The following is a 576716-nucleotide window of genomic DNA, read 5'->3' as shown; positions in this document are numbered from 1 at the left end:
AACGGTGAGCTTAAAGATAAGACTATCCAGAGAGAACACAAGAACATCACTAACTTGGCAAGACCAACGTTGGCCGTCCACCCACCCCTGAAAACAAATGATAAATGAAAGAATGAATGAATGCACCTCCTTCCCCCTCCTTTCAGAAGACAGTTTGAAGACTGGGGCTGTGGACTGTTGCAAATTATCCTGTTTTGGTTGGCTTTGGTTAATTATTTCGCTTTGACATAAGGTGGGTGCTCCTTGGAAGGGGAGGGAGGGAGAGAGGGAGAGGGGGAGAGAGAGAGAGAGAGAGAGAGAGAGAGAGAGAGAGAGAGAGAGAGAGAGAGAGAGAGAGAGAGAGAGAGAGAGAGAGAGAGAGAGAGAGAGAGAGAGAGAGAGTGTAGCCACAAATGACTGTAAAGTTAAAAAAAAGTCTTTGTATCCCTCCAGTGCTTTGAACAGTGCCTGGTATACTGTTAAGTGCTTAATAAATGCTTGTTGGCTTGACTTTTACAAAAAGGCAGTGGGGAAAGACCATTCAAAAATCTTTCATGGTCTAAAAGAGAGGTTCTTGGCCTTTTTTGGTGTCACAGACCTATTTGGCAGTCTGGGAAAATCCAAGAATTCTTTTTCAGAATAATGATTTTAAATACTTGAAGGAAATGAAAAATTTCAATTAAAGGTTAGTGAAAATAAAGATGTAAATCTTTTTCCCATTCAAGTTCACAGACCCTCTGAGATCTATCCACAGAACCCTTAGGGGTCCATAGACTCCAGATTAAGAATCCCTGATCTAAAAGGTGAAATCCACTCAAACAAAAGTTCCTTCAAACACTTGGGAGAACTTCCAGAAAGAAGACAGAAGGAATAAGTGAAATGATAAATATTTGCTTTAAAAAAAAAAAAGATGAATTGAAAAAGTCCGAAAACCATACACTTTGAACAGAAGGGGACCCTCCAAAAAGGTTTCTGGGAGGTAAATAAAAAATAGAACTAACCTGATTTTGGCTGTTGACCTGAAGACTCCCAAGATGCTAACACTCTTCTAGGAACATTTCTAGACATCAGGGTATGAATTGTGAGCTTAAAAAAAATGTTTAATGGATTCTCTAGCTATGGAAGCCTAAAATAACAAATAAATAGGTTTAAAAGCTATAGTAAAAATGCCTTCCTTATGGCAGGAGGCAGAAAGGATTTAAATAGTGCCCATAAAATATAACACATGATTAATACTCCATTACTTCATCTGGTAAGGCAGCAGTCTTGCCAAGGGTGATTATTTACCACAGCTATTTACAGCATTTATGTATACCAGTCAGTGCAGCCATTGGTAAACTAAAAGCTGTTTGACATGATCCTAACAAGGGTATGCTTTGTGGTTTGGCAAAAATGAAAGCGGATGGCAAATAGCAGGGAGTTGAAGGGGAGGAAAACAGCCCAGATATCTGTAGCCTGAGCTGGCCTCTTCCATGTTAGTCGACTGAACTCTACTGGTTTAAGTAGGTAAACTCACTAACTATAGAATCAGAGCTCATCTGCTGACATACTCAGTTCCCATTTCCATTGGGTTTCCTGATATATAGGAAACCTTTTGTGTCATCCTAATGGGTCTACTACTGCCATTCTACCCCAACATGGAACTGAAGGCAGTCACGCATTCAACCAAATGCCAGATGAGAGGCATGTGGACAGAAGAATGGCCTTGGAATCATAGCCATTATGGATTCTAGAGGCAGATGGCCATCTTGCCCAACCCTTTAATTGTGGGAATATGAGACAATCACTTTATTTCCCAGTCAGCTTTCCAAACTGTAAGCTACAGGTGAGTTACTAATTTGTATCAGTGGAGGAAGTTTCCCCATGGATCTTCCCTACATCAATAAAATCACAGAGCTGGACTCCTCCCTTCCCTTCCTACCTTATCCACTCCTCCTCCCCCCAAATCGAGACATCGAGTTAGGTGCTAGGAATTAAAATGACAGATGAAAACAAAGACCTGTCTTTAAGGAGTTTACTATCTAATAGAGGGGGGAGACCCTGTGTACAATTATATATGATCAAAGTAGACTGTTTAGGGGCACGGAAGAGAGGGAGGACATTTGAGGAAGGAGGGATAAATTTTATGGAAGGCTTAATGGAGGTGATAACTAATCAGGCTTTTGAGTAAAGGAGGTAGTGTATACAGGCATGGGGGGTCACCTACGTGGTTGTACAAAAGCTAGAAAGTGCTTGATGAAATCGGGAAACAGTTAAGGGACATAGTAAATGTAAAGGGGAATAAAAAAAAAATAAAGAAAAAAGTAAAAGGTAGGTTGGAATCAGATTGTAAATGCTTTAAAGGACAGGCTGAAATTTTAAATGCTTTAAATGCCAGGCTGAAAGGCAATAGGGAGCCACTAAAAGTTTTTGAGCAAGAAAGTGACATGATGAGAAGTGCATTAAAAAGATTATTTTGATTTGTGGGTTTTGTTGCATGGAGAAATGGCTGTATTTTTATATGACTTGTATTATCTTCCTATGAGAATTCTTTTCACTTCCCCTTCTAGTTAACAATGAGTTTGGAAGATATTCTGCATTTGTTACTGCAAATTTATTATTGTTATTTTTAAATAAACAAACTTGGTTTTTCATTAAAAAAATAGTTTGACAGCTCTGAAGGGTGAATTGGAGAGGGGTGAGACTGGAGACAAGGAGATCAAGTGGCAGGCTGCTAAAATAGTAAAGCCTTAAACTGGGGCAGTTCAAGTATGGAGAGAAGGGGACAGTATGAAGATGGAATCTGCAACACCCAGAAGCTGATTGGATGTGGAGAGTGGGTAGGAAAAGGGAATGGTCCAAAGTGACCCTATAGTTTTAACTAAAAGGATGGTTGTGCCATCAACAGGAATCAGAAAGTTGGGAGGGGCCGCTATGAGGAGAAGATAAGTAAAGTTTAATTTGGACATAGTTAATTTAAGGCACCAATACGAAATTCAAGTGGAAATGCTTAACAGGTTGCTGGCAATGTCAGCCTGGAGCTCACGGGAAAGCTTGGGAATTAATTTGGGAGTTATCTGAATAGAGAGAAGATGACATCCTCAGGGGAGAAAGCAAAGATGAAAACATTGGACTCAGTGGGGGAGTGTTTATACTGGAGGGGGAGGGGGGGACAGGAGGCAGATGTCAAATAACAAAGGAGATAGAAGAGAGGTCAGACTGTCAGGAAGAGAACCAGGAAAAATCAGAATAATGGAAGCTGAGGAAGGAGAGACATTAAGGAGGAGGATGCAAAGCCTTGACACCTGAATTATTGAGAAATTATATATGCATTTATACTGAGCTAGCAAGCCCATAGTCCTGTTGTCAAAAGCCAAAACCAGATGAGGAACTTGCAGAGCTCAGACCAGGGGCACCATTGATCAGATCCTGCCATGGATCAGACCACTGTGGGTATAATGAAAGTCTGCAACTCCCCAGTCTGACCTGTCCCTGAGATTCTGGAATAAAACAACACTCAATGCCTCAAGAAAGCAGCAGCAGGACCAGACCAGACATTCCCCTCCATAAGTGCACAGAGCCTGGCCCTAACTTCAGTCTAAAATGAAGTCAAAAAGTAGGCTGGAAAAATGAGGGAAAATCAAGCCCACCATAAAAAGTTATTATGGTGACAGGTATGACCGAGATACATTGGGCCACAAAGACTTTGGTGGCCTGTGTAGCAGGGATACATTTAGATCGATAAGATCCAAAATAGCCAATTTCACATTTTCAAAGGAGACAGCAATTTGCCACCCTTGGGCAGAGTATGAAGAGGGCCATGTCTGTGTGCTTACACCACTCTCCAGTCTTCAAGAGGGCTATTTGGCAAGAATTATATCTAGCTGCTATAAACCATGTGTTTGCAGTCCAGAGGTACAGTAGTCTTTTAAGAGTTCAAGATAAAAGCTACTTTACCTGGTCATTCTGGGTGCAAATAATTCTGCCTGGAATGGGAGAGTAACAGGTTACTCTAAACCAGCTTAGCTATTTCCCGTCCGGGAATATGGAGGTAAATAAAACAAACTCTCTTCCACACCTTCCAAATGTACAAATAACATGCTTTTAAACTTAATCGGCATTATTAACATTTTCTTCATCACTTTCTAAAGTCTAACCAATGAACAAAACTAAATACACCAAGCTTTGATCAGCATTTGCTGATTTCTGAGGTGTTAAGTGCTCACACTAAAAATTTAACAACAGACTCTTGAGGGCTGGTGTGAACTGGTTCCAGCACCCTCTGCTCCCATCAAACATTTATTATGCAAAAGATAATCACACATAGCAAACAAATATATTTATCAAAGCAAGTGGTAAAACAAATTGGGAGGGAGTTATATAGATTTGTATGGCTAATAATACAGAACAACCAAATGGGCTCTTGTACTTGGAAGAAAGGTGAAATCTGAACAACTAATAAGAGAATGATCTCACCCAAAAAGTCCATGCTTAGAAGTCTCTGGAGCTATAGGCACTGGGAATCAAGGGATACAATGGGGGAGCAGATTTCTAGGGTCTTAGGGAGGTCTCCTATCTATTTAAAATTCATACCTTGCCTCTCACCTCAGACTGTTTGCCTAATTCTCTCTATGAAGTTTGTCCACCTATCAGGGGTCAAGGCTCCCTCATGCATCCTATTCGCCTGTACACAGGCTCAGAGATCTCTCAGCTAATCAGGAGTCATAATCCCTGAATGTAGGCCAGATCACAGGGCTGTTCTTCAAGGATCTGCCCAAGCCCACCTAGGCTGGGATGTTGAATGCATCAGTCTGTCTATCTTTCTATCTGCCATCTATTTCTCTATCTCTATCATCTTTCTCTATAGCCATATATGTATATTCAAACATGCAATATATACATGTACAAGTCAGAAAACAGCCCAAGAGCACAGCATGGAGCCACTGAAGGGTGAAAAGAAAAGTACCATCATCTGAGCTGAGCACAGAGAAGGTTAATCTGCAAGTAAACTCTCTTTTCACAACACTAGTCAGGGCAAGAGTGTTGTGTCTTGTGCTAGGATAATAAAGGGACCAATTTATGAAGATAATTCCCCCAAGAGCCCTTTTTTCTTCACCAAGGAAAGTCAGCTCAATGGAAGGTTAAGGTAGAAAGAGACAGGGAATACAGGGTTTCAAGGGCATAGACACAGTGACTTTTAAAATCAACCCAGCTGGAGAAAGTTTTATTAAACAAAGGCTGGGGGAAAAAATACCTGTATGGAAATGACAACAGATGATTTGAAAAACAAAATCGAGACATTGCTGTTTAATGTTATTGAATCCCTCTAACATTTCAGGCACTGACATTCACTTTAAAAATAGAAAGATGTCAGGTTTTATGGATGTTTGAAGAAAACAACTCTCAGAAAAAGCATGCATTTATGAACAAATATGTTTTCAAATACTGTCAATAACATCTGTGCAAGTTTAATGACTGGTTTTTATAGCATTTCATTATGGAATAAACTAGGAAACATCTTCCCTACATTACCCAACAAATTCTAACACACATGCTTTAGTCTCTCTTATATCCAATTCACAGAGAGCCTGTTTATTTGAAAGTACAAACATCAAGAGTCTGGAGGGTTTAGTTTGAAGGATTCTGTGTTTGGGGCCCTAACAGCCATTTCCTATTCCTTGAGTACCTATAGATCCTATTCAGTGTAGGTGCAAAGAAACTAGTCTCATTATCAGGTAGGAACAAGGAACAGGAAAACAGATTTAACAAATGGATGCCTGAAAACTATTGACAGCTCTGATTAGAAGCCCTTGATTCCTTGGGGCTAGATTTGCCTTGACTTTGGCTCAGGGCTGCCAGATTCCCCTATGTGGAGTTGGTGCAGCTATAGTGACAGTATCTCCTACTTTGCAAGGATCATGGCCTACAAAACCATAAAGCCTCAGTTCAGTTTTCTGCTCCCAGGTGCCCTCTATCCTCTCCCTTAATGCCACTTTTCTAAGTGATGCCTTGCTTAAGAGGAAACAACTGGATTTTTGTACCAGCTCTTGCATAATCTGCTTCTCTTCCTTTTCTGAGTTTTCTTCTTTGGATACATCCAGGCACAATCCAAGACTGTCCCTCAGTAGGTTCTGACATCTTGGAGCATTCCCCAGGCAAGAGTAGTCCCTCTGTCTACCATTATTGGCCCTGAAGCTAGGCAGGATGCTTCCATTATGAGCCAAGGAAATCCTTCAAATTTGTAAAAGCTGTAGTTTTGCCAAAGAACAATGTTTATGACAAGATTATGTTCTGTATGTGCACAAAATCCTTTGATTCCTTAATGCCCTCATTTCCTTCCTCTAACATATAAATTTGTTGTAAATAACTAAGTGCACATTTGCAGTAATATACATTTTTTTTCCATTTGCTTAAAATGCCAGTTCTCCTGGGAACAAGGAGTCCTCTCCCAACATTTGCTGATTATTCCTCAGGACATGCCTGGAAGTTGGCAAGTAGGTGGCAAATATCATTAATTCCATTTGACAGATGGAGAAACTATGATAGAATGATGAGGTCTATCTGCATCAGGCCAACAGCTTATTTCTGGAACTCCAAATTTTTTTTCTTGACCCTGTTGCCTATCCAATTGCAGCAAGTCTTTTATTAGCAAGTTTGAAAAATTCCCATAAAGAGAAAATGGATTTTGCTAAGATGGGCACCACCATTTGAAAAACAGCTCAAATCTTACTTCAATCCAGAAGTTTTTTCCTCATCAGCCCATTTATCGCAGCAATTCACATGCATGTATTAGTGTTTCGAAGGGATTCCAAAGTTCTGTGTACATTTTGGTAAGAACACTTCGGGAGTTTTGTGTTCAGTTCTGGGCACCACATTTTGGTTTAAATGCCAATAAGCTAGAACATGTCCAAAATGGGGCAATCAAGATGGCAAGTAGATTCAAGACCACATCAAGGAAATGGCAATGGTAAGCTCGAAGAGCAGAAAATTTAAAAGGGGCCATGCTAGTCTTAATGTAACTAACTGTGAGGCTCTTGGTGTAAGGAAGATTCTACTTGTTCTACTTTGACCCAAAAGAAAGAATTAGGAGCAATGGGTGGTTACAGAGAGGTAGATTGAGGACTGATGCAAAGAAAGACTTCCTAACAATTAGGACTGTCCCAAAGTGGAATGAGCTACTTCAGAAAGTAGGGTACACTCCCATCCAAGGGTGTGCTACAGCCAGTTCAAACTGGTTTTCAAGATCCCACTATTACATTTTCAGAGTGAGCATTTGCACCTCCGAAATGAGTAAACAAGTAAAAACCACACATTAGGGCTTGGTTTATTGTTGTATTGATTGTCCGCTCTTAAGAAAGTGATGGAGGAAATGTTAACAATGAAGATTCCGCTTAAAAACTTTGTCTTGAGTTTTCTCCAAAGAATCGGTGGTTAAACAATTTACCAGCACACCCCTGCCCCACCGCTAGAGGTTGAATGCTCTCTTCTTGGCTATGTTTTCTTGTTTGGGAATGGGTTAGACTAGATAGTCTCAAGTTCCTTGACACTCTTCACTTGTCTTCCCAACTTGATTTTAAGTACTTGTGCAGTCTTCATGGCTGGTCAGTTGGCTGGTTGCTGCCCTTCATTCTCGAAGAGGACCTAAGTGACATCACTCTGCTAGAGTCTAGTTTCAGGGTGTCTGACTGGCTGATCAGACCACTACAAGCTCGGAATGCTCTACCACAGGTCAAGCACAAATAGTTCATGTGCATATTTGGGGTGGATTCTCTAAATTTGCTCACCTTGCATTTCTTTTGAGCTATTTCAATTCATAGCACCTCAGATGATACACTGCAAATGTTTATTTGTCAACTAAATGACATTCTTGACTCTAGCAACTGATAGCAGAATGATATTTAGAGCTAAGAGGGATCTTTTAGAGCTCTACATACACATATATGCTTATGTACGTATATTTACACATACATGTTGTTCAGTTATTTCAGTTGTGTTCAACTCTTTGTGACCCCATTTTGGGTTTTCTTGGCAAAGATATTAGAATGATTTGCCATTTCTTTCTCCAGCTCATTTGAAATGGGGAAACAGAGGCAAACAGGGTTAAGTGACTTAGCCAGAGTCACATAGCTAGTAAGTGTGTGAGGCCAGATTTGAACTGGGGTCTTCCTGACTCCAGGCCTGGTGCTGTATCAATTGTGCCACCTAGCTTCCCCACATATATACGTATTGATATTCATCCATATTGGTTTATTATAGTTAAAACTGAAAGGGACTTTTAAGGGTCACCTAATCCAACCCCTTTACTTTACTGATAAGGAAACAGTCTGAGGGAAATACGATGATTTGCTTAACATCAAATAGAGAAAAAGCCAGGATTAGAATCCAGGACTCCCAAATGCAGTTCCCACCACAACACAGTGCTGATTCTACAACATGGGGAGGTGGGCCAATTGAAACTGACAAGGACCCAGTCAATGACAAAGAGGCTCCCAGGAATTTAATGAAAATCTGGATTTGGCAGATGAACCTGGAAGGGTACAGCTTCACACACTGTTGAAAGTGTCAAACACACTCTGTCGAGTCAACTACTCTGTCCTTGCCCTGAGTTTCCTCGTGCACCCATTCCCAGGCTCCAAATCTTTCTCTTTCTTCACCTTTGTTCCATTCTGCTCTCTACCTCCCAGGTCACTCAATTCTTATGTCTCCTTTTCCTCAATTCTCAGTTTCTGTTGCTTTTTTGTATTTTCCTGACTTCTAATTTCCAAGGATTATTGCAATCTGGCTTTACTAGTTCTCAGAACCTAGGTATCACGGTAGATAGAGTGCAAGGCCTGGAGTCAAGAGCACTTGAGTTCAAATCCAGTCTCAGACACTTATTTACTCTGTGACCACGAGCAAGTCACTTTACCTCTATTAGCCTCAGTTTCTTCATCTGTAAAATGTAGCACCTGCCTCTCAGGGCAGTTATGAGGATCAAATGAGATAGTAATTGTAAAGCACTTATCACAGTGTCTGGCACACAGTAAGCACTGTATAAACGTTACTCTTCTATTTTCCAACTACATCTTTGTGAGGCTGTGTTTTCTTTCTTCTTATGCTTCAACCAAAACAACATTTCACAACAGATGATGCAAAAGCAGATACAAAAATCCAGTTGTCTCTTCTTAAGCCAGGCATTAAAGAAATTTGCAAAAAAACATGCTTCTCATTTTTTTATCTTGGAGAAATTTTTTTCATAAATACATGTTATTTATATTAAAATGTAATGGGTTTATTATTATTTTAAGTGAATTAATAGTTTAAAACATTATCAGTTTTAATGTTTAATATAGTAAAGACCAATAAATATAATCCAGATAAACAAAAGCCCTATTGGGATCTTCAATACATTTTTGGGGCAGGTAGGTAGTACAGTGGATAGAGCACCAGCCGTGGAGTCAGGAGGACCTGAGTTCAAATCCAGCTGCAGACACGTAACACTCACTAGCTGTGTGATTCTGGGCAAGTCACTTAACCCCAATTGCCTCATATAAAAAATCAAATTAAAATACATTTTAAGAGTGTAAAGGATCAAAGGACCAACAAGTTTGAGAACTGCTGTCCTAGAGGCGATGGGGAGCCACTGGAGTTTATGTGGAGAGTGACGTAGTCAGCTCTACCACCTTGGCAACAGTGTGGAAGATAAGATGGATTAGAGTGGGGAGAGACGTGGGGTCGGGAAATCAGTTGAGAGACCATTACAATAACTTAAGACAAAGGTGTTAAGGACCTCAATGGGGGTGACTGGGTCAGTAGCCAGGTCCAAGAGATGTTGTAAGAGTGGACATGCCAAGATTTGGCTACTGATGTGAGGTGAGGGAGAATGAGAAGTTTAGGGTGTAAATAAGCTTGGGAGCCTTGGAGGTGAAAGAATGGAGGTACCTTCAACAGAAATAGGAACCTCTGCAGAGAGGAGGGTTTGGGGGGGAGATAATGAGTTCTTTTCTGATCATGTTGAGACTGAGTTATGTGAGGCATCCAGTGTGAAATGTCCAATAGGAAAGTGGTGACGCAGCACTGTAGGTCAGGGGAGAGACTGGGACTAGATATATCCATCTTAGAAGGGGAAATTTCAACAGATAATCAAATAGTTCCATGCCACCAGAAAAGCTCAGATAGAAACTGTTTACCATGACCACAGTCACTGAAGGGATAAATGCCATTAATATGGAACTGAGATAAGCCGAGAGCAGAACCTCTCTTTCATAACTCTCATTTCCCAGGAAAATGGGGGTAGGTGGGAAGGGGACAAGAGAGCAGGGGGGTTGATAAAGGGGAGGGCAGATTGGAGGAGCCGGTAATCAGAAGTAAACACTTCTGAGGTGGGACAGAGTCAAAAAAGAGAGTAGAATAAATGGGGGGTGGGATAGGATGAAGGGAAATATCCTTAGTTTTTCACAACATGACTACTATGAAAGCATTTTGCATGGCTGCACGTGTATGTATCAAGTTGCTTGCCTTTTCAATGAGGGTGAGTGGGGTGGGAGGAAAGTAGAAAATTTGGAACCCAGAGTTTTAAAAACACATGTTAAAAAATTATTTTCACATGCGACTGGGAAATAAGAAATACAGGAAATGGGGTATAGAAATCTATCCTGCCCTACAGGAAAATAGAAGGGGAAGGGGATAAGAAAAGGAGGGGGAGAGATAGAAGGGAGGGCAGATTAGGGGAAGGGGAATGCATGCCATCTTGGGGTGGGGGGACGGATGAGATGGGGAGAAAATTTGGAACTCAAAATCTTGTGGAAGTGAATGTTTAAAACTAAAAATTTAAAAAAATTTAAAAATTAAATTAAATATATATGTAAAAAAACATAACTCTCATTTCCTCCTGCCTCTTCCATGTTCTACAGGAGGGGAGTAGTCAAAGTTTCTTTCACTCATGGATGACCAATCAATTGACCTTCTTACTGTGAAGGTGGTAAAGAAGAAGAAACACATTTCAGGCACGGGGGAGGCCCATTCCAAAGGACTGCTTTCTTAATGTGATTAAAGAAATTAAAGATGGACAGCAGGATCACAGATGTGAGTTTAAAAAGAACGCAGAGACCATCTAATCCTACCCTCCAGTTTTATAGATCAGAAAGCTGTGGCCCAGATAGATTAACTAACTTGTCTCAGGAGCCTGGGTTCCTTGTGAGGATGGGAGTGGGAAGGGAATCCCTTGAACAAGGCAGGACAGTGAAAGATACAGGCAGGAAGAGATAGGAGACAAAGCAGAACTAAAACAAAAACTGAGAGCAAACAAAAGCAATTGAGAAGTATTTATCCCTGAGTAGGAAAGAATTGAATATTGAAAAATTACTTGGTTCAGAGAAGAAAAGATGCTTTCCTCATCTAGCAATGACTTGACCTTGTGTAATTCTTGCTTCAAGCATCTTCTAGAGTCCCCTCAGCTTCTTCTAGCAAGGGGCCATTGGGAGAATGGCTAGGAAACCAAGAGAGAGCAGGTGGGTGATATCCTTGGTCTTCCACCCCTTCCTTAGATTGCAAATACAAAATTTATGGAGGATGCTGAGTTATCATTAACAAAGGATGAACCACCCCAGACCAGGAGTGTGGGGTGAGGGAAAGTAGTGGGTCTCCCAGGCTAAATAACCCTTCAGTCTCCAAAGTGAATTCTCAAAGTCACTGTAATCCAAAATGCCATACTTGTTTCTGTCTCCTCTTTTCTTCAATGGAAAAATAGAAAAGCACTTTTGGTTCAGTTGGTCGGATATGTTTATGTGTGATTTAAAATAGTAAATGGGCAAGTCAAATAGAAGGCATAAGAACCCTAGTCCAAGAAAGATGTGGGATCATTGACTTCTTTGGTCAAGCTGTCCTTTCTTTTTCACCCCTCTCCTCTACTCCCCTCCAAATCCTCAGCAACAAATCTCCCAGAAGTCTCCCCGAAAGTAATACAAACATGAACAGACTTTAATTGATATTAGACCCACTGGCTAATCTACTTTAAATGCTCTGCTTTACTTTTTTCAGACTTTGGGTAGGGACTAGCTTTCCAAGATGCTCTAACAGCTTCAAAGATGAGGTAATAGATTCAAACCCCTTCTCCCTGAAGGACATCAGCCCTCACCAAGACTCTGTTCAGGGCTTCCTTTTTTTAAATCAGCATGGAATGTGCATGTTCCTGTGTGCATGTGCATGTACATATATGTGTATGTAGTCCTATGTGTTAATTAACATTTGCCCATGATCTACATTAATCAAGGTTGCATTTCAGCCCTAGGTGACGCGCAAAATTAAACAGATTAATTAACTAGGCACACAGCCAGGGACATAAGGAACAGAAGTGGAGAGTGAGTGGGGGCAAATGAGCTGCCAATCATCTGACTAATGAAAAAACACCCCCAACAATAACGCATCCCTAGATCGAGAGAAGCAACAAAGCCCTGGAAACCATCTGTGTTGTGGTGGAACTAAGGTGAATTTGCAACCTGCTCCTTGAAATCCTGACAGAGAAGAAGTTGAGTGATACCCAAAGGAATCCCCAAGTTGGGTCGGCCAAATTACAAATGGATGTGGGAAACTGAGGCAGCAGAAACTTGTCCACAGTCTCACAAATTAGTGAATAATAGACCTTCAGGAGGCAGTATGTTCTACCTAATGTAATGGGAGTCTGCCCAGTGAGTCCTGGGATTAAGCAAGTTAGGTAAGCCCATTTCTGAGAAGTATGTCTGATGAATGTGGAATGGAAGGGACTGGCTCTCCACTTCCAATCATGTGCAATATGCTCTGACTGCTGCCAGCCCATTTGGAAGAGGTCAGGGAGCCTACCTCTTCCAAATAAATAGGGATTCTGATTGATTCCACTGTGATTACTTTGTGGTAAGAAGGGTTCTATTTTTGATTGGCTACTGAGCCAAAATTGAGATTCAGACAAAAGGGAAGCAAGTTGGAGCCTTTTCCTGGAGGGCTGGCTCAGGTGAGGAAGACATGCTGTAAGCCTCTGGTTGGGGAGAGGCCTCAGACTCTCCTCACCCAGGGGGACTTTATTATAATATGGGCCTTAAGCTTGTTCTTTCCTACTCATAGATGAAAGAATATTGGAGAGGGCTATGACCTTGGGAACTTTGAAATGTCTGGGGATTACCCAAGGTCTAGAGCATGGAACTCAGGCCATAGTTTACTAGTAGGTCATCCAATTGAGGCACCAGTGCAACTTTGGAGTGGAGAGCTGGGCCCTCTTCATTACTTTCATCAGGCACTCCCAGAAGTAGACTCAAACATACATTCTTCCTGACCCTAGCTATACTTACCAGACTCCTCCAAGTAGGCTGGAGCAACTCACTGGGGTTCGTACTAGCCTCGGTCATTTCAGGTACAATGTTAAGCTCCACCAGAGATCCCCAACATGATGAAAGATTTAGAGCTGGAGGGAGTGAAAGCAGTGACTTGCTTGAGCTCTCCTCCAAACCCCTCCAAATACTCATAAAAAATAGCTCTAAACAAATTCTGAAGCAGCAGAACCCACAAAAAGACAGAGTGAAACAAATTTCCAGCCCAAGACAATCTGGATGATTGATTAGAAAGGTGTATCGCGCCAGGCTGGGAGCACAGCAGGCCTCAGAGGACTGAATTCCAGGCAGCTGTGGAGGTTTCCAGACTCCTCAATCCACAAATGCCAAAGACAACTTAGAAGGTCAGTGGGAAAAGTCTGTTTCTGTCGGTGGTCAGAGAGGAAGGCGGGGTTTCAGCTCCATTCCCCAAGAGCGTGGGGGGGGGGGAAGGGCAGCCGCTTCCTGAGCTTCCGGCCCAGAGACTGAGGGGGAATCCAGTGGCTGATCAGAGAGGGACTGCAGGGATCTCTTTGCCAGTGCTGAGGCAGGAATCTCTTGCTTTGCCCATGTGTGGATCTGGGTCACAGTTCTGGGCGGCAGTGCTGGGGTGAGGAGGAGTGCTGGCGTGATGGAGCTTGTAGTGGCTGTGGAGAAGAACCCCTCCTCACAGTTACGGGCCAGGAAAGGAGTAAACACCTCTCCCCTTATCATACCACCTTGGAAGAACTGAAAATTTACAGGGCCCTACAAGTATCTCTGAAAACAGCTACAAAACCCCTGAAGCTTGGGACAGTACATTCTCCACATTGGAAGCAGACTCTTACCTTAACAAAGAGTTTAAAACTCAAGTAATTGGCTGGGATCATGAGCAAGCAGCAAAAAAGAGTCAGACTATATTATCTTACTTTGGTGAAAAGAAGATCAAAATATACAACCAGAAGAAGACAACAAAATCAAAGCTCCTACATCCAAAGCCTCCAAGAAAAATATGAATCAGTCCCAGGCCTTAGAAGAGCTCAAAAGGGATTTTGAGAAGCAAGTAAGGGAAGTAGAGGAAAAACTGAGAAGAGAAATGAGAGTGATGAAAGAAAATCATGAAAAACAAGTCAACAGCTTGCTAAATGGGACCCAAAAAATACTGAAGAAAATAACACCTTAAAAACAGCCTAACCCAAATGGCAAAAGAGGTCCAAAAAGCCAATGAGGAGAAAAATGCCCTAAAAAGAAAAACTGGCCAAATGGAAAAGGAAGTCCAAAAGATTACTGAAGAAAATACTTCCTTAAAAATTAGAATAGAGCAATTGGAAGACAGTGACTTTATGAGAAATCAAGACACTGTAAAACAAATCCAAAAGAATGAAAAATTAGAAAACAATGTGAAATATCTCATTGGAAAAACAACTGACCTGGAAAATAGATCCAGGAGAGAGAATTTAAAAATTATTGGACTATCTGAAAGCCATGATCAAAAAAAGAGCCTAGACATCATCTTTCAAGAAATTATCAAGGAAAACTGCCCTGATATATTAGAACCAGAGGGCAAAATAGAAATTGAAAGAATCCACAGATCTCCTCCTGAAAGAGATCCCCAAAGGAAAACTCCTAGGAATATTGTAGCCAAATTCCAGAGTTCCCAGGTCAAGGAGAAAATATTACAAGCTGCCAGAAGGAAACAATTCAAGTACTGTGGAAACACAATCAGGATAACACAAGATTTAGCAGCTTCTACATTAAAGGACTGCAGGGCATGGAATATAATATTCCGGAGGGCAAAGGAGATAGGATTACAACCAAGAATCACCTACCCAGCAAAACTGAGTATAATCCTTCAGGGGAAAAAATGGTCATTCAGTGAAATAGAGGACTTTCAAGCATTCCTGATGAAAAGACCAGAGCTAAACAGAAAATTTGACTTTCAAATACAGGACTCCAGTGGAACATGAAGAGGTAAACAGGAAAGAGAAATCATAAGAGACTTATTAAGATTGAACTGTTTACATTCCTGCATGGAAAGATGATATTTGTAACTCATGAGAACTTTGTCAGTATTAGGGTAGTTGAAGGAAAAAAATTGTATGTATGTATATATAGATAGATAGAGGGCACAGGGTGAGTTGAAGATTAAGGGTCATATCTGGAGAATAAAATTAAGGGATGAGAGAGGATGATACTCGGAGAAGAAAGGGAGAGGTAGAATGGGGTAAATTATCTCACAAAAAAAACCAGAAAAGAAAAGTCTCTCACAGTGGAGGGGAAACAGGGGAAGGTGAGAGGGAATGAGGAATCTTATTCTCATAGGATTTGGCTTAAGGAGAGAATAACATACACATTCAATTGGGTATGGAAATCTGTCTTACCCTACAGGAAAATAGGGGGAGAAGGGGACAAGAGAAAGGGGGTGATAGAGAGGAGGGCAGATTGGGAAAGAGGGTAATCAGAAGCAAATACTTCTGAGGAGGGACAGGGTCAAAAGAAAGAATAGAATAAATGGGAGGGCAGGATAGGATTAAGGGAAATAGAGTTAGTTTTTCACAACATGTCTACTAAGGAAGTGTTTTGCATAACTGCACATGTACAACCTATATTGAGTTGCTTGCCTTTTCAATGAGGGTGGGTGGGGAGGGAGGAAGGGAAAATTTGGAACTCAAAGTTTTAAAAACATGTTTTAAAAAAATGTTTTCACATGCAACTGGGAAATAAGAAATACAGGAAATGGGGTACATAAGTCTATCCTGCTCTGCAGGAAAATAGAAGGGGAAGGGGATAAGAGAAGGGAGGGGGGACAGACAGAAGAGAAGGCAGACTAGGGGAAGGGTATTCAGAATGCATGCCATCTTGGGGTGGGGGGAGGAGTGAGAAATTTGGAACTCAAAAACTTGTGGAAGTGAATATTGAAACCTAAAAATAAATAAATTTATATTAAAAAAAGAAAAAAAGAAAACGTGGATTCAAACACTACCTCAGACACTGAAGAATCACTGAGAGAAATTATAACAGGATCATGTAATCTGAAAAATAGGCATGCTTCTTTAAAAAAATAGTTTCTGCCCAATTTATTACATCAAGATGCTTTACTGAAAAGGATATCTAAAATAAAAATTATTAATCTAAAAAAAAATATTTAGAGCTGGAGAGACCTTTGAGGTCATCTTGTCCAACCTTTTCATTTTACAGATTAAGAAACTGAGGTCCCAGATGAAAACCACTTGCCTAACATTATACAAACCTAAAATGGCAGTGCTAGGATTCAAATTCAGGCCCTCGGACTCTAAAGCCAGCCCTCTTTCTCTTGTACCACATTCCTCACATATAGACCAATGAACTAGAGCTAGAAGGGATGTCATCTAGTCTAACTCTATTTTACAGATCAGGAAACTGAGGCCTGGAAGGCATAGTGACTTGCCCCATGGTAACAAAGCTAGTAAGCCTAAGAGGCAGGTTTTAAACCAAGATCCTGTTAGAAAATGTTTCATTGACAGATTCAAAATGAGTTATTTTCTCTTGCCTAATTATATTTGTCTATTACAATGCAGTTTTAGACAAACCTGCTGTCATCAGATGATACCAGTGTTCAACTGCTTACTAATCAATGAGGCCTTTACAGTAGCCAGAATTGAGGTGTTCTGTGCTCTCCAATAGCGAGTTAAGTGGTTGCGAGATGCCCAGCTCTGACCAATTTTTCAAAAGTGCAGTGACATGACAGTTACAAAAGCAAGCTTTACTTTAATTAGGGAACAAGAGAAACAAAAGGGTTACTGGTCTAAGCAATGATATCACTGTACAGGGCACAGAGGAGATGCCCATGTTTGTCAATACCATGAATTCCAGAGAATTCATTTACACGCTACAAAAAACTACCAGTCCATTATCTATCAGGACATTCTCTTGTAATTCTTCTTATCTGATTGGAAATCGTGTCATTTATTTCTTATCTAGGCTGGTCATTTTTCAGCTTTTTTCACCACTGATCTCTGCTTCAAGTTAAAACTGGTATGTATTCAGAAACTAGTTCAATTACAGACAGATATGACTATTTGCAAATGGACCAATCCATCCAGCCCAAATTAAGAAAAACATTTAAGCTCACACAACACTGCTGGGTCATTTACCTTTTCTCAGATAAGCAAGGTAAAACCAATTTCAGCAAAAATGGAAAGTAGTTCTATTGCAATTTTCCCCCTACACTTGTAACACTCAAGACTTCTTTCCTCACTATCCTGACTGAGATCAAGGCAATGAAATAGGAGACATGGCCTAGCAAAATGTCGCTATAAAAAAAAAAAAGAAGTTGCATGGGATCAAATCATAATCTTGCTTACATGCCTCAGTAGAATATTACTCCAAACTCTGTTGAATCCTCAGTCTTGGACCATCGCCACAACCTTCTCTTGTCTCCTTTTGGCTACATCTTTGGATTCAGTCACTCTATGAATTCTGTCATTTGGGAACTTAGAAAGATTTTCTGTCTCCTAAAATATAGCAAGATCCAAAGTTTTGTTCCTGTCTCCTTACTGTTATATTATGCACATAATAAAGACGAGAATGTGCCTAGAAGGAAGAGAACAATGATCTCATTGACCTACTTAACCTTTTGTGGGGTCTCTAATTGATTTGTGTACTAAGTCAGAGAGGATCTTGGGAATTTCTAGTTCTAGGTTGGTAATTCTCTGGAACAGAGGATGGTGATCTACTCAGCAGACATAAGATAGGTGTTGACAAGGAAAGATAATCTTAATCTGGGGACAGCATGCCTAGCTTTTGTAAACTGAATGACTAAAAAGCCATTATCCTTCGTCAGCTAGCAGTTAGAAGCCCCAGCTGGCCAACAAGTGGCTCTAATGAGATGAAGCCCAGAAACTGAGAGGAGGGACCAATCCCCAACAGAGGCGACCACACCAAATAGCCTCTATGAGATCCACGAGATGAGCAGAGCAGCTCACCCAGGGGAAATGCCAAGATGGGCAGGAAGTGGGCTCATTGAGAGTAACATGACAATGATGCCGGAAGACATAGATGATCCTGCAGCTTTAGAAATAGGAGTACCTCTTCTACTTACGGATCCCAGTGATCCATATTCCCTCCATGTGGAACTTTCCAAACGTGTGCTCTGGCCTAATGTGTTCCACCTTTTCCCACCAATGATATTTGTGGGAGAGGTGAACCTTAGGTACAAGGGGGAAATGTTCAATTATTACTTTTTCTTACTGTGCTATTTCAAAAAAAGACTTCGTTTTGACTGCTTTCTGTCTGACTAGAGAAAAAGGTTAACAAATGAAGTGGGTGGTGGGTGGGGATTGTGACCTATACTTTTGAGGGGATATAAATCCACAGAGTACCCTGGATCTGAGGGTAGCTGTTCTGGAAATGCCAAGAATGAAAAGGAATACCCCAACTTCTACACTTTTTTGACTTGGTTCTTTCCTTTAGACCCTCCAATTTGCCAGGATGATTATTATTTATATCCCTTCCTTAGGGGAAGAGCCATAATTAGAGTGGGACAATTGCAGCTCTGTTGACGTATGGGACGCTTTATCCCTGAGTCAGTCCTTTTCTCAACTTTCTCCCAGGCCTGCACAACATATGGCTCACAGGCTGCTTGCAGCCCACCAATGGATTTCAGGTGGCCCATGAAAAATGTAGAGGATGTAAAAGAAAGTAAAGATGTAACGAGTGCTTTGTCCATGCCCCACTTAACCCACCTTCAACTAGACACTATTGTGCCCATCATGTAATTTGTGGGTGGGCTGCACTATGCACTCTCTTCTATTTGTTTTGTGACCCACAGCAACCAGCTATGGACAGTCTGTCTCTAGTCTGAGAGGAGCAAGAGTAATATCTTGTTGCTGTGTTTTTGGTTGTTACCAACGTTGAACGGGGACAAAGTGAGTGCAGCCACGAGCCAATGCAACTGACACCCGCTATGCCATGAGCGGCAAGAACACGAGGGCTTCTTCCCCTCCCTCGCTGTGCTGCCTCCCTCCAAGTTACACGAGCGTCTGGCGCTCTCTCCAAAGCCAGACACTCACTTCAGTATATGAGCAGTTGCTGTGGAAATTTTTTGGTTCTGACATTAAAGTTTTTGGGGTGACTTTGTAAAATGGGTGATAAAAGTAGTAAAGGCTTTCTAAATGAAACCGAGGCTATTCAAAAGCCAACTGTCGAAAGGGGAAATGTGCCACTTTACTTTGTGTACGAAACATATTCCATTGTGTAAACATGCAGATTTAGGAGAAAATATTCAAATGACATTGAACTTTTGACAGGAGTTTGACAGAAGACTGACACTATCCAAAGAAGGTGACATTAAATTTAAGTTCATCGAAGATCCTTTCTCTGTGGATCCAACTCCCCATGCATTTACAGCTAGAGATTATGGGACTTCAGTGCTCAACTGTTTTATCAAAACAAACCCAGAGAAACCAGCCTTCAAGAGTTCTACAAGTATTTGGACAAAAGAAATTAAAAAATCTTCCAGATGGTGCATTATAGGTTTTCAGCATATTTGGGAGTGCTTATATATGTGAACAAATCTTCTCAAATATGAACTTGTATAAAAAGAAGCAATGATCAGCTCTAACCCATGAACACTTGGAAGATATTTTGAAAACATCTATTTCAAACATGATTCTGGAATAAGATTAACTGATTGCTGACAAGAAATATGATGCGGCCCATTAACTAAGTGTAAACAGTAAGAAAACCTGAAAAAATGTATTAAAATTTGTACCACTTAGTAAGACAATATTTTTTAACATTAATGTGATTTCATGATAAATAAAAATCTTAAGTAATAAGTGTAATTAATTGATATTAACTTTTTTTAATGTTTTTTAAAAAAATATGATTTATTTGCAAAATAGTTTAATCATTAACTATACCTTTACTTGGAAAGTAAGCCGATAAAAACCTGACTACAGCCTGGAGAAGTTTAGCCTATTTTAATTTTGGCCCCTACCTACTGCCAAATTGTGCAGGTCTATTGTACTATGGAGAAGTGGGAGGGTGGGGGGGCACTTCTCATCCCCCACCTCATGTTTAAATCAACTCTGCCATTGCTTCTGGGTGGGGTGTCTTAATTTTCTCTTCAAGAGTCCTATACACCATACCATTACCTTTCTACACCCAAGTGCCCCTCCTTTGGCTGCAACCCTCCATTGTGTGTTGTTTCCTCCTTTAGAATGTGAGCTATTTTCAGTTTTCATCACCAGTGCTTAGCATAGAGCTCTGTGTGATTATTATGCTTTGCCATTTCCTTTTCTACCTGGTTAAGGCAAATAGAGGTTAAGTGCCTTGCCCAGGGTAACACAGCTAATGTGGTTGTGGCAGGATTTGAACTTAGGTCTTCCTGACTCCAGGCCTGGGACTCTCTCCACTGAGCCACATAGCTGCCTTGAAAACACTTAATAAATATTTTATCATTCACTTATGCTGACCACTCCCAGCATAGAAACCTCACCTTGCTTGGCTTCAGTGATACTATATTGTACTGATTCTCTTATCTTTCAGACATTTTTGCTTTTGATTCCTAAGGAAGGATATACAGAGACTCAGCCCTCTTTTCTTCTTTCTGTTTTCCCTCTCTTTCAGAAGTCTTATCCATTCTCATCACTTCAAATAGCGCTTCCAACATTGTCACAAGTTTCGTAGATACTTCTACATAGTTCCTGTTCTCTTAAGAACCAAAATAGTGTGGTGTCACTATACTTGACAAGAAGGAGGTTTGGCCTCGAGGTAAATGTTTTCAATTATGTGTACTACCTCACTTGTCCAAAACCCTAATTCCAGACCCAAGCCACCTCTAGGCTCACTGAATTCAGTTGCCACCCAGGCTTCCTTTTCTTTCCATGTAGTCACCCTATTAAACTCTGGCTTTCCTCCTGCTTGGTGATGCTCCCAACTTCACTTCTAGTATTTGACACTTGGCCCTTACTCCATCTTCATAGATGAATGGGATGTCCCAGTGAAGACTTCTCAGTGTAATTAAGGTAATGAGTTCAGAAGGTAGTATGAGAAATGAACTCTCAGAAGTGAAGGCTCCTCAAAGGGTCAAATAATTCTTGATTGTTACTTCCAAATCCTCCCCTACTCAGACCCTGTTTTTAAGCACTTAACAGAAAGAATAAGCCCTGCCCCACCCCCAACCTGAGCCGTTTGTCCTTGGCTTCCGGCCTCTTTCCTTGTCTTTGAATTTCGTGCCTGGAATGTAAGCCTCACCTCCCAGCTAAGAGGATAGGAAGAAACTTTCAAGCTTAGAATGTAAGCCCCACCTCCCAGTTAGAATGTAAGCCCGCCCTCAGTTAAGGGGGTAAGGGATAGTGGTGGGTGGAGGCTTGTTTGCGTGGTGGGCGGAGATTTGCTTTCATAAGGCGGCCCCTGTTACTCTGTCTCTCTCTCCATGTATCAAAGGAGCAGACAGCCATCTTGCCAGATTGTAATAAAGGTAACTTTGCTTTCCACCTTGAGAAGTCTCTGAGTTTAATTTGAGTTGGGGTTGCCGTTCCAAACAACAGATAATCTTCCTTTGGGGATTTAGGGTAACAAGACTGTTTCTCTATGTGGTCCTCAATTGCAGTGTTTATTTCTTTACCTCTAAAACCTCAATATTTCAGTGGGCATAGGGAGCTAGGAAGGAGGAGGAAGTCATGAGGAAAAGATAGAAGACATAAAAAGAACCTAATTGAGAAAAAAAAGGACCAAAGTGTCAGTTTAAAAAATTTATCAGTTTTAGGATACAAGAACCATTGGCAGTTCTAATTTTGTGAACTGGTAAAAACACTATTCTCTGGGATTAATCCTCAACACATCTTGAGTTTAGTTAGAAACGATTAGTGCAGGGCATAGAGGCGACTTTAAATCCACTTAAATGTAAGCCATTGTGTGACTTCAGCCAGGCTACCTTTATTAACCATTAATGATGGTTTCTAGGCCAGCAGCATGAAAAATGAGTCTATGTTTTACAGAAATAATTTAATACTGCTTTTTCTTTTCTACCAAGAGAATTTGAACATCTAGCCAATCCTCTGTCCCAGCCAGTTGATATTCTAAAAAGAGCTTAAGTTCCCTTTTCTACTTTATGTTCTATCCTAATCTAATAGCTCAGCTCCTTTCCTATCATTCCATAAATCAAAGACTTAGAAATCTGTCTTTGAGTCTAATCTCCTCATTTTTCAGTAGAGGAACTGAGGCCCAGAGAAGTTGTCACTTGCCCAAGATCACATGCAGAGCTAATATTTGAACCTAGCTACTTGTCCCTCACCCTGCCCCCCCAGATCCAGAGATCCTGACACTGTATTTTGCCATTTGCCTATTATCCTATGCTCTTTATTAAAACCTAGCAAAAATGTTGGGTAATTATTAAATACTAACCTCTAGAAAACAAATAACAAACCGAAATCCTCCTCCAGCTGATATAAAAGAAAGAAGATAATGGACTTCTATGGTGAAACTGATCAAAATTTGTTCCTGTATCTCTAATTTAGGAAAGCACTGCACCAATGAACACAGGAGGGCTTAAAATATATCAGTAAGTACTAACCATGGATTTTGGTACCGATGAGTGATGGTATCCTCCAGAATCTACGAAATTCTCCTCGCTGTAAAGGGGACAAAATAATATACCACAGTTACTGACTGGATCCAAGCCTTTTCTAGTAGAAAGGTAGGGAGGAATCCTTGAGGGGGTCTGCAAAACAAAAGAGGCAAATCCGAATTGTATTTCAAGGAAAAACCAGAGGGTAGAGGATGATGCAAGCAAGCCAGTGTTTCATTTCCTGGACAGAAAGAATGAGAGGAAAAAATAAATTTGTTCATTCATTTGTGCTTGCATGAATTCAACAAGCATTTATTAAAACACTCGCTATGTGCAAAGCACCATGCTAGATGATTAGGGAGAAAAAAAGGTAAATAAAATATATCAAGGTGGAGGGGCAGAGTGAGGGAGATAGTAAGAAATGTAATAAATGTACACATATTCAACATTATATGCTTAATGCTTATTTAATAAATAGATGAATATTAAACAACAGTCATTTCACAGACAAGTTGCTTAACCTCTCAGTGTCCCGGGCAACTCTGTAAGATCAAGTTAAGGAAGAGCTGCTGACCCACACTAGAGGAGGAAATTTCCACATTCAGTTCCCTACTTTGACAATAAGGTAAGGGCAAGAAATTTAGTATATTGACAATCATATGGTGTTTATTTCCCAAAGCACTGTGCTCTGGTGATAGACCATAGTTATACAGAAGTAATGTTCAAACCTACTAATATGCATAATTATTCACCATTTTAATCATCTACAAAATTATCTCCTATTAATAATAATCCAAGGTTTTTTGTTACCACTTTTTTTCAACTTGCTCCCATTTTTTTTTTTGCTCTATGTTCATCTCATAAATATCCTCATCTCATCCCTTTTCCATTAAAAACATAAAGATAAAATTTAGAATGAAAAGAGATTATGGCCTACAGTTATTTCTCAATATCTCTGATCTAATAAATATTTATTAAGTGCCTATTATGTGCCAAGCACTGTGGATATTATTAATAAAGAGACAATCCCTGCCCTTAAGAAGCTTATACAATATAATGGAAGAAGACAACATGCAAAAAAAGGAAGAGGAAAAGAAGGGAGGAGACTAAGAGATACTAGGCATTATGGTCATCTGATTTCATAGTGTTGAAATAGGATGAGCAGTAGATGCTGAGTGGAATGAGCTGAAAAAATCCCATTTCTGCATTCTAAAAATGAAAGCATTTAGGGGTTGGGGAAGGCAAGGGAGAGTTTGGAATTCCACTCTCTAGCCCTCCAATCAAAGGGAAGAGAAGGCTGAGGTGGTGTCAATCAAGATTTGAGTTAGCAGTTTGGTGTTAGAGATAATGAGTTTAATCTGGGAGGGGCTGCATTTTCTGTGGAACTGAAACCAGAAATGGTGCTCACCAAATGGGCATCAATGCTTCACGGACTTGGGGGTCCTATTGTAGGAGAATTCTCTGGCAAATCTTGACTTGCTATATCTTTACCCATTCACAATCTGGGAACTTCTAAAGTCAACACAGATCTTAGACACTCAATTTTTACTGTACAAAAGAGAAACCCAAGCAGACAATTGCCTAGAAGCAGTAAAAACACTTAATTAGAATAAAAAAGTAAATACTAACAAAAACAGAAACATTCTCTGCACCCTTTGCTTGAATAAGTATCCTCTCTTCACCCTCTCCCCCAGTATAGTCCAAGAAGGAAGTTTCTCTTCTTTAGTTCCTAGAGAACAGAGCAAGTTTCAGTAGTCCAGGCCACTTTGGGAGAGTTCCAGGCTGCAGATCTCCAGAATTTGGGGGTCCAGGTGATTGCTCCCATTTGCTCTTGGCCGCTCACTGCTCATACCCTTGGTCATCATTTTGTAGCACTGGCACATTAGCCAGTTCCCACAGTTCTGCTGCCTCACTTTTCCTTGTAGCTCAGCTGGTAGCTTTGTCATCTAGCCCTTTGGGTGCTCCATCTCTCACCTTCTCTTTGCCTCAGGACTGCTATCATATCTGTCACATAGAGCAGCTCTGACACCTTCCTTCAATTATCTCCTTGCCACAATGACATGCCTGGCACTTCTAGACTAGCATCTCATGGGAATTCAAATTCTTAGCCCAGTTGTTAAGCTGGTCCAGCTCTTGGAGCTTGGAACTTCATGGAAAATAGAGTTCCTAAAATACAAGGACTTCAGAACTCTGATCTCTACAGTGACCAGTAATGACCAACAGTCATCAGAAGACTAATGATGAAGCATGCTTCTCACTATAGAAAGAAATGCACATTTTCAGACATGGACAAAGTGGGGATTAAAAAAAAAAGACACCCAGCTATACTTATTTGTCACAAGGGAAGGCTTTTATTGGAGAGAGGTGTTGAGTAGTTAATCATTAAACATTTATTAAGTGCCTACTATTTGGCAGGTGCTATGCTAAGCACTGAGGATATATACAAGAAAGGCAAAAAACAGTCCCTGCCTTCAAGGAGCTCACAGTCTAATAGAGCAGACAGCATGTTAACGATATGTACAAATAAGGATTAATCTGAAATAATCAGAGGGAAGGCAGAGAATAGGTCTGCTCAACATACAGCCCACCAAAGCATTTCGGGTGGCCTGTGAAAAATGTAGAGGCTATAAAAGAAAGTAAAAATGTAATAAGTGCTTTGTCCAGGCCCCACTTAACCCACCTTCCACTAGTTACTACTGCGTCCATCATTGAACTTGGTGGGGGTGGGGGTGGGGTGCCACTGCTCACTGTCTCCTGTTTGTCACATGACCCTTGGCAACCAACTATCAGTCTGTCTCTAGTCTAAGAGGAGCAAGACTTTTATCTTTTTGAAGTGTTTTTGGTCATCACTAAATGTAAATGGTAAGAAAACCTGAAAAATTTATTAAAATTTGTACTGCTTAGCAAAGTAATTTTTAAACATTGATGTGATTTTATGATCAATAAAAATCTTAATAAGTATAATTAATTGATATTAATTGAAATTTCCCTTTTTTAAAATGTGATTTATTTGCAAAAGAGTTAATCATTAATTATACCTTTACTTGGAAAGTATGCTGCTAAAAACCTATCTGCGGCCCAAAGAAGTTTAGCCTAATTTTGGCCCTTACCTATTGACAAGTTGTGAGGGTATGCACTAGAATTTAAAGGGATTGGGAAAGGCTTCCTGTGGAAGGTGGGATTTTAGCTTGGGCTTAAAGGAAGCCAGAAGGTGACAATGAGCATTCCAAGCATGGGGAATAGCCAGTGAAAATTCCCAGAACTGGGAGATGGAAGATCTTGCTCTAGGAACAGAAAGGAGGTTGATGTCACTGGAAGGAAGAGTGAGTGATGTCAAAAAGGAAGAAAGAAGAAGAAAGAGGAGAAGAGATCAGATGGGGATGCATAGAAGCAGAGTAGTTTTCATTCCATTGTGTTAAATGTGCTATACAACACTTTTTAAAAACTGTCATAAAAGTTTCACATGGGATCTTTTCCTGTTCTTTGCATTACAAAATGTTCGTATTTGTTATGTTTATGATACAAAATGTAGTTGTGAATCAAATTGTTTGTCTTTCTCAGAAAACTGCCAAGTATATTCATGCCCTTGTTCAAACCCTGGTATGTCTACAAATTCAGGCAAAAATTAATCTTTTAGGCTTGGGAGTGCATTTTTGCACTTATATTTGAATGTTGGTATATTTAAGAGTTTCACAACCTTAAAAAAAATCTAGTTATCTTGGGTCAATATCTGAAGCAAAGGTGCAGATAGGTTACCTAGATCTCTTGGGTAGCCCTCATGCTTTATCCATTCTCTGTGCTCCTCACCATAGTGACAGGCAAAACAACTTCTTAGGCAATGCTAGGGTTCAAGCTTGGAGGCACTCCCTTCCCACAGTCTGCTAGAATGGGGCAAGGCATTTAGTGCTTTGTGATTGGCAGCTTTTTCTGGTAGTGGGAACTGATGGAGGAGGATCCTGAACCCCCAAAAGGAAAAGCCGTAGAGCTTTGCCAGGGACTGGGTTCCTAAATTTGTGGCAAAGTTCAAGGGCTTTTCTTTTTAGGGGTCCAGATCCCCCCCCCCCAATCAGGAATTGCATTAATTAAATAAGTGAAGAAAATTCCATTCACTTATAGTTTCAGGTTAAGACCTGAAAACTTGTCCTCTTCAAGCAGATGAGGGGAACTACAGGTGGATGGAATAAGTCCATTGCGGTCAATCAATAAGCATTTATTAAGAACCTATAATATGCCAGGCACTGTGCTAAGTGCTGGGATGCAAAAAAGGCAACATTACCTAACCCCAAGGGATTCACAAAGTAATAGGGGAACACCACATTGAAAAAGAAACCCAGAAAGGGGGAGGAGGAAGAAAATCTGGTTGGGGGGAGGAAGGGAGGGTTGAGGGGGTGGGGTGGGGTGGATAATAAATACTGGCAGCTGGGGGAGAAATGATGAAATGCTGCCCAGGGCCACCCCCTTAAATGGAGGATATAGGGGAAAGGGGAAAGGCGTAGAAGTAAGAAGATAAATAGGCTGGAGGAGTGACCCCCCCTCTGCTCTCTATAGATAATCTGAAAGGAGCTAATTATCCTTGGATATTGGAAAGCTGACTGTACAGATTTTTTTTTTTCTCACACCATTCCTGACACTTTGTTTCATTGAAAGATGAATTTGTTCTTTAATTTGTGATTTCGGTATCAGTGCTGAATTGAAATCTTTCAATAATTTCAATAATTCTTATTTTTAAGACAATCTTCCTTGAGCGTGCTTTTTCTGGTAACCAACATTTGCATCATCTTTATCTAAGGCTACTCAAAACAAAATGATGTCTATATCTGGTCATTTGGTAAGCAGGGGTGATGTTTGGTTTTTGGCCTTAATTTTACAGATGTCTAGGGTAATAGACAATAATAAATAATAAGTTTTTTGAAATATTTTTTACTCTAAAGTAAATGTTCTTTGAGCTATCTTAATTTATTAATGAAACTTGTAGTTTATTTAGACTCTTATGTGCAGTGTGATGTTAAATCAGTGAAGTTTAGGAATTAAAAGGCAGCTTTCTCTGCTGCTTCCTGAAATGGCTTCAGGTAGGTAAAGACCAATTCTGGAAATAGCACACCACCAGCTCCATAGAAACAAGTCACTCAGCTGGTTAGAATTTTTCAGTTCAAGAATTCATGGCTGACCCTCTACATTTGTGTCTACCTTGAAATTTACAATCATTGTGGTAACTCCAAAATAGGTATTTCCTTCCAAAGTCACAAACTGGTGCTTTCCACCACAATTCAGACATAACAAGCTAAGGTAAATTTTGAGAAGTAATGAACATTTTTGGGGGGCAACTTAGTTAAATTAGTTTGCAGAAATGAGAACCTCTTTCCATTTAGAAATTATTGGCATTTGAGTTCAAAGCGGGGAAATCTAGCTTCTGAACTCATTCAATTTCCACTTTATTCATGAATTCCTAGAGAATATCCTTTCCTAGCATAATTTTGGCTTAACTAGATTTGTTGTTTGCACCATTGACTTAAAACTGCTTTTCAAAATAATGTGAGTCTTAAATTGACCCAAATATTTCAAATAAGTTTAGAGAGACAGGTATGATTAGAACAATGGATTTGAAACAGGTGGGTTTGAATCCCACCGCCAAACCAGAATAGCTTTGTGACCCTGGGCAATCACCTAATTTCTCAGAATCCCCATTTTTTTTTCTTTCAGTAAAATGGGAATGACAAAGCTTGCTGTACCTACCTTCCTGGGTAGTGATTAGACTCAAAGGAGGTAGGCACTTGTAAAACACCATATAAATGTCAGCTCTACTGATTGCAAATCTGTTTTTTTTTTCTACCACTAGAATAAATAGTAGAATAATATTAATTTCAAGAGCTCTTAAGATTACTTGTTTAGAATTTCTATTCTCTCTAATAGAGCTCACAAGAACTTTTGCCTTAGAACAAATTTGAGTGGAAAATCCCTTGAGGATATCTTTTGTTATGCTAATCCCTGCGGGCCCCCCCCCCCCAATTTGCTTGATCCAGTTTGCTAAATATTGTAGTTAACCCCACAGGTTCTGGACTTGCTATGGCCCAAGAAAGACTTTCCCATTGTTCCTTCAATGTTGAGCTGAGCTGTATGAAGTTGCCTGTTGTAGGCTGGCTTTCTCAAAAGAGCCAAAAGAAACACAAAGCAGGGTTTGTGAATGGAACATCTGAAGCAGATTCTTTTTCTATTTAGTGTGAGTAAAAGTACAACATTAGTTTCAAAATTTTTCAATGTGTGATGCATGAATTCTGTATTGCATTTTTCCCTGGCCCAAAACGGAAAGAAAAAAAATAAGGTAGAGAAACTTAGTTCCTTTTCTGCCCTCAAATACACCCAGGCTTGAGGTCCTGCCAAAATTTAGGATGCTGTGGTCACATTTTCTCTTTCTACTGCAGCGCCTTAAGCATACTGAGTTAATACAATATCGACTATTTGCAAAGAGACTTAAACATGGGATTTGTGCAACTCATCCAGACACCTCGTGGGTTTCTCTGCTTTTGCCAAGGGACGCTGTAATTCCCAGCATTTCTCAAGTGCTGTAGTGATAGGGAAAGAACTGATGCAGATAGGAATGGCTAAAAAGAGTTATCAATTAATAGCCCAGTGTTACCTGGATCATTGGGGTCCTTGCTAGCCACTTAAGAAGTACAGGTTACAGACAGTTTGCTTATCTGCTCAAGAGTGTGACCCACACTGTCAATGGGTGATAGACAAACGTGTCTCACAATTCCACAGATGATATATATTTAACGTTTTTGTATGTGTGTGTACATGTATATGTGTGTATGTATAAATATATGTATATATGTGTGTCTAGACATATGTCTAGAGACAGAGACAGAAACTCTCTCTCCTCTTGAGCTACTTGCCCTGGAGTTTGGGCTAAGAAAGATCAGGTAGGTCACGTAGGCAGGCTTACAAAGCAGTTTTGGGTAGGATGAAGTAGGACATGTAGACAGGAAAAGGTACATTTTTAGCAAAAGAAAAAGGATGCTTAAATTATTACAAAAGAAAAAAGTGTGTTCTTTAGCATAGCCATTTACACTGGACCAACAGATGACTTATCTTCTTTGTCAGTTAATCAACATTTGTTAAGCTCTTAGGATGTACCCCAGTAGACAGGATAAAGAGACTTAGGTGACTTCCTAGGAACTATTCAAAGTCTTTTTGAGTTGTCTCTTGTAACTGTAAAGTGATGGGGGAAGGGAGATGTTGAAGGAGACGTTCAGTACGTTTATATAATTAACAGCCAATACAGCACAAAATGGAGTCAGTTATCTTCTCCCCAAAATCTACTTTTGACACCAGGGATCAGCTGTGGGCTACTTGGAAAGCAAGACCCCATCGAGGGAAAGTTGTTACATTGAGGGACTGCTTGCTATATGGGCTGTTTGTTGCTGACCACACTGAATCCTGAGAAAGAATCTGTGTATCCTCTTAAAAGCTGATGGTAAATCAAGACGGGCGCATTTTACTCGGTGCTGGATCAGATTCTTTCAGTTTCCTCCCTGTGATATTTTTGGAAGAAAAGTATTAACTTTTTAAATTCCTTATAGTAAAATGTGCTGCAGTACTTTTAAAAAAAAAACCAAAACTAAAGTTTTTTTCACCCCTTAGGCTTTGTAATAACTAGTCAGGCTCTTTCATAAAAAGGCCCTTTCCCCAAACTGGTTGATGAGGTCTACCAGTGACTCAAATCTGTTGCCAGAGATGGTTTCTGATATGATGACTGTGAGAAAATATATACGTACAAAATATTCACTAACAGCTCTTTGTGAGACTGATACCCAATTTCAGAAAGAAATATAGCCAGGGTATCTGCTTTTGGCCTTGCAGTATTTAAATATGTGTCACTAATGGAGTTAAATTGAAGGTGCTTTTCTTGATTTCATTGTCCAATTAATACCACAGCAAGGAAGTCCTCCAGAGAAGCACTGTACATAAACTTCTACACGAGATGGAAGGCAAACATAAAGAGTAGCCAGCTTAAATGTGTTGCTACTGAACCTATAACCTCGGGCATATTTAAGAATTCATTTACAAAATCTCAGAAACATAGTAGGCACTCAGTTTCTACTGAACATCAGCTGAGTTTCCTCTTTCTGGACTGCTGTTGGAAGACCTGGGAGAAATCCCAGTTCTGCCAGTTATACCCAGTGTGACCCTGGACAGGTTGCTTTGCTTCTCTGGGTCTTAGTTCCTTATCTGTGAATTAAGAAAGTTGGACTAGGGGCAGCTAGGTGGTCCAGTGGATAGAGCACTGGCCCTGGAGTCAGGAGAACCTGAGTTCAAATCCAGCCTCAGACACATGATACTCACTAGCTGGGTAACCCTGGGCAAATCTCTTAACCCCGATTGCTTCACCAAAAAAAAAAAAGGTTGAACTAGATAACTACTGGCTCTTAATTCATCAGTCCTTGTCTGTCAGTCAAGCATCTATTATGTGCCAGGCACTGTGCTAAACACTGAGGATACAAAGGAAGGTAAAAGACAGCCCCTGCCCTCAAGGAGCTCACAGTCTAATGGGGAAGACAACATACAAACTACGTACAATCAAGTTATGTGCAGGATAACAATCAACAGAGGGAAGGCACTAGAATTTATAGGGATTGGAAAAGGCTTCTTGTAGAAGGTGGGACTTTAGCTGAGGCTTAAAGGAAGCCAGGAGGTTTTAATAAGGAGGGAGCGCATTTCAGGCATGAGGAACAGCCAAAGAAAATGTCCTGAGTAGAGAAATGGAATGTCTTGTTCATGAAACCCCAAGGGGTGTAAGAAGTCTGGAAAGGTAGTGGGGGCTAGATTATGGTCTTTGAACATCAAAAGGATTTTACATTTCATCATAGAGGTGATGGAGAGACACTGGAGTTTACTAAGTGAGGGTGTGATCTGTTCTTCAAAAAGATCACTTTGACAACTGAGTAAAGAATGGATTAGAGTGGGAAGAGACTTGTGGCCAGGATGCTAATCAGCCTCCTATTGCAATAGTCTAGGCATGAAATTATGAGGGATGGCGCCAGAGTGGTGGTAATGTCTGAGGGGAGCAGGGGCCATAAGCAAGAAATGTTACAAAGGTAAAATTGACAAGCTTTGGTAACAAGTTTGGACATGGGGTAGGATGGGGTAAGGGAGTGGAGTGTGATGTGTGACACCTACGTTGTAAGCCTGGTTGACAGTAGCACCCTCAACAGTAATAGAGATGTTCAGAAGAGAGAAGGGGGTTGGGGGAAATATAATTATTTCAGTCATGGACATGTTGAATTTAAAATGTCGGTGGGATATCAGTTTAAATGTCCAAAAGGTGGTTAGAGATAGGAGTCTGGAGGTCAGTGAGACTGTAGGTCTGGATAAGTTAATTTGAGAATCATCAGCCTAAAGATGATAATTGAACCCAAGGAAGCTGATGAGATCACCAAGTGAAATAGGAGAGAGGGATATGAGAAGATGGCTCGGGACAGAGGACACTCATGGTTAGTAGGTATGACATGAAGATCCAGCAAAGGAGATTGAGAAGAGTCAGATACAGAGGGAGAGAACCAGAAGAGAGTAGAGTCATTAAAACTGAGGGAAGAAAAAAAAAACTGAAGGAAGAGAGAGTATCAAGGAGAAGAGGGTGATCAACAGTGTCAAAGGCTGTGTAGAGGTTAAGAAAGATGAAAATTGAGAAAAGACCATTTGATTTATTTTTATTTTTCCTTGTTTCTTATTTAATTTAATTTTGGTTTCAGTTCTGAATACTCTCCCTCCTCTCCTTCCCTTAACCATTGAGAGGTGAAAAAAACAAAACCCAAAACAAATATATATCATCATGTAAAACAAATTCTCTCATTAGCCATGTCCAAATAAGAAAGAAAAGAGAAGAAACTGTACTTCATTCTGTGCTCCGAGTCCCTCACCTGTCTACCTGGAGATGGGCAGCTTGATTCCTTTAGAATTGTGCTTGGTCATTGATCAAACTGGTTGAACGGAATTACTAAGTCTTTCAAAGTTGATTATCTTTGCAATTTTGTTGTCGTTGTAGAAATTGTTCTCCTGGTTCCACTCATTTTACTTTGCAACAGTTCATACACGTCTTCCCAGGTTTTTCTGAAACCATTCCCTTCATTATTTCTCACATTACAAAGGCATTCCATCACATTCATATACCATAACTTTTTCAGTCATTCCCTAATTGATGAGTATCCCCTTAGCTTCCAATTCTTTGCCACTATAAAAAGAGCTGCTATAAAAATTTTTGCAAATATGGGTCCTTTTGCTCTTTCTTTAATCTTTCTGGAGTATAGACTTATAATGGCAGTATCAATGGGTCAAAAGGTAGCGGTTTCATAATTTTGGGGGCATAGTTAGTTCCAAATTGCTTTCCAGAATAGTTGATTAGTTCACAGCTCCATCAGCTAGTACTCAAGTACCTGTTTTCCCATAGCCCCTCCAGCATTTGTTTATTCTCCCTCCCTCCCCCTTTTTTGGCAACTTAGCCAATCTGATAGGTAGGAGGTGGTACCTCAAATTTGTTTTAACTTACATTATTACTGATTTACAGCATTTTTTCATATTGCTAATGATTGTTTATATCCTTTGAATACTTATCACTTGGAAATGAAGGCCTTTAGACTGAGCAATTAAGATATCACTAGGAATTTTGGAGAGAGCACATCTAGTCGAATGAGGAGGTCAGAAGCTAGAATTTATAGAGTTAGGAAGAGACTAAGAAGGAAGGAAGTGGAAGTACCTATGGTCTTCTCAAGTAGTTTAACCTCAAATGACAGGAGAGATACGGAATAACAGTTATTGGATAGAGCCTATGATGGTTTTTTTACACATAAGGCATGTTTGTAACAGAAGTAGTTGACACAGAGAGATTGAAGACTAAGTGAGAGTGAAAAAAGTTTTTGTAACATGATTAATTATACCAGGATTTCTCTGATAAATAATACTGGATTTTCAGATATTGGTTTTCTATTTTTTTCAAGTGAGGTTAACTACAATCTATAGGCTTCAACACCAATTAATCAAGACCCAACTTTTATGAGTTTGGATAGAATAAAAAAATATGAAAAGACTTTAGTTGCAAAGCAGTTTTTAAATATCAATTTATCCTTTCATAATTAATGCCATAATTAGCAGAGGGCTACAGGAATGATAAAGCAGACAATCTTCTGGAAAAGATGGGATATAATGGGATCACTTGTGCATGTAGAAAGTTTTTCCTTGGCAAGAAGAAGGGCCACTTCATTAAGTGAGATGGGATAAAAGAGGAAATAGTGGCAGAGCCATTTGGATGATTTGAGATGAGGAGGAGGAGGGGAGAAAAGGAAGCTGTTGGTGAATTGCCTCAATTTTTTTCAGTGCAATACGAGACAAGATTTTTCAGCAGAGTGGCTGGGGGGCAAGGAACCATGGGAGATTTGAGGAGGGATGAAAAGATTTGGAAAAGCTCTTGTGGACTGCAGGATAGTTAATTCATTGGGGAGGTATAAAAAGATTGCCTTGAAACGAGGAGGCTTAGTTGAGGTTATATAACATAAATTTGTTATATAGACCCATTCCGCACAGTTTTGTGATTTTTCTCTGGCTTCATTTAGCAGCATGTGTGTAGGAGGGAAGCAAGTGGATAATAGGAATGATCCAAGACCGATGACTGGCAGGTTTTTAGTAGAATGCAAGCTTAATTTGAGTCAATGCAAACAAGTAACCCTCAAAGCCAATGCAATCTAAGACAATGTTAAAGATAGGTATCACATCCAGAACATAGGAGGTTATATTTCTGCTATAATCTGCCCTGGTCTAACCTTCTCAAGGGTATCACATTCAGTTCTAGATCCCACAATCTACAAAGGACATTAACAAACTAGAAACATATGGAAATGGGTAACCAGGGTGGTGAGAGTATGGGAGAACTATGGGAGAGTAAGAGAACTATTTGAAGGAACTGGATATTTTTAGCCAACCTAGAAAAGGGGAAAGGCTTAGATAACATAAAGGCTGCCTTCAGGCATTCGAAGAGGTTTTGGAATTGTTCTATTTTGCTCCAAAAGGCAGTAATGGACAGATTGTGCCCAAATGAGGGAAGAACTAAGAATCAGAGCTGTTCACACAGGACATGCTGTAGCCTGAAAGGCAGGGGTTCACATCAACTTGTGAGAGGTGTTGCAGATGGTGTTTCTATTTGGATACAGGTTGGATTAGATGGCCCTGGACGTCACCTTTCTATGATTCTTGCATAAAGGCTTACATACAGAGTTAAAAGACAACTCAGGACATTTTAATAAAACAACATTATGTCCTTGCATGAGAAAATAAATAGCAATGGAGTATTTAGCAATTTATTTTAGCAAAATTTTAGCAAAATTTCCCAAGCCCAGTAAGTTATATTCCATCTATCAAAAACTCTCGGCAACTCACTTACAATGCTTATAATCTGTGTTGTCGTTGTCATTTAGTAGTTTGTCAGTTGTGTCTGGCTTTTCTTGACCCCTTTTTTAGGGTTTTCTTGGCAAAAATACTGGAGTGGTTTGCCATGTTCTTCTCAGCTCATTTTACAGATGAGGAAACTGAGGCAAACAAGGTTAACTGATTTACCCATAGTCACATATCTGGTAAATGTCTGAGGCAGGATTTGAACTCAGGTCTTCCTAACTGTAGGCCCAGCACTCTATCCACTATACCACCTAGCTGACCCTATAATTTGTACTTCTCTAAAATTTCATTTTTCTTGAGAAGCCATGGTTTTTTTTTAGATGAATTCCTTTCACATATATTATATTGCCTATTGTATGCAAGTCTATTTCGAAGAAAGCTTTACGTACAGGTAAGGCATCATGACCTAATAGGTAGTGGCCCTTAATGTCTGGAAGACCTGGGTTCAGGCCCTGACTGCTACTGTGGGACAGTTTCTTAACTGCTTAATGCTCTTCCGCATGTCTCTAAGAGTTTAAGTTGCAGAATATTTGCTGATGAGCTTGGGGGGAAGGGGTTTCTAATATTCTTGGGAGTGGAAGAGCTCCCTACTATGATGAAATTATAGGTCCGGATCAGAAAGAAAAAAATATCCTTCCTTAAGGTCCTTCCCTAATGCTGCACAAAGATGACCCTGGCTTCCAAGCTCGGGAAGGTTCTATCAATTAGGAAAGGCATTGAGTAGGGGCCTCGTGCCCAGTCTAGCTAAACATGGAGAGGCTTATCACTGGATGGGACAACTTTTTTTCAACCACACCTCAGCACGTCTGTCTCTGTAATCTGTTTGAGGGCAGGGACTGGTGATTTTTTCACCTTTGTATTCCTATCTCAGTGTCGCGTATGTGGCAAGTGCTTTTGGGGGTCAGTTGGTTTGTTTTATGGCCCTCCTCAGTAGAAACTCCCTCCATTGATGAAGATTGGCAGCTCCTTGGGAGTAGGTGACTTGCTCATAATCATCCAGTTAGTAGGGGTCAGAGGTAGCACTTTATCCTAGGCCTTCCTGACTCTGAAGCCAGGTCTGTGCCTAATATGCAAGGCAGCATCTTAATTAATATTAATTGAAGTGAATTTATGGCAAAGAAACTTTAAAATCTCATGAAGCAAAGAGATACTCACTGGGAAGAAATCACATTGGTGACTCCTTGAACAGTTCCAATGTTATCATCATTATTATTATCAGCTAGAGGGATCAGGAAAGGCTTCCTTCCCTGGAACAAGTAAATATCCCAAGATCTAGGAACCTCCCCTCATTAGTTCCTTTACTTTCTGATCATCTTGTCCTTCTTCAGAAACAAAACCCACACAGGTAACCCATTGTCTGCAGAGCAGGTTTTTGGAGCTGTTTTTCCAGGCCTGATGATGGATTTGTGCTCTTCTGTCTCCCTGCCTCCTTTCTTCCCTCCTTTTGATCAGAGACAAGCCTTTGCCAGATACCTGGCTATGTTAAACAGTATGGTCTTAGGGCTTGGAACAGACTGTTGGCTCACAAGGAGAATTTGGCATCAAGCATGGTACTGTGCATTGCCTACTTGAAGCAGTAAACATGTTCCTGAAAAGTTGCAATATAATAGGTGTGAAAGGAATACATTTTTAAAAAATGCGGCTTCTTAAGAGAAATGAAATTTTAGGGAAGTACAGATTATAGGGCCAGCTAGATGGTGCAATGGATAAAGTGCTGGGCCTGGAGTCAGGAAGACTCCTCTTCCTGAGTTCAAATCTGGCCTTAGACAGTTACTAGCTGTTGTAACCCTGGACAAACCACGTAATTCTGTTTGCCTCAGTTTTGTGCAGTGATTCCTTTCCTTGTAGTCCCTCCTTAAGGATTTTGGACATACATTATCTTCATTTCCTTTGAGTTTCGTTGTCTATTAACATTTGAGCCCTAAGGGGCTCTCAGGTAGTTAATAGTCCAAAAACCAGTACTGAAAAGCAACAGGGGAGTTCCTGTGGCAGAACCTTTTTCGAAGTGAAAAATGCTTTTACAACGTGATTAATTGCCCCAGGATTTCTCTGATCCATAATATTGTATTTTCAGATATTGGATGGTGGTTGTTTTTTAAAGTGGGGTTGAACTGCGGGCCATACCAATCAATCAAGACCCAATTTTTTGTGATTTTAGATGTAATAAAATAATAAGATGGAAAGACTTCCATTGCAAAGCAATTTTGAAATATCAAGTTTTCCCTTCATAATGAATTCTATAATTCTCTACGTAATTCACTATAGGATACCTTGAAGCTATCTCATTAATTACTACCACAGGCTATAATGTAGGGGACAAAACAGATTCACTGAGAAGTTAGTCTTTCCCAGTTTCTCCAGCCCACAATGATCTTTCTCTTTTCTGAGTTCCAACAACCCTCAGTTTCCATACTATCCATTACAGCATTTGGTAAACTCTTAACAAGGATGTTTATTCTACTTGTCACCAGGATGAGCTCATAAGCCCCTTGAGTGCAAATTTGGCTTATTTAAATATAAAATCCCTGTTTGTTTATATATGATAATATATATAATATATAGATATATAAAATGTTTCTATGTACACTATCTTTCCTCACAGCACAATCCAGTATTGAGGTTGGTGGTCACCTACTGGTTGAAAGACTCTGGAAGGAATCTTTTTGTAGCAATGGCAGGGCTTCTACTGTTAGTGATTTTGTCTTTTGTGTTAAGTTTCACCATTGGGCTAGAAACAGGAATAGATCATATTAAGTTACTAGCCTCCTTTGGGGTCTATGCTAGATAAATTTTCTTCTGAAATAACAGATTGTTAAATGACTAATTGTTAATGTTGGAGAGACACAGGATTTATCCCTTTCTGAAACCTTATTCTCTATTGTGCCAAGCCAGAATCTGAAAGACATTGCTATTGCTGATAATGAGATTGGATTAACTTTCTCCTCAATCTTGTTCAGACCCCATCCAAGTGGGGAAGCCTATTGTGTTTTATTCAGGTTTGGGTGAGAATAAATTCTTTGATTATATTGCCAAGACTGGGGGTGTTTTGGAAGTAAATGAATGCTCAAAGTCACTCTCCCGGTCCCTCATTGGAATAGACCCATTTCTCATTATAATATTCATTCTCTCATTACTTGTTAACCAATCAGAGTGATTGCCATCCTCAGGGACAACCACTTTCCAAGGACAGATAAGCTTGAATGGTTTCCATGAGGGGTCTTTGACATTGGAGAGTGTCACTGACCGTTTTTATTAATTATGTACTAGAATGCTTAAGAAAATGATTGATTACTCAGAAATTATGTCTCCTGAACTTTTTATGTATCACACTTCCTATAAGAAAGATGGGGTGTCTTGGAGCTTTGGATACCTTTGATACCATTTAGTTCAAATCCTCACTATCTTAGTTAAGGAAACTGAGAGCCAAATAAGTTAAATTCCTTGCTTCAAAGTCATACAAGGCCGAAGTAGCATAGCTGGGAGTTGGACTCAGGTCCAAATCTAAAATTCTTTCCACTAGATGCTTTTTGCCTGGATTAGGAAGAAAATGATGAAACTTGGTAAAAGGCTCTGCAGAGGGGAGAGCAGAGATGCCAAAGGAAAACTTTGCCTACTCTACAATTTTGCCTAAAGCTGGCTGTAGCTGACCACATAATAGGTGTTCCATAAATACTTACTGAAGTGAATTGAACTTGCCCAAGGTTATATACAGTGACTCATACTCAGGGGCTTAGGAAGAGAAATCATCAGGTTCCCAGTCACATTTAGTATTTACTGGATCCTGATAAGCCTAATGACCTCTGAGGTCTTCTTATGAAGTGTTAAAAATAGGTGAGAAATATTATTCTAATTTTATAATGCATTGATAGGGTCCCCAAAGAGCCTAAGGAACTAGGATGGATGCCAAAATCAGGAAACAGATGCTGCTGGCACCTAGTTCTCCCTATGCCAGAAAAAATAGCTAACACATTGTTTTCTGACAGTTTTGTGACTTGACTTTGGAAGAACTTGCCCTTGGTACCAAACTGCAGCTACTTTATTCCAGGCCCAGCTCTATGTCACATGGGTTTTGTTTTTTTGTTTTTTAACCTTTTTGGCTTTGTAATTGCCCATGTCATATTACAAATGGTGCCACCCAGGCCTTGATGCTCTTGGTTTTAGGGATTGGATTGCCATGCCCCATAGAATGTTTCCACCTTTCAGCACCAGGACTGTGCTGGCCAGAACCCTTGACCCTTGGTAATTACCACAGCCACTTTCACCCATTGTTCTCTCCTAGCACCACCTACAGAGCGTACAAGAGTTTCCAACTTCTCCATTAACGTGCTGCAGCTGAATTTTCTGACCATGAATAGTAAAGGACAATGTCACTATGAAAATGTCGCCATAAAAACCATGTTAGTGGATCTCATTTTTCATATGTATGGGTTTAAAGGAAATTTGATCATCAGGAAGAATTCTTGGGACTACATTTTCCAGGAGGCTGTGCATGAGCCCATAGCAATTGCATACTCTGCTCAGGTAAGGAGCATGAAAACACTTTAAGAAACTTAAATACAGTGAGATCGCCATGGATGGCAGAGTTGTGGATAATAGCTGAGAGATAAGCAGTGGTAAGAGCAACCATATGGAGAGAAAGTAAGTGGCCTAGACCTGATCATAGTATCCTGCCTCAAGGTACCAAGGATCAAGATGGTGGCAGAAGCTTCACGTCAGTAATAATGGGCCTCTGTCTCTGAAGATCCTGGGCTCTCTAGTTTGCTACATGGAGATTAAAATGAAAGTTGTTCAGCAGAGTAGCTCTATACTCTAACCTTCAACACTGGTGAGATTATTTTAATCCAAATGTCTTCTCTGGATCAGTTGGAGATATAGAGACTAACCTTTTCCTGAAGCATGCAGGAAGTGTTACACCTGGTTCGTTTCTTTGTTATTTACTTTGTTATTCTGTTTTAACAGGATATCTTGGCATTATAATTTATAGGTTGTTTAATCTGGTCCAGAAACCAGATGTATGGGGTCTTCTAAGCAAACATATCAAAAAGGGCTCAAGTTGTGATTTTAAATAGATGACCCAGGTATTATTCTGAACCTGGACATAGCTAAGACAGGTATTACATTTAGTCTTCAGATGTAGGAGCCCCATCTGAGCCACTGACAAGCATTAATTAAGTACCTATTAGATGTCCTGGGCTACCTTCTCTTTTCCCCTGTATTCTACTTCACTATGCGGTCTCATCAGCTCATATAGATTTAATTACCATCGCTATGCAGAAAATTCTCAAATCCCCCTTCCCTGCCCCAGCTTCTGTGAGGACTTCTAATCTAGCATCTCCAACAGCCTTTTGGACATCTCAAACTGGATGTCCAGTAGACGTCTTAAATGCAATATGTCCAGAACAGAATTCATGTTATATTATGTATATATATGTATATATATATGTGTATATATATATACACACACACACACACACACACACACACACACACACACACACACATGTTCCCATCCTCTTTATTACTGCAACACCATCCTCCCAAGTCCCTCAGGCTTGCAACTTAGGAGTCATCCTGGACTCACTATCTCTCACCCTGCATATCCAAACTGTTGCCAAGGTCTACCAATTTCATTTTGCAACACCTCTCTTATATGCTCCTTTCTCTCTTCTGACACTGGAAGCATTCTAGTGCAGGTTCTCATCACCTCATGCCTGGACTGTTGCAATAACCTGCTAGTGGGTCTTCCTGACTCAAGTCTCTCTCCATTCCAATTTATTCTCCGTTCAGCCACTAAAGTGATTTTCCTAAAGTTCAGGTCTGACTATGTTACCTTCCTACTCAATAAACTTCAGTGGCTCCCTATTGCTTCCAGAAACAAATACAAAATGCTCTGTTTGGCATTCAAAGGCCTTCATAACTAGCCCCCCTTATCTTTCCAGTCTTATTACACCTTACTCCCCACTTGGTATTCTTTGACCTAGTGACACTGGCCTCTTGGCTGTCCCACAAACAAAACACTCTTATCTCCCTGCTCTGAGTGTTTCTCTGGCTGTCTTTTACTCCTAAAATTCTCTCCCTTCCTTTGCTCTGATTATTGACCTGTCTGGCTTCCTTTAAGTCCTAAATAAATCCCACTTTCTTTTTTTTTAATATACATTTATTTATTTTTAGTTTTCAACATTTACTCCCACAAGTTTTTGAATTCCAAATTTATACACCATCTCCCCCCTCCTCCAACCCCAAGATGGCATGAATTCTGAATATCCTTTCCCCTAGTCTGTCCTCTCTTCTATCTCTCTCCTCTTCTCTTATCCCCTTCCCCTTCTATTTTCCTATAGGGCAGGATAGACTTCTGTACCCCATTTCCTGTATTTCTTATTTCCCAATTGCATGTGAAAACATTTTTTTAAACATATGTTTTTAAAACTTTAGGTTTCAAATTTTCTCTCTTCCTCCCTCCCCACCCACCCTCATTGAAAAGGCAAGCAACTCAATATAGGTTGTACATGTGCAGTTATGCAAAACACGTCCATAGTAGACATGTTGTGAAAAACTAACTCTATTTCCCTTAATCCTATCCTGCCCTCCCATTTATTCTATTCTTTCTTTTGACCCTGTCCCTCCTCAGAAGTATTTACTTCTGATTACCCCTTTCCCAATCTGCCCTCCTCTCTATCATCCCCTGCTCTCTTGTCCCCTTCTCCCCCTATTTTCCTGTAGGGTAAGACAGATTTCCATACCCAATTGAATGTGTTTCTTATTCCCTCCTTAAGCCAAATCCTATGAGAATAAGATTCACTCATTCCCTCTCACCTTCCCCTGTTTCCCCTCCACTGTAAGAGACTTTTCTGTTTTTTTTTGTGAGATAATTTACCCCATTCTACCTCTCCCTTTCTTCTTCTCTGAGTATAATCCTCTCTCATCCCTTAATTTTATTCTCCAGATATGACCCCTTAATCTTCAACTCACCCTGTGCCCTCTATCTATCTATATATACATATATACAGTTTTTTTCCTTCAACTACCCTAATACTGACCAAGGTCTCATGAGTTATAAATATCATCTTTCCATGCAGGAATGTAAACAATTCAATCTTAATAAGCCTCTTATGATAAATCCCACTTTCTACAAGGAAGCCTGCCCAACCCCTCCTTAATTCCAGTGCCTTCCTTCTGTAATTATCTCCTATTTATTCTGTATATAGCTCACATATATGTTTGTTTGCACGTAGTCTCCCTCATTAGATTGTAAGATCCTTGAGTACAGGGTCATTTTGCTTCTTTTTGTTGTTGTTGTTTATCCTTTGTTCTAGAAGAGGACCAAAGACTCCAGGAGGGTGATGTCTTGACTTGCAAGTGAATTGGCTTTAAGTGAGTCAGGGCTGTGCAAAGTCACCAGCCTCTCTCTTCTCCCTCCTCTTTTTGTAACCCCAGGGCTTAGAATAGTGCCTGACACATAATAGGTGTTCAATAAATGTTTATTGATTATTGTCAAGCATTGACGTCCTGAACCAGATTAAAATGTAATTGGGAAATATTTAACAAAATAAAAAATAATACAATATAAATAATGTTAATTTGAAGTTTTCAATATACAGCCTGCAGGGATCCTTTTCTATTTAAATTTGATACTACTCTGTCTAGGGTGATTTGACTGATATGCTTAACTGACTTCCTACAAGAACTCAGGTTCTGTGGTACCACAAAAGGTTTCCTGTTGAGGGTAAGCATCAGCAGATGTTTCTTAGTCTCAGGTGAGTTCCCTGGGTCGTGTTTTCTCTTCTTCCTGGGGCTCCTGGCAACTGGCTACCTTATATTGCTTGCCCCTACCATTTATACCAAGGGGCAAGTAGGTAGGTAATAAATAGAATACCAGGTCTGGAGTCAGGAAGACTCATCTTTGTGAGCTCAAATCTAGTCCCAGATACTAGCTGTGTGACCCTGGGCAAGTCACTTAACCCTGTTTGCCTGATTTTCCTCAACTATAAAAATGAGCTGAAGAAGGAAATGGCAAACCATTCCAGTATATCTTTGGCAAGAAAACCCCAAAATGGGGTCACAAAGAATCAGACACGACAAAATGACTGAACAATAACTACCACCATTTATAGCTGGGCTCCTTCCCCAACCAGAAACAATAGATTCCGATTTCTCCTGTACTGTGAAATAAGCAACAACCTTCCTTTAGGACAGCTCTTTTAGAGGAAGCCACAATGAAGAAAAAGATGGTAGTATCAGACATATATACATATGTGTATATATATATATATATATACATAGATATGTATATATATATACACATATATACACACACACACATATACACACACACATATGCATACACACACACATATACACACACACACACATATACACACACACACACACACACACACACACACACACACACACACACACACACACACACACACACACACACACACATATATATCTCACAGGAAGACCTGAAAGCATGTTCTAGACTTGAAGGTGGAAGAAGAGAGTTAGACGTGGCACACCCCTCACCTCCCACATCCCTGCTATTGTAGAATAAACTCACAACCTTTTAAAAGGGTTTTCCCAAGGTTTTTATAGGTTTAACATAATAAGGTTTTTACAGGCTTCACAAAATAAATAAAAGATCGAAGTTATAAACCAAGAAGAGATCTTAAAATTTTGGGGCCCCACAGTTTATTCAACAAGCATTTTTCAAGAGCCCACTATGTATCAGGAACTGTGCTAAGTTCTGTGCTGGGATCCAAAGAAAAGCGTATGAGTCTCAGACTTTGAGGAGCTTAGATGTTATAGGAGGGGAAGGTGGAAAGACATACGTGCACAAAAAAAAATAACTACAAAAATCTATGAGAACAAAGACGAAGCAATTTGTAGAGGAAAGGCACTTGTAACTAGGGGAAAACATTCAGGCTTGCTAAAGGAAGCGGTATTTGAGGTAAGCTTTGAAGAAAGTGAGTCATTCCAAGTGTGGAGGGGAGCTTCTGCAAAAGCAAAGAAATGAAAAGTAGAATGTGGTTCATGGGGAACAGCAGGGTGGCCAGTTTGGTGGGAACGTAAAGGACAAAAAGAAACCAAAATTCAGTAAACCTGGGAAAGATACACTTAAGCCACACTGGGAAGGGCTTTAAAAGCCAAACAACGAAGTTTTTGCTTTGTGTTTTTTTTTATTTTAATCTTAAAGGTAACAGGGAGTCCCTAGAGCTTCTTGAACCCTAAAGAATCTCAGAGGGTCAGATGGAATATCATTTTGGCAGCTGCATACAGGATGGATTGGGGCACGAGAGACTGAACTCTTAGAGACCAGTTCAGAGTCTGTTGCATTTGTCCAGGTAGAAGTAATTTGTTGTTATTGTTTGTCCTTCATTCTCAAAGAGGACCATGACATGAGGAAGGTGATGTCTTGACTATCATGTGAATTGGATTTAAGTGAGGGAGGGCTGTGCAGAGTCATGAGACTCACTTTCTCCTCCAGAACCATCTAGACCCAGTGGCAAGACACAGATCAAGATGACTGGAGATGCCCCTAGATGCAGCGAGAGACCTTGGCCTTTTTAAGCTAAGGTCTTTCCCAGGCCTCAGTTTGACTGAGGCAATGCTCATTCAGTGATTAAGGCTAGGTAGGAAATGAGGCAAAGAATGGCCTCTTTTACCTAGTCAAAGGAAAAAAAAAATCTATTCGGGAGGGGAAGACCTTCAGAGTTTCTGGACACAACAGAAACAGTTGCTATTTACATTCACTCTGAGCCTTCTACCCAAACAATGACCACTAATGATTTGAGTTAAAGCCAGGTCCTTAAGAAAGAAAAGAAAAAGAGTGGAGGGTAGAGTTGAACACTTATTGCAATTTTATGGGTGGGGTTGTGCAGCCCTGACAAAGAGTAATGGCTGGATGGAAGGTTGCTGAGTGGGGGTGTTAAAGACTCAAACAAGAGTACTAAGGTGAAAGTGGGGAGAAGGGGAGGGTATACAACAGCATAGACAGGATTCATGAAAATATCTATACCCTAATTATTAGAGATATCAATTCTTTTTTATTTAAAGTTTTATTGATGTATTTTTTTAGTTTATTCTGTTTTATTTAAATTTTTTTATTTTCGTTTCCAAATTCTCTCCCTTCACACAATTCCCAATCCATTGAGAAGTCAAGAAACACAATACCCATTATACATATGAAGTCATGCAAAGCATATTCCCACACTAGCCATCTTGCAAAAAAAAACAGCAAGAAAAAACAAAGAAAATGAAAAACAACATGCTTCAATTTGCATTCAGATTTTATCAGTTCTTTCTCTCTAGAAGTAGATAGCATTTTTTTTTCATCATGACTCCTCTGGAATTGTTGTGGATCACTGTATTGATCAGAGTAGCTAAGTCTTTCACAAATGAACATCATTACTATATTGTTACTATCTACAACATTCTTCTGGTTCTGCTCACTTTACTTTGCATCAATTCATGTTAAGTTTTCACAGCTTTTTCTGAAACCCTCTCTCATTATTTCTTATAGCCTAACAGTATTCTATCACAATCACATGCCACAATTTGTTCAGCTATTTCCCAGTTGATGAACATCCCCTCAGATTCTAATTCTTTGCACCTACAAAAAGAGCTGCTATAAATATTTTTGTACATATGGGTCTTTTTCTTTTTCCTTTGATTTCTTTGGGGTATTGACCTAATCGAATTATTGCTGAGTCAAAGGGTATGCACAGATTGATAGTCCTTTGGACATAATTCAAATTATTCTCCAGAATGGTTAGATCAATTCACGACTCCATCAACAATACATTAGTATACCTATTTTCCCACACGCTCTCCAGCACCAGTCATTTTCCTTTTCTATCATGTTAGTCAGTCTGATGGGTGAGGTAGTACCTCAGAATTGTTCTAATTTGTATTTCTCTAATTATTAGTGATTTAGAATATTTTTTCATATGACTATTGATAGCTTTGATTTTGCTTTCTGAACACTTGCTAGTCATTACCTTTGACCATTTATTGATTGGAGAATGGCCTTTATTTTTATAAATTTGGCTCAGTTTCTAGGAAACTAGACCTTTATCAGAGATACTTCCTGTAAATTTCCCCCCAGTTTCCTCTTTCCTTCTAATTTTGGCTGTGTTGGGTTTGTTTGTGCAAAACCTTTTAAATTTAATGCAGTCAAAACACTCCATTTTACCTCTTGTGATCCTCATTGTCAGCCTTCAGGAGAGGGAAGACTTTTAATCCTTCTCCTGGCCTACTTAACCTCCACAGAGTGGTGTTGTATAGTGAGTTCTAGACTTGGAGTCAGGAAAGAAGCCACTGAGTAACACTGAGCTCTGGGACCATGGGCAAGTTACTTAAGTTTTCTAATCCTTAGTATATCTATAAAATGGAAATAATAATTCCTGTAAAGGGTAGAGGAAGTAATATATAAAGTACTTTGTAAAGCTTAAAAAGCTATAGAAATATCAATTATTATTATTTTTAATTTTCTCTTCAAATCTTTGAAATTCAGACTTTTTGCTATCCTTAACTCTCAACTAGCTAATAGCACTGTTTTCTAGTCTTTAAGTTATTATTTATTCCATAAAGTCTTCTCCACAGAGAGAAAAACAACTATTCCCAGGAGCTGGTCAGAGTGTGTTTGTCTTATCACATGCCATAGTGACAACAAAAATGGGGAGCTTGTGTCTATGACATCCATATATTATTTTCTGTTCAGTATGCATCATTCTTCACAGAATGCCTTGGCGGGGAGTGGGGGGTGGGGAACATTGAGAAGTACATACCTACAGCTCATTCTTTCCTGTGTGGCTATGGTTTCTTAGAGAATGGATTGTTCAGAGGTTGAAGTATCAAATTAAAAAATCTCCTTTGAGCAGGCTCAGATCCCAAAAGGGTTATTATTTAGGGAAAAAAAAGGATCTCCCTACAATTTACTTGAGAAACCCTATCCGTCCAATTTTTGTGGTGAAGGTTTGAGAGGCTTATGTTATATGGAGGTTAGAGATACTTATGTGCTTATACATGGATGTATATAGATATACACACACACACACACACACACACACACACATGCATATACATATGTGCATATATATGTATATGCATATATATATATAATATAATACATGTGTGTATATATAATTTATATGCATGTGTATATATATACACACACATACATATTTAATTGAGGGCAGTTGCTTAGTCCCCTTAGTGTTTTTTTTCCTTCCTTCGCAGATGTTCAACATGTGTCTCTCCCATTCCAAACACTTCCCATGGCACCACAAAATGTATTGCTTTATAAAATACTTAGGGATGAAAGGTGCTAATGTAATTATTTTTATATTAAACTGCAAGCTGTTAGGATATAAATAACTATAAAATGTTAAAAGTGAGAACCAAAAACAATCCCATCTGGGAAGAAACAACAGTAACGCAACATCTTTCCTAATTATAGAAAAGCCATTTTCGATTTTGTTTTTATAGCTTGGTGGAAAAGAGAAGTTTTTATTTTTTTAAACCTTCTGTATTGGCGGCAACATCTGGAGATTTAGCATGTGGAACCAGAATGTATTTGAAGATTTTCAAGCAATTTAAGGGAATCCACTAGTGTGATTCTCTCTTTTAATTTAAATGAGTATGACGGGTGCTAGAAAAATAGGGCTAGAGATAGGGACTATAATGTCATTGATACAGGTAATTCACAGATGAGGAAACATCCTCCAACACAGAAGTTAAGTGATTTGTCTGAGATCACCGAAACAGTATGACTTAGGGATCTGACTTGAACTCAGGTCTTATTGTTGATGGGTAATACTCTATTTATTACGTCATTCTTCTTGAGAAATAGTAGGTGCATGTGAGAAATTGGTAGGAAATTTATGACTGATAATCCCATAGACTTATCCAACTTCAAAATGAAAATCTTTTTTTTTTCTGTTTTTAACTGATATTTGAAAGAAGATGAAGGAATGGGCTGCTAGATGGGTAGGCTAAGTGAATTCGTCTAAATGACCAATGGAGGCAGAGAGGTGGACTTGGTGAAAAAGAACAAAGAAGCAAACTGAAGATACCTGTATCTGTCTTTTCTTTTGGCTATAATTTCTTTAATAGTCAAGACTGGATTCATTCTTTCTATAGTGGGTACTTAGTGGGCTATTTCTCCCAGATTTTAGCTGGAGGAAGAGTTATTTCATTTAAGGATAGGATGCTATACTATAACTGACATCAGAAGTTTAGATGAGTTAAACTAGAATGTGGAATGATAGATGAAAGTCCTGTTTTTGAACGTATCCATGACTCATGCAAAGAGAGCATCTAAAATCCTACCCTTTGGATTCAAAACCCTCTTGTGATGTCATCAGGTATAAAGGGATTCTCTGTTTCAGAGGATCTATATGTGCAGTGAATATGTTCATAAGGAGAAGTTTCTGAGAACATTCTCAGCATGGAGGCTGAATTAAATGCACAATAGACATGATAGATATGAACCAGTAATGCACCATGAGGGGCAACTAGGTGGCGCAGTGGATAGAGTGCCAGGCCTGGAGTCAGAAAGAGCCGAGTTCAAATCCAGTCTCAGACACTTACTAGCTTATGTGACCCTAATCAAATCACTTAACCCTGTTTGCCTCAGTTTCCACATGTATAAAATGAGCTGGAGAAGGAAATGGCAAACTAGTCCAGTATCTTTTCTAAGAAAACCCCAAATGGGGTTACGAAGAGTCAGGCATGACTGAAACAACTGAACAACAACAAAATGCACCATGAAGGAGAGACGTACCAGGTGTGTCAAAAACCAGCAATGCTTACACCACCATCACCCTTTAGAACCCAGTGGGGATAGTCTAAGACTGTGTCTGAGAGCCTTAGGAAAAACAGTCCTTCCTCCCCACCTGGATAACTAGATCTTGCTTCTAGGCTGCCTAGAAACTCTTTATCCAAGGGAGCAAATTCTGTGGAGATGGAACTATCATCCTCCTACCACTACCACCAACTGCTATAAAAAGACAGATAAGCCCTAGAGCACTGGGAATATCCTTATGCCTGTTGGCCCTGCTTCCAGCCCAAAACCACCATCCGTCTCAGTCAACACTGACAGGAGCCACCCAGCAATTGTCCCTATATCTAATATCGCCTGCATGTCCTTAGTAGCCATAGCTACTGAAAGTCCAGAAAAGAAAGTTCTTCTCACTTAAGTCCTTGGCTCTGACAATGGTTCAATCTCAGAAACAGATATGGTTTTACAAATAGAAGTAACACTAAAGAAAATGTATTACTATCTGCCTTGCCACTAAACTTTAAGGACCTCTGGACCTATCTGACTTGAAGCTAAAATTCCCTCTCTGTGCAGTCTCCTCCATTTGAATGTAAACTTTTGGAGAACCAGCTTTTCTATTTGTCTCTCTAGCCTTTAGCGTAGTACTTAGCACACAGTAAACACTTAATAAATGCTTTTTCACTCATCTGACTCAATTCACAGGTACATGATTGGTTAGTCTTCTTTGTAGAGTATTGGCAGCAGCAGAGTCTCTTCCTTGGCACCACCCAGCTCAAGTTTTACAGCTATCACACACTGTAGGGCAGAGTAAAGGGAATAGGGCTGGACATTAAGAGATCCAGCAGTCTTTTGACTATGAGTTTAAAAATGACACAAATACTGATTCTTCATTAAAATGTCAAGGAGTTCCTCGGTCTCAGAGTTGGAAGGAACTTGGGAGGCTATCTAATCCAACTGTACCTTACCAAGAATTCGTTCTACAAAGTATTGATAACATCTTACTGATCAACTATGATATTCTTAGATCTCCTTAGTAATATAATGATCCAAGACAATTCCAAAAGACTTATGATGGAAAATGCTATCCATATCCAGACAAAGAACTATGGAGTTTGAATGCTGATCAAAGCATACTATCTTCACTTTTTTTGTTGTTTTCTATTTTTTCCTTTTCTTCTGATTCTTCTTTCACAACATGACTAATGTGGAAATAGGTTTAGTATGACTGGACACAATAACCTATATCAAATCCTTGCTGTCTTGGGGAGAGGAATAGAGAGAAGACTGTGGAGGGAGGGAGGGAAGGAGAAAAATTTGAAACTCAAAATCTTATAAAAATGAATGTTGAAAACTATCTTTACTTGTAATTGGAAAAAAATAAAATACTCAAGTGGAAAAACAAGCAAACAAAAATAATAACATCTCACATAAGTATGATGACATTTCCTAGGGAAGGATGCATACTTTTCCCTTTAAAAATCAGAAGATAGTATGTGAATGACATACCTTGATGTTCACATCTGTCTCAAGTCTTGATTGATTGATGAAACTCAATTCTGGTATTCCCCAACCGATTTCACCAACATAGAAATGTTTCTGTCTTGCTGTAAAACTCCTGTTTGGGGCAGGTCTCCATAAGTAATCAAGCTCACTGGTTGCCTCTAATATTGGACGCTTTTCCCCAATGTATTTAGTATTAGCAGGAAATTTAGGTTTATGATCTTTTATACCATCTGGACCTGAAGGGGGGGGGAAGAGAGGAAGAGAGAGAGGAAGAGAGAGAGGAAGAGAGAGAGAGAGAGAGAGAGAGGAAGAGAGAGAGAGAGAGAGAGAGAGAGAGAGAGAGAGAGAGAGAGAGAGAGAGAGAGAGAGAGAGAGAGAGATCTTCAAATGTTAGTTGAAAATTTGGCTCATTTTATATTGGTTAAGTTGTTTCTGTTCTCTTGGATAGTGATATTAAAGCCTAGAGACTGACTAACTACTTGAACTTCAAACACAGCTTTTCATACGCTTACACTTACTTACTCAGAAAGCCTAAAGGTCCTCCCTCACCTATCCCAGTTGTTGGTGATGCAATGCTTCATGCATCAAATTATGAGGAATTAATTCTAGAAATGAAAACAAGAAATGAGATGAAACTCACTAAAAAAAAAGACAAAAACAAAATTTTTCTTAAATATATTAGGACCATGTAAAGGAATATGTTGCCCATTTGTTATTTTTTAAATAACTTATTTTTTAACATTCTTTTCTTTTCAAATGTTGAGTTTCAGATTCTCTCCCTCCCACTCCTTCCCCACCCACTGAGGAGGCAAAGAATATGATATCAATTACACATGTGAAATCAAGCAAAACATTTCTATATTATGTTATTAGAAAAAAAAAAGACAGAAAAAAGTGATAAAATTATACTTCATTTTGTTCATCAGTTCTCTCTCTGGAGATGAATAGCATGTTTTTTCATCATAAGTCCTACGGAATTGTCTTAGATCACTGTATTGCTTGAAGTGGCCAAGTCTTTCACAGTTGATCATCATTACAATATCGCTGTTACTCTGCACAATGATCTCCTGGTTCTGCTCACATCATTCTGCATCAGTTCACATAGGTCTTCCCATATTTTTCTGACACCATCTGCCTCCATGATTTCTTACAGCATAATAGTATTCCATTCCAATTGTAAGCCACAACTTGCTCATCCATGCCCCAATTGATGGGTATTTCAATGCTTTGCCGCCACAAAAGGAGCTGCTATAAACATTTTTGTATGTATAGGTCCTTTCCCTTTTTCTTTGATCTTTGATCTCTTTGTGGTACAGATGTTATAGTGGTATTAATGAGATAAAGATTATGTGCAGTTTCGTAGCCCTTTGGGCATAGTTCCAAATGGTTCTCCAGAATGATTGGACCAGTTTACAATTACACCAACAACAGTACATTAGTGTGTCTATTTTTCGATGTCCCCTCCAACAACTGTCATTTTCCTCTTCTGTCATGTTAAGCAATTTTCTGGATGTGAGGTGGTACCTCAGTTGTTTTAATTTGTATTTTTCTAATTATTAGTGATTTAGAACATTTTTTTCATATGACTATTGGTAGGTATCTTTGATTTTTTCTTCTGGCCTGTTCATATGCTTTTATTATTTGGGGAATGGCTCTTATTTTTATAAATTTGTTTCAGTTCCCTTTACAGTTGGAAATGAGGCCTTTATCAGAGAAACTTGCTGTAAAAATTTCCCCTACCTTCTTGCTTTGTTTCTAATTTAGCAGCATTCGTTTTGTTTGTGCAAAATCAGTGCAACTTTTTTCAATAATATTTTTCCAATTATATATAAAGGCAATTTTTAGCATTCATTTTTACAAGATTTTGAGTTCCAAATTTTTTCTCCCTCCTTTCTCCTCTCTCCCCTCCCAAAGACAGCAAGCAATCTGATATATGCTATACATGTATAATCATATTAAACATATTTCCATATTAGTCATGTTGTAAAGAAGAATCAAAACAAAAGGGAAAAACCATGAGAAAGAAAAAACAACAAAAAAGGGAAAATAGTATGCCTCAATCTGCGTTCAGACTCCATAGCTCTTTCTCTGAATGTGGATAGCATTTTCCATCATGAGTCAATGGAAATTGTCTTAGATCATTGTATTGCTGAGAAGAGCTAAGTCTATCAAAGTTGATGATCACACAATCTTGCTGGTTCTCCTGATTCTGCTCACTTCATTCAGCATCAATTCATGTAAGTCTTTCCCAGTTTTTCTGAAATCTGCCTGCTCATCATCTCTTATAGCACTATAACATTCCATTACATTCATATACCACTTGTTCAGCCATTTCGCAATTGATGGGCATCCCCTCAAATTCCAATTCTTTGCTATCACAGAAAGAACAGCTATAAATATTTTTGTAGAAATGTGTCCTTTTCCCTTTTTTATGATCTCTTTGGGATACAGATCTAGTAGTGATATTTCTGCATCAAAGAGTATCCACAGTTTTATAGCCCTTTGGGCATAATTCCAAATTGCTTTTCACAATGATTAGATCAGTTCACAACTCCACCAACAATGCATTAATGTGCCAATTTTCCCACATCTTCTCCAATGTTTGTCATTTTCCTTTTTTTGTCATATTAGCCAATCTGATAGGTGTGAGTTGTAACCTCAGAGTTGTTTTAATTTGCATTTCTCTAATCAATAGTGATTTAGAGCATTTTTTCATGTGACTATAGATAGCTTTACTTTCTTCATCTGAAAACTGCCTGTTCATATCTTTTGACCATTTATCAATTGGGCAATGGTTTGTATTGTTATAAATTTGACTCAGTTCTCTATATATTTAAGAAATTAGTTTTTTTTAAATCAGAGACACTTTCTGTAAAGATTGTTTCCCAGTTTCCTGCTTTCCTTCTAATCTTGCTTGCATTGGTTTTGTTTGTGCAAAACCTTTTAAATTTAATATAATCAAAATCATTGATTTTATATTTCATATGCTCTCTATTTCTTGTTTGATCATAAATTCTTCCCTTCTCCATAGATCTGACAGGTAAACTATTCCTTGCTCTTCTAATTTGTCTATGGTATCATCTTTTATGTTTAAATCATGTACCCATTTTGACTTTATATTAGTATACACAATGCAACTTTTAAAAGAGAACACAGCTTCCACTTGGGGTCCCTCTTGGCTGTGACTATTTGGGTGACATCATGTGATTCCATGTAGAAAACACATGTGAGAAGGAGAACTCACATCTCCAACATTTCACAATCCCAATGTCCTTTCCCTTTTCATGGTGTCCTCATGCTACTCCTGTGTTGTTCTTCCACAGTTGGCTATCTTCTCTGCTACCAGAGGCCACACTCTTTAAGCTGTCTCTTGCTGCAACTGATTCCTTAGAGAATGTCTTGCTTACTTTTTTTTTCTTGCTTACTTATTAAAGGATGAGAAGTGAGCATGGCCTACCACCCTTTAACTTATTGCATGTTGCCCTCTAATTCCATCAATTTTGATCTGAGAAATTCATGGTTTTTAAAGAGAATAACAAAGTATAAGCCCTTCTTTACATAATACAGGCATATCTCTGTTATCTGCCACTTATCTTTGGTGCTTTATCAACTAAGCTAAAGGATGGGATAGGGTAGATAGAATCAATTGATCAAGGATATTATGATCGCTTCTCTTCTCATTACCTCACTATATGTCATAGTCCTTTCCTGATATGCCCATCTTTTGAATCTTCCTCTATAGCAAAGAAAGACAGTTAACTGATACTGACCTACAGATCAACAGCATTGGGCAGTATGTGTGTAGCATTGTGCTCCTGTTCCCCCATGTCTCTACTTACCTGCACAAAAAAAGTGCTTTATCACCTGTTCTCTGCCACTAAGATGCTCCTAGCTTCTGCTCTGCATTTGGCTATATTTTGGTGTTATTTTTGTTAATATTATTATAGTCATTGTGGATTTTATTCTCCTGACTCTGCCTTTATATTTAGTGTTCCCATGCTTTTCTGAATTCTTCATCTTTCTCATTTATTATATGATAATAATATTCTACTACATTCACATATAAACATTCTTTGGTGTTTTTCCACTTAATAGTTTGCATGAAGTATGCTTGGAGCTTTGTGTGTCTGTGCTTGTTAGCTGTGTTAAAATAATATTCCTCAATTTTTTATTTTGAAAAAGAAAAATTAATGGTAGACAGGACCAAAAATGGGAAAATACTTGGTCATTTAGGAAACCAACTTAGAATAAGGGAAGAACTTTTAAATAAGTTTTTTTTTAATCTAAATCTACATAATCTAGAAAAAATGATTTTTAAAATAGAATAGGTGAACATGTCAGAGATGTGAGTATAATGTAAGGTTTAAAAATAGGCAGTGTCATAACTAACTCAGGACCAGACCTAAGAACTATGAACACAGAAAGAAATTGAATGCAGAATCAGGTTAAGAGTTTGAAACAAAAAGGGAAGACCTGATGACCCCTCTACAAAAATTTGGTAAATTTCCCTAAAAGAATATGGCTACAAATTTTAGAGACATGATCCAAGCTTCTGGTTCTGGTACCTCTGGCCTGTGCCCAGTTCTGTGTAGTATACTTCCTATGCATTCCTCTTATCAATGAATCTAGATAAGAATTTGTAGTTATGTTATACAAAAAAAGAAAGAAATTGCATCCCTCAAATGCCCCACTTCCTACTAAAAGAATGAAAGTAGATGTATCCTATGAACAAACATGGGATTTAGAAAGGCAGTATAAATATTGAAAGTGACATGAATCTGTGATTCATCATTCTTTTCAAACAACATTTAGGTGGGTATAGCTGTAGCTTCCTAATCACTCTGTTTCCAGATAATGAATTTAATGCTTATTGAACGGCAAATCCCAGATGAGAAATAAATGATGATGTTAATGATATATGTCTCAGATTTTTCCTGGGTCCAAGAATTTTAATAAAGCACAGAAGACAAAGAGAATGAGGCTGTTTCCAAAAAGGAGAGAACTTCTGCTAAGAAACAGCTGCTTTCCTCCAAGATATGATGAAATGGATACATAGATAATGTCAGGGAAGATTTCACCAAGCAATGGTCATGATGAGTGGTAGTTGAGGACTTTCTGATGTAGGTTAAGGTTCAGTGTTCTTGTGGTGAGTTAGAATTCTACTCTCTTCCCAGGACTAGACAGATAGCCTGCATGGGTCTGTCAAAGCAGATAACTGTTCTAGTGATTCATATGTAGACCAATGACACTACTAGAAGGAATCTAAGAAAGCATCACTAAGGTTATGAAGTCTCGGGCAAAAAAAAGCAGAGACCCTAGAAGCACAGGTGGTGTTTTCAACACCTCTGTCAATCGAAGGGAAAGTTTGGAGAAGGGAAGGGAATGAGTATCTATTAATCACTTACTACGTGCCAGGTATTTTGCTGAATGTTTGACAAATATTATCTTATTTGATGAAAGAGAGGCTGATCTGGAAGTGAGTAGGTGGTTAAGAAGAGAAGTGTCTGATGTTAGGATTTGTGTTTGTAGAACACAGCCTAAAATGTAGAAATGGTGGGCTCCTGATCATGGATGGAGTGCACTTAACAAGGGTTGGTAAAAATGAGTCTGCACGTAGCATCTTCCAAATCTAATCAAAAGCCCTTTAAACTAAAAAAAAAAAAATGTGGTGGGAGAACACTATCTTCATATATCCATTAGAGAATAACTACAGCATAGGAAGAATTGTAGAGTTGCCCACAAATTTGTGGGAGACAAAGTCCAATACAAGAGCAGGCAATAAAACATATGGACTCAAATGTATACACACAAATGCATGAAATATGGGTAACAAGCAAGTTAAGCAAGAGTTTCTAATTCAATTTTACATCTTATATCACTGAATTTGTGGGATGGGACCCATTAGTAGAATTTGGCTCAGGAAGGGCTGAATAGTATATATTAAGATAATGGTCTTATATAGACTCATATAAGGATATCTTCAAACAGAGCAGGGAAACATGTTGGTAAGCATTGGATTATGATTGTTATTCGTTTTATTTCATTCTTTTTATCTTGGTATGATGGATTTCTGATACAATCTTGAGATATTGTGCTATTGTTCTGAAAATGTAATTGAAAATACATATTCTAGCAAAAAATTAGATCAGGTAATTCTGTTTAAAATATAATTAAAGAGAGAATTAGAATGCCAGCTGCTGATGACAATTCTGTTTGGAATTCACTTGGGGATATATGCCATACATCTGACATGTGAAGTTCTATCACAGGACAGCCATTCTTAAACCATTTGGTCTCGGGATCTCTTTATGCTTTTAAAGTTTATTGAGTATCCCCTGCCCTTTATTCCTTTCCCTGCCAACAGCTTTTGTTTATTTGGGTTGTATCTACTGATATTTACTGTATTAGAAATTAAAGCATCTTAGTATTATCATAAAAATGGTTTATGAGGACTAGAAAAAGATCTTGTACAAATACTAAACAATGCTCACTTGGACAAATGGACAAAAGAGGATTTGTTCCTGATTTTAAAAAAATGAACCCTACGTTTTTGGCAAATAAAAGGGTAATAATGTAAGCAAAGCTCCCTAAGGCTGGACAATACTTCAAAAGAGATTGTTTGAAGTCAATTCCTGAACATCCTGCAACTCAGCTCTTTCCTGAAGCCTTCCCTCTGCTCCTCTGTCCCTAAATCAGACCCTTTTAACCTTTTGCTCTATGCTGCATCATCATTTCTTTCTGTTCTTTGTGTTATGATTAAGGTAAAAAATTAATCCTAAAATTCTTCAATATCCTGGCTGTGAAACTACCATGACCCAAGTTATAATAATAGCTCACAAATCGTGATTTGCAAAGCACCTTTTTCAAAACATCCCTGTGAGGCAAGCAGGGTGAGAATCACCCCACTGTGGTAGGACCAAGGTTCTAAAATTTCCCCTAATAGGGACTAGTTTTTCCTAAAAGGAGAAATTGGGATAACATATTCCTGGTCACCTAAGGGCATAAAATATCCCACCCAAGTGTAGCCTCTAATTTGGTGGATTTTTAAAGACCAAGCAAGTCACCATGTCCTTCACCCTATGTCTGATGACTGGACACATTTACATATGGAGACAGGGAAGAGTGGAGGGCAGGGTAGAAGCCCAGAGAAGCTAAGTATCTTTGTTGCTGTGTTAGAGCAAAATAAACCTCTTTTTGTTGACTAATAATTTATGAGTGCCTCATTTCATCCTAGCCTGAACTTAGAGAATGTTGGCATTAGAACTGCCTCCAATATTTGGTATAATTATGACAAGTTAGGACCAGATGAGGTGGCCACGTGGCACCACGTGTTTGAGCTGAGGAAAGAGCTCCACAATTAAAGAGGGTTTTGATCAGGTATGAGAAGTCCTCTCTATGGGCGATGGATGATATATGCACTCACTCAGCCAAGACTTGAAGGGAGAGGGGAAGTAGAGGGGACATTGAAAATCTAATCAGTAGTCTCTAGCTGGCGGGCCAGTGAAAACCTCTGTGCATTGTAATGGTTATTCAAGAGGTATTTGCTAGTCCAGGAAATTTATCCTCTCATTACTTCACTTTCTCCATTTGCAAAATGGGAAAAGACAACAATTGTCACCAATTTATGGAGAAAAACATTATGTAGCTACATTGAAAGCTTGGAATTATTTCTAGGGCCAATGCTTCAGGGTGTATTAAGGATTAAACACTGTTTACACAGAGATGCAACCTAAAAGCCCAATGAGCACTCATTAGATGTTACACCCTTCTTGGTAGCTTTGTAGCTGGGCCACTGGACCTAGGACAAGTATAAGGCAGCTAGGTATCATACTGAATAGAATGTAGGACTTGGAGTCAGGAAAACTTGAGTATGAATCCTATCTTAGATACTTTCTAGTGTGTGACTTTGGACAAGTCACTTAACGCCAGCCTGGGATTACTCCCACCATCCCCTGCCTTCATTCCTACTCATGTGCTGTTGAAAGATGCTAGAGAAAAATAATGAAATGGTGCTGACCAGGTCAACTTCAAGTGTATCTTACATAATCTCAACAGGTGCAACAAAGCAACCCTCTTACACCACCCTGTTCAATTCACTCCCCACTCACCACAGTGGCTTTTCCAAACCTTTTCATCCCTCCTCAAATCTCCCATGGCTCCCCTCACCCCACCATCTCATCTGAGAACCTTGCTTCACATTTCACTGAAAAAGTTGAGGCCATTCACAGAAAGCTCCCTTTTCTTTCCTCCTGATCTCTCATCACTGAGACACCTTCCATTACTGTCTCCTCCTTCACCCATTTGCCCATGAAGACATGGCCCTTCTTTTGGCCAAGTCTAAACTCTACTTGTGTATGCTTGGTCCCATTCCCTCCCATTGCTCTTCCCATCTCCACTAACTATCATCCTCTATCTCTCCCCCCTTTTATGGATAAACTGCTGGAGAATGCCATCTGTATAAAAGGGGCCTCCACTTCTTTTCCTCTCATTCTAGTTTCCAACTTCATCATTTAATTGAAACCATTATCTCCAATGTTACTAATGATCTCTCTCTCTCTCTCTCTCTCTCAGCACCTGGGGTAAAGTGACTTGCTCAGGGTCACACAGCTGGTAAGTGTCTGAGACTGGATTTGAACTCAGATCTTCCTGACTTCAGGCCTGGCACTCTATCCACTGCTGCCCCACTAATGTTCTCTTAATTGACAAATTTAATGACTTTTCCTCAGTTCTTCTCCTTGACCTCTCTACAAATGTTGATACTGTTGATCACCCTCTTTTCCTTGGTATGCTCTTCTCTCTGGATTTTCATGACTCTACTTTCTAGGTTCACTTCCTACCTATCTGACCCCTCCTGTATGTTCTTCTTTACTGGATCTTCCTCCATGTCATGCCCATTAACAGGGAGTGTACTAGCATCTTCCCAGTCATTCATGCTCACAACCTGGATATCATCCTCGACTCTTCATTCTCTTTCACCCAATGTGAAATCCATGTACTTCTATCTCTCCCCAACACTATAATCATTCAGGGATAAGACCCTTGTCAGCTCATGCTTGGACTATTGCAATAGCTAACTGGTTGGTCTTGGAGCCTCAAATGTCTCCCTACTCTAATCTATCCTCTACTTAGCAATCAAATTGATCTTCCTTAAGCATAGATCTGACTACGTCACCCCCACCTGATTATTCAATGAACTCCAATGGCTCCCTATTACCTCCACGATCAAATATAAGCTCCCTGTTTGGCTTTCAGAGCCCTCCCAAATGTGGCCTCTTCCTACCTTTTTAGTCTTCCTACACCTTATTCCCTCCACATACTCTTTGATTCAGTAACGCTGGTCTCCTTACTTTTCTCTCACATAACACTATAAGCATTTTCACTGGTAGTCCCTCATGTTTGGAATGCTCCCCCTGCTCACATTTGCTTTCTATAGCTTTCCTTCATGTCCTACCTTCTGCAAGAAGCCTTTCCCAGGCCTCTTTAATTGTGGTACTTCCCTGTCAGATGATTTCCAATTTATTCTGCATATAGCTTCATAATATAGAGTTTAGCTTCATAATATAGAGTTTGCATATTATCTCCCCCATTAAATTATGAGCTTCTTAAGGATAGGGCCTGTTTTTTTATTTTATTTTTTATTTGGGGGGTACTTATTTCAGTACCTGGCACATAGTAGACAGATTAGTAAATTCTGATTGACTGATTGATAACCTTACCCAGATTCACCAATCCTCCATCCAGCCTCAAATGTCTCCCTACTCCAATCTATCCTCTACTTAGCAATCAAATTGATCTTCCTTAAGCATAGATCTGACCACATCACCCCTACCCCCTTTATTCAATAAACTCCAATAAACTATGAACCCTTGAGGTCAGGGACCACCTGCATTCCTCCCCACTCCCCGCCACTTCATCTTTGTATTACAAGAACACAGCCAAGGTATGGGCACTTAATAATTTCTATTTTTATTATTACTGACTTCATAGTCAGTTCTTTCTATTTTCTATTCCCAATGATTCCAACCTAACCATATATGGCAGACTGGTACCCTAACCACTTCCTGTTAGTAAATTACTTTCTGAAAGGTATATATTTTTTTTCAGTTCATGCAATTCCTTGCTAACACAGTTCTCTCATCCAAAGGTGACAATTAAATTCCATGTACATTGGTATATTCTTAAACTAATTCCAACCAAAGTCAGAATCTCAGTTCTACCAGTTATAGCCTATGTGAACTGAGACACTTAGCATCCCTGGGTCTCAATTTCCTCCTATAAAAAGAGAAAAGGTTGCATGAGAAAATACCTCTAAGGTATTTTCTAGCTCTGACACTATGATTCACTTGTTACTTGTGCCCTAGAAATACATTTTATTTCATTAGTCCCCTAATGGTCTTCATTCCTATGCACTAGAAGTGTGAGGCTCCAGATTCCCATATTGGCCCACATTTTAGTTGTTACACCTTTAGTGTGCTTGCTCCAAAAGTGAGGGTGCAACTATGAGGACTCCTAACAGACTGCAAAGCATTTCCATTCTTTAGCCCCGTTTCTCTACTTCTCCTTAGTTTTATCCCTTGTGGACCAGTCCATATGAATGAGAAGGAAGACTAACTGTTCTTGAACTTTTGAGATATCCCAACAAAGAGTAATGGAATTTTGCAATTTCAATATGCAACCTCCAGAGCTGAGTAACTGGACATCCATGAATATATTTGGGCTAACTTAAGATTGTTTTTCCCCAGACTATTTTAGGGTGCTTATCACTTTGGCATTCACTAAAACCCAAAAGAAGGAAGGAAGGAGGAGGGAGGGAAGGAGGGAGGGAAGGAGGGAGGGAAGGAGGGAGGGAAGGAGGGAGGGAAGGAGGGAGGGAAGGAGGGAGGGAAGGAGGGAGGGAAGGAGGGAGGGAAGGAGGGAGGGAAGGAGGGAGGGAAGGAGGGAAGAAAACCATGTATATGACTGCAAAAAGTTTTTCTCTTACTCTTTCCCATTAGATACCTCTGTGTCTGAAGATAATAAAATAATGGTAAAGTTAGTACTAATCAATTAATTCACCCAAAGGGTGAATAAGAAAAATGTCAAAGAGGACGAATAATGAGGTTTCACCTCTGCAGGATTTTTGCCTACCCTTTTTGAGTTTGTAGTATCCATGGACCTTCCTATATCTAGAAAAGTCTACAGCATAAAAATGTGGGGTTCTTCATACACTAAGAGTACTTCTTAAACTGTGGGTCATGTCCCCATGTGGGTTTGTGGAAAAATTTGGCAACAGTAAAAGGTTTCTGAATGTGCAATGACCAAAAATTAATTCAAAATCAAACACATAATAAATCCGAGGTGTTTCCAGCAGCGCTTGCCCATGTTGCATTGGGCAACTTCACTGCAGCCATGGTTCTGAATATAAAGCATGTGCACCTTATGCTAGGCGTGCCCTCAGGCCACACAATGCCAACAAATGCTGCTGAATTGAGAAAAGGGATTGCAAGCAGAAAAGGTTTAAGAAGCCCTGCATTAGAGTACTTTCTGGTGCTGGTAATGATCTGCAGGATCACTGTGCAACACCACCCTCAACAATCTCCTGACAGACCACTGGAGTCATCTAGTCCAATTCTCTCCTTTTCAATATAAGTATGCTGGAGCCCTGCAAGGGGAAGTGACCAGCTCTCCTCTGGGTCAGAGGAGCAGCACTATTCTTTGGCACAAAATGTTGCTGCTAATACCACTGTTCTATTGCCTGCTCCCACAGATTCCCAAGCAGTTTCCAAAACCAAAAAATTCAGCTGCATTTGCTGATAGCTTTAGAGACATTTTCAGAGCAGGAGAGCAAGCAATTCTCTCTCTGAACTGTCTACATTGTAGAGTTACTCTACAAGGAAGAACTGAGCAGAACGATATTTGTTGTGTGTCTTCTCTCTGGGTTTATTTTCTTAGGAAGAAATGCAAAATTTGTATGAGTTAAATGGACTGTTTGACATAGTTCTGGCTGACCCTAATTTTCCTTTATTCCTTCTCCAGTGCAGAGTTGCCTTGGCTTCGAGGTCTCTGTCCCCCTCAGAGAGTTCTATACGCCCTGGAGAAGTAGTTATGGTCCCCCTCAATTGGCAGACTTCTTTTCCTCTGGGATGGGTCAGATAGCCCCTTTCCAGAAAGGTCCTGGGGGACCAAGGAAGGAGTATGGTTGTTGGGAGGCACTTTGCTTTCTAGTAGCATGGAAGACGTAAAACTGTTGCTATATAACTATGGTGGATGTGTATTTACTTGGCAGAAAGGCTGACTTTATAGTAATTCTGAATACCTAGATAGGGGTATAGAAGAGTCCTTATTTAGCACCTATGGAAGGAGTCAACCAATCTACAAAGGCCTTCGAGGGGGCAAAGAGATTTTACATACTTAAGTTTGAAAGCCATCTCAGCCTGTGAGACTCTGGGCAAGTCACTTAACCTCTATGTTCCTTGATTTCTTCATCTATGAAGTAAGGATAATACTAGCATCCACTTCACAAGATTGTTGAGGGTCAAATGAGTTAACATATGTAAAGAAATTTGCAAACATTAAAGCTATGTAAAATGCTAGCTATTGTTACCACCATCATTATTATCATCATCACCATCACCACCACCACCACCACCACCACCACCACCACCACCACCCACCCACCACCACCACCACCACCACCATATAGTCATCCCTCCCCTGATGCAGCTCTCAGAGGGACAGGTATTGGAGGGTAGACCAGGAAATACTGAGTGGGTAACTGAACAAGGAAGCCTCAGCATCAATTTAGACCTCAGGAGATATTGCATGCAAGAAGCTTACAGCTTTGTAACCATTTTACTACAAATGACCTCAATGCAGAAAGAATTGTTGACTCTGCCCAGTGTCTGTGCTGTGGCCCTGATGTCCTTGGCTAGCACCTTCCATCTGGAGAAGAAATCTGTCACTCTGCAGGAGGTATCACCCTCTGTGCTGTGGCTTTGACATTCCTGGTGTTGCTTCAGGTCATTGCCATCACTTTGCGTTAGAAAACCCACCTGAAAAACTACCAAGATTTAGTAATACCCACTACCTGGCTCAAATTGTTGAGACTTCAGATTTGGTCCTTCCAAAGGGGTAGGAAAAGCCTAGCCATCTCTGACTTTTGTTCACATATTTTTTCTTTCATTACATTGACTCCTTGGGGGGGGGGTTGGAGGGGCACAAAGTTTGTGTGGGTGATGGTGGTGGTAGTAATAGATTTTTCTTTCTCTTTTCCCCTTAGTACTGTCTATACAAGGGTGATTATTCAGTAAAAGCCCTATAGGCAGTCAAATGGCAGAAGGTCCTCTCTTCAGAAGACCTTGATGCTGGTGAGGTATTCATATTTTAGGACTAGAGTTCCAAAATTTCCCCCAGTAAGAATCAATTTTCCCTAAAGTCATCCTAGGACCTGATTGGCTTCTGTTTCCCTGACAAAGTTTCCCTGGTCACCTAAGGACATAATCAATCCTACCCACATTCACTTGAGTTCCTCAACTTCGTTGATTCTGAAGACCAAGTGAGTCATTACGATCACCACATATTTACTTGATCAGATAAGTTTCTATATAGGCAGAGAAGAGGGAGCAGAGGCCAGAGAAGCTAAGTACCACTGGATACTTGTTGCATATACTTGCTGTGTTAGGACAAAGTAAACCTCCTTTTATTAACTGTTCCATGACTTTTGAGTGCCTTTCACCTCAAGACATCAAGTCTGAACTAAGACAGTGCTGGCATTAGTGCCATCTCCAACACCCATTTTACAGATGAGAAAACTAATGCCCGGAGTGGCTAAATAACATGCCACATAGGGAATAGGCAGTGTCTAAGATTTGAAAGCAGACTATGGGGTAGCAGAGCTAAAACAGACCTTGGAGATCCTCTAGTCTAATTCTTTCATTTTATAGATGAGCAAACAGACACCAAGAAAGAGGAAGTAAGTTGCCCACGGTTACATAACTAGGAAATAATACAGCTGAAATCTGAATCCAGTTTTTCTGATTCCCAAGCCCATCCCTCTTTCTGCTGTTCCATGCTGCATCAACAAAGCCATATTGTGCTTCAAGGACTAGTGCAGGTGGAGAATTGAACTGTGGATATTAAAAAAAAAACCATGAATGATGGCCATTTGCTATATATGCTTATTATTGTTGGGCATATTTTAGAGATTTTCTATTTGTTGGTATTAAATTTCTGGTCATGTGGTTATATAAACATGTTATTTCAGTTGAATGACTATATTCCCCACTTCAGTAAAGAATATATTTTATTGGTTCTTTATTGGGAAGAAAGGAGAGAGTTGCTTTACTATCCACCCAGATGGGTGCTAATACTCTCTGATTCAGTGATAATTGATCCTATTATTTGCTAGAATTGTATAAGTGACCAGTGGAGGAGGTATAATTTCAGTAAAAATTGTCAGTGCAATGGAGAAGCAAAGAGGGGGGAGGAGATCAAATTAGGAATGGAAAAATAATATAAAGTAAGAATTAAACTGGTTATGCTTATAATGGATACATAACTGTGACGCATTTTTTAGCACTGATTCCATTAAGGCTGTAAGTAATGATGGTAATTATCACCTAATCCAAAGGGAAGAACATAATTAACACCTAAGTGAATTGAGTTGATCTTTCTCCATAACCTCTGTAAGCTGCAGCACCAATACTTCTTTTTACTAGTATGTACCTTCCTCTTTATACCCTGGTCCATGCTAGTAAAGGGGAAAGAAGAAGGAAAAGTAATTTGTCACATTTGTCTAACAGGGCTATAGAAGAGCTAGAAGGGGTCTCAGAGGTCATGTAGTCCAAACCCTTCATTTTACAAGAAGATGAAACTTAGGCATGAAAAAATACATGACACACAGGAAAGAAATCAGATGAGGTAGATGGCTAAGTAGCAGGTCTAGAATTTGAACTGGGGCTTATGACTCTAGAGCTCTTTTTATAATACCAGACCAGAGTATTATTTTTTTCCCCTCAAATGTCATTTCTCTATCCTGGGAAATTCCATTACAAGTTAACATAAAGTTACTAAGAATAAACCTTATTAAAAACAAGTATTGACACGTTGTGTGTCAGAAGAAGAAATAAGCCATAAGAATGTCCCCCAGTGGTTTCTGTTGAGTTTCATGTTGGTATGATTCACATATGGGATCACTGGTCACATTGACCTCTGATGCCTCAGCATGGTGACCCTAGTTTCTTGAAGATGTATCATCAAAGCACAAGCTCTGGCAGGCCCTACTTAGATGGAAAGACTTTGAGGATGGGCCTAACCATGTACTGAGTATTTTCTGTCCATCTCCCACCAGCTATACTTTTAGCGACTGCTCATTATTTCATGAAAACTTTTAACCACAGCAACTCACAGAGACTAAGGCATGAGGAAGTTTTGTTTTGCTTTAGGTACAGGGAGTTCCTGTGCTGATAAAATAAAATAGATCTCTTGATGTCGGAAGTTTTTTTAGGATACCTTATGATGGCAATAGCATGTTGTAGAAAGAGCAGAAAACTCAGAATGAAAAAGATCCTGGTTCGAGACCTCGTTCTGGTACTTCATTGATGTGTGACCTTGAACAATCCATCCATCAATCAACCAACAAGTATTTATTTATTGACCTCTTACTATGTGCCGCACTCTAAGCTAAATACTGGAGACATAAAGGCAAAAACAATCCATGTCCTCAAGGAGCTTACATTCTAATGGGGGAGGCAACACATAAATAAATAGGTACCTACATACGTGGAACAAACAGAAGGTAACCAACCATGGAGATAAAGGTTCTAGCAACTGGGAAGATAGGAAAAGGCCTCCTGAAGAAGGTGGCATTTGAGCTGAGTCTTGAAGGAAGTCAGGAATTTAAGAATCAGAGAGAGGGAAAGCATGCCAGACACAGGGAACACCCAGTCGGAAGGCATAGCTATGGGAAATGGAGTGTCCTTTCCCAGGAACAGCAAGTAAAGTAGAATCACTGGATTGCAGAGTAAGGTCTAACGGATCTAGAAGGGAGTAAGGTCTAAGAATCAAAAGTTAGAGAGGGGTCAGGATGGGAAGAGTTTTAAATGTCAAATAAAAAAGCTTTGTATTTGATCCTGGGGGCTAATAAAGAGCCACTGGAGTTTATTGAGTGGGAGGAGGGAGGTACAAGTGGTTTCTTTGGATAATCACTTTGGCATCTATGTGGAGAAAGGACTGGACTTGGTGGGGGGGGGGAGACCAATTAGAAGGCTATTGTAGTAGTTACTATGAGAGGGACATCTCTTTGAACCTGAGTTTCCTCACTGACAAAAACAAATAAACAAACGTATAGACAAATAAATAAAAAAGATATTAATACTTTCCCTGTTTACCTCACACGGTTGTTGTGAAGATCAAATGTGGCAATATAAACAAGCTGAATAGTTATGAGCTATTGCTATCATTACTAATATCATTATATCCAACGCTGTACTTGAGAGGCAATAGAAGAGGCAATCCTGACTGCTTAAAACCCAGATACTTCTTGTCTCAAGAGGCACAAATCCATGAAACACATACTTACCCATACTATTTCACATTCCTACATCTGGAAAATGGGTCTTGCCATTAAATTAAGTGGCTCAGAAAGAAATAGATTAGCGTCTATGCTCTTATCAATGCTTCTGTACCTTTGGGATATCTGTTCAGGTTAACTTGATTAATGTGACCATCTTTGGGAGGCAGCACAGGATAAGAGAGAGACACAATTGGTTTTAGTGGATAGAAGCCTGGCTTTAACATCCAAAAGACCTGAATTCAGGTCCTGCCTTTGACACATACTAGTTGAGTGACTACAAGTAAGTCACTTCTCAGTGCCCCAGACAACTAACTCTAAGTTGCCATAGAGTATCGGTGGAGGTTGTTCCCTTTCACAATTCGCTACCCCCCCCCCGCCAACCCATGCCACCACCCAAATACCATACATTACACACCAATGAAACGACAGGTCTAGATTGGAGGTGGGGACTGAGGGGAGGAGAAAGCAGGGTGAGTTTGTAGTTGGGAATGAAGAGATTCAGTTCTGGTCCAGGACCTGTCATTAATTAACTGGATGACCTCCAGTTCAGTCCAATACAGGTTTATTAAGCGCTTATCAAGTGCCAAGCACTGGCAATAAAGGACATATTCTCCACAATCCTACAATACATTAAAGGAAACAAACCACATGCATAATCTTGTTACAGTGATAAAAAAAAAATACCATTCTTTTTTAAAAGATGGAAGAAATAAGAAGGGGACACAGACAAGAAGGGCAGCATTAGAACCTATAAATTTTATATTTTAAAAACCAAACCAGATGGACTGGAAATTCAATGTTATATAGAATCCTTTTATTCAGGGCAGGGGCATTTTCAGGTTCATGGTAACTTTTTTAAAATAAGGAACATGGGAAGGTAGGCTATATTTTAGAAAGATGGAAAGTTTGGTTTGGGATATGTTGAGTTTGAGGTGTCTATACAACATCCAGCTTGGGGTATAAAGCAGGTAGCTTCAAATATGGAGCTGGAACTCAGTGGAGGCCTAGGACAAAATCATTTCATTCTCTCAGCCTCACTCTCCTCCTCTGGAGAATAAGAGAATTGGAAGAAATGATTTCTAAAGTCCTTTTCAGTTCTAACTGCCACCTGAATTATTCTATTTTTTTTTCTTCTCAACTAGTCACCTCCTACAGCACAAGTGACACCTCCTATACACTCTTCTTCAACCCAGTGAGCAACTATTAAATGCCTAACGTGTGCTAGACAGTAGTGATGGTGATGCAAAGGCAAAACAAAACTTTCTTGCCCTCAAAAAAAGCTTACATTCTTTTGCTTACCACGAAAAGGTTTCGTTCTCTTGTTTTTTGTAAGTACTTCAAATAGTAACAAGTTTCATAAGCTTTTCATTTTTCTCACCTTTAAAAAAGGGGATTTGACACTGCTAAAAAATTTTTCATGGAAATATTTACATATTATTGTTTGATGATGAAGCAATTTCATTTTAAAATTTAATTTTTAATTCATAGAATAAAACAACCATTTCCATAACATAGTATAATGAGAAGATGATTACACATGAAACTGCAAATTATGTACAATTTGCTATTACTTTTAAATATATAATAAAGTTAACATGTAAATTTCTTTATTTTTCTCTTCTCCCCCCCCTCACAGCTGCCATTAGACACAAACAGGTATAGTTAATTTGGGTATTTATAATAGTAAAAATGACTTATTTGCTCAGTCATTCTTAAAACAATATTGCTGTTACTGTATACAATGTTCTCTTGGTTCTGCTCATTTCTCTCTTCATTATTTCGTGCCAGTCTTTCTATGTTTTTCTAAGGTCATCAAGTTCATCATTTCTTATAGCACAGTAGTATTCCATCACAATCATGTACCACAACTTGTTCAGCCATTCCCCGATCAATGAGCATCCCAGTAATTCCCGATTCTTTGCTGCCACAAAGAGAGATGCTATAAACATCTTAGAACATATAGGTTCCTTTCCTTTTTCCATAATCATCTTTGGAAATAGACCTAGATAATTCATTGTTGGTGAAATTGTGAACTGATCCAATTATTTTGGAGAGCAAACTGGAATTATGCACAAAAAGGTATTAAAGGGTATACCCTTTGACCCAGCAATATCACTACTAGGTCTAGATCAAGATCTGAAAGGGAACTTGGAGGTGACCTGGACCAACCCTCTAGCTTTACATGTTAAAAAAACGAGACTGGCCTAAAACCAAGCATATCCCAAGAGTTCAAGGTCATTTAATTCAACCCCTTCATTTGACAAATGAGGGTCACATCAGAATAAAATGGCAGAACCAGGATTCAAACTCAGGGCCTTTTACTCCAGATCCAGCATTCTTTCCATTATACCACAATCACAACAATCCTGAAGATATGGCAGGTATTAACCTCATTTTACAGATGAGAGAATGAAGACATAGAAAGTCTAACAGCTAAGAGGAGGGGAAGTTCCAAGATTTAATCCTGGGTTTTCCAGTACTCTGTCTACTCTTCTACAGACTCTTATTCAATTCAACAAACATTTCTTAAGCAATTATGAGTCACTGTTGTCATTCCTAAGGCCATGATTCTCCCTATCTTCCTTCCAACCTTCTTCCCTTCCTTAGAAGTCTTCTCATATACTTGTATCCCTCAATTCACACTTTTCTCAATTCTTTTGTTCTATTCCTCCATCTATCCAATCAACCTAAATTATTGCCTGTCACCCATTTCCATTCATCTACCTTTTCCCAAAGCTGAATCCCAGAACACAAACTACTTAGTAAGTTTGCTCATTATGATTTATGGGAGACTAAGCTTATGGCTGTCCATTATTTTCATTAAGGAGCTGTTGTCATGCTTCATTATGAAAGATGTGCCATATCTCCACCAGAGGCTCTTGATTAGGTGTGACTAATTAATATCTCCTTTCAGGACAGCATGGCAGAAAAATCTATCATATAAAGTGTAGGGATGCTTGGCTTTTCTGGAATATTAATCACTCATGAAAAGTTTGAACTTTACTCAGAGAGGATCTCACTTTGTAGGTCATTTCCTTCTAAACTGCCTTTTCCCCCCACCTTCCTTTAAGGGGAGAATTTTTTTTTAAAAAAGCCTGGAGCTATAATTTTTGTGCAACCCTTTCTGCTTTAAATTAACTGTAGTTACTCATTTTGGAGCTTGGAAAAACTCGTTGTGTATGTTTGCTAGGGAGGAAGTAGTTTCTAGAGATTGTACGTGAATGAAGAGTGAGTCAGAAAGCTAATTTAAAGGGTTTCATTCAAGATACCACACAGGAGAGGAAAATGAAGATTCCTGTTCACACAGGTGAATAACCAATAGCCTTTACCTGAATAGAAATGTGTCATAAACTGTCAGACCAAAGTCATATTCCACTTGTTAATCATTCCTGAAATCCACCTCCTCCACTCCCCTAGTTTGTTTTTAATAGTGTATTGCTTATCACACCCCAACAGGATATATCCCATGTACTTCCAGACTTTCTCGGCTGACTTGATCAACAATATTTCAAACCAGCACATAACTGTGTAAACAAAACAAAAAGCCCCCATCCTAGACAAAGCTTTTTCTAATGGTTATTGTCACTGAAGAGGCAAAAAGCCTCTTACTTAGTGTCCCTGCCTCCATTTTCTTCCTTTCCTAATCCATCTGCTACCTACCTGCCAAACTGATCTTCCTAAAGAGAGGGTATGAACATGTCACTACCCTACACAAGAAGCTTCAGTAAGTGAATGCTGAATTCAATGACCAATTTCAGACCCAGATGAGAAATGCCCCTTCCCTCCTTTAATTGGAGGGGTAGGGGACTATGGGTATGGAATACTGCAAATGCTGCCAGAACCAGTTACTTTTGCTTAACTGTTTTATTCTTTGTTACAAGGGAAGGATCAGTGAGTAGGGGAGAGGGTGGAGGAAAGGAAAGAATTTGAAACTGAAAATAAATTTTTTTACAGTTTGTAAATGCTTTTAAAAAAGCAAGGGAGAGATCATTGAGTGGTGGGGCATCAGAAGGAGACACCCAGAAATGATTGTTGGGGAAAAAAAAGACATCAAACTTTGAAAATTAAGCTTCAGTGTATTTCCATGTCTCTAGGATAAAACCAGTCAGTAAACAGCAAAGGAACTTTAAAAAAATTATTAATGACTTTTTCAACATTATGATTTCCACATAAGCACTACTATTTGAACCCTCTTTTCTAATAAAGAAAAACAAAACAAACCAAGACTTTGACTGTGTCTGACAGTGTGCTTCATTTTGCATCCATAGTCTATCTCTTCTTTACAAAGAGGTAGCAGCTCTGTGTGTGTGTGTACACACACACACGCACATTAACTATATTTCGATATAATTAGTTTCCTTTGTTATCTTATATATTTTATTTTCTGTATTTAAAAACATTATTCTGAGAAGGGACCAGACTGATGAAGGGGTCAACGACTTTAAAAAGGTTAAGAACCCCTGAATCAGAGGGATTAGGCTTGTTTTATTTGGCCCCAGAGGGCAGATTTGGAATATTATTAGAAGTTGCAGAGATGAGATTTCAACAGGATGTCCTCCCTTTAAAAGTATGGGATTTCCCTTCACTGGAGGTTTGCAAGTGGAGAATGGGTAACTTCATTCATAAGCAATATTGAAGAAAGGATTTCATTCAGGTCTGGTTGGAAAAGGTTGTCTCTGGGTTTCTTCCGATTTTGAGATTCTATGATTCTTTTCTTTAATGCATTTTCCATTTCTCAGAATCAATAAGCTTTTTGAAATAGGCTAGACTGGAGATTTTACATTACCTTCTTATCTTGGCCCTTCTGATTTTCTAATGATTTTAACCTTTGCTGTAATCAATGGTCTAATTGCACACAGAAAGCTGACTTGAAAATGACTCTTAAGTCAGCAACTGGTCATTTCTGTCTGTTACGATAAAAAGTCAATTTTATTTACAAAAGTCTTACTCCTAAGTCCTCACCTAACCACGGGCTTTCAAGGACTCTGACTTCAGAGCACAGGCTCTGGATCTTCAAACAAACTGCAAAGGCTTTACGTATCATAAGTATAGGATGCACCTGCTATGTGAGGACCAATCTAGCTAAACAGATTGATTACTAAGTCATGAGTTCTTACAGCAACTCGTAAAACAAAGAGCTATACAAAATGGTCCTCAGCTCTATGCTAAGGTGGCAGAACGATAGAAAAGGGCGCGAACAAAGATTAAATCAAAGAGAAGAAAGTCTTATATCTAGAAACATTTATGACTGCTCTTTTGGTGGAAGTAAAGAACTGGAAACCAAGAGAGTACCATCAGGTGGGAAATGGCTGAACAAACCATGAAATGTGGATGTAATTGTATACTATTGTGGCTGAAAGAAATGAAAAGAATGGTTTCAGAGAACTCTGGGAAGACTTGTGTGAACTGATGCAGAATGAATGGAACAGAACTAAAGCAATAATTTATGCTATAACAACTACATTGAAAGACTTAAGAACTCTTATTAACTCAGTAACCAGCCAAGAACCATGATTCCAGAGGAATATAGTAAAAATGGTTACTCGCTTTTTGACAGAGAGGTAATGTACTAAATATGCAGGATGAGACACTCATTTTTAGACCTGGCCAAAATGAGAATTTGATTTGCTCAACTGTGAATATTTGTACAGAAATTTTGTGTGTTTTCTTTTTAATTTCTTTTTGTTTTCTCTGGAGAAGAACAAATAAGAGGGAAATAAAAGTAGGGAAAGCAAAGTAGTAGAGAAAATAAATGCTTGTTAATTGAAAAAAATAGTTTAAAAAAGTTAAAGTGCAGTGACTGGAATGGACTTCCCTTCTTACCTCAGCCTCAGAATCCCCCTTTAAGGTTCAGCTACTCAAGTGGCACCTTCTGCATGAAGTCTTTCTCAGTCTTGTCAAATGCTAGAACTTTGCTTCCCAAACTACCTTGTATTTAACTTGTATTTATTCTATACATACTTCTATGGCATTTATTGTCTCTCTCATTAGAATTTAAATTCCATGGGAGTAGGGACTCTTTCATTCTTTGTCTCTGTATCCCACAGCCTGGAATAGTCCCTAGCTATTTGGGTCAGACATAAAGTCCAGCAGGATCAAGGCTTAAATACAATAAGCGTTCATGGAGCATGAGAACCAAATAAAAATCATTTTACTATTTAGGAGTCAAAAGAACACACTTTAAAAGGAGATAAAAGATATAAAGTGCTACTGCCTTCTGAAGTTATCAAATCAGAAAGGCTACCTACAAACAGCAGGAGCTCAGGAATAACCTCCGATAACTGTCTTCTTCATGTTAGGCCTTTCATATCTCAACTGGCAGCCTTGTACCTTAAAAAAAAAAAATAGCCCAGATACACTTCCTGGCAATCATCTGATTTATAAAACTTGGGTGGAGTTTTGTAAGGAGAATGGTAACATGGTAAACAAATTAGGAACAAGGAAGCAATTACTATCCCCATCTAGGGATGAAGGGAACATTCATAGCCAAATAATAGAAAGATCACAGAAAACAACATGAACAATTTTTGTTACATGAAATGTAAAAGCTTTTGTGCAAATAAACTCAATGCAGATAAAATTAGAAAGGAAGCAGGTCACTGGGGGGAAAAAAGTCTGTACAGTAAGTTTCTCTGACAAAAGTCTCATGTCCAAGGTATATATAGAATAGATTCAAATTTATTAGAAGAGCCACTCCCCAACAAAAAAATGGTCAAAGGACATAAACGGGTAGTTTTCAAAGGAAGAAAGCCAACCTATTTATCACATGAAATAAGCACTCCAAATCACTAACAGAAATTCAGGCAATTCTGACGTTCAACCTCAAACCCACCAAATAGGCAAAAATGAGAAAGGAGAAGGGCATCAAGAGGGTAAGGAAGAAAGGAAAAGGGAGAAAGAAGCAGTTCAGGCTTCAAGAGGGCAAACATAACCCTGTCCTCAAAATTCAAAGCACAGCAACCCTGTAATTCCTTCCCAAAATTAGCTCTCCATCACCCCACTCACTACCCACGTATGACCAGAGGCACATTGTAGGTATATAATACATGCTTGCTGAATTGAATTTAATTATTTGACATTTTTGGTCTATGTAGATAACAGCCAATTTGATAATTCTGGCTTCCTAATAATTATTTGAAATAACATAACTGTAAAGAACTCATAGTTTGTCTTCCCAATTTAAAAGCATGATATTAGTTGTCTAAGTGAAAATGGAATAATTGAAACTATAAGCTATCAGTTATCACCTTTATCCCACTTAACAAGGAACCATTCAAACAACAAAAAAGTTAAGATACTTTACCTTTTCATTATTTGTTTCCATTTTGGCAGTTATTAAAGAAGGAAAATATTAAAAAAGAATCCATATTTAATTCTTCCTTTTTCAAAGTTAATAGTGAAAGGTATCAATGGCATATTATTATTTTCTGCTAAATATTTCTTATATTATCTTCTCTATAAGATTTCCTCTTTTTCCCTCAGCAGCCGCTTATAATGCTGAGCTGCTTCAGTACTGTTTGCCAGTTAAAAAGGCTAGAGCTAGGGTCTTACTGTGTGCCCAGTATAGCCCTTTTAATATCGACCTGCCTCCTGTGAGGATACACTAGGGAAGCAGCAGCTGGCCTATTGGAAAGATGGGGGAGGTCGTTAAAATAGGCTTCTCTTTGAAAGCTGCACGATTTTCTCCAACTGTTTTCAATAATACCTTCCCTTTCTGTTTCCTCTGGAAAAAAAAGCAGCTGGTTTTTGCAAAGGACAGTGAGAGTTGCAAGGATTCTCACTATCAAGAAAGCCCTGTTGGATTTTATTTAGGGCACCTGGGGAGAGTAGAGCATGGATTTGGAGGGACAGGTGGACAATTCGATTTCTCTTACCTTCAGCATTTCTCTACTAGTGGTCATGTTATTATGGATCTGTTTTTAAGAGTTAGAGAGTATAGACTTCGAAAGAGAAAGAAGGCTTTCACCCTTTATCCTCAAACCACATCTATACACACATGTACATATACGCAAATGCAGACATAAACACATAAACATGTCACAAAGAGTGCAGGAGCGATGTTTTCTATTTTTACTTTGCTCTCTGGTTCTAATATGATATATCTGGGTAGTTTCATTTATAATTTCTGAATATGTGGTACCCAGGCCTTTTTTTTTAGTAATGGTTTTTAGGGCAGCTATTAATTTTTAAATTAAATCTCTTTGACCTATTTTCCAAGTCAGTTGTTTTGGATGGTAGATGCCTTACCTTTTTCTTCTATTTTTTTAGTCTTCCAATTTTGTTCTGATATTTCTCATTGTCTTGGAATCATTTCATGTCATAAAATTATTAATTTGTTTGGTCCATTCTAATTTGATGGGGAAACCATTATTGGGTAAAGTAATACACCTTCTGTTCTAAGTTACTTATTCTCCTAATTCTTTCCTATAATGTTCTTACTTCACTCTTCATTTCATTTTTTTTTTCTTAATTTCTTTCAGGTACTCTTTTCCATGTGGCCAAGTCATTTTTTTTTCTTTTTCCTCTGAGGTGCTACTTATAGCTGCTGTACAGTTAATCATTTCTTCCGGTTGTCCCTCCTGAGTATCTCTTGGCTCCTAAGGTTTCTTTATCACCTTCGGTGTCTTCTGCTTACTCTTATCTCTAGCCTCAGTTTCTTATTTGTGATTTTGCACCAGGGCCAGTTTCTTCCCCCTCCCATGCTCTTGGAGAGGGTGGGTCATTCCTCGTTGGTCTTGACCGCTACTGTCTGGGCTCCCCTCTGATTGCTACCTCCCCTGCTGTGTCTGTGCTTATATTACTGGCGAGCTTCAGGCCCCTTTGGAGCATCCAGGTTCAAATCACTGCAGGCTTCATGGTACTCTGAACCTGTCAGGGCACTGGGCTGCAGACTTCTTGCCCCGGGGGGGAGGGGGGGCTTAACAATCAGTGCTTCCGGGTGTTGTTCTGCATCAGAGTACTACAAAATTCCTTACCTTCCTATCCATTTACTATGGGCTCCTTGCTCCCTGGAAAACAGAGCAGTTGGTGAGTCAGTAAATGTTTATTAAGAGCCCACTACGTGCCAGGCACTGGGATGCAAAGAAAGACAAAGGACAGTCCCTGCCCATAAAGACCTTACAATCTAATGGAGGAGACAACAAGCAAACGAATATGTACAAACAAGCTATAAACAGGATAAATAGGAAATAATGAACAGAGAAAGCGCTAGAATTAAGAAGGGTTAGGAATGGCTTCCTCTAGAGGGTGGGGTTTTAGCTGGGAATTGAAGGAAGTCAAGGAAGACGGGAGGTAGAGGATGAGGAAGGAAAGAATTCCAGCCATGGGGGACAGCCAGAGAGAATGCTCAGAGACGGGAGATGGAGTGTCTTGTCTGTAGAACAGCAAAGTGGCCAATGTCAGGGGATCACAGAATACATAAGATGGAAGAAGATGGGGGGAGGGGTAGAGGAGGTAGAGTTGCTGTGCTATGAAGGGTTTTGAATGCCAAACAGAGGATTTTGTGCTTGCTCTTAGAAGTGACAGGGAGCCACTATAATTTATTTGGGGGGGGGTGCGACATGGTTGCACTTTAGGAAAATCACTTTGGGGGCTAAATGGAGGATGGACTAGAGTGGGGAGAGAATTGTAGCAGGCAGATCAATCAGCAGACTACTGCAATAATCTAGGCAGAAGGTGTTTAGGGCTTACACTAAGGTGATAACAGTATCAGAGGAGAGAAGGAAGCATATCTGAGAGATGTTGAAAAGGTGAAATTGACAAGAATTGGCAATGTTTGGACGGGGTTGGGGGGAGTGGGGGGTCGAGGACTCCTAGGCTTGAGTGACTGAGAGGGTGGTGGTGCCCTTTGACAGACGTAGGGAAGTTTGGAAGGGGGAAGATTTAGGGGGAGAGATAATGTTTTCACTTTTGGACATGTTGAACTTAAGATGCCTATTGGACATCCAGTTTGAGATGTCTGAAAGGCTGTTGGAGATGTAAGACTAGAGATTGGCAAAGAGGTTAGGGCCTGGATAAGTAGATTTGAGAATCATCAGCATAGAGATGATAATTAAATCCATGGGGGCTGATGAGATTGCCAAGTGAAGTAGTACAGAGGGAAAAGAGGGCCCAGGACAGAACCCTGAGGGACACCCTTAGTTAGTGAGTGTAACTGTGAGGATCCAGCACATAAACATTATCTATATCTTATTGTATTTTTATTTATTTTGTTAAATATTTCCCAATTACATTTTAATCTGGTTTGTCATAAGCCATGCAGCCTGTGGCCAGTGGGTCTGACACCTATGCCCCAACCCATACACCAAAGGACTCTCCATTATAACATCCCTGGCAACAGGCTGTCCAGCCTCCACTTGGAAAACCAAAGATAGAGAACTCGCCTCTTGAAGCAGTCTTTTCCACTTTGGGACAGCTCCAATTATTAAGAAATTTTTCCTGACACCAAGTCTAAATTTGCTTCTTTGCAACTTCTACTCATTGTTCTAGTTTTGACCTCTGAGGCTAAAGTAAACAAGTCTCGTCCTTTCTCCACATGACATCTCCCCTGAGTCTTTTCTCCTCCAGGCTAAACATGTCTAGTCCCTCCAAACAATCTTCATAGGCAATGGACTTGAGTCCCTTCACTGTGCTAGTTGACCTCTGTGGACATTTTCCAATTTATCAGGATCTTTCTTAAATCGTGTGACATAGCAGGCAATGTAATATACTAGATGAGGTCTGATGAAGGAAGAGTGCAATCGAACTATTGCCACCCTATTCTTGGTTCATATTATTTTATTTTGTGAGGCAATCAGGGTTAAATGACTTGCACAGGGTCACACAGCTAGCAAGTGTCAAGTGTCTGAGATCGAATTTGAACTCAGGTTCTCCTGATTCCAAGGCTGGTGCTCTATCTACTGTGCCACCTAGCTGCCCCTCCCACCCTATTCTTTTCGTTCTCCAAGAGGACCAATGATGTCATGAGGGTGATATCTTGAAAAATAAAAAAAACCCTTTGGAAGCTGTATTACTTGTGCAGCTTCTCTGATGGAGGGTCCCATAGGATTCTGACATTCTTTTTGTGTAGATCTGGGCTGTATGAAGGCACTTATAGTTTCTCTTTGGATTTCTTGATCATTGTTTGGTCTGATACTATTTTTAGATCTTTTCTATAGGACATGTGGACAGCTAGGTGGTGTAGGGGATAGAGCGCTGGCCTTGGAGTCAAGAAGACTCATCTTCATGAGTTCAAGCCCAGCCTCAGGCAGCTACTAGCTGTGTGATCCTGGGCAAGTCACTTAGCTTGGTTTGCTTCAGTTTCCTCCTTTGTAAAATGAGCTGGCGAAAGAGATGGCAACCCATTCCAGTATCTTTGCCAAGGAAATTCCAAATGAGGTCACAAAGAGTTAGACACAACTGAAGTAACTGAACAACAACATAGTACACGTGGGAGAGCTGGAGCCTCTGTGAGCTTTCACACTACCAACTTAACTGACACAGCCACATTTTACACATCATCCCCCTAAAGCCAAAGAAGGTCAGATGACTTGCCAGGGTAAAGACGAGCAGTCAGGACAAGACAGGGATCAGAGTAGGTGGGTAGATATGAAATGAGCATGAAGGGGACCGGAGGACAGAGACAGACAGAGGACCTAGGAAAGATGAGCAAATGGGGTAGAAGCTGTGGATCAGCAGATTTCAACATGAGGAGACTGTGCCTTGTTCATTCATCCCTGGAAATTTTCCAGTGAAGGCCGGGTGACCATTTGCCAGGGTTAGTATAGACAAGATTCTATTTCAGTCATGGTTTGGCCTCGCTGGTCTCTATGGGCCCTTACAAACCTTCAGTTCTATAATTAATAGAGAAGCAATATGGTGTGCCAAAGACCTAAGTATGGAGATGAGGCAGCAGGAGTCAAAGGCAGAACAAGGAATCAGGGTTTCAAGAGTACCAAGGGCAAGGAACTGTTTATTTATGGATCTGGGAACACGCAGCTTCCCTATTCCCCCAGGCCCCAACAAAATATGAGTTCCTTGACTGGGAAAGAATTGTTTATTTTATTTTTAATATTTGTACCTCCAGTACCTACTATGGCACATAGTATTGATAATAATAATAGCGAACATTTATATATTTATTTCATATATATATATACATATATATACACATTATATTATATGATTTATATATTTACTATGTGCTAGGCACTATGCAAGCACTTTACAATTATTATCTCATTTGATCCTCACAACCTACCTGCAAGGTAGGTGTTATTATTATCCCCTTTTTACAATTGAGGAAACTGAGGCAAATAGAGTTAATCGATTTGCTCAGGATCAAACAGCTAGTAAGGTCAGATTTGAACTGAGGACTTCGTGACTCCAGGCCCCTGCTCCATTTATTAGGTGCTTAATAAATGCTTTTTGGATTATTGGTCGGTTGATACTGAGCCAAGGCGACTCTTTAGGCTCAGGGGCTTTTATAGAATTCCTGTGTAGAGTGGGACCCAATCCTCACATGGCCAAAGTAGATTAAGTAAGTAAGGGTAGGTAGGTAGCCTCTGACTGGACTAGGGAAGGGTAAAATAGAATAATTCACTTGCACAGACTTCTATTAAGTGCCTACTATGTGCCAAGCACATAGCTGCAAAGATGAAGAAGGGCACTTTATTTGTCCTCAAGGAGCCCTCGGAAGCCGTGAGGTGCCATGGATAGAGTACTAAAGTTGAAGTCAGGGAGGCTTGGGTTCAAATACTGCCTTTGACACTTAATATTATGGCCCTTAGCCAAGTCACTTAACCTCTCTGAGACTCAATTCCTCATCTGTGAAATGATGATAATCATACCTGTGGTACCAACTTTACAGGGTTATTGTGAAGCTCAAACAAGATAATATATAAAAAATGTATGTTTTCCATGAAAACCTAAGAATCTCATATAAATGCCAGCTGTCAAAGTGATTTTCTTCAAGCAAAAATCTGACCACTCTACTCCCCTGCTCAACAAACTCCCTATTATCTCTAAGATGAAACATAAACTACTCTGTTTGGCTTTCAAAGCCCTCCACAAGCTGGCTTCATCATAGCTTTCAGCCTCATTATACATGACTACCTTTCCCTCTAGGACTGGGTCGACCGACTTTCTCTCTGTTCTTCCCACATGGCATTATACCTACCATCTTGGTGCCTTTGTATGGTTATCCACTATGCCTGGATTGCACTCCATCCTCATCGCTGCTTCACAGAATCTCTCTTCCTTCAGTTCATAGCTCAAGTTGATTCCAACTGCTTGTGCAAATACCTTATATTTAACTACCTTTATATAAGCTCCTTAAGAATAGATGTTGTTGGGGGCAGGTAGGTGGTGCAGTGGATAGAGCACCGGCCCTGGAGTCAGGAGGACCTGAGTTCAAATCCGGCGTCAGATACATAACACTCACTAGCTGTGTGACCCTAGGCAAGTCACTTCATCCCAATTGCCTTACCAAAAAAAAAAAAAGGATATTGTTTTACTTTTTATGTTATATTATTTACATTCCCTTCCCCCATGTCTAGCGCAGTGACTACCTGGCACACAGCAGGTATTTAATAGAAGTTTGTTGTTCAATTGACTATTACCTCAGGAGAGCAGATCATAGCAGAGACCCCTAGTATTGGGATGTTTGATCAGAAGGGGCACAATTTGGATCCAGGCTGTATTCTAGAGGTGCTATTCCGGACCTGAATGGACCCTAAGTAAGCCTAATCAGTATCCTCTTCCCTGAGATTGTGTCAAAGCTAAATTGGCAAAATAAAGTTTTAAATAAGACAAAACAATAAAAGCTAAATTGGCCTTTTGAGATGGGAAGAAAGAGAAACCACTTGATGAGCCTCTACTCTTCAAAGTTTGGCTTGATGTTAGCTACCAACAAGACAAAATTGACTTCTGGGCTGCCTAGGGCTTTTGGTCTGCTTCACAGTATTCCTGCAGTGTCCAGTTTGAGCAGACCCCGGGAGTCACTTTGTCCCGAGAATCATCCGGACCAACTTCCACCCAGTGACGGCTCAGGAAGGGGCTGCATCCTTGTAGGACTGGCCCTGAACTGAAACACGTCTGGGAGAACGTTGCAGATGAGGTGAAGCCCAACACAGTGTTTGTTGGCTCACGTTCCCCAAAGGCCACTTGGATAAAAAAATCTTAACATTTTTGGAGCTAGAAAGGATGAAAGAGATCATAGAAGCTGAACCCTTCATTTGAGAGAGGAGGGGATGAAAGCCCTGGAAAGTTAACAGAGAGAAGCTGAGAATCAGGAGGAAATAAAGTCACTTAGGACTAAGCCCTTGGATTTTAGAATGTGGTGTCTTCCTTGCTCCACCTCTTCTATCGCCATACTTGGGCACTGTATCTCTGTCTCTTGAGATAAATTTTATTAAATGGGAATAGAAGTAGTTACTTAGCTTAGGAAATGAATGTGTGCAAAGAGCTTTGAAATCCATAGAGATGTATACTAGAAGTAGATGGTTTGACTTACATCAGGGTTGGTAATACCTTGAAAGCCAACAGGCCAAAGAGGATTTCAGCTAGACCTGCCTGCCATAGGGAGGAAAGCCTCCCTTAATTCTTTATTTGGGCTACTGGGAAAGCAGATAAGTGTGAGATTATGGCAAGGCTTCCTCTGGTTTCCTACCATTACTAGGCCACTCAAACCAAGAAGCATTTGTTAAGGGCCTAGTAGGTACAAGGCATTGTACTAGACACTGGGAATTCAAGGAGAAAATGAAAAATAGTTCCTTCCTACACATTCTATAGTGGAAGGGGTTGTGTGTGTGTGTGTGCAGGTGTAAAAACAACATGGTCACAGATACGTAAATACACGCTTATTTGAAGAGAAGAAATACACCAACAGTTAGGGAGATCAGGAAAGGCTTCCTGTAGGAAATGGTATGCAATTTGAGCCTTGAAAGAAACTAATGATTCTAAGAGAGGAAGACAGGGGGTGAGAACTTTCTAGGCATGGAAAATAGCCTGTGCATATGTAGAGGTAGGAGCTAGAGTGATGAGTTTAGAGAATGACTAGCTGGAATAGAACAAAGTATATGGAGAGAAGGGGGATAATGTTCAATAAAGCTGGACCTGAAGGCTGAAGCCAGACTGTGAAAAATGTCGAACAGAGGAATTTGTATTTTTCAGAGAGGCAATAGGGAGTCATGGAAGGTTCTTGAGCAGGGAGATGACATGGTCAGACTTGGGCTTTAGGAAGATTATTTTGGCACTTGAATAAACAATAGATTGAAAAACTAAACTAGAAACCAAGAGTCTTTTTTTTTTTTTGGTGAGGCAATTGGGGTTAAGTAACTTGCCCAAGGTCACACAGCATTAGTAAGAGTCTGAGGCCATATTTGAACTCAGAAAGAGGAGTCTTCCTGGTTCCCAGCCCAGTGCTCTATCCATTGTGCCACCTAGCTACCCTCACATAGTGGAGATATCTGGCATATCTTGGTTGGAACCTGTCAGTGTGTGGTGGGAAGGAGAGAGCAGTCAAAATGCCTAGAGTGAATGAACGGGCAAGACCAGTGGACTCTGAGAGTAATGGTGCAGTTCTACTGTCCATGGGGTTTAGTCTTCCACCTTTTTCCCCTTGTGTAGTTGTGGTGCTGAAGGATGGTAACCATGGGTGTCCATTCCTGATCTAAGGCAGTCTGGGGCAATGGTTTCCACTCCTTCAGAGCTTACACACTAGAAATAGGTGATAATAATAAAAAATCTATATAACCTGGAACTGCTTATATGAATTGTATATACCAGCTGAAGTTTTCATCTGTAGAGAAGAATGCTCAGCAGCAAGCAGCATTTAATCAATAAGCATTTATTAAACACCTACTATATGACAGATGCAAGGTGCCTGGGGTCCAAAGGGTAAAATATAATGGATTCTGCCCTCAAAGAGTTCACCTTCTATCAAACTATAGCACCATGGCACTAGTTTGTTTCTACACTTACCTGCTTTAATCTGCCACTCTCTAACTCTTTCCTGGGAAGCTGTTTAATACACTTAAAATAGCTTCACTGATTGTAGCTGAAATGGGATTCCTGGGCCCCAAGAATTATAATTTAAATTTCCAGAGATTTTGAGGCAAGAAGATTTTCTGGGCCTGTTCTGGATCCCTAGAAGTTGGCAAGCCAAAAGCCACTGCCCTCCCTATATTTCCCCAGTTCAGACAACAAAGGTCATTAAGTCTTAAATTTAGAGCTGGACAGGCCAAGGAGGCCATCTATTACAACTCCATCATTTTTCCCAGATGAAGAACTAACTTTAGAAAAGTTGACTTGCTCAGGGCCACAAAGCCAGGAGGCAGAATTAGAAGCTAGGCCTTCCTAACTCCAAGTATCTCTCATCATTTAGCCACCAAATAGGAATATTAGAACCATTCATTTGTTCATTCCAGTGAATCCTTTTAAATGATTGTCTCCCAGGTACTTGTGTTGTTTCTCTTTATAAAGCTGCTGATAAATGTCTGGATCATATGAAAACGAAACCAAAAACAAATAAACAAAAAACACCCTGACAGTCCTTAAATGCATCTTTTAGTCCTGTTGTTCTTGAGGGAATGGATTACCTTTCTCTTCCACTCTTGCAAACTTTTCATAGCACACATCTACTTTGGTGTGCCCTTTTCTAAAAGGCTGTAACTGTGGTGAAAAGGAGCCTTTTAATAGACTTCTTCTACCTTTTTTGAGATAATTACTGGCCACTGGGGCTGAAATGCCAGGTATACAGGGAGGCTTCAAAAAAAAAAAAGCCCTTATCATCCATCACCTGCTGTGAGTGAAATTGACTAGGATCACACACAGTAGGTGTCAAAGGTAAAGTGCTTCCTTCCCAGGATCAGTGTACACTCCTTCCCCTCTGATGGCTTTAAACATGGGGAAGAGGAAGGGAAAGAGAGAAGGAATGGAAGGAGAAGAACTTTAAGGAAGATGGAGGAATAAAAAGTCACAAGCAAACCTAGTTTTTCATTATCTTTGCCTCTAAAAAAAAAGGCAATTGAAATTTCCTGAAGGAGCAAAACTACCAGAAACCCTCACAAAATGACACACACAGAGGTTTGCAGAGGTCTTTACATTTGATCTTCATAACAAGCCTATGAGGTAGAAGCAATAATTGTTCCCATTTTTCTGATAAGGAAACTGAGGCCCAGACAGGTTAAATGACTTGTCCAGGCTTGCACAGATAGTAGGGGACTGAGTTGGGATTCAGACTAGGGTCTTCTCCACTCCACATCTAGCACTCTACCTACTACAAAATTTAGCTACCTCTTTCTTTTAAAAACAAATAATTTTACAATGATTCCAGAGGATTGGAATTGAAGTATGCTACCTACTTACTACTAGAGAAGTGATAGACTTAAAATGCAGAGTGAAACATATATTCCTGGATAGTGTGAAGGTGAAAATTTGTTTTATCTGACTATTTTTCTTTTTCCTTCTTTTTTATTGTTCACTGGGGGTTGGGAGTAGAAGGGTAAAGAAGAGAAACCAAATGTTTATTAATTGATTGGAAAAAATTAAATGAAATTAAAAAAAATAGTTGTAGGGAAGTGAAAAAACCCTATTCAAAGGGAATGGAAACACAGAAGACATAGGAGGGGCATGTTGAGGGGGAGGGGAAAACCACTGTCCCAAATAACACTGAGGCTTCTTCCCATTCTTACTGGCCCCAAAAGGAGAGATGACAGGATAATATACTAAGAACTCTAAAGGATTTCAGGTCATCAAATCCTATACCCTCATTTTGCATATGAGGTAACTGAGGTCACGAGAGGTTAAGTGGCTTGTCCAAGTTCGGACAGGTAGTAAGTTGCAAAGCTGGGATTTGAATTCATGTATTCTTAATTCCAAATAGAATGATCTTTCTAATGTACTATTCTACCTTTCTTTTGTTCTCATGAAAAGTCTGTATAACTCTCCAGGTTTATAGATCAATTACTAATGTCTGATTGCATACAGTGTTAAGTACTCCTTCCCACTGGATTGTGTGGAGGAAAAAAAAAAACTGACAGTCCTTAAATGCATCTTTTAGTCCTGTTGTTCTTGAGGGAATGGATTACCTTTCTCCTCCACTCTCTTGCAAACTTTTCATAGCACACATCTACTTTGGAGTGCCCTTTTCTAAAAGGCTGTAACTGTGGTAAGAAGGAGGCTTTTGATAGATTTCTTCTACCTTTTCTGAGATAATTACTGGCAACTGGGACTGAAATGCCAGGTATACAGGGAGGCTTCAAAAAAAAAAGCCCTTATCATCCATCACTTGCTGTGAGTGAAATTGACTAGGATCACACACAGCAGGTGTCAAAGGTAAAGTGCTTCCCTCCCAGAGGTCAGTGTACACTCTTTCCCCTCTGATGGATTTAACCATGTTGAAATTGAAGGGAAAGGGAGAGGGAATGGAAGGAGGAGGGCTTTAAGGAAGATGGAGGAATGAGAAGTCACAAGCAAGCCTAGCTTTTTTTTTTTATTATCCTGGCCTCCAGCCAAAAAAAAAAAGCAATTGAAATTTCCTGAAAGAGCAAAGCTACCAGAAACCCTCACACTAATCACACACACACACACACACACACACACACACACACACACACAGAGATAACTTTCTTCTCATCCTTCTTGTACTTTCTTCCATCAACCTCTTTCTTGCTTCTTCTATAGTCCTTATTACTCCTTCTCTCTCTTTTGCTGGCTTCTCATCTTATAATTCTTTACTGTGCAATGGTAATTTCATTCACATTCAATTATTGCCACCGTGCAAATGACTACCATATCTGTATTGCCCTCCAATCTTAATCTTTCTCTTGAACCCCAGATCTGTATCCATAGCTGCCCACAAGACATATCCTTTGGATGTCCCATAAGCTCAGATTCGACCAATATTGCCTGACACAGAGTAGGTACTTAATGAATACATGTTGATGGATTATCCAAAACCAGAGTCATTTTTTCCTCGCCAGAAATTTTCTTCCTTTTGACTTTGCTAATTATCTCTGTTCTGCCCTATTCACTGGTCTGTATTTATAATCTTGGTATTACTTTTTGTTCTTCTCTCTTTTATCTCTCATATTCAATTAGTTGCTATAGCCTCTTGATTCTATCTCTGCAATATCTTTTGCATATTTTCCCTCATTTCTGTTCTTACTGCCATTTCCCTGGTAAGGTCCTCATTACCACTTTGCTAGACTATTGGATTAGCCTCCTTACAGGAAAGAGTGGCTCTGTCCTTCCAACAATGGAGGTCATCCAAGAAGGGGAAGCTAACTTTCCCCTACAGTCCCTATAAACTGCTACATATGGAAAACACTTTGTAAATATCAGAGCACCATATAAAAGTCAATTATTACTACTATTCATCTTAAATCCCTTTTTCTCCAGAAATCTTTCCATGATTTTCACTTGCCCAAGCTGATAATGGCCTATCTTTCCCCTGTCAAGCTTCACATAAGCTACTGTTTAAAATAAAACTCCTTTTTTTATTATGTAATACTGTACATTAGAGATATACTGGTATCTTATCTCTCTGTCATACCATAAATTCTTAAGGACAGAGGTTTCTTATCTAAATGTGAGATAATGCTAAAGAACTTTGCAAAGAATAAAGCCATATAAAGGTGAGGGATTACTATAAACTTTACTTATCCCTATAGCACAGTGCTGTGTAGATGCTTAATAGATGTTTGTTTTATATTGTTCTATATGAAAATATTGTAAGTAGGAGACTTATTTTTAGTGGTATTCTTTTGAATACTTCAACAGATCTGTGATCTCATCAATGCGAGTATTCATTTCACTGGCAGAGATCTTATTTCACATGGACCATTTGTGCCTGACCTGTGCTAGAGCCTTCTGAGCTCGTGTTGGTCTGATCAGCCACGCTTGGATACACTGTACCTTGACTCCAAGATAATGATGTCATTTTGGTACTCTTTGAGGTCAAAGGACAACAGCCAATCAACCAAGAGATCCCAACAGATCCCTGACTTCTCACTCTGTGCAATTCTTCTCTGTGTTCTTCCAAATGTCCTCCACAGAGAATTCAACCAATGAGCTAAAGGCTTTCTTCTAGTTCTTTTTATATTTCTTGGGCCCTGGTAGAGTACTTGGGCTGTGTCTATCTGCTGGCTGTCCTTCTTTCCACTGGTCTCCTTTTCTGATAATTTCCTTTATGATATCCCTTATTATGATTTATTGAACAATAACTCCTCAAGGGTTATCTGCTGTGGGCTGCATGCACCCTCTGTGCATCTTTCCACTGTCCTTTGGGCGAACCACAACTTTAATTCCCTGCAAATCGTGCCAAGCTTCTCATTCCTACAATGTTATTTGGTCTATGTTTGTGTATAAAGAAGGGTCACACCAGAAAACAGTTTGGGATTATGAAAAGCACTATGCAGTTTCCTAAAGGCAATTCAGCCTACTCTCTTCCTTAGATTCAGTTCTGGGTACATCTCATTTTCCATCTGTACTGCCTGTCCCAAACACATGTACTGATGAACTAAGTCAACCTATAAAACAGATTTCAGTGGTTAACTCTAGGAATTCATAGCAGCTGCTAGATGTGCCTTGCTTAGATCAAAGTTTCAGGCAGATATAAATTACTATTTTTAGCACATTCTAAAATGCATTTTTATCTACCACTCTACTGAAAGTGCTTTCATGAAGGTTACCAGGAACCATCTACTTGCCAAATCCCAGGATATTTTCTCAGTTTCATCCTCTATGTCTTTTGTGCAGTATATAACTCTGCTGAGAAGTCCTTACTTCTTGAAATTCTTTCCTGGTTTTATTATCATCTCTCTGATTTTATTATCCTTCTTGATTTTTATTCTCTTTCTTTTCTTGGATTTCCCATTTTGTCCCATATTTCCTTGAATATAGGCGGCCTATGAGGCTCTGTCTTTAGCCTTCTTCTGTACTATCTCCATTGTGTCTCCTTTGTCAATCTCATCGTCTTCCAGAGAATCAATTATCATCTTTATATGCAGATGACCCAAAGTCCTTATATCTAGCCTTAACCTTCTCCTGAGCTGGACCTTGTATTTGCAATCATTTACCGGACATCTTCCCTTAGAAAGTCCTGCTGATCTCTCAAGTTCAATTACAAAAATTTGGGCACATGGTAAAAACAACTCTGCCAATTCCTTTATTTGGACAAGTGATTACCTTTCCCCTAAATCTTGTTTTTCCTAAGCTTCTGTATTTCTGTGAATGGCACCATCATTTCCCCAGTAAAGCAGGTCTAACACTTCAGTCATCTTTTACTCTCTGCTTCAGATGAGTTGCCAACAGGTCTCAGTTTCCTCATCTATAAAATGGAAAAGTCAGATTCAAGGGACCTCTAAGGTCCCGTCTAGTTCTAAAAAAATGAACCTAAAGTATATTTCTCAAATTCATTTCCACTGCCATGGAAATAGGCCCTTATTACTTCTTACCTTTTTACTTATAATTGCCTTCTAATAGTTTCTCCATTCATCCAGTCCAATCTATGTAACTAGGCAAGGTGTATTTTCCTAACAATGCTTAGCTCTGATCATGTTATAGGTCAAAACCCTTCAATGGCTCCCCATTGTTGAACAAATAGTGTCTAAACTTCCTGATTAACCTGGCATACAATGTCTTCACAATTTGGCTCCAAGCTAACTTTTAGTCTTATCTCCTACATGCCCACTTATTCTATGAGGTTATGATGTTTTAATTGGTATTTTAGTTTTTATATATGTATTTCCCCTGCTAGATTATAACTACTTCAGCATAGGAGCTATGGATTTATCTTTGTATCTCCCTTAACACTTGGCATGATGCTTTGCATATAGGTGGCACACAATAAAGGCTTATTGAAATAAATCAATTGAATCTGAAAACTGCCTTTGTTGAACCTGTGTCACCAGCACTTTATATAAGGGGTAGAAGATGAGAGAATCTGGTGTGAGGATTTTCTTTTTCCTGTTAAAAGTCCTGTTAAAACTTGGACACTTTTGAATGTGTTGAGTTAGGAAACTAATCTACAAAGTCTTCTGTCTAAGACTTTTCTTGGTTTGGAGGGGAGCCTGGATTTTTGAAGGCTATACCAGTAGAATTCTGTCATGGCAGATCCTGTCATGCTAGAAAAGCTGTGAGTATTGCCCTCACCAATAGACTAAGGCTTCTTCTTGGATCAGCTTAACTAAGGACAAAGATTCTCATGACCACTTGGTGATAAATTTTGGCCACAGAAATTCATGAAACACACACACACACACACACACACACACACAAAAATGTGAAATGGATCTCAGTGCTGGGCAACCCTTTTCTTTTTCTTCAGTGACGCTGGTAGAGCTGGGGGTGGAGGGTGAAGTGGGATGGGACAGAGGGTGTAAAGAATCACACAGTTCTTCAACTATCTGTATACTTTAACTTAGCTTTTGGAACTCTAAATGTGAGATCTAAAGGCTCCACAATGGCCAGCAAGTGGAAAGAGTCATGGAGGAACTAAAATCCTATCCGTTTTGATATTCTTGCTGAAATGAGAATAAAGAAGGAAGTTGCATCTAAATGAAAGAACGGCTCATTTTCTCCTTGGAAAGAAAAATAAAGGAGTTGGCAAAGTTGCGTCATGCACTGAATGGAAGGAAGACACACCATTTCATGTGACATTTGGTCATCTCACATAGCAGTGCTCATACTAAGTATTTGCAAAACACGACAATGAAAATGGCCAGTTAGGTGGTACAGTGGATAGAGTGCTGGGCCTGGAGTCAAGAAGACCTGAGTCCAAATCTGGCCTCAGATTACTAGCTGTATGACACCTAACCCTTTTGCCTCAGTTTCCTCATCTGTAAAATGAGCTGGAGAAGGAAATGGCAAACCACTATAATATCTTTGCCAAGAAAACCCCAAATGGGGTCACAAAGAGTTGGACATGACTGAAACAATTGAACAACAATAATGAAATAATTGTAGCTTCTATCACAAGAGATGACATGATAGAGAAACTATGAAAACTTCAATAAGACTCTCCAAAATAAATCAACACATAATTTGGTGTTCAGTCTAAATATGGTCATGGTGAGTATGATGAAAAATATAATAGAAAATATGAATCAGGAGGAAGGAAAGAGAAAGGTCAAGGATTTATAGACTATACAGAAGCCTCACATCTATATATCAATACTTCTTTTAAGAAAAGAAATAGGTGTTAGATATAACATCACAAAACCCAAATTGACTATATTTTATCAGATAGGAAATAACTCATTACCAATGCAGGAGTCATTCCTGATTCAGCTAAATTATACAGTCAGACAATTAGCTTGTTATAGATAAGATCAAAATTAGTACAAAGCTAGAAGAAAGTGCAAAATGAGAAAAAGATCAGATATTCAATTAAGATCTCCCTCCTGAACTATTTAAATTAGTTATTGATTATGAAAAATGGGATATGGATGAAAGAATGGGCACATACTAATTTCACAAGGAATTTTAATTGATGTTAATCAATTGCTGTAATAAGGGGACCAAAAGAGCCTTTAAAAAGCCTACTCAGCAAATACTTGGATTCCTTGTGAAGCAGAAAAACATGGCAATCAAAACCAACACAAGTTTAGAATTAAAAAAATAAAGCTCATCCATAATGATGAAAAATATGAGCAGAGACACTGGGAGCAGAAACAATGGAAGGTAAAACCAGGTTAAAGAAACCCTGTGAGAGATTCAACTAAGCAAAGTCATCCCAACAACATTTAAAGGAAGAAAATGGAAGGACAAATGAAACAAAATAGAAACAAAGATTTTTATAACAAATATTTTTCATCAAAAAGGATTAGAGAGCCACCACACTTAGAATCCAACATCATAGTTTCAGATGTGCTTACAAACAAGGTAGAAATGGTACTTAAGAGAACGTAGTCATGAAAAGCAGCTGGATTCAGTCAGTCAGTCAGTAAACATTTATCAAATACCTACTATGTACTAGGCACTGGTCTATGCACTGGACATAAAAAAGAAAGACAAAAGACAAGCCCTGCACTTGAGGAGCCCATAATCTAATGGAGACTAGACCAAATGAGTCATGAGGAAATTCATGCTGGAAACAGCAAAATTGTGAAGGTGCTTATATTCAGAAGATATCTGAAGAATAGTTACCAAAGATATTGAAAAATCTTCATTAATTTCTGTAAAAGACCACTGAGAGAATATCAACTCAGTCTACATGCCTACTTTTCTATTGATTAAGTTTTTATGGAATTCATCTACACATATATTGAGAGCATCCTTCAGTGAAGAAGGTATTATTAGTATGAAACAGGAAGACTTTTAGCTTATGACTGCCCTGATGTACCCAACCCTATCCTGTGCAGGTGCTGGGTAGCTCTCATAGCTTAGGGAGGAGGCTGAACAGAAGAATTTATGGAAATAGGGGTAGGTGTGGCTCTGACAAGCCCTGTGATTGGCTATTTTAACAAGTGACTAGTCTTTCCAGTTTCTAGTTGGTTGATCTCATTTCCCTTGCAGATCAGCCACAGTTCTATAGGTCCTGCCATGATCCTTGATGGTCCTTCAGGACTACACTTGGGAAACCAATAGTCTAAGAGCCTGGGCACTTAGAAATAAAAATAGATGGTGAACAACTTGCAAGCAGGGATGGGTTTTTCTTTTCTTTTTAATTCCAGTTCTTAGCATAGTTCCTGGAATATACTAGAAACTTAATAGATACTAGTTGACTGATTATCTTGACCAAGGTCACAGAGCCACAGGTTATCAGAGGCATGACTTCAACCCAGGTCCTTATGACTCCCAAGCCCAACTCTTGCTTAATTCACTATACCAGGCTTCCTTTTAAACTGCCTATGTTGACTTTATAATATTTTTGAAAATTCCTTATTCCATAAAGGAAACCCACTGCCAGCTCAGTGTGAAGTCATTTTCCATGTTTAAAGTAATTTAATTTTAGACAGTACTGTTAGTGTGGCAGCTTCACAGGGTAAAACCGGACACAAACTAATGGGTTCACAAGTCAGCTTAATGGAGCAATTCTTTTCCAAATTGCATATACACTTCCGCACTTCTTCTACCACTTACAATTTCATACATAAAAATGGCCTATGGCAGATTTTTGCCACTCCTAATCTTTTTCTAACAGGACTTTTGCATTTTGATCAGTCTTCTGCAGCCTGAAATTCTTCAATATTCATAGTGGGTTGCTCATAGATCTTGGAACAAGGACTTCCTCCTTGTCAGGACTCCAGTCTAACCTTTTGTTTTATTCATCGATCTTCCTTTCAGGCACAGTAGAATTACCATAGAAGACAGTATGACTTAGAGGATAGAGAACTGGCCTCAAAATCAGGAAAAGGCAGTTCAGGGTCCACCTTTGGCCCACACGCAGGTAGGAGACCCTGAGTAAGTCAATGAACCACTCAGCTCTCCAAGGCAACTTTTTGAGGCTATAAATTACCCAGATGTCATCTTTGGTAGAAGGCATCCTTCCTCAGGAGCTCTCTATAGGTACTAAATCATAGACATGGTAATAAACAAAAAAAATAGAAAGACAGACAGACAAACAGAGAGAGACAGGTAGATACAAGCAGAAAAGAAGAGAAGACTTCTTACAACCAGAAAACGAAAGCTATAGAACTCTTTCATCTAGTCTGTGTGACCTTGTGCCTGTTACTTCTCTAGGTTTGCTCAAATCATGAGTAAAGTGAGGAAATTTTCTCCAAGACTCATCTACAATAAAACTTCCTTCATGTGGGTTAACTGGAAGGCCAGTCTGAATAAAAGAAAACTGGATTATGGATAGATCATTATCTATATGTCAATTTATTACCTTAAAGCAAGATGACCATTGCAACAGGGCTAAGTTTAGCTAGTAGCCAATAAATAGGGAATTTAAAAAGTATTTGTAATTAGCAAGACAATTGAATGTAACACCTCTTGAAGGTGCTCAAAAAGTTTATTCTCAAGTATTTGAAACATTCTCCCCACAATCCTGTTTATTCTCTTAATTTATTTGGTAAACCTTTGCCTCTAAGATAAAATCAACAAATTTTCCTCGGTAAACTTCTCCCTAGCTCTAGGGACATTATGAGGATCTGTGCCATCTCGTCAAGTTTTTCTCTAGGAATTCTTTATATGTCCACAAATTTCTTCAAGTTTTTCTCTAGGAATTTTTTATATGTTCACAAATACACAATTTAAAGGTATTGAAAGACACCTTTGACAAAAGGAAGCGAGTCAGTACCCAGGGAGTAGTATAGTAGAAAGATCTGATTCTAAAGTAAGTAGTATTGAATTTGTATCTCACCTCTGAGGCACGCTACAGACAGCATAACCTTGGGTAAGTCACTTAATGTCAATGGGCCTCAATTTCCTAATCTGTAAAAATGAGGACTTGGATTGGATCAGTAGTTATTAACCATTTTTGTGCCACGGGCCCTTTTGGGTAGAGTCTATGGACCCCTTTGCTAAAGCCTATGGACCCCTTTCCAAAATGATTTTACATGTATAAAATAAAATACATAGGATTACAAAGGAAACCAATTATATTGAAATAAAGATGTAACGTTTCTCCACTCAAGTTCTTGGACTCCCTGAAATCTACTAAGAACCCTTAGATTCAATGATCCCTAAAATCCTTTCAAGCTTTGGAGTTATGGTCATATAAAGCTTCTTAAAGTTGTCTCACCTTTGTATTTGATACATGAATGGGAATTAAAAGTATTCTATGAGAATAACTAATGAAGAAAAGGAAGGGCTCTGTAGTGTTTGACTATTTGTACCACAGTAAAAAGTGTGAAAACTGAGAAAAATTGAACCTCTTGGAGAATAATGTAGGTTTTATGTAATCTGTAAGATGCTTGAGAGCAGGGCCTCTCTTTTACCTTTCTTTATGTGCCCCATGCTTAGTATACTCACTGGGTCATAATAGGAGCTTAAGAAATGATAGTTACCTGATTGTCTGATCTGTGATATGTACATTGTTGCTGCTCTGTCTGTAGAAACATCCTATGAGTATGCAGACTACATGTATAATTACATAAAACATGCCACAAGAATATAGCCACTCTAAATTCATATATATGCACAGGCATGCATGTGAGAAGAGAGGAAGACAAGATTTCCGTGTAGCAAGCTCATGCTGAAGCTCTCAGATTTACCTGTGAAAATCATTCTTCTCCCTACATCGAAAGAGATAGGCTTTCGATGAGATAGAGAATATGCCATGGTGCAGCCCTTTCCTTCTAAATCTTTCCTTTGTCAAATCTTCTGAGACAGACTCCCTTGGTTCTGCCCTCTCCTCTCCAGAAAACAACTGTCAATTTCCTGGCTCCCAACTCCTTGCCAAGTGGTTGCTAAGAACTCTTTGTGACTGGGAAATAGAGTGTCCTGTGCACTTTATGAAGTATCCAGTATTCTAATGCTGCTTCTTAGATTTTTAAAGTCATAGCATTCCCACACAGTCCAGTGATGGCAATAGAGTAAGGACTTGACAGAAGGCTAATTATGGAAGAAGACCTTGAGAGTGGGGAATGGAAGAGAGATTTGAAGGGAGAAGACAGAAAGATGATCTACTTCCATGGTGCTATGTCCTCTTTGCAAATATGACAATCTCTATGGACAATCCTACCCAACCTGTCTCTAGGTCTTTATACCTATGGCTCCAATTGCTTGCTACTGGACGTCTTTCAGACAACTCAAATGCAACATGTCCAAAACTAATAACATTGTCGTATATTCCCAAGCCCCTTCTTCCTGATTTCTCAGTTTCTTTTTTTTTTTTCAGCCAAAAACAAGGTTTATTAAAGATCTGCCATATTATCCAGATTCTCAAGGAATCTGAGCATAGTCACATTTTTTTTTTGTGAGGCAATCAGGGATAAGTGACTTGCCCAGGGTCACACAGCAAGTAAGTATCCAGTGTCTGAAGCCGGATTTGAACTCAGGTCCTCCTAACTTCAGGGCAAGTGTTCTCTCCACCGTGCCACCTAGCTGCTTCCCAGTTTCTGTCATACCATTTCCCATCACTCATGCTTGAAACTTTAAAATAATTTGTAACTCACCTGGAAAGACTTATATGAACTGATGCTGAATCAAATGAACAGAACCGGGAGAACATTGTACACAGTAACAGCCACATTATGTGATGACTGACTTTGATAGACTTGGCTTTTCTCAGCAACACAAGGATCTAAGATAATTCCAAAAGACTCAGGATGGAAAATGCTATCCACATCCAGAGGAAGAACTATGGAATCTGAATGCAGATGGAAGCATCCTATTTGCTCTTCTTTTCTTTTGTTGTTTTGTTTTATTTCTTCTTTCTTGTGGTTTCTCCCATTAGTTCTAATTCTTCTATACATCATGACTAATGTGGAAATATACTTGATATGAATGTACAAGCAGAGCCTATTTGCATTCCATCTTAGGGAGGGAAGAGGAGAGAGAGGGAGAAAATTTAAAACTCAAAATCTTACAGAAGTGAATGTTGAAAACTAAAAATAAATTAATTATTTTTAAGAATATTTTTTAAAAATTGTAACTCTTCCTTCTCCCTTATCTTCACTTGCAATCCACTTGACTTGTCAAGTTAGTCAGTCTTTAAGCATTTATTAAGCACCTACCACATGCAAGACATTGGGCAAAGCATTAGGGAAAACAAAGACAGGCAAAAGACAGTCCCATTCTACATACAAATGATGATGTACAAGCAAGTTATACACAGGATGAAGTGGTGGCAATTAGCAGAGGGAAGGCAGTTGCATTAAGGAGAATCAGGAAAGGCTTCTTGTAGAAGATGGGATTTTAACTGGGACTTGAAGTAAATCTTGTTTAATTGACTATTATTGCTACCATCTATCTCCTTTATTTCTACTCCAGCCTAGGTCAGATACTCATTTTTTTCAACCTAGTCTACTCCAATAGGCTCCTAATTGATCTTTTCACCTCTTTTCTTTCCCTTTTAAAATCCATCCTACCCATTAATGTAATAGTTAATCTGAAGGCATCAGTCTTCTACTTAATTGAATGAGTCTGACATTCAAGGACTTTCCTAGTCTTATTCCAATTCACATTTCTGGGCTTACTTCAGAGAGACAATATCGAATAGCAGAGAATGTTGGGTTTGTAGTCAGGAAGGCCTGGGTTCAAGTCCTGCCCTTGACACCATCTGGGGAACCATGGGCAAGTCACTTAACTTATCTGAGTCTCGGTTTCTTTGTTTGTAAAATGAGAATAATAAAACCTGTAGTACTTATCTTATAGGATTGTTATGAGAATCAGATGAGAGCTGTGTGTAAAATATCTTGCAACATTTAGTGCACTTTGTAAATGTCATTTTCATATCTCCAAGCCATGTTGAGACATTGGACTAGGAATTTAGGGTAATGATCATAATTTGCTATTATTTTCATTATATAATCTTAATGATACATAATTATTATGTTATAATTATTTGCATATAATTATAGATATTTATAGAGCTTCTAGCTTATGAAGTACTTTGCATATATTATATGATATTTGATGTCACAGCAATTCTATGAAGCAGTTGCTAAAAGTATTATAATTCCCATGTAACAGATGAGAAAATTGAGGTTGAGAAGATAAATGACTCAGTCACATGGTGTACAATAAATGTTTGTCGAAGTCTGAATGAATGAATAAATTAATGCTATTCAAAAGGTAACTACAACTCCCAGAATTCTCATATTAATTATTAAGGTAGAGTGCAGAAGTGTCTAAGTTGAGATTTTTTCCTTTCACATTACTTCCCTTCATACAATTCATAATGTAATGCTTTAAACAAGTAAATCGTTTACTTTAAAATATTCAGTGGCTTCCTACTACATGTATCTGTTAAATAAAATAGAAATTCTTGATCCTGGCATAGAAGGCCTACCTGGTTCTAATCTATCTTTTCAGTCCTATCTGATATAGTAGAAAGAGCACTGGGTTGGAGTTAGACCTGTCTCTGTCACTACCTGTTTGACCTTAGACAAATCACTTAACGTTCATTTCTTCATTTGTAAAATGAAGGGTCCAGGCTAAATGATCCCCAAAGTCTTCCAGCTTTATATTCTATGATCCCCTTCAAGCCAAACCACATGACTCCCTATGCCCTATTTCTGTCCTGCTATTTCTCATTCCCCTGCCTTTGTTCATTCCAGCCCCCCCCCCCCATAGCTGCCCTCTGTCTCACAGATCACTTCCTTTTGAAGCCCCTCCTTTCCCTCCTAGGGCCCACGTGTCATTCTCCTATTAGCTTTGCTTCTGATGCTTAGGACTTTGTCAGGTTACCACTTCTGCCTCCCCAACTTTTCAACTGTCCTTTGTCTTCCTCCATTAGAATGTAAGCTCCTTGAGGGGAGGGACTACCTTTCTTTTTGTTTATAGTTATATACCCAAAGCCTTAGCACTAGGCCTGACACATTGTAAGCACTTAATAAAAACGTTGCCTTGCCTGACCTCCCTGACAGCTAAAATGAATGTTTCCCTCAGGTTTCTCACTATTTCCCTCACAAATCCCTCATGTGAAATTCTCCTATGAACTTGTCATAGTCCTTCCCTGTTCTTGTATCATAGTAATTTACGTACATGCCTCCCCTACTTTCCAGGGTTGTTGGAAAGAAAGCATTTGATAAATTGTAAAAACAGTTTATAAACATGAGTTGCTATTAATGTTATTGTTACTGAGAGGAGAGTCCCTGGTGCTTAGTACAGGGCCTTAGGGATCATAGACTGATTATAGCAATCGTGGATTTGGAGTTGGAAGGGACATTGGTGGTCATCAAGTCAAGTCCAACCAGCCAAATAAGAAAACTGAGGCTCAGAAAGTTTAAGTGACTTACCCAGAGTTACACAGCTCCTCCAAGATGGCATTTGAACCCACTTCAAGTTCAGTGCTTTGCCCATTACACCTCATTGCTTCAATACTTGAAGGTCCGTAGATTAAAAATTGAAAGGGACCTTCCAGATAATCTGGTAATACAACTGACTCATTTTATCAAGGAGGATTCAAACTGAGACTTTCTGACTCCAAATCCAGTCCTCATTTCACCATCTGATGCTGCGTAAATGGTTATTGGATTTGGATGAGAAGGTCCTAGCTATTGAGCACATGCATTGGGACTGTTCTTGAATGTTGTTCAGTTATGTTCAACTCTTCGTGAGCCCACGTGGGGTTTTCTTGGCAAAGACAGATGAAGAAACTGGGGCAAACAGGGTGAAGTGACTTGCCTAGGGTCATATAGTCAGTGTCTTAAGGCAGATTTGAACTCACAAAGATGTCTTCCTGATTCCAGGTCCAGCCCTCTATCCATTGAACCACCTAGCTGACCTTTGTTAGTAGCTTAACAGACAGAAAAGGATCATTTTGCTCTCAACTTTTGCTCCACTTTGAAAAATGTCACATCTGTCACATCCTTATGGTCTCTAAGGAGCTCTGGGCTCTGCTGTGGAGTCAGGGCCTACATTTCTAGCAACATCACAAGGCTAGGCCAGGAGGGAGGCAAAGATGGAGAATCAGAATATGGGGAGAAATACTTGGTGAAAAGATCAAGAAGTCAGAGCTTTAGAACTGGAAGGGACCTTAGAGATCACTGAGCTTGACCCCCTTATTTTACAGATGAGAAAAAGTGACTTACTTACCACAGCTAGGAAGATATGAACCCAGGTCTTTCTGAACCCAGGTCTTTCTGACTATTTCTCAATGATGACTGAATAAGGGACTTCTCGGCAGAAAGGCAGGGGACTCAGGACAGAATGCTACATACATTGTCAGATGACAGGTCCCAGTATCCTATTGAACTGTTTTCCTTCAATCCACAGTGGGCACCAGGACTATAAATATCTAGAAATGATAGTGATATAAAAACAGAACCTGCCAATAAAGCCTACTTTTTAAAGTGAATCTATTTTTCAAAAAAGATGATGGAAAAATGGGAGGATAAATTGGAGGAAAAGGTCTAAAAGGAGAAATAATGCAGTGAAGTTTTCAGTTTTCATGCCCCTGATTTTGTTTTATGTTACTTGGATTTTTTTTTTCTGTTGCTATCAAAGTTTCCTAAATTTTGTCATTAGGGAGACTGAAGAAAAAAAAAGGCCAGCTAGTCATGTTTCTAGAGGGAGGGGTAAATGATGGACAAGTAAGCCTCCATTGGAATACCCAAAACATCAGGAGAATTTGAGAAAGGCCCCTAGGCAGATTGGTTGGACACTCTGACAAGTCTATGAGAAGACATGGACAAGAATTAAACAGGATGAACAGGGATCATTGGGTAGTGAGCTTCGTTGTTACCTGTTGGTGAGTTAGGGGAGTGTCTACCCCAAGCATGTGAAGAATTCCTCTGGTGGAATGGGTGGCTGAGAATTGCTCCAGTGGCCATGAAAGTGAAGCAGATGTGTGGAGGGCTTGGAGGGCTTGGACAGGTATTGAAGATGCTAAGGTCATCCACCCAATCATCTTGACTTTTGTCTTGCTTCTGGGCTTCAATGACTCCGGAAGAGAGAGTGAGGCTGATGACTCTGCCTCACTTAAATCCAATTCACTAAAGTCTCTGGTCCCCTTCAAAAGCAAAGGACAAACAACAACAACAGTTCCTGCCCTCAAGGAGCTTACCTTCTACTGGGGGTGGGGAGTGGTCATGAGGGAAACTGGTACTTAGATAAGGATATACAAGGCAACTTTAGGAGGAAGAGAGCTCTAACAACACGTGGGAGGAGAGATCAGGAAAGGTCACTGTGGGAAGTAGTACCAGTCTTGTTTTGAAGAAGGTAGGGATTATACAAAAAAGAGGCAAGGATACCTGCGGACATAGAGGAGAGCCCGTGAAAAGTGAGGGAGATGGGAAATGGAAGGTCAGATATAGCGATCAGCTACTAGACAAGTTTAAATGGAACAAAGTGTGTGAAGAAGAGCAACAGGAAATTAGGCTAGAAAGGTAGGCAGGGGCTATATTGTGGAAACTATGGATTTTGTATTTTATGCTAGAGTCAATAAGCCTCCAGAAATTTTTGAATGGAGAAGTAACACTATCAGATCTATGTTTTAAGACTGTCAATTTGGTTGGTTCATGGAGGATGGATTGGAGACAAGGGAGAATGGAAACAGGGGGACCAATTAGGAAGCTATTGCAATCCAGGAGAGAGGTCAAAAAGGGCTAAACTAGAGTGGCTGTAGGGGAGATGTCTGCCATCATGGTCACCAAATGCTATTTTTGTACAGTAGTTATTAGTGCTAATGGAGGGGCAAATAATCCAAAATGGCAGATAAGCCAATTCAGAAGATGCAATTAATATGTATTGTGTGAATACTGTGTTCATAGTTGTATGCTAGACATTGGGATTTATATAAGATGCTTATCTTCAGAGAGCTTACAGTATATTGGGAAAGAAAACACAGACACAAGTGACTATGTGGCAAGTCTAGAAGAAGAGGTATAAGCATAGTGCAATGTGAGATTTGAAGGGAAGCCCACTATGGGCTAAAGAAAATTAGGAAAGGCCTCTTGGGGAAAAACATAATTTGAGTTAGGCTTTAAAGGATTTGTGAGAATTAAATAAATAGAACATAGTGTGAGAGTCAGGTAAAGGTTAAATTTCCACAGAGAAAGAGAATAATGCAGAGATTTAAAGAACAGCTCCAGGAAGTAGTACACTGTAGGTGGGCTTGGGCTTAGCCAATAAAAAGTAAGTTGATGGCTCCAAAAAGACCCCAAAATCAAGATAAGGGTCGAGCCAGCTCAGACCAGTTAGGGTCAACCTGAGGACACCTGAAAAATGTTAGTGTGCCTGCTTAATGAACTTCATTACTATTATCTGACACACCCCGCATAAAATTAGAGCCTCATTAATGAGTCATGGGACGTATGACCAAGGGAGGGGGAACATACTTGAGCATATCAAGGGGAAACATGTAAGGAAAGGTGTAACCTGGGAAGGGATGGACCAATCCAGGCCTGGGAGGTTTCCCGCCGATTTTAACTGCATAAAAGCCCACTTGCCCTTGCACTCAGGGCTCCACCCCTCGGGCCAGAAACATCTAAATCCTCTGGACTTTCTCTGTAATAAATTTTCTTGATACTAAATATTTGGTGTCAAGCGTATTTCTAACAATAGGGTTGTAGATTTATAGGTGGAAGGGACCTTATAGGTTATCCAGTCCTAATCCCTTGTTTTTACAGATAAAGAAACGGAGCTTTAGCTAAAGAGATTGAATGACTACTGAAGCCACACAAATAGCATATGGTAGAGCTAGGATTTGAAGTCAGGTCCTCTGACTCCTAACCCAGAGCTCTTTCCATTGTCCCATGAGATGGGAGGAGGGGGTGAATTGCTATTCTTGCTATAGGGGAAATGAATAGGAAAGGCAAGGTAGGGAAGTACAGGGCTTGTGTATTGGATGATGAATAATTCAGTTTGGCTGGAGAATGTAATACACAGAAGGGGGATGATATGAGCTAGGACTTAAAAGGTAAATTGGTTTTAGATCATGAAGAGTTTTGAATGCCAAGCTTGGAAATTTAAATTTTAGTAGGTAATATGGGAATATGGAAGGGTTTAAGCAGAGTGATATGACCAGATCACAGCAGAAGAAAAACACCTAGCAGTGGTGGGGAGGATTGTTTGGATCAGAAAAGAGAGATCAGGGAAGGAATAACTTTGGTAAGCGGTACTGAGGACTTACGATAAAGTGGGAGAGGGGGAATACAGGGGAGGCTAAGAATTCGAGGGATGTAGTGGGAATAGATGCTACAAGACCATAGCAACAGATAGGAAAGGTGAGAGACAAGGAAGAGTCAAAGATAATCCCAACATTTTCTGCTTTGGGAATGTATGACATTAATATTGTTTCTTCATCTCATCTTCATGTTTTTTTAATAGTATTCTGATAGAAATGATCTTGGGACAAGTCTCTATCCTACTGTCATCCTTTGATATTGAATGTCTTGTGGGCTATTGCAGTGGACAAAATAGCTGCTTTTTGTAAAAGAATAAAGTTTTGGGCTATAAGTTAATCTTCTGTAGGCTCACTGAGAGCATTCTTGGGACAACCCCAGTAGCAGGTAGGGTATGGGGATGATATGTACCTCATCCATTTCATGCATGATCTCTAGTATTATTGTTGATAATAATAAAATAATATTATAAGAGTTTGTTTTCTAATTATGTTTTACTTGGGCTAAGGTTAAAATTAGTTTGCAACCCTTTATCCAAGATGAAGAAATAAGAATAGCTGTTAAAGCAGATGGCGGCAGCATAGATAAGGAAAGCCATAATAATAATTCACACCTCTAGAGCTTTATGGTTTACAGAGCACTTTACTTGCACCAATCTTGGGAGCCAAGTAGTACAAAGAAGAAACAGAAATCTGCCTCTCCCCCAAAACAAAACTAAAGGAGGAGCCAGGGGTTTGGGAAGATTGGTAGGGTTAGGTGGGAGGGTAGGGAAACTAACCTGGAATGAAAACCTTTCTAGGGAAAATAGATTATTGGCTGCTTATCCAGCACACCATAACTAGGCCAATGAAAATTAATAAACTATTTAGTTACTCAGGTGTAGTATTAATGAAATAAAATGGATTCCATTGCATGGCACAATGGAAAGAGCACTGGGCTTAGAGTCGGAAGACATGAGCTCAGGACTATTCTCTGTCATTTACTATGTGACCACCTGAGCATCATCTATAAGGTAGGGACAATAACCCTTTCATTACTTCCTTGAATGAATGAAAGAATGAATGAATGAAAAAGGATTTATTTATTTATTATTTATTACGTGCAAAGTACTGGACTAAGTGCTGGGGATACAAAGAGAAAAGAGGAAGTCTGCTCTCAGGGAACTCCCACTCTAATGGGGGAGATAGCCCTTCAAAGAGGTTTCAGCTGCAGATGGCAGCTGGAAAGGCCCCATGGTCTGTAGGATGTCATGGGAAAGCAGATGGTAAAGCATTTATTAACATCATTTCCACTGATGAAATAATTTCTGTTTCTGACATTGAGCCATTTGACAGTGCCAAGGACCTTCAAAGGGTTTGTGAGGAAAGTGCTTTGGAAACTGAACGGTGCTCTATACTGTGTGAGCTATTATTATTTCCAAAGCCAAACATGGAAGCTCATCATGCTGACTATTCACCTTGTGCAACTGATGACAAGTACAGATGAGTAACTAGGTAAACTAAGTGAACATGCCCAAAGGTATGCAAGGTAATGGGTGGGGCTGGTAAGAGAGAGAGGGAGAGAGGGAGAGAGAGAGAGAGAGAGAGAGAGAGAGAGAGAGAGAGAGAGAGAGAGAGAGAGAGAGAGAGAGAGAGAGAGAGAGAGAGAGGGAGAGAGGGAGAGAGAGAGAGGAGAGAGAGGGAGAGAGAGAGATAGAGAGAGAGAGAAGAGAGAGGAGGAGGGAAGAGCCTGTGGGGAAAAGCAATAACAAGGAATCAGCCTCCATTCTGGTAGTGGGAGACTCACTGCTTTCTCTGTTAGTGTGTGTCAATCAATCATCAAGCATTGAGTAAGTGCCTGCTGGGTACTAGGAACTAGGCACTGGAGAAACAAAAGACAAAAAAAAAGAAAAAAGAGTTCCTGGAGCCTATATTGGGTGGGGAAGAGGTGGTAAGGAGGGGGACGAAGAAGAGATAATACGTGTGTAAGTATGAACTGAAAAGTATTCAAAATAAGTATGAGATACTTTGGGGATGGGCATCTGGGGAGATGAGGAAAGGCTTCACTTAGAATGTGGGCACCCAGCCTGGGGGGGCATTCACCCTCAAGGGGTATGACGAGTTTGTCCAGGGGGTAAGGGACATATCTGGTAAATATATTATCCTATTAAAATATTCCAAAAGATTTTAATTCCATTGGTAACTACTTACCCCTGTGAATCATGATTCTCAGTTCTATTCTCAGTCTCTTTTGTTTCTTATGTGTATGTGCATGGTAAACCCTAGAAACTATTTCTTTTCATATTGTGTAGTGTGGTATGAGAAAGAGTACACAGACTGAGAAAGGTTGTTACCCCCTATTTGGAAGATGACTCTTGAGTTGTCTTGAAGGAGAGAAGGGAATTCCTTTTTTTTTTTTTTTGGCTAGGCAGTGGGGTTAAGTGACTTGCCCAGGGTCACACAGCTAGTAAGTATTATGTGTCTGAGGCTGGATTTGAACTCAGGTCCTCCTGGCTTCAGGGCTGGTGCTCTACTTACTGCACCACCTAGCTGCCCCTAGAGAAGAGAATTCTTAAAGATGGAGGTGAGAATGGAGCACATTTCATGTTGAGAGATAGTCAGAGTTAAGGCATATGTGAGGAGGAACAGTTCGGCTGTACTTAGACTATAGGAGAGCAATTTACAATGTGGCTGAGAAGGTAGATTGCAATCGTCAGGATGTGAAGGGCCAGAGTAGGTTATATTTGATGCTCAATGAAATAGAGAGCCATTGAAATTTAGCATGTAAGGAAGTGACAAGGTCAAACTGCTTAAAGAAAGGAGTGCAGAGAAGTTTGAGGCCAGAAAATCAATTAGAAGACTCTTGCTATTTAATAGTTCAGGTGAGAGATGATGAGGACCTGAATTAAAGTGGTAGCTTTGCCTGTTTTAGTATACCTTATGTTTAGCACAGTGCTTGGAACATAACAGGAACTTAATACATGTTTACTGATTGACTGATATATGTCTAATAAGAGGGGATTGGCCGTGAGATGTTTAGGAAGAAGAAATGACAATATTTAGTAACTGATTGGGTATGTGGGGTGAATGAGGAGTAAAAGGATGATATTAGAATAATGTTACAAACTTATGAGACTGGGAGTATAGTGATATTCTGCTCTGGAGCAGTTTTAACTGTTGTGGATTTTTTTCCTCATGTTGAGCTGAAATTTACCTTTCTTCTGGGAGTTCCATAAAGAGCTTTAGGAAGAGGATGAGATAGCAAGATATAATCATGGAGCAGTAAGCCAATACAGGATTTATAACCTCTAAATAGGGTGTGCAAGGAGGATTTTATATAAGTTTATGCAGTCAAGGGATGAGTGGGGAGAGGGGAGTGGGTGACACTTGAACCTCACTCTCATCTGAACTGGTTAAAGGAGAGAAAAATACATACACACAATTGGGTCCAGAAACATATTTTACCCAACAGGGAAATATAAGAGAAAAGAGTGAGGGTATAGGGAATAATTAAGAGGGAGGGTAGATTAAAGGCGACAGTAGTCAGAAACAGACTCTTAAAGAGGGGACAGGGAAAAAAAGAAGAAGAAGAAATTAAAGAGAATAGTATGGAAGGAACTACATAACAATTATAATGGACCATGATAGTCACTCATAAAACAGAAGAAGATAGCAGACTAGTTTAGAAACCAAAATCTAACAATATGTTGTTTATAAGAAACAAATTTGAAACAGCAAGCTATACACAGAGTTAAACAAGGGATTGGAGCAGAATCTATTATGCTTTAGCTGAAATAAAAAAGGCAAGGTTAGCCATCATGATCTCAGACAAAGTAAAAGCAAAACAGACCTAATTAAAAGAGACAAATAGGGAAACTACATTTTGCTTAAAAGTACCATAGACAATGAATTAATGTCAATACTAAATATATGTGTACAAAAAGACATAGTATTTAAATTCTTCAAGTAAGAGTTAAATGTTATACAATACACAATAAAACTATAATAGTAGGAGATTTCAACTTATTCCACTCAGATAAATCCCCTTGAATAAATCTAACCATAAAGTAAATAAGAAAGAAGCTAAGAAGATAAATAGAATTTCAGAAAGGTTAGATATTACAGAACTCTGAAGAATATTGAATGGGAATGAATAGAAAGGAGTGTACTTATTTTTCAGCTGTGCTTGGCACCTTCCAAAAATTGATCATGTATTAGGGTATAGACACCTCACAAACAAATGCAGAAAAGCAGAAATATTAAATATGTTTTTTAATGTAATGCAATAAAAATTACATTCCATAAATAGCCTTTCCAATTAATTGGAAACAAGATAAGTCCTAAAGAATGGATGGGTTAATTCTTCTTTGCAATGTGACTAATGTGAAACTATGTTTAATATTAATGTATATGTATAGCCTATATCAGATTACACACCATCTTGGGGAGGGGGGAAGGAAGGAGGGGGAGAAAATTTAGAACTTAAAATCTTATGGAAGTGAATGTTGAAAACTAAAAATAAATTAATTAATTAAATGGATCTGTCAAATAATAAGCCATAGAAACAATCACTAGTTTCATTAAAAATAATTACAGCAAGGAAACAATATACCAAAATTTATGGGACTCAGCCAAGGCAATACTAAGGAAAAAGTTTTATCTCTAAACATTTACATCAAGAAAAGAGAAAAAGAACAGATCAACAAATTGAGCATGTAACTATAAAAACTAAAAAACCCAACAGATAGCTCCCAATTAAACACCAAAAGAGAAACCCAGAAAACAACAACAAAGAAAAATTAAAAAATTAAAAATAGAAAAAACCTCACTGAACTAAAAAATAAAACTACAAGCTTTTAAAAAATAGATAAACAAAATTATAAAAAAATGTTATACAAATAAAACCAGATTTAAATAATTGAAGAAATATTAATTGTTCATGGGTAGGCAGGACCAATATAATAAAAATCACAATTTTACCTAAACTAATTTATATATTCTATGCTATCTCAATTAAATTACCAACAATTCATTTTACTGAATTAGAATAATAATATTAGAAACATAATAATAAGATAATAATCTAATAATAATATTAGAAAATAATATAATAAATACATAGAATTAATATAATAATATTAGAAAATAATAACAATGGAATAACAAAATTCATTTGGAAGAACAAAAAGTCAAGAATATCAAGGAACTAGGGGAAAAATATAAAGGAAGGAGGTTTAGCAGTATCAGATCTTAAATTACATTATAAGGCAGTAATTATCAAAACTATCAGAGAGAGGGGCAGCTAGGTGGCAGTGGCTAAAGCACTGGCCCTGGAGTCAGGATGACCTGAGTTCAAATCTGGCCTCAGACCAAACACTTGACACTAGCTCTATGACCCTGGGCAAGTCACTTAACCCCAATTGCCTAAAAAAACAAAACCCCAAAAAACCTATCTGGTACTGCCTAAGAAATAGAAAAGTAGACCAATGGAACTGAGTAGTCATACATTTTACAGCAGCAAATAAATATAGTAAACTTGTATTTGACAAGTGTAAAGACTTTAAGATTTTGGAATAATAATTCAGTATTTGGTAAAAAAAATTGTTGGAAAACTGGAAAGCAATATGGCAGTAATTGGGCACCATTCACCAATATCTTACACCATTTACCAAGATAAGGTCAAAATGGATATATGACGTAGTTATAAAGAGAGATATTACAAGAAAATTTGAAGAACACATGACTTATTAGACTTATGAGGAGAAGAACAATTTATAAATAAACCAGAGATAGAGAGCAGAGTAAAGTGTAAAGTGGATAGCTTTGATTACATTAAATTAAAAACGGTTTGCACAAATAAAATAAATGTAGCCAAGATTAGAAGGAAAATAAAAAATAGGGGGGAAAATTTATAGTTTCTCAGATAAAAGTCTCATATCTCAAATATATAAAGAACTTCACCACATTTATAAGAATATGTCATTCCCCAATTGATAAATGGTCAAAGAATGTAAACAGGCAAGTTTTTAGATAAAAAAATCAAAACAATTTACCTATATTCATATAAATTCATATATATTCATATAAAAATGCTCTAAATTATTATTGATTAGAGAAATGCAAATTAAAACAACTTTGAGATATCATTTTATGCCTATAAGATTGGCTAAAATGATTGAAGGGGAAAGCAACAAATGTTGCAGGGCATGTGGAAAACTTGGGACCTTCATTCGTTATTAGAGGATCTATAAACTTATCTAACCATTTTGGAGAGCAATCTAGAATTATGCCCAAAGAGTTATTAAACTGTCTATACTCTTTTTTTTTTTTAGGCAATTAGGGTTAAGTGACTTGCCCAGAATCACACAGCTAGTAAGCGTTATGTGCCACTGTGCCACCTAGCTGCCCAGTCTATACTCATTGAGCCAGGAATGCCACTACTTGGTCTATTTCCAAAAATGATTAGGGAAAAAGGAAAAGAGCCTACATGTTCTAAAATATTTATAGCAGCTCTCTTTGTGGTGACAAAGAACTGGTAATTACAGGGATATCCATCAACTGGGAAATGGCTGAACAAGTTATGGTATATGATTGTGAAGAAATATTACCGTGCATGATGAACTTGATGATCTTAGAAAAACATGGATAGCATTGAAGGGAATAATGAACAGTGAAATAAGCAGGACCAAGAGAACATTGTATATAACAGCAATATTGTTTTAAGAACAACTTTGAACAAATAAGTCATTTTGACTAATATAAACACCCAAATTAACTACAAAGGACATATGAAGGAAGACGCTATCTGCATCCAGAAAAAGAACTGATAAGTAGAAGTATGTATGAATGATTTTACATATATATATATATATATATATATATATATATATATATAAAATATATACATATATATATGTACATATATATACACACACACATATATATTATATATATATATATATATATATATACATATGCATATTTGTGTCTAATGGTAGCCATATCTGGGGGGGGAAGAAAAAACCCCCAGAAACTTACATGATAACTTCATTATATATTTAAAAGGAATAACGAGTTGTACATAATAGGTTTGCAGTTATCAGGAACTATTTCACCCAACTAAATGATGATGAAATTGACAATCTAAATGAAATAGATGAATTTTTACAAAAATATAATTACCCAGATTAACAGAACAGGAAATCAAATATTTGTATAAGCTTATCTTAGAGAAATAAATTGAACAAGCTATAAATGAATTCTGAAAGGAAACATGCACACACTCACACATACATGAATATGGATTTACACACAAGTTCTACTAAACATTTAAAGAGCAATTAATACCAATACTACATAAACTGCCTGGAAAAAAAAAGATATGAAGAGGTCCTACGAAATACTTTCTATGAACTCTTGATACCTAAATGAGGGAGAGTCAAAACAGAAAAAACCAAACAAACAAACAAAATATAGATCAATTTCCCTAATTAATATATTTGCAAAAATTTTAAATAAAACACTAGCAAAGAGATTACAACAATATATCACAAAGATTATACATGTTAACAAGGTTAGATTTATGCCAGGAATGCAGGGCTTATTCAATATAAGGAAAACTATAAACATAATTGACCATATCAATAACAAAAATCAGATGATGATTTTATGGGATGCAGAGAAAGCTTTTGACACAATACAGAACCCACTTGTATGATGTTACACAAAGTGAAGTGAACACAACAAGAACAATCGAGATAGTAACAACAATATTGTAAAGATAATCAACTCTGAAAGACTAAGGAACTCTGATTAACACAATGACCAACCACAATTCCAAAGGACTCATGATGAAACATGCTATCTACTTCCAGATGAAGAAGTGATGGAGTTAAGAGTGCAGACTGAAGCATCTTTTCCTTCCTTCCTTCCTTCCTTCCTTCCTTCCTTCCTTCCTTCCTTCCTTCCTTCCTTCCTTCCTTTTTTTAAATTTTTCAACTGGGTGAATGAAGGAATTTGTTTTGCATGACTGTAACATTTACAATGGGCTTTGTTTTTCATGCATTCTCAATTTGTGTGGGAAGAAATAGGAAAGAATTTGGAACTGAAAATAAAATAAAATTGAGTTTTGTAATATATACTTTTCTGGCTCTCCTGCTCCACTCTGCTAACAGAGAATCCTTGTTTGCGGATCAGCAGCAGCCACATTTAATGAGCATCAGTTTTTGCTTTGTAGTCTTGTTTTCATGCCATAATGAAGCATGGAATCTCTAACTCCTGTGTTCAAAGAAGCTACAAACCACTTAACAACAAATTTTAAAGAAATATACAGTAAACTCTTGAATACTAGGGAAAAGAACAAGCATTCATTAAATGCCTACTGTGTGCTAAGTGTTTTATAAATTTTATCTCATCCTCGCAACAACCCTGGGAGGTAGGGGATAATAAGAGTATCTCCATTTTACAGTTGAAGAAACTGAGGCAAATAAAAGTTATGTGACTTGCCCAGGTTTGTGCAGCTAGTACAGTTCAGAGATTGGAGTTGCACTCAGGTCTTCTTGATTTTAGGCCTAGCACTCTATCCACTGTACCACCTTGTTGTCTCTAATACAGAAAGCATTTATTAAGTACTTAGTATTTGCCAGCACTGTATAAGCCCTAAGGACACAAATATTAGTAAGCAAGACAATTCCTGCTCTTGGGGAGCTTACATTCTAATGGGTGAAAACAACACATAAAGGGGAGTTAGAAAGCTAGGGATGGTAGTATGATCTGGAAATGGTTGTTGGAAACTTCAGACATTTAGGGGAAGCAAGCCCCTCAAAATGTCCCTGATCTCAAGCTGGCCTCTCTAGAGACTTCAGAGAGAGACATTCCCTTGGGTTGAGATCAGGTCCTCACTCTTAGTATGAGCAGAGATCACATTTCTCTTTCATCTAAAAATGTATTGCTCTTTCACTCATATTTTCTGGTATATTCTAACCTGTATAGCTTCTCCAACATTCTAACCTGTATAGCTTCTCCAATTTCTGTTTGCTTGGATGAATGGATTTACTTGCTATTCAATGTTTGTGACGTTTAGTCTAGTAGGTTTTTGGTAGGATGGGTAGGGTTAGGGCCACCTTCTCCCTTAAGAGCAGTCAGGAAAGTAGCTTTTGTTTGGAAGCCATATTACTCTGTGACCAGAAACATTTTGGGAGAAATGGGGGTAGATATATAGCTCAGTACCCCTATTGGAAATAGTCGCAGGGAGGACCACGAATCCAGGCACAGTTGTTCCTGTTTCCCTTGTTTATGTCTAGAAGAGAGATGGCCCAGATTCCAGAGCCATCTATATGTGCCATCCATAAGTTGTATGTCCACATATTTAGGTAACCCATGTTCACATATCTATGTTACATGGGACATACATATTATTCACATGCTTGTTGCTTGAATGAGCGCTCAACTTAAATAAAGAACTTTCTCTTACTTATTTATACCTTGCTTCTGAGAAAACGTAAACTTCTAGAGAGCAAATACATCCCCCCCCCTTTGTATAAAGTACTGACTGTCCTTTTCATATTTTAGTAGTTTGGTAACTGAAAAGAAGAGTCAGAAAATTAACGGGTTTTTTTTATTTGTTTGTTTTTTGGTAAAAAGAAAAAGAATGGAATCTACTTGTGAACATATTGCCACCCCCTTTTACATGAAAAATTTAGTTGCCAAAAGGGGCTGAAAACAAATTGGTTCCATCTCTATCTGTTAAAAACCTAACTATCCTTCAAGAAGAATTTTTATTACCTCATGATGCTTTCCCACATTTCCCTTCTCCCCAGGAAACAGCGTCCTCTACCTCCAATGAACTCTCAGAACACTTAGTTCCTATGTCTGTTGTGTATTTACATTCTAATCTGTATCATAGTTATTTGTGTTCCTGTCTTATCTATGCTAATAAATGTCAAGTTCCTTGAGGCAGGGACAATGTCTCATTCATCTTTGTTATCTCCTTGTGCCTATGCACCCTCCACATGGAATATGCCTTGTTGATTAATTGTTCATACCCTTTTATCCAGTGACACACCGTTGGACTCCCAAGAAAGTTATTGATAGCAAGAAAAAACCTATCTGTATAAAAATATTCAGATACACTGTAAGTAAAAGCAAAAAATTGGAAATAGACTATGACCTATTGGGGACTAGGTAAGCAAATTGTCATACATTAATGGAATGGTATCCTATTGTGCGATAGGAAACTGTGGATATCAACAATTCAAAACAATATTGGAAAACTGGTTTGAAGGAGTACAAGGTGAAGAAAGCAAAGCCAAAAGCATAGTGTGTGTGATGCTGCAATTATAAAAATGAAGGCAATTTCGAATAGTAACAAAACTTAAATCCAAAGCCATGCACAATGCTGATGCTTATTAATGTAAAGCACACAAACTTCCCTTCTTTTATTACTACTTTTGTTGTTTTTTGGATGAAACCTGTGATTTCTTTGCTGTGGGGAGAATTCCCAGTGAGGATCTTGTTTTACCAAGATATATTAGAACCCCCCTCCCTTTTTTTTTTTTTTTTGGAACATTGCTTAGGAAGTTCCCTGGGGCACTGAGTAGGCTCTCATATTTAGAGCTGAAAAGGACTTTAGCAATAATCTTCCCACTCTCTTTTATTTAATACATGAGACATGAGGTTCAAAAAGGTTAAATGACTTGCCCAGGATCACACAGCCAGTATGGATCAGAGGACTTGAACCTAGGTTTTCTTGACTTTGAAGCCAGCTTTTCTATGGGATAACAACAACAGTAAGTATTTAAACAGCCCTTACTTTGTGTTAGGCACTAAGCTAAGCACTTTACAAATATCTCTTTTGATCCTCACAATGACACTGTTAGGTGCTATTATTATCCCCATTTTACAGATGAGGAAAGTGAGGCAAATAGAAGTTAAGTGACTTGCCCAGGTTCAAACAGCTAGTAAGTGTGTGAGGCAGGATTTGAACTCAAGTTTTCTTCGCTTTAGACCCAGTACTCTTTCCATACGGATCTATAGCAAGCTGCCTCTCTCCTTCCTTTCTTTAACAAATGGTAGCCTGCTAAGGAATATGAGTCCATGGACTATTAGTTGCAATATTTTATTCACAGAAGCAGCTAAGGGATGCCATGGAGATAGCATACTGGACGTGGAGTTAGGAAATGGTTATTGTTAAGGTGTTTTTTCAGTCGTGTCTGATTATTTGTGACCCCATTTGGGGTTTTCTTGGCAGAGATGCTGGAGTTTGCCATTTCCTACTCCAGCTTAATTTTCAGATGAAGAAACTGAGGCAAATAGGGTTAAGGGACTTGCCCAGGGTCACACAACTAGTGTCTGAAACCAGACTTGAACTCAGGAAGATCAGCCTTCCTGGCCCAGCACTCAGAAAGACGAGCCTCAGACATTCTCTAGTTGTGCGATTCTGAGGAAGTCACTTAATTTCTGTTTACCTCAGTTTCCTCATACCTCCCAGGGATGTTTTGAGGATATAATAAAATATTTGTAAAGTTTGCAAACCTTAAAGAGCTATATAAATGCTATCTATTATTATTGTTGTTATTCTGTTGTGTTTAAATGTTTTATTGTGTTGTACTTTGTACTCACTGATTGTGAGTGTTGCAGTGCTTTGTATATTGTTTCACAATAAAATTTATCATCAGAAAAATGTTGAATTAATGAGGTTTTTAAGACATCTAACATTGTTAAACTGTATAGATGCCGGAACATTTATGAACCAATTCTTTTGTCGGTGAAACAAGACCAATTATTTCTTTTAGATGAATTGTGTCTTTTTAACACTTTAAAACACGTCAAATGTTCCAAACTTGTAATACTAACAATGCTGTACAGAATATTTTATTAATTCAGGGAATTGAATGATTTGTGATGCTTTGCATTTAATTCTTTTTTCCTTAGATTTATCATTTTTAGTGTTTGGAACGCACATGTTAAATTACTTTTCTTTGGGTGCCTAAATGATGTCTCTAATCCGGACTATTGCAGTAGCTTCCTAATTGGCTGCCCTGTCTCCAGTCTCTCCCCTCTCCAACCCATCTTTCCCATAGCCCCCGTGCATTTCCTAAAGAACTAGTCTGACCTTGTTACACCCTGGCTCAAAAAGATTAGGTGGCTTCCTTTTACCTTGAGTGACAAAATACAAATTCCTCTGTTTTGCATTTAAAACCTTAGAATCTGGTTCCAGTCTACCTTTCCAGATTTACTATGCTTTTTTTTTCTTTTATCCACTCTACTTCCAGGAAAACTGGTCCACTGCTTCCCCATTCATTTCATTCCATTTGCTGTTTCAGCTCCTTGGTATAAGCTACTCCCCTCCCAGCCCAGCCTAGAGTGCACTCTTTTCTCAACTGCACCTCTAAGAACCTCAAGCTTCCTTTAAACAAAACCAGCAGGAAGCCTTTCTCTTCCTTAACTGCCAGTGATTAGTGGGTATAGATCGGAAAAGAGCTAAACTTGGTGTCAGAAGACCCAGGTTTGCCCAGTAGTTCCAGGACACAAAATTTTGTGTCCTGTCCTATATATTGAAATTAATTAAAAGGAATCGGCTCACAATTAGGTCATATGGTAAAATGGACTTGGATTTGTGGATGAGGACACTGAGTCCCAGAGAGATGAAGTGAACTTGACCAAGATCATACGGGTGGCAGATTTGTTATTGTTGTTGCTAATTTACAGAAATTGTTGTTCAGTCATATTGAACTCTTTGTGACCCTATTTGGGGATTTCTTGGCAAAGATACTGGAATGTTTTGCCATTTCTCTCTCCAGATAATTTTCAGATGAGAAACTGAGGCAAACAGGCTTAACTGACTTGCCCAGGGTCACACAGCTAGTGTCTGAAGCCAAATTTGAACTCAGGTCAATGAGTCTTCAGGATTCCAGGTCCTGTGCTCTATCTACTGTGTCTATCTAAGTTAGACAAAAGACCTGGGTTCAAATTTCAGTTCTGCTACTCAATACCTATGTGACCTTAGGCAAGCAACAACTCCTCTAGACCTCAGTTTATTTTTTTATTTTTTTTATTAATTTATTTTGATTTATCAGCAATCACTTCCACAAGCTTTTGACTTTGAAATTTTTCTCGCCCTCCCTCCCTGCCTCCATCCTCAAGACAGTGCACAATCTGATATAGCTATATGTATACATTCCTATTAAACACATTTTCACATTAGTGATGTTGTAAAGAAGAATTAGAACCAATAGGAAGACAGACCTCAGTTTCTTAACCTACAAAATGGAGTCATCTGTGACTAGATGATCCCTAAGTTTCCTTATGGTTATAAATCTGTGATTGAGTCCAGATTTCATGTTCTTTTCATCACACCACATTGCCTCCCTCAGGATTTCCCCATCGGTGTGAGGTACGGATCTGTTTTAGAATGTTCTAGTATGGGAAATGTCCAAGAAGAGTCAGCCAGAAGAATAACTTAACCCAGGTAAGTGCATAATTCTTTAAGCAAGTTGATACCTATCTGTTCTCAAGAGAAATGACCCAGGAAAGCCACAGGTGCCTGATACCATATTTGGTAGTCCAGATCATCTCTCGCCATTCTCCACCTTTCATCTCCTCACCAGAAGAGAGTGTGAACATCATGCCTTGTCCTGGAAGGACGACGTATGAATGACACTAGACCAGGCACTATCATATTCCCAGCACACTGATAGAGGCAAAAGTCATACTAGTAGTGTGTGTTTAAAAGTGGTTCCCACACAAATGCATTTTTGGTGGAGTTGTGAACTGATCCAATCATTCCAGAGAACAATTTGGTACAATGCCCAAAGGGCTATAAAACTGTGCATACCCTGTGATCCATCAATACCACTAAAGATCACAAAAAGGGGGAAAGGCCCTACATATACAAAAATATTTATAGTAGCTCATTTTGTGGTGGCAAAGAATTGAACTGAGGGGATGCCCATCAGGTGGGCAGTGGCTGAATAAGTTGTAGCATACGAATGCAATGGAATACTATTGTGCCATAAGAAATGATATGCAAGATGATTTCAGAAAAACCTGGAAAAGACTCATATGAACTGATGCAAAGTGAAGTGCGCAGAACCAGAAGAACATTGTACGTATTAACAGTAATATTGTATGATGATCGACTATGAATGACTTAGCTCTTCTCAGCAATACAATGATCCAAGACAATTCCAAAGGACTCATGATGGAAAATGCTATCCTCATCCAGAGATTGAAGCATACTATTTTTCACTTCATTTTTTTCATAGTGCTTTTCTTTGGACCTGTTTTTTCTTTCACAACATGACTAATATAGAAATATGTTTTATGTGATTGCACATATGTAACCTATATCAAATTGCTAATCATCTTAGGGAGGTGGTGGGGAGGGAAGGAAAGAGATAATTTGGAACTCAAATTTTTTTTAAATGAATGTTAAAAATTGTCTTTCCATGTAATTAGAAAAAAAAATACTATTTTAAAAAAGTGGCTCCCAGACTTTCTTATACCAAGGCTACCTGAGGTTTGTTTGGAACCCTACCCTGTGGATATCTATAACATAAACAGAAAGTGCTTATGGGATGTTTGTTGAATTAAATCAACTCTGCCAGAACTCTCTGAAGACCTCCTCCAAGCCTCATCAATCTAGAACTTGGAAAATTTTTAAATCCTAGAGGGAGCCTGGCACGGTGGAGAGAATGCCTACCTTAGAATCAGTGGCTCATGTTCAAGTCATTGTCTCTGTTCCATCTTAATCGCATGACCATGGGCAAGTCACAAACCTTCAGGGCCCCAGAGTCACCAGTCTGCCTTGGGAAAGAGAACTTACACCTTCAGAGTTCAATACACAGATGAAATCATAGACTGGGGACACTTTTGTCCCCTCAAAACAAACAAACAAATACAAGCTATTTCCTTAGAGAAACAGTATGGTCAATTCCCAAATGTAATACCTCTAATTATGTAATTATTCCTTCTGTTTTATTGGGAGGGAGGTATACTAAATTGTTTTTTTTAAGTTCCGTTTGCCTAATGAAACAACATATTTTCATTTTCTCTTTTTTTCTTCCTTTCTCTTATTTTTTTCCTCCTCTTCCCTTTTCCTATGCCTGACCTTATCTTCCTTTTTTTCTTTCTTTCTTTCTCTCCACATTAAAACAGAACACATTTTACACCTTTTCTTTTTAACATGTCTTCTCTCACTCTGAGGCAGCATCAACAAGGCTACTGGTGTTTTCAAATGGGCAGCATTCTTCTCATTCCTACAGTGTCTCATTATTTAATTGATTAGCATTTTTTTCTACCAACTGCTTATCCTGGTGAGGCTACTCTGTGAATACACACAGTGTTTTCACCAGTGGTCTGTCCTAACCTCTCCATATCTGCTGTTCCAAGAAATCACCTGCTAGCAATGGCAGCAGCAATAGCAGCAGCAGATTCTCAGCAATTGAAAAAGCACAGACAAGCCCACAGATAACTGGAAAACTTTGTCACAGAGCGTTTGCTGCACTGCGCCCCAGGACTGACCATGCAGGAAACCTCTGAAAGCGAAGGACTCTGCTAAGTTTTCTGGGGTGAGTTGCGTCTCCAGAATTTCCAACATAAAGCTCATCCTGAGGATAGTAAAGCTCTTCAGCCTCCCCAGTTCTCTCTTCTGGGGCTTTGTGCTACCCAGAGCTATAATTAATCAATTATCTAATCCAAAAGCATTTGTGTATCAAACCTTGTATTGAGTACTGGGCATTTAAAAAAAAGAGCAAAAACAGTCCTTGCCTTCAAGGAGCTTACATCCTAAATGGGGACACAGCTGGACATAGAAGGTAGCCTCAGAAGAGGAATTTCTCCATCTGAGACAAATGATAAATGAGTTGAGGTAAAGTTGGCTCTCCTGGGTATGCCTGCTTTGGAGGAGAGAGGAAGTACCCACCCATCACCTGGTGAGGTAGCTACTCTCACTGCCTCTCCCAATGAGGTATGCTGGTAGGACAAGAAGTGCTTCTAGAATGGTACTTGTCTTTCCTTGAAATTTCCCTCTCAAAGACTTGTATGGATTGATAGACAGCGAAGTAAGCAAAACAGGAAAATAATTTATACTCTACAAATTGTAAAAATGAACCATTTTGAAAGACTTAAGAGCTTTGGTCAACCGTAATTTCAGAGGACTGATGTTGAACTTTCATAACAGAAAATCAATTGGCTGACTAATAGGCAGAATGAGACAGGCAAAAACTCATTTTGCTTGACTATTCAAGTTTGGCTTAACTGTTACGGTTTCTTCTTTATTTTTCCCTGGGTGGAGGGGGTGGAGGGGTAAGGAAGAGATGGCACAGGGAGAAATTAAATGCCTGTTAATTGAAAAAAATTAATTTTAAAAGACCGCAAAGAAATTTTCTGCTCCTTTTATCTGGAAAAACTATGATTTACAAAACACACACCAGGTGCATGCGTGTTTGCTTGCTCACTTGTTTCATGGAAATATTTTATGATATTAAAAAAAAAAACTTCAGAGATAGCTGGTTTTTTAGGAAGACAAATAATTTACATCTCTTGTTTTTTCATATTTAATTCCAGAGATACGATGATCAGTCTTCTCAGTGCACAAAATGTGTTTTTTTTTGTTTTGTTTTAATTATTTTTAAGTTGTCTATTAAAAAAAGGTCAGGACAAACTTGGAAAGAGTGGATGACTTCGATATTGCTTGTCACAAACCATATTAAAAACAAAGCAGCATTCTTGTGAAAAAGAAAAAAGAAAAAAGAAAAACTATGATTTAAAAACAAGAAGCATCAATAAGGAATGTGTTAAAAAAAAAATAAAATGTACACCCTGGAGCAAATCTCCAGTGGCTCTACCCTAGTTATTTCTCTGTTGTCAAATTAAGTGGTTTCCAGAGCCTCATTAACAAAAATAGGGAGTTCAAATCTTAAATCCCAAGGTTCTAATGTAGGGCCACTGAATTTGCCTTTTTAAAAAGGCAGTTGATTTCTGTAGCATATGAAGGGCCTGGGGTTTCTTTTTCTTTTGGTGAGGCAACTGGGGTTAAATGACTTGCCCAGGTTCACACAGCTAGTTAATGTCAAATGTCTGATCTGAGGTCACATTTGAATTCAGGTCCTCCTGACTCCAAGCCTGGTACTCTATCCACTGCGCCACCTAGCTGCCCCATACTGCACCACCTAGTTGCACCTCTTTTGTTGTTTTCAATATACCAAGTTACCTGAGCCAGCTTGAAACAATCCACTTTCACCCTACCCTTCTCTCTGAGCTACCTTTTAGTAGTTATTTGAGAACTGCCTGGACTCTGTGGTGAAAGTGACCTTATTTCAGCTCTTATGTAGCTGAGGATCTCTTTTTGTGGTTAGGGAGGGCAGGAAAGGTTTCCCAAGGCTGCTGCTATCTCCCACTTAATCCCCTTGATTACTATCCTCCCCAGTGTAGGTTGGAATTTTTGGCAAGTGAAAGTACAGTGTGAGAGGTGATCATTGTAGTGTTCTCCTAGCTCATGTTTTCCCACGTAGAACATTGAAAACGTTCAGTCCCCTGGAAAATTCTCTAAAGAAGTTTCCCTGTATTATGTTATTCTTCTGCACACAATAGCAGCCAGTCCTCTGTTGAACATGCATGTTTGTTTCTTCAGAGCGGGCATTTTCAGTTGGCAAAGAGCCACCCAGTCGAGTGAGATACATGAGAAAAACCTTGATCTGAAGCAGGGGGAAGGGACCAGGCTCCAGTTTCTTTCTTATATTGCAGACACAGATGGGCATTGTTTTTAATGATCTGAGCTTAAAGTGCCTGTCGGTTTGCATGTATTGAAATTATGAAAAGGAATGGCCTCACAATTGTAAAGCAGGATTCTGGAAAGGCCGGGAGATGGATTAGGAAAGTATTTGGGAGAATTCCCAAATACCCAAATTAAGAACATGAACTTTTTTTTGTGTGTGTGAAATGAGGTGATTTGAAGCATAGCCACGTGAATGTCAGAAAGCAAAAGTTACTTTTTTCTTTTTGGTCCCCATCTGAGATTTCCTTGGTATGAGGCACTGCCAACCAGCATTGGCTATTTCGCTTAACTTAAAGTCTTTTTGTTTGTTTGTTTTGTTTTTTGTTTTTGCTAGGCAATGGGGTTAAGTGACTTGCCCAGGGTCACACAGCTAGTAAGTGTTATATGTCTGAGGCCAGATTTGAACTCAGGTCCTCCTGAATCCAGGGCCGGTGCTCTATCCACCGCACCACCTACCTGCCCCCATTAACTTAAAGTCTTAAAGAGGTACCTAAGATGCTGAGGGCTTAGATGACTTGCTGGTGGTCACACAACCAATATATGTCAAATGGCAGGACTGGAATGCAGGTCTTCCTGACTCCGGAGTTATCCCTTTATATGTTCTACCATGATAACTCTTTCTTGTAAACCTATAAACATGAGTCAGTATCAAGAAAAGTAAAGCAACTACATTACATTTCTGTGGATTCTATGACTTTCCTCATGATGATCCCTAACATGGGTTACTTTTTATCTTTATTTTCCCTCATTATTGCAACTGCCTTTTGGGGGACTCAGCTATTTCTTTTTTTTTTTAAATTTTTATTTATTTCGTATTTTAGGCAATTGGGGTTACATGACTTGCCCAGGGTCACACAGCTAGTAGGTGTCAAATGTTTGGTCTGAGGCCAGATTTGAACTCAGGTCCTCCTGACTTCAGGGCCGGTGCTCTATCCACTGCGCCACCTAGCTGCCCCAGGGATTCAGATATTTCAATGAAAGAAAGAGATAACAGCCAGTAGATAATGAAAGCAATGTACCTTTATTTGGCATGTTTTAGGTCACACAAGAGAAAGCTTATGGCTTAAACTGAGACTACTAGGGATTTGAGGGTAGTGAGGTTATACCTGTCATTGTAGGGGAGGGTTACAATCATTGGAGGGATAAGGATACAGCCAGATCTTTGGATACTTCTCAGATTTAGCCAGCTGATGGGAGACCATGCCTAAGGAGTGATGATCTTCATACCCCAGCAGGAGGAAGAAGGAAATAGATAATCCAATAAGAGGCATCTTCTAGACTTGGTGCCCAAGGTGTTTCCGAAGGACTTATGATGAAAAATGCTAGCTACCTCCAGAGAAAGAACTGATACAGTCTGAATGCAGATTGAAGCATATTTATCTTTTCTTTATTTATTTTTCTTGGGGTTTTTTGTCTGTTTTCTTTTGCAACATGGCTAATATGGAAATATGTTTTTCATGAATGCACATGTATAATCTATATCAAATTGCTTACCTTCTCAAGGAAGGGGAAGGGAGGGTGGAAGGGAGAGATTTTGGAATTCAAAAAATTTTTTAAATGAATGTTAAAAATTGTTTTGATGTATAATTGGAAAAAATAAAATTTAAAAATTTCCAGAAACAAAACCAAAAAACAGTGTGAGTTCTGTACTACAGGGCAGGGCTATACCCCATTTATACAGATGCCAAGTATTTCACAGGGATGGGTAAGTATCTCTAACAGGCAAAAAATATTTTATTTCTCACCACTAATGTCACAGACAGGGAGGCATCAATTAGCAAGACTGGCAAAGAAGATTTTCTGATGGCAGGTTCCAAGCATTAAGAGATTGTGAGGTATCAGGCAGGAGGTAAGGGCCTGTCTAGGGCAGGGTTAACCTATAGCAAGAAAGATGAGGCCTGAAAAACTAGTGAACCTTTAAAAAAATTATCATACCTTTGCATTTAATTCTTATATGAATAAATGGAGTTATCTGGACTTAAAAAAAATCCACAACATTTTCCTTTACTCTTTAAGCATAAGATTAGACTGAGAAATATAATTTCCTTCCTAGAATACATAAGAATAAATATATTCTAGTCACCTATGAGAAAATATAGTGATAAAGTCCAACAGTTTCCTAGGCATCAGGGAGAATGGTATCTTAGACAGTAGACTGGATTTAGAGTCTCGAAGACCTGACTTTGAATTCTGCTTCTGCTCTTACTAGCTACGTGGTGGTAGACAAGCCACTGAACTACTCTATGCTCTGTTTTCTCATCTGTGAAATGTGGGAATTGGTTTGTTGGCCTTAAAAATCCATTTTAACTTTAAATAGAAGATCTTATTAGGTGGTAAAGTATTTGCCTAAAGGATGGAAGGCAAAACCATTTACTGAATGCACTTTACAGAAAGCCACTCTCTTGGTCTGAGCTGTAATTTTTTTTTCCTTTTTAAAAATTCAATATTGAACATAAAAAAGAATATTTCCATATTCAAAGTAGAACATTAATAGAAGACTGTAAGGGAAACTATGAGTTCCATGCAGCTTGCTTTTGGAAATTTTATATATATATGTACGTGTGATAATAAATTCAACACTTTACTTCTGAAGCTGTTCTATTTATCTGTACTTCCTTCTGTTTTCTTTTGTGCATTTAAAAAATATTTGAATGGATCTCTCTTATTTCTTTTTTGTAGCACTACTGCTAGCCTCCTTTCTCCTTCCATAAAAAATCTTTGTAACGAACATAGTTAAGTAAAACAACTCACCACATTAGCCATGTTATGAAATGTATCTCTCTTTGTGCACCTAAATCCATCAGCTCTCTTTCAGGAAGAAGTTAACATTCTTCATCTAGATCCTCTGGAGGTGTGGTTAGTCATTGCATAGATCAGAGTTCTTAAGTCTTTCAAAGTTGTTTTTCTTTAAATTGTTGTTATTGCATAAGTTGCTGTCTTGATTCTTCTCATTTCACTCTGCTTCAGTTCATACAAGTCTTCCCAAGATACTTTGAAATGGCCTCTTTCATCAGTTCTTTTTTGGTATAATAACAGTCCATTACATTCTTGTACCATAATCTGTTTAGCCATTCCCCAACTGATGAATCCCTTTAGTTTCTAGTTCGTTGCTATAAGAAAAAGTGCTGTATAAATATTTTTGTTTGTAACACATGGACTGTGCTTACTTGCCCAATTCATACTCTCAGAACAGCAGGTTCAGTCCCCACAGGATGACCGATACATCTCCCCTCAAAGTTTTAGTGGTAACCTTGAAGGCTTAGGAATGTTTTCTGCTCTTGATTCTCTATCTGGTGTATTTGCCCTTATACTGTCTCACTATTATTTATTTGACCAGTGATTAATGTCCCTTTGATCATTTTATCTCTGCTAGATATCAATTAACAAATTAATATCAATTAGTTTTTTTTTACAAAGGGATATTTATTTAGTGAAAAGATATAGCAAGGATCAAAGTAAAAAAATAATAAAAATAAAAACTCAGCAACCAGGAATATAGCCTCCTCTATCACCTCCATCTCTGGGAGAAAGAACTCAGATTTCAAGTGGTGATTTACGAACATTTCTCCTCACCAAATCTACTTGTGGATATAACGTAGCCAATGGACAAGTAGCTTCTTTCTTTGAAGGACAGGGTATCTCACCTTCTTGGTCAATCCACTGCTGTGCTGGGTCAACCAAAATGCTTCTTAAAGTTGGTTTTTCACTGGACTTGGCTGCTGGCAGAGGGCTATGAACTTCAGCAGCTGGAACTGTGATGGCTCTTCTTACCTTTCAAAGCTCAAAAGGTTATATTATGATTCCTACTGATTCTGATATTCATTCACCAATATTATATCATTAGATGGTAAGCTCCTTGCAGGCAAAGACTGTCTTTTGTTTCTTTTTGTATCCCCAGCATTCAGCACAGTGCCTGATATATAGTACACACTTAAGGAATGTTTATTGATTGATGGACTGTTCTGTTATCAAGAAAGAATAAACATGATACAAACAGAAACACCACAGCATCTCGTGCTCACGTCCACATGGCTACGAGGGAAGAGAAAAGGCCCAAGACCCCTCCCCTATCCAACAGTCCTCAGTAGCTTTTTTTTTCTCCTCACTTGAAAGCCATCAAAGAAGAGCCTTTGTCTTTTCAAGCCCTTTGAATGATACTCTATTCCAACTCAGCAGTCAGCAGAAAAGCTTTTCATTACCATCCAGTAAGCTGACTAGAACCAATTAGAAGATTCCTGAGTATGCTCTGAAAGTGAAAAGGGGAAAGTCCATCCCGTGGCACAGTTCTTGAAGCAGGCTCACCAAGCCCCTTGTGGATTGATACTAGGCAAAGCTCACTGCACACACTCTGAGTGCTGGCCTTCGGTGTCTACTCTTTTTCCCTTTCCCTTTTCGTGTATATGTGAGTCCTTTGCTTTTGATCTCTTTAGGGTAGAAACCTAGTAGTAGTACTTCTGGGTCAAAGAGTAGGCAGAGTTTAGTGACTTTGAGAATATAGTTCCAAACTGATTTCTGGAATGACTGGACCAGTTCTCAGCTCCAACAACAGTTGTATTAGTGTCTCTGTCCTCCCACATTATTTCCAACATGGTTATTTTCCTTTTTTGTCACTTGTGCACATCTGATTGGTTTGAAGTAGAATCTCAGAATTGTTTTCATTTGCATTTTTCTTGTTATTATTAATTTAGAGCGTTTTTCCATCAGACTGTTGATCACTTGGATTGAATCCTTTGCAACAGCATGTTCATGTCCTTTGACCTTTTATCTACTGGGGCATGTGTTGTTTTTCAATCCAGCTCCCATGCAGTTATTTGTTTTTTTTAAACATGTTCTGAAAGTGTCCAATGCTTTGTGAACACCAGCGGCCTGGTGGTGATCACTTGTCCCAGATCTACTTAAAAGGGAGATAAAAGTTGCACATGTTTTGTATCTTGACTGGGAAACAGTGGTTGACTTTCCCAGTTGTCATCAGAACCCTCTCTGTGAACCAGCATCACATCGCTGACATTTCAGCCATGCCTGTGGAGGCAGAAAATTACTTTGATGTTGACACCAGGCACAGGGCAGGAAATCTTTGAGGAGAAATGAGTAATCTGCAATGAGGGCTGCTGATCTGTTGGTGAAGTGTTAGCTCCTTGATGATGGCTCTGAAGAGAAGGGTACATTTTACATAAAAAAATCTGACACCTTAAAATGCTTTTTGCCACTTCATGATGACACAGTGGCATACCATTCCCCTGACCCTGAACTGCTCATTCTCATTATTGACCCTGTTCTGTAAATCGCAATGACAAAGTTTACTGCAGCACTGATTAAAGTCCCTATCACTTCAACAACATTTGGAATTAATTCTTCTTTCTGGGTGGCACTGCTTCTATTCCCTTGTATTTTCAGCCTATTAGTGTTCCCTGACAATTTCCATCAGGTCTGGGGGTGGGAGATAAGTTCAGAAATGTGATGTTAGAGCTGGATTGCAGTGTGGAATGGGGAATAGAAAGTGGCAAGATTTGGAATGAATGTGTAAACAAAGCAACATTCTGTCAGTCTGATATTGAAAACACTGAAGATGATCTCATTTTATATTAATTATTGAAATATCTCACCCTAATTCAGATAGTCTACCATTTTGAGTAACATAAATTAAAATTCGTCTCAGGTGTTGTCCCTTTCAAGTAAAGCATTACCTAAAATCTCTTTGCCAAATGGATGAAATAAAATTATTATATATAAAGGTATATTAGCAATTGTGGTTTTAAATATGTTCAGTTATTTATACTCAAAAGACCTGTGTTAAAATCACAACTCCACTGCTTTCTACCTGTGTGACCTTAGGCAAGTGACTTCTCTCTATGATCCAGTTTCTTTGTCTGTCAAATGAAGAGTATGGACTAGAGCCTCTAAGTTCTCTCTTCCTGCCCTAAATCTATGGTCCTTTGAATCCCAAGTCTTATGTTTGCCATCCTTTTTGGTCTTTTTATAGTTTGAGGTTGGCATGTTATATACTTATAGGAGTCTTTACAAGTCTGTGACCATTAAACTTTAAGCTCCTCAGGGTCAGGTCCATATCTAACAAATAATCACACTTGAGACAGCACTAACCAAGCTTGAGACAAGCAGCAGCCTCAATTTTAATATTTTAAGCTTGAGGGTAGTGATATAGGATAATGACCCAGACAGAGTCTATGCCTTCTCTTGCCATTCTCTCACCACAAATGTGAGGTGAGAAAATCAATATAGAGAGTGGGGTTGTTCATTTGCCTTGGAGTGGGGGGAAGAAGCCTTTGTGTGGACAAGGGATGTCAACAAGGAAGGAAGTTAATTAACTCAAACCATTTTTGGCAATACCATTATGAATAGCCCCAATACCTTAGAGCTTTGGGAGAGGACCGGTCCCTTCCTAGCACCAGATTTCTGCCATCATCCAGATAAAAAGGGAGAGACCTGTTGCTAGGGTTTGAGGCATACATGGAAAACAGGGCATAGAGGAGAGAGGTAGGTGCTTAGATAGGAAAGAACATGAAACTTCTATATCTGCTATACTATCCTGGGGCTGGTGACATGTGCCTTGGCAAGATTATTATATCCCAAGACCCCATGGCCTTATAAACTTCTGTGCACCCCAGAGCTAACATATTGCACAGTGGTGGATTGCAATACCTTGTCCTTTTTCTTTTTCTTCCTTTCTTTCCTTCTTTCTTTCTTTCTTTTGGTGTAGATTGAAGGATAGTATTGGGGGTGGGGGATGGATGATGGAGATGGGGCCTGGGTACCTGGTTACAATGGGGAGAAAAAAATACTAAGCTTTATTGTTTCTCTTCTGCTGAAGAACTATAGGGGTTTTTAGGGCCCTCTAAATTCTGGGCCCTGAGGCAAAGTCTCATTTTAGTTATAACTCTGACATCTATTATTTCCCAGGCATCTCCCTATAGTGCCTTGTACTTTGAACACCACAGCCTGACTGAAATTTCACCTTCAAAGACATTTCCATTGCCAAATGCAGAACAGACTCTCTATGCAGTATACTTATTTCAAAAATCCCTTGCTGAGAATTAATGGAAACATTGCAAGGTTTCATCCCATCATGGAACTAACCCTCTTATCATTTATATATTTCACTGTGATTTACTTGTTCTGGCCTCTTCAGTAATGTAACATCCATTTAGGACTTTGAAAATAAAATTTCTTTTTTGTTGTTGTTGTTGTTCTTATTCCACCATTTATTTATTTCTATATAGCAAAAACATTTGCTTTTTATTCATTATGGTCTTGTGCTGCTAACATAGTAAGACTGTCAACAATGTCATAAAAGGCAAATTAAACTCTAGTACCCAGCTGTGGGCAGAAATAAAGCATGCTGCCAGCATGCTTATCTTTGATCCTTCTTTGTAGCCAATTGTTAGTTACTTCATTATTATTTAACAGCGACTAAGAGCCTTGTCAGCCCCTGGCCCTTCATTTCCTCTTCACCTCATGAGTCTCCCCCACATTCCTTTCTCTCATTTTCCTTTTGGCCTTCTAACTATGCTCCTACTCAATTCAAAAATTTGCTGACTTAACCCAACCCAGCTGCAGGAGCTAAGGAATCAAGTTGGTTTGCAATTGGGTCCTGCCTCTGACATATAAAGTTTTGTGACCCAAGAGAGGTCATTATTTAACCTTTCAAAGCCCCAGGCAACTTAAAAAAATTATATTTTATTTATTTCATTAAATATTTCCCAATTACATTACAAAATTTTAACATTGATTTTTAAAAATTTTGCATTCCAAAATCTCCCCTCTCTTCTCCCCTTTCAACACCCCTTGAGATGGCAAGCTTATTGTTATTGTTGTTATCCTTCTTTCTCGAAGAGAACCAAAATGACATCACTATGTCGGGGTCAAAGCACAGTGTGTCTGATTATGGCTGATCAGACCAATATGAGATCAGAAGGCTCTACCACAAGTTGGGCACAAATAGTCCATGTGAACATTTGGAGTGAAGATGGCTTTAAATTTGTGCATCTCACATTTCTTTTGAGCTATTGCAATTTTTCTTTGCTCATAGAGCACAGCACCTTCTTTGATGTGGACATGTCATACTGGACAGTCCTGTGCTAGTGTTTCCCATGTCTCATGATCAGTTCCCAAAGTTCTTCAGAGACACCTTGAGAGTGTCCTTGTATTGCTTTTTCTGACCTCCATGTGAGCACTTGCCTTGTGTGAATTCTCTGTAAAATAGTCTTTTAGGCAAATGTACTTTTGGCATTCGAACAACTCAGCCAGTCCATCAGAGTTGCATTCTCTGTAGGAGTTTGAATACTTGGCAGTTTAGTTCAAGAAATGACCTCAGTGTCCTGTACCTTATCTAGCCAGGTGATCTTCAGAATCTTCCTAAGACAATTCAAATGGAAGTGATTCTTTTTCCTTGGCATGGAACTGATATATTGTCCAGGTTTCACAAACATACAGCAATGAGGTCAACACAACAGCTCTATAGACCTTCAGTTTGGTAATTAGTCTAATATCTCTTCTCTCACACACTTTCCTTCGGAGCCTCCCACACACTGACCTAGCTCTGGTGATACATGCATCCACATCATCTATGTGTACATCCTGAGAAAATGTACTGCCAGGGTAAGTGAATTTCAAAATTTCAAATTCAAATATTCAAAAATATTAAAATTTTCTCCCTTTTCTGTAACCATATGGATGGTCGTGCTGGTTGGTGGAAAACCTTTGTTTTGATGTTATTTGTTAGGCCAAAATTAGCACAAGCAGCAGAGAATCAACTCATACTTTGTTGCCTCTCAACCTCAGAGGCTGCATGGAGTGCACAATCATCTGCAAACAAAAGTTACCCATCAACTCTCCCTCTATACATGTGAAGTCATGCAAAACACATTTCCATATTAGCCACATTGCAAAAGAGCACACACGCACACACACCCCCCCAAGAAAATGAAGAAAGTAAAAAAAAAGTATACCTCAATCTGCACTCATAGTTGATCACTGTGTCCTTGGTAAAAATCCCAAAACTACACAGAGGTTCTACAGTCTTCAGCTTAGAGTAATTCTAGGAACATATTTTGTTTCTGAGTTGCTCTATGTTGCTTAGGGTCTTCAAAGTGGAGGGTAAAGCATGACCCCTAAGGGAGCCATGGCTTGATCTCAAGGAGTGTAACTTGCACAAGCCAGTCGTCTCTTGACTCCATACATTTTCATGATCTGTCTCCCATGCCTGAAATTCTCTCTCTCTCCTAGTCTCTGCTTCTTGGCTTCCCTGGCTTCTTTCAAGTATCAGTTAAATTCTTACCTGCAAAGATTTTCCCAGTGCCATTTAGTCTCTCTGAGAATATTTCCAATTTATTCTGTATGTACCTTTGTTCATATATAGTTGTTTTCATGTTGTCTCCTCTATTCAACTATGAATTCCTTGAGAACAGAGACAGGTTTTTTTGTTTGTTTTTGTTTTTGTTTTGCCTTTCTTTATATCCCTAGTGCTTAGCATGGCACCTGGCACATAGTACATGCTTAATATGTTTGCTGGTGACTTGATGATTAACCAATTAGAAGTTGAGAATAAGGGATTGCATTCCAATCTTTGCCTGCCCTCCTCCACGGAACTATCTTAAACTTGTTTCCAACACAACAGCATTCCCCAATTCCCCAATTCTACCGGTTACTAACCTCTTGCAGATGTTCCAGGTACGAGGTCCTCAAGGTGGACCCAGGTACCACCAGCAACAGCTGTGCAAACAAAATCCCACCCTTTCTCACACCACATCCCTATACCCTGCCCCATACAACCTTGTGGATTTTGCAGATGCCTGTCAGCTGCAGGCTTTAAGCTCCAGGGCAGTGGGAAGTCCCTCATTCTCGCTTCCTATTTTTTTTGGTGGGAAAGAGTGAGTAGTATAGGACCAGCAGGCAAAGTTGCTATTTCATTATCTTTCACCCCTTTTCAGTCTTCCCTGTTTCCATCAAAGGCACCAGATTCTTCTAGTCTTCTTTATTGGATCATGATCAATACCATGCCTCTTAACTGGGTTCTCTCCCAGGGCTTTATCTTGGGCTCTCTTCTCTACTTTTTGTACACTCTCATTTTGCCAGTTCATTAACTTCTATGGATTTAATATAACCTATCTCTGTGCAGCTGACTCCCAGATCTATACATCTAGACTTAATCTCTTCCTTAACTGTTGTTCCACACTACTACCTATTGGACTTTTCAAATCAGTGTTCCATAATCATCTCAAATTTGACATGTTTGAAATAAAATTCATTACCTGCCTTACCCCAATCCACTCCCCACCCCCCAAAAAACCCTTCCTACTTTGTACTTACCCATTTATGTTAAGGGTACTATTATCCTTCCAGTCTCCCAGGTTTGGGACCTTATTTCTATTCTTGACCCCTCATTGTCCCTCACCCCACACAATTAATCATTTAAATTCTTGTCATTTCTCCTTCTACAGCCTCTTACATCTGTCCCTTTTTTCTTTTTTTTTCAACTTTTTTTTTTATGAGGCAATTGAGGTTAAGTGACTCGCCCATGGTCACACAGCTAGTGAGTATCATATGTCCCAGGTCGGATTTGAACTCAGGTCCTCCTGACTGCAGGGCCAGTGGTCTATCCAATGTCCCTTTTTTCTTTACTCATACAACTACCTAGGCCCTCAGTTCAGGCCTTCATCACCTCTCATCTAAACTGTTGCAATTGCTTCTTCCTTGATATTTTTGCCTCAAGTCCAGCCTTTTCTTCCCAATCCAGCCAGCAAGTAGTTGTTATAGTGATTTTCATACTGAAAATGTCACCCTTCTGCTTAATAAATTCCAGTGGTTCCCTATTGACTCTAAGATCAAATATTTCATTTTTATCTCATTTGTAATTTCTATTACTGTTAGTTTTGTAATATAAATAATTATTTGTACAGTAATGCATATTTGTTACCAATAAGTAATATAGATATATTAGGAGGGTGTGCTAATTTTTTTTAACTGATGGGAGTGTTTGGGGACCACTGGATAAAATATAAACTCCTTTGCCTGACATCTAAGACTTTTTAAAATCTAATTCTAACTTACCTTTCAGACAAAGTGGACTCTAACCCTCTTTGTGTGATCATATATTCCAGACAAACTGGACAACTGACTATTTCCAGGTAATATACTACTTTCCACCTTTTCTGTGCATTTTTACAGGTTGTCCCTCCTTGCCTTGGACTTCCTCCTTATCTCACCTATTGAAATATATCTTTTCTTTCAAGACCGAGCTCCAATGACACTTCATAAAGTCCTTTTGGGATCCTCTTAACTAAAAGTTCTCTCTCTTTCTTCTCATTTTCTAGAACAGTTCTCAAACTTTTTAGTCTTAGGACCTCTTGACATGAAATTATTGAGTATTCTAAAGAGCTTTTGTGTATGTGGGTTAGTACCTATTGATGTTTATCATATCTAAAATTAAAATCAATACATTTTAAAACTTTCACTCATTAAAAAATAATAAATCTATTATGTTAACGAAATAATGTATTTTATGAAAAAAAGATATTTTTCAAAAGACAAAAAGTCATGAGAATAGTATTATTTTATATATTTGCAAATCTCTTTAAAATGGGCATAATAGAAAACAATTGAATTCTCATATCAGCTTTTGCATTCAGTCTGTTTTTATGTGTTATTTTGGTTGAAGTATATAAAGAAAATCCAGCATCATATAGATATGTAGTTGGAAGAGAGAAGAGTATTTTAATAGGTAAATAATATCTTAGTAATAATATGAAAATAGTTTTCACATTGAGGACCCCCTGAAATGTCTCAGGAGTCCAGAGACCATAAGAACTACTGTTCTAAGGCATTTTATTTGTGTATTTCCATTGCTATCTGTCACAGTTCTGCTTTGTATTGCTATTACTTCTGTACTTTGCATGTTTGCAGGTTTGGAATCAGAGACCTATGTTCTAGGCTAGGTCTGACTCAGGTCAATCCCCTGTTAGTTTATGTTTGGTATTGGATAAGACTGTTGTACACTATTCAACAGAAAACAAAAAGATATTTACTGAATCTTATCACAGAAAGTATATTGGACAAGGATATTCTCTGATGACACCCTGAGTTCATTCAACCAAGCAAAGCTCCTTGTCTGCCTGTGATGTGGTCGGACAACCAAGCATCATAGTCGACCTCCTTGTGGCTATTTTGTACTCAGATGATCAGGAAGTGATGTTAGTAGCTTAAGCCTTAGCATCCTAAGCCAATCAAATCTCAGAGACAGCTTTGATACCTTTTAAGGAAAAACTAGCCTAACTGCATGGAGGTGTGGGTTAGGATATTCCTCCCATTAGGTGTTACCTGTTTTGTATTGGGCAAATTATTTCACCTCACTCTGGTTTGAGGTTTCCTCAACTGGAAAAATTAAGGTATTGGACTCTATGATCTCTAAGGTCCCTTTCAGTGCAAGATACTAGGAACCCTTGAAGAATATTTCAAAGAGGGCACTCAATAATTGCTGTTGTGAAATTCTTGAGGGGCCAGAGGCTTATGTTCTCTGTAGATTTCTAAAAGGCTCTAGTGTCCCTTAATCTTCACTCTTTTAAGAAATTCAGAATGGCTGAAGGAACAGCTGCATGGCTAAAATTAAACCTCCAAATATTTTAAAGACGCCGTTCGTTCATGGCTGTCTCAAGCCATGGAGAACATCTCCAAGCCAAGAAGGAACATCTCTAAGAGCTATACTGACACAGGAAATCAACATAATTAAGTTTTTCACATGAAGATCTTAAAGTTAAAGGGAGCCCTGAAGAGGGACGTCCCTTTCCCCCATGGAAATGTCTTTATTTCATAATCAATATAGGATAAAAGGACACTTCCCATATTTTTTCACTTATGTGACCAGGATGCAAAATTATAGATTAGATTTTTGGTACCTATAACAAATAGGGAGTGCTAGAATAGCAGTACAGTGTAGTTGAAAGTACCCTAGATTTGGGGTCAGAGGACTTGAGTTCAAATCATGGCCAAATCGCCAATTTCTCTAATAGTTTCTACAACTATAAATTAAGGCAATTGGGCTTGATTTTGAAAAATCTACATTTTAACATCTTTTGTTTTTATATCACCTTCATTTCCTAATATCTGCCTTCCTCTTCTGAAAGATTTAAAAAGAGGGGTAGAACCAGTTTAGCAAAATTAATCAATATATCTAAGCCAATGTCGTAATAGTGTTCCTTATCCATACTCCCCACCTCTGCAAAGACAAGAGGGAGATGCATTCTCACATCTCATCTTTGAAGCTGGCTTTCATAGCATGAAGCATTGCTTTTGTTGTTCCCATTTACATTGTTGTCCTTATGCATGTTCTTTTCCTGGTTTTTTACTTTCCTTTGAAACCATTTCATATAAGTATTTTTATGCTTCTCTGTATTCTTTATAGTCATCATTTCATTCATGGATTACAATTTGGTTAGCCATTCCCCAATAAATGAACATCTATTTTGTAGAACTGAAGTTCTTTGCTGCTGTTTTTTTTAAAAAAAATCTTACCATAAATATTTTGGTGTTTACTGGATTTTTTTATTATTATTGAACTCCTTGGTGTCTATACCTAGCAGAGCATCCATCCATTGATGAACTTGATAATCTTTAATATCCCTCCTGTCTTTAGATTCTATCAACCACAGGCTTAGACTTAACCATTCTGATACTCAATATGCTGACATTTTCCCTTCTTCCCATTTCCTCCCCCACTCCCAAGAGAGGCACGTTATATTTCATTTAGAAGTACTTGGAGACTACAGCAATATGCACTGTATAAATAATAAATGGAATGCAATAGAATTGAAATAGTCCTGGTCTTCAACTTAGGCTTACATTTTGGAACAGACAAAAGAAACATATGCATAGACATGTAAAAGCTGTTTCAATGACAAGCTAGTTTGCTTCCTTGTTAAGGAGGATGTTATTTTCCTTTTTAAACAAAGTATCATTTTGCTCATTTATTGGGTTTTCTTTGAGTGTGGCGGAAATTAAAAGAAATCTATACTTAGACGCATCCACTCCAGGTTGGAGTACAGAATATGGTAGAGGGCACAAAAGAAAAGAATAAGGGATAGAGGACAGAGGGAGGGGGGAAATAGAAGTTAAGTTAAGTGAGACAAAAGATGATTAATATACAATTCTATCCATCAATCAGAAAGCATTTGTTAAGCACTGACTATGCCAGACACTATGTTAGCACTAGGGATACAAAGAAATACAAAGAATCGCTCCCTGCCTTCAGGGAGCTCACACTATAATGGAGAAGACAACATGAAAATAATCAGGCACATTATATATGTGTATATAGACATATACACACACTATGAAAAGTATATACATGTGTGCATACATACGTGTGTTGGTGTGTAGATAAAGAAACAGAGAGAGCTGGATACAAACATAGAAGAGACAGAGAAGAGAGACAGAGAAATAGAGACAAAAATGTACAGAGAGAGAGTGATGGGGGGAGAGAGAGAGAGAGAGAGAGAGAGAGAGAGAGAGAGAGAGAGAGAGAGAGAGAGAGAGGACATGGGAGATAATCTCAGATGGGGAGGCATAACAATTGGGAGATATAAAGGGAGACAGGGAAGGGCTTCCTATAGGACATGGGATTTGAACAGAGCCTTGAAGAAAGCCAGGGAAGCAAAGAGGTAGAGGTGCAAAGGGAAAGTTTCACAAGCTTGAGGAATAGGCAGTGCAAAGGCACAGAAGTGGGAGAGACAGTGGTATGTAGGAGGAACAAGAAACTGGCCAGAGCAGCTAGATCTCATAAGGTGTTTAGGTAAGAAGAATGGAAAGGTATGAAGGGATCAAGTTACGAAGAGCTTTAAATGCCAGAGAACTTTAAATCTGATCGTGCAGGTAATAGGGAGTCACTGGAATTTATTTGGTGAGTATGATGCAGTTACATGTAAGAGATCACTTTGGTGGGTGAATAGAGGATAGACCAGAATGAAGAGAGATTTGAGACAGAGAAGCCAATTAGAAGCCTGTTGCAATTTTTCAGGTTAGAGATGACAAAGGGACTCATATAAGAGATGTTATGAAGGTAGAAATGACATGAATTGACCGCAGATTGGATATGTGGAGTGAGAGCCAGGAATTGAGGATGTTATTAAGATTATAAATCTAGATGTCTAGGAGGATGGTGGTGGCCTCAATAGTAGGTTTTTTTAAGTTAGAAAAAATAGAGGAATTGGAAAGAAAGATGAGTTGTTCGGGAAATGTTGTCTAGGTGCCCGTATGTTAAATCTCAGGTGTGATCCACTTCAAGATGTCTAAAAGGTGATAGAAGACAAGCTCAGTAGAGAGACTAGAGCTAAATATATGGATCTAAGAATCATCTTCATAGAGATGATAACTGAACCAATGAGAGCTAATGAGATTAAATTAAATAAATAAAAGAGTTTAGAGGGAGAAGAGAAGAGGACCCAGGACAGAGCATTGGGGGAACACTCACAATTAGTGGTTGTAATGTGGCTGAAGAACCAATAAAATTTAAAATATTTATAGCAAGGTGTTCTTTGGAAGATAGTAAGAGTTGAGTAGCCAATTATTTTTTAATCCCATGCTTCAATTTGGAAATTGGTAATTAGGTATGAGATTTCTATTTATTCTCCTTGTAGATAGAAATTACCCAAAGGCTAAAATATCCCATGGCACATAAAACTCATGGGGTTAGTCCATATACACACATACACACATATATGCATAAATATATGTAGATATATATGTATGTGTACGTAAGTATATACACACATGCATACATGTATACACACACATTTCTCCTCTTCATAATCCCCAGAGTTCCCTTCACATTCCCTTATTGTCTATTGACTCTAAACTGGACCTCTTACTGTTCTCCAAATATGGCACATTATTCCTTGTTTCTGTCTTTACAATGACTGTCTATCACTTTCCGCTTCCTGGGGCCAAGATGGCGGAGTAAGAGGTGAGTCTCTCTTACCCTCCCCTATTAACCCCTGAAAGCCCAGAAAATATCACCCCAGGAAAAACTCTGAAACAGCTGAACCAGAAGAAAGATGGGGTACAGGAGTCCAGTAGCCCAGGTAGCTTGAGGAATTAACTGGAAAGGCCCCTATTACCTTGGGAGAAGGGGAACAGTACAGAATGGGAGGCATCCTAGCAAGCTAGTGGAAAGCCCCACCTCAGCATACAGGAAAAGATCCTGAAGCCCAGGTGGTGAAGCAGGCAAACATCAACACCTGGACCCCTAGTACCTCATTGGGGGTGGGGGAACTGGTGGAAACCAGTTCAGAAAACCACCAGGTGCCTCCACATTATACAGCAACCTAGCTCTCTCAGTGCCCTTAGCAAAACTAAGGGAAGCAGCACTCCAAGGGGCCCCAGGTAGATAAACACCCTACAATATCCACCTGAAAGGAGCTAAGAAAGCAAAAGGAAGGAAAGGCCTGGGTGAGCAGGAAATCTCCAGGAACTATACTACCCAATGCTACCCCTAGAGTTCCAGTGTTGCTGATTCCAGCCCAACAGCAGGTAAGCTGCCAGAATCCTACAGCCTCCAACTGCCAACATTGGAGGTCCCAGCACAGAAAGCCATCAACCACGCCCTAGTCTCCCAACACAAGAAGCTTGGGTCAGTGCCCTCTGCTCCCCAGCAGGAGAGCCCAATCTCTTTAAAGGCCAGGAAATAAGCAAACACCATGAGCAAAAAGAAACATATGACAGATTCTTATTATGGGAAGAGTGAAAATCAAGGCAGAAATTCTGAAGAGGACAACATTGTCAACAAACCCACATCTGGAACATCAAAAGGATTGAACTGGTCTGAAGCCCAAAAAGTTTTCTTAGAAGAGCTCAAGAAGGATTTTAAAAGTCAAATGAGAGAGGTAGAAGAAAATATGGGAAAAGAAGTAAGAGGTATGCGAGAGAGTCAATAGCTTGGAAAAGGAAGGACAAAAATTAACTGTAGAAACAAGTCCTTAAAAAATGCAATTGGCCAACTGGAAAAAAAAGTACACTGAAGAAAACAAGTCCCTAAAAAATAAAATTGGCCAAATGGGGAAGGAGGTACTAAATCTAATAGAAGAAAACAATGTGTTAAAAATTAGAATTGAGCAAATAGAAGCTAATGACTCTATGAGAGAACAAAAACAAAAGAATGAAAAAATTGATGAAAATGTAAAATACCTCATTGGTAAAACAACTGACCTGGAAAATAGATCCAGGAAACACAATTTAAAAATTATTGGTCTACCTGAAAATCAAGATGAAAAAAAGAGCCTGGACAGTATCTTTCAGTAAATCATAAAGGTAAACTGCCCTGAGGTCCTAGAACCACAGGTTAAAATAGTATTGGAAAGAATCCACCGATCACCTCCTGAAAGAGATCCCAAATTGAAAACACCAAGGAATATAGTAGCCAAAGTCCAAAATTACCAGGTCAAAGAGAAAATACTGAAAGCATCCAGAAAGAAACAACTTAAATATCATGGAACCACAGTCAGGATTACACAGGACCTTGCAGCTTGTACATTAAAAGGCTGTAGGGTGTGGAATATGATATTCTGTAAGGCAAAGGAGCTCAGATTACAACCTAGGATCAACTACCCAGCAAAAATGAGAGTGATCTTTCAGGGGAGGAGATGGATAATCAACAAAATAGGGGACTTCCATACCTTCCTGATAAAAAGACCAGAGCTCAACAGAAAATTTGATCTTCAAATACAAGACTCAAGAGAGACATAAAAAGGTAAATTGGACAGAAAGATACAATATGTTGTTAATAAGTGCAAACTGTTTACATCCTTACAAAGGAAGATGACACTTGTAACTCTTGAGAACTGTATTGTTATTACACTGTAATGTTAAAGGGGTATACATAAAGAGGGTGGGTATAAATTGACTTTGATGTAGTGATGAAAAAAATCTAATCAAGTAGGTTAAATGGATCCAAGTAATTAATCTGAATCCAAGTGAATTAGTCTGATCTAAGAAAAGTACTGAAAGAAAAGGAAAGGAGGAGCAGATGAGGGTAAATTACATCACAGGAAAAGGCACAAAATCCTATTACAGCAGAGGGAAAGAAGGGAGGGAGATGAGCATTGTTTGAACCTTACTCTCATCAGATTTGGCTCAAGAAGGGAATAACATAATCAGTTGGCATAGAAATAGAAATCTAACATGCCTATAGGCAGTAGGAGTGAAAAGGGGAAAGAAAAGGGAGGAGATTAATAGAAGGGAGGTGGGACTGAGGGAGGCAGTAGTCAAAAGCAAAACATTAGTGAGCAGGCAAAAGGAGAAAGGAGAAAGAAAATCATAAGGGGGCGCCGAGAAAGGATAGAGAGAAAGACACACATAGTACTCATAATTGTGAATGTGATATATGAATGTAATGGAATACTATTGTGCTATAAGAAATGAAGAGGCAGACTTTGGATAAACCTGGAAAGACTTGTATGGTTTGATGCTGAGTGAAGTGAGCAGAACCAGGAGAATGTTGTACACAGTAACAGCCACATTGAATGATGACTGACTTTGATAGACTTAACCCTTCTCAGCAATACGAGGATCTAAGACATCTCCAAAAGCCTCATGATGGAAAATGCTGTCCACATCCAAAGAAAAAACTATGGAGTTTGAATGCAGATCCAAGCATATTATTTGCTATTTTTTTCTTCTGTTGTGTTTTGTTTCCTCTTTCTGGTGGTTCCTCCTATTGGTTCTAATTCTTATTTACAACATCACTAATGTGAAAATATATTTAATAGGAATGTATATGTATAGCCTATATTTGATTGTGCGCCATCTTGGGGAGGGAGGGAAGGAGGGGGAGAAAAATTTGAAACTCAAAAGCTTATGAAAGTGATTGTTGATACATTAAAATAAATTATTAAAAATTTAAAAAAAAAACCACTGACAGTCTCTCCTTCATGCCTCCAATGCAGAGTTGCCTTCATGAATCAGTTCAAGTGCCATCTTCTATAGGAGGCATTTCCTCATGTTCCCAGCTACTAATGTCCACCCCATCACCTTGTATCTATTTCATATATATATATGTATATACATATATATATGTATACATATGTGTATATATATATATATATATATATATATATATATGTGTATATATATATATATATATATATATATATATATATATATATATATATATATGTTATATTGTCTCCCCTGAGAGAATACAGAATCTCTGAAGGAAGGGAATATTTCACTATTGTTTTTTTTATCCCCAGGTCCTACCATAGTTGAGGAGGAGTCACAAACATTTGGCATTAATTCAGTTTGCCTAATCTACATGACAGCCCCTCAGAGGACTATCACTGACTCCCTTATTGTTTCCGTTGTGGCCTAATGACCATCATGCCCCAATGTGGGAAACACTTCCCCCACACGTATTGCCTGAGACTTGGATTTGAACCTTTGCCTTGAATCCCTGTTCCTTTGCCCAAGCCCCTGGGTATTTCTCATTATGCCTAATGCCTTCTTTTCTGGGAAGTAAAATGAGCCTTCAATAAATGTCTATTCCTTTTAGCCTAACTGGCCAGTCTAACTGTTTTGTGAAAGCCCCTAACTCCCCAAAGAGCTATAATAGTATGGTAGTTGGGAACTACTCCTTTTGTGGCCTGACGAAGCTATAGAAGAGACTTATTTATATCTGGAGAATATCTTGCACACTGAGGAAGTATATTTAAATGTGATTAAATCTATAATGACTGACATTTCTGATACCAAAACATAGTACAAAAATAATACATATTTTTTCCTTCTTAGCAGGAGCTACTGTATAAAGTCTAGATTCTCCAAACTACTATATCAGCTTGCATAATTATCTCATTTACTTTTTTTTAATTTTTAATTTTAGTTTAAAAAAATTTTTTATTGACATCCTTAGTTTATTCATCAGTGGTTTGCTAATACTTTTCCCTCCTCTCCTCATTTAACCCTCTCTTGTAACAAACAATTAAGTGAGACCAAGGTTATTATTTTAATTAATCAAGCTTCAGCTGATTTTCAGTATTGTTTTTGTTTATGGTATTGTAATAGTATATGTTGGGGGTTTTTTTTTTTGCCCCTGCTTCATTCTGAATCAGCTCCTAGAAGTCCTCCCATATTTTCCGAATTCTTCACATCCACTATTTCTCATGGAGAAATATTTTCCATTGCATTCATGTACAACAATTTGTTCAGCCATTCCTCAGTTGTATTCATTTTGTTTGGAGTTTTTTTCTTTTTGCTACCACAAAAGCGCTGCTATTAATATTTTGGTGGATATGGACCTTTTCCCTCATCTTTGACCTCTTTAGAATATATACCTATTAGAGGGATGCTGGGCAAAAGGATGTGAATATTTCCAAATTGGTTTCCATAATGGTTGGACCAATTCAGAGCTACTTCAGTGGTGCATTAGTGTGTCTGCATTGTCACATTGACTGTTTCTGTCTTTTATCATCTTTTTTAGTTTATTAGGTACAAGGTAGAAACATCAGACTTGTTATATGGTATATTTCTCTTATTGTTAATGAATAGGAACAATTTTATAGGGTTGTTGATACTTTACAATTTTTCTCATGTAAATTATATCTGTTGACCACTTATTTATTAGATGAATGGTTCTTGAGCTTATGTTTATGTCAATTCTTTATATACTATATGTTACTTTTTAAAAAATCTGATAATTAATGCAAGCAAATCTTCCCAATATTCAATTCATGCATTAATGATTCCCTACTTATCTTATTAGCCTATTTATCCTTAGTTGTTTCAAGACAACTGTATTTTTAAATGGTACACATTAAAGAAGTCTTGACACCAACAATTAAGGTAATAACACTTTAACTTAGCTCTCTGTTTGCAATTCAACCCATTCAGATAATCTCATAATATAATGTTGGGATGCCTGCAAAGTTCCATTCATTTCCTTTTTAAGATCAACTAAAGTGAAGGTAAATGGAGCAAAACTAGTCGGTTTCTAAAATAATAAAAGCTGAATTCACTCACTAGGTTATATAGTTTGAAGATATTCTAAAAATACATATGCTTCAGTTTATTAGAGTATTTTTCCATTTCCTCTTTTCATAAAAATTTTTGTTCTTGAGCTGTTGGTTAATATTTCCTTGTTTACTTGACAAGATCCAAAGGACATTAAAAGGAGGGGAATTCAAAGTTAACTTTGATATTTGTAAATTATGACTATGTATTATTAATAAATGGGTTGATGAATAAGTAATGACAAACAATAAGAGTAATGAATATTTGCTGATCAACAAAAGTGGATTAGGCAGTGGGCAGAAGAGAATGATAGGTGCTCAGTGGGTTGCCAAATTTGCATTCTGAATATTTTATCAGTGCAAAGGGATAATGTGATATAAGAAAAAAATAAACATTTACAATGAATTGTGTCTGAATTCCTACAAGCATTTACAGAAAAATAAATGAAATTGATGTGTGGCTTTGCCCCTGATGCCTCTTTCTCGTCGTACTTTTAATTTGTCTCCCATTATATCATGGAAATAATAAGCACTTTAAGGGTAGAAAACTCCCATGGTTATTCGGGGAAATAACATTAAACATATCAGAGGCTTCTTTGAAAGTCTTCATGAGTCTTTCCTTATTTAAAAGTGATACTTATGGGTGTTGTCAATTTCTCCTTGTTTGCTAAGGAAAGTTGACCAATGGGGCTGGTTTTTTGTAGCTTGTTGGCTTTTGAAAGACTTTCCCCTCCTAGACATCTGCTGTTTTTTGGGATTTTTCAAAACACCTTTAATTTTAGTTACATTCCTAAAACCAAAAATTTAAAATACACAGACACTATTTACGGGAAATGTATGGAAGTGAAGAAACAGGGCTGGATTGCCTTTCGGAAACTACTGAATTGTTTTTAATGTTGCTTTTCCTCAAAACAGAGGTCTATGTTTTTAATTCCAGAAAAGAAGTTCATTTTTAAAAATTATGGTTTTTGAAATGTCCTTCTAATCAATTGTCTAAGGCCTTTTCATAGAAAGTGCTGTTATATGGGTGCCTATCGTGGAACACTACAGTCTCTGAAGAACTGAAATTGAAAATCACCCAGAGAGCAGTGGAGACATGTGTGCTGGGGTTGAGCAGGTTTCAACACATTACAAAGGATTATTAAAAAGAAGCTATGTAAAGGATGAGGCAGCTAGATGAGGCTCAGTGGATGGAGCACTAGGCCTGTAGTGAAGAAGATGTGATTTCAAATCTTAATCCAATCAAATCAAAACTTACTAGCTATCTGACCCTGGGCAAGACACTTAACCTCTGTTCACCTTAATCCACTGGAGAAGGAAATTGCAAACCACTCCAGTATCTTTGCCAAGAAATCCCATGGACAGTATTGGTGTGCCCATGGGGGCACAAAGAGTTGGATACAACTGAACAACAACGATAATGCAAAGGATAGCTCAAAGAAAAATAATAAGTGAAAAAATGGGTTGGTAATATGGTGAGAATGAGAGAAAATCATTGGGCAGCTAGTGTGTTCCACTGTTATCTTCATGATGTCAAGAGATAGCAAAGGCCTTGATATTGTCAAGTGGACTCCTTGGCAAACACAGGAAGACATGGACAGGTATAGCATAGGATGGGAAGGAATGGATGGATTTCAGCACAGTTGGAGTGAATTGCCCACCCAAGTGAAATCAAAGATTTATTTGAGTTCATTTGTATATTAATAGGTAAAGCATTTAAAAATAATTTTGATCAACTTTTTTAAAAGTTTCTTTGTAATCAATCATCTAATCTCTTTTCAGAGAATATGAGTAGAGCTGGGTACCCTGCTACCTACCATTGCTGAGGTTTAAGTTCTTTTACAATGGGCTCCTATTGACTTTCCAAGTTAATTTTTACATATAGAAGAGACATGAGTGAGGGTAGAGGGCATAAGAATCTAGGCAAGAAAATCATAGGAATTCAATGCAATTCTGACTAACTTTCTACTTTTGCATTAACTATTTGCTAAAAAGATCTTAAAGCTCCCTTTCAGATCAATGGAAGAGACATTTTTGATAGGGAGAAATTTTGGAATTCTGTAATTTGAAAGTATACTTAATCTTGGACTGCTAAAGGACTCTGAGAAGGAAGGAAGGAAAGAAGGGAAAGAAAAGGAAAGAAGGGAAGAGAGAATGAAAGAAAGAACAAAAGAAGGAAGGAAGGAAAGGAAGAAAAGAAGAAAGGAAGATTAACACTACTGTGCAAAGAGGCTATTAAGTCGTCTATCAAGTACAAAGTAATACATTTCAGACAGGCCTCCTTTTAGAATTCAACAGCTGGGCTTGTACTTGGGTGTTATAATGCTCCATGGAAACCCAGCAACAGCACCCAAATGTGGGAGGAATATATTCTCCTTCTGTTAAAGGGGATATCCTTCAGCAAATTAATGACAGTTCAACTTTCCTCCTGTAGAGATAAATGTTGACATTGTTAATTTTATGGTTATTAATTTTGATTATGATTTTATTTTGTTATTTTGAGAAGTTCCAAGGACTTGTGAAAGTAACTAGAACTAGAATTTTATGTCAAGAATATTAACCTAATATGGGTTGCATTAGAATGTATTTTAGAGGCTAAAAGTAATTAAGGATTATCTTTCAAAAGTTTCTTTTTGGGAGGAGAGGGGTAGTATATAGAAATGAATTTATAAAGTCCCTTTCAGCTCTTAAATTCTGTGAATCTGTGATTTTAACTAAATATCAGAATATTTGATCATATTAGATTATCTCACATTAGACTGAAGGCAGGAACTGTCTTGTGCCTTTTCTTGTATCTGCAGAGTTTAGCAGAGTGCCTGGTACATGACAAGTACTTAATAAATGTTTATTGATTGATTGCTATGAGAAAATGCTTATAACTGCGAAATCAAGGATTTGGATTCCTATGTTTCTGTTTACTTTGAGACTAGTCAGTGTCAGAATTTATTGTTAGAACTAAAACTGATCTGTACCCTCTACCTTTCCAGCAACCACGGTTACTGAAGTCCCAGAAAATAAAGATTTTATATCCAAGTCCTTGTCACTTGTCAAATGGTTCAACATTAGAAATGGATATGGTTTTATCAAGGGAAAAAAGGACACTAAAGAAGATGCATACAATCTTTTTTTTTTTGCCACTACATACTAAGGACCAAGGCTTTTCCATATGAGTTATAGCTGAAGCCTCTTATGTGTCTTGCTCCTGGACACCCCCATTAGACTATGAATTCCTGGAGAGAATGGACTGTCTAGCTTTTCTATTTGTACCTCCAGGGCTTAGCCTAATGCTTTTCATATAGTAAGTGCTGAGTAAATACCTATTCATTGGCTAAAGATTCAGACAAACTAATCATTGCTGAAAGAGAATTTAAAGGAAGGCCTGAAAGGGAACGTCTGGAGGTACTCAAAGAAGTGGGAAGCAGGGACAAGGGAAGCATCCTAGAACAGCTTCACCTCCTTTCTCGTACTGAGGCCGGTACTAATACTTCCAAACTACAGTAGCTCCTCAGCCTCCACATTAGGTCCAAGACTTAATGCCTTCAAAACTGAACTGAGAAAGGTCAAGGACAGGACACAACCAGAGATGTCAGTCACGATGGTCTTTAGGCCATGGTAGGAAAGAGGAGGACATGATTCCTGGGTCCCAATTTCAGGGAAGCTTAAGCAGCTCCAGAGTCAGTAGACCTTACCACCCTCCCACCTTGCCCCGTACCTTCATTAGCTCTGGTGTCTCAACCATTTCCAATCAGAGCTACTCAGGTATTTGTTTGTTTGTTTGTTTTATAGGGAGGGGAAGAGTAGTGCTCAGGAGACTCTGATTGGTTTCCCATCCTTGAGGTCACAGGTACAGACACACACCAATATACTAGAAAATTAGAAGTTTCTAGCCTATCTCATTCTAAGTATAAAAGTTCCTAGGTCAAGGATTCTTAACCAGGGGTCATAGTTGTTCATGGATAGATTGAAAGGGGTCCATAAACTTAGATAAACTTACATTTTTATTTTTTACTAACCTCTAACTGAAATTTAGCATGTCATTCAATTATGAATGTGGGCAACAAAACATAATTCACCAGACTGCTAAAGGATTCCATGACACGAAAATAGTTGAGAAAACCCCAGAGAATATATGCTGTTGTTCAAAAGCCTCCAGGTGGCCTATCCTTGGCTACCCAGTTTCTAGCTACTCTCTAATTCAATCAAGGAGAGCATCTCACTTTGTAAAGGGGTAGCAAAGTGTAAACAAGTCTTTGAATTTTGTTTAAAACACTAAAACCTTACTGTCTCTGTTACCTGTCCTTTCTGTAAATTCATCAACAGATCTAGAGAGCAAATCAAGGGTCTTCTGACCACCCCCTATCTCTCCCTCATCATCATCATCATTACCATCATTATCATCACCACCATCATCTTCTATCATCCTATAAAGATTTATCTATCTAACCTCTTTTTTTCTACATTCTCTTGGTGATCTCATCAGCTTTCTTGGGTTCAATTATCATATTTATGCAAAAAATAGGAGGAGTGTTGTCTTAGATCTTGGTAGAAGAAAAAAGAGAGGGTGACGACAAATTGCAAAAGGCAATTTGCTTGCCTTTCTTGTTCCATAGTGGTAGCATCATGACATATACATTTGTATATAACGGGAATATATATGTGTGTATGGATGTGTGTATATATGTACATGTGCATATGTGTATGTGTATATGTATATACACATACATACATACATACATACATACATACGTACATACATACATATATATATATGTATATATACCCACAGTAATATATGTGGATAGAATGCTTGGAATCAGGAAGACCTGGATTTGAGTTTCATCTCAGAAATTTACTAGCTGTGTGACTCTGAGCAACTCATTTAATCTCTCTATGCCCTGATTCCTTGTACAAAAAATGAGGGAGTTGGACTCAATGGCCTCTAGGGTGCTTCCAGCTCTAACTCAATAATCTTATGTGTATACATGTATGTATAAATATATGTGTGTGTATGTGTGTGTGTGTGTGTGTGTGTGTGTGTATATATCCATCTTTCTCTGTTTCTCTCTTTATATCTATATATCATAATTCTACTCCTATGGAGAAAGAAAACAGGTACTCTCACCCTCTCTTCTTTCTCCTACAATGGTATCTATCTATCTATCTATCTATCTATCTATCTATCTATCTATCATCTATCTATCTATCTACCTATCTATCTATCTATTTTTATCTCCATCTATCTCTATTTCTATCTTTATCTCCATATGTCATAATTCTACTCCTACGGAGAAGGAAAGCAGGTGTCATCAACCTCTCTTCTTTCTCCTAGTGTGGTCTGAAATGTCACTCCTCCCATTTTAAATTTCAACTGAGCCTCCTCCCTACCACACCCAGGTTCAGGACATTTTAATTATCTTCCTACTTCAGCTTCCTGGCCCAGCTCTCATTTCTTCCTTCCCTTCTACTGAAAGCCCCCTTACTGAAGTACTTGAGTGCTTGACAGCCCAAGAAAATTTGGGCTGGTGCTTAGCTCATGGCAAAGGCTTAGGAAATGTTTAATCATGTGGTTGGTCACTAGACTATTTCATATTGCTGAATGAATGCCCGGGGAGAAACTGACCACTCCTCCTTTTGTGCTTTTATACTTATGGTTTGGAAAAGGTTATACATATTGTCCTAAGCAAGTGACTATAGACAATTTTTTTTATAGTATCTCTATGAATTTCCTTAACTCCACCTAGAGTAAAGCTGTTGCTATGGAAATAATGTCAACAACTGAATGAAGGTTAAAGATGCTCACTGTTATAAATATCACATGGAATCTTAGAGCAGGAAGGAACCTGAGACCAATGTTGTATACCAATCTTTCCTTCCTTTAACATGAGAGAAATAATCTTAAGGGTAAACAAAATGTCTAGACTATTCTCAGGTATGCTGATGTTCTTTTATTTGGAATTCAAGGCCGTCTATAATCTGATGCCACCCTACTTTTCCTTCCTTGCCTTGTATTACTTCTTCCACATACTCTATATTTCAGCCACAACAGACTACTCTCTGTGTTCTGGGTATGTCTTGTCTGTTTCTTATGTCTTTCTTCATACCAGTTCTTGTGCTTGGAATGATTTCCTTCCTCCTCTTCATCTCTTAAATTCCTACCCATTCTTTTTTAGTTTTTAAATTTTATTTATTTTATTTTTAATTTATGGAATAAAACAATCATTTCCATAGCATAGTATAATAAAAAATGATCATCCCGCATGAGACTAAATCTATTGTGTACAACTTGCTATTCCTTTTAAATATATAATAAAGATATCATGTAACTTTCTTTTTCCCCCTTTTTTTCTTCCCTTCCTCCACCCTGCCCTAGAGATGGCTACCATTAGACACAAATATGTGTGTGTGTATCTATCTATCTATCTATCTATCTATCTATCTATCTATCTATCTATCTATCTATACATATCTATATATACATATATAGATATGTATATGTGTGTGTGTGTGTATAGGTATATATACATACATGTAAAATCATTCTATACATATTTCTATTTATCAGTTCTTTCTCTGGATGCAGATGGTATCTTCCTTCGTATGTCCTTTGTACTTGATTTGGGTATAATAGTCAAAATGACTTATTCACTCAAAGTTGTTACTACATACAGTATTCTCTTGGTTCTGCTCCTTTCAGTCTTCATTATTTTGTGCAAGTCCATCCATGACTTTCTAAGATCATCAAGCTTATCATTTCTTTTGGCACAGTAGTATTCCATTCTTAAAGTCTAATTCAAATAAAGCCTTCCTCCATGAAGATCCCCCTGCTTCCCTCCTTCCCTTTTGGTAACAATCTTCCTCCTCATTCCTTACATATCATATTGTCATATCTCTTCTGTAATATATTTATCTAATATTGCATGTAATAGTTATCTGCATTTGTATCTTATACCTCATTACCCAACTGAACTTCATGAGAGTGAGGACTCTGTTTTAACAAAACTTTGCATTCCCTAGCCCAGAGGTTCCCAAATGTATTTGGTCTACTGCCCCCTTTTAAAAAAAATTACTCAGAGCCCCACTCCCTGGAAATCTACTTTTTAACCCTTTAATACAATAAGAAAGGGTTTTTAAAAATTTGCATCATTTCAAAAAATATAAAATATTTTTTAAAAAGACATCTTAAATTTAATAATTTATTGTAAATTTGTGGGTTTTTTCCTGCATTGAAATTTTGATGATGCAATATTGTGTCATGTAACCATATGGTATCATTCTGTAAACAAGTCATTACATGCACATATTCCTGACAATGCATGCTGGACTTCCCAATAATGCACTACATGCTTGCCTGCCAACACTTACTTCTTAAGACCTGTCAGCAGACTTGATCACTAATTGGTTCTAATTTGCATTTTGTGTGTTTATTTGGAAAATAATGTAATCACTGTGGTTTTAACTCTGCTTTACAACAGATGAAATACGTACAAACAGTTTTTCAAAATTTTCTTATCTTCTCTTCTTTCCTTATGTTTTCACCATCCTCTTATTTTTATTCAATGCTCCCTAATTATACCTAAGCCTACTACTGCTCCCCTGGATTGTCCCAGTGCCCTCCCCCCAGGGGGCAGTGTCACCCACTTTGGGAACCTGCACCCTAGACCCTAAAATATGGTTCTATACTCAGTAGATGCTCAGTGAATGTTTGTTTATTTTATGTAGGGGATCAAGACTAGCCCCAGAATTAAGAAACCAAGGTTCCAGTCCTGCCTTTGATATATACCAGCTCTGCTATACTGAGCAGGTCTCTGAATCTTCCATTGTTCCAAGGTAATTCTTTAAGCTTATCCATTACAGAGAAGGTGCTGATCTGCCTTGGTACAGGAAGTTTATTGGGTATTCCATCATACAGATGAAAAATAAATCAATTTTTTTAAAGTAAAATTCTGAGACATAATTTTCATCAGAGTATATGCCTACATCCTTGATTTCTTCATTATCCATTTCCCCTTTGATGCTCTGTAAAATTATTTGCACCTCTTAATCACTGCTGCTTCTAATGCTTACTTCCTTGTAAACTTGGGCAAGTCACTTGACTTCTCTGGACTTCAGTTTCTTTATCTGAAAAAAAAATGGAATATTGAACTAAACTTCTGAGGTCCCCTCCTTCTCCACTCACAAATAGATATATCTAAGATCTCCAGTGACCATCTAGCTAAATCCAACTTTTTCTCCCTTTGTCCTTTATGACATCTCTGTTACATTTAATACTGTTGAGTACCTTAGCATCCATCTCAGATGTTATTTCCTTTATAAAACCTCTCTGATCTTCCCAGTTCTTAGGGCTCTCTGTCTCTTTCTTTGCCTATTTTTGTCTCTCTCTCCTTCTCCCCTTACCCCTCTGTCTCTCCCTACAATTGACCTTATATTTATCTGTGTATGTGTTGTATTCCCTCAGATTAATGTAAGCTACCTGAGGGCAAGATTTGTCTTGCTTAGAATAAGGAAAAGAATAGGAATGGGGATAGGGGTAGAGACTGTACCTGTGATTTCATTCATATATGGAAATTCCAAGTGAGGAAACTCTATCAATGTAGGTCAACATCTCATGTGCAACTTAATTCTTTAGGCAGCTATCTGCAGCACTGAGAGGTTAGGTGACTTGCCCTGCATCATACAGTTACTGTGATAAGTAGGACTTGAACCCAGGTCTTCCTGGCTTCAAGACCAGCTTCCTATCCACTATGCCATACTACCTCTATTTACTATCTTACAATCAACTGAAAGATGTCAAAAATATAAGAATCCATTGTGCTTATTGCTTGTTTATGAAAAAGCATTTGATTCAACAGAACAAAATGCTGTCTTACAACCTCTTTTATAATGAGGTGTTTCCCACCTAATGGGACAACTAGGTGGTAGAGTGAATAGAGTTCCAGACCTAGAGTCAGGAAGATTCATCTCCCTGAGTTCAGATCCAGCCTCAGACACTTACTACTTATGTGATCCTGGGCAAGTCACAACCTTATTTGCCTCAGTTTCCTCATCTGTAAATGAACTGGAGGAGGATATGGCAAATCACTTCAATATCTGCCAAGAAAACCTCAAATGGGGTCACAAAGAGTCAGACATGACTGAAAAACAACTGAACAACAATCTCATCCTTATACAGCCCTTTATTGGCACAAAAGGTGATCCATCCCTCAAGTTCATTCGGGATTCCTTAGAAGATGTAACAACAGAAGAATCCCCAGTCAATAACCCACTGATAAGAAACATCAGGCAAAGCATAAAGCAGGTAGATGATGCTTGCCAAAGATACTCATCACTGTGATGAGGACTATCCAGCCCTTAATCCAGGTAGAGTGGATATCCCCTGTAGATTGTAAGGTCCTGCAGCTGCTCCCATTTTTGGATGCCATTATACAGATTGCATAAAGCCCTAGGAAGTTGCAGAGCCTTCCTGGACAGATCTGTAATCACTTAAAGGAGTTTGATCTGTCCACCCACACAGAAAAGACCAAGTGGGTAAAGAATGTGGTTTGTCCAGATTTCAACATCCATTTAGATGGACAGGTGTTTTATACCTGGGAACCACTTTGGGGGTCTGTGGATAGACTTCAGGATGTCCATTATGGATAATATGGGCAAGTGTGTGTGTGTGTGTGTGTGTGTGTGTGTGTGTGTGTATCTTTATTTTTTCTAACTTTTAATTGAAATTTATAATTTCCTTCAATTATATAAAACGTTATTCTGAGAAAGGATCCTCAGGCTTTACCGGACTCACAGGGGGTCCATGGCACACAAAAAATAAAGGATCCCAGATGTAAAGCTTATTCAATAGTACTGTATGTCTGGATGATATGGTTGAATAGCATAATCAGCTGGGTCCAGAGCTGAAAAAGGAAGAAGAGAGCAGATTAGATTATTTTCAGGAAATTGCAGTGTTCCTTTACTGATCCCAAGTTTCTCATGAAAACAAAGGCCCAGCTTTTCAATACTAACATTATGCTGGTGTTACAGTATGGCAACAAGACCAGGAATACCATGGTTTCTGAAGAACCGTAGATGAACCTAACCTAGTGAGCAATAGCTAGGACCACCATGGTGTATACAAACAGGCGGCAACATATAACCAACAAGGAATTCCAAAAAAGACCAAGAGTAAAGGATACCACCAAGAAATTGGATGCCAGGAAGAGAAGATGGGGGGCCAGGTGACAAGAACAAGAGATGATGGATCATAGCTAGGGTGCCACCCATGAGATGCCTGGAGAAAGTGAAGAAGGCCTCAACCACATTGGGTGGAACCCTGTGTCAAACTTTTGGGAGAACATGGACAAGAGTCTCACAGGATGGGTAGGCATAGATGGGTTGGAATCCACATGACTTGCACCAAGAGGGAGAGCTCCCAAATCAATGAGATCATAGATCCATTTAAGTAATTACTTGAGTTTTCCCAGACCATTTAGTGCAGAGACACGCACATAGTAAGCACCTAATGACTATTTGAATTAACTTGAATCACAGACTGAACGGGTAGGATGTGCTAGGCTCCACTGATAGGAGAGGGGACCTCCTTGATACCTCTCTCTGCAGCATTCAGCTTAACAGCTACAAAAGTTTCAGGTCTGCTGCTCCTTCAATGGCCAGAGATTCAGCGTTGTAGAGATAGCATGAACCCACACAGTCAAATACTGAACATTGACAGTTTTAAGTATCCCAAAAGACACACAGCCTTTGTCTGGCTACTCTTCTCCCTCCAGGAACTCATATGTTTTGGGGACTTACCAATATCATCTTGCCTCTCAGATCTAGGCATTTACTTACCTTCTTTGAGACTCTCAACCGAAGTCCCATATCTGCAATGACCTGCAGGAGAGTTTGATATCCTACTGTCAAACTCAATTTAATTAAAACAAAGTTGATCAGATTTACTTCACTACCAGTGTTACCTCCCTTGCCCAGTATCCTTATTTCTGTCAATAATACCATTTTACTTGTTTGCTCAGACCTACAACCTTGGAATTTTTTTTTAAAGTTTTATTGGTGACTTTTGGCTGTGTAAAACTGCCATTTCTGGGACCTCCTCCTTTACAGATCAAACCCTCCTTGTGGCTAAGAAAAACAACCAAGAGAACAGAAAAGCATGGCCTTTACTGTCCCACTCTAGTTAAAACATTGGTTACTGAGCTCGAAGGAATAAGATTAAAGGTGAAATGATAAGAGATGTCAGCAGATTATTGGTGGAAACCACATCTGATGATATATAAGAACATTCTTCCCTAAAAGTCTCCTCATCTCTCCACTGTGAGAAGGGATTTTACCTCTCACATTCAATCAGTCATCAAATCTTATCTATACTTTCTTTAAAATATCTCTCCACTTCCTCTGCCACCTCCCCAAAGTAGACCTTCATAAACGCTCTCCTAGAAGGGTACAATCAACTTCCTAACTGATCTCCCTACCTCCAATCTTCTCTTTCAATCTGTCCTCCATATCACTGCCCAATTCATAATCCTAAGACTATCAATACTTTCATTATTTTACTCCCTTGTTTAAGAAACCAGGGTGATTTTCCATTTCTAATAATAGGAAATCAAGATTATTTTTAAAAGCTAATTTTATTTTATTTTTATATCTAAATTCTTTCTCTTCTACCTTCCTTTTTCCATCCCTCCTCCCCCAACTGAGAAAGTAAGAAAAACAAAACCTGCAAGCCAAATGGATTCCCACAGTGGCTAGGACACCAAGATCCATCAAAGCCCTCCCATGATTATTCTTAACTCCATGATTTTGATCACTGTATTCCTTTTACCTAAAATACCCTCCTTGATTCTTCACTAGAATTCCAACTTCCCAGCTTAAGACTATGAAGGTTTCTCCAGGAGGTCTTACCTGATTTTGAATCTTCTTGCAGTGTTTTCACCTTCTTCCTCAAAGAATACTTATTTGTATAAATGTCTTATATCCCCTACTGGACCAGAAGCTCCATGAGGTCAGGAATCATGTTTTCTTTTTCTCTCCCACAGCATTCAGCACATAGTAGGTGCTCAATAAACATTTGATGAATGGCTTAGGGAGGTACTAAATAAATGGCTCATCCCCTAAGCAGCTAGCTGGGTAGATCACTGGACCTGAAGCCAGAAAGACCTGAGTTCAAATCAGGTACAAGTCACTTACTTAGCTGTGGGATCCCAAGCAAGTCATTTAATTTCTTCATGCCTCATTTTCTTCCTCTGTAAAATGGGGAAGATAATAAAATCTATCTCCCAGATCAAATGAGATAGTATTTGTAAAGCGCTTTGCATACCTTAAAGTGCTATATAAAGCTTAGCTATAAAATGTACTTTCCTTTTCCGTATTCTTAGAGCATTTGAGTTGGTATCACATTGTTCTTTATTTATATTATATAAGGGTAACCCACTAAAATTTTATTGTCATCCCTATCTTATCTTCCTTTTCATTATCTGTTTTGCTTATTTTCTCTGCTTTTATGTAATGGACCAGCCACGTAGCCTACATGAGGTATACTAGTGCAGCACATACATAATACTTCAAATATTCCCCTTCACTCTTGTTCCCTAAGATTTTATCCTGGGCGCTCTTCCCTTCTCCCTCTATACAATTTTGTTTGGTGGTTGCATTGCCAACCATGGATTCAATTATCATCTCTAAGCAAATGATTCTCAGATCTACTTATCCAATGCTAACCTCTCTTCTGTCTTCTGCCTGCGTATTGGACATTTTAAAATGGATGTTGTGTAGATATTTTAAATTAAATTTAATTTATTATCTTTCCCCATAAGCCCTTTCTTCTTCCTAACTTTCCTATAACTGTTAAGGGCGCCACAAATCTAGGCTCAAAACATAAGGTTCATCCTCAACTCCTCACTCTCTCTAACCTTCCATTTCCAGATACTGATCAAGTCCTGTTGATTTTATCTTTGTAATGGCTCTTATATATATGCTATCTTCTCTCTTCTGACATTGCCACCATCTTGGTGCGTGACCTCATCCTCTCATCCCTGGACTACTGAAATAGCTTTCAGACAAGTCTCCCTGCCTCCAGGCTCTCTCCACTCTAGGCCATCTTCCACTTAGCTGTCAAATTGATCTTCCTAAAGCACCCATCTGCCCACGTCAAATCCCACCTCCACCCCCATTCAGTAAACTCCAGTGGTTCCTTATTATCTCCAAAATAAAACATAAAACCTTCTGTTTGAGTTTTAAAGGCCTTTATAATCTAGTCCTACTTACCTTTCCAGTCTTCCTCTATCTTACTCCCCTCCATATAGCCTATAATCCAGTAACACTGGTATCCTTGAGGTTCCTTGCACAGGTTACACCATTTTCATTGGCTGTCCTCCAAGCATGGAATACTCCCCCTCCTCATCTCAGCTTCCTGGCTTCCCTCGCTTCCTTTAAGTGCCAGCTAAAATCCCGCCCTCTACGAGAATTTTTTTTACTGATTCTCCTTAACATTAGTGCATTTCCTCTTTTGATGCTCTCCATCCATTTTGCTCCATATATCTTGTTCTCATATGTTGTCTCTCCCATTAGACTGTCAGTTTCTTGGGATCAGGGACTGTTTTTGCTTTTGTTTGTATCCCTGGTGATTAGCACAGAGCCTGGTACATAGGAAGTACTTTAAAATGTTATTGATTTGACTTGATCTGACTAGTCTTATCAACAGGTCTGTCCCTCAGCTCTTGTTCTCTGTTAAAATATTAATTATTATTATGAATGATATTAATTAAAATGTTTATATAGCTTTAGAACTGAGAAAAACACTTTTCATCTCAAATGCCCTGTGGGGAATGTACTGCTAGTTACACAGATGATCAAATGAAGGCTCAAGATGTGTTAATGAGCTTGCTAACAGTCACATGTCTGATAAGTATCAATACTAAGCCAGTCCCTTTCTCTTCATCTCTCTTTGCACGTACTCATTCTTGGTCATCTCATCAGCTCCCAAGGGCCCAATTATTATTTCCATGGAAACAACTTTAGAATCTAAACATCCAGATCTTATCTCTTTCAGCTACAGTGCTATGTCATTAAACTGGCTGTTGGACATCTCCCCACAAGTCTTGAAACTCAACATATTCACAACAAAACACACATTTTTTTCCCTACTAAACTCACTTTTCTTTCCAACTTTCCTATTTCTGTCAAGGCAGCACAATCTTTCTAGTCACCTTCGACTCATCTTTGATTGATCTGTCTCCCTCACCCTCTAAATCCATTAGGTTATCCAATCTTGTTGACTCTACTACCTTCACAAAAGCCTCCCATTTTTCTTCTTTGTTCCATTCCCATAGCCATCATACTTCAGGTAATCACTCCTTGCTTGGTCGGTTGTGATAACCTCCCCATTGGTTTCTTTACCTTGTCTCTCCCCTTTCCACTCCCTCCTCTTCAAAGCTGCCAAATCAATGTTCCTAAAGCATTGGTCTGAACTGTTCTTTTGCTCAAGAAACTTTAGTGGCTCCCTTTTGTTCCTAAGATGAAATCTAAACCCCTTGATGTGTTAGCCTTCCATCATCCAGTGCCTTTGCCATATTTCCTGCCTGCCTCACACATTTTTTGTTCTGGCCAAACCATCCTGCTTGTCATTTTTCACAAATCACATTCCATCTCTTGTCTCTGTGCCCTTTCATCAATGTGCAATATTGCTGTTATTGTGTACAATGTTCTCCTAGTTCTGCTCATTTCACTTTCATAGGTTGTCCCCAGTTCTGGAATGCCCTCCCTCCTGAGTTCTGCTTTTTGGACTCTTTGGCTCCCTTCAGCCTTCTGCTCAAATGCCACATCTAAAGAAGGCATTCCAGATCCTGCCAGTTGTTAATGCCTTCCTTTTCCATTAAAAAAAAGCGTTTATTGAGTGCCTACTATGTGCCAGGCACTATGCTACATGCGGAAGACCCAAATATATAAAATAAAACAGTATCTAACTGTGGAGACCTTATATTCTAATTAGAGAAACTACAAACATATGCAAGCATATGCAAAATAAGTATAAAGAGAATAAATACAAGTAAATACAATGTATTTTTTGACTGTAAGGTAGTTTGGAAGGGAGTGTACAATTATTTGAGGGATCAGGAAAGGCTTCGTGTGGATGGTGGTGGTTGTACTGTATCTTGAAGGAAGAGAGAAATTCTGTGAGACTGAGGTGAGGAGAGAGAGCATTCCAGGAAAGGGTAGGTACAAAGACACAAAGGTGGGAGGAACATTACGAGGAACATATGGAAGCCTCATTCGGGTGGATCACAAAGTACTGGAGGGGGAGTCATAACCTATGAGGGTAGAAGCATATGTTTGGACCAGATTGTGTAGTACTTTCAAACTCAACAGTAGAATTTTTATTTTATCATAGAAACAATAGAAAGTCAGTGGAGTTGATTGAAGAAGTTGTGACTTGGACAGATTTGTGGTTAAGGAAAATCACCTTGCTAGTAGGGTGTAGGATGGACTGGAGTGGCGAGAGATTTAAGGCACAGAGATCAATGAGGACAGTTTTGTAATAATCTAAGAAGGAGGTGATAAGCCCCTGAACTAAAGTGGTAGTTGTATTAATGTAAAGAAGGGGTCAGATGCTGAGGATATTGTGAAGATAGCAATAGCAAGATAAGGCAACTGATTAGAAATGTGGGGTGAGGTAGAATAAGGAGACAAGTTGAGGTCACAAACCAGGGACAGTGGAAGAATGTTGGTGCTGTACACAGAAATGGCATATTTTGGAAAAGGAAAGGACATGGAGGAAATATAATTTCTACTAACTAGTCATTTTGAATTTGAGATATTTCTGAGACATTCAGTTTGAAATATTCAATGAACAATTGGTAATATGGTATTGCTATAATATAGTATTGATGATCAATATTCAAAGGATTTTACACCAACAGTTTTGAGATTAGTAGAATGGTAGAAAAGGGAATTTATGCTCAATAGCCTCAATTTTCTCAATAAAGTAAGAAGTGAGGTCCTCATCTGAGAGCTTGTGAAGAAGTATGGGAGTCCTGAGGAGGGAAGAGAAAGTTTAGAATAGCTTCTTTGGGGCATGAGATAAGGAATCAATTAAGGAGGAATAAAAGGATTGTTTTGATGAAATGAGAGCCCAGTGGAAAATGGATAACATGAATTTATAACGTACCTAGTCAAGACAATTGTGGAACTTCCTTCAGCTCAATTCAACAGCTTGTGAATAGGAGTTGAGGAGGTGTATGGTTCGAGAGATACCATTAGGTTTGGCAAGAGATAAGTAGGAACAGGAAAAATTTGTGTGTGTGTGTGTGTGTGTGTGTGTGTGTGTGTGTGTGTTCAAGAGTAGAAAATGGTGTTAAAATGGCTAGCTATAGTGTCAACATTGGAAAGAGAGGAAAGTGATGTTAGAACAGAGCTAATGGCCTTAATAAGTGTTCAGAGCAGGGCAGCTAGGTGGTACAGTGGATAGAGCACCAGCCCTGAAGTCAGGAGGACCTGAGTTCAAATCTGGCCTCAGACCAAACACTTGACACTTACTAGCTGTGTGGCCCTGGGCAAGTCACTTAACCCCAGTTGCCTAAAAAAAAGTGTTTAGAGGTAGAAAGATTGAAGAAAGAATGATGAGGAATAGGTTTAGAAAGGGTAAAGTGTAGGCAAAGATACAACGATAGGAGATTATGTTCAGATAAAGTGATTCCAGAGTTTCTGATTAAGAGAGTGGAAGAATTATGGGTAACGGTAAGATCCGACATGTGGCCATCATTATGGGTGGCTAGGGTAGAGTGAAGGAATAGATTATAGGATTTAAGGAGGCTGAGGAATTGAGAGATCAGGGAATTTGAAAGATCATCAGTGTGAATGTTGAAGTTCCCTAGTATAAGGGCAAGAGTTGGTGAGGAGAGGAAAATGATTCTTTTTTATTTTTATTTAATATTTTATTTTCCCCCAGTTACATGTAAAAACAATTTTAACATTCATTTCATCCTTCATTCTTGAAGAGGACCAATGACATCAGGAGGGTGATGTCTTGACTTGCAAGCGAATTGGATTTAAGTGAGACAGAGCTGTGCAAAATCATCAGCCTCACTCTCTCCTCCAGAGTCATTGGAGTCCAGTGGGAAGACATAAGTCAAGATGACTATGGCCCTGCTAAGGTGAGTTTTAGACTCCTCGTGAAAGAAGACCTAAGAACCCATATACTGTAACCATAACAATGTGGATTGGGTAGGAGATTTTGATTGAGTGGACTTCAAAGGAGGAGAGATTGCTGAGTGATGATGGTCAAGGAGGAGTTTTTATCCCCAAGGCCTAATACATTGTCTTGCATATAAGAGATATTTAATAAATGTTTACTTAATTCTTTCAATTACTCCAAGCTGCCTAGATAACATCTACATTTTAATAAGAGCTTTCAGTTAGACATCTTACTTTACGTTGAATACAATTACTTAGAAAGCCATTAACCAGGAACTTTTGCACCAATGGCAAGTAGCAGAATGATACCTCAATTGAAGGGGAATGGATGGGATACCTCCCCATAGTGAAGAGATAGATCTTGAGATGTCAGGATGAGGCTGAAGAAAGCATACCAGGGTCTGAGATTTTCAGGGCAGAATCTCACCACCTGGTAGCATCCTATGAAAGAATAAAAGTGCTGTCAATCTCCATTAAATTTGGCACCCTGGAACAAAGCCCTGATTTCTTCTCTAGTTAAAAATGAAGTTATTTAGTCCAAAAGTATAACTCAAATGGTATTGGCAGGTTACTAGTGTAGCTACTTGGGGGGAAATGGACCTTTTCTGGCTACTCAGATGACATCACTACTCTGCCTACTCATATGATTGGTCTGTGTTTCATTTGTGTGAATGAGGCAGGTCACTTAACTGAGTCTCAGTTTCCAAATCTGTAAAATGAGGGAAAATGTGTTGTAAACCTTAAAGCCCCGTAGAAAAATGAGTTATTATACAATAAGATTTAGAACTGGAAGAGACCTTGCAAATTGTGTAGTACAAACCCCTATTCTACAGTTGAAGACACTGAGTTTTGGGTAGTCAAGTGACTTGACTAAGGTCATATAAGAATTAAGTGGCAGAGTTAGGATTGGAACACTTCTCATTCTAAAACCAGGAGCCTTTCTGCACAACCATCCTACATTTTTATTGCATCCTTAATTAGATGAGTGAGAACATGAAACATCTCTTTGATTTGCCTCCTGATACTGTCACCACTCTGGTCCAAGCCTTTTTCACCTGACCACTAGATTGTTGCAATAGTCTGTTGGTGGGTCTATCTGCCTCAAGTCTTTCTCCACTCCAATCTATTCTCCTTTCAGCTACCAAAGTGATTTTCCTAAAGTACAGGTTTGACCACATCACTCCCCTACTCATTCATTTCCAATGGCTCCCTATCACCTCCACAATCAAATTCAAAATCCTCTATTTAGCATTCAAAGCCCTTCAAAGCCTAGCCTACTTTTCCAGTCTTCTTACATTTTACTTCCTGCCATGTATTCTACAATGCAGTAACTACTGGCCTCTTGACCATTCCATAAACAAGACACTCCATCTCTCATCTCTAGACATTTTTCCTGGCTGTCTTCCATACCTAGAATGTTCTCCCTCCTAATTTCTTCCTACTTCCTTCTCTGTCTTCCTTTAAATCCCAACTAAAATCCCATTTTTTAATAGGGAAACTTTCTCAACACCTCTTAATTCTAGCACCCTCCCTTTTTTAATTATTTCCTATTTATACCGTATATAGTTTGTACATATTTCTTTGCTTATTGTCTCCCCATTAGACTATGAGCTTCTTGAGGGCAGGAATTGTTTTTTCCCTCTTTGTATCCTCAGCGCTTAGCACAGTTTCTGGCACATAGAAAGTGCTTAATAAATGTTTGTTAACTGTCTGATAATGTCACCTCCCACTTCTTATTTTCCCAGACTGCCTAAGCATGTGATAGGCATATAGTAGATATTTGATATATAAAAACTTATGTGCTGGCTGAAAGAAGGGCTTATGGCATAGCTGGCCAGGGAGTTCAGCTCCTATTGGCTAATTCTTCCACTTGAACTAGACCAGATCCTACTGGGGACTATCCCAGAGCAGAACCAAATTTTAAGGCCTGGGGAATTCTGGGTCAGCCCTGTAACCACCTGCAGCTCTTTTGTCTGCATGAAAGCCTCCCAGACAACATCTTCTCAGAATACATTAGCCTCTAACAAAGGCTGAGACCCTGGACAGCAGCCCCTTTCATGACCCCCTTGGGATGCTTCTGCAGTTATGTCATAATAGCCATAGTCTTCAGCTGGCATCAGCCTATATAGTAATTACTACTTTTCAGGCAAATGGATCCCTGTTTCACTACCGGAGTTATTCTTACGACTTTCAAAAGCTCAGTATAAACACTGCATATATATTTTCTGTCCCTTGGTCATTTTTTTCTCCTTTAGAGACAGATACTCAAAATACTTAATACCAAGTGGAACTTTCTTTATCTTTTGTTTGTTTATACTTCCCCTCGTTGAATGAGACTCTGACATTCCAAATACTGGTTTGGTGACTTGGCATTCCATTTGTTGTCAGTAGCCAAGTGCTCCTTTTTGTCTTGGGACCACAAGCATAGAGGCTTTAAGTTAAGCAATCAGTGATGTCTCTAGGGTGCCTACTTAAAACCTGACATCCAACTGTTTTGTACCTTTTCGTATCAGCCTTTGCAAAAGTAGATACAAGGCTCTGACAAACTACCCATAAGGCCCATCCAGATGATGATACATGCTTTTGTAACAATGAACAATCAATAGCAAAACATTTCAGATGGAGAGGAGATAGCTGGGAGTACCAGTAACAGATATTGAGTCATTAATGCCATGCTATAAAGAGTAGGAGTGCTTATACCCAATTCTGAGAGAAAGAAATGCATTTCATTTAAAACAAAAAGAACTTCAGAAAGTCAGAATACACACACACACACACACACACACACACACACAGACAGACACACACACACACACACACACACACACACACATTTAATCTATACTGTATTCTCAGACCGAGAGGCAGTGTCATGTAATTGGTAGGGTGTTAGACTGGAAGAGCTGGGTTCAAATCCTGCTGCTGACATTTCCTAGTTACATGGCTATGGACAAGTAACCTAACCTCTCAAGACTCTAGAAACTCTAAAGCTGGAAGGCTTAAGTAACTCTAAGGCTATGAATTGTGATATGCTTATGCGTATGGGGATTCCAAATCCACCAGATACCAGGTCCTTAATGGGTTGCTGTTTTCAAACTATTTAAGGCAGTGTTTAAGTTTCTATTAATGAGCATACTTACGGGAAGTCCTCTGTGATTAATATCAGGAATTGTGATTTTAGTGAGCTATGGTGAAAAACTTTGACAAAAAAAAAATCAAGTCATCAAAAAATAACATGGTTATCTTGGTTCCAGAAGACAGCTGATACTTGATAGATAGATAGGGGGAAATTAGTCAGTATGCAGTTGGTTTTGAACAACTCTTTTTCTTTGCTGTTTGGAGATTCTGGAAATGTGGGCTGGTGGTATATATTAAGAAGTAACCGTAGCACCAAAAACAAAACAAAAAATCAATAAATTTTTTTTTAAATATGGTTTAAGCACCACGTATGTATTAGCTAATTCTTTATAGCCAGACAAAGCATATGACTACATCTTGTCTTGTGTAATCTGGCCAATTCCATGACAAGGTTAAGCTACTATAATAGTTCACCTCGGCTTTGACGTACATGGAATAAAGTTTTAAGGATGGTGAGGTAGTGATTAGGTTTTAATACCAGTTGATCCTTGGAACTGCTCAGACATACGGACATGAATAGAGCTTGAAAGAACATTGAATTGTAAATCTCCTGGGTCATAAATATCTTAAATGTTTGCCTGCCTTGTTCATAAATGTTTCATCATCATCCAAACTCATTGGAGGCTGGACTCAGTATACTGCATTGTGTATAGTAGTATGCAATATAGCACAATACAAGTTAGTCCCAACTTAATGTACTAGTTTCCAAAATTCATTTGTAAGCAGCTTGTCCAATCAGTTCAGCTGTCCCTACAGGTTAGAGCTTCTTTCTTTCTTTCAAATATGAGCCCATTCCAATTATGAATTCTAGAAATTTTCAGATGCTTTTGTTCACTATGGTTCTCATGGCATCAGCTGCAGCAATGGTTCTGTCTTGGGTAGTGGAGGGTGTCAACAGTTTTTAAGTACACATGATCTCTAAGGGGGAATTTCTAAGTGAGGACACTTGGTATCATAGGATCATTTAGGTATGGGACTAATTCCACACAGATGATAGTATTCTGAAAGATCTGAGTGATGACATGCATCAGATAACGTATAACTGAGTCTTTTTTATGAGCATGTTGCAGAAGGGAATTTTTGCCAGTTAAGGCCTCCCTTACTAAAAACTCTTGATAGAGTGCAGTAACCATTCATTCTGGATTCATTCCTTGCCTCAACAGTCAGCAATGATGATAAGTATATTGGCAGCATGATTCGGAGAGTGAACAATCAAAACATTGTTTGTGGCTGTGCAGATTGCTTTCAGAGAATAATCAAAGTGTGATCTGAGGCTAAAAAAGTACTCATTGGGACTATAATAAAGTAAACAAAAGAACACCAAAATGATGTCTAAGCAGAGTAATTGTAATGGATAATCTTGAATCCAGGGAAGAGGTGAGGAAGTACCTCCCTCTTTTTGTGGTGGAGTATCTGGGTGGTAGAATATGGGTACAGAATATGGTATACAATGTTAGATATAGTCACTTTCAGTTTGCTTTGCTTCACACATATTTTGTGGCAAGGAAGGACTCATTTGGGCAAGCCAGACTAGCTGAAGAGGCAAGGCACTCAGAGGGAAAGATATAATGTGCCAAGTGAGTGAAACCATAACCACCACCACCTCCCCTCAGACCTTGATGGAAAAATCCCAGGAACCTGAACATAGAAGTGCTCCCCAGATCATTGGTCTTGCTTCCAGGACAGATCCTGTAGCTGTTTTCTAGGAGAACAACCTCTACGTGCAATGGATTAACCATCCTCACTGATATCAATACCTCCACTGCCCAACTGCCATCAGTGCCATCAATAGGAAAGTTAAGCCCAGGATCCTCAGAAACAGCAGTGTCCTTCAACTTCTTACCCTGCTCCCAGCCTAGCCCCCATAGCCATCATCCAAAAAAAATCAAATCTTGTGGGGTTGTGCCTCTGCAGGTGCTTCAGCCCTAGATTCCTCAACAGTCACAACTATTGAAGAGCTAGCAAAGTCAAATAGTTCAAATATCAAAAACAGATTGAATTTTATTAGTGAAATGACACTAAGGAAGATGTATTGCCATCTGTTTCACTGATGCACCCTAACAGCCTGGGCCTTTTCATCTGAAACTTCCTATTTATGTTGTTATCCACAAATGGAATGTGAGCCTCTTAAGAGCTGGGATCATCTTGCTTTTCTATTTGTATCTCCAGTGCTTAGCACAATGCCTTGCATATAGCAAACATTTCATAAATGTTTCTTTCTTTCTTTCTCTCTTCCTTCCTTCCTTTCTTTCCATCCTTCCTTCTGTCCTTTCCTTCCTCCTTCCCTCCCTCATTTCCTTCCTTCCTTCCTTCCTTCAGATAGATAAGGAAGTGGAGGGATATCCGAAAAAAAATATGATATAATAATATAAATATATAAAAACAAAAGGCATCAATAAAACTTATTTTTAAAGAAATGTAATCAACCAACAAGCATTTATCAAGGGCCTATCATGTACTGAACATTATGCTAGGTATTGGGAATACAAAGACAAAACAAAGCAGACCCTGATCTCAAAGATGTTACATTCTATGGGGGGGGGGGGACGGGGAGTGTAGAACAGGTGAACAAAAAGTGAAGATAGGGACAGCTAGGTGGCGCAGTGGATAGAGTACCGGCTTTGGATTCAGGAGGAACTGAGTTCAAATCCGGCCTCAGACACATAACACTTAATAGCTGTGTGACCCTGGGCAAGTCACTTAACCCCATTGCCTACCCAAAAAGAAAAAAAAAGTGAAGATAAAATGCATGCATTGATTACAGGTGAAAGTTCCACATCTGGCACACATTAACTCCAGGGTGGGGCAATCTCCAATTCTCAAACCTTGTCTAACATGCTCAAATGCCTTGTCTTGGGTCTCGAGAAAAAAAACCCATCTTACTCTTTGGACAAAAAAGTACAACCTGCGGGCCAACAGTGAGGTGCCATCCCTCTGTTTTCACCATGGTGGTAGTTCCCCTGCTGCTTGTGACTTCTCCACCACTTCCTTCAAGTAGGGGAAGGAATCCTTCCTCAGCTTCTGGGGTTATTGTTCTCACTTGAGATCTCACTTGAGAGAAATAAAAAATGAAAATTTCTTTTGATTATACGCAGTAGCTCCCTGTTGATGCAAAGTTGCTTGAGCTCAGGGTATTAGGTAGTTCCCAGTTGGATCTCAGGCTTCATCTTCTAATAGAAACAGCAGAAAACTGTGGTGCTTGTAGTCCTATGGCTCAGCTACATCATGGGTGAAATTAGCTTTTTGCAAGCCAGCTAAGAACCTAACCACCATTTACAAAATTAGGATCATAGGTGTAAAGCTGAAAGTCTAACTTCCTCATTTTACAGATGAGAAATTGTGGCCCAGGGAAGTTGAGGGACTTACCCAAAGTCACACAGCCCACAAGCATCAGAGGTGGGATTCAAACCCAGTATGCCGGGCTCCAAGTCTCTCTGTCCATTGCACCATGCTGCCTCCTATTCCATGGTTGCTGTGTGCAGATGTGTTCTGAGTTCCCAACAGCAAACTTAAAAACTTATCTTTGGCCCATAGACTATTTGCAAGGTCAGTTACTAACTTGCCTTTGTGTTTTACTGTATTCCTGCTCCTATTTTCTTCTTGAGACCCCTGTATCCCAGACCACTCACCTTTCCTTTCCCTATTACATATACCCCATTTGGTTTTGATCGACCCTTTGTTTTATTTACTTATTACCAATACTCTTTGTTCATCTTGCAAGTTCTTTGCACAAGGCCTCGAGTTATACAGAGAAAAGCTCTGTAGAAATGAAGTGAATACTTTAAAAGCAAACACAGTCTTTTAATGGAATGACCTGCTTTGATTATAAAGTGATTTGATAAGACAGGATAAGTGCTCAGTTGTGATCACTTACTGTCCATAACTTTAGGAAGATAAACTCTTATTAATATTTATGTGACTGCTTCCATTTTTCAAAGGGCTTTGTTAGTTAACCTCACAACAGTAGGGCCAGGGAAGTGGGTGAGAAGGATGGTTAATGCATATGCAAATGAGTGTGATGAATTATCTCCCCCATTCCTCTTTTGTACTCCCATTGTACTTTTTCTTGAGAATAGGCAACTTCACATCTACAGGGGAGCTACTCCATGTAATCAAAAAGAATTTCCATTTTCCTCTCCCTAATTTTCACAGAACTCAACAAAAATAATAAATATTTTTCAATGTGCACCAAAATAATGGCAACGATCAGCATACAGTAGCAACAAAGTGAAAGATTAAGATTTGTGTGTCATTGCCACAAGGTCAGGTGAGCAATCCTCTCTTCCTCTTAAGCCAGATATTTCTGAGGCGGCCCCAGTCTATGCCACCAAAGTTTGCTTTAACACTTGCAGTGATAGATGGAAACTCATTGCTACCTCTTGAGACACTATCAAAGAATCAGAGGATTCAGAGCTTGAAATGACCTTTGAGATCATCTAATTTAATCCTTTCATTTTGCAAATGAGGAAACTGAGGACCAGAGAGACAGAGACTGGCCCAAGGTCACACAAAGTGGCAGAGCTAAGGGCTTGAACCAACATGGTACAGGAAGGGCACTGACCTTGAAATGGGAGTTACTGAATTTATCCTGGAATAATGGAATCAGAAATACTTGGTTTAGAACACAACCTCCCTTGGATGGGTACTAGTTGTTTGATCCTGGAACACACCACTTTAGCTCTCTGATGCTCAGTTTCCTCATCTTTAAATGGTGATGATAATAATAACAGCACTTAACCTTTTTCAATTTTGGGGAGGATCAAATGGCACAATGTATGTAAAATGCTTTAGAAACTTTAAACTGATATGTAAATATGAACTCATTATTATTATTATTATTATTTCAACCAATTCACCAGTAATTATCAAGGACCTTGCCAGGAAGCTAGGTGGTGTAGTGTATAGAGAACTGGGCTTAGAATCAGGAAGACTCATCTTCTTGAGTTCAAATCTGGCCTCAGACATTTATTGGCTGTGTGACCCTGGGCAAGTCACTTAATCCTATTTGCCCCAGTTCCTCATCTGTGAAATGTGCTAGAGAAAGAAATGGCAAACCACTCCATGATTTCTGCTAAGAAAACCCCAAAGATGGGGTCATGAGGAGTTGGACATGACTTAATAACACTACTACGCTAGTTGTGGAATAGAAAGACAAAAATGAGACAGTTCCTGCCCTCCAAGAGACTGCTTAACAATAATAATGGCTAGCATTTATATAGTGCCTACCATGTGCCAGGCACTGTGTTAAGCACTTTACAAATACTGTCTCATTTGAAACTCACAACAACCTTGAGCAGAAGGTACTACTGTCATCCCCATTTTATAATTGAGGAAAATAAGGCAAACAGAGGTTAGGTGACTTGCCCAGGGTCACATACAGTAAGTGAGGTCAGATTTGAACTCATCTTCTTGAATACAAACCCAGCACTCTTATCCACTATGTCACCTAGCTTACTAAAGGTGGAAATAATATGTACACATATAAGTAAATAGAAAAAATATAAGCAAATATTTGGAGAGGGCACTGGAAACTGTGGAGACCAAGATATGGCTCTTGAATCTAACCCTGTAGGAAGCTAGAAGTCCTAAGAGGAAGACGTAAGGAGGCATTGGGGACAATGTGTGGAAAAGCATGGAAATGGGAGATAAAATTTTGTGTAAGGGGGCATAGTGAGTAGGTTAATTTGTATGGTTCATAAAGTATGTCTGGGCAATAGTGTGTAATCAGCTCACAGTTTCCTTACAATATGCCACATCTCCCCATATCCTTAAATAAATCCTCCTGCATGAAACACTTACTTGTGTATTGATGAGATGCTTGATTTCTGCCTATTGTCATGGAACTGCATCTTAGAAATAGTGATTAGGTGTTTTTATCAGTATCTGTGAAAGTATACTCAGTATAAAATCATAGGCTTGTTGGCCTTAAGGAACTCCTTTCATCTTATTGATTCAAAAGCACCAGTCGATTACAGGGAAAGTTATGGTTGGTTGATGTCTCTTCTTTGGGTGGATAAGTCAAATAGGAATGGGTTCTATTTTGTAGTTTCCTACTTCATGAATCAGCAATTTCAATTGTGTCAGAACTCCCTCCTGCAAAGTACATCACAGCCCCTCTAAACCTTGGCAGACAACTTCACGAGTTATTATTGTTGTGGTTGAAAAAAAGTCATTGCTTGGTGGACAAATCTCTGATGACAAACTCCTCAGAACCTTACAAGGCTGGTCAGTCTAGAGTAATATAAAGAACATTAGAAAACCAGGGTTTGGATTCTACCTCAGAGTCTTTTAGCTTCCTTTTAAATAAAAAGAGATAACAGCAGCTCATCCTTTGGTTGTGGGGTTCAGATGGAAAAAAAGTTATAAAGAGCAATTGGACAATCTCAACAGCACTATAGAAACTTCATTTGTTACCTTTCCAGTCTGATTACAAAATTCTTCTCTCTCCCACTGCTATACAGTCATACTGGTCTAATAACTGTCCACTTCCTTCTCACCCCCACTTTTGGAATTCCTAATGTCCTTCAAGACTCAGGTCAAGTGCCACTTTGGACATAAAGTCTTGCCCTGATTCCTCCAGCTTCCAGCACGCTCCTTCTCCAAACTAGCTTGTATTCACCTTGTATATAGTTTGTCTATGCTCATCTATGTTCATGTTGTCTCCCTAATTGGGGGCAGGTAGTGTTTCAATTCTGTGTTTGTATTCCCAATGCTTAGTATAGTGCCTGTCACATAGTAAGTGCTTAATCAATGCTTTCTGACTGATTATTTCCTGGGTATCCTACAGCCAACTTGCTAAATTTTCAATGTGAGCATTTACACCTTAGAAATTGTTAAATTCCATAAATCAGGTCTTGCTTTATTATTTTGTTGATTGTCTAGATTTAAGAAAGTGATGGAGAAAATGTTAATGCAGATTAAATATTAAAGTGTATCATATGAATACTTTTCCCCCTTGGAGGGACAGTTGTTTAGCACTTACCAATATACCCTAATTATAATCCTCTAAGAACAGATCATGTAGGGTAGTACAGTGGGGGGTGGGGGAAGTGTTGGATTTGGAGTTAGAAGACCTTCATTTGAATCAAGATCTTCCATATTCTACCTGTATGGCTTTGGGCATGTCAATTCAACTCTCTGGACCTCAGTTTCCTCATCTGTAACATGACTAGATGACCTTTAGCAAATCCTAGCTTTACACAAATATACAATAAGGATTGTACAGTATAATGTTTGAGTTAAATGAATATTCAGTCCAGTTAAGAGTGACCATACATAGATGAAACATTTTCAAAATTCCCTAAAGACTGGAAATAATTTAGTGTTCCATTGGTGAGTCAAAAGGCATTTCAGGATTACATAGTGCTTCAGTGTTATTATCATAAATGTCAATTATCATTGCAACCTTGGGCAAGTCACTTAATTTTGATTGACCTCAGTTTCCTCATCTGTAAAATGAAGGGGTTGGGCCAGATAATTGATGAGGTCAGATTTTTGTGGGTTATGTTCGTGAGACAGAAAATTAGTTAAAGTTGGCTAAATCTGCTTATTAATTAACCAGAAGAGCCATCATCTAAGCATGGCCATGTGCCATCACCTACAATATCTAGAAAGAATGATTAATCTTTTAGTCCATTAGCCCAGAAGAGATTCTCTGAAGCCAGAAGATCTGGGTTCAAATGCAGCACTTACTTACTATATGTCTTTAAACAAGTCACTTAAACTTTCTGGGACTGAGGTTCCTCATTTATAAAATAAAGGGGGATTAGAATACGTGGCTTTTGAGGTCCCTTCCCATCTATGAACATTAAAGCAAATTAGCTAATGTGATCTTAATATTCATGAAAACACATTGTCTACTCTAATTCCAACATTGTATGAGTCTGTGAAACAATTTAAGAATGCTTTCCTGTTGCTTTCTCTAAAGAAAACTGATTTAAAAAATAGAAATGCTACACGAACCCAGCATTTTTAGGAAAATGTAGTTGTATTCAATTTTTCTCCTAAATAATTAACCATTATTTCTCAATGAAATAAAACAGAGATTTGTTATTAAACCAGAATTTAGTACGCCCAGAAGAATGACAATCCTTGCATGACTCACACAAGAATTTAAATTTCAGTATGCTGTGAAGAGACCTTTAATTACCTAGGGAAGAACCTCTCAAGTACCAGAGAGGTGATGATTAACATCCCAAGAGAGAATAAGAAAGAGAATCTTCTTATTCAATGGGACAAGGTGACATCATTTCAAACCACTAGTCTTGGACCATGGAACCTCATAGAGAATAGAAGATTTTAAAGTATATTATTTTGGTACCTGAGCGAGCATGTAGTGCATATTCATTTTTGTAGAAGTGTTGAATTAAGCTAATTATTTGCCAGATTAAGCTAATATTTGCAACTTTGACATCTTTTTGGGGGGGTCGGGGGACAACTTCTTAACACAATGAGTCCTAGGACATTTCAAAAGTAGAAAGAAAGAAGACTAAATCAAGTTTCTGTATATGCTATTTAATTAAGTTTTCAGTGTTTCATAATTTTAAAAAACTTAATTTTATGATTCTTGGGTTGTAATAAGTCCAAAACACAGGTGTCTATTCCAGCATGGCCAATGGCTAGTTTAGGGTGATAGCACTAGCCTTGGGGTGAATCTAGTTATCAGATTTCTTTAGAGTAACTCTGGGAAGTCTATGTTGGGCCCAAATCCACCTTTATGTCTGGACATGGTAAAAAAAAAAGCAACATCACCAATATGGTATAATTTCAGGAGCATCAGGAAGACTTTGATAATACCTCAAATATCCCCCACATCTTGTTCAGTGATTCCTGAAATTCCACAATTACAGTTTCATTTCTTTAATTTAAAGCTTTGTCTCAAATTAAAATATAGATACCTCTGGGAGAGACAATAAAGCTGACATTATCAATAAAACATCTACATGCACTTAAACTTTATAAAGTGATTTCCTTATAAGTATAACCAATTGTAACACAGGACTAGACAGTAAGTCCAGCCCTTAAGAGCTTGCACAGAGTGTATCAGTAGGCTTGGCTGATAACAGTTTCCTATGTGGAAGAGTCTGGGCAGCTTCTTTAGGGGAGAGTTGTAATACTATGTAACTGAAGTGCCTCCAAGAGGTTTTTCAGCATGTCTTGATATTCTGTAACTAGTTCTGGTCTTCTAACCACATGGTGAATAGCAGCTTTTTTGATGAGCTACAGTTGTGCAGCCACAACTGAAAGTGCCTTCAAAAGGCTTTAGTCATTAGACAGTTTTGGCTTCTCTCTCTATTGGATGTCTTCTTTTGGTTTGACTTCTTTGCTGACAGTGCTGTAAGGGGAGAGTCTTTGGACCCTCTCACCATTCAAGGCCAACACTTAGTCCCATGAAAACTAGCCTTGGTCCTTTGCCTCAGTACTCATCCTTTCATTTTAGACGAAAGGCTGCCAGTCTGGAGGCTACAACTTGTGAGTTTCAAAAGGTGAGGAGAATGAGCCATCTGGTGGTCTAAGAATCCAGTCTGTGCTAGGTTTTACAGTCAGCCCAATGTCAAGGTCCCGAAGAATAAGTGACTGTTGAGACCAAGCCCAATAGCAGCTGAGGAAAGAACACATCTAGCAGTCAAACCACATTTGGACATGAATTTGGTGGCACCAAGACCATGTAAAAACTACATTAAATTTGAGTCTATTCTCTGCAGAGGTATCAGGGACAGTGCATACCTGAGTTCTTGGGGGAAGGGGGATGTTTGTACTTTCGTTCTTGTTGTATCCTCAAAGTAAATGTTTCTTTATAAAAAATAATTGACAGTAATTGTTGAAATGCAGCTAGGGCCTCTAGGAACTAATGGCTAACTGTGAGGTGAAAACTCCTGGAATAGGAGCTTAAGCTGACAGCATTAGAGAATAGGTAACCCCAACCCATCAGGTGGTATGCCCTAGAATCCTGAAGGTGAGATATAGCCAGCTTTGTTCCAGGAGCATATCAGAGACATTCAGAGATCTTGTGAGATAAGCAGTACCAAAATAATTGTCCCCATTTAACAGATGAGGAAACTGAGGCTTAGAGAAATGAAGTGACTTGTTCCATGGTCACAAATCAAGTGTGGAGATGGGATTTAAACACAGATTTCTTGACTCCTAGTTCTGCCTTTTCCCTTCTATTTCCTTTTATAACACACTCAGTCTTTCCAATCATTTATACCTCACTGTGAATGAGTTCACCCAGGACTACTGAAAACAAGCTTTAATTGTAGGGAGTATGAATGGGACATGATGAGTTTGTATGGGGTTAGAGTGGGTAGCAGTCAAGTAGAGGAGATGCTAAATAAAAGAAGATGAATTTTACCTGAGGCTGGATGCTGCATTGCTCAGACCAAGGATACTAAAGCCCAGTATTTCTAGCTGGTAGATGATAGTTTTTAAGAGGCTAGCTCCTCAAAACCTGTTTTGTTTTTTTTCTTTTTCCAGAAACTATTAACTAAGTCACAGTTATTGTGAGTTACAAGGCACAGAAGACACTGCTTTGGAGTTATAGGAAATGGAATTTCATCTCCAGGAAAATTACAATCTGTAGAGGAAAAGTCCCATCAGTCCTTTCTGACCCTCTTCCATACCCTTTAAGTCCCTAGGGATGGTCTTTTATTCATTGGAGAAATGAGTTTAGAGAAGAACTTTAAGAAACAGAAATAGCATTATTTATTTACTTTACTTATTCTGACTTCATAATCATTTCTTAGTTTTTTACATGAATTTCAAGTGGTGAAAGAAATAATATAGTTTACAATTTTAATGAAGACAATGTAGTGGCCATGGAAAAGGAACTAAATTTGGAGTCAAAGGACCTGAATTTTAAGCTTAGGGGTTGGGGGTGGGGGGGAAGGTTGTGTGGAAAGCACCCTGGTTTTGGCTTTAATGGCTCCCTTGAGGGCAACCAGGTCTACCCACAGTCTGACACAGGTAAAGGTGCTGCTTGCTGAAGAGGTAAGTTGGCAGATAATTGTGTGGAACAAAGTTGTAAATGGGAGGCAGATTGAAAGAAAAGAGAAAAATCAAGGAGGAGAGTTAGTGGTGGAGAAAGAGGAGAGGGAAAATGGGGAACTGTGTCTAGTTCAGGTCATGTCAACACTTCTGATGGAAGCAAAAGCAGGTGGTGTTTCCCCTTTTAGGTTCTGAGAGAGCAAAAAAGACTCTCGTAATTCATTGTTCATGTGAGAAAACGGAGAGGCAGCTGGTCCTGGAGTCAGGAAGACCTGAGTTCAAATCTAGTTTCAGATATTTGCAATCTGTATGCCACTGGGTGAGTAACTTAACCCTTAAGCCTCAGTTTCCCAAAATGTAGAGAATAATGATTGCATCCACTTCCCAGGCTTGTTATAAAGATTATCCTATAGGTAAATCAATAAACACCTTCCCATTTTCATCCCATTTAAGTGCCATGTTGGGAAATGGATTGGGGAGAGGAGATAAAGAAACAGCCAGAAGGTTTGAGAGACAGAAATAGGTGGCATGTGAATGCTTGCTCCCATATTTATCTTGCATTTTGTTTTAAGTAAATGTCTCTTGCTTTGCTATTTTGGCTTGGCCTGGAGAGATTCCTTGAAAACCAGAGGATCATAGATTTAGATCAAGAAAGGCCCTCAGAGGGTATCTAGGTCAACCCTTTCATTTTACATTTAAGGAAAGGAGACCCAGTGACATGTGCCAGCACCTTGCTAAGTGCTGGTTTAAACATCTTATGAGTAGCAAGCAGCAGTAATGAGCAGGATTTTAACCTGATGTTCTGATACCAGACTTAGTACTCTTTGCATAGTAGCTAGCCCTCACTAGCTACATATCCCTTTGTCCTGATAGACAAAAGCAAGCAGGGGAGGAATCTGGAAAGCTGGGTACAATTTTACTTTAAGTCACTTTCCCTACTCCCTGTGGTCCTAGGGAAGGTAAGTTACTTGACTAAAGATAAGATTGGGAAAAAATGCATGGAATCAGGACCTGCAAGCTAGAATGAGAAATGTAATCAAGTGATAAGGCTAAAAAAAACCTGGCATATTATCATTAAATAAATAATGTGGAGATACTAGGGTAAATTGCATTTTTCCATTACAGTTTATTAAATTTAATTAAATGAATAAGAAGTAGAAATTGAAGCAAAGACACCTCAGGCTACAAATATAATGATCAATAGTTCCAAAATTAACATTTTGGGCTATTTACCCACATTCCCCTTACATATGATATATTTATCAGCACCACTGAAGTTGAATTTCTTTGCTCTTGGTAGCTTGTATCACAACTTCAATGTTATTTAAATGTAGTTTTTTTATGTTTATTAATCATTAGGGAGATAGTTAAACTCAAAATGGTGCAATTTTGTCCTTTAAATTGTGTGCTTAACTCCCATCAGAGTTAACGTACATTATGTGTGCACACCAAGGGAAAACTATGAATATCCCCTGTCTTGGGACAAAACACACTGCAGATTTTTCAGATTGTCGGATGATTGGCTTATTTCCTTCATATCTCATTAATTCAGCAGAGTCCCTTGTGTATCTAAGTATAAATTGCTGTTTGATTTTTGAAGGGAAAATGCAATGCTCTAGCAGAACCCAGCTCTCTGGAAAGGATTATTAGTGCTTGTTTAAAAGACTGGGATTGAAGAAGTTGTCATCATTTGAAAACATGTCACTTTTGCCACTCTGAACCCTCCACCTCAATTCTCAAGAAACTTTAAGAAGTAGAGCAAGATGCAGTTGATTTTAATTAATATTTTCATAGATTCCTCCAGAGCACATTGTAATTTCCATTACTGTTTAAGTGTTCCTAGAACCACAGGGGACAGCATACTCCACCATAACTACAGAGCTATGTGTGAAAGTAACAAAATACACAGGGTATTTTGATTTATGAGAAGAGATTAAAATCACTAAAGACTGCTTGGCTGAGAAACAAGAATGGCATTTTGTGTGTACTTCTGTTTGAAATGATCAGAGAATATGAAAGTGCAAAGAAAGAATAATTTTTTTTAATATATGAAATGGAGGGTATAATTAGAAGAGGGGCAAAATTACATTAATTAATTCTTGGAGGAGACAAATTAAGAATGTTAAATAATACTCATTCCTTTTCTACAGGTTTGTAAAAATCCTGGGGTTTGTGTTTGGGGATATGTAGGGCACCGTTGAGCAAAGCTGTTGTAGGTATGAAACCCCTGCAACCCTAGGGCTCATAGAATGGCCAGGAATTCTATGTAATTAACTCCATTTGATGAGATCTTCATCAAAAGGTGTTAAGATCAGGATGGTGTTACACCTTATGTATTTTAAAGGACAATCTTTCATTCCAAAGAAAGAAACACCATTTAGCCTAAAACAGCAGCATGTATTTAAACTTAGTCTGGCCCTTGGATGAAATTACCTGTCCAACCAGTTGGGCTACAATCTCTACATTCTCCAGTAATGGAGGAGAAGGAGCTTGGACAGAGATTGAAAGGAATGAGTCACTTCACATTCATTGCATCTTATTTTGTCTCCTCAGAATCAAACCATTCCTAGTTGGGTCAATATCAATACTTCTATGAGTTGGGGCGCTTTCGCCAACACCTTCTCATTCTGTGAGGATTTTTTTATTCTTTTCTCATAAATATTCTATGGATCTTCATCCAATGTCCTCAAAACTTTCTTCTAGCTCTTCTAACATTAGCTACATAGCAAAATAATACTTACACCTTCTTCTTGTTATCCCTTAAACTTATTATATGACTGGTCCATCTCCTAAATTTATATTTATGACCTTCTTACATGCAAGCCACCATTGGTTCAAATACCCCCCGCCAAACTATTTTTTCTGATCCATCCTTTCCTTAGCCAAATGACGGACTTCCACATCAGTTCATTCAGTTCCCATCTCTCCCCTGAGCTTCAATTCCGTGTTACCAATTGCCTATTAGACATTTCAAACTAGATGTCAGAGATATCTTAAATTCAACATGTCTAAAATTAAACCCATTATCATTCCTCCTTAAACTGTGACCTATTCCAAACTTCCCCTTCCTGTGTATACTTCATAGTTTCAGTGTTATTCTGTACTCCTCACTCTCCCTTACCCCACATAGCCAATCAGTTGTCAAATCTTGCTATTTCTACCTTCATCATATCTCTTGCATTTCACAAACTCTTCTCTCCACTTATAGAGCTATCACCTCAGTTCAGGCCTTCGTCACTTTGCCTGGATAATTGCAACAGCTCCCTAATCTGTTTCCCTGTCTTAAATTCCTCTCTACTCTAGTCTATTCTATACACTGCTGGCAAAGTAAATTTCTTTAAGTGAGGAACCGACTATGTGAGTCCCTTACTCAACCAATTCCAGTAGCTTTTTATTGTGGCTGGGATCAAATATGAACTTCTTTGTTTAGCTTTTAAATCCTTATACAACCTGACCCCAACATATATTTCCAGCATCACTGGACATTATTCTTGTTCCAGTACTTTGAAATTGAACAAATTTGCCTTTCTGTTCCTTTCACACAACCCCCTATCTCTCATCATTGTGCCCAGCCTTCTTACCTGGAATACACTCCCTCCTTACCTCTGCCACACAGAAGCCCTCTCTTTTTTTTAAAGTGGAGCTCAGGCACAATCTTCTGCACGAAACCTTTCCTAATCACCCAAATGCTAAATGCCCTCTCTCCTAAACTACTTTGTACTTAAGTTTTGTATTTATTTGTATTCATCAAGAATGCCTTCACAAAATATGTATAGCATACTTTGTATAGATTTGTATTCATTAACTTCGTATTGCTGTGCTTGTCTTACCCATTTGAATGTAAACTCATTGTGAGTAGGGGTTATTTCATTTTCTATACTTTTATCCCCGATACCTAGGGTGCATAGCATTTAACAAATACTTGTTGATTGATTGACCAATAGCTCTCTCAGCAGATAGACTCCTCCCTCTGACTGCAACTTTGGACAATGGTTCTGACTTTTCTACTTTACTTTAATCCAAAATTCAAAATAGTCTTATAGGGATAAGAGCCAAGGTTGGACAATCTGCAGTGGACAAGCATTGAAAATCCTCATGATACCAGGTTGCTTGGCAGAGTTTCTAGAGATGGTGGTTTGCTCTTTGCTCTATGTGCCTTTAAAAGTACAAAAAGTGATAGTCATGAAGCAGATGACTTAGTCCTCTCTGAGGTAACCCAAGCCTGCTAATGACATCCCAGTAATAGCCAGATGAGTAGTCGGCATAGTGATCTAACTTTAAGAAACCAGCTCGTGGACAACTCAGTGTACATGCATTCATCTATATATTAAAAAAAATTTGTTAAATGCCTTTAAATTTATTATTGCTTTGTTTATTAAGAACTTTTCAATTGGGGTGTATACACATCAATCAGGTAATTCTCCACATTTCATTAATCAGTAAAGCATCAAGGTAGATCACTTTGCTAACCAGTATACTTCATTTTTCCATTGATTTTTTTTTCACATCACCTTGATTTCTTAACTATATGCCTTCTCTCTTCCCTCCTCAGAGAGCCAGCCACATAACAAAGAATTTCCATAAAAGAGAACTGCTAGCCTAGGCTCATTGGGATGACCCTTAGGGGAACCAGGCACCCAAATAGAGGAGTCAGATTCTTTGCCCAGGGTTATGCAGCTATAATTATCTGCAGCTGGATTTGAACTCAGGTCTTCCTGACTCCAAGTCCAGTGCTGCCTAAATTCTCAGACTTAAAACTAGAAGAGACCTTGGAGATTAGCTAGTTCAATCCCTTCATTTTACAAATGAGGAACTTATGCCCCAAAAGGGTTATCTAATGTCACACAGGTAGTAACTGTAATAACACAGCTGGGATTCAAATTCAGGTCTTCTGATTCTAAATCCAGAACTTTACCCCCTGTCCCCTAATCATTTCACAGTGTCTTCAGGGGAAGAAATACAAAACACCAGAGGTAGCCAGGAGCCCATGGGCCAGGTCCTATGCTGTATATGTACTTACTGCCAGGTGGGAGCAGCTATGAGAGTAGCATCACTCTAAAGTTTTACTGAGTGAGCCACTGCTCCTGGCTCAATGTCCAATCCTCTTTGACACAACATCTGTTCTGGCATATGGAATTTGGCATCCTTGACAAGAGGCTGAAATCTCTTTTCAGTCCCCCTTAGAACCAAAGCATATGCTCCAATGGGATCTCCTCTATATGAGAGAAAGAGAGGGAGGAGCAAGAGGGGGAATCGAGAGAGAGAGAGAGAGAGAGAGAGAGAGAGAGAGAGAGAGAGAGACAGACAGAGACAGAGACACAGAGAGAGAGACAGAGACAGAGAGACAGAGAGGGAGACAGAGAGAGACAGAGACAGAGAGAGGGACAGAGAAAGACAGAGAGACAGAGACAGAGAGACAGAGAGAGACAGAGACACAGAGACAGAGAGAGAGAGGAGAGAAGCAATTTAGCAAAAGCAACGAATATGTTAACCAAATCTGAGAGCTGTGCTGAAAGAGCACTGGTGTCCTCTCCCCTCTTCTCTCTCTCCATATATATACAGTATGACCTTGGCTAAGTCATTCATTCTCCTGGGCTCAGTTTCCATATTGCAAAATTAGAGGCTGAACTAGATGATACCTGAAGTTGCTTGCAGCTCTAAGTCTATGCTTGTATGGATATATGAAGAATTCCACATCAATTTCTGCAAAAATGGAAGGAAATACATTTTCTCATCTCTCCTTCAGAGCTAGGCCTTAAAAGAAGAAAGATTAAATAATTGTGGACATATTTGAAATATTTAGGTTAGTAGCTATTTTGCATGTCAGTCAATGAAAATTTATAAGCACCTACTTTGTGCCAGACCCAGGGCTAAGCCCTGGGGATTCAAATACAAATGAAAATAAAGACAACCCCGGCTTCAAAGATTTTACATTCTGACAGGGAAAAGAAGCTCAAAAGCAGGGATAGGCCGAGGTGGGTGAAGAGGGAGAAGGAAAGGGAAGGAGAAGGTACTTACAGGCATAATGGAGAGGTCTATAGCAGCACTTCCATAGAGTGGATAGGGTAAATAGGCATCCATCAAAGGCTCAAAGAATATTCTTTCCTTTCCTTTTCCTTTTGACCTTTCCCTTCTGTTCTCTGATAGAGAAATTAAGATTTGGCCAGTTCATCAGATTAAGTCTAAGACTTCACTTGCAGCAGCTGCTTGACCTGGAGGAGCTATAGTTTTCCCTTCATTTTTTTCCCCATGTATACTTGTAGCTTCATTAGGCTGAAGATGGCTCCTTGTATTCTCCCCAGTCAAGCAACTTGTAACCCTGAAATTCACTGTGCCTTGACTGATACTGGGTTGAAGAAAAGATGTATCACAGTGGATTTCTCAAAGAAGCCACTTGAAAATCTGAATTTCACTGCTTTCGATAACTAGGGCTGAAACAGGACATAAAGAGTATCTCAATTGTCATTCTTATCTTTTAAGAATGAAGGGATACTAATCAAATCAGTCTAAAATGTTACCAGGAAGATAATGTGTGTCCAGCTGTGAATATTGACTTTGAGTACAATGTCATCAGAGTCTACTGATTAACTTAATTTTATTACACATTTTTGGAGGTGTAACTTCTTGTATATGCAAAATCCCTATGAATTAGTATTTCAGCATCATCAGAACCTTGCTATTTTTTAAAATGCTTTATTGGAAACTAAATAACTATGAACAATACAAATAATCAAATAAGCACACAAGATAAGAACTAGAACTTTGCCAAAAACTCAGCATCTAACGATGAGAAACCCAACAAATTTATGGTTATCAAATGACAAAGAAATGTGCTTGTTCTAGGTCCTCTTACAAGCTTGACTGAAACTTGACTGAAATTCTACTACACTTGTAGCTGCCCTTGTGCTGGTATGGCTGGGTCAAAAAGTATGAACAGTTTAGGAACATTTCTTTCATCATATTTCCAAGCTGTTCTCTTGAAGAAGAGAAATGTTTGGACGAATTCACAGTTCCGCTTCAATGTATAGTCGTGGGGGTCTTTCCGCTGCCCCTCCAAATATTATTTCCATATTTTATCATCTTTGTCACTTTGATGGATGTAATGTTTTAATTTTCATTTATATTATTATCATTGTATTGTATATTATGTTCTATCATTATTAGTGATTTGGAGCATTCTTTTGCATGGTTGTAGATGGCTGCACTTCTTTTGAAAACTATTCACATTCTTTTATTACTTATTTATTTTGACTTAATATTTTCATAAGAAGCAACGCAGCGCCGTAATTCCTATGTGGATAATACTCCCTTACATTATGGAAAATATCCTCCAGCAAACTTGTGTACAAATAAAATGCCTGTACAAGGAACAATATTTTCCCACTAATTTCTTCTAAAAAATCAAAGATATTTTCTCTTTGGCCTTGGCAGAAGATTTAAAAACCTTGTTTTGGGAGGAGCTATGAGAATAGCCAGCCTTGTTAGTGTAGGATGTTAGCAGTATGCTTTTCTGGAGTCTTCTCTCCACTTGGCAATTCACTTTTCCTTTGCAGCATTCAGACATTTGCAGCATCTTCCTGATAATGATTTTCTTCATGATTCTGGCCTGTAACACTGGACATGTGGTCAATGGAATGCTTCAAAATTCTTAATTTTCTTTCTTTCTTTTTTTTTTTTTGACTAGGCAATGGGGTTAAGTGACTTGCCCAGCGTCACACAGCTAATAGGTATCAAGTGTCTGGGGCTGGATTTGAACTCAGGTCCTCCTGACTCTAGGGCCAGTGCCCTAACCACTGGGCCACCTAGTTGCCCCATGGTTTTTTTGTTGTTGTTAGGCAATGGAGTTAAGTGACTTGCCCAGGGTCACACAGCTAAGTTCTTAATTTTCTAAGACTCTACTACTAATAATTAGAACCTCTACAATTTTATTGGTAAGGATTATAATAAAGCTGTGTTGAAGTATCAGATTTTACCAATATGTGCTACCATCTACTATTGGCAAGATGCATATATGCCAACTTGAAAATTACATACTTTGAAGTAAACTAATCTCCTGTTATAATTTCCACAAGTTCAAAACTTTATATGTCAACTTTATTTTTTATGAGGAAATACAACTTGCCCCTAATTCCTATCCCAGAGTCTTTGAGGGTCAGCACAAATATTGTAGGCCCTTTGTGCTTGTGAATTACCTTTGTTTATGAAAATAATGCTACTGATTTCACCACAAATAACACAAGCATTTGAACTACCCTTATTTTATCAATATCATAAGTCTGTGAAGCACCTGAGCAAGAGTGTAGTCTATAGCTATGGAACACTGATGATTGTCATAGTGATCTTTGACCTTCGTCTTATTAGTTCTAGTATCTTCTCTAATCCTTGATTCTAAGTAGGCCACAGAGTTATCCATTGTATGTTAGATAAGCATAAAGGATGAACTGAGTTTGGCTTCCTCGTACTTTCTATTAGAAATGTTCCTTTTGGGTGTTATGCACAATGTTGTGAAAGGAAAGACTAAAAAAGTCCATGAAGAATCAGCACCTACCTACAAATTACTCAGACTGTTTATTTACCTCTTTTCTTCTAAGCTACTTCTCAACTATGGTCCTTCATTTCCATTATTGAGTATATGGTCATAGACAAGTCACTTAGCCTTACTGAGCATGTTTTTTCATCTGTCAAATGGGGATAATATATTACCTAGCTTCAAAAAGATGTCTTCTTCCTTCCCCCCACTTCCATGTTATTCTGAGAGTAAAAATTCCTAACACTGGAATGAGAGCTATTGTGAAGAAAGCACTATATAAATGTGAATTATTGTCTTCTCCATGTTTTATAGGTACTCGTTTTCTTTTTTAATTAAATATTTGAGTAGAAAAAAGAGTAAACACCAACAAAGACATCTAAACTTGATTAGTAACTGTATTTAACTCGATTAACTTCAAGGCATAATGTGTGTATGTGCATATACACACATACATACATACATACCCATATTGTCTCAGCCTCCATCAAGATTCTTTGTCCATTCCTTTTCATTATATTGTTCTCTTCTATGTCATGGTATGTACTCTTTCCTTCTGGTTTTGCTTCTTTTCAATTTGCATTCTTTCACAGAGATTTTTTTTTAGAGGCAGCTAGGTGGTATACTTCATGGAGTGCTGGGCTTGTCCAAGTCCAGAAGATCTGAGTTCAAATATTGATCAAGGTATTTATAGCTATGAGCATGTTGACCTAACCTTTCTCAGCTTTAATTTCCTCATCTGTAAAATGGAAATAATAATACTGACTCCCTTACAAAGTTGTTGTGAGGATGAAATGAGAAAATTATGAAAAGGGTGAATTCACCACAATGAAGAGGAAATTAAAACAGTCATTAGGAACTATTTTGCCCAACTGTATGCCAATAAATTTGACAATCTTAGTGAAATGGATGAACATTTACAAAAATATAAATTGCCCAGATTAACAGAAGAGGAAGTAAAATACTTAAATAACCCCATCTCAGAAAAAGAAATTAAACAAGCCATCAATGAACTCCCTAGGAAAAAAATCAAACATTTAAAGAACAATTAATTCCAATACTATATAGACTATTTGGGAAAATAGGTGAAGAAGGAGTCTTACCAAATTCTTTCTATGATACAAATATGGTACTGATACCTAAACCTGGAACAGTCAAAACAGAGAAAGAAAATTATAGATCAATTTCCCTAAAGAATATAAATGCAAAAATTTTAAATAACATATTAGCAAATAGATTACAGCAACTTATCATGAGAATAATACATTATGATCAGGTAGGATTTATACCAGGAATGCAGGGTTAGTTCAATATTAGGAAAACTATCAGCGTAATTGATCATATCAACAACAAAACTAAGAGAAAGCACATGACTATCTCAATAGATGCAGAAAAAGTTTTTGGCACAATACAACACCCATTCCTATTAAAGAGAGCATAGGAATAAATGCAGTCTTCCTTAAAATGATAAGGAGCATCTACCTCTGGGGGGGGAGGGCGGGGCAAATGGCGGGAAACAGGCTCTCTGTTGGCAAGGATAGGAGGAAGGAACCATCTTTTAGTTGGGGGGGGGAACATAAGTTACTTGTTAGGTAGCTCCCTATTTAAACTAATTTTTTATTTTATAGCTGAGCAACCAGGTGGCACAGTGGATAGAGTGCCAGGCATGAAGTCAGGAAGACCTGAGCTAAAATTTGGCCTCAGACATTTGCTAGCTCTATGACCCAGGACAAGTCATTTAACACCATTTGCCTCAGTTTCCTCATCTACAAAATGAGCTGCAGAAGGAAATGGCAAACTAAGAAAACCCCAAGTGGGGGTCACAGAGAGTCAGATATGACTGAGCTACAACAACATTCTTTCTAATTAGATGCTAAGTTCTGTTCTTATACTGCTGAACAACTGCAAATGATATCAGTATCTTTTAAATTTTGTGCCCTATGAACTTGGCGCTACAGGACAAATCCCTGGCTGTTCCCATCCTACCCATGAATCTGATAAGTAGGCCTTCTATAAGCCACTGACACAGCAACTCTGCTTTGCTGTTCACTTGCTGATTTTCAACATTTCTCCAGAAGTTGTTCCCTGTGTCCTTCTTTGCCTCGTTTGGGCTAATTTAGATTTGTAAGCTTGACACATACTTCCCCACTTGGTCTTTATGTACAGATGGTGCTTTGCACTGTTCTAGGAGCTTAAAAATATTAAATAATAAGCATTGCTTTCAGAAGATGTTGATATTGACATTTCAAATGACAGCTGGCCAAGCATTCTTCTCTCCAATGACCTTGTGTGATTTTGATACTTCTAGATTAGACAACTGTAATGACCCCCACTGACATTTACCCTTGAATACCACCTGGATGCTAAGGTTTTGCAGAGAATTAAGTTACTTTTTCTTGATTTGCCCTTTGCAAATCTCAGCACTGGATAACAATTTGCCTATGGATGTAATTTCAGTTGTTTATAATAACCTTTAATCACCTATAAAGCCAAGCCACAGCTTCTCATGTGGCAGAGTTGGGTGTGCTTAGGCTACCTTTGCTGTTGGCAGTATGTTCTAACTTGGGATTCTCTTTCCTTGTATTAGTTGTCTTTTGTTTGGTTTTGTTTTTGGCTAGGCAACAGGGTTAAGTGACTTGCCTAGGGTCACACAGCTTGTAAGTGTCAAGTATCTGAGGCTGGATTTGAACTCAGGTCCTCCTGACTCCAGGGCCAGTGTTCTATCCACCGTACCACTTAGCTGCCCCTGTTAGTTGTCTTTGAAAGATTACCAGATGCAGTGGGGATATAATTGATTTGGCTTTGTGTCTGTCTGGTAACATTTGGATTGGGATATGTATATCCAAGTATATGTCTAGACTTAAAGCAAAGCAGTTCCATCAGACTTTGCCTCAACTCTAACAAATCCATATGCCCTTTCTGAAGCTCCTTTCCCAAGTTTTTACTTAGAGCTTTCAGTTTGATATTGACTTTGTCCCGTAGGTTACTATATATGTATGCACATATGTATCTATAAATATATATATACACATTGATATATATATTTTTAAAAGGAAAAAATAGCAACAATAGAAGGATATGACAAGTTAATCAGAGGTTTAATAATTTCTGCCTGGATGAGTTTTGGTTTAGAAATGTCAACACCAATGCTTCTCATGGGTAAGGAATAGAGGGCTGATCTCTCCACTGATCCAGCATTTCAACTACAAATCCAATTACAAACTAAAGGAATAAAATGATCATGACATTTTGGGAATAAAGTTGTAAAAGTGAGGGGTGTGTATGTTAGATATATGAAATGTTGCATGCACTTTAAGATAAGGTCATTGTATTATTAGTTTTACTTAACTGCCTCATACTTTGTTATAAGAAAAGTGAGAGTAATCTATACAATTACAGTGTAAAAACAAAACACATCAATATAACTTTTTTTTTAAAGTGAGTAGAGGCATAGGTTTAATGTAATTACAATGTCAGCCACTGGGATATGGTTTCCTTTTCATTAGAACCACTTTCCTAAACTCCAAAATTTGAAGACTTCAGACCTGTTTTAATTCCTCAGTGGCATCCTGAAGATTATGAATTTAGGATTTTTGGAAAATTAAAACAAAGATCCTGCTTTTTAGTCATGCCTTTTTTATAACTATCCAGTTTCTTTTCTTTTTAATCTCTCTGGAATGGTCTAACACTTTGTATCTCTTTAAATGAATACCATTCCTTTCCCTACTTTCAACTGAATACAATGTTTTCTAGTGAAGAAAAGCAAAAAAAAAAAAATTATAAAAAACCTATGACATGCAAGGCTCTATAAAGACAAAACGAATGACAGTCCCTACCCTCAAGGAGCTTATATTCTCCTAAAGGAAACACTACTTCACAAAAATAGAGGGGCCAGTCACCATTCTGCCGTTCCTTAGGAGGTTTAGAGTGCCTCCTAAGACTCTGAAGACTAAGCATAATCTCCTTTCCCCACCCAAAGCCATAAATATGGGTAGTAGGCTCATGGGATCCTATATCTAGAGATGGAAGGGACCTCAGTAGTTTATTTAATCTAACTTCTTTATCTTTTTGATGAGAACTTGCCAGAGGTCACATAGATAGTAAATGTCTGAGGTGAATTTTGAAGCCATATCTTCTCTGATTCTAGTCCTCTTTACACTGTACCAAGCTAGTAAATTCACTCCCACATACCAACACTGGCTTTTGCCCATTAAACTGAAAGCAGGTGCAAAACCAAATTGAAGTGGGAACTGGGTGACCACAGGAAGAACTAACTGATACGGTTATGAAAGATGCCTTCTTCCTGTCCTCATTCTCCCTCCATTCTTTTAGGCTTGTCTCAAGCCCAGTCCCCAGGTAGTTTATGTTAGATAATGGAGTGAAATAAGTTAGCTATTCTTAGTCATTGTACCCCCAGTATGGAGCACATGTCTGGCATATATATAGGTGATTCATTAATACTAATCGACTGATTGACTGACCATAGCAGGAGCCATTGAAGACTCTTCCAAGTTGATTTGGCCCAGTGAACTTTCCTTGCCTAAGTAACTTATTGTTTTCTACTAGTCAATTGTAAGGAATGCCCTGGAGGTATTCTACCTGTTTTGTACACTCCACAACAGGAAGTGGCATCAATACCCTTGTTCTTTAGCCCTCTGAGCCTATCAAGTATTTTTTTTGTGGTCTGCTGTTTCTTTATTATTATTTTTTAATTAATTATTTACTTTTAGTTTTCAACATTCACTTTTATAAGATTTTGAGTTCTAATTTTTCCCCTCCCTCTGCTGCCCCCTCTCTAAGATGGCATGCAATCTAATATAGAGCCTATCGAGTCTTAAGGATGGTTTCAGTACCTTTTGAGGAAAAACTAGTCTAACTTAAATTGCATTTAATTCCACCATACCAACTCACCCCTTTCCAAGGCCAAACATAGACAATAAGTGTCCTTGTTTAAAGGTATTACTTTTCAGTGATTTCATTTCACTTTTAAAAAACTCAGCCAGGTAGTGTTCCTTGAGGAACCTTTGAGGAGCCAGGTCCTTCCTAAATTTTGCACATGAAAAGATTCAGGTTGGTTAGGATCACATAGCAGAAATCATGGTGACCTGAGAGTCAGAAAGCTGTTTCTAGTTGAGGCTGTGTCTTGCTATGCTACTTTGCACGTTCCTTTTCCTCTCTAAGCCTCAGTTTCCTCATTTGCAAAATGAGGTGGTTGGTTTATGTCATCACTATGGTCCCTTGTAGCCTCTACTTTTACATCTGTGCTGGTACTTGAAAACGGCCTACCTCCCCATACATCTGCTGCTTTGTATCCTCATAGTAAATGGGAGCCAATGAAGGAAAGCAGAGGAGGTACTGGATTAGAGCCACAGAATTTAGGTTTGAATTCTGGCACAATCACTTATTACATTTGGTTAAGTCAACCAACCTCTCTAGGCCTCAGTTTCATTGACTAGTGGGGGTGGGGCGGACTACATGGTCTCAAAGGATCTTTACAACTGTAATTCCATAATCCAATGATGGTGGCAGAAGAAAAGAGATATTTAGAGGCTGTTTGAGACAGGTCTTTATGGGACACCTAATGGATGGTTCAGTTTAGTTGTGGTTTGTTGTTATGGTTATTGTTAGATTTCAGATTTTCTGGGCAGGTCTGTGTCTAATTCTGTCTTCTGTGTGGCACCTGTCACATTGTTGGTACTCAAATGTTAAACATTAATAAAATGGTAATGAGTGCCAATATTAGATTAGACCCATAAGATTCAGAGTAGTGATAAGTATGATTGAAATGCTTAGATTGGTAGGGATTATAAAGAGGAAAAATTAGTTGTAATTAAAGTTAAATGACAGTTTAGTAGCTGTTATTTTGTGGGTGGATTAGACAAAAAGATTATTCCCTTACCTGAGGTCATTGGAGCAGTTCAAAATCACTATGTTCAAATGAATTAAGGCTTTGAAATTGATAGGATCTCCACCTGAATAGTAGGGTTTATCAGAAAGGTGAAAGAGTCAAGAGAGAGTAGTTTTAGCAAGAGTGGTATAAAATAGTGAAAAGATAAAAGTTTAAATTGGGTTTTCAGTTTCATACCCAGCCAGAAGAGACTGCCCCCTCAATAGGTTATAGGACTCTTTCCTTAGTACCTACAGAAGTGACATACAGCACCACTCTGAAAGGTGCCCAAACGGGAGCTGACTGGACTAAGAAAATGTCAACTGAACAGGTTTTTTAAAGGTGATTTTACCATTTTGAAAAGCAAACTTATTTGGGTAAAATACTAGTTTTAAAAATGTAACAATTTTCCTGAAGACACAGCAACCACCCACTCATTCACCAAAAACATCTGCAGATGAAAAACAGCCAGTGAGAACCAGACTGGTTTCCTTTTTCCTGTTAGATGTTTGTCTTTCTGTAAAGTGCACAAACGGGCACAAAAGCAAGCACCATTTGGGAAGGAGAACAGACAAATTAGGGAAGATAAGGGAGAGTGTAGAGAGAAAACAAATTTTCATATCCTACTCTGTAATGTCCTCGACTGCAACAAGTGAGCCTGAGGAGAAAATCTCTGGTGTATACAGTGAGGGTTTTTCAGACAAAACACAGAAACGATAAATGTAATAGTTAATAAAGATATGATAGAATTTATTACTCTAACTTCTCAGTAATTAATTTTTGGATAAGTCACTCAAGCTCTCAGGGGCTCTGTTTCCTCATTTGTCAAACTAGAGGGTTTGACTAGACAACTGATTCTAATTCTGGGGGCGCTGGACCCTATCTGTCAGGCATTATAGCCCTTCGGGTGATTATTTAGACGACTGGAAAGCAAAGAGAATGAGGAAGGTTTTAATTTAATTTTTTTAATCCAGTGAAATTATTCCCCAGGGAGTCTCCAGTCCAAATTCTAGGTAAACAATCAAATGTGTTTAACTTTTCAGAGGCGGTGCCTTCTTTCTCTTGTTTGGCAAATTTCAGATTTTCTGGGCTTCAAACCCTAGGAAAGCTCCCAGGATCAGAACCCCCCAGAAGAGAAACAGGAGATGGAGGGGGGAAGAGGCCTATGGAGGAGGCAGCATGGTGGTGTATGTGTTTATATTCGAGCCTACCCTATGGGGAAGGAGGGAGCTTTGCAAAGTGCTTAAGCAGCCTCGTGTCCAAAGGAACCAGGTTCCTTCCGGGCAGAAGGAACGCCTTGGGAAGAAAAAGAATGCAGGTCATGAAGAAAGACTGGCTCTACTAAGCCACGTTGGCCCACTGGGACTGCACTCGATTTACCTGGAGCGAAGGCTGTAGGTGCAACCTCGACGGAGAAGGAGGCGGCAGAGAGCGGCCGGGAGGAGGGAGAGGGGTGGAGTAACAAGAAGGGGCTGGAGGCTCGGGACCCAGAGCCACCTCCCTCAGTCCCTCCCCCGGAATGATGCTGCTGCCCCTGGACTCGCCCTGTTGGTGTCACTCACTCTTCACCATGGTTGCAGCACAAAGCAACAAGCCTTGGAGGCCGCTTCCTCCCTAAGGAGCGGCTCCAGCGGCGGCCGGAGAAGGCGCCGAAGAAGGAGGAGGAGGAGGGGAATAGTTGCTTCACAAACACTCACACAAGGGGGCTTTGCTTGGCTCCGCTCTCGGCCAAGAGACTCCTCGGACCCTCGGACCCCGCCTGGAGGAGACCTCCCCCCACTGCCTGGGCAGCCGCCTGCAGCGCCTCCCCAGACGGGCGAGGAACAAAGTTGCCGAGAGCTGCTGGGCCAAGGGGCTGCAGCTCGGGCTGCGTGCGCTCCCTGCTGCAGAGCCCGGGCCGGGACAGCCTCCCTCCCCGGGCTTCTGGATGGGGGCAGGCGGCGGCGGCTGCCGAGACCTCGGAGGCGGCAGCGGCCAGGAAGGCTGCGGCGGTGGCGGCAGAGTAGCCCGGGGGGATGCAGCAGCAGTCCGGGGGGACGGCCGAGCCGAGTAGACCAAGCCTCGGAGGAGCGGCGGCGGCGGCTGCGGCGGCAGTGCTGGCGACTGGGCTTCGCTGCGGCCAGACTTGAGAGCCAGCAAAGGAGCTCTCCTCTCCCTTTCCTTCCTCCCGGGCCAGTTGCTGCGGCGGCGCCGAGACTCCCGGGGGAGATTTGGGGGAGGGGGCGAGAGCTGAGAGTCCTGACTCCCTGAGACCTTGGAGCTCCTCGGGGGCAGCGCGATCTCCAACCCAGGAGGGGCCACAAGGCCCAGTCTGCTACCCCCCTTCCCTCTTCTCCGCTTTTTACTCTCCCCCCACCTCACCTCCCAGCTACCACTCCCCACCTCCCTAAAAATAACTCAGCCCCGGCGGGGACAGGAGGAGCCGCCACTGTCACCCGAGAGGAGCCGGGGGAGGCGTGTCCGAGTCTTTGGCCCCGGGAGCGAGGGAGCCGGGCGCGCCAGGAAGCCTCCGAGACTGAACTAGGGGGAAGGGGAGAAGGAAGAGTTTACGTCCCGGCCCGGTCCCTTGCTCCCTTCGCCCGGGGCCTAGGGCTGAGGGTCCGCGAAGATTCGGGGAGAGCTTTCCCGGGGACTGGGCCACTCGGGGTCCCGGCCCTGGAAAGCACCCCTGGGCTGAGAGGCCCGGGAGCGGCGGCCTCGGAGGCGGAGACAGAGGCAGCGGCAGCCGCGGCAGCGTTAGGAGCGCCGCCTTCTGCTCTTCTCCCCCCTCCCCCAATCTCCTCCCCTTCCCTCCCCTCCCCGCTCTTCCCTTCTCTTCCCCTCCCCTGCCCTCTCTTCTCCTCCCCTCCCCACTCCCTGGCCCGGCCCGGCCAGGCCAGTGTCCGCGGGAACCCCCTGCGGACCCTGCGCCCCAGGCCCCCTGCGGCTGCGCTGCTGCGCTGCTTCGCTGCGAGCGGACGGATCAAGAAACGGAGGAAACGTTTGAGCCTGAGCGGGGCCCGGGCGAAGCTCTGTTGGTGCTGGGAGGAACAGCCCCAGCCCGGCCCCGCAGGGGGGAGATGGCGTCCTACGTGGATAACAGCTTCCGCCAGGCGGTGATGAAGAACCCAGCCGAAAGGAGCCCCCAGGTACCGGCCCCCGGCCCCCGCGTGGCTCGTCATCCCCAGCGACGGCCTTTCCCGATTTGCACTACTTTTCTCCCTTTTCTAATTCCCTCTGTCCAGCCTCCTCTCACACCCCTACTGTCCCCCTCCTCCATGACCTTTTTCTTGCCGCCCCCCGGCTCTCTTTGCCCCTTTGCAACTATCCATTCTCTTCCTCTCCCATCCCCTTGGGTTGGGGATTCCTTCAACTCCTGAGTGAATGATTTGAATTCTCTTCTTGTCAGCCCCTTATCATCAGTCTTCCCTCCCTCTCCCTTCCATTGCCTTCTACTTAACCTCCCCCCCCCCTTTCAGGCATACTGTGGGCCATTGGTCACCAACTTTGTAGGCTAGGAGATCTTACTCCTGGGAAACTTCTTTTCCTTTACTTGGTGCCATTTAAACTTTTAGTTGGAGGTCTTTATGTCTCCTTTTCTAATAATGTGTAAAGGGAAGCTCAGGGGAGCGTTCAAAGGTGGAGGTGCACTGTTGGCTGGGTTAGTTTTGTACAACTCTATCAAAATACTGAATTTAGTAGTCTGAAAATCTTTTTTCCTCTTCAAGAGAGAAATGGTGTGTGTGTGTGTGTGTGTGTGTGTGTGTGTATGTTTAATTTTGCCTAATGGTGCCCTTTAACGAAGGGATGCTGAGTCTCCACCCCCTACCCCAGTGTGAAAATATTGGCTTAATACCAGAGATGGTGCTCTTGGAAATGTTTGTAGTTTAGATTACAGAACTGACCGCAAATCAGGGATATTTACATGCATAGGTAGTAATGGTATTTGAACTGTTTGCGTAAAAGGGAACCGATTCTTTTGCATTACCCATCCTTTTTCAAGTTAAGATAGTTCTTTAACCTTTAGAAACTTAAATTTAATGGCTTTTTTTTTGAGGGGGTAGAAGTGGCATTTGGCTATTTTAAACTGCATTCAAGATGGGGGAAATTTTATAACAATGTTTTGACTTTTCCCCCCTTTAACAGTTTTTTTTTAGCCGACTGGATTATGCTAAACAACAACATATTCTTTCAGTTTTGAATTGGTGACTAGATGGGATGCTGCTTCCAACTGTCTTAAGACAAGTAAGCTCTCACTGATCCCTGACACAAGCTGCAGTTCTGAAACTAATGACTGAAAGAGTTACTTAACTCATTAGAGTTTAATGCCATCTGTCCTGTCTTCATAATGTCCTCTTTTCTCTGAGTTGGTTATGTCCCATTTTAAGGGGGCCTGTTCTTCCCCTTAACACCCCCACCCCCAACCTCTGGACTTTTGATACTATTAATTTTCCCCCCCTATTTCCCCTTTAACACAAACAAGCAAGATAGAGCACAAACGGTTTATTTTTTTACAGGCTTATAGCCTCATTTTGACAGAAGTCCAGAGGATGATATGAGAGTCTCACTTAAACCTTTCCCAGGGAAGTTGATGTAGACATATCTGGGAACTCACAGAATGATTGTATACATTCACCAACTCTATGAAAGACTAATTTTCTAAGTAAAATTATTTTAATCTGTCTCTTGTAAGATTCTTCCTAAAAGACTCCTACAGCTGAAAAAGGAAGGTTCTGCCCATGCATAGATTTCCCTCTTTATGTGCCCTGTCTCATCCAGTATTTGCTTTATATTTGGCAGTCACTCCAAATACTTCTCCATGTGTAAATGGATGGCTCAGTAGGGGTAAGATTTGAAAAGCTAATTTCAGTTAGATCTTTCACTTTCTTTCAAGGATGCTGTTTGAAATATGAAGTGAAATCACATGCTTAGAACCTTAGAACCCCAGAAGGGGAGTTGGGAGATGATGTAAGTGACCTTTAGTGTAGATTAGAAAAAGAACATTGCGGTTGGTCAGTTAGTAGACTGGCAGTTTCTCAGAAACCAGTCATTCAGGTGGTGGGGCATCAAATTAGGCTGGATGAGACAAAACATCTTCTGTGACAGCTGAAAGCATGTGCCAAATAAAATGAACTGTTAAACTTTCCTGTTTCTGTGACAATTCTGTAGAATAGAATAAAATGGATGTAGCACAGAAATTAGCCTGAATGTAATAAGAAGGAGCCATGGCAAGAAACCAGGTTCTCTAGGCAGCTAAATTCAGAACTGGGAGAAGTGGCCTAGGGGATCAACAGATATTTAGAACCCTTCAGAGAGTCATCTTGGGAAAGGAGCTTGGAATCATAGATTTAGAAGTGGAAGTCATTTAAGTCATGGCTTAAATGTCACGTCCAACTCCCTTATTTTATGTGTAGGGAAACTGAGAGGTTAGGTGACTTGGTCAGGGTCATACAGATGGTAAATAGTTTCTTATACATTGACAGCAGTTTCTCCCTATCATTAGACAAGATTCTCCTTTGGTGTCCAGAATACTTGAACCAGGATGAAGGATCTTGAGATCACGTATGTAAGGATTGGTTAAAGGAGCTGGGGATGTTAACATGTTTAGCCAGGAGAAGGGAGCTGTCTTCAAGTTTATGAAGGACCCACCTTTATGTGGAAGATGGACGGTTACTTCTGTTGAGAACCATGGGTAGAAGCTGTGAAAAAGCTAATGGAGATTTGATTTAAGGGGCTTGGAGGTGGGGTGGGGGTGGGGAGACTTCGTAGCTATTGAGTCATCAAAGAATGGAACAAGGAGATAGAAGGTCTTGTTGAGGCTGTTAGGACTCTTGTCGTGGGTTTGTAGAGTTTCATTTTGGATGATTAGGTGGTCTTTGAGACAGTCCAACTCTAAGATGTTCCGGTTTTGTGAAAACTCTCATATTTAAAAAGAATCTATTCTCATTTGAGTATTAATATCAAGGTAAACTGTTCACCTTAGTGAATATTCCATGCAACACTTTAAAAGTGAGCTATTGTTTTATACCTGTATTTTTAAATGCAGGGAAAAGGGAAATACTCTCCCATTGATTTTTCATATTGTGTGTTATTCTGTTAATATAATGGGAAAGTTTTCTTTTATAGGTCTTGGATTAGTGGGTTAGAAATCTACACATTTAATAAAAGCAAGCCTAATAAATTAAATATTTTATTTTGGACTCCCAAATGAAAAGATTAGTAAAATATTCTTTTCTGTATTTGTTTCGTAGAACTTCATAATGGTTCTTTTCAACTAATATACTGGTTATAGCAAGTTAGAGGAACAGGATAGAGTTAGGGAAAATCAGAAATGCTAAGTAATATTTGTTTTGAAACTTATTTTAACCACCCTACCCCAGAATCTTAGTTTCTGATTCAAACTCAGTGAAGGCATAGTTTTGTAGTTAGGTCAATCAATTGTCCTGAAAATTTGTGATGACACAAAATGTAGCCTCCATAGTTAATTGACAGATCGGGTGGATAAGATAGTGGGGAGGAGCTTCTGTTGAAACTTAGTAAATAATTAGGAAAGACGATGTATTTTTAAAGTATACATCATTGAACATTTTCCTCTGAGTTTTATTTCAGCATCTTTGATAGAGGAAACATGTTAAGGGAGAAATACATCATTGCCACCTTTTAAAAGATTAAAAAAAAAGCCAAAATCTAATGAAAAAAATGTACATTATGTGAATTCAGACAAGGGGTCTGAAAACCTGGCCAGACTGTTGTAGTCAATGGAGTACTGTGTTCAAGGAGGCAAAAAGCCGCAGAAAATAATAAAAAGAGACATGTGCATGTTTACATTGTTCAGGTTACTTCAGTTGGAAAAAAAACCCCACCAGCTCTCTTAAGTGATTGGTTTTTAAAAACTATTTGGGTTGATGTTTTTAAAGACTTTTAAATGTTAAGTTCCATCACTAAACAAATTTAATGAAGTAACAGAAGTAAATAAATTACAAACAGCTTCATCCCTCAAGGTTTCATATAATGAAATGATTTTTCTAAACTTTTTTTTTTTAGTAACTTAGTGGTTTCTAACCTTTTGAAAGGCTCCTGTCTGCTGTGGCTTAATGTTTTTTAACATTTCAGGTAGAACAGCAGCTAATCTCACTGGTGCACATAATGAGCACCTCTTTTGAAAGCTTCATCTAATCTGTTTTGAGTTACTCTTCTAAATATGACCCTTTTAACATTGTGTCTTGGGCAAAGTAAAGATAAACTTAGATTGATGCAAAACAGTTGGGACTTTGGGGGAACAGTTAGTTCACTTGAATATATTGATTCAGTTGCTAAAGCATGAATAAGCTGGCTAGAGTTTGAGTCTCAAACTTACAGAACTGTTAACTTTCTACAGGCAGTCATTAGGTATTTCATGCCATAAAGGAAGATTGAGTCAGTGTCTTTGACCCAGCTCCTCCTTGATAGAAGTACCTGTATAAAAGGATTTCAGTCTGTTTCTTTCTTTGGCATGTATGCAACTGTCAAACATTTAGGAAAAACAATGGTGTAATTATGAGAAAGGAATTTGAATATTACAGTGAAATTTTCCATTCAAAATAAGTTCTTTAGTACCATCGTTTGTGAACACAATCGCATCATTTCATTTGGCAACTAATGCTTTGATTCTGCTAACACTCAATTTTAAATAGTTACTTTTTTGATTCAAGAGTTTATGTTCCTAAATAACACCAGGCTTCCCCCCTCCCCCGTTATTCATTCTGAGATCTTTAGCTTAAAAAGAAAATGGTCACAGTTTCTCATTTTTGATACTAGATAACCTGGATCCATGATCTTGGAAGTGGCAACACTTCTACCTCTAATGAAAATCACAGCCCATCCATGGCTCCCCATCCTTTGTGATAACCATCTGTATTATCGTTTCCATAATCCACCTCTTAGAGGATCCTCCTATAGGGGGTCTGAAATGTACTAGAGGCTTTCCTCTCATTCTCCAAACATTTTGTGGGTACCTTCAGGTTGTATATCCTTCAGGTTGTCCATCTGTTATCACTCACTCTTCATAGGATCATAGATTTAGAACTGGAGGAGATTTTAAATATCAAGTCCTCTCCACATTTTACAGTGCGGAGGTAATTGAGGTTCAGAGAGGTTAAGTATTCTGTCCACGGTCATGTAGCCTGCTATCTTATGTGGGATTTAAACCCAGGTCTTCCTGACTTCAAGTCTATCCACTATACCATGCTGCCTCTGTATACAAGTGGTCCTTGCCTTTTTTTTTTTGAGGTTTAAGTAAAAAGAAATGATAAATTCTAATTGGTACAAACATCTGTGACATGGCCAAAATTACATTTACTATAATGATAGATTTGTGTAACTACATGCTATGCCTCTTTTCTACAATCTTAGTATAATGGAAGCTTAGGTATTTTAAGATAACATTGGCATATTTAGTAATTAAAAATAATTCTTTAGCTTGCTTTGCATGTGTTGGGTATGGCACAAGATTAGTCTTTTCCAACAAAGATCTTATAAGTAGGTTGTTGGTTTAGAGTGTAACGTTTTTCTTGAAATGATAGCTCTCCAATTGGTAGTCTTTTAAAATTAAAGTTGATAATATGTAATTTTGGGGTACTCCCTGGCATACAATATAAAATTACTTACTTGATTTTCTTTTTAAAAATTTTGATGGGTGCTTTTTCTTTTTTTTCTTACACTGCTGTTACTTCTTAGGGATCACCCAAACTCTCTTGTGACTGTGAAAATCAAGAAAAAAAAATCAGAGTGTGTTTTTTCTCCCTCAAACAAGTATGAGAGTGTGTGCAACATTCTCTACCTATATTTCACTACCTCTTTTCTCAAGAGTAGTCTGGGACCAATATCAGTTGCTTATGTTTATTTCTAATACAACTTATTGGAAACAAAAGTGTTTGAAAGGGAGACTAGCTTATTTTAATTGGTTCTTGCTTAGTCAGTTACCTCTATAGGAAATGAAATTGAAGTCTGACTGAAGTAATATCGCTCAGGTAGCACTGGAGTAAAGAGGAATTGGATAAGACCTTAAGGGCTCAATTAGCACAACTGTTTATATCTCACACATCTTTGTACCTGATTAAATTTTAGGCATTTCCGAATATTCCTCTAGATTTCTCAAATCTAGATGAATTTTAAGAGTTTGAGTTAGCTCCTGAGGGATGCTTCCATAAGCTATGGAAAATCCTAAGAAAGTATAAGACGTGCTCTTTGGACCAGTGAGAAAGAAGTATTTTTGCTTGGGCTTGATGAAGTGTTACATATTCTAATAATTTTTCTGGTAATGTTAAACAAGAGTTCCATGTGCAGTCACTTAAGAATTCTAGTTCTTTTCAAAAAATACTACCATGAAGTTGTCTTTCTTGTGTTTCCGGTAGTTCTTAAAACTCTGAGAATTACATCCTGGAGAAAGAAGCCCCCTGCACTATATAAAGCTTGCTCTTTGTGGTTATTTAATTACCTAGGCCATTTGGATTAAAATATAGTGAAAGAGTTGAACCACCCATGCATATGAATGCAGCTGCTGCTATCTGCATTAAGAAATGACTGTGGCTGTGGCTTTTGGATCCTTCATATGAAACATGGCCTGCCTTGGGCATTCTGTACTAGTGAAAGGGAAGAATCTTAGATCTTAAGGTGCAGGGGACTTTAGAAGCCATTTAGTTCAGCTTAGAGGAAGCTAAGGTCCAGAGACATTAAGTGATAGTAAGCTAATTGTCACAGCTGGACAAATTTGAACCCAGATCCTCTGACTTGACATCTGGCATCTTCTGTCACACTCCATTGCAATGCCTCACTATCCTTTTGCTTCTTCTTTGATAGATTTCAAATTGGTATGCTAAGTAACCAACTTATATAAGCAAGACCACCATACTTATTTTAGGTAGGCTATTAAATTTTATCATTATTTTGTCTTCACTGTGATTTCATCATTGTAGCAAACTCTCTGTACAAAGAGTTTTACAGATGCCAATGTGAAGTTCTGAAAATTTTAAATGACTTGCTCTTGGGTCACATAGCTAATTTATATGAATTCAGGAAAGATTTGAACTCTGGTCCTTATGATAGGTTACTTCAGAGCTGTCAAACATTTGTCCCACTGCTGCTGCAACACTCCAGAGTTGGATTGAAACAGATTAAAATGTAACTGGAAAATATTTAACACAGTAAAGAAAACTACGATAAAAACATAGATAATGTTAACATGTTTTGTAAGTGCAGGGATCCATATGTATGGTTTCTATTTGAGTTTAATACCACTAGTGCTTCGTGTGTGAGTGGGATGACCTAGAGGTAGAAGGGCTATGTATAACATTCTTGATCTCTAGAAATAAGCATGTCTGGCTTCCCTTGCTCATCCAATTTTTCAAAAATACAATAATTTATGTTGTTTGAAAATAGAATTTCTTTTTTTATTTGCCAGTGGGACATAACAAAATCGAGAGGTCCAAAGTGACTTTCTCCCACCAGCCCACACATGGATTTAATTATTTAACATTTTTACTGATATGTTGCTGTCATTTCCGAGTATATCCCTTCTCTTCCTCTACCTAGAGAGCCATGCCTTATATCAAAGAAGAAAAAGAGAGAGAGAGAGAAGGGGTGGAAAACAGTTAAACAAAATTAACCAACCCATCAACTGAGTCTGACAGGATGTGCAATCTTCTATACCCATTGCTCCAGACCAAAGGAGGGAGGGAGGTGCACATTTATTTTCAGAGACAAAAGTAGGGTTGGGGAGTTTTGATCTGGAAAGTTACTAGCCAATATAATTATAGTAACTTTTGAGAACACCCCTTCCTTTCCTCCACCTTCCTATGTTACACAGGTTAACCACCAATGAAAGACTGGTAAGAGAAGAAATTAGTCACATTTAGCCTTCCCCCCCCCCCCTTTTGGTGACGGTGGTGGAGGGTAGGGTGAGGCGTGGGGGTTCATATTTCACATCCAGAAGCCTTAGGCGATTAGCAGGCAAAAGGGCACTGACTGATGTCAGCAGTTGAAGGAAGAGAAATCAGCTGCTTGCCACATAATGGCAACTGTTACAATTGTTATCTTTCCAGGAAAGACCTGAGTCTTGTGAATTAAAGTTATAACCTAAGAAAGTCCTACTTTAGTAGGGCTGTGTGTACAGAGCTGCTTGCTTGTTTTCATTTATCTTTTTAACATATTGAAAGAAAGCAGCATGGTATAGTGTGAAGTCAGAGCACCTGGGTTCACATCCTGTCTCTGGGGCTTAGTGCCTGTGGGATTTTGGATAAGTTACCTCACTTTCCTGCGTCTCAGTCTTGTCATTTGTGAAATGAAGAGGTTGCATGTGATGGTCTCTGAGGTCCTTTTCAGCTTTAGTTCCATCTCTGCCTTTTTCCTTATTCTTAAACCCTATTCTCCCCCTAGTCTGAATATTTGGGCTTAGAAAAAAGACTCCTCAAATGACTTTCGTTCAAAAGTTTGAAACCAGATAGAAATCCCAGCTCTTTCTTGAAAAGATAGTTCTTGGTGGTGGGACAGCACTGGCAGCTGGTAGTACAAAGTACAGTAGATAGAATGCTGGTCTGCAGTCAAGAAGACCCAAATTCAAGTAAGACTTCTGACACTAGCTATGTGACCCTGGGCAAGCCACTTAATCCCTGTCTCAGTTTTCCCAACTGAGTTGAGTGTTGCTGAGAAGATTATATGAGGAAGTATTTGTAAAGTGCTTACCCCAGTGCCTGGCACATAGTAGGCACTTAATAAATGTTTCCTTTCTTCCAATTTGATAATAGCTTATCTCTTAAGAGAATTTAGTTAAAGATCTTAAGGCTGTATCATCTAGAGCAGATCTTGCCTCTGCCTTTAATGGCCAAGGAATTTAGAATCCAGCATTTTACAGATTGCAGACTGAGGCCTGCATAGTTTCTGCAGATTAGTCAAGATTCAAGCCCACTCTAACTTTGGATCCAATGCTCTTTTTACTATACATTGTTGGGCCCTGATAGGAAAAGCAGTGAAGAAGAGAATTGTTATGAGGTAGCTAAAGAACAGGGGAAAAAACCAGCAGCCCACAGCTCATTCTTGGCTGAGGAAGTGCCATTGATACTACCAGATAATTCAGGGCAGTTGGAATTCTCTCATTCCCAGTTTGATTGGACAAAGAGTAGGAGAAATTACTCCCTAGTTACAGACTTTAATCCTTGGGAAAACCTCTAATTGAAGTCTTGATAGGTAATGGAGGCAGCTGGTGGAAAAATGGATAGACTGACCTGAGTTCAAATACAGCCTAAGATGATTATTAATTGTATGACCCTGAGCAAGTCACTTAACCTCTTTGACTCAGTTTCCTATCTGTAAAATGGACATAATAATATCCCCTACTCTGAAGGTTGTTGTGAGGATCAAATGACATAATTGTAAAATACTTAGCATAGTGCCTGGCACATAGTAGGTGCTATATAAATGTTATTATTATTATTATTATTATTATTATTATTTATTATTATTATTATTATCATTATCATCATCATTTTTAACTATGCCGTTAAGGCCTGGAAAGTAGAAAGAATACCTGTATTAATTAGGGAAAGTGATATTCTGTTTAACTTAAAGGAATATTTATTACCTCCACCCCCCCAAAAAAATATAACAAACTTTCTCCTTTGTCAACTTGTTCATTAAAAAATTGTTTTTATCACTATCAGTCATGCCAGCAATTAGCAGGTCATCATTTATCCCAGGAGAATGCCTTTGTTCCCTCATAGACATAGGAAGGAGTCTGTTTTAGACTCCTTATGAAATGTTGTGAATTTCTGTGTACTAACAATTTTGATTTATAGTTCTTAGAGCTTCAAATCTGTGCTCACGTCAATTATTAATTAGCTGCAATTGCTCACTTAACTGATACCATAGAGGTCCTGTCTAGGTTTCATGATCTGTGATCTTACTGAATTAAAAATATAACTCTGGAACTTGTGATCAAAACTATGTTGTTGAGAGAATTGGTGACTTATTTCTTTGTTAATATTAAGTTCATTAAGTCTTATTAACTAACATTTTAGAGTTTCTGAACAACTTTGTGAAATATTAGAAATTTTTCTTTCCTGTAGTGTAGTAATGGGATGAAGATTTAAAACTGTAGTACTAAGTATGTGTCATGAAACTTGACTATGAAGCTTTTATTCTTGGGATGCTTTGTAAAAGAGATGTGTTAAATGAGGATTAATTGAATATGAATAAAAGCTTTTGTTTATTAGCATCTTTATGCATTTGGGGATGATTATAGGAAAAGAGATGAAAAACAAATTAGGAATAAAGATAATACTGTTACTATTCAGATTAATTCTTGAATTTTGAGTTTGAGAGCACCTTATCAATCAGCAAGCATTTTATTAAGTCTACTGCTTGCCCTGGCACTCACTGTGTGTGTGTGTGTGTGTGTGTGTGTGTGTGTGTGTGTGTGTGTTTATCTGGTAGAGCTAATCTCTTTTTTATTTGGTGAAAACCTTTAGGAATGTAATTGCATATGTTTTTGAGCATAGGATACAGAAAGCTATACACCTCGAAATCCCCTTGCTTTTCTAAGAAAGTACTGGAGGATAGGTTGCGAATACTTAAGAGAACATAACTTTTCTTTCCAATACTCTCATCTTTGAACTTGAGCTATATAGGGAGGTCCTGAAGGAAACACAGGTTGGAGGAGTTCAAAGAACACTAGGAATGCTAATCCTAATTTAATTTCTCATCCGACTTAAAGAAAAAAGTTTATAGGAGCTCAAAAGGTTTTTTTTCTGTTGCTGATGTCACCTGTTTTTTGTTGTCATTCTCTCTTAACAAAATTAACTCTTTTTTTATGTATATGTATGTATGTGTGCGAGCACATGTGTGCTTGTGTATGTATATGTATTTCATCTATGGAAGTACTTGTTCTTTTGGCATCTCAGAAGAAGTAGTTTCAGGTTTTCAAATTAAAATTACTTTATTGCCTCTGACTTTGATTAAGTTAAACCATTCAGTAAAGGACAAATGGAAAGGACAGAAAATGAAATCTTTTAGATGTAAGATAGCTATAATAATGGTAACTCTACAGGCTCATAAGGAAGTCAAGAGCATTGTGAACAGTTGGAAACACTTATGGATTTGAATCTGGGTCCAAATCTGAGAACTGCCACTTATTGCCAGTGAGACCTTGTGTGATCATTGTCATTCAGTTTTCTGACCTCTCTCTGCTCCTATCATCAAATATTTCTATGAACTAAGGTAAAATTAAAGTTAGATATATTTTTGTCCCTCCTGTGTGTTCATCAGTTTTTTTAATGTAGTTTTTTGGGGAAGCAGTGGACAAGAAGGGAAAGTGAGAAGAGAAAGTGGCTTTTGTTATCGGAAGCATTCTTCTTGTATAAGCTATGTTGTCTCCAACATTCGACCTTGAAACAAGAAAATCCAAATATTTCTAAAGGCTTAGTTTCATAAGTTCATGGAATAAACATTTTAATTTTCAAAGTTACAATATAAAAACAAAATATTGACATCTTTATTCTTTCCTTGCTTTCCCTATCCTTTACCTGAGGATGTGTGCTTTTGAATTCAATCCAAGTCTTTTGTTTCCCTTTCTTTGTTGGTTATGTAGTGGAAGCTGATGAATGAAGAAGATATATGATGGTAATTATGGAAATGGTAATCATTAACATTTACATAGCACTCTAAATTTTGCAAAGTATTTTTTACAAATATTGTCTCTTTTTACCCTTACAACAACCCTGGAAAGTGCTTGCTATTATTGCAGATTTTACAGATAAGGCAGATAGAGGTTAAATGATTTGTCCAGGTTTACACAGCTAGTAAATGTCTGAGTCTAGATTTGAACTCATATCTTCTTGACATTGCCTCTGTTCTTCACTATGCCACCTAGCTAATATCTATTTTAGGAAACTTATATCACCCAAAATGTGGGTGAAAGATAGATGAAGTCCTGATCATAACAGGAGTTGTATTTTTTTCCTTCTCTCCAATAAACATACATAGCTTCCTTAAATCCTTTTGAGAAGAGTGCATTTTTGGCAGGCTGGTATTGATTTTTTTTCTCCATGTGATGATGTAATGATATGATATGATGCCTTTGAAGGGCAGACAGATTAATTTTCATTCTCTTTAGTCATGTCATGCTTCTTAAAAGCTATCCATAGTTGTTCGTTATTGATTTTTGAATAAGGTTCAGACTCCTTAGTTCTGCGTTCAAGGCCCTCCATAATCTCCTTTTCTATCTTAATTTATAATACTCCCATCTACGCACTTTGTGCTATAGCTATGCTAGACTGTGCTGGAAACCTTAGAACCACCATAGGATCATAGATTTAGAGCTAGAAGGGAATTTGAGAGGCCATCTGGCCATCATTTTACAGATGAGGAAACAGGCACAGATAAGTGAAATAACTTGACTAAAGTCTCTTCCACCTCTCTGCCTCTCTCAGATTGTTCCTGTTTATGGTTTGGTTGCTTTCCCCTTGCCCCTTTTTATTTTGCCCATAGAAAGCCCACAAATCTGTCAAGGCTCATTTTCAATCCCCTAGCATTCATCCATTCCCTCCCTCTGCATCTCTGTGTTGTTTTCCCTTAGATATCCACTTAGCATATCACTTATAGCTATCTTTGAAAGTTATTGTGTATTATTTTTTGTTAATGATTTGTGTGTGGTTCATATTCACTTTCATTAAGTCCATGGACCTGTGGTTTACTTAATCTCTACTCTGGTTCCTTATTCTGTATATTTCATGTATTAGGTGTTTATCATGTTTAGATTGAAAGAGTTTTATGCATCCATTTTTGAGAATCTGTGAACATGATGAACATGATAATTAGTGCTGACAAAATAAAACACTTTTCTCTACAGTGTTCAACATAATTCATTACTTTATATTGTGTCTATAATGGTAAATTGCTTTTCAGGTATTAAAAAAAGTATCTGGGAAAAAAGATGCAAAGACTTGAAGCAATCTCTTATCTTTTTTACTTTACAAATTGATTAACATATAATTTTTTACAAGCATAGATTGGAACTTAGTTTAGTTATGAGGTTGTATTAAAGCCCCCCCATTCTGGTTCCCATCTATGTTGCCAGTATTATTTCATACTATTCCCCTTTTTACTTTCTTTTGTAGTCAAAATCAATCTATTAACTATTTTCTCTATAGAAGATTTTATCTCACACTTCTCTTTCTACCTTTGCGTAAATGGTTTCCGGCATCTGGGCTGTACCTCCACCATTCCCACCTTTCTTCAGAGTACCAGGTTAGGCACCACTTCTACAGAACTGACTTCATCACTCTCCCTCCTAACAGTTTTATTTTTAGCACTCTCCCTCTTGAAATTACTTTGCTTTATTCTGCATATATTTTGTATTTTCTCCTTTTATCCCTCAGTAGAATGTAAGTTCCCTGAGAACAGAGGATATTTTAGTTTTTTCCCTTGATACTGAGGACTGAGCACTTTGTCTTGCACATAGATACTCAACAAATGTTTGCTGAATTTGAATTCACTTTATATTGTATCACTACAAATCTTAATTTGAACAGAAGAGTTAAATTCCTGCCTAAATGCCTTACTTTTTCTTTACAGTGCAGCAAAATTTATAGAATAGTGCTTATAAATAACTACATCCAATTATCTGGGGGAAAAAGTTTATATACAGGATGTCTCAAAAGTCTTAGTGTAGTTGGAAGCTTATTAAACTTGACTGAAGCTTTTGGGACTTTCTCTGACTCTGTCTGTCTGTCTGTCTGTCTCTCTGTCTCTGTCTCTCTCTGTCTCTGTGTGTGTGTGTGTGTCTCTCTCTCTCTGTCTCTGTGTTTTCAGTACTGATAGGGAAATACTTCCAAATAAATAAAGCTGAATCTTAAAAGTGCAAAGTATCTAGTAATTTTTTCATGCCACGGGAAAGGGTGAGGATATAACGTGCTTTTAGTTCCATTATGTAGATTTGTTTTTTTACATTTTCTTCCCATTTTTCTAAACTGACCTTTATTTTAGTGGATTTAGAAGGACTTTGGGTTATAGATCATAAGTGGTCGGGATCCCTGAAAAACCTCCCCTTCTCTCATATTCTTCATGAATATGACTTGTGCCTTCCATTGAATTAGATGTGGTTCCCTGTGTCAATCCTTTGAGGATCAGAGTAAGGAAATTTCTTTGGACTAAATTCTAGAATCTGAAGAATGTTAGATCTGGAAAGAAGCTCAACAATCATCCATTTGAATGCTTTTTACAGAGAGAGACCACTGAGGCTCAGAAAGATCATGTCTTGGACAAGGTGACAAATCTCCCTACTGTTCCATAACTCAGAATGGTTTTGTTAACATGTTATTCACTTTGAAAAGACTCCAATCTTATTTTTAGTAGTATGATTTAGATAAATAATGTCATTTTAAATACACATTGATATATCATTTTTTAAGTTTCTGATTTATTTAATACAGTTTCTTTGAGGGATGTTAAACTGCTTAATAGCTTTGCTGTACTGCCCTAATTCACTTTCCACTAAACCCAATTTTTGTCTTGATTGTTATCCAACACATTGCTCCTTGCATCGGTTTGATGTGATATGACTGCTACAGGTGTGGTTTGTTAATGATGGTGGGTTTGGGCATTCTATTTCACCTCTGCAAAGTGACTCCCTACAGGCTTTTGGTATATTACGTTATCAGAGACCCACTCTGCCCCATTAAACAATTCAGGATTTTACCTTTATGTATAATGTTATTTAGTGACTTTTGCTTCATTCTCTGTATTTTATTTACTGACATGGTCTTCTAGAGGATTTCACTTCCTTTCATTGTAGGCTACTCTATTTGTGTGTTCTGTCCTCTACTTGGTTTTATTTGATTTGAATCTCTGAAGTTTCTGTTTCTAAACCAAAAGAACCAGATGTTTGCGCCTTCAAAAAGATTTTTTTTTGAGCTGAGCAGTGCTTTAAATGTACTTTTAAATTGATTGTCATGTTTGTAAAATTCAAATGAGTATTAAGCTGCAAGATTATATTTTAAACAAAAATGGTATATTGTCGCATGTAACACCAGGTTTGACCCTGAAAGTATTCTCACTTTTCACTTGGATTATAGACCTAGGCAAACATATTTAGTTCTGAGTTTGAAGTTTTGAGCATTTCCTGATAACTTTGAAGTGAAATAATCAGTGAAATATTATCAGTATTATATATAAAGAGAATTTACAATGTGGGATGAGAAACTGCTAGCTTGGCTTATTCAGTAGAGTAAAGGTATTTATGGTTTCTTATTTACCCACCATTGGCTTTTTATCAATTCAGTTTGTTTCAGAGGAGGGCATCAGTAGATACGAGAGTTTCTGGGCTGAATTACAAGCTGTGCTTTTTGTTTGAAATGAATAATAGTTAAGTATGCTGCAGTTATGATACTGTAGTTCTTTAAGCATTTGGGAGTGATTTCACTCCCTCTACTGACCCAGTGGGGTACCTGTTGAAACCCATATGATTTGAAGCACCCTCCTTGCCTTGGTAAAAGAGTTGCTAAGGCCCAAAGAGTAATGACTAGGTGTCTCTTCTAACTTAGCTAGGTTGGTTTTGGACAACCAGCACAGACCCCAGTATTGCTATACCAAGCCTTTCCGCCATGATAGGACATGCTAAAGCATGTCCTTGCTGTCAGGGACTTCAAGGATGTAGAACCACCTGCCTCTAGCCCTAATGAGGTATGTAGGGCTAGGACTTAATGATGGATAAGTAGCTATGATTTCTGTGTTTTAATTTTATTAAATGCAAAAATTAGCTTATATATACATATACATATATATATACATATATATACACACACATACACACACACACACACTCGCACATATATATATATATGGGAGTGTGGTGGAGTGAAGAAGGGGAACCTAAGAAATTTATATTGTTTTCCTGGTGCAAGATAAGTTAAAACTAGAGGAATTTTTATTAGTTTGTGAATTGATAACAGAGAATCATGCAGCCTTCTATCATGTGACCTGAAACATTTAGAACAATTTCAGCTGAAGTAAATGCGTAGAACAAACTCTCCATAATAAGCCATCTCCCATCATGAATGAATCAGTACATAAGTCTCCGACACACAGTGACCATATGACCCAGGACATGTCACTTAACCTAATTGAGGCAGTTCTTAAATTGCAGGGAAGGTCCAAAACCTGCATTGGTAGAGGGCGGCCTCACTTGGAGGAGCCCCCTACACCAGTGAAATCATAGGTTCAGTCCCTATTTCCTATGTGCAAAATGAATACAATGCAGTTCTGGGCAAGGGGTGGGGCACTTGGTGGGGGTCATCAAGACAGGTTTCCTATAGAAGGTAGCGCTTGAGATTACCTTGTGAAGGGGAAGTAATTTATACAAAGTTAACTGTTTTAGTGTAGGATTCCCCTCCTGAAGGCTGTGTTAGTGTCCTGGAAGAATTGCTTTACCTCTAAAAGTTTTCTTGCGTAAATTTCATCACAAGATGATCAGCCTCATTATCCACTATCTTTAAAGTGCATTTGTTCCTGAATAATTTTTTTTAGGGTTTTTTTTTGGGGGGGTGGGCTGGTAGGTGGGTAGCGAATTCTTAAAGCATATCCTTCCTTCCATATTCAGACTATGTGAGGAGAGATGGATGAATTATAAAACTTTATTTCTTTCAGATCTATACGGAACAAAATACTAATAGTCTTTAAATCAGAGGTCCTGCTAGGACACTATCTAATTAGTAGATAAGACCCATTTATTTGGAGTTTGCAAATGAAGAATTTATGAAAGTCTGTCAACTCCCCAGGGGTGGACTAGAAGTAGGGCCAGTGGCCTGGAGGGAGCATTCACCTAGCTGTAGCTGGTAATAAGCAATTGGTGTTCCTGGAATGGGATGGCAAGACTTTTCTCCATGAAGTTTGCGCTTGCCCCCCCACCCCAGCTGTGGAGGCCAGATTGGAAGTAGGGCTGCTGTTTGGGGAATTAGGGGGACCTGCTGCTATTTCTTGGGCTCTTGGGAGCTAGGTCATGGGGTGTCACCACTAAGGCCTGAGAAGATAATGGTGGTAAAAGTGGTGGCAGTGGTTTGCTTTAGCCTGGCACATGTGGCCTCTTATCCCTCCCTTGGGATATTTTGCACATAAGGCACATAGAGAATATATTGCTGTTTTTTCCTCTCCTGGCTACCTTTTGGAGCCAATATTTTAAACATTTGTGTATGTGTGGAGCATGTCAAAATATTTGTGACTTACACTTCTTCTCTGGTGTATTTTGCTTGTAAGCCATTTAACTTCTCTGAACCTCTATTGCTTTACTGGTAAAATAAGAGTTTTGGACTCAATTTCCCCACCTGGCTTCTCTGACTTCTCCACCAAGCCCCTGGAAGCTTTTATCACTGGGAAAATCTCATCATCCTTCATTCAGCCACACCTCATCACCACCCTTTGCCCTTTTGATTGGAAGGTGGAGCCATGAACTCCAAAACCTTCATTTAAAGAGAAGGCTCAGCATAGGTATCTCCTTTTTTCCCATCTCACTGTACAAATGGAACTTCTCTAGCTAGTCCCTGCATCAGATATCCACTCCCCTCTCTTTTCAACTACCTTTTGTTTATTGTCTTCCTCCTATAGATTGTAATAAGTTCCTTGTGGGCAAGGACTGTCTCTTTTTTTTCTTCTTCTTTCCTATTTGTATCACTTAGCACAATGCCTGTCACATAATAGCCCCTAAATAAAAGATTTTTTTTGACTATTGACTTAATGCTATCTAAGGTTCCTTCCAGCATGAAATCTAATTGATGATCCCATTCTGCTTCCCCTCAAGGATCTGGATGTACTTTCTAACATGTACTTCCTTTTCCTACTCTTGGTTTTGAGACTAGGAGGTAGAGATCAGGTTGAATTAATGGCCAATTTGTTAAATTAATAATCAGCATTGCCATGCAGTGAAGGTAGAACAGGGGTTCATTTGAATACAAATGCTGTTGAGATCCTTTCCTGGATTGATTAGAAGAAAAAAGAGAGATATGTACTGTGGGAAGAGAGGAATATGGAAAAGGGAGAGAGAACTGAAGGGGAGAGGCAACTGAAGAGGGTTTTGCTTAGCTTAACACTGGCTGTCTTATCAGTCAGGCATACAATAAGCATTTGTTAAGCTCCTACAATGTGCCAGACATTGTGCAAAGTATTTTTTTTCGTGTCTCATTTGAGCCTTACAACAATCCTTTGAAGTAGGTGCTTTTATCTTATATTTTATATTTAACCTCTGAAGCAAACAAGGTTAAGTGACTTCTGAGGCAGGATTTGAACTCAGGTCTTCCTGACTGCAGGCCCAATGCAATGCTCTATCCACTGCATCTTTAGTTTCCTCTCTAAAGATAGCCCCTTCTCTCAAGAAGCTCACACACAATCTAGTGGCATAACTTCAGGTAGGGGGACTTTCTTTTCACTCTACATTTTAGGGTTTTTTTTTCCCCATCATAGATCATTTGGGATTTTTAACTTAGCCAGCAATTGTTAGACTCCATCCTTTTTTTGGAATTATTAATGATGCTGTTTGGCATTGATTGCATTTGTACTTGTCTCCATTCAGTGCCAACTCCCTTTAATGTATCTTAAGGGAACTTGAAAGCCAGGGAATGAGGTAGTAACATGCATGGGATAGGTTAATATATATGAAATCGAAATGGACAAAATTGTATTATTTTATTCTGCAGTAGTTTTCTTAAACCAAGTTTTACTGGTGGAGTAAAAGGTATATAGGAGTTGCATCACATGGTAATAGGTTGCCTATTCTCTTGGGAAATGACAGTAGTTTGCTACCTAACACTTCAGAAACCATATGTTGCCCAGCAATTTCTTTACTTTTTATTCCTTGACCACCTCTCTTTGGTATAACTTGATCTAGGTCTAGAATCTTGTACCCCTCATCCTTCAGTACTATTTTAAGAAATTAACATGGAGGTATGATAGGTTGATTATGATGACATGCATAACCAAATAGGAAACAAAAACCCCATTACTGAATGAAATAAATTCACCATCTTTTGTTTTCCAAGTTTTGTATCTCTTCCCCCCCTTAAGTATGGGAAATATCTTTTGAATAAATAACTTTACTTTTAGCCAGTTAGTCTTTGTTTCCTTATCTGTAAAGTGAGAGGATTGGACTAAATGACCTCTGTGGTTCCTTTCAGCTTTAGGAAGTATGATTATCTGATCTTACTATCATTAGAAAGGACCAGTTAGTTAATTAGTTAAATTAATTTAGTCAATTAATTAAAAAAATTTAATATAATTTTGCTTTGAAATAAATATTTTTATCCTGTCTTTATTTCCTTTGCCTTATGATTTAAAAAAATGTACTGCATCAACTGACACAGCTTGATCAAGATATTTTAAAATTCTGGTCCTTTGAGTTCTAACAATTATTGTTTAAATTCTTTATGTACTTTGGTAAACTCAGTTTTCAAGAAAGGTACATATTGGGATTAATTTAGTCTCATGAGCTTATAGAGTTAGAAAAGACCTTAGAGTTCACCTTAGAGGTCTTTTATACTTTTTATCACTTTTATAGAAACTGAGACTTGTAGAGGTTAAGTGAATTAAGTGGATCTATTGTCTGACTACAAAACCAGCTCTATCTAGGATTTTACATTTATCCATTTTTAGTGGCAGTTTTTAATGGGGGGGGAGGGAAGGAGATAGGTACTTTTTAACAGCTGCATTGTTAAATGAGAGAGGCAGCCAAGTGGAGCAGTGGATAGAGCACTCACCTTGGAATCAGGAAGCCATCTTCTTTTTATGAGTTAAGTCTGTCCTCAGGTGCTCACTGTGTGACCCTGGACCAGTCACTTAACCTAGTTTGCCCCAGTTCTTCATTTGTAAAATGAGTTTGGAGAAGGAAATGGCAAACCATTCCAGTACCTTTGCCAAGAAAATCCCAAATGGGGTCATGAACGACTCAACAACAACAGATTATCGAATGAATCAGTTACCAACAGATTTGTCTTCTCATTGCTGTGGGTATTCCCTATTCACATCTTTGTATTGCATGCAGTTCTTTGGTGAGGTCTGCCAGACTTGGAGACTTTCTTTTAGGAGTTTTACATTTTGTAGATACCAGCAAAATATTCAGATTGCCCTTTGCTTTACTTTTGTTGCGTGTTTATTTTTCTGAGCATTAATTTTTTCTCAAAATATCCCTTAGGTTGGCTTTATGAACTTGCTGGTCTATTTGAATCTCATTTTTGCCTACGGGGAAATCCCTCTTTAATTGTCTGTGTCAGGATTCACATCCATATTGGGAGATGGGTTGTGTTTTGAAGAGTTTTTGTTTTCTTGATTGTTAAGCTATAGCTAGGAAAAGAGGAAGGAGGAATGGTATTCAAAGACTTGTAGATGGAAAAGCACATTGTGTGGCTTAAACATTAAAAAAAAGAAAACTTAAATATCAACAAAACATGAACATTTCAACATACAAAGTATAGATAAGAGGATTATATATGACGCTGTTAACTTTTCTTATGTACACTTTGTAAAATAGTGTGAATTGAATGTAGAGTAACCAAACTGGCCAACTTGTGTCCCCTTCTGAACTTTCCTTTACTCTATTCTGTGTATTTAAAAAAAAAGTTTCATTGACCATCTTTCTTTACCTTTTTTTTTTATCATGTCGCTCTGCTTACTCATGTATGAAGTGATGAGAAGTGGATTAAATTAGAGCAGTGGAAAAAACAAACAGAAGTGGTAAATATCAGCCACCTAATTTTCCAGCAGTTGTACACCTTGAATTTAGACTCCTTTATCATCATGTTCCCAAGAAACCTCTTTCCAGCAAAACTCGTCATCAGTTTTGGGACTCAGAACTCTTCAGTGTCTTCAGTCCCCTTTGCTTCTCTGTTGGGAAAGAACTCCTAAAGCCTCCATTCAAAGGGGACTCACTGACTAGACAGTTCTTCATTTCCCACAAACTGCTGTTTCTTGGATTTGGCTTCTCTCACTTTCTCCTCCCACTCCCCTTTCAGCTGTGTGTGTATTGTCTTTTAGATTGGAAGCTCCTTGAGGTCCTGGACTGACTTTTTCTTATTAATTTCCCCAGTGTTTACTTAGCACAGTGCTTGGCACATAGTAGGCCAATGTTTATTGACTGTTGTTTGTTTCTAATGGAGGGCCTTGAAAGATCAATGTCAAATTCCAAGCTAAAGAATTTGGAATTGATATTGTAGGCATTGGGGAGTTATTGAAGGTTTTTGAACAAGAAAGTGGGTTTTTGGGAAAGAACAATGACAGGGAGATTTATCTGAGGGTTTTGATTAAGCTCTGGGACATGACCTTGGACTAAGGTGTGTAGCAGTGGAAATGGAAAGCAAAGGAAAAGCATGAAAGATTTTAAATTCATCTGAATTAAGCAGGGCTAGAATAGGGAGCTATGATAGATAGGTGTGTAGTAATGGCTTAGTTTTCAATCCTCTTCAGATTACATATTTGTTTATTTATATAAATAAATGGAACAGGAAACCCAGTTGAGGGTTTGATCTTAATAAGATAATTGAACAAAATAAGATAATACAAATGTTTTTCATTGTTCATAGATGGGACAGAGGACTAGGATAATAAGTAATTTTTATGACATGCCAAAATGGGAACAAAAGAAAAGTTTTACATATAAATTATGTCATATATGGTGATTTTTAAGTAAATAAGCTGAATATAGTAGGGGGCTTTGGCTCTGTCTGGCTCTTTTCTCCTAACCTCCCCTCCCCCAAATCAGTTCCCTTCTTAAAGAAGCACTGATGTTGTATTTGAATAATCATTGCATGAGGAGTCAGGCCACTGAGGCCACTCCTTACCTGTTAAAGAGCATGGGACAAGATTAGGTGATCTTTTGGGTATTCTTATAGATCTAAGATTCACAAAACCCTGAAAGGACCTTGTGAATTTCCTATGAAGGAAAAGAGGTCAAAGGGCACTGCCATTTTTTCTCAAGTGACTGGGAAAATGATGGGAGCCTTAAGAAAGCAAAGTCTTGGGGAGGAGGAACTTTTTTTTTTAAAATCTATTTGATGCTTTGAGGTAGGCTATACATATATTTTAGTGAGGCAATTGGGGTTAAGTGACTTGCTTAGTGTCATATGGCTAGTGTCAAGTGTCTGGGGCTGGGTTTGAACTCAGGTCCTCCCAACTCCAAGGCCAGTGCTCTATCCACTGTGCCTAGGCTGGATATTTTAATGGAAATATCCAGCTAGCTCTAGCCTGGAGTGAGGTTGGGACTGTACTAAGAGGTCAGGCTTAGAAATGTTAATTGGAAGTTATATGCATAATGTTTAGTGGTTAAAACTGTAAACACACACACACACACAATTTAGAGATGAAAGAGATGTTAAAGATCTAGTTCTGCCAAATATAAAAAGGAAATTGAGGCTCAATGAGTTTTGAATTATTTGTTCAGTAAGAAGCAGGGCTGAGATTCAACTTCTGGACTGCTTCATACTTCTTCCTCACTTCATTGTTTACCAAGAGCAAAAAAATCTAACTACCTATTGAAATCTGTAATTTGATTTTTAAAAATCTATTACTTGAGTGATGTGATTACTCCATCACTCATCCAGTCCCAGCCCCTTCATCACTCAGCAGAACATCTTTTGCGTTGCGGTGACTATATATAATAGATACATATATACATATATGTCAGATATGTATATGTCTATACACATGCATATGTGTATATATGTATATTTCCTGGTAGTTTGGAGATGAGATTCTTTGACTTAGAGTGAGGCAAAGAGATAGTTGATTGCAGGTCCCATGCCCTCAACTCTTGGTAGCTTAGTATAACTTGGGTTTTGCTGATATATCAGTAGATCTTTCAGAACCTAAGGTCATTGCCATACCATATTCATGATTATTCTGTTTCCTTCATCCTTTTGATATAGGTTGAGTACAGAAATAGAATTTCAACATCCTAATCTGTAATAGCGGTTTCTTCTGAGGCAATATGGCCTAGTGGATAGAGAACTGACTGGCTTCCAAGATCTGGGTTCAAGTCTAGCTTCTGAAACATACTGGCTGCTTGACCCTGGGTGAATCAGTTAGCCTCCTTGGGCCTCAGTTGTCTCATCTGTTAAATGGGCAGCAAAATTGGACCTATCTTTAAAGTCTTTTTTATTTTTAAGTCTGTGGTCCCTGGGCAGTTTCAAAAATGATGCTTATATGCATTGGTAGGATAAGGCTTTTACTGGGAGCTCTGGTTTAATGGACCATGGGAATGGCCAGAGAAGATAGAGTTTACTATATAGTGGTGATATGATTACACAATGTTTTAAAGGTAAAAGATGTGATGTGTTTAATTACTACCCTTCTGTTCAGCTGAGTGTAGCACACTATTTTGAATCATATGCTTTGCAGATGGGAAGAGAATATTTGGGCATGGCGTTTCAACTTTCTAACTAACTTCTTTGTCTTGAACTTGGTTTGTGATTACCCTGTTAATTTTGAAGGGACTTCTACTCTCGCATTAATTAACTTCATGGAAATTTGGAATTGTGAGGGAATTTATCTTTAATAAGCATTTTTCTCCTGGTTCAGGTGTTTGTGATCACAGAATATATGAATCATAGAATCAGAATCTTAAAGCTAAAATGGACTTTAAAGATTATTTAGGCCAAAAATGTCATTTTACAGATGAGAAAACTGACTTTTTAAAAAAATTCCTGAAGAAGATAATTTTCCAGGGCTGGTTAGGACATATTATAACAAAATATTTTCAGAGTGATTACATAATTGCCCTTCTGGTGAAAAATTTCTCTCCCTAATTTGGCTGTATGGTTTTCCCCCCTTTATTCATAAGTACACATAATTGCCATGTTTTTTGATGGTAGGGGACAGTGATATTGGTATGAGAGCAAAACTTGCCTAATTCAGACAAGGTTATGGGGTTGAGGCTAGATGGCTGAAAAGTCTAAATTACAGCTTTCTAAAATTGTAGTTTTTATATTTTTAATTTGCATATAGTCAGCACATAAAGTATAAAAGTATTATCTGGTGGAGGTTAAAGAACCTGTTTTAATAAAGGATTGGTAATTAACATATCCTTTTCATATATGAAGGGAAGTTTCTAAAGTGTTTGAAATGAGACCGTGTGCTTTAAGCATTCTCATTTTCTTTTCTTTTCTAACAAAATTTTACTGTGAATTTTTTACACAATTATTATGAAGAGTTTTTTAATAAAGGAAAAATAGCTCTGAGAAATGCTGGATGTGTCTTTGTGCTTTCAGAAATATTGGAAGCTGGTGACCTCTGTTTATATAATTATTTGCTTTCCCTTTATTAGAACTTAGGTTGTTGAATGCTAGGTTCTGTCTTCAGACTGTAACAAAAAGGCCAAAGAAAACATAATAGTCATGTAGATTGAGGTTGCCTTATCATGGTGTGAAGGTGCCTCTGGTTTCTCAAAGGCTAGAGAACCCAAGTCATTGGCTATGTGTGAGTGGTGCATAGGGATAGGATAAGGAAAATAACGTGTTTGCTTGGGTGAGTAAAGGCGTTGAAACATCATCACAAAATTCTTTTGACCAGTTCTGCTATAAATATGTTTGTGTGTGTGTGTGTGTGTGTTATGTATCATTTCCCTCTGACCCATTTCTGGGTCAAAGGGTGCATACAGCTTAATGACTTCTTCCTTATAGTTCCAAATCGCTTTTCTGAATAGCAGTCAAATAGATGGCTGGTTCAGTGGCTAGAGCACTGATCCTGTAGTCAGGAAGACCTGAGTTGAAATGAAGCCTGAGATACTAGCTTTATGACCCTGGGATAGTCATTTAACTCTGTTTCAGTTTCTTCAGCTGTAAAATAATAGCACCTACCTCTCAGAATTGTTGGAGTATTAAATGAGATAATATTTGTAGAGTTTAGCTAGTTACTGGCATACATTGTTCAGTAGTTTTTCAGTTGTGTCTGACTCTTTGTGTACATTTGGGGTTTTCTTGGCAAAGATATTGGAGGGGTTTGCCATTTCCTTCTCTAGCTCATTTTACAGATGAGGAACTGAGGCAAACAGGGTTAAGTAACTTGCCCAGGGTCACACAGATGGTAAATGTGTGAAGCTGGATTTGAATTAGAGTGAGTCTTTCTCACTCTAGGCCCAGCACTCTATCCACTGCATCACCTAGCCCCTGGCACATAGTAGACACTTATTAAATGCTTATTTTCTTCTTTCTCACAGCCCTTCCAAATAATTATCGTGTTCCTTTTTTGTTATTGTTGTCAAACTGATGTGTTAGTTGGAACCTCAGAGTTGATTATTAGTGATTTGGAGCGTCTTTTCACATGGTTATTGATAACTTGCATCATTTCTTACTTTGTTAACTGCCTGATTGTCTATTAAGGAATTTGTCTTGTTTTTGTATCAGTTCCTCTCTGTCTCAGACATTAGTCTTCTTCTAAAGCAATTTACTGCATAGGTTTCTTTATTCCCCCCCCCCCCGTTGATTATTTGCCTTCTAATTCTAGCTGCATTACTTTTGCACATATAAAAATTTTTCAGTTTTTGAATAGTCAAAATTTATCTCCTATGATCCCCTCTTTCCATATTTGGTCAAGAATTCTTCCCTTATCTATAATTGTATATCTTCTTCCTTGCTCCTCTTCCTGTACCTAGTAGGAAGTTAGATGCTTCTGGTATGAGTTGGACTCTTAGGTTACTTCCAATTTAGAGATTAATTTATGATTAATTAATTTATGTTTAATCTAGGGCCTGCTCAAATAGGCACAGCCTTCAAATTGGAGATACTTCTTTCTAACTGAAAATCGAAGTCTGTTAAAAATCACAATCATGAACTTTTTATTGAAGCACATCCCCTCCCCAAAGCATTAAATAATTCATTTTATTTTGGCTTGTGAGGGCTTTGTTTTGCTAAATTGTATTCGCTAATTTTGTTTAAAAAATAAATCAAAACTTTTAACAAGACTTCATCTTTATTATGGTTTTAAGTTTTAGGTTCTTGCTACTGTAATCATCATTTTGAAAAATTTACGACATGCTCAATTTTGGATGTATGCCCAAGCCTATCATTACGCAAACATTAGTGTAATCAATATATGTAGAAGAGATTTTTAGTTATTATGGAAATTAATTGTGACTTTGGTTTATTATTTTCTGGCATGGTTACGTAATTAAATTAATCCTCCTTTACACTTAGTGACACTTTTTATTAGGTCCTCTTTTGAGTCGTTGCCTATGTGACAATATGGAATCCATTAATGAATAAGGGATGATGATAATCTGGTCATTTTTGTTTTTAGAGACTGTCTTATTGCCATAATTTTTTTTTATTATTTTTATTTTTTGGCGAGGCAATCAGAGTTAAGTGACTTACCCAGGGTCACACAGCTAGTGAGTATCATTGTGTCTGAGGTCACATTTGAACTCAGGGTTTCCTGACTCTAGGGCCAGTGCTCTATCCACTGCGCCACCTAGCTGCCCGTGCCATAATTTATTTTTAAAAGGAGCCAACCACCTTACAAGCAAGAAAATCCTTTATTTTAGTCTTTCATATGTTAAAAATGGTGATGTACAATAACTGAAGATTAAGTTTACATTGGAAATAATAATTTCTTAATGAAGTTGTTTGTCTTAGGCTCCTGTAAAGGTATAAAATGATGGATGTTATGGGAAGCATATGTGTGCCTTTATAGTTTTCATAGAAATATATCTTTAAATGCTATTCCCTCTTGGGAGCCACAAAACAAAACTTAAAATATATTCATTAAGGAAATACATTTTAATAGGCCACCACATTGATTCCATCAGCATGTATAAGTGAAAAGCGAATGGCTCTAGTTCAACCCTCTTCAACCAACCACATCCAGATGCCCACACCCATGTAGACACACACATATTCTCTGAAGAATGGCAATGCTTTGGGTGAGACCAATGAGGTTATAACCTTTAAAAAATAATGATTTCAATACTTATTTAAAAAACCCCCGCCATAACATCATCTGGATGAATACTTATTTGGGCGGGTAATCCTTCTATCCAGACAGACTGTAGGTTTTCCATTTCATGAGCTGGGCTTCATGAGTTGCTGCTTCCAAAAAATAATCATCACTTTCTGGTGAACTTTTTGAACCTCACTGCTGGACAGGCATATAAGCAAATGGAATAATTTTTTAAAAATTATCACCATCACCACCACTACTACCACCACCACCCCACCCCCACCCCCACCCCCACCATCATCTAATAGCCAGCATTTATATAGTGTTGTAAGGTTTGCAAGGAGCTTTATATAGGATGACTTGTTTGAGTTATAAAGTCAGTCAATCAACAAGCATTTATTAAGTATTTACTTTAGACGGCACAATGGATAGAGCACCTGGCCTGGTGTCAGGAAGACCTGAATTAAATTCAGCCTCAGACACTAGCTGTGTGACCCTGGGCAAGTCACTTAGCCCTGTTTGCCTCAGTTTCCTCATCTGTAAAATGAGCTAGAGAAGGAAATGGCAAACCACTCTAGCAGCTTTGCTGAAAACCCCAAATGAGGTCACAGAGAGTCAGAACGACTGAAACAGCTGAACAAGATGAAAAATGTGCTTACTGTGTGTTTACCACTGGGTATATAAAGAAAGGCAAAAACAGTTCCTTCACTCAAGGAACTCACATTCTAATGAAAAAGACAACATGTAAACAATTATACAAACAAGATATGTACAGTATAATAGGGAAGTAATCTTAGAAGGCACTAGCAGTGGTGGAAGACAGGGAGAAATTGGAAAAGGCCTCTTCTAGAAGATGAACTGTGAACTGCCAGGGAGGGAGAGAACATGAAGGACAGCCAGGAATGAGGCGTGGAGACTTCACTGAGAGAAACAGTAAGCAAGGAGGCCAATGTCTCTGGATCATAAGAATACATGAAAAATGTATGAGATATTTCTTTTTTTTTTCCCCTCTGTGGTGCAAGATGGCATCATTTGCAGTGATCTTGTCTGTGTGCATGCTCGATTTGCAGGCTAAAGATGAGGCCATGTTGGAGGAAAAAATAAGATATGTTCCCGTCAGAAATGCTTTCTACTGCAGCATGTACCTGTAAAGAATGTCTTTTGGTCACTATGATTTGTATCTTAGATCTTATGTTCCTCTTTAAAATGTTACTTTAAAAAGAAAATCTGTCCACTTGCAGCCAACCTGGTATGTCTTTTGCTTCTGTTTCCCAGCAGTAGTTAAAATTATTCTGTTGGACTAATGTTTGTTGATCTACTATGTGACCAGCATTTTGTTAGCCACCACTATGGGAGATGCAGAGAAGTATGAAACGTAGTCTTTGCTCTCAAGGGACTTACTGTTTAAACTTCCTCTCAGCGGTTAAATAACAGATAATTATCTAAGATTGAACACATTAAATACCAAAATGAGTGGCATAATACTGTCCCTGTTTAAAGAAGGGAGACGGGCATCATCAGTATAGCCTGAGGAAGACTTTTCTAGAAGGTATGATTTGAGCTGGAAAATATGCTTGAAACCATGCTTCAGTGTGTGGGTCTTTTTACCTGCCTCTTTGTAGTGTTTCCATTTCACAGCATGATGTCATGGAAAAATTTACAGGGCTGTGAGTTCAAAGACCTGAATTCTAGACCAGCTGCGACTACTGAGGTTGGGCAAGTCACTTAACCGTTTTGGGTCTCTTATTAAAACAGAGTTTAATTTTATTATATTTCTTCAAAAAGTTTGATGCTTTTTGTTTTTCATAGGAGAATCATTTCCTGATATACCCCCCAAAAAGCTCCACATCCTTTTCCCCCACCTGGACCCTCACTTATAATAAAGAAAACTGCTTGTGTTTTATTATCTCTTCTGGGAGTAAGATTGGTCGTTGCATTTCATCTGAGTTTGACTACCTGTTAGTGATTTCACTGATTTTATGGTAATGTTGTGTATATTGTCCTGCTTAAGTCAATTGTGCAGCATTTCACAAAAATCTTTTCATATTTCTCTGAGTTTCTCTTTTTAATTGTTGTTTATGGTATAATAACATTCTATCCTTATGCTACCGAATTGATGGGTACCCACTTTATTTCAAGTTGTGTTTTTTGTTTTTGTGTTTCGAGTTGGACATTAGGTGTTTTTCAAGGTCCTGTCTGAATCTAGGAGGCAGCATAGTGTAGCAGAAAGAATATTGGATTTAGAATCAGGAGACCTGGCTTTTTGAATCCTGCTTCTGTTGCCTTATTACCTATGTAACTCTGGGCAAGTAAATCACTTTGTATAAATTGCTTTGTATAAAATGTGGGGATTGTACTAAATGACCTCAGATGGCCCTTCTGGATCTAAATCCTGTAATATTTATCTGATTCTATATATCTTCTGATTGACTTGTCTACGGGGATGCAGCCCCATGGAATCTGTTTGACTGATATTGTTGACTCATACTTTTTTTGGTTATATCATTTTGCCATTTACTGTTAATTGTGATTTATTACATGTAATTTTGTGTATAATGTGAATGGAATTGCTTAAAGAGAGTGAGAGAGAAAGAGAGAGAGAGAGAGAGAGAGAGAGAGAGAGAGAGAGAGAGAGAGAGAGAGAGAAGGTTTTTTGTTTTAGCACACTCAGCTCAGTGCTTAGCCACAATGCCTGGCACAGAGCAGGCACTATATAAATGTTTATTGACTCTCTGGGGGACATTTAACACAGTAGGCACTTATGTTGGATTGATTTGAAAAGGTATGACAAAAGAAATCAGGGCACAGCAGGCACATGCTCTTGGTACCTTTTTTACTCACTCTCCATGTGCTCTGGAAGTTTCTCCTCCTTGGAATTCTACTTAAATACTTCAAGTTATTTCTGTAACTTCACTGGTGAGGTTAGGTTGTCCTTTCACTAGTGGAGATAGAATATGCCTCTTCTACAACTTAGTTATGGTTTCTGAGAGTTACAGAGGTTGGGCCTGAAAAATCCATCACCTTGTGCCAATTTGCAGATGAGTCTTTTTGACCTTAGCTAGGCTGGTCCTTGGATGGTAGCCATGTAGTTAATCATTGGGCTCCTACTTGAATCTTTTCCAGTTAGATAGCCTTTGAAAACCCAGGGTCACTTCCCTGCCCTGATGATGTATCTGAATAGGAACCTAGTTGAATTCTTAGAATAATGAATGAACAAACTGAATTTCTCTAGTATTATTCTGTGTATGTGTATATGTGTATATATACATACATATATGTATGTATGAATGCAATTAAATGTAAAGTTACTTTAAGCATTGCATGTAGTACTTTGTACACTGGCATTTTTTATAATGTGGTTCATTTAGGAAAGGAGTTGATTTGAGCAGTACTAAACATATTGAATCAATTTTCAGTAAAGTTATATCTGCCCCCAAATTGCCTGAAACAAAATATGCCATAGCAAAAGGAGAAAACACATACAACATTCCCTGTAAATCTTTGCAAGCTTGGAGTCAAGCAATCCATCATCCTTACCCAGCTGGATGAAGGTATTCAGAGGAAAGAAGATAAATGAGAAATAAGGAGAGAGTTATTCCACATTGTTTAACATCTGTCCTTTTGTATGTGTCTTAAACAACTATACCCTGACCCAATTTGGATCCCAATATGTAAGACTTTACACCCCTCAGTTTTTTTCAGGGCTGTATTTTACTGCTTAAGTTACTTGAAAAAAAATTTAATGCACTTAACTTGTTATACCTATTTTTAACTTGTCAGTTTTTTCTATTACAAAATCAAACATACGTGATTGGTTTTGGTTGTCAGTATCAGTATTTCTCTCTGGTGATTCTGAATGATTATATATTTAAAATGTAAGTAAAGCCCTGTTTTCCCCTTCACTTACTTGAGGCATTAAATTAAGAATTCATTTTTCTACATCCTTACTTTTTCTCCTTTCATCAAGAGATGAAAAATCATTGCACTTTAATGGAAAAAGCAATGGCCCTGAAATTGGGAGACCTGGTTTCTGGTTTTTACTCTGTGACTAATCAGGCATGTAGCTTTGAGTTAGCTACAACCACCTTTGGCCTCAGTTTCTTCATTTGGGAAAGATGAGGTAGATGGAGACCTCCTGTTTTTATCAGTTACCTAGGGGCAAGTGAGACTTTAATTTCTTTGATACCCTCAATAGGCATTTATTAAGCTCTTATGCACCAGGTCCTGGGGAAACAGACAAAACCCAAACAATTCCTGCTTCTAAGCTGTGTACATTTGAGGGAAACAAGGTGGAAAAATTTGTATTCACACAAATAATATGTGTGTGTGTGTGTGTCTGTGTGTGTGTGTGTGTATGTGTGTGTGTATACCACATGTATTTTTTTAAAAAGTAGAGGACACTACCGGCTAAGAGACTAGGATGTGGCCTTTGAGCTGAGCTTTGAAAGCATGCTTCTGTGTATTAGTGAAGGAGTGCATTTCTGGCATATACATGGGCACAAACCTCGGGGATGGAATGTTGGACAAGGACATAACAAGCAAGCCTATTTGGCTGGAAAGTAATGTGTGTAAAGGGAATGAATGATGTGATTATCGAAAGGTAGGCTGTAGTCAAGATTTGAAAGACTTTAAATGACAGAGTAATTTGTTTTATTCTGGGAATATTTATTCTAGGGAACTACTGAGGCTGCTTAACTAGTTACACATGAACTCAAGACAGGAGAAGAACATCCAAAAGTTGGAGGGTGGCCCACAATATTAAATGCAGCAAAGAAAGATGACAGATGAGAGAAAGAAAGCCTTTAGACAGTGAAGTTTAGACATTGCTGAGTTTGTGGAGTATTTCAGTTGATTTCTGAGGTTGGAAGTCAGAATGTGAGAGTTTGAGAAGTGAGAAAGGAGGGGAAGTAGAGGCAAGGAATGAAGATAACTTTTTTTCCTAAAAGTTTGGCTGAAAGGGAAGGGAGATATGGGCTGATAGCTGCAAGAGATGACAGGGTCAAGTGAAGGTTTTTTAAGGATGGTGACTTGGTTATATTTGTAGGCAGCATGGATGAAAATAGTGTGAATGAAAACAGAGTGAATGAAGATGAAAGTAAGGGAAGCAATGATTATTGGGACAGTTTGTTAGAGAATGGTGAAGGGCATGGGATCAAGGGTGCAAATAGAATGATTGGCATAGGTGAGAAGGCCTATCTTCCATCAAGAACTGGAGTGAATGAGGAGAGAATGGAGGATGATGTCTAAGGGTTTTGAAAGTTATGGAAGCGAACAGCGAACAGCTAATGTTTAACAGTACTGTATTATGAGGCCCACTCTTGTTCATGGTGTGGAAGTCTTGAGGGGAAAAAGGTTTGGAAGAGCTGCAATGAAGAATGTGAAAGAAAGTTAATGGGGAAGAGTAGAAGGATTGCCTTCTGGCAGTGAAGTCTCAGTTGCTGTTAAACAATATTCAGCAGTAGATAGGGTAAACTGCGATAGGACAAGTGTTAGGAGTAACATTGGAGAGTAGAAAGAAGATCACGTAAAATTGAACTAGTGAACTCTGGAGTCTGAGTTGAAGAGGGTGGAAAGTGGTAGCCAGAGAAGGGGTCAATAGCTTGGGAAGGCACTCCTTTGATTTGTAGCCATAGCACAGTTGCTTTCTGTTAGCCACAGTATCTGTACCACTGTAGACAGTGAGATATTTGTTAAGCATTAATAAATTCTTGGTTAAGATTAAGAAGGCATGCTGGAGGCCATTAAGTCTAACCACTTCATTTTACAGGCGAGTGACTTAAACCAAAGTTATACAGGTATGGTAGGGCTGAATTAAGATGGAACCTGAGGCACTTTTAACTCCAGATCCATGGCTTTGTCTACACCATTCTGTCTAAAATATTCTTGAAGTTGTTTTATAAACAGGTCTTTTGAATTGGGGCTTTGGAATATTTTACTAAATTGAACTCAGAAGAAAATATTATTTATTTCTTTCACTTCAAGGATTCACCATTTTTGAGCAGGGAAGTAACATGATGACAGTATTTTTTTTTTCTAGAATGTTCAGTCTGGTAGACATTATTTAGGATGATTGGAGGAAAAAGAAAGCCTAAAAAATGGAGAACTCATTTAAGAGGCTACTGCTAGGATGGTGACTATGGGATAAAATGGAAGATGTAATTCTATTTTATAATACGATTTAAGATCTGCTATGGCCAGGCCACCTTCTCTTGCATTTCTTTTCATTAATTCCCTTGACATTCTGGACCTTCTGTTCTTCCAGATGAATTTTGTTATTATTTTTTTCTAGCTCTATAAAATTTTTGGTAGTTTGATTGGTACTAAGAAGATTAATTTAGGTAGAATTGTTATTTTTATTATATTAACTCTACCTACCCATGAGCAACTGATGCTTTTCCAATTATTTAGATCTGACTTTATTTGTATGAAGTTGTAATTCTAAAGGAAATTATCTAACATCATAATTTCCAAGACTCCAGAATGGCTTATTTAGTAAAGTTAACTAAGAAGTCCAAATAGCTTTCACACTAGAAGATCAAACAAAATCGTTGCTATTTCTTGTTCTTAAGTGTGATCCCTGACATCTGTCATCCTTTATGTAGCATCATCTTGCAAAAAGGAAGGGACTGATGGGCTTTTCCTTAATACAGTGCATTACTGGCTCCTTATTTGAAGCCATTCCAGTTCAGTACAACCTGGCAGAGAATGCAGTTTGATAGAATAGCCCTTAAGAACTCAGAATCTCTTCCAGGGCATTAAGAGACTTTGGAGTAGGTTATTAATTGAGGGGCGATTGTAATTCATGTTACTGCTAGGTGGTGAAGTGGATATAGGAACTAGGCCTGGGTCAGGAAGACCTGAGTTCAAATCCAGTCTTAGACACTATGTGATATGACTTTGGGCAAGTTATTTAATCTCTGCTTGCTTCAATTTCCTCAATTATGAGATAGGGATAATAGGGGATAGCATCTAATTCTCAGTCTTGTTAGGGCCAAATGAGATAATATTTGTAAAGTACTTAGCACAGTTCCTGGCACATAGTAGGTGCTATATAAGTGATGGCTATATTACTTTTTTTATTGTCATCATCATTATATTTTTCCATAGTTCCCATTACAATTGTGCATACCTTTTGTGTAACTCTTGTCTGTCTTCATCTGAAACTAAACTGCCACAGAAGTCCATGTGATGTACTAGGGGCTTTTCTCTAGCTCTCTTGACTTTACATGGTACTAACAGAGCCAGTGGGCTCTTCTGTTGTTCTTATTTTTCCTATGTGCCTGACTCACTGCCTCTTTTAGGCCTCCCTCCCTGATGATATCCAAAAGCTTTGTAGCTTCACACTTCATAGTGTAGCCAATTCATATCCACCATGCATTTACCCGTTGGCCTTTGGGTGACCCTCTTATTTAATTCTGCAGAGACCATGGAATTCTATGTTTTGCTGCAATACTATATAACTGGAAGAATATTGGTGCCAGAAATGTGAGCTTTTGTTTCAGGGAGAAGAAGCTTGGGAGGCGGGATGGTGTCATTAAAAGCAATGTGCAGTTTCCCAAAGGTAATCTGGACAAGTTTCTCTCTCCTATTCAATTTCAGTTCACTGGTCATCTGAAGTGTTAGTCTGTACATGAGATGATGGAAAAACTTTATGGATATCTATCCATCTAGCTGCATATGTCATGGTCTGGATGAGAAGCATTCATCATCTACTTAGTTTTTACCAGTCAGATGGTTATTGCAGACTTTGAGTAGTTATGGATCTATTTCAGAGGCCCACCTGTATTCTAAGGCTTAATGCCACCAGAACAACGTTGTCAGAAAATGAGCATTTGGAGGAATTCCCTCTTCATTTGGACTCTGTTCTGGATGTTTTCTAGGCCGTTGAAAAACCCCTTTGTCAAGAAGACATAATCTTTCTGTTTTATGCCTTGCTTGATATCAGAAGGTCATTGAACAAAATTATCTTTATTGTTTTATCTTTTAAGGAATTTCAAATACGTCATTTTGACTCAAAATAGAAGGGCACATTACTGGTCCAAGTTGCTAGAATTATCTGCTGAGGCAAAGAGGCGATCATTCTCATTATACTTTAGCATCATTATGACCTGTTGAAATCTAGCAATGGCCAAGTCAGTTGTAGAGCCCAAGTGAAATACTAGAATTGCTGTACTCTTGCATACTGGCAGAATATTGATGCTAATATTGTCTTTCTTTATATATTAATGAGGCAAGATGTGAGATCTAGATATTTAGAATTTTTCTTTGTGGTTTGATTCTAGCAATTTATTTTGGTAATTTGTAATGCTAATGAAATTATACTATTCATGCCAAAAGAAATTAGGAAGCATTTTAAAGATAATAGATTAGAGTATGACATTTTGATTCTAGGAGGCTCCCTGAGAGTGGTTAAAAGACTGTCCTTTTTCTTAAAGCATTTGTAAGACAGTAAACCTATGTTTTTTGAATTTTTTCTTTGTTTGGCTGTCTAAAGTAATACTTATCTGTATCCTTTTAGATGCCAAAGCTTCAGGTTTTGTTTTCTAAAGAGCTTCTCATTATAAATCATTTTCAGATTTCAAAGAACCATTGTGCAAAAACTGATTGACACCAAAGTATGTTGAATAATTTTGACCCTTTTCTCTTCAAATAAAGGAACCTTACTGAAAGTGCTTTACTGAGCTTTCAAAAATACTTTATGGTAGGAAAATATTTCCACATGTAAGTACTTTTCCGTTATTTTCTAAATTGAACTTATAAGGATTTACAGCGTTTTAAAGGATACTTATAAAGCCATATTTGCATGAACTGTCCATAGGGTTTTCTTAAGTGAACTGGCCACATAATGAGAAGACAGGACTCATTGGGAAAGATTGAAGGCAAAAGGAAAAAGGGACAGCAGAGGATAAGATGGATAGATAGTAATGGAAACAACTAAAGTGAACTTGGACAGACATGGAAAGATAGTGGAGGACGAAAGGGCCTGGTGTGCTATGGTCCATGGGGTCACAAAGAGTTGGACCAGAGTGAACGACTGAAAAAGGATAGCAACAGCATGAACATTAGCTACGTAATTCAGTATTGTATGATGCAACACACATATACAATATTGTGGATTCCCCCCACTTCTTTCTGAAGTCTGTTGACATTCAGTACCAATTCTGAATGTGGACATGTGAACACAGGATGTTTCCAGTAATTTGATTATCATTTTTAATAACAAGAAGAATAATGAATGAGAATTGTTGTGGCTGATTTTGAGGAATTGGGAAATTGAGGTTTTCAGTTTAAATATTCATTAGTGAAAGATCAGTAAATTCTCTATAAATTTTAGTGTTACACTTCATGTTATCCATTCTATGAGTCAAAGGAACTAAATTTAAATCACAAGATTCCTTCATATTGTTTTCTCTGCATCAACTTACTAATCTGTTGTAATAAGTTTCCAAAGGATGTATATACACTATTTGTCCCCAGCCTTCTGGAGTTAAGGGAACTTTGTTAAGGAGTATGAAGACTACTTCACAAATAACTATGATTCTATTAAAATATTCCAAAGGTAGTAGTGTTAGGGGGAAAATGTTATATACCAAACCAAGTTTCCTTTATTAAAACTGATTAATCTGTATTATCCAATTATGTGCATATGTATGGTAAACTCTAGAATTTATTTCTTTACTTATAGAATAGGAAAAGTCAAGATTTACTGAAAACCAAGAGGTACAGGGACTGAAAAAGATTGGGAACCACTAGTATAGATAGACCCTTTAAATGTGGTATATTAGTTTTTTCAGGTTGCCTATAAGGTAGTAAATTTCCAATTGTGCCAATTGTACTTCCAATTATGCTTTGGATAGAGTATAATTAACAAGGTAACTTAAAACATAGATGGCATGAATTCTAATACAAATTTTAGCATTGTTAAGTTGTACAGGAATTTGAGTAAAAGGAACATTGTTTTTGATCATCCTTTGGTGTCATTCAGAGTACACTCCATTTCTTTCCTTTGGTTTGGTACTTAGAAATGGAAAGTTTTAGAGCTAGTGGGGAACCTTAGGGTTTGTTTGAAGTTCACTTTAAGTGAACTTTAAGTTCTAGGTTCAACAAATTAGTACAGTTTATTTTGGTTTTTGGTTTGTCCCAACAGCCTAGAGACCTTAGAGACCAGCTAATCTGAATGAATGAAAAAACATAAATTAAGCCAATGGATGGCAAGGCCTAGGGGTCATTTGGGTGGTACTTGGGCATTCTGATAACAGGTCCTCCAGAGTCTTGGTAGCATAGCAACAGGGTGGGTAGGTGTTAAATCCTAATGCTCTATCTGTCTTACTAGAAAGTTTGTATAATTGGTGACTCCCAGCTTATTTAGCAGTGTGAGTCCTGGGTGGGAGGTAGAGGTGCCAGGCTGACCCCATTTAGAAGTGAAGAAGTGTGAAGCTGAACAGGACTTCTGGGTTTTCCTACATGAGTAGGAATGGTGAGGGGATTTACTTTTCATCCAGAAAGGGGTAGAAGGTGGGGACATTTGCAGGAAGTTTGGAGAAAATCCCTTACTTGTGATTGTTCTTACTCAGTGGCCCATGGTATGGGGGATGGGATGAAGGAAGGGGACCTTTACTTGCCCATTGGAGTCTGGATGGCCTGGTTTAACTCATACAGGGCAAAATTATTCTCTACAACATCCCCAACAAGTAGTCATCTATCTTTAGCTTCAAGATTCTCACCTATCCTGCTTTAGACTCCAACCATACTAATCCCCAGGCATTTCTCTATCCTTGTGGCTGCTGGACCCTAGATCATGCTGTGGAGTTGCTAAGCAACTCTTCTTTGGCTTTCTAAACCTGTTGCCTCACCATATGTTCCCCCACCTCATTTTTTCCACCTCTTGTTTTAGAATTTGGGAACCCTCCGTCAGTATTACCTTTGCTACTTGAAAGAGTGTGTCTGTTACTCCACTCACTTTTCCTATGACTTCTCAAATGAAATTTCCATTAATCAGCCACCATTCCTCTATATGTCAACACATTTGCCAGTTTCATTGTGGTTTTTTTGGGGGGGGGCACGCAAAGCTCTAGAAATCTAATCATGTGACCTTCCTTCAAATGCTTTCAGGAATAAAATATAAAATTCTCTATCTATCCTTTAAAGCCCTTCATAACCTCTTTCCTAGCTTTCTAGTCTCCTTACACCTTCCTTCTAGTGATACTTGCCTCCTTGCTCTTTCTTACACAAAACAATTCTGCATTTTCACTAGTGTTCCTGATCCTTCCAATTCTCTCCCTTTCCTCATCTGGGCCATCTGGTTTTCCTGACTCCTTTCAAATCTGGGCTAAAATTTCACCTTCTGGAAGAAGCTGTTTCCAATATCCCCTTTATGCTAGTGCCTTCCCTCTGAGACTACCTCCAATTTATCAGGTAGATATATCTTGTGTATACATGGTGATTTTCATGTTGTCTTCCCCATTAGACTGTGAGCTTCTCCAGAGGAGGGACTATCTTTTTTCCTCCCTAATTTTGTGTCCCCAGCACTTCTCAGCAAAGTGCTTGTCACATAGTAGGTGTTTAATAAATGCTTATTGACTTGATGAGTTTCAAGACTAGATTTCAGGGGCAGTAGGTGGCACAGTGGATAGAGCACATGCCCTGGAATCAGGAGGACCTGAATTCAAATGTGGCCTTAGACACTTGAGACAAGTCACTTAACCCTGATTGCCTCATGCACACGCCCCTCCCCCCCAAATGAGAGAGTAGATTACATAGGATTATAGATTTTTGCCCTGCAAATGCCTCATAGTATCTAGGACCTAGAATATTTAGTCCAACTCCTTTATTTTACAGATGAGGAAAGGAGACCCAGGGAGGTTAAGTGATTTGTCCAAAGTCAGACCGACACTATGTAGGATTTGAACTGAGGTCCTCGGACTCCTAGTATTCTTTGCCTGTATCATCATCACAGCTATCTTTCAGTTGTTACTTTTAATTCTGAACCTGTTTTTGGAAATTAAATATATTGACTGGAGAGGGACCTTTAAGGGACCTTTTGTATGGTACTCCCAGCAGTTTCTGCCAACTAAAAAGAGGACACAAAGTAACAAATCAAATTGGAAGCCTTTTCCTTTTGGTATCTTCAGAGGAGGGGTGAATGGTGTTTTATGGGCTCTCCTACATACGGGTAGCAGAAATCCTCTGGTGGTAAGAATAATTGCTGAAATAATTTCTGGAGCAAAGCCCCTTGACCCTTTGACAGTCCTGTGAGACCCATGAACCCCTTCTCAGAGTCATGTTTTTGAGCGCACAATTAAAATAGGTTTACAAAGGAAACTAATTATGTTGAAATTACTGTATATAGATGTATATATACATGTACATATCTATATAGATATTATGTACAGTATATTCATCTATGTAGAGTATGTATCTATATCTATTTCTTTAGGTTTGTACAACAAGTTTATGGACCCAAGGGTAAGAATCCCTCTCTTAGAGGCTCTGATTCTTTAAATTAAATTTCAATATAGATTTCTTTGGTAATTGGTATGGGTCCATGGAGAAATGATGAAAAGAACTACTTCCCTTTGAACTCTATTAACTCTGTAGAAGATAGGGTATTATGTGAAGCAGTGGACACCAGGAGCTGGGTTTGTGATCTTGGTCCCCACGCTCATGGCTAACTATAGAAGCTGGAGATCACACTGCAAGGGGATGGATCAATGGCAAGAGCCTACTTTGGATTGACAAAGTCTTCGAAATTAGAACCAGTACAGTTGTGCATCCTCCCTGCACTTTGGTTTCCCCAAGCTTCAACCTCAAATAAAATGTCTTGGTTTATTCCTTTCCTGTATGGTCACCCTTCAGAGGGACACCTGTTAGATGAGAACTTGACCAGAACTGAGAACCCCCTACCTCCTCAGAAAAGATGATGAAATTCATTAGTGCTTCAGAACTTGGTATGACTGGTATGTGTAGCTGTATGGGGGGGGGTGTGCGTGCATATTAACTGTAACATTTTCTTTAGGGTTCAGCTTGAGATTTTAAGGAATTGTAGTAATTCTGAAAGAGAACCTAAGGGAGAAAGAAAAGGAATTTCCTAAATGGAACTTTCAGATTTTGGGATTGGCAGGGGTTGTGAAGAGTCTGTGTGTTTAAATGTAGGCTTGTAGCTTTTCTGCTGCAGGTCTCTGGATAAACATATGGTCCTTTCTGGAGGGGTGGATGCCTCTTTTTGTGTTTAGTCCAGTGGGAGATAAAGACACAGTTCTTACCTTTGGGAGTGTGGAGGGGAAGAGGAATGATTAAATTTGATCTGTTAAGTGAATAAATAATCTTCCAGTAGAGAAAGATCAATTTCAGAAATGCAGGCAATATCTCAATTCTCCCATTTTTGTTTCCCACTTAATTCTCCTTTCTTTATCATACTTTTAAATTGTTTGTTCTGTTTTTTCCACTTCGTAGTTTCTTGTATTTTCTATGTGATGCTGGGGTTAGGAAGGAAGGTCATCATGGCATTAAGAAGTAACACATGGTAGCTTGTTCATCTTCTACTGGTAATTAAAGTCTTATATATGCAGATTGTATGTCTACAGGGTGGTTTTTTTTTTCTTTTAGCTGCTGGAATGTTTTAGATCCTCAAAAGAACTGAAAAATACCTTGCACATAAAGTATTTTTCCCTTGATATAAAAAAATTCTTCTTATGCTGTAAATTGAGGTAATCTTTTTATTTATTTTTAAATAATTCCTATAAAGTATTTTTCAATTGGTAGTAGATTCTGTGTGGGATAGACACCAATAAGCATTTTTTATTTAACGCAATGCACACGTAGCAAGGTGGCCACTCTGTACAAATTCCTGGACTATTTTGGGTGAGCTAGTCAGTCCTGGCCCTCCAGGAACTCCCTGTCTTGGGGGAGAGATAATGAAGTATCTTATAAGGAACTAATGAAACAGTACAAGTGAGTCTGTGAAAAGCACTCTAGCTGTGATAGTATCTTGGGACAATAAAAGCCAATAGTATTCATGCAATGGACAGTGCTTATTCATCTTAATCTTTTAGGTAATAGAAAGGAAAAGTCTTTTTTATTTCAGACTAATTTGCACAATAGTCCATGTAGGTCACTTCTTTACACTATTAAATGGATATGTTCTGAAACAGTTGTTTGTGAAATCAATTCTTTTCTGTTCTTGACCTCTATTGTAGTGCAATAGATATGCCCTAAGGGGCAATGAGTTTAAGTGCTTTGGGGAAAAACACATGACATGTTAGGGTGTTTAGCCTAATAACACAATTACCCTTGTGAAAGTACTTAAGGAAGGAACTAGGAGTGGGGTTGCTCAGCCTTTGTCTAATCCCTCTGAATGTAGTCGATTTTTTTCCTCCTAATACATAGCAGGAAATTTTTAAATCCTTCTGACACTTGGAAAGAAATGTAACAGCATAGTTTCTTAATTCAACAAGCATATTTATTAAGTACTTATTATGGGTCAGAAACTGTGTTAGGGGCTTAGAATACCAAGTCAGCAATGAAACAGCCCTTATTTTCAAGGAAGTTACACTCAGAGGGATGGGGGAGGAGAGGGTATGAGGAACAACATGTGGACAAGTACGTAGAGTAAATATGTGTGGATATGTACACATACATATATGCATGTGATGTATGTATGCACGCATACACATATATAACATACACATATGCACATAATGTATATATGCAGTGCATACATATATACACACATGCATACATACATGCACGCACACATATATATGTCTCTACATATCTATATCTATACGTGTGTGTGTGTGTGTGTGTGTGTGTGTGTGTGTGTGTGTGTGTGTGTGTGTGGAGTCCATATCTGAGATTGGAAACTGCCGATCAGGAACTCATATGTAAGTCTCAGAGAGCTGCCTTGATCATGGTCACTTCCTCATAGTCCCCTAGCCAGAATGTGTCAGAGACAAAACTCAGGTCTTTCTGACTCCAAGGCCCCTCAACTACAAGATATATACAAAGTAAATAGAATGTAATTTTGACTGAAGGCACTGGAGCCAGGGAGAGCACTAAGTGGGGGAATTGGAAAAGGCCTCATGTAGAAAGTTGTACTTGAACTGTTCCTTGAAAGGTCTTAGAGTGTCTATGAGGTGACTATAATAGCAGACAGATGTATTACTTTGAGGTTTGTAAAATTTTTTTTAATGCATTATCTCATGTCAGGTGTAATTATCATAATTTTACAAGTCAAATTCAATCAATGAGCATTTTTTAAGCACTTACTGTGCTGGTGCTGTGTACTAAGTTCAGGGAATTAAAAACATGCATAGAAAGGCATTCCATCCATTCTCACAGAGCTTGCACTCTATGGTGGAAGGCAACACATAAAAGGATTCTGAAAGAGGGGAGAAGGTACCTGTATGGGGCACAGAGGTAGAAAAAGTCCAGAGAGACAAGAATTCAGCCTGGAGAGGAATGAAAACCTATCTGGGCTGGGGGTTTTCCTTAAACTGGTGGTACTTTCCTGGCAAGGAGGTTTCTGTTCCATGATAAAGAAAATCTAGAGGGTTGGTTGTACAGCCTGGAGAAGAATGAAAGTTATCACCAGATCCTAAATTTAGAGCTGGAAAGGGCTTAAGAGGTCTTGTATATTCCAATCCCATCATTTTATGGGTAAGGACATTGAGGCATAGAAAGGAGAAGTGAGTAGGTTGTGCTCACACAGCTAATAAGTGTTGGAAGTAGGGCTTCAACCCTAGGTTTCTTTATTCCAAGTCTAGAGCTCAGTCCAGTATTTCATGCTGACTTTAGAAACTGAGGCTGGGATAGGTTGAGCCCAGAGTCACATAGGTAGAAAGTGTCAGGAGCAGGATTCAAACCCATCCTTATGATTCCATTCAGATTCTCAGGCTCTATCCACTATGCCATGTGTGCCACGTGTCTCCATCAAAATAAGAGAACATTCCAGGAATGGTGTGTACACATGGCAAACCATGGAGTTACAATGGGTGGTACAGAGGATAGCATGTAGTTTGGCTTGGCTAGGTTAGATAGTCTGCAAGAAGCAGTAATGTGAGGGAGCCTGGAAAGATAGACAAGATTGGGAGAGAGTTTATTTGAAAATGCCAGAGAACCTAGCTCTAGCTTTGTACATTTAGGAAATTCACGTGTTCTCTCTGCACCCCAATTTTCTTATGCAAAAACATGTGCATGGTGGGGTTATACTTCCAGATCTCCTTTGCCCATTGGAGTATATTGGAGGTAAAAGGTCAGATTTTGCATAGGGAAGTGGTGAAGTAGGGAGAGACTCAAGTCAGGGAGAGCAATGAGAAGATTGTAGTAACTTGTATTTGAGCTCATTCTAGCAACAGCTATATCATAGGATCAACCAAGAACTTTATTATAATGGTGGCAATTATAAAACAATGAGAGAGCTTGCTCAAGTAGCTGAGTCTCAGTTTTCTCATCTGTAAAATAAAAGAAACACCTATCTTCCCAAAAATCTGTTAGAATCAGGTGAGATAATGGATGTGAAATGGATTTTTCATATGGATATGAAAGCATTCTGAAAACTCAAATGGCCTATGAAAATGGGTGGTGGTGGTGGTATCAGTCACACTATTTTAACATGTTGACACTAGAACTTTCCAGTTACATGTTAAGCCTCAATATTAGAATGATGGGAAACAGGTGATATATGATTATGTGTCAGTGGAGGCAGTGGTCAATTTACATTTCTGTCAGTCAGTGACCATTTATTAAGCACCAGGGGTACAAAGAAAGTCAAAAGATAGTCCCTGCTCCTGAGGACCTCAAATTCCAATACAGGAGACAACATGCAAACAACCATATGCAAGCAAGTTATAGACAGGATAAATTGGAGGTAATTAATAGAGGGAAGGTCAGACTTCTTTATCAAAATATTACTGATATTTGAGCAGCTTGAGTTTTCCTCCAGGGCTCAACATGGGGTTAATTTTAAATCGGATTTTAATGATGATTTTAAAAGAAATGAGAGTTTATATGTGTGGTATTTTTCAATACTGTACGTTTCCTAAATATGAAATCATTTTCAAATGACTGTATTTGAGACATACAAAAGCTGTTTATTTCTGGCTGGGGCCAGCGGTGGTTAGGTGAAGTATCATTTTTAGAGTATGATGAATACTTGGAATGAGTAAAATTTAGTTTTCTGTGAAAAGCTGATTCTGAGACTTTAAAGAAAAATTTACCTTTATGAACTGTAAAAGAACAAATGAAAACAAAGCTCAAAACTCACCAAAACATTCCAGACTTTTAGACCTAGCAATTTAAACATTCAGCACATTTTTCCCCCAAAGGTAATTGCATATATATAATATATATATATATATACACACATATATAATATATTTTTAAAATACTACTTTCTAGGTCACCATTGGTTCTCACTACAAATGTACAAATGTACACTAGCTATCACCACTTGCTTGGGTGTTGTCCATCCTTTTCAGAGAGGACCAAAATGACATCACTAGCTAGAGTCAAGTTTCAATGTGTCTGACTGTGGCTGATCAGACCAATATGAACTCTACCATACGCTGGGCACAAATAGTCCATGTGAACATTTGGGGTGGATTCTTGGTTTGTGCATCTTGAGTTTCTTTTGAGCTGCTTCAATTCTGCTTTGCTCACAGGCACAGCACCTTCTCTGAAGAGGGCGTGCCATGCTGAGCAGTCCTGTGCCAGTGTCTCCTATGTCACACAATGGATTCCAGATTTCTTAAGAGAGACCTTGATAATGTCCTTGTATCACTTCTTCTGACCACCATATAAATGCTTGTCCTATATGAGTTCTTCATAAAATAGTCTTTTTTCCAAGTGTGTGTTTTGCATTTGAACAATGTGGCCAGCCCACAGAGTTACACTCTCTGAAGCAGAATTTGAATGTTTGACAGTTTAGTTTGAAAACGACCTCAGTGTCTGTTATTTTATCCTGCCAGGTGATATTTAGAATCTTCCTAGACAATGGAATTTCTTGGCATGGTGCTGATATACCGTCCAGGTTTCACAAGCATCAACAATGAGGTCAGCCCAACGGCTCTGTAGACTTTCAGTTTGATAGTCTAATACCTCTTCTCTCCCATACTTTTCTTTGGAACCTCCCAAACTCTGGCAATGCATCCGTCAGCCTCATTATCAATATGTACATCCCTGGAAAGTACACTACCAAGGAAAGTAAATGACCTTACCTTGTGAGCTGTCACCAGTACTTCAGAGTAATATGTTTTATCGGACTAGATAACACAGAGCATATCTAAACCTGTGTATAGTATATGCTGATAATGAGGATTTAGGTAAATAAAATATTTTATAAAAAGACAACATGAATAAGTAAAATAAAGTCCATTTTCTTTTGCCATGAGACAGCATAGTGTAGTGGATAGACAGCCAGCCTTGAAGCTAAGAAGACTTGGGTTCAAGTCCTTATGGCACATACTCTTATCTGTGAACCTGGGCACTTAACTTAATCTCTTCAGAGTCTTGGCAACTGTGTAACACTACAAGTTGCTCAAAAGCTGCTGACCTGCTTTATCAAAGGGATTTTCCTCACCACAGAGTTTCCCGTCACATTTCTAGTCCTTATCTCTTATCTTTTATTTTGCTGTACAACCATAAAATTAAAAACAAATATCAAGGGCTGTAGATTTTTTTCAACTCTTTTGTAATTGTATAATTTGCTTTAATAGCCTCTGACAGTTAATATGTAGGTTTTTCTCTTGGGAAAGAGCGTTAATAAAATTAAACTTGTATCATATCAGGTAATTTCAAATAACCATCATGCTTTTGAATTGTGTAGACATTAAACTATAACCAGCATCCTAGAGGGAATTCTGTTTTGTGCTTTGAGGAATGTTATCCCCCTTTCCTTCTAGTCCAGGAAATGTAGAGATTTACTAACAGTTTCTTAAATTGTTTCATGTTATGAAATTTGCATTCATTTGTAGGTGGGCGATTTATCATTGTTAACGTCATTTTAAAAATCTATTTTGATAGACATTATTGTCTTTATTGACACTAGCATTAACTTCTTGAATATATGGTTTATTATCAACGGAGGCATTTAAATCTATCCTTAATTTAAAAAAAAGAGCTACTTTGTTATAAAACTAAGATGGAATTAACTTTATGTTTAATAGATATCACAAATATTAATAATATAATACTTCTTTGAATAATATTTTTTATTTTGGGAAGTTAGAATGAGATTACAGAAGATAAGGACAAATATCGTAAACTCTCCCAGATTTGAATGAAACAAGAACCTAACTTTTAGAAATGAAAAAAAAAATGCCATTTCTTTACTTTTAAGCACATGGAGTAATTGGACCACATTGATAATAATTCCTCACAGAAACTGTGACAGATTTGCTTTAATGAACAAATAAGATTTATTTGTAATAGTACATATTTTGTATGTTAATGATGTACCAAGATTATTTAAATTTGTTCTGGTAAGCAGGTTAATCAGGGGAGCTAGATGGCTCAGTAAATAGACCGCCAACCCTGGGATCAGGAAGATCTGAGTTCAAATGTAGCCACAGGCACTTACTAGCTGTGTGACCTTGGGCAAGTCACTAAACCTCTGTTTGCCTTAATCCACTGGAGAAGGAACTGATATCTTGGCCAAGAAAACCTCATGGATAGTATGGTCCATTGGGTCACAAAGAGTCTTGACGTGACTGAACAAGAAGTAGGTTAAACATGCCCTCTGCAATCTTGTGCCTTATTAATTTGCTTAGCAAGGTCTTTTCTTATAGTATAAATATAATCTTTTGCCCAGGTACAATTGCCATAAATGTCTAGTACTGGAATATCAGTTGAAGTCTTACTGTATTGAATACCGTAGTTTTCATGTTATTTATAGCTCAATATTACATAAAGAAATTTCTAGGGTTGACATATTGGGATAGGGAAGACGAGAGGAAATATTTCAATGATTGCTTCATTGAAATATGGTGGGTTTTTTTTAAGCCTTTTGTGTCACTTTATGTCCAAATATACACTTCCTCTGCCCTCTCCCCAGAGAACCATCCCCTATAACAAACAATAAAAAAAACAAAGGGAACAAAATAGGAGTTCAGCAAAATTAACCAGAACATTATCCAAATTTGAAAATAGAGACAGTATTCCATAGCCCCCCATCTCAACAAAGAGCTCAAGATGTCTTTTCTAATATATCTGGGGCCAAGTTTCTAATATATCTGTATTCATTTTTTTTCTTTTACACACTTACATTTTTGTAGTTTAAAAAAATATTGTTTTCTTTGCTCTGACTACTTTGCTTCAATTCATACATACATATATACTTCAATTCATACATATTCTTTGTATTTATTATTACTTATGATACAGTAATATTTCATACTAGTCATATTCCATGAATTTCTACCTGTTTCATCCCCTTATAGCCTATACCTCAACATTGCAATAGGATTTGAGAGTACAAAAAGCAAAATATTTTGCTCTACATCTGGGAAAGGTTTGACAGTGTTATATGGGACATTGCTTTCTGTCCTTTCAAACTCTTCCCCTCTTCCATACTTCCCTTTTACTGTTGAGGTCATCACAAGCCTTCTAGTCACCGAGGATTGCAACCCCTTGTGCCAAGTTGGGTTTATTTATTTTTTACCTTTGTAACATTTCTCTTATTTGCTGTCCCTCTTTTCCTCTGACATTGCCCCCACCCTGGTAAAGGCCTTCAGCACCTCATTCCTGGACTATTGTAAGAGCCTGCTGGTTGGTCTCCTTGTCTCAAGTTTCTCCCCATTCCAATCTATCCTCCACTGAACTGTCAAATTAATCTACTTAAAACACAGGTACCAGCATGGCATCTCCCCTCACCACCTTCATTAACCTCCAGTGGCTCCTTAGCACTGCTTACTTGTATTGTTTTTTCCTTGATGAATCCCTCCTCATCACAATTCTAAAATTAGGTAGGAGCTAGTTAAAGTTGAGTGGCAGAATCTGTTAGAACCTTAGCATGTGTACCAAATTGTGGTCAGTCACATGACCTTCAAGCCTAGAATCATCTTTGAGTTTGATGAATATGTTCTACCTTCCAATTAGAGTAAATTCCTCTTTATATCTTTGGTTTATGTTTTACCACCCTTGGGTGGATTAATAGCTTGATAGCTCCAGTAAGTAAGCAATAGAATTCATATAATATAGTTTGGAGAGGCCATGAAATTTTCTCCAATATCAGATTGAAACAGTTACTCAACGTAACCAAATTCTTATTTTGTTTGGATTGTCATAGCAGCATAGATTTAGAGCTGAAACACAACCATGGTGTCTAACTATCATATTATAGATCAGGAAATCAAAGTCTAGAAAGATTGGCTGACTTGCCTTAGATTTGATTGAAACAGTAAGAAAACACCATTTGTAACATTATGCATTTTTATGCATCATTTTTGGGTTTGGGTTTGAAGCTTTGTATATAATGCACAAAATAGGGAGCAGTATTCAGCAAAGCAGAACCAAATGAAACAACAAACAAGGGGAATCTATGTTTGCTCTTTTTCTTTTCTGAGTCTATCTGAAGTCCTGCCCTCTTTGGCTTTCTTTTCTCTTTCTTCATAGTTATCATTTTATAGCACTAAAATATTGCTATTTATGTAGCTACTCTTCAATTATTAGATATATAGATTAACTTAAATCTTTTGCTATTTAAAAAAAAAGCCAAAGCAGCCATTAATATTCTTTTATTGAGAGTCACTTTCTCCCATTTTATGACATCCTTAAGAAAATGTTTAAGCAATAAGGGGAGGCAGTGCAGTACAGTGGAACATTGACTTTGGATTCAAAGGACCTGGGTTCAGCTCCAACCTGACATTGTTTCCTGTGTGACCTTGATGTCACTTAACCTTCACTGAAACTTAGTTTTCTCATCTGTGAAAAACAAAATGTGGGGGTTGGACTAGATTGTCTCTGAAAAACCTTTTAGCTCAGAATCTTTGATCCTATGATCAGTGATTCTATGCTCCTTTGATCCTGTGGTCAATGGAGTCAATGGGTCAATGGTATGATAAACCCTTTCACTCATTGTATATTGCTGCATTTCTCTCCAATATGAGTAGACCCTTGTCTCACCAACAATTTTTTTAGAGTGCACATTTTTACACAGCCTTGTCAAAATTCTTATGATCATTTTGGTTGCTATTTAAACAGTATCTTTGGATTGTATGGCCATGTCATTGATGGTGGGGTGGACAGACATGATGTGTAGATTGACCTTTTGATTTATACCAGGTCAAGATCACTTAGAATGTAGTCAGTAGCACTGAAGAGATGCCTACCACTGTGCAACGATGCTGAGTTAGGTGTGAATGGTATGGCCATACCATGTGAATGTGTCCAAAGAATGGTTGATAGCTGTATCCCCAAGAGATAGTTTATTTTATTTGTGAGTCACTAGTCACTGAAACATAGCCTTAAGTGATTTGGTGAAACTGAAAGAAGAGAGGCAGGGAAGTTTGGTGGAAGCAGTGCTGGAACCGGAGGATCTGGGTTCAAAGCCTTGATGTTCTAGTATTTTAGATGTGACCTTAGCAAAGTCACTTAACCTTTCCTCCTCTATAAAATGAGGTGATTAGAATAAGCAACCTTTAAAGCTCCTCTAACTCTTAATCTATGATCCTATTATCTGTGGCTGATGAATCAGCTCCCAGGAATACAGTTGTTATAAAGAGACTGTGTGCTGGGTCACCTGGAGTGTCAAGAAGTTAGTCCTTGTAGTATTGTAGTAAGCCCTATGCTCATAGGGAAAGAACCCTTTGTTCCAAAATGGGCTTTTACATTTTAACTTCAGGCAAAGATTGTGATATACTAGCATGTAACACCATTTTAAAAAACAGGAAAGAGCACATATGTTGTAATACAGGGGGTACAAACTTATTTAGTGGGTAGAATAACTAATTAAATGAAGATTATAAAAGTGATTTAAAAGTTCCTTGATTTCTGCTGATCTGTGTGCCAAGTAATTCTAAAAGGAAGTACTTTTGAACAACTTTAGAAACAACTCTCGTTAGTAATCTTCAGTAAGAAAATACAGCAAATGCACTTCATAGTGATAAGAAATATACTGTAAAGCTACTTTTATTCATTAAAATATACTGTATTTGGGCACTAGAATTTATTTTGGTATTAGCAAGACAAGAATGAACAAAGCAATAGACTTGGCTTAGTATAAACGGCTGTGCATCCTGTTGATTAAATAAGACTACCCCTGTGAATGTCTCCTCTAAAAATAGTCCTTTAAGTTTTTGTTTTTCTAAGATCAGAGGTGGTATTATTAAACAGGAAGAGAGAAATCCAGTAAACAGGAACTGCATGCTGAAAGAAAGATTTTTAGAAGGGAAATGGAAGCTCATACTCTTTCCCTGAGAATTTGAGATGAAAAATATTCCACAAGTATGAATACCTCCTTAAGAATGTTTGACTTCAGTGTCATGTTGGCTCTATCATTCTCTACAGCACTCAGGGTAATTGGGACGTGGTAAGCTAACATCTACCACTTTGTATGTAATAATATTTAAGGACTTGGAAGTCAGACTGCTTCTCAAAGGGAAACAACAATGTATTCTCAGGGAGTATTTCATTAAAATAGGATCAGGCCCCAATGACAATGTTTTGCATGAGATAGTTTGCATGCAATCAACCTTTCCTGTTAGGCAGAAATGAATTAATTATTTTCAAGTGCCATATTTTTTTAAAAAAAATGTCCAGTACTTGAGATGTATCTCCACAGTAGAAGTCTGAAACATATCACCTACACCATTCCCTAGTGGGTCAGAACCAGAATAACATGTAATTAGAAAATATTTAACAATAAATTAAAATATAACAGAACATAGATAATGCTGTCATGTTGTTTTCTAAACACAAATTATGGCAGCAGGGATCCTTATGTCCAGTTTAGTACCTGCCTCCTTCCCCCTTTCTATTTGAGTTTAATGCCATTGCTCTAGAGTAACATCACTAATAAACACCTCACTGATTGCAGGGATGCTGCTGTAGCACCAGACATTTTTGGAACTTCCCTTTTGGACTTACCTTTAGTGTCTAGAGCACATCTGGGGAGCTGCCTCTGGTACAATCCAGACCTTTGAGAGTGGATGGATGTGACTTGGAACTAATTTTACTGAATTTATTGATCAAACCGGAGAGTACTTTGTTAAAAGACAAAGTGTGACTATAGACTACTGAGTTCCTTTATAGCTCTCAAATGGGCACAAAGTTCCAAAAATGACAGCAAGAACTGATAGTATCCTTGAGATAAGAGTCTAACTTTTCAAGGTGACTGCTTGCTTTAAAGGGTACAGTGCTCATGTGCATCCCTTAATTTGTGTTGTTTGTTCCCACCCAGAAATCTAACACGACATTACTTTTGTCACCCCAGGTACTGCCTGTTATCTTTAGATTAAATTGAGTTGAAAAAATAGAGCTAACGGACTGCTTTTCTTTTAGAAGAGAATTAGATTTGCCACTTATTAGAGAATTCAAGTATGATCGCTACTCTTATGATTTCAGTCTATACTTTGATAATAGATAGAAAATTTTAGATCAATTGATAGTATAGGTATCTTGTTTATAGAGGAAACATGTCTGAAAAGTTGGACAAAGATTTTTTTAAAAAATCAAACTATATTTTAAGTATTCTAGAGAACTTGATATTTATGGTGAATCATTTCAGACAGCTTTGTAGCTTGATCTGTCTGTACTGGGTCACACAACTATTAACTGATGTGTTTGGGATTTAATCCCAGGCCTTCTTGACTCCAAGTCCAGTGTTCTTTCTACTACAAATCATTATCTCTGTGTGATATTAAAATCAATTTAACAAGCATCTATGAAGCCATCAAGGTGTGCCAGGTACTGAGGATAGAATGAGATTACATGAAGAAACAGCCTTTGTCCTTAAGGAATGCTTTATTTTCATTGAAAAGAAGAGAAATCACGCATAGAATTTGGAGAAGAGTACCACTTATGGGGCTAGGGAGTAAGGGAATCAGGATACCCTTCCTGTAGAAGGTAGAACTGGAGCTGAACTTTGAAGGTAATGAGTAATCATCTCAGGTGGGGTAATGAGGAATTTCATTCAGTGAAAAATTGGCCAGTTTATTTGGACTTTAGAGTTTGGATTGGGAAATCATGGAAAGGTAACCTAGAGCTATAAATGCAAAATAGAAGAGTTTGTGTTTTATCTGTGAGGCTAGAGGGAACCTCTGGTATTTCTTGAGCAGGGGAGTGACCTGGTCATATCTGAGCTTTTAGGAATATCATTCTAGTTGTGCTGCCTAGATTGAAGAGGGGACAGACCAGTGGCAGGAGACAATTAGGAGGCTATTACAACAGCCCAGGCAAAGGTGAACTAGGGTAGTAGCCCTATGAAGGGACAGAAGAGGACAATGGGAGATAAATTGTGAAGGTAGATTTAAGGAGAATTGGCAACTGATTAGAGGTAGAGGTAAGACAAAGGGTAGAATCAAAGATGACTCCAAAGTTGATTGAACTTGGGTTACTAGAAGGACTGCGGTGATCTCAATAGAAATTAAGTTAGAAAAAAGGGGAGGGCTTTGCCTTTGGGAATGAGGCGAAGACAAGATAATGATTTGTTTCAGACATATTGAATTTGAGTTGCCTATGAAACATTGAACTAATAATGATGCAGGACCAAGATATCCCACCAGTAGAAAGTAAGCTCCTTGAGGGCAGAAATCATTTATTTATTTATTTATTTGTCTTTGCATCTTCAAATGCTTGTTCAATTGGAATTATATAGTAGTATCATTCCTTCAGGTTACTGATTTCTTTCAGTGTAGGTATTTCTCCCATCAATACATATTGCAGTCTTAATACATGGTGTTCATGAATTGATGTTCCAACTTTCCCAAATAAAATATCACCTGGTGGCCAGGCATATGGCAGTGAGCATCTCTGAACTCAGTGAGTGAAGCTGTTTCTCAAACAGAGTATGGTCTATTTTCAGACCTGTATTTGAAGTCTCTCCAACATGGCAGGAACTGCCAGAGCTTGTACCCTGTTGACAAAAACCTGTGAGAAATGAGGGTCACCTGTGTGCCTGCCATGATGAGATATCAGAATGGGGTTTTGCTGGAGATTTGAGAAGTCATATGTAACAAAATATTATTACATGGCAAGACAGCATCACCAGCAGTGAGGTTCTAGATAGCATTCATCAATCACAGAAGAAAATGAAATGGAGCTTGTCCAAGGGACAGTTAATCTTTTCCTTTTTGAAAACAGACTGTGTCTGTCATTGCTTCTCTGAGGACAAATATAGTGAAGCTCGTTATTTTCCATCGATTTACATTTCTGTGATATTTTGTGGCTACAAAGTTTTCACACTCTCTCATTTAAACTTCACAGTAGCCCCACTACTTGAAAAGTAGTGAAAGTGTTATTATTATCCTTTGACAGATGGAGAAGTGGTTAAATGAGATGCCCGCACCAATAGGTGGAGATCCATCTCAGGCTGTATGATTAAATCGGGAAAAGTGTCCTAAGAGGGAAAACATGTTGTAGTGGTTGGAGAGCTGGCCTCATAGTCAGCAAGACCTGAGTTCAAGTTTCACCTTTGCCACATCTGGCTATGTGGCCTTGGGCAAATCACTTATTCTCTCTTGGTGCCTCAGGCAAGTCTTTAAGACTTGGTCTTTGAGTGAGGAAGTTTCATCACTTGGGAGTTAATTTCATTAATGAAGAAATCATACATCTGAACCTCAGCCCCTCCAAAAAAATTGTTATTGGGATTCAAAGCCCTATAGCTATGACCAGTATACAATTGAATTGTAATAGCTGAAAATAAATTATAGTGTGGAACATTGTTCCTAGTGCTTTGGCAAGTAGATGGACCAGATGATCTGATCGTTCATTTCTAGGTTTACTTTCATGATTCAGTTTCACACAACAGCTGCTGTCAGGGAAGGCATTGTGCCCAGAGCATTGCTTGGATTGTACAAAAATGAAATGAAAGAAATCCATATTTTCCCACAGTTTATGTGGGGGAAGACAAGCTGGGCGAATTTACATTGGTAATAAGTGAAAATGAAATTAGAAATTGGGATTTAAGACAATCCAAAGATTAATGGAGGAGACAACCCCTGAATTCCTATTTCAATGTTCTGTCATAGGTCAGAGGTGATCCTGGGTTCTTGGAAGCTGGGATAGCAGAATGTTGCCTACTTAGAGTCATTGTGGTGGTGACAGTATGCTGAGCTGGAAAGGCTGTGAATATGATCCTTGAGTGGACTGGTGTTTGTCTTTGGAGGATCAGCCTACCAGCCTCTGGCTAAGTCTGGAAAGGCTCATCATTTAGATTTTACAGGGGTTCTTAAGCTTTTTTTATGTCATGGAACCCTTTAGCAGTTTGGTGAAGTCTATGAACCCCTTCTCAGAATAATTTTTAAAATTCATAGTAGAAAATATATAAACTTATGAAGAAAATAAATTAATTTGAAATACTATTATCAAAACATTAAAAAAAGTTTACGGACCCTAGATTAGGAATCCCATATTTGGATTCTAAATTTTAGAAGGCTAGTCCCCTAATGGTAAATTTTTTTGGTCATGGCAACTTAGCAATTAGACTACACTAGTAGGCGATTAATAAATGTTTATTCATTGATGGATTGATTAAATCTCCTCTACCAATGCAGAACAGAACCTATAGTTTATTGTCTTTGAGATTTACCTGGGGAACCAAGAAGTTCAGTGACTTGTTCAAAGCCACACGACCAGTATGTTTCATAAGGAAAACTGGAATTCAGATTTTCCTGATCTGAGGCCAACTACTCTATGTAGCAGGCTACACCGCCTCTAATTTTCTGTATACTTTATTAGATTCACTCTTAATCTTTATTTGTATGTCACTCTGATTGTAGAATCTTCTGCCCTAGAGGTGGTTTTTAAAATTTTTTTTAGGAGTACAATCGGATTCAATAAGCATTTTAAAGTGCTTGTTGTGGGCAAAGTATTTCAAAGATCAACCAACCAACAAAACCCCAAACAAACCCTGCCCTCTGGACTAGAATGAGTACTGCACATCCTTGCTATAATTAGGGAAATTCCTAGATCCCCATTATTTCATTATTTCTTTGAAATACAAAGAGCATATTTCCAACCCATATCCTGATCTGTGTGGAAGGGTTTTATAAAAGACATTCAACATTTTATTAATCTTGAGACTAAGATGCAGAATTAAAATATGTAAGACTATTAACATTGACATGTGCTGGACAAGGGATACTTTTAAAGCTACTTCTTAGATAAAAATTTTTTTGGGGGGGTACTTAATAATTGTTTATTGACTGACTGATGGATCTTGTGACTTTTAATAAGCAAGATTTTTAAAGTTTTTGACACTGACATGCTTTTGAAGAGGAAGAATGGGTCAAATAAGATTTTTAAAATTTCATTTCATTAAATATTTCTCAATCACATGTTAAAATTTTTAGCAATCATTTTAAAACATTTCAAGTTCCAAATTTTCAACCTCCCACTCCATCTTGAGAAGGCAAGAAATTTGATTTCAATTATGTGAGGTTATACAAAATGTATTTTCATGTTAGCCATGTTGCAAAAGAAAATACAAACAAAATAAAGCAATAAAAACTAGTAAAAAACAAGTTTGCTTCAATTTGTATTCAGAGTTCATCAGTTTCCTTTCTGAAGGTGGATAGCATTTTTCATCATGAATCCTTTGGAATTGTTTTGAACCACTATCTTGATCAGAGTAGCTTAGTCTTTCAAGGTTGGCTATCACACTATTGCTGTTATTGTGTACAGTGTTCTCCTGGTTCTGCTCCTTTTGCTTTGCATGAGTTCATATAAGTCTTTCAAGGTTTCTCTGAAACCACCCTGTTCATTATTTCTTAATAACACAATAGTATCCCATCACATTTATATACCGCAGCTTGTTCAGCCATTTCCCAACTGATGGGCATCCCCTGGATTTCCAATTATTGATCAGATGTTTTAAAGCAGGTGGTCATTTCAAAGTTTCTCCTTTCTTTTGGTCTTATGATTTCATGTGTGCTTTTAAATGTTTCTCCCTGAATCTAACAATTGTTTTTTTTTTTACTTCTGGCCAACTGTGCTGTTGCCATGGAGACTTGTAGACTCTAATCTGCAATACCTTAAGTAGCAGACAGGAACACGATATTGGCTCGTTTAGGGCTGTGAAACTAGAATGCAGCACAGATGTGCATATAAATGTGTGTTTTATATTTAGGTTTTGCATGGCTGTGCTGCATATTTGGAGATAATAGCAGCAATGGTGATTGCTGTCTGTGTTCATCAGTGGCCAGACAAGTGGATGGGGAAGACCACCCCACTGTACTCACCTTGTGGAGATGATGTGATTTTTTAAAAAACCATTATGTTCGGTGTTTGCAAAGTCTTTAAACACTTGCAACTCTGCCTCTTAGACATGTACTAAATTTGAAACCTTTGCTTAAAACAAAACAAACTAACCCGACCCAAAATAAAAAATCACCAAACCTCCAAACCAGTCTTTGCCTTTTTCGATTCTGGATGAGTAGACCAGTTGCTTTTGTACTCCATCATATTTCTTTGTTTTTCTCCACAGCACCTGGCCTAGTGTCTTACACTCATACTAAACACTGAAAAAAAATAATTTGTTGGCTTGATTTGGGGCCTGATTATGTTATCATATTTGTTTGAAGCTACGCTTGGAATTTTTTCTTCTTTTTGAGTTGCCCCACTTCATTTTAACAACAACAAAGCTCTTTGAATATCTTGTGGTCATCCATTCTCTCTCTGCATGTTCACCACAGCAAAGTGGCATTGGAATAAGCCTTGTGCTTTAGTGAATTTCGAATAGCCAGGTCTCAGGACTGTGTTGGATGATGTTTTTAAGACCATTTAATTGCTCAGACAGTTAGTAGGTGACTTCAAAGAATCCATACAAGAAGGTAAATGTGATATCTCTGGTAGGTCTACATTTTGCAGTTGGTGCAGAGGTAAATCTCTAATCTGATCAAATGCTTTTGACCAAACCTGGGGGAATCCCTGCCACTGTCTTTTACAGAATTAAAGGCTGTCACTTTCTATTCAATCTTTCCCATCACAGTTCATTACAGCAAAGTAGTTTCAGAGTATCTGTTAAGTGCTAGCCAAGTGCCCAAAGTGCTGAACAGTGCTTTCATAAAGAAGAGGTCAGTGTAGTACAGAGTACCTTGGGGAAGCACTTCAAGTGGTGGGAGCAACATGAGCAGAGATGCAGGGGCCTGGGAGATTAGGGAGTTATGTTTGGAGAACAGTGAGATTAATCTGCCTTGTGCAGAGAAATGGGAGTACAAAGTTGGATAGGAAAGGTGGTACCAGGTTATATTGGGTCTAGACTGTGAGAAGAGGCAGTGTAGTGGTGTAGAAAAAGCAATGAATTTGGAATCAGAGGACCTTAGGTTTAAATCTGACTTCTGTCACCATCTGGCTGGCCCTGGTCATTACTTAACTCCTTTGGGCCTTAGTTTCCTAAATAAAGTGAGTTGGTTTAAACTAGCGGGCCTCTTCATGATTTGTGTCCTATGAACAGAGGCTCTGTGCAACAAATGTATCTTATTAGTGATTAGGGAGAAACAAAGAGAAATATCACAGTGGCTGTCAGGTATGCTATTACTTCCCTGCGTTCCCTTATGCTACATGTCTTCCATACTTAGAAGGGAGCAAAGTAGAAAACAGACTGAATGTAAATAAAAATGAAATCATTCTATGTAGTATTAAATTGGAAACAATGTTTAACAAGTATTGACTTAGGCTCTCCCTGGAATATTAAAAGGCTCAAAAAAAAAAAACCAACCCAACCCCACCTGATTTGGAGAAGAATCTTATAAAACAATGAAAGTAGAGAAGATTGTTTTTTAACTTTTATTTCAGGGCACGAAATTTAGGGTAAAAAAAAACTTCAGTAAACTTTCTCTTGTGTGCTAAAGAAATGTAAAAAAATTTAAAGCATTTATTTTCTGATTTTTATGTAGGGCAGTGTATTACAGACTCCCTAGAAGAATCTCTAGAGAGCACCCACGGAAGTTGTAAAGCTTAAAGGTTTTCCTCTGTGGATAGTTAGACCTATCACTTTTAAATAATTGTAAGTCTGACTGAGGAGTACAGGTACTGTTCTGGACCTAGATGGGATCAGCACCATGTCATTTGGAGGACTTAATACATATGGATAACCCCGCTTCCATTTGGACCTTGCACCGCCAAAACATCCTCCATGATAGTAAGCATCTTTAGTGAGCATGCTACGGCTCTGTTCTGTATCTTGAAGTCAGTAATCAAAGGTTTATTGAATAGAGGTGTTTCCATGATTCTGTCTATCGTGATATTTTGTATGTGGGTAACCTATGTGTTAGAATCCTTGTTGGAAAAAGAGCCTTTAAGATTGTTCAATTAGCCAGTTTTTTAAAATTTGAAAAATAACAGCACTGGGATCTTTTATTCTCTGCCCATTTTTGTCAGTTATGTGACTATGATAATGTGATTTGCTATGGAGAATTGATTGTGAAAGATTGCCTGTAAGAGAGGCAGTAGTGATTTAGTGAATAGAGAATTGAACTTGGGAGTCGGGAAGATATGTGTTCAAGCTCGTTTGAGACACTTAATTTCATTATCTCTTAAATAATGGAGGTGGACTTAATAACCTCAAAAGTCCCTTTTAGCTTTATGATTCTTTGATCTTGCTCAAATTTTCTTTGAATAAATTTTCTTCAAATTGTGGATAGGTAATTTTTTTTGTAAAGAAAAAGATTAGCCTAATAGTCTACACAGGAAAAATTAAATGGATGAAAAATACCTATTTCTCAGATCATATTGTGAATTTAAATGTCTAGTCCATTGATATAATATATTAGTACATCTGGGTTAGGTATTGCAAGTAGACAGTGAGTTGGAACTAGAAATAAACAGGAGGAAGATAGCAGAAAAGGTGGTGCTTGGGAAATTGTGCAGCATTTTTTAATCATCCCAAACGGCTTCCTAGCTCATAAACCTTTCTTTTGTGTTAGAGGTAGTGGCATTCCATAATTCTCAAAGGAACCAAATTCGGGTGACCCAAACAGCAATGGACAAGATGCATGTGGGTGTGAGAAGATCTACAGCATATTTCCAATAATATCATATGCCCAAGAAGTGTCATGAGGGATTTCACTTGGGAAATTTATGTTTGAAAAAGGAGGTAGCTTGGCCATGTGGTAAGAGGTGAAGCATATCAGATAAACAGCTTCCGTGTTCCAGTAGCATCTACAAAATGGAATAAGACTTAGAGATAGGCCTCTAACAGGCCTTTGAGTGTCTTTGTTACGGAGGACGTAGGTAAGAACATGAAAAGCAATTTACACAGGTTAAAAAGGCAATGCCCACAGAGGCAGCACCCTCATAAATTAGATTGTAGTTACATTGAATATTTAATTAATGCTTCAGATACTGTTCAGGGGCAGCAGCAGAGTAGCCTGTGGGCTATTTTTAGCTGGCTTAGGTTCTCCCCTTGTTTTGGCCCCTTCTTCTTCATGTTGGGATCCCAAAACGAAATGGTAATGATGCCTAGTTCCAGTATTTAAGGGCTGTGTGCCCATGGGAAGGCGATTTTCTTCTACTATTACTAGCTAGGGGTATGGTGGACTTAGGAAGAGGTAAGTTGGAATCCTGCTTCAGATGCTTACTAGCTGTATGACCCTGGAGAAGAAACTGAAGCTTTCCATGCCTAAGTTTGTTCATTTATAAAACGAGAGGGTTGGAATCAATAGCTTGTCTAATAAGATTCTTTCCAGCTTTAAATCCTCCTCCTCTTTCTTCTCCTATTACTACTAATACCACCCACCTACTTCTTAGTTATTGTTGCCAAGAAAGTATTTTGTAAACTGCAAAATGATATATAAATATGGACCAGTATTATTTTATCAGTATGTTTAATGGTTGGGTTTTGGTAGTAATAGCAAACATTAGATTTGTCTGAATTCAAATGGAAATGTGTTTTGTAGGATTTTTTTTTTTTTTAGTGAGGCAATTGGGGTTAAGTGACTTGCCCAGAGTCACACAGCTAGGAAGTATTATGTGTCTGAAACCGGACTTGAACTCAGTTCCTCCTGACTCCAGGGCCGGTGCTCTATCCACTGCGCCATCTAGCTGCCCCCTGTAGGATTTTTTAAAAGATAATAAAATTAAAAATTTGACAGGCAAAGGATAGAGACAGATCCAGTTATTCCTAGGAAAGGAGCTTAAATGTGTCCTAACCTAGAGAGATGCATATATTCTCTGCCTCTCTCCTTCCTTTTCTCCCTCTTTGTCTTTCCTGACACTTCCTTCAGTAATAAGTAAAGACCAATGGAGAACAACTTTTTGAAATTTTCAGTGCTGATTTCATGCAGTGTATCAGTTGTGTTCAGACAATTGTGATTAATATTCTTCGACCCTCTTTTCTTTCAGTGATTTTTGGTTAGTCAAGTGTTAGAATATTAAACCTTAATCAAATACCTAAGAGAATAGAATTGTGGATAAGCCAAATTAGTCTGGCATAGCCTCAACATGCATCTATTCAGAGTGGATTTTTCCTACTGGTTCAGTATTTCATGGCAAAATGAAGACAATTGAATGGAAATGTTGTGGTGATAGACAGTGGAGCTGCTAGTCACTAGAACTAGAACAAAATTAGTGCAGTGTTTACATGAGGATATAGCTGGAAAAAAATTTGTTGCTGGATGATGAAACATCTAGAGCATGCAGTTGAGGTACGAGTATAGGATTCAGAGCTAGAAGGATCTGAGATAGCATGTACTAACCTCCTTATTTTGTTTTTAAATTTTCAAAATTAAATTAAATTTGTTCAATTAACAGGAATTTATTTTCTCTCTCACCTTCCCCTTCACTGAAAAGAAAACAAACTCTTGCAACAAATATGTAGGGGCAGCTAGGTGGCACAGTGGATAGAGCACTGGCCCTGAAATCAGGAGGATCTGAGTTCAAATGCAGCCTCAGACCAAATACTTGACACTTACTAGCTGTGTGACCCTGGGCAAGTCACTTAACCCCAATTGCCTAAAAAAAAAAGTGAATTAAAAAAAATGTATCACAATCAAGCAAAACAAATTAGTTCACATGGAATTGTGTTTTGTAGAATTTTTTAAAGACAGTAAACATGCTAAAATTAAAAATTTTTATAGGCAAAGGATAGAGAAAAATCAATTTATTTCTGGGAAAGGAAATTAAACTTCTCCCTAAATTAGACTGACGCATATATTCTCCCCCACCTCCCCCCATTGTCCATGTCCAAAAATATCCATCTCATTCTGCATGTGAAATCTATCACCTCTCTGTCATGTGAGTCATTTTACAGGTTGATGAAACTAGGGCCTAAAGAGGTTCAGTGACTTATCCAGGTTATGCTAGTAGAGCTAGGTTTTAACTTTAATTCCTTGCTCCCAGTCTACTGTTCTGTCCACTACAACACAGTGCTCTTACCTATAAATTAGTTTGTGTCCTTTGTTCCAGAAGTTATTCCTTGACCTACAGTAGTGGAAACTTATACATTTATATCACTTTTTGGGATCAATATTGGATCAAATACATACAGGTTTGGATATTCCAGAGTTCCAGAGTCCAGAGTACTCTTCTCATCTTACCACCATTGCCTTTGGCCCAGCTGTCTCTGTCACTCTTGGACTCTGGGCTAGTGACTGAAGTGAGGCTAGGAACAGTAGCAGCTGGCTGGATAAAGAGAATCCTTAAGGACTGGGAACTGAGTTGAGATAGTTAGCAGAGCCAGGCTAATTCTCAGCTTCCGGACTCAGACTAGAAACCCCACTAAATTGTATATATGCAGGGAAGGTCTACTTTTGGGGTTTGTAGAAGGAATTCATACGATGGGTAGGCAGGTGTACTAAATCACTACTCTACAGGTTAGGTGTTACTTACATTTAGGATAAAGATGGCAGTTGTTTGTGTTCCTGACACAGATCTCAACACAGTTACCCATACCTTTCTAACCTACAGTCAGTCAGTCCATTGCCATAAAGTATTCTCACAGACTGCCACCAAATGGAGTTGACAGGTTTCCATGCCTCAGTGAGAGGAAGACTCTTGTAATTGTCTTGGAGTTTTATAGTTGCTTTCAACTCTAATTCAAGATGTTCATTCTGCTTCTATAATCATTTATTAAGTGCATAGTATATGCAAGGCTCTAGAATACAAAGATAAACATGAAAAACAGCTTTTGCCCCAAGGAGCTTGCATTCATTTGGGGGGCTACTTGGTGTAAATATCAGCTCATGGGAGGAAGGAAGGAGCAGTAACCAGACAAGATACCAGCAAAGGCTTTCCAGCTGGAGGGGTGGTACCTGAGCTGCCTCTTGAAGGAAGGGTAGGATTCTAAGAGTTGTTGACTTTGGTTCAAAAGAATATTGTGTAATTTAGGTCTAGTTGTCTGAGGTAATGTCTTCACTGGTTGGAATAGGAAAAAAGGTTGAATTTAGTGAATTAAGAGTTTTAGAAATGCCTTGGCTGTGAACCAGTTGCTCAGCAAGTAGCTTTTTGTCTACATTTCACCAATTTAAAAAGAAAAAATAAAAAGTTTTGTTGATATTTTTGTTCCATTGTGATGATACTTTCTAATACCAGCCTCACCCTAGATTCCTCAGTCCACAGACATTTTGCCTATTATATTTTAAGCCCATTGTGAAGCATAGATTTGAGTAGGTGAGTGAGGTGTAGGAAGATGAAGAAGGAAACCACTATAAGAGACCAGGGGAGAGCTGATACAGATGGAGAGAAGATAGTTGTTGGGACACAAGATGTGGAGTTAGAAATGGCAAGACTAGGTAAATAACTGGATGATATGTCAAATCAAATCAAGCCAACAAGCCTTTATTAAGCACTATGTGCCAGGTACTATGCCAAATTCTGGATATACAAAGAAAGGCACAAAACAGTCCCAGCACTCAAGGTTCTCAAACTGTAATAAGGGAGGCAACATGCAAACACCAGTGCATAAACAAGCTATATACAGGCTAAATCAGAAATAATCAACAGAAGGCAGGCACTAGAATTAAGGGAGATTATGAAAGGCTTTTTGTAGAAGGAGAGATTTTGGCTGTGACTTGAAGGAAGTCAGAGAAGCCAAGATGCTGAGATGAGGAGGGGGAACACTCCAGGGACAACCAGTGAAAATGGAAGATAGGAAAAGGGCCAGATTCTGAAAAATGAAAAAGCTAAACAGTGGTTTTGGTTGAAAATCTAAACTGGATTTTATATTTGATCCTGAAAGTAATAAGAAGGCACTAGAGGTTATTTGAATGGGTGTGACATGAACAAATCTATTCTTATAATTTTAAGTTCTTTTAAGTATCATTTAAAATTTTCCTAGGAACTAGTCAGACTTTAGACTAGATTTAGGACTAAAAGAGGCCCTCAAGTCTCATTCCACATTTTATAGATGAGGAAACTGAGGTCCACACAGGTCAAGTGACTTTCCTAAGATTGCACATTTTTATTAAATGGCAGTCAGGGTTTGGATGCACTCTTTTCTTTATATCTACCTCAGGTAATTAGAGTATGTGGTTCACTTGGCTGCAGAATGATGGGCACATTTTATTACTGCTTTTCAATAAAAACTTTTTTTGATATCAGACATTTTGGTTCTCCACAATATCTAAATATTTATCTTTTAGATAAGTCAAGAAATGCATTAAAGTGAAGATGTGAAGCATTGAACTGGCAGTAACACACAGAGGGCATAGGTAAATGCCACTTCTTGTCTAAGACACACAAATGATTTGTCCCAGATTTGGGCACAGTTCTTGCAAGCTTTATAAATAGATTAATAAGCTGTATTAAGTAGCAAAATATTTCAAGTCCCCTGCCTTTTCTTCCAATTTTGTAAGTTTGGGATTTTTTTTTCAACTCATTTTTATGACTGACTGTTGATTCATACACTGTAAAAATTTGGAACAGCATGGTTTTATTTTTTTTTTTCTGACCTAGTTTGAAATGGCATAACTTAATATGATATATGTATTGGAGCATAACATTAGCCTACTGTGATGAACAGTTCCTTCATTTACTTACAAAATGACAAAATGTTTACATTTCTGGAATTTAATAGCTTCTATAAGTTACAAATATAATTTGTTTGACTGGCCTACTATCAATGAAAAATTCACATGTGAATTTCCATATTGGCCTTTGTATTCATAATCTTAATGATTTATAAAATGAATAGTTACTCTAAACCTGAACAGTTAAACATCACCCATCTTTTGTAAGTCTTGTTAATATTTTCCTAGAAAAAAGTGGCCATGCTGAACTCTTTCTCTCAAAGAAAGAAGTCTTCTGATATTGTAATTTTGTTTGATTCAAGTTTAAATGACAAGTTTTTGAAAATCTGTAACCTTTATTATTAAAGTTTATTTTAGTATCTTGGGGAAAAACAGAGGTACTACTAAATTCATTACATACTTAAGAAGAATTTTATTCTTAGAATAATTTGTATAGGGGCAGCTAGGTGGCGCAGTGGATAGAGCACTGGCCCTGGAGTCAGGAGGACCTGAGTTCAAATGTGGCCTCAGACACTTGACCCTTCCTAGCTGTATGACCCTGGGCAAGTCACTTAACCCTGATTGCCTAGCCAAAAAAAGAAAGAAAGAAAGAAGAGAATAATTTGTATATATCGCCACCCCCACCATCATCATCATAATAATATTAAAATATATATTAGTGTTAAGTATCATGGGAAATATCAATAATTTAGGTGTTTTGTTTTGTTTATGCCATGCTTTTTTCTCAGGTTTCATCTAGTCTTCAGCCTAGAATTCTGAACTGATCAATTTTACTTCTTGAGCCTTTGAACTTCTTATGATTGTTCCTCTAATCACTTTTCCCTAAAGATGATAAAGAGTAGTAAAAGAAGGCGAAAGCATATTTCTTGTAAATGTTTAACAGCCTTCACTGTCTCCATTCCCCTCCCTCCACCGCACTCCCCAATGTATGCACTGGACACTGAGCAGGGCAGCTAGGTAGTGCAGTGGATAGAGTGCTGGCCTGGAGTCAGGAAGACTCAGTTTCCTAAGTTCAAATCTGGCCTCAGACACTTACTACTAGCTGTGTAACTCTGGGCAAGTTGCTTAACCTCTGTTTGCCTCAGTTTCCTCATCTGTAAAATGAGCTGGAAAAGGCAAACCACTCCAGTATCTTTGCCAGGAAAACCTCATACAGGAGTGCAAAGAGTTGAACATTATTGAACAACAACAAGAAGAACATGTTTCTTAATAATTAGTTACCCATAAGCGAGATGAGCTGCTTCAGTACTTAGTGGGTTCCTGGTCAATTCAGGCAAAGGCTACATGCATGGCTGACCACTTAATGACTATTTTGTAGGAGGGATTGTTATTTAAATATGTGTTGGAGTAGATTACTTCTGAAAATAATAATAACAACAATACTAATAATATTGTTCATTTGTTTTTTCAGTTGTTTCCAACTCTTGGCAAAGATACTGGAAAGATTTGCCATTTCCTTCTCCCGCTCATTTTGCAGATGAGGAAACTGAGGCAAATAGGGTTAAGTGATTTGCCCAGGGTCACACAGCTAGCGTCTGAGGTTGGATTTGAACTCTTCCTGACTCCAGGCCCAGCCAGCGCTGTATCCACTGAGCTACCTAGCTGCCTATAATAATGATAGCTAACGTTTATATAGTGCCTACTACATGTTAAGCACTGTATTAAGCACCTTGCAGTTATCTCATTTGATCCTCACACCAACTCTAAGAAGTTAGTACTATTATTATCCCTATTTTACAGATGAAGACACGGAGGCAGAGTTGTGACTCACCCAAGGTCACAGCCAGTAAGAATCTGAGTGGGAACTTGAATGCAGGTCTTCCTGACTCCAGAACCATCCTTCTATTCCCTGTGCCACCTAGCTGCTCCAACTCCAAGATCCTTTCAGTTGGAAGCTTTGGTAAACTACATAATGTTTGCATGGGTCAAGGTCAGGACAGAGGTAGAGGAGCAGTATGTTTGCTCTCTAATCCTCAGGTGTAGCAAGTACTAAAATGAATTTGTGTTTTTGGAGTACTTGTTGAGAAAATGAAGAAAGCTCGGTGGAAAGAAGAAGCTGGCTTATTTGTGCAGAACAGAGTTGAATATATCTGTTGCCTCTTTTTCAATAATGCAGTGACTAAAGTAGTATTTGTAAAATGAAGTGAGAATACGTGTGTTAACACTGAATAAAATGACATGCATTCATTTACCCATTGTTTTTTGGCCTACTAGCAGACCAGGTCATGGTTTTGGTAGTTAGGACAGTTAATACAAATCATAATTGAGTAATTTTGTGGTTATTTGAACATAAGAAAAGGTAAACCAAATTAAAGAACACCAGGATAACAATGAAATTACATCCTTAATAAAAGACTCCAAAAAATTAAGAAAGGTTGAATAAAACTGTTGGGGTTGCTTTCTTGTAATTCAAATCAGGAAATCATTTTAGTATTATTTGAAAGGTATCTCTTTAAGATGTGGACAAATTTTTTAGGAAAAGTTAGAGGTTTTAATCACATTGGAAAAACCTTTATGTCAGGGTTATTTAAACACTGAAGCAGAATGATTGTTGCCAAGATTACAAAATTCCAATTTATTGAATACCTATTGTGTGCAGAGCTCTATACTGAACACTGTGTTAGGCCTGGGGGGAAGGGATGGCGGAGGTATATACTTTTGGAAGGCTAAGTCCTTGTTCTTACAGAGAGTTTATTATGAGGATATGGCAATTAGTTACTTAGAATATACAATGCCACTGGATAATGCTACACAGTTATATAATTTGGATTCAGCATTTGCACTTCTACAATTAATGTATATGTGCCAATTTCTTCCTAATTTCTTTTGTGTTTTCTCATTTCAGAAAATAGTAATTTCTCTTATTTCCTTGACTTCTCTTTTGTTCAAATGAGTTATTCTGTTTCATACATGTATCCCATTTAGCTATAGTATTAGCCGTAATGGTTTTAGTGGTTTAGTGGGTTAGGAAGTTGTGATTTAGGCTTATTGATCAAGTGATTTCTATTGAATAGAAACTCAGAAACCATTATACAGAATTGGCAAATGCATTTAGAATGATTTTCTTGGAATAGCTTCCATTTAAAAAAAAAATTAGAAATGCAACAATCCTAAATAGGATTGGGAGTAGGAAAAAGCTCTTATGAATTGATCTCTTCCTTTTCTGATACATTACTTCTGTGCTTATTTGGAAAAGGGGGTCCTTGACATCTTAATGAGCTATGTGAAATATTTTTCCTTTTAACTTACTTGCCAAATCTGTTTTCCTTCAAAGAGACAGGAACCCAAATGTGTCATATAGCCTGGGGTGAAGTATCTAATGACCTGTAGTATGGGCCAGACAGCATCTAATGCTTCCAGACCTAGTGCTAGAGAAACTATTAGGGAGGGCATCAAATGCCCATGTGTGTCTGTTGCCTTGTTTCTTGAATTTCAGTTACCACTGAATTCAGAAACCACTGAATGTAACACACAGAAATTTCAGCATTTCACTATTGAATAAGGATAGTGAATGATGTTTTGAGCATGGACAATAGAAGACTTGGGGTACTGGAAGGGTGGGGTAGGGATAAGTGATTTGGAACCGTAAGAAACCATAACGACATCCTAAAGTGGCATCAATGAAATAAAACAAAAACAAGAAAGAGCTGGAGACAGGAGGGGCAGCTGTCTTCAAGTAGCTGAAGGACTTTGTGCAGAAGAGGGATTACAATTGTACTTTTTGCCCTCAACTTGCTGAACTAGGTAAAAGTTGAAAAGAGGCAAATTTGGGTTTCATGTAAATAAAAACTTGCCTAGTTGATTATGTATCCTTAATGCTGAGAGAGCTCAGCTTAGACATTTCCACATTTGTCACTTGCTGGCATACCTTGGGAACTTCTTTACCATGTCTGGGCATTGGATACTTATCTCCCCCCCCCACACTGGATTAAGGTCCTTGAGGTCATGGATTGTCTTTTTTGGTATTTATCCAGCTGTTAGCACACTGGTTGGCATATAGTAGGCACTTAATAAATGTTTATTGACTATTATCAACTGTATTCTTATTGAATCCCATTTTAATTGTTGTCAACTTCTTTTTAATTAAATATTAAGTAGTCTGTGCGTGTTTCATTGCATTCCAATCTTGTGTCTGATCCACTGGATAGGCCTGCCTTGCCCTCAAACGTTTAAGCTTTTTCTTTTTCTAAAAAAATACATAAAAATTGGAAAATATTATGGGATCATCTGATTTTGTTTTAAATTAGAATGATAAAAAAAATTATACAAAGAATAGTATAAACAGTGCTGGGTACATTGTGCTTTCCTTGAGTAAAACTGAGAGGTTAAATGACTTGCTCAGAGTCACATAGCTAGCCTTTGAGTTAGAATTTGAACTCAGCTTTTCCTGACTTTAAGACTATCTGATCTATCCATCATGTCATTGTGCTGCCTCCCAGTAATAGATAGCTCCCAGTATAGGAGAAATTATCACCCACAAATTAATCAATTAATTAATGAATTTTTACATAGGAGAAATTAGTAGGTGGGTTCAGAGTTGAGTAGAAATGGGAATCAAAATATTGCAGTGCTCCATGTCACAATTTTGGGAAAATTAGAGAATTGAGAATGTGTGTGTGTGTGTGTATGTATGTATGTATGTATGTATGTATGTATGTATGTGTGTGTATGTGCACGCTCATGCCCTCGAGCCAGTTTCCAGTGACTTACCTACAATTGTTATAGGGCCTGGCTTGGCTCAGGAACATTGATTTAGAACTGGAAGAAACTTTAGAGGTTATGAAGTCCAATCTCTTTTATTGTATAGTTGTTGAACCTGAGGTCTAGAGAGGTTGTGATTTGTTCAAAGTCACCCAGGTGGTAAGTGATAGTCAGGTTTGAACTCATGCAAGCCTTCTAACTCAAAATCCAAGAGCACTCATTTCTGTTGATAATAGTCAATCAATTATGACTACATCCTTTGTCATATATCTCTTATGATTTATTCCTATCTGGATGGAAACAATTCTATGGGAAAGTTGTCTTCTTTTGGGTTCATGAGTACTGAATTTGCAGGTTTTTTTTTTCTTAAGAAAAAGATTATAGGTCATTAATGAAAAGCTTATGGGCAGTAGATGAAACATAGCTCTCAAACATGAGCATTGTCCTTTGTTTAATGTAATGCCTTTCTCTTTCCCCCCTTTATTTTATCATTTTGCTAAATATACTATTTTCTACTTGGAACGAGAAAGAAAGGCTCTGAAGGGAGAGTACATTTTGGAGGACACTGGGAAGCACTGATAATGTTGGAGGATCCCCAGATATTCAATGGGACAAAGACATTATTCTTACTATTTTGTGTCTCAGCAGACTTTTGTCATTTTAATAAGGGTTAACTTTTTACGAAGAAGCCGATAGGCATCGTGATGTAGTGGAAAGGCCTTGGAGTCTTAAAACCTGGGTTCAAACTGTATCTCTGAGCTGTGTGACCACAACCAAATTTAATACAGCATTTTCTAAACTTTTAAGTGCTATTCATAAGTATTAGTTGTTATTCATTATTAATAGGCATCTATGTTTACCAGATTTTACCTGGGACTGGGAATACAATTGGGGAGGCAGCTAGGTGGCTCTGTGAATAGAGTTCTGGGCCTGGAGTCAGGAAGACCTCGGTTCAAATCTGCCCTCTGACACTTACTGTCTGTGCAACCCTGTGTAAGTCACTTGTTTGACTTAATCTGCTGGAGAAGGAAATGGCAAAACACTCCAGTATCTTTGCCAAGAAACTCGATGGATACTATTGGCATGTTATGGTCCTTGGGGACACGAAGAGTTGGACAAGACTGAACAATTCAACAAAGGAATACAAAGACAAAGAAATGAGATAGCTCCTTGGAGGTCAGGGACAATTTCTTACTGTCTTGATGTCCTTAGTGCCAAGCACACTTGCAAATAATAGGCATTTAATCACTGTTGAATTAAATTGAAGAAGGTTGGATATGGTCTAGTTGGGGAGGGCATTGTGACATGACACTGGATAGAATATGATTAGAACAAAGGAGAGAGCCAAACACTCTTTAAAATTTAAGGGAGATGATTCCACTTTTTGCTGGGATGGGGTGGGAATAAGACAGATCATTTTAGGCTTTTGATAATTCATTTCTTGACATCCCACCCCTCATTTTTATAGAGCACATTTTCTCTTGTCTCTTTAATGTGATTTGTTTTTTTGTTTTTTGGAACATTGCTTTCTTGCTCTAGAGAAGTGACAACATGAATGAAGATTATTTTCTTAAAATATTAGGATAATATCATCTGGTGCTATTTTGTTATTGTTTGAAGTTGCCCGTGGTATTTTCAGCAACTGATTAAGAAAGAATTGCAGTCGTTTTGTGACTGTCTTTCAGAAGAGAACTCTTCTTTAGCTTTGTGAAGATGTTGATTTCCTTTGCTGTAGGGAATAAAGAGTGAAGGAAGCCTTCTAGGTAATTATTGTGAAATAGATATTATCTCCTGTCAAAGTAGCCTGTAAGTTAGAGGGTATTTGTCTTTGACTCTCCTAAAGGACTTACATTAAAACTCTAGCTGTCAGCTAAGTTTATATATAGGGATTTCGTCTCCCCCCCCCCCCATTCCATTTCAAAGTCAAGGTACCAGATGCTTACTTGACAAGACATTGGAGGTCCTCAAATGAATGGAAGGGGTGTGTGTGTGTGTGTGTGTGTGTGTGTGTGTGTGTGTGTGTGTGTGTGTGTGGTTTTATGAGAGAAAGAGTGTGGCATATGACTATAAATTGCTGACCAGCATTAATAGAAAGGGGGTGTCCTCACTGAGGATCTCTCTATAACTGAAATCACAGGTCCAGATGGATATCTACATCAATATCACTTTATAGTCTTTAGGAATGTTTACAGCTCTTAAACTATTCTCTTCTTGGGTCGACAGTAATGTTGGGTACCTGTGTCACTCTTAAAGATACTAAAAATGAAACTGTTAGTGGAAAACAAAATAGTTTGCTTCCGTCCTTGCCATTGTTTCATGAATTTTTTTGTCTAATATATTCTGAATACAATCAACATTTTAGATTCTGTAGAAACTATAGAAGCAGGCTTAGTTAGAAGTCTTGTTTCATGACTGGTTATTCTTACAATATGGAACTTTTAATCTTGTTCTAATACAGTGTTCCCTGTAATTAATTATTGATTTTTGGGGGGAGGGAGAGATGTCTTGAAGATTTCATCTTGTTGGATGAAAAAAGAAAGTGTGTACTTAAAAATTGATAGGCCAAAGATCTCCAAATCAGGAAAAGTTATAGGCTAAGTTAAAAGGAACAGTAAGATCTATTAGACCTTTTAATCACATTGTCTTATGTTCTTCCAGGTATGGAAGTACCTCACTTGGGGTAGAGAGGGGGATAAGAAATAATGTAATCTGGATGAGTTCTAAAATATAGAAAGTAAAGAGGTTGTACTGGCAAATTTCTTTAAAAGAACCTTGTCCACAGTCCATCAGCTCTCAATCTGAGAAACACTCCCCACACTCTGGTTGATGGTGTGTGTGTGTGTGTGTGTGTGTGTGTGTGTGTGTGTGTGTGTGAGAGAGAGAGAGAGAGAAGAGAGAGAGAGAGAGAGAGAGAGAGAGAGAGAGAGAGAGAGATCTACATCCTTTCTAGAACTACTTTTCCTAAGGAATGAGGATATATGGTTATTGTTGACCTTGGTATCAACTGAGTCTTTGATTTAGTGAAGGGACATTTGGTTTCACTTAAAATAGATAACCAAAGTTCTGCTGAGGTCCTATGAAACTAAATCTTTTTGCTTTTCAAAAAAAAAAAGTTAATGTTATTCTTGTTAAGGAATGTTATAGAGGAGCTGAGTTAGCTTTGACAAGGGTCACTCATTCCTTTCTTAAGACCCCTGAGGAAGCATCCTCCCTACTCAGTTATGAGGTCTCTTTTCTCAAGACAATGAGATGTTTACTTTTAATGGAATTATCCTTTTCTTACATGTTTTTGTCCCTTTTGAGGGATACTAAAGCACTAAGTATAGGAAGTTGAAATACAATTAGTCTCTAATTGTAATTTGTGGATTAATTTAATGGTAGTCCATTGTAGCCACTTACTGACCACCTACTGTGAATGATGCTCTTTAAGGCACCATCTATATTGTGAAGTAACAAGATTTGACGACTCATTTTTGCTATTTATAATCTCATAGACAGTAGTGTGAGTACCAAATACATTTGAAAGGATTGCTGTCATTTGTTCATTATGAATATTAATGATAACTATCTTATACAAGTTGGAACTAATATTTGCATTTCAAAATGTGTTCTTGTATCCTTTAAAAATTATCACTGGCAAGAAACACCAGGAGGTCCCTAGCTAATAAAATGACTTTATGAAGTGCTTTAGAATAGATGAGTGGTTTAAAGAAACAATAGTTTTGATATGTAGAGAACAGAGACCCTAATGTGAAAGGAAGAAATACAGCTTGTAACTTAGAACCCAACCTGTTCTTATAGATGTGTCTACTTCATGGAAAAGAACATATTTTCAATTTAATCCAAAAGAGTTTAGTATCACACTGGATACCAAACATACACAGCATATGCAATTATTATTATGGCTTCAAGTCAGTATTTTTATTATTCAGTTATGTCCAGTTCTTCATGACCCCATTTGGGTTTTTTTGAGGGGAGAAATACTGGAGTGATTTGCCATTTCCTTCTTCAGCTCATTTTACAGATGAAGAAACTGAGGTAAACAAGGTTAAGTGACTTGCCCAGAGTCACAGACCTACTAAGTGTCTTGAGGCCAGATTTGAACTCAGAAAGAGGAGTCTTCCTGACTCCAGGCCTGGCACTCAAACCACTGTGCCAACTAATTTTCCTCTTTGAAATTTTAAAACCCTTTAAACTGGTTTTATCATTTAGTTTTTTTTTTACAAAGTGTATATAGTTTTATCACAGGCACACAACCAAATGTGGTTAAGAAACAAAAATGAAATAAGGATCTCTCTGAAAAAAACTTAGCCAAGAATAACTGATCCTGGCATAACAGTGCCATCTAGCAACACACTGAGAACATTGAATTTAATATTGTATTCCCAGCTGCAGTGTAATCTACAAACTTGATTGGAGACCTCATCAGTATGACTAAATTTCATGGGTGCTTTAGTTTTTTATGATCGGAAGTCTAGTTTGGTACCTTGGCTGTTCACAAAATGTGTGTTATGGGGGTCACTTTCACTTCTTAGTGACTTCCCTTTTGAAAAACAAGTATACATAAGCAAAACAAACAATGTTGGCCATGGCAGACAATATATACCTCATTCTGTAACCATAGCCTCTTTACCTTTCTGCAAGAGATTAGAGGTGTGTGTATCAATATCTATATTCTGAACTTAAACCCTGAAAAGAATATGCAAAATAGAATATTTGAAATATGAAACCATGAATCTGTCTCATGTAGTTTGCTTTTTAAAAAGTATACAGTATTAAACTCAGTGCTTATTTTCAAAATGGTCTCACTTGGCTGTGATCCACTTCTGAACCTTTTTTGTTTTCTTTAGTGCATTATAAAAATTTTCAGTGGCTTCTTTTCTTTCTTTTTCTTTTTTTGACATTACCATTGCCAACCCCTTTCCTCCTGTCTGATCCCTACCCAATTAAAAACAAAGACAAATCCTTTTAACAATAAGAAAAACAAATTTTCAGAATGGCTATGTTTACAATGTATGTTTCTTTTGAGGCTATCACCTGTCAGGAGGTGGGTAACATGCGTCAGGCTAGGTCCTTTGGAGATGTTTTTGGTCATTGCTTTGATCAGAATTCTTAAGGCTTTCAAAGGTGTTTTTCTTTATTCTGTTGTTGTCCAGATTCTGTGCATTGTGCATTAGTTCATATAAGTCTTCCCAGGATTCTTTGAAATAGGTTTTTCCCCGTTAATTTCTCTTGGTACAGTGATATTCCATTATATTCATATACCATTATTTGTTCAGCCATTCTCCAGTCAGTGGCTATTTCCTTAGTTTCCAGATTTTTCTTTTTTCATCCTTTTAATCCTCCCTTCAGAATCAATGCTGTTGCAGTTTGTTTTGCTTGCCACTTACTATTTCTCCTTTCTTACTCCCTCCTACACTACCACTATTCTCCCTTTACCCTCTTTTCACTCTTTTAAAATTCTGAGAATAAAACCAATCTCAGTAGCTAGTTCCTGTTTTAGTTAGCTTTGTCAGTAGCCTTTGAAGATACTACGGTTCTGAAGTGACACTTCCCCCCCCCCCCATTTGAATGTTAGCACTTCATCATCATATATAGTAACTTCCAATTGTTTATCCAAATTTTCCTTTTTAAGTTTCTCTTGAAAGCAGTTTAAAGTTCTTATTTAACTATGTTCTTTTCATCAAAAATGCTGAAAATTCCTCTATTTCATTGAAAATTCATTTTCCTCACTCTAGGATTACACTCAGACTTTAAGGGTGAATGACTCTTGCTTCTACTTTTATCTTTTGCCTTTTAGAAAATAGCATTCCAAGGTCTCCTCTTGGTTTATCAGAGGCTGCCAGGTCTTACGTTGTTCAACTCTGTTTCTCTGGTACTTTTACTCTTTCTGTGTGTATATTATTTCTTTGACCTGGAAGTTCTGTGTTTTGCTCATGATATTCCTGGGACTTTTCCTTTTGCCGTTTCTTTTAGGAAGGGATTGAATTCTTTCTATTTTATCTTCTGATTCTGATAGACTAGGCAATTTTCATTTATAGTTTCTTGAAATATAATGTCTAAGTTTTTTTTTTAGTCTTTTGGGAATCCAGTGATTTTTAAGTTATCAGATATTTTACATTTTGTCTATTTTTCCTGTATTTTGATTTTATTTTAATGTGATCTCTTTCTTATTTATCTTTGATTTTCATTTGGTTTTATTCTGATTTTCAGGGAGTCCATAATCTGAATGAAGTTTATCACTTTCTATTCTAAGGTATTGATTCTTGTTCAAATTCCTTCCTTCAGAGCTTTTATTTTTTATTTTCTCTGTACTTCTAGCTTTTTATGTAATCTGTGAGGAAAATCCAGTTTTTTCCCCTACTCAGTCTACTTGATGCTGTTGAGGAATTAACCTCTTCAAGGTTGGATTTTTGGGTATTTCTGGAGCTATAATAGAACTTCCTATCTGGGTCTTTTAATCATTCAGAGTCTACTTTATCTGCTTCTATCTGTTTCATCTGTTATTTCTCATACTCGTAAGAAGTGGCATTTATATAGCACTTTAAGGTTCGCAAAGCATTTTATACATTATCTCATTTAATCCTCACAATGTCCTTGGGAGGTAGCCGCTGTTATTATCTCCATTTTATAGCAGAGGAAATTGAGGCACACAGAGCTGAAGTGACTTACCCAGGGTCATCCAGCTTGCAAGTGTCTGAGGCTAGATTTGAACTCAGGTCCAATATTCTAGAAGAGGAAACTCTTTCTCCTAATCCAGATCTGTATTTGCACACTTAAAGCCTCAGTGAGCAGCTTGGAGCACTGAGTTTTTGAATTGTCAAGTAAGCATTTACTAGGCACCTACTGTGTACCAGGCACTGGGCTAAGAGCTCAGGGTACAAAGAAAGTTTAAGAAAAACAAAACAACAGTCATTATTAGTATGGAAAAGATGATGTGAACAACTATGTACAAATGATCTATAAAGGATAAATTGGAGATGATTTCCAAGGGAAGGCACTAAGGTTAAGGAAAATTAACAGAAAGACTTCTCGCTGAAGATGGGACTTCAGCCTAGCCTAGAAGGAAGCCATGGAAGACAGGAGGCAAAGATGAGGAGGGAGGGCATTCAGGATATGAGGGATGGCCAGTGAATATGCATGGATTCCAGAGGTAGGGTGTATTATGGGAGGAACAGTGAGGAAGACCAAACAGCAGGCTATTAAAAAATATATATCTAGATATCTATATCTATCTATCTATATCTCTACATATCTATAGTGTGAAGTGATGAAGTCCTGTACCAGGATGGTGGCAGTGTCAGAGGAGAGAAGGGAGTCCAGGGTCACAGAGCCATTATGTATCAGGGGCTGGACTTGAACCCAGATCCTCCTGACTCTTGGGCCTGGACTCCTAGGTTAGCTCTCAATCTATGATACCATGCTGCCTATGACTTTTCTGTCTGGAGAGGGGGAAACAGAGAGGTTTCAAGGAGAAAGTGGCTCTTAAAGAATGGGTGGTATTGAAAGAGGTGAATATGGAAATTGTCAGGGCTTCAGATGAGGCCTTATTCTTCTGGTAGCTACTGGGTTGACCTTGAAGAAGCTGCCCAGCTTTTTTTTTTTTAGTGAGATTCTTCATTTTTAAAGCTGCAAGTATCAATACAGGCAGTCACTATTGCAATTCATTTTCCAAAGTAAATGCCAGAAATGGTACATTGATTGACAGTTGGCCCACAGAAGACCATTTAATCCATAATGTAATTGAATAGTAGTACTAATTGTACCACACTTGTCCTTTCTTTTTAATAGGAAATGTGTTCCAAATTTTATCTGGAAATTTTGGATGCCAAGTCCCAGCTTCTAGAAGAGAACCTTCTCTGTTCTCCCATGTGTCACTCCCCACTGTCTCCATTGGCAGAAGGAATTCCTCCTTTCTCTCTCCTTCTCGCTGATTCTTTAGAAGAGATTCCCTCCTCTGTCCTTTCCAAGTGAAAAGTGTGCAGGTAAAGACCCTGAGCAAAAGTTTCAAGGTCGGGTCTATATGGTTTAGACTTGGTGATAGTTCACACAGGGTTGCCTGTAGGGTACAGTTGGTTGAATGCCTATTCCTAAGGGACTGTGGTATAGGAACTTAGATGGGCTTTATGGAGATGCTGTTAGAGTGGAAGACAGGAAGTTAAGTGGTTTCCTGAGCATAGCTCTGGGGACAGTAGAGGCTTGGTTGGCAGGAGAGTATGTTGGATAGCTGAGAGATGACATTGTCTTGGAGGAAGGGGAAGATGTATTTAGGAGGTATGGGATGGAGTTAGAGAAGGCGAGACAGAAGTAGAGGAAAATTCCCAGTGGCAGCTGGGGACATGAAAGAGAGAATTCATACAGACTTAACAGCTGGAGAACTAAGTTCACAGCTGTAGTGTAAGGGATATTTATAAGTTGGGTGTTGCTAATAATAATAATAGTTGGCGTTTATGAAGTGCTTGAGAGTTTAAAAGGGTTTTTTCTTACAACAGCCCTATGAGGTAGGTCCTAAAAGTGTTATCCTCATTTTATAGGAAGAGAAGTAGAAGGAGGCCGAGAGAATGCAAGTGAGGCGGCTATGCTCCCATGACCAGAAAGTTGGGGAGCGAGGACTCAAACCAAGATCTTCTCACTTAGAACTTAATGCTTTTATTTTTCAAAATGATAACATATGTAAAGAGTTTTGCAATCCCTGAAGTGCCATATAAATACCAATTACTATCCTCTTCCTCATTACTATTATTATCACTCCCTTCTGACAATATTATGGTGCTTTTTTTTTTTTATTAAAAAAGGCAAGAATGGCATACAAGAGTAATGGTGGCCTGAAATACATTTTAATTTCTCTTATATTACTTTCCTTGCCTTTATGTTACTTTCCATTTCCTATCTGGGAAAATGGTGTTGGGGGTAATTGAGAAGCATATAAAACTTGAACATGGAAGACAAAGGAAATCATACTCATTGCTTCCCTCTTTTTATTTATCAAAGGATTGGAATGGATTTTGAGTCTATCCATCTAATCTATCTTCTTGGCTTTAGGCAAAAGGACAACATAAAGTAGCCTCCTGGGAGAACTTACTCAGTTTTAAAAGGATACCAATCAATTAATCAACAAGCATTTATTAAGCATTTGCCATTAGCTTTCAATTAAGCTTCAGATTAAGTAAATGCTAGACAAAGGAAGGAAAAAAGGCAGCAAACATTTATTAAGCACCTACTTTGTGCTGCCACTGTGTTGTGTTACACATATCTCATTTGATTCTCACAGCTCTGAGAGGTAGGTTTTATTATCGTCTTCATTTCACTGATTTGCTCAACATTGTACACTCCTCAGTATGATTATGAGGCCGGATCTGAACTCAGATCTTTCTGACTCTGGGCCCAGCACTGCACCCACCTAGCTGACAAAGACAAAAAATAAACCCTTACTCTCAAGTGGTTTATATTCCAACTGCTGTAATTCATTCTAGTATATAAAAACCCAACCAGTTATCCTTAAGTTTCTTATAATATCATTTGTCCATTGTGTCTTTTTTCTGATCTCAATGAAGAGGAGCTAGTCACCAATAAGGCTCCCTGTTAAGTGTTTGGAAAGTAATGTTACCACTTAGAGGCAATATAGCTAAGAAGTGCTTAATGAGGAGCGCATTCAAGATACCTTCTGAGAGGACCAAAAGTATTCCAGTGCTTTGGAATGTCTGCTTTGGCTTAGTTTTAATGAGCCGCGCAGCAGCAGCAGCAACAATGAAGACAACTCAAATGTAACTGCTCAATATTAATTTGATGTGGTGATGAATTCTGCTAACAGACAGTCCTCAAGAAACTGAGCAGGGGGTTGCTTGTAATCATCCAAGAGATATTTTATTGATTAAAATACCTAGTTTGACTAGCATTATTTGTGCCCACAATTGTCTATTTCAGACAAAGTATTTTGGCAATATTACCTCAGTGTTAAAGTAAAACAGGTAGTGAACCAAAGTATATTTATTGGTTACTTCTGTAAGAGTATCCAAATTAAATTATTTGGATTAAATAAATAATATTTATTTAAATATTATTAAAATAAAGATTAAATAAATAAAAAATATTAAAATATCTAATATTGGGTGATTTTACAGTAGTATCTAGTAGCCTTTCGTTTTGCATATATGTCAACTTCTGACTTGTACTCCTATCATTTGAAAACACATTTTTGTGGTTTAAGATGCTTGTATCTTTATTTATTTTGGTTACTTCCTCTCCCTCTATCCTCATGAAAATTGTTGAAGGAGCTTAGGAATTTTATACCTTAACCTGTACATAAGAAGTTTGGAAGGAATCTTGATTGCCTGTCTGAACAATAGCTGTCACAGCTTACACAGAGCAGTGTCCTATTTATAAATGGAAGCAGCTGCATCCTCTGCCTTTACATACAAGGAACACCATTGTTCTCACATCATCAGGTTAATGATACTATGGGAAAATGTTGGACTGTTATAGAGGAGATATTATTAAACATACCGTGTGTGTGTGTGTCTGTATGTGATATTGAGTCTTTAGCATGCAAAGAAGAGAATCAATTTTAACTCAAAACTTGGATGAGAAATGTAGTATTGGATTCCCTCTAACATGCCTTAGACTTAACACTCAGAGCACTTGCTGTCACTGTTGTTTTACTTTTATCTTAGTTATTTGAGTCTCAAAAGGGTATTAAGAAATTCATTGTCTGATAAATCAGACATACTGATGATAAATTGCTAAAAAGATGTTTTTGTCTGCTTTTAATTTTATAGGTGGTTTGCTTTATAGAAAACATCTTTTACCACTGTATTCGTGGTGCTTTCAGCCCCTTGATTCATGTTTCACTTACTGCCTATGTGACCTTGAACAATCATCAGACAATCATGTAACATTTATTAAACACCTTTCTATGTGCCAGGTCCTATGTTATGAAACATTATCTGCCCTCAAGAAACTGAAATTCTTCTTCCAAGTTATGCCACTTCTTTGGATCTGTTGCCTTAACTGTAATGAGGAAGGGCTTGGTTAGATGAGCTCAGAGTTCTAGCTCTAAATCTTGTGATATTTCTGGTTTCTTGTAGCAGTTATTTGTCTGAATGGCTCTGCTTGGAGCTAGCTCTTATGATTATCAGATTTTCAGTATAGGCATTTATAGCTCAGAAAATGGCAAATAATACAAATCAGGGTTTGATTAATTTTGTTGATTCTCTAGAGCAGAATTCCCAAACTTATTTGGCCTATTGTCCCCTTTGAAAAAAAAAATTTACCCAGCACCCCCTTGGAAATCAACTTTCTTTAATTCTTTAAATTTTTTTTTACATTTGTGTAATTTCAAAAAATGTAATATATATTTTTTAAGATGATACATCTCAAATTTAATAATGTATTTGTGGTTTTTTTCCTGCATCAAAATTTTGATGATGTAATATTGTGTCATATAACTGTGTAGTATCATATTGTAAAGAAGTCATTACACACACATACTCCTGCTCTGATGGATGTTGGACTTCCCGAAAATGTGTGACATGCTTGCCTGCCAACAGTTGTTAAGACCTGCTGGTGGACTTGACCACTGATAACTTGAATTTTGTATGTTTATTTAGAAAATAAGGTAATCATTATGACTTTAACTCTGTTACACAACAGATGAAACATGTATGAATGGTTTTTCTTTTCTTATGTTTCTACCCCCCCCCCCGCCCATTCAATGCCCCCCAATTGCACCTGTGGCTACTATGCCCCCCCCCCCCGTGGATTGTCCCAGCACCCTCCAGGGGGCAGTATCTCCTACTTTGGGAACCTCTGACTAGAGACTTAAGAAAGTGATGGAGAAAATATTAAACTTAAAATTTTGTGGCGCATTCAAATTGTTTTTTTTTTCCCTGTAGAACCAGGTGTTAAATATTTACCAGCACAGCACACCACAGAGGTGGCCCAGTGCAAATGGTTAACAGTGTTTTGTTTTTGACCCACTTACAGTGTTGAAGATCCTATTATTGGTAATACTGTTTCACCATTTAATGTTGACCATTGTTGTCATTTTGTGGAAAATGCTGATGAAATTGCTTAGTAAGGTAGATATAGTAGACATGGAAGGTTTTTTGTGATATAGTAGACATGGAAGGTTTTTTGTATGACATGATGCCTTGCACACAGTAGGTGCTTAATAAACATTCATCATATTGTATTGGTTTTACTTGAGAATGTTGCTTGTATTCAGTGTTAAATATGTGGAAGTTTGAAAGTGAAATTTTGGATGGTGTTATTGCTATGCTAATTGAAAGTTACATCAAACTAATGCACCAAGATGGTTAAAGAATTAACTGGTTGCACTCAGGGTGGCAAAGTTTTATCTGTGCTGCAATCCTATTCCTGAAATACTTTAAAATCACAATTGGGGTGTCTGAACAAATAAGTCTATTTCAAATAGGATGAGACTACCTCCAACATGATTCTTAAGCACAATATATGTATTCTGTATTTGTTTATATAGAGACATAGATGTATATATGTGTATGTCTATGTGTGTATATCTTCTGATATACTAAAAATTACTTTAGTGCAAATTTATAGCTTGTTTACAGAAATTATGATTATCTGAGAAAGTGGCAAAATATTAATGAATTAGTCATTTTCGACCCATTTTAGTAAACTTGTTGATTTTTATCTTTCTGAACAAAGGGAATCATACTCTTCTATATATGATTATTTTATAAATCTACAGTCTGTGAAATTTATGTTTACCTCCAAGTGAAGTATTAATGAATTTGTGATATTCAATATATTTTTGTAAAATTGTTGAATGATATTTTGTCTTGAACAAAAAAGAATACCACCCTGAATCTAATGTATGTTAGTTAATATTCCATTATCATGAAATATCATAGATACTATAAAGATAATCTTATATATGCTGAGTTCTGTGGTTCATATGAATATACAACCAGTTCCCTCCCTGACTTGCCCCATTTTGTATCCTTTATGTTAGTACTGTAGCTCAGCAGCTAGGTGGCATAGTGCATAGAGCACTGGCCCTGGATTCAGGAGGACCTGAGTTCAATTCCAGCCTTAGACCCATAACACTTACTAACTGCGTGACCCATGGCAAGTCACTTAACCCCACTGCCTAGCCAAAAAAAAAAAAGAAAGAAAAAAAAGTACTGTAGCTCTCAGAACCTTTGGTCTCAGAATCCCTTTATGCTCTTAAAACTCACTGACGACTCCTACGAAGAGCTTTTGTTTATGAGGGTTATATCCGCCAGTATATGCAATATTAGAAATTATGTCTTGGTATTATTTGAAAATAATTTTGACTTCATGAATCTACTAAAAAGGTCTCAGGGAGCCCTGGGGGTTCATGGAGCACACTTTGAGAGTAACTGCATTAGTGTAGAGCCTTCCTGCTTCATCCTTTGAACTCCTTGGACTTTTGATCATTGATCAGATTTTTTATTCTGAACCTAACAAATACCAGATCAAATGAGCATTTGCATGTTATTGTACATAAAGCTGAGCATTTCTATAATGTGCTACAATTTGCTTTTATTTTTAAAAGAGGAGGCAGGAGATGGTGCAGTGGAGAAGAGCACTGGCCTGGATCAGGAAAATCTTGAGTTCAAATTTGACCTCAGATATTTACTAGCTATGTGACTTTGGCCAAATCATTTAACTTCTGTTTACCTCAGTTTCCTCAATTGTAAAATGTGGATGATTTCACACCTACCTCCCAGGGTTTTTGTGAGGGCCAAATGAGATATTTGTAAAGAAGTTAATCTGACACATAGTAGGTGCTATGTAAACACTTCCTCTCTCTTCCCCATGCAACTTTACAAACTGCCCTACATCTCTGTGATACCTTCTAGCATTTCCTCTTGTTTCTTCTGTACATCTGAAAACAAGTGTCAATGTCACTCCTTTCTTTTGGCTACCCTAACCCAATTCCTCCTCTCTCTCCTTGCCTCCCTTCCTATAGACCCCCCCCCATAGTGAAGGAATACCAATGCCCACATCACACCCCATCATTACATGCATTTTGACTGCATGAATGTTACTGGTTGAATACAAACTATAGGTCAATCTTAAACGGTTTAGGAAAAAAAGAAATAATAGGCACTTAGTAAATATTTATTGATTTAGTGTAGTTTGAAAACATTTTTAGTGCCAGGGCACAGAGCAATTTCTTTGTAGCATTCTTACAGGTCAGAAGTTGTTGTCATTGTATAAATGGAGTTAATTCTAAACTTTTAAAAATCTCATTCACTTCTCTTTTCTTTATATAGGTTACTGAGAAAGAAGAAATAGTAAATCTAGTTAACTGCTTCTCCCTGTCTTTTCCTCCCCTCTCCCTTTTTAAAATAAGTAAAACAACCACCAAGTTTTAGGAATCTACCACAATACTTTGCTTTTGTACTTCTTGTTTTTTTCCCCCCTCTGAGAACTTATCTTATTTTAATAATTATTTAGATTGTAAAAGGCAAATAATTGAAAACAATCCTTTGAACTCCTTAGATAACTGGTCACATGCGTTTAAAATTTTTTTTTAAAATTTCATACTTAACAAATACCAAATCAACAAGCATTTGTAGGCCATACTTAAGACATTAATCACAGCCATGCTTAACTTCCTGTCTTCATACATTTTGCATGAAATCCTTGGCAGGTGGTGAGGTTGGTTAAGGAAATCATGGGGTGGTATTTATTCTTCAGGAACACTGGAACCCTAGAATTTTAGCACTAAGGGAGACCTTACAGATTTCTAAGACCAGTGTATCATTTTTAGAGTTGAGGAAACTAAAGTCTTCAGGGAAGAAAAATGCTTTGTTCTACGTCACAAAGCTAGTTAATGCTGGATCTTGGACAAGTATTCAGGTTTTCTTTGTAGTCTCTGTCTAGCAGAAAGGGACCTTTAAGCCTATCTAGTTTGCCTTCCTCCATTATAGAGATAAGAAAAACTGAAATCTAGGAAATGAAGCAGCTTGCCCAAAGTTACATGGGTCACAGAACCAGGATTAAACTCACCTGCTCTTAGCCCAGTCAACACTTTTTTCTACTACTCTGTGATGCTTAGTTGAGAATTTTAATTTTGTAGAAGAAAGATAATATTCTACCACAAGGCCCAGAGTCACACAGCTCAGCAGGAAGACATGGCACATTTTAAAATATCACAGGGGAAAACACTGCAAACCACGATATAGAAGCAAAGAAATTTTAAAATACTTTGTCTTCATATTACTCAAAGTATATTTTTAAAAGGCAGTTGACCCATTTGAGAGTAGATAGGTGAAATAAAAGTAGCTGCTTTCATGTCTTCTTAACAGAATGCTATAATTTTCTAAGCATTAATGGTCTATTGAACCCTTATGACCCTAAACTCATTACATCCTTTAAATCAGGGATTCTTAACCCAGTGAGTGAATTTCTTTAAAAAAATATTTTTATATCTGTGTTTCAATAAAATTGATTTCCTTTGAAGTCCTATGCATTTTATTTTGTGCATTTTAAAACATTGTTCTGAGGAGCCTATCATCGAGATTGTCAAAGGAGTTCATGGCATAAAAAGGTTAAACACCTCTGCTTTAAATGATTGTAATGCTTTCAATAATCATCTTTATGTTTTGTGGAATTTAGAACCACCTGAAACAGTCATAGGATTCCAGATTTATAGCTGAAGGGCATCTTTCAGACCCTCTGGCCTAACTCCAACATTTCTAAGACAGATGAAGTGACTTATCCAAGGTCATACAGGTAATAAATAGGAGAGCCAGAATACAAACTGACTCCAATTCCCTCCCGTCCCCTTCCTTTCCCTCTTCTCCTCCTCCAACTACTCCCCACCCCACCCACTGGCTTTGCTACTCCTGTGGCAACAAGCCAGCAGCTAAAAAAAAAAATCAGTATTTATTGCATGCTTAAGATGTGCCAGGCACTGTTAAGTGCTTTACAAATATTATCTCATTTGATCCTCCCAAAACAAAGAATTTTACAGATCAAGAAACCGAGGCAGACAAAGGTTTAAATGACTTGCCCAGGATTACACATCTAGTAAGTGTTTGAGGCTGAATTTCCTGATTGTGGGCCCAGTGCTCTCAACATTGCACAGCTTTAGCTGTTAGGTCAGGCCTGGACAACATACGCCTGCCAAAGGATTTCAGACAGCCAGTGAAAAATGTAGGGTTGCCACTGTGTACTCTCTCTTGTTTGTCACGTGACCTGCATCAACCAACCATCGTCACTGTCTCTAGTCTAACCTGTCTGTGGTCCAAAGAAGTTCAGCCTATTTTAATTCTGGCCCTTACCTACTGCCAAGTTGTGCAAGTCTGTGTTAGGTGCTAAGAAGAAAAAAAAGCAAAAACAGATTCTACCCCAAGAGGAGATTGCACTCAAATGGAGAGGATAACAGATATATTAGAGCATACAAGTTAAGTACACAGAATTTAGTCAATAAACTTTAGGTTCCTGTGTGTCAAATACAGAATACTAAGCATTGGGCATACAAAGAAAGACAAGACAGTCACTACTCTCAGCGAGTTCAGTATGTGGAAGGGTAACTTTAAAGGAGCTTCATTAGCAAATGGGGACACCATGAAAGGCCTTCTGCAGAAGGTGGCACATGAACTGAGTCTTGATGGAAGCCAAGGATTCTAGGAGTTGGAACTTGGCTGGGGGTGTAGGGGGTGGGGTAGGAGACAGAGACAGACAGACAGACAGACATTTAGAGAGACAGAGGAAGAGTAGGGTGGGAATGTAAAGAGCTTAGAAGATTTTAAGAATGGAAAAAGATGGGAAAGTTAGGAAGGGCCAGTTCATCCCAAGCCATGGACTGAGGTGACTACAGTTGGTTGAGTAAGGGAACAGGAAGGCATGGTCAGGCCTATGGATTAGGTAAATCATTTTGGCAGCTGAGTGGAGGCTGGACTGGGATGGGGAGAGACTTGAGTCTGGGAGACCAATCAGAAAGCTATTTCAATAGTCCAGGTGTGAGCTAATGAGGTGGTGCCTCTGAGAGCTTGTAAACCATGAATAATCCTGTTTGACTCCTGTTTTCTCCCTTTTCATGGCATCTGTGCTCCTCTTCCCACATCTTAAGTGCCTGGTCTGGAGACAGGCTTAACACTTTCAACTATGTATTTCAAAAGATCTCGTTTTCATTCTCTTTCTCACAAGATCCTGGTGGCATAAATGGGGGGCCAGGAATTATTTATTCTTTTTAAAAGGAGTCATCATTTGTTCCCTGGGAGGTTCAGGGAACTGCCTTCTTTTGCTGAGTTACAGGAAGCACTGATTTATGGGCTAGGGAAGTTTCAGGATTAGGGGGCCTTAGAGTAAACAATGCAATTACTTTACGTGCCCCAAGGCAATTACTGCTGGAGGGTCTGAGGAGTTTACTCCAGTTGGGTGATGAATGCTTTATGGAATTGATCAAAAGGAACATCTTCCTGTTAAGTGGGATTTATTGAATACCTGTTCTCCAAGGCAGTGAAAATACATTCAGCATAATTATTATTGCCATGGGGTGTGAGGAGTGTTACAAATATATGTCAAGCATCTACTATAGATACATGGGCAGCAAGGTGGTGCAGTGGATAGATCACCAGGCCTAAAGTCAGGAAGATTCTTCTTCCTGAGTTCAAATCTGGCCTCAGTAACGAGTGGCAAACCACTCCAATATCTTAGCCAAGAAAAACCCAAATGAGGTCACAGAGAGTCAGACAAGGCTAATGATTGAACAACATGGATACTGTGAAACTGCTGCTGATACAAAGATAAAAAATAAGCGGTATTGTCCTCAAGCAGCTTGGTTCCACTGGGCCTATAGGTAGTCCATCCTTGTGCTGTCATAAGGAAAAAATGCATCCCACATAGGAATTCTGCTTTTTATTTTGTTAATGTCTTTTTTTTTTTGAGGAATTGAAAGAGAAGTTAGAAATCATCAATTAAATCCACCCTCCTCAACTTATGTTGTCCTCACCTTTAGGTGAGGACGAGGAAACTGAAATTGAAGGTTTGGTGATAAATCAAGGTCATCCTGCTGGTTAACAATAGCTGAGTCTGAAATAGAGCCTCAGGCTTCTTGATTCCTTGTCCAGGCGAGTGAATAGCTGACCACACTCTGAGCTAGAATATAGACCTTCTATTTTCTTGAAGTCTTTGAGATGAACAGACCTGAGAACCTCCTCTTCCCACATGACCGCCATCATTCTTTTGTATTCCTTGTATAGTTTTTTTTCCTTCACATTAGAAAATCTATGTGAATACAACTCTATTATATTCTGGAAAGTTATAATTCCTAGAGAAACCTATGTGAGATACATGAATATATAACACTTGATGTATTACTGCAAACCTATTAGTCTCAGCTCATTGGTCCAGTTATTTTTCTATTTGGCCAGTTTTGCTTTTTAGGGCATTCTTCTCCTTAGTGCTTTTTGGACCTCTTTTACCATTTGGGTTAGGCTATTTTTTAAGGTGTTATTTTCTTCAGTATTTTTTGGGGTCTCCTTTAGCCAGCTGTTGACTTGTTTTTCATGATTTTCTTGCATCACTCTCATTTCTTTTCCCAGTTTTTCCTCTACTTCTCTTAACTTGCTTCTCAAAATCCTTTTTGAGCTCTTCCAAGGCCTGGGACTGATTCATATTTTTCTTGAAGGCTTTGTGTAGGAGCTTTGACTTTATTGTCTTCTTCTAGTTGTATGTTTTCATCTTCTTTGTTAGCAGAAAAGATTCTATGGTTTGACATTTCTTGTGAGGTTTGCTCATGATCCCAGCTAATTACTTGAGTTATAAACTCTTTAATAAGGTAGAGGTCTGCTTCCAATGTGGAGAATGTACTGTCCCGAGCTATGGGGGTTTGTACAGCTGTTTTCAGAGATACTTCTAGGGACTTGTAAATTTTCAATTACTGCCCCTCAGAACTGTGACCCACATCCAAACACGGGAAAAGCAAGAGATTCTTGCCTCAGCTCTGGCAAAGAGCTCCCTGCATCCCTCTCTGATCAACCACCCGACTCCCCCTCAGTCTGTGGGCTGGAAGCTCAGGAGGCAGCCGCTGCCCCGGGGCCATGCTCGGAAACTGGGTCTGAGACCTAGTTTCTCCCTCACTAGAGAAACAGACTTTTCCCACTGACCTTCTAAGTTGTCTTTGGCGTTCCTGGGTTGAGAAGTCTGGAAACTGCCACAGCTGCCTGCGATTCAGTCCTCTGGGCCTGCTCCGAGTTCACGGTGGCCTGCGTGCCCACACCAAACTGCGCTCCTCTTACAGCCCGACGCGATATACCTTTCTGATCAACCATCCAAGTTGTCTTGGGATGGAAATTTGTTTCACTTTGTCTTTTTGTGGATTCTACTGCTTTAGAATTTGTTTAGAGCCATTTTTTATAGGTATTTGGAGGGGTTTGGAGGAGAGCTCAAACAAGTCACTGCTTTCACTCTGCCATCTTGGCTCTACCCCCCCCCCCCCCCGTTATTTTTCTTCAAAGAGTTTTATGCACAGTAATCATCTCCCATGCAAGCCTATAAAATAGGTAAGTAGCATTTAACCCATTTTACAGATGCAGAAAATTGTATCAGTTTAGTCTTGCCAGAGACTACAAAGAATATGTGACCTATCACGTTATATTTCCATGCTCCTCTTTTACTAAGAGCTTCCTTCTTAATTTACCTATTGAGCATACACATTGATCTGTGCTATGCAAAAACTGATTGGGAATAACTAAGAAGTCATAAGAAAAAATGAACCGTGTCACAGTTCTGCAAAATCTTCTTTTCAGATATTTTAAAGGCCATACTAGATGACTGTATTATAGCATCATAGTTATGATGATGATGAGATAGCTAGCATTTATAGAACACTTTAAAGTTTTCAGAGTGCTTTACAAATGTCATTTCATTCGATCCTCACAACAGCCATGTGAGGTAGGTGCCATTATTTTCCTCTTTTTACAGATGATGAAACTGAGGCAGACAGTTGAAATGACTTGCTCAGGGTCAAATGGCTGGTAAGTATTTGAGGCAGGATTAAGTGCCTTTGACTCCATGTCTGGAGCTCTAGCCACTGAACCACATAGATTCTTCAGAGGTTCTGTAGTCCAACCCTCTCATTTTACCTATGAGGAAACTGAGGCACAGAGAGGTTTAGTGATTTTTTTTTCCAGGGTTATCTGGCTAATTAAGGATTTGAACTCAGGTTTTCCTGACTCTCAGGTTCCGTACCTTATCCACTAATAGTTGACAGTTAGACGGATCTTTAGGGTTGTAAAGTGCTTCTCATTTTAATCTACTAACCACCCTCTTCAGTTAACTGCCATAGGCATTACTCTTACTTTACAAATGAAGGAACAGGCTCCAAAAAAATTCTAACAATGATTTGCCCATTGTTACATATCTAGTAAGTGTTGGAGGTAGGATTTGAACCCAGGTCTCTCATGAGCCCAAGACTGGCACATTCTCTTCTACTCCATGCTTCTTGCTGCTTTAAAAATGGAGAGCACCTGCATTAGGGTTCTCTGCTTAGTCCTCTCTTTTCTTGTTTATAAAATGGCCTTGGTCATGCTTACAACACCATTAGGAAAAACTAAGAAAAAACAGTATGAAAAGCTGAGTATGAATACGAATACTTTCAAAATGCCTCATACCATATGTAAAGTACTGCCACTCACATATTGATTTCATGCTACATATCCAGTTTGCCATTTATTAAATACCTCCTGTATGTGAGGTGCTATTTGGAGGGTGAAGCACAGAGCTCCTTCCAGAACCTCCATTTTTTAAATTTTATTTTTTATATTTGTAGCCCCAGCACTTGGCACAGTGCCTGGCACATAGTAAATGCTTAATAAATGTTTTATTGAATAACTGACTTTCTGGGTGGGTAGGGGGTTGTGCACAAACAAACAAAAAAAAGGTATCCTCACTCTTTTTGTGTCATTGAGCATTTTGGCAATCTGATGAAGACTGTGGCTCCCTACTCAGAATGTTTTTAAATCCATAAAAATAAGCTACAGAAGGTTATGAAGGAAACAAATGATTGAAATAGTCTTAGGTATAATGACTGGGATCACTTGTGATCTAAGGGTGGGTCTAATAACTCCAGCAATTTTGAAGTACTGATGAGCATAATAGATCTTTTAAGATATCTGCAACAATTGTAATGTCATAGGAAAATATCTGTGATTTCTGTTGATGACAGTGAGAACTACTGCTAAATGCTACTGCAGTTTGTTGCCTGCATTCTAGAGTGAAGGAAATGCTAAAGTTCAGTTAGAAGTTAGTGAAAATGAAGATATAAAATTTTTTTCCCAAGTCCTTGGATCCCAGGTTAAAGAACTTCTGATTTGGAAGATACTTTGTTAATGCATTAAATAGTTTTGAATCCATAGAGCAAAGAAATAGTGGAAGAAGTAGAAGATTAAGTATTTTGGAAGGTACAGTTTAAGTCATTTGCTAAAAACAAAAAAAAGTAGATCTTTCTTGGTATCTTATGTTTTTATGTTATGTACATTTCTACATACATCCATCACCTTCATAGAGAACCATGCCTTATAACAACAGCAACAAAGATTAAACAAAATTTAGCAAAACTAAACAACGTAAAAGTAATCTGGCATTATATGTTGTGTTACATATTGGTGAATACCCTTCTCTGTAAAGAACTGGAGGGAGTTATTTTTTCATATTTTGGGGGGGAGAACAAGGTTGGCCTTTATAATTTTGTAACATTTAATTTCAGTTGTTTTGTGGTGGTAGTTGCTGTTTCCATTAGCACTATTTTACTCATTGTCTGTATTGTTTTCCTGGTGGTGCTTACTTTGTTTTGCATCTGTTCATAGAAGTATTTCCTTGCTTCATATTCTTCATATTTACCTTTTCTTACAGCACACTCACATACCACAATTTATTTAGTCATTTCCCAAAGTAGTTAGTTGATGAGGCATCTACTTTGTTGCCAATTCTTGCTACCACAAAAAGTCCTATTCTAAATATTTTAGTGCATATGAAGCTTTCCTTCCTTCCTTCCTTCCTTCCTTCCTTCCTTCCTTCCTTCCTTCCTTCCTTCCTTCCTTCCTTCCTTCCTTCCTTCCTTCCTTCCTTCCTTCCTTCCTTCCTTCCTTCCTTCCTTCCTTCCTTCCTTCCTTTCTTCCCCAATTACTTCCCAGAATGATTATACTAATTCTCAGCTCCACAATTAACTAGTGTTCCCATCTTTCCACAACCCTTCCAACATTGACTGTTCCCATCTTTTTTTACCTTTTTTGGTTTTAATTTTATGTGCATATGGTGAAACTTGAGGGTTTTATTTGCATTTTTAGCATTATTAGTGATTTAGAGCTCTCTCCCCTCCCCCCCTCCAGCCTCTTTTGGAAACTGTTATATCCTCTGATTGCTTATCTATTGTGGAATGGCTCTTTGACCTTAGTTTTCTGAACTGTGATTTGTAGAGGACCACAGTCTGGGGGTGGGGGGAGAGAAGAGGAGGTAGTTTTGCCAAATGGACAGAGTCAGAGTCAGGAAAACCTGGATTCAAATTCTGCTTCTGGGTGAGGCTGGGCAAGTCACTCTGCTCCTATCAGTGTCCTAAGATTCTCCCTAAAACTGTACATTTCAGACAGTTTATATCTGCATCAATAGAGGGGATTTCCTCGTCTGGAGCTTCTTATACCATGAAATCATAGATATGTTCTGTCCACCATCTTTCTGCCCTCTTCCCAAAAGAATGAACAAAGCAGCAATCATCATGGAATATATAAGCCTTAGTTTTCAAATAAATTAATGACCATCCGGATTATATTACTTCTCCCCCAATTCTTTAAATTCATTCCAGTTGCTTTTTTTAAGATGACAAAAAATTCAGCATGGTGCAGATAAAAGGAATGTTGGAAGTAGAGGAAGAGAACTTGAATTCAGATTTCACCTCTTCCACTTCGTACTTGTGTGACTTTGGACAGGTAACCACTGGGTATTTCTTTGGGATTCAGTTTCCTTATTCATAAAATGAAGGGGTTTGAATAGGTAACTTCTATAAGGTCACCTTCAGCTCAACATTTGTGATCCTGTAACTCTACAATTGAGTTCTCATTCTCTCTCTCTGTCTCTCTGTCTCTCTCTCTCTGTCTCTCTCTCTCTGTCTCTGTCTCTGTCTCTCTCTGTCTCTCTCTGTCTCTCTCTCTCTCTCTCTCTCTCTCTCTCTCTCTCTCATTTTTATGAAGAGCCTTTTTTCCCCCTATGGGATAAATTTGGTGTGACATCACTAGGGGAAAGCCAGCTGTGAGTAATTATCACTGATATTTTATTTCCAGCATTTTAATTGGACTATTATTGGCTCTTAAGTTACTTGAAGAGTCACTAAATTGTGAGTCATTTAAAAAGAGTCCCATTTAAAGCCAAGTAATATCAAAGCTATGTAGGAAATAGAAAGTCATGGACCAGGAAACTTGGATTCCATTTCTGCCTCTTACCCCCTGATGTTGGGGAAGTCACTCTTTTTCTTTTGCTCACTGTAAAATGAAAGTATTCAATTAGATCAGGGGTTCTTACACTTTTTTGTGTGTCTTGGACACCTCTCCACTCTTCTTAAAAAGCTTTAATGACTCTCGTTGCCTATAGGATAAAAATACAAGCTCTTCTGTTTAGCTTTTAAAATTCTTCACGATCTTGTTTCCAGTCTCTCTTTCCTGCCCAATAGCACACTCCATACATCTGTGCTCCAGACAAATTGGCCTTTTTGTGCCCTTTGCAAGACATCTACCACCTTTTGCCTTTACACAGCATGACTCTGGTGCCTAGAAAATTTGTCTGTGCCTTTTGAAACTTCTAGCTCTCTTCAGGTTCAGATGTCAGCTCCTTCAAGAGGGCTATGGTGATTTTACCTTTGTTAAGTCCTCCCCATCCTGTACTAAACCATTGTATATTTATTTTGTATTTATCTTTTGTTTATTTTTTGTTAATATCATCTATCATCTTAGAATGTAAGCTCCTTCAAGATGTGAGACTATCTCCCTTGAATCTTTATCTTTCTAGGGTCTAGCATAGTACCTCGAACTTAGACCTTTGATAAATGAGTGATGACAGAGGTAAAAATAAACAACTAGGTCAAACAGAATGTTTGTCCCAGAATTTGTTTTTAGGAGACAGGTTTTTGCCTTGAAATAGTACTTTGTTTTTCAACATGGCAGCTATTCACTTGATAGCCCTCACTAGTATGATAAAGCAGTGCATTTGAAAATATGCCTGAGAAAACTAAAAATACATACATATATATATATATATATATATACACACACACACACATACACACGCGCGCACATATATATACACATATATACATATATACACATACACACACATACACACACATATATAAAAGAATTGTTGATATTCCAAAAAGAAAAGAAAATATGCCTGAATGTGTATAATCTCTAAACCCACAAAGTAGTGCTCTTGAGTCTTTGTAGAAAGGGAAACATGGCAGATAGAATTTAGATCCTGTTTATTCTAGGGTTGTGAGTAGTTATGGTCCACAAACTGGAATGAGATTATATCTATCCTGTCAGGTTTCCCATCATTTGGTTATGTGGTTTAATAACAAAAATATTTCTCCAGCAAAAAAAAAAATGGGTTGTCTAGCACTTTTTTTTAGCTCCAGCAAGCAATTGATGTGTACAGTAAACTTGTCAAAGATTGCACAAAGCCAAGTACCAAGCAAGGAGGAATGCAGGTCCCAAATTCAGGCATACATCCTTCTTCCCTTGACCTTCTTATGAGATGATTTTCTTTGTATCCTTTCCCACCATTAAATTCTTTAAGGCTGGAGCAGGGGCAAGACAGTAGTCAATTCAGTTTCATTGAAGTGACAGCAATATTATGTGCTATAAGTTGAAGGCTTAGCTTGTTTCTGTTTACTGTATATTGTGTAGTTAGCTATTATAACTCCTTTTTTTTAAAAAATTCTGGACAGTCGGGGTTAAGTGACTTTCCCAGGGCCATACAGCTAGTAGGTGTCATGTATCTGAGGTCACATTTGAACAAAGGGCCTCCTGACTCCAGGGATGGTGCTCTATTCACTGCACCACTAGCTAGTTGCCCCTAGCTATTATGAGCCTTAAAAAACATGCTGTTTCTTCATCCTTCCCGTGACTCTGAGGCTAATTCAAAATATATTTGACAACATGAAAAATTGCTCTGTTTTATTAATTCTTTTCCTCTTGAGTATCAATCATTGTTCTCTTATAATAAAATAATATAAAATGTTGAAAGATTTAAGGAAGCGCTTAAGAACTTTTGCCATCCATGTAGTGTGATAGCCTTCATTCATTCATACTCCGATGTCTCTACCATTGGACCATGAAATGTTGTATCTTTAAGTTACCTTCAGAGTCAGTTTGCAACAACCTAAGATAATGCCTTTTTATTCTTAAAGTCTTTTAAGTATCACCTGCCTTTTGGTAGATGATCAAGCTAGGGATCAAGCTAGGGACATTAAAGAGGTTGTCAACTACTTTATTTATTAGACTTGGATCTGTACTTAAAATAGAAAAAATGTGCCAGAAGATAACTGAAAACTCCTTCACTCAGCTGTACTTGACTTTGAGGGAGGTTCAGGGTAGAGGCAGTTTCAAGCCAGGTAGGTAGTCAGAATAACTGATATTCTTACTAGGTGGTTCTATTTTAAATATTTGACATTTGACAGCTTTGTTAGTGTGTTTGGCAGTAAGAAATAGTGTGTTGTGGGTTTTTGTTGAAGCATATCAAAAAGAAACAAAACACTTAATACAAATGCAAGTAATTTGCAAGCAATTGAAATGGTCTTTATTTTTGATGATGATATGTCAATAGACTTAGAATCTTATTGATGTGGCTATTTCCTTTCTCAGGACATATCACAAACCAAACATAACACTTTAGCATGTGCAGTATTTATCTGTGCCTTTCTATGAGGATTTCATAGAACATTTATCCAATACTTCAACTGTCTCTTTCTTTAGTTTAAAAAACAACTTTAGCATCAAAGGAGTGCAATGAAAGTAAAGGAAAGGAAAGGGAAAAAAATTCCCTTTGTATCAGATTTCTTGGGGGCCAGATCTGTAATTTCTTCTGTATAAGGAACTTCTACAAGTGTAGATCTTCACCGGACAGTTGCTTGGGATACTGGAAAGTTACGTGAAGTTGCCCTGGGTCATCACACACAGCTGGTATGGGTAGCATATTGCATTAAATTATCTCAGACAAAAGTCAGATATCAGAGATACTAGGATAAATGATATAACAATATGACCAAATTCCAATAAAAAAATATTAGCATATATCTTTCCTTTTATTTATTCTTAAACTAAAAATATATTTTCAAATAATACATTTAAAAATTAATTTCCCTCCCTCCTCCCTATATTAATCATTAAAAAAAAAATCTAACCCCCAAAACAGATCCCTTTCATCATAGCGAAAAACTTAACAAAATCGTTCTTAAAACTGCAGTAAGACAATATTAAAATCTTACTATTAAAGCTGTAAGAGCTTTTAAAACTGCATTAAAACTTTTGGGATACCTTGTATAAATACCATTAGGATGATCTGTCTTAGTTGGGTCTTATCCCAAACTTTCTTCAGTGTTATTTTCCCCCATTTGTGAGGTGATATCCTTGCCTTAGACATCCTCCTCTTTAACCTTTTGTGAATAAGCTTGTATCCTTTATACTCCCTTCTTGCAAGCTTGATTAATGGTTTATGTGAAGAAGTGGTTTCTGGGATCTTTTGGAGTCATTCTGGTGGCTGTTTTATGTTAAAGTTCTTGTTGAAATGGTAATAATGAGGTTCACTGTCTTTGTATTCATTTTCTATTTTCTGAAGCCAGTTGGTAGGGTTGGCCCTGTTGTAATTATATGTACAGTGTTACTTCATTTTTATCCTTTCATCTAGTTTTTTCTTTGTCTTAATCTTTGCTCTAATATGGGTTAGCCTGATGGCAGGCAAATAGTTGATTCTGAAATGACTCTAGCATTAACAGCCAGGCTGTTATGTGTTACGATTTGACAACTTCTTTCCTTTCTTTCTGGGTGTGTGTGACATTTAAAAAGGCCTTGCTATGTCTAGCACTTTCACTTTTCTTTTGATAAATACTTTTTGAAGAAAATATTCATATTTAGATGCTTTTTAAAATAATCTATAAATGTTTGGATTCTTTCCTTTCTTAATCATCAACCATATTTTCTAACATTTTTGCTGTTCTGACCTACGCCTACTTTGACTTTGAAAACATTGAGTAACCAAAGTTCACTTGGCTGAGAGGATCTTTTCATATTCTTGATAGCATTTCTCCACTTTTTTATCCTTTAGAGTTGATGGTTCTAAGCCACCATGTTGACTTATAAGCCACAATTATTTTTATGTCACTCTTTTTGTTTACCATTAAGCATATTACAAAATTAGATTACTGACATGTTTTTTTTGAAATGATATTTCTTATTGCCTTTCATTGTGTTTAATGAAATCAACTTTACCAACCACTTTAATCACCTTTCCAAGGAGAATGTGTGCTGTGCTTTTCCACTTAGCTATAAATTCTGCCTTCTGGTTTTATTTATTATAGGGGCATGGTTCAGTTCCTCCAGTAGTATAGCAACTTATTCATTTTAAAAATTGGTATTTTCTGTTTTTATATTACCTTCCTTTCCTAGGCAGCTAGAGTCAGGACTCAAGACACATACTCTGTGACCCTGGGCTAGTCTCTTAACCTCTGTCTGTCTCATTTCCTTAACTGTAAAATGAGGGTAATAACCTAATAAGTTTCTTGTGAAATTTACGTGAGATAATATTTATAAAGTACTTAGTGCATTGCGTGGCACATAATTGGCACTTAATAAATGCATGTTCCTTTCCCCCCTTCATCAGTTGGTCACAGCTAGTATGTGTTAATGGCAGAATTTCACCTAAGTTTTTCTTAACTCTAAGGCTAACCTGTCTGTTACAGCACACAGCCTCTCCTATATACATACACATATGCACATGTGTGTGTATATAAATAAATGAAAAGGGGAAGTACTTCAGACAGTAGGAGTAAGGAGACTTCAACCAACTTCTACAAATTTCCTGTGACTGTGATCAGGAATCTCATTTTAAATACAACTGGTGGGTTACAGCCCTCATTTATGAATGACTCCAGTATATGCCGTGCTCCCCTACCCCTCACTCCATGGCTTGTACCTTTAAGGCATTAGTTGTCTGATTGAATGATTCATATTTTTTTTTCCTTAATAGAGGAAGTGAAAGCCTACCAAAAAGTCTGAGCAGGACCCTGTAATTTGTCCAGGAGATCAGCTCTTTTTTGACTAAAAGAGGTGGCAGGCTTTAATTTCCCATGTAGAATTTCCACATTTATAGGACCATTATAACCATACACATTTTATATCCCCTTGAGTTCTATTTTAAAACTACAGTAGCACTGTGATATGAAGGTATTGTCTTATGTTATTCTACCTCATTTAAAAACCTACTTTGGAATAGATAGTGTTCAATCTGTATCATCATTTTCTTTAAATGGAAATATTTTGCTGCTGAAGGCCTCTACCCCATTGTGTGAGAATAAAGAATCCTGAGTTTTTTCCCACAGTCTTTGATTCTTAAGTAAAACATTCAAGATAGAAAAAGCAAGTGTCACATTATTTTTGTCTTTCGTCTTTGAAGAGCTGAAGCAATGATGATTATTCTGCATTTACTCTCATTCAGATTGCTTGTCTATTTGTAGAATGAGAAGGAAGAATTTGCCTAGGTTGGACTATTATGCCTGCCTTCTAATTTGAGTCATTAGCTAAAATGTGCCATAATACAGATATTTTAAATTAAAAGCACTTGCAGAGTAAAATTTAACAAGGAAGGTAGATATCAATGAAAGGGCAAGGTAGATGTCCAATTAAATGTATTATGTTTAAGCTGGTACTCCTAGATTGGTGCTTTCTAGGACATCTGTTCAAAAGGCTAATGGTGTTCTAATTTTTTAAAATTAAAAGTCTTTTTAAATCATCACTTAATTTCTCTATATTCCTCCCCTCTTCCTCCCAAAAGAGCCAGAACAAATAGAAAACAGTTCAGCAAAACTAAGCATACATAATCAACCAATACTGATAATATATTCAAAGTTTTACACCCTTAACAGTCTTTCCTCCCCCAAGGAGGGAGAGATGAATTCTTATTCCATACGTCTTCTTTAGGCTGAGCTTGCTCATTATAATTTCGTAAGTCATTTTTGTTGTTGTTTGTTCTTTCCATTTACATTGTAGTCGTGTGTGTGTGTGTGTGTGTATGTGTGTGTGTGTGTGTGGTGTACAAATTGTCTTTCTATTCCTTATTTCACTTTGCATCCATTCTGATTGGGGCACCTAGGTTAGTGAAGTAGAGGGAATGCTGGGGCCTGGAGTCCAGAAGATGCATCTTCCTGAGTTGAAATCTGGCTTCAAACACTTACTAGCTGTGTGACACTGGACAAGTCACTTAACCCTGTTTGCCTTAGTTTCCTCATCTGTAAAATGAGCTGGAGAAGGAAATGTTAAAATGGCGCACCTGCCCTGAAATCAGGAGGACCTGAGTTCAAATTTGGATTCAGACACTAGCTGTGTGACCCTGGGCAAGTCCCTAAACCCTAGTTGCCTTAAAACAACAACAGTGATGACAAATTAAACCATTTCAGTATTGTTGCTAAGAAAACCACTAATGGAGTCATGATATGTCAGACATAACTGAACAACAACATCTATTTTTAATTTCTTCATGAAGGAAATACCTTTAAAGTGAAATGTGCATCTTAAGTGGTTTGATTGAAGAAGAATTTTTCCATAATCTAATTTAACTATGTGCCTAGGAACTAACTAACTTCAGGCCATTGAGTGTTAAAGCTTAAAATCGTAAACCATCATTCAAAATATGACATTATGGAGTAAAGATGTCAAAATGCAAAAATCCAATTAGCAGTAGACACTAAGGAGTCTTGTTGAGATGGATTAAGCAGTTTTGATGTGTGTGTAAATAAGAAGTCACTAGGTACTGGGAGATTTCCTGGTAGTCAGCCAGGAAGGAGGCCTGCTGGAGGAGGTCCCCACAGGGTCAAGGTCAGGCAGAAGGGAGCGTTCTCCAACCAATCAGTCCTAAAAGGAAGCTTGGCACAGCCTATTTCTTGAGGGCAGCCACCTCTTTTTTTTTCATCAACACCTAAATAACATGAGCCCAAGACAAGTAATAGGTTCAAAGTAGACCAATGCTTTTTGTTCTAGCTTGGTTTTGATCTTTGCTGCACTCCTCCCTTTACCCTGTCTCCCCCCCCCCCATCCCCCTTGTTTAACTGGGATATTGAACAAATGCTTCAATGTGATTTACTCTTTGTGGGCCCACCTTTTGCTGATGCAGATTGCAATTGCAACACACCTTGATGAGAAGATTGAGTTGCTGAAGTTCCTCCCTCCCCACTGACCCCCCCCAAAAAAAAATCACCTCCTCAATAATGTTTTGTTGATCAGCCTCTCTAGGCTACTTGTTTCAATTCATTAAACATTTTTATTAACCAACTTCTATGTGCTAGGCACTGGGAATACAAAAGACAGTATAAACAGTACATTCAAAGGGGAAAGGGTTGGGGATAGGATAGCATGCACAGAAAAGTAGACAGAAAACAAATGCAAAGTAACATCCCAGAAGGGAGTAATAAGAACTAGGGGATTCAGGAAAGGCTTCATGTTAGGAGGTGACACTTGAACTAAGCCTTGAAATGAGTTAGGGGTTCTTAGAGGCAACACTGAGAAGCAAAAGTATACCAGACATTAGGGACATTAGCCTGTGCAAAGGGTGGATGTGGGAGAAGGAATCTCATGTAAAGGGAATATGAGGTTAGTGTGTCTGGAAGTAGAGTATGCAACATACATTCAGGCTGCAAAGATATTTTGGAATTAGACTTGTAAAGGGTTCTTAACAGCAGAAAACATCCTGTCAAAAGATGTGGAGTCTGTTGCTGGGCCTATACTTAAGACTTTCCATCTTGGGATAGGATAGCTCTTAAAGAGCTTGTGTTCCATTGGCACACCCCAAGATTATCTCTGTATTTGATGAGACATTGGTAATGATAACAATAACATTTATAGAGCACTTTAAGGTTTGAGAAGTGTTTTACAACTATTATCTCATTAGATCCTCACAACAACCCTGGGAGGTAAGTGCTATTATTATCCCCATTTTATAGACATGGAACCTAAGACATACAGGTTAAGTGATTTGCTTGGAATCACTCAGCTCATAAGTGTCTGAGGCTAGGATTTGAACTCAGGTCTTCCTGATTTCAGATTCAGCTGTCTATCCAGTGGACCACCTAGCTGCTTCAGAGTCATTTGTATTTGTTTTGCCATCTGTAATGTAAGGGTAACTACTTGATTTTGACCTAATTGATAAGGATTTCACTGAATTTGGTAAATGAGAGAGAGAGCAAGCTCTTAGTTCATTTAATTATCCATTGGTAAAGTATTGAAATCTCTAGCTTCTCCAGTTCTTGCTTCAACTGTGGTTAATCATCAGTACCATCACAAAAGATAGGAAGAGGTGGAGATATCTAAGCAGAGGTGGAATGAGGGGGCACTGGATTTGCATTCAGGAGACCTGGATTCAAATACCAAATTTGCAGTATGGTACTGGAGAAGGAACAGGGGATTAGAGTCTGAGGACCTCAGTAGGACTCCTGGCTGTACCCTTAATTAGCTGGGTGACCTTGAGCCCTCGTGGAACTCAGTTTTCTCACTTGTAAAATGAGAAGTGTTGGAATGGATGACCCCTGAGATCCTTTCCAACTCTAGACTGTTACAACTCTAGGCCATAGTTTGTTTAACTGTAAAATGAGGGAGGTGGAGATTGGAAGAGAAGATTTTAAAGTTACATCCAACTCTAAATTTTGCTAAGTAATCAAGCATAAGGCTATTTTCTCTACTTTTTAGAAATTCTAAAACTGAGAGGCAGTGTGGTATGATGGATGAGTCAAGAAGACCTGGCTCAGTTCTAGTTCGATACTTGGGATCCAGAATGGTTATCTGACCTTGGACCAGTCACTTAATTTCCTAACACCTTAGGCTACTCCTAAGACTTTTAAGTTGCAAAATCATTACCATCTGCTTTGGGAGAAATTGTGTTCACTCCAGGAGTCCCCTACATTATTGAAATTACAGGTTTTCTTTAAAAACAAAACAAAACAAAACAAAACCAGCTTGAAGCACAAGGGTATGAAAATATTAGCTGAAATGAAGTTTTGTGATTTATGGCTCATATTGTTTCATTAATCCTGTCCCTAAGGTCATAACTGAGGCAAATCCTTGTGATTGTAGACTAATCTATTTCACACTGTCACTCTCACCCATAGTTAAGGTATTAAATGTGGCACATGAGAACATACCTAGAATACAGCAATCCATGCCTGGTGCTCTCCTCTGCTGATGCAGATGGAAAACCATCCATGTCTTGGGAGATAGAGTGCTGTGGCCAAAATAAGCAAATCAAAAAAACTTGGCAAGGAGTGGGGGTAGGGGAGTGGGGAGCAACCCCTCACTGAGTCTCTTTTCCCTGTCCCTAAACAATGGATTGGGAAGCTAGGTGGCTCAGTGGATAGAGTGCCAGGACAGGAGTCAGGAAGACTCATCTTCCTGAGTTCAAATCTGGCTTTAGCCACTTATTAGCTGTGTGACCCTGGGCAAGTCACTTAACTCTGTTTGCCTAAGTTCCCTCATCTGGAAAATGAGCTGGAGATGGAAATGGCAAACCACTCCAATATCTTTGCCAAGAAAATCCAAAATGGAGTCACGAAGGATCCGACACAAGACACAACTGGACAACGACAAGAAACAATGGATTATTTTATAAGATACACTTATTTGCATCATGGTGCATTAAAAATTTGCCTACTAGCTGTGGGATCAAAGGATCTAGATTAAAATTCCAGCTCTGTGACTTATTGCCTGTGTTGACCTCTGGCAAATCACTTTCCTTCTTGAGGCCTCAGCTTCCTCAGCTATGAAAGGAAGGGTTCAAAGGTCTATTCAAAGGTCTGTTTTGTCTGCTCTCATCCTGTACTGGGAATTTACTCTTCTGGCCCTCCAGTTACTAGAGATCAGCAAAACCTGGATGTGAAATGCTTGTATATATGTTAAGCAGCACATACAAAGTGATTTGGTTGCTGATAGTATTCTTTTCATGTGGTGTCTGAGGGGACTGCTACTCAGTGGTTGATGCTTATACCTCCAGGCTACAAATTAGAACTACTTCTCGGAGACTGCTACTTGGCTATAATTCCCCTTCACCTTGTATTTTCTGCTGTCAAGTCTTAGTTAAGAGTAGAGTTGGAGGGAGTCGGGAAAATTTCTGTTTTGCTTACATTTCCAGGTCAAGTAGAGCGCTCTGGATGATTATGCTGCCTATGAAGAGTAGGCAGTGTGGTGAAGTATATTAACTATGCAACTGTAATGAGAAGCAGTGTCAGAGCTGTGGTTATACACACACACACACACACACACACACACACACACACACACACACACACAATATAGCCTTGGAATCAAGAAGACCTGCCTATAATTCCTGCCTCTTACATGTAAGAGTTGTCCATGGGCAGCTCTCGTAAACTCTTGTTGCCCAAGAGGATACTCTCAAGTCTCTTAAGTTACAAACCAGTGTTGATCTGAATTGGTGGAAGGAATACATACAACAAAGGTCACACAGATAGTAAGTGTCTGAGGCTGGATTCAAAATGAGATCTTCCTGACACCAAGCCCAGCACTCTATCCATTGCAATACCTAGTTGCTTGACTGGTTAATCTACTCTACCAATAATATTAATGTCATTAATATTATTGAGATCAATCAAAAAGTATTATAGTGCCTGCTGATTAATCACTGTGCTAGGTGCTGCCCTCAAAAAGCTTATATTCTGTGAGGGAGAAAACATGTATATATAACTATATTCAAAATAAATACAAAGTGGCTTTTTTTTTAAGTAGAAGGACTAACAATTGGAGGGGGACATTAGGAAAGATAATCATACACTAATACATTAATTAGTGCAATCCTTCTTTGCTTTTCAGAAGGTTTTTATTGGCTTACAGTTCTTCATATGTGACTCTCCTAACAGCTTTCTGTTGAGGAATTAGGGATATAGTGACTCTGGGATGAGCCCTACCGAGGGAATTATTAATATAATCTCTGGGTTTTCTTGGATTTGATTGGACACACAGACGTCTGAGGCCCATTACAGATCTCTGACTCAAATCACCTTCCCAGAAGTACATTTATATTTGAACCTTCTCCAGGAAATTGGTTATTGTGATAGTGCACAGACTTCTTACACGTGTAGCTAGATAATATTATCATGGGCTATTTATTTTGCATAATTTGCTGTAGTACTTTAAAAGGGATTTGTGGGACTTTATTATTTCCAAAATTAAAAAAGAGACTGATTTTTCTCAAATGTATGGCATCACTTACTAAGTGGGATTTGACAGATGTTCAAATCCCTTTTCCTTTGAAATTTATCTTTAGGGCAGTTTATGGGAATGAGGAAACAGGATAATATCTTCAGAAGATGTTAGGGAAATGGAATCTTTTTATTTCAAGGAGTTTGGTTGGGTTTCAACTTTCTTGAAAGTATAGGTAGTTGAGTCTGCCATCTTGTGGTCATTCACAATACTGTTTTTCCCGAAATTAAACTGCGAAAAACAAGATTGAAAACATCTTTCTCCTCCTCAGCGGCAGTGCTGATTTCAAGAATATTTGTATTTAGATAAGGTAGAACTAAACTCCACAGCTGGTTTTCCAGGAATTTTGCCTGAGCTTTGATCTTTAGTCATTGACAACAACTGACTTTTATTGGACACTGTAGACTAAGGAGCTTAGGAGAGGCAAGTGTAGTATGTGATAGAGTGAACTGTGGAGTTACAGGGAGGGGATGTGGGTCCCATTGAAAAGTCATTGATGACTTAGTCATATGACCCAGGCAAGTCACTTAATCTCTGAGTTTTATCTCAAAGCTAGTTTGCTTATCTGTAAACTAGGATTGATGGGTGGTAGTAACAATAATTTCAACTGGAATTAATTTAATACTTTATAGTTTTCAGAGAGCTTTACATCCTATTATCTCATTTGGTTCTAATAACAACTCTGTGAGATATTATCATCTTTATTTTGCTGTAGAATAAGCTAAGACTCTAAGAAGTTAAGTGATTTGCCCATGGTCATGAAACTAGTTAAGTGTCAGAGGCCAGCTTCAAACTCAGGAATTCCCTGATTTTGTGCACAGCCCTCTTTCTATTCATTCACTGTCCCCTATGTTATATATATCATATTGCCCTTAATCATTGCCCTGCTTATCTCACAAGGCATAAGGACTGAATAAGTGCAAGGTGGTGTGTTAGTGTTGGTCTGTACAGACAAAACCTGAACACATGATGTACTAAGGAACAAGGTAGCAGATGTTAGCCATGTGCTATGTGGGTTCAGAGGAGGGAGGTCTGGACTAGTCAGGGAATGCTCCTTGGAACAAGGTTGGGACTCGAGGACATCAGAGTACCATAGCTCTTGACCCAGAAAAAGATCTCAGAGGGCATCTAGTCTATCCCCCCTTTCCTTTTACAGATGAGGAAACTGAGGCCCAAGGAGGTTAGTGACGTGCCCAAGATTCCCTGCAGGTCCTCTGACACCAGTGTACATGTATTTTTGTGTGTCTCCCCCCCTGGCCCCACTGCCACGCTGTACAGGGGCAGGAATGTGTATGATCACATAGGGGAAAATGAATAATACTGCTTAACTGGAGCCTAAGGTTTCATTTAGTTGGGAGCACCAAGTTGGAGCCATATTTTGAAGGTTCTTAAATGTCAAGATTAAGGAGATGGGGCTTTATTCTGTACCCACTAGGGAGTTGTTGAACATTTTTAATAGATGTGCAACATACATAATCCATTATCTAATCTGGAAAGATGTTGCTGAGTTTCAATGTCTTTTTTCAGCATTACTTTTTTTTTTGTTGGACACCATTGATCTTGTGCTAATATTTATGTACTGTATAAATTTTGCAATGTCTGTCACTTCACATAGTATACAAACTTGAGTATGTATTCCAAAAATCAACAAAAACTATGTGATTTCAGGAATTTTTTTGGGAAAAAAAAGTGAGAAGTTTCTTAAAATATGGAATGTTTTTAAAATATTGAAATTAAATATTTTAAGGAAGCTCTTAAATAGAAATTGGTGAATTACAAAGAAAAAATAATGAAACATATGCTTATGTTAAGAATTTTGTACATTGGCCAAATGTTAATTCCTGTTGTAGTTATTCTGCCCCATTCATCTGCATTTTTTAAATTTGTGAAATAGAATTAGATTAGAAGTAGATTCTCCTTGTAATGGAGAAGACAAATCTTGCATTTGAGTGATTAGCTCTGTCACACAGCTTGTAGCTCTCTGAGTCAGCCCTGACTTAGGGGAAGAGTTGAGTTAAGTGGGTGTTTTGAAATTGGATTTCCCCCTTTCTTTTTTCCTTTTTATTCTTAAAGACACAAATTTCAAACAAGCCTTCTGAAATTATATTAATGACAGATAGGTAACACTGATTGGAATTTAGTAGTTTAGAGGGTGATTATTTGATTTATAGAATGATTCAACATTCGATTTCTTAGCAAACTTTTCTAGTGCATTTGAAGTATAATTTATCGTAAAAGGATTTTCATTCAGATAAAAGTGTTTAGGGACCTTAGAAAAAACTGAGATGTTCTTATAGTTTTGAACTCATTGCATACCTTATGATCTTGTGCTATTATGTTAATGTAACAGAACCCTAGAAATGAGAAAGGAGAGCAAGAAAGATTTTTTTAAATCATATGTAAATATTTTAATTAAGCATATATGATGAGAATACTAAAGCACAAATATGTTCATGGACTCCTGTGGTTTGAGAGGATTAATATTTACTGTTTTAACTGTCTCTTACGATGTAAAAAAGGACTCTAGTCTTTCAGTTCTGAGTTCCTATCATCTGTCAGCAGATATTATGGAGGCAAATAATGAGGGGTGGGGTGGGGGATGATATACCTACTCACTATATAGGTAGAATGAATTACCTGGAAAAGCACATTCAAAACTCTTCTGGGTTCCGGGAACCAAATGTTTGAAGTTCAAGGGAGATCCCCAAAGGGGTGATCTTGGCTTCTATTTTAGCTTCCATTTGCAATCCACGTCTCATGGTCTATCCAGTGACATTCACACTCAAAAGCCAATACCTTACATTTTTATGCAAAATTCGTGTTTGCTGTTACAGTGTAGCATATATTAAGACTATGAAAGAAGATACAATTTGGAGCAGTGATAATAAAGGAACATAATATGTAGGTGCAGTAGGTACCTGGCTAAAATTATCCTGTCTTTATATTTGCTCAGTTGTTTGTTTTCAGTCAAGTGATGGGTGTTCTTTTTTCCAGTTAGAAACTTGCAATTTTCTCAGAAGCCAAACTGAAGCTTCTAGCTCTTCTACCTCCATCTAATTGTAGTCTCTTTCAGACTCTAAACATGAGTAAGAAAACTCATTTCAGTTTTTAACTTCTCTCTTTAGAATATCTAAAGCCATCTCTCTGTCTATTTATCTGGTCATTGTTAGGAAAGTAAAGCTTGTTTGGGGTCTTTCCCTAAGAAAATGAGATAGTCCAGCCCCTTGGATCTCATAAATGCTTTCCTACCCCTATTAATATAAGGTGACTGGAGAAAACTAGCTCTTAATTGAATTCAATTCAATACACGTTAGCTATTTTCAAGGATAAACAAAACAGCCTCTATCCTCCCTGAACTTACTTATCGTGTTCTATATAGAGGTTAATATCAGGCCTGTGATTTCAGTGGTTCTATATAGGGAAATCCTAGGTAAGGAATTCCCTTTTACCCCTGCTGTGTTTGAAACAAACCATAGCAATAGTACCTGATTTCCTTGAAATAGGGAACACCAGATTGAGGAAATGGCAATGTACATGCTCACCTTTTTTGTAATTGACCCTAGGATTATAGAATTTGAATTGAAAAGGATGATGGAAGACATGTAGGCCAGCTCCTTCATTTTTACAAATGGTGAAACAGAGGCAGGGAAATTAAAAGTTTTCTTCAAAGTCACTATGGTGACAATAATTATAATTGACATTCACATAGGCCTGTAACATTTGCTAAGCACTTTCCACACATTGTCTCATTCGATCTTGTGGGAATCGTGTGAGAGAAGTTCTACAGGTATTCCCATTTTACAAATGAGGAAGTTAAGGTACAGAGAGGTAAAGAACCTTTCAGATCTGGTAAGGTAGGATATGAATTCAGGTTGTCTGACGTCAAATCCAGTGGCATTTCTACTTTGCCATCATTTCCATAGCAAGTACTTCAGTTTTAATAAAGCCCCAACCTGAGTTCCAGATAGAATATGTGGGTATTTTTCATTTTTAAAGAATACCTTTCTATCAATTTGACTTGGACTTTTAAATCTGACCTAGTAAAATGTAAGGTCCTTGAGGACAGGAATTACTTTGTTTTCTGGCTTCCATCCCCCAGTACCTAATGCAGTGGCTGGCAAGTAGTAAGCATTTAATAAATGTTTATTGATTTGAATACACAACATATAACATGAGTTTCAGCAAATTGAGTTGGAAAGTTTTTGCCATAGGATATAAATTCAAAATGCAAATTGATTATTAGTGAATGATTTTTTTTCTTGTTGATTTTAGATTTTTTTTGAAAATGGTAGAAAATGCAAACATAGCGGTTATGTAATATACATAGTGACCAGAACAGAACAGAAAGTCCAAATACTGCCTAAAGGGGGGAAAATTGTGAAAGTGTAATTTATTGACATTAGCCACTGTTGTTGAACTTCAAGTTTTCTGAGTGAGTCCAACAAATGAAATTTCAAAAGGTTTTTTAAAAATGGTAATAATTCTTTTTTGTTTGTTTGTTTTTGCTTTTAGGCAATTGGGGTTAAGTGACTTGCCCAAGGTCACACAGCTAGTAAGTGTCAAGTGTTTGGTCTGAGGTCAGATTTGAACTCAGGTCTTCCTGACTTCAGGGCTGGTGCTCTATCTACTGTGCCACCTAGCTGCCCCAAAATGGTAATATTTCTGCTCTCCCCACCCAACTTCTTAAAAGAGACAGTTATTGTTTTTAATAACCTGGGGTGAGATTCTTAGGGTATTATAGGTACTAAATGAGTTTTATTTGGCACTGATCATGTAATTTCCTGGTTTTGACATGGCCCATCAGCATTTGGGAAAATACAGATTCCAGTTTATTCTTAATTATTACTGTTTCAAGACAAGTTCCTCCACAGGTTCCCAAAGTGGCCGATTCCACCCCGCAGAGGGACATTCAGGTGCAGTTAGGGGGTGTTGAATAAAAATAAGGGGGAGGTGAAAACATAAAGAAACGAAGATAATAAAATTTTGAAAAACCATTTGTACATGTTTTATCTGTTGTGTAACAGTTGTAGCGATTACATTATTTTCCAAATAAACACACAAAATGCAAGTTACAACTAATCAGTGGTCAAGTCTTAACAAGCAAGTGACAGCAGGTGAGAGTGTCACACGTTGTCAGGAAGTCCAGCATACATTGGCAGGAATATGTGCATGTAATGACTTGTTTACAATATGATACTGTACAGTTACGTGACGTAATATTACATCATCAAAATTTCAATGCAGGAGAAACCCCACAAATTTTCTTTTTTCTTTCTTTCTTTCTTTCTTTCTTTCTTTCTTTCTTTCTTTCTTTCTTTCTTTCTTTCTTTCTTTCTTTCTTTCTTTCTTTCTTTCTTTCTTTTTAAGGCAGTTGGGGTTAAGTGACTTGCCCAGGGTCACACAGCTAGTAAGTGTCAAATGTTTGGTCTGAGGTCACATTTGAACTCAGGTCCTCCTGACTTGAGGGCCGGTGCTCAATCCACTGCGCCACCTATCTGCCCCCTACAAATTTTCAATAAATTGTTAAATTTAAGATGCATCATTTAAAAAATATATTTATATAAAATATATAAATTTATATATAAAATATATTTTTTTTAAATGACACAAATTTTAAAAACCGTTAAAGGGTTAAAGAAGGTAGATTTCCAGGGGGACACTGAGTAAATTTTTTTTAAGGGGGCAGTAGGCCAAATAAGTTTGGAAACCTCTATTCTAGACTGTAGAGATACAAAACTAAAAGTGAGATAATCCTTCTAAGATCTTGCATTCAAAGGGTGGTGGAGCTATGGAAGAAGACAATATTTGTATTCCATGCTTTCCTTTCCCCACTCCCAATCCCCCAGCTTCTTGAAGGTAGTCACTATTTCACTTTTAGCTTTTCAGTCTTTGTGCTTAGTGCCTTCCTTGCCACATAGTAGGTTCTTAAAAATTGCTTAATGAAGCATATATACACACATATGATGGATGCTCTGTGATATAAGGTAACTTGGGATGCAAAGGCACCAACTGCTATGGGTATCTTGGAAAGGCTTCAAAGCATAATCTGGAATTCAGGAATTCCAGTTATGGGAATGGGGAGGATAGAGACTTCAGGCTTAAAGAACTGGTATTGCTGAGGCCCAGAGTTAAAGATGGAAGGAGAGGAAAAGCAAGCTGGTCAAGATGTCTGGACACAATAGGGAGCCACTGGAATTACTGAGTAGGGGAGTGGCTAGGTCAAATCTGTGCTTTTTGGTGGTTGTCTGGAGGATGGATTGGAGGTGGGGGAGACTTGAGGCAGGGAAACCAAATAGACTGTTGCAGTAGTCTAAACAAGAAATGATGAGAATCTGAACTAGGGCAGTGTTTATGAATGAAGAGATGAAGATGTATGCAAGAAATGTGGAGATAGAAATGACAAGACATGGGGGCTGATTGGATATGTGCAGTGAGTGTGAGAAGTCAAGGAATGCATTGCGGGTAGAAATCCGGGTGACTAGAAGGATAATGAATGGTGCTCTTGACAGAAATAGGGAAGTTCAAAATAAGGATGGTTTGGGGGAGTGGGGAATATTGTCACTTTTTTGGACATTATAAATTTGAGATAACTATGAGACATCCAGTTCAAAATGTCCAAAGGTCAGTTGGTGATGAAAGAGTAAAGCTCAAGAGAGAGATACATAGCTCTGTGAATCATCTGCATAGAAATAATTGAACCCCTGGGAGCTGATGAAGTAACCACATTGGGAGAGTGTAGAAATTAAAGAGAAGAGGGCCCCAGAGAGAGCTTTGGGGCATACTTGCAGTTAATGGGCCTGGCATGCAGGATGATCTAGCCAAGGAGACAAAAGACCAGTCAGAAGGGTAAGAGGAGAAGAAGCAGGAGCAGTGCCACCAAAACTGAAAGCATATCTAAGGCAAAGAAGAGAGAATACCTAAAAGGAGGGGGCAATCAGAAATGTTAAGTGCTGCAAAGCAGTCATGAAGGATGAAGATTGGGAAAAGGCCATTATATGTAGAAATTATGAGATCTAGGTAACTTTAGTGATTAGGAGTTTGGCTGAGAAAAGGATGAGAGACATGAGGTAGTAGCTATTGGGGATGCAAGGACATTTTAAAAGGAACTTTGGTGTGTTTGTAGGCAATAGGAAAGCAACCAGTAGGTAGGGAAAGATTGAAGATGTGAAAGGAGCAGGGGAATGATAATGGGAGCAATATAGCTGAGAGGATGATTGGAATAATGAAGGAAGAAGTGGGATGTTATATAAAGAGGCTGTGAGATGAGATGGGGAGAATAAGGTTAGGAGGTGAGCTGAGAAGGTTGGGGTGCCATGGGAGTCCCAAAGAAAAAACAAATTTTCCAGCAGCTGCTTCGGCGATAGAGATAGCTAGATAGTGGAATAGAGAATCAATTATGGAGGCATAAAAGGATTGTCTTGCTTCAGTAATGGTCCAGTTGAGATTAGAACCAGCAAACCACATTTCAGGTCAGTAGCACCACTGCATTCGCCCAGTTTTATAACTACTTAGCCTGCTTTTCACATGGCTTTCTTTAAATAGAAAAAGAAAATGGAGTTGGGAGGAGAGACTTCCTTTTTCCCAGGTGGGGGAGAGAAAGGTTCATTGTTCTGAAATGTTGTTTCCTGGTTAGAGTAATGTGTTCCTGTTTGTATTCAATAACTAGGAAACTTTAGGAAAGCAGCTCACATTTTTAGTAGGGGCTATAAATAGTAACTGAGATACCAAGGGGAAAAGAACAGTTCATATTGGGTTTTTTTTGGAGATTGTCAGTTTATGTTCTCACATAGGTTTGGGGGCAAAAATAAAAAATGGAACCAGATTCAGTGGTTAAGAAGTCAATATTTTTTAAAAAATAGTATCCACTCGCTCTATATTGTGCAGTTGCAGGTTTAGGCTCCAAGACCACTGCTCAGCGAAGGTCAAAGATTTCCTTTCATTCTGGACCAGAAAACACTAGTTGCAGAGCATCATTTCTGATTGCTGCTGATTATTACAGTTTTCTAGCTGGCTTTGGTGAGTAAGCCAGGCTCCTGTGCTTGGTCATCTTCTGGCCCTCGGTGACTGGAGCTGTTTCCATGTTGCCATACTTTCCAAGAGTACATTACGAGTTAAATTAAACAAACATGAAGAACCTGCTTATATGTGGAGAGACAGCAGGGTGTAGTGAGTAGAAAGCTGGCCTTCTAATCAGGAAGACGTGTGTTCAAATACCACCTCAGACACATTCTGATTCTGAGACAATCTTCTGTTATTCCTGTCTGTATCTAGTTGTGTGCATGTTGTTTCTCCCATTTGATTGTGAGCTGGTTGAGAACAAGGAATTTTATTTTTTGTGGGGTGTATGGGGTGTGATGCTTTCTTTGTATTCCCAGCACAGTGCCTTGCAGGTGTGCCTAATAAATGCTTACTGACTTGACGAGGTTTTGTTGTTGTAGTTCACTCATTTCAATCATGTCTGACTCTTCTAGACTCCGTTTGGGGTTTTCTTGGCAAGGTTACTGGAGTGGTTTGCCTTTTCCTTCTCCGCCTCATTTTACAGATGAGGTTACTGAGACAAACAGGGTTAAGTGGCTTGTCCAAGTAGTAAGTGCCTGAAGCCAGATTTGAACTCTAGAAGATGAGTCTTTCTGGAATGAGGCCGAGCACTCCATCTACTGCACCATTTAGCTGTCCAGACTTGACCAGGAGCAAGTCACTTAACATGTCAGTGCCCCAACCCACTCTCTGAAATGATATGTTGCAAAGAAAGTGCAGATCTGCATTGGTAGAGACAAGAGAGATTCTTTCTTCCCGTGAACTTTTTTCATTTGTGGACCTATTTAATTTATGGATTCTTTGATATCATATGTCAAATCCCTTTCCTTTCTTACCCCACCCCCAATAAATGGGGGTAGGGGTGGGGCATGGGGTGGGAAAGAGGTATAATAACTTGGTGAGGTAGTGGGGGGTGGGGAGGTTACAGAAGGCTTTACAAAAGGGGGGCATTTGAATTGGACTTCAAAAGATGGGTGCAAATTATAAAGGTGGCACAGTGCCAGACTTGGAGTCAAGAAGACCTGAGTTCAAATCCAACCTCAGACAATTATTATGTGATCCTGGGCAAGTCACTTAACCTCTATTTACCTTAGTTTCCTAATCTATAAAATGGGGATAATAATCTACTTTCCAGAGTTGTTGTGAGGATCAGATGAAATAATAGTTGTAAAGTGCTTAGCATAGTGCCTGTAGGTGCTTAATAAACGTTGTTATTAAAAGCATTTATTAAGTGCTTACTATGTGCAATGGTAGGGCTAGATTCTGGGGATAATGGACATAAACAGCCTCTCATCAAAGGTTTCTCTACTGGAAATGGAACCAGAGAACAGTACAGGCATAAGAAACAGCTTAAATATGCAGATTTTAATTATTTGGAAACTTTTCCTTATTTACCTTTGTCAAGATTCTTTACATCTTTTTTTTCTTCCAAAAAAGGTATTTTTTTTCTGTGTAAATTTCTATATAAGAGGAGTCACTTGTAGATAAAAGAATGGAGGAACTTAGAGATCATCTAGTGAATTCACTTTATATTTTATAGGTGCGGATATTGAGGACTAGAGAAAGCAATTGAGTTATCCAAGATTTTGGAATTCTGGACTAGAGGAGACTGTAGAACTCTAGTCCAACCGTATCATTTTGTAGATGAAGAATTTGTGGTTTAAGAACATTAAGTGATCTATCAAATATCATGAAGCTAGTTATCAGCATATCCTGGACTTAGAATCTAGTGCTTCTAATTCCTAGTACCATGTTACAGAAGCTATAGCTAAAATATAAATCTTATTTAAAGACTCTTGAGGACAATGACTAAAAATGTCACTGTTACAAAGAGCAGTTTTTAAAAAGGAAAAGTATTCTAACTTTTTCCTAAATGTAATAGAACTATGTCAGTGAGCTTTGTGTATTTTCTTAAAAACAAACAAACAAACCACATACCCATGATTTACTAGCAAGTACTTAATAGATTATGGAAACCTTTTAGTGCAAAGTCTATAAATGAGGCTGTTGAGTATATTGATTTTGGAGGGATGCAGTTTGATTTTTATTTAATTTATCATAGGGTTTCTAGTATATAACTTTCAGATTTATCCTTTTATGGTTTATAGCATTTAGATTGTGGGGACTTAATAATGAGGATTATTATACGTATTGTCTTGTTGTTGGGAAGTGAACCACCAGGGGGCAAAGACACCTTCAATATTGGCAGAGTCATGCGTTAAAATATAGAGAAATTAACCAAATATGAAGAATCTCTGAATCTTGTCATTTTATATCTTGATTCAAAAACAGACTGTCATGCTATCCACTTGTTTTTAATTAAAAATATGTATTTTTTTTGTATGTATTTGATTTTTTGCATTACCTTCGTTTCCTAATTTCTCATTCACTTTGCCCTCTCAGAGATCCATCTCTTATAACTGTAACAATAAGATTGTGTCCACCTTAAATAGATTTGGTCCATTGGTATATTGTACATACTGGAAGCATAAGAAAATAAAAGTCACTTTTTTTTGATGACAAAGAATGAGAAAGAGAGAAAAAAAGTTCAGCAAATTATATCAGCTAAGTCTACCATCCTAGGTAGCAATCCAAAACCATCGTCCTCTATCTCTGCCAAGGAGGGAGGACAATTCGATTCTTTACCTGTTCTTTGGGGCCAGTCTTGCTTGATATGGTTTCTGAGCATTCTGTTCTGCTTCTTTTGATGTTATTCTTGCCGTTGTCATTGTTGTAATTCATTGCCATTTGTAGTGTAGTGCCTTATTTATGCGTTTTGATTGCTAGTCATTGTGTATTGTGTTTTGCTGTGTATTTGTCATAGTCCTCTTTTCTTACAGTGCAATGATAATCTTTTTTTTTTTAATTAAAAAGTTATCAAACAACACCAAGGCAGAAACATGTGGGGGGGGGGGCTGGCCACAAGGCCAACACCAGCTGCTTTTAATGACAGCTTTCCTAAGAAGAGCAAGAAAAATCTGAGAGGTACATGACTCTAAAAGGGGATGGGCCATCTCATCTCAGTTCCTCCCTAAATATTGTGATTGACTCGCCCTTCAAATAAGGAGATGTATTAGTGAGCTTGGTGGTGGTTGCTATCTCATTATGAGGAGATGGGATTAGGTCTAAGGAGCCAGGATGAGAGCATCTGGGACTGCCCTCTCCCTCAGGACACCCTCCCCCCTCTTTTCCTTTCCTGCTGGCTGGCTGAGAATAGACAAAGTCAAGCCAAGTTAAACATGAAGTCACTTCAGAATGATTCTGCATCAGTGACTGATTGTACACAATACTCCCCCCTTTTGGTGCTAACCATACTTGTGATGTAGCACCATAATCAGATCTATATTGTTGAGTATAATGATAATCTATTACATTCACTAACCGTTGTTTGTGTAGCTATTCCCTAATCAACGTATACCATATGTTTTAACAAATGGAAATTAAGTGAACAAAAAGTGAGTTTGCTGTGTTCTCTTCTGAGGCTGTGTGACTGTGAAGCTCTATTATATTTGACTGGTGTATGTATGCATAATGTTATGTGTATTTATTGCTGTTGTGCAGCCATATCTGACTCTTTGTGACCACATTTGGGGTTTTCTTGGCAAAGATACCTGAGTGCTTCGCCATTTCCTTCTTTAGCTCATTTTGCAGATGAAGAAACTGAGGCAAACAGGGTTAAGTGACTTGCCCAGGGTCACACAGCTAGTAAGTGTCTGAGGTCAGATCTGAATTTGAAGATAAGTCTTCCTGACTTTAGGTGAAGTACTCTGTGTGCTGTGCCACCTAACTGCCCCTCATACATATGTATACATGCACACACACACACACACAGAGATTATATACACATACACATTTCATATACACATGTATATTTACATATATGCACACATTTTATTTTATAGATACAAGGAAATTTGGGGAAACACATGCCAAATGATTCAAAGCAACAGTTTTAAGTAAAGAAGACTTGAGTTCAAATGCTGCCCTGGATGAAAAATTAGCTATATATCACTTAGTTTAAGCATTTCAAGCCTCTGTCCCTCTAGGCAGCACTACAAGACTATAAATTGCAGAGAAAATGTTCTGCATGACAGAGCAAATTCTGTACCAGGAGCTCCCTTTGCTGATGAAATCATAAGTTTTGGCAAAAAAACAGATTTTTGGGGGTAATGTAATGTCAGCCTTTTCTATTGGTTTTATGCTTTTATATCCAGTTAGATTCATGTCTGTATCCTTCCATAAATTGTGTGAAGCAACTCTATCCCAAACCTAGGAACACTTCCCAATGGGCCTTTTAATGTTTCATGGGTATAAGCCTAATGCTTGAACTGTTCATCTGTTAGCCCACCCTTTCACTAGATGACAGGCCCTATTTCCTTTTCCAGTTACACTTGTCACAGATGAAGTCTTTTATGCCCCTCCTTGTGTGCAAATTGAAATTTGTCATTTTTCTTTTTAACAGCCTACTTGTATTTACCATGCCTATTGCCCTTTCAGTCATTTGCCTGCAATTATGATTTTTGAGAAATCATGGTGCTTTTATGATTTTCAGCCATGTTGTGTTTTCTTTATGAGGCCATAATATTCCATTACAAAAATATACGTCAGTTTTATTTAGCCATTTTGCAATTGCTTAGTGTATAGGTCATGTCTGAGTTTTCACTAATATAAGTAAAAATTAGCTATTTTTCTACAGATCAGCCTTTTTTCTTTTAGTGATTTCTCTAAGATACAGTGTTATTATTGTTAGTCAACAGAGTGACTGTTTTAAAATCTAATTTTTCTAACAAGCCTAATGATTTTTCCTTCCCTTTCTCTTTTAAAACAGGATCTGGAAATAGTGTATTCCTATTTACACGGAATGGAAGCCTTATCTAACTTGAGGGAGCATCAACTTAGGTATGTCATTTTGAGGTTAATTTATGATCACGATTCCTGGAAGTGTGTGCGGCCACTCTTAACAAGGAGATAAAACTGGCCTGGGCTTGGAATCAGTCTATCAGGCACTTACTATTTACCAAGCAGTGTGCTAAGTGTCCCACCCTCCCCATCACATATTCCTTAAAACTTCATTTGAAGATATTATAAACACTACATTGAAACATTTTAAACCTTTACCACATTCACGTTTTCAGACAGACCTGGAGAGAATAGGGAAATTTTTTTTTGGAGTATTTATACCATTTTGGTTTTGAAATGATGTTGATTAAGAATAAAATTAATAGTTTAGATTTATTTAATGCTGTAAGGTTTTCAAAGTGTTCTTCCCACATATTTTTGTTAGGGGGTGTAGGGGCAGTGGGGGAGTGAGGCAACTGAGGTTAAGTGACTTGCCCAGAATCACACAGCTAGTGAGTATTATGTGTCTGGATTTGAACTCAGGCCCTCCTGACTCCAGGGCCATTGATCTATCCATTGCATCTCCTAGCTGCGCCTTTTCCTATGTCTTTGATACTTGTAGCTGCTTTGCATAAGTCTCTTTTTGATTCAAGTAATCTTGCCTAAAAATAATAGAAGTGTATCAGCCCTTTCTCCTTTGCATTGTTCATAGATACTTTAAGAGATTATCTGTAGGGTTATCTTATTCCGTGATTGTTAAATGTAAATAATTCAACAAGAATTTATTAAGTGCTCATTCTATGCTGAGCACAGTGCTAAGTATTTGGGATACAAAAAAAGGCAAAAACTAAGTCTCTGTCCTGGAGGGGTTCACATTCTAGTAGGGAAGAGAGATAACATATAAAATACCTTGTCCATGCAAGAAATTTATGGGAAAAACTAGAGATAATTTCAAAGGGAGGTTTCACTTTGATAGATCAAATCTGCAGAATGAGAGGACTAGACTAGAAGATTTCTCAAAGTCCTTTCCAACTCTAAAATCCCACGTCTGCAAGTGCATACGTTAGGTTTTAATTGATAATGACCTTGATTTCAAAGGTACAAGTTTAGGTTTTAAACATTACATTTCTTTTGTGAAAGTGTTTCCCAGTATCATTGTACTTGAATTTACAAGTCCAAGTTTTGTAGCTGTGGGTAAGTTGAACTCAGTCTTAAATATTGAAATAGATTCTCCCCCTGTTTCTCCCCACCATAGCTTGCCTCCTTCCCCTCCCCCACCCCCATCCACCCAATATTGGAATAACAATGAAAAAAGACAAGAATTGTGACTAGGCTCATACTGGACTTTGCCTCATTGAGAGATGTTTGGGTCCCCAACTGGAAGCCCCTCATTCAGTCTCCTCTTCAGTTTCATACATTTTTATATGCCCCATAATTATTTTTTGGAGCCATATGAGTGAAAAATTCCAGCATATGGTACCAGTGGTACAGTTAAAGCTAGTTTATTTGTCATTCTGTCAACTGAAATCATTTATTTACTGGTACTTATGGACATCTAAAGTGCAATATTTAATCATGAGGTTGCATGAAGGACTACAAAATCCTGAGGTGCCTGATGAAATAAAAATTTTATTTTGTACGGAACATGTAATTTGATTGGTATATAGAACACTCAATGAGAAAGCTACTAAAAAAGATCTGTATCTGCTTTGCTAATTTTAATTTGCCTTTAAAAAATGGTCTGGGGAATTTAGAAACTGAGTGACTGGCCTAGAGTAATGTAGCCAGTACTCATCAGGAAGAACTTGAACTCAGGTTTTTTATTTTTTTATTTGGAAGCCAGCTCTCTATCTGTTATGCCAGGTTGCCCTCACCTTTAGACTTTTTAAAGTTTTAAAAAAAAGTTTATTTTAGTTTTAGTTAGGCAACATGGTGTGGTGCATAGACTTGACTGACTGTCTCACTAACAGGAGTTCAGATATTGCCTTTAGTGTTTTTTAGCTATGTGATCCCCTTGAGCCTCAAGAAGCACTCTAATAAGGCATTTCATTTAAAAAAATATTTATTTTATTCTGAACTTAGAATTAAATAATTAATAAAATTCTAGCAAATATTTACAGCATTCTATCTTTATTCCTGGAGATAGTTCCCACCGCAACAAAAGAACACATCCTTAAAGCATGATTTTAATTTCAAAGTGTATTTTAATGTGTTCTAATTCTTGGGAAAATGATGATCGTGGATTTAGAGCTAGAAAGTATGGATGTTTTTAGCATCTCTGTGTCAAGAGTATATGGTAACTTGATTAGCCAGAACATCCCAATCCCTAACAGTTTACTCCGCCAGGTAAGTGATCTAGGTGAGGTGATTATATTTATCTTTTATCTGGGAATTGGACATAAATATCAAGAAAACTCTGATTACTTATGATACCTAAGTATTATAGCCAGATAAATTGGATATGTATGATCTAATGACATATTTTAATAGCTTCAGAGTATAATTAATTTGTCATTCTCTCACCCATAAACTGAGGTGTGTGTTGTTTATGTATTGTTTCTTTCACACTTTTACTTAAAGATGCCACGTGGCTTTTTGAAGCGGTATACACCTGCAATCCCCACTACTGGGGAAAGCGGATGTTGGTGGGTCTTTGGAGTTGCAGTAGGGCCAAAGCCATTTGAGTATTTGCACTGAGCTTGGCATCACTATGGTGAGACCCTGAGAGTGGGCAGCCACTACATTGCCTAATGCAGGGTGAATTGGCCCCAGGTCAGAAATGTTGTAGATCAAAGCTTCTGTGCTGATCAGCAGTGGAATTGGGCCATAAGTAGCTGCTGTATTTTCAGCCTGGGCAAGATAATTCTCCCCACTCTATCCTCCTACCCCTCCCCCAAATCAACCTGACATGCCAACTGTAAAACTAGTTATTGTTCCTTATTAAAATTTATTTTTCTGTGTATTGTCCCCTTACGCTTCAAAGACCAATTAACTTATGAGCACACTTACTTCATATTTAGTTTTTAATTGAAAAAGTATCAAGAGAATTGTCTTTCTGAAATGAAATTTTTTAATAAAAATAATTTAAATTAATGTAGCTTGTAGGTGAATTATTTAAAGATACAATAAAGTTTAACTGGGAAAAGCAAAACTATTGGGAATTAGGAACACTATTCAACTTGAAAAAAATTTTTTTAGAGAGTATATAGTCTCCCAAGTATATGTAAATAAAGAAAAAAATAGACCTAGTACTTTTGATGATTCCTTACATAAGTGGTTACTTCTGTGAACAATTCCTATGTAATCTTGGCTTCCTTTGGACACGTTTTATTGCAGACCATATAATCTAGCTTATATTTTAACTTGTATTCATGTGAATAGCTATGCTGATTCCTATAGTATACCTAAACCTATATCTAATAGATATAGATTTGTCAATACTTGTTATTACTAGGTATTGATTAATACTTATCAATAGGTATCAGTACCTAAATCTATACCTCTGATATCTACATCTGTATTTTTTATATCTGTTGCTAGAAAGATAAATGTGTGTGCCCATGTATGTACACACACACACACACACACACACACACACACACACACACACGAATGAGCACACCTAGATGGCCCACTAGATAGAGCACTGGCCCTGGAATCAGGAAGACCTCAGTTCAAAGCTGACCTCAGATACCTACTAGCTGTGTGACCCTGGACAAGTCACTTAACCTCTGTTTTCCTTAATCCACTGGAGAAGGGAAATGGCAAATCATTCCAGTATCTTTACCAAGAGAATCCCATGGACAGTATTGGCATGCTATTGTCCACGGGATCATAAAGAGTTGGACATAACTGAACAGTAATTATATATGTTTAAACATACATGTATGTAAATGTGTTTCTATAGATAGGAATTTTATGTAGTCCTGAGAGACACATTTTAATTAGAAATAGAAGGCTAATGTTACTGAAAATTATTTTTAAAAAAATGTGTTGTAGTATGTCTTAGGGAATTTCTTTTAATGCTCGTGGACTAGTGACAGGTTTTTACAGTTTAGTTTGCATAACCTTAAAATTAATGATTTTCAAGATAATTTTTGGTGTCCTGTCTGTACTGATTAATTGATTTGATGCTCATATGTAGAAAAGGACAAGCTTAAGAGTTGTAAATAAACCTGATATATTTGAGGGAACTATTTTGCGATATTGTTGTCTTTATTTAATAAAAGGTTTTTTAAATTTTAATTGTAGGCAGAAAATTTCGTTATTTTTAACTCTTTTTGATGAACAGTATTTAAAATCTGTCTGATCTATTTACCTATTATATGATTTCTTGACCCCCATTCCCATTCCTTAGATAATAAAAGGATTGACTGTACAGTTTATCCCTCATTTATCTGGGAATTTGCTTATTAGAAAATCTTAGCTATCTGTAACCCATTAAAAAAAATCAGAAAAGAAAAGAAAAATAGACCAAAAAGAAAATGTCTCAGAGTAGCCAACATGTGATACAATCCATGGACAAAAGGGGGCTCATGCATAGGAGATTCCTGTGGATACTTGGTGATGTTGAAAAATATTTTAGGGATGATTTTTGTTTTACAAAATAGTCATTTCCAGATTTGCTCTTTCAGTATTTAATTTGAAGACTGAACAGATCTACTAGAGACAAGATCATCAAGAAGTTACAGAGGACAGCATGGTGGCCTAGGAGTCTGAAAAACTGTAAAAGGCCCACTTTTACATGGCACAGAGGCCTGGGGTCATTTAGCAAAGCAAACTGCTTCACATTACCCATTTTCCTTAAATGAGAATAAGCATTTATTAAGCACCTACTATGTGCTGGGCACTGTGCCAAACACTTGATAAATATAATCTTATCTGTAGTATATTTGTGAAGGAAAGTTCTCTTCACAAACTCTGATCTTTGAAACCTTACGTACACTTCAAGATCCATCTCAAACAATCTTTTTTTTTTTAATTGATACACTTTCCTATACTTTCTGTAACCTGAGGTGATCTCTTCCTCACCTTTCAAGTCATTGCACTTTATGGGAACCCCTCTTTCATCCCTTATTTTCTGCTTTACGCTGTAGTTATTGTGTGTTTGTCTTCCCTGATATTAAATTCCTGGAGGGCAGAAAAGGTATTATCATACAGGTCTAATGCCTGGCATAGTGCCTTGTTCACAGGAAGTGCTGTTAATATTGATTTGAATTGAACTTATATTTTTGGTTTTTCTTAAAATGCAAGAAAAAAGCATTGTTGTTCACTCATTTCAATCATGTTTGACTCTTCTAGACTCAATTTGAGGTTTTCTTGGCCAGGTTACTGGAGTGGTTTGCCATTTTCTTCTCCAGCTCATTTTACAGATAAGGAGCTGAGGCAAGCTAGGTGAAGTGACTTAACAGGGCCCCACAGCTATAAGTTTCTGAGGCCAGATTTGAACTCATGGAAAATGGGTCTTCCTGATTCCAAGCCCAGTGTTCTTCTATCCACTGCAACATCTAGCTGCCAAGAAAGAGCATTATACACTTTAAAGATAAATTCTGTAAGTTTTTTTTTTCCTTATAGATTTAGATTACGGAAGAAGTTTTCGTTTAGTGTTTCTTAGGACTAATGGGTATTAGGACTAAAGGAGCATTTAGTTACTATTTTAAAATTAGTTAGTAAAATGACTAAAGTTAGTCATTGGTAGACCAATGGCACATATACATTATTTATTTTTATTGTATTATTAAATTTTAAACTATCAGTGCCTAACTATAAACTGTCATTTTTTTCTCTTAGATTTTTAGAATTTTCTCTAGAATTTTGGTAAAATACCTTTTCTTGCTGTGGTCATTTAAGTTGCTTATCTTTTCTCTTCTCCCTCACCCTCTTCACTCTCTACCATTTTTGACTTCTTTGGTTCTCTTTGTCTCTGTTATTCAGTTAATAAACATTTATTGAGTATTGCAGCATTGTGACGCTGTGCTTTGGACTATGGGATAGACGGAGTACATTTAAATTCCTGTACCCCAGGAGTTTCTGGTTCAGTTCAGTCCATATGCCCAACTTTCTATATAGTGATATTACATAGAAGTATAATAAAGTATTTAGTTTGGTTAGTAAAAAAAAATGGGATGGTGTTCAATAAACTAATTGTGTGGTATTGACTTATAATTATTAAAAGAGTTGTAAGAGATTAATGTGCATTGCTGTAGTCAGCAGAGGACTTCATGAAAGTGATGACATTTTGAATGGAATTTGAAGGATAGACAGGATTTAAAAGGTATGAAGAAAAGGTATTTATTCGAGGTGAGAGAAGCACCATGTGGAATGATTAAGAATGATTAAGATCACATAGAACAGTGATAATTAGGGGTCTGGTAAGTAATGAACCATTTTATATTGGATTAGGTAATGTTTTTATTAAAACAATTTAGAACGTTAGGATACAGTGAAAACTTTATATTTTTGTAATTGAGCATATATGTGACAATGCTTTATTTTATTTTATTTTTTTAAAGAACTCTTAATATGGTAGACAGATTGAGAGAGTGTAGGCAGAAGGGCCAATTAGGGAGCAATTGAAGTAACCCAATTATAATTTGATGGGGATCCAGATTTAGTGTACTGGCAGTGGGAGAGGAGAATAAGGGATGCATATGGAAAACAATTCAAAGCTATAATCTGTTATATTTGGTGAATGTTTGAAAATAGGAGTTGCAGGAAAGAGGTGAATCTCATATGCCTTTAGGATTTTGAGAGTGGAAGAACAGTGAGTTGGATTAATAGAAATTGGGAAGTTGGGAAGAGAGAGAAATTGGTTTGGAGATCTCTCTCTCTCTCTCTCTCTCTCTCTCTCTCTCTCTCTCTCTCTCTCTCTCTCTCTCTCTCTCTCTCTCTCTCTCTCTCTCTCTCTCTCTCTCTCTCTCTCTCCATTCCCAGGCTCTCTTACTCTGTCTCCCCCTCCTTCTCTACCGCTCTAACATCCTTGGAGCACTGGGAGTTATGAAACTAAAGGTAGGATGACAGTAAGCATGTGGACTGAGGAATGAATCAGAGAGTAGATGATGGTTGGAGTCCCATCCAGTGGATTTATTTCATTTTAATTCTGATCTTCAATTTTTACCGTTGTGCCTTATGCTTTTACTTTAGGCACACCTCAGCATAGTATCTTGTCCATAGCCACTTAATAAATGTTTCTTGAACTTTTATTTTGTTTTTAATGTTCATTGTGTTATTATTAACTTTGCTGTTAAATTGACTTGTGCACTTTTGACCTATTCTATATTTACAGAGAAACGATGATTTTCTAGGGAAAAGTAATCACATACTTAAAGAAAAGTCATCTCTTTCTCCAATAGAATAGAGTTATGTGTAAGAGATCATGCTTTCTCTTTTTTACATTTGAATATGTTTAGAGAAAATAATTTTATTGGGACTTAGTATAGTAATATTCTTGTTAACTGTGATGTGATTAATACCACAAACATTTATTGAATACCTTTTATATCTGCAGTTGAGCAAGATAACATTTTTCCAATTTTACTTTTGCCTTTTTTTTTTAAACAAAGTAGAAAGGTACACACAGTTTTTGTCCTGAAAAGCAACAAGATAAAGTTGACATGTAACAGTTACATTTCTTTTGTTGGAAGCTGTTATATATGCTGATTTTGTTTATTTCAGAATTTATTTCACCAAGTACTGATAACATTTCTTTATTAGTCTTAGAAGGATTAGCAAAATATTTTCTTATTTTAGCATTCTAAACTAATTTATTTAATTTTTTGATCCTTTTAAGATAGGTGATATTAATTTCACATCTAAAGTTTTTTATTTCTTTTATAGATTAATGTGTGAAACCGTGAGATATGAAAGACATGAAGCAAATGAAGTTTTGTACTAGTAAGTATTTCCTCTCTTTCTGTAATGTGTTAATACAGCAAATTAAGTCTTTTTCCTTAAGGAAGTGTTTATAGCAACCTGCTGAAACAGCCTGTCTTCTGTAAATATTAATGAAAACTGCCTTGATGTCTTCATGACATAAAATTGTGTGAAATTCTAGCTAGCAACTGTGATGAAGAAGTTGATTTTGACAGTCCTTTTGATTTAAATTATTAACTTGTGTAACATGAGTAAATCTAAAAGGTTATTTCAGATTAGGCAGTAATTTTGTCCTAGTCGTTCTATTATTATTTTATTAGTTCTATTATTATTTAATCTTCAAGAAAGTAGTGACCATCCATTATGCCTCTGCCTACTCAATAAAATCAAATGACGCAACAAAATCCTAATTTATTGCTACCATAAAGGATATATGTGAATGAGCCTTAGTTTTTTCAGAGAGAATTTATTCACCACACATCTCCTTCAGCATAGCGTTTTTATCAGTTTTCTTTATATTTGCATTTTACTTCGATAGGCTCCATGCTGTATTTCTAACACTAGAATCATATTTAAATGAAAATCCATGTCAATGTATTTTTTAAAATGTGAAGAATTTGTGATTTCATCATTGTAGATACTCCCTCTTGATGCAGATCTCAACTCATCATGCCTTAGTCAATAGTTTCATTAGTTCCTATGGCAACCCCTCCCCCCCCAATGAAACACATCACCTGGTCACCAAACTTCAGGTGATAGACCTGCATAAACTTAACAGGTTTTGGTCGATGGTCCATCATTAGGTACATGCTTGAGCCCTCTCTCACTTGGTAGAAACTTTTAGAGCTTTTTTTCTGTTAGAGTAGTCTTAAAGAAGTAAGGGTCATCCATCTTCATGAGATAATCAAATGTTGGGAAAAGCTTCAGTGATTGGTATAAATGGGAGATATATTAATGTTGTAGTATTTATGTTGTCTAAGCTTGTATAATTAGCTTTGATTTATTGAACTTTTTTATTGCTTTTGAGGTTTCATGGTATAGTGGGTAGAGAACTGGGGGTAGAAGACATGAGTATGAATCCTCTTTCTGTCACTTAATGACTTTTTGACCTTGGGCAAGTCATTTAAGTTCTGTGTGACTCAGTTCTCTTGAGTTTAGCTAAAAAGTAAGAGAAGGCTGAACTTGTGAAGAGAGTTTCTGTTTGGTGAATTATGTATACTGGCAAAATGAGAGATTGTGTATTTCTGTATTACTTTTGCTATTGATGTTTGCCAAGGCATATTATCTACCTTGTGCTTTTTTTAAAAAATTATTTTTCCCCCAATTACATGGAAAACAGTTTTTAACACTTTTTTTTAAGGGTTTGAGTTCCAAATTCTATCCAGCCCTCCTTTTCCCCCCTCTCTGAGATGGTAAGCAATTGAATATAGGTTATACATGTAAAACATTTCCATATTAGTCATTTTGTGTAAGAAAACTCAAACAACAACAAAAAGAAAGTGAAAAATAGTTTCCTTCGATATGCATTCAGATCCTATCAGTTCTTTCTCTGGAAAGCATTTTTCATCATGAGTCCTTTGGGATTGACTTAGATTATTGTATTGCTGAGAATAGCTAAGTCATTCACAGTTGTTCATCTTACAATACTGCTGTCTACAGTGTTCTCCTGGTTCTGCTCACTTGGCTTTGTATCATTTCATGTAAGTAGTTTCAGGTTTTTCTGAAATCATCCTCCTTGTCATTCTTTATAGCATATTGATATTGCATTATAATTGTATACAACAACTTGTTCAGCCCTCAATTTCCAATTCTTTGTGACCACAAAAAGAGCTATTATAAATATTTTTGTGCAACTAGATTCATTCCCCCCCCCTTTAAAAATATCTTTGAGATACAGAACTAGTAAGTGGTGTTGCTGGATCAAAGGGTTTGTATAGTTTTGTAGCCCTTTGGGCATAGTTCCAAATTGCTCTCCAGAATGGTTGGATCAGTTCACAACTCTACCAGTGGTTGATTACTGTCCCAAGTTACTCACATCCCTTCCAAAATTTATAATTTTCCTTTTTTGTCATATTAGCCTATCTGAAAGGTGTGAGGTAGTACCTCAGAGTTGTTTTAATTTGCATTTCTCTAATCAATAGTTATTTAGATCCTTCTTTCATATGACTATAGCTTTGATTTCTTCATCTGAAAACTGCCTGTTCATATCCTTTGACCATTTATCACTTAGGGAATGAGTTGCATTCTTATAAATTTGACTCAGTTCTCTATATTGTAAAATGAGTGCTTTATCAATGTCTAGTACTTTTTAATGTGTGTTATCCAATCAGAATAACTCAGGAATTAAGATCTTTCATGATGCTAAGAAAATGGAATGAATGAATGAAGTATTTCTTAGGGACTAACTATCTACAAAGCATTGTGATTTGCTGGCATGCAAATAGTAATATAAGACAGTCACTGCTCTTCAGGGGCTCACATGCAAATGAGGGAGGAAACAATATGGAAGGTTTCAGTTTCAAGTCAGATAGAAAAGTTCTGTGCTACTTAGGGTACAGCAACAAATATGTTAATACCCTTTTTTTAAATACACCATTTTTACTGCTAAAATGATTTTAGTTTCTGATAAAGAACCATTTGAAAGTTCCAATGAGTTTGGTAACAAGAACTTAATTTTCTGGGTCTTCAGTAGTTGCAACTACAGCATTGTAGGAGCAGTTTCCAGGCTGCATCTCCACAGGGGTTCTTTCTCAGAATAATGGCCTCAAATCTTGAATTTCCCACAGCTCTTGGGCTCAGCATCCTGGGATGTCTCCATCAGGGTGTGAGCAAGATGCTGGTCAAGGTGGCGGGAGTAGTTTGACTTGCCTGGCATGTGTTGCTTTCTGTCTCTCCTCCTGGGTTCCTCATATCCTCTGCCAGGCTGGCTTTCCTGCCTTGACTGTGGTTGTCTGGCATTTGGTGAAGAGAATGGTTGGCTTCCTTTCACATGAGGGCTAACATTGGGATATACTTAAAAAAATATATATATAGTGTTAGCCTTGGCATCAGGAAAACCTGAATTCAGATGTGGCCTCAAATACTAACTAGCTTTGTGACTCTGGGAAAATCACTTCATCTCTGCCTACCTCAATTTCCTCAACTTAAAAAATGAGGATAATAATAGCACATACCTCCCAGCTTTGTTGTGAGGATCAAATGAAATAGCATTTGTAAAATACTTTCCCAACTTTAATGTGTTATAAAAATACTATAAAAATATTTTTGTAGTTTATTTTTTGAAAAATTTCTTTTTATTAGGAATTTAATAATCAACATGAACTTTTCAGTAGACAAAAGTAAAAAAGAATATGAAATTGAATTTCTGTAATATGCAATTTGTTTTTTAAGTCTACATGTTAAATTTAACGATGTCAATAGAATTGTTCTGTGTTCTCTTCTGAACTGTTTTCTTTTGCCCTTTTTTCTTTTACTTCTCTTTCCTTTTTGTTTTTGCATTTCTATCACTTTCTACTGACTACCTCACTGTCCATTTCACAAATTCTCATAGTCAAGCAAAACAAATCAACTCATTGGCTACATTTGAAAATGTTTGTCTCCCTGTCAGCCTCTGGCCCGTCACCTCACTACCGAGGAGGTTACTTCATCGTCAGTCTTCTGAAGTCTTGACTTGAAAGTCACTGCTTTGAAAAGGCCAGAGTTAGTAACCATAGTTTGGTGTGAAGAGTCCTGGCTCTGGAGTCTGAGGATCTGAGTTCAGCTCCTGCAGCTGACATTTGTTGTATTACTGTCTGTGTGATGTAGGCCAAGTCACTTAACCTCATTTTCCTAGTATGTCAGATTAAGGAGTTGTATGCAAGATGACCTCTGAGGCCCCTTCCAGCTCTAGACTTATACACCTTTGAACAAAACACCTTCAAAATGTAATTCTGCGTACGTATGTCTTGTAGTCAACTCAGGAGCCCACATTCACAGTGTAGAGCCCTATTTAGCATAATCCACCATCATTTATGTACATTTTGGGGAAGGAATTTTGCATTTCTACTTGAATAAAGCTATTTCTATCATTAACATAATGAGATGGCAGTTTCAAATAAGTAGCTGAGGATTTTTTTTTTTGATAACTGAGAGCTGACTTAAAGTATTTAGAATTTATGTCAAAAAATTACTATGGCGGTTCCTTTAATTTGATCCTGAGCGTATTTTCTACATGAAAAATGATATGTGAGGAAGGATGATAAAAATACTATTTCAGAGTTATCTTTTTAATCCTGGGACCCTTAATTAGATATGATTCTGCTATTACCACTTTATGTGCTTCCTATTCTAAAATATGAAGACCAGTGATCATAGGATCATTTTTCTAGAGTTGGAAAGGACCTCAGACACCATCTAGTCAACTGCCCTCCCCTATCTTAAAGTTGAGGAAACCAAGACCCCGGAAAGTGAACTGACTTGTCCAATATCACTATGGTAGTAAGCAGGTGAGACTTGGATGGAGGTCCTTCTTACTTTAGGGCCAGTGTTTCATGATCCTTGAAATAGCTATAAACCTGTAATAACTTAATGCCATTCTTGCTGTTGGCCTCTATTCATCATCTCAAAAGGAAATGACTTGTTACTTGTTATGCTTCCTTTGAGTTTAACAGATAATGTGGTCTGAAGAGTTACAACTTTTGATAAGGACTTGCAGATTTGGGATAATTTTTCCTTTTCTCTACTGCATTTAAGTGTGTGGTTATTTGTTAGGCTTCAGGTTTGGTGACTTTTTCGTAAGGCAGATACAGTCATTTTAATGGAAATTTTTATAGATACTAATGTGACTATGATCTTTTTAGAAGAATCTTTAGCTTTATGCTGATTTGATTTGATCAGAAACTAGATCACTGTTTTTACCCTCAACATCTTGAGAATGAACAAAATAATATTTATAACTGACTTAGAACCTTTAGATAATTAAAAAAGGGAAAGAAAGCATACAATGGTATTAAAATGACATTGAACTTAATGCAGAAGAAGTATCAATTAAGTCTTTGATTTTATGACACGTTCTTAACACTCTAGAGGTATCTCATTGTGGACATGACAACTGGGTTCACTTTTAGTTATCTGCTATTGGGCAATGTCCTTACAAATCTCTTTCAACATGGAATTAATTACAGGGGTAAAATTATACTTTTTAGGTCAGAAATTCAGATGCAGAGTTCTTTTTTGATGCGTATTCATAAACTGCATGCTCTTGTCTCTACCTATGCCAGTTTTCCTTATCTGCTTTGATCTTCCAAAGGATCTCAACAGCAAAACAAAGCTAATGATTTTCTTCAAAATTTCATGCCAGCAAAGAAAATAGGTGTCTCTCTGTGAGCTCACTTAAAAGCCTGAGTTTCAGCCTGTGCTGTTCTTGACTGATTTTCCCAACAGATTTTCATTAGGCCTGTCAACATGCAAGTTAAAAATCATGTTATTTATCTGTTATGTAAAAATAGAGAAAACCCACCATTTTTCTCTTCTCTTTTTTGGGTAATAAAACTCATTTTTGATTCTGTTACAGGTTGTCAATTTAACTTGCATTGGAATGAAATTCAGTCAAATAGCATGGTTTAATGTTTTTCCTATCATGTTTTATGAAAAACTGTCAGAGCCCATTAAGACTGATGAATAAAAAGATTTCTTTTGAAGTACAAGTAAATAAAACTTTATTCTCTAATATAGTTATTGATGGCAGGCAGTTAAGAAAAAGTTCCTCATTATATGTTGGTGCCCCACTATATCATGACCACATAACGTGCACTTCAGTCTGATCTTGATCTGGTTTGGACTTTTTCCAAGAGGGTTCATTTACCAGAAGCGGCTCCTTCAATAGGAATTCACCTCTAATGTATTCTTTTGTTATGACCCATAGAGATTTCCAATATATGTGTGTCTGAGAATTTTTTTTAAAAATTTTCCTGGGGTATTGAGTTCTGAGCTTGAAATGCAAAAAAAAAAAGAGCTCGTTCTTATTTTAAAAATATATATATGTATATATATATATATATATATATATATATATATACTAATCTTAAGTGTCAGTATGTGACTTCAATCTGATGCATTTAACAAACTCAGTTTTAGGAATAACTTACATGTCTGTGACCCTGTTGAAGGGTAACTGATGTTACCCTTTCTCTTTCTAAGAAGGGATATTCTTCTTAGAACAGCCCAGGGTTGCCAGCAGATAGTTTTCTACAACTATCCCTCTTAAAAGAGTGTCGTTCACAATTTTATATTGGCAAAATATAAAATTTCTCACATTTATCTATATCTTCAGACATCACGAAAATAAAGAGTATTGATTTCATTTGCTGGCTAATATAGTCTCTTTAGACACGAAAAAGATATTTTAAAAAATCTGTGGACTAAAAAACTTTGGCTTCAATTTACACACAGCATTAGAAGATAATTTGTTTTTGCAAATTGCCTCTCCCATTGATTTCCATGACATTACATGATCTTCGTGGTCGTCACAATTGCAGACATTTTCCTAGAGGTTAGTATATTTAGTTTTCTGCTGTATCTTTATATTCCCTTTCCTTTATTCCTTTTCTATTTCCTAAGAGTTCTTATAGCTGAATAAATTAGGTGCTGAATAAATGTTTAGTGACTTGAACTATACTATAATTCAAAGCTTGACTTTTAATTTCAAATATCCAATTGTCTCTTAGCCTGTTTCCAACCTGGCCCACTCCCCTAATTCCCATTTGTTGTCCATGGGGAACCAACCCTTTCTTTTTTTTCCCTCTCACAGTACTTTGCAATCTGCTTTAATTCCTTTATTCCTTTGAAGCTCTGTATGATAAAGTGGAAAGGGCTCTTCCTTTGGAATCAGAGGGCCTGGGTTCAAATCCCAAGTCTCTAAATTCAGGGTCTTCTGATCATATCAGATGTTTATAGAATTCACTGGCCCTTTGTCACATCCATTTTAATCTAAGCTTTCATTACCTCATTCCTGCATTATTAGAATACTTTCATACTCTACTAACTTCATAACATATATTGACCTTCAAAATATCACATGCTTCTTGCCCAATATTGTTACTCACTGCTCTTCTACATATGCCTTTTACTTCTCAGGTTATTTTCTTCTTGGTTCCCTGACTGTATTATGCTTGTTTCCACCTGCTCTTTCCCTAGTTGGAATAATAATTATGCTTATTTAGTCTCTTAAAATTGACAAAGCTCTTTGCTCTCAACAACCCTTTGAAGTAGGATAAGTAGTAGTATTCTCATTTTATAGAAGAGGAAACTGAAGTTCACAGAGGTTAAGTGTCTTGTCCAAAGTCATACAGCGAGTAAATTTATGAAACAGGGATTCCAATATATGTTTTCTGACTCCGAATCCAGTGTTCTGGGTGGTTATATTGCTCACATTTTCTTTCGTGTTTTCAGTGTCTTATCTTCTCCAGGAAGCCATTACCTTCAGCTTGGACCCTAACAGATTTACTTTTCTTTCCCTTTTCTTTTCTTTTCTTTTTGGGTGAGGGCAGTTGGGGTTAAGTGACTTACCCAGAGTCACACAGCTAGTGAGTGTTATGTGTCTGAGGCCAGATTTGAACTCGGGTCCTCCTAACTCCAGGGCCAGTGTTCTATCCACCGCGCCACCTAGCTACCCCTCTTTCCCCTTTCTTGCCTTCCATAATGGTATGTACCTCAGTTTTTTCACATAATTACATATCATTATCTTTTTTTTAAAGTATTTCATGTTTCCAGGGTTACTGAGACATCTAGCTAGATTAAAATTGTCTTATCCTTAATCAACAAACAAAAAACAAGATTATTTACCCCCTATTCTGGGGGCATGGCAAAACCTCAAGCTTGCTGAGATTCAATAAAAGAGTACCGTCAGGGGACATGGATCCAAATCCCAGTTCTACCCATTTTGGAAGCTACTTTACCTTTGTAGACCTCGGTTTCCTTTTCTGTAAAATGAGCGTGTTGAACTAGAGTTGACAGCTGTGTTGTAATGGAAAGAGCCTGGGTCTAAAATAAATCTTGGCTCATAATCCTGCCTTTGACAGTTGCTACTCGTGTGACCTTGTATAACTCAAGGGTGTTGATAGTCTAAGTCTCTTTCAGCTTTAGATCTTTGACCCTTTGATCTTTGATGACCTTTAGGGTCCCTTTCACCTCTAAATATATCATCCAGTGACTTCTTGAATTGTACAGTGACGTACGTTTTACTAGTAAAAATAGAAAGATATGGGACCCATTACTTTAAATATTGATCCTTCATGTCATCTAGTTCTAAGGACAGAGAAGAGAAATTTAGAAAATAGCCAAAAGTATTCTAAATAAGAAAATTCAGATCTAAGTCTTTTTCATGTCTCACTTGGGATCATCATACTAATTTTCAGGTACACTTCCTAGGGTGATAAAAATGAATTCTCCCTGTGCTGCCATTGCATCCTGTCAAAGCGGTTCAGCAGGACATTTAATAATGCAGCAAGGGGCTGCTACAAATCTGTTCTGTTGCTTTTCCCTTTGCTCTCTGAAGGTGTATTATACCTTACAGCCAGACAGTTGGCAAAGTTCTGTTGGGCTCCTGCCAGTTCTGCACTGCAGTAAATCAGGCTGCCTTGTTTATATCATTCACTGTGAAGCTATTGCTCCATGAGGGTTTTAGCCAGTAGGACAAATAAATTCAAGGACTTGGCAGATAGTTCTTCATAGATAAACAGGTACTGAATAAATACTTCTTAACAGAGAAGGAAAAGTTTCGTTGATAGCACATGCATTTAGGAGTGAAATCTCAGATCCTGGGGATTTTTGGCTATTGGCAGTCTATCTATATGCACTAAGGAGAAAGCAGTTTGATTATTTTAGGGTTTATGGATTTCATTTAATTTCCTTCTTTTCCCTTCATCATTCCATTCATCAGCAAGTTGGTTTTGTCATTAAAAATTCAAGTATTTTAGTAAGGAAAACAATAACAAGTGTTAAAGTATTAGCTTTGCTACATAAAAAAGTCATGACTTCACAGAATCATTTTGTGTCATTTATTAGTTTCACTTAACTCCCAAATTGAGATCTATTAGAGAATATTTTTATTCTAAAGTTTTATGCATCAGGGCTATGTTGTTGGCTTGAGATGAAATGCAGCAAAGCATGGAATCCTCTCATTTGTGATGTGTATGTGAATAGATCAGCTATATTCATCTAATATAATCTGTATTAACCTTTGGAAGTGATTTTTTAAAAAAACCCACTTTGTGGAAGTGTTTAGTGGTTATAATTCATCCATTGTTTTTATAATAAGAGCACTGGAAAATTCCCCTCCATGTAGTCTAGACATAATAGCCTTTCTGGAGTTCCTCACAATGTAGTGCTCCACCTTAGGGCTTTTGCACTTTTGTAGTGACTATACCTCTTTCCCTTCCCATTCCCTCTCCTCGCCACCTACTTCCCCATCCCTGGAATGCACTCCTTTTTCATCTCTGCCTCTTAAAATCCCTGACTTTTTTTTAAGAATCAAGTCAGCTCTCACCTCTAGTCCTTTTCATGTTCTCCAGGGAGTAATACTTTCCTATTCTGTATTAATTATGTGCTAACTGATTACACATATATACATACACATGCATTATATATGTGTTATAGAACATAAGCTCCTTGAGAGCAGGGACTTCCGCGTCCCTCCCCCCCACCCCCTTATGTCCCCAGCTGTTAGCACCAGACAGGTCTAGTAGCATAGTAAACATTTAATAAATGCTTGTTGATTCACTAACTTTAAGTCAGTGAATGCACTTGATGAGTATTCCTCAACCCTGAGCCCATTAGGGGCAGACATTTACCTTGGGTCAACAATGTCTAAGAGAGTGGCACAAAGCAGGGTATTTATTATAAATATAATTCCAGAAAATTCTATTCTCCACATCAAGGAAGTAGATTAAAATGAGACAAGCTCCTTGTATTGAAAGCCTCTGGTAACCCTCAGGGTTGGGAGAGGTGTCGTTTCCAGATATGCCACAGCATATACATATATTTCTCTTCTTGGTTCTGATTTATTTTTAGCTTCCTAGTTTGTAATAACTTGATCTACATAGCAGAAATGCTTTTGAGCACTCTCCTGGTGACTATAAGAATTTCTATTTTATTTGTAAGCATAAAAAACACCGAGACGTAGTAAGATTCAATATCTCTAAGACTTTATATCATTTTTATTATTCATAAAACTATTTTTACAAATTCAAAGCACTTTTGAGTCTTCATATATATGAATTTATAGATAGTACTAAAATGGTGAGGCAGACTGGCATTGAGAAGAGCCCGCAGGGATTCAGGCAAAGCTGGGTTTAAGTCTCTGTCTTGCTGACTAACCCTGGTCAAGTTACTCTACCATCTCAGTGTATCAGACAATGCTCTAAGATTATAAATTGGAGGATAATTCCTGATCTGTCAGAGGAAAATTCCCAACCAGCAGTCTAGGCCATGAAATGACTGATTTAGTAAAAGCAGAAATCTAAAATTAGGATGACTTATGATGACCAGAAATGTACCCAAATCAGGCATTTCATAGGGTGAGAATGAGCTGTAATGGGACTTCTGGTCCCTGAGCCAAGGTGGTTGGAGAAAACCTAGGAAGAGACCACAAGCTATCCTAAAGAAGGGAGGAGGGCTGCCTGAGAGAAATTTCCCCATGTGCTGAGCACATGAGACCTCGCCTTTTTTGAATCGTAGTTCAAAATCAGTTTTCCTATGGATGGATCTGGGTTAGTCATCCTGAACCAGTGATTTCTCAAAAAAAGTGGAGAAGGGGGAGAGGGTGGTGCAGAAAGGTATGGCAATCACTTCTGTTGACCCTTACATAGGGGTAAATGAAGGAATGAAAGAGTATTTATGAAGGGTTTACTATGACAAGCATTGTGCAAAGGCAGCCTCTGCCCTCCAGGAACTTATCTTCTAATGGGAGACACAGCACACTAATGGAGTAGTATCCAAGGAATGGGATCTCTCTGGGCAGAAACTTAGAGAGGTGGTCGCTCAGTCAGTAAGCATTTATTAAACACATACACTGTGCTAAAGCCCTGGGGACACAAAGAGAGGCAGCTCACATTGTAATGGATGAGACAAGTGAAAACAATGTACAAACAACATATATTCAGGACAAACAGAAGATAATCAATCAATAGAGGGAAGGGACTATCTCAGTCAGGAAAGGATTATTGTAGAAGAGGGGATTTTAGCTAGGATTTGAATGAAGTCAGGGAAGCCAGGAGGGAGAGGTGAAGAGGGAGAACCAGTCAGGAGGGGCAGCCAGTGAAAATAGCCAAAATTGGGGGGAGTGTCTTATTTGAGAAACAGCAAGAAGGTCAGAGTCACAGGATTAGCAGATTATGTGGTGTGGTGTTAAGTTTAAGAAAACTGGAAATGCAGGAGGGGTCAAATTGTGAAAGTCTTAGAATACTAGAGGATTTCATATTAGATCCTAGAGGTGATAGGGCATCACTGGAGTTTATTGAGTACGGGGAATGACATCTATACTTTAGAAAGATTAATTTAATAGTTGACTGAAGGATGGACTGAAGTGGGGAGAAGCCTGAGGCAGATAGACCAGCTAGCAGGCTATTGCATAGTCCAAGTATGAGATGATGAATGAGTGGATTGACATATTCCTTTTAGGACCAATGGCAGAAATGACTTGATCATGGATCCTGCACAGGAGAGACAGAGTGGAAGAGGTCATTTCAATGTAGGGTAGGAGGGTGGCAGGGGCCATCTTAGGCAGGGGGTAGAGAGTGAAATATAGCTGAAATAAGAAGGCAAACACCAGTGGTAGGTAGGGAATTCAGGAGTTTGACAGAGGCAAAACCTACTGGACTTGGTCTCTCATGGTGAGGCAAAGGTAAGCTAGCTGTCTTGCAGTGGCAGGCAAAGCTGGTGGTAGTGATAATCCTGGGGGGAAGGATGGATAGTGTTTGTGGATACTGAAACAGTCCTAGCCCTGATTGTATAGATGTGTGGCTTCCAGAAAGGTGGATCTGTCTGTTTCAGTTCTTCCAGACTTCTTTGACCTGCCTTTGATTTGCTATGAAAATGGACTTCTTGGTGAGGTATATTGGTCAGACGTCTGGTACAGAAACTTTGGAAGTGTTTCTGGACACCTTCTTGACTGGAAAGGGTGTGTGTGTGTGTGTGTGTGTGTGTGTGTGTGTGTGTGTACACCTGTTTGTTTTTTGCTGTAAAAACCTGTACTTTACCTATGGTTTGCTTGGACTGTGCTTTGTAATTAATTTTGCTGTTGAGTCATTTCAGTCCTGTCAGACTCTTCATGACCCCATTTGGGGTTTTTTGGTGTTTTCTTGGCAAAGATACTGGAGTGCTTTCCATTTCCTTCTCCAGCTCATTTCACAGATGAGGAAACTAAGGCAAACACGGTTAAGTGACTTGCCCACGATCACAGAGCTAGTAAGTATCTGAGGCTAAATTTGAGCTCGGGAAGAGGAGTCTTCCTGATTCTAAGCCCAGTGCTTTATCTACTGTGTCACATAGCTGCCTTTTATAATTAATGGTTTTTACTTTTTTTTCCCCTTCTGCTGCCTAGCAAGTGAGGTAGATGGGTCTGTAAACCTGGGAGCTGCATCTTTAGAGAAGTTATGGTGTAGATACAAATCACTGTTACAACTTCACTTTAATGAGGCTTTACCTCTGAAAAAGTTGATTGTGGGATTTTTTTAATAATAAATGGTAGTTTTTTTTTTAATGTGTTGCAAAAACAGTCTTAAGGGGATTCAGAGCAAAGCACATTACGGCCAAGCTGGAGCACCTCCTGCTCCTATTAGATAAGTTTTTTTGGAAACAGAACAGTGTCCCTGCTGTGTGATTGGCTGTGTTTGTTGTCCTTCCATCAAAAGGCAGTAGTTAAATTGTGATCTCCAGCTAGGGGAGGAAGTAGCATCCCTATTAATGTTAATGCTTGAGCAGCCTGAGTTACAGTTTTTATGGGGATAGAATTATTGTAAAGCTTAGAGCAAGAATTCTTATTCTTATTGCCCCCTTTCCTTTTTGTTTTTCCTTTCCCTCTTGGTGTCATGGACTTCACTGGCAGCCTGATGAAGCCTACGAACCCCCTCATCAGAATGTTTGTAAATACATAAAATAAAATACACGAGATTACCAAGGAAATATTGAAAATAAAATTCTGATATTCCAGGCTAAGGACCTTTGATTTAAAGGTAGAGACAGGGGTAATTTGGTACTCAGATGTGATCTCAATACAGTGTTTGGTAACTAGTGATATAATGCAGATAACAATCTACCATCCCTGCCTGTCCAGTGTTATTTATGTATTCGTCTTCACACTCCTCTACTAGGGTCCAACCAGCAAAATGCACCTGCCTCCCTTCAGTTCTTTGACATTGTGTAGATGCCAGCAGAACCCACTTATCCTTATCAAATGTTTGCATTATGTCTTGCTCATGTTTTATCTTGAAAGATAAAAATTATTGACTACCAGTTATTAGATGTCATGTCCTCAGTTTTAATTTTTGTGCCAACAATCTGAACAACCAACAAGCAAAATCATAACCTTAAAATAACCACCAGATGAGATTATTTTAAAAGTGATATATAAAATGTGAATAGAATTCATTCTGTCCATTGAATTGAATATAAAATAGTAGCATTGTAAATGATTTACATGATATATTGCTTTGCAGTGTTGTTTGTTAGTAAATTATGCATTCTCCCATCTAATTAATGACCTGGTATGTTTGCCTTTTAAACATTCTTTTGTATTAATTATACACACAAACACTTTGGGCTTTTTGAAGATGTTAATTATTTTAGAATTAGTCTTTTTAAGTGAATTCATTTATCTTATTAGTTGTACGAAACTACATACTCCTATATAAATACATACACAACATGTACAAGAAAGATACAATATAACCTGGGTGAGGTGATAGAGAGAAAGCACCAGAAGCTATAGGGACTAGGTTTTAGAATGTGGCACTTCGGTTGAGTCTTGAAGGAAAACAGGTGATACCTGCTAAGTGGCAGAGATGAGGAGGGAGTGTATTCTAGGCTTGGTGGATAGTGACTGCAAAGTCATAGAGGTGGGAAATGGAGTGCCATGTATAAAAAATGGTAAGAAGGTCAGTTTAACTGGACCATGGAGTTTGTGAAAGGGAATAATATGTCATGAATCTGGAAAAGATAAGTTGGAGCCAAGTTGTGAAGTGTTTTAAATACCAGAGTTTATATTTGATCTTAGAGGTGATAGGTTGCAGTGATGTGATCAGATCTGTGATCACATTGGATGCATGAAAGATAGATTTAAGTAGGGGTGGGACTTCTGGGACACAGGAAGGCAAATTAGGAGGCTATTGTCATATTCTAGGTGAGAGGAGAGGAGATAGATGTCCTGTTTCAGGAACAGCTAGGGGGCCAATATGTCTGAACCGTAGAATATTGGAATGGTAGTAATATGTAATTAATGTGGAAAGGTAGGATGGGTTGTGAAGAATTTTAAATGTTCTCTCTTCAATCCCCAAGTGTACAGCTAAGCCCTTAAAAGAACTATTAGTTCTATTAGAACTATTAGTAGGTATAGCTTTAATTATTCTTATTTTTCTTTTCTACTTAAGTTCCTTGAATGTGAGATGATTTGAGTTTTTCAAAGCCTACTCTTAACCATATTTCTAAATGACATTGAATTATACTTATAATCATAATTCTTCCAGCAATCATACTGTAGCATTCATTTCTTCATATGTTGGTATGAGGTCCATAATATTGAATTATCATTGATAAAAGAATGATAACCCTGGATAATCTTATTTGCCAAGTGACTGAAATTAAACTTAAAAGTGTCAAAAAATTATTTTAATACTTGTTTTCTGGAAATTTTTCTAAAACATTTTGCTTACTTCCCCCTTGTAAACAGAGAACATTGAACATAATTGGCTTTTTCTTAATGATAGTTATTCTTAATGACATCTAATTGTCAAATTATTAAGCTGTTCTATATACAATGTTGACATCAGCCTGAACTCATACTTAACTTATAAAAAATATGTAATGAAACATATATGAAATGAAACTTATATTTTTTGATTAAATCTCCCCTGCTTATTAAAACCTTTTTATCTCATCCAACACCTATCACAATGACTGTACAAGTAGGTACATACATGTTTAATTTTATTATTGAATATTGGTTTTTTTTTTTGCTTCTTGTTGGCTGTCTTTTTTGGAAATTAATTATAGAAGTGAAGGCTAAAAGTGTCTTTCCCCTAAATTATTTTCTTGTCTTTCATAAAATCATCCTCTTCAGTATTTTTAATTATTTTCCAGCTTTTTCCTCCTTGGAAAACATTCTATTGTTTCTCCATTTATAACCATTTTCCCTTCCTGTTTAACTTAATTTGTCTGGTACTCTGTATTCAGTTCTTGCTTTGAAAAGGAATATTGAGTTTCTTTGGGAATTTTTTTTTTTTTGAGATTTCATTATTTTTAATCGCTACACTGCTGTCGTTGATGTGGTAACACCACCATCTTGTGGACATTTAGAACATTGCTCCAAAAGTTCATTGAGCCAAGTTTTAGTTTCACCAATGCAGGGATAGAGACTTTCTGTTTTAGCCTCTTAGATGTTGCTTTGTTGTTTCTAGTGTGGCAGTACCTTGCAGTTGAGTATGTTAGATTTCTAGTTTTGGGATAATTGGGAGTTTGTTTCAAATCTTTTTTTTAAGTGCATAATATGCCCATTGCTCTATAAAGTACTAGGAAAGAGAAGAAATTAGGCATAACCCCCGTCCACAAGAAGTTCATGCTTAGGAATGCAACATTTCTGCACAAGAAATTAAAAATTAACCAAAAGGATCATAGATTTAGAGGTGAAAAGAGACCTTCGAGGCCATGTAGTCCAATGTTTTCATTTTACAGAGAAAACTGATTCTCAGAGAAGTGACTTGCCCAAGGTCGCAGATAGATGTAGGCTTTGAACCCCGGGTACCATGACTCCAGCATCAGTGCTTTTTCCACTGACCCCAGAGGTCAATATTTGGGGGAAGCTTCATAAAAGATGTGAGACATGAAATGACTTTAAAAGTTAGTTAGATTTTAGATGGGCAGAGAGGTAGGGGCATGGAAACAGGAATGAGCATGACACCTTTGTAGAGGAGCCAGATGGGTAGCCATTGTATTGGGGAACAGAGGAAGGTAAGATTGGATAGATAGCATAGAGCGCTTTGAATGCTAGTAAGAAGAATTTAGACTTGATTGTGATAGGCAAAAAGAAATCATTTATATGTTCTTGATGGTTTAAAATATTGTGCCTAAAGTAATTTTGTTAAAATGTTTCCATTTTTAAAAATTCTTACCTTATTGGTAATATTCTACCTTTTAAAAGTAATACATTTTTACATTTAAAAATTAACTTTAAAATTTTATTTTTTTTCTATGTGAATTTCTTTTCTGAACATATCCTTCTATCTCCCCTCCCTAGAGATTCATCCCTTATAATAAAAATAGAAAAAAAAATAAGGTCTGCGAAAATAACCAATGCATCAACCAAAGTCTTACAAAACTTCCATGGGCCCAAGTTTGATTATTGCAGTTATATAGTTTCTGTCCCACACTCCTCCCTTCTTGCTCACCTCTGCTCTTCTTCCCTACTTTCTCTTTTCCTCTCTGCTCCATCCCTCCTCATCTACTATGTAACCATCACTCCCAGACTCAATCCTAATTGGTGCAGTTTTGAAATCTGTCCTTTCACCTTTCTCTCTTACCTTTCTGTGTTCAGACTCCAAATCCTCTGTGTAAATTGCGTTACCTTGCTTATGATTAATAACCAAATTTTCACCAATTGCTCATAGGCAAATAAATTGCACCTTTTTTCCCATATCATATGGTATTTCTAGTGTCCATTCCACTTCAGTGTATTGTATTATAACTTGTCACTTTGAAAACTGACAGCCACTGTCTAGTGTGAGTAAACTTTTCTCTGAGATCTCAGAGCAAAATAAACTCAGCAACAAATGGCTCCATGTGAAAGGGCAGTACTTTGAAGGGACTGTACTTTATGCATGCATCTTTTATCCTCAGCTTTTGTAACTTTGGTCTGCTTTGCCTGTTTTTATTTTTGCCACCTAAATTATAAAACTAGAGGTTTTCATCATAATTTTTTATTTTTTTTTTCTTTTAGCCCTATATTTGTCAGATTCTAGGCCCAGGTGAAATCTTCTTTCTACTGGCTTTCCATTTCTGTTTCCTTGCAGCATAATAAAGCTCAGCAGTTGTCTATATCATTTCTTCTTCCTTCTCTTCTCTTTCCTTCTTTTCCTCCTCTTCCTCTTCTTTTGGGAATCAAAGGTTAGTAGTAGCTGATACAGACAGTCTCCCCTGTTTAATTCCTTTTGTTTCATATTCCTTTCTGTTTCAATAGCTTTGTCACTTACTATTGCTTAAAAAAAAATTTATGGCAAACACAGCAATACATATCTTTATATATCAGAATTCAATAATAGTGCTGTCACCATTGGTTAAGAACAACAGGTAGCTTATGTTTTCTTGAATGTTGATGTAGGTTGTTGCTTGCAAAGAAAATCATAATTAAAAAAAAAACTATACAAGAAAACATTTATAAAGTGAACCAAGTTGCTGTTATGAGTGGTTACCTGTGATTCCTTTTCTCCTTGCTTCTTGTATTTAAAAAAAAATAATCATAGGAGCAGGGAGAAGGAAGCCATATATGGTGAAGATTTGTTATCAAAACTGTAGGTTGGGATAAAGGGGGGGGCTAGTCTGTAATGAGCATTGGTGAAGAATTCTTTAAGAAAAGAATTAGGAAAAGATGGCCGGCTAGGTATTCATTGTAGGGGCAGCTAGGTGGCACAGTGGATAGAACTCTGGGTTTGGAATCAGGAAGATTCATCTTCATGAGTTCGAATCCAGCCTCTGACTCTTGCAGCTGTGTGATGCTGGGCAAGTCACTTAACCTGGCTTGCCTTAGCTCCTCGTCTGTAAAATAAGCTGGAGAAAGAAATGGCAAACCACTGCAGTATGTTGCCAAGAAAACTCCAAATAGGGTCTTGAACATGACTGAAACAACAGAACTACAATAAACATACTCATTCTATTGGACCTAGAAAGCAAAGTTATAAAATACTTCAAAGTTACTTATATAGCAACACAACACAATATTTATTAAACACATATTATGTACAACACAAAATTAAATAACCAAAGCTTTAAACCATTTCATGAAATTTTTAATGTATTTGCATGTGAACTTATTAGTATTAGATATCAATTGTATATCTAGGAGAGGAATTCTTAACCTGGGATCCACAGATAGATTTTAGGGGCTTCATAAACTAGATTGGAAAAATTGTATTTGCGTGATAAGTGCTGCCAGAAACACCTCAGATTCATTACATGTTTGATTTTGAATTAAGTTTTGGTCATTGTGCGTTCAGAAACCTTCTACTCTTGCCAAATATTTTGCGACCCCATATGGGGTCATAACCCACAGTTTAAGAAGTACTGCCTTAGATCATGAGTTCTTAAGGTTGGGGGTTTTTTTGGGGGTAGGGGCATCATGGACTCCTTTGGCAGTCTGGTCTCACACACACACACACACACACACACACACACACACACATCTTATATACCTATTTCATTATATATAATATTTTAAGAATATATAATTTTTAAGTTTTTCCTGGTATTTTATATACATGGAAAGGAAAAAGCATTTATGAAGCACCTATGTACCAGGCACTGTGCCAAGCACCTTGTAAATAGTATCTCAGTATTTCTACCTTCAGAGCAAACCTGTGAGGGAGGTTCTACGGATGTTATTACTATCCATGTTATGCTAATGAGGGAACTAAGCTCAGAGATTAAGTGACCCCATTAGGGTCACAGGATCACTGGTGACACAGTTAGGGTCACTGGTGTCTCTTTCATCTCCTCTATCTCATCTCTCTCTCTCTGTCTCTGTCAGTCTCTCTCTCTGTCTCTCTTATTTGTTCTCAAGAGGCAGCATATGAATAGTGGATAAAGAGCTTACCATAAAGCCAGGAAAACTTGGGTTCAGGTTCTACCTGGAAATAGTACTGGCCAGGTGTGACCCTAGACAAATCACTTCATATCTCAGCACTTTAAGCACATTTCTGAGACTATATATTCCATAGAAGTTGTTGACTTGCAGCAGGAGAAGTAATTTCTTTCTCTGCAAATTCCCTCTACTAATAAAATCACAGACCTCATCTATCTATCTATCTTTAATTATTCTTAAGGTAACACGGGATTGGGGAATTTGATGTACTAGACATTGACCTTTTTTCTTTCTTGTTTCAAGATGGTCATTTAATTATCTTCTTGTCTTCCTTTCAGTCCCGATGATATTGGTACCTGTTGGTATATCCTTCTCTCTGGTTCGGTGTTCATTAAGGAGTCCATGTTTCTCCCAAGGAGCAGGTACTGTATGCCCATTCTTTAATAACTTACCCGGGAAGGGTGAAATCTAGAGCTATGGTTTTCTTGGATATCAGAACATAATCATAATTTCACGTGTTTCATATTTTAGTAATCTTTTACTACAAGTGAGTTTTATAAGATTAGAGAAAGTTAAACTTAGATGTTGATTTCTTTCACAATCCAATCATTTCTGTTGCCCACCTTACCATCCCCCAGTGCACATGCACACATCAACTATATGCTTTTTCATTGCTTAATTAAAATATTAGTTAATATCACTTCAGTGTGCGATGATGTGTTAAGTAACTAAAGTTGTTTACAGTTCCCTAGCTTTTTATTTTTATAACAGAATCCAAGTCAACAAATATTTATTGAATGCATATGATGATCTTAGTTTGTTAAAAAAGAAAATCATCATTGTTAATTACCATAAATACAAAATGCATTATTTGGTGTAGAAAAATGTGCAACAAATTAAGTGCAAATTTATTTATTAGGTATGCATCACATTAATAATACCCACCATTCTCATTTCAGTTCAGTGTGTTTCCTGGCACCATGCTAGGCATAGCGATTCTTTCCTCCCCTGCCCCCCCCCCAAAAAAAATCCGTGACCTCAAGGAGCCTATGTTTCCCTGGGAGGAAGGAAAGAAAACATGCACACAGATAATGTGTCCTCCTTATCCTGACTCCAATTTGAAAGGAAGTTTTTATGCATGCAAAAACAATGGATTGATGCCATCAAATACTAGAGAACCCTGTAGCATTTCCCTCCAGTATTCTGATAATCAGCCACTCACAAACTAACACCTGCGCTTTTGCAGCCTCCAGAGAAACATTTCAGTGTTCAGATCACTGTCGCTTCCTAAATGCTAAAAGGAGTTGGAAGTTACAAAAATTCCTTTTGTCAGGAACGTGGGACTGTTTTTAGTTGTTTTTGGAGGAAGATTTAAGTTTCTCCTTTCTCCTAGTCTGAATGTCAAATGTTTGCAAGTCAGTAACTTTCACAGAATGCCAAGGAGGTAATGGCAGTGCAGACTTAATGACAAGCTATCTCTATTTATAGGGTATTCCTCCATGTTGCACCTGGTGACATTTATTGTGTCCACACTGTAGTTTTAGCTTTATTTTGAGTTGGGGCTCTAGAAATCTTACCCTAATTAGAGAGTAAAACTGAGGTTGCCTTATTACTGTACTATATCAACATGTTCATAATCTGTGCATCTTTATTCTTCCCGGATATAAGGCAGCTTGAGCCGGTCAGTTAGCTATGCGGAAAATGTGGTTCACAGTTGATACTTCAAAGTCAAATACTTTTGGGGGGTGAATTGTATATGGAGGAAACAAGTAGAGTAGCTAGTCTTCTGAATAGTTGAGCTTATTTTGCCTGATCTCCATTATGCTTTCAAAAAGTCTTGAAGTAATCTTGAATAAGTTGTTTATGATGTAATATTTTCCCACATGATCTTTATAAAGCTATTCTAGCGCTTGGGCTCATGAAATCAAGATGACATTATCTTATAGAAAATCCTTTTTTGGGGTGGGGGTAGCCTCCATGTTTCTTTAGCAAATGATCCAAATGGTTGTTGGATGCTACATCAGTTCTTTGAAACTCTAATTATTTTTAAAGGAATGAGAAGCCAGCTTTTCATATCTTTCTTCTTTCTTAAATGTGAATGAGCCTTTGATTTTCTTTGTAGCTTGTATGTATTTTATGCATTAGAAGTTTGATTACATTTATCAGGTTTGAAGCAAACAGATTGAACACTAACTAGGTTGTGAGAATATAAAACTAAGGAAAAGAAGGATGATATAATAGGGAAAAAAATACTGGTTTAGGAGAGAGAATGCTTGGTTTCTTGTGTTCATCGTGTCTCACATTAGCTGTGCCTTTGAGCAAGTCATTTTGCCCGAGCAGATCTCTATTTTCTCATATCCAAAGGGGGTCAGGTTAGCAGATATAGAAGGGAAAGAAATCACCAGAAGTTTGACTACCAGATGATTTTATTTTTGCCCGGGGAAACTCATGAAGACTATAAAGAAAATGTGACCTGTGTTCATTCAGAATAGTCATAGTGATGAAACTACAGCTCTTTTGAACTGTTAGGTATTAATAATTATATGAACAGTTCACATTTATGTAGGTCTATAAAGCAGTTTCCCTCCAACCCTCATGAGCTATGTGGTATAACTTTCACTATCTCTACTTTACGGATTTAAAAACTGAGCTTCATTGAAGTTAAATAACATGTTGAAAAACACATGGTTTACAAGTCACTGAATTGTGACTAGACCCCGCATTTGGTGACTCCAAGCCTGGTTTGCTAACCAGTGCACCATGTTGTCTTCAGTTATAATGCCAGCATTACACTTAATGATGGAAAACAGATAACATTATATTCTGTCATAAAAAACAAAAATATATATTCTTGAAATTTTGCAACGGAAAGGGAAGAAAACATTTTACTAGGCAAGGATATAATATATTCCAGCCCCCATGAATGGCTTGCATGGATGTATGGAGGTAGGAGAAGGTAGCAAAGAGGTCAAATCAGTTAGTGGTCCAGCCTAGGTTAGAATTTAGAGTATTTGAAGCAGGGTAGCATGCACTAAAGATAGAAAGGTAATTTGGAGCCAAGGCAAAGAAGTCTATGTTATATATGAACCTAAAGACAATGGGGAGCCAGTGAAGGGCTTTGAGCAGTAGTGGTGGCCAAAGTATAGGATATGGATATGAGTGATGATTGGAAGGTAAGAAACAATAGAAAGGGATGGGAAGCTGCCTGGCTAGAACATAGGTATCATTTGGAAAGTGATTAGTTAGATATTTGGTTAGAAAACTAGTGGTTAGTGCTGGTGGTAGGCAACAGCAAGTGAAGGGTACTTTAGTTACAAGACCTACTTACTGAAATATGTAGTTCAGTTGGGAAGTGATAGAGATAGTTTGCTAAGTCAGGACTGAAGTGACACTGGCAGAAAGGTATGAGAAACTTGTATTTGACTTTAGACAACACTGGATTATGTTCACTGAAAATTAGTGTTTCCAATTCATTGGCACCAAATAATTCTCCAACTTAAAAATTAAAATTGTGTTATAGTGCTATTACTAATCACACTTTAAATGAGATCTGGCAGCTATAATGAGGATAAGTGTGGAAACAAGACATTTAACTAATCAGTTCTGAGAGGCTGAAACACTTTTCACATTATGATTCAAATGATGAACAGTGAACAACTTGAGTATAAAAATTGGTAGCTTGTTTTATGATTGCCAAAACTACATGATAAGTTAATTGATCTCTAGAAGAGATAGCCAATTATTTAGTAATAAAAAGAGAAAAAATAAAACAGACTTTTTCATAGTAGAGAATGAAACATGCAAGCATCCTTATTCCCAGGAAATTTGCTAAGAATTTACAACATCACACAAAGAAAATCCCTAACCCCCAGGTGAAATTTCAAACTCAGGGTATTTTCATAAAGAAGCACCATATTTGCCCAATATCTACACCCTTCTCCCCCTGCCCCCCACCATTTGCTTTATATAAAACATGAATGCAACCTGTACTCATTGTTATTTAACTAACATATATGTGTTTGTTTCAATGATCTCATTTTAAGAGTGTAGCACGTGTTTGGGACTGGCATCTTTTGGGATCGGTATGGATGTTATAGGTTAGCACAGTTAAGTCAAACAAAAAGAAACGGAGGTATAATATGGTTGTAGGAGACATACCACAATAGGTCTCACAAGGCAGGTGTTAAGACCTCTATTCCTCACCAGAAGTTTTCCATTTAGCATACTATAGACCCCAAATATGCGTGTTCATATTTTGATATTTGCTTTGAAAATGTTTGCATCCAACAACTTTTTCCCAGTATTGTCTATTTACATATTTGGGGTCATCATTGTTCAAATGAATTCATTTCCGTAAACTTTTGGTGACTCCATTTTTGTGAGAAGGGGGGTAACCAAAAGACATAAAAATGCACATGTACATATACATTATGTATGTGTATATAGGTAAATTTGACAAGAAATGCTTATCTCAGTGGCTTGCTCGATGCTTACTACTCGTGGACATAAGTGTGATTTATGAGATGACATTTTATTACTGATATATTTAGTTGGATGTGTGAAACTAGTAGTAGGGAATATGCTGAGGTGAATTCAGGAAACATCTTCTTAGAACTATAAACAAGCATTTTTTTAAAAATAATTTACTTTTAGATTTCAGCATTCACTTCCATAAACTTTGGAGTCTTAAATTTTCTCCCTTTCCCTCCTTTCTCTCCCCCCTCCCCCAGACAGCATGCAATCTATTATAGGCTCTGTATATTTTCATATTAGTCATGTTGTAAGGAAGAATTACAACCAATGGGAGGGACCACAAGAAAGAAAAAACAAAACAACAGCAAAGAGAGAGCAAGTAGTATGCTTCCATCTGCATTCAGACTCCATAGTTCTTTCTCTGAATGTGGATAGCATTTTCCATCATGAGTCTTTTGGAGTTGTCTTAGATTCTTGCATTGCTGAGAAGAGCCAAGTCTATTGAAGTCAGTCATCAAACAATGTTGCTGTTATTGTGTACAATGTTCTTCTGGTTCTGCTCACTTCACTCAGCATCAGTTCATGTAAATCCTTCCAGACTAGCTGTGTGACCCTGGGCAAGTCACTTAACTCTGTTTGCCTCAGTTCTCTCATCTATAAAATGAGCTAGAGAAGGAAATGGCAGACTCCTGTATCTTTGCCAAGAAAACTTCAAATGGGGTCACAGAAAGTCAGACATGACTGAAACAACTGAACAACAACAATAACAAAGCCATGTCAATATAATAAAAATGATAAATAATATTTCTTAAATTACCTTAGTCAATGTTATACCAATCAAACTACCAAAAGTTTACCATATAGAGCTAGAAAAAAAATTACAGTCATCTGGAAGAACAAAAGGTCAAGGATCTCATGGGAAATACTGAAAAATAGTGGAAAGGAGGTGGGCATAGCAGTTTATTTGTCTCCTCAAAAATAGCGTATTTTCTCCCCTTGCTCCTGTGTTCTGGGGCGGTATCCTTCACATGTTGATCTGCTATTGGCAGTTCTTGGTTGAGTGACTTAATAAGTCCCATAAGGAATTACCAAAAGTGAATGACTAGTAATTTTCTTTAAAATTCTGCAGAAACTAATGATTACAAGTGGTAGTTTGTTCTAACAGATAAGTACTAAAAAGTAATTGTGTTTTTTAGGGAATATCAGTTACCAGGTTAGGTTGAGGGAAGTAATCAGAATTGATTTCTAAAATCAAACATTTGTTGTGACCATCATTTATGTGTACTGAACAGTTATTGACACTTGTTTAATGAATATTACTTATTAATGCTATCATTGAGTTGTTGTGATATTTTATTCATTAACTGATAAAAAACCCTTTTAATAATGACTTAATACTACACTTGATGTATCACATGTATTCTCTAAGGCATTTATAATATTTCTGCAGAAAATTTTTTATTTAATCACGTTTCTTTGACTTTTTCTGAACCTAAAGCTTTGATCTGGCACAGAGTAGGCATAAATATTGGTTGATTGATCAACCTTTGTGCTCAGGGACACTTCCTTTCTCTCAAAAAATTTTAAAAAAATCTCCCATTCATTCATCCAGTATCTTCTTTATTCTCTTTCTGGATCTGTTATAGCTAATGTCTGATATTGGCAATTATCCTACTAATCTCTATTAGTCAGAATTTAAGAGCTAAATGATCTGCTTCTCACCTTAATTGCATTCCTTAACAGAGCAAAGATGTGTTACTAACATTAGCCATATTGTGCGTTGTGATAGAATAGAAAGAAAACGCCTTAGACCTGTGATCAAGGGTTGGCTTTTGTCCACAGTTTCTCTGTCTGCAAGATGAGGGTGGTTCTATTGGTAGTACCTACATAACTGTGCTGTTGTGAGAGAAGAGCTTGGTCAGTTTCAGAGAGCTGTGGAAATAGTGAGATGATTGTTGGATTGTTGGTGAGGCAGCATGGTGGAGCGAACACTGCTGCTGAACTCAAGAGAATCTATGACTCAAATCCCACCTCTGACTCTTCCTGTCAGTGTACCTTTAGGCAAATCAATTAATCTTCCTAGGCCTTCCCTTACTCTTCCAGCTCTAAATCTATGAACCTATCAGTTACAATAACTGATCAGTGATCAAATTCGCCAATAGGTCTTAACAAGCAAGTGTTGGTAGGCTAGCGTGCTGTGCATTCCCAGGAAGTCCAGCCTGCATTGGCAGGAATATGTGTATGTAATGACTTTTTACAGTACAATACTCTACAGTTTCAATGCAGGAAAAAACTCACAAATTTACAATAAATTACTAAATTTAACATGAGTCATTTTTTAAAAAATATATATTTTTTGAAATGATGCAAATTAAAAAACATTAAAGAGTTAAGGAAAGTAGATTTCAGGGGACTGCTGAGTAACTTTTAAAAATTTTATTTTATTAATTTATTTTGATTTATCTACAATCACTTCCATATGCTTTTGAGTTTAAAATTTTCCCCCTTCCTCCCCACCACCCTCCCCAAGATGGCACACAATCTGATATATGCTATACATTCACATTCCTATTACACATATTTTCCCATTAGTGAATTTGTAAGTACAAATTCTCACTAGTGTTTTGCTTTTGACCACCTAACTGATTATGTTATTCCCTTCTTGAGCCAAATCTGATGAGATTAAGGTTCAAACAATGCTCACTCCCCTCCCTTCTTTCCCTCTGCTGTAATAGGATTTTCTGTCTTTTCCTGTAATGTAATTTACCCTTGTCTGCCTCCTCCTTTCTCAGTACCTTTTCTAAGATCAGACTAAACCACTTACTTGGATCCATTTAACCCACTTGATTAGATTTTTTTTTTAATCATTACATCAAAGTCAACTAATATCCACCCCCTTTATGTATACTCCTTTAACTTGATGTAATAACAATACAGTTCTCAAGAGATTTGTCATCTTCCCTTGTAGGTATGTAAACAGTTCATCCTTATTAACAACATACTGTATCTTTCTTTCCCATTTACCTTTTCATGTCTTTCTTGAATCTTGTTCTTGAAGATCAAATTTTTTGTTGAGCTCTGGTCTTTTTATCGGGAGGGCTTGGAAGTCCCCTATTTAGTTGAACATCCATCTCCTCCCTTGAAAAATCATGCTTATTTTTTCAAGGTAGTTGATCCTTGGCTGAAATCCAAGCTCCTTTGCCTTATGGAATGTCATGGTCCACGCCCTGCGGTCTTTTGATGTAGAAGCTACAAGGTCCTGTGTGATCCTGACTGTAGTTCCATGACATTTAAATTGTTTCTCTCTGCCTGCTTGCAGCACCTTCTCTTTCATCTGGTAATTCTGGAATTTTGCTATTATATTCCTTAGCGTTGTCAATTTGGGATCTCTTTCAGGTGGTGAGCGGTATATTCTTTCAATGGTTATTTTACCTTCTGGTTCTAGGACTTCAGGGCAGTTTTCCTTTATGATTTCCTGAAAGGTACTGTCCAGGCTCTTTTTTTCATCATGATTTTCAGGTAGTCCAGTAATTTTTAAATTGTCTCTCCTGGATCCATTTTCTAGGTCGGTTGTTTTAACGATGAGGTATTTTACGTTTTCATCTATTTTTTCTTTTTTTTTTTTCTTCTGTTTGACTGATTCTTGCTCTCTTATAGAGTCATTGGTTTCCATTTGTCCAATTCTAGTTTTTAACAGATTGTTTTCTTCTGTTAGTTTTTGTACTTCATTCTCCAATTGACCAATTGTATTTTTTAAAGGACAAACCCACACCTGCAACAACAAAAGGAAATATGAAGTGGTCTGAAACCCAAAAAGCCTTCTTAGAAGAGCTCAAGAAGGACTTTAAAAGTCTAATGAGAGAGGGAGAAGAGTAATTTTTTTTTTTTGTAAAGGGGGTGCTGGGCCAAACAAGTTTGGGAACCTCCAGTTTAGATTGTTGTTGTTCACTTGTTTTTCAGTCATGTCAGATTGTTTGTGACCCCATTTTGGGGTCTTCTTGGCAAAAATACTGAAGTGATTTTTGCCATTTCTTTTCTCCAACTCATTTTACAGATGAGGAAACTGAGGCAAACAGGGTTAAGTGAGCTGATCAGGGTCACACAGCTATTAAGCCTCTGAGGCCAGATTTGAACTCAGGAAAATGAGTCTTACTGACTCCGGCCTGGTACTCTGTCCACTGTGCCACTTACCTGCCCCATATAGTTTAGATATGGTTTAACAAGTTTTTTCCCCCCTTAACAACACATTGCATAGCATGTACGAAGAGCTTAATACATGCTATGCAACTGAATGTATACTGAATGTATAACCAATAGCCAATGGTTATTCTCCCTTGAATCCTTATCTTAACACCGTTCTTGCCTTGCTTGACTCTGTTGAAGGTACTGCCATTGTTCATCCCACCCAGAATTCTCAGCCTTCGGGTCATTCTTAATTTTTCCTCACTCTTCACTGGTGGCCATCCCCCACCCCATGTAAGTCTTGTTAATTTTATTCTACAATATCTCTCATAGCTATCCTCTCCATCCCCATGGCTACCACCCTTTGTTCAGATAATTCATCACCTCTCACCTACTTAGTAACCTCCTAATTGATCTCCCTGCTTCCAGTATTCACTCTCTCCAATCCATCTTTCGTGTAGTTGCTGAAATAATCTTAAAATATAGGTTTGAACATATCATTCCATTGCTCAAATATCTTCAGTGACTTTCTATTGATACATCTGGCATCCATAGGCCCCTAAGGCATTTTTGCATAGATTGCATGAGGTTTGTAAATTTTTTAAAATGTATTTTGATTACTGTGCTTCAGTATTATTTCCTTTGTAATTCTACGTGTGTGCTTTTTGGCATTTAAAAATATTGTTCTTGAGAAGAGATCACTAGCCTAGCTAAGGCTCTTGTGACAGAAAAAAAAGTTAAAAACCCCTGCTTCAGGAAAAAACACAGGTTGCCCTTAAAATCTCTCTACCATTTGACTCTAATCTGCCTTTCCAGAGTTATTTCATGTTACTACCCTAGTATGACTGAAACTGTCCCACTTGTTATCAGATAGCAGCATTGCCTCTCCCTCTCCAAGCCTTTGTATAGGTTGTCCCTTGTGCCTGAAATGTGCTATTGCCCTTAGCTGTACCTATGACAATCATTTATTTTCTTTAAGGCTGATCCCTGGTGCTGCCTCTTTTGTAAAGCTTTCCTTCATTTCCCCAGTTGTGACCTTCTCCTTCCTCATATTATTTAGTATTTACTTAGGTGCTCATAAGAATCATACACTTGTAGAATGTAAGCTCCTTGAGGGCAAGATACTGTTTCCTTCTTGCCTGGCACATAGGAAGCATTTAATAAATCCTTATTGATTGAATAATTGCTTTTCTATCTCTGAGATTCAGCTTTGCTACATAATAGGTTTTTGATAAATGTTGAGTTTAATGCGACTGGTGTCAATGTCTATTTTCAGTATTAACTAATATTCTCTATTCAGTGTACAAACTCATCTTTGGCTAAACAACAAAAAATGTTGGAATGTGAACCAAAAAAGGGAGAGTAATACTGAGATTTTCCTTTTTCTTTCATTTCTGAAGTGATCACATAATTTACATAAGGTTTGGGAAAGGGGCAGAGAGGGTATGGGAAAAGGGAAGGGGAAAAATAATGAAGGGGGGGAGTTTTGTTTAGGAGAGCAAAAGTAATTAAAATAGAAAAGGAAGATAGTGATATCATTGAGTTCATCACATTAAGAGATTTGTATTAATGAAATCTTATGTTCCAGCCTGTGATTGGTAAAGTAGGAATTTTTCTCTCTCTTTCTCTGTCTCTCTCTGTTTCTCTCTGTCTCTCTTTTTTCCTTTTTTTGTCAGGTTGTAAAACAGGTGAACAGGCACTTGAGTTTGCATAGCAGGCACGTTAGCCACATGGTAGACTTTTAAAAAATATAATATAATGATAGGGAATAATGTAATGATTTAGGGCACTTACAGTTTATAAGATGCTTTCTTATATTGTTCTTCTGGTACTTAAAATGGTGTGAAGCTTTAGTGGCCCCCCAAGTGTCACTGAGTGTGGAATGTTTAAAATATATGTGTGTGTGTGTGTGTGTGTGTGTATACACACACACAGCCATTTGAGATTTCTAAGGTAATGTTGCATAGGTACTGAATATGATCTATAAAATCTATATTATAACACAATTTCTAGTGTGCTATGCCCAGAGTTTATGACATTTAAGAAAAGGGTCAGTTCTTGATTGCTTATGCTGCAGGGGTCATTTATTTGAGAATTGAAATATGCCTGGAGAAAGCTAGATTACTTAACAAAACACAAACCTCTTTAATAATACGGTAAAACTCTGGCCTAGCCAATTTATTTATTTATTTGTTTGTTTGTTTTGTTACTGTTGCCTTTGAGCTACTGAAGGCATGTGAAAGTTCAGCTAAATTCTCTGTTCTGAAAAGCATAGGAAATCTAGGGTAGTACGTGGCCTGAAGTATTACCTCTACCCCTTCCCCTCCCAAATCACTTTCTGCTGAGATACCTGACACAGAGCAAACTGTACTCTAGAGACTCAAGTTGAATTGCTGGATCAAGTTGGGGATTTGGTTGCCATAACTACTACTTTCCAGATGTTTTGTCTGTATAAATACGGGCTTCAGAAAGTCTCAGAGTACGCTGTTCGTGTTTTTTTTTTTAATTAAAAGTATATTAAGTATTGCTAAAGAGAAGAGACTGATATAAGTGTGTTGTAATCATATCATATGAAAGATCACCCTGGGACTTGAATCAAAGAATAGGTGAATTTATAATTTGTGTGATATTCTCTTTGAGTGTTTGGACACAGCAAGGACTTCCAAGGTAAACTGATTAAAATTTGCTTATGAAAATCTATAGTTATATCTTATCTTCCTTATGTAAACATTTTATAATCTAATGTGTTCCTTTAGGAGAGTGAAATTACTTATTTTGAATTCGATGACCATACCTAAAGGCAAAGGAACACTAGTAGCTGTTGTTTACACCAAACTTTGTTTTTTAAACTTAAGTATGAATCCTCTGTTGTTAGGTCTTATAATAAATACACAATACTTAACTCTAGCACTGTTCCTAAAATTGTCTAATAGGGATAGATAGATAGATAGATAGATAGATAGATAGATAGATAGATAGATAGACAGACAGACAGACAGACAAGTTCAGTGACAGGAAAGAAAATAATTTACTTTTTAGTTAATTTTGTATTTGCTAGTGTTGTTTGAATGAGTTACTGGATATTTATTTGATGTACATTTAATTTCTTAATTATGAATTTCCAAATATATTCCTTTAGCAGTATCTTATACTTTGATATTATTTATTTTTCCTTAGAACTTCAAAGGAGATATAATTTGAATAATAAAATCATCTGACTAACATTGATATAGTTTAGGTTTAACAAACTGATTTTGTGGTTTGTGGATGTGTTTTTCGAGTATCTGTCTCTAGAAATAAATTTCTTAAAATATGGCTTGCATGTTCATGTATGAAAATATATGTGCAAACAGACATTATATTTGTGTCTGAATAATTAAGTTACATTTATTGCATTTACTTAATATAGACAACAAAATGTACCTTGAATGCCACAGTTTTATGTTTATGCAAGATTATTATTTTTCTCATTTGTTTCTGCCTTCTTTAGAGTGCTTTTTCATTTCAAGAGTTTTCCACCTTGTTCTCTATTCAATAACTCAATTTAACAAGTATTTTTTAAAGACATCTTTAAGTGCCAGGCTTGATGCCAGCCATTGGGGATATATAGACAAAATCAAAGCTGTTTTAGCCTTCAAGGATATTTTTTGTTATTATTGTTACTATTTATAATTTCTTTTCACTATTGTAGTGATTTGTTGTCTAATGTGTTAGTTTACTCAGATCTGTTGTATCTATAAATTTATACATATATAAATATAAGTATTTTCCTAATTTAATCAGTTGATCAGATTATATTAATGTCATATAAAAATATTTTGTGATTAACAGAAAATTTGCTTGTCAATCAGCAAGTCTTTATTAAGTACCTGTTATGTGCCAGCCTAAGTCCTGACTACTTTTAATCATCATCTTAGAAAACTTAAAGTATATATACATACTAAATTCATTTTTTTAAAAAAAGTCAAGCCCTCAAGAAAGATATCTACTTTCCTGATTACATTTTTTTCTTTCATTATTTCCTTGTTTCACATGAAAGAAAAATTATTTTCAGTGCTATTCTATGCTGCCAATTTTTTTTTGGGGGGGGGAGGCATTTTTTTTTAATCTACTAAATTGATAGGACAATAGACCTGAGTGGCTGCCCAGATCCCTACTTTGCTGTTTTTTCCCTTACAATGATTTAATGTTCTATTACATGTAAAAACTACTTTGTGCTTTGATCTTAGTTTTCATTCAGCACTTTCACAAGGTACTTATATTAGTCCATATTGAATATATAAACTTTACCTGAACTATTAATTCATTGTGTTTTCTGCTTTAAATTTTAAAAAGAAAAGCTCATGTTTACATGGCATGTTAAGGTCATTTTATCTCATTTAATGGCCAATCTGGAGAGAGTGTTGAAGTTAGAGTCTTGGAGCCTGAGTTTGAATGTCAACTCTGGTATTTGCTACCTATATGAACTTCAGCAAATCACTTAACCTTCTGAGCCCTCACTGTCCTTATTTGAATAATGAGTGTGATGGACCGGATGACCTGTAAGGCAATGGTAGTATTGGTTTTCTACCTCCAGTCTTCTCTAGTCCTTGCTCTCAGATTCTTTGGTCCTTTTCAATACACAGTTGCTGTTAATGCTCAGTGATAGGCTGAGTTGAAAATTGTTTTAATTCTAACTCTGCAATCAAATTGCTATTAGCCATGAGCCAGCCATTTGTTTTCCTTATTCCCTGGTTTTCCCAATTAGAAGATATGTCACTAAGTACTATATGTTGCATGCCAGATTATTCACTTGTGGATTAACTCTATTATAAATTAACTGTGAATTATCCATAAATTACCATGTCACTGTCTTCTCACTCATCAGGATCTTTGGTTGATTTCTTTTAGTCACTAATATGGCACATTTTAGAAAGTTCCTAGAGAATATCTAGTCTAATTCCTTCCCTGCTCCCCCCCCATTTTTTTTTTAACAGCTGAGGAGACATACAAATACTCTCAAGGAGATTTACTTGAATTTTCTGAAGTCATACAGTTATTAAGTGGCAGAATCATGTTTTGAACCCAGGTCTTCTGATTCCCAGTGTTACATCTTTGCCACTACCTTTGAACTTATTGATAGACTCTGTATTTATCCAGAGCTCAGCTCAAGGATTTTCTAAAGCTTTAAATGCTTTCAACCTCCTCTAATCAAGGGAGGGAAATTAGAGAGTACATGTATTCTCTTTTGTCGGTGAATAGTACTCTATTAGATAGATACTCTTGACACATGCTAACTTAACCTTTTGGTCCTCTAGTCAACCCTCTCAGATTAGAAGTTACAGAGAATGTGCTATTTTATGGCATTTATGGGGGGAATTTCCTCACTCAGCAGTTCCCTATATCTGTGAATCATAGGTCCTATCCCTATCCTTGTCCCTATGTAGTATCCCACCCAAACATGACTGCAGCTCTCAATATGTCTGTTTTCATATAGAAACAAAAGGGAGTTGGTGTCAAAAATGGGCATCCTCTCCATGCTACGTAGCCTTCTTCTCTTTTCTCCTTTAGCCCTTTGTTTGCAGTATGGGAGCCCTACTTCTCCATTACAGCCTGGTGTGGTGCTGGCTTGGTTCCATTTCCAAGATTTACCATTATTTCTTTGCTGTGTGTCAGAAAGGATAGTCACTCTGCATATTTGTGTGTGTATAAAGTGGCATGGTTTTTGCCATTAGGTTAATGGTTGAGACTATAAGGGAAATCATGGTTTTTATGGCATTTGTTTGAATAGTTCTTTTTAGGTGTGAGGGGCTTCTGAGCATATGTTTGAGTGAGGATGTGCTTTTGATCATTTATCTGCTCCTAGGAAAAAGGTAGTTAGGTGTTTTACAAGAATGGAATAAAGCTACATCGTTACCTGTGTTGGCCCAAGAGTAACATTATTTAGGTGACTTCTCAGTCACTTGCCATCCATGCTTTTGTATATCCCCATGCCTCTCTTTTTATGAAATGCTCTTTTTTTTTAAGCAATACTTTTTAAATGCTAGAGGGGAAAAGAAGACTGGAAATAGAGAATTAACGCGCTGAAAACTTGGCTATTACTTTTTAGAGTAATAGAATCTGAGCTGGGAGGGGAACTCCCTTAATATTGTCCTACCTGATTAGTCCTCCCTTAATATTGTCCTACCTGTAACTTAATATTGTCCTACCTGTAACTTAATAGGAATCTAGCATCCCTGCCAAGTGGTGATCCAAACATTTATTACCTCCCAGGCCAGTTCTTCTTGTGGAAAACTCTAATTATTAGGAAATTTTTACACATTGAGCTGAAATCCCTGATTTCCATCTGTTGGTTCTGATTCTGGTCTATGGACACCCAAGCCCTCCCCCCCCCAAAAGAAAACAAACAAACAAACAAAAAACAAATTTCATATTGATTATACATGTGAAGTCATGAAAAACATTTCCAATATTAGCCATGTTGCAAAAGAAAACACAGACAAAAAAATAAAGCATACCCTTTCTAGTAGCAATGGAAATATTGCTTTAATTATGATTCAAGGACTTAAAGGTAGGTCAAAGTGCCCACTTTGCTATATGTTCATAGCAGCAAGGTAGCTACTAATGTTATAAAATGTTACCAAGTGATTAAATAAGTTAGAATAAAACTCACTTGCTACCTGTGTAAACTTGGGAAAATCACTTCATTTTTCTAAGTCTTAGATTACTCATTTGTTAAATGAGAGGATGGGAATCGATGACTTCAGGTCCCCTACATTCTTAATTTATGATATCATGATCCTAAAAGGGTATTTTCCAACAGATTTGCAGATGTTTTACATACCATTCTTATGGGGGTAAAGTAGAGACAGCTGTGCCTGATTTGCCAGAGTTAATACCGGTAACAGAGAGAACCAATAACTTTATCCATGATCACTTTTGTTGATCATCTATAACTTATATTGAAGTCCAGGAATTATCCCAGGCCTCTATTAACAAAATCATACAAATTGGATGGTAGGGATTGGAAAGTTTACATATCTGAACTTTTAAAATTAGTATCAGTAAAGCAGCTAGTAATTAGTTAGGCAATATTATTGTGAGGTAATATATCAATACATTATTTTAATGAATATTTTATATAGGCTTTTGTTGTTTTCCCTCAGTTGATCAAAAAAACTCTAATTTTAGAGAAGATAGTGACATTGTTTTGGAAATCTAACCTTCTGTTTAGAATAGGCTTTACAAAAGGGGTTCCTGAAAGTTTGACTTCCTTTCCTTGCCTCATTGTGGACACAAATTGGTCCTTTTAGTCTCCATTTGGTCACAGAAATCTTTTATGTATTAAATATCTTTGTACTCAGTTTTCTTCATCCATTTGGGCAGAATCTTTATTTTTGCCGTGAAAAAATATCCTCTTTATGGTGTATGACTTAGTGCTGCCTGCATATCTATGAGAAAGATGGAACAATGCTCAGCTTCTGTATGCCCATCCCTTCAGAGTTCTGAATAAAGCAATATTTTTATTTATTGGTGGGTGATGTTGACATGCCAAGTGGAAAACTGTTAGAGACCATAATTTTGATGCAAAGTGATTGACTTCTGGCTACACAATTCAATTGATCAAGAATTTTTATTCACCTAACTTTACTACCTACAAAGCACTGTGATAAGTGCTGAGGATATACAAATGAAAAGCATCATACACCTTGCACGCAAGACCCTTACAATTTACTATGTGATAGGCAGAGATCCGTTTGCAGTACCTGCCAGATAGATTAACTGAGATGTTCTATAATGGTTTGATCATGGATCACATAGACAACAACCCAAGTGTAGCTAATCCCATATTAGCCTCTACTGTCAGCAAGGGAGAAAAGCTGCTTGTTTTCCTCACTTCATTTTAGCCTTTAACCTTTCAGCTCTTCTCTTCTTTGCCAAAGTGATTTTCCTAGAGAGTAGGTGTGACCACGTTGTCTTCTCTACCACTTAATAAAATCCAGTGGCTCTCTATTACTTTCAGGATCAAATAGAAATTCTTCTGTTTATTTTTTAATGCTCTTCATATTTTCCCCTTCTTCTGTCTCCCCTGTCCCCCATGCCTTTCCAGTTTAGTTACATTCTGCTTCTCTTCACAGTCTACAGTATAGATATATGGGCTTACCTGCTCTTCCCTGAACATAGCCCTCCATTTCCCACCTCCATGTCTTTGCCATAATGGCTGCCCCCTCTGTCTCTCTCCTCATTAGTTTATTTGGTCTCCAATTTTCAGCTTATATCCCACCATCTGCAGAAGGCTTTTTCAGGTCCTCCCACTTACCGTTATTTTTGCTTTGAGATTACCTACTATCTACTTTGTATGTGTCACATATCTAAGTAGTTATTTACATGTTGGGGAGCTAGGTGGTGCAGTGGATAGAGCACTGGGTTTGGAATCAGGAAGACTCCTCTTCCTGAGTTCAAATGTTGCCTCAGAGACTTAGCTGTATGACTCTAAGAAAGTCACTTAACCCTGTTTGCCTCAGTTCCTCATTTGTGAAATGGGCTGGAAAATGAAATGACAAAACACTCCAATATCTTTGCCAAGAAAACTCCAAAACGGAGTCACAAAGAATCAGATGCAACTGAAATGATAGAATAATTTATATGCTGTCTCCTCTAATAGAAAGTGAGCTCCTTAAAGGCAGGAAGTATTTTAACTTTTTTTTTTTAATGTGTTCCCAGTGCTTAGCAAAGTTTCTGGCACATTATAAGTGTTTGGTTAATGCTTCTTTGATTAATTTAAAAGTGCATAAAGTTCAAGAATAGTTTTATTCACCTTCTCCATCCTACCTTGGTTTAAACTTCTGAAGGTCTTTCTACAATTATCACTCAAACCAGGTATGTGATTTAGGATTGGTCTGTTGGAAATAATAAGTGCCTTACCGTTCGGCAGGCACTGCACGTGTAAATTTTAACAATGAATTTGCATCATCGAGCACATCTCAGTATTTGACCTTGAGACTCATGGGAGACCAGACACTACAGATTTCCATACTTGCCCTTGAATTAGGAGAAAGTGGATAATGAATTAATAGAAATTGATAAAGAGCATCTGTCAGGCAGTAGCTGAGGTCATGAAGCTGGTATGCGGAAACAGTGCCCATACAACATGTGTGACACATAACTGCAGCCATGAGAGGTGGGTGGGTTATCCAAGCAGGAAATTAGCGTAAGAAGGAATGTTGGCTCTCATCTTCTCTGTGTGCAGCTTCAGAATCAGGAGCTCAGTGGGAGAAAATACAGGGAAATGCTGTAGAGAAAAGGCATGGCGTAGATGGCATAGCTGCTCTATTGCTTTTGCCTGAAAGACACTGAAGTCAGTTCAGTCAGGTCTTGTTTAAAAAAAGAAATAGAAATAAAAACATTTGTAGTAGGAAATGGTTGCCACTTCTGTGATTCTGCCGAAAGTAGCTGAGCTGCGACATAAGCTGAGGACAAAATAACACAGCTAGGAGACCTCCCCTTGAAATTTCTGTTGGTCTGTTTGTTGGTAGTTATTGCATGTTGAGGACTACTATGCAGAGAAGTAAATCTGTCTATTAGAAGGATTTGGATGATAAATATTGTGTTAGGATATTTCCAAATAAAAACTGAAGGAAAATTTGGAACACTTATAATTTAAGATTCCTTTTCAAATTTCAAAATTCTAATTCAAGAGCAATTTCTTTCAGGTTTTTGAGTTTTATTGAATGCTGAAATTTGGTTAGGGATAGACTTTATGATTCTTGTTTCATGTTTTCATAGTTGGCTTAAATATTGACTACTTTTTTTTTCAACTATCAGGCATATGAAAATAAGACCAAAATTGCTAAAATGTTAAGTGGTTTTTTGACTCAAGCTTCTTTTTTAGGCATATTGCCACAATTCATGTATACCTCAATGCTCACATTGTAGCAAATGCAATTTATAGCATTAGCATTTACTTGTAAATGATTTTTCTTTATTCATTCTTGCAAATTTTCATGTGCAGTCCATGCCTATATGTGTGTGTGTGTGTGTGTGTGTGTGTGTATTGTAGGTCTGTATTCAGTAACTTCACTGTGGTTTGGAAATGTTAATTGCAATTTCTTTTTGAAAGGCGAGATCCAGAACTTTTGACAATGTTAATCTTTTAGTGTTAGGTACCAAGATAGCATAAGTGGATGTGTCATAGCAGCCTGGGGTGTTGGCTAGCTTCAGTTATTTAGTGAAATTGGGTTACCTATCTGTATACTATCAGCGAGGCTGCAGTTTTTCACAGCTCTGTATATAGCAGCTCATGGAGAAGCTGACATTCCATCCCTGAGAAGTTGCATTCCAATGGGTAGTTTCACTGACATAAAAAAGGAATGTGGAGGCCCATACAAAGGGTGGACTTTGAGGACATTGACAGAACAGTCTTCTGTGTTCTGCTACTGCCTGTCTGCCTGGGAAACTTGAATACTCAATGGTAGCATACATCTCAAATATTCGTGGGGTAGGGGGAGAAAATATTTAGAGACTATTAGGACAAACTGACTCCATCATGACTCTAGTGAAGAACTGGAAAATCACCCTGCTGTTCAGTATGTGATTTCTTAGGAATGGGCTTATCTATTGAAACGACTTTAAATGTCTTTTGGCATCATGTTAGGTCATTATGGAACGCAATCTCCACATTTTCTGCCTTTTTTTTTTTCCTGTGAGTTCTGATCCCCAGGGAGGAAACAGATGATGTTGCATATGGAAAATATGCCCCTCTTTTCTGTGGTATGTAAAAAAGTTAACAATTGATTTTGTGTACTTCTACTAACTACTATACTATATATTTTTACTGACTACTTGTTATATGAAGGGCAGAAGGGGTTGACCACCGAAGTCTCTTCCATTTCTTGATAAGCTGAGAGTCTGGATTTTTCTTTGTACCATAAGATCATAGCATTTTGCAGCCGTAAAAATATTAAACTTCATAAATATTTGATACTTTATAATTCTCCATCTTATTTGATATCAAAACAAAGAATAATTTTGGCTCACCCTTGCTTCTGAACTTCACCTGCTGGTTAAGTATAAAAGAAGATGCTAAAAGAATCTATCCTCGATACCACACTGCTCTATTTTGGAACACCTTTTAAGGTAGGAAAGAATGATGTGATTTTTAAGAACCTCAGAATGAAAGAACTAAATCCAACTCTTGCAAGGAAACTGACAGGAAGAAATCTTAATTTTAATAATTTGCAAATAAGTTTGGCTTTTTGAAAACATGATGACATTTTTTGAAGAGGATGGGTAGTAGAATGATGTCAGTGATACAAGTTGGATTTGAAATTGAGCTTGTTGCCGTTTTCCCCCATTCCCAATTAAATGTATGGAAGCAGGGGAGTCGCACAAATCTGTTGGGTGGAAGGATGATGTCAGTGCACACAGAAGGACTGATGACAAAAAAGAGAAGCAAAGAAGAGTTTATTGTTCATGTTACCTGATGGCAAATTACATAATCTAGTTTCAGGTCACCATTCATTGCCATGGGTAATAGATTTCATTGAAAAAAAAAAAGGATTAGGTCAGAGGAAAATAAGTATTAGCTACATAAGTATATAAACAGCTTTTAAAGGTGCTGCCATAGTTTGTAATACTTCTTATTCAAAGTGGAACTCTTTCAGAGGTGTCAAACCCAGAGGTGTCAAGGCCTGGGAATGTTAGTTGGGGGGAGAAACTCCCTTATGCAGCTGAACCAGATTAAAATGAAATTGGGAAATGTTTAGCAAAATAAAAATATGGTGCAACATAGATAATGTTAATTTATAGTTTTTTTTGCAGGGATCTATTTCTACCTGTGAAGCATTGGAGAAGAGGTTAAGTAGATAAACCCTATAAATCTTCTGACTCTTTTTCCTAACTAGAGTTTCTTTACTAGCTTGCTGGTAAATGGTAGCTCTGTGTAAAAGCATTAGCTGTGAAGTCAAAGAGATTAGGACTGAGAAGGTAGGGGAAAGGGTGAAAAGCACTTCCATTCTTGAAGCATGGTATATTTTAATAGATGGTTTTGGGGAGCTCCTCAAGAGAATGATGACTTCTCAGCCAAGTTTCTTGTAACGAACCACTTTGGACTTTAGTAGATCAGTCCTTCAAAGAAAAATAATCATTTTTATCTTCATTTAAGTTTTAAAATTTACAACTATTTATAACTTTTGATTTTATATCATCTTTGCTTCCAAAGCTATTCCTCACCTTCTCCCTTCCCTTGTAAATTTTTTAAAAAAAATTTAATTTAGCAAAACCAACAGATATACCAACCAAATCTTACAATATATAAAATGTTGTACACTCCTAGTTCCGTACTTCTTCATTGAAGGGAAAGATGTACATCTTTATCTTCTGTCGGGAGTCAAACTTAGTCATTAAAATTATGAATTATTCAGTTGAATATTTTTGTCATTATTGTTGTTCTTTCTATTTACATTGTGATTGTTATTGTATACTCTTTTTTTTTAAACATTCTGCATCAGATTTTGTAATTCTTCCTCTGTTTCCTTGAATTCATCATACTCATTGTTTCTTATGGCACAATAACATCATATTACATTCATAGGCCACAGTTTGATTAGCCATTCCCTCAATTGATTCAACTAGTTCACTTTATAAATGAGGAACTGGGGCCCAAAAAGTGAAGTAACTTGTCCAAGGTAACGTAAGTAGTTTGTGACAGAGTCAAGATTTGTACTCATATAACTCCATTTGGACTCAACTCCAAATCTAGCCTTCTTTCTACTATCCCATGCCACCTCTTAGAGGCAGTGGCTGTGACATACATGATGGTGGACCTTGGAAATGATAACCTCAAAACTAGGCCTCAGTTTTCACAGCAGTAATATGAGGGGTTTGGGTTAGATGACTTCCTCTGGCTCCTTCCAGCTGTAAATCTATGATCCAGTGAATGTTAGGGCAAAAACTGACCTTGAATTGCTATGTGTGACTGATGATAGCTAAATAGTTACACTGGACCCTGAGAGTCAGCAATACCCAAATTCAAATTCTGTCTCAGATACTTATAAGCTGAGTGGCTCTGGGCAAATCATTTAAACTCTGCTTAAGTTCCTTGTCTGCAAAATAGAGATAATAATAGCACCTATTTCCCAGGGTTGCTTTGAGGATAAAATTAGTTAATATTTGTAAAGCACCATGCAAAGCCTTGAAGTGCTATATAAATGCTTGCTATTAGTATCATTTGTATATAATGTGGGATTAATACCAAGTTTTAAAAGAAGTAGGCATAATGGAACTTTTACAGCAGTAATATATTTTTGTTTTATTCTATGCACTACTCTCTTTCCCTGACTCAGGTTCTACTTTGATGAGTCATTGGAACAGGGAGGTTCTACCAAGTCTGGTAGCTTTAAGTATAGGTCTAATCATAGATTCAGCTCCATAGAAGCTCATTATAAGTAGCTTGGCTGAAGAATGATGCATCTTTAGTCCCCAGATACTCAGAAAAACTATCTAATGAATTAATTCTCTATAGTATTTTGAGATATATTGGGAAAAGTCTACATTTTTCTAAAATCAATCAACATGCACTTTTTAATCGCCACTGCGTGCCAGGTACTATGTTATGTGATAGGGATAGAAAGACAAAAATAAAATAGTCTCTGCCCTCCAGGAAGTTTCATTTTATTAGAGGTCATCTTCCTTTTAGACTTAAATAGTCCCTCCCCTTCACTCCAGAAGTGTTTAATGAAATGACACTGGATTTGGCATCAGAAAACCTGGTACCTTCACTTGTTGGGTATTTAATTTTGGAAAAGGCAACTTATTTTTCTGAACCTTTGTTTCTTTATCTGTAAAATGGGGGTTGTCATCTTTGCATTGCTAGTCTCATAATAGAGAGAGGAAATATGGCATGGTGGAAAGAGTGCTAGGGTCTGGACATCTGGGCTGGACTCTTTGCCTCTAACATTTGCTGGATATGACCATGGGTAAGTCACTTAGCTTCTCTGAGACTTTGTTTCCTCATCTATGAAATGAAGATAATAATACCTTTAGTGCCTGCCTCATCAAGAAAACCCCAAATAAGGTAATGAAGAGTCAGACATGACTGAACGACAAAAACAACCAGGCACTACAGAGGGTTTAGTTGAGTTGTTTACAAGGATCCTAAAGTATGTTTATGGGGATCTAGTAGTATGCATAAAGCACTTACCAAATGCTTAAGTACTGTATAAGTGTCAGTTTTTTAAAAAGTTTTATTCATGCATTTTGTTTTTACATTAATAACATTTACAAATTATTTCTTCTTTGTGACAGATCTCTCGTAACAAAACAAGTTAATTAAAATGAACAGAAAACTTTTCTTTCCCTACCATCCAGTACCATTCAAAAAAAAAAATCTTTCCATGCATAGTCAAGCAAAACAAATTCTCTCTACAAAATATATATGTATACACACACATATCTAAAGTACACCTTAAACCATCACTTCTGTAATTATTAAGATCAAATAAAATAATACATATAAGTCACTGTGTAAAACAGGGTGGAGTAGAAAAAAATTTGGTTTGGGGTCAGAATACTTGGGGTTTGATTCTTGGCTCTGCCCCTGATGACCTGTGTAGCCCGGAGCAAGTCATCTTTCCAGACTTCTGCCTCCTCCTCTGTGAAATGAGGGAATAGGTCTAGATAAGCTGAGGTCTCTTCCAGGTCTGAGATCCTAAAAGTATTATCAAGCTAATTTAACAGATGAGGAAAAGGAGGTTCAGAGAGGTGAAATAAATTGTTTAATCTGACATGGCTTGCCAGCAATGAAGCTAGGTTTCAGGTCTAGGTATTCTGCCAGGTTTTTGTACCAAAACATAATGTGGTAGAAAGATTTGCCCTATAGTTTTAGTTCTTCTTCTCTTCATTTTTAGTTTAAAATTTATAGTAATCTGCCTTTTTATTTTCTCTCCGCTCTATAAGGTTGAAAGCTGGGTGGGTGATAATTCTGTCTTGTAGTGTTTTTATTATTATTTCGTGTGTGTGTGTGTGTGTGTGTGTGTGTGTGTGTTGAGGACAGTGTAGAAGAGTCAGAATATGTCAGAATGCTTGTGAGCATTCATTTTGTGAATTGCCTAAAGCTGAAAATAGTTTTTGGAGATTGTGTGGTTTATTTACTTGTGTTTTTTTTGTTGTTATTGTGTGTGTGTGTGTGTGTGTGTGTGTGTGTGTGTGCTGTTGTTGTTGTTGTTGTTGCTTTAATGTTACTGTTTTGCTTCTCTTCTTCCAGGTTGTTTTTCACTTCTGCATATTTGCATTCCCAATCAATCTCTCTTTTGTTTCTTTGATGAGTGTTACCATTATGGATTCCAGTTTTCCCATTCTGCTAATTATTTCTGCCATGCAAGCCATACATTCTGCTTTATAATTCTTATTTTTCAATTAAACTATTCAGGAAAATCCTTCTGTGGGTCTCCTCCTTATCAGGGGTTGAGACATTTTCCTTTGTCTTACATTTTTTATTTATAGATGTCTGGATTCTTTTTGCTGATTTGGAGGCCATTTTCTTTCTGTTGTTACTAGTATTCTTGTTGATTTTTCTGTTTATTCTTAAGGTCCCTAACTGCACTTTCTTTATCCTATGATCTTTAGTAATTTCATGCTTTTCCCTCAATATTCCCATTACTTTCTGAGTTCTTTCCTTTATTTTTTTTTTAAATTGCATTTCTCTGGGGACTGGACCTCAAAGTTGTCTCAGCCTTCTCCTGTGCTGAGCAATTCATGTTTCCTTGACCTCAGTGTCTTCCCCGAGTGACTTTTTGGGGAATGCTGAATGCTGGACCTTTTTCTTCAGCCAGGTTTGATGGATCCACACACAGTCCAGCAACCAGCTTCAGTTTCTTATGTTCTTCAATTCTGTATCTGAATTGTTGTAGCTATGCAGAGCACTGCTGTTTCAGCCAGTATAAGAGGCTGTGTTTTGGTTTTCTGAGGCACTAGGAGAAGGCTAGAGGTGGAATTAAGTTTGGGTGCCAATCCACTGCAGACTTACCAGAGTGTGGTGGTGGTGATGCTGTTGCCAAGGGAGCACTTCAGCATGTAGAGATTAGCTTTCTGCTCCTGTTGGTTTGTCATGGTTTATCTCATTTTGTCTTGTCATTCTGGACCAGTGGTGTCAAACTCAAATAGAAATGCGGCGACTTAGAAAGCTACGAATTAACATTATGTTTACCTATGCTTGTTTTGTTCAACATTTCCCAATTACATTTTAATCTGGTTAGATCTGCGCTCAGGAGTTTTGCAAACTTACGGTGAGTTTGACACCTGTCCTGGGGAGTGGATATAGTTCAATGTGTTCTGAGCTGTCGTGCCATCATTTCACAATTTTACCAGAGATTTAGTCTCCAGCCAAGAGTTGATATTTATTAGTTTAGTTGCTTGCTCTGTTGGTTATTGATCTGAAGGAAAGGGAGGCAACATGATACCATGAAAAAGGCAGCCAACTTGAAGCATTGAACTTAGAGTCAAGGGAAATTAATTCAAATTCCTGTCACTTACTATCTATGTGACCTTAGACAAGTTACTTTTCTGGCCCCCAGTTTCCTTGTCTGTAAAATTATAAAGTTGGAATAGATGACTTCTAAAATTACTTTTAAGTCTAGACTCTAGAACTATGATCTTTCAATACAAATAGGTTAATCTAGCAAATGTGAAAAATTGAAATATTTTCTATAGTACTTCCTAGTAGATGTGATAGACTTCATAAGAAGGAAAAAAGTTGTGATCTGTGTCCCACAAACTCTTTTTTAAAAAAATATTTTTATAACATTATTTCAATATAATTGGTTTTCTTTATAATCTTGTATATTTTATTTTATGCATGTAGAAACATTATTCTGAAATGAGATGTATAGTTTAACTAGACTGCCAAAAAGGTGCATAACACAAAAAATGTTTAGGAATTCTTGTTTTTTTATTTTCTTTTGCTTCATATACCTTGACTTTAAATACAAGTCATGTATAAAAGCATATATTTGACTTTCATACCTTGAATTTTTTTTTATTTCATCCTATGAGTAATGCTCATAATTTGTTGTAAACTACAAATGGAGAAAACAAGCTTATTAGAATTCCTTCCTTCCTCCCTCCCTCCCTCCCTCCCTCCCTCCTCCTCCCTCCCTCCTTCCTTCCTTCCTTCCTTCCTTCCTTCCTTCCTTCCTTCCTTCCTTCCTTCCTTCCTTCCTTCCTTCCTTCCTTCCTTCCTTCCTTCCTTCCTTCCTTCCTTCCTTCCCTTTTTCTTTTTTCTATCTCCCTCTCTTCCTCTCCCTTTCCATTTTCATGTAAGAAATGCAGTGGCCACTTATGTGTCCAGTTCCACTGCTAATAGGCATGAAAGTTTAGACAAGCTTCATTTTAAACCTGGACCAGAACTTTTTTTTTTGAGGTGTGGGGGACTTATTATTTTCCCACTGATAGAATTTTAAAATATTCAAAATAGCTGTGGAAGAATCATCAGTATTTTTTTTTTCTTGCTTGCTTATACTGTTAGCTAGTTAGAAATTTTTTGGAGGAGGGGAAAATTATTCTTATTTATCCCATTATTTATGACTGATTGTTTAGGTTTATTATTATTGTAATTATATTGTTATAAATATTATAAAAACAAAATTATTATAAATAATGTTTACTACAAAGTATGCCACTGCGGTATGTAGATGAGGGTAGAACCATTAATACATGTGTCAGGTTATACTCTAGTAATGAGAGCAAGTCATATTTATAACACACACCACCACTTGCTTCTGCTTTGGTCCCCAATGCGTTTCAACAAACATTTATCAAGTGATAGCACCTGCACTTCAGAAACATATTTTCAGGGCTTCAGACTCTACCTATTGACGTTTCCTTTTAGACAACCATGAGTAGATGTGCAGTCCCCTTCATCATTCACGGTTGTAGGTGGAAGCAGGTAGAGAAAGTGTATAAGAGCGCTCTCGCTCACTCTCTCTCTCTCTCTCTCTCTCTCTCTCTCTCTCTCTCTCTCTCTCCACTCTCTCCCATTCTCCCGCTCTTCTTCTCTTTCTCTCTCACCTCACTGTACCAATTGTGTCACAAAGTTTCTACTCCAGAACAGACTATTCTTATCCTCATTCTGATAATATAATATAAAACGTAACCAACTTCATTAAAGCAAAAGCTATTTAAGTTATTGAGTAATATACCCCCTACAGTAACATCTAGTTGTATCCTATTTTTTGTAAGGGAGAATTTAGGGGAAATGCAACCAGTTCAGTTTCATTTCTTGGAAATATTTAGAAGTATCATTCAAATTCAAAATAAACTTTTTAGTTGACGTAAGCATTAATCTTTTGAGAGTTTATTTTATTTCCGGTTCTTTTGTTGTTATTATTAACCAAATTGGTACGTATTAACTGTAATCTACCTACTCTAATGAAGTATTTTAAAGAAGGAAATGATTTTATTTTTCAAATTAAAAAATGGATGTAGTTTTAGTATGTAATATATACATTTACCAGAAGTATTGGAACAAAGAAGTCATCATGGAGTAGTGGATAGAGATCTGACCTGGAAGCCAAGAAAATCTGGGTTCAAGTCCCACCTCTGACATATACTGCCTCTGTGACCTTGGATTTAGGGTTAAGTTACAGAAATAGTACTGGCTTATATTGATAGAATTTTCTTGTCTGGGAGTTCACTTATTCCATTGAAATCATAGGTCCAATCTCTATCCATATCTGTATGGTGACAAAAGTAGTGTTTTTCAGTGTTCTAAAAATATTATGACTATTAGCCCTCAATTAGCTTCATTAATGTTTCCTCTTATGTTGTATTTATGGGAAGATATTGAAAAAAAAAGAGTTGAACAGGATAAGAAGAGTATACACATTGATGAGATAGCATTCATCAAAGTACATTGTAGTGACAAACTAAAACATATCATGAATCTCACTTTTCCTATAGTTATTTGCCTCTATTTTCATTTTTAACTATACATTTACTTTGGTTTTGCTTTAAAATGTTATTGATATTTGTATTTATATCACCTACATTTCTTTCCTTTCTCACCCTCCCAGAAAGCTTCCATCCTTTATAACTAATAATAAATTAAAAAAAGAGGGGAAAATGCATTCAGCAAAACTTAACAAATTTAAGAAGCGTCCTTATGTTATATTTCCTATCCGCAGTCTCCCATATCTGCACAGAAGGTGGAGTGAGGCCTTCTCACTTCCCTTCTCTGGGCACAAATTTGATCATTTTAATTTTACAGCCTTCAGTTTCAATTTATCTCATTCTTTCTGCTTATATTGTTGTAATCATTTGTGTATATTGCTTTGCCTGTTCTGCTTACTTTGTATCAATTCACATGTATAATGTGTATATGTATATATGTGTGTGTATGTATATATATATATATGTATATATATATATTTCATGCTTCTCTATGTTTACCATATTTATTATTTTTTATAGCACAGTAGTATCTATATACCTTGGTTTAAGCATCTCTAATCATTGGACTTCTACTTTGTTTTCAGTTTCTTGCTACTACAAAAATTGGTGCCATAAACATTTTGATCTTTGGAGATCTTCCTTTTGTTCATTGCTCTCCTTAGGATATAAGTGTAGTAGAGAGGTCTCTGGGTCAAAGGGTATGGATAATTTGGTCACTTTCTTAGCATACTTACAAAATGCTTTCCAGAATGGTTAAACCAGTTCATAACTCACCAGCAGTGTATTAGTATGCCCATTTTCCCACAATCATTGATCCACAATCATCATTGTTTATTTCCATCTTTTGCCATTTTTTGCAAGTTATGCACATTGTAATCATCAGAAAAGAATTATTGAATTTAGCAGGACACTTAGATTTTATCTCATGATTGCCTGATATTTTGTGGTTTGATATTTTGGAGGGGCTTGTTAATTTTGACATACCATTTGGTTGAGCAGCATTAAATCTGTGTTGTTGTTCAGTTGTGTCTGACTCTTAAAGACCCTATTTGGGATTTTCTTGGCAAACATTGCCATTTCCTTCTCCAGATCATTTTACAGATGAGGAAACTGAGGCAGACGGGGTTAAATGACTTGTCTAGCTAGGGTTACACAGCTAGTAAGTGCCTGAGGCTAGATTTGGACTCATGAAGATGAGTCTTCCTGACTCCAGGCCCTGAGCTCTGTTCACTATGCCACCTAACTGCCCCTATTAAATCTATAGCTTACCTCAAAAATACAGCACATACAATTGTTTTTCTGCTATCTTTGTGGTATTCAAGCTAATTCAAGATTAGGTGAAGCATTTATTAAGTACTAAAAATATATTGCAATCACCATGCTAAGTGCATAGTACTTAATCTGAAAGCATTTTATGTTGGCAAGCAAGCATTAAGTTGGGACTTAATCTAGAATGTGTAAAGTTCAACTTTTTATGTCAAGGCTCTCCATGAATTGATAAAAAAAATCAATCTTGTTCAGAGGCTGGCTTTTATTTATTTGTTTTCCCTATTCCCTATTTTATTTATCCAAGGGTTTTTTTTTTTGAGGAAATTAGAGTTAAATGACTTGCCCAGGGTCACACAGCTAGTGAATATCTTGTCTCTGAGGTCAAATTTGAACTCAGGTCCTCCTGACTCCATGAGATTCTTTAGATATATATTAGGAATGCCTTGAAGCTCTGGATTTGTTTTGAGTCTATATTTTTCTTCCACAGTTTTGGCAAGCGGTCTGCAGGAAGCTTTAGGCGTGGCTGTGAATGCATTGTTTTAGAACCTTCTGAAATGATTGTGGTAAGTATATTCCTCTGTGTTTTCATTCCCAATACACTAAATTCCTCCAATAAACTATAGTTTTTTTAAAAAAAAGTTTGTGCCTGTTCCAAGTAGGATTTTTAAAAATGACTTAATAGTGCTTCATATTATATAACATTGAATGTATATGTGAATGGTTATTTCCTTTTAAGATTGTGAGGAAGTGGTTAATTGTCCTTATTTGGGAGCTTCAGTTAAAGCACCAAGAAGGCAAGTTGCTAAGTGTGCTGTTTCTTAAACTTTGTGTATCAAACCTTGGTGTGTCTTTTAACTGAAATTTGGCAAGAATCTTTGAATTGTACTATTTAGCTCTCCAAATGCTGATTGAGATGAGAGGTGGAAATTGTGAGTAACATAATAGACCACCTGAGAGCAAATATTAGATGTAAGTAACTTTGACTTTTTCTTTCCCATTGCTAATTTAAAGAAGATCAAGGGACTTTTTTGAATAATAGATTGGATTATAGGAACCAAAGTATCCTGACGTGTTCTAATTTGCAAGATTAAAAGAAAAAGGACACAAAACAGAAAACAATTAACTGGGAATATGAATAGAAATTACTTTTTCTTTATTTTTTTTCTTTGTAGAATTTTAGTATGCTTTAAGTATATGGTTTGTTTGTTCTACAAAAGTGATTAATAATGTAATATTGCTTTGATTTTTCAATCAGGATCAAAGTGTACAGGTGAGCGCAACAGACACCTGAGGGAACAGGCAAATTCATGATAATATTTCCCCGTGCTGCCACTTTAAAACAAAGGGACAATCTTTTTAAAATTGATGGTTGCCCAAAGTTTTCATTACGCACTGTGTTTTGTTGGCTAGCTCTGGGCAGGTTTCTTCAGGGGGATTTAGGGTTCCATCCCCTGGTATTGGAGAGGAATTTCTGTAGTAATGAGATCTTGTTCATTACAGGCTTTGATATTAAAGTTGAAGAAAACTCCTTGCTTGTAAAATTTCTTAGAATTTCCTGGTAAATGAGGAAGTGTTGCTCAGAGGTTAAGAGAGAGGTTGTTGGCCCTGCCACATTAGTTTCCAGTGGCAGGACTTTAAAAATAGTCCCACTTCTTAGTGGGGATTTTGAGACTTAACAGCATCATTTTTGAAATTCCCCAAAGAATTTCTTAAAATCTCCTGTAGCATTCCATACCTACCTCCCTTGACTTGCAGGTATAAGAGAAAAAGTCTTGGAATGTAAATTTGTATTCCAGACTATAGGGTATCCAAAAAGGCCAGGTCATCTTTTTACGTATTTACCATAGAATCAGAGAGAGTTTCAAGCCATTTTGCTTTTCAAGGTTATTTCCTTCATTCATTAGTCTTTCTAAATGAAGAGTAACTTTGAAAAAATAAATAGCTGTAATTACAGGAAAAAAATATAAAGTTATGCATTAGTTTATAAAGGAAACTCTAAATAATCTACCAAATTCCATTTGTTAAATCTGTCATTTTGGGATTTAGTGGATTTTACAGTTGACTCGTGGTAGATCAACTTCCTGTGCTTTGGTTAAGAGAAAGTAACAGTTCCCCTAGTCAATAAGCTGCTATATGTTCTCTGATCTCTTTCTCATGTAATGTCAGTACAAAGACAACTTAAACTATTCTTGGCCTTGGAATTGCAGGAAGCTCATAGCTAACCACATTTTCCAAAGTGGAACTGAAAATGCCCCTTCATAAATTAAATATCAGGAAGAAGCACTTAGTTTCAGAGGAGTCCCAGTACACAGAAGGTTTGTCTGGAAAACATGCCTACACATGGCTAAGAGCAAAGGAATGTGGGTCATGTATTGAAACTGAATATGATGCATAGGTTTTATCAATGGAAGAAGGCCCAGATGTGTGTTTTTAGGGAAATATAAGTCTTCAATTTGTCTTGTAGGTGGACTATATGGATGAAAATGAAGAATATTTTCAGCGCCAAGCTTCTCATCGACAGTCTAGAAGGAGATTTAGAAAAATTAATCAGAAAGGTGAAAGACAAACAATCATTGACACTGTGGATCCGTATCCTGTTGGAAAGCCACCTTTACCTAGAGGGTATCATACGGTAAGCCACTAAAACCTCTTTTTTTTTTTTAGAAATAGAGTTTTGGTTTTTGGATTGTTGGGTAAATTCATGTTTAAGAGATAACATTTTAAATGTGGTGGTGTTGGTAATGCTGTGTAAATCTGTGAGATTGATTTTTGCTTTGTGGAAGGATCAGTGAATCTATAAACTTGAAATGCAGGATATTGGTTTGCCCTAATTTTAGTAAAATGGTTTTCATATTGGAAAGAACTTTTTTTAAAAAAATGAACTTTGCCTTTTTTGCTGCTCACTGGATATAGATTTCAGTGGAATTTTTCCCCTAGTTATTGCTATTATTGAATGCCTTAATAAAATGAGTTATCATACATACTTTTTGCTTATAAAATACATTTGTGAAAATGATTCATCACTGCATAATATCTTTGTCCCCATTTTGTTTGAAAAGAATATTTGGCTCTTGTTAAAATAAAAACAGAAGTTTAAGATAGTATGAAAAGTGTCCCTTTCTTAAACTAGTGGGTACATGTCCTGATAGATCAAACCCCAAAATAAAATAAAATAATTTCTAAGTCTACTTATGAAGAAACTGAGCCACAAAAATTCAGTGGTTTGCCCAAGAACATAATTTAGTCAGTGGCGGAATCTGAATTAGAATCTGGGTCTCTTGATATCCTCATATTTGGTTGTTTTATTACTCCTTCATTCACTTTTCTGTGAATCTATTATTAACTAAAATGTCATAAAATACCATTAACTAAATAACCTTTGTTTCTCAAATACAGTTGCCTTTTAGTTCTTTTATATATATATGAAGAAGGTAATGCTTGACTTACTTTTTATCATTCCCCCACTTATTTCATTCATAACCTTTTCCTTATTCCTGTGGATGAATGTGACTTTAAATGAGACTTAAAGTCTTGGCATTGATTTATCACATATTAATTCCTGGAGTGTTTGTTAAGAGGCATAGATATACTATTTTTACCAATACTTCATGTATTTTGTTTATCAAATAGAAATCTCCTTCAAAATTTCATCCTAAGCACAGTCCTGACCATCAACTCTCCCTCCACCTACACTTAATTTAGCATAAATTTCATAGTTGACTCATTTTATTTTGCTCTTTTGGATAGAGTTTCTTTTTATTCACCACAAAGTCAGCTTTGTTTGATTGGGAGGGTTGGTATTAGAAGTCTATGAAAGGTTTTTTGTTGTCAATTCTCTAGCAAAGAGAAAATGATGTATTCACTGCCAATCTAGCATAAAAACCATAGGAAGTCTGCACACCATGATCATGTTCTGGAACTTGTGTAAAAAATGTTATTATAAAAAAATTTCCTATTCCTAAAAGTCCAACATGTGTCATTCAATCAATCAAGCTGTTTTTAAGTGCTTACTTGATACCAGGCCCTATGCTAAGTGATAGGAGAAAAAAAACCAAAACAATCCTTGCCCTCAAGGAACTTAGATTCTGATGGGACAGACAGCATAACTGTAAATAGATACATATACAATGAATACTTTCAAATTGCTTTCCCAAATATGCCTTGATATTTGTGGGAGTGATTCAACGAGATTATGTATATCTTTGCAATGAAAAAGTGCTAGATTTGAAGCCAGAGGATCAGGGTTCAAGTCCTGGGTCTCTCACTTACTTACCTTTTGTCCTTGGGCAAGTCAGGTAACCTCAGGGCTTCAATGTTCACAGCTGTAAAATGAAGGAATACGAATAATCTCCAAAGGATTTTTCTATCTCTAAACTTCAGATTTTATGATTCTCTTTTCAAAATGGAATTTTATTTCCTTTTTCTTGGAAAAAAAAAGATGTTTCTCTTAATTTGGTTTGCTTAGTTATTGCAAGGCCAATATTTTGCCACTCCCTCCAACCCCACTTTTTCTTGTTAGAAATATTGTCTTTTTAGGAGGGAGCCTTACTCCTTTTTCCTACCGAGGCAAATAATAGTTCACATTTTTTGTGCTTCTTAAGACACACGTCTTGAAAACAGTGTTTTAAAGACCAGTTCAGTTAATAGATATGTTTGTTTACAGAGGAAATAAAAATATGAAATGATTACAAACATGCAATGTGTTGGTTCTTATTGTTTGAAGTATGAAATGAGGTATTGGTGGAAACAATTATAAATACGTTCATGTTAAAGCAATGGATTGAAACTTACTGTTACATTATATTTACACCCCCAATCTGTGTAAGTTTGTTGTTAACCAAACGTTACTTGGCTCTTATTTCACCCAAATAAAACAAATCTCAGCATTAAGAAGAACAAAATACTTTATCTGAGGAGTGCTACCATATAGTGTAAATAAGAAGCTGAAGATGCTCCAACCTTTCTTAGAAATGGGCCGATATGTGTTACATTTAACAAGCATACTGTTACCTTTAAGAAAGTTGGCTAGCAGTGAGAAAAGAAGTGAGAGAAGTTTATCAAAATGAATTGCATGATCATGTTCCACAAATACTTTAATTCTGAGTTCATTGCTATTGCATGGCATATGTGGCACATTATACATAGAACATTTATACATACAGTCAGCTGATGGGGAGGTGGTGATCTAGGGCCATTCTTAACCTAATTTTAACATTATCTTCATTTTTGGCAAATGTACTATAGCATGTCTGATAATATTCATCTTTTCCTTTCCTCCTTTATGGCACTCATTTCATTTTGGCTCAAAGGAATGCACTAAATCTCAGGTATCGTAATTTGTGTGTGGTCCCCTAACACTAATTGTTTACTTGTAAGTTTGCAGTGTAACTAATAAATTAATAATACTGATGTGTGTAAGTGGATTATGCTTGTCCCTTTATATTTTTAGAGTTATTTTGCCTGTCTTAGAGGAAATGCTTAAGACTTTCTAAGCATCAGTGTTAAGAATCGGTGATAGCATGGGCTTTCTGCTTTCTCTTTCATACCTAGCATTGGGCTGATCACAAACACATTAGATGCTCAGGGAACATTAATGGTAGATTCCCTTGCATACAATTGTAGATTTCCTTCTATTGAGGGTTTGTCAATGTCTTTAATGCTTACTTCAGTTATAATGCTAAGAAAAGACATTTTTCAGGAGGGAGTCACAATTCCCATTGCCCTTTTCAGAATTTGTAAAATTTTCAAATCATTAAAAATATTTGTGTGTGTTCCTTTAAAGATGTATTTCATTCCTTATCTATTGTTTTTATGCCTCCAATTCATACATAGATTCAGAGATTTTTACAGCTTTGTCCAGTTGAATTGAGGGAATACTTAAAAGATAACATAAATATTCAGTTTGCTTTAATCAATATGTTTAGAAGTATCAGGAAGTGAAGACCTTTATAGTCACAAGTCTGCCTTGAAAAGAACAAATAGGATTTGATTATAATTTGTGTTAATGATTTAGGGTCTATCTTTTCATCTTCCAAATATCAGCCACCATAGTGTGTGTCTTTGAGATATATATGAACCAAATGGGAGTGTATTGATAGACCTTCTATAGATAGAACTTGTTGAGTGAAAAGAGTGAAATAAATGTCCAGTAGAAATCCATTATAATTCTTCATTTTAACCAGACTTGTTTGTTTCCTTCTTATTAGTTGGCAAATTTATGGAATCAGTTTTTAAGCATAGAGTACTTGGATGCTTATATATGACTAGAATTGTTAATAATTTTCTTCTTGATATTGTTGTTCAAATGTCCAGTTAAAAATTCTCCAAAAGGTTTGGAGTCATGGGGAAAAGTGTTCTTTTTCATAGTGTCCTAAATTGATATAACTAGTAAAATAATTTGGTTTTATATCTTTTTAAATTGACTTATGGAAAAAATAATACTAACTTAATTCTTAGTATATTAAGGGTCCATTACTCATAAAATATGTTCAATTTAATAACTTTGCCTCCTCATCTGAAGCCCCTTGTTGGGTTATGTAAAACATAATGTGATGATTGTGTGGTTGAGCCTTAGTAATGAAGAAGGTGGATTTATGTCCTGTCAGCATTATTTCTGAATTTTTACAGTGTAAGATTTGAAGTATTGGTCGTTTTGTATAGAATTAGTGAGTTTTAAAGTGAATGTAGAAGAAATGTTGATGTAGCAAGAGAATGTTTAAAAATTGGTTTTTAGAAGATATGTTTAAGAAAACTTTCTACATATGAAAATAGTAAACATAATAAAAATTAAACTTATAAAAACATTTTTAAAACTTGAAAGAACTCTGATTTAATCCAATTTCTATTCTACTTTGTGGTTCAATTTAAAATAGAAATCTGATTCATTGTGCCATACAAGTTCAAACATGTCTGAAAATTAGGGATTTTGTAATCTCTGAAAAATGTAAATATTTTTCATGCTAATGTGAGAGTCCTAATATTATTCATTAAAACCTTTTTTTTTGAACAAGCATTTCCAAAGAGAAGGAAGTGATTCTGGTCTTTGCCAGTGGTTCTCAAAATTTGGTCTGGGGATCCCCAGAGAATCCTCAAGACTTTTTATAAGATATTATAATTTCTAATGCAGGAAATATTAATAAATATCAACCTCCCCAAAACCAAAATTTTTTTGGGGGAGGGTCCTCAATAAATTTGAAGAGAATAAAAGGGTCCTGAGTCCAAAAAGTCTGAGAACCACTGGTCTTGGTAAGAGGTTCCCCTGATACATTGTAATTTAAATAGTATGGGTCAAAACTTTTTTGCTATATGTTTTGATCTGTATCAGGATACATTTAGTTTGGTCAAATGAAGCAACCTGGTGCAGTGATTCCCAACATTCCCCCCCCCCAACTCCGTTTAAACTATAACAGAATAAAATGTATTGTGAAACCACTGGTGGCTTAGGGAGTGTGTGTGTGTGTGTGTGTGTGTGTGTGTGTGTGTGTGTGTACGCACGCACATGTGCATGTATGTGTGTAACATAATTAGATAATTATTTACTTATTAAGGTGTAAATTTAATAATAAATTTAGCAATTGATAAATGGTCAAAGGATGTAACCAAATAGTTTTCAGATGATGAAATCAAAGCTGACTATAGTCATATGAAAAAAATGCTCTAAATCACTATTGATTAGGGAAGTGCAAATTAAAATCTCACACCTGTCAGATTGGCTAACATGACAAATAAGGAAAATGACAAATGCTAGAGGGATTGAGAGAAAATTGGGACAATAATGCACTGTTGGTAGAGTTGTGAACTGCTCCAACTATCTGGAGAACAATTTGGAACCGTGCCCAAAGGGCTATAAAACTGTACATAGCCTTTGATCCAGCAGTATTACTACCAGGTCTGTATCTCAAATAGATTTAAAAAAAAGAGACAAAGACCTATATGTACAAAAATATTTGTAGCAACTCTTTTTGTGGTTGCAAAGAATTGGATAGTGAGGGGATTCCCATCTATCGAGAAATGGCTGAACAAGTTATAATATATGATTGTGATGGAATACTGTCATGCTATAAAAATGATAAGCAGGATGGTTATAGAAAAACCTGAGAAGACTTATATGAACTGATGCAAAATGAAGTACACAGAACCAGAACATCTTATGGAGTAACAACAATATTATAACAATGATCAACTATGAATGACTTAGCTATTCTGATCAATACAGTGAACCAAGGCAGTTCCAAAGACATTATGGTGGAATCTGAATACAAATTGAAGAATAATTCTTTTTCACTTTATTTTTCTTGTTTTTTTTTTAAGATGGCTAATATGGAAATACATTTTGCATTATTTGCATTATTAATTATTACATTTTGTCTTCTCAATGGGTGGAGGAGTGTGAGGAGGGAAAGAATTTGCAGCTCAATTTTTAATAAACACTAAATAAAAAATTTGCTTTCTTTGAAAAAGGATTTTGAGCATGAAATCCTTATGGGAACCACAGATACAGAGTATAGGACTTGGAGTCAAAAGGGTTTGAATCCTACCTCTGATACTTAAATAGCTCTGTGTGTGTGTGTCTGTCTGTAAGAGAAACAAGACAAGATAGTCTTCAAGCAGTCATTTAGTCAGTTTATTCATGAGTGTTCTCATTTTTAAAATGAGGTTACTAATACTTATAGTTTTTAGCTTGTAGTGTTGCTGAGAAAATCAAATGATATACTTCATATCAAATGATTTGTAAACCTTAAAGCCCTATATGTTAGTTATTGTTTAGTTATGTCCTGTCCATTACTCTTCTGATAAACTCAGTTTACTGTAGTTGGGAGTACAGAGTAAGGGACAAATAAAAGTTGAGGTTAGTTAGATTTTGATGATGGTGTTGGGGGTTAGTCTTAGCCAAGATGTATAGAAGTTATCAAGTCCAGTTCCCAGATTGAAAAGATGATGGCATGGCACTTTGTAACCAGAAGACAAGTTATTTTTCTCTGGACCCCAGTTTCTTCAATTGTGACTTTAGAGATTGAAATAGAAGGACATGGCGTCTAAATTCTCTTCCAGATCAAAATCTATGTCCATATGAAAATCAGATGAGTAGTAGGCGGTCTGAGGTCCATTGGTTAACCAGACACTCAAAAACCAGGAAAATGGTAAGTGTGATAAAGGCAGAGAAGCAACTCAAACTGAGGTTTTAATACTACCTAATTAGTTGAAGCTGATCCCTGGCTGGGGTCCAACTAGCTACTTATATTCTACCTTGGGTGGAGCCAACCCCTGAGCAGAACTGTCCTTGAGGTTTACAGAAAATGGTAACTGAAGATAAATAGCCCCAGATCATTAAGACAGAGCTTAAGAATAGACACTTCCTTGTATAGACAATTTCAAGATACAGAATTTGAATGGATTAGACCAGATCTTTGGATATTTGATTTCCCTCCCACCCACCCACCTTTTTGCTTATTATTCTTCCTAGATCCTAAAATAGCTGAAAAAAAAAGATCACTCATGATACCTCCTGTAGTTTATATTAAACATTTAACTATATAAGTCTAGTTATATGGAAGTCTTTGACATTCATAGATAATACTTCCCAGAGGTCCCCAAGGTAGAAAAATCTGAGAGATGCTGAGGGTGCTGGAAAAGCTTAAGAGGGAGGAAGGAGTACTCTGATCTACTTTTTACCTCAATAGAAAGCCACTTAGAATGTGTTATTTGTTTCCTCTCCTCTGTCTTCCTTTTTCCTTTCTTCCTCTCTTTAATTCAGTTTACTTACAATCAACAAATTCTTTTTGAATAAGAAGTTAGATTGATGGAGTCTTGTTTAGACCATAGAAATTGGAATTAGAGTGCTGGGTTTTGTAGCTTTCCAAATGGTTTCTTAAATCTTAACTCAGGTACTGCTACTTCGTGATTTAAAACATGTGCCCCATATGTCATTATTAAGTCTTCTCTCCCTTCTGTTAGTGCCCCCCCATTCCGACCTCCCCCCTCGCCTATTTTATCCCCACCATTGTCATTTCTAAGTGCTTCTGATCACAACTAGTATGTAATTCATAATAAGATGTAAATTGCTGACTGCCTTAGCATTTCCTGGAGACAACAAATGAATCAGTTAAATAGAGTATGTATAGATATTGAATAGCAGGAAATATAGTGAGTATTGTTTAATAGTATATATGTCCTCCCATGTGCAAGTAGCCCCTGTCCCATAGTGTTTAGAAGACAGAGTCATTTATTGGAATAGGGAGCTTGAGTGCAAATATTTGAAATGACATTTTTCTTCTTGTGGAGGGTCTACTGATTATATTTTTTTGAACTGGTAGTTTAGAGAAAAAAGGTAATAAATATATTCCCTGTGTTCTTTGCCCTGTGCTCAAGGTAGTTATATTATATTTTGGGTGATATAACCTATTATTTTCTTTTTTTTTCTGGTTTGTTTTTTAGGCTATTGAGGTTAAGTGATTTGCCCAGGGTCACACAGCTAGTAAGTGTCAAATAACCCATTATTTTCATCCAGACCTGTGACTTCATTAGTGTAGGGGATTGCCAGATGAGGAAATTTCTCAATCAATACCAATACCAATACTAATATCAATACCATACCAACACCAATACTAATCCCAATCCCAATACTAGCTTTAATCACAATTCCAGTGCTAATACACCTGCTACTGTTTTGTAGCTTGTAACAGAGAGTTGCCTGGAGTACTGAAAGTTGACTGACTTGCTCTGAGTCACATTGCTATTATGTGTCAGAGGGTCTTGAATCCAGGTTTTTCTATCTATGAGACTAGCTCTCTATCCAGTAATTGAGGCTGCTTCTCAAACATATATATACAATTTTAATAAATAACAGTACAGTGCAGTAAGTGTCAAATAAGTAGTATATAAAAATGAACAATTTAGGATTTCAGAGGAAGGAAGGATCAGTTCATTGTCATATGTGGGAAATAACATGTAACTGCTTAGTCAGGTTACTTCAGGAAGAAATGGGATTTTTGGCTTAGTACTTGAAGAATGTGTAGGACTTGAATTAGGGGAAAAGGAAAGGAGTGTGTGTGTGTGTGTGTGTGTGTGTGTGTGTGTGTGTGTGTGTGTGTATCTAGAGATATTCCAAATACACCGAACAGTTTATACTAGGAAAAGTAGGTTTAGATTATAATCAAAATAAGTGAAAATAAGAAAATGAAGAATAAATTCATTAATGTTATTGATTTGCTAAGCTCTTATCCTTCCAGCTTGGATGTTAGCAGGTCATATACCTTAATACTCCAATAGGATTATTAACTGGCTTTGTTGTCTTAAACTTTCTCTATTCTCTCCCACCCCAGTTTTCTTATACACTGCTGCAGATGAATCTTCCTGAAACAAATCTTTCATCATGGCACCTGTGGCACCCTTGCTGGTGACTCTTTGCTTCGAGAATAAAATCTAAACACTATAGGCTGACATCAAATGTTCCTCTAAATCCCAGCTTTGCTGTTCACTAACTGGGAGGTCAGACAAACTCCCTTAACCTTACTGAGCCATAGTTTACTAATATGTGAAATGTGGATAATAATACAATACTTAAATTACAGAATAAATGTATGCTGCTGCCACTGTCTCAACCCAACTCCCTTTCCAGGATTCCATGCTATTATTCTGTTATTTGACCCATTTGTCCTAAATAAACTGGTCTTCCCTGTGTCTCTTCTCTTCTCACTCGATCCACAATGTTCCTTTGGCAGTACATGCTCTCCTCCTCTACTTATGTGTATTTCATAGACTGACATATTTTTCCTTCACCAAGAAGATTTAGTAGTTCCATTTATGCTACATTGATGCCATTTCCATTGAATAATGTAACTTAGTCACAGATTCCCATTGACAAATAAATGGGAAAGACAAATTACATTTCTTGCCTTGTTGCCATATATTGTTACTGATTTCTTATACTATTAATTACCTTTTTTTTTTTGTCTATGAACACAGGGGCCATTTATGATGTTTCTTTAAGATCCCTAAAAGAATTTAGAACATAGTACAGAACATGTGTTCTGTTTGGGGATACGGCACAACCCTAATCCTAATTGAATTAATTTAGTGTGAAGATCTTGACATAAGAATGCAGAGCTAATAGAAAATGTTTTGGTAAATAAAAGCAAATCATTAGATTGACTTTAGCAGAGAGTCAGATTGCTACTTTTAGTAGCCATGTGACCTAAGGAAAGTCTCTACCTCTCTGCATTTCAGTTTCCTTATCTGTGAACTGAGGGGGTTAGATGGTATTGTAGTATGGTGGAAAGAACACTGGATTTGTATTCAGAGGACCTGGGTTCAGAATCTGACTCTGTTTGACCTTGACCAAATCACTTAGTGTCTCTGTGCCTTAGTTTTCTTATCTTTAAAATGAGGAGGTTGTATTAGATGACTTTGAAGGTCCCTTCCACCTCCAAATTTCCGATTCCACACCTAAAAAATTTCAAAGGATGCTTTTCAGCTCTAAGTACCACAATAATTCTATGGTAACATGGGAAAATGTGGTGAGAATCAGAGGACCTAAATACAAATCTGAGCCCTATCTCTTATTAAATTTTTGATTCTATGAAGTGAATTCATTTTGGAAAGTAGAAAGAGCTGATGAAGGTTTTAAGAAGCCTAGGTTTAAGTTTCAATTCTTCCATTAACTCTCTATGTAACCTTGGGAAATTTACTTAACCTTTCTAGACCTCAGTTTCCTCATTTGTAAAATGAAGGGGTTGGAGTAGAAGTTATTCAAAGAAACTTGTAGCTCTAATAATTTGAATTTAGTTTGTAATTAAGTTAAAACCAATGAAAGTTGATTGGTGGAGATGAGATATGGATTGTTGTTTTTGTTTTTTTTTTAAACTGACGGTTTGAAGACAAGTCAGAGGACATTCATACAAATACCAGCATAGGAAGGAGCTGTTTCTTGCATTCCAGAGTACTGAAGTATTCTATTTGGGATGCAAATTCTTTCAAAGAGAGCATCATGTCCTCCTTCTACCCATAAGTGTTAGTTTTCCTCATTCTCCTTTACCTAGACCATGTGCATTTCAAAACCTGGTCCCCTATGGAAAGGTCCTTGAACAATAGGTGGATATACAATACTCTAGAATGTGTGCTGCAATTTCTGGCAAAATACAGCTGCTTAAAGCTGCTGCAGTCGGCTTAATCTCCTTGGTTTTGGTGGGGGGGGGGATGTCTCAGCCTTGCTGTTATGTTAAGGTATTTTGCTACTTTGCTTTGGTAGGCTATTGGAGATGACTTAATTGAAATATAAATCAGGAGAGCATTTAAAACAATCCAAACCAAAAAAAAAATTGGGGGAGGGAGGAGATTTTCTCTCTCTCTATTAACAGCATGTAGCTAGCTGCAAATTCATGCAAGGCAGTGCAGAATGATATGCAGTGTGCTGTTTACCCAAGTTTCAGCTTCTGTTGGAGAAGGTCTATTTTTATATATTACATCATCCCTGCTGCAGAACTCGGGTGTCCACTGGGATTTACTGTTCTTTCATTCCCCTTGGAAAGAAAGCTTGCATTGATGTCATTATTGGACCCATCTTTTGGTTGCACTTGGAAATTGAAAGTAATAAGGGTGTTGTATAGCAAGTCATGTAATATTTCAAGCAATTTATTTGTCAGAAAGATCACTGCCAGTTTTGGTCCTGCTTCTAATTTGTGAACACTGGTAGCTCTCTGTGCCAGTACATGTCTTTAAAAATCTTTATTGAGCAAAATTTAGCTCTTAGACTCAACAGCAGGGACCTTTTTTTAAAAATCACCTTTGAACTCTGATCTTAATTTTATTATAGGCTTTTTTTCATGAGATTTAGCAGATTTCTATGCTAATAGAGATAAGTAAATCCTTTATTAAAGCAAAAATATGATTACTTGAAGGGAATAACAACCTATTTTCTTTCAATTTTAGATAACCCTTTTAAGATTCAGAATAAATTATAAATTGACAATTTCAAATTTCAAAGTGATTTTTCTTCTTGTTTTAAATTTAAAGTTAAAGCTTGACTTTCTCTTAGCCAGATGGCATTCTGGATTTATAGAACAAAGTGTTGTATAATATTTTTTGCTGGATATGTATATGAATTATGTTAAAGGGAGAGATATTTTAGTATTTTATTCAAATGATCTGAGTATTTCTATGAAAGGCAATGTAAATGTATGTGTATAGATTATTTTTCAAAAATCTTTATGATCACAAACAAATTTTTTCCTATTAGTGAAATTATAGTTCACCTAAAAATGCTTAGTTCTCCTTTAAGAGGCAACCATCTCATTTGCTTAGCTGGAAGTATCATCCATTTCACAAGCAGGGTACCTAGCCTCTTTTGTGATGACTGGGTTCATGCAGAATCTCATAAAGAAAAATGTCAAAATTTATACAAAGTTGCTAGCCTGTTTCTTAATACTGAGCTGTCTCTCTGAAAGGTAACAATTAAATTGGTTGTGGAATTAGTAAAGAATGTGAGTTTTTTCCTCACCTTTTCTGTTCTGAGTGCAAAGAAATTTATAATGCTGCTAGGATGATGATGGCTGAAATGGCAGGAGAGATAGCTTAGCAGGGCTGGACTGAGGCAGGAGAGGGAGGGAGTACTATGGGTGCTGAATGGGATGTACTGGGAGGAGGAGCCCTGAAATGGGGAAGAGTCAACTGTGTTTTGTTGCTACAAACCCCAAAAGGCACTTTAGGGTTAGAGGAGAAATTTCTCAAATGTATTTAAATTTTATTTTGGAATTGTTGTCCTACTTTTTATTTTTTAATTTTATTTATCATTTCTTTTCTTTCCATCAAACATCATCTTATGAAATATTTTGGACCTAAAATGCAATGGTGGGCAGAATAGGCAGAGACTCCTGAGGATGTATTTTCTAAAGGTTCCATTTGATTTTTATTAACTAACTTTGAGCTTATCTCTAGCCTCGTTGGAATGCAAAGTCTACTTAAGCAGCATTTACGTTAGGGGAGCTGGTCTTTGCCAGTTCCTCGCATGCTGGGAGATCTTTCTGAAGTCTCTCTTGCTTGGACTATGCTTATTCCTTATTCTCTTTGTCCCAATTTTCTCAGGAAGACAAGACCTGAGTAAGTGATAACTCTAGTCAGTTTGAGGGATAGCTGAAATGGGTTTTGCTTATCAACTTAATCTCAAAGCATTTGAATATTCTTGTTCTATGAATTTGGCTGTGTAGTAAAATACCCAAATACTTTTGTTTCTTGTACTGAGCCACTAAACTGCTGTTTCGGCAGCAGGATCTGTATGAGACCTATCTGAGGGAAATGGAAGCCTGGTCAGTTTTTACTCACAACTATTTCTTTATATATGGATAGAAGATAGAAATGAACCAATCCATGCAGTTCATCACCTTCTCTACATTGTAGAGTCTTATAAGGTGAACAGTGAGATGTCAAGTGACTTGCCCAGGGCCACACAACCAGTATATATCAGATACACCACATAGGCCTATGCCATGCTGGCTTTTCTTTTTATCTATTCTACAGTAAAAGTGAATCTTTGAATCTTGCTTCTATACTGAAGCCAGAATGGTTCACTCTAAAGTCTATATTCAGATTACTTTCTTTACATGCCCTTGCTTGGCTTCATTATTCCGTCTTCCTCTCTTGCCTTTTTCTTTTTATAGCTTAGTGACCTTGTTAGTATTTGGGGGGGGTAGTGGGGAAAATCAAGGAATGTGTTTTGAAAGAACATAAGGAATAATTTCATGATGGGTTTATATTACTTAATAAACATTTATATAATGGTTTTAAAAATTGAAAGCGAATAAAAAAGCTGATAACATTTCTCAGACAATTTACCATCCGTGTTCTTTAAGAATCATTGCTTAGAACTTTTCCTTTAGGCATTCAGAAAAATAATGTCCTTTAGGAGTTTTTAAAATTTGTTTTTATTTTGTGTTTTTGGAGGGGGAAGGAGGAAACATGTAGTTTTATGTGTGTGCATGTACGTGGGTATCCCTACATATAAGTTTATTAACAGAAATGGGGAAATTCCCTCCACTGATGAAGAGCAGTCTCTTGTCTAACTTATGGTCTTTGGGTTTTTAGGAGATAGAGCTAAGTGGGTAACTAGTCCATGAACACAAAGTATGTTTCAGAGACAGGATCTTCCTGATTTCGAGGCTGGCCTTCTATCCACTCTGCCATATACTTCTTTTAAAGGTTATTATGTTAAGAATTTAGGATCCTTTACTTGTTTTTTTTATGTAATAAAAATTCTTTGTCAGTTAGTAAATCATAACCAGCTTCTGTTTGAACAGCTTTTCAGAAGGTGTGATTGGTAGCTTTGGATAAAAGCCAACAAATGAGATTGGGTTTCCACCTACAGTGGAAAAATGAATGCTCTTATTGGCTTCAAAATGAACCTTATTGGGGCAGCTAGGTGGCGCAGTGGATAGAGCACCAGCCAATCCGGCCTCAGACCAAACAGTTGACACTTACTAGCTGTGTGACCCTGGGCAAGTCACTTAACCCCAACTGCCTAACCAAAAAAACAAAAACAAAAACAAAATGAACCTTATTGGTGTTTAACAGGAATGGTTAGGATTATCCACTAATATTTGGAAGCCTATTTGTTACTTGGCACTAGTCTCTGTATTTTTAGGGCAAAAAAAAAAATGATCATTACCCAAAATGAACCTGCAAAATTTAGGGGGAATGGAGACCCAAGAATATATGGAAATTGATGAATAAAACCATAATAATGATAATAATACCTAATATTTATGTAGATATTTATATTTTGCATAACACTTTCTTGATACATCTATTATAATAGTTGGCATCTATATGATACTTATAGCACTTTCTTTTTTGAACTTCACACAACACTGTGAAGTTGGTGCTGTTATTTCCCTGTTTTATAGATGAGGAAATTGAGATGTGGAGAGTAAAAGTGACTTGCTTGTGATCACATAGTATTCAGTGTCAGAGGTGGATTTTATACCCACGTCAGTCTCTCTCTCTCTCTCTCTCTCTCTCTCTCTCTCTCAATCTGATTCTGGAATTCTGTTCTTTGTACTAAGTCTCATCAATTTCACAAAATTGTCCCAAGACTGTTGAGGGACAAGCAAATATAAAAGTTCTTGCTTATCCCAGTCTTGCAAGTGAGAAAACTGAGGTTCATCTGAGTTGGGTGCAGTTTATAAATAACAGAGTGAGAACATAAAACTGAAACCTCATGCCTTGAGGGACAATGCAGTGCACTAGTAAGAGAATGAGACCTGAAGCCAGGAAACTTGGCTTTCTGATTATTTCTGTTGCAGGAGGCTTTCTAAGTTATCAGATTGCTTTTTGGCATGTGGTTAAAATCTGAGTTGTGTATTACAGACAAGAAATAAAATATAAAGTCCTATATTTGTACACTATGGACAAGTGTAGAAGGACTTAGAAAATGAGAAAACAATTCAGTGTGCATTGGTATTGTAAGGAAAAGTGTCGCAAAAGAGGTGACACTTGATCTGGACCCTTGAGGGTGGGGTAGGGACATCCCAAATGGAGGAATAAGCATGAGTAATGACTTTGGAGGTAAGTGAGAATATTTCTGGTTATACTAGTGTAGTAAGTGCTAACTAACGGCTCTTGTTAGAGAGTTGTGAGAAATTAATGTGCATTGAGAAGGGGGGGTTGTGATTATAGAGGATTTTGAAAGTAAGTTAATCAAGTCAAGAAAGCTATGCAAGTTCTCATCATCAAACATGAATTTTCAGCCATATGAGGTCAAGCAGAACTTGGGTATATTGAAGTGACAGTATCTGGCAATCTTTATGAGAAACAGTCCACACTTATTCATTCTGTTGGAAGAAAAAACAGGGAATCAAATGGCCAAATTTGTGGTGCATCAAATTCTATTTGTATGACTTCAAAAAATTATTTCTTAGTAAAGAGTGTTTACGTCAAATAATCTGCTGCAATCAAAGTAAAATTCCAAAAATATTTCATAACTTCCCCATACTCTCTTCCTCCAGTGCTAGACACAGTTCAGTTATTCTGTGTTTGTTGTAAAAGCCTAAGGAGAAGAAAGGATTTAGGTTAGACATAAGAAAATTTTCCTAACTTCAAAAGCTATTCGGTATCGAAATGGATTCTAGAGAGTCATCGAATTCTTGACAATGGGAAGGCTAATTTTTTAAAAAACTGTCTCTATGTAGTGGGTTCAAATATTATTTTAGGTGTGCATTGTCTGTATGATTATGGGCAAGTCATTCAGCTTCTGACTCCCCATTTCTCTATTGTTAAAAGATTAACATTATTTATACTATTTGTGTCTCAGGGTCATAGGACCATTAATCTTGAGATGGAAGGGACCTTAGAGTCAGCCAAATCTTTCCAGTCCTTTCATCTTACAGGTAAGGTAAGTGAGACCTAGACAGGTAAGTTGTACAGTAGGAGGTGGCAGAGTTGGGATTTAAATTAGGATCCTCCAATTTATCTAGCTCTCTTTCCCACTCCACCATCTCCATCCACAAAGGAAAACAACTGCCAGTATAAACTGCAGCAGATTCAGAGGAAGGGCCAGGTTCACTGCCTTTCACTGGCCTTTGCTGAACCTGTAAGAGTCGGGAGATTTGATTTTCACCATGCTCCAGAGACATACCAACCTTTGGCTTGAATTCAGCCCAGTATTGCATAGTGTGAAATTGGGACAACTTGGCTTTTGCCCAAACTGCTGAGGAGTTATAGAGAAGGGAAAAACTCCACAACAGGATGGCCCTTCTGTGGGAGGCTTCATTCAGTTGGGAATGTGAGTGAGGTGCTGTTTAGATATCTTTTAAAGAGGCCAGAAGGAATACTGTCGTCTTCAAGAAGAAAAGTGAGAGGACAACTTATGTTGAGTAACGATAATGATGATGATATTAATAGCTTGCATTTATATTTTGCAAAATGCTTTACAAATATCTCATTTGATCTTTACAGCAACCCCCGGAGGTAGGTGCTATTATTATTTCCACGTTACAGGTGAGGAAATTGAAGCAAAACTTAGGTATATTGTTAAATGACTTGCCCAAAGTCACACAGCTAGCAAGTGTTTGAGGCTGGTTTTGAACCCAGGTCTTTCTGGCTTGATGTCCAGTACTTTATCTACTGTGCCACCTAGCTGCTTCAGCTCTCAGTCAGTAGCATTTATTAAATTGATAATGTGTGTCAGGCAATTATGCTAAGTACTATGGCACTTCTCTGCAAGGTACCTCAGTAACAATAATACCATTGAATATTTATATAGTGATTTGCAGTTTTGAAAGTGATTTCACATTTATAATCCATTTTCCTGCAATAATTCTGAGTGAGATTATTTCTACTTTATAGATGAAAAAACTGAATCTCTCAGAGATTCAGTATTTTCTGAAATTTACTCTTTTAGGAAGTCAGTCTTTGAATGTATTCTAATTTCTAGTCCATTATTCTCTCCAATAACAACAACAACAGTTCATATTTATATAATACTTCAAAGTTTATAGAACATTTTTCTCATATCAGCTTTATGAGGTGAGCTATCGTATGTCTGTAGGAAACAGAGGGGTGTCGTTGAAAGAGTTCTGGTTCTGCCAATTGCTTCTTCATTCTGAGTCTCAGTTTACTCGTCTAGAAAATGAAGTTGTTGAACTAGGTGACCTCTGAGTATACTTATATACTTAAATCTATTATCCCAAGTCCCCATTTTATGGAGGTGGAAGCTGAGATCTAAAGAGGTTATGGGGATGTGTATATGGTTATTTAGGTGATTAGTGTCATAAAGAACTAGGACTTGAATCCAAATCTCCTGACTCTTCGTGTACCAGGACATAACATTATTGTGTCATGATGCATCTCTGTCACTGGTAATATACTTGTGATGATTTTCTAGTTGTTATACCAAATAGAGAGGGCATCATTGAAATTCTGATGGCAGATAGGTGGCTCAGTGAACACAGTACTAGATTTTGAGTCAGGAAAATCAGAATTCAAATCTGGCTGCATACGTTTACTGAACAAGTCTCTTAACCTCAGTTTCTTTAGCTGTAAGATGGGGATAACCTATCTCACATTTGTGAGAATCAAATGAGGTGATATTTGTAAAGCACTTAGTACCGTGTCTGGCGCACAGCAGGTACTTAGTGAATGTTTCTTCGTTCTCTTCTTCTCTCCTTCTCTTCTTCCAATGTGGCTTTGAACATAATACAGAAGAGTAGACATTTTTATTGAATGACTGTTGGTGTAAAAAGTCTTTAACCCTCTTGTATTTGTAATTCTTGTACAAGCATAAGTATATTCCTATCTGTCAGCTTCTGGGGGAGTTCAGCTCCCCCTGTTTCCTATGTCTTGGTGGCAGTAGTATAAGTGGTCATAGCGGGGTAGTATTTTCCCCAGTACCTAACACACATTGGTTCTTTTTAAAAATTAAATTGTAGAGTAGATGATGCCTTGCCTGATCAATTTCTGTCATCCCTATTAAAACAGATGTGTTTAAAAGGCCATTTCAACAACACCTATACAAAAAAAGATCATAATTCATGTTTTGATAGATTGGCCTTCAGGGCAAGAACAATAGCATATACATGTTTCCTTGCAAATAATTGACGTGAATTAGATTAATTAGTAAAACCATAAATGGAAGGATCATAATTTATGATAGTCATTCTATTTTTAAAAAATATTTATTTATTTATTTTGCTGGGCAATGGGGTTAAGTGACTTGCCCAGGGTCACATAGCTAATAAGTGGCAAGTGTCTGAGGCCAGATTTGAACTCAGGTTCTGAGTCCAGGGCCCTGTGTTCTATTCACTGTGCCACCTTGCTGCCCCTGATAGTCATTTTAAAATGTGATTCTCAATATTATTATTTTTTTTTAAAAAAAGGAAGTTTGAGTTAACTCGCCTAAAGCCCTACTCTGATATCAGATTTTTACTTTGAGGTGACCCTGGGTACCCTAAGGCTATGCCAGCAGAACACTAGCTATGGCAAATCCTGCCAAACTTGAAGAGCTTGGAAATGGACTTGACGATAGGGACTGTGTTTATTCTCTAAGGTTAGGCCCAGCTAAGGGCAGAGAGGGCTCATTACCAGATTTGAAATAGTCAACAAGCATTTATGAAATATCTACTGTATACTAGGCCCTGTGCTAAGTGCTGGGGAGACAAAGAAAGGCAAAAAAAAATGTAACAAAACAGCCTCTTCTCTCAAGGAACTCACAATGTAACGAAGGAGATAACATACAAAAAATTGTACACACAAGATGTAGACAGGATAAATTGGAGATAATCTCCCAGGAAAGGCACTAAGATTTAGGGCCTTTGGTAAAGGCTTCTAGAGTGTTAATTGGAGGATATATCCCTAACAAAAAATTACAGATCCTTGAAGTAGAAATATTGAAGAAGCATACTTAACATAAATCAGAAAGTCTAACATTAGTCATAGTAGATAGAGGTGGAAAAATCCCGTTATTAAAATTATCTTTTCCATTACTTTTTAGGTGACTTTTTTTTAAAAAGACCTTTTTAAGGAAATTGTGTGAAAAGAAGCGGTTATCCTTGAAAGTGTTTTTTTTTCTTTTTAAAGTATTAAATACCTCTTTGATCTTAAAAATAAATTCACAAGTCTATGACATTGCATATATGACCATATACATATTTTGAAAGCTTGGAAAAAATGTTATTAAGGGGAGTTTGCATGTGGTTGTGCCAATATGGTTCTGTGACTTTCATCATTTTGTCATTATTAAGTGTCTACAAATAATCAAATTGCTATTGTGTGTAAGCTACACAGGGATAAAAAAAAGTGAAGAAATTCCACTCATTTAGAGGTCATACTTTGAAAATCTTCTAGTCCATAATACAGAGAAAAACTTGGAAGTAAGAACAGCTAAAAGAACTGTGATAATAATACCCTATGGCTTCCAACCATCACTACATTAGAATGGGGAAGGATTTTCTACATAGCATCAACTGGTGACAGTTAAAAATGACAGAGGAGATTTAAAAAACAACAGTAAACACTAAGAAACTAAAAAGCAGCACCAAGAAAATAAAACCAACCAAACAAAAACATGGCAGTGTTTCATCTCCCGGTAGTCCCAATGCAATCATTTGTACATCCTGCTACAATAGCGGGTATTATTAAAGGTGACTACAAATTAATGAGAAAAGGTTGAATTAATTACTCATAGTAGGAAGAGAGTTTAGAAGCTTTTAACATGGCATGTGAACACATATCACTTGTGTTCTTTGAGACTTTTCTATCATTAATTTCATTAAGCATTCATTCTTCCTCTGTTGTAGTTTTATACTACATTGCGGTAGGCCTTTATGTCACTCTCTGATTTTTCAATGGCCGTCTTAAGAGTGGTACCTGGATTTGGGCACAGTATTTGTCTAGATAGGATCTGATTTGGCTAATGCCCAGGCCAGCCATGTTTACTTCTATCTTCCCTCTGCTCCTAATTTTCAAGACTTTTCCACTTCTGCCTGAGCAGCCTTCTCACCATGGGGAGGTGCTCTTGTCACCTTTCTTGGGTGGTGAATTCGTACTGTGAACTTCCATTTGAGGAAGTGCTAAGCCATGACTATCCAGTTTTCTGCCTCTCTCCCTTTGGTCCTATCCTCCAGTTGGTTAGTTCCTTCCCAGATTTGCCAATTAAAGAAATATCTAGGCCTGTCATGCTTACTTCTCTACTGGTTACTGACTCCATATTTTTACCACTTCTAGCTCAGCATCCTTCTCCACCTCACACCCTTCCCTGTTACCTTCTTAGAATCTAAGCTCCTCAATGGCGGTGGGGAGGGACTGGCTCTTTTTTTTTTGCTTTATTTATATTTCCAGCACTTAGCATAAGGCCTGGCATATTACAGTGAGCACTTAATAAACTAACTGGAAATATTAACCAAACCTGACAAGTTGTATATAATGTTCTTCACCTGTAGTCCCCTATTTCTGCAAGGAAAGGAGAATGGTACATTTCCTTATTGTTTCTTTTTTTAAAAATTTTATTAATTTATTTTGATTTATCAACAATCACTTCCATATGCTTTTGAGTTTAAAATTTTTCTCCCCCTTCCTCCCCACCACTCTCCCCAAGACAGTGCACAATCTGATATAGGCTATACATTTACATTCCTATTAAACATATTTTCACATTAGTGAAGTTGTAAGTAAAAATTAAAATAGGAGAAACCATCAGAGAGAAGAAACAAAACTCAACAGAAGAGAGAAAAAAAGATATTGATTCAACTTTCACAGTTATGATTACTATCTGTGTCTTTTTCTCCATCCTTTTTTCCCCCTGTTTATGCTTTTCTTCTTCCTCTCTCCCTTCCCCCCCACCAGTACTTTGCTTTTGACCACCGCCTCCTTCAGTCTCTCCTCCCTTCTATTTTCCCCTTTGCCCCCACCACTTCTTCCCTCCCTTTCATCCCCCCTCCTTTTTCTTTCCCCTTTTCCCTCCTACTGCCCATAGGGCAAGTTAGATTTCCATACCTAACTGATTATGTTATTCCCTTCTTGAGCCAAATCTGATGAGAGTAAGGTTCAAACAATGCTCACCCCACTACCTTCTTTCCCTCTGCTGTAATAGGATTTTCTGTAATGTAATTTACCCTTGTCTGCATCCTCCTTTCTCAGTACATTTTCTAAGATCAGACTAAACCACTTACTTGGATCCATTTAACCCACTTGATTAGATTTTTTTTTATCATTACATCAACGTCAACTAATATCTGCCACCTTATATATATTCCTTTAACATGGTGTAATAACAATACAGTTCTCCAAAGAGTTGCAAGTGTCATCTTCCCTTGTAGGGATATAAACAGTCCGCCCTTATTGACAACATTTTGTATCTTTCTGTCCCATTTACTTTTTTATGTCTTTCTTGAATCTTGTACTTGAATATCAAATTTTTTGTTGAGCTCTGGTCTTTTTATGAGGAAGGTTTGGAAGTCCCCTATTTGGTTGAATATCCATCTCCTCCCTTGAAAAATCATGCTCATTTTTGCAGGGTAGTTGATCCTTGGCTGCAATCCAAGCTCCTTTGCCTTACAGAATGCCATATTCCACACCCTGCAGTCTTTTAATGTAGAAGCTGCAAGGTCCTGTGTAATCCTGACTGTGGTTCCATGATATTTAAATTCTTTCTTTCTGGCTGCTTGCTTCTCTTTCATCTGGTAATTTTGGAATTTTGATATTATATTTCTTGGCGTTGTCAATTTGGGATCTCTTTCAGGTGGTGAGCGGTGTATTCTTTCTATGGTTATTTTACCTTCTGGTTCTAGGACTTCTGGGCAGTTTTCCTTTATGATTTCCTGAAAGATACTGTCCAGGCTCTTTTTTTCATCATGATTTTCAGGTAGTTCAATGATTTTCAAATTGTCTCTCCTCAATCGATTTTCCAGGTCGGTTGTATTACCAATGAGGTATTTTTTGTTTTCATCTTTTTGTTTCTGTTTAATTGATTCTTGCTGTCTCATAGAGTCATTAGTTTCCATTTGTCCAATTCTAGTTTTTAACAGATTGTTTTCTTCTGTTAGTTTTTGTACTTCCTTCTTCAATTGGCCAATTGTATTTTTAAGGGATTTGTTTTCTTCAGTGTACTTTTTTTCCAATTGGCCAATTGTATTTTTTAAGGACTCTTCTACCTCTCTCATTAGACTTTTAAAATCCTTCTTGAGCTCTTCTAAGAAGGCTTTTTGGGCTTCAGACCAGTTCATATTCCCTTTTGATGTTGCAGATGTGGGTTTGTTGACAATGTTGTCCTCTTCAGAATTTCTGTCTTGATCTCCAATCTTCTCATAACATGAATCTATAGTAAGTTTCTTTTTACTCATGGTTTCTTTATTCCCTGGCCTTTAAAGAGATTGAGCTCTCCTGCTGGGGAACAGAGGGCACTGACCCAAGCTTCTTGTGTTGGGAGCCTAGGTCTTGGTCACTGGCTTTGTGTGCTGGGGCCTCTTATGTTGGCAATTGGAGGCTGTAGGGTTTTGGCAGCTTACCTTGTGTTGGGCTGGAATCAGCAAGGCTGGAACTTTCAGGCAATTCTAGGTTGCCTTCTTTTCCTTTCTTTTAGCTTTCTTCAGCTCCTTTTAGATGGGTGCTGCAAGGTGTTTATCTGCCTGGGGCCCCTTGCAATGCTGCCTCCCTCGTTTCTGCTAATGCACTGGGAGATACCTTTGTGGTAGAGTACTGAGGCACCTGGTGGTTTTCTGAGCTGGTTTCCACAGGTTCCCCTACCCTCACTGAGGCACTCAGAGGTCCAGGTGTTGATGTTTGCCAGCTCTTCCACCTGAGCTTCAGGATCTCCTCCTGGTTGACGGTTCGCTGTAGGGTTCTGACAGCTTACCTGGTGTTGGGTTGGAATCAGCAAGGCTGGGACTTTAGGAAGTCTCTAGGTTGCTTTCTTCAGCTCCTTTCAGATGAATGCTGCAGGGTGTTTATCCGCCTGGGGCCCTTTGTAGTGCTGCTTCCCTTATTTTTGCTGGGGCACTGGGAGACCCATTTGCTGGGCTGCTGCACTGCTGTTCCCTGTCTTTTTTCTAGTTCCACTGTTCCAGGGTTTTTTTTTTCCTAGGGTGATGTTTTCTGGGTTTTCAGAGGTTGGTAGGGGAGGGTGAGAGCGACTACCTTTTTACTCTGCCGTCTTGGCTCCCAGAAGCGGAAGTCTCCATATTATTTCTACAAGGTCTTTCTTGGTGATTATAATTATATAGCATTATGGGTTGGATTTTTTTTTTGTATGTTCTTATTGTTCTTTTTCCTTTCTGTTTGCTTTGTGGACATTGTGTATATTGTTTTTCTGGTTCTTTCCTTTATTGCTCTTTCTATATTCCTGTATTTTTCATAGTCATTGTTTCTTATGGTACTCTAATATACATTCATATCTCAATAAAAAAAAGTACTGCTCTAAATAATTTGTTGTATATAGGGTGTTTCTTTCTATCTTAAAGCTACTTAAGGTTTATGATCAGCAGTGGAATCTTTGGGTGAAAAGATATGGATGTTTAATCTAGATGTTTTCCAAAATTTATTTCAACTCTAATTCCTATAATATTGTGACTTCTGTTCTGGCATCTTTCCCATTCTGCATGACTTCTGAATCATTACCCTGTGATTATATGTGTAAGTTCTTTCAGAACCTTGGGATATAGTTGATTTAGCCATGGAGACTTGAACTTATTCACAGTGACTATGAATTTCTTTATTATCTGCTTAAGATGATCTTGAACTTCAGGCTCCTATTAAGAATATCTGTTCTATTCCTTCAGGTTTGGGAAATCATTCTTCTTGATAGAGAAGCCATAAATAAAATAGAAGTTGAGAGTCCTATTTTATTATATATACTTCATTTGGAGAAATAAAAAAATATATAAAATATATTTTAGTAATATTTTAATCAGAATTGTTTAAGGATGGGGAGGAGAAGTTTTGTTGTGTAAATATGTAAACTTCAGCTATCTTATTTACAGGTTTGTGGAGTACTTGTTTGGAATAGATAATTGAAATTTTGCTATACGTGGTCCCAGCCTTTTGAAAAAGTTGCTAATTTAACTGGGAAGGCGAGATATATGTCCAAAATGTTGGATAACTACGTGAGATAAATAAAAATATAGTATAACGCAAGAATTGTCAATAGACTGTATATACCTAAAGTGCCAATAGAATACCAAGGATAGTAAGTGCTTTTGGAAGTTGAGGTATAATAGTGGAAAGTCAGGTAGTGAGGTCATTGCCTGTAAAGGAAGGAGTGAAGTAATCTGTATTTCGTCATCAACATTGAGTGCTTACTCTGTCATTTTGAGCATGGCAAGATTTAGCTTGACCACTTCCTAGGCTAAATGCTAGGAAATGGAATGTGGCTTTTGTAAATCCTGCTGCATGAGGATGCCTGTTTTATAAATAAATTCTTTTTAGTTAAAAAAAATCCACATACTAGGTTTATTCTCATTGACCTGTCCTGTGTTCTGTTTAATGATTTTGCATAGCCACGGATTATATGTAGATAGACAGTCCTATAATTTCATGATAGTGGGTAAAAAGAATTATTTTGCTTCAGGTAGTATATTTATACTTTGCCAGATATGGGTTGTATTCTGTCAGATGTAGCTTTCATTCTGTCTTCTCTTTGCATTCTTTTTTAGCATAAGTATTATATGATATATACTATCTATACAATAACTTGAAATTTGTAATTTGATGCTTGGGACAGTGCTCTATATGTGGTAGAAGCTCAATGAAAATAAAATGTGTTGAGTTAAATTGGGTAATATTGCTTTTAGTGTAGAGGACATGTTTTACTGTTATACTTTGTTGTCTACAACCTCCTTAAAAGATTCAGAAATAACAGGAATTTATTCTGGTGGATTTATGTTGAACTTAAGCAGATGGTTTCAACTTTCTGTCTTTTTGGAGTTACAGGTTGCAGTTTTCTGGTCTTTTTTGGCCTTTTGGCTATGTGCTCCCACCTTAGTGATTGCTTAGCTCTTTGAATGGAGACAAAACATGGTCTGAGGGGGCATCCCTTTCTGTTTTCTAACTGAGTGAGCTCTTGGAGAGTAGCCTTTTCTTTACCTAGGCTTGGCCCACCTGTGAGAGCACAGTAACTGAGGTGATGCCCCTGCTACCATTTGCACTACTGTCACCCCCGAGCCAATACTTAGAAAATCAGAACTTTCCACAAATGCTTTTGGTGCTTGTGGTGATATATTAAAGGGAGCTGTGCTCCCAGGGAATTTATTAAATTACGCATGATTGTTTAATAGTGCTCCAGCAGGCTTCCTGCCACCTCTCCCTCCAAAGGAGGTTGTGATTGCCAGGATTTATGTGGTTCTTTATTATTTACTAAATGCTTTATTTACATACATTATCTCATTGGATCCTCACAACAACCCTGTGTGAGGAAGGCAGTACAGATTTAATTACCTTCATTTTACACATTATGGACCTGAGGCCCAGAGAGGTAAAAAAGATTTGGGCAAACTTACAGAGAGCAAAAGAATTTGAACCTTGGGTTTTAGGCTTTAAATCTGGCCTCTCTTCCACTGTACCACAACTCCCTTGTCAAAATTTATTTTAAAAAAAAATAAAGAAAAGAAAATATATACGCATGCTCAAAAATATCAAGGGACTTAAACATATAAATGCAGTGAAAATGTTGCTTAATTGTCTTTATATTCATTTTGACAAGTTGTGTATTGAGGGAAGATATAGTGAAAGGAAGATTAGAAGAGAGAATGAGCAGGAGGTAGAGTGTTTGTAGCATTCACAAATGTGTCTCATATAAAAAAGAAATGTCATATCATTGTGTGAAATTCATTCAGTATATGCCTTTCACATAGGTAAGAGAAGGAAGGATCTCGCTGACCTTGACTTTAAAGTATGTCTTTGTGTCTGGCTTTGGGTATACCTCTCAGGAGACTTCTGATGCTACAGGTTGAGATGCTTCCCCTAGAGCCACTCTGTGCCATCCTTATGGATGTTAATGTCCACAGCCCCCATCTTATTTTTGGTTAGTTGTCTTTCACTCGAGTCTGACTCTTTGTGACCCCATTCAAAGTTTTCTTCACAAAGATACTGCAGTGGTTTGCCATGTCGTTCTCCAGATCATTTTTTTTATATGAAACAATTTTATTTTTTTAAATATAAATTATTTATTTTTAGTTTTCAACATTCACTTCCACAAGTTTTTGAGTTCCACATTTTTGCCCCTTTTCACCCCTCCCCCCACACCAAGATGGCATGCATTCTGAATATCCCTTCCCCTAGTCTGTCCTCTCTTCTATTTCTCCCCCCTTCTCTTATCCCCTTCCCCTTCTGTTTTCCTGTAGGGCAGGACAGACTTCTATACCCCATCTCCTGTATTTCTTATTTCCCAGTAGCATGTGCAAACATTTTTTTTCCAGCTCATTTTATAAATGAGAAGACAGGGTTAAGTGACTTGCTTGGGATCACATGCGTCTGAGGCCAAATTTGAACTCAGAAGATGAATCTTCTGACTCCGGGCCCAACTCTATCTACTGCACCACCTACCTGTCCCTTTCCCATTTTATTTACAGATGTCCTTAGTGTCCTTATTTATTATTCTGTATAAGTATACCTATTTTCCTCTTTTTAAAGATGCGATAACTAACATTTGCAGATAATAGAAGCATAGAATTCTATACCTAAAAGAGTAGTTAAGAGAGCATGGTGATACCGCAGAGGTTCCTAACTATTTTGTATCATGTACCCCTTTGGCAGTATTTTTTTTTTTTTAGGCGATCGGGGTTAAGTGACTTGCCCAGGGTTGTATGGCTAGTAAGTGTCAAGTGTCTGAGGCTGGATTTGAACTCAGGTCTGCCTGACTCTAGGGCCAGTACTCTGTCCACTGCACCACCTTGCTGTCCCTCTTTGGCAGTATGTTGTTTCTCCCGATCCCTTTCCAGAATAATGTTTTTATTTTATTATTATTGGGGTTTTTTTTTTGGCTAGGCAAAATATCTCTGTTTTCTTTTGGTCAGAATATCACAAGTACTGGTAATACTATGGTAGTTTGTTGACTATGTAATTGAAAGAAATTTAAAATTTCAGTTAGAGTCTAGTGAATGTAAAGATGGAATTTTTTTTTTCACCCAGGTTTATGAACTTTAAATTGTAAGCTCCTTAAGGTCAGGAACTGTCTTTTACCTCTTTTTATCTCTGGTATTTAACCTGGTGTCTTTCACATAGTGAATGGTTAATAAATGTTTATTTGGGGCAGCTAGGTGTGGCACAGTAGATAGAGTGCCAGGCCTGGAGTCAGGAAGACTCAGCTTCCTAAATTTAAATCTGGCCTCAGACACTTACTAGCTGTTTGACCCTAGGCAGGTCACATAACCCTGTTTGCTTAGGTTTCTTCATCTGTAAAATGAACTGGAGAAGGAAATGGCAAACCACTCCAGTATCTTTGCCAAGAAAACCTCAAATGGGCTCACAAAGAGTCTGACACACAATAACAACTGAAAAGTATTTATTGACTGACTGACTAGACCCTCTGAAATGCCTAGGACATGGACCCTATGTTAAGATCTCCTGGGATAGAGACTGGAACTGCAATTTCATCAATATATTGATAGTCGATAGCTCTGGAGTTCAGGAAATGCTCTCTGCCAATGCAGGTGGGCAATTTTTTGGCAACTTGATGTCTTTGTGAATTACCTAGACCAATGAGATGGTAGGTGACTTGCCCAGGGCTACACAGTCACTGTACTTCAGAGACACAAATTAAATCTAGGTTTTCCTGGCTCTGAGGACAGCTCTCTTTTCCCCCTGGCCTCTATTTATCTGGTATAATGCCAGAATATTGCAATCTGGATTTTGAAACTCAGAGAAATTCAGTAACTTTCCTCGGCTCACACAGAAAGTTCATAGTAACAGTTAGGCTAGAACCCAGCTTCCCTGATATTATCCAGTCACTGGATAAGGCAGGTAAAGGATCTCTGTCACAGAGGAAATGAGAGCCATCCATCACTATGAAGAATATGTGATGGGATCTTCCAGTTTTTATTTTGTTTTTAATCTTATAGGGCCCCTTGTTTGTGCCACCTATTATTTCTACTTGCTGGTGGAAAGGCTTTTCAGCCTAAGTTTGTTTTATTTTCCTTTTTTCTCAGTCTCTCCAAATCAGAGGTTAAGCCTATTTAGGTAAGCCATGCACCTACTTATTCTAGTATCTTAATCTACTGGTAACAAAATCAAATAGAAATGATCCCTGCAGGCCTCTTGTTGACTTAGAAAACCACAAATTGCCATTATTTTTGTTGTATTGTATTTTGAGTAATATATATATATATATATGTATATATATATATATATTGCTTTTAGGTAATTGGGGTTAAGTGACTTGCCCAGGGTTACACACCTAGTAAGTATCAAGTGTTTGATCTGAGGCCAGATCTGAACTCAGGTCCTCCTGACTTCAGGGCCAGTGCTCTATCCACTGCACCACCTAGCTGCCCCTATTTTGAGTAATTTTGCTAAATATTTCCCAAGTATATTTTAATCTAGTTCACTACACTGGTACATGTTTGACACCTCAGTTTAGAAGGCAGTGGCTTATGGGTGCTGACTGCCACTGAGTTGAGACTAAAACAAACAGTAATACTTTCAAGGCACTGTGGAGAGACAACCAGGACCAGTCTGGAGAGCCAGTGTGTTACAATAGAAAACGTGGTCATCTTGAAATTGAGAGATCTGAATGTGATGATTCCAGACACTGGTGACTAGGAGCAAGTCATCTAAACTTTGAATCTTGATTTTCTCATGTCAAATGGGAACAAAACTATAGGCACCTTCCTACCTATGGAGCTAAATCTCATTGCACATATAAATGTCTGTTGTTGTTCTAGTTGTACTGTTATTGCCAGGTTGAGAAATAAAGAAAGGAGATAGTCTAGACCTCATTAAAATAGAGGGTTAATTTTTCCAGAGTATAAAGAGTACTACAGATAAGGCATAACTTTTCAAAAAAGTCTAGCCCCTAGGTTGGTTTGGATTCATACAGAGAAGTGAGTAGCTTTGAACTTACCTCATCCAATTTGTGGGTTGTATGTCCTGTACTAATTGTATGTTAATCATAGTTCCTTGTGCTACTTTAGAAAATAGCCTAGTGTTCTAATTTCTTGAAAGTTGAATGAAATCTGACTGTGTATACGAGTTACCAGACTGGTTACTAGTTGCCGCATTAGACTGATAAAAAATAAAGCAAACCAATTTACAGGGATTATAGGAAGGAACTAATATCATAAAGCCAGGATTCTGTCTTGGACTGAGAAGCATCATGTTATGGTGGGTAGAGAGCTGATCTTAGGGTCACAAAGACTGGGGTTCAAGCTCCTCTGATCCCATACTGGCTGTGTGACCTTGAACAAGTTATTTAACCTCTTAGTTCTATAGAAGTGATTTTTTTTTTTTGGCTAGGCAATGGGTTTAAGCGACTTGCCCAAGGTCACATAGCTAAGCAAATGTCAGGTGTCTGAAGCCGGATTTGAACTCAGGTCCTCCTGACACCAGGGCCGATGCTCTATCTGCTGAACCACCTAGCACCCCCAGTAATTTTTTAATACAAGGGTTCTTAACCTTTTTTTTGCTTCATTGACTCCTTTGGTAATCTGGTAACGCCTATGGATCCATTCTCAGAATATTTTATATACATAAAAATAAAATTCATAGTAATATTAACAAAGGAAACAAATTATGTTGAAATGCAATAATCAAAATGTATATGTTTTAAATTAATGGACCCTAGGTTAGGAGCCCTTCTCTAACACAGTAAGTCACAGAGAAGCTACTGACCTTTTTTGTTACCAGGAATATTCCAACTAATGAAACCACAGGCCCAGTCCCTGTCCACTATGTTCTTATACAATTTGCTTTCTTCTATATACGTTATTTTCTTCATGAAAGATGGATATAATAGTTCCTTGCTTCCCTGGGGGTTTTGAGGAGGCTTAATTAAATGTTTGTGAAACACTTTGAGATCTATGGATGAATCACTATATCGGTGCTAAACATGATTAATAATTACTGAGGAGAGTAGGCCATTTCTTTAAATTTCATAGTAATTAAAACTGCTAGCTTTAAGTGGAGAACTAACATTATGAGGGCAAATATGTCTGTAGCAGGATTATTATATAGCTGGGAAAATCACTAAAAGAAAGTGTTAGGTATTTGGAATAAATGACACTATATCTTGACTGAATTACATTGTTAAGGGTTTTTTGTTTTTGTTTTTGTTTTTTTGCTATTCTTGTCAAAATTTCCCAGCATGTAAATTGTCTAAATTTAGAGTTGTATGGGAGAGGACACATTTTTGCCCAAATCAAGGGGATCCTATGCAGTGAAAATGTTTCCATTTCCCTTGTGTAAAAAGTTATTAACATATTTCTCTTAAAATATTAACATTTACTTTGTTAGGTGATTGTACATTATTTGCTATTATGTCTCAGTTGCTTATTTGAGTGTTATTTTATGGATTATCAGTGGCAAACCACAGTCTCCCCTCAGTCAGTCATTAGCATAAAACCAAGGTGTGGTAGGATTGGTGGTAGTGGATGAATAGACTTGAAACTGTGTCACCTGTCAGGATTTGAAGGGTTAGGTTCTCCTGATTAAGTCAGATTGTATCTTATGAGAAGGGGCAGATCATCAGCCTAAGTTAAGTATCAGGAACTACTTCATAGTAGTGGTACTGAGGACCAGTATATTTCAGGTTAACTAAATTGGAATTGGGAGCTTGGGACTTAGAAAGTAGATATCAAGTTTGGGTCAGGAAAACTTGACTGGACAGGGCAGCAAAAGTTGATTTCAGTTTTACTAGTTTGATTTGCTCTGCCTTCTTGCCACAAGATTGGAACCTCTTTGAGGACAAGGCCTTTGATATATACGTACAGACATACATAACATATATATACATACATACACACCCTGTTGTATCAATCAGTGTTAAAAGTAATAGCAGAAATATGCTACTTGGCTTTTTAAGGGAGTTCTGATTAGTCATAGTGTTTGTAAGTAGGGCAAAGACAGAAAACAAATTTGAGTTTGTAGTATCATAGCCTTAGAGATTATGTGGTCCAGTCCCTTATTATATAGATGTAGAAACTGAGGGTCCCAGAGATTAAATGACTTGCCCAAGGTCACACAGGCAGTAAATGGAAAAGTTGAGATTAGAACTTGGCTTCATAACACCAAAGAAATTCTTCCTAGTGAATTGTAAAGTCAAGACACTAGGTAAAACCTTGTTGTATAAAATCTAGTTATAAGGGTTCTGGATTATCCTTTATTTTGTATTGTGCATACCTTGTTTCCCTTCCAAAGGGCAAATAATCAGAATCTGAGATATAACAAATTATTGAAAATTCCAAAGGAATTTTTTTTACTTTAAATGCATTATATTCTATATTTATCTGGGTGGGACTTATTCTAGACCAGCAATAAAGCATGCTAACTTTATTAACTGTGTATTGTGTAGAAATCATACAGGTTTAAAAAATGGGGTGGTATATTGAATTTTATATTAATTGATGATTGTGGAAAATGAGTTTCACTCACTTCCCCCCTTTTTGCTTTTTGAGGAGGCACATGTCTCCCAAAACCATGCAAAGCTTGTCAAATGTGCATTTTCTAAATACCTAGTTGATATTTGTTTTCTGTGGTACATCGAGATATTTGGAGGGTGGGGAAGGGAGAGATGCTGTCAAATCCATTTCTTTATCTTTCACCTTGGTGAGGGAAAATCATATTTTAGTTCAAAGCTGTTCAAGTAAGTCCCTGCTCCTTATTCCCACCCTGTCTCCAGTGATATTATTTGGAGTCAGCAATCAATGGATTCCATCCCTCTGGGACTTGCTTAACCTCCAGAAGCTGATATAATACAGGCAAGAGCTTGTTACTTTATCTAAATTGTCCATCTCTACCTTAATGAGTGAAATGGTTAAGTGTGCATGTTGGGTGGGTGGGTGGGGGGCGGTGGCCGGGTGGGCGAGCCTCAAGGAATGTCTACCATTTGAGCTGAATATTTCAGTGTATATAGGGAGAGGGAGGGCGAGAGAGAAATCCACTTACATCACTAGAACTGCATTGAGTGTGAGCCTGTGCAGGTTAAGAGAGAGACTACAGTGTCTTGCTTTCTGCAGGAAGCAGCAATGCCGTTTGTTTCCTAAGAGGAATTTTTTTATTTAGAAAAGGAAGCTTTCTCTCTACCCAGGAAATGGCTTTCCTTGTGCGTTGCTATGCCAACTGCCTGCAGCCATGGTCCTCCAAAGTAAGCACAATAATGTAATTATATCGGTGTATTGCATCCAGACTCATGATTCTCGAGATTTTGTGTGTGCATGTGTCGTGTTTCTGTTAGTGACTCTCTTGGTAGTAGACGTGCTTGCATTGAGAGTGAGGGACAGACATCATTAAATTAAATGTCTATCAATGTCATGCTGCTAAGATTAATTGTGCAAACTTGGTTAGTTGAGTGGAACAGAGATCACTGGTCACTACTGTCAGCATCATTAGCAGCCAGGGAGGAGGTCGGTCCCTGTTCACACGCTCTGCCCTGATTTTCTCTCTCTCTCTCTCTCTCTTTCTCTCTCCCTCTCTCTTCTCTCTCTCTCTCTCTCTCTCTCTCTCTCTCTCTCTCTCTCTCTCTCTCTCTCTCTCTCTCTCTCTCTCTCTCTCTCTCTCTCTCTCTTCCACCTCCTTTCCCTCTTCTTCTTGGTTGGAGGGGATCTGTGTGTGATTGCAAATGAAACAAGAGTATTAACAATGCTTGACTGAATGCTAGAGGCTGGTTCCTACACCATCCTGACTAATATAATACTGTATTAAGCCTTTTTAAAGGGAGTCTGTGTGCAGTCAGCCATTTTAGCTTTTTTTTCCCTTCCTTTTCTTTTTCCTCTTGTTCCTCAATCTCAAAAATGGTCTTGTTTTCTTGGAAGACTGTTAGATGTGTAAGGTTTCACCAGGCTTGTGACAGCCTAAGATGCTTAGAGTTTCAGGGTTATAAAAATGGAGACGAACACCATCGTTTGGATGGCTTTTCGGTACAAGTGTGAGGATTTTTTTAAGCTCACCAATAGTGACACTTTATACTGCAGCTTGGTTTCCCTCTCCTATTTTTTTTCCTTTTTAATTTAATGCTGTAGAGGGTGACTTGCCATCCATGAGAGATTGGTACATGATGTGTAAATTCAGTTCAGCATATGTTTCTTCATTATGAAACCACTAGCAATCCCAGCTAACCATGGAGTTATGGGCCAGCAGGAGAAACATTCAGTAAGTATTGCAAAATGCTGCTTGTGTTATCGGTAGGATATCATAGTAAACTGCTTTTAAATGGAAGTTGTTTCTGCTTCTCTTCAAGGGAAAGGATTTTGGAGGGCTTAATGGTTCTGTGGTCGGGAGGGGAAGTTGGTCGGACTTGTTTGTCCAGTTTTTTTACTTTATTATTATTAATTAAATTTTTATGCTTATTTTAGTTAAGACTTTTATTTAAAAAATAATTATTGGAAAGCATAGGATAGTTAATTCTTTTAATCAGAAATGAGGAAAATGACAGTTGTTTTAACTTAATGGATTACAGTTTAAAAAATGTTTTAGAGTTCATAAGTAGAGTGACATGCCATGAGATGTCCAGCTTAGAATGAGCTTTCATGATGTAGAACTTTGAGTGAAATAGGGCTTTGACTATTAATTTGGTAATGCATATATTAATGATATATATATATATATATATATATATATATATATATATATATATATATATATATGTTGATTTAATATATATTAAAAGCATGTGCAGGGGGGAAATACTAGGGGAAAAATGCCAGAAGTACTGGTGCTTTCTAATTGATCCCATGAGTCAGCTTCACCTCTGTCATGTTGTAATCCCAGGAGGCTACTAGTGTTGTTTGTGAGAAGCACATTTATAAGCCTAAAACCAAGTCTTGACCTCAAGTGTCAGGAACGTTGCTTTGTTTTTCTACTTATATAAAAGCATGTTAAAAGTTCATTACACTGTCCCAATTTGCCTGATTTACATCACAGAATTTGAAGCACATTGAAATTGCTTCTAAGCAGTTGAGGTGATAGTGTCTGATTAGTTTTGAAATTCATTTATCCTGAAGTTGTAGCATCTTATTGTAATTTTAGTTGTAGTTCATGTTCCTATGGTGTTTAAAGGCTTAAAAAGCATTTTCCTCACAAAAGTATGGATGTGAATTCAATATGTGAACTATATTTTACATAGAGGTAGTGGTATGGAGGTAGTGGGAAGATGTGTAGTATTAAGAAACTTTTCCAAAACTAAAAAGTTCCTAAATATGGGGAGATGCATGGCTAAGACTTGGGGAATTAATTGAAAGAAAGACTCTAAAAACATATAGTTTTAGTCAAATGGCAGTGTTCCTTGTCAGTCTTAGCTTTTACCAGATGTCAGTAAGAATGTTAGTATGAGGTAAACCATAAAAATAAAGTTTAACTGATGGCATTTTTTTTTCCTTTTCACAGTTACTTCTTTGGGGAAAAAAGATTTAATCTCTGTTTTATTGAAACTACATATGTATAGGGGAAAGAAAGAAGGAATAGTTCTGGGGAGATGATAACAGTAAACATAGATTTCTTATCAAAGAACTTTTTTTTTGTATCAAATGCATGTTAAGTCCACACATTTTAAACAGTCGTTCCATATGTAAAAATAAAGAAATTAATGCCAATTTCATTCAGTTTGGTACTTTCATAGAATTTTTGAAGTATTTTACTTATTAAATGTATTACCATTTAGTAAGTTAAAAGCTTTATAAAGTAGTAGTATAGATACCTCTATATTCAATTGGTAATGGAAATCTTACTCCCTAAACTTATTTGCTAAATAGCCATTTGATTTTTTTTTTAATATAGGATTTGGTTGATATAAGCATTTTAAAGTAGTAATGTAGGTATGGAGTTGCATAGAAGAAAACTTCAAGGAAATATTATGTGCATCAAATTAGTGTCTCTCCTTTTTGACCTATGCTAACAGAACATTACCTTTGAGATATAAGGTAGTAGAGGGGTATTTGTGAGTTTGGTAAGTTCTTTGCCAGCTGCCTTATTACTTTTAAAAATGAACACTGCTGCCCTTCTTGTGTAGCCTTGCCTCCTTTGCTCACAATGTAAAGTATTTTAATTGATATGCTCTAAAAATAAAAGAATTAAAAATTTGGAGAATTACTCTAGGCATTTGTAGAGAAAGAAGGCAGCCTGTCAAGGCATGAGTTCAAAGTGTATCTCTGGTATAAAGTGGTTTTGTGATGGTAAACAAGCAGTTCAAAGATCAGTGCCCCAGGCAACTCTCAAAAATTTTGTAAGTTGCAGACAACATTGGTTGATCTGCTTTGGCAGAGGGAGGTACTTCAGAAGCTAAACAAAGCAATGAAAGAAAACACAGATCTGGTCCATATCTATTTTGATCTTAATCTCATTCTCTCAAGAGTTATAAGTTATCCCTTCCACATTGCTGGGATTAGGGGCACAGCACCCCAGTGATCTGGAAAATCCCGTAGAAGAAGTCTGAATTTTTTTCTTTTTCTTTTATGGGATGCTTATAGTACCATATTGTAAAATTTGGATTAATTATTTGGTTATAGGCTCTGTGTCATCTACTGGCCTACACATGTTGTCTGTAGCTTCTGCAAAAGTCCCCCCCAAAATTCCCATTTAATTTCTTATGCCAACTAAAATATATTGAAACCATGATGGAAAAAGTCATGATGTGGAAGGGATAACTATATTTGTTTACAGTTTGTGTCTTTCAGAGGTGTGATTTATTATTGGTTGATTTCTGAACTGGTAAATGATGCCTCAGTTGATGGCTTTTAGAAATGAATTTGGGTCCTTTTGACAATAGTTTTGTGAGTTTTCCACTTGGGTGTCCACAGTTCGTCATTTTTCACGATAGAAAAGAATTAAATTGAATAGAAAACCCCACCAGTGGGAACAGAATGTAGAATTACCTAGAGTACTGAGAAGTCAAGTGACTTTCCCAGGAGTCATACAGCTAATATGCTTGTGAAGTTGAACTTGAATCCTGATCTTCCTAGCTTCCAACTATTTTATGATCTCTAATTATGCCTTGTTTTTACCCTTCCCTAATGTTTCTGGAGAATATTACATAAGTTAATTACAAACTTTTATTATGGGAGTGTCATGTATTTCACTTGAAGGGAGGCACTTTTAAAATATGTGTACACAAAGCGCTTTTGGGCAACAAGTAATAATTTTTAAAAATTGTGATGTTGGTATAGTTCTGTGATGTGTACCTCTGTTACTAAGGTAATTTGTTAATTCTACCACCTGAAAGTGTCTTTTACTTGTAAGTATTGTATTTCTAGAAACTCCTTTATTCATTTAGCCCACTCATGTAGCGTACTGTTTCACATATACAAAATGGCACTAGCTATCTTATGGATATTGTGCCTTAGAAGATAATTTATTTAAGTGCAGAGAATAACTTGCTCACTTGGCAAGATCTGATCCAATTAAACTAAGGTATAATCTGGTTAATTAACACTGAGAATTTTTATCATCAGAGTGGCCCTCAGAGTTACATTTAAGTTGATTTGTGCATGAATTAACAAAAGAATGAATACAAAAGCATTTATTAAGTGCCTGCCATATGCCAGGCCTACGTACTAGGTATTGGACCTTCAGTCAGTCGGAAGAGACTTATCAAGTACTTAACTACATGAAGGGCACTGTGTTAAGTGCTAGGGATATAAAGAAAGGCAAAAAAAAAGGGAGAGGGAGGCATTCCAGCACTCAAGTAACTTAATTCTAATGGAGAAATGGGTGGGCTTCTTAAGTTTCATGCTTATGTCACCACCATCTTGAAAACATGCAAACACATTCATCTACATGCACACTACCTTGGCTTTACCCTTTTTCTATATAGTATAATCTCTTTTCCCTGTTAAGATCCTCAAATCTGTGGGCTATTTGTTTTGTATACACATTTGTGTCTTTCCACCTTTGTCTTCTGGTCTTTATCTTCTGTAATATGACTTCTGTTTCCTTTACTGTCCTGAAACTTCTCTCACTATGGCCATCTTGCCAAATGCAATGGCTTCATCTTAGGTTTCCTTTTCCTTGGCCTTGCTGCCTAGGCAAGTAACACTGGCGACCACTTCATACTTCTTTTTCTTCTTTGGTTTCCATGAACAGAACCATTCTTGTTTCTCTTATCTCTGGAATTGCTCCTTCTCTCTCCTCCTTTGCTCACATTCACCACCATCACTCCCTAACTGTAGAACTTTTTCAAGTCCTCAGCCTTTTGCTGATCTCACTTTACAGTAATTTGGTAAGCTCATCTCTTCTCCTGATTTCAAACAGATGCTTCCCAAATCTAAACCTCTGTCTCCGAGATTCATATCAGTTGCACATTTCTAGTTCCCTGGAGAAAATACTCACTTTGATGGTCCATCATGAATTCAATTCATGAAGCATTTATTGAAGGCCTACCATATTCAGAACATTCTGCTAGCTAGGTGCTAGCTAGATACAAAGTTCAAATAAGACTCCAGCTATGGTGGAGCTTGAAGTTCAGAATGGGAATAATCTATATGCCTAGAAACTATAACAAAATCATACATAATATGTGTATTAGAAAGGTTAAAAAAAAAGTGGGGACTGTGCCTGTCAAGAAGGATTAGAGAAAACTTAAAGGAAGTTCTTGGATTTTTTGATTCTTTTGTCTTTGTATCTTCCTAACATTGTACCTGATACACAATAGGTTCTTAAATGATTGATAAAGGTGGAAACATTTAAATTGAACCTGAAAGGATAGCTAAAAATCCTACTGGGAAAGAGGAGAGAAGGTATTTCAGGCATATGAGATACGTCCAGCTTATCTAAACCAAAGCTTACCTTTCTCCCCTCCCACAATCCCCCAAATGACTTTCCTTCCCATTACTGTTAGTGGTACCATTATTCTTCTAGTCTCCTAAGCTCAAATATGCCAAATAAACTTTGACTCTCTTACCTTTCATCTGCCATGTAAAAGAAACTGGTGCCAAATTTTGTTGTTTCTTCCTTTAAAATATTCTTTTGATTCTATCTTTTCTCTTCATTCTTATTGCTTCCACCCTAGTAAGACTCTCATCATTTCATACTTATTTCAATAGTCTCTTCCTTGGTTTACCTATTGGCAGTTGAATCTTCAGAAAATTCTGCATTTTGCTATACTTATGACCCTAAAATATTTCATTATTTCACTTCATTACCTTGCAACTAATTATATGCAGTCTAACTAAACTCCTTTTGCTCATTTCTCACCTCCATGATCTAGTCCTATCCTACCTATCTCTGAAATCATCCAGTCCAATCTCTTTATTTTTTCAGCTGAAGAAACAGTCTCAGAGAGGTTGCCCAAGGTCACAAAGGAAATAAATGATAGAACTTTGCTTCAAACTCAAGTCTTCTTTCTCCATATTCATTATTCTTTCCTGTCTTACTAAAATTCCACGATCTGTCCCCTCATCCAAAACTAAAAAAAAACCATTTGATTCTCTACTTATCTATTTAAATCTTACCCATCCTTCAAGAGTCAGCTCAAGAGTTTCCTTATTTGTGAAGTATTTGCTATCTGTTCCTTTCCATATGAATCCCTCTTCTTTCTCTGAATTTCTGTTGTATCACGTTGTTTAATATGTACATGTTCTTTAATTGGAGCACATGTTTTCTTGTCTTTTCCACTACTAATAGTATCAGGCACCCCAACTTTTTTCATATTCCTGTCACCTTAGATTGTGTTAAGCACATAGTAAGTGTACAATAAATATTGAAGGCAGTATGGTACAGTTGTGAGCCAAAAGAACCTGGGTTAAAATCTTGGCTTAGCCATTTGGTTCACATCTCTGGCTTTCAGTTTCCTCGTATGTAAAATAATGAGTTTGGTTGAGATGACTTTTATGGGCTTTTCTGGCTTTTCATCTATGATTCCATGATTCTTCTTATTGGTGATTCATGTGGGTACAGAATAGGGAGGACATTCCAGGCTAAGAGAAGAGTGTGAGCCACAGAATAGATGCAGGAATCAACATGGAGTGTTCTAGGAAAGAGATCAACCTTTGGAAGTGATGGGTTTTTATTGGAAAATGGTGGGCCAGTAAAGCTGTTAAAATGTGTAATTGTGGGCAGTGAAGTAGAAGAATTAATGTTTTAAAGCTTAAAATGCTTGAAAAATGAAGAGATAGAGGTTTGAAGATCTCTTAGGGTGGGAGGAATGGAAGGGAACACAGTGCCTACCATGTGCCAGTCATTGCATGAAGCACTTTATTATCTTCATAACAATCATGTAGGGTAGGCGCTATCATGATCCCCATTTTACAGTTGAGAAAACTAAAGCAGACAGAGTGTAAATGACTTGGGCACTCCTAATAAGCAATTGAGGCCAAATCTGAACTTAGGTCTTCCTGATTTCTGGCCCAGTGCTCTCTCTCCCCTACATTCCTCCTTAACCTAACTTTTCCCCCCCTCATGACTGATCTATAGTTATCAAAACTCAATTTTAGTAGGATAACATGTAAGAAGAATTTTTTCTTTCACCCTGGCAGTTTGGCATAGTGTCCGGTGCATCTGGTGTATCATTACAATATGTGTGTGTGTGTGTGTGTGTGTGTGTGTGTACATACCCAGTATGGTATTTTTTTTCTTCACCTAAAATTAGGCTGGAGTGTAAGTGATAAGGTATAGTCTTTTGGGTTTTGTACCTTTTGCCATGGTTCCATGGCTTTTTCTTTGCCTAAACTTTATTGTGCCTAATGGGAAGCTAGCAGTCTGCAGATAGACATTTCCTATGTAGATAAACCGATCTCTTGGGGCAAGATTTCCAGTGTTCTGGCAAAAAAAGGAATCCTGAAACCATGTAGTGTGCCACATTGTTTTCCTCAAGGACAAGGTCACCTCACCATTCTCCTTTCTTGGAAACATTCCAAGAAACCCTGGATGCAAACTCTATGTCCTTTTTCCCTTAGTATAAAACAAGATATTTGTTTTCAACTTTTCAGTGTGTATGGTATGTTTACATATATTCACTTCAAAGAATCCCTGTGCTATTATGGGTATTTTTGGTAAGAAAAGTCTTACTTTTAAGAAAAGACATTTCTGGGTCTTGTTTAAAATCTCTTTAGTAAACAGTTAATCATTTCAAAATCAGCACTCATAAATATAATCAAACAGATTAGTTGTGAGAAAAATGAACAAAAGATATCTTCTGGAGGCTAAATTATCACTTGGTTTGGATCTTTGTTAATGAATCCTTTGATTCTGGCTTTTTTTCTCTCCTCCAAAGTCTTTATGTATTATAAGTATTATATACCATTATACTCTAGGGATATAGACTGATGAGTTTTTCATTGAATAACACCTTCAGAAGGGACACTTAGGTTCATTTAATTAATATTCCTGATGTTAGGCATGGTCATACTTTGACAATTTCAAGCCAGGTAATAATTTGTCTTATGTTTAAAAGTCTTCCCAGAGATCACGTTTCAATCTTCTTCAATATCCTTTTCAATAGTTAACAAAAGATCTAATCCAAGTCCATTTTATTTGTGGTACACTAAGAAGAATGTAAGTTAGAATCAAGTTCAAATTCAGGTACTAGTGCTTTTGACCTGTGTTAACCTTGGGCTAGTCACTTAACTTCTGGAGCCTCAGTTTACTCATCTGTAAGACAGAAGGGTTGGACTAGATGGCCTCTAGATCTTCACAACTTTAATTCATTATCCTAGTAATGGGTAAGCTTTTTTTTCCCACTGTTACAATTTTTTAATCTTTAGTTTTTAAATTCTGAACTTAAGAAATAAAACAAGCATTTCCATAACAAAGTAGAATAGGAAAAAGAGGGTTGACCATGAAGCTGCAAATCTATTATTACAATTTGCTTTTCCTTTCAAATATATAATAAAGTTAACATTAACTTTCTTCCCCCCCCTTTGCCCTAGAGATGGCTACCATTACACACACACACACACACACACACACACGTGTAAAACCATGCTGTACATACTTCTATTTATCATTTCTTTCTATGGACACAGCATCTTCCTTCATAGGTCCTTTGTAGTTAATTTGTGTATTTATAATAGTCAAAATGACTTGGTTGCTCAAAGTTATTCTTAAAACAATATTGCTGTTACTTTATACAACATTCTCTTGGTTCTGCTCATCACACTCTTCACTATTTCATGAAAGTCTTCCATGTTTTTCTAAGGTCGTTGAGCTCATCATTTTTTTTTAACTCCCCCCCCATAGTATTTTATTTTTTCCAATTACATGTAAAAATAGGTTTCAACATTTGCTTTCATAAGATTTTGAGTTCCAAATATTTTTCTCCCTTCCTTCTCCCCCTCCCCCCCATTCCAAGATGGCAAGCAATCTGATATAGGCTATCCATGTACAATCATAACAAACATTTTCCCACGTTAGTCATGTTATGAAAGAAGAATCAGAACAAAAGGGGAAAACTACAAGAAATTTTTAAAAAGAGAGAGAGCAAATAGTATGGTTCAATCTGCATTCAGACTTCATAGTTCTTTCTTTGGATGTATAACATTTTCCATCATGAGTCTTGGATTGCTGAGTATTGAGTATTGCTGAGAAGAGAGAAGGCTATCAAAGTTGGTCATCATACAATGTTGTTGTTACTGTGTGCAATGTTCTTCTGGTTCTGCTCACTTCACTCAGCATCATTTTATGTACGTTTTTCTGAAATGTATCTGCTTATCATTTCTTAAAGCACAATAGTATTCTGTTACATTTATATACCATAAATTATTCAGCCATTCGCCAGTTGATGGGCATCCCCAAAATTTCCAGATCTTTTCCACCTCAAAGACAGCTGGTATAAATAGTTTAGAACATACAGGTTCTTTACCTATTTCCCTAATCATCTTGGGAAATAAACCTAATAATGGTATTACTGGGTCAAAAGCAGTTTTATGAGTCTTTGGAGAGAATTCCAAGTTGCTTTCCCAAATGGTTGTATTAGTTCATAGTTCCACCGACAATGAATTCATGTCCAGTTTTTCCATATCCCCTCCAGCGTTTATCACTTTCACGTCCTATCATTCTAGCCAATCTGATAAGTGTAAAATGATTATCTCTTGGTTGTTTTAATTTGCAATAAACTCTTTACATATGTTATCTCATTTGATCCCCACAACTACCCTGTGAGGTAGGTGCTATCATTATTACTATTTTACAGATGAGGAAACTGAGGCTGAGAGAGATTAAGTGACTTACCAAAGGCCACACAGGTAATAAATAACTAAATCAGGATTTGAACTCAGGTCTTCCTGACTTTTAAGTCTAGCATTCTCTCCACTGTGCTGCCTAGTTGCCTGCCTAGTTGCCTGATATTTTTGTTAAGATAGCACCATAAGCTAAACAGAGGAAATTGACAGTTACATCTATCTCTCTCATGCTTTTATTAAGTCATCTGATATCTCAAGTTGTGTTTTTTTTATCTTTTAAATTTTTACTCTTACGTCTTGTTTGGACTTGAGGTTTGTATGTAAAATTTTTTAAAATTTTGAGTGTCTTTTTTTTTAAGTTAAAAAAACCCTTAAACTTAATGAACATCATGCAACATGAATATTTCTGTGTACAAAGAATAGAAAAGGGAATTGTATATAAAACTATGGATTCCTATTATATCCTTTAAAAAAAGTATATATTAAATTTCACGTGGTAGTACTAATGCTGCTGTGCTTGTTTATGTCCCCTTCAGAGTTTCCTCCTTCTTTCTTCTATGGTTTTTTAATGTTTCATTGACTTTTCTTTTTTTCCCTCACTCTCACTATCCAAATCTCTTCTCCTTTGTGACAAATAAATATAGTTAAGCAAAACAAATTCACACATTGAACGTGTTTGAAAATATATGTCTCATTCTTCACCTCTAGGCCATCACCTTTCTACCAAGAGGTGTAGTATTCCGGAGTTTGGGTTATGGGGATCTTTTTTTTTGCCCAAGGGTGGGGGGGGTGGGTGAGAAAGACTCTGTGTGTGTGTGTGTGTGACACAGGTAGGGGGCAGGAGGAATGGGAAAGAGGAGTCTCAGTGTCTTTTAAAAAATAGTATTGATAATCTTAATAGTGGTCCTTTGAGAGATCCCAGTTACATAAGCTTTCAGTGTTCCATTTCTCTAAACCTAAGATTCTCCCCTTGGTCCTCTTTCTTTACCCTCTTTTTGTCCTAGCATTCCATTGTGAAAAATTTCTTTGGAATCATCAAATAGATCCAGTGTGGACCACATTAGGATGCCTTTTTGCCTTTTTTTTTCTTTTTTCTTTTTTTTTTGGTGAGGCAGTAGGGGTGAAGTGAATTGCCCAGGGTCACACACATAGTAAGTGTCAAGTATTTGAGGCCAGATTTTAATCCAGGTCCTACTGACTCCAAAGCCAGAGCTCTATCCACTGCGCCACCTAGCTGCCCCAAGATGCCTTTTTGAAAATAGCAAGTGGTGTCCATCATCAGGACTGTCTGTAGCTATCTGCCTCTGTCCTCCAGCCTCCCTCTCCTCGCCTCTTCTGTCCCTCACGCACACTCCACTTATGCAGATCAGCCATTTGTCTATTACTATAGTCTTAGAGTTGCTTGAGATTTGAAATGGAGTTTCCCTTAGTGTCTGTCTGTTTCTGTTTCTCTTTCTTTCACACACGCATGCACACACACACACACACACACACACACACACCCCATTATGAGTTAGAGATAGGACAAGACTAGTTCTTCCTGACCAAGCCCAATCCTCTATTCATCATCCTGCAATGGCTTTCATCACCATATAGAAATTGGAAAATCCATGTGGTCATAACACTATGCTTCTCAAAGCACATATAAATTGACATGGCCTCTGTTCTTTACGGATTTACCATAATCAGAGTTAGGATAGGAGAAACAAACAGGAACATGCAAGCACTTGCTCCTAGAGAACACATTAAGCAAAGAAACTAGCATGAAGATGCTGGTGAAAAATAGGCTGCCTTTGTTTGTTGCATCATGCAGGTGCCATTCTTTTGCCTCCCACATCTCTGATCAACTGTTAGAAAATGGCCTTTTCTTCTTTCATTTAAAATGGAGGTGGAAGGGGGGTAGAGTTGGCAAACTCAAGCTAGTGCCATGTTTTGGACAGCCTGCAAGCTAAGAATGGCTTTTACGTTTTTAAATAAAAGACAGTTTTACTTACAATTGTAAAACGCATTCTTAGCTCCACAGGTCAGTCTCAAAATAGGCTGTTGGCCATAGTTTGGCAACCTCTGATAAAAGATCAGTTCCTCCTTTTAAAATTTGGCTTAAGTGCCAGCGCTTTGATCTGAAGTCCTGTTTATCATGTGGAAGTACTGGAATCTCCTTTCTTACTTTAACCTCCTCCTTGTTCTTCCATGCTGCTATGACAGTTGCCATGACTTAATAATGATGAGATTGGCAATGCTATCCTAATAGCAGATGCTTCCTTTTCTGTTCTTCAGCCCTCTGACTGAATTTATAGGAGCTGCCATCAAATGATGCCTTCTGTAGGGTCATAGATTTAGAGGTGCAAGTGGTCTTAGACACCATCTGGTTCAACCTCTCATTTTACAGATTAAAGAAACTTTGAGCCGGAAAAGACAGGTGAAGTGAATTGCTGGATGCTAGAGTCCTAACAGGTCCAATGGGAAGACTTGGCTTGGGTTTGTGTAATTCAAGGAAAGTAGAAATGTCATAAGTAATTTAGTATATTTTCTCATAAAATTTAGCTTTGTATTAAAATTACACAATATGGAGCCTAGACTAAGGTCTGGAAATAGATTTACCTGGGACTAAAGAGGTGATTATATACTGTCCTGCTCAAGGGATAGGGTAAAGCAAGGGTTGGGGGAGAGCAGCCTTAGTTTATATAGATGGAGTCAGGAATACATAGACATGTGGCCCATCCCACGATGTTCTGGTTACTCTTCTTGTTGATATTTGCTAGCCTAGGCATTGTCTGTCCAAAAATATGATGCTGAGAAGTGAACACAGTGTTCCTAATATGGTCTGGTCAGGGCAAAATATAGATAGGAAATACCATGCCCCCTTTTCCTGAAAACTGTGCTTCATTATGTGGCCAGTAATCACATTCACTTTTTTGGCTGTCATATCCCAGTGCTGACTCATTGAATAGATTAAAAAAAAAACCCCTAAAACCCCTGGATTGTTTTCAGTCAAATTGTCTTCTAAACATGCCTCACCCTTCTACTTGTAAAATGTATTTCTTGAACCTGTGTAAGACTTGAAGTGTATCCATATTATATTTAATCTTGTTGGATTCAGTTTTTGGGACTGTAAAAGTCATTGAATCCTGACTGTTATCTTGTCTATTATCTGTCTCTCCTAGCTTTGGATCATTTGCAACTTTGATGAATATTCCATCTATACTTTCTTCCAAAGTCATTTGATAAAAATGTAAAGTAGTTCCTGGCCACACACAGTTCATTTCATATGACACTCTTGGACACCTTCTAGGCTGATGTGGAACAATTAATGATTATCCTTTGAATCAGTTATTTAGCCAATCGTAGTTCACCATATTGTACAGTCTTCTATCCCACATCTGCATTTTTTCCCACATGAATAGCGGGTGATATTTTATAAAACACTTTGACATAACTGATTTATTTATATCTGATCAGTCTTGTAGTCTGCTATTGTCCCTCAGATCAATTGTCCCTGTCCATAGCTTCATAATCTTTTTCACCCCTGCTCAGAAACTTAAATTCTCCCTTTATCTCCCATTATAAACTGAGCAATCCTTGAAGGAAAGAATGATGCCTTAAATCATCTGTAAGATCCCTTAGTATCCAGCAGAGTATTTTGCATGTAGTTAACTTGTATCTTTTCTCATTTGACCTGCTTACTTTCCTCCAGCTTATATATTTCTGACCTCTGGGTTGTTAATAAATTTACCCAAGGCTTCCATTCATGGCCATTACTGGGGTGGGGGTGGGGGGAGAAACTGTTTTTGTCCTCAGATGCTTTATAGTTGAAACAGGCGGAAATACCCCACAATATGCTCATCTAAACTCTGCTCCCCTACCTAGTTGCCTTGCTGTCACCCAGGGGTTCCCTGGCAATCATATATTCCATCTTGCCTCCTCTTCTTTCTTCACATATTTATACACTAGTTGCTGTGTATTAGCCTCTTGCAGGCTCACAATAGTTATTTCTTTAATTTTTTTTTTTAAAGATCTTTGTTGTCTTTTCTTTTGAACAGTTTAAACATGAGAGCCTTTGGGGGGAGTTGGACCAGGCAGCACTAAACCCAGTTAGTTATACAGTAATTTCTTAAGCTGGTTCTAAATTGCCTCCATCATGTGTTTTCAGCTATGCCACTGTAATCTTGAAGTGATTTTTAATTTTCAAAGGCATCAAATCCCAACTTCTGGATGTGTGCTCCAAAGCCCTTAACTACCTGACCCTGCTGTATTAAAGAACACTTAGTCTATTACCAACAAACTCTGTTCCAATCCAACTACTTAATCTTTTATTCTTAGCTGGCTTTCCTTTTAGGATAAGGTATATTTTTAATGTCAGTGTCAACGCCCCTTCCTTTTTCCTATTCTCTCAATCTCAATTCAAAAGTCACTTCTTTCATGAAACTTTTCTGGAATTTCAGCTCAGTGTAAGCTTAACCAAACATGATAACATTGCTTCCTGTATGAATGGTGATTTTATGCATCTGTGCTTTGATGTATAATTGTACGAATGTATAGTTTTCATGTTTCTCATTTTAGATGACCCTGGACTCAGGTCCCGGGATGAAATTGTGCCTCTGACACAGATTTGGTGACCATGGGCAAGTCTTTTAGCTTTTCAGTACCCTAGGCACTTCTCACCTTACAGACAAGTGTTGATCTTGGGGCTTGGGCAAATTTCCATACTGGCATTTCCCTATCCAGATGAAATTACAGGTCTGTGTCTGACTCTGGTCTCCACCCCACCCCATCCCTTCCCCCAAAAAAGAAAAGAAAAGCTCTTTATAGGCAGGGAGTATGTTTTCTTACTAAATAAATCTACATGGCCAAAAAAGAGTCAATAAAAACACTTAGAATCTTAATAATCTTTGTATGTCAGTGATTGGCTTAGCTATGTACACTATGACGTTCCTCACAGTTAGAGTGGGATATCAGTCACCATGTTTTCAGTCTGCTTACTGCCAATTTTATGTCATTTCATGTAAGCACTACCATAATGACCACGTAGTGGTACCACTTCTTACTTAATGCCTTGTCCGCGGCACTGAACAATGTTCGCTGTTGAACCACTTTGCAGTTTCTGCCTTAGAAGGAACTAAAATCATGAGACAGGTAGAGAGATGGAAAATGATCCTTAGTGCAAAATGAAAATATAACAGTAGTATAATTTACAACTAAAACCTTAGGATAAGAATTTCAACAAGTGTGAAAATATTTACAAAATATTTGATGTTACCACTGTGAGAGCCAAATGTTTCTCACCCAGATGTGGGCACATTTTAGAATTCCAAGTAAGACTATGTCCAATGACTTTATATTCTAGTCTTCTGTTGCATATTGTGCTGGAAAAAAAATAAGTGCTTTTGTAGCCTTTTAATGAGGGTGTTAAATTTTTCTTAACCCTGTTTTGGTTTTATATTCACTTAAAAATTCAAGAAGTGTATTGCTGTGCATAATCTAGCTAATTGTCCACCAGGGAAGCATATTAATTGGTTTACAATCTAAAATTTGTTTACAAATGCCCCCCCAAAATCCCAAACACACTAAAAAACCCCAGACTTCATATTATTAACCCTTAAACTGTAATTTTCATGTAATACTGAAAAATTTGTATTAATGGATTTTATTCATAGGAGCCTAATTTTAGGTAAGAAATTATCCATTTAAGTCTTCCATAGTAAACATTCTTTTTTCATATTTTCATGTCTCAGAGTTATAAATTGTAATGAGAGCACCCAAGTATGATGATTTTTCATTAGGTCAGGGATCTTCATTAGGTCAGGATTTTACTAAAGGTGTCAGAATCTAACCTTTCATAATATGTGCTTAATGGTCTGATAATATCAGACCATAACCATAAGCCTCTTAGGAGGACAGGGTAATAAATATGATCATAAAAAGCCTGTGAGGATTTTAATCTTTTGATCCCCAACAGAGAATATAGCCAGAACAGTCTTACTTTTTGAAGTGTTTGTAAAAAATGAACCTCTCTTCTGATTTTCTCAGTAATCAGTATATTTCCATCTGGTGAAGTAGGGAGTCAAGTGGGTGGACTGGTTTTTCTAGACTTTATGGACCTGAAAAATGAGCCTTGAGTAGTGAGACAAAATATTGCTAAGAATTCTATGACAGTAAGACATTTGAAAGATTCTATGGCCCTACAAAAATGGTGAATACTAAAAATAAAAACAAACAAACCAACCAAAAACAAAAAAAACCTCCCACAATATGTTTCTGGTGAATGGAAATGCAATATATTCACTTAGGTTTTTAAAAAATGTCTTAAGTTTGTGTGCATTTTCTGAATCATATTATTTCCTGTAATTGAAAATGACATGATAGCTGATGTGTAGAATAAGCATCCACACACATCAAGACTATTCCTCTTAACAATCCTTGTTGAAGGTAGGACACGTATTACTAGTCTCTTTTTGTAGAAGAGCAACCTCAGACTTAAAGAATTTAAATGATTTTCCCAAGATTATACCACTAGTGAGAGCAGAGCTGATTCCCAAGCTAACTACACTTCCATAATAACAAGGAAAAGATATCTAGATGCCCACTGAAGTGGGTTTAGTTTTTTTTATTACACTGACTAGATATAAAAATGATTAAATTATGTGAAACATTTGCCATCTTGAAGAAGATATAGATAACTCATTGTTCAAGGAAGGCACTTATTAAGCAGATTAGTTAACCTTCAACATTTCTTCTTTCCTGATATATTGATAATACCAGTGACTACATTGGTAGCCTCTTGAATAAATTTTAATTAAATTGAAACTAATAGCCTTAATTCTTTAGAGTATTATAGTATAAAATATTAATACAGATATTTGTTCTAGTGCTTTTCAGCAAATATATTTAAGGGTATTCTTACCTTGAACGCAGTTTGTTTGAGAAGCATGTTATGGACACTGATATTCTTAACTCTTAGATTGGCCCCCATTTGCATTATACTGTCTGCTCTCTTTTTACAGATAGCTGAGAACACTCTTCTGTATTTAGACAGTAGGAAAAAAAATTGTTCCCTTACCTACTAGGTCTTCCCTGTATACAACTTTCCATCTTCTATCTTTGCTCAGGTAGGTTCCTCATGTTTAAAATGTATTTTCTGCTCATGTCTGCCTTAGAATCCCTATCTTCCTTAAGAGAACAGCTAAAGTATTACCTCTTCTATGATACCTTCCCTGATTTCCAACAGTTAATACTCAAATCAACAAAGTTGAAATTTTTTTATATTATTTTGCTTCATATGTTTATCTCTTTACCTTTTGTGGCCCACTTTTTTAGGGCAAGGACTTAAGTGTTATTAGGCATGTAATAAATGTTTGTTTAAATGGAGTGAAATGAGATGCCCTCATAATTATAATCCTTTTAGTGAAGAAAAATTGTTTCATTTGCGTCTCTCACTAGCTGTAGTTTGGAACACTTTTTTCACTAACAGAAGCAACAAACAAAATGGGGGGAAATGGCCTGATTAACCCAGTTGTTGTTTTAGCATATGTAGCATAATTTACTAGAATGATGTTAACTATATTGTAGCAATCTTTCAAAAATCATTTCAGGAAAAGCACCACTAACATTTGATTAAGGAGTTAGAAGCTAACATAAAGCAGCCAAAATTCTATTTCTCCAAGTTGTAAAGAGCATGAACAAATGTAATGACATTTATTTTTCTTGCATCATTAAATATCTTTTCTATCTAATTTTTTAATCAATTTTAATTGTACATAGAAAAGGCATTATATTGGGAAATTGTGGTACAATCAGAACGTTGATGTATTGCCTTTTGTGTCTGAATGTTTTTGTGCCTAGGTGGTCAGAACTCCCAGAAACCAAATTAAAAAATCTTCTTTGTCCTAACTGCATTTCATTTCAACACTATTAAATACTATATGCAAAACATGTTAGGTGCTGGGTACAGAAGTCCAAAAACAATTTGATTTGCCACATTTTCCTTAATAACTTTCCTTAACAGAAGGAGCAAAAAGCTTGTTTTGCTCAGTTTACTCCCTGACTTTTGTTCTTCTCCTGACTTTTAAAATGTAGGTATTAGGAATGTTTAAAAGCATCCCCAAGTCACTTGTGATGAAACAGCTTTAATGTTTATAGCACCTCTGATGGATGAAATATTACAAAATGGAATTTTTAAAAAAGCAGGGGGAAGGTGGGGGGCAGGGATCCTAATAGGGATTCCTAAAAGAATCTGAAGATTGGAAAAGAAAAAGAAATGATTGCCTTGAAAATTGTGTAGTCCTTAACCCTGATTGCCTTTCTCTCTCAAAAACAAAAAAAGAAAGAAAATTATATACTCATCGAATTGACTTTATTTTTTTTAAAGGCGGTTGGGGTTAGGTGACTTGCCCAGGGTCACACAGCTACTAAGTGTCAAGTGTTTGTTCTGAGACCTGATCTGAACTCAGGTACTCCTGACTTTAGGGCCGGTGCTCTATCCACTGCGCCAACTAGCTGCCCCTGAATTGACTTTAGCCCCAGTAATTTGGCTAGAAAAAAATTATTAATTGATTCTTATGAGCTGAGGAGAAATACGTTCTAGGAAATAACCATTTTGATTTTGCACTATGCAAATTATTTTCTAAGGATTTAATTTTCTCTCATTTTAAATGAGGGAAGCAAAACAGTAGAAATAGTTTATTGAGACTTCAGGAAAACTTAAGAGACCATTACTGTGACATTATCATTAAGTTATCAGCTTAGGATATGGTGAAGGACCACACATTACTGTTTGAAATTCATCATCAAATAATGACAGGCATCAAGGTGATGCAATGGATAAAATGGGCCTGGAGGTCAGGAAGACTCATCTTCCTGAATTCAGATCTGGCCTCAGACACTTCTTAGTTGTGTGACCCTGGTCAAATCACTTAACCCTGCTTGCAGTTAAATGAGCTGGAGAAATAAGCCACAGGTAGAAGCAGTGTCAAACCCAGAAATTCTCCATACCATGTTTGGAGGGGCAGCAGGAGGGGAGGGCTGGCAGACAGTGCAGCAGAATGGGGCAGGAACATGCAAACGGAGTATGGCAAGGTCTAAGTTTAAGACTGCAAGGGTTTGATGTACAGAGGAGGAGAGGGGTGAAACAGACAAAGTATACCTTATTATACATAAAAGAACTTAACACATCCCTGCCATGCACTGGTTGGACCCATTCTCCTGTTTGCCTTGGAAAGCTTTTGATGCTTTCATCCGTAGGATGATGGGCTCAGTCTAACATCAGTCAGCTGAACAGTAGATTGCTGCTAACACATCACCTCCCACTTGGGAATTTATGGGGACACACACAATAAATTAGTTAATTTTGCTTCATGATGAATGTAATGAAAGAGATGTAAAAGAAGTAAAACACCTATGTATTGAGCTCTTCTTTCACTTGTAACTTCAGCTATTATCAATCACTTGCTTATTCTAAAATTTTCTCTTTTAGTTTCAAAGAAAACATTTATATTTCTTGTGGGTTCTGGCTGTCTCCACCTTTCCAGTGGTTCTTTGATTAGAGACATCCTATTAACATAAGAAAACATGGTGAGATAGGAAAAGTTTTTGTCTGGAAAAGAATGAATTGGTAACTTAATTGGGATCAAGAACCTGAATGTATAGTAAATAAAGCATATGGACAGCTCTCTATCTTTAGAAATGAGCAAACCAGTGGTAATTAAAATTTTTTTTTAACAATAGAGGGTTACCTGAAAAAATATAACATTGAATAATGTTTCTTGAATGCCTATGTATAATTCTGCTGTAGCATCTTACCTAGCAAGTAGGGGCACATATTATTCAGGGAAGTAACCCTTTATTTTCAAGTAGCAGCTCTTTCATTCTAAGATGAACAATACTGGCATTAAGACAGGAGAGGGAAAAAAAGTATTTAATTTACTATGAATACTCATTGAACACACAACATCTTTCCTAAAAATAGAAAATGGGCAGATGTGATAGTAACAAGACAAGTTATCCCTACAACTACCCCTTTTTATATGCCAAAAAGTTTTTTTCATTTGCTAATATCTATATTCTGCTTGCTTACTTTTAGTGGGAGAGTTTAATTCATAATAATGAATATTGAGCTACTGTCATACACAGAATAGACATTATGCTGAGGCTACTTATACTTAAAGGTCTTTACATTCTACTTGGGGAGATGGGATTGATGGGTTAAAATAATGCACAGCTTAAGTTGGCACATGTTCTGAAATATCTAAGTAAAACAGACAATGAATACTATAGGAGCTGGGGAGAGGGTATGACCACTGAGAGGCAAGTTAAATTGAGAAGGCTTAATGGGGTAGGTGGGGCTTCAGCCAGCCTTTGAATAATAGATCACATTTTTCTAATGCTTAATTGGTTTATAAAATGCTTTTTGTCTTTCCACAGCAACTTTTGGAGGGTAGTAGTATAATGGTTATTATCCCCATATTACAGGTGATGAAATTGAGGGTCAGGGTGGGTGAGTGATTTGCTCATAGTTGCATAGATCACACTGCCTCTCATTGTAGTGATAGTTGACATTTATAGAATCAGGAAGACCTGGACTCAAATCCCAACTTTGATGATACTTGTGTGACCATGGACAAACTTCTTAATTTCTTTGAGCCTTCTCTGTAAAGTGAAGATGGTCGCATTAGCCTCTAAGTGCCCTTCTAAATCTAAATCTTATTTCCTATCATTTAGAAAGGAACACTAGGGCTTATGAGATGTGGAAAGGAAAGATGATGATGTTCTAGGTTGGAAGACTAGCAAAAGCCAAAGCAGGGGCTTCAGTGCTCTCTGGCTGTAATTATTGTATTCAGAGAATAGTTTTGTTTGAGCCAAGGTGCTTGTAGGGAAATAAATGGTAGGAGACAAGGTTTGAGTAGAAAGCTGCTAGATTGTGGAGGCCCCAAAGTGCTTAGCTAAGGAGTTTGCACTTTATCTTCTGAGCATATGGAAGAGGAGAAAATAAATGCTATGGAAAAAATAAAAAGTTTTCAAGTAGGTTTTCAAGAACTGTCTCCATTTTTGGAGATTTCAAAATGTGATAGACAATAACTTCCTCCCCCTGGTTTTTACTCTCTTTCGTGGGCTTCCATAGTACATCTCTCTCCTACTTTTACATGCAAGATCATAGAATCTTAGATTTTAGAGTGGAACAGGATCTTAGAAATCAGATAGGTAGTTCAACTTGCTCATTTTAAAAATGTGGAACTGAGTCCCAGAGAGGTTAAGTCACTTGCACAGGATCACATACTAAGCTGACTGTTCCTTCTCAGGATTCTTCACTGGTTCATCAACTTTTTCCCCAAGTGAGTGTGTTGTCAAGGGCAATCTGTTCTCCCAATATAGTGTACTACTTGGGGATCTCATTCTTTCCCATAGGTCAAATTAGTATGTCTATATAAGTAAGTCCCAAACCTATCTATCTGGGCTTAATCTCTTTTATGTGTGCTTTTCTTGCATCTTTATCAGCCTATTGGACAGCACTCATGGTTGCCTACTCATCCCTCAAATTCAGCAGACTCAAAATAGAGTTTATCTTCTCCACTAAACTGGTCTTCACAGTGATACCAGTCTACTAGCCCCTTAGGTTTAAAAGCATGGAACCATCTTTGATTGTTTCCTCTCTTTTATCTTATCCTACTCCCTTATGCCAAGTCTTGTAGCTTCTTCCTTTACAATTTCTCTCACATTTCTTCCTTTCTCTTCACTTGCATGGCCAAGACCTTTCCTGATTTCCCTAATTGTTAGCCCCACCTCCATAACTTTGTATTTATCTTGTAAAAATCCTGTAATTACTTACCTATGAATGTGCTGTATGCCACTGTAGAATGTAATCTCTTTGGGGAAAGGCATTGTCTCCTTATCCTGGAAGGGTTTTATTTTCTTGTTAGGAAGGTGGGATATAGTAGGTTAAAATAAAACACAGTGTAAGTTAGCACATGCTCAGTGATGCTAAGTAAAATAGCAATAAATGCCTGAGGATAAAAAGAGAAAAACCAAACAGTCTCTGACCAGGAGGTGACATTTTAGATGGGGTGAGGACATGTACTAGTGTAGGTATATAGATACATAGCTATGTATACACATGGTACATACACACACACACGCACACACACAGAGTATATATATTCCTATGTACAGGTATATGTATAGTATATTTGGTATATATAATACATATTTGATATATTTCTGTATACACACACACACCAAAACTAGACCAAATGCAAGGATTTTGCATTGACAACCAGGGGCTGTAGGAATGCCTCATACAGAAAGTGATGTTTGAGTTAAGTCAAGTCAACAAGCATTTATTTATTTATGTTTGTTTGTTTATGAAGCATTTTTATTTAAAGTTTTGAGTTCCGATGTCTATCCCTTCTTCCCTCCCCTCCCCCTCTCTGAGGCAATTAGCAATCAGATATAGGTTATACACGTGCAATTGTGTAAAACATTTCCATATTAGTCATTTTGTACAAGAAGACTCGAATTAAAGAAGAAAAATAAAAGTGAAAAATAGTGTGCTTCAGTCTGTATGCAATCAATATCAGTTCTTTGCCTGGAGGTGGTTAATATGCTTCATCATTAGTCCTTTGGTATTGTCTTGGATCATTGTATAGCCAACAATAGCTAAGGCAGCCACAGTTCTTCACTGAACGATATGGCTGTTACTGTGTACAGCATTCTCCTGGTTCTGTTCACTTCGCTATGCATCAGTTCATATAAGTCTTTCCAGGTTTTTCTGAAATCATCCTCCTTGTCATTTCTTATAACACAATAGTATTCCATTACAATCATATGCCACAGCTTATTTAACCACTCCCCAATTGATGGGCATTCCTTTGATTTCCAATTCTTAGCCACCTCAAAAAGAGCTGCTATAAATATTTTTGTACAAATAGGTCCTTTTCAACAAGCATTTATTTAGCACCTACTGTGTTCCAGGCACTGTACTTCATGCTGTGGATTCAAAGAAAGACAAAAAAATAGTCCCTGCTCTTAAGGGGGAAACAGCATGAAAACAAACTAGGTACAGGTAAGGTATATATAGGATAAATTGGCAACAGTCGACAAAGGAAGGCAATAGTGTTAAGGAGGATTGGGAAAAACTTCTTGCTGAAGGTGGAATTTTAGCTAGAACTTGAAGGAAGCCAGGGAAATCAGAAGATAAAGAGGAAGAGGTAGAGAACTCCAAGCATAGAGAACAGAAAGTATGTGAAAATAGCTAGATTCAAGAGAAATGTTGTGCAATTACACCAATGTCACTGGAATGCAGAGTATGTGGGGGATGGGAAATGTAGTTATGTGGAAGAAGAATGGAAATGCATGAGAGGGCCGGGTTATAAAAGGTTTTGAATGTCATCAAACATAGCATTTTATATTTGATCCTACAGGTAATAGGTCCTGGTCACACCTGTGCTTTATGAAGACCAGTTTAACAGCTAAGTGGAGAGTGGACTGGAGGGGAGAAGACATAAGGAGGGAAGAGCAACCAGGAATCTATTACTGTAGTCCAGGTTTTGGCTAAGTTGAAGGAAACTAAAGATGAGGAAAGAGTGTGTTCCAGTCATGGGAAACAGTCAGTTAAAGACATGAAAACAAGATAAGAGAGTTTCATTCCAGTGTTAGCTGAAAAGGTCAGCTGGGGCCACGTGTAAAGGAAGTTAAATGCTATACAGACCTTATATTTTATATCTTTTGCCATGCCTAACTGGTGAATTGAATTGAACCTGTTGGAAATCGCTTTTTAAAAATCTACTTTTTATTAATGATTGAATTTAACTTGTTCAGGGAAGCATTTTATTGATTTTGAGCTTGTATAGAAAGCATAGCATGAAGTAAAATTTAACAAATTACTCAACTTTTGTTATAAGTTGACCTTTATTATTTTATTAAATGGCCATTAAGTTGCCTTTGACCTACTGATTGCCCATTTTATAGGGGCTGAGGAGCCTTCCAATTGCCAAGTGTTTTAGTATATAATGTTTTGGCTAACAGGATTTTCTGTCATAGTTTTATATTTTGCTGGATGAAGGATTTTCCAATTATTAATTATGGAATATACTTGGATAGATGTGCTTTTCAGTCAGATATACTTGGTGATATACATATGGCCTTTTAAAGGTACAGCTATAATCTAGGTTTTTGTGGGGGGGTTTTCCTTTTTTGCACAGCATTGCAAGCACTGTATTTTCTCCATACTATTTCAATTCAGCAAATATTTATTGAGGTACCTACAATATGCCAGCCCATAAGAAGGATACCATGATGAGTTATACATAGTCCTTGTCTTGAGAGAATTTACAATCTAGTTAGGGTTCAAAAGAAATCCTCTCTGTGGGTGTATAGGTAAATATTTAACAGCCAACTCTCCAAGGGGGAAAATTTACCCACAGCAACATTTTTAAGTATAATCTGCATTATTAACATTTTCTCTGTCACTTTAAGGCTTAGACAATCAACAAAACAATAAATGAAACCTTGATTTGTAGCATTTGTGAATTTCCCAAGTGTAAGTGATCACCTTGAAAATTTAACATTCAGGGCAACTAGGTGGCACAGTGGATAGAGCCCTGGCCCTGGATTCAAGAGGACTGAGTTCAAATCCGGCCTTAGACACATAACACTTACTAGCTGTGTGACTCTGGGCAAGTCACTTAACCCCATTGCCTAGCCAAAAAAATAAAAGAAGAAAAGAAAAAGAAAATTTAACGTTCAGTTCTTGCCAGACAAAGCTAGATCCACTATAACTGGATACCCTGTAAAACATAAATATACATACACAAATAAAAGCTTAAAGTGAGTATTGACATTTGTAGGGATGTTATGAGGACTTCCTAAAGATTTAATAGAGTGCTTTTTAAAATGTTTAACTGTAAAAAGAGTGAGGAGACATAATCATCCAGAACCCACTGATTTTGGTTTCTCCTTGCCTAGAAGTATGTTTAATCACATTAAGCATTTGCATTTTGGCTCTTATCTCTAATAGCTCAAATTTTAGTCTTCAGTTCTCCTACACCTTCCTTTTTGATAATGGTGCTGAGTTTCTGGAGAACAGTAGAATAGAAATCTCACAGTAAGATGAGTTAGGATTAGCAGGAGTCATTTACTTCTCATGTCCTTTCTCTGTGTTGTTTCCTATCCTAGAGCCCATTCAACTGTCTTAGGTGAAAGTGGCTAATTTGAGCTGGTTTCTAGGAAGCTTTGATCTGCATTGGCTCTCTACTCTGATACTGAACTGACCACTGCTAACTTCCATATTATGATAAATCTTATTTGTTGTTAGTGTCCATTAAAGGACTTTTCTTGGGCACCACAAATGCTTTTCCAAACACTAGAAACAAAGTCCTTTGGGATTTCACTGTTGGTTTTTCTAAAGGAAGCAAAAAATTGAAGACAGTAGTAGAGGAACAATTCGCTTCTCTATGTAGACAGTAGGCCTGGAGACGTTATGGGAAAGGCATGGTTTTTAATTTAATTTTTGCTGTTTCTTTGTGTTACCAATGGTTTTATAAAGTATAATATTTTCACTTGGATGGTTTTTCAGAGCTGTTATATTTTCATGTTAAGAATATTAATAAGGAATTATCTCTTTGTACTTTACTGTTTATAAAACAGTTCATAAAAGATCACAAGAGATGGATAAAATTTCTGGCAATTTTTTTTTTTGCTAAGTACATTTAAAAAAAACCCCATCACTTATTAAGTAATTTTGTGCAAGTGGAGCTGCTTAGTAAGAACCCTCTTTGTACTCATTTTGTGTGTGTGTGTGTGTGTGTGTGTGTGTGTGTGTGTGTGTGTGTGTGTGTGTTTGCAAGGAGGTATTTTTAGATAGTTTAGCTGAACAGCAATCTGACGTCTTTAGAGGAGACATCAGTTCATTATGTGGATACAAATTCTATGCTTTCAGCTTTTATACACCAAGTCTTAATTTAAATCTGTTCTTCTTGCCTTTCCAAAGGAAAGAGACTTTATCATGGTATGTATTCTATTTCTTCTTAAGGCCATGCTTTTTAGTTAGCCTTCACTAAGAGAAATAAACAAGGTAGAAATACCTTTATACTTTCAGAACTTAGAGTTGTTTATGAAAGCATGCAATTTTGTGTCATATTTTTACGTGCCATCTTAATGTGTTCTCATATGTGGTGTTTTTCTATTGCTATCTGGCTTTGGGGATTTAAAATAGTGATTAAGGGGCATGCAAATGCTTTTCTTTTAAAACCAAGACTTGAAAAGCTCAGGAGGTGGGAGTTCTCTGCCTCTTCACTGTACATGCAGTTTTAGCTAGAAAAATTGCAGTTCTTATAAAATATTTTGTGGAAAATAACTGTTACTGCTAAAAACACATCATATGTGAATGTGGTTATTTTCTTCAGTTAGCCTTTGGTCTGGTATAATTCCAAATGCACTTTGCTTCTATGGAATTTAGAGAGCATCATGCCTTTTCTATTCTTTTCAGTTTGATGTTTTGCTTTTTATTTTCCCCTTATGTGAAAATGCTGAAGAGAGAAACTATTATATAGCTTAAGTAAATAAATGTTGGGCTTCTTCCAGATTTCAAATCAACTAGAGGAAATTCTAGCTGCATTCTCAGAAATGGATGCTTTTGTTAAACCTAAATATACAACTTGAGTAGTTGTTTTTCTAGTTCTGTAATCCTCTTGTTGGGATGTGCTTATGGAAGTTGAAAATGATTATCTTTAGGGATTCAGGTTTGGGTTTTTTTTTTGGTAAAATGCAATAAAGTATATATCTTTGAGATACTAGATTGGCTCTACACAAAGTAGAAAATGCAGTCATTCATTTGAATGTTGGGTCCACATGATGTCAAACATCTGGCTTCTGAGAAACATCTGGGAGGGTGATTGACTACAATTTTCACATTACAGATGTTTGGCATTGCATGACTCTAGGGAGATATAGTATGATTTGTTACTAAATATCCCAGACAGTATAGGCCAAGTCCCCTCATTTTGTATCTCTGTTGCATACTCTCACTTTGATCTTAGGCAGTTTAGTTGCTAAAAGAGAAAATTATCTAGAGTGGGAGAATCAGGTTAGATTGTAGGCATGGTTCTATTTTCACAAATATTACTTCTTGCAAGCGAAGAACTCAAGATTACAGATAGGAGAGTTCAGATGAGAGCCGTTTTGAAAGTGTGTAAAACTTGAAAGATACTAAAGAATATAAAATATGGTGGTGTTGGAGGATGGGAGAAGAAATCATTTTTCTTTTTCTTAAAAAAAAATTAGCAGTGTTATGTAATCATGCAAGAATTTAGCTGGAGCCTGATATTAGGCATCTCAGAATCCTAGCATTTTAATATTGCTTTACAGTAAAATTTAAGTACTTACCAGATATTAAAGCTGCGATTTTATTCTCCAAATGAAAATGTTTAATATGCAACTAAAACTCAGAATTCTATCCCCCATAAAAGAAAAAAAAGTTTTCACCAAAAAAAGTGTTCACTGTGGTATTAGTGTGTATTTCATGTCACAAAAGATTTATATTAAAGGTGTTAATATGTCATTCTGAGAAATGAAAGTGCTTGATTTGAGATACAACATTCTCTCCAGTTAAAGAATGTTATGTAACCTCCCTCCCCCAGTGTAGCTGTCTACTCTCAAGTTTGCATCCCTGTTGTCTCATACTCTCATTTCTCTCTACCCCCCCCATATTCTCAGTTTCCCATCCTAACCCAGTAGCTTAAAAAACTGTTTCATCAGTGGCTGTTGCAAATAAGAATTCAACAAATCCCTTGCCAACACGTGTTTGTCTCTGTTGAGAAGACAGAAGTTCAGCACTAGTGAGGGGGGCAGTCACTCTCTTTGACAGACAGAACTTTAGGGCCAGTTACCTAGCTGCTACTGCTGCCTTGGAATGTTCTAATCTATAACATTTGCTCTTACTTAAATGGGTCTCAAGTTGAGACAGAGAAAGTCGTAGGCAGTTTTTCTCAAGTAACTCTTGGTTTGATCATGCATACACTATCAAGAGATCAGAACTTTCTTGCCTTCTTTCATTACTGACCTCTATCCCACTTTGTCTATCCTTTTCATATTTCATGTTGTGTCTGATGATGGGTGAGACATTGGACACTCATTTATGGGTATCTCCACCGTCATATCTCTTACTGTGTTCTTATAGTTTTTTAATCCCTGGAGTTAAATTTGGCAGTCTTAGCTTTAGATCTGTCATAAAGTTCTGTGAATGGAAATGGAAGAAACAGTCAACCTGGGAGAAAGATTTGTTAGTGAAGTGATGAATGGGTTGAATCTGATGATCTCCACTAATCCTTTCAGCTCTGTACTTTTGTATTATGTTGCAATACTTTGCATTCATAGGGTAGTTTCACATGTGTTCTCAGTGACCCTTCCCACTATTGTCTAAGGTAGATAAGATAAGTCAAGAAGAGGGAGAAAGGTTAAGTAATATGATAAAAAGCAGGCCTCTTGCTTTCTGGGTTTTGTGTCCTTTCTGTCATACCATGTCTTCCTAGAATTAATACTTGTTTGTAAGGTGGGTCTTAATTTCTTTATCTAGGTATTCATTTTTAAGGACTGTTGAATAAGTTATCACTAACTAGAGAAGCAAACTCATTTGTGCCTAGGAATTCGAGGGAAAATAGGACATTTATTTGCATGGTTTTTTATGTGTCTGTATACATATATATATTTGTATGTGTGAATGAATAAGAGAAAAAAGAATGACGGAGTAGATTGAGTGCTGACCTTGGAATCAGGAAGGCTTTGGGTTCATGTCCTACCTCTGAAACAGGCCATTGGATGGACCTTAGGAAATCACTCAATACAACTGAAATCCCAGATCTGAACCTCTCCCCATAATAAACACAAAATGACAGTTATACAGATTTGGTTGCTTTTTATTTAGGTATAGAAATATTGAAGCAACTGTTCAATTCAAGAAATATTTTATCAAACACCTGCTGTTTAAAGGCATTGTGCGAGGTTGATAATGGTATTAGAAAGACAAGAAACCAAAAATTTTCCTGGCTTCAAGGAGTGTATGTATTCTACTGAGGAGGATACAACATATACTCAGAGAAGTAAAAGCAAAATATACATACAGTAATTGCAAGAGGGTGAGAGCATAAGAAAATGAGCATAACTCATTTTTATGATATTTTTGCTTTTAAAAATTGCTTCCTTTAAAAAGTTTCTTAGGGGCAGCTAGGTGGCGCAGTGGATAGAGCACCAGCCCTGAAGACAGGAGGACCTGAGTTCAAATCTGGCCTCCGACCAAACACTCGACACTTACTAGCTGTGTGACCCTGGGAAAGTCATTTAACCCCAACTGCCTGGAAAAAAAATAGGGGAAAAAGAAGTATTAAAAAGAGTTTCTCTAGCTCTGTGGATTTTCCACATGATTCTCTATTTCTGACTCAGCTAGCATCGTATGGCACTTAGCTTTACTTTGGTAATGCTTAAAGGGTGCAACAGAGTTGATTTTACTAATGTTGTATTTATAGTGATCTAGAAATTTACCTTTGGGTACTTGAAGTTATTTGACTCTGCTCACTTTATATCCAAAGTCACCTTTGTTTGTTGCCATTTGAAGGAAGTGGTAGAGTAGCATCAACTCATGAAATTAAACTAGCTGTGACTGATGTTTCTTCTTTAGTGTTCCACATCCCTACTTTGATTAATATCATGGCTATTTTGCTTAACATAAATCCAGACTACTAGGTTAAGATGTCTCCTTTGTCCACATTCTGTGCAGAGGAAGATGCTGGCAGACTCTTGAATGTAATGGTATGAAATGATGTTGTTTTAGAAATGTATATTATAGAAAAGTGGCAAGCTGTGGCAGGGGTCAAGGGAAAGGTGCAGTGGTGGACTGGTTAAAGTCACTGAACTTGGAATCTAGTTCAAGTGCTGGCTTTGTGGCTTTTTGACCTTAGACAAATCACTTCTTATCTGCAAAAAATCATTGCTTAGCTCTGAACTTTGCAAGGAAGAGATGAGGTTAGAAAACACTTTGCAAACTATAAAGGGCTATTTAGATGTTAGCTGCTAATATTATTGTTGTTGTCATTGTTACAATGGTTTACATTCCGGTCTAGAGCATGGATTCTTAATCCATTTGAGTGAGGACTCCTTTGGCAGTCTGGTGAAAACCATGGACCACTTCTCAGAGTGGTGTTTTTAAATGCATATGTTTTCAAGTAAATAATATTGGTTGGGAAACAGAGATAAAGCCACATAGTTTCTAAGTTTCCAGGTTAACGTAACATTGATGGATTTCATGAGCCATTTACTGTTTAGAGTAGAAGCCTCGAGGGAATTGGGATAATATTTACAGTTCTGTGTCAGTAAAGGGAAAACTGATTTTAGATAAATGTGTCAAAACTTATGTAAAATATGATATGCTATTTCTATTGGTGTCCTTGAAATGCTTAATATATGATTATTTTAATTTAAAGGCTTATTATCGTAGTCATTTATAACTGTATTATTCATCACTAGTGAAAAAATTTGTATCTCTTGTGATGTTTTAATATACAAGGTGTCCCAACAGTTTTAATGAAATTGTAGTAGTTCAAAATCACAAAAAGATTTTTGTGATACCCTGTATCATGAAATGAGATATAGAAATTGTAGACTAATCTGAAATGGATAGAAGTAATTATGATATTCAGGGTCAAATGAAAAGGTGGAGTAGGGTAATATTTATTTTTTCTGTTTGCAGTAATACTTATTGATTGTGTTGATGTGTCCATAAATGCCATCCTGGGAGAATCAGCTTTTTCATTTCTGTTTTAAGTCCTTGGAAGACCGGTCTCCATCTTGCTAGTAATTATGTGAGAATCCTTTTTATTAATTAAGCCCTTTTATAAGGAATACTCTCCTTCTACTTCATATCCTCTTTCATTCATAAAATCTGAAAAATTTTCAGCACATGCTATTTTTATGTCATCCCTACTTTTTCACTAATCTTTAGGTTCCTTCTGTCTTCTGGTTGCTTCCCTACTGCCTACAAACATTCCCATTTCTTTCCATCTTCAAAAACCCTCATTTGATCTGTTCATCTCAATTAGCTATTATCCTATATCCTTCCCCTCTTTCATGGTTAATTTCCTTGAAGGCCATCTACAGTAGGTGTCTTCACTTCCTTTTCTTTCTTTCTCTTAACTCCCTTCAGGTTCACTTCTGACCTCATCATTCAACTGAAACTGCTCTACCCAATGTTACCAATGACCTTCTGATTGCCAGATCTGGTAGCTTTTTTTCTCAGTACTCATCTTTCTTGACCTTTCTGCAAGTCTTCCTTAATGCTATCTTCTGTCTAGGTTTTTCAGATGCTTTTCTCTGGTTGTCCTATTTGTATAGCTGTTTCTTCTCTGCCTCTTTTGTTGGATCTTCATCCAGAAACTCTGGGTGACCACCAAGGCTCTACCCTGGGCCCTCAGGCAATCAGGGCAATCAGGCAGTAGCAATCAGGTATTTGATGATACTGCTATTGGTATAATTAGTCATTTGGGATGGGGCAAGATGACTAATAATTAGGCAGGAGCAGGACCAGGAATGACTACAGGTGGATTGACCATATCAAATTGCACTTTTATAGGTGTACCAGTAACTGGTAAGAAATATTGTATCCCTATTGTTTGATACAATCAATATTGTTCAGTCTTTTTTTTTTTTCCAGCCAAAGACAAGGTTTATTAGAACATCGATTGGGGTGGATGAGATTTAAAGAATCCGCCATATTGGTCTGCAAACAGACCAGATCTTAAGAATCTGAGCCCATTAATGTTGTTCAGTCTTGAAATTTAAGAATATACAAGAGCCTAGTAGACATTGCCAAGTGTACTCTGTATAAAGTAGTTCATTGAATGGGAGCTCCATAAGTGCTTAGCATAATAATATCCTGAGGTCAGAAGGGGCTCTGCCATAGTATAATTCAGCACACTGCAAGATATACTTATCTGTGCAAGTCATCTACTGTGAAATTTTAGTGACTCTTTTGATCCAGTTGCATATATTATGGAGAAATACTTATTATATAAACATAGACTTTTTTTAAAGTAAACAATGATATACTTTTCTTGATTTGATGCCATGTTAGTAACTGAGTGGTGCTGGTAACTGGGTATGTAAGCTATTGTTTTCACTCAAACTAAAAATGTGTTTCACCAGGAAATCATACTTTATACATTTTCCACTGTAAGAGAAGTGAGAGGTCAGGGAAAATCTTTTTGAAATTCATTATTGCATTCATTTGGTGTTCAAGGAGTTTGGAATTCAAGGCCTAGCCATGGACTGAATAAATCCTACTTACTTCCCCATAACAAATCTGGAATTGCATTAGAAAAAGCTCTGGATCTACCTGTCATGTTATATAATTTGAGGACTTGTCTATAGATAAAATGTGGGATTTTTGTATGCCATATGTAGAAATATGCAAATAACATTTATTACTTTTTAAAGTATAGACAGAGTTGAGAAGAGAATGTGAAAATAAACAAAGCAATACTTTTATGTGCTTTCTTTTAAAAGGAACTTAAAACTATATCTATATTTGATCTGCATGAAAGTGTCTTTAACTATTCCCTGTCCCTATGTGATCCCAAAGGATTCTGTCTCCCTTGACTCTGCCCCCTCATTTTCCTAGCACTATATTATAGTGAACATTTTTGCAGCTGAGGACAACTAGTTAGTATACTCTCTTTGGGGCTCATCAAAAATATTCCATAATTGGTCAGAGAGGTTGACTTTTAGTGATGCCAGGAACTCCTTCCTCTCTCTAAGGATTGCCTCATCTGTACCACTAATCCCAGTTGAGCTGGAAAGCAAGAAGCTGGGAAATGAACTCTTTCTCAGTTAACAGTCCTAGATACCAACCTGAGCTTGCATGGTGGGGATTTTTTTTTTCTAAAACATAGGTTCACAGAAAATATATTTATCAAATGAATTAATTGCTTAGCTATTAGAGAAAGAAATTGCATGAAATTGTACTTCTTTTTAATATGCTTAACTTAAGAAAGGAGGGGACAGATGGCCTAAGATTTTTCTGGAATGCAAATCATCAGGACACCAATGAAGAGACAGTAGGAGGAATAGTTTCAGGATGGTATAGGAAAGAATAATTGTTTAACATGTAAATAAAAGAGGGTGACTTTAAAACATGGTATAAGTGTCAACAGTTGGTGTGCCAAACCCTGGAGTGTTCTGGGCATATTTCCTCAGTGATATATAAGGACTTCGTGGGGGAATTTGCTTTCCAAATGAGTGATTATTGACAGTTTTCATATCCACAGCTGGCAAGTTGTTTTTATATAGCAAGCTTAAATAAATTTAGAAATAAATCACCACCTAATATTTTTCTTGAAACCAGTTAACCAAAAAAAAAAAAAGCGTGCAGTAGTGATTACAACTGATAGTAGATGCAGGCTTATACCCTTATAATTTGTTCTTTGAAGTTAGAAATGGTGCTTGCTTTTACTTCAAGGCCATTAATTTTTTTTTTAAGATAAAACTGAGTAACTACTAGCACTGGATTAGGAATCAAAGGACTTAGGTTCAAATTGTGACTTTGTCAGTTCCCGCTGTGTCACCATCAGACAAATTATTGTGGGTGCCTACTAACTGGGAGAAAAACTTTTATTTGAGCCTGTGGCAGTGAATTAAAACCACTGATCTCCCCCTTCCCCCCCCCACAAAAAAAAGAGGTTTTTTCCCCTTTAATAATTTGAGATAGCATGACATGGTAGTCATTAGAGTTGAAGTCATTCATTCAGTTGTTTTCAGACATGTCTGAGTCTTTGTGACCCTATTTGGGGTTTTCTTGAGTGGTTTGCCATTGCCCTCTCCAGCTCATTTTACAGATGAGGAAACTGAGGCAAACAGGGTTAAGTGACTTGCCTAGGGTCAGACAGTTAGTAAGGGTCTGATTTGAACACAGGAAAATGAGTCTTCCTGACTCCAGGCTGGGTGCTCTATCCCTTATATCAGCAGAGGACTTGTGTTCGAATCCCAGCATCACTGCTTGCTCTCTGTGAAGCATTTTGATACCATAGAAAACATTGTCTCTGGAGTCAGAAAACTATAGATTAAGGTAGGTAGCTCTTCATGGCCTGAATTTGTTCTCAAAAGAAAAAATTGTAGACTCGAAGTACCATGTTGGGTGTAAGAAAGAGATGCAAAGATGGATTCATCATAAGAGTAGCTGGTGTTTTACAGTCTCAACATTTCTACTCACTCTAGACCCCTATGGAGATATGTTCAGTGTATAAGAAGTGAGGATTTTATGCTTCATGCCAAGTTCAGTTTGATGGCATGTATCCTTCTGGAGGGTAGGTTTGAGCAGTAAGTATCATACTATTTTGTTGCCTCTAAGAGTCAAATATTATAAAGTACCTTGTCAGATATCTACACATCAAAAAATAAAAATTGACATGCAAATCTGAATTTTCAAAATAGATCATTCATATTACAATGTCTCCTCTGTCTGTGGGCTATTCATGAGCCTAGTGGGCCTGATCCAGTTAGCATGGAAGCTTTAACCTGCTCTGCCTTTCCTGAAGGCCCTCTGCTCCAGGGGACTCACCATGCAGGTCCAGTACCTACTGCTGAGGCCCATTTGGTTTTAGCCCCACTTCAGTTCAGAACTCCTGACCTCAAGCTTTTCACCAGAATTAGCCTCTCTAGTAACAGGGACTTTAGGCACATGCTACCATTAGTCCCTGGCAAAAATCTACTCTTATAAAGATTCCTTCAAAAAATAACACGTTGATATAGCCCTTTATGATTTACCAAGCCTTTTGTTCCCCCCTAGACCTTCCCTGTAAGGTAAAGAACATAAACATTATCTGCATCCATTAAATATAGAGCTGATGTTTTAACCCCAGTCTCCTGACTCCCCAAGTTCAGCACTTTTTCTGCAACATGACAGGGAGATAGTACAAATTATCATGGACTTAAAATCATTCATTTACTTAAATTTGATTTATATAAACCTTTTCAGGACTAGTAATAGGTTATATATTCAATACCTAATATACTTTGGTTAGAGGAATATAAACATATCTAATACTCTGGTGAAAGATTTTGTTTCTGCTTAAGTGTAGGAAAAAAAACATTTTATTACTTTTCATTGCTTTTTCAGCATTACTGAAGTGCAAATGTAAATTTTCCCTCAATCCCATTCTGTGTGCTCTTTTTTTTCCCCTCCAAAATAAGCAATTGATCATGGAGAAGAGTACAACTTATTTTTTTGAGTCTTTGGGGAGAGAGGAAAGAGTCACTATATTTGAAATTGTGGTCAGAGTGGGAGTTTGTTCTTAATTAGTTCAGTATTTGAATTATTAAAGCATTAAAAACTTTGAAATTAAACTGTTTTACTTGGTGGAGATGACTGAAAAATGACAAGATCTCTATTCATTTCAGATGTTACATGCAGATTTGTGTGAAGAAGAGCAGAGGAGGAATGGAAAGTGAAGGATAGGTGTAGGGGAAGATGAGATTAAATATAAATAACCGAGAACTTATCTAGTGCTAAAAATCTCATTTATGTTTTCTAAGTTTCTTAAGTAATAACAAAGGGATTTATACACACACACACACACACACACACACCCATTATTCGACAAAAGGCAAAATAGTGCAATCTCTTCCTGTCTCTGATCCATAGTGATTCTGTGACCATGCTCAAGTCATTTAACCTCTAGTGCAAAGGTTCATAATCTAGAGTGTGTGACCTTTTTCTTCCATTTAAATGTTGATAACTATTTCAAAATAAGTTGTTTCCTTTGTAATACTGTGTGTTTTATTTTATGCATTTAAAAACATTATTTTGAGAAGAGGTCCATAGGTATCACCAGACTGCCAAAAGGGATGTATGACCAAAAAAAGTGAAAAACCTGTGTCCTGTTATCCTTTGGTAGCTCTAAAAAACTAAATTATAGATAAATTGCTATATCAGTGTTGTATCAGTGGAGGGAGTTACCACATGGGGATGACTCTCTAGCTATATGCCCTCCCCGTCAAAAGAAAACAAAAGACCTTGTGTTTATTTGTTAGTGGCTACCCCAAGAAATAATGGAAGTAGATTTAGACTGGACAATGAAATTTGATTTTTAAAAATGGGAATTTTATCAGTTACTTTGATTTAACCAGCAAGAATTGAACTGCTCAATGTGTCCTAAATCACTGATCTAAGAACTGCTATGCAGAGATACAGTTCCTCTCTTTAAGAGGAATTTACAGTCTGGTGGAGAAGAGAAGTCTATATGTAAAACAGTTGGTGGACAAGAGGAGGCACATTCATATTACAGCAACTGTAGCATCAAATGTTATGGTGCAATCCAGAATTGCTGTAGCACGAGGTGGGAAATAAGAAATTCTGTAATGACTGAAGTTTCTTGGAGGAGATAGCACTTAATTTGGATTTTAAAGGATGGGTAGAGTTTAGATGGAGGATAGAAATGAGGCCATTCTCAATGAGAGAAACAACAAGACCGTGGAAACCAAAAGTTAGAATGATGTCTAAATGAAATAGTAAGAAACTGTCTTTTACCTTTCTTTGTATCCCCAACACTTGGCACAGTGCCCAAGGTTAACCTGACCTAATTGTTTAGCCTAAACTAAGCTATCCTTTTAACCTGAAGATTATTTTCTTCTACAAAGGAAAATCAATCTCAAAAAAAGCCATGGAATGTATAGATTTCAGAGCCTATGTAATCTAACCCATATCTAAGCAAGAATATCTTCTTATAATGTGCCTGACAAATGGTTGTCCAGCCTTTGTTTGAAAACCTTTAGGCAAGAGGAAGCTCACCACCTCTTGAAGTGGTGCTATTTCATTTTTAGGCAGTCCTAATTATTAAGAAATTTTTCCTTTAATTTATATCTTTATCGGTTGTAACATGCCAAAACGTTTTTTTCATCAACACATTAAAAAATTATCGCAGTATTTGCCACTATTGACAGGTATTGACATTTTTAAAATAGTAGTTTTATATTAATGTTTTATATAGTAGAGTCTTATTAGTGAAGTGTAAACTAAGCATTTGTCATTTAATCTCCATATCGTGCTACAGAAGTTTCAATAACCTACTATTTTTGATGGGAATAATTCCACTGTTTCAAGAAACTATGTGTAATGAGTTTTAGGCTTATACTTGCTATATGAACATAAACTGAAACATTTCTCCAACCCTTTACATTTCCCAGGTATTTGAGCCAGAGTTTGTTGCTAAGATGTGATTCATCCATTTGCATAACAGTAGCATGAATCGTTAGTGATTCATCAGCATTGTATTTTTAGGGCACTAGGTTGCTTTGCTTGTTTCAGGAAAGCTTTGAGAATATATTTATACAGTGACATTCTGGCACAAAACAGTTGCATTTATGTAAATAAAGGATTCTTCTGGATTATGATTTTTTTCCTCTCTTCCATAGCAGGGTATGTTCTTAAATCCATTTGTTTCTTAGAGAAAAATGTTTATCTATACACACACACACACACACACACACACACACACACACACACACAACAGAAATAGATAGAGACAGATAATTTTTTACATTTAAAATAATTGATCGTGGCCCATTTTGGCTTACAGGCTCATAGATCGATGGAGCAGGGACTTAGAGCCAGAAGAAAAGGAAACTCAAAGATAAACTAATCCAATCCCATGTCATTGCAGAGAGAGGAAACTGAAGTCCAGAGAAATGAAATCAGTTAGTCAATAAATGACTTGCTTAGGGTACCAGAGCTAGGATGTGAAGCCAGATTCTCTGATTCTAAAACCAGCACCTTTTCCATTATACAGTACTTCAATTAATAGCTATTTATTGAATAGTTGGGCACGTTGAACCCAGAAAAATCATGTGACTGTGTGAGTGTGAACTAAGTATTCAGAATAACCTAATCAACTAAATGGAAGACTCCTGCCCCAGGACCCTCTGTCCCACAGTCACTATCATTAATAAACATCTTTCGGTAGTCACAGAGCTGCTGAAGATACCTATTATTGTTCATAATCAATTTGGACTTGTTATTTGCACCAATATTACATACCAATCCCACTGCCCCCCATCTCCTATTTATTGCATATAGTTAATATGGTACATTTGTTCAGAGATAAATCTGATGTGAAATAATTCACAGTAAAATGTGATAGTCATTTACCTTCCCATTAACTCCCTCCTTCCCCAGTGTATTTGTATTTTAAAAGATAGTGCTTATTATTTTAAATGAATTTTTGAAATATCAGGTAGTATAATAAAATGGAAGGGAAATGAGGCTATGGGGATGGGGTAGGTAGAGGAGAGAATAATAATTTTGAGCAAAGAGTCTGGCTCCCTTGAGTGAGCTCTTGTAATCTATTTTGTCTCCATAGTTTCTTTTTTCTATTTCTGAAACTTCAGGTTCTGTATTGACCATTTGTCAATGAGTCATTGATTAATTAGGTACTGCAGCATAGTGGATTTGATATAGAACCTGAAATTTGCAAAGTCCTGGATTGAGATTCAGCTTCAGATACTTACTACCTGTGTGCTATTGGACAAATCATCTCACCTTGCTTGGTATCAGTTGCTGTTTCTATACATGAGGATAATATCACTAATGCCACTTGTCTCCCTGGTTGTTGCAAGGTTTTGCTGAGGTATAATGCTTGTGAAGTGTTTTGCAAACCTGAAAGCATGATATAAATGTCCATTTTTATTCTATTCACTGTTCTTTATGCATTAATTAAACATCCAATTCAGGATGTGCTAATTCACACTTAGATCTTTATTTCTCCAGTAATATCCCTCCTTCTTTTTCTCCCTCCCTCCACATTTTTTTTTCTTTATACCTAGCATGGACCACTTAGTTAAGAGCATTATAAATCACATTCCTTTCTCAACACCTATTTGGCTCCCAAATCTGAACTCCACAAGTTGGTACCTTTATTTGAACTTCCTGTATTTCCTACTAGAACTGTGTTGTTCTTTTCTACCAGTAAGTCCCCTCATCTGCTATCTAGTTTTACCTGGGTTTCATCTTCTCTCTTGGCTCTGCTCCCTAAATTAGCCTACAACCCTTCTTGAGGCTTCTTAAAGGTTTTTAACCACTAATCACTACAGGGAAATACATAGCAGTTTAAAACAAGAAACAGAAGAGAAAATTTATATAAGTCTTAGGCATTAAGACTTGTTTTTTCATGCAAACTGATATAGAGCTAGGCAGAGTACTTTCAGAACTCCCCTTAGTTCTCCCCAAGTGACACACTCTACTTCTTTCTTTCCATTTCCAGCACACTTATTATCTGTGTGACCTGAGGTAAATAAGCCACTTAGCCTCTCTCTAGTCCTCAATTTCCTTGTCCTTCAAATAAAGTGGGGAGACAGCTTAGATCATCTCTAAGTCCTAATCCAGTTTAAAATCTCAGGATTATATCATACTGTGCCAGAGTCAGCCTCACCCAAAACTTGGTGGACCTAGTTTTTTGTTTGTTTGTTTTCAGGGCTGAGTTCTCTTGAAATCATGTCTTTATCCCCTTCCCCTGTCTTTGCAGTGCTGTAAATAATGTCATTTTTGTTATTTCTCTCCATATGGATCTCTTTGCTACCCCTCTCCCCTTCCAGCATTTTTATTTCTCTTTCCTCTCAGTCATGACAGAGGAATGGTCCCATTCCCCAACTTTATGGCTTTTTGGCTCCACAATGCCCCTTCTTGGTCCATCATTTCACCACGGTAACTGTTTCTAATATTTTTACCCTTCCTAAGAACATGTCATCTGGGTATATGCCCTTTTAACTGATATCTATTCATTAACATCCTTAGTGCCTGATACTGAATTGTGTCTTTATATTTCTCTAGCTTAATTATTTAGTTGTGTTTCAGTCGTGTCCAACCCTTTGTGACCCCATTTGTGGTTTTCTTGGCAAAAATACTAGACTGGTTTGCCATCTCCTTTTCCAGCTCGTTTTATAGATGAGGGAACTCAAGCAAACAGGGTTAAGTGACAATCTGGTGCCAGCCCCTCAATGTGCCACGTAATTCTGTAGAAACTCACCTATTGTTATTCTAGCCCCCTTCTAGCAGAGTATGTGCTTAGTAATTAATGAACAGTTGATACAGGGTTATGTTTGAGAGAGACAGATAGAGACTGATTGAGTCCTTTAAAGGTTTAAATATCTAATTATTTAGTGAGTGAAAAATCACAAGAAAATCACCTCCTTTTTGACACATTATTGATACTAACTTTAAAAGATCATATTGTATGGTATATGTCAGTTTGCATTATGTCTATAGAAAAAATCAATAGAAATTAGTATCTTATTCTGTAATTATGTCTATTGATTGCTGCCTTTAAAATCACTGAACCAAAGAGTAATGTTTCCCCTATGCTTTCTGTGGTCAGTAAATGAATTAAATTGGAATGTAGCCAGGAGGATGAGAAATATTTATTCTGGATGAACCTATATTATTTAATTTCTGCCTGTTCTTAATGTCCTATCTTTTAATATGTAAAATATTACAAGTGATAATTCACCCGTCCCCCCTCAAATAGTTAATTTCAAATGATTACTGCAAAATTAAGAGAGGTTCGTTCTTCTGTTCCCTATTCTAACACTATGTGAGCTTGGAAAAATCACTTCCCCTCTCTTAGTTTTAGTTTTCTTATCTGTAAATTGAGGGATATTGGCCTATTCGTGGAGTCAGTGTTAAGAGGAAATTTGTTGGACAAGCAACTTTACTCCTTTGTGTCTGTTTCTTCAACTGCAGAATGACAGGTTTGGACTAAGCAAACTAAGGCCCCTCCAAGCTCCAAAATTCTATTATAATTCTCTAAATTATTCACAGAGGTCATAGAATATTATGTTTGATTTCCAAATTTTATAATAATCAAATGCTAATGTTATTGCTCAAATGAAAGTAGGTCACAATTGCTGTCACAGCATCCTTATTCCTCATTTTAAATAACTTCAATGTGATCCGTTTTTAAAAAAATATTCTAACTGGTGTTATTTCACTATTATCAATTTAAGCATTCTTTGTTTTTCAGCCCACATAAATATCACCTTCCTTGGTGACTCTTTTTTCATTTAGTGTATCTGTGTGTGCCACTTAGTTGGTATTGCCTTGTGTTATTTGCTGTTTCATTTGCATTTTGGGTAGATTTAAGCTCCTCCAGCTAGGGTCATATCATATATTGTACTTCATTTGTACACACTACCTAGCAAGTTCTGAGCCTGTATGAGAAGGACTCACTCCATGTTTAGACTCGATTCCAGAGTGAGGAAGGAGTATTGTAATCAGGTAGCTGTGTGCCTCCTCATTTTTCAGTAGAGGAAACTTGTGGAAATGGATCAAATAATGGATGCAGCAGGTATTGATTCTCAAAGTGAATTCCTGCCACGTGCTTTCTTACCAAGATTGACCGTAATATTTATGCTGATTCCAAATGCCACCTGAAATACAAAGTGCTGCACATGAATTCCATCATCTTTAGAGCCTCTTAGGGTTCCTAGAACAATGTTACACACGCATTGAGTGCTTAATAAATCATGGGTGATCAGCTGTGGAAGGTTCCAAATCATGAAAAGGCTGGAAGAGAGAAACCCTTTCCTGGTTTGGATTGCTGTTTGAGGAAAGGAAGACTCTAGAAGTTTGAAGGTTTAATTATTTTGTATGAAATAGCATGATATTATAGAGTGCTATCCTTGGACCAGCATATGGATTTAATCATGTTTTAATTATCAAGTTATCTTAAGATTTATTTCTAAAGACTTAGTGAGTCCATTGAGTTGTGACTCCTTGCCAGCTATGGCTAGTTAATTCTTTTCATTAGGGTGTGGTGTTAATGAGAACAAGTCTACAACATCAGTTCTTATATAAACTAGTTAGTATCATTCAATTCTGTTAAATAGACATTTATTAAATGCCTCCTATGTGCCAGACACTGGTAGACACTGAGGATACAAGGACAAAATCTTAACAGACCTTTTCCTCAAGGAAGATAGCGTTCCCCTTAAAAAGTACTTCTCTCATATGTATGAATATGTATGCCTGAGGCTTCTTGTACTTTAATCTTGTAACCCTCCCCTTTTTAATATCTTAATCCCAACACCATTTCCAAAAAAACAAACAAACAAATGAAAAGAACTTTCTGCTGTGCTCACCTACCCACTGAAATCACCAGTTATCAAGATTTGTGTTAACTTCATTTGGAACATATTTTCAAATCTTAGTAGGATTTCTCCCTGTGACAGATATGTCATACACTAAATTATCTTCATCAAGGTCTTTTTGCTTATGCTCATTATGACCATTTAAGGTGAGAAGAGTAATTGTCCAGTGAAATGTTTCTCATTGTCTTTGGATACAGGACAAGACCAATTATTTTATTTTTAAGTTGATTTCTCCCCCCCCATCACAAATAACTCTTCTCATTTTTCCTTTCCCTTCTCCCCAATTACTTTTATCTATGCAACTGAGTTTTCAATATGGACTTGGGAACATAGAAACAGATACTGCTCAGGTAGATTTGGATATAGCTCAATGTAATGTTTTTTCCTTCATTTCTCAAGGTAGGTCATGATCCAGTTAGTGAATTTATTTTCTTCATAATAGACACTTATCACATTGTAAGCAAGACTGAGTCAAGAAACCTGTGTTCTAGTACTAGCTTTATCATTGACTAAGCTGTGTGACTTTGGGAAAGTCATTTTTCCTTCTGTCTCATTCCTGATCTTTAAATTAAGGAATTTGGACCATTCAAACCTCTAAATTCCCTTGTAGTGCTAAGATAGTGAGTTCCTTAAACAAGTAAGATAGCCCACCAAGTAGATATTCTTAACAACTAGTATTAGTTTGTTTCATGATATTGATGAGTCATGAGCATTGAGAATAAGATATATGAAAGCATATTTAGCAGAAGTCAAATAAAATGTTTCTTATTCATTGAGAAATGGTTTTGTTTTATCTCTTTCAATGCAAGTGAGTTCACTATTTTATATCTGAGTCAAGTAGAAATTTGTGTGTTAAGCCAGAAACTTGCTAAGATGATAATATAGTATAATACTATTATAATGTTGCTCTTTAGGGATCTATGCTCCCAGACTAAATTATAGTGGAATTTATGTTATAATAATGTTTTGCAGTGCAGCGATTGTGTTACTTTACATAGCAAAGTTCACTCATAGACCAAACCATTTTCTTCCTCTGCCTCTCTTCCCTTTTATTTTGATTTTCTTGCTCCACCCCCATTATAAACACTGTGTGAGGACTAACACCTAAACACTGGCTAATTTAGGAGATCTTGAAAAATGAACTTGAATGATCATATTTTTCACTTCCATAGTGGTACCACCCCCAGACTCAAGTGAGTGGGTAGGAAAAAGTAAAAGAATGTGAAAGAAATGTAAAAGAAAAGGAGAAAAGGGTAAGAGATAAGTGAAGTAGCCCTGTGATATGTTAGCTTCTATTATGATAACTAATGGAGTTATTCCAAAGAATAAAAATAATAAGTAATGATATTTTGCGTAAATGCAGTACCTGCTTGTCACCTTAAAGTTTTTAACTGGCAATGTTTATTCGTTCACGATACTTAACTTTAATATGTTATTCTGAGAACTTTATCCCAAGAATTGCATGGTTTCTAAAAAGTACATATATGTACTGTCAAATGAGGGAATTAATTCATTTTAGTAGATACCATATTTGTCACTATTATTTTTATACACTTTACTGTCATTGTTTTTATTGTTGTTGCATATTTAGCTTATTTAGTTTGACATTTGCATTGCTACTTGAAGTCAGTGACTATTTGCTTATGTCTCTCAGTGCCTGGCACATAGGCACCCAATAAATACTTGTATGATTGATTGATCAATATAATTATTTTCATGACATCACAAAATTTTTTGTGGTAGTTTTGAGTAGTATTCATGCTTGTGGAAGGACCAGGAGGAAGGTAGCATTTAAAAATAGACAATACCCAAAACATTATTGCAAACTTTTCACATTTCCTATGATTTTTTTTAGTAAAGCATTTTTTTAAAGAATATAACTCATAGGTGATTATGCAGTCACTATGCCCAAAGGTTAAATGCACAGGTGTTTACTAAATTGGCATTTTGAAAAGACAAATGCAGTTGGACAGAAGAAGGATTTTGCCTATTCTTGTATCCTATAGTTACTATGAGTCAGGTATCACTGGCTAATTGTTTTAAGTGCAGGAAAACTTAGAATGTTTTTTTTCCTTTTATACAACAGAAAATATTACCCTGCACTTCTTTGCCAATTTTATTCTATTGATATATCTAAGTGAGTTTCTCCACCTTCCTTATACCACAGATGATGATTCTAAAACAAAAAAAAAATAGGATCTTATTTCAAGGGTAAATGAAATAAATAAAACATGACAGCCAACAAAATGATTTAAAAGTTTTAAAATTTTGCCCCATGGGGGCAGCTAGGTGGCACATTGGATAGAGTACTGGCCCTGAAGTCAGGAGAACCAGAGTTCAAATCCGGCCTCAGACCAAACATTTATTAGCTGTGTGACCCTGGGCAAGTCACTTAACCCCAATTGCCTAAAAAGTGAAATAAAATAAAACAAAAATTTGCCCCATGACCCCAAAAAGGATGAATATAATATAAACTAATTCATGTTTTCATAGGAAGAAATGAAACTATACTATTTACCTTTAGCCTTAATGCTGTTCTTAGATACCTAGAACCTAGAGCTGCATTGTAATAAAGTAGACTTCTGTCAGAATTACTTTTTAGATAGAATTGAGCTTGTGTTCTTCAGATGAAATCAAATACAGATCAAATCCTATTAGGAGTGAATACCACTAGAACAAAAATATCTTTATAATGAAAAATGATTATATCACCTATTGAGAGCCCATTTATTTTGAGCAGTGTTCAAACATAACATCTCTAGTTACAAGTAGATTTTTACTGATTTTGGTCACCCCGATCAACCCTCAACAAGTACTTTTTAGTCTAATTTGTTTGTCCTTGTTTTAGATTAGGTAGATTGGGTGGGTAATAGTTGCAGTTGAAGTTTCATAGCTGAATACATGTATTGACAGTAATGTATTTTAATTATCTTTCTAGTTAGAACTCCATAGAGTGGCAAAGTTGGATTTGTTAGCCTCAACAAATGCTATTAAACTTCCTTACTTCTACCATTATGCTGTTTGAGTGTAACTCTCTGATTTCAGTTATTTCCTAAACACTTTATAAATATTGAAAGCTATCATTCATTCCATTTAATATGCTAGCATTGGAAATCTTCACTTTTACTGAGTTTGAGTCATACTGAATTTGGAGATACATCCCTATTGTATAAACATGAACAGCCCTTTAAGTTTCTTTTTTAATACACAAATATCTTTCCAACAAATTTGTGTGTATATATATGTGATAATTTAGTGTGTGATATGTAAAATGATTTTTTATTAATGTTTAGAAGATGATTCAAATTGTAATCTTATTTTTCCTACTCCCCCTTCAGCTTCCGGCAGATTTCACAAAACTACACCTTACTGACAGTCTCCACCCACAGGTGACCCACGTTTCCTCTAGTCATTCAGGATGTAGCATCACCAGTGATTCTGGAAGCAGCAGCCTCTCTGATATCTACCAGGTAAGAAATTTGATTCCTTTATCATTTTCCTCCCATATCATTTCTCTGAGTGGATGTAGTTTTGGGGTGCTAAAAAGACAAACCATAAAAAAGCAATTAAATATGTGGACATATAAAAGTGTTCAGATGCACATTATGTTGATGTTTCCTTGTTCACTTGTTAATCATCCAATTTAAGTGAGTAAAATAGCATTAATGTTCAAAGAGTTTGACCCCCCAAAAGTTTCTTTTTTAATTAAGTATAAGATCTTAAATGGGGATTGGAGGTCTGGTTTAAAATCTAGAGGTGTCAAACTCAGCCAGTAGCAGCAAACCCTAGCACAGTCTGAACCAGGTTAAAATGTAATTGGAAAATATTTTAATAAATAAATAAAAATATAACACAGCATAAATAATGTTAATTTGTGGTTTTCTAAGTCATGTTGCAGAGCATAGGGATCCTTTGTGAGTTTGACACCACTGAATTCCAACACTTTGTTGACTGGGAAAAAGTTTCTAATCTGACAAAGCAAAGTGTCTGTCAAATTTTTCAGATTAAGAAACTTTTTCCCAATCAACAAAAATCCAGCTCCTCTCCCTCCACCCTCTAATCTCACTGAGAAAGGAAAAAAAAAACTCATTTAAAAAATATGTAGTCAAGCAAAACAAATTCCTGCATTGACCATGTCTTGGAGGAAATAAAACAAAACAAAACAAAAAACCAATACATCTCATTCTTTACTCTGAGTCCATCACCTTTCTGTTAGAACATAGGTGACATGTTTCATCATGAACCTTCTCAAATCATTGTGGGTCACTGCATTATAAATAATTTGGTTTTGAAAAATAATGGAAATTTAAAACACTGTTACAGAAGAAGCATGCTGTTTGCTCTGTTTTAGAGGAATATATATAATAGAGGAAATATATAAGTTGTACTTGAAATTGCATTTTCCACTTGGTAAATATTTGCCTGAAATGCCTTAAAATACTGTCTTAAGGCTTCTTGGCTTTTAAGGCCATAAGTTCCATGAGTGTAAGGACCTGCTTTAAAAAAACAACAATAAAACAGCTTAGTATTCCCAGTGCCTAGTACAGTAGCTTACACATAGTAAGCACATACTAGATGTTTGTTGAATTGAATTATAGCACAACTATTGCATTATTCCCAGGGCTTAGAGATTTTTCTCATTAGCTTTTAAGGGAGAATTTCTGAATGCTTCCTCATCATTTATTAAATAAAATTTTTAAAAGTTTTAAGTCCTAATGTTACAGAGAAAAGAAAAATGTTTACTTAATAGAACGTAAAGAAACTTGTTTTTTTGTATTTTCTGATAGCTTTTCAAAATGCTCTTAATAGTTGTGGTTAAAAAAAAATTTACTCATTGGTAACCACTGAGAATAAAATACAGACATGTTTCCTCCTTTCTTTGGCTCCTTGGCATTTCCAAGCTTTCATCATTAATCACTACTAACTTGTAGATGCTTCAAAAATATCAGTATGAAAATTTTCAACTTAAATTCTATGTACAACAATTCAATTTACAACATGGTGTTTGAACACATGGAAACTGTGATTTGTTGAAAGGAAATGTACTTGGTCTTCTTGCTATGGCTGTTATAAGATCATTACCAAATTTTGATAGTGTATAGTTTCTGTTTTAGAAAAAATGTTTCAATGTAACTGAATGGTTAAGATTCTATTCAGGGCAGGGATACCATTTCTCCAAGAGTGAGCTGGATTCAAAAAATTTTTTTCCGATAATTTTTCAAAAGATTTTTGACTTAAAAAAGTTAACTCATGCTTTGGATTTCCTTTGAGTAATTTAAAGGGTGTGCCAGAGTTACTTTCTTACCAACCTTTTAAACAATTTAATCATTAAATGCATTTTATACTGTTAGCCATAAATGTAAATATTTATAAGCTTTATAGAATCATCAAATTTACTTTCAGTAAAAACAAGGTGTAATTATGCATTATGGTGTTTATTGTTCTTTAACATTAAGATCTATGTAGATTTTTATTGTTTTATTAGTATGTTGAACTTCCATCCCTCATTAGGACAAAAGAATGAGTAAGTAAAAGTTATGTAATAGCACATGTTAATTGAAAGATAGTGGCATATACTTTAGTCTTTAAACCTTTCATATGTTACCTATACTGAAGCTCAGTATTGTGATAATATTTTGCCATATCCGCATGTGATAAAGTGAGCTACTGCATTAGACAAATCACCAAAGGATAAATTCTAAACAGTAATCAATTTTATAATGTTTGGAGGAAAACTCTACCCTCTTGGAGATTTGAGGATGAAGTGAAGGTCTCAGGAGATGAGGAAGAGTGTTCTCCTATAGTTCCCTAGCTTTACTGGCATAGTTGGTAACTGGAATATGACTGTAACATCTTAGCTGCCCAGATATAACAGGAACATGCTGCCATTTCCTTGTTCTGGGTAAAAATCTACTAGATGTCTACTATCTGAAAGGCAGTTGGAAATCCAAGATTGGAAGCCAGTGAAGAGTTTGGAGCAGTATAGTTAGAGTGGATAATCATTGGCCTAAAGATGGTAATTAAATTGATGGAAGTTGATAAGATCAGCTAGAGAAGTAGTACAGAGAGAGAAGAGAAGAGGGCCCACAACAGGACCCTGAGGGACACTTAGAGTTGGAAGATCTGATCTGCTGGAAGATCTAGTGAAGGAGGTAGAGAAGGAGTAGTCAGATAGAGATGAAAAGAATCAGGAGAGAAAGTGATGAAAATATCAAGGAGAGGGTGATTTAACAGTGTCAAAAATTTCAGAGAGGTTAAGAAGAATGAGAATTGAGAAAAGGCCATTGGATTTGGCAACTAAGAAACCATTGGTAACTTTTGAGAAAGCAGTTTTAGTGCAATGATTAGGTTAGTAGTCAGACCATAAGGGGTTAAGAGAGTGAGAAGAGAGAAAGTAGAAGCACCTACTATTGAAAACCTTCTCAAGACAGAAGAGATAGTAAACAATATTTACCAGGGATGAAGATGGCAGAAATTGCAGTCTGTTGCAGGAGATGAGGTGGGATGAGATCACTTGAACAGGTAAAGTGGAGGCATCTATATTAGAATCTCCTTTTGAGGAGTTTTGCTACAAAGGGCAGAAGAAATATAGGAGGATGGTAGGGATGGAAGGATCAGATTTTTTCAGAATAGAGGATACATGGATATGTTTTTAGGCAGTAAGATATGAGCCAGTAGAGAGTGAGAGATTGGAAACATGTGGAAAAATGGGGATGACAGAGGAGGCAGTCTGTTAGAGGAGATGGGATGGAATGGGATCACTTGAACAGGTAGAGGAATAGGATAGCCTTGGTAAGGAGTAAGGCGACCTCATCATATGAGGCAGGGGTGAAGGAGGAGATAGCAGTAGAAGGCATCTGAGTAATAGATGAGGAAGAGGGCAACTAAGGAACTCAAGGTGATGGCCTCAATTTTTTTTTTTTTGTAAAATATGAGGCAAGGTGCTCAACTGAAACAGTAGGGAAAGGGGGGGGCCATGGCAGGTTTGAGGAGAGATAAAAAGGTTTGGGGAAGCTGCTATGGAGAGTAGGATAGCGAGTTAAGGGAGATTTAGTAATATTCCATAGCTCTATTGAGAACCCAGCTGAGGTTGTGTGACATTTACAGTGGACCCAGTCAGAACAGTTGCATGATTTTCTCCACCTTTGTTCAACAGCAGAATGTGTAGGAGTGAAGGTGGCAAATGGTGGGAGTAATGCAGGGCTGGGGCTTTGCAGGGCTTAATCAGTCATATGGAAGGTGACTGGGGAGACAAGAGGAGGACAGTATAGAGTTGAATTGCTTCACCAAGGTGTCAGTACAGGGGAGATGGCCCATGAGAGAATTGAAATGGTCAAGGAATTGGAGGTCACAGTGCTGATTTAGAGTGGGGTTTTGTAATGGAAGGCAGGAGATATTATTTTGCCTCTTTAAGTCACTCCAAGTATGAAGGAATGAAATTTTTCATTCTGGGTTTGGTGGAGCAAGTTGATTTCCTTCTTTGTCAGATTCAGTAATTTTGAAATTCATGCATTAAACTTATAGCTCAGGTGCTTTTTGCTTGGTGATTGTATGGAACAATTAATTATCTGAACACTTTCTCAATGAATTGAAAATGTTATCTGAGTGTTTAATGATAATACAACTGTGTTCAGACGTTTCCTTTTTAGTCAATTAGTATCTTGCTTAAATTAACTAATCCTTCACTGCCTACCATTGTAATACTTACTATTTTCCTAATTTGTTATTGAAATTTTGTTTATATTATAGCCAAGTGTAATAGTATGTTTTTTTGAGAACAGCTGTTCATAAGAAAAATAGATTTGTGGATCTTTTTTTAAAAAAATAATGGAACTGAATATTTAGATGCTTTCGGTGTTGTTCTGAGAATATTTCTATTTAAATATTAATGTAGAAACTAAATCTTTGTGTCAGGTGTTGCATGAGAAAGATAAATTCATTTATTGAAGAAATTATATTCCTAAAGAAGTTTATGAGCTTTTTCTCTGGAGGGAATACAGTTAGGAGCCCTTTTAACAAGAACATTTTTCAAGGTAGTTGTTTTTAAGCTTCTTCTAGAATGAGAAGTCTTAAAATGTGGATCAAACTAAGTTTGCTACTCTTTTAGGATAGCCAGAAAGAACACAGCAAGAGTGTTCTTTGTTTATGTACTAGAAGGTGCATGTTCAAACAGTTTCAACTTTTATAGGCTTGGAAAAGTACAAGGCATTTTATTGTGGCTTCTTACATAGAGTAGCAACTTTCTCAATGAATGCATAGGTATTTATTGAATCTAGAAGTCATTTGACATTAAGAGAAGCTGAGCCTGTGAGAATTTTCTCCGAAGTGGACAAGGTGGGGACTATTGTTTCAGACTTTTCCCATGATATCTTTGCTTTATCCTGCCAACAGATTGCACACCTTCCGGCTTCATAATGTGCCCTCTTGTGTGTTTTTCCTGATATGGTGAACAATCATAGTTGCCATTGAAAAGTGGGAAATGGGGGTGGGTTAGGGTATTGTTGCATAAAATGTAGGTATAATTCACTTTATAGAATAGAAGTGTTCCTCAAAATTCTATTTAAATTGCATTATGTTTGAAATGTACTGGGAAACTTGTCATGTTAAGGAATATCCTATAAAAATTAAGAATCCTTTTGTAATATGAATAATCACTCCCACATTTGCCTATTTTTAGAATGTCTTTTAAATATTCTGTATATGATGTGGGTTTTTTTTTAATGCATCTTATATTTCTAACATGGGATATAGCTGAATAAGACCATTTCTGTAAGGTTTTCTTTGCTTCCGTAGAGCAATCTAAATCACAGTGACACAGTGATTAAATATGAAGGGTCAAGAGGCGGTTTTCAGGAAAAGTTCTGAGATGAAGATAAGTAATTCAGAAGCCTTATATCAGCACGTATTCTCTGAATGGCCTCTTGTAAATTCCGTATATGTGGGAGGGATTATGATATAGTGGAAAGACATCAGGGTTCTTATGGTCCTGGATCTGCAGCTATCTTAGGTAAGTTATTTCAGCTAGCTGTTTCTTCACCTGTAAATGATGGGGTTGGATCAAATGGTTTGTAAGGTTCCTTCTTAGCCTTGAAGTTCAATGACTGACCAGTAAAATTATATGGAATGTAAACCTTTTTGGTTGACTGATGTAGCTTTTCTTTCCTACTCTTTTCTTTGCTTTCGGCTAACTCTCTTTATCATTTTCTTGAGGAGAAGTAAGATAACCATATCAGATAACACTTTGATCATCCTGTGCCAGGAATGTGTGTGTGTGTGTGTGTGTGTGTGTGTGTGTGTGTGTGTGTGTGTGTGTGTGTGTGTATGTGTATCCCCACTCATTGTAGTATCTTGGTCATTTGTTATTTTTGAACCATGTTCAGGGAAGATTGTTATTCTTGTTTTATTCTTGTTTTTATATTTAATGAAATCTAGGGAAGTTTTAGAAAAGAAAATAGGTGATCAGAATTCCAAGTTTATAAAATGTCTCAGTCCTTAATCAGGAAAGCATAAAAATAATTCTGTCTTACTCCCTTCTCCATGTTAATATTAGTGCCTTCCCTCTAAAATTTTCACATTTTTATCCTGTCTGTATCTTGTCTGTACATTGTTGTTTGAATATTCTCACCCATATTAGACTGGGCTCTTTGAAAGCAGCAACCAGTTTTTGGTTTGTTGGAGTTTGGGGTTTATTTGTTTGTTTGTTTTTTGCCTTTCTTTGTATCTGCAATGCTTAGCATAGTGCCTGGAACATAGTAGGTGCTTAATAAATGTTTATTGACTGGACTACTATATATGATGCTGATTTAGATACAGGTTTTACTTCTAGAATTATGGGGAAATAACAAGTATACTCCGAGGAAAAAAATAGTCAAACTATAGTTTGCCTGTTTTATACAAATCAGATTTTGTGGAGAAAATATGACTGACATGAAGACCAATGATTTAATTATTAGCTATACTTATCCTTCACTACATTTCTTTTTGGCTGATTCATCATGAAGTAGAGATGATCTTGGGCTCTTGAAGTTTATTACAGAGAAATACAGTCTCTGCAGGTTCTACAAAGTAGGGGGAAAGTCTGTGACTTTTTTGAGTTAGGCTGTATGTCTGTATTCCTAGACCCTGTCTAGGGAAGTGTAGAGAGAGATTGTGTTAGGTTGGCTGTTGACACTCCCTTGAAGCATCTAATTTCAGGTACCATAGATCACTTGGAGATTTATCTGTAAAGCTGTCTTCTGGAAATATCAAAAATGCCTGATTGTGTTATTATCTCACCTGTACCTGGTCCTACAGCAGGACCCTGATGATAATATCATATCCAGGGGAGGAAGGATGGAGCAGATTCAGTTAGGACAGGAATTCATGGAGGTGAAGGATAAACATGCATTAAAGTCTCAGAAATAGGATTCACCGGGGTGGGGGGGGAAGCATAAAATAGAGGGTAGGTTGCTTTATAGCAGATTCTGTTTTCATTCTTTCTAGAAGATGATGTAAGACTAAGATTCCTTTGAATAAAAAAAATAGTTGTTTACCACATAAAAGATTTTAGAGCTCATTTCGATCGATAACAGAAATACTTCATTGACTGAAAAGGACTATTGTTCCCAATGTGAAGCTCTAAATACTTTTGAAAATGTCTTTCCAATTGGATATAGAGGAGAAATGAATGTTAGTCATTTGATATCATGTGAGATGGGTTGGGATTATTTTGGAGGGGGAAGGTTTTGATTCATGGGGCTTTTTTGGCTTTTGCGTTTTCAAATCAGAGGTAAAATATAAGAGTTTATTTTGAGGAGTAAGAAATACCTATAAACAGCAACTTTAATGTTAGAAGGTACATTTTGCACGATCTAGTATTTTCCTCCCTTGTTTAAGTTATTAAAACTGAGACCAGAGATGTCAACATTCAACAAACATTTTTATTAAATGCCTCTTACTAGGCAGTGATTGTGGTTGGCTCTTGATATACAGAACAACTAAATTAACTAGTGACACAGTAGTCTATATAATAGTTTAGCTGGAAGGAAAAAAGATTCAGGGGACAAGATAGCTGCAATTACCTATTTGAAGAGTTGTCATAAGAATGTAGGATTAGACTTTTTCTATTTGACCCTGGGGGGGTAGAATTAAAAACAGATAGGAGTTAAAGATGCAAATTTAAGGCTTTGTGTCAGGGAAAACTTTCTAACATTTAGAGTTGCCCAAAAAGTGGAGTGGGCTGCCTTGAGAGGTACAGGTGATAGATTTCTTCTCCTTGGAGATCTTCAATGTCTAAATGTCTGCTTTTCAGGTATATTAGAGTGGGGGGTTCTTTTCATTTATTGCTTAAACTAGATAGACTTTTTCAATTCTAAAAAGTCTGTAATTCTATGACTTCCAGTTTCAAGTAGTTGAGTATATAGTTGCTTGAAATATATTATGGCTCTGAACAGCTTCACATTGAATTTCCTAGAAATGAAAATTACTTCTGTGGATGGCAAGAAAAATGTAATAGCAGTATTTTTTGTTTTGCATTATCTTTGAATATTTGATCATATTTAAAAGCAAATACTAAATATTTCTAATTAGAACTTTTTTTTCTATCTAGGGTTGGGGGAGAGAACTTTCACCTTTAGAAGCCCTTCATCATAATAAAAAAAAATGATGAGAGGTGAAAATAAGATAGGGACCAAAATGTGACACATAATTGATGTAATTAGCATTTTTTTTTAGGTAACATACTTTCTAGCCTTGTGTTACACAGTTACCTTAGTAATTTAGGGAAAAGTCTAGCCTTCATACAATGTCACAGTTAATAATAATAAGCATGTCAAGACCTTTTCAACATTCCTATCCTATAATTGAACAATATTAATTCTTTATCTGCTAATTTTGAGTCCTCTTTGAGCTCGATGCTCAAGTCAATGGACTGTCTATTGAGATGTGACTACCTCCTCACTTGGTTTCATATTAAAGATAATATGTAAGGTCAGAACCTAGATCTAGAGTTGAGATCTAATTCAATCTTCTTCATTTAAAGATGAGCAAACTAAATCCCAGACAAGTGAACTGACTTGCTCAAGGTCACAGAGATATCCTATGGGTGAACAAGGTCACAAGTAGAAGAGGAAAGACTCAAGTTCCCTGAAAGAGGTCCAATCTTCTTTCTACTACATATGTTTGGAAATTTGACTGAAGAGTCAAAAATCTCAGTGTTCAAATGAACTTGCAAAAAAGTAACTGTCTATGATTGGTTATTGCCCATACTGGCTTCAGGACAGCCCATGGTAGTCACAGCCAATGCTGATCTCTGTTACTTTGACCACCACTTTGGCAGATCATCTGATGACAGATTTTTTGACCTCTATCTCTGTGCCTTACAGTAACTCATGATATTCCCTGGATTTTAAAATCTAACTGCATGTTTTAAGAGCTTCACAGTTAAATCTGCATAACTCCTTGTCCTCACCTTTAAGCCCTCTAGAATTGAGTTATCTAGAATTTCCTATTAAGTATCTTGTTTACACAGAGGGATAAGATAGGCCTAAGTTTCTCAGCTTTCTTCTCTCACTTTTGACTCTGCCTACTGCACACATGGTTTTGGAACAGAAATCGTACTTAAAGAATGTGATTGTAAAGTTATTGTCTTGACAGTATTTGTAGCTGATTATATTTCTTTCATATAATGATTGAAAGCTTCTTTCACATGAACCCAAGTCTTGGGAAAAAATCACCTAAAGCTGAGGGGGAAATGGGGCAGTGAGTTTATTAAATATTTGATTTGAAAAATAAATCACTGAAATATGTATGTACATATACATAAATGTATTAAGTCACATTGAAGATTTTAAACACTAAAGCCAATAGTTATTTCTATTTTGATTCTTTGTACCTTTCTACATTTCTTTTCATCGCCTTGAAGTTCCCCTTTTAAGAATGGCTCCAACATCTTAATTTCTTTGGGAAGCCTCCTTATTGTGCCTTGTTGGATTGCCCAAAATTAAGGAATTGGTAGTAATACTTTGCATCAGGTTATGGCACCTGTGATGAGGTGTTAAAGGCATTGTTTAGTTCTGTACTTGCATTTCAAGGACCTGAGTTGTGACTTGTGTGAGTAGGTATTCATGTATAATTAAATTGATAAGGTTCACATTCCATGTATCCTTCTAAATTTACTCTACTACTTTAGTTTTAGAAATAAATCATCTTTCCTCCCTTCTAGCTTATCTCTTACAAGGCAGCATAATATAGTGGAGTGAAGGGATCACTGTATTTTGAATCAGAATGATCTGGGTCAAAGTCCCTACTCAGATACTTGTTAACTCTGGGGTCATGGGCAAGTCAGTGTGCTTTCCTGAGAGACTCTATTTCCTCATCTGTAATTGGGATATGAGTATTTCCATTGCCTACCTTTAGATAGTTTTCAGGTTCCATTGAGATAATGTATAGGAATTATTGCATATGTGTGATTTTTATTACTGTCTATAAATGCCTACATATATGTATGTGTTCTATATATAGTGTGTTTATATGTAAACATACACATGTATATATACATTATTACACATATGTGCATGCATAAATACACATACACATGTGTGGAGGAGTAATCTGTATATTGAGAGGTCCTTCCCCCCCAAAAAAAAATTTAGTGCAGTATTTAGCTTAAAGCTGCATTAAGATTTTTGAGATACCCTGTTGAATCTATCATCTTAAGGTTTTAGCTCTCTGTCTGTCTCTCCTCTCCTCTTCTCTTTTTCTCTCTCCTCTCCTCTCTTTCTCTCTCTTTCATTTCTCATCTCTTTGTCTTTCTCTCCTTACCCATGATCTCACAGCTAATAAATGGCAGAGATTGAACTTGAACTCAGGTATTCTGACTCCTAAATCCAATGTTTTTGTTACTGCATCATTACCATGGAAATAGAGCTGGGTTTGGAGTCAAAGGACTTGTGTTCAAATTCTGGCTCTCCCTGTATGATATTGAGCCACCCATTTAAATCTCTGAGTATTGATTTCCTCTTATGTAAAATGATTGGTTTGGATTAGATGATATGTACAGGTCTTTCTAGCTTTATATTTACAAACCTACAATCTGTATTTTTGATCAATTAAGAGAAAACATAGCCAATAACTTTTGCTTTATAAATCCAGCTCTGAAGAAGTAAGGGATAGGATTGGGGTCTATACCTGTGATTTCATTGCTACAGGAAATTTCCAGATGAGGAAACTCACTCTACCAATTCAGATTAGTACCTTTCCTGCAATTTATACTCTTAGATAGTTGTCTGGAATACTGAGAGGTTAAGTCACATAACTAGCTGGTTTTCAGAGTCAGGGTTGCAAATAAGCATGGACAATAAAATAGCGGAATTAAGCATAGCCCACATAATGCTCCTCTGACCAATGCAGTTTAATGATAATAATAATAATAATTAACTCATTAAAACTAAACCCTAACATTGAAACATCCTGTTGTAACATAGTTGCAGTCAAAGCATGGCCTCCATTGAGTGAATTGCTCCCTGTATTTATTGGTTTTCTCTTATATTAGGTTTTTGCAGAATTAATACAAGATATTATATGGGGACCTTCTGGTATATCATAATAACTTATAGATCAACATTCACACAGCAAGGAAAGATAATTTTTTTAAAGATCCAGTTAATCATGTGTGGGTTTTGTGGGGTTAAGTGGTTGTCTTGCTCTAAATGAATATCATTCTGTCCTTTCAGGCCACAGAAAGTGAAGCTGGTGATATGGACCTGAGTGGGCTGCCAGAAACTGCAGTGGATTCAGAAGATGATGATGATGAAGAGGACATTGAGAGGGCCTCAGATCCTTTGATGAGCAGGGATATTGTTAGAGATTGTTTGGAGAAAGACCCCATTGACAGGACGGATGATGACATTGGTAAGTTGGCATGAGGAAAGGAGTCAGAGAAGAGTTTAAAGTATTTAACCATTGCCCAATTTTCATATCTCCTGATTCATGCAAATTAAATTACAGGCCATCTCATGCAGGGGTAGGAAGAGCACTAGAATTTCTCATTTTGGGCACTGACTCTACTCCTTACTTGTTGGTGACTTTAGGCAAATCATTCAGTTTTTCAGAGCCTATATTTTGATGTGTAAATTGGGAATAGCAACACCGGCCCTGCTTACCACACAGTATTGTTGTTAGAACAAATGAGCTAATGTGTGTAGAAAACATTTTTACAAAGCATTATACAATTTTAAGGAATTATTAGTATTATTAAGTACATAAATATATACAGATGTATACAGATACAATATATACACATAATATATATAGAGAGATATATTATGAATTACCTTTCATCAAACAACAGGGATAGCTACTGGACCTTTGATTATGTCAGTACGAGGGTCTCCCACCTCTACTAATGCAGGTTAGCACTTGCCTCAGTCTCTGCAAGCTGAAATTCTGCCCAGGGATGTGAAGGCTGCATATTTCAAATGTTGCACTTTAACACAGGTCTTAAGACTTGGCTTAAGACCAACTCTTTATCCACCATGCTACATTGTCTCTACTAAACAGTAGCATAAATGAGAAATTCTGAACAGAATTGAATGGATATAAATCAGCCTAATTTTTAAAAATTTTGCTTGCAATGTTTAATAGTCTACAAATGAATGGCATAAAATATACTGTATTAATTAGTTTATGAGCAGTGTCTCCATTAAGAGATACTTTGGGTGACTAAGAGTATTTAGCCTAGAGAAGAGAAGACTCAGAGGAGACCATAGTAGCTACATACAAGTATTGGAAGAGCTGTCCATTTGTATATATGTTTAGCCAGCTTGACCATTGTGATTCTTTAGATTCTGGGGGAAAAGTTTCAAATTCTGTGATTCTTTGGTACTGTGAGTGGTAAAAAGATAGAAAGGGCATCTCCAGGCAAAGTTGTCAAGTATATGAAGTTTGTCTTGTTCTCATCTCCTTTTGATCCCCCTTTTGAAAATCCGAGTTGTTGATATTGTGATAGTTGTTGTTACTGAAGTGATTCCCTCTTAATCCCAAGAGCTGAAGGTGAGCTGGTGAAGGGAACAGCAACATACTGATAACAAGCGTGTTTAAAAAAAAATCTTCTGTATTAGGCCAGTAAGGGTAAGGGACATGAGAATCCCATGGGTCTGAGAAGAGGTTCCAAAAATGGTATCCTAGAACTGAAGCAACTTTGTTTATTGCCTGTCTTTGTAAACATGCCTGTATCCTGACAGAACTGTTTTGGGAGGAATTATCCTGATAGAGACTAAGAGGTGATGAGATCCTTACCCCAAGTCGGGTTGTTTTGTGTTCTGAGAACAGAATGTGCCAAGGACTTAATAGGGACCTTCAGATGGCATCTGAGGCAGCATGGTGGAGGGTATGGCTCTGAGCTTAAAGTCAGGAAGATCTGACATCTAATCCTGCCCCAGATACTTGACCAGCTGCATGATGCTAGATATATCACTTGAATTCCGTGGACATCAGTTTCCTGTAAGATGAGAGGGTTGGACTCAGTGTGCTCTAAGGTCCATTCCAGCTCTAACTCTGTGACTTGAGAGTAAGACCCCCCCCCAAAATGGTGAAGAAACTGGCCTTTTCTGGTTATGGTTAGGATTCAGGATTCTGGTGTCTCTGGGGTCTTGCTCCTCTATTTACCAACGCTAAGACCTTGAGCAAATCATTTGACCATTCTGAGCCAAAGAATATCCTGACTTCTCAAAGGAGAGATAATGATTCTTATACCACAGAGTATTTTTTTTTCCTGAGGAAAGCACTTTGTAAACCATTGAATACTATGTAAATACCAGCTATTGATGGATGTGTGTGTGTGTGTGTGTGTGTGTGTGTGTGTGTGTGTGTGTGTGTGTGACAGACAGATAGACATGACAGAGATAGAAAACAGGAGACAGACTATGCTGTATTTGTTTTCAGTGAAATACTGAATGCTGTATACCAGAAACTTAAAACAGGTAATAAAAGTAACCCTAATTCAATAATTTTGGATAACTTTCCCCTTTATGACTGCCATTACATTATAACAATTAAACATAAATTATTTGTCAGATTAATTTTACCACTCTTCATCATGACATTAGACTCTTCACAGGTATATTCTTCTTTTCCTCCTATAATATCATTGGCTTATAACTTTTTTTGTTCAAGTTCAAAAGAACATCATTTAGCAAACGTGTCCCCCCTCCCCATTTATCATTTTCCAAGATAGTCTAGTTATAGGAAAAGATGTGGGCTCTAGAAACTACGTATAGTTTTTAAGCTATTTAGCATTCTGGGGAATTTAAAGCTTGGGATTTGACACTAGAAAATTGGCTCTTGTCCACAGATCACCCAAAAAAGGATAGAATGTGTCATCCATTATTATCTACCAACTCACACTTATATATAATTTTGAAGTTTACGTAGCACTTTTCTCACAACAACCCTGTGAGGTAGTACAGCAAACCTATTACTTTTACTTCAAGAAGAACAATCTGGGTCAGTGGAATGAGCTTGGGAGTCAGAAAACCTGAATTCAAATCTTTCTGGGATGTTTACTGCCTGGGTGACCTTGGGCATGTATTCCCTGGGTCTCAGTTTTCTCAACTATAAAATAGCAGGAGGAAAGTTAACTAGATGTCCACTGATGTCTCTAGAAGCTCTACATGCATGATCCCAAATTCAGAATTCTTCCCACTATACTACACTACTTCTTATTTATTTTTCACTTTAATTTCTTTACATCATTATCCATGGTGGATTAAAGCCCTATAGAAGGTAAATTGTTTCCATGAGACTAAATAATTTGCCAATATAAACTTACGTGTATAAATATCACTTACATGATAATCATTTGGCGTAAAAATAAAACATAGTAGAACCACAAGGGATTTGGAAATGTTTTGTAGTCCATTTTTCCAAAAATAAAACCCAATTAAGAACTGGTGTTGTGAGTTTGACCTTTCAGCCTCTCTCTAATCATTTGTGTCTTCTTTGATATGAAATGTGGCTACACTGAGACTAGTCATTGATTCATTCCTTTTGAATTACTTCCTTTTTCTTCTCCCCTACTCCACTTTTCTATCCAAGAAAAAGTAAATAAGATAGTTGCTGTTTAGCTTAAGCAAGTTTTTACTGATGTCTCATAATGCCGAGACAGTATTATTTGATCCTCACAATTGTGTTAGCCTCATCCTCAAACAACAGGGATTTGAATTCACACTTTCCTGACATCAAGTCCAACACTCAATCCACTCAATCCACTGCATTGAGCCTTCTCCATTACTTTCTCTTTATCAAATGTTAGCCAGTGCAGTAGATGGTTTTTGTTTTCGCCTCAACTCATTTAGCTGACTTCAGTACCAGTGATGAACTGCTAACCCAACTGAAATCATTATGCCAAGTAGAATACAGTTGCTGTTTTTATTTATATCTTTCCTTTTTTTTTCTTTTAAGAAAGAAATGTTTATATCTCTTCACAAAGTCCTACTTGGGTTCTTAATCATGGCATTCTGGGGACCTTGGGTTCTTGAAGGCTGTGAGAGTCATATGGTCTGGCAGGTCCTCTCAGAACCTGGTAGAACTGTATTTCTGTCTAATAAGGACTACCCTACCTCATTCTGAAGAGTATCATTAGCAGGTTGGCTTGAGGAGGATGAGTTTTGGGACACAGCAACTCTCAAAAACAGAGCTAAAGGGTTACAATCTGCATTTCTGGAAGTAGTATCAACATCATCAAAATCACAGAGCTTTGAAATATGTCACCATCCTCTAAGGAATATAGGATCAATCAGATTTAGAGCTGGAAGAGATCTTAGAGGACATTGAGTCCAACCCTTTCATTTTACAGATGACAAAACTGAGGCTGAGAGAAGTTAATTGAATTGCCCAGGGTCACATAGCCAGTATATATCAGAAGCAGGAATTGAGCTGAGTCTTCCTGACTCCAGGTCCAGTAGTCTATCCACTGTGCCACTTAGCAGCCCATATTAAAACATGGGCCATCTGTAAGGAATGGTACTTAGTCTACGTTGGCTACAGTATAGAGTATATGGGGGGGGTGGAGTAGAGCAGTCTAAATAGAGGCTCAGTGGGATTTGCAATTTTACTATTGAAGTTGTAAATAATTGGGCAGATGCTTATTCATTCCAAAGATCTATTTACAGCTAGTTGTGCTAGCTGCTCTAGATGCTAGAGCATCTAGACTATTTCAGAAAACAATTTCAGAGTAGGAATCTTCTAAACATTTTGGTTAGCAAAAATCAAGGCAAAGAATTCATGAAAGATAGGGAGAAGGAGGAGAGAGAAAGAGAGAAAATTTAATTTTTTTATATTAATTAAAATGAATATTCATTCATTTAACTTTTTGATCCTTCATTCCTTATATTTCCTGATCCCATCATTGTAAACTTTTTTTAAAGCATAGTATCATATCAAAATCCTGCCAATTCTTCTTTCCTTGATACTCTCCCTGCTACTTGTCTGTCATACTTGGTGTCCCTCCTTGTCCAAGATAATTTAGTTGCTACAAAAGAAGTTTGAATATTATAATTAGGTTGAATGAATACTAAGAATTCACATTTACATAGGTTTATAGTTCTAAATCCTTTAATTTGATCCTAACTATAACTTTTTGAAGTGGGTAGTAAGTAAGCCTCATTTTACCAATGAGACTGAAACTTAGAAAAGTTGAGTGGTTTGTTTGGGATCACTCCCCCAATGCCCTAGCAAAGTATTCTGCACTTAGTAGGTGTTTAATAAATAACTCCATGTGAAAGGTTCAAAAGCATTGAATGGGGTAGAAGGAAACAAGTTGGACATTCCATCTAAGGAGTAAGACTTTTGAAAGACATCTTGAAAAGTCAATATTTTTCCATTTCAAAACCAGTCAGAACTACACCTAAATGATATTAGGAAGAAGACATTGGTGTACCCTTTGGAAGGTGTGAGAACTGTATCCACATCCTTTGCAATTAAAAATTATAGAATAGCAAAGGGGTGTGGTACCCAGAAAGAGGCACTTTTTGCAGAAAAATTACAGGGAAGGGAAGAAGGGGAGTAGATCAACACACCCCACTTACAAACAACGGCAGAATTCATTCCGGGACAGCAGTTAGGGTGTGAAGGGTATGCATTGGGGAAATTAGAATGTTTAACCTAGAAAAGGAGGATTCTTAGGCAGGAGGACGTGGGCATTATCTTTATGTATCTCAAGGGCTGTCATGTGGAAAAAGGATTCTCATTTTTCTGCTTGGCCTCAAAAGGACAGAACTAGAACCAGTTGTGAAGAGAGAATTTCAGTTCAATGTAAAGAGAAATCTGGTCATGGGAGCTCTTGGGAGGTATTGTGCTCCTCCTCCCTGGAAGTCTTCAGGCAAAGACAGAATGACCGCCAGTTGGGCATCTCTTAGAGGGACTTCTTGTTCAGTTGTGGGTTGGACTGGAGAGCTTCTGAAGTCTGTTTCCACTCTCATATCTGATCTATGCTTGTGTGAAGTGCCATTTATCTCCACAAAGACAGGATCATAGAAAAAAGAAAGAACCCTAAAATACTCTTTTGTTAAAACAATCAATAACGAAATCTGTTATTTGTCATTTTAAAATCAAGGGTGTTTTTTGTTTTTGCTTTTGCTTTTCAGAACAACTTCTGGAATTTATGCATCAGTTGCCTGCTTTTGCTAACATGACAATGTCTGTTAGAAGAGAACTCTGTGCTGTGATGGTATTTGCAGTGGTGGAAAGAGCAGGAACCATAGTGTTAAATGATGGAGAAGAGGTAAGCAAAACTTCCCTCAAGTTATAGAGGACGAGTTATCTCAGAATTGATCATTAAAATAACGTTAAAAACTAGCAAATGCTAAAAATTTTATCTCCTTTCCAATCCCTTCTTTTTTTACCTCTTTGCTATCCATGTCTACATCTTTCTCCTAAGTTTTAAATAACACAGACACCATTAAGCCCTGGCCTCCCATCTTTTCTCCAGGAAAGTATTCTATTCTACCATTTCAAGGGGCTTTGCTGGAATTTTTCTTACTTGTTCATATTACCAAGATTTATAGTTATCTTACCTTTAGTGTTTTATGTTTTAACCAATTTTGTTTCTATTAGAAACATTCTAGCTTCTAACTATTTACATATATAATGCTTTTCTAAAAGAATGAGAAGAAGTATTATTTATGACTCTGTAGTGTGTGGTTGTTGGGGTTTGCATTCTCCTCCTCCCACTTTCTTGGAGTTGGGGGGTGTATTAGAGATGATTTATGGATTTGTAATTTTAGAGGTGGATTTTGGGGGGGGAAGATACTATCAATGACAATTACCATTTTTACCATCTTTGTAATTTCTTCTTTTTCTGTGTTTAGCTGGACTCCTGGTCAGTGATCCTAAATGGTTCAGTGGAAGTGACATATCCAGATGGAAGAACAGAGATTTTATGTATGGGGAACAGTTTTGGTGTCTCCCCTACTATGGACAAGGAATACATGAAAGGAGTAATGAGAACAAAAGTGGATGACTGCCAGGTAAAAAAAAATATAAGAAACATATGTTATTGTTATCTTGCCAAGTGCCTAGTTGCAAAAGGGTATGCCCTGGTGTTGAGAAAATTTTCTTGAAACTTGCGCAGTGCTCTTCGGTCTCTTTGTAAATTATACATAGTACATTTATAAAGATTTTAAATTGCTTATGTTCAGTTCAATTCAATAATTTTTTGGTGCTTACTATTTACAGAATCAGGTGCTAGAAATACAAAGAAAAAAAGTGTCCTTAAGAAAGATTAATGTGGCCTCAGTATGAGAATGAGTATAAAAATAAACATATCCAAAATGTTTTTAATTTTTCAGAATTGTGATGGATAAATAAAGAGTATTTTGCTATTATTTAGAATCACTGAGAATATCATTGAGTACCATGCTTTAGAACAAGGGGAAGGGAGACTAATTAAAGCAAAAGAATTAATTGCAAGTAGGTTGCAAGTAGGGGCAGCTAGGTGGTGCCGTGGATAAAGCTCTGGCCTTGGAGTCAGGAGGACCTAAATTCAAATCTGGCCTGAGACACTTGACACTTATTATCTGTGTGACCCTGGGCAAGTCACTTTACCCCAATTGCCTCACCGAAAAAAAAAGTGTTGATCTACATGCTAAAATTTCCCCCTAATAAATTATTAGACCATAATAGAATGAACTAGAACTGTTGTGAAGAAAGTTAGTTATGGTGCCAATCAGTAAAAAGGGACTACTAGTAGTATTCAAAAGAAATGTGAGTCTTAAAATTGTGAAAATTATTATGTATTCCATAACATTTGTGAATATAGCAGAGAGAAGATGATGGCTATATGAAGTAGAGAGAACATTTATTAAAATAGGAAAGAGAAGATGTGAGACTTCATTACTTTTGGATTTACTTACCCATTGACTTCTAAAGAATGTTAGTGAGAAGAAACAGAAAGAAAAATAATTATAGAATGGAGTGGGTAGATTCAACATCTTTCAACAGAAGAAGAGCAATTAAATATATATTGGCTGTGAAAAAATTGAAACAGGTCAAATCCAAAGGCTGAAGGGCCAATAAAATATAAGATTAGTTGAAACAGTGGGGAGAAGTATCAGACTAGAAAATTACCATAAACTGGGAAAAAAAACCTACCAGAGTAATAGATACAATGCAATATTTAAATTCAATCACAGCATCTTGTCTGATTGGATCAGTTGATGCAAAGTGTAGATTTTTAGCTTTTGCTTATTTATTCTTCATCCATACCTTTTAATGCATCTAGATGAGAATTGGGTTTTGTTTTGTTTCGTTTTTAAGAAAAAATATAATAGCTGATCTGTTAAAAAAAAAAGTTGTGAAATGCTGATTTGAAAATTTCTATTATCACACTTATAAATTGAAAAAAATCTATAGGTATAGATTTATCTGCCCATTTACTCAGGTAAATAACAAATGGCTCAAGGAGAAATGGAATTTGTGGTCATATTTACCTTGTCAAGTAACTTCATTGTTAGTAGACATCGTGGGGAAAATAACAGCATTGCTTTAATGAAATGTTTATATTAAACATTGGTAGAGACGCCACAAAATAAAGACTAGTCAGCTCTCAATTATCCATTGTATGGCAGTGAGGAAAAAAAGCAGATAATCTCTGAAATCATCTGTATTTATATTTTCATTGCATTCTTATTCTTTGTGATACCAAGAATTTGACTCCTTAAAAACATTAGTGAATTATCAGTGAAGTCCTAAATCAAAAAAGAAGGGAAATTATCCAATTTCTCAATGCAAATTACTGATCAGCTTTTCTCTAATTCCTGCTGGGGAGATCTTGGGATGGTGAATTTGGTTAGGATGCCATATTCACCTGTTAATGAAAAAGAATGACATTTATTGTGTAAGTAGTTATATAGTAGAGGGAACATATGATTGTGTCTCAAGGTATCAGATAGTAATGTTAAATGAAATAATCAATTGCTATCTAAAATAACATTAGGTAGACCAGAACACATAAAACAAGCATCTGGGAAAAGCAAAGTTTTGAGGTATTTTGTCATGCTTCTATAAATGTAAGTCATACCTTGTATGACTTAAAAAGTTTCTTGGCTGACAAGTTTTTTTTATTATTTATAACATGGTTGAGTTTAAAAAAATAGTTACTGAAAACTTCTTTTTCTGTTGTACTCTTGGTAAGTGGACACTCAGCCCTTCATTATTAGGTACAATCTAGTGGATGAGGCATTAGACTTGGAGTCAAGGAGACCTGGGTTCAGATTGTGCCTTAGATACTTACAAGCTGTGTGACCCTGAGAAAGTTACTTTACACCTCTGTGCTTCAGCTTTGTCATCTGTAAAAAGTGAGGGATTTCAACTTGGTGAACTACGGCCTTATGGTTCCTTACAGCCTTAAATCTACTATGAGACAGTCATTGAGTCAGAACCTTACCTTACATGGAATAGGACAATTGTACCTATATATGTAAATATATAGTAGTGGGGAAATATAAATGTATTGACCCTGGCACAGAGTATGATCTAGAAATAATTATGTGAGTTTTATAGCCTGTTAGCAAAACTTTCTGCAAAAGTTACATAAATATATCATTCTAAATGTACATTACTTGAAGTTTATAATCTCTCTTATCTTTTAACTTTAATGTAATTCTGCATGGGAATTATATTATTATGTTTAGTTTTTTTTTCTGTTTGAATTAATCAATCCATAAGTATTTATTAAGCATCTTCTGTGTGTCAAGTATGGTACAACATCTTATAGTGGAAGGAAAAACAGTCTTGTCCCTCCCTGCCTTGTCCCGTTCTTTTTCCTTTCCTTTCTTCCTTCCCTTCCTCTACATCATTCTTTATCTAGCTCCTCCCATCTGTGCCTCTTCCTACCTCCTCTGATCCACATTCACTCAGCTGCTAATTTGTGCAAAAGGAAGAATAGTCCACATGAAGGATTTTGATTTCTTACCAGTGCCCAATATAGTTTAAGATGGAAAATGCTGGATTAGATGACTTAAAGTCTTTGTCTGAATTTCTTTTTATTTTATTTTATTTTTTCTTTTTGGCTGGGCAATGGGGTTAGATGACTTGCCCAGGGTCACACAGCTAGTGAGTATTAACTGTCTGAGACTGCATTTGAGCTCAGGTCCTCCTGACTCCAAAGCCAGAGCTCTATTCACTGTGTCACCTAGCTGCCTTTATTGTCTGAATTTCTATGGAGCATATTAAAGGATAAAGGGGGAAAAATTATTTTATGCTTTTCCATTTTAAACATTTTTATATAATTAGTATATAAGGTATATGTAATCTTGAAAAAGCAGCCTTAAAACAATGAGCAAGTGAGATTTAACAAAAACTTTTATTAATATAGCTCTGTAATGATGAAAAAATAGTTCTATAGGGGCAGCTAAGTGGCACCGTGGATAGAGCACTGGCCTTGGAGTCAGGACCTGAGTTCAGATCTGACGTTGGACACATAACACTCACTAGCTGTGTGACTCTGGGCAAGTCACTTAATCCTAATTGCCTCACTTTAAAAAAAAAAAGCTTTTATAGAGTTCTTACTTGACGTTTTCTCAAGGTGAAAAAATCAATGCATATAAAACAACCCTCCAAGCAATTAATGGAGAATTCTGTTCAGGTATATTTTGCTCTATTAAATTGTGTAGGGTACCCTTACTTGAAGTTTCTGGTCTAAATAATTTTAAAATTGTATGATCAGTTTATCTAAATTTATCTTTTAAAAAAATTCTTTGAAAGTTTTTTATTAATAAGTGCTTGGTAATGTCTCATCATACCTTCCAGTTTGTCTGCATAGCCCAGCAGGATTACTGTCGCATTCTCAACCAGGTGGAAAAGAACATGCAAAAAGTGGAAGAGGAAGGAGAGATAGTTATGGTGAAAGAACACCGAGAACTTGACCGTACTGGAACAAGAAAAGGTCACATTGTCATCAAGGTAATTAAAAAAAAAGCCAAAAAAGCTGACTATTCTGCAGAGTTATTTAAATAGTTCAGATCTGCCTAAAATTTTATATTTTTGGCATTATTTAATTTCAATTTTTAAAAAAATTTGTCAAGTACTTAGTCATGTGCAAGATACTTTGCTAAATTTAAAAAAAAATGACAGTGCTTATGCTTAAAGAGCTTACATTCTAAACCAGAGATGTCAAACCATGGGGTGCACACACAACACTTAGGACTAAACTGTAATTCAGAAATATTTAACAAAATAAATTTTAAAATATAGATGTAGAATATCATGTTAATGTGTGATTTTTAAGTTAATCTGTGATTTGTAGGTATCTTTATATACAATTTAGTCACCCCCATTTAGATTTGAGTCTGCTACCTGTGCTCTAAACAATCTTTTCATGTTTATGACTTCACATTAAAACTATAGAAGAAATTCCCATCTCTTTGATGACTAACAGTTTTAGATTTTTAATGTACTGAAGCTGATAACTTGTATTTTACTATATCAGAGACTGGTCACCAGTTGATCCTGTCTGTATTTGGGGACACAGCCAACAGATTAAGTGAATTTTCTGCTAGGCATATAAGATACTACTCATGCATGACAAATATTTCCTTATTTATTGTAGGGTACTTCTGAAAGATTAACAATGCACTTGGTTGAAGAACATTCAGTGGTGGATCCAACATTTATAGAGGATTTCCTACTGACCTACAGGACCTTTCTGTCCAGCCCAATGGAAGTGGGGAAAAAGTTACTGGAGTGGTTCAATGACCCTAGCCTCAGGGATAAGGTTGGAAAATAATTTTTATATCAACTTTTAAATACCAAATATTTACATAAAAGATACTCACTCTCTCTCTGTCTCTCCCTCCCCCCCATCTATATATATATGTGTGTGTGTATGTGTGTGTGTGTGTATATATATATATATATATATATATATATAAAATTTGTGTGTGTGAGACTAAACTTTAGGAGACAGTTAAATCTGCAACATTTTAGAACAGGGGCAATTAACCTCTTTTTCTTTTTGGCACCATGGATGTCTTTGGCATTCTGGGGTAACATATGGACCTCTTTTCAGAATGGCATTCTTAAATGCATAAAATAAAATGCACAGGATTCCAAAAGAAATGGGTTATATTGAAATACTTATACATGTATGCGTGTGGGTGTTTTATATATCTATACAGATATATATTGAAATATGTGTGTGTTGTTACCCTTGATTTTTCTGGTTAGCTCTGTGTGTGTGTGTGTGTGTGTGTGTGTGTGTGTGTGTGTATAACTATATATATTTGTATTGTTACCACACACACACACACACACACACACGTACGTTCATGGTACCCAGGTTAAGAACCCCTGTTTTAATTTAATTAAAAAAATTTTTTTTAGGCAATTGGGGTTAAGTGACTTGCCCAGGGTCACACAGCTAATAAATGTCAAGTGTTTGGTCTGAGGCTGGATTTGAACTCAGGTCCTCCTGACTTCAGGGCCGGTGCTCTATCCACCGTGCCTCCTAGCTGCCCCAAGAACCCCTGCTTTAGAACATCACATTAGAAACAATAATCTATAATACTTTTTTAATTAATTTTGAAGAACAGTTTGGAAGCATTTGGAAGTGTCAGTCCTACATATTTGTCAAGTATGTAGCCTCACACCTTATCAAGTTAAATTAAAATTCCATTAATTGAACTCAGGACTAAGAAAAGAACATTAGCATTAAGAGAATATTTGGTAATTTTAGAGAGCCTGCACTCCCCTTTATCAGGCATTGTGGTCAGAAGCTAGGTTGCAAAAGACTGAGAAGTGAGTTGGAGAGAAAGAAGGGAGAAGAAATCAATGTAAGGTAGTAATTTTAGGGAATGCCAAGGTCAAGTGAACATTTTTTGAGGATGGGGGAGCAGAGAGGGCAATGATTAATGTGACATTGGAGATGAGAAAGAAATGATTGAGGGCAGGTAGGTGGTATAATGGAGAATGCACTGGACCTGAAATCCAGGAAGACCTGAATTCAAATCTGGCCTCAAACACTCACTAGCGGTGTGACCTTGGACAAATCACTTAACCTCTGTCTACCCCGATTTATTTATCGATCAAATGCAGATAATAATACCAACTACCTCCCAGGATGTGAAGATAAAATGAGAATATTTATAAAGTACTTTGTAAACCTTAAGCGCTGCATAAATGTTCATCATCATCATGTAGGCTAGTATAGGGTGCTAGATCAAGAACAAAAGTAGAGTGGTTGCCCTTGGCAAGGAGGAAAGAATGGAAAACAAAAAAGAGAGTAGAATTTGGAGTGGGTTAGACAAGGAGCCTGTGGCAGACAGTCTCTGTTTAAGCAATATTGTAAAATTCAAAGTCCTTCATTGAGGAGGAAGGAGATGGAAAGAGAGGAAGGATTATCCCAGGACGTCTTGGAGAGAAGAAAGTTTAGACTAGCCACTGCCGTGAAGAATGTAGAATAGTTGCTCAGAGAAGAATTGTATTGCAACAACTAGAGCCTAGTTGGGATTAGATAAAATATATTTGCCATGAACCTACTATGAAATTATGCCCAGGAGCACTGAGCAGCTCATGAGTGGGAATGGAAAAGGCCAAGGTATAATAGTATACAAAGGGTCATTGAGGCGTGTGTGAGTGATTCAAGAGTAGCTGAGGGTATGTGGCTGAACTAGTCAACTATAGTGGGATCAAGATTGTAAAGAAGAAAGGGAGGTGATCAGCAGTGTCCCTCTCTGGCTCGCTATCTATCATCTATTCTTTCTCCCCAGGACATCTCCATCATCCACGTGTAGAAGCAACCCCCTTCCCTATGAAAAACAATTGGCAAGCCATTTACTCCATGAAAACATGGTTCTTAGAAAGAAAACTGTCTTTCTAGACATAGGAATTTTTATTGGATATTTTTGGGTGAATTTCAGAGTTTTGAATTTAAAACTAGTGTCTGGGGATTTTTCTGGAAATAATGTTAAACTTAAATGAGGAAGAAAACTTACTGAAGAATAAATTGACTTACAGGTTACACGGGTAGTGTTGTTGTGGGTGAATAATCACTTCAATGACTTTGAAGGAGATCCTGCCATGACTCGATTTCTAGAGGAGTTTGAGAACAATTTGGAGAGAGAGGTAAGATGATTTTCCCGTGGCTGCATTTCAAGTATTCATTTTTGCCACCATATAGTAATCTCTTTATATTTATGCAACCCCTTTTGAACTCTTGCAGAAAATGGGTGGACATCTGAGGCTATTAAATATTGCATGTGCAGCTAAAGCTAAGAGGAGATTGATGACACTCACGAAGCCTTCCCGGGAAGCTCCTTTACCTTTCATTTTGCTTGGAGGTTCTGAGAAGGGATTTGGTATCTTTGTGGATAGTGTGGATTCAGGTAGCAAAGCAACAGAAGCAGGCTTGAAGCGTGGGGACCAGGTATGCTCAAATGAACCACAACTTTAGGCTGAATAGCAGCACCCCTTTTTCTCTAATTAAATACATTTGTTCATAGGGTCATAGACTTGATATATTTTGTAATTTTATTTTCAGATTTTAGAGGTAAATGGTCAAAATTTTGAAAACATTCAGCTTTCAAAAGCCATGGAAATTCTGAGAAATAATACACATTTATCTATCACTGTGAAAACCAATCTGTTTGGTAAGTGTTCCAAATATCCACTTTTCCTTCCTTGTTTTTGAAGAGGTCCATTCTTTTAAAGATTTCTTCAGGCACCCCACTGTAATGACTTCAGTTATATAGAGCATTTATGCTTAACACTTCTTAGGGCTTTACTTTTAATGAACAGGCTGTAGAAATGCCTATACTAAAAGGTATATGGAATGTGTTGAATGAACTGGGAATTAAAATGCAAACCCATTCACTTAAAGATGGCAAGCGTATACATTTATTCTTTCCCTAAGGAATGTCAGAAATGTGCTGCCGTTCTGTTAGAGGCTAAGTGGTCACAAACCTAGAGGGTCCTGCATAGAGTAATACTGAGGGAGAAGGGCATAGCCCCAAACAGCATTAGCCTAGGGAGGGGAGCATAACACCAGACAGTATTCACCTTACCCATTCACAAGGATGGAATCATCTCCCACCAAGTTGCTGTTCTGCCTATCCCTTGTGAACCATCCTCCCCAGACATGTTGCATTTTCCCACTGGGGTGGGGCAGCAGGACTGTTGAGATTTTACAGTTTTTGTGATTTGGGTTTTGTTTTTTTCAATGTAGTGTTTAAAGAACTTTTAACGAGATTATCAGAGGAGAAAAGAAATGGTGCCCCACATCTCCCTAAGATTGGAGACATTAAAAAGGCTAGTCGCTACTCAATCCCAGATCTTGCGGTAGACGTGGAACAGGTGATGGGACTTGAAAAAGTAAACAAGAAAAGCAAAGCCAACACTGTTGGAGGAAGGAACAAGCTAAAAAAGATACTTGACAAGACTCGCATCAGTATCTTGCCACAGAAACCATATAAGTAAGTGCCAGGTTTTTATTTTCTGCATAAATGATACTTTAATGTGTGTTAGGAACCATGGAACAGCTTTGAAATCATTTTATGGACACATGGGTGCATTCTTAGTGTGCACATGAACAAAGCTGGTACGTTCCCAGATTTCATCTCTGAGACATCTACCGTTGTAATAGAGACATAAAGAAAATAATTTGATTTCTACCCCTAGTTATTCTACCCATGTGCCTTTTTTCTAAAGTTAAATGTGACTAGAAAGACAGTGTGGTCTACTGACTAGGGGGCTGGCCTCGGAAATAGCAAGACCTCATTTCAGGTCCCACCTGATATAAATGCTGGCTGTGACACTCTTGGGCAGATCACTTAACTTCTCAGTGCCCTGAGCAGTTTTCTGGGAGTATAAGTTGCAGGGCTACTGTGGATTGGCATTGGTAATAGGAATTTCTGAACTTCAAGTTCTCTGTACCAATGGAATCATGAGTGGTTTATCAAAACAAAACAAAGTGCTTTTGTTTTGTGGACTTTTCATTTGGGCTCTTTAAATTAAAAATGTGTGGGAATGGATGCAAAGGCAGAGGGCCTTAATGTCTATTCTGTGTGTTTAGAAATACAGAAATGAAATAATATTTTTTAAAGTGAAAAATCAGTTTTGCTGGAGTCCAAGTCATTCTGGGTGGCTTTTTTAAAAGTAAAGATTGGATTGAACTTTAAAGTGTCCTTTAAGTGCTAACATGCTTAATTTTCACTTTTGAAGCTTTTAGGTGGCACAGTAGTTATAGAGCATTAGGCTTAAAATCAGGAAGACCTGAGTTCGAATCCGATTCATTATACTTAACAGCTAGCTCTGTGACCCTGGACAATTCACTTAACCTCTGTCTGCCTCAGTTTCCACAATGTAAAACGGGGATAATAAATACCAACTACTTTCCAGGATTGTTGTAAGGATCAAATAAGATAACATTTGTAAAGCTCTTAGCTCAGTGCCTGACACATAGTAGGTGCTGTATGAATGCTTATTCCCTCCCCTCCCTTTTAATGGAAATATTGTAAAATATATTATGCACATACCACCTTGTGGCTTAACTTTTAAAGACATTGTATTGAGGTGTAGCTTTCTGTCTGGTCTTCCTATTCCCCCAGTTGTGCCCTTTGCCACTCACCACCAGCATTTTTCTCTCTTCCTTTTATCATGTTCCCCCAATACACGCTCACATACACACACGCTCACACACACACACACACACACACACACACACACACACACACACACACACACACTATATCTGTCACATGCCTTCCGGGGTAACCCAGAAAATACATTGGTTCTCAAGGACATTGCTGTGGATTTGAACTGTCTCCTCTATGATCTGGTTCTTCCTGTTATCTTTAAAAACCACAAAGTAGCAGATGGAACAGTTGCGACAGCTGGCTGAGCAGCAGATGTTCGTGGGAACGGTTCCTCTTTGCTGCTGCTTCTTTCTACCCTGCTTCCTTCACACTGGTCTCTACTGTGTCTCTGCCTTTTGGGGGCTGATCTTCTGCACTGCCCCTGTGTATTGCTGGTTACCCCTTCTAATTGCTACAGGTGACAACTGCCAATTTTTCTTTTGTCTTCTCTCTGCCTTTCTCCCCACTTTTTTCTTTTTGTCTCATCTATCCTGCTTCAGTTCTCCATTGAACTGTGTTGTATTGGATTGAACTTGAGTTTTGATTTGAGTCAAAAGTCCAGTGTCCTAGTCCAGGCTCCAAAACTCTCAGTGACTGTGGCCAAGAGATCAGTCTTCCTGAGCCCACGTTCTGTCTTCCATAAAACAGGCATGATGACCTCACAGGGTTATAGTAAAGAAAGTGTTTTATTGCAAAGTGACAGGTAACTGTGAACTCTTGTCTTTCACATGAAAGGCTGGCCTTTGTACGTGTGATGAGCCCATCAGAGTACCCTTTTCCTCCAACTTTGCTAACCATCTAGTCATAGCATTTTTGGTGTAGGTCCTAGAGCTAAGAAGCTCCCCTTTCTTGTGCTTGTTCATTCCTCAGTCCTCTGTGTTATCAGTACTGAGCACTCATAAAGGCTCTGGAGTAGAAAGTGAGGCTGGTGACTTTGCACAGCCCTTCCTCACTCACTTAACTCCTTGCAAGTCATGACATCTCTCTCCCAATGTCTTGGTCCTCTTCAAGAACAAAGGACAGACAACAGCAGCAACAACATGTATGACCTATATCAGATTGCTTGCAGTCTTGGGAGGGAGAAAAATTTGGAACTCAAAATCTTATAAATGTTGAATGTTGAAAGTGAATGTTGAAAACTATCTTTATGGGTAATTGGAAAAAAAAATAGAATACTGTTAAGTAGGAGGAAAAAAATAACTTCCAGGGGCTCTCTACCATCTACCTCCAGGATCAAATACCAAATTCTCTCTTTGGAGTTTAAAGCCTTTACCCCCTCCCTCCATCTTTCCAGTCTTATACCTTATTCTCATCTCTTCCCCCCCCCACCCCTTCCCCATATTTGAACCAATGACACTCCTCACTTCTTTGCTGTTTTAGGAACATGACATTAGATGTCTTTGCTCTGGCCATTTTCTCTGGCTTTTCCCAATTCCTCATAAATGCTCTCCTTCCTTATCTCTACCTCCTAGTTTCCCTGGCTTTCTGAGAGTCAGCTAAAAATCCCATAGTCCACAGGAATTCTTTCCTAATTTCTCTTAATTCTGCTGCCTTTCCTTTGTTAATTATTTCCTTGTTGTCTCTCCTGTTAGATTGTGAGCTCATCTAGGACAGCAACTGTCTTTTGCCCCTGTATGTATCCTCCCCATGCTTATCACAGTGACCGACACATAGTTGGGACTTAAATGCTTATTGTAGTAAATACATGTACAGGTTAGCTCAATAACTTTTTATGTACTGCTTTGTGATTAGAATAATAATAGTCACTATTCTGTATCATTCAATTTTTATGTAAATTCCAGTAGGGAAGAGCTATGAGTGGTTAAGTGAAATTCTATTGTTATGTCCATATTGTTGCGGCATTTTGACTTTTTAAAAATTTATAGGAGAATTTTATCTCTTTCTTCATGTTTGTAGATATAGATGCCTATAGAGAAATCTTGCCACTGATCATCTAATGAAGTTACAGTGATCTGACATTTAGTTTAAATAGTATTTTATTTTTTTCCAATTACATGTAAAAACAATTTTTAATGTTCATTTAAAAATTTTTTTGAGTTCCAAATTTTCTCCCTCCCAAAAATGTTAAGCAATTTGATATAGGTTATATATGTGCAATCATATAAAACATTTCTATATTTGTCATGTGGTAAAAGAGGAAACTGACCAAAAGAAAAAAAAACAAAAGAAAATGAAAATTGTATGCTTTGATCTGCATTCAGACTCCCTCAGTTCTTTCTCCATCATGAGAAAGACTTAACATTTTTTTAAAAATTACTTCTTTAGAAATGATACAGCAAGTTAACAATTTACTTGTTATAGTCTTCTCTAGTGTATTTTATGTTAGAACACCTTTCCCCTAACTTTCCATTTCCATTAAAATACATGGTACTCATTCTTCTGCTGGTTATTTTTTTAATGGAAGAGACATAAATGATAGATGTGGCCATGTCACATGATATTTGGCAACTTACTATGTGAAAAATGTTATTTACCATTTTGTCAGGAGTCTTTTGTTTACATTACTTAGTTATTCCTAATTTCCAAACATTCATGGAAAAATCTCTAAGAGATATTACTAATGACCTATGAATTCAGTACTGTTATTGTTGCTTTTGAGAATGTGACCCCAAATGAAAAAAACTACATAGTGTCATTCTTCCATAGTTATCTGGAACTGGCCAAAGTCTCAAAAAATGGAGATATTTATACCTATTTTCCCTAGGACTTTAAGAAGGTAATTAAAAATTTTATTTATGGGCAAAGAAATAATTTGAAAAGATTTCAGTATATTTCATTTATTTCAGAATCCAAGAAATTTCTGTGTTATTCTCCTAATTAGCAACGTGTTATGTACAGTCTGTCCATGAACTACAATGGAATTTCTTGCACTACAATTTTAGATGACATACTTTCCTAAGGGATAACTTGGAGAACTAATTTGTGACTTTCTGGATCATCTTCTCTTCCTTCTTAATTGTCTTCAAAGAATGAGTTATAAAGCACTTCAGTGACCAGATGTAGAAGTATTTTATTTGCCAATTGAAACTGAACAGATATTCCTAAATGAGTTTTTTTTTCCATGAATCTATTTCACTCAGTCACCAAACTGTATCTTTTCTTGACTATTGTGCCATTCTGAGAAATTGGCTGTTAATACTGGTTATTTTCTAGTAGTGTTAATAGTTACAGTGACAATAATATTTATCGAACACCAAGTGTGAGTGTGCACGTGTATGTCTGTTTGTCTGGTTGGGAAGAATTCAGTATCAGAGAATCATCATGTCATGCAGGTAGAAAATAGCAAATTCTGTTGGGTCTAAGTATTAGAAGTACTGAGCACATTAAGTGTATATGTTCATTACAAATAGATTTTTTTTATTCAGGTTCTGAAATGTGGGTGTTATGTATCTGGATAGCTCATAAAAACTGACATCATTTTGAACTGTTGATGTACTATTTGCTATTTTATTCCTTGCTCAGTGATATTGGAATTGGCCAGTCTCAAGACGACAGCATTGTAGGATTAAGGCAGACAAAGCACATCCCAACGGCATTACCTGTCAGTGGAACCTTATCATCTAGTAATCCTGATTTATTACAGTCACATCATCGCATTTTAGATTTCAATACTACTCCAGGTGAGCACCAAATTCTTTACCTTTTTTTCCCCTATCTGTACTCTCTGTCCTTTGTTTTAATTTTATAAAAGCAATGTTGGGCTATTAACATATAAGAGAATTCAGCTCTTTTGGAAAATCCCCTCAACAGATGGATGTCATATATTTTTTCTCAGTGGGAAATAAAGTCAGGCTCTTATATGGTTCTCAATACTATTGTATTTTTTCCAAATTAAATTTCAAATACTTTCATATTGCTATTATTAAGTACTGCTTCCTTAAGAACTGTCTAGTTGTTCAAGAATGTGAAAAAAATATAAACTATAGGTTAGTCATCCAAAAAATTTTAGGGAGGGAGTTTAGAAATTGGCAGGATTCATTCCCTTTAAAAAAGTATTAAAATGCAGGGCACGTGGATAGGCTCCATTGCATTATGTTTAACCTTGTTGGTGACATTGAACTTCTCTGTCTTTATGAGGACCTCAGAGGTACTATAGTAAAAATATCACTTGCTACCCTTTCTAGAACATTACTTTCATCATTAAATATTGTGCCTTTATAGATTTTATACTAATGCTTAACCATTCACTCACATATAAATTTAAATTTTTAAAGGTGTATGTGGTGTACAGTAATAATATTTAATCTGATATCTTAGAAAGTATTCAAAATAATTTTTAATGATTTTTTTTTAATTTCCAGATAACTAGGATGAGCTATTACTTTTATGGTTGTTGACCTTCTCCATGTCTATTACAAACCTTTAGATCAAGAGTGCTTAACCTTTTTTGTGTCCTGGGCCCCTTTGGTAGTCTGGTGAAACCTGTGGACCCTTTCTCAAAATAATATTTTTTAATTGCATATAATACAATACAGTTACAATTGAACTAAAGGATTGGAATGGCAATAAAGATGTCATTTCTTTTCTCATGCAAGTTCATGAAATCTCTGAAGACTAGTTACAAATCCCCTGTGGTTCTGTAGATCCCAGGTTGAGAACCCCTGCTTTACGTATTCAAGTATCCTACTCTCCTATTTGTGTTTTATCCAGCTTTGCCTCAGAGTGAACATCATTTCGTGCATCTTCACTCAACCTCTCCAAATCCCCTCGAACCACTCACTACCAGCAATGTTTAGCCTCTCTTGATAATGCCTTCTCAGGCTGTGAATAATATCTCCCTTTGAAAATCTCCCCAATAATTCTGGTCAGACTTCTTTTGCGTACCAATATTTATTTTATTTGTATGTTTGTTTTATCTTCCCTGTTAGATTATAAGCTTCTCTGAGAAAGAAAGAATGTATCTTGCTTCATCTTTATAACCCCAGAGTCTACCATAGCGTTGAGCATATAGTAGATGTATTAACTATATGTTGAATAGGATGAAGTAAAATAAATTGGGTAGTAAACCATATTATGAAAAACCAATTTAAGAGAGATTTATACTACAGATGTTTGTTCTCAATATGATGAGTTATGTTTGCTGGGTCACACTTAACGTTTATCTTATAACCATCACTCCTCTGATAATGTTGTGATAGCCCCATTCCAGTTCCTTGCCAAATCTCCTGAAGCACTATTTCATTCCTTTCCTGAGTTCAAAGTGCGTCTTCCTACCTAAAGATGTTGGCATATCTTTAAGAGAAAGATTCTAGAATTTGTGTATCTTTCATCTGTATATAGATCAAGTCATGACTTAAGGGAAACGCAAGTTGAGGGAAGAAGAAAAAAAGTACGGCATTATTGATCATAGTCAAGTTTTCAGGTCATCTCTTTCAGTTGGCTCCAACTGTATTTCCTGACCCCATAGTTTTCATGTGTGACTTCTTTTTCTTTTTTTCCTTTAGATTTACCAGATCAAGTTTTAAGGGTTTTTAAGGCAGACCAGCAGAGTCGCTACATCATGATCAGCAAAGACACAACAGCAAAAGAAGTGGTCATTCAGGCCATCAGGGAATTTGCTGTGACTGCCACACCTGATCAATATTCCTTGTGTGAGGTCTCTGTTACTCCAGAGGGAGTAATTAAACAAAGAAGACTCCCAGATCAGCTTTCCAAACTGGCTGATCGAATACAACTGAGTGGAAGGTAGATAACCGTAGAGCACACAACATCCATTTTTTTTCCTTGAAGAAAGTTATTTTTAAATTGCTTCATTTGCTCCAAAATGACTTAGAGTAATCATCCATGATTATCCAGTTGGCTTTCTGCTATAATTCCCTACCCTTCCGGTTTTCAGAGATGACTAGAGTGGAGTAGTCTTATAAATGTGTACATTTAACAGCCCTTCCCCTTATTTTTTTTAAACAGCCTTCCTCACCCAGGAATTATTTTATAACTGATAAAATAAATTGGTTGCACATTCTGTGGTGTTCTTCTGACATAAATAATTACTTGCCTTGGGAACATGTACAAATGGCCAGGCTGAATTCAATACATAATCCAAGAAGGGCACCCAATATTCCATATCCACCTATTCTCTTTAGGGAAAGTGACCTGGGAAAACTTCCATCTTATAAATCCATGAAACCCATAAATAGTTTTATTTTTCAAAAAAATACAACATTAACCCTGCCATTGCTGAAGTAAGCATACAATCAAATTTATATAAAGGAACAGTAGCAGGGCTGAGTGAAAATAATTTCTAGAAGTCTGAAATTTTTAGTTCTTGCTGTATCAATAACTAGTCAGACAATTAATGTGAGCCTCAATTTCCACACCTTAATAATGGTGATGATAATAAGAATCCTTGACCTTTACAGAGGGCTTTGTATACACTATTTTAGTTGATGCATTAATAATTTGCTTCACCTTCCTTACACAGGATTGTTATCAAATCAGCCGTTGAAGCTTTGATAGTTTCTTGTCCTTGGAGAATCTGTATTATGGGGGCAAGGTATAAGATGCTTGGAATTTCAGTAAAATAAAATAAGCCTGAGTTCATCTCAGGTGAAATTCCCTCATATTGAATTTTGCCTATTGTCAGATAGTAAGATTTTGGTCTTTGAGACGGGGATGATAATTACCTGCCCCACTGTATGAAACTCCTTTGAGATCCTAGTTTTCATTCATCAGTTGAGAAAAGGGGAAACAATACAGACAATCCTGTTGCCAAAATGCCTCCTGCTTTGGATGCAAAGGCAAAAAAAGAAAAAATGCTTTAAATCTTGTTTACTACCCTATGGTCAGAACATTCTTTCCAGCTGAGAGAACTAGAATGAGGCCCAGGGAGATCCACTTCAAAAGCTTTCCTGCCTCCTTTCCCAGAGCCCTTAACCTTGGTTCATTTGAATGAGAATAACTTTCAATTACATTAGGAGAGAAGGTAATAGGGGAAATTAAGTAAAGGAAGGAGAAAGAAATGGGGCAAAGGAGGGTAATCACTGTCTTTTAAAAAGCAAATTCAATTTGATTTGTTAGTCGAAAATTGTTGCCAGTGTCTATGTGGCATCAGTATCTATTGGGTGAGAAAACTGGCATATTTACTCTTGGAGTTGGAAAATGTTGTCAAGAGTCCCAGATGAATTTTCATTGGAGTCCTTTCATAAAATAGTGAATTATTCTTTCTAAGGATTATTGCATTGATGTTTTATTTCACGTAGGTATTATCTGAAAAACAACATGGAGACAGAAACACTTTGTTCAGATGAAGATGCTCAGGAGTTGTTGCGAGAAAGTCAGATTTCCCTCTTACAGCTCAGCACTGTTGAAGTTGCTACGCAGCTCTCTATGAGAAATTTTGAACTTTTTCGTAACATTGAACCCACAGAATACATTGATGATTTGTTTAAGCTCAAATCAAAAACAAGCTGTGTAAACCTGAAAAAATTTGAGGAAGTTATTAACCAGGAAACATTTTGGGTGGCATCTGAAATCCTGAGAGAGACCAACCAGCTAAAGAGGATGAAGACGATTAAACATTTCATCAAGATAGCATTACACTGTAGGGAATGCAAGAATTTTAACTCAATGTTTGCAATCATCAGGTAAGAGGATGAAGGTGATTTTGTCTGTCTTCAGATTCAGTCCAGCTTACAAATTCAGTCTAATTATCAAACTAAAGATTAAGAAGTATCTGAAAGAATGTTTGCAGTATAGCTTCGCTGGGTTTGATTGGTGAATTGAATAACTTGAACTACCAGTCAGCTCTTTCTCTGGGCTATGATCTTAAAGTTAATGATCTTATTAAAACAATTTTAGGATTTAGGCTTTGAGGACTTGTAATAAAACAGAAAGTGAACTGGTATAATGTATTCAGGGTCTTCTAAGTAGAAGAATTTACATACTGTAGAACTGACTCTAAATTGCAGGTATTTTGTATCTGTACATTATTGCTGAGATCATCATTGTTATTAATGTTTCACTTACTATATAGAATGTGATCACTTTTACTATAAAATATTCATTAGCATTGTTAGATTTTACTTCACCTTCAGGAGTTCACTTCTACTCCTATGCCTTCAAGTACCGTGGAGGTAGCCCTGGGTTTTTGGAGCCATGAAATGTGAACAGAGTGATGTCATAGAGCAAGTGCTGGACATGAAGCTAGTAGAGAGCCCAACTTTTATTGGCTCTGTGATCCTCAATAAGTCATTTCACCACTGAGCCTTAGTCTTTTCTCTTATAGAACAGGAATAATGATATTTCCACTAGCTCCTTTGCAGGGCTGGTGTGAAGGCAATGCTTGGTAAATTTCAGAATTTTATAGCAACGTGAGTGGTTATTATGGAATTAGAATATGTCAAGGGACTCTGTGTACTAGCTAAGTTTGGGAAACTCATCACCATAAAATTGGCCACCAGGTGATATTTTGGTTTTTTTTTAATCTTTTTGGCCACAGCAACTCATAAGACAGTCCTCCACATCTTGGAGAGGGGGAAGGTTTGCCCATACCAACTAATACCCATGTACCCATGTAGTTGTGGTTGCTAGATATGTATTTTATATGTTATATCTCTTTATGTCTATCTGCTTCAATACACTTCATATGATGTGTATAGTCATTCTGAAGTGTCACCTAATTCACCTTTTCAATTATCTCCCAGTGGCCTGAACCTGGCACCAGTAGCAAGACTTCGGACTACTTGGGAAAAACTTCCTAGCAAATATGAAAAGTTATTTCAGGATCTCCAGGACCTATTTGATCCCTCTAGAAACATGGCAAAATATCGCAATGTCCTAAACAGTCAAAACCTGCAGCCCCCCATAATCCCTCTGTTCCCTGTAATCAAGAAGGATCTTACATTCCTTCATGAAGGTAAATTAGAAATGTCAGAGTTGGGTTTTTTTTCTTCTTGTGGGGAGTTTAGAAGCAAACACCATCCTAATTTCCTTTTCTTCCCCCCCACCCCCTTAACTACAGGAAATGATTCAAAAGTGGATGGCTTAGTTAATTTTGAAAAGCTGAGAATGATTGCAAAAGAAATTCGCCATGTTGGTCGAATGGCTTCAGTTAACATGGATCCAGCTCTAATGTTTAGAACTAGGTATGTTTTTCACCTTTAATAGCACATAATGTACCGTCAAGATTTTCCAGTCTTTAAATTAAACTCAGAAAAAAATAATGAACATTGTGTCCTCCCTGCCCTTTAATGGAACATGGTACACCCCTAGCATAAAGACCTTTAAGGAATAAAATGTCTGAAATAGCGAACACACTTGTAACAGTAATTAAATGGCATTTTATTATTGCCATCATCATTTTTCTTTTTATTTTGTTGTCTTCCATATTTAAAAATTGAAGCATTGTTATCCTATTTCATATAATCCTTGTACATTAGTTCAGTGGTTTGGAGCTAAAACTTCAAAAGATGGTTTGTAGCTTGAAAAATCCAAGTCACCTAAAGAACGATGATATTGTGGCTCTGTAAACAACCTGATAAACATTTTCAATCCAGCCAAATTGTTTGCTTTGTTTGAAAAAACATCGATTCAACTGGGTTTTGTTTTTTGTCTAAAAATTTAAATGGATGACTGACATTTCATTGATGGCATTTACATCTGATCTCCCTGGAAAGACACAGTTTTTCTTCTTTTAGAAGAATAGAAGAACTCTGCTGTAGTTTATCCACATGGTATCATTCTGGTACACCTGTTGTTGAGTCAAAAATAATTTTTGGTGAAGTTGTATGTCTGAGATGATGCTGTTAATGTTTGTGGGCTTCTAGTACACTGCTTGTCCTGAGGTCTAATTCCTTCTTTCTGAGCTTGTGATCTTTCTCTGTCTCTCTTTCTATACACATGCTTCAATCTTCATGGCTCTCACTTACAGGAAGAAGAAATGGAGGAGTTTGGGGTAAGTGGTTGGTGACAACGCCCACAGATGTACATCCTACTCTATTCATTTGCATTGTATTTTTCTGTCTGCTATTTGTATTTTCTGATGCTTTAGCATTTTTTTCTTTTGTTAACCCTCTTGCTCTGGCAGAATGTTAGATGACATACTGACATCATTTAATCCATTGGGGCTTTTGCTTTTGAGGTCATGAACATGAGAGCTGTGAAATAATTAACAATTACTTAGGGAAGAAATAGGGCAGACATACTTAAAAGCATCCAGATTGGCTTGATCCTAACATAATTGGTATGCCTTAGAATAATCCAAACGTGGGGGTGTAGGGGAAAAGGAAAATTTTACCACTGAAATTCTTATTTCTTTTAATACATTTAGAAATGAATAGATATAAGATTGACCTCCAGATATTATAAACTTATCATTTTTTTACAGCTCAACTAACTACTATTTTCATCCTTATAAATCAATTCTTTTAAAAATTTTATTCTTAACAATTCATGTGCCAAATAGTTTCCGTACATGTGTTCAAGTTTGCATGACCTTTGTACTCATATTAACTTATTGATTGCATTACTTACAACAACTTACCGTGTCCAACCCAAAAAAATAAGAAAAAAACTCAGTAATTTGTTATTATAGCTACTGTTTTTAAAATTATGTCTGAACTTCTAAAATTTATCCTTTTATTAGCTATAGAAAGCTTTTTTCGGAACACCAGTCATTTTAAACTGCATAAGTTTAATTTTCTTAAAAAAATTATTTTAAAATTTTAAATTTTTAAAGAAAAAAATAAAAGCATGAGCTTTTAGAGACACTGTTATTCCCTGTTGACTTATATAGGAGAACTAGTTTGAATTCTTTTCTAGATAGGTGGCTGAATTGGAATTTTCCTGGTCAGAGCAGAATAGGTGCAAATACATATATAATTATGCAGTTGTAATTATTTTTAGCCATATCAGTTTATTTTCTTTACCCTTATCCATCTACCTTTTTTTGTTTTGTTTTGTTTTTTGTATTTTTAGCTCTTTGTCTTACTGGAATGAGGCATGTAAGCTTTTCAATATAGATTTACATCCATGCAACCTTTGGCATGTTTCATATTAACTCAGGGAACCTTGTTCTAGAATGAACTGCATTCTTTTTTCTTTGTCTTTTCCAGATCTCTTAGTCAAGGTAGTACAAATGCAGCAGTTCTTGATGTTGCACAGACTGGCGGACACAAAAAGCGTGTACGCCGAAGTTCCTTCCTCAATGCCAAGAAACTCTATGAAGATGCCCAAATGGCTCGCAAGGTGAAACAGTACCTGTCCAACTTGGATCTAGAAATGGATGAGGAGAGTCTTCAAACATTGTCATTGCAGTGTGAGCCAGCAACTAATACCTGTGAGTTGTTTTTCCTGTAAGGTTACAAAAGTGTGTTTGGGTCCTTGTAGGCATCAAGTGACTGGGAAGCAAAATTGGACTTCATCCAACAGAAGGTTTAAAAAGAAAAACAGAAAACATTGAGGGCAGGCCATAAAAATTGTAATCCTTTTCAAGCCATGACAGTTTATCTTTTGTGGAGGACTCATTTTGAGATGAACCATTTAAATGTCAGACTGAGAATTGGAGAAGTTATAAATGAACACAGTTATTTGGAATGTTTATTTCCTTAGCACTTCCCAATATTCCATTCAGAAGTGTGTTTGGGGAGGGTTTGAAGTTTAAGGTTTCAGTGAGAAATGAAGTAGTTAGCCATATTATTGAATCTTGATTATTGTGTTGGTTTTTTTTTTCATGATGAAATTGACATAAGGTAAAAGGTGTTGGGGCAGCCAGGTGGTGCAGTGAATACAGCACCAGCCCCAGAGTCAGGCGGACTTGAGTTCAAATTCAGCCTCAGACACTTAACTAGCTGTGTGTCTTTGTGCAAGTCACTTAAAACCCCAATTGCCTCCATAAAAGGTGGGGGAGGTGGGGCAAGGTCTGGCTTGGAGAATTTATGTAAAATTTGGCTCAGACTTAGGTTAAGTACTTTAAATCAGTTTAATCAGTCCAGACTTTCAAACAACTACAAAAAGTTAGGTGGGATACACAATGTGCTTGTCATCTCACTCCCTGCCAACACATATTCTGGTAGTATAATTAATGAAATTAGCATTGTTTGCTCCATGCCTGCCTAGATAAATTAGTTACTTATGAATTGGAAATAGCAGTATTTGCTGAACTTTGCTAAGTATGATAATGTAAAAAAATACTCAACACCATTATTAGAAGAAATTGTGTGCTATATTTCCTCAAAATGTGTCAAAGATTTCCTGTGGGAGATAAGATTTTTTTTTTTGTAATTCAAACACAAACTTAATTTTTTTTTTCTATTTGCTAAGGATTACTCTTTAAAACATTTTAATTAATGAGTTTTCATGTTACTGTCACTTCCTAACATCACCCCCTAGAATCCTCCCTTGTAACAATGTACAATTAATTGAACAAAACAAACTCCCAGATCAATAGTATCTGACATGGTATGCCGCTTTCAGACCCTAAAGTGTGTGACCTCTCTAGGAGTAAGCTGGAGCCCACTTCTACTAGATCTTGAGAGCCAATTGTTAAATTTTCAGTGTACACATTTATACTCTAGGAATTTGCAAATGCTACACATCTGGCCTTGTTTTATTTTGTTGATTGTCTTGGAGAAAATGTTAGTTATAAAGAGTCAAATTAAAACTGTGTTATGTCTACTTATTTTTTTCTTTCTGGAGAAACAGGTGTTAAATATTTAACAGCATAGCCCTAGACCTTCCTGCAGGGAAAGGGGAATTGTATTTCATTGTCAGTCAGTGTGTCCAAAAAAAACACCCTTCCCCCTCTTCCCAGCTTTCCTATTACTGTCACTTAGGCTTACAACCTTGGTGTTATTCTTAAATCTTCATTTGTACTCACCCCCATGTATCCAATATCCAGTCTATCATCTAGTCTTCACAATGTCTTGTATATGTCCTCCTTTCTCCTCTCACATAGCTGCCACTCTATTCCATACTCCATCTTCTGTCATCTGTACTATTATAGTAGCTCCTGGTTGGCTTTGGCCAAGTCTTTCCTCACTCTAGTCTGCCTTCCACTTACTTAGCTGCCAGACTTATTTTCCTAATAGCTCTGCATATGTAACACATCTTCCTACTCAATGAACCCCAGTGGTTCCCCATTACTTGCAGGATCAAAAATTAAATCCTGTTTGGCTCCCGATTTGGTATATCTTCACTGGCTGTTCCTTATGCTTTTACTCTATTTACCTACCCCTCATAACTCCCCTGGGTTTCTCTAAGACTCAGCTCAAATCCTACTTTCTGCAGAAATCTATTTAAGAACTAAAGTTTGTTTCTTAAGACATTAATGAAATTAATACATTCTTTGGTGATAAGACAGGGATAGGGACTGGACCTGGTTTTTTTTTCCCTTGGTATAAGGAATTCCTAGGTAATAAATCTATCAGTATAGCTGGCACCGTCACTGAATATTCTTCAGAATTGCCTTGGGCACTAAGAAGTGTCTTTTCTGAAGTCACGCAACTAGTATTTATAAGAAATGGGTCTTGAACCTTAGTCTCACTGGCTCCAGCTCACTAGATTTCATACCTTGCTGCTTCACATATAATATTTTTTAAAAATAATAAAAACGATTATTTTCTGCTGTTAGATATACCCTTTAAGTGGTATTTTTGAAATAATCTTTTAAATAGATATTAATACCATGATTTCCCATTATTATTTTTTTTTTAATATACTTCTTAAAAACACAGTGCCTAAGAATCCTGGAGACAAAAAGTCTGGCAAACCTGACACATCTCCAGTAGCTTCACGGGCAGGAACACAGCAGAAGGTACAAGCACAGCCGCCAGCGCAGCAGCAGCCGCCGCCGCCACATAAAATAAACCCAGGATTACAGGTTCCTGCTGTTTCTCTGTATCCATCACGAAAAAAAGTACCTGTAAAGGATCTTCCCCCATTTGGTAAGTGATGCACGCCGTGAATTTTTTTTTTCCTTTTTCATACTCAGTATATATGCTCTACTGTACAGGCATTGGGCAAATTTGTGTATTTCTGAAATTTTAACCTGAATATGATTTCTTAATTGAATTTCAATGATCAATAGGTTATCTGATCAGATTCTGGGTGTCTTGCATTGTCAGTGGGTGGAAAAGAATCATATGCTTTAAAAATTATGTGTATTGTAGACTTTTCTAAGTATTTACTAAGTGTTTACTGAGTGCATACTTTGATCATGAACTTATTTGTCTATATGCAAAGATTCCTGAAGTCAGAGGTGAGTTGAATGTAGTAAAAGTTCCTTATGCCATTATTTAATGTATTGGCCCTAATTTCTCACGATCAATGGCTTATGGAGTTTAAGGGAGAATATTTTTTAATGCTAAAGTACTTTGATTTTGTAGTAAGTGAAATACATTCTCTTAGCTATTAAGGAGCAAAATTATACTCAGTTTTTCCATTTGAAAACTAATTTGTCATCCCTCTCACCTTCCCAGTCAAACCCTTCCTACCTCTCTGCCCCCAGCCAACCCTCTGTGTGTGGTATGTGTTTGTGTGGTTTGGAGAAAAAATAGAATTGACTTTCTTTTATATAGCAAATATACATTAAACAATATGATGGTATTAAAACTAGAATAACTTTGAAAATACAATAATAGGAGGAAGTTGGGCCTTGCATTATAACTTACATTATACATTATTATAGTACATTATAACTTAGCTTCATAGGATCATAGTTTTAAAGCTCTAATGGACCCTAGTACAACCCCATCCTTCTACGAATGAGAATATTGAAGCCCACAGATATGAAATGACTTATCCAGGGTCACAGAGGTAACAAGAAGCAGATCTGAGATTCAAATTCAGGTCTAGTTAAAATCTTTTTAGTGTTTCCTTTTTAATACACAGACACATGCATCTATTTTTTGTCCTATGAAAACTTGGCTTTAACCCTTTTTTTTTTTATTTTTCAGATCTCATTTCTTCTATACATTCCAGATCCCATTCCTTCTAACCTCCTAAGGGATCCTGTCCTCAAATTTATTTACTCCCATTCTAAGATCTTTATTCATTGGCTTCCTTTTTCCCCTCAATAATTAGAAAAGTTTCTTGGGGGTGGGAAAGAAACACCTTCATTTGAACCTACGACCCCTTCTAACCACTTCCTCATTTCTTCTAAAGTTTCTTAAAATGAGTAGTTCAAAGCCTCCACTTCATTATCACTCATTTATTCTTTGACCCTTCATCTGGCCTCCTTTTCTTCTATTTCACTGAAACTGCTCTGTAGAAGAACAGGCCTGACCTTCCAGCTAAATCTCAGGAATGATGGACACTTAATCTTTGTTCTGTTTTTCTCTGTTCATCACCCCTTTCCGCTTGAGATTTTCCTTTTCCTATCATGACATTCTCCTAGTTCTTCCTCACCCCTTTGCCTAGTCAGTTGTCTCACCTTCTTATTGCCCCTAACTCCATGGGTTGACCTCTGATTTCACCAGTGAAGAGTTATCCCTGTTTGGGAAACTCCTTCTATCTATGTATATCAACAACTGTCCTGTAATGTATAGGCTTAGTGAGTTTCTTGGGACAAGAGTTTTAGATGTTTCTCTGTGTTTACGTGCCCCATATATTACGCACAGGACTTGAACCCAGGTCTTCCTAACTTGCTAGTATTGCTCCAAGCCACTCTTACAATATTTCGTAAATCAACAAATCCTGGCAATTTTTTCCCCTTGTACTAGTTCTTAGATTTACCTTTCCCACTTCATTTTAGTCCATCAATTGATAATCACTTATTAAGCATCTACTATGCCCTGGAATCAGGTCCCAGTTCTTAAACCTAGTATTCAAGGTCTTGTCTGTCCTATTGTATCCTTTACCTTTTAACTTTTTAACTTTTTTCCAGACAGGCCAGTTTGTTTTGTTTTTTTGGTTTTTTACACCCCTTCACAGATGACAATCTCTTTCCTTCACTATACATTTAAAGGAAGGGTCAAATTTGGAGCGGTATTATGAAGTGGGGAGGACATTCCAAGAGAGAGAATGATATAGACAAAGACAAATATACCATATAAGTTGGTGCTGCTGTTTCTACTTTTGTCTTTGCCATTCATAAGGTTGCACTAGACTTGGAGTTAAGAAGACTTGAAGTCAGACTCCACCTTTGACATTTATTAAATGTCAAGTGTGTAAGTTCTTTAACCTCTGTCTCAGTCTCCACATCTGTAAAATGGAAATAGTCATACTTTTTGCAGAGGCAGTCAGGGTTAAGTGACTTGCCCAGGGTCACACAGCTAGTAAGTGTCAAGTGTCTGAGGCCAAATTTGCACTCAGGTCTTCATGACTCCAAGGATCCACTGAGCCACCTACCTGCCCTACAGCAATACTTTTAAAACTACCTCAAAGGCTCAAATGAAGCTATGTGTGTAAAGCATTGTACACATTTTGAAGTGCAGTCTGGAACAGAAAGGCATTTATAGATAGATAAAACATTCACTAAACATTTACTGTGTGCCAGGAAGATATTGATTATTTATACAGTTACTGTGTGCCAAGAATTTTACTAAGCACTGAGGATATAAAAATAAAAAAGCAAGATAGTCCCTGCCTGCAAAGAGTTTATGTTCTAATAGGGAAGTTAACACACATAAGAGGCTGATGGACAGAAGGAGTATTTTGGTAGTGTAAATTGAGTACTCTTCTTAGGGCTTAAGAAGGAAACCAGTTGGAAGGTGTAGTGAAGGGTATTTACCAGGCAGGATGCCATGAATGTGCCCAGAGAGATGTGTTTGCATCCAGGTGAATGCTTATCACTCAGAAGCCCAGAGTCCCAAGGTAGGAGCTTGGCCAAGGAGTTGCCTGTCATTATCTTCACTGTAGAGGCTTTTGACTAGTGTTTGTTGGTTTATGGGCTGTGTGCTTTGGCACTGGCCACTGGTTTTGGAAACAATACAGCAACTTTGGACCTACACTTAGATTCTATGAACAACTTTCAGAACTTGGAAAAATTAAGTTTAAACTATTTCATTTGAAGAGGCCATTTTAAGCATTATACATAAGTGGTATTAAACAAGTGAAAATAGTCTTTTAAAAAAACTTTTTAAAAATTGGAATTATGCACTTAACATAGTCCTAATTTAAGTTTGCTTTTCTTTGTCTCGTAGGTATCAACTCTCCACAAGCTTTAAAGAAAATTCTTTCTTTATCAGAAGAAGGAAGTTTGGAACGTCACAAGAAACAAGCAGATGATACGATATCAAATGCATCTTCACAACTCTCTTCTCCTCCGACATCTCCACAAAGCTCTCCGAGGAAAGGTAGAATTCAATTATGAATGAGTTTTTTGTTGTGGTGGTGTTCAACAAATGCTACACATTTCAGATGTTGTGAGTTATAATCTAAATTTTTAAAAAGTTGTACAATGAAGTCTGTAAGATTATTCTTTAGTAATTTGGCAATGATGTCTAGCTGATTTCCACCCCCTCCCCCAGGTTATTATATTAAGAGAACTTAAAGCATGTGGTTTTTTGTTTGGTTGGTTGTTGGGGGGTGTTTTTTTTTAGTTGTTTTTTTGAGAATATACCAATACTGCATTTTATTAGGGTCTTACTTGGATTTCAATGTATGATAAATTTCATTTTCTCAGAAACAGACAATTAATTTGGATTAATAAACATTTCATGAGGAAGAATGGTTTAAAGAACAAATATTTCGCCTATCTCCTGGTTTCCTTTTTCATCATATTAACTCAGGTCTTGATTTTTTTTAAGGAGACAGAATATCTTTGATAATTTGAAATTATCCTATAATAGACTAGCAAGTAATCCTTTTTTTTTTTCCCAGTTAACCCTCAAGGGCACTTTCTCCTCCTACATTTTTCAAAATGATATGCACGTTAAACTAAAACCTAAACTTGTTTGTCGCCTTTAGAAAGGGAAAACAAGTAAAATAAAACCTAGCATTCATTTCACCAAAATGACACATGCCTGATGGTGCTTGGATGTCAAGAAGTTAAACCGTCTGTGCATTTTTGTGCAGGTTATCAATCTCTAGTGTCTCTATCAAATAGGTGTCTAAACTCTCTTCTCATCCTGTTGTTAGGTGGCAGTGGCAATCAGCTGAGATCTTATGGCTCCAGACAGTCGGACCTAACCAGTTCCTCCTCTTCTCTTGGAAGTGAGAACAGTAACAAGAATAACAATGCACCACGGACCTATGGGATAGGTGGGGTTTATAGAACCAAAAGTGGGGTGGGAATAACAGGAATCATCTCACAAAATTGGATAGCCATTTTAAAGAGAATGGGGGAGTTCCTTCAAATGGCCAGTACTCTCTGTAATTAAATTTTTTCTAGGGTTATTTTTTTTTCTTGTTTCAATTTTTTTCTTTTTTGAGGAGAATATACCATGAAGGCTTTCAAAATTTAGACCAAGTCTGAGATCTCAGTATAATTGTATTTAGTGAGCATTTTAGGAATTGAGTCATTGTTTTAAACTTATCAAGACCTGTGCTTTTTTTGAAAAAGGAATCTGGAAGTCTAAATGTAATAAATAGATGGGAAAATAATATTTTGAAGAGATAGAGGCAACATGGTATAATATAATAATAATAATCACTGACCCAGATGACTTGAGTTATAATCCCAGCTCTGCCATTTACTTTGCCATGTTGACCCTGGCCAAGTCACTTGATCTTTTTGATCCTTAGTTTTCTCATCCATAAAATGGACATAATAAATCACTGTCTAAGGATTTAGGGTGGTGGTGGTGAGGAAAGTACTTTGTAAGTAGAAACTTATTATGTTGCCTACAAAACTAGTATTTTTAACTATTTAATGACATAAATTTTTCACTTGCTGTATATATCTGTATTATTCATATATATATATATATATATATATATACATATATATATATCTATATCTTATGAAGCTAAAAAGTTAAGCAGCATTAAGCTTATCATTGAAAAACATCGATAACATGAGAAAGTAGTCAAAGTTATCTGCTGACTAGAAGAAATAGGAGCTCTTCATTAAAAGACCATTCATAGCTTTATTCTTGCTGGCATTTAAAATGCTTTTTGGCAACTCAATAGGAATGACAGGACAAATGATGACATAAATTAGGTATTTGCTGAAGAGTTTTTATAAAGGATGCCATGTACATCCAGCACTACCCTTAATTCCGAGCATCTTTATATAATTCACTTCGTATTAATATAGGACAGATGTAGATGATAGACCTGAAGAGTCACAGGCAAATGATGACAATGTATCAATATCAGTTTCCTAGAAGGGAAAAGAAGCAACTTGAGAAGAAAAGTGATCTTAAGTCAAAATCTAAGTTTGCCCGTTTGAATCACAGTTGATAAAATATTGGGAATTCCTTTTGAAATATGGGCAAGCTAGAAATATGAGAGCTCTTAGTGACCAGAACCACCCTGAAGGATTGTGGTCAAAGACTGGTCACAATAACACTTTTCACCTTGCTCTCTAGTATCAAAGAAGGAATTTGGACCTGATCTGATGCTTTGCTCTATACTGTCTAGATATAGACAAATGATGTTCAAATATCACAGGTTTAATTTCAAATAGGTTCAATACAATTTTAATGTTTTTCTCCCTTTCCTTCTCATTGCAGTGCAAATATATATCCTCTAGTACTATATGTTAATTTTTTTGTTTACCATATTTCCATACTTTGGAAAATTGGACATTTATTAGCTATCCCATAGCTTTTATGCAGTGTACAATATACACAGAGAAGAGCATACCTGAAAATTGAATTATTGCATGCCACATCAAAAATTCTACAGATAAAGTGACCCAATTGGAAAGTGATTTTTTTAAGAAAAGACAAAAATCACAAGATACTTAAATTTCACAAACATTTTATGTAATAGCTAACCCTATTTACATTTTCTAAGTTAAGCAGTTTGAAATAATCAATTATTCTGTATCTCAAAAGCCCACTAGTAAGCACATTTTATAGCTGAAGAAATCAAGGCATTACAAGTCATTGGTGAAGCTCAGATTCCATTGCAGGTTCATAGCTCAATTTTAAATATTGCTTCTCTGAATCCTTCATTGAGGAAGTCAGCCTACATTTGACCTCTTTGTCACTTTCTCTCCATGTTTAAAATGTGTTAATTTTTTTTCTTCCGTTCACTGGTATTATTTTTCAATTTCTTTCCTTACATTTGGTGTTAGAATTTGGGTTTATTATGCTTGTAGTCACAGATGAATGTGATTCTCTTTCCTATGCAGGTTATACTTTGGCTCCTAGTGGCACTGTGGATAACTTTTCAGATTCTGGTCACAGTGAAATCTCTTCCCGATCTAGTATTGTCAGCAATTCTTCCTTTGACTCAATGCCAGTGTCACTGCATGATGAGAGGAGACAGCGGCATTCTGTTAGCATTGTGGAAACTAATCTAGGTATGGGCAGAATGGAGAGGCGAACTCTGCTTGATCCAGATCAATATAGCTTAGGGTAAGAATCTTTTTATGCTTTCATTTAAAAATTGTTCTTAAAGTTTCCTTTTCAAACTTTATGGATTTTTCCTCAATTTAAAAGTTTCTCTTTTTTCTTCCCAAAAGCCCACTTCCATTCTTCCAGGATCTAATGAATCCATGTCTTCATTGATACTCACATCACTGATACCAATAGCAACTCTTTCATGCCCTCTCATTGTGTGCAATTCTTAACCATGTCTTTCTAGAAGTCTTCTAAAAGGATCCACACAACATACTTGGAACCCTTATCTTCTTTTAATTGGCACTGAGGTACCAATGCCTGGCACCTAATAGGTGCTTTATAATTGCTATTGGCTCAGACTATCCATCTCTAGCCATCTATCATATAGTTCTTGTTAAGTGACCATCCCACTTCCTTTTCCATTTGTACATTTTTTCAGCTGCTTTTTTTTTAATACCACTTCTTGCTCAGCAATCAGTAATACTCAGTGTAATCTACTTATACCCACTATGCATTTTACCATTTTACTTTGTGATGTAATTTTCATTCTTCAGAGATTATGGCATTTTAAGTAAGATCCCAGAGGGGAAGGGCCAGTTTGGTGTTTTTTGGTTTTTTTGGTTTGTGTATCCACAGTAGATAGCACACTGCCTTGCATGTAAAATAAACCTAATAAATGCTTGTGGAATTGAAATAGATCTTGATGGGTTTTTGCTATCATGAACAGTCTGAAATAATTGAGATCACTGTGCAATTTTCTCTCAATTTAGTCCTTTATCTTCCTCCTTCAATTCAAAATGCTGGTTCTAACTTAATCCGTCTTATTCAGTCTTCTGAAATTCCTGTTCAAAATATAGATAGAAGTGGAGCAATTTGACAACCAACCTATTTTGCTGCATGTCATGGTCTAGGAGAGATTTGTTTTTCGTTCGCTTTGTTTTTCCAATGTGGATGGTTAGAACAATCTCACAATACGTGTTCTGGGAAAGTCTTCTTCCCAAATTCCCATGCCATTGTAGAATACCTAGAAGAAGTTCTACCCCAGGCCACTTTTATTGTCTTTTTAATAAGTTTCAAAGTCATTTTGAAGCTCATTTTTCCTGCTAGGTGTGTATAACTTTAGAATCTATCTCAATGCTTTTTAATGAAATTGTTTCCTTAACCAGTCAGTCAGTGTATTAAGGCTACCATTGGCCTTGTGAAGCTAATCTTTAGCTGGAATGAGTACAGTCATTCCTTATAATTTTTTTTTAATTTCATGGTATTGACAATAGGGAGAAAAAGCACTTGAAACTTAATAAATTTCCCTGGTGTTGTGGTGAGCAGTTAAGCTATCTTCTCTTTTCTTGACTGTTCCTCCCTACTACCCCACTCACCCTAAAAAGAGATTTTTTTTTTGAAGATTTTTAAAATTTTGATACTAGTAATATTCTTCTCCCTTTTTCCTGTTATACGTTCAGGTCCTATGCACCAGTATCAGAGACTCGGGGTTTATATGCTGGGGCTACAGTGATTTCTTCCCCAAGTACTGAAGAACTTTCTCAGGACCAGGGGGACAGAGCTTCACTGGATGCAGCAGACAGTGGCCGTGGAAGCTGGACTTCTTGCTCAAGTGGTTCCCATGATAATATACAAACTATACCGCACCAGAGAAGCTGGGAGACGCTTCCTTTTGGGCATGCTCATTTTGATAATGCAGGGGATGGTGCAGCCTTGTGGGCCTCCAGCAGTCCTATGGACCCAGTCATGTTTCCTGATCATAGCACAAAGTACAACAGACAGAATCAAAGTCGAGAGAGTCTTGACCAAGCCCAGTCAAGGGCAAGCTGGGCATCCTCAACTGGATACTGGGGAGAAGACTCAGAGGGCGACACGGGCACCATCAAACGAAGGGGTGGGAAGGATGTTTCTATTGAAGCGGAGACAAGTAGCATAACATCTGTCACTACAGAAGAGACAAAACCTGTTCCAATGCCTGCTCACATATCTGTGACATCAAGTACTGCTGCAAAGGGTCTTATCGGTAAGTTGGAATTGCATCTGAACCTTGACTCTATTTCCAAAAGAAAGAGTGGGAGGAGGGGGTATCCTATATTCTGGATGGATGCAATCCCTTCATTTTGTCCATGTCCAGAATTGTACCTTCACTTGGAGGATTGTGTCACTTTCAGAACTACAGAATTATCACATTGCCTTGTAATTGAAATGGGTCCTGTGCAGCAGTTTGAGATCCTCGTGTGATTCCGCAGTGGTTCAAAAGTCGACTGTTAAAAGCCCTGTCCCTGTTGATAAGCCAAGGTGACTAGACTAGAAAAATCATCTTGGATTATCAATGGTGCAGGGGTTTTAACATATTAAAAAAGTCTCTAAACTGCTATATTTGGGTTCGTGTAAATATTATTAGCACTTTGCAGTATACATCTTAGAGAAATTTGATCTGTTTGTATCTAGTCAAAGGGATTTTTGTCAGGTTTTTTTTTCCTTTAATGGGAGAAAAAGATTTCTTCACAACTGTCCAATGTTGTTCTGTGTCCATGAATTTGAACTCTGAAATTCACTTCTGATCACAATCTCCTATCCTTCTAAGGATTCTGACTTTAAATTTGCTTTTTATTCTCAATGTGATCAGCCATCCTTGTTCTTCTAGTCAATTACTGTTATTCTGACTTCGTTTTCCTTTCTTCATAGTTTATGATTTATAACTATGATATGATAACTAGTTCAACAAGACACTGTCTTCTATGCTTGAATCCCTTGCTTTTTTGCCTTTCAACTAGTCATACTAGTGCCGCATCGCTGTTATATTCGTACCATCCCAAAGACCCATCTTATGAGCTCTTAGAGGAAGTCAGCAACTGGGCCCAATACATGGTAATGTTATTAGGCCTCAGATAGGACCTGACAGTTCTTTTATTCATTTCTACTTATTCTATTCATACTCTGTATAAATGCATGCCCCCAAGTTTTTTCCTCAAGTTCCCATTCTTTTTCACTAGATGACCTGGCCTTCTATATTACCAAAATAAAACAAAATTGTTCCATACCTAGAATTATAGAACTTTACCTATTCTCTCCTCTTTTGCTGTAGTTCATGTGGATGAAGTGTCCCTTCATCTTGCTGTTTTATCCTTAATTGAATCCCCTCCCTTTTGTTTCAGGGATTATTATCTCTCTTATTTTTCCTGCCCCTTTGTCTCCTTATTTCTTCACTGATGCCTGCAAAAAATAAAATGCTTACATTTCTCCCATCTTTAAAAAACCTATTTTTGATCTTCTCATCTAAAGACTTTGTCCTGAATCTATCTGCCCTTCACTATGCTAAAATTATAGAAAGAATGGCGTGTACTCACTGCTTTCATTTTCTTACCACCCACTCTATTCTCAGCCCCTTGAAATGTGGCATCACAACCCATTATTCCATTCAAATCACTCCTTCAGTTCTTTATCTGGTTATTTTTTCTCATTTCTTATCCTCCTTGACTGTAGTTTTTGTCACTCTAGTCAAATATAGCTAGCTAGTTAGCATGAAACCTATACAGGAAATTTTCTGCCCAGAAGTCAGCAACTCACATATAACTTAATAAGTGACTTAGCCATGGTCATAAGGGTCAGAAGAAGGGTTTGAACCCAGGATTCCTTCTCTATATAGCCCTCCTTGATTTCTTCCAACCTTCACCAGCTGCAAGTGATTTTCTTCCCTTCTCATACATTATTCAGCACTTTATGTAGATTTCTGCTTTACTCCCACCACTTCTTATCTCTTCTGTTTTTTCTATCTGTGTACATGTAGCACGTAAACTCCTTCCAGCAAGGACCATCTCATTTTTACTTTCACATTCCCAGTTCCACGTAACTATCTAGCTTGTAGTGGTTGCTTAATAAATGTTTGTTTAATTGAAATGAACCAATCTCATGGACCTTAGTACCTATGGCACCTATGGTATATAGTTTCTATGGGAAACTCAGGGCATGTGTTATTAAAATGTGAATATAGATATAGAATCGGGATCTCTGAATATCGTCATCTTACATGTCTATCCCCTCTGCAAAGAAATTATTTTGTTCTTCAAAAGATTAGAATTGTTTACCAAATTTGTATCCTATAAAGTTGAATAGTGGACACTTCATACATTCTAATGTTTTTTCTGAAAGCTATGAAAAAAAGTGAGGGAATCAATGAAAAGTATTTATTAAACATTCACCATGTGCCTAGCACTGTCCTGAGCACTGAGGCTACAAATACTGAAAGCAAACCAGTCCTGTCCTCAAGGTGCTTATTTTTGAATAGGGGGAGAGAACATATAGGTTTGACCAGAAAAGGGAGTATGGTCCAAACAGTGACAAAGATGGTAAGTAGAATGATAGGATAGTCCATTAAGAATGTGGTTTAGAGAAGTGTCAACATTTTTGAATATGGCTGAACCAGATTAAAATGGAATTGGGAAATATTTAACAAAATAAATAAAAATACAATAGAACGTAAGTGGTGTTAATAAATGGTCTTCTAAGTCAAAAGCCTGCAAGGATTCTTATGTACCCTTTAGTGGTCCCTGTTTCTATTTGAATTTGACAACACTGCTTTAAAGGAAATACTAAAATAGAAAATCAAAACATTTTTCTTTAGCTACATATACATATGTCAGTTTATTATTCATGAAATGATACTGAAGGGATTTGGTTGGAAGAAAATGCTTATCTAACTTTTTCTTTAATTGGCAAGCTTTTTTAAAAAATCAATTTTATATAATTTGCTGTTGAATTCTCTAGTTTGCTTTTTTGGGTCCTAATTCATTGTTTCTCATAGTGAAGTCTTAGAGCTCTAATTATAATATGGACTCATTCCTTATGGAAACTTTAGGGCAAGGGCCTTTTCTTTGTGGTGGACTTCTTTGGAAGTCTTATTTAAATGCATATAACATAAAATACACAATATTATGAAGAAAACCAATTATATGAAATATGATTGTAAAATAATTAACAAATTTGCAGACCCCTGTGTTAAAATCCTGCAACAAATTCTTCTGAATTAATCATTGAATCCTAGAATCTTAGCATGGAGGCAAGGTAAAAAGGAGCCCTTCCTTTTTTCTTTCCTAGGAGGTGTGACTCAATTTTTACTAGTATATGGTGGGTAGTCATCTCCATTTCAGTGAAAAATGAGGAATTATGGCCCTCTCTTCTCCCCATGTTTATGTTTTTAGTCTCCCCCAGTTCCCATGCTATGTCAGAATGAGAAAAACTAAGTTGTCTTGCTCTACTTGAAAAGCCAACAATGGAATCGTAAGCCTTTGCCTTGCCCCCAAGGTCAACTGAAGACTCAAACTGGCTACCCCCATTTTTCCTTGATGTTTACTACATATACATTGATAGAGTTGGAAAGGATGTCAGAAGTCATCTGATCCAATCCTTGTCTGAAAGCATGTATCCCCTTTATCCTTCTTAGTAAATGGTCTTCTAGTTTCCACATAAACACTTTCATTGACAGGAAACTCAAGTGCTTCCATTTTTGAATAACAAACAGAATAAGTTTAAATTGGGGTGGGGAAAGAAGAAGAGAAATAGAATTGTATCTAAGTTGGTTTCCTTGTATTTTGTGCTTTAAAAATGTTATTCTTAGAAGAGGCCAAAAGACCTCACCACTGTACTGTGTACTGTGTATTACTACTATGCACTAAAAAGGTTAGAAAGGCCTCTGTTCTAAGCCTTCTTCCTCATAATATCCCTTTCAAGTATTTGAAGACAAGGGTTGTGTCCCCTCTAAGACTTTCCTTCTCAGGTGGAGGTGAAATTCATTCCATTTTCTCCATCAGAGATTATACCTGACCCTCATATACCAGACATATTCCACATGATTCTTGAAGCCATGGCAGAGTTTGAGGGTACTGAGCAGTCAGAGTGATGCCTACAGAGCCAATAGCAGAGGTCCCTTGGAGAAGCTCCATTTGGATCTATAGCAGGAGCAAGAATCTTTAACCTTTTTTGCATTGTGGTCTCCTTTGGCATTGTGGCCAAGTCTGTGAACCCCTTCTCAGAACAATGTTTTTAAATGCATATGTAGGATTACAAGAGATACCAGGTATATTGAAATTTGGTTGTGTGTGTGTGTAAAACAATTAAAGTTAAACCAAAGTAAAACAAAAACAAAAAAAAAGTAAAACAATTAAGTTAATGAACCTCACATCTTTCCATGGATCTGGGATCCATGGAAACTTTTGGTCAATAGGCTCTAAAAGAAAGTTCCCCACTTCTTCCCTCCCTCTTAGGAAAAAATCCTTACTACCCCTGGAGTCAATTCACAAAACCAGTCCTAAGGATTTTATTTTGAACTCATCTCCCGTTGTCTCCCTAGGAGCTTAAATTTCCCAAAACAGAACAATCAAAGTCTAAAAATCTAAGGCCGACTTTATGTTTCCTTTTCCATCTGAAGCTGAACTTGAGTCTGACTGGTTGAGGGTGATCTGCTTTCTGATTGCCAAATCCTATTTTCTCATAATGGTACATTGTTTTAACTACAGCACGAAAGGAAGGCAGGTATCGAGAGCCACCACCAACCCCTCCAGGCTATGTAGGAATCCCCATCACTGATTTCCCAGAAGGACATTCACATCCAGCCAGCAGGAAACCTCCAGACTACAATGTCGCACTCCAGAGGTCTCGAATGGTGGCCCGGACATGTGATACACCTGGACCCTCCACATTACAGCAACCGCACAGTCATCCAACAAACCGGCCTGTGAACAAACCTCAGTGGCATAAACCAAATGAGTCAGACCCACGCCTGGCTTCCTATCAGCCTCAAGGGTTTTCCACAGAGGAGGATGGTAATTTAATTATAATCATTTACTTTTATATAGCACAGGAGATTTACAAAGCACTCTGTAATTTTAAAACCTTGAAGATATTGATATTATGTGTGTACACATATGTGTTTATATGTGTCTATATGCGTGTGTGTAGCATGGCAGGCAGAGCATGATCTGTTTAAGAGTTTTATAGCAAAGTAGTTGAAAATGCCAGTCAGAGACAGCACAGGGCAGGCCTGGGCAGTGAATCTTTCATATCATATACTAACTAATACTTTCAGAGATATGAGCTTGTTGGTAGCTCTGGATTTTGTTCCCTTTCCTGGTTTTTTTTTTCCATGAATGCTGAACAGATATCATAATTGATAGCGCCCAAAAGTTATCTTAAGACTTCAGTAGTCACTATATACATGATTGGTTTCCTTGCATAATGCTGAAAAGAAAAAGGATGTCTCTTCTGTCCCCTGGAACTGAGAAACTTTTACAAGGAAGATGTGATATTTTTGAGGTGAGGAAGAAAAAGGGAGAGGTGTTGAGGTTGGATGGGTCAGGAAATCAAAAGGCCTTCTTCATTCTGGGGAGGCCTTCATCTGATCAGCCTCTGGCTTTTACAGTTTAATATGTTTTCCACTTCCTTCCTTGAACGGACAGAAATAATTCTGACTATTCTCATACAAATGAAGTAGAGGAACTGAAGGAATTATCTAAATAATTTAGGCTTCAAAACATTGAACTTTATTTGTCTAAATCCACTACCTCATTCTGTGTAGAGCTGGCTGCTGCTAGTTAAGAAAAAAGTTTTCAAAAGTAATCTCTGCATTTCATTGGCTACTGAAAATTCTAGATGAAAAAAACTCCACAGTTAGTAAGTAACTCACAGCTTAGCCCTTACCTGTGTCTGAACCTTTAGTAGAACTTTAGGAATATTTCCATTTGTCAAATAATAATGGGTATCTGAAGCCCCTCTGTGAAAGTAATCTGTTTTCATTGACCATATTTCATGAGGGTAAAACCTCATAGACTGACAGATGGTAACATGTTTAGCAGTAACTATAATGAAATCCTTGGCTTGCTTTCTGGGGATTTCAGAGATTAGTGAACCTTGACATGCCAGGATAGAAATGTTGGGCAGGGGGAGGACTTGGAACTGTTTTCGAAAACTTCCTCTCCTTTGGCTCTTTCAAATCCTAGTTCAGAGGAAAGACAAAAGAGCTCTGAGGTTAGCATTAGCTATACAGAAAGAGCATGGAAGTTGGAGGCAGAAGATCTGGGTCCCAGTCTCACCCACCACTGTCACTACCCCTGTGACCTTGGGCAGGTTCTTCATCTATGAAATAAGGGCTTTGTACTAAATGACCTCTCTGAGCCTTTGCAGCTCTGAACTGGTGATGCTCTGATCAGTGGATATGGAGATTACTTTACATTGCTTATACTGGAAGTAATTTTACATTGAACAAATGGTGACTGTTGCATTGGCACCTAATAGCACTGTAAATGTTTGTTGAGCCAAATTGAAAATTTTCCTTTAGTTGATTTTCCTTTCTCCCCCCACCCCCCACCCCCTCCACCCGTTTTGTGTTTACAGAAGATGAGCAAGTCTCTGCTGTCTGAGAACTGGGACTTTTCTGTATCCAGAGTGAGCCACCTGAAAAGGAGAGCACAAGAAGATGTCCCTAGTGTAGGAGACTTGGAACTCCAATCCAAAGGATGGTGGACCGATTTGCCTCCTTCCCTGCCTTAAAGCAGCATGGGGCTTCTTCTCTCCCTTCTCCCCATCCCTCTTGCATGTGAAATACTGTGAAGAAATTGCCCTGGCACTTTTCAAACTGTGTTGCTTCAAATGCCCAGTGCAGCCTTCTCCAAGCCTCCCACCATCACTGTCTACCACCTCATGCGATATCATTCCAAATTCCAAGAATCTTCACGGAATCCAGGTGATTCACTCGGGCTGCACTTCTTGACACCCAGAAAGGGGTGTTTTGTTTTGTTTTGTTTTTAAACCTTCCTTTGAGATGTTATTCATACTCCTAGCACTTGGTCTCATTGGGGGTGATGAGTTAAGCCAGCCATTGAAACGATTTGGGGCCTTTAACCTACCAAGGAAGAAAAGCAAAAACATGATGAAATACTCTTAAGTTCAGTGCTCGTTTGCTTGTTTACAATGCCTATTTTTGTTATGGTTTCTAAACATTGTGTTGCGAGAGTAAATGTTATTACATATGTGTAAGAATTACAGTATTATTTTGTACCTTTTTAAAATAGAGTTGCCATCCTGGGTTTTGTAAAACCAAATAAACCAGACATGGTGTAGCTATACAGAGAAGCATAGGAGGCCCAGCTAGGAGATACTGTCTCTGTTTGCCCTGGTAACCTGCCCCAGGAAATGCCCCATCCTGGATGCACGAAAGCTTATCCAGTCATTAAATTAACAAGATTCTTCCCCACCCCCCACTCTCTTCCCCCATGAGCAGGGCCTTTATGCAGAACTAAGCATTTGCACGTAACCAGTAGAGGGAAATAGGACTTTCTGTGTCCTGTGTCTGAGCCCTGTGGAGCCCAGGAGAACTTTCCTTTACAAGGAAGATCCTGCTTCAGGAAGATGGATGGCAACCCCACCTTTAAGTTATATTTCTTTGACCTTTTTGTTGTTGTTGTTGTTGTTTTGGTTAATTTAGAGGTTTAGTTATTTTCAGAGAAAAGTGATAACTGGATAATATTGCAGTAAAAGCAGCTTGGGATGTCACGGCTTGATGCCAGCTGTTTGAACTGCTTTCTGAGTCAGTCTCCCTCTTTTGGCTTGGTATTAAGGAATCGACAAGCCTATTAAGTGATCAAAGATAGATAACCTGGTTAGATATGCCTGCCTTTGCAATACAGACTCCTCACTGAAAGATGAGACTGTTCAATGGCTTTAGAAACACTGCATGTGTAGAGAAAGGCCTCAGTGTAGCAACCACCTGCTCACAGCTGCTATTAACCCCATGACTGAAATGACCCCTCCACTCTATTTTTGTGTTGTTTTTGCACAGACTCCGGAAAAAAGTGAAGGCTGCCAATCCGAGTAGTACTCAAATGTGAGGAACTGCTGGTCTTGGATTTTTTTTTTCCATTAAACTCAGCTGATCATATTGATCAGTAGATAAAACGTAAATAGCTTCAACTTTTAAAGTCAAATTGCAGTGATTTTTCACTGTATGAAACAATGTCAGTGCTTTATTTAATAATCCTCTCCTGTAATCATGGCTTTTGTCTACTTGCTTATATATCACATTGTCAATTATGCATTTGTAATTTTACATATAATATGCATTCTTTTGCCGGTTTTATTATATAGGCTATGGACCTCATGTGCATATAGAAAGACAGAAATCTAGCTCTATCACAAGTTGCACAGATGTTATATAAGCATTAAGTAATTGTAGAACCTAGGACGGCTAAATTCAAGTTCACTCTGTGATGTCCAGTGCAGAATGTACAATTAATTAACTGGTGATTTCCTCATACTTTTGATACTACTTGTACCTGTATGTCTTTTAGAAAGACATTGGTGGAGTCTGTATCCCTTTTGTATTTTTAATACAATAATTGTACATATTGGTTATATTTTTGTTGAAAATGGTAGAAATGTACTATGTTTATGCTTCTACATCCAGTTTGTACAAAGCTGGAAAATAAATAAATATAACAGAAAGCATTGTCTCTATCCTTAATGTGTCTTGGTGCATTATTGAAATAATGATTAAAAAACTTTCTCATCTTCACTCATCATGGAAGCAACCGTTAGGCATGTGAAATAATATAGCCTTCCCATTGTTGGGGAATATCATCCTCTTGGTCTTTTTTTAATGCAGCTGTTACCTTAAGAAATTCCAGTTCTCACAGAATTGTAGAGTCTCAGAGGTTACACATTGCATTCCATACCTTCGCAGGAATCCCCTCAACAATATCACTGACAAGCAAGTTCTCATTTGGCCTCCATTTGGAGACAAGCAACTACCTGTGGGCACAGCCCAGCCTATTTTCAAAGAATTTTATAATCATTACAAAATATTTACTCCCCTTGAACCAAAACTCAACCTCTTTGCAACTTCACTCACTCTGGCCCTCCAGATATTTGAAGATAGTGAACTCTTCTCTTATTTGGATTGACATCCAAGTTCCCTCGTTCTTTTTTTTAATTTTCAATTTATGGAATAAAACAAGCATTTCCATAACATAGTATAATTTTTAAAAATGCATATTATTATGTACAACTTGCTATTCCTTCTAAATATATAATAAAGTTTTCATGTAACTTTTTTTTTCCAACCTGTCCTTGGGTGAAATGGTTTCCAGTACCCGCACCATCCTAATAACCCCTTTCTAAATGGTCCATTTTGCCAATGTTTATCCTACAGTGTGGTGGTGCCTTTGAAAATTCTGGCACCTCCTCCAGCATCACAGAATTTAACATTTCGAAGGCAGAATCCAGAGACTATTCAGTGCTGCTTAGTCCAACCTTTCCTTGCCTGAATAAAAATCCTCAATACCACTGATAAGTGGTCACCCAACCTTTGCTTGAGAACTGCCAATGAAGGAAGCCCACACTACCTCTGGAAGTAACCTATCTACTTTTGGATGATCTTGTTTTTCTTTATATTCAAACCTAAACCTGTCTGCAGCTTCTGCCTATTGCTTTTAGTTGGGCCAACTTGAGCCACACAGAAGAATTTTAATCCATCTTCCACAGGAGCACCTTTCAAATGCTTAAAAATAATATGGTGTCAGTTAAGTGGGTGGTAGTTGGCTGGCCAGAACCTAGAACTTTGTTGATACTCTTCTAAACCATTTAATGCTGATAGAGTTGGTAGCTGACTGCAAATCAATGGGTCAAGTACCTGGACGTGATATCTGTGATTGATCTAAGCTTCACAGCTGGATATTATAATCTCTTATCAGAACTCCAGTCCTATATCAGCAACTGCTTTTTGGATATCACAAATTGAATGTCTCATAAGCATCTCAGAATCAAAATGTACGTGTGTGTGTGTGTGATATCCTCTTCTCTCTACTCCCTCAGCCATAATCCTAATCAATCCTAATTCAAGTCTTCATCATCTGTCATCTGAACCATTACAACAACCTTCTAATTATTCTCCATCTTCTACTCAGCTGCCAAAGTGATTTTCCTAAAGTGCAGGGCTGACCATATTCTCTCTGTCTGTACACCCCACCCTCAAAATACCCACCCTACACAATTAACTCCAGTGCACTTTGTTATTTTTGGGATTAATTATAAATTCACGTCGTGTTTAAAGCCTGGCACATTCCTGCCTTCTCAGCCTCCTTACATCCTACTTCCTTCCACTCACACTCTGATCCAGTTACACCTTCCTACTTGGTGTACCTCATACAAGAAAATTGTTCTCCCATCTCTGTGCCTTTTAAAAATTTTTTTTATTTATTGAATTTTTAATTTATGGAATAGAACAAGCATTTCCATAACAGTATAATTTTTAAAAAAGGATGATTGCACACTAAACTACAAATCTAGTATGTACAACTTGTTGCTCCTTTTAAATATATAATAAAATTATCATGTAAATTTCTTTTTTTTTCTTTCTTCCCCTCCCCACCATGGCTACCATTAGACATGAATATGTATACACATGTAAAATCATTCTATACATATTTCTATTTATCATTTCTATGCCTTTTCACTTTCTACCCTCCATGCCTGGATAGTTTTGCCCTCTCACTTCTGCCTCTTTATTTCCCAGGCTTCTTTGAAGACAGCTCAAATCTCACCTGCTACAGGAGGCCCTCTCAGCAACTAGTGCTTCCCCTCTGAGGTAACTCATACATATCTAGTTATTTACATGTTTCCTCCATCAGAATGTGAACTAAGGTTGGGCAGGTACTGTTTTTGCCTTTGTATGCATAGCACAATGCCTAGTACATAGTAAATTCTTGATATTTATTAAAATTGTTGAATTGTTAAATACTAAATGATTGGCTGACCTTAGAAGCTATCTAGTCCAATTTTTTCATTTTGCAGATGAGAAAATTGAGGCCAATGAGAGATTAAAAGAGGACTTTTCCAAGGTCATGCAGATGGTAAGCATCAGATGGAGGATTTTAACTCACCCTCCAACTAGAGTTCATGCTCTTTCTGCTGTCCCATACTGCCTCCCTTCTAATGTAGAATCATCTAAAAAGTTGATTATTTAAATGTCCATTCCTCATTTTCATACTATCACTTTATGTTGGCCAAGTATAATTTTTCCAAAAAATCTCATTATTTTCCTATACAAAATTGCCAGCATCATAATCAAAACAATATGTCAACTTAAAAAACATCTATGATTTAAAAGGCATTTTTCCCCTACTATGAACAAGGATAGATTTGTTATGACATGCATCAGTGGTTTCTACCTTCAGCTCTTCCAACCTTTTTTTTTTGTGTTCTTCACAGTTTTTCAGAGGTTATCAACAGCAGTTTGCAGTCTCACCTACTAGATGAATTAACAGACATGCTATAATCTCTCAAATTGTTAGCAGTAAAAGTAGTGACAGCCTTTATGTTGCTGTATCTCTTTATGGATTATTAAATTCAGGTTCATGGCAAGCTAGAAGGCTTTTTAAACCATGCTCTTCATGCATGGCTTATGTTCTCTCCTTAAAAAAAAAATATATATATATATATATATATATATATATATATATATATATATATATATATATATGTATGTATGTATTATTGATACTATTTTTACATTGCTTCCATTTCCCAATGATCCCACCTCTATCCCCCCACCCCTGCCACAAAACCTTATTTTGTAACAAAGAAGTACAATTAAACAAAAAACAAACTACCACATTGGCCAAATCTGACAATATATGCCTCACTCTGTGCTGAGAGGAAGGAGATGCTTCATTTGACAGTCCTTTAAAGTTAAGATTCGTGACTGCAATAATCAGGATACTGATGTTTTTCAATGTTATTTCCCTTTTTATGGTCTCTTTTTTCAAATATAGCTCCAGAAAAGAGAGAAGGTTGAATGGTCATTATTGATGAGGAAGTCAAGTTGGCTTCCATGTTGTTTCTCCAAAAAGCAGGAGCCAATCTGGAGTTGAAAAATGATACCATGGGAAGCAGTCAAGTCTATGTCATTTAAGTCAATGTGTTATTTTCTGCCTGTTTGGGGAGGGTAAGAGCTTTAATTTAATGAGAACATATCCAATTACTATATCAGGGGAAAAAAAGCCTTGAACTAGAGAATACTCTCGAGCTATATTTTTGAATTCAATTAGGTTCACAAAGGAAGATAGATAGATAGATAGATAGATAGATAGATAGATAGATAGATAGATAGATAGATAGATAGATAGATAGATAGGTAGTCACTGTCTAGATTTTAAATTTGCAATGATATGACTAATGTGGAAATATCTTTTGCATGACTGCATTTGAATAACCTATATCAGATTGCTTGCCTTCTCAGTGGGTGGGGGAAAGGAGGGAGACAATTTGGAACTTAACAATTTTAAAAAACAAATGTTAAAAATTGTTTAACATGTAACTGGGGAAAATAAAATATTAAATTTAAAAGAAAAAATAACATTACATTTAAAAGAATAATATCCATGTACATATATCTTTGCAAATTGATCACATGTATCTATGCATATAAATTAACTAAGCTGCTTCTCGCAGCAGTTTGTGAAGTAAGTTTACAGTGTAACTGGCCTATTACCCATTCACAGGGGGCAGTGACTCAGGAGGAACTTGAGGTTGTATCCAATATTCCCTAAATCCCTGGGGTCTTGTGCCTGATCTTGAGGTTGAATGGATCTCTGCAGGAAAGGAGGATTGCAAGAGACCACCATATAAGACCATGTTGGAGTGGAAGGGGATTGGGGCAGATTACTCTCTAGGGCTATTTGCTAAGAATCAAGACTGAGTAGCCCTAGCAGAAGAGTGGAAATCACGTGAATTTGACACAAACAGGCTAAAGTGAAGGGCCATAGTGAAATACATTGAAATTCATGAAAGCCACATTATCTTCCATCTTCTCCCCATCATCCAAGTGATGGTTAGGGAGCTGCTTCCTTTTATCCACTCATTCATTCCTTCTTCCATTGTCCCAGTTTTTGACCACTTGTGTGATAAGTAGGGTAGAGAAACCTAAGTCTTTTCTTAAGTTTTGAGTCATTAGCCTATGATGAAGCTTGTTGCAGGCTATTTGCTGTGTTTATAAAGAAGATAGGATAAGGAAAAAGGAGGTATTTCCTCTTTCAGAAAAGGGAGATATTTTGTTCAACAAAACTAAACTGGAGGCAGGGGCCGCTGAAGCAAAAAAGAGCCCTTCATAAACTTTCAAGAAGAACCTGGGTTCCTGTTCAATCCCCAGACCTATTTTCTTTTCCCTCAAGAAAAAAAAAAGTGATCCAGAAAGCATTGTTCTATGAGAAAGAAAACCACTTTAGCTTGAGAGGCTATGAGAAGCAGACTTCCCACGACATGACACACTTTAAAACCTAGCCCCTGGGGAGCAGGAAGGGGCAGGCGTGCAGCATCTTCAGGACATCATTCATTTGTGTGGTTGGAGGACATCGTGTAGCTACCAGTTCTTGAACCTGCTCACTAGCTCTCCCTGGTGTTTAGATAGGTATTATCATCCCTCTTCTTTTAGATGAGCAAACTAAGGTAAAGAATTAAATAACTTAGCCATGATGTCATAGAAAGGAAATGTGAAATTTGGACCCAAGAGTCCCTTAACTCAATTCAATTTGACAAATATTTATTGAGAGTCTATCATGTAAAAAGTACCGTGCTAGGCACTAGAAATAACAAAGTGAAAAATGGAACACAACCCCTGCCCTCAAAGAGCATGAACAAAGAAGTAGCATGTACATAAATAGGTAAATACTTTTTGTAGCTCGGCCTTTGGGCATACTCAATTTGTCGTACATGGAACTCTCTGGTCCCTTACCATGTGGGCTGCCTGTGTCTTTACAAGTAGTGCGACTGAGCTTTCCTTCCCACCTTGCCAAAAGTGGTGCTCCCAGTTACTGGGCCCTGCATGGACACCACCAACTGGACTGATAAGAAGGGAGCGATTTTCCTTGCCCTGCTTCTCTCTCTTTTACTTCATCTCTGAGAAATGGCTCTGGACTGTTCATTTTTGATCCGAGTTTTTTGTCCTCAGTTTCATGCACCAGAGTGGGTCCTGACCCCATGGGTGGGGATGTTTGAGCCATGGTGCCTTGGGAACCAGGTTTGGGGTGCAGCAACCAGCCAGGCCACCATGGACACCCTGAGGAGCCAGAGTACCTGGGGCTCCAGCCCAAAAGGGCATATTTGTGATTACACCTTCAGAAGTAAATATCTCTTTGTAAAAGCTCCACTGTGTTACATGTATACACACACACACACACACACACACATGCACACACACTTTTTTGTTGTACTTGTACCTTTGATTTCATTAGTGAAGGGAATTCTCACGTGTGTATGAGCATATGTATATGCGTGTGTGACTACATATACATCCATACACATATATACATATGTACCTGTGCACACATATGTATATACATACGGAATTTGTATGTGTGTGTATATATGTATGTTTATATACTTAAAAAAATTTTTTTTTTGCCAGAAGATAGGTGCAGGGTCACTAGGTTAGAAGCTAGTAGGAAGAGGAGTAGGGGTGCTGAGTGTCTCCCTCATGTGAAGAATCTTTGGCCTGAGCATATAGATAAGAGGCTGGGTCCTGTGGGTTAGGTAAGGGAGCTAGATCCTGGTACTGAGTCAGAGAGTTTCAAGCCTGGGAATATTGGATGCAAGGAAAGAGGCAGAGATCAAGTGAGTGTAGGGTTATTGGGGTCCTCAGAGTGCAAGGTCAGACACCAGGTTAGGGGCGTGGGATAAAAGATCAGCCTAGAAGCATGGAATCCCAGGGGTGCAGGATTCCAAGGGTGTGGGGTCAAAGGTCAGTCTGGGGATTAGGGAGGTCCCTCAGGTACAGGCCAATATATATGTGTGTGTATAATACACACATATACATATACATACATGCACATATATATGTACGTGTATTATAATTACTCCATAACTTACAGTCTTAAGAGAGCAGCCTTGGGCACCAATGAGACAAAGTGACTTGCCTCAAGTATGTCCCAGCATGTCTCAGACATGAGACTTGAAACTAAGTTGTCCATACTCTCGTGACAGCTCTCTATCCTCTTCTCCATGTTCCCTCCCATATACAGAATATATTTAAAAATGTAAATTGAAAGTGATTTCAGAGAGCAGATGGAGATCAGTTAAAAGTTAACGGACTGGAAAGATCTCAGGCAGGAGGTGGCCCTTGAAGTAGGTGTAGCAGGGGCCATTCCAGGGAACATGTATAGGGTGGACCTTTGCCCTGGACCCTTGCTGTATGTTATGCATTGTCCATCAGTTCATGACTGGTCTTCTTTGTCCGTGGGATTGAGGATGGTATCAAAGATGATTAGTGACTACCTGCCCAATCCTCCCTCCCCCCAGCAGGTATTAGAGCTTCTTCTTTGTTTTTCTTACCTTCACCTCAAATCATTGAATAGTAAACCTGAGAACTAGATATTTCCATCCTGAGTTTGAGAGGTATAGAATTTCTAACCTGGGGCTAGTTATCTAAGAAGTGCTTCCTGCAGCTACACCCTTCTTAAAAGGAGATGATCTTCACCAAGGAAATGGTATTGCTGAAAAGACTAGGAAAATTGGATCCCAAGCTGTACAGAAGGTTATGATTTTGTGAATTGCTTAGATGGTGGAAATTTGAGGTAAATGTAAAAATCCAGCAGTCACATAAGTCTTTACCTCTTGGGAGAATATCTTAGAGAAAATGGGTTATTGTTTCATGATTTAAATATCTGTTAATGTATATTTAAGGTGCTGTCCTTTCTGACTGGTCACTTCATTTGTTAGGTTCTCTAAATTTGTGTGTCGCTTGACCAGACATACTTGCAGATGGGAGAGTGTGACCCATGATTACAGGTGGATTATTGTGTTAGGATTGCTCCAGCTTTCCCTTCCATTTAGTGTCATTTTATGATCATTCTTGTCTTTGTGTTCTTGTTTAGTAAATTTTTCGTGCTTAAGCATTCATAGAGGCGGGCAGCTAGGGCACAGTGGATAGAGCTCAGGCCTTGGAGTCAGGAGGACCTGAGTTCAAATCCGGCCTCAGATACATAACATCTACTAGCTGTGTGACCTTGGGCAAGTCACTTAACCCCATTGCCTAACAAAAAGCAAAAACAAAAAAAAAAGAGTTCATAGAGTCATTGCGCCTGCTTTGTGGACATGGGAAACACACAGTGAGGGCAGAGGAGATGCAGTTATAAGTGTAGGCCTATCATCTTCCCCACTAGGATTAGCCCTAAAGAGAACTGCTGTTGTGTGATCACTGTGATGAATCCACTCCTCATTCCTCCCACCCTGAGAAAAACTCCAGATCTGCCATCATTAGTACAGCCCTATATAAAATGAGGAGGTGAGGAGGGACCGCATTTCAGTTTGGGGGTGGGGAGACAGTGTATGCAAAGGCTGGAGGTAGAGAATGGGATGTCATCTAGAGAGCACAATATGTAGCCAGTTTGGATGTAAAATCAGCATAGAAAGATTGGTTGGAGTCAGACTGTGAAGAGCTAAAAATACCAACCAGAGGAATTTATGGTTTACCTTAGAATCAGTGGGGAGCTATTGAAGCTTGTAAAGCAATTGATATTGCAGCTTTCTAGAGGATCAATTGGAGACTGGAAAGAGATGAGGCAGGGATCCCAGCTAGGAGAGTATAGTCATAACCCAGAGGAGAGCTGATGAAGATAAGGACTTGGGTGTGTGAGTGGACAAAACAGGAGATGTTCTGGATGTAGACTTAGTCAGACTCGGCATTTGTGTGGATGTCAGGTACAAGAGCAGAGTGAAGAAGAGAGGATCACTCCAGGTTGGAAAGGGATAACTCTGACACCTATAGACAAATAAGTCTAGTGCAAGCATAATTATTGGGAAAAGAGAAGATTGTGAACTGGGGGAATCAGGGAAAGCTTAGTAAAGAAGGCAATCCCTTAGCTGACACTGGGAGGAAGACAAGGATTCTGAGAGGTAGATGTGAGGAAGGAGACTATTCTAAGCAAAGCAAATGTCTCACACAAATGCACAGAGCAGCAGATGGAGAATGAAGTTTAGGAATTGGCTAGGAGTTCAAATTAGATGCAATATGGTATTAATAAAAGGGAATAGTATGTAATAAGATAGAAAAGGAAAATGGGTGGGTCAGGGTTCTTAAACGTGTTTTAGGGTTTAAATGTTCTATAAACAATGAGAGGAAACTGCAGTAGGTTTTTGATCAGGGAAGTGACCTGGCCAGATCTCTGCCAGAGTCCAGGACGCTTTACTTTGTACCACATTGTTACTGTTATGCAGCTTCAGAGAAGTGGCTTGAGAATTTTTTTTTCTAAAGTAATTAAAACCTTATGAAGAGATCGAAGGAACTTTGAAAAGATACCTGAGGGGTTTCCTGAGTAGGTTATTTCTTCTGGGATGGGGGAAATGCCCCTTCCTATCCTTAATTAAAAATGAGAGAGAGAGAGAGAGAGACAGATAGACAGACAGAAATAGAAACAGGGATAGAGACAAAGAGAAAGATGTGGAGAGACAGAGACAGAGATATATAGAGACAGAGATGGACAGAGACACAGAGAAAGAGAGACAGAAATAGATACAGGGACAGAGACAAAGACAGAGATTTGGGGGGGAGGGGAGGAGGGAGAAGTGGCACAAGAGAGGGGTGGAGGTGGGGTCCTACATGGTACATGTTCTGGAAGAAGGAAGGAAGAAGAAATCAGAGAAGTCACTGCTCTCAAAGTCTACGGAGCTAGAGGCTCTTTCTGGTCCAGTGACATTCCAATCACATTTTCCATGCCCACAGAAGGGAAGGAAGTGTGAAGAAAGAATGATCAAGAGGCCATCCAGGATGGTTGCACCATTTCAAAGAATCAGATTATCTAACACAGCTGTCCCTTCCACATCACAGCAGTTAGGACTGCAGCACCCCCTCGATCTGGAAAATTCACATAAAAAATTTTGGCCCTCCCTTCGTACTAGAGAAGAAGTCAGAATTATTTATAGTATTAAAAGACAAAATATGTTGATATTATACAATACTATACATACATTTTATGCATTTTTGAGTTTCTAAACTTTTTTCTGTGTCATCTGTTTTGTGTGTCATCTGTGGCTTCCACAAAACTCCCCCAAAATGGGGCAGCTAGGTGGTGCAGTGGATAGACCACTGGCCCTGAAGTCAGGAAGACCTGAGTTCAAATCCAACCTCAGACCAAACACTTGACATTTACTAGCTGTGTGATCCTGGGCAAGTCACTTAACCCCAATTGCCTAAAAAAAAAAAAAGGAAAACCTCCAAAAAAATTCCCACTTAATTTCATATGCCAACCAGTGATACATCAAAACTGCAATGGAGAAGAGTCCTGATATGGAAGGGATAATTATACTGAGCAAGTGTACCCTGATGTTCCATGGAACGGCCACTGTTAAACTGTATTTTCTTATCTGTGTACATATATAATAAGTAAAATATAAGCTCCCTAGGGACAGGGACCATTTCTTTTTTTCTCCCTCGCATCCCCACATCTAGTACAGTGCTTGACACATAGGAAGTGCTTAATAGCTGCTTGCTGTATTGAATCATAGGTTTGCAAAGTCCCTTCCAAATAACAGTCCTGTAATAGGTAGTATAATTTATCTGTGTAATTTCCTATGGTCAGTGATAAGTATCTGGAAAATGGCACAAACCCAGTTCTTATGACTCTAAGTTTAGATTACATTCTACTAAGCCACCTGACTCCAAAAAAATGCACAGACTTCTGCACTCAGGCAGGGTTGAAATCAACCTTTGGTCACCCAGAGTCTCAGAGATGGACTTATGATTCGTCTGCTTTTTACTGTGAACACTGCCTAGTGAGAGATGAGGAATGGTAGTCACATGAACTCTAATATGTCTGATTTAACTTTATGAGATCTATATGACCTAACAAACAAGATCTGGTAGGAACCAAAGCGGAAACAGCCGTCTGAAAGAAAAGTGAAGAGCTTTGGTTTGGTAACTGAGACAGATTGAAACAATTTGTTCCAAAGGAATATGCAACAGTAAAGGAAATTGATGCAGAAGCAGATTTGTGGCGTAAAAGAGGCCTGAATGAAAATATGTTTAATGCTTGCTATTATACTTTAGTGAGGCTAGATATTAAAGCACAGCTAGCTTCATAGCAGTGTGTAGAATATTTACAAATATTTAAATACTTACCTAAAAAAGTTTTTTTTTGACACTGTCTCATGTTCATATTCAGAAAAATGTTTTATAGTATGAGGCTACAATGTGGTAGAGCAGAAAGAATCTTGGAACTGGAGTTTTAATGATGGGCCCAACACATTTTATTCTTTTTGATCTCCAAGTCCCTTCACTCCTCTGACCTTAGGTTTTTTTATTTGTAAAATAATAACAATTATAATAAACAATTCCCTAACAATTCTATAGGCAGCGAGGTGATGCAGTGAGGCAGATAGAGTACAAAGAAGGACCAGGAGTCAGGAAGACCTGAGCTCAAATCTGACATCAGATACTTAACAGCTGTATGACCTAGGGCAAGTCACTTACAGACAAAGGTGTGCCTCAGTTTCCTCATCTATAAAAATAGAAATAGTAATAGTACCTACTCCCAGAGTTGTTGTGAGAATCAAAGGTGATAATATTTGCAAAATGTTTTGCAAACCTTAAAGTGCTCTATAAATGCTAGATATTATTTATATAGTCTAAGGTTTGCAAAGCACTTTACATATAGCATATTTTATATATTGCAAAGCACTTTACATATAGCATATTTTATATATTATATATACCTCATTCAATCCTCATAAAAACCCTATGAGGCTGATGCTATTACTATCTCCCCCATGAGGGAATTGAGGCTGAGAGATTAAGTGATTTATCCAGGATCACACAGCCTAGTAAGGATCTGAGGCAGGATTGAAAATCAGGTCTTGTGATTCCAAATTCAGGGCTCTAGGGAATATTTTTGCACTTCCCCACCTCCCAGGGTTGCATGAAGAAAATACTTTGTAAACTTTAAAATGGTATAGAAATGTGAATTGAATTATTTTATGTGTCCAATTAAATGGACTCTGCTTGGCTTAAGAGTAGACGTAGGAGCAATGAGTAGAAGGTGAAAACAGTCAAATCAAGATTTGATTGAAGGAAATACTCAATGATTAGAGTTTTCTGAAAGGAAAGTGGGCTGACTAGGTAATGGATTCCCTCTCACAGCCCTTCAAGCAAATGCTGGCTGATTACTTATGAGATGTATTTTTTCCAGGAAAATTCTTTTTCAATTAACAAGCATTTATTTCCTCTTCTCCTCATTGGGAAAAAAAGAAAAATGAAATCAGCATGTTGTTGAAAGAATATTTGTTCATATAGGGTCTCTTCCACCTCTGAAATTCTGTAATCTTTGTGTTTGTTGGGATGGAAAGAAGGAAGGAAGGAAGGAAGGAAGGAAGGAAGGAAGGAAGGAAGGAAGGAAGGAACGAAGGAAGGAAGGAAGGAAGGAAGGAAGGAAGGAAGGAAGGAAGGAAGGAAGAAGGAAGGAAGGAAGGAAGAGGGATAGACATTTATGTGCCAAACACTATGCTAAACACTGTACAAATATTATCTTATTGATCCTCACAACAATCCTAGGAGGTAGGTGCTACTATTATCCCCATTTTACAGTTGAGGAAACTGAAAGAAGTTAAATGACTTGTTCAGGATCTCATAGCTTCTAAGTGTCTGAGGCTGGACTTGATCACAAGTCTTCCTGGCTCCAGGACCAGGACTCCGTCTATTGTATCACCTAGCTGCCACTATATTATCTTAATACTTGGGGATTTAGATACATTTGTTTCTATACATTATATACTTAATCTGTTTCATTGACTAATTCCTTAACTAGCACCAACTTGTTTTTTAATAGTAACTACTTCGTAGTATAGTTTGAAATCTGGTACTGCTAAACCGCACTATGTGCCCATTGTTTCTAATTATTTCTCTTGATATTCTCAACCTTTCTTTATTCTCAGTTTTGAAAATAGCCTTTCAGTAGTTTGATTAATATGGCATTGAATAAGTAAATTAATTTAGGTAGTATTATCATTTTTATTATATTGGCTCTTCCTACCCATGAGCAATGAATATTTTTCTGATTATTTCTATTTCTGTAAACAGTTATTTGTAGTTGTTTTTATGTAGCTCTTGTGCATATCTTAGAAGGTAGACTCCTAGTTCTTTATGCATTCCACAGTAATTTTCAATGGAATATCTGTTTGAAACTTATAGGATATAAAATAAATCCATGTGTAACCGGAGTCCTAAAGTCCATTGATATGGGACTTGTTCCTTAGTGGTAGCAATCAATGGCAGCTAGCTAGGTGGTATAATGGATAGAGTACCTGGCCTGGAGTCAGGAAAACTCCTTTTTCTGAGTTCAAATCTGGCCTCAGACATTTACTCATTTATACACACACGCGTTTTTATTGTAAATTTAACTGGCTAAACAAATACAAATTAAAAATAAAGCCCCAAATAAAGTAATCTAATCTAAATATATATATATATGTGTGTATGTATATATATATATATATATATATACATACACACATATATAATATGTAATATGTTTCACTATAATAGTTTATTTGCTCTGTTTCCTGATTTTGTTTCCATTTGTACACTCATAAACTTTTGTTACTATTGTTTTTTATGCAGTCGTAGTTGATGTGTGCATTGTTCTAATTCTGCTTTCTCTGCTTTGTATTGCTTCAGATGAATCTTTCTACATTTCTTTGAATTTATATTTGTCATTTTAACAGCAAAATAATATCCTATTACATTGACATACTACTATTTGTTCAGCTATTCCCCAGGCATTGGACATAGAAGTTGTTTACAGTATTTTACTTTTTACAAATAAAGCAGTTCTGAATGCTTTACTACAGGATTTTTTTTATTGTTGTTAAATAACAGCTTTAGGATATAGTCCTAATAGTAGGATCACTGGTTCAGAAGAAACCTTTGTAATTCTTACTGTTCTGTTGGTAGATTGCTCTCTAAAAAGCTTTGAACAATTTATAGGTCCAAAAGCCTTGTAATAGAGTGCCTTGTATATCTACTTTTCTTGCTCTATTAATCCACCAACTGTAGGTCAACCACATTATATGCCTTTTTTTGCCCTGCTGCTGAATGTTGCCTGTGGAAAACACAAAATCATGCTGAGTCCAGTACTGCTGTAGGCTATCTAACCTCCCATTGCCCATCTCTTGTTGACTCTATCCATTTCCCACAAAGGCTGCAGAAAATTGAGATTAGCTTCATGGATCAGCTGATCAGTGCTCAAGAGTAAATTGCCAGGTGCCAGAAGTAACTTCCTAGAGATATTGAGAAGATTTGAGATGTTTATTGAAAGATAGAAAGGATTAAGTGGAAATCAGTAGCCGGTGATCCATTTCCCCTAGCCCCATTTAACATTACTGGCCCCAAGCCTCAGCTTCCTGTATTCAGAGGTAAGCTATGAGTACCATCAATGCCAGATGTATGTGGCACTATGGAGAAAATAACTTCCACTGTCGTGCTAAGTGCTGGGGTTACAAATGGAGAAGCTAGACAATCCCAGCTTTTAAGGAGCTCCCATTCCAATGAGGGAGACAACACATTGGGAAGATTACAGCTACAAGTTACAGCCTAAATTCCCCCTGGAAGGAGGACTGAGTGGGAAAAAAAAAATATTGCTAATACTTTTATGTGATTTTTTGCCTCAGTCTTAGCTGAGGTAGCAAGGTACCCTGAAGGAGAGACAGGAAGGAGCATGTACCACGCAAATTTAACTGCCACCCCACCCCCTTCCACTGCCTCAACCACCATTTCCCCCCTCCCCCACCCCTTGGCTCTGTGCATGATAAGCCAGGACCATGAACCTCTGACTGCGGCCAATCTTTTGACTGAAGCCATATCCTGGGAATTAGCCCTTTGGGAGATGCAGCCTGGTAACTAATGCTGCAACCATAGCTACTGACAACACAGAAGAGAAAGTTCTTATCACCAAAGTCACTGGCACTGTCAAATGGTTGTATATTAGAAACTAATATCATTTTACCAGTGGAAATGACATTAATATTTGCTTTGCCATTACACCTTTAGGACCGTCAGACTTTTCCATCTGATTTGTGGCTGTAAACTTTCATTTGTGTTATCTCTCTCATTAGAATGGGAGCTAGGAGCAGCTAGGAGGTAAAGTAGATACAGCCCTGGCCCTGGATCAAGGACCTGGGTTCAAATCTAGCCTCAGACACTTACTAGCTGTGTGACCCTGGGCAAGTAACTTAATCCCAAGTGCCTGGGGTGGGGAGGAGAAAGAATGAGAATTCCTTAAGAGCAGGGATTCTCTATTCCCCTTAGGGGGTCCCAGTTTCAGACTGAACTCCTATGCAATGCGTGTCAAGCCACTTTTTTTTTAGGCAATTGGGGTTAAGTGACTTACCCAGGGTCACACAGCTAGTAAGTGTCAAGTGTTTGGTCTGAGGCCGAATTTGAACTCAGGTCCTCCTGACTTCAGGGCTGGTGCTCTATCCACAGTGCCACCTAGCTGCCCCCATGTCAAGCCACTTTGAGAAATTAAACTGTGGACATGTGTACCCCAATTTTGTTGGTCTCTTTCTTAGAGCAGACTCTTTCAAATTGGGGTTTGTAGAGTTCCTGGGGTTTGGGGATCACAACAATGGTGCTGTGACTCATATTTGGACTTGGATTATTGAGGTACACACTTTTTACCCCAAAAGTTCTGGGGTCTGGGCTCCCACAGGAGTTTTCTCCTATAGTCCCAGCTCTGAAGGGTGGGTAAGTCTTATCCCCCAAATCCCTGCTCCTTATCTATCAGACCTTCAGCTTTTAGGTTGCATTTTCTTTTTTCTCCAAGTGGCTCTGGGGGAAGAGATCTAGACAGGTCTCCTGGAAGGATATCCTCTGTAATTGGCTAGGTATCAGAGTAAATTGGCATGTGATAACTATAAATTTTGATGGTAAATTGTATTGTAATAGAAGGATGTGGGTGACTCAGAGTAAACTGGCATGTGCTGAATTTTGACCAGTCCAATTCTAACTCTAAATTGGTTTATCTTAAAGACAAAGTATTGGCTAAAAAGCCAATAAGAAAATTAAATTCATGCCCACTTTGTCTTGTCAAGCTGTTTCTGTCTCTGTATGTGTGTTTGTGAAATGTTTCATGTTTGTGGTGAAAGATTTAAAATGAAGGTCTGTAATTAGAGAACATTGGGAAAGAACTCCCACCTTAGGCTTTCAGTGGGAGACTAAGACTCTTTTTTGGGGGGTCCAAACACCGGCAGGTTTAATCAGATCTCAAAGCTAGAGTTTGTACTTTATGTTCAAATCAAATCTAGAGAATTATCTTTTTACCCCTCCTGCTGGCATATCTGATATCATGGCAATGTGTTTAAAACTGCAAAACTAAGACTTTTTCTGTTTTTAAGCATTAACGTTACAAAAGCTGTTTGTGAAGGGAGTGGGGGAAATACAACTCCCTTGATTTGTAAATTACCAGGTGTTAACTTCCCCCAGATTCTAACAGGTGAAGAGAAGTAGGACTGAAAGTGGGGTGAGTATAATTTTTTAATTTGAAATATAAAGGAAAGTGGAGGTAGTCTGAGTAATGGGTTTGAAAGATTAGGAAAGAGGAATAAAGGTTTGAGTGAAAATATGACAGGTAGGAGAAAAAAAGATTTGGGAATAGATGGAGGTGGGGTGGTCCACAGCAACCCTATGTGCTCCACAGTAAGCCCACGTGCTCTAAGCCCCATACTTGGATGGTTGTTGTGGATATCTTTGTGCCAGCTTCAGATGGTTTAAGCATATTGAGAAGGTGTGAAAAAATTTGATTTTGTTTTAAATAAATTAAAAATGAAAATTTTGTAGCTTGATATGAAAACCAATAAAGTTATAGAGGCTTAGAGGACTACCCACCTTTCAGAATAAACCTGTAGGAAGGCCTTATTAAATCTTACCTTACATACGTATTGGCTATGCTAAAGATATTGGTTATTCTGATTTGCAATTATTACACAAAATCTTGAGATGTTTCCTTGTACTGTTCTACATGTCTTTTTAAGGGAATATATGAATTTGTGGATAATATTTCCTTTTAAATGGCCAAGAGTATTGGATTTTTAAAAATGTAAAGTGTTTATCATTAGCAATTACAAATCAAGATTTGATTTGATTTAAGTCTATTTACCTCCATTTACTATTCTATAAAGGGGATAGTAGAGGAACCCACTTCCCAAGGATGTTGTGAGAATCACATGATTGTACAATGACTGGCATATGCTAGACATGACATTATTATTATCTCTCTAATATAATGTAATTGTTAAAGTACCAAAAGTAATAAGATCAATAATTTCTATATGTGATAATCTGAAAATGCAATTGATACCATCTGAAGTTTATTGTTTGTGTTTCTAAATTGTATTGCATTTCTAAAATTCTCTTAGATTGTAAAAACTTAAGAGACCATTGTGAGGTACAAATGGTGTTAAAAGCAATTTTTAACTTGGATTTTTGTTGCATATGAATTGGGTCTTTTAAAAAGGATGTGATAAAATCTTTTTGAAAACAGTTAATATTTAATGAGGTATATTTGGTTATAAATAAGTAATAATAATAATACTAATAATTACTATGAGAGCAGATTTTTCATTTGAAATCTTGGCTAGTATGAAAATATATAAGGTGGTTTCAGGTTGTAGTTTCAACATATTAATGATGAGATGAATGATTCTCTGTGTAAGGTGGTTTAGAAATGCATTTACCTAAATTGATAATGGGTTGTTTCAAGTTTTAAATACATTATAATGTGTAGGGTATTGTTCACCTGTGTGGTTAGAAAAGCTATTTCTCTTATAATTTAGATGTTGTGAGATTAAGAATTGTACTGTCAGAGAAAAATAAATGGACGGGCTAAGAAGCTGTTAGATCATTCTATTTCACTACGTGTTGTAACATTTTGAAGTACTGTAATTTAAGAAATCATAAACTTCCAAGTTTTTTCTATATTTAAAAGGAAGTTTTAGCTAAAATTATTTGGTTCTCCCTTATGAAATTTAAGTTTGTTAACTAAGCTATTTGGAGTTATTGTTTAAATCAAATATTTGTAAAAGTATTTTTGTGAAAGGAAACTTGGTAATTGTACAAAGAGAGGACCGTGTAAAATCTCCTTGTAATTAATTTAGTTTATTATAGTAACAGGATAAATTGTAAGCTGTTTTTAAGAAAGAGAAATACTTTTATGAAGAAATGTTTTGCAAAATCTTTTGTGTGATTTTTGGACGGCCTACTAGATTTCCATTTGCAAGCTAATTTATTGCAGTAATAATTTGATATTGATGACAATTATGTCCAAACCTACTGTGAATTTTGAGTTTGTTTTCCTAGGTTTGAATTTCCTAGGTTTGTTGTGTCCCTGGATTGGTCTTAATGAGTGCTTTCTGAGAAACAGAGTCAGAGTCAGTAGCTCAATGGGAGCAGCATCAGAGGTATTAAAACTAAAGCAATTACTGTAATGAGTTGTAGTGGAGAAAATGTTGCTGTTTTGATCTGAGTTCATTCCATGGCTTAGCAAGGGTTAGAATTAGTGTTTGAACTTCTCACATATATAAGATTCAATTCCTGAGAATGTTTCATTCTTTCAGATTAAGTATGGTTAGAGAGGGATAAATGATCTTGAGAAACAGATGCAAATCTATTAGAGTAGCAACTTATGATTTTAATGGAAATTTTATTTTACTCATGACATTATTTAATCAGGAACTAGAACATGTATAGGAATGCATGCAAACTACTTAAGGCTTACTTTAGAGATGTTCCCTAACTAATGTGAGATTATAGTCACATCTGAAACCCTGATGATAGGAATTTGCCACCCAAGATCTTAAGGGACTGTAACTGACTTTATTCTGAGTCTAACTCCAGGTATGGTTATCAAAGAACTGATTGAGCTACTAACCCATGATGGCAGCAATGCTGTGGGAGTGTCTGAGCTATATCTATGAGCTGCAGAGGGTGTTCTCATGGGAAGGTTTGGAGAATGATTATTCTGCATGAACTGAGGTAGGAGTCTCCTGACTCAATTTCCCCACCATGACACCTGGCAGATTTAAACCTGGCTCAATGCTGTTGGCTGTCACATAACTTCTGCCTGAATTGACATGAAGTTAGGAAACATTGTTCCCTTACTTTAGTAATGTCCCTATTATTTTATGGCAAATTTCTATAATCAAAGTTTTGTCAGCACAATATCAAATCTATTAAATAATAGATTGGTGCTGGAACATCTGAGCTCTTTGGCCTAGAATTTTAGAATTAAGTATTTAGCCTTGACAGCTGTTACTAGTATATTTCTATATAAGTCAGGGTCCTTTAATTCCTCATAATGGCAGGGGGATAATTAGGCCAAGGGCTTGTGAAACCAGGATATTATTCTGTTACTTAGTTAATATCTTATCTGTCTCAGTTTGTTACAATTAGTTAATGTTAAAGGAAGAATGGCTTGTGATCTATCTTGTAAACCTTAAAGAAGCATCCACTTTAATTATAGGTTATTTATGTGTACGTGACCAGAAATTGGAATTGTTTTATTACTCGATATGTACTGTTTTTAAAATTGATTACTCAATTTATTTATGTGTGTATTGGATTCTGTTATCAATTCCTTAGTGGAATCTCATCCTCCTGATGGGGGAAGATGAATAAGAATGTATAATAATGGAGACATAAGGGTTGAGTTAACTATCATTATTTTGGCTAGTTATTGGCAAGATAATTTAAAATTGTGTTAAGCTCAATCTTGTAGAAGAGTGAACATGAGAAAGAGGATCTTTACAAGAAGATAGTCTACTGGACACTGCTTGAACAGCCCTTAGACCAGAAAACTTCACCAGATGCTGTCCAGAACACCAGACAGCTGTATGAAAGGAGACTTCTGAAGTCTTAAATGCAAAATTTATTGTTACTTTTGGGTTTTTGTATCTGTACTTACTTCAGGGACTGCCCCCTTTGATTTGTCAATGCATTGATCAATTTCTCCCTCCCTTTTCCCATATTATTGTAAGTCCCCAAAACCCTTTGATGAAATGTTGACCATAACAGTTAGTGATTCATTGAGAAGACTATGCTTCTCATCAGAATCAGATGGGGGAAAGTTGAAAATGATTTCTCTTGGTAATCTGTCTTAGAGACTCAGAGCTCCCCCCTGCCAGCCTTCTGTCCAAAGTTATTCAGAAGGACATCTCTGATAATGAGATTGCATTGAACCTTCTTATTTTGGTCAAACTCCAAACCAGGCCTGAATTGATTTTATCCTACTCAGGTTTGGGTGGAGACAGACTTCCAAGACTGGGGGTGGTATTTCCTTTGATGGTGGGTGATATTGGCCCCTGTGTATTGTGATCTAAAGCACTTACTCAAAACCTCATTTTAATATCACCCACCTCCTAGTATGTTGACCAATGAAGGTTGGTTGGCACCCCTTTGGGAACACTTGCTCTTTGGAGGGCATATAATGATATACCCCCAAATCCCAAACTGAGCCAGTTCTGAACTGGTCCCCTTAAGGGGGCCCAGTTTCAGACTGAACTCCTATGCAATGCATGTCAAGTCACTTTGAGAAATTAAACTATGGACACATGTATTCCAATTTTGTTTATCTTTCTTAGAGCAGACTCTGTTTCAAATTGGGGTTTATGGTGTTCATGAGGTTCAGGGTTCACAGGGGCCAGATTTGAACTCAGGTGCTCCTAACTACAGGGCTGGTGCTGTATCCAGTGGACCACCTAACTGCACCCTATTTATTCATTCTTGTGTAAGGGTTAGATTTCTTAACCCTTTAACCTTTTTTGTCATAGACCACCCTTGCAGTATGGTGAAGCATATGGATACCTTTTCAGAATAATATGTTTAAAAAATCATAATTGAAGGAAATCCTAAATTTTAATTAGAAAATAGTGGAAATAAAATGTAATTTTTTTTCCGTACAAGTTCACAGAGCCCCTGAAATGTATCCATGGATTCCATGTATTTCTGTGGATGTAGGTTAAGAAATCCTGCCATAGAGGGAATTAGGAGATGGGGAGAAACTTGTGACATGAGATAAATAACATATCTTATCTCTTGAAATCTACAGAAGTTAGGGTCATATGGTACACATTTGCCACACTGGAGACTCAGGCCTTCTGAGTCACTCTGTGGGCTTAAAGTCTTGCTCAACCCTCTCCACAATTCTCTTCCTCCTCTCTTCTAAATCCCACAAAGCTAACAACTCTCAGTAGATAGCCTTGACACCTACTTTACTGAGAAGACTGTGGTCATTCCATGACAATTCTCCAAACTCTTGGCCATTTTTCTACAGCTCTCTATGTCTTCATGCATTCATTCCTCCTTCCCTTTAGTACTGGAGGAAGGAAGATGTGGCGCTCTTCCTCGTTATAGATAACCTTGCTTTTGTCTTCTCAACCCTGCTAAAGGACTCTTCTCCATAACCCTTTGATGATGTTGCTTCTTTCCTTCTAAGCTCAATTCAGATGCCACGTCCTAGGTGAAGCCTTGCCATATATCTTTTCCCCAGGAAAAAGTGTTTTCTCTTTCTAAAAATCTCTCATAGTGCTTTACCTGGACCTTTCCTTTCATTCACTCCATTAGTTTTTTTAGTGTTCTAGTTATTTGTGTACTTGCCTTCTCATTTTACATTGTATTGTAAGCTCCTTAGAACAAAATCTGTGGGTCATATCTCTGTCTTTATATAGGCATTGTTTGGCACACTGCCTTACACTTGAAATGTTTGGTAAGTTGAATTGAAAGATAGTGGAAGAAAAGAGGGATTTTGCTTAGGCAAGTGGTACTGAATAGAAGGTGTAGTAAGGATTGTGAAAGACCCTTAGGTATTGGTGCTCACCTTGGGTAGAGGAGCTGGCTCTACTTCTTCCCTTCTCATGATTAGGGACATTTTCCAAGAAGTGATTGGAGGGTAGGGAATTAAATCCAATAGTCTTGGGGGAGAGGGAAAGGAGAACAGGGCACTGGGGGGGTATGTGTGGAACAAGCATATAGTAAGTGCCTACTATATGCCAGGTACTCTACAAATATTGTCTTATTTGATCTTCACAATAACCTTAATATGTAGATGCTATTATTATCCCATTTTACAATTGTGGAAACTGAGGTACTGTGTTTAAGTGACTTACCCAGGGTCACAAAGTTAGTTATTAAGTGTCCGAGGCTAGATTTGAATTCAGGTCTTCCTGAGCTATGATGATGAGCTGCCAGTCACTCTTACTTACTATTCACCTTTCGGTGCCCTGGGCTTCTCTTCTCCTTAACCTTGACTCCTTTCTAGCCACTTTCTTAGCACCTTCCCTCTGGCAAACCAAATTTGAAGGATGGGGGGAAAATGATGCTAACTCCTAGTCACTGTCCAAACCACTGCTGACTAACTCAATTATGTAGAGTTATCTTCATGTAAGTATTTTCTCTGACCTGGGAAATTATAAAAATGAATCACTGACTTTATTGAGACAAAGAGACCTCATAGATACCATTTATTTATTCATCTTTCTTAATTGCTTTACTTACTGTATTTGTGTTTAAGCATCTGATAAGACAGTTTTATTATTCCTTTCCTTCATTTTTCACTACCTGAACCTCTGATTCTCTCTTTTTCTCTAGATTGTTTTTTCCTAGATTGTAGTTATTCTTTATGGTATCTAATGGGATGTATGCATGTATATGTGTATATACATAGGCGTGTATCTATTTACAAAAACATATATGTATGTATACCTATATATCTATAAATATCTGTAGATATATACCTGTAGATATCTTCTACCTATTTCTATCTTTAGGCAGTTTTCTCTGTCTCCCTTCCTTTGAATTTTAAGCCCTTTTGATTAACTTTGTTAAGACACCAGGCACATGTATTCTTATCAATGTATTTATTTTTAGTTTTCAACATTCACTTCCATAAGATTTTGAGTTTTAAATTTTCTCCCCCTCCCACTTTTTTCACTGCTCCCCGTCCCCCCAAGACAGCGTACAATCCAATATAGGCTGTACATATACATTCATGTCAAGCATGTTTTCCCATTAGTCATGGTATAAAGAACAATTAGAACTAATGGGAAGAACCATGAGAATGAAGCAATAAAACAAAACAACAAAGGAAAAAGAGAGCAAATAATATGCTTCCATCTGCATTCAGACTCCACATTTCTTTCTCTGAGTGTGGAGAGCAATTTCCAACATGAATCTTTTGGAGTTGTCTTAGATTCTTGTAGGCATATATATTCTTGCTAGATCTTATTAAATGCATATTATTCTGGACAAGAATTGACCTTTATTACATCATAAACCAAGGTCTAGAAATATGAATTCCATTTTTCCAATGCCATCTTCTTATACCAGTTTCCAAATCTGCTTTTCTTGCCCTAATCCCCTGCTTTCTATGGACAGCAATGATGAAAACGGCACCTATTCCCCTAAGGTTTCCAGTTTCTTGCTCAGGGCTTGAGCAGTAATTTTTAGTTTCCTCTTACCAATCTCATTTGTGCCCATATGAATCACTGGAAGTGGGTGATAGTCATATACTTTGACAAGTCATTGAGGAGTCTCCATCAGATATTGGACATGTGTTCTAGGAAAACAGCCTATGTGTAGATCTTTCTTAATTGCCTTTGTTTACTTGTATTTGTGTCTAAGCACCTGCTATTGTTCTGGGCTTCTCTTCTCCTTGACCTTGACTCCTTTCTAGCCACTTCCTTAGCACCTTCCCTCTGGAAGTGACTCTCTTATCAAACCAAACCTGGAAAGATGGGGGGAAAATGATGAAGGTCCCACATTAATGCCAACCCCTAGTCACTGTCTAAACCACTGCTGACTAACTCAATTACATAGAGATAACAGTATTCTATTGTTATCAAGTTAATAGCTAACTCCTTATATGTATATATCTATATACATACATATGTGTGTATACCGATATAGGTATATCTACAGGTATATATCTACATATAAATCTAACTCTCAACCAGGATTCACTAATGACCCATATTTAACTCTTCTTCCTTTGAACCTTCCTGGATTATCTACTTGACAGCCATATGAGTCTGCACCATTATTCCTTGGAAGATCCTCCTTCAGAGGATCTTGCTACCTCCTTGTTAGAAAGGATCTCAAATTCATTTCTTAACTCCAAATATTCATTGGTCATTCTTTCTCTTCTCCTTTGTGTGACATTTTTCTACCTTTTCTATCCAATCTCTGGATATAGTTCAGTTCCCTTTTATCTCTTTTTTCTTCTTTGTCTTCACATACTTCCTCCCCTCTACCTTTTAAACAACTCTTCCTTAATTTTCCTTGATAACCTAGATAGCAGAGAACCTTTTCTCAAGGTCCTTTGCCTTTCTTTGTGAGTTTACTGCCTGATTCACCGTCATTCTTTCCACTACAACTACTGCTCTTATACTAGGGGCTTTCAACATCCATTTCGACCAGTGAATCAGAAGTATGAGTGAAAGTGCAACTAGTGTTGTAAAGGGTGACCAGGGATGTCATGCCATCAGGATTGAGGCAAATCTTAGAGCCAGAAAATGGAAGGAGTGTGAAAGGAAAAGGTTTCAGAATGTTGAACTCTGAATCCTTCCTCCCTTGCTAGAATTCCATACAGGGTAGTCCTGTGAGCTGCAGGTGCTGTAGAAATTCCTGGGGAGCTGGTAGAAGGGGGAGACATGCCAGGATACTAGATGAGGAAAGAATCTTAGAAATATAGTCTAACCCCTCCTTTTATGGATAAGGAGACTGAGGCAATGGGATTTGCCCAAAGCCTGGTATATAATAGGCACTTAATAAATATTGATTGATTGCAAACTAGAAATAGATTGCTGGTTTTGGCCTAGTTTTTTGTTTCACCCACTTTTCTTACATAGTTTCTCTACTAATATTGTCCCAGCATATAATATGTTATATGGTACAAATTATCATATCTCTAGATACATATGTAATGTCTAAACATTTAAGCAATGTATACATTTTATTGAGACGAGGCAGAATATTCAAGGATAATGACTCTAGAGTATTTTCTCTCAATGACTGTATTTCCTAAAATAAAATAGTGTGTACTTTGACACACAGACATGAGAATCCATCTGCATAGACATCAGGGAACTGGACACTAGCTTTCCACCTTCCATGGAAAGGCACTGACTTTTGGAAGAGATAGTACCACATTCAATGATGACCTTGTCAGGCTCCAGTGACCAGCAACCTTGCTGATAAATATTAAAACCTGTCACATCCTGAGCTATCAACCAAGCTCTCTTGAAGTTAAGCCCAGGTAAGCCAGAGATTTGGTGAATTATGCTAATCTATTGAGACGGGGTTTCTCAAGATCCTGTCAAGACTGCTTTGCTGTGGAAAAGATTCTCATTTCTAGTTTTTTTTTTTTAAGAGTCTGCCATCAGGGAAATCACATTAATAAATTGCACTGCCCATCACTTGAAAACTCTTTGAGAAATGAAATTCTTCTGGCTATTCTTGGAGTTAAGAGTTTTTAACTGACTCACTTATATTTTAAGTAACTTCATTGTAGGAAAGCTAGTTTTTGTGGTTAAGTTATAAAAAGCTAGTATTTATTAAACATCTTCAGTTTTATAACCTGCTTGACATACATCATCTTGTTTGATCCTCACAACAAGCCTGTGAGTAAGGGCTGCAAATGGTATTATCACCATTTTATGGATGAGGCAACAGAGGTTCAGAAAGAGACTATGGTTGACAAAATCAATAAGCATCCAGGTCAGAATTTAAACCCTGGTCTCTACTGTATCCAAGACCAGGAATCTCTTACCTCTACCACTGGGCCAGGTTTTTGTTTTTGCTGCCATTGCTATTGGTACATTTGCAAATTGATCACTTGGCAGACCAAAATTAAAATTCTGACCCCCAAGCAAAAAATTAGAGAAAAAAGTTTGGAACAATTACTGTTTTGTGGGACGTGTTTCATGTTCATTACAATAACTTGTTGCTTTGCCCACTAGCCCCATTCTTATCTATATCTCAATCTTTCAAATATTTTTAAAAGCACCTTGGCCCAAGGAGGAGAGAACTATATTCACTCTTAAATTTCTATTGATGCTTTTCCTCTATATCAAGTTACCCTTTCCTTTTCAAAGACATTACTAGCATATTTTAATGGTCTGCATGTCATAAAACTATGGGCAAATATTTCAAGGCCCATCGTGAGTGCAGATTATTACGACAAATCACACCAAAGTAGATTTTAAAGAGAGGTAAGGCCTAAAATGTCTTGGGCCCAGGACCAATATAATTGCCTATGGTTAGCAGAAGTGAGATGCACATGGGTAGGACCAATGTGTTATGGTTCATAACCTTTGTTGGACTTTTATTACTCCTTAGCAATTCATCTGTTCCATACTTATTGTCTCTCTGTAACATTGACAACTCAATATATTTTCCTTTCCTCTTAAACCACCACCAAGACCCTCAGATCCCAAAATTATAATAGATGGCTCCTATTTCATTGAAAAGATTGGAACTATCTGATGAAAGTTCCTACAACTCCCCTCTTCTTCTTCTCAAAACCTAGCATCATGACCCAAACTCTTCCCCTTCCATCTTGTTTCAGAAGGGTTACTCCTCTCTTTCTATTCCTTACTAAACCTAATCTTTTGCATGTGCCCTTAGGTTAGGTGGTACAGTTGATAGAGAGCTGGACTTGGAGTCAGGAACACCTAGATTCAAATCCAGGCTCAGACACTTACTAACTGTACAACCCTGGAGCAAGTCACTTACCCTCTCTAAGCCTTAGTTTCCTCATCTGTAAAATGGGAGATAATAATAGTACCTACCTCATAGGTTGTTGTGAGGACCAAATGAGATCACATAGTTAAAGTGCTTTGTTAAAGTGCTGTATCAGTGCTAGCTGTTATTCTCTCTATTCTCTCATCCTGTTCTTTCAGCCTTCAGGGTTTTACCTCAATAATGCATTTTCTCACATGCATTTTCAACCTTTGCATCTCTATAAATAGGCTGATATCCTCCAGTCTTCAAAAACCTTTCCTGGACCATTTGGTCCCATTCAGCTACTTTTTCATATCTCATTTCCTTTTCATTTCATCTGGCTTCTATCCAAGAAGCTGGGATTTCCCTACTTTGCTTGGAGATCAGAATTTTAATTCGTGTCTATCAGACAATCACTTTGCAAATGTCCCTATGACAATTGTGCTGAAATAAATAGGAAAGTCTAGACATAGGAAAGACAAACAAAGAAAAACAAATGTCATCTGCCTGTTTTCAAGGAGTCTACATATTTTGGAGAGCAGGAGAGGGGGAAGCAACTTGTTCACAAATATGTAAATCCAAGCTATATATGAAGTAATTCCAAAGTAATTTCCAAGGTGGAGGTGGGGATGGGAGGGCTTAAGACTTGAAGATAAGAAAGGATTTTGGAAGAGAAGAGATTCTTGAGCTGTGCTTTGAAAGGCACTAGTGATTAGGTTATGAAAGAGAACATTCCAGCTATGGGAGGGATTTCACTTGGAAACTACCTATGTCTTTAACTCCTTGCAAATTGGCTCACTTCCCACCATTTTACTGAAACTGCTTCTCAAGAGTTACCTAATCACTGAATTTTTTTAGTGGTCTGGTGAAGCCAATTGATTCCTTCTTAGAATTACATTAAATAAACATTAAAATAAATAAACAAATAAAACACACAGGATTACAATGGAAAACAATTATATTGAAATAGTTATCACAACAACAACATAATAATAGTAGTTATTATTACTATTACTAACACTTATATAGCACTAACAATTATTATCTCATCTGATCTCCACAACAATTCTGGGGGGTAGGTGCTATTATTATCCTATTTTACAGATCAGGAAACTAAGACAAAGAGAAGTTAAGTGACTTGCCCAGGGGTACATAGCTAGTAAGTGTCTGAAGTCAGATTTCAACTCAAGTCTTCCTGACTCTAAGCCTGGCACCCTATCCGATGTGCCATCCATAAGATTATGGATCCCAGGTTAAGAACACTTGCCCAAGATAGTTTCATGAGTTGTAAGTAAATTCTTATTCCTCCATCTTTTGGTGATGAGTCTCCAAACTTAAGTAGGCTGGTCTGTTGCAGTGGATGGTTCATTGGAAAACACACTGGATTTGGAACCACTGCATCTAGGTTTGAATTTCCCCTCTGCTCCTCAGTATACATAAGACCTTGGGCAAATCACAATCTTGATAAGCCTCAGTTTCCTTATTCTGAAAAAGGTGAAGGTTGGAATAGATGATCCCCATGGTTCCTTTCAACTGGAAATTCACGGATAATTCCTGCCTACATTCAAATCCTTTCCAGATTGGCAGGATCTACTGGAGTTTGTGCCTCACTGATATAGCCTTTGGAAACTGTCCATGTGAGGCATTAAAGTAGAATGTTGAGGTTGGTGGCAACAATGCTGGTTCCCATTTATATTGTGCTTTATAGTTCATAAGGTAACAATATTAATTCACCTTTTAAAGTGCTTTATGGCTCCAAAATGTTTTGCATGCATGCATGCATTATCTCCAAGTTCCTTGTGTGTGAGGGTTGTTGGCCAGTATGAAAGCAGACCCATGATGCTAGCTTCACTTGTACCCCATTATTTACAAAATTAGACCATCTAGAAGGCTAGGAGACTAGTTACCGACCACGTATACATAACAGAGGCAGGGATGTGGTCCAGAAGGGAAATTACTATCTTTTTCCTGTAGCTTAAGTCTTATCCTTGTTCAGATTCATTTGTATGACCAGTCCCAGAGGATTTTGGGGCCTTCATGAAAACTCTGTTACTTCTGAGCAAAATTGTCCTTTGCAGTTTATTAGATTGGAATCTGGGTTGTGGTCCTTCATGTATGTTGTTCATTAATGTAAGACAGACCAGCATGTATGTAACTTCAACATTTTGATGAATCTATGATCTCATTAAGGTGAACATTCCTTCATCCCAGCTCAAAACCCATAGTGCATGGCTACAACTCACAATCCATCCAGACAAGGTTTTTTTGTTCTATTCTTGTTCATGTCTTGTCAAAAATGTTACCCCAAAATGTGTACCCAACATGCTGCAAAGTCTCCTTTTAGGCCTTTTTGAATAAAAAACATTTCGTGTGTATCAGCACAGCACTTTGGTTGTCCACATGACATTTCTCATTCTTGCAACATTAACCATTCATCTTCTTTGCAAATCATCTATGACCTTGATTATACCCCTCATACAATTTCTTAGATGTAAGATGTCATTGGAAATACAGCTTCAGACTACTTGGATCATCAAAGGTGTCTTCATTGCTCTGTGGATCACTGATAATTTTCACTCTTTAGAAATCATGGTGTTTCATGATTCATGACCATATACAATTACCTGGAGGATATGAGACTTAATGATATGGACTTTTGTACCACAGAAAAGCTTGGAATTGTTGAAAGTGCTGGGCATTATCCGAAAGATCTAATCCACTCTCTTCTTCCTCTTTTTCTTGGGGCCCAGCTCACCATCCATTTGAGCAACAAAATCTATGCATGGATACATGAATTAATGGGCTGCCCATACAAACACATCAGTATCTACATTTCACCTTATAGTCTCAGGTTTGTTGCTAGGAGATAAATGTTTCAGTCACTGCCACTTTGTGTTAGTGCAGCTTTCTTTGTGTTAGCAAAGAATTAGAAACAGTGCATATCCATTGATTGGGGAATGGCTAAACCATGAAGGTAATGAGATATTACTACACTCAGAGGGATGACAGAAATGAAGAATTAAGAGAAGCATCAGAGAAGGCTTATATGAACTGATGCAAGGTAAAGTAGGCAGAATCATGAAAATAACATACCCAATAACTACTAGGAAATGAAAAGAAAAAAGGAAATATAAAACTTTATAAGTATATAAGTATATATTTTTTAATAAATATATATAAAATTATATAAAATATATAAAAATATAAATAATTACAATGACCAAGGTTGGCTCTGCAGAATTGAGAAAATGTATCTCTCTCCCTTCAGTAGAGAGATTGGGATTTTGACTATTAGAATATTGTATATATGATTAGCCACCATCAATGAACTGGCTTTGCTAAACAGCTTCCCCCACCCCACTTTCTTTGTAAATAAGAGAAAGCTCACTAGGTAGATGCTTAAATGTGAAAAACCTACCTTTTCAAAAAAAGTTCCTACTAGCAGGGAAATACTGGTTTGGGGTGTTGGGAAGTGGAGGAGAAAGTCAATGTAAATACCACATTTGCACTTAGTCTATCTAAAAGTCTTTACTACAATCCTACTTCTTTCTTGATTTCCCTAATTGTTAGTTCTTTCTCCTTCCTAAATTTCATGGCTGTACATGTTATAATATGCCCCTAACTCCAAGTAAAATATAATCCCATTTAGGTCAGAGACTGATTTGCATTTCGTTTTTACTTTTGTATTTTCATTGTCATGCCTTGCTCACAATCTCAATTTTTGGAGTATTTTTTAACTTAATTTTTTTCACTTAATAAAAATCTTTTCCTACCCCCTCCACTTCTCTTGTGCCCATTGGGAGTTGGGGGATGAGTGGGACAGGAGAGGAATAAAGTCCTTGTAACACACACACACACACACACACACACACACACACACACATACACACAGAGTCAAGCAAAAACCAATTCTTACATTGACTATGTCCAAAAAATATGTCTCAGTCTGAATCCATCACCTCTCTGTGTCATCCATCCTCTGGAATTATGGTTAATCACTGCATTACATACAGTTCCTAAGTTTTCAAAACTATTCATTTCTACAATGTTGTTTTTATTGTATAAAATTTTCTCCTGGTTCTATTCACATGACTCTGTATTAGTTTATACAAATCTTCCCAATTTTCTCTGAAACTTTGTCCTTTATTATTTCTTGCAACATAATAATATTCTTTTATGTTCGTATATAATTTTTTTCAACCGTTCCCCATCGGAGGGGGGGGACCATCTTAATTTCTGTTTTTTTGCCAACACAAAAAAGAATTGCTACAAATGTTTTTGCACAAATGGTTCCCTTTCCTCTTTCTTTGATCCCTTTGAGTTACAGGCCTAGTGGTGGCATCACTGAGTCAAAGGGTATGAATAGTTTGTAACTTTTGGGGGCCTAGTTTCAAATTCCTTTCCAGAATGGCTGAACCAGTTCACAACTCCAGTGCCAGTGCATTATTGTGCCTATTTTCTCCAGCATTTGTTACTTTACATTTTTTTTGGTCAACCTTGCTAAGTTGATGGGTATGAGGTAGAACCTAGGAGTTATTTTAATTTGTGTTTCTCCATTTATTCTCTGTTTAGAGCATTTTTTTTCATATGACTATTGATAGCTTGGATTTCTTCCTTAGAAAAATGCCTGTTCATCTTCTTTGACCATTAATAAATTGGGGAGTGATTCTTATCCTTATAAATTTGAATCAGTTTCTTATGTATTTTGTAAATGAGGATGGCTGTATTTTTGGAGGCTAAAAACAGCAGAGTGCAAGTCTTGACCAGTGACACCTAATACAAAAGTTTTGTCTATAGGTCTAATGATGAACCCTATAGCATTAGAGGACCAAAGTATCACAGATACAAAGATATAAAAGACCTCAGATACTATCTGGTCCCCATAAGGTCACCATGGAGGCCAAGATAAGAGAATAAAAATTTGCAAGGCTGCTACACTGTGCCAGGGACTGTGTTAAGTACTTTATATGTATTATCTCATTTGATTCTCACACCAGTCCTGAAAGGTAGGAGTTACTCTTACCCCCATTTTACAGGAAGAAAATGAGGCAAACTAGCTGAGGGTCACACAGCTAGTAAGTGTCAAAGATTAGATTTGAACTCAGGACTTCCTGAGTCCAGCACTCTATCCATTGCCACTTAGAGAAGTGATTTCCCCCAGTCTACTCAGATAGTAAGGAATGAACACTAGATTTGAGTCCTCACATTCCAGAGGTCAGCCTAACTAAATTCTCAGTCTAATTATCAAAGGTATGTAATAGATGGTGATCTCTCCCCACCCCTTTTTCTTTTTGTTACAGTAACATCAATGTACGGCAATGAAATCATCCTCCAAGGAAAGAAGAAACTTCAATCCACAAAATGACCAGAGCAGAGCACCTATACAAGATGCAGTCATGGAGCTTTGGAAGTGCTGAGATGTATTTGTCCAGAGGTTAGGAGATAACAATCAAAATTTTGAAATTTATTTTTAAAATCATTACTCAAAGGCATAATAGTTAAGAATGCTTTTGTAAAATTGCTCCATCAAGTAGTTAAGCAATGCCCAGAGTTTATCAGCTTTGCATAATTCTGAATTTATGAATTAGCCTTTCCCAAATTGCTCTAAACTAAATAGTGTTTCTTTCTTGGTAGTTAATCTGAAAAATTTCCCTTTGCATCCCTTCCTCTTCGCCCCTTTCTCCTTTCTTCAAAACACACACACACACACACACACACACACACACACACACACACACACACACAGAGATGGAAAAAGCAGCTCCATCTGGGATCTTTTTGTAGCAGCAAATTCCACAATCTCCCAATTTCATTGACCTTTGAATGACATGCACCTTTGACTTTAAACCTTGGGGATTCTCCACATGGTATTGAAATCATTGTCTAGTTCAGTCCCAGGCTTTACTGACTCAAAGCCAGAAGGTTCTGCCTTATTGTTCTGGCCACAATTTAGACCTTGAGCAGCAGAGCCTCTTGGGCTGTTCTCTTCTGATGGTTGCTTTACAGTTTTAATTTAACAGTTATCATCAAACAGATCGTTTCCTCCCTCATAAAAAAAGTGCTATTTTCCTAGTGTTTTTCTGTTATGCTCCAGACTTTGTTGTGGGCAAACAACTGGCAGATATTTAGAAATAAATCAATTCCCTGGGAAGGATTCTATAGCCTCAGGGCCATTCAGGATCCTCTGTAGTCAAGTCTTGAGACTCTTTCTAAGCAATCTCTCTAAGTTAGGTCAGGATCATAGGTCATCTGTAGCTTTTTTTATTTAGGACTTACCCTTCATCAATCTATTCACAATAGGCTTCTGAGAAGCAGAATTAAAATTTTCAAATGAGTGTGGGGGTGAAGGGAGGATACTAGTGTCAGGTCCCTTTTTCCCTTTCATTCTTTAAAGATTCATTTCCCATTGAAAGAATAATGTGTGCTTTTGTCCTCTTCAATTTTTTTCCCTTTTCTTTTTGGAAATCAAATGACTCTATGCTGACAGGCTCACCAGTTTCATGAAATGAATTCATTCCTTAGATGGGTATACAGCCCATTTAGGCACTGCAGATACCTACAAACTGATTACATTTAATATCTTTTTAAAAAAGTGAAAAAAAGGCAAACTGAGGAAGGGATATAGAACATATATATATATATACATACATATATATATATAATATACTTTGGGTGAGAATGGGGGAAGATCAGAGAGAATAGAATGGAAAAAGAGAAAAGTCTGTTTAAAAAGAGTAGGCAAGTGCAAATTCACACAGCAGGCAAACTAGCTTTGGGTGAGGTTTTTTTTTTTTTTAAGGTTGTTAAACATTCTTGAAAAAGAAAAAAAAAATGAAGATGGCTCTAAATTGGTGGGGGTGCCAAGGAACCAGAGGACATTTGGAAAAGGCTTCATAGTTTTTTAAAACCTTCCAAACCACTAAGATAACTCATCTAGCACTTCTACAGCTGCCAAAGTTAGTTCACATGGCAACTAACATCCTAGATTCTCTGGTGATTTGACAAATTTCTGTCTACTGGCTTTTCTCAAAGAGATTTGATTTATGACTCCATCTAGGACCAACATGTACAACAAACAATTATGATCAATTTTACTGTGGATCCATTTCCTTCTTGAATGTGCATGAATTCAGTGGCAAGAGCTATTAATTTTTATTTTATTTTTAAAAATAGTATTTTATTTTTTTCTGATTACATGTAAAGACTATTTTTAACATTTGTTTAAAAAAATTGAGTTCTAAATTTTCTCCCTTTCTCTCTCCCTCATGTATCCACTCCCTAAAACAGTAAGCAATTTGATATAGGTTATATATCTGCAATTGTGTAAAACATCTTTCCATATTAGTCATATTGTGAAAAAGAAACAGACCAAAAGGGGGGGGGAACATGGAAAAAAATAAAGAAAGTGAAAAATAGTATGCTTCAATCTGGATTCAGACTCCACCAGTTTTTTCTCTGGATACAGATAGCATTTTTCATCATGAGTCCTTTGGAATTGTCATGGATCATCATATTGTTGAAAATAGTTAAGTTATTCATAGTGATCAACTATAAATTATTGCACAATGCTGCTGTTACCGTGTACAATGTTCTCCTAGTTCTGTTCAGTTCACTTTGCATCAGTTCATGTAAGTCCAAGTTTTTCAGAAATTTGCTCATCTTTTCTTTTCTTCTTTCTTTTTTGCTAGGCAATAGGGTTAAGTGACTTGCCCAGGGTCACACAGCTAGTAAGTGTCATCAAGTGTTTGAGGCTGGATTTGAACTCAGGTCCTCCTGACTCCAGGGCCAATGCTCTATCTACTCTACCACCTAGCTGCCCCTCCTTTCTTATGGAACAATAATATTCCATTACATTCATATCCCACAACTTATTCAACCATTTCCCAATTGATGGGCATCTCCTCAATTTCCAATTCTTTGCTAGCATCAAAATGTGCATTCTTTTTGGGCAGAGCACCTACAGTAAGGGTATGATATTCAATGTAGACAGAGGGGGAAGGAAAGGAAAGAAAGGAAGGAAAGGAAGCAAAGAAGGACTGTGTTGCCCAACTGGCCAGTTCCAGTTGGGTTCCCATTGGGCAGCTTCTATTTTCTGCTCACAGTGGTTGTTGTCTGTCCTTCATTCATGAAGAGAACCATGACATCAGGGAAGTGAAATGCTTTATATATGTTAACTCATCTTGATGAGGCTGACTACTGCCCAGCAACAATGAGAACCTTGCCTAAATCTAAATCTGCCCAGCAACGGGGGGAGGGGGGACCTCTACCTGTTAACAAGACACACCTGCTTCCCCCCTTTCCTGCCTCCCCTTCCCTGTGGTTAAAAGTACCCAACACACTTGCTTCTTTTTCCCTGTGATGAACTGCTCAGGCAGGAGCCTGGCTGAGTGCCCAAGATTTGTATATAAAAGCAAGCCCCTGGCCTTCCCCACAGTGCTAGTCCCCCTCCAAGGACTAGCTCACTGCTTTTGTGTCAATAAAATCCTCTTGATTAGAATATCTGCCTTTTGAATTCTTTCTGGAAGACTTAACTCCTGAACCTCATCATACTCTTCAATCTGATCCTTACAACTTTGTGAGGTAGGTACTATTATTATCCCCATTTTATAGACAAGGAAGCAAGGACATAGAGGTTAAGTGACTGGACCAAAGTCATTCAGCTTGTGTCTGAGGCAGGATTTGAACTGAGATCTTTCTGACTCCAAGTCCCTGCTTAACCCACTGAACCACCTAACTAGCATGGCTTGGATTTGAATCCCAGGTCTACCTATGTGATCTAGGGTAAGTCACTTCATTTCTCAAGACTTTGGTTTCCTTATCTGTAAAATGAAAGGCATAGAGAAGAAGATCTCAAAGATCCTGTTCTTGACTAAAATTTTAATGATCTGTAAACCAGGGATGGTAATAATGTTAAGGCTAACCTAACACATAAGGCTGAGGGGATCAGTTCGATCTAATTGAATTCAAGTCAGTTCTGTTCAATGCAGCAAATCTTTTAGAGAAAATGTGTGGAAAGTCCTTTGTAAACCTTAAAGTGTTATATAAATATGAACTAGGCTTTTTAGTTCTAATCTAAATGTTTAAGTGTGTGTGTGTGTGTGTGTGTGTGTGTGTGTGTGTGAAGTATATGGATGGACTTGTAGCTGTTCCAAACTTCATAGAAGAAAAATATATGATAAGATATTCTTGCCCCCCACCCCTTGTTTCCCACAGATGTTACCTAGCTACCAGTTGGGTGTGTGTTTGGATGGTGGTATGGTGGTGGCGATACAGATTGGTATCCTTGTATCCATGCCTCTTTTCCTGTATGGAAGAGATAGGTGGTAGTATTGTCAGTTAGTACTCTCCACACATACACGTACACATACACATACACATACACATACACATACACATACACATACACATACACATACACATACAGTTGCTCCTTGCAACTTCACCTCAATAACATCCAAATGTCAGCAAGGATGGACAGAGAGAACAGAGAAAAGGGCAAGATGTGTACTCCTTCCCATGCCACAAGCAGTGTTATCCAAGGCCAGGGGACTGTACACCCAAAGTTGGTGGATTTCCTATGATCTTTATGATTGAGCAACTTTTCCACTATTTTTGGCTCCACTTTTCCTCTTACCTCATATCCCTGACAAAATAAATAATCACCCTTTTTTTTAAAGTATATTCTGTGTTGAAATCGAAAGGGTGCAGTGGGAAGACTACTGGACTCAGAATCAGAGGAACTGAGTTCAAGCTCCCATTCTGCCACTTTGGGTGAGTTACTTGACTTCTCTTGGCCTCAGTTTCTAAATATTTAAAATTAGGAAAGAGGGGGGAAGGGAGAGGGAGTGTTGACTAGATTGGCCTTTTGAAAGCCATTTTTTCCACAATGGTTTTCTTGTTAAGAAATGGGGCAAAGTGTACTTGGGTAGACTCTGGCTTTGTTCAAAAGCCACTTTCCTATTGGTGAAAGGTCCTTTGCTATGTACTAGCACTATAAGGAGTGACTATGAAGTTATTAGATAGATTTCCATAGCCACACTTGAACACAGATGTAAGAAGTTGGTTAATTCAGTCACATTCTATCCCAAAGGTATACCCAATGGAAAAAGGCACTTTTTGATTATGCTATTCTTGACATAATTCAAGGAAATTTGTGGAAATGAAATTTGTCATAATGATGAAATAGTTATCAATCATATGTAGAGTTATTTTCCTCAAAGTTTCTTCCATATAAAAAAAAGATTACTTCTCATAAATAACTTTATATAGGTTTGTTGGTAAGAGTGTGATTAGTAATTTTCTTACTGATTTGAGTTAAAGGGGATAAGGCTAGTCCCATGTAGTTGATTGTTGGATGCTGTATTTTGAAGGACATTGATAAACTGATGAGGATCCAGTTGGCAAAGGGCCTTGAGGACTGGTTAAAGAATTGGGGATAGTTATCCTGGAGAAAAGAAAACATATAGGAATATGAGAACTATCTTCAAGTGTTTGAAGGGAAGGACTACCTTATGGAAGTAGGATTAGCCTTGTCCTTCTTGACTTCAGAGGGCAGATGAAGAATAGAAATATACCTGAGATCAATTTTTTCAGCTCCATGTAAGGAAAAATTTCATTAGACTCAGAGGACACAAAAACAATGCAAAACAAATAGTCATTGCCCTCAAGAACCTTACAATCTTTTAGGGTGCATATTGTGTGGGGATTCTGGTTAAGGTACAAGGTGGACTAGATGACCTCTGAGGACCCTTCCAACTCTGACATTCTATGATTCTGTCTCTTTGACCATTTTCTTTTTTTTTCTTTTGTGAGGCAATCGGGGTTAAGTGACTTGCCTAGGGTCACACAGCTTGTTAGTATCATGTATCTAAGGCTGGATTTGAATTCAAGTCCTCCTGACTCCAGGGCTGGTGCTTTATCTACTGCAACACTTAGCTGTCCCCATTTGACCATTTTCAAAATACCTTCAAGTCATGGGTAAAGAAACACAAGAAGCATAAACAACCCATGATCCTTTCACTTGTACATGTTATTAAAAAAAAAGGTACTCTTTTATTAAGGTATATTTATATCAGTTATTTTTTACTTAGAGTTATCTTAAATCTGAAAGTATTTGTCATATTGTCTTGCCCAGTCTAACCTTCCTAGAGGTGGAAAGTACCATTTGGGACAGCTGTGAGTCCTCCATGGTGCCAGCTCAGTGTTTTTAGCCTCTGGGAATAATCACCTGATTGGGGGGAGTAGTGGAGTCAGAAACATGAAAGAAGTAGGGATTTTCTATTGTGAAAAGATTGGTAGTGAATGAACCCAAATAATCCAACAGGACCAGAAGCAGAAGGATTAATTGGTGTAAGACAGGAGATCATAAAACAGAAAGAAGTAGCAGAATCAAAGGCTAAACATTTGCAGAACCTCAGCAACTCCATTTGTTAGGAGCATTTCTGACCTTTCCTATGAGTGTGAATGCCTCTTCTGATTTCCTTGATGGGCAGTTGATAGAGGTGGCTAAAGCTCACCATTTCACTGTCTACTGTTAGAATTGTCATAGGACTTAATGCTTTCATTTTATACTTTGGGAAACTGAGGTCCAGAGGGGTCATGACCTGCCTAAGAACACACAGCTAGTTAGTGGCTGACCTAGAGCTAGAACCTAAATTTCCTGAGTCCCAGTCAAGGGTTATTTCTACTGCCCCATGGTGCCTCCTTTCTACTTAAATGTGTCATTATTAAGGTTATATCAAAGATTAAAATAAAGTGATCATTAAGTACAAATCTAGTTCTCTTACCCTTAGTCAACTAAGTTTTGTAATGCTCTTTCTACTAAGAATATGCTATAGGTTAGTCATTCAGTGATAAGCACTTAAGTATGTGCTATGTGTCCGGGCACTATGCTATTATTTCCCTAATAACAATTAAGTAGGTTCAGTGTATCTCATACTATAAGAAAACCCCAAAAGCTTGAACACAGGTCCCATTATCATGCATCATACCTGGAATTAAGAGTAGTAGGTGACTTTTTTCACCAAAAAGATAGTGTCTGTTTTCCTGTCATTCCTGCCCAATGCTTCCATATAGTTAAAGACCAACGTTCTGGAAGAAGGTGATTTTGAATATTTTTCCACTCACATAAACAACAGCTGATATTTTAAAACTGTTTCCATGTTTTATTTATGTGGCTTGTGGTCAACAAAATCAATAGTGATCTTAAAAACAGTGTTTTAAAAAACATTGCTTTTACAGTAAGTTCTGATAGTGCTCATGGGAATGTCTATGTCTAAGCTCCATTTCAAATGAAATTTTAAAATTGTTTGGCCAATGACTTTCTAGACATTTTCCCAACATAGGAGGGCCAAAGTTTTATGTTTGGAGTGGAGATAGGGAAGAATTTATGATTCTGGCCAACACTTTATTTAGAATTGTAATCTGTGGTTCCCTGGGCCTCGGGATCTCCAGTTTGAATTTCTACAGTCACATTGGGGTAGATTGAAATGAGAGAAGAGTGGTGGTGAGAAATGATGAATATCTATGCCAGTAAGGTACCTCTTCAGTTGCATAAACATAGCAGGAAAGTGACTGTATGGGAAGGGTGAAGAGCAAAGAATGATACATTTTGGACTGAAATGGACCTCAGAGTCAAACCCCTTTATTTTAGACAGGATGCAACACATACTCGGAGAAATTAAATGATTTAGTTAGGTTCTTATAAGGAGTAAGTGGCAGCCATTGACTCCAGATCCCATGTTCATGCTGCCTCCTAAACATATTGCATTTTCCCTATATCGTCTAAAGAATCTTGGACATTCAGTCAATGTGGCTAGCTAGAAAATTGCTTTTATTTTCATATTGGGTATGCTTTTAAAAAGTTATTGATTCAGATTAGGAGGTATGTACCCTTACTCTGTTCCATCCTTATGTCATCCATTCAAAATATTTAGGGCATAAGGTTAAGGTGGAGTGGACCAGTGCTTTATTCTTTAATGTTTTTCTCTAGGAAATGGGCATATATCAGGTTCTCACCAAAAACTATTTGGATGAAGTTTAGGAACAATGAAAAGGGGAAAAATGCAAATGAAGCTTTTTCATTAGACCTTTTCTTTTCAGATTTAGGGCAGAGAACTGCTCTTCTTGAAAATCTCACCAACTGTTGGAAATTTCAGGTGTTATTTATAATGCACAAATCATCACCACTGCCACCACAATTATCAATAACTAACTTTATTAAATAGACACATTTAAGTCCCAGATAGCTTATAGGACTTTGAAGAGAACCAAATTCATACTCTAAAAGAAATTACCATCTGAAAAGGTGGTTGTTGTTGTTAATGTTGCTATCCTTCCTTTTTGAAGAGGACCAAAATGACATCACTATGCTAAAGTCAAGTTTTAGTGTGTTTGGCTATGGCTGATCAGTCCAATATGAGCTCAGAATGTCTACTACAGGTCAGGCACAAATAGTCCATGTGAACCTTTTGGGGTGGATCCTCTAAGTTTGAGATCTTGCATTTCTCTTGAGCTACCTCAATTCTGCTTTGCTCATAGAGTACGGCACTTTCTCTGATGTGGGCATGCCATGCTGAGCAGTCCTGTGCCAGTGTCTCCCAAGTCACACAATCAATTCAAAAGTTCCTAAGAGAAACCTTGAGAGTGTCCTTGTATTGCTTCTTCTGACCACCACATGAACGCTTGCCCTGTGGGAGTTCTCCATAAAATAGTCTTTTTGGTGAGCATACGTTTTACATTGAAACAACATGGCCAGCCCATCAAAGTTGCACTCTCTGAAGCAGAGTTTGAATGCTTGGAAGTTTAGTTCAAGAAAGGACCTAAGTGTCTGGTACCTTATCCCATCAGGTCATCACCAGAATTTTCCTAAGACAATTCAAATGGAAGTGATTCACTTTCCTGGCATGGCGCTGGTATGCTGTCCAGGTTTCACAGGCATACAACAATGAGGTCAGCACAATGGTTCTGTAGACCTTCAGTGTGGCAGTCAGTCTAAACTTTCCTTCGGAGCCTCCCAAAAACTGAGCTAGCTCTGGCAATGGTGAGTCAACCTCATTATCAACATGTACATCCCTGGAAAGCATACTACCAAGGTAAGTGAATTTATCCACAGCATTCAAAATGTCTCTATTTGCTATAACCAATGGTTCCATGTATGGATGGTGTGGTAGTGGCTGATGGAGCACCTGTATTTTTTTTGGTGTTCATTGTTAGGCCAAAATTAGCACAAGCAGCAGAGAATCTATCTATACTTTGTTGCATCTCAGCTTCAGAGGCTGCATTGAGTGCACAATCATCTGCAAACAGAAAATCATGCACCAACACTCTCTCCACTTTGGTTTTGGTTTGTAGTCTGAAAAGACAGGGTCTAATGAAAGTCAAGTCATCAACATTTATGCTATGTGCTAGGCACTGTGCTTGGTGCTAGGGATACAAAGAAAAGCAACAACACATCCCTTGCCCTCAAAGAGCTTATTCTCTAATAGGGGGAGGGGTTGGGCCGGGCAAATTAAAGGCAGACAACCAAATACAGACAAGATATATACAAGATAAATTGGAGGCATGAAAAATGAATAATGAAAAAGCTTCAATTTTTGCATTTTTTCCCTTTTTATTATTTACATACCATTCAAGCAAAGTTTTTTGTTAAGAACCTATTGTTTACTTACATACTGATCAAAAACTTGTTAAGAATGAATGAAAGAACTTTCAAGTCCCCATCTCCCCCCACAAACACACACACACACACACACACACACACACACACACACACACACACACACACACACACACACACACACACACCCAGCCCTATATTAAGGTGTGCTGGTAAATGTCTAACAACCAAATTTCCCCAAAACACATCTTTAAGTTAAATCTGCAATATTAATGTTTTCTTCATCGTTTTTTAATACTAGACGCTCATCAAAACAGCAAATCAAGCTTTGATTAGTAGATTTCTATGGCATAAATTCTTACACCAAATTTAACAATGACTTTGGCAAGCTAGTTTTGGGGCTAGTTGCAGCATATCCCTGGTGCTACATCTATACCTAACTGGTGTACTATACCCACACTTTGAAATTGAATTTGAATAATTGAAAACCTAACTGATAACATTGTTTGCTTCCCACTCCCCCCCCCAAGATAGGATTTACATAATTTTTAACTTAAATGCCGGGGAAATATTAGATTCCATTTTTAAATCTTGTATATAATGCATTTGGGCATATGATTATGAATTTATCTTTGACAAAACCTCTAGGTGTGTTAGAAGAGACCTCTTGTGTTGGTAGTAGCATACAGCAATTCAAATGCAAAAGATCAGTTGTGTTTACTGCCTTTGGATATAATCACCTTTCCACCCCCCCCCATAATTCTGGCAGTGTAAACGTCTTGAAATAACAGACTAAATCAATCAAATCAGTTGGTTTTATCACTAAAGATGTGAACACTATGTCAAAGTATCATAGGAGAAAGTTTAGAACTAGAGGAGCCAGTAGAGATGATCTACTCCAGATCTCATTTTTCAGATGAGAAAACTGAACCCCATAAAAGTTAAAAAAGATCCCTCAAGATCACATACAAGTGAGTGGCAGACATGGGATTAGATCCAAGTCTCCTGACTTTCTGTCTATATTCTTTTTTACTATGCTTTCTCCAACCTTGATAACTTCTGAACATTCTTCCATTGTTTAACTCAAGAACAATAAATGGCTACTATATATGTTGCCTTCTGTCAAGAACTAGAGTTGATCAATAGAATCTGGGACAGAACATTTTGAATTTTATGAAGCAAGAAGTCAAAGTTAAATAACATATCAGAATACCCACAAAGGGTAAGGAAAATAACACAGTTCAAGAATATTTGGAATCACTAGGCTTGGGTTCCAAATCTGAGTGCTATCACTTATCTATTATGTTAGACCTTTGTCTCTGATCTTTCTAGGCCTCAGTTTCCCTTTGGCTGGATATCTCTAAAATCTCTTTGAGCTCTAAATCTGTGATCCTGCAGTATGACAACTCCTGCATAAGTATTTAACCAAGGTAGAATCTGAATCCAAAATTACCTGAGGTTTAGGGTGGAGAGGGGTGTTTCCAGATACCCTCAGAGTTTAGCATAGCAAATATATCTTGCTCTCATAAGATATGATATCTATGATAATATGATAAGTTTTTAGGTAGGCAGTATATCTACTAGATGATAGAATTCAATTTTGAGACAAATCACATGTTTTAGGGAAAAATTCTAAGTGGTTTTAAGATTTCTGTGTTTATATTAATTTTTTAAGCATTTCCTCCACTTAAATCCTTCTCTATAACTCATTGTGATATAGAGGTGATCCAGGATTCTCTAAGGCTATGGCAGAAAAGCACACATTCTGATAAATTTTACCAGGCTGAAAAAACCAAAGACATTTTGGACAGACGTTTTAAAAGGACAGTGAACTGGGCCCAGAATTGAACAGGAATAGGAGAGGTGGTTGGATTACCTTTTGGGGAACTGCTAAATTATTTTAAGGAAACCAGTTTTCTCCCTGAAACAAAGGCCCAACTTTTTAACCCAATTAACCTTTTGTTTTTGTTTTTGTTTATGAGTAATGGACTACTATCGTTAAGTGAAAAATCAAAGCTGAGAGTCACTCAAAGCACAATGGAAATGGACAAGGCAGGCCTTACGAGACTGTAATACATTGAAAATGAGGAATTATGCAAGAGAAGTGGAAAGAAGCAAGTCATCAGAAATATGTACAACTGGGAAAACAAAGTATACTAGTGATTTAGCAAGAGTAAGGGATAAGGGGCAGCTAGGTGGTGCAGTGGATAGAGAACCGACCTTGGAGTCAGGAGCACCTGAGTTCAAATTCAGCCTCAGATACATAACACTTACTAGCTGTGTGACCGTGGGCAAATCATTTAACCCCATTGCCTAGCCAAAAAAAAAAAGAATAAGTGATAGTATGGACATCCTTTATCCTCCCCTGGTATAAATCAATCAACTAACAAGCCTTTATTAAGTTCTTACTTTGTACCAGGCATTGTGCACGTCAGGAGAATGTAAGGAAGGGTCCCGGTACATGAGATGAATCTCCTATGGTAGATTTAGAGGAAAATATGGATGTGAGTCCCTCAGGGTGAGTAGGCAAGTATAAGTTGTAACCTGTTGTCGCATATTGCTGATATATCTATGGGAATATCAGAGAAGACCTTTAGGATCATTGTTTCAACTTCTTAATGTGAAATCATTCACTTTCAGTATTTTTCCTTTCCTGGTTCTCTAGTTTACCTTTCCCTGTACTGTTTCTGTCTGTGACCTGAGAAGGAATGCTCCACATGGAAAAGAGATTTTCCATTTCAGACTTCAAAAGGTCATAGGATCGTAGATCTGGAGCAGGAATAGACCTTAAAGGCCCCCCTTATTTTATAGATGAGACTGAGGTTTGGGGAAGTTAAGTGTGTTGCCTAAGGTCACAAGGTCCTCTGACTCCAGAGCTAATATTCTTTTTACAATGCCATGCCCCTTTTAGTAGATATTAAACATCATGGTTTAGTAGATAGAACACTGGACTTGGAATCAGGAAGATTTGGGTTGAAATCCCATCTTAGATACTCAATGGTCATGTGACCATGGGCATTCACTTAACGTCTCTGTGCCTTGGTTTCCCCATTTGTAAAATGAGAGGGTTAGATTTAATGGTCTCTAAAGTCCTATCCAGCTCTAAATCTATCATCCTATTATCAAAAACTAAGAAGATCTATTGGTTACTGACTATCTCAAGCACTCCAGAACCTGTGAAAAGATTCCTAAAGGAGCCTTTAGTTGGGTTATATGAATCATCTGGAAATGTGAATTACTGGACACAACAAATGCACCATTTAGCACTTGCTTATCATTTATGAGCTTTTCAACATAAATTTCTTTTACATTATAGTCATACAACCTCTTGTGCAAGTGTATTACCAATTACAAAAATTCCCTGGGGAAGTGGTCTTAACCAGAAGTTGAGACTCTGGTATATTTTTGCTATCCTGAAAGTATTTGATGTAATCATGTTGATAAGAAAATATTCCTGTCTTTATCCAGCCTTGGGCCTAAGGAAAAACATCCTTTCTCTAGCACCAGTGTTATTTATCTGAGAACTAATGAAGACTGAGCGAGATCTATGCCATGAAGGGAAAAGGACAAAATTTGACATTTCAACAGTTTCTGAATGTAATTAATACTTATATTAAGATACAGATCTTGTTTAAAATCATTATATATAAATTTGTATAATAAGTGTAATGTTATAATGATGGTGCATAGAAGCATAGGCATTGTAGAATAGTGGTATAGTAAGGCCTATGTTCAAATTCTATCTCTGATACTCACTAAATTTCTGGCCATGGGCAAATTATTTATCCCTTCAGAGCCTCACACAATTCCCTGAGATTTAGCTACTAAGTTGGAGGCAGGCTGTTCACTACAGGGTGGGAAGGAGAATGCCCATGTCCAGAAAATACAGACACTTGATGTATTGAGGTAGTAATGGTCCACATTTGTATAAGAATTCCGAAGAACTTAACTCATAACAACCTGATGGAGGAAATAGTAGAAGTACCATTTTGCAGGTGAGCAAATTAAGGTTGAGGAAGCTTATGTAATTTCCCCATGACAATTGCTGTTCCACATGAGGAGACTGAAGCTCTGTGAGGGTCAGAGATTTGCCCACATTCAACACATGTGGGAGCTGGACTTACTGATCTATTTTCCTGATTTCAAGTTTAGTCCTTGTCTTATGCTCTGATAAATGGTCAAATGAAGGAAATGGTAGTCACTTTCTGCATGTGCTCCTGGTTCTGCTGTTGGATTCTCCACAGAAGGAGTTATTTTGGGTCTTCCGTTAGCATTTCTGTGAATCAAAGATATTTCATAGGGCTTGGAACTCTGAGTCTTGAAAGGGTTTTTTGAGAAGAGTGAATGTAATTCATAGTTAAATCATGAAGTCATTTGTTCTCCTTAGCTCTTGAAATACACAATGACCCACTTCATATCAACCCAACACTAAGTCATTCTGGGTTAAATATGATTTCTTTTGAAAGGGACCACCTACTGCTAATGAGGATTGCATGCCATAACTTTAAAAAAAAGCAATCTGAATTGCTGTCTGTTTAAAAAAAATCCTCACAAGTACCTGGAAACGACTGCCTTTATTAACTAAAAAGAACATTCCAACTCAAGGAGGAGGGATGGGGATTTCCCAACCAGACTGATTTAAGAGGTGCACCAGGTTCAGATTGTGTCATGGAGAGCTGTGGTTGCAGACATGAACCCTTAATTACTGAAGGAAAAACCTCTCAGGAGCCCTTCAAAGCTAAGATGAGATGATCCTCCTCTGCACGGACAATGGCTGATAGACAAGGAGTTAAACTGCCTTTCTGGTTAAAGTTTGTCAGTCAAGAAACTATTTCCTGTCAGTGAAAATATCTTTCTATAACTGGGAGAAACTTGGGAAAACCAACTGTTAAGCCCAGGAAAGAGGCCTATTTGTTTGTTTGCTTTGGCTCTTGGAAATGTTCTCCCTGTTGCTGGAGACATAGGACCCTGGGGAAAACATGCCTGAGGACAATTAGGAGGCATGTCCCAAATTGACTCTGTAAAGCAAGAGCAAGGAACACTGAAGTATTTGAAGGAAGCCAAACTTGGTCACTGAGACAAGGGAAGAGCACAATGGACAGTGTTGGGGATTGGGGGAGGGGCCATACTTCTATGGAAGCCAGGGGTTCCACAGAGGCTTTTAATTTTACTAACCCATGGACTGTTCTGAAACTCTGTTCCCAAAGAGGGAAAAGTATCCTATTCTTACTACTCAATTTAAACTTAGATATTATATATTTAGTGGAGAAGGGAAGAGGCTGATGCAATCCTTCATAGGGAAGAGGTTGGAAAGGCGTGATGATATGGAATAGAAGTGCCCTGCTCCCTGCTTCAGATCATGCACACATGTTCTGTCTGTTCCACAAATGGTTCCACATGATGAAGAGATAGATTGTTAATTAGCCACAAAACTGGAACTGGAGTGCATTCAAAAGGCATTAGTCAAGCCAGGGCTTTGCTCTTGGTCTGGCTTTTTCCTGCCTGGCTGAATTTATGGAAGAAGGGGAAGAGAACAAGCATTAAGCACCTACTGTGTGCCAGGCCCTGTCCTATATACATTAGAGATATAATCTTATTTTATCCTCACTACAACCCTGGGAGGAAGGTGCTATTATTATCCCCATTTTATAGATGAGGAAACTGAGGTAAAAGAGGTTAAATTACTTGGCAAGGATCACACAGCTAGGTAGTGACCAAGGGTGCATTTGAACTCGGGTCTTTCTTACTTCTAGGGCCAGCTGAACCACCTAGCTGCCACTTCACAGTAAATATCCCTTTGTAAAATTTAATTAATCAAATGAAACTGGGCTACAAGTCACTGGCAGATAATAGTAGGAAGAATATACCAGAATAGGCACTCAAGCTGATTGCATTAGATACCCTGACCCCTCAGAGGTACCTATAGGACTGGTTGGAGAGGATCTAGAGTCTTTGTTAAGTATGTTACCATCACAGTGTCAGTTACTAGTCAAGGCAGCTCTGGGGAACCTGAAGAATTCTCACATATAAGGGTGATCACATATCATGTGACTCCATATGATATCTGTTCTGGAATGTACTTAGCTCCAACGCATTGGAGCCTTTAACTTTATATTCTATAAAGATATCAGAAGGAAGAAGATGGGATATGAGGAAAGGGATGCAAATATCAGTGAGCCGCTGGCGGGGGTCAGTAAATTCTTGCCTTTGTTCTTGGTTTAGTAACAGTTAAGTGGACAGTAAATGGAGACCTGAACTTGGAGACAGGAAGAATTAGGTTAAATCTTGCCTCAGACACTTAGTCAGCTGTGTGACCCTGGACAAATCACATACCTTCTTTCAGTTTAATTTTCCTCACCTGTAAAATTCCCTCATCTGTAAAAATGTAGGGCTTAGATTACTTGTTGTAATCTTCAAATAAGATAAAATATGCAAAAGACCTTATGTGCGTGATTACTGTTACTATTAGTAATATCAATTGTTACATTAGTAGTAGTATAGTAATTACCTTAGTAGTATGTAGTAATTAAATAGCAATAATAATTATTACTCTCCTCTTGTTCTCATCGTGTTCTATGTAAATCAGATAGAAACGGTCCAGAAATAAACCAGTGTTCTGTTATTATTCTTTTATATTTAGTGTTCTACAGCCAACTGAATGGCTAAGTGAAATGGACACTTTTTGTAGGTGAATAAAAGTATTAGGATCCAAGCTAAATTTTTTTTGTTAGGTTCACTGAAGGCGTTTTTCAAAACAAATCTAGCAGCAGAGAGCTTTAAAAAATGGTATGCATTTCATTCTATTCCCATATGAGTTTGATTTCTTCTCTCAGGTATCTATAATTTGAAAGCCCTTCATTCTACATAGCTTGGACAATATGAGGATTTGGTATGGTGATGTCTATTAAAAACATTGTTTTTAAATATTTAAGGATCGCTGTTACAATTATAGGATCGTAGCTAATAGTTTGATAACAGTCTTATTCCAATACAGTCTATTGGTTGAGATCTCCAGGATATTCTGAAGTCTGTATTTGTGCTGTGGGGACATGTCTCTCAGTCTGTGAAAGGTAGTGAGCATCTTATATATTATTCCAGTCACTAGGTCATGTTTTGCTTGATATTTGGAAAATGCTAATTTTCTTTTCATTCTGTGATGGTGTATTGAACACTGCATAAACTACAATGACCGCTAAGACTACAATCCTTAAGGATATGTCTTTTTTTTTTATTTTAAGGATACATCTTTTGATGATATTATAGTTATTAATATTGGTGTTATTACCAAGCAATGAGGCCTCAGGCTAATCAGAAAAGTGATATTCTTGTGGATACTCAAAAGCTCACTTTAGAGTGGTCATCTAGTCACATTGGTCCTTTTCACACATTTCTCAAAGGATTTGAACATGGTCATGTGGTTCTTTTTCTTCATTTGCCTTTAATAATTAAGTAGGATTTGTTCTCTTTTTTTAGAAGATTTTATATTAACTGGTTTAGTGCTGCAGATAAACTTCTCATGAGTGGTTTATTGTATGGAAGGGAGATTAAGGACTGGGAGACTAAGGGACTTGGGTTTGAATCTTGCTTTTGCTACCTGCATGACCTTGAACAAGTCTTGTAAATTCCATGGATAGGCCTCAATTTCTACATCTGTAAAAAAAAAATGGACTTAGGTAACTTTCAAGATCCCCCTTCAACTCTAAATCTATGTTTCTATGGTGTGACCAAATCAATGCTAATGAACTCATATTTTTGTTTGTTTAAAATCTCTTTTGAGGACTTCACCCATAGAATGAGTTCCCTATACAGTCTTCAAGGGCACTAAATACTTTTTCCATGGCAGAGAATTTCTAAGGCCAAGAAGTAGACAGGGAAGAGTGAAAATTACAATAATATCTAACATTAATATGGTGCTTTGTTTTGCAAAACTTTGCATGTATTATCTTTTTTCGATACAACAACCCCATGACTAGCTTGCCATGTAAAGCATTATTTGTGCTTTACAACTAGGGAAACTGAGATTGAAAGATATTAAGTAACTTGTCTGGGATTAAAGAACTAGTGAGTGTCTGAGGCAGGGTTTGAATTTAGCCAGCGATATATAGGAGTCATTTCTAACCAGCATGGGAAAACCAGTTGTCAAATTTTCAGGATGATCATTTACACCTCAGAAATCAAATCTAGGGCAGCTAGGTGGCGCAGTGGATAGAGCACTGGACCTGGATTCAGGAGGACCTGAGTTCAAATCCAGACTCAGACACATAACACTTACTAGCTGTGTGACCCTGGGCAAGTCACTTAACTAGGCAATGGCCTAGCCCTCCCCCCCAAAAAAAAGAAATCAAATCTACAAATCAGGGTTTGATTTTTGTTATTGTTGGTTATCTAGACTTAAGAAAGTGTTAATAATGCAGATTAAACTTAGAAGTGTGTATATACATTATCCCTTGCTTGAACTCATCAGGAGTACAGTAGAAGTCTCAAAGAATGAAACCATCACCAGAATGGACACCTGGTGACTGTAGACTAACAACAGCCAATTGACATTTATATAGCACTTTAAAGCTTACTGAGTGCTATATATCCATTAACTCATTTGAGTTGCATGACATCCTTGAACTCAGGTCTTTGTGAGTCCATGTCTGTCTACCATGACAAATTATGATAATGCCCAAAGTGCTTTGAACTCTTCCCTGTGGATTCAGTTATAGTGATAAGGCTTAGCTTGGATGAAGAACTGAGGAAGCCAGGCAGTTCTCTTGCTCTGAAATTCCTCATAGTTCCTGCCTTACATATTGTACTGCCCCGGACAGTTCTGGTGAGGCTCAGGCTGGGAACATCGTGTTATTATTCTATTCCTGCATTTAGGGCCCAAGGAAAAAGAAATGAAAATCAGAAGAGGACTTTAGACAGGGTTATATGCAGGCGTTTGGTACCATTAGGACCATTACGAAGCTTAGAGGGAAAAGTCTACTGAAATATATTGTCATTGACTGGCTAAGGTGTTAATAAACAACAGGCCAGCCAATGGTTATTTAGTGGTCTGTTATATCATTATCACTTGGAGCAATGCTGATTGATAATTTGACCATGTAGAGATGGGGATAAATGAATGTTGGAGCACACTGGATATAACCTTCTCTCCTCCTCTGTGTTGATTCAACAAAAGAATAAGGGGCCAGATATGCAGTTGAAAATGGCAAAATCTTTGCTGCTGCAAATACTAAATCCTTGAATTATAACTTAGTATCTCCACCATCTTGTAAGTAACTGGAGTGACCATCCAGCTGAGCACCAGGATAATGATTGTTCTGGTTTGATAACCAGTTTTCCTTGAAACAAAGTAGAGAGAGAAAGAGATGTACTAAGCGCTTGGTATACCAGTAAATGAAGGATTTTCCAAGATCATTACAAAAATTTCTAAGTTGCAAAGATCAGAAAATTCATTGTTGAAGGCATTATGGCACACTAATTCAATACTGGTTGAGCTCTGATTTTATCCAATCACTCTGGAAAACTGTGGAATTAGGAAAGAAAAGTTAATAAATATCTTTTGGCCTAGAAATCACACTTCTGGGTTTATACCATCTTGGGGTTCTTCTTGACAGAATGAAGAGATGTAAATATACAAATATTGGTAGCAGCATTTTTTTTGGTATTAACAGAAAACTAGAAACTAAATACATGCCCAAAGATTGAGGAAAAGCTGGAAAAAATTGTGATATGTGAATGGAATGGAATATTTTACACAATAAGGAATGAAGAAAATGAAGAATTCATAGGAAGGAAATAAAGCAGTTTTCGCTAAAATGAAGTGATAAGAAAGACACAGAGACTGCATACATTTAACAAAAGACAAAATTAAGAGGAAAAATTCAGGTCAACTACACAGACTATGTTGGTACCAAGTTTTTAAGGTTAAAACACCTATTCATGCTTTCTGTTAATAATCATGTGGTTTCGCTTAGCTGTTTTCAAGGAATAGAGTTCATGGGAGATATATCTAGGAATTTGTTGGGATATGTCTGTTGTATCAAAACAGGCTACAAATACATTTTTTTAAAAACTGGTCCAGAGGCTCTCTTACTACTACTCTCAAGGTATACATTTTGAGATGGTTATCTGATGGTAATACTGACATATTTCAAAGATCTATGATTTTATCAATTAAAGAACTTCTTCCAATCAATACCCTACCCCATATTTGAGGAGTTTACTTCTAGAGTGGCTATGGTAAAAAAAAAATCATCACCCTGCAGAAAACTTAGTGATGAGTCTTTCTTAGGTAGGTGGGTCTTTGGATAACTGACACCTGCCATCAATGTCTTTGCAGCTTGGTTGAATCTATCAGAGCTTACCCTCTCCTGGCATAGACATTAAAATCTAGAGTCACTTCTATGCAATAACAAAGCAATCAGAGGAAGACATAATGCCTCATTTTTGTCAACCTTGTGTCAGAGGTTACATTTTAATATGAAGGATCCACACACATTTTGGAGACCTCTCACTAATTTGGCTCATTGCCTATGACTTCTCTCCACTTGGGCAATATACCATCTGCTTAGTCACTACTTTCTATTGAGTATTTTCGGGGTTTGGAAAGGCAATCTCATTCATTTTCCATTTGCTATTCTGCTTCCCATTTTCTCTGGAGCAATAGCATGGGTTATATAATTTGCCCTGGACTGTTTCTCCAGAAAGCTCTCCATGGGTGTGATAGAGGAGTCAGAACAGCTTTTCTTGACCAGAGTCTGTGATCTAAATTACTCCCTTCCCCTCCAACTCCCCTCAATAATTTCATTACCAGACCAGAGCAACCAAGCTGTTAGTGGAGAATCACTAGTCTTAGTAGCAAGGTAGTCAGTAGTTCTGTTGCCCTTAGCAACAACATTTCCCTGCTTGATTATTTATCGAAGAGGTTTTTTTTTTGCATGAATTTCTTTGAACAATAACACCTTCTGCAGGCGTGGTGGTCCATGCCTATGATCGCTGCTCCTAGGGAGGCTGATGCTCATGGGTTACATGACCTTGAGAGTTCTGAGCTGCAGTAAGGCTAAAGCCAGTTTGAATGTCCACACTAAGTCAACCACCAAATATGGTGAATCCCTAATATCTGGGGCTCCCCAGATTTACCAGGAGGAGTGAACTGGTGCTGGTGGAAAATTGTTGGTGTTGTTCAGTGGTCTGAGCTGTGTTTGATTCTTTGTGGCCCCATTTGGGATTTTCCTGGTAAATATACTGTAGGGGTTTGCCATTTGCTTCTCCAGCTGATTTTATAGGTGAGGAAACTGAGGGAAACAGGGTTAAGTGACTTGCCGAGGGTCACATAACTAGCAAGTATCTGAGACCAGATCTGAACTCCTGTCTTCCTGATTCCAGGCCCAGAATTCTATTCATTGTGTCACTTAGCTGCCCAATGGTAGGAAATGGAGCAAGTCAAAGCTGTGTCAGTAGTGGAGTCAGGCTCCAAAGTGGCTACTGTGCTTCCAGCCTGGGCAAAATAGGGATACCTACCCTCAAAAAACCCTCCACAATAATGACAGTTCCCTTTATTTTAATCCTTCTCTGGTGTTGTCATCACGGCATGACCATGACCTTGGTTTCTTGAAGGCTATAACAATGGTGCCATATAAGTCTAGTTTGGTGGGCTACACCCTACTAGAAAGACTTTTAGAATTGGCTTAGAAAAGACTGTATGTATGTCATGGTAAGAACTTGTGGATATGTTATACCTCTTCCTCCCTGCCTCCCAAGTAGAATACAAGTTCCCTGAAGCAAGGCAGTTGTCGTTGCTTTTTTTAATCATTATATCCCTAGTGGTTAGCATAGTGTTTTTTTACATAGCAAGTATTTAATAATTTTTAAAAATTAAATTGACATCTATGTGCTAACCTCATAAAGTTCCGAAAGATCTCTCACAAAGTTGATTACTGAGTGAAGATTATTTTAGGGTCTAGTAATTTATCTAGACAGTTTACATGGCATTAAACTCTGGTGGGTGGAATATGCACACCAATGAAGTCACAGATCTTTTGAAGTATTCAAGAAGGGACAGCTTATATTGCATGATTCCTCTACTCTTGTCTTTCTCACAATGGCCACCCTACCAGAATAATGATACATGAAAGCAGTCATTTGAATTTGAATGAAGTGCCAGCAAGCCACCAGGATCTCTCCTTAGACTCCTACATGTATGCATAACATAAGAAGTAGGAGAAGGGTGGGAGAGGAACAAGAGACAGCATGGGAAAATAGATGGCCAAGCCTTTAAGCAAAGAAAGAGCCTGACAGCCGAGTCTTTCTCTCTTCTGACTGTAGTTCCTTCTCTTTGAAGCTCTGAGTTGGTACAGTGTGATTCAGCCCCACCTTTTGAACATATTTCCCACCACCGAGATCCTTGACACTGTTATTGGTGCAACATCAGAAACAGATAAGGTTTTATCAGTGGAAATATCATTAAACTTCTTTTACCGTCCCCTTTGCTGCTGAACACTAAGGAAAGGGAAGGGGGAGGGGAGGTGGTGTTTTTCCATTTGTCCTGCAACTGAATCTCTTCTACATATTGTCTTCTATTATATTAGCATGTGAGCTCCTTTAGAACAGGGAATATCTTTCTTTTCTATTTTGTGTCCCCAGCACTTAGCACAATGCAAGTGCTTCAGTCATTGTTGGGTTTGGCCTGCTCTTTCCATGCTGATGTTGGCTATGTTGATTTTTTTTCCTCTGGTGCAATGGGACAGTGATGATGGGATCAGTGCCTTGAGAGAGAACTGTCCACAGCTAGTCTTGTGTTATGGAACTTCAGCACATGACAGAAGCAGTAATGAGGGTTTCTGCGTGAAATGTAATTTTCTAGCCTTCTTGGAGAATGTGACTCAGCTCACGGTCCAACCAATTTGAATTAATTTAGCAAGTAGCTTTTTTCTCCCTCTACAATGTGTCAAATGCTCTTCTAAAATTAGACTATCCAGTGAAAGCCTCTTATAGAGACTAAAAAGGCTGAGGGAGGATTTCATGAAAAGCAAGTTGTTAGGTTGGGTGTTGGGTAGTTTAGAAGAAATCTTGCTTGGTCTTCAGGCTTTCTCTTCTGGTGGTTCTTTCTCCTTCTGTCTTATATAACCACACTGCCCCTTCTCTGAAATCCCTTGTTAACTGAAATCTTCCTTTTGGGAAACTTCCATCTATCACCTAGCCTTGATAACTGGTGCTCCCCTGCCTGTGACATGGGGGGGGGGTCCCCAATCAGATATACTTAAGTGATACCCCAATTGTTACTTTTAAATACCTGGCTTGCTTTCATATCAACTTAAGTTGGACAAGTGTCCTACAATGAAAGAACTGGAGAAGTGACCGGAGACTGGCGTAATCTGATTGTAAGGGCAAAAGGATACCTCTCGCTTGGATCATCAATTTCTCTTTATTTATTTATCTATTTATCTATCTATTTATTTATTTGTTTGTTTGTTTATTCATTCATTCATTTATTTATTTATTTATTAGCTAGGCAATGAGGAGATCATCAATTTCTTGCCTCTTCTTGCTTGGACTAATCCACCCAGTGACTAGATCCCTGGCGTCTTTTTAGTCAGCAAAACCTTTTTTGGCGTGACAGTGATTTGGAGACACCCCTTCTGCTCTGTCAAGCCTCCTCTCCCAGCTGTGCCACAATGAAAGTTAAATGCCTTTCCTTGTGGCACATAATCTGTACCTATAAAAACTTCATTTTGAGGATGTGCCCTGCCCAACCATCCCTCACTCCTCTCCTGGCTTCACTCCTTACTTTGTCACTATTCCCTAGCTGTCTTCTCACCTCAGAAGATCCCTCTGCCCAGTGGCCCTTTCCTTCCATTGATGAATTCCTCCTGGAAGCACCATTTTGAAGAAGTGCCCAGGCCAGGCATATTCACTCCTTCAGTCCTCTCCCAGCTGCACTCCTTACTTCTTTCATGTGCTGTGTTCCCCCATTAGAATATAGGCTTTTTGGAAGCAGGGACTATTTTTATTTTGGTTTGTGTTTGTATTCCCAGTGCTGTACACAGTGCCTGAGAATCACTAAGCATTTCATAAATTTGTTAACTATTTAGCTTTGTTGATTGGTTTGCTTCTACTGTAGAAATGTCAATAAAAACTATATGTAAAAAAGCACCTAGAATGGATTGGGATGGGGACTTTAAAAATGTACAGGGAAATCATTTATGAAGTGGCATTAATATTGTTAGCCAAATATCAATAATTATCATAGTCATAATGATTAACACATATGAATACATGATATAAATTATATTTCTAATATATGTAGCTATTAATATTATTAAGTGTCTGACTTTTCATGACCCCATTTGGGTTTTCTTGGCAGAAATACTTGGAGTGGTTTGCCATTTCCTTTTCCAGCTCATTTTACAGATGAGGAACTCAGGCAAACAGGGTTAGGTGACTTCCCCAGGGACACACAGCTAGGGTTCTTCCTGATTCTAAGCCCCGTGCTCTATCCAAGCTGCCACCTAGCCACCAGCCCTGGATTCAGGAGGCCCTGAGTTCAAATCTCCCCTCATCCTGTTCCCATATCATTTTGATCTCCTCTTCTAGCTCTCTGCACCTTGAAAACTTTTCATTCCATTTAGTTTGGAGTTTATGAGTATTTGTTATGGCAACCCCTAATTAAGACATTCTTGTTTTTGATGATGAATGTTTTTATTAGCTGATATTTGTCAGTCAGTCAACAAGGCTTTATTAAGCACCTACTCCATGGCAGGAATTCTGCTAAATGCTTCTACTTCACCCCTCCTTTTTTTTTTTTTAGCTGTGCTCTCTTTAGCTGGAGTATATACTCTTTTGAGCTCTTGAAGGTCAGAATGCTACAAAATTTACTCAGCCAGGCAATGACCCTTAGTTTAAGATTGTTGAAGCTTTAACCCTTTCCCAGGCCCTCACCTGTACTTCTGTTTTATTGTGAACTTTATTGTTTGGTGTCATATGGAGCCTTCCCACCTTCAATGGGTATCAATCATCACTTCAGTGTTATGCATCTGCATCCACGTTAGTCTTTCCTGGGTGATATTTTATACTGAACTGCTCCCCCCACCCAGTGCTGCTACCCATCTCTGTCAGGCAGTATCCAATCTGGCACTGATAAAAAATATCTGTGGATTGTTGTCTGTTAACAGTTGAAAATACATAGTTTTTGAACTAATCCATGAGAGCCCATTTGGAAGCCGAAAACTCTAGCTTCTGTATGGGATACTGAGTCTCATTACCATCAAGTCCTCTTTTAGCAAATGCAACAAATTTCTGGTGACCATCACTCTTTTGGTACAGAACTGCTCTAAGCTAGCACATATATGTTAGCAAATGTACATATCATAAAAGATTTGCTTGGATCTTCATAGGCCAATGCTGATACCTGTGTAAGGCAATTGACTACATCTTTAATTGCCTGTTCACATTTTCCATCCCAACTGTTTCAAAATGTTTTCTGTGGGTTTAAGCCAAACTGATCTTTCTTGTCCTTCTGTTTTTGGTTCTTTCCAATTATATCCTTAAGTGAGATCATTGTGAGATTTAGCAATAGTGATATAGTTCTTCACTCCTTTATTTCACTCCTTCATCTGTATATCTGGTTTCTACTCCTGACTATCCAGACTTCTTTTTCTCCACTATTCCTCAGAATTCAATTTAAATACTGGAATATTATTTAATCTCTGTGGCCCTTCCTCTGAGTGGTTAGTTCTCCTCAAAACTTCTGTTTTGAGAAAAATACCCAAGCCAGTCATGTTCACGCCTTCATTTCACTTTCAACTCCACCCTTGACAACTCAGACTTTTTTCTATTGTATTCATTTCTTTCAGCTTCCATTAATGTATTGTCTTCTCTTATTAAAGTCTAAGATTCTTGAGGGCAAGGATTATTGTCTTTCATTTTGCTTATATTCATATTCCCAAAGTTTAGCACCATGCCTAGCATATAGCACTTGTTTGTTGACTAGACGTGAATTTGCATCAGTAAGCCACCGAGTGCTCAAAAAGTCCTTAATTCTCATAGCTTCTTTGGATGTGGTCAGCTGAGGACAGCTTCCATCTTCTCTGGACCAATGGCCACTCCTTGCTGAGATATCACGTGACCCAAATACTTGAGAAGTTTCACCAAACTCAAATGTGTCCATTCCCAACTTCAGAACAGCTTCATCTAGCTTAGAAGTTGTGAACCTGTCTGTGGTCCATGGACTTTGTTTCTTTTTAAATATTCAGTTTAATTGGTTTCTTTCCTAATCCTATGTACTTTATTTTATGCGTTTAAGAACATTATTCCACGAAGGAATCTGTAGGCTTCACCAGACTTCCAAAGGGGTCTATGACAAACAAGAAAGTAAGAACTCTTGCAATAGTAAAACTTCTTAGAAAACCTAAAAATGATGGCAGAACCAGGGCTTCTTTCATTCATATTCCTTACTCCATACATGTGGCCTGACTCTATAGGTGTGTGATCCCTATCTAATCATGATCATGATTCATGATCCCTATATATTTCTATTCTTCCCACTGGGGGCAAGCTGTATATACTTTAATGAGAATGAGCTCCAGGTTTATAGAGGAAATGAACGTGCTTTTCTTACTGTTCTAGTTCATGAAATGATCATAGTTCATACATAGATCTGGAGCCTGAAGGGACCTCATAGGTCATCTCATCCAAACACCTCATTTGATTTGAATTAAGTAAGCCCTCTAGTAAATTTACTTTAAAAAGAAAGACTCTAGTGGTGGCTTGCAAGCTATGGTTTGGAGAAGATTCTGACCCACAAGATACTTAGAAACTAGGGTAGATTTCTGGTCACCCACAAGTAATAAGGGGAGAAGGAATAGGAATCTGGCTGCTATGTGATTGTCTGCCTTTTTTTTTTTGAGACATGAAGACCTATTCTGCAAAGTATTTATAGATAAAATTAGGCAGTGTGGAGATAGTGAAATCAAGGGAGCAAGTGGTACAAGTAACCCCTAAAGATTCATCAGAGAGAATAACATAGGAGGATAGGAAACTCTTTTCAGGACCAAGAAAGATTCCTGGAAGTCTCATATTGGCAGAGACCCTCATGGTGCTATGCTGGGAGATACAGGGATTTTAAAAGTAACAATAACACGACAAATTGAAATGACACACCAAAAGAAAGTTCGATGGGCAGTTTAATAGAGAGAATTTTTTTACAAAAAAAAATCTACTGATCAAAATGAACATGCCTTATAGTTCTTGTGCTAGAAAATGGTTCCATTTCAGTGTTAATGACAGAGAAATTGAATATGATCATGGGCTTCTTTCAGTATTGCTTGTGCTGTCAGAGATATTCCCACCTCTTCTTGTGATGCCATTTTCCTTATAAAGCCCCTTTCTCTAATTCACTGTCCTTTGCTGTTGGCTTGCTGCTATCTAGCACAGTGACTGAGTTTTGAAGTCTTTTTTGTTAAAAATTGAATTTTTTTTTACAATTGCCTTTCTTTGCTCCTCCTTTTATTTCCATACCCCACACCCCCAAGCATTTTAGATCAAGGTGCTAATAGAATGAATATAGTTGTGATCCCAAAGCCTTCATATATTCCTGGTAGAAAATTCTTCTTAGGAAATCCTTGTGACTCATAATTCCCATCAAGCACAAGAAGGAGCTGATAAATTTCACCTCACTGAAAGTCACTAGAAAACAACAAGCAGATAAGGGTGGGAAATAGCTAGGCAGAGAGAAATGAAAATATCATTAGCCAAATTTGCAATGGTTGGAGAACAGAAAGTTTTGCTCTTGGGGTAAGCTGACATTAACAAAAAAAGTGTTGATAATAGAGAAAAACCAAGGTAGGTTTGCAAATGTAGACTGAAAGCCATTTTTATAGCAATCCTTTTACAGGCATGGTAAAACAGTAAAATCACAACTGCCTTGAGTACTGAATTGTTTTATCAATGAGTGGATTAGTTACAAGAATTTGATCCTCTTAGGATGAATCAGAGAGATAATGATACCTCTGATGCAGATAGTTATGTACCAGCTTCACTGATCAAATCTACTTTCATTCATCCAAGAACTCAGCATTTATCAAGTGCAACAAAGGTCGACCAAGTCACTTGCCTATGGTCACATAGCAAGTAAATATATAAGGCTGAGATTTGAACTTGGATCTTCTTGACTTTACACCCACCACTCTAACAAGCATGCAACCTAGCAGCTAGCATGTAGCAGACGTAGGATTAGAAACTTGGTTTCCCAACACAGTTTTCCTTGCAACCACTAATTACAAATTTTTAAATGACTCTATTGTGTTTCTGAATATATAGTAGATATCTAAAGGAGGGGAAGATACAAAAGGCATGGGAAAAAATCTTAGACCTTATCAATTTGGAAAAATTGACTTGATGACTGAGAAAACATCAGAAACTACCAGTTTATATGCTGTGTCAATCTATACACTCTATTCACATCCCTGTGAGTTCTCCATAAAATCAATCATCTTTTACGCAAGCGTAAGTTTGGCATTTAAACAACGTGACCAGCCCATTGCAGTTGTTCTCTCTACCACAGTGTTCAAACACTTAGTGGTTCAGTTCAAGTGTCTGCTATCATCCTGCCAGGTGATCTTCAGAATTTTCCTAAAACAATCCAAGTGTTAAGTGATTCAGTTTCCTGGCATGGCGCTGGTATGCTGTCCAGGTTTCACAGGCATACAACAATGAGGTCAGCACAATGCCTCTGTAGACCTTCAGTTTGTTAGTCAATCTAATACCTCTCCTCTCCCACACTTTCATTTGGAGCCTCTCAAACACTGAGCTGGCTCTGGCAATGTGTGCGTCATCCTCATGATCAATGTGTACATCCCTAGAAAGTATACTGCCAATGTAAGTGAACTTATCCACAGTATTAAAAATTTATCCATTTGCGGTAACCACTGGTTCCACATATGGGTGTTGTGGTGCTGGCTGATGGAGCACCTGTGTTTTCTTGGTATTAATTGTGAGGCCAAAATCAGCACAAACAGCAAGAGAAACATCCATACTTTATTACTGCTTGGAAAAAAAGCTCCTTATGGATGGCTGTTAAAAAAAAATTCATCCTGTTTTTCTCAGGCCCTCCAAAGGATAAGAATTATCTCTACCTTTATTATTTATATTCTTTGCACTTAGAATGGAACTCAATGGGAGGTCAATAAATACTTGCTAATTGAGAGAAATTCCAGTCTAGTTTCATCTGAAATAATTTTGATTTCCTGTTTTTCTTGTGTTCTCTTTTTTCTTTTGGATTCACATCAGGTATATCTTGGAAAACCACCCCCATTCCAGCTAGTGATTATATCAAAATAGTCTATCTAGATGGGCTGAGCCCACAATGAATGACAACTGTAAAATGGATTACCAAGCTGTTGTTTTTCTCAAGGAGAGGGAACTCCTTAGAACAGGCATTAAAGTTAAGAGGATTGTACACAGTGTGTCAGATAAAGGCTTAGGCTACTCAGATCTCTGGGCAGTTTGGGCATTTTCAGTGACCAGTGGGATTACTTGTAATTTTCTGGAGTCAAAGAAATGGAGGGCACCACTAGTGACCTACCACTCTCCAGAAACCTGCACGATGGCCTGGCATCATGGGAGTCGAGCCAGTCAGCTCTAGTCAGTAGATGTGGCTAGAGAACAGTGACCTCTGGTAGTCTTAGTGCTTCTATTACCTCTACCATAAAATACAAACTCCTTTATTTGGCGTTTAAAGCCCTTCAAAATCTGGTTCCTGTCTATCTTTCCAGACTTATTTTGTTATTTCATTTCACTCATCTACTATATTCTTCATTTCAACTAACTGCTGCTAGTTATTACTATTCCTTTTATACAACATCCACTTCCATGTTTTTGCATAGACTGCTCCCCATTTCTAAAATCTACTTCCCCCTCATCTCCTCTGCTTGAAATCTTCTTTAAAGGTTTAGCTGTAGGTTGACCATATCACCCATTCACACATTCAGTAAACTGCAATGGCTCCCTATTGCCTCCAGGATCAAATATAAAATCCTCTGTTTGGCATTCACAACCTGACCCCCCTCATACCTTTCTAGTCCTATACCTCACCCCTACATATTTCATTTTCATGCTAGGCAAGATTAGGGAGACACAGTCTTTTGAAAAAAAAAATTAGTGAAACCATTGGCCTCAGCAACCTAGAAAAATATTTCCTACTCATTTTCTTTTACCTTTAGAGAGAAAGATTCTTCCTAATCTGGGCCCAAAGCTTATCTTGTCCTATATTTTAGATCTTGACATTTCCCTTACATTTATCTGGAAATTGGCTTGCTGTGAGCTCCTACAAACTGCTTTTTTCTCTGGCCTTCTAATAGCTCTCTGCTATGGCTGGTCTATCTGAAGCAAATCACTGTTACTCAACAAGCATTTTTAAAGTGCTTACTGTTATGTAGCAGGCACTCTGCTAAACCTGGGAATACAAATGCCAGCAGAAAGAGACAGTTTCTGTCCTGGAGGTACTTACATTCTGACAAAGAGTTGAAAAACAGTAGGGATAGAAGACAAAAGTACCCAGGTTGGGCATGGTAGAAAATGGAGCTTGGAGAGAAACAAGAAACACATGGCTGGCCTGTGAACCCCTCTTAAATGGAGGTTTAGGGAAGAGTCATCCAGCTAGTGTTCTTTTCATCAAAAGAGAACTCCTTAGAATAGGCATTGATGGTAAGAAGATTGTGAACAGTGTGTTAGATAAAGGCTTAGTTTGTCTTAGGCTCACTAAATGGAGGTTTTGAGAAGAATCATAATAAATGGGAGGGGACGCAAGAGTAGAGAGTATTTCCAAATTGTGAATTCCAGGTCTGGAGTGAACTTTCAGCATGAAGAGGTCCATAGGGCACAGTGGAGAAGGTCTAGAGTACAGCCTGGTAGAAGTTCTGGTTCTCTCCTGACTGGCAGCCCAGGATAACGAGATCACCTCATCCAACTATGCTCTGCTGTTCCATATATGATATACTTTCTCCATGTAACTTGAACTGGCTTGAAATGCTCACTTTTGGGGAACACTTCATACTACAGAGTTCTGAGTTTGTCAAAAATTGCTTCCAAGACAGGTTTCTGTTTCATTTAGCAAGGCCTCTTCTGAATGGAGTGTTATGCCATCCTTGAACAAGAGTTAGACATTACACACAAATGACTTTCAATGAGTATTGTGTATTGTCCTTTTCAGTATAGCAGAGAATTCAGTCACTATTCACTCTGCAATCCATTTGCAAGTCTTTCTGTTTAAATTCTCTACTACTTCACACTATGTATAATGTTTGACCTCAGTGTATTCACAGTGTGTCATGTTTGCCCCCAGGGAGCCAGTTTCCAGAGCAGATACAAAACTTTTTTGAACATTCTTGGGAAAATCTCTGAGTATTTCCTAAAACATGTATCTTTGGAAATGTAATCACCTCCCCCTTTTCCCCTTCCTTCCATCACTTTGGAACTCTTCTCTATGAAGAAGATTACAGCTGGTACTTTTATAAGGGTATCAATCAATCCAGAAACATTTTGTAAGTGCCTACTGTGTGCCAGGCACTAGGTACATAAATACTAAATGATACAGCTGCTACTCTCAATATATTATTCTTTTTAAAATTTATTAAAAATTAATTAATTTTATTCAGAATTTAATTTAATTTATTTTAATTTAATTTATTCTGAACTTAAGAAATAAAACAACCATTTCCTTAATATAGTAGAATTAAAAAAAAGGTGATAGCACATGAAACTGCAAGTGTATTATTTACAACTTGCTGTTTCTTTTAAATATATATTGAAGTTATAACTTTCTTTTTAAAAATACATTATTCTTAAAACATATGAACTGAACTTCAGGTGGGATAATATTTTATTAACAGCAACTGATTTTTGCCTGGGACCTGACACTTCTCAGAAATAGAGAGAACCTGGAGTAAATGAAAATAATGTTAGATTTGGAGCAAAAGCACCCGGAATTTGAACTCTACTGTTTACTTACTATGTGGCCTTAGGAAAAGCTATTTAACATTCCTGGGAGTCAGTTTCTTCGACTCTAAAATTCTGATAGGACCAAATGATCTTTGAAACTCCTAGCTCTAAATCTTTTGAAGGTCCTAATTGATCAATCTAATTCTTTGAATTCACAAGAGTATTCTTTGAATACTTTTCCCTCACTAGTCCTATGTATTCCTCCATCTCTATTTTTTCCCTTTTTAACTTCTTTAATCCCAATAAATCTTCCCGGTACCTGTTCATTTCTGGAACCTTCCCATCTCTACCTAAAAATGTTTATGCCCCTGAGCAACCTTGATAACTGATAGATACTTCCTTAGCGGTGACATCAGAGACAAACTAATCAGATATTCCCAAGGGAGACCCTGCCATCCCTTGCACCTGATCCTCTTCAGCATTCTAAGTAACCCTTTAATGTGGGGCAACCTAGCTGTCCTTATACTGAATTGGGCGGGGATGGGTGTAGGGTAGTAGTGAGATCCTAAGGGCAGCGAGGTGGTGCAGTGGATAGAACACCTCTGGAGTCAGGAAGATTTGGTTCAAATATGATCTCAAACACTTATTAGCTGTGTGGCTCTGGGTGGGCAAGTCATTCAACCCTGTTTGCCTCAGTTTCCTCCTCTGTAAAGTGAGCTGGAGAAGGAAATGGCAAATCACTTCAGTATCTCCACCAAGAAAACTCCGAATGGGGTCACAATGAGTTGAACGTGACTGAAAACAACCAAACAACAACAACAGCTGTGCCAGAAATCCTGGCACACACTGGAGGTCTGGTTAGCCAGGTCATTGATCCCTTTGCCATGTGCTGAAGATCGTCTCATTCCAGACCCTTCCCCCTTCTCCCAAGGCTCAGGTGCACCATTCCCTCCAGAGGATGTATTAGAGTCTTGTCTCCCTTGTGACTGTGATCTACATGTATCCTTGCCTGTTCTTCCCTTGGCTCCTTCCTTATGCTTTTGAGTTTTTCAAGGTAATCCACAAGCTCTCCTTTTCTTCTGAGTTAAAAAGTATGTTTAAACAAAGGTCTTTTGCTTTCATGATTTACTGACTTGTCTATTGCTTCTCTGGAAATCTCAGAGGACCAGAAAAGCAGCTGCATTGGGCTGGCCCAAACTCTCTTCCACATCCTCTATACTCCAGCCAACCTGGGTTATTCTCTGTATCTTCCTCTTGCAATTAATGCTCTGCCCCTCCTACCTCTCTGTCTTTGCTCATGCTGTTCCTTAACCCTTGACGGGTTGCCCTCTTCTTCTGTATCTGGTGAACCTTTCTCTGCTCATTAGTTAAGGCACAAAGCAAATGCTACCTCTTCTAGGAGTCCTTCCCTGATCTTCTCTTTCCCCTTTTGGGCCTAGCATTACTTTTTTCATTTATTATAGTTATTTATGTACATCTAATATTACATTACTAGACTGAAAGCTATGTGAGGGCAGAAGCTGTAAAACCCCTAACTCTGTTTTACCCCAAGTACCTGAATACATACTTTATTGAATGGAATGCCCCTCTGCTTCCACTGAGCACTGAAAAGTTGAGTAAGTTAGGTGATAGAAATAATAAAACCCATATGCATTAGAAAATGTTCATTTGCTTCAATAGGAATTGTAGAGTTTTAATTATTCATGCTGACTATAGGAGAAAACTGCCTTGGTCCATATCCATTTTCATTTTTAACTTTCTTTATTTTAAAAAAAAATTTTATGTTCTATAGAAAAATAAATTGATGAAGAGTGGCCTGTACTGATCTGAGAGAGGGGTTGAGGAACTGTTGTCCCCCTTCTTCCACTGGAGACTCTTTTTCTCTAAGTCTTTGGTTGTGTCTTAATGAGATTAGTGAAGGAACAATGAAAATGCAAACAGCAGCAAAGACTGTCTGTACAGGGATTCATCCATAGCCTGATAGCCAAGTGATTGCACAAATGGACATGGGTGGAGTGAAGGGATTGGGGGAATATAGTTACTGAGTAGCCTTTGCTTCCCTTCAGAAAAGGACCTGGCAGGAGCTTTTGGAAGGAAAGGGAAGCTTCATTCTTTATTATAAATTAAGCCTGGGCTTCAATGATGATGAGAGTGAATCCTAACCTCTAGACCACCCAGGAAGGCTGCCTGGTGGGATGGGAATGAATTTTGAAGAGTTGCCTAATATTCACTGAGCTCCCAATGGGCTCAGCAATGGTATAGCTCCTATCCTTAGAAATTACCCTCTTAAGGTAATACAAAGCAAATCTCCATGTTCTATTGGATAGTGGTACAGCCTTCATAGCTGACAGGAGAAATCATATTCCCTGAATTCTGCAGGGACTTTCTGAAGAGCTAAACTGCATTAATGCCTTTACAAATCATCCTTATTACAGAATTCCTATAGAATATTTTTTATCCTCATTAGGATGAAGACCAAAGACTTACTCATCAACATTAAATCCAACTATGCATATTATTGCTGAAATGAACCACTCCTAAGTTTAATGTCAGTTACTGTCATTGAATAATGTTCATCACGTGCCCAACAACTTATTACATTTTTGCCCATCACAACTCCTTCATACCTCAGAAGAATAATCTTTGAGTTACTTTTTTTTTTTAAGTCAATGCCTGTTGGCCAAACATGCGGTGATTAGAATCTCCACGTTTTGTTAAGCTGACTATTGGAAGAGAGTCAGTAGTTACTGGGACTATGCTTAAAATCATATTATCTTGGTAGGATCAACTAGAGTTTGTGTCCTGTTAGCACAACTTTTGAGAACCTGAGGTTGTATCTATGCCTTGATGAGTTAGGAAAGTAATACTTAACTGGAGGAACATAGGATCATGGCATTAGAGTTGGAAGGGACCTTTCAGGTCATCTTGTCTACCTCCTCATCTAGAAGATAAAGGAACTAAGGCAGAGATAGGTCAAATGACTTGTCTAAGATCACAAAGACAGTAAGTTACTGAGCCTGGATTTGAATCTAGGTCCTGTGACTCCAATCCTTTGTTCATTGCACTATGACAAGGGAGAAAAAGAGAGACAGACATACATGAAATAGGAGTTTTCTTTCTGTGTATCTGTCTCTCTCTGTTTCTCTCCCTTCTTCCCACACACATATCTGTATATATATTCTCCATTGATAAATCTGCCCATAGGCTCGGAGTGTCCCAGGAATGACATCTATGTGCCAATCATACCTTTAGTGGGCAGCAGCTGATTAATCCCATCCCTCTTTTCTAGACCCTTTCAGCAAGTCCCAGTCAACTGAAGGTATCCAATCCATCTGGTCTTCCCCTAACTCTTAATTGTAGCTAGCACCCCAGGGCAGATTGCTTAGTGCCCTTGACTGTAACAGTGAAGTCCTAACTCATATCTCTTATATTTAGTATGGGAACTGTGTAGGTTGTAACTATGGTAAACCAAACATTATTAACCCCAATTTCATTCATAACAGTGAATTCCAGAACTATTTGTCTTCTGCTGCCACCTGCTGGTGATGACGAGGAATGGTCTTGTTCCATGCTAGCTCTGTTCACATAGATAGGTCTGGCTCCTGCACTTACTATTATGTCAAAGTAGCTGTGGATCTCATTCTGTGGCTTAATGTCTGAAGCATCTGGTGATTCTCATTATTCAATTCAAGATGTTAAGTCCATTAAATTTCTTAATTTGATCGACAAATCCTTACAGATAAGCAGAATGAAATTGTCATGAGGGTGTCATGGGAGTTTATTGATAAAGATATGCTCACAGATAAGTAGATGGGCCCCCAAAACCAGATTTGGAGTGTCAGTACAGGAGATGCTAGAATTTAAAACTGATACTCAAACTTGGCATTGATCTAAACACTCACCATATCACTTAGCCAGGAATACCAATCTCCTGACTCTGATGGAATGTTTGAGTAATCATGCTGGAATAATAAAATATCTTTACCAATGGAGTAATTCCCTTTATTAACTTCCTTCATGGAGTGAATTTTCTGTTTAAGGCAGCTTTTTTTTTTAAACCAATGTGAAGAAGTTCACTGTGTAATATATTGATCATTTTTGAGTGGCTAGACTTATCAATTAATAACCTTAATAAACTTTTTTGGGTAGGAGAGGTAAGAAGCTATTTAACTGTGGACTTCTTTTCAGCTTTGTTCCTCCATCCCCCAATTAATCATATACTTTAAAATTCTTTTTTTTTTTATTTGGGCTGTACGTGACATGAAACTTAAGATTTTCCTGGGCATATCTCTTCTCTTGCCTCTGTATATTTGCATAGGGAGTTCCTGGAATACACTTCCTCCTGATCTCTGCTTCAATCACTAGCTTCCTTCAAAGTGTAGCTTTTTTTCTAAGTTACTCTCTGCACAAGACCTTTCCTAATACACACTAAGCAATTGTCAATTCTCTCCTCAAAACTACTGTACATAACCTGGTATATATTTATCTGTGTGTATAGATGCAACGTACATAGAAGTAAAGAGCAGAGACTATTTTTGTTTTGTCTTTGTGTGCCTTAGTGCTGAGCTGATTTCCTGGCACATTTGTTTTATTGAATGAGAATGAATGGAACAAAAAGATGACTACACTGCTCTGTGTTAAGATGTTTTGTTTGATTCTGGGTCCTATAGATTTATCTCTGTGGTTATGGGTAAGATACAAAAATGCTTGGTATTTCCTGTACTGGTTTTATCCTGTTTCTCTTCTCAGCATAGTCTAAACATTTGTCAAAGTCACTGTTTTCAAACTTAGATGACTACAGTGCCCTCTTGCTTCCAGGATGCTACTCTAAATTGTCCCTCTTCTGTCATACTGTGGATGTTGTTATTGTGAAGTCATTTCAGTCATGTTGTCTCTTATTTGAGGTTTTCTTGGGAAAGATACTGGAGTGGTTTGCCATTTCTTTCTCCAACTGCACAGAGGAGGAAACTGAGGCAAACAAGGGTAAGTGACTTGCCCAGGGTAACGTAGGTAGTAAGTGTCTAAGGCCAGATTTAAACTCAGAAAGATGAGTCTTCCTGACTCTAAGCCCAGGCCCCTATAAGCTGCACAACGTAGCCACCCCTGTACTGTGGATAGTTGGTGGCTAGAGAGGCATCACGGTAAGAGACTCTTGGGGTGGTGGCGGTGATGTTGGGGTTGTTTGTGTCATGTAATGGCACAGGTGATTATGGACCATAAGACAGAGCTCAGGGATAGCATTTGCCATGAGGAAGATAGATGGATAGATAGATACTTTATTGCATACTTACTATGTGCCACCCATTGTGTTAAGCACTTACTATATAAATAAAAGGAAACAATGTCTAGTCCCTACCCTCAAGGAATTTACATTCTGATGAGGAAAGATGACAACACTAAAGGAGAGTGTGTGTGTGTGTGTGTGTGGGGGGAGGTGGGGTTGGGTGGGGGTGAAGGTGTGTGTGTGTGGGGGGGAGTAGAGAGAAGTCCAGAAAGTGAGAGTCAAGCCTAGAGTTAAGTGAGCATGGCTAGTACCTCTCATGAAATGATGCTTTCAACTGGATACTCAATTGAGTGAGCGTCAGGAAAGAGGTATCGCTAGGTTAAGATTACTGGTGAGGAAGTGGAGAGCTCTGAGAGAGAGAGTTGAACCCGGACTAAAGTTATGTCAATATCCTGAGGCAAAGCCCTATGTGTCCAATATTAGTTATGTATGATAAAAAAGGAGACAGGAGAAAGGCTTTCTGGGCCTGAGTTATGACCAGGGGCCTTTGAGCAGACCCAAGCCAATCAAGGACAGAGAGTGGAGCCCAACCAAGGGGAGAGCATAAAAGCTTAACACTGGACTCTGATATGGTATTTTCCTAATCAGGTTTCTGACCTTTTTTTTTTTAGCTTATTCCTATTTATTAGGATATTTCCTATTGAAATTATTTAACCTCTTTGCCTTCTTGGACCTCGGTTTCTTCAAATGTGCCTTGAGAAGATTAGAGATAATCCCTTTACTCCCTCCCACTCCTCACCATCTTTGGCTCTGCTACTTTGTGTTTGTTTTCTGAGACATGAATCTGATGTAGGTGTCTAGGCCAGGGAAGCAGAAAACAAAAATAGGTAATGCTTGTCACTTATTCAGCTTTGGAAATGTAAATTAAGGAGAAGTGTGAGGTAAAAACATGGAGCAGTGAGGGTGGAAAGAATCTTTTACTTCATGGGCACCTAGATGCTGAATATGGACCATATTGGGAGCAACAGAGCCCCTCTTTCCCTAGTATAGGCTGAACCCCCTCAATGGGATCGCTCTGAAATGATATCATATGTATGTATGTGTATATATATAAAACATATAATAAATGTATATTGATATGCAATGAAAAATAATACAAATTGTATACCTTATGTTTTGTACGAGGTAAATATGGTCAAGAATGGAAGGGGGAAACTGTGACCTCCATTTGGACTACACAATCTTGTTTCCTTGCCATCTCATGTGTTTGCTCACCCTTTCTGCTTTGAAGATTTTGAGAAATAGAAACATTTTAGTAATATGCCAATAGTTAAAGAAAAGCCTTCTATCTAGAAGAGTATACTCAGTTAACCTTTCCTCTATATTTTTGTTCTTTTAACAGCTGATGCTCCCTCCCTCCTTTCCTTCCTTCCTTCCTTCCTTCCTTCCTTCCTTCCTTCCTTCCTTCCTTCCTTCCTTCCTTCCTTCCTTCCTTTCCTTCCCCTTTCTCTCTCTTTTTTCTTTCCCCCTTTCTCTTTTTCTTTCCTCCTTTCTCTCTCTCTTTCTTTCCTTTCCCCTTTCTCTCTTTCTTTCCCCCTCCCTCTCTTTTTCTGTCTTTCCCCTTCCTTCCTTCCTTCCTTCCTTCCTTCCTTCCTTCCTTCCTTCCTTTCCTTCCTTCCTTCTTTCCTTCCTTCCTTCCTTCCTTCCTTTCTTTCCCCCTTTCTTTCTTTCTTTCTTTCCCCCTTTCTTTCCTTCTTTCTTTCTTTCTTTCTTTCTTTCTTTCTTTCTTTCTCTTTCTTCTTTCTTTCTTTCTTTCTTTCTTTCCCCCTTTCTTTCTTTCCCTCTTTCTTCTTCTTTCTCTTCTTTCTTTTTCTTTCTTCTTCTTTCTTTCTTTCCCCCTTTCTTTCTTTCTTCTCTTTCTTTCTTTCTTTCCCCCTTTCTCTTCTTTCTTTCTTTCTTTCTTTCTTCTTCTTCTTTCTTTCTTTCTTCTTTCTTTCTTTCTCTTCTTTCTTTCTTTCTTTCTTTCTTTCCCCCTTTCTTTCTTTCTTTCTTTCCCCCTTTCTTTCTTTCTTTCTTTCCCCCTTTCTTTCTTTCTCTCCTTTCCCTTCTCCTTCCTTTTTTTTTTTCATTTTTGGTGGCTCACATACTCCCTCAAGTGGTAATTCTCTTTAAATGCAAGAAAAAGATTTATTCGGGCTACCTTGTTAGAAGGGTGTGAAAGAATATTTTTGTATGGGCCCTTTGTTTCTTCTGTTTCTGGCCTTTTGTTGGTTGTGTAGGTCTTCTGTCAAGGGGTCTATTATTATTCCAAATGCCTAGGAATGAAGATGGTGGATACAAATACTTGATTCACAGGACTCTGAGGAGAAAAAGAACTGAGTTCAATGGTAGGTTCTGTGACCACTTACTTATGTGACCTTGGGCAAGTCACTTCACTTTTTTAAGCTTTCTTATTTGCAAATGGAGTATGATAAAACGTTTACTACCTACCTGTATGGTATCCTTTAAAATTTTTTTAAAAAGCATTTTGTAGTACTGTTTAAATGTATATTGTTATTAGTAAATCTTCTCTCACTTTTCTTTTCTCCAGACTAACTTCTCCCACTTTCATTGATTTTCCTCGTAGGTTGTTGTTGTCATGTCTGACTCTTTGTGACCCCGTTTGGGGTTTTCTTGGCAGAGATACTGGAGTGGTTTGCCATTTCCTTCTTCAGTTCATTTTACAGATGAGGAAGCTGAGATAAACAGGATAAAGTGATTGCCCAGGGTCACACAGCTAGTAATGTCTGAGTCTGGATTTGAACTCACACTTTCCTGACTCCAAGCCCGGCACTATACATTGTGCTACCTAGCTGCCTTTGTAAGGCCTATTCCTAATAATTGACTGACTCTAAGCTTAGTAAAGACAGGTTCAACATTTTGTCTCAGCTTTGTACCTCCCCCAGTGCTCTGTACACAATATGTCCCTAAGAAACATCTATTGGTTCTATTCAAGCATTTTATTGAATAACTGCTATATTCAAAGCACAAAGCTAGGCAAATGACATAAAATGATTGTCACCACTCTTTAAGCAGCTAGGTGGCGCAGTAGATAGAGTACCAAGCTTGGAGTCAGGAAGACTGGAGTTTAAATCTGGCCTCAAACACCTACTAGATGTGTGACTCTGGGACAGTCACTTAACAAAGATAATAATAGCACCTACCTGAAGGGGCTATTGTAAGGATCAAAGGAGATAATAATTGTTAAGCACTTAACATTTATTGAGTGCTTCTTATGTGCTAGGCACTGTGTTATCTATCATTATTATTATTTAGGAGCTAAATATTTTACTGGGAGGATACACATTCACAGATAATTAAATGCAAAGTATGTACAAAATAATACAAGTTGATTTCAAGAGGGAGAGAATGCTTCTGTCTAGAGATCAGGAGAGGCCTCCTGTAGGAATGGCACCTAAGGTGATGTTTGAAGGAAGCTGTCATTCTAAGAAGGGGAAGCAAATTAAATTGAATTCCCAGTGCTTCTGTTACTTTCAATGCTGTCTTCCAAAATCTTTCTCTAATCTCCACAGCATTACTAAAAAACCAAATAATTCATTTTCTCTTGAAAAACCAAAAAGGGGAGAGTTAAGGGACAGTAAAACCAAACTAGACTACTTCTAAGAAAAGGTGCTTCTCATACAAATAGAGTTCATGGAAACCACTTTCCACCTGGACATATGACATCCTTTTCTTGAATTTCAGCTTCCCTGAGTACATTATGACTGGATTTCAATTAAACTCTTGGCACCAATATCTTGCTAGGAATACTGGATACTAGAAATCAAGTAGGGAATGAACTCATAGATTGACCTTTTGGCCTACATGGCCCCAGAGTCCAGGGGTGGGGAACCTATAGCTTGGAGGCCATAAGTGGCCCTCTAGGTCCTCAAATGAGGCACTTTGACTCAATCCAAACAAATTTGTTCTATGAAGTTTGGATTCAGTCAAAGGGTCGCACTTGAGGACCTAGAGGGACATATGTGGCCTTGAGGCTGCAGGTTTCCCACTCCTGCCCCAGACCAATCTTGAATTTCTTGGATCTTGTCTATTTCACTGAAAAAGTAGTTTTTCTTGCCTATGTTCTCGTCTATGTCTTATCCTCCTGTATTTCTTTATCTGGCTCCTATTGAGAGAAGTACTCATGTGGGGCCTCTGTAGTGGCCACCAACAGAAAACCTATCATCATTGTGGAACCCCCAAGTATAAAGGCTGTAGCAATGTTACTCACCTTTTGGATGCTTCTGTTATCAATGATTGGGATGCTGCAGCACTGTGACTATTTATTCTGAGAGCTTGAATATGGCTATCATCTAGGGCTGTGAGCACTTCCTGCAAAAGACAAATGGAGTAGCTGCCCATGCAAACCACAGGGTGTCCATCAATGTGTCTTTTTTCTCCTGGACAGCTGTCACCACATTGCCACCAATAACTGGATGTTGTGTTTTTCTCTTTGATATGCTTGATGTTAATTTGGAAAGTAGAACTTCCTTGAGAAGAGTCTAACACAACCACATCATTGCCAGCTTGATCAAACCAATATTTCTCATCCTTATGAATGGCAATGGCTACCCTACACAGCAGCTGTTCTCGGCATTCTTGGATACCAGTGAGTGGTGCTGGTTCTGCAGGTCCACGTAGGCAATAATGGCCACGAGTGAATCATTCTTTTTCACAATGGACAGCTTCTCCTTCTTGATCCACTGTAGGATTTCACTGGGTTCCTTTAGTGTAATTCCTGCATGAGTCGCTGCCAGATCCTCCTTCTTCATCATGATACTGCCTAGGAAGCAGCAACATTTTTCCTCTTTAGGAAAGCTGATGTCATGAGAGGAGGTGATACCATTAAATGGATACCCATATATCACACTGTCTGTGATAGAGATTCTGCAGATGCCATCCTTTGACTTGGCTTAAAACTTGTCTCTGATGAAATCTTTAGGGCTCAGGACCACAGGGTCAGTGATAAAGCCATTTCTATTTCTTCCTTTTCTGTACTTTGTTGGCCTGGAATTTTGGGGTGCAGTTGTGATGTAAAAAACCAATTCCTCCTTTGGGTTCCATGGCCATGGCCATCCTAGACTGGGTGATTGTCCACTGGGGATGAGACAAGTGGAGATTTTACAGTTATCTTCTTAGTCAGAGATGAAATTGGGCCTACTTGATCTGCAGTGAAGTCAATATAGGTGGAGGCTTAGAAAGTCATTGTAAATGAGCCCATCCCCACAGCTGAAGAGCTGCTGACCCAGGAGGCAATCATTGGAACTTAACAAGCACCTCCACTGATCAGATGGGCTGGAGGAAATGAACCAAGTGGGAGGGACAGAGGTCAGGTCTAATGCTTTTTTGGCAGAATTTACCGTATTTAAGTCATAGCAGCTTCAGACATAAGTCAGTTACTTCACTAAGATATTTTTAATTTCTACTTAAGTGTAACCCTGTCCCAAAGCCCACTGGTATAGTACTCTTTCTTTCTTGGTGGAGATGAAGGCCCTGCTATCTGTGAAAGGCAGGGCAGAATTAGCAAAAGGTGAGAACTTTAGTTCTTGGCCAGTTTCCCTTTGGGTACTCAAGCTTCAAGTCTTCCCAGAGCGACTCTGAGTAATGTTGCTTCATGTGGTTCTAGTTTCCAGCTTCAAAAGAGAAAAAAAAAATGGAAGAGGCCAATCCCACTTTAGGTTGCTGAAGGAAAAGACTGGGAAGACCTGAGTCTTTTCATGAAGGAAGAATAGACATCTCTAGCCTCTTTGTTGCTGTGTAGGGATCTTGGGAACCCTGACATGCAAGGGCAAAGGGCATAGATCTGCATTGAAAGAATTTGACCACTCAAGCCTTCTTTCAGTCAGAGACAAAGTTTGTCGTGTCTCCAATAGAAGTGGGTAAGATTTTAAGAATCTGAGCATTTGGTAGAGATAAGACTTTTTTTTTTTTATAAGGAAAAAGATTATGGGAAGATTTGGATGGGATCAAGGAGTGGCAAATAGCCTATGGTGAGCCAGAAGTAACAGAGAAGGGTTCTAGATGGGATTAAGAGGTGGGAAGTAGCCTGGGGTGCTCTGAGAGGTAACAGAGAAAGGAGGGTTGATCTGAGTAGGGGCCACAATGAAAGGACTGTTGAAAGGATTATCTCATATCTAGGTGGGGATGTGTGGGAAAGTTCAGGAGCTGGGTTGCCTTTTAGGGGTCCAAGTCCCATACTCCAGTCATCTTCTTCCCTGACCTTTCTCCAAGAGAGATTTTCATTCCTGCCAGGAGGGGAAGCTGAAGTTTGGGAGCAGAGGCCACCACTGTGCTCTCCTCAGAGAGAGAGGAGGACTGAAGAAGACTATCTGCTTTCTCAAATATTATTAGCCTAGGGGATATGATTGGGTTTCACCTAACTTTTAATCACTTTGTCATTTTTGGGGAAAGAGAGAATCCAAACTCTGCATTTGGGGCAGTGGATAGAATGCTGAAAGATTCATTTTCCTGAGCTCAAATCTGACTTCAAACTTACTAGCTGTGTGACCCTAGCCAACTCACTTCCCCATTTGCCTCAGTTTCCTCATCTGTAAAATGAGCTTTGCCAAGAAAACACTAAATGGGGTCACAAAGAATTGCACACAACTGAAAAACAACTGAACGACAAAGCTCTATATCCAAGACTTGACCCATTTCCCACCTAATGCCAGTTCCATAATGAACATACATAGCAAATAACAAAGAAGCCCATTTATCTAAATCACAGCAAAATAGAAATCAGAGAAGGCATTCATAGGAGAATATACACCAGACAATACAGAATGAAGGAGCTCTCCCATTGGAGCGAGATAACTCATCTCAACCAAAAGAAAATGACCTGGATCTCACACAAGAGGACTACCCCCAAAGTCTCTAGAGTAGCAAGCTGGGAATAGGAACATGACATCCCTCACCACATGTGGACCCTCTCTCCACTTGGGGTGCCATAACCTTACATGTGGGTGATGTGTCCATAGGAAGATAATTTGGTTGCTTGTATTTTGTAGGCTATTTTGGGGCTTGGGGGGGGGGACGATGGACTAAATATTTTCTCCAAAAAAGCTGGGACAATTTACTTTCTGTCCTGTGCTGCTTCAGTAAGTTTTCTCTGGCCAGCCCACTGTGTTTCAAATGGAGCTACTTGACTAATCTTTAAACCCAAATCACTCTGACTTTCATTGAATGGTTAATAATAGTTCCTCAGCCCAAGCCTCTATGAATCTTTGCTTAGGCCTTGTTGGCTTAGAATAAGTGTAAGTAGCAATTGTTTTCTGTTCTGGTGAGAAAACTTGAGAGTCTTCTCCCTTCCAGATTGATATTTTTGTGGCAATGTATTAGACATCTTTGGCCTCAATTCTTACCTAGCACTTAGTTATTGAATGGGTTAGACAAACTGGGGTCTGGGAAAAGACCTTAATTTAGAAAGATTTATTAGGATTTCCCTGTGACTAGGTTTATTTCTGAAGTGAGATTTTGTCTTCCCATTCTGGAAAACACATTTGTTTGCATTTTATTTTGTTTTATTTTTTCATAGAAAATGGACTATTTTTAGAGCCATAATTTTGTTTTTTTCCTGGCTATATCCTGGAATGTTTTTTCAATGCAATTTTATTATTTAAAAAAATTTTTTTTGGGGGGGGCAGGTAGGTGGCACAATGGATAGAGCACTGGCCCTGGAGTCAGGAGGACCTGAGTTCAAATCCAGTCTCAAGCCAGATACTTGACACTGGCTGTGTGACCCTGGGCAAGTCATTTAAACTCAATTGCCTCACAAAAAACCAAAACTAAATAAAACAAAAACAAAAAAAAATTTTGAGGTGTAACAAGTTTATCCTGGCTTTGCTACATCCTACTGTTAAACAATTGCTACATTTATTGATAGCGGGTATTTCTTTAAAGTCCAAATGCTACTAAATGTATATAATTATTTGCTATATTTGATAAGTGAGAAAGTCATTGGTACTATTTTCATGATTTGAATTAATGTCTTTTGCTGTAATATCGAACAAGTTAGGGGTGCTGACACCTTTAGGGGTAATGGGACCCTGAGAATGCCAAGACAGAACTGCCTGGAATGAATTCACATTAAGGCTGTCTTTCAGTCAAGAGGCAGTTTACTGCAACACCAATAGTAGTGGGCAAAGTTCTTTTGGGGAACTTGCAACTTAATGGGTGTGAATCTAAAACTTATATAGAAAAGAGGCAGGGAAAAGAATAATTAGGTAATGCAAGGGCTCCAGGTGTCGGGGAACAGGCATCAGTAATCTATGGATTGGAAAATGTAGGAAACTTTGCAGAGATAATTTTGTTGATAGCAGACACTGAGGGAGAAAAACAAATTTTTTGTTTAGTTGCCAGAGGCATGGACCTTGGGGATCCGGTACAAGGGAGAGTCCTTGGGCCAGCCAGGGACAAAAATCCTTGGGCCAGGCACCCCTGCATCTGTTCTGATGAGAGAATGTGTTCTGCAACAAGGGAAAATTTTCTCACTGGACAGGGGCATATAGAGAAATTGGGAAGCTTCCAGAAACATGATCTCAGGGCTTTTTGGGGTCCAGGTCCCACCACCCCATCAATACTGTAGTATTAAGCACAGTTAATCCAATAGGCCAGTATTGATGTAATACCATACATTTGTTACCAT

At 37.6% G+C, this 576716-nt stretch overlaps 2 protein-coding genes and 1 pseudogene across 13 annotated transcripts in view; 1 reads left to right on the top strand and 2 right to left on the bottom strand.

Moving 5' to 3' along the window:
- The window catches only part of SPMIP2 (sperm microtubule inner protein 2), a 145082-nt gene extending 50663 nt beyond the window's left edge, over nt 1-94419 (bottom strand). Inside the window, exons 1-3 of the mRNA XM_078148705.1 lie at nt 94226-94419; nt 50534-50766; nt 22813-22870 (exon numbers count right to left, since the gene is read on the bottom strand). Coding sequence (XP_078004831.1) covers nt 22813-22870; nt 50534-50766; nt 94226-94292 — 358 coding nt within the window. The 5' untranslated portion in view covers nt 94293-94419. The remainder of the gene's footprint in view (nt 1-22812; nt 22871-50533; nt 50767-94225) is intronic.
- Nucleotides 94420-189187: 94768 nt separating this feature from the next.
- Nucleotides 189188-499972, top strand: RAPGEF2 (Rap guanine nucleotide exchange factor 2). Of its 12 annotated transcripts, none has more exons than XM_020969699.2 (31): nt 189188-189346; nt 305291-305361; nt 313138-313194; nt 332551-332634; nt 361548-361623; nt 363525-363692; nt 366370-366387; nt 441291-441422; nt 452664-452841; nt 458574-458710; nt 459297-459455; nt 463237-463389; nt 464036-464200; nt 466441-466548; nt 466646-466849; nt 466964-467072; nt 467648-467894; nt 472539-472696; nt 474521-474761; nt 476276-476659; nt 477719-477930; nt 478036-478159; nt 478945-478968; nt 480128-480351; nt 482747-482956; nt 486155-486307; nt 487092-487166; nt 489256-489481; nt 490927-491489; nt 495982-496287; nt 497855-499972. In XM_020969699.2, exons 1-31 carry the CDS (start codon nt 189278-189280, stop codon nt 497878-497880), a joined length of 5061 nt encoding a protein of 1686 aa, XP_020825358.1. In that variant the 5' UTR covers nt 189188-189277; the 3' UTR covers nt 497881-499972. The 12 variants fall into 12 exon arrangements, with proteins under 12 accessions (XP_020825358.1, XP_020825355.1, XP_020825356.1 ...); XM_020969696.2 differs by having other exon boundaries at nt 487092-487214; XM_020969697.2 differs by lacking the exon at nt 366370-366387 and having other exon boundaries at nt 487092-487214.
- Nucleotides 499973-571681: 71709 nt separating this feature from the next.
- Nucleotides 571682-576716, bottom strand: part of LOC110196431 (inosine-5'-monophosphate dehydrogenase 2 pseudogene) — a 14373-nt pseudogene continuing 9338 nt past the window's right edge.

The sequence above is a fragment of the Phascolarctos cinereus genome, unplaced genomic scaffold, assembly GCF_003287225.1.
Source record: "Phascolarctos cinereus isolate Bilbo 61053 unplaced genomic scaffold, phaCin_HiC Scaffold_9;HRSCAF=440, whole genome shotgun sequence".
NCBI lineage: Eukaryota > Metazoa > Chordata > Mammalia > Diprotodontia > Phascolarctidae > Phascolarctos > Phascolarctos cinereus.
The sequence above is the reverse complement of the archived record's forward strand: the minus strand, read 5'-3'. Positions and strand labels throughout refer to the sequence as shown.

Excerpts from the sequence above, each read along its gene's own strand:
- RAPGEF2 (XM_020969696.2), top strand. The coding sequence starts at position 189,278 with ATGGCGTCCTACGTGGATAACAGCTTCCGCCAGGCGGTGATGAAGAAC. Across the intron at positions 332,635-361,547 it reads ATGTTTCTCCCAAGGAGCAG|TTTTGGCAAGCGGTCTGCAG; the intron begins GTACTGTATGCC and ends TTTCTTCCACAG. Across the intron at positions 487,215-489,255 it reads ACCACGGACCTATGGGATAG|GTTATACTTTGGCTCCTAGT; the intron begins GTGGGGTTTATA and ends TTTCCTATGCAG.